Source organism: Panthera onca, chromosome B4, assembly GCF_046562875.1.
Source record: "Panthera onca isolate mPanOnc1 chromosome B4, mPanOnc1 haplotype 2, whole genome shotgun sequence".
Lineage (NCBI taxonomy): Eukaryota > Metazoa > Chordata > Mammalia > Carnivora > Felidae > Panthera > Panthera onca.
The window spans coordinates 40,268,063-40,800,420 of NC_138345.1; the positions used below are offsets into that span (position 1 = coordinate 40,268,063).

The window sequence follows — 532,358 nt, forward strand, 5'->3', positions numbered from 1 at the left end:
GAATCATTGTGTTGAGTGATGTATCCCAAGTGCCCAATATGGAGCCTAGTACATGGTAGTTGTTCGGTACATACTTTTGAATAACATTCAAGACAACTGAGGGGCGCCTGGGTGACTCAGTCAATCGAGTGTCCGACTTCAGCTCAGGTCATGATCTCAAGGTCCACGAGTCTGAGCCCCGCGTCGGGCTCGTGGTTACAGTTTGGAGCCTGGAGCCTGCTTAGGATTCTGTCTCCCTCTCTCTCTCTGCCCCTCCTCCACTCACTCTTTCTCAAAAATAAATAAACATTAAAAAATTGACAACAAACTTATGGGATAAAGGGATTGATAAGCTACATGAAGCAGAAGAAGAAAGCAAGATAGCATATACTGCATATTTGCAACCAAAAATACAGATGCGCTTGAGAGGGAATGACAGTCTGGAAGGAAACACAGCAATTGTTGATGTTGATTACAAATTTGAGGACTGTGAGTGATTTCATTTTCTTCTGTGTGTGTGTGTGTGTGTGTGTGTGTGTGTGTGTGTGTTTGAGAACAGGGGAGAGAGAGTGTGCATGGCAGAGAAGCAGGGGGAGAGAGAGAGAGACAGAGACAGAGAGAGAGAGAGAGAGAGAGAGAGAGAGAGAATCCTAAGCAGGCTCTATGCCCAGTGTGGAGCCCAATTCGAGGCTTGATCCCACAATCCTGGGATCATCACCTGAGCCAAAATCAAGAGTTGGATGCTTAACCTACTGAGCCACCCAGGTGCCCCTTGTTTTTTAGATCATCTGACTCTTGGTGTGCAAGTTCCACCTCTCTGATCACACAAAAAGTGTGTACTTGAAAAAAGGAAAAGAGGTGGGGTCCTGAGCCAGCCACAGTCCATGCAATGTGGGTGTCTTGGTGCTGGAGGTGGCCCCTGACCATCAGAATGGACCATCACTGCTTGCAGGAAATACCAACCCCACCCACACCCATAGGAGTCCTGGGGACATCCTCCTCCTTTTTATGGGCCTGGAATCTCCCTGTCATTTGTGCCCCTGAAGTGAAATTTTTCTCTTATTGGCCACTTCCCTCCCCGCTGAGTTAGCTGAAGCCTGTTGTAAGATGATGCAGTGTTTTGGTAATACTGTAGTTTGAATCTAGGCTAACATGGTAAGTTTGAACATTAAAGCGTGAAGTGGTTAAAATTTATTGTAGGACTACTGGTATGTGAGCGGCATGGGACAGGATTGTCTGCTGCTCCTTCTAAAGCTGTATCTATGCCCTGGAGTCCCCATGAAAGAAGGAGCTACTTTCCAGAGCAAGAGTTGGCAGGGCAGTGCGATCCTGCACGTGGCCAGGAGGACACAGAAGCCATGGGGAGCAGCAAGGATGACCAGCCCGGCACCCCAGGCCCTCGAATTACCAGGTGTGCTGAAACATGAGAACACTCATGTCTTCTCTGGAGTGTGGCCCTCCTCAAAGCTTCTATGCAGACACTGAGAATGACCTGGGAGGAACTGGGGCCGGGTCCCGAGGAAGAGGACTGTGCAACAGGTTTCTGGACAGTGTGTGGGGCTGAAGTGTGCAAAGGACGGTGATGAATGGTGTTTGGCCTTTGCTTCCAACTCTACTTGAAAATCTGGCCCCCCAGCTCTGGGAGGAAAGATGTAACCTCAGAACCATCTCGGGTCTGTCACTGATTTGTATATAAAATGGTAAGCCCCTTACCTCTCCAGCTTTCACATTTCCTGCCTCCTTTATCCCTTGTATTTCTCCAGAGCCCTTATTACTAGCTAAAATCCTGTCTCTCCCCAGAAAGTGAGCTCCATGAGTCAGATATTTTATCTCTTCTACTCTGCTTATCTCTCATCTCAGAGACCATCTGAGAAGCAGTTGGTCCTCAATAAATATTGGTATGAAGTGACAGAAAGAGAGAGAGCCACAGACAAGGAGACGCATCTTTATAAAGAATGTTTTGATTTATTTTATTACTTTAAATCTGAACCTGCATAAAGTGATGGTTAGTTCACAAGCTCAAAGCATCCCCATGACATGGAGACAAGCTCAGGTTGGGACCTCTGCCACTCACCATCAAGTCCTGTGGCCACAGCCATCAGCCCTGTGACTTAATTTGTACCCACTGAGGCTGTGACAGTCCCAGCTGTAAGCGACTCAGAGGGGTCTGCTTGGGGAGCTGGTGGGAAGGGGAGAGGGATCGCTCAGGAGGGGGGCTTGCTCCTCTCACAGACTGTGACCACGTGAGAGGGGACACCTGAGGAAACGCAAGGAAGGTGCATGGCGCCTGGGAGCTCTGGGGTAGAGATACCCAGTTCTTGCACCGGGTGACTCAAAATGGGGTGCTGATCCCCCAAAAGGATACAAAGAGGACCTAAAAGGAACTTAAGCTTGAAGTTTCTGAGAAGCAGCTCCAGTTCTCTTCCTGCTTGTGCTTGCTCGCTCGCTCGCTCTAACCCCTCTTTCTTTGCACAAATGCACCTTTGCAAAGACCCCCCTGAGGCCGGGCCCTGGCAGACGCCAGCCAGCCCTCCCATGCAGGTGCACAGGCATGCTCGGTGAGGTCCCCTGCCACTGTGGCAGCCCCCGTGGTGGGGTCGACTCGCTCACACATTGGTGTGCTGTGAGGCAGAAGATGCAATGCTGCCTGGCTGGCTTCGGCCCGAGGGTGCCGAGCTGGCCGCCCGGCTCCTGCTCCGACGCCCCCCTCCCAGGCTCCTTGGGGCTGGCTCATCCGTCAGCTTGAGTTTCTCGTGCTCCTCCTTCAGGAAGAAGTCCACCAACAGGCCCTTTTCTTTCTTGATCTGGTCGCTGATGTCCGTGGGGATATCTGGGATCATCCAATCCACGAGGACACTCAGGAACATCACGAGGTTCTGCCAAAAAGAAAGGAGAAGGGTTGCGAGGAGAGGCCCAGCCCAGTGGGTCAGAGTGAGGGTCTCAGCAGCGGGGCTGGCAGTGTGATGCCATGGTGGCAGTGGTGGAGAGCACAGATCCAGGGGCAGGATACCTCCGTGTTCCTCTGGCTCTTCTGCTTACTGGCAGGTGGTCTTAACCAATGAGCAGAAGTGTCTGTCCCGCAGGGTGCCCATGGAGAAAGTGGAACAGTAACAGCACCTGCCTCCCAGAGTTGTTGCAAGGATTAAGTAAGTCAATACCTTGCACTCAGTGGAGCTTGAGAAGTGTCACCTATTGCTTTTTCCCCTCCAGTTCTTCCCGCCTGGTTTCTCAGCCTCCAGGTCCCCTGCTCCAGAGCCTTCTAGGAAATGGGCACAGAGCCTGCTGGCCTCTCCAGGGCTTCTGCTGGGCCAGCGGCTCCTCTCTTGCTTCCTGCTTGCCTTCTGTCCTCCATATCAGAGCCAGTCCTTTGGTTTCTGTGCTGAATTCTGGTTTCAGCAAACCTCACACTCATCCTGCTCTCTCTTCCTGCTAAGGTAAGTCACACTGGCCCAGCTAGGGTCCCTGCCCCTAGCTTCCCCTTCTCCTTTCTAAGCTTCTGTGCACACTTGGAATTGGCTTCCTTCTTCCACCTGTGGAGCCCCATCCCTTCCCTTGGAAACGCAGGTAAGACAGGACTACCTTACCCTGCAGCATTTTCCACTGAAGCAGTAAATATATCACAACAGTGCCAGCATGGCCTGATCCCCACCCAGTTCCCAGGCCATGCTCTGCCCAGTATGCTGCTCCAGTGGTGGCCTTCTCTTCCTGCCAATCACGTGCTTGCTCTGAGATCTGGGCACAAGATCATAAGGGTATGGCTGTCTTCCAGGCTCCAAACCTAGTCCCACCTTGACCTTGAACCTCGCTTGCACCCAGGGGCCCAGAGGAGGGCCCCGGGACCAGCTGCTGTTTCCAGAGGCTCCTGGGTGCATTCGTGCTCTAAAGCTGCTTCAAGTCACACTCTTCTCTTAAGCCAACTTTCACATTGCCAACAAATGTTACAGGTGAGCTGTGGGAAAGCCAGGGGACACCTGCAGGGGGGCATCGGAGTGGTTTTTCTAACAGACCGCCCCATCTCCCCAGAGGAAGAATGGCTATCTTCTTTAGGTGAAAGACTAGCCGAGGGGCTTCTCCACTTCCTGGGCCAGGGGCAAAGCCAGATATCTTAGAGCCCTCCAGAGATCTGCCTTCAGGGAATACAAAAGCCTGAGGGAGTGGAAGAGAAAAGGATCTTGAAGGCCGGCAGGACCCCAAGTGGGAGCTGGGGCCACGCACTTGGCGGATCTCTGCCGTGCAACCGGAGCTGCGGCCATTGTCAGAGATAGCAATCACGGGGCTCGAGTTTGCTATTCACCGAGGCATGGCCGGATGGCTCTGGGGCCCTCTCCGCCAGATGTCTCAGGGGCTGAGGCACTCTAACAAAGGAGGGAGCCAGCCGAGAGCTAGAAGAATGATTCAGAACTTGAGCCCTTTCTTGGGCTGCAGAGACCAGGCGGGACTGTTTGTCTGCATCGGGGATGAGATTCTGGTTTCCACTGCTCTTCTCACTTCCTGTCTTGTCTTACGTCTGAACGGGACTCTATCTCCACCCTGCAACTTACTCCACATCTGTCTTGTAACCTTACTCTGTGTTCTATTCTCTTGCTGCAAATCCATCCATGAATGGAAGCCCTCTCAAGAGTGCTTCCTGCTTCCTCTGGGGAGGCACTCACTTCTGCCTGCCACATGCAGACACCCCTAGGTCACAGCGCCATTAAAACCTGCAGATGAGGAGCAGGTGAAGAGCCATGTGGTCTTTACCCCTGCAGCCTGGATTCTAACTGGCTACTCTTTATCTGAACAACTCACCTGGAAGATTATGACAAAAGCCAGACGGGCAGACAGAATGGACCAGTACTGTTTGGAAAACTCATATGGGTTCGGGGCCCACGGCGGCTCTCGGTAATCCTTAAACCTGCCCAGAGAGAAATGTGGTGTTAAGATTGGGATAAGGTAGAGGGAAGGGGGTGCTTCTCCAGGGGGAAACCTCAAGGTTGAGAGCAGCAGGCAAGCCCCTGCCTCCCCAATTTGGGAAGTAGCAGGAAGCAGGGAGGAACAAATGTCTGTGGAACTTAAGCCATGTGGACAGATCATAACGTGGTCAGTAGAAGAGAATACTGACCAACCGTGGAATAAACCAACAAGTGTCCATGGAATAAAAGTACCAAAGTCCAAAACAACCAGTCTTGGCCTTGATATGTCTTTTTCCAACACTCTCTCCAACAGCCCCCACAGCTTCCTCTGGTGTCTGGATTCTTCTTCCAGAGGAGCCCAAGGCAGTGGATCCATGTTGGCTCCATGAGCTTGAGAAGGGAGGGGAGATGCCCAGAAACCTTGGACAGTTCTCTGCAGTCCAGGGGCTCAGGGAGAACACAAGCACCTGTGGACAATCCTAGGCTTCCTTTCTGGCTAGCTGTTTCAGGACCACAGCCATAGAGGGGCTGGCCTTGCTTGGTAGCTGCATTCTTGCACCCCAAGGAAGGCTGACTCAGACCAAGCTCAAGGCTGAGTGAATTTGGGGGGGGTGGCAGTAATAGTTGCTATTGGTCAGTATCTTCTTCTACTGACCATATTTATGATCTGTCCATGTGGCTTAAGAAACAAAATGTCAGGAGTGCCTTAGTGGCTCAGTCAGTTAAGCATCCAACTCTTGATTTCAGCTCAGGTCATGATCTCATGGTCAGTTGTGAGACAGAACCTGGCATTGGGTTCTGAGCTGGGCAGGGAGCCTGCTTGAGATTCTCTCCCCCCCCCCATCCCCCCAACGCGTGTGCACGCACATGCTCTCTCTCTCTCTCTCAAAAAAAGGAAAAGAAAAGAAAAAGAAAGGAAAGGAAAGAAAAGAAACACAATGTCAGTGCGTGATGTAAACTCGTGCCTCTTTCTCAGACCCGTGGAACCATCTAGGACTTTTCCTCACCGCTGCCTTTTCACCCCCATTCTGTGATGACTCATGTTAAAAATGGCTCATTTTTTCAGACTCACTTTTTTCTAAGCCTGGAAAAGTGACAAGAGCTGGTACCAGAAGAATTATAACGCTTCGTGGAACTGTTTTCTCCCTGGAATTCAATAGATCTTTGACGTTGAGTAAAAGCAAAACAAGCCCCGGGCTGGGGGAAGGAGTAGGGTGGCATGAGGCCACCAAGTGGGGTGCATGGCTGCCAAGGAAGGCAGGGGCAGGCAGGGTACTCTGCCCGAGGAGGGGCCACAAGGAACATGCAGAATGTGCCAATCCCTGAGCAAGGAGCTTTACTGGAAGTTTTCCCCATTGGATCTCCACCACAACATCCTTGGGCAGGCACTGATATCCACATGACACAGGAGGAAACTGAGGCTCAGGGAAAGTCAATTACTTGCCAAGGTCTCTCTCATGGCCAGCAAGAAGCAGAGTCAAGGTGAGACCCCAAGTCTGGCTGAAGGCAGGCCTTTTCTCTATTGTCACAAAGCACCTCACCAACAGCTGCGGTTTGAGGCGGGGGATTCAGAAATGGGTGCTTTCTGTCCCTTCCCTGCCCTGAACGAGCCAGCTGCCCTAAAAGATCCAGGAAAAAGCACGGTGGCTTCCCACTGTCCAAGGAGAGATGCAAGAAGAAGAGAAGGAAAAAAAGAGGAAGAGGAAAAGAGATACACACACACACACACACACACACACACACACACACACACACCCCAGAAAGAAAAAGGCACAGCGGCAGAGTCAGCAACAGAGACAGAGGCTGATACTAAGCAGTCAACTAGGGTTGGGCAGGAGGCCAGGAGCTGCCCCTTCCCCACCCCCACTTCCCACAGCTGATCACAGCTGTTGCAGGCTCACTTTGCCATCCGGATGAAAAGCAAAGCTAACTGCAGCCCAGCAAAACACCACAGGATTCAGCATATCCATCCATGGCTGAGGACAGAAGCACGGCCAACCCCAGATTATGCTTGTTGACGGGAGACAGGGAGAGCATGGCTTAAAGGACAGGGACACTTTGGAGTGGGAAAAACCCCGGCTCGCCCGCCCTCCTGCTGCTCCCCCCACCAAAGGATCTCACGGCAAAAGGGGATTTCTCTACTCTTCCCAAGACCTCAGGAGGTGGGACATATGCCCATTTTGTACCACAGGCACATCCCTCCCCAGGTCCAGCCCATCCCTCCTGCTACAATCAAAGTCTGTTTGTCTTGTTCTCTAGCTCCATCTAGGAAGGGACAGATGCTCACTGGCCTTGGTGTAGGGGCCACTGCTCACCCCTCTTTTTCCCAGTCTGAAAAGAATCCCTAAATAATTTAATTCTGGTCCCACTTCTGCTCCTCACTCGCCACAGCTTTTGGAAATGTCACTTTGCCCTCCTCGAGTGTCCAAGACGTTTTTAAAAGCTAACAAGTACATCCATTTAATCAAAGATCTGAGGAAAGACTAACACAGATATTTCCAGAAAGCTTTACTTGGAAATACCCCTACGCCAATGGGCTAGAGGGAGCCCTGTTGGGAATGACAGGACAAACTACCCACAGACAAGAACAAGACACAATTTAATGAGTTCTGCATCTGTTCACGTTTCCCTTTCCAAAGCTAACTTTAAAAAAAAAAACTGTGACCTACATTACTAAGAAATACATTACATTAATTTTACATTAATGCACACATAAGTACATGTCAAGGCAATAAAAACTACACAAAACATGCTTACCCTGGCTGTGTGCACTGATATTTTCTGATTCTATCCTATCCTATCTTATCCTATTCTAGTCTTTCAAATGCTGACCATGATCTGCTAAGATGATTTCATAACCTGCTAATGAACAATGACTCATAGTTTGAAAAATATGATTTCAGTAAGCCTCTGCCACCAGGTAAATGATTGGTTGTTTACATTCCAATAGAAGTTCAGATTTCATAATTGTTTAAAGTGGCATCCTAAGAAGTCAAGCTTATCAAATGTTTTCCCTGAGCAACAAGAAGACGCTAATTAAACAAGGAGATAATTAAGACTAGAAATGGCCACAAAAAATGGACTTAACTGCGTCCACAGCAGTGACGGTTGTCTGCTAGGTCTGTTTGGCTTCTAAGCCCAGGGCACGGCACTGGCAAAGGCATGGGCTTTGGAGTCACCAGGTGAGGGCTTGATGTCTTCTCTACCACTTTAGTTCTATGTCCTCTAAAAAGTTACCCGATGTGCTGATGGCCATGATGCTGGTCTATGGAGTAGCCTCAATGCTCCAGCTCCCAGGTGGCACGTAATGAGGAGGAAAGGTCAATGAGGAGCACCCGACAGCACCTGGCCTATCAGGTACATGCCCAATACACACTAGCTATTCTTTCTCCCTCCACTGAAGGCACATTATGGAATACGCCTCTTTCTTTAAGAGGACAGAGCACATGTGCCCCTCTTCCCGGCTCCCCCTGGCATTCCAGGGGGATTTCTGAGCACTCGGGCGCAGATGCTCCAAGTTTCCCATCGTGCTGATATGAATGAGAAAGTCAGCCACTGCCACATCTGCAAGGGGCTTCTCTCAGGATCTCTGTCCAGGGAAATGGCACAAAATAGGTAAGCCTCAGGCCTGTGGGAAGTAGAACTTCTGCTCTGTTCCCATCAGCTCAAAGGCCTTCCCAAACCAGATACTTCACCCCGGTTGAGGGAGTACGTCTCCCAAAGTCCCTGTGAGTGGCCAAGCACTGGGTGACCTCCATAGCGGGTCACCTCCTGCACCTGCTGGCTGGGACTTAAGCTCGGAAGTATGATTTTAGGAGCCATTCCTTTCTCACCCTCACCCCTCCAAGGCTCTCCTTATTCTGAGCCTTAACATTGTTTTTGAGAGTTCCCTGGAGTCTCATAATAATGAGAGGCTTGTAATTACAAACAACTAGAGTGTCTAATGAGCTAGTGTGCCCTGGGAGTGGCTCTGTCACTTACTAACTGTAAGACCCCATGAAACGTATTTCCTACCTCTGAACCTCAGCATTCTGATCTGTTAAGTGGGGCTAGTGAAATGTGCTGAGTACAGAGAAGTGCTCCAGCTCTCTCCCACCAGCCACAAATAAATGAACACATGTGCGCGTACATTAAATGTTAAAGGAAAGCACAGTGAAAATTAAGTAAGACAATGCATGTGAATGTGATTTCTGGAGGCTTTCACAGAGAATAAACAGGATGGTTTCAACAATGACTGGGGTGGGGGCTAAGGAGAGAGTCTTTTCCTTTTGTGTATATACCTATGTATACAGAATTACTTCTATGATAGCAAAAAAGTTCATAATTTCAAAAGAATATAATTAACGGTGATATTCTGTTCTGTGCATTTTTATACTAAGCTTTCAGGACCTAAATTACAGTGTTAACTGAGACAGACTCACACACAGTAAGTGAAACTGGTACAAAAATCATTATATCTTAGCTTTAAGTTACTTTAAGATTATATCGAGATTGTTCTAACACTATGAAAAATCACATTGAGTTGTATTTATACACTACCTAAAGAAAGAAGGTTCCCATGAATTCAAAATGTATTTCACTATTATAAAACAAAGCCATGAAACACCCTAAAGGTTCTATGAGTTCACTTGATGATGATGCATGGAGAAATGTCTGAGAAAGACTCACACAAAGGTGTGACTGAGATTACTGTTGGAAAAGTGCCCAGGACTGGGCAGAGGTTAGGGTGGAGGTAGGACAGAGTTAGAGATGTTGCTTGTAATGTTTAGAGTTTTTATAGACTCTATAGAACAGATTAATATATTACATGTATCATGAAATACTAATTTTTTAGGAACAGAAAAGAATCTTTGGAGATTATTAATTCCAAGTTCCCATTTTTATAGATGGGGAAACTGAGATGTGGAGAAGGAAGAGAGACTCCTGGCTCAGATGTCCCCCCACCATCCTCACTTGCAGGAGTGACCAGTGACCATGACACCTGCCACAATTCATCATAATACAAAATCACCGTGGGCAGGAAGAGGACATACCGAAGTAACAGAGGAGTTAGACATCAACACTCAGGAATGGCTTTTTCCAAAAATGAGGTTTTAGTTACACTATGAATCAATTAGTAAATACATCTCTCAACTCCAACCACGGTATGTTAATTGTTTTAATAGTCCCGATGGAAATTAATGTCATATTAATGCTAAACACAATTACATACAATATTTTCATACCATCTGAGCTACTTCAAACTGCCTTCCGAAACTGGCCTTTGACAAGGGAAAACACTATAGGCAATTAGGAACTAATGAGAACCACGTTAATCCAGTGGTTGATAAAGATCAGGAAAGGCAACACCCGGAAAAGCTGAGTCTCCCTCTGGTTTCAGCGAGGAACAGATGAGAGGCAGCCATGTACTGAAGAGAACTTGCCTCTTCAAAGACTTTTCACATGACTTTGGGATATGAAAGAACTCGGGCCCTGCAAAGAAACCTAGCAGGGGCCACCAAGGATGCTGTTTCTGGATGTTCAGCACCTCTAAGCGGACCCATTGGGTTGGCCATGCCCAAGTAGGCTCCCCAAGCTCCCGGACCCAGATCCCCAGCCAGGCTCTCTCCCATACTGACCCTCTGCTCCCTTCCAGTGGAGCCAGAAGCCTGAGCCACCACCCACCGTACAGGACATGGTAGCCCTTCAACCCTGTCGATAGCCACTAATCATGCCTGCTTCCTGACGTCGCCGGACTGTTTCTGGAGCAGCCCCCTGCTGGAGCAGCTAGAGGCCTGAAGAAAATGTTGCTCCAAAAATGCTGGGAATGCATCTCAAATGGGCAGCTGGAGACTTGTCCTAACTTTTACTGCTATTTTTAAGATACCTCTATCCCTGGCGAGGCTGGGCTGGAGCCCGAGACCTCAGTTTTATTTGACCACATTTATCTCCAGAGGTCACTGAAAGCTAAGAATAAGAAGGGTCATAGAGTTCCCAACACTATTTGCCAGAAAACCAGGGCAAACTTTTCATTTCCCACCATGGAAGCAGTTTTAAACATTGGCTTTGGGGCTAGCTCTAGGGTTGTCTCTGTTTCTCACAATCTCTCTCTCCTTCTCTCCTTGTCTCTCATCCTCTCTCCCTCCCTCTCTTCCTCCCCATCCTGCCCCCCCCCCCAACTCTCCTTCATTTCTATTTTGTACAGCCACTGACGACTCCTGGCTTACAAAGACATCAGCAGGTTAAGCCACCACTCCCAAACTCCTGAGCCAGACAAGTTCACATAGCATGCAGTGAGTAGAGCATTCCGAGGCAGAGATTTCCATCAACAATTATTACCCATCTAGGAAAGGTAGCCCTAAAGTACACCTATGTGATATGCTGTATCTAGATAATATGCTGACGCCACTCTCTGGACACCTGCTTACACTGTAGAGTAGAGCATCTCTTTATTGCACATGTAACCCACTGCTCTTCACACTGCAGCCAGAGAGAACACTAATGAGAAGTAGGATCTCATCCCTGCTCCCTGTGGCTCCCCACTGCCCTAAGATGAAGTCCACACACCTCCATATGCCCACCACATTCTTCACGGTCTGGCTTCTGTTTTTTCTTCCCACCTCACCTCTCAGAGCCTATCCTCTACTCGAGCTCCCACCACCGAGCACTGAGTAGCCCATCTACCGGGATACATCATTCTCCCTACCATTATTTTAATTGATGTGATTGGAATAAAATTCATCATATTTACCATAAAATTGGATTCTCTTAGCATCTTCCCCATCCCTGTCAATGGACCCACCATGCCCGGTCCTCTGACTTCAGCCCAATCTTGGGAGGTATCTTTGCCTTGGGCTCCCTCTTCTGTCCCTTGTCACCAATGCTGTCAGGTATTCTAGTAAACAGCTCATCTTCTCACTTCCCCTTCCGCCACTCTGGTCTATGTTCACCAAGGTTCATGGCTGGTGACGGCAGCAACTCAGCCACCCTCCTGGAGTTATCCCAATTCTAGTCCATCCTTCTCTCTGAGACTAGATTAATTCTCCTACACATACACTTTACCTATCATTCCTGGCTCTAAAAAGGTAACTTCCTATTACATCATGTTACAATGCCTGCAGTATTTCAAGACTTCCCATTACCTACTTCATCTACCTATTCAAATTCAACAATGCTTTGGCTTATACTATCCTAGGAGTTTTGATATATTGTATTTCCTATATTATTCCTTACTGTGATCTTCTAAGCACTCTCCTTGCTAATTACATCACCTAGCCCCTAAGTGTTCATCTAACACCCCAAATTCATCCCCACCCCATGACTTAGCCCATGCCGACTCCCCACCTAGCATACTCTTTCTGTCTTAAGACTCCTCAGGCCCTACAGGAAGCCTACCCTTCCCATTCTAGCCCCCACCGATCTTTCTCTCTTCTGAACACCCACAGTGCTCATGTTCCACACTAGATATAATCCCTGAATAGCCTGCTATGTCTTATCCACTCTGTTTATTTCTTCCAACCAGCCCATAAACCTCTTCATGGTAAGGACAAGGCTATATACTTCTTTGCTCCATAGTGTCTAGCAAAAGGCACTCAATAAACATTTATTGATGCACTGAAATTGATTTATAGTTATTCGGAAGGTTCAGGGCAGGGGAAAGATGGAGAGGAGAGTGATATCAATCTAGATCTTCCAGATAATTACTTGGATATACCACATCCGGTCATCTGCTGCCCTCCTCCTCCCGAGTTCTTTACCTGCAGAACTGAACTTCCTGGTCAAACTGTGAGTTTTCTGGTTGTGTTCCCTCCTTCAGCTGGCTGACGTTGAAAAAGGAGAGGGTGTGGTTGACAAAGCCGTGCAGGGTCCCGTTGTGACTATAGGCATACTGGTACACGAGACGGGGGATGAAGTCAGAGGTGATGGCAATGACAAAAGCCTGCAGGACAGAGCACACGCACTTGAGGAGTGGTCAGGATGGATGCTATCAGGTGGAACAGGGTCCTTCTGGCTGACAGACTGCTGCCCCTTGGGTTCCCCATCCAGAGGCACTGCTCTGGCTGATACAGAAGTCCTTATCTCTGAGCTCCCGCGGCTTTTCCATCTTTGCTATGTGTAAGGGAATCCACAGACAGTGGCTGTCAGGAGGGTGAATTACAATCCCTGATGCAAAGGATGCTAAGCCAGTGTGGATCATTTGGTTCTGGAGAGAATGAGCCACCTCTGGTCTGAATTGACACTGGTGTTAGCCAAGTCAAAGCAGAGTAGAAGATATTCTGAGAAAATTACTGACGTTGATTAGAGTGTCACTTAAGTGCAATGTGCAAGGACACTGAATGGCCATGTACATCTGCCTCTGAGTGACACCAGAAAACCAGGAATACCAAGGATATGGGTCCACAGTTCCCCCAATTTGACCATTGCCTCTTGACCTTTTCAGCACAGCATGTAACGCAAGTTGTTCTTTCAACCAAAGAGCGCAGCGAGTCTTGCCCGATCGAACCACACGTACCTAACATACTATCTGGCATATTTAAGTGTTCTATAAATGTCTACGGAGCAAACCAAACACCAAGTGAGTGATTGCATGTTTGAATGTGAAGGTACTTTCTGCAAAGAAAACCTTAAATCTTTTTGGCAGGTGTTTATACTGTATTCTGCACTAACAATTAAAGCCCTTTTAAAAATGTAGTTTAGGCGTTGTTTTCTAAATGTATATATGAGTGCGGATGGCCATACCATATTTGAGAATGAGTAATGTGCTTACAATCACCACAGCTACAACTTACTGAGCACTTGCTACATGTCCTTTCATCTTCCCATTTAATTTCCAGAATGATCCTATTTGGTGGGTAATCTTATGCTCTCTCATGTTTACAGATAGGTAAAGAAGACAGAAACCCAGGGAAGTAAGATTTCTTGTCATTCTGTCATATGATAGAAAGTACCTAGAAAGCAGGGCCTCTTTTCCAGTAGACACAACCCCAAAGGGGCTACTGATCTGTTTTCAAATTGCACCTCATTTCTCAGCCACAAGATGTGCGCTTCCTACATTGAACATTCACAGTGCAGTGAGCTGATTCTCTCTGCCTTTCCTCCTGCCTCTCCAGGCCTTTAATGTGTTCTTAATAGGCAACCAAGTCACAGAATCAATGTTTCTCTCCCAGGGGAAAATGGGTGGTGGCTTTCTTGGGAGGTGCCAAGCTGGGGGTCTTTTCTTGGGAGGTAGGACAGGAGGCCCTGCCTAGCCACCATCCATACAAAAGGCAGAAGCAAAAGTTGCTATTGGCTTGGGCCCATCAGGATTTCCTCTGAAATGTGGACATGTCTGGCAAGGCAGTTAAAGAGGTCACAACAGGTAGGACCCCTCTTCTTGCATGTCCTATCTTAACCTACGCGGTGCCAGAGTCCATGGGAATAATTAGGACTTCGCATTGACAGCTTGGAGGAACCGTAATTAGGAACCGCTGCCCGGGCAATGCTCCAGGTATTGTTTAGCTCAGGAGGAGAAAAAGAAAGGAAAGAGATGGATAGATATGCGGAATTCTTTCCTCATTATTCTTGGCTCCAAGGAAAGATCAGATTTTGACTCTTAAGGCCACAGTATGCACTCTGGTGGGTAATTACCTTCCTTTCTCTCTGTGAAATTAACGATATGGTAGCGCGGCTCTGGCCAATGGCACCACGTATGCACTACTAACCAGGGGGCTGCCTTTAACAAAGCTCCAGAAGGAAAAGGCTGGGAGGTAACGAGGGCTGGTATGCTGCTCTGAAGACCTCAGCTCCTGTGGAAAGCCCTTCCCACAGGGCTAGGGTGTCACGAATTTAACACTTACGTTGCTGATAACAGAGAACTTGCCGATTCCGGAGAGAATGTCAAACCAAATCCCTGTAAGACAGAAAGAAGGGCATCTGGCTCATTCCCACCCTTGGCCTGGTGACAACAAGGCTGCAGCTCAGGGTGATGCTCCACAGGCACATTACCAGTGGAGGTTTGCTAGGTCCCCCAGAAATGGGCTTGCCTACAAAGCCTTAGGTGTCCCCCTCCACCGTCTGGAAAGCAGGGGGACAAGTAGGGGTGGATAAAGGTCTCCCAGATCCTGAAGATATGAGGATGAGGACCTCCAAGGGCTTCCCCCAGCCCTCTTGATTCCAGACGTGGTGTGATGGTGGTGGCAGGTCATGGTAGGGAGACTGAGGGGACAGACAGAGGCAGAGGGCCTGCCATCGTCTCTAAGCAGGGGACATACCAATATCTTTGGTTCTCACGGCATCTGGCCGTCTCAGCTCAGTCACAAACTTCTTTGCATCAAGCCGCACTTCAATGACATTGTTGAGGAGGGCAAACACAGGTGCCAGAGGGAAGGAGGCCACAAAGAGGGTGACAAAGCCAAACTGGATGACTACGAGAGAGAAGAGGAGGAGAAGCATCGCTGGGAAGTAAGAGCTAGATAAACTTTGCCTTGCAGCTATGGCCCCTTGGCTTTTTCTTATGGGGTCTCTTTCCCACCTTGATCTCCCAGGCTCCCTTTTTCTCCTGCCCACAGTCATGGGTCTTTCTCTCTCAGTATCTGCAGGCCCACCAGCCAAGGCTGTCACCCAGGAGCAAAGCTCTGCATTAGGCACAGTGAGAAGACGTGAGAAAAGGAATCTTTCCTTTCCATCACTCTATGTCCAGTCACTAATCCTGGTCCTCTAACTCACAGGTTGATCACCTTTCTCAGCAAGGGTCCAGAGAGTAAATATTTTTGTATTTGCAGGCCACATAGTCTTGTCACAATGACTTAACTCCGCCATTGTAGAGTGAAAGCAGCTAGAGACAAAACGTAGACAAATGGGCTTCCAATAAAACTTTATTTACAAAGGCAGTACATAAACTGAGCTGGATTTGGCCCATGGGACATAGTTTGCCATCCCCTGATGTAACATAAAAAAAATCACCTCCCAAATTTGGCCTCTTCTTTCCATACCCATTGTCCCTGCCTTTATTTAGAAAGTTTATTCATTCATCACACATTTATTGAGAGCTCACTGAGGGTCAGGCACCTTGCCAAGTATTTAAGGAGGCAAAGGTCTGGTCCTACTTTCAGGGAGCTGGGTGTTAAAGCAGAAGAGAGAAATGTACACAAAGATGTGCTGCAAGATTTTATGCGTGCCAAGAGAGCCTCCATATCAAACACCTAAGCTTAGTCCTGAAAGGTGGGCCTGGATTAAAGAGAGCATCCCAAGCCATGGAAGCAGTGTGAGCAAAGGAAAGGAGGCAGGTTGTGCCAATCAGATGGCCATGTGGAGCCCAGCTCCTCATCCCTTCCACCTGGACAATTTCAAGAGCCTCCTAACTGCTTCCCTTGTCACCAGTCTTCCCAGAACCTCCAGCAGTCTGATCCTGTCACTTACCTCCTCCCGAAAATGTCTGCTGGCTCCCTTGTGTTCACTGGGTATAGGCCAAATTACTCATGTTGGGATGCAAGTACCTTATAATCTGCTCCCGACCACCCTCCAGCCCTGTCTCTCAACATCTCCCCCCAGCCATCATGCCTGTGGCTTCTGGCACTGAGCTTCTGCCCCTCCAGATCCTCTCTGATCCTGTCAGGTGCTCCTATACACTTGTGGACAAGCACTCGTTCACCAGCTAGCAATGTCCATGCACCCTCGAGACAGTTCAAATACCATCTCTTTGGAGAAGCCTGCTCCTCCTGCTCTATCCTTGCGCCACCACCTTTGTGCCTGCCTCTGTTATGGCCATCGTCATGTACTGTTGTGATTGATCTACTCACATGTCTTCCTTTCCCACTAGAAAGGCAAGGGCTCTGTCCAACCCTAGGGGCTCAGCACCCACAGTCCTGAGCCCCAGGAAAACCAGTCTAATAGGACACCCGTACATACCAAGGGCAAGTTATTTACTTTTCTGTGTCTTAGTAACTTCAACTATAAATTGAGGATGATAATACCCACCTAGGTTGTCACAAAGGTAAATGATACTGTACAAATAAAGTGCTTAGAACAATGTCTGGCACCTAATAATTGTTCAGTAATATTACCTGTTACATATATTTTTACTCTTGTTGGAATAAATATCAATACTTACAGATGGATGCCATGTATATTGCACACTTACATGTTAAACAGACACAAACTTTTTTTAAAAAATGTTTATTTATTTATTTTTGAGAGAGAAAGAACACAAGCAGGTAAGGAGCAGAAAGAGAGAGAGGGAAACAGAATCTGAAGTAGGCTCCAGGCTCTGAGCTGTCAGCGCAGATCGTGGAACAGGGCTCGAACCCACAAACTGTGAGATCATGACCTGAGCTTAAGTAGGACGCTTAACCGACTGAGCCACCCACGTGCCCCTAAACAGACACAAATTTAAGCACTAACTGAGAGTCAGGAGGCCTAACCTCTAGCCCTGGATATGTTTCTCACTAGCCGTATGTCTCTGGGCAATTTACTCTATTTCAATGGACTTCAGTATCTCCATTGATAAATTCCAAAGAGACTGGCTTAAATTCCTTTCAGGTCTGATTTGTAACGATGCTGTGGTTCTCATTCTCTCGGACAAGCTTCAAGATTCTAGAATATCCAAATAAAGAATGAAAAACAGGATCCAAACTAAAAAAATAATAAAAAAAGAAAAAAATAAACGTTCACAGAGGGATATGCCTAAACTCGGTCGAAGTTTCGAGAAAGAGAACATGCGTGGAACTTCACCCAGCACAACTGCTTTTGATTTGGCAGCTTGATCGGACCCACAGTTGTGGTTTATTGCTCTTGCTGATACAAGTCTGTCACTGCCATGGCCCTTGATGCCCAGTGGATTCTCAGCTGGCCCTGGGAGACCGGCAGGTGCCAGTTGGTGGCAAGATGCACCAGAAGGCTCGGATTTGTTAAGGTTGGGCCCTTGGAAGGATGACTGCCAAGCTGGCTGGCCAAAGGGGTTGGGGTGGTGGGGAGGGAAAGAGAAATCTTCAAAAACAAGCTCTGGGAGCCAGTTCAAAATGCAGGGTCTATGGCATCTTTTAAATCAGGCTTTGCTGAGGAATTCGCTTTAGAGTTGGGGGTGGGGGTGGGGGCAGAGAGAGTGGAATTAACAAGGAAAGTAAAACAGATGTTAGACTAGTTTTCTAAAACCTGTAAAATGCATGTCTGTATTTAAGTGCATATATATGAACCTGTCTTTATTTATGGACTTCTAAATTGGTCTTCTTGATTCTAATGAGCTCAGTTCTACAGGGCAAATGTTCTTCGTCTTGTAAGTGACTTCCTCTCACAGAACTGTGTAAACTCTCCAAAGCCCCAACAAGGGCCAGGCAAGGAGACTGACAGGAAAAGGAAGGGGCAGGTTACTTCTGAGTGACTATAAATGTAGACAGCCTGCCCTCACCATACTCCTAGCAGCGGCACTACACATCCAGTGTCTTCTGGGCTATAGGAAAATAGGACTCTCTACTTACTCTCCTTTCCTTCACGTCATCTCCAGAGGCAGATATGAGACCTCTCCCAGGGGTTGCCCTGACAGTTTGCTTTCTTACCTTCATAAGCTCTCCAGACACACAGGCTCCCTTCGATTTCTCTTCTGTTGGCACAAAGGACTGCCAGTGGCAGCTCAGTGCTATCAGTGCTCATGAATTACCTCAAGCCCATGATATGGTTCTTGTCTTTCTCCTTGCCATGTAAGCCTGTGTGTCCAGCACTGGATAGCCTCAAGGGGTTGGGCTCAGCACAGGCCAGTGGAGCTGTCCCCCTTCCAGTGTTACCTGGGGTACTTAGGCTGAGAGAAGCCACTCTCTGTAGATGCTCCATTTCTGCAGGTGCTGCCTGCTTGGATGGGGCATACTACACATATCTAGGAATCAACCCAAAGAGGCAGAAACAAATAGGAAGCTTTGGTTTATCTCGGGGAGAAAAAAATATATCAAACTATAGCCTTCTAGCATACAAATTCCAAATCCAAGACTTTTTTCTTTTTAGTCAAAGGCCTAACTGCTGTATCAGATGGGCGTCCTTCTGGGTTCACTTCAGAGGACACGATGATACCGGCCTTCACCAACACCAAGATTTGCTTCTAAAAACAGCCAGCCTCCACTGGGAGAAGAACAACGCCAGGAACCCTCATTGCACTACATAATAGAAGCCAGCTTGGCTTGACCAACAACAGATTAAACCTGGCCAAGCCAATTACGGAGGAATCCATAAGTTGATTTTCAACTAAATCTTTACAAAGCCTGCTGTGAAGTGCTCCAGAAATGCTGAGCTGGAAGCAGAAAGATTGGAAACATTCCGAGGCCCAAACTCCATCAGTTTTCTCATCTCAGTCTCTAGGACCTTTTAAAATAACCACCAGCCCTATACTACCTAGTGCTGGAGACAATTAAAATCTTGGCCTTGGTTACCTGGGCTTAGGTTAAAATAACAAGGAGGAGTGTATTAAATTAAACAAGATGGCTTCCAGCAAGGACATTCCAGGACAATGTGCTTAAAGAAGAAAAATAGTACATTAGGTAGAATAGATTGGCCAGGATTGGTGGAAAAGCTCTTGATGGAACATAGTTTTTACTCATTTATTTAAAATTCTTCAGTGAAAATATCCACCCTCCCCTTACACATGCGCACATGTGTACACACACACACACACACACACACACACACACACACACACAGATCCTTGTCATGGCATTCAAAACCCTTTGTGATCTAACCCTAATTTATTTTTACACACACATCTCCTCACCCATGCTCTGTGCTCAGCATTAACACTTAGCTGGTATGCTTGAAGACCAACTATGCCTGCTTTCCAACCATTTCAAAACCATTTGTACTTCTTCAAACTCACCATGTTTTCCATGTCTCTGAGCCTTCGTACATCCTGCTACTCTCTGTAATTATCCTTCTCTTTTTGTCTGCTGAATGAATCACCATCTACATTTCAGATCCAACTCACATCTAACCTTCTCTATGGAGACTCTCCTACACCCCAGTCCTACCTCCTCACCCACCTCCTCACTCCATAAAGTCTTGTTCTATTTGTCTGTCTAACTTGCTCCCTAGATGGGAAACCCCTTGAGACCATGGCCATATCTGATTCATTTCTGAGTCCCCACAATTTTGTGTGGTGCCTATCCCACAACAGATGTTCAGAGATTATTTATTTCATAAATACAAACTTCCCTTTTTTACCAGCTGTAAACACAAAACAGATACAAAAAGAGGCAGCTTCTAAACTGTGGGAATGGAAGTCACTGCACTTAGTGATGGTGAGGTGAGATGGGGCATAAATGCTAACACCTCCACACAGCAGTTTTTAGTGCTATAAACTTGCACAGGGGACTTTGAGGAAAGTGGTGTAAAACCAGTCAGTTAGGAGAGTCTAAATCTAATGAAAATAATTATAGCATTTTCCCCCTCAACTCTCGATAGCTTAGTAAAAGCAACACAGTCTGCTTAAGGGGATTAAAACCTGGGGGCTTGAGAATTTTCCCTTTTATGAACCACTAACAAGAAGCAATGCAAGGAAATTATCGAGGGACACACTGATGTGAGCTTGTCTTCTCACTCAGGAAGCAGTTACTAAAAACTACAAACAGCCCATTAACATAAGCGCTTACGTGAAAACACAGTAAGGGTACATCATCACTGTTGATTTCATCAGCCCCTATTTCAAGGCTGCAACCCAGTGATGCCCTCCTCCTGAGGGCAAGGGAAGCCAACTGTGCTCAGCACTGAGAGTATCTGTTGTAAAAAAGAATTGCAAATGTTGGTTGATGATTAAATAGAAAGAGATGCTGAGAAGGGCGTGAGCTGGTTCTCAGCCTGGGCCTGTACTGCTTAGGAAAACAGTTAAAAGCCCTGAAAGAATATAAGAAGGTTCTCAATGCCCATCATTCACCATTCATTCACCCATCCAGCAATCATTTATTGAGCACATTCTATACATTGGGCACCATGTTTGTTGCTAGGAAACAAAGATGAACAGATTACTATGTCATCCTTCCAAGAGCTCACAGTATGCAGTGGAGAAGCTGGCCATGAAAACAAACACTGCTGGTGTCACAGAGTTGAACTCCAATGGCAGCATTAATAGAGCACCAGGGCGGGAATAACTCACATTCACCAGCAGATCCATGAAGGCTTCACAGATTCACAACCACTGGGCTTGACTTGAAGAACAAAGTAAAAGAGGCATTTGAAGGTTGGCTATACGGTTGGTAGTTAAGATCTATCCTGAAAACCCACAGATCCGGGGCGCCTGGGTGGCTCAGTCAGTTAAGGGTCCAACTTCAGCTCAGGTCATGATCTCACGGTTGGTGAGTTCAAGCCCCACATCGGGCTCTGTGCTGACAGCTCAGAGGCTGGAACCTACTTGGATTCTGTGTCTCCCTCTCTCTCTTTGCTCCTTCCCCACTCACACTGTCTCTCTCTCTCAAAAATAAATAAACATTAAAAAAATTGTTTAAAAAAAAAGAAAATCCACAGATCCAAGTTTACAAATGAACTACTTAGGAAATAAAGACAGTCAGTGGAATTCCTTTGCAGTATGTATGGAGTCACTTGGGGTTTATACAGTGGATCAGGCTCAATTCAGAAACTCTGGAAGTCATAACAGGAAGGAACAGGTTTGAAGCAACAGCTTAAATATTAAGAGTTTACTGCATACAGATCAATGCAACATTGGGACAGATCAGCAAGGCATATTTTCTTTTCTTTGTGATTAAGGGAGACCCAATCCCCACTTTGCCTTCACCCCCACACAAATTCTGAAATACTAGTTTCTTCAGATGGGGAAAGAAGATCCAGTGACTTTTGAGAGTCCTGCTCTTCAACAATTCAGAGTCAAGCTATAACAGCAGAACTCTGGGTGATAGTATGATGCAGGCCAGTCCATTAGCAGCTCTCTTCCCTCCTTGGGAGCAGAGGCTAGGGTCAAGGGAGCCTTCAGAGATGAAGTGTGCTGACGACCACAGAAAAGGGCAGGAGAATGTGACTCTCAGCCACAGGGGGCTTAAAGGCCTGGACACTATGGTCTTCTGGAAAAATCTGCCCATTGTTCCCCTTCCATATCCTTTAAGCAAAACTCCAAGCGCTCAGACTTCATGGAGCTTCAACCAACATTTCTTAAACATCTACCATGCGTAGGCACCATGCTCTCTGGTTCATAAAATAATATTTAGTGTCAAGTATTATTATTATTTCCATTTTTCAAGTAAGAAAACTGAGTCTCAGATGAAATAATTTTCCCAGGGCCACTTACCTAGCAATTGATGAAGATGGGAAACAAAGATAGTTTCTGATGCCAACATAATTCAATATCCTTTCCTCACACAAAAATGTAAATATTAGGCCCTGTGTCCACTCTCACATCTCTTAGGTTTCCTTTATTGGATCTTCTCCAATCTGATTTCTAATATTCTTGTCAGACAATGAACCAGCATCTGTGCTGATATTTTCACTCTCCAAAGCACCTTCACTCACATGTCTTGTATGACTGGTGCACTAGAGCTGTCCCTGCTGTTGTCCGTGTCATTACTCCTGTCTGGCCTGAATTTGTGCCCCCTCAAAAAACTGACATCAGTGGATCTAGTTCAGCATCTTAAAACAAGAGAGAACTGAGTTGGTGAGATCTACTGATTTATTTCTGATTTTCAAAGAACAGCCTTGTGAATTTCCAATAAATGTTTATTGTGAACAAATGAATGACCTGGCTTACTCATGCTTGTTTACTTTATCCACCTGCAAAACGGGAATGTGAAGGCCAGTTACTCATTCCTTCCTCTCATCCATCCATCCATCCATCCGTCAATCCTCCCATATACCTTTTTGGGCCATGGAAACACAGTCAGTGAGGCAGAAGGGCAATGAAACTAGGCATGATTGGAAAGAAGTTCCCAAGCAACAAATGAATAAGAACCTTTTTCCTTTATTCTCTTCCCCTTTCATCTTCCCAAAGGGCTGTAAAAAAGTCAACAAAAGGAACACATAGTGAGGTTTATGGAATTTTAGAAAAAAGGAAGTGACAGAGAAAGGAGGGAGAAACAAATATGCAAACTCTAAGGACCTATTATGGGGCCACAGCTGAGCAACAGAGTTCACTCTGAGCTTCCTGGGTGTTCCAGAAAGAAGAGAAATGATAAAGTGATGGTGTTCTCCGTAAGATTTAACCTTAAAGACTGCCTTCCATTCATTCATTCACTCATTTCATAAGCACTGACTGGGCATCTTCTGTTCACCAGAAGCCTTCTGTAGTACACTTAGGGGTATCATATCCAAATATACTCTTGTCTTTTCTCTTAAGTATGTATGGAGAGAGGGACTCCTAGTACAGAAAGTGACAATCAATGTACACTTCAAAGAGAGAGAGAGAGAGAGAGAGAGAGAGAGAGAGAGAGAGGGAGGGAGAGAGACATGAACTGTGACTCACCCTACTTCCCAGAAATACTGGAATGACACCCTGGATACTGCCTGAACTGTGTTTAAATGCCATTTGGAGAAGATGGCAGGTGCCTGATTGTCCAGTGAGATGACTCAGTTTGTATAAACAGGATGGTTCAGGGAAAGGAATTTCCTGATTCTCTGAGCCATTGCCTCGTAGCACACAATCTTGGAGTTCTGTGACAAAATGATCGAGCTTCAGTGCTGATGCTTGTACAGATACTCTGGAATATTTCATCACTTACAGCTAAGGCACCCCTGGGACTAGTTTTATATATCCAGCCCGTTAGAAACTTGGAAATTACCCAGTGTGGTCTCTATTATCCATGACCAAAGAATATCAGAATATGGAAGGGATCCTGGGTGTCACCGAAGTCACTGCTCTATTGGAAGCTTTCTACTCTTTCTTTAGTAAGGGGCTACCTTTACCTGGTCATTTCCAGGGGAGGATACTCAGGGAGGTATGGAGCCAGCTCTTCCCATTGCTCGTTATTCTCTGTCTCAGTTGCAAGTCACTGAGACTTCGGGCCATTTGTTACAAAGCTTTATCATAGCTGTAGCTGACTATTACATAGAATATTTTGCCTGAACTACACAGATGATTAAACAAGTCTACCAATTTGTATGGCCTTAGGAAGCCTGCCTTTGGGAGGATACCATTCCCTAATCATAAGCACTTGAAAATAAGGATTCTTGGCCCCTGGTTGGGGGAAGTCAGGGGTAGATTGTGCCAGCTAAATCAACACAGCCAGAGGGGCTGGAGAGCTCTGATGAACAATGATGTCTGTGGAGTCCAATTGTCACTCTGTCTTCAAGGTCCAACACTACAGAATCACCTCTTTCATTCTATATTCCTCTTCTTTCCTTTTCAAACATTCATTGAGCACCTACTGTATGCCAGGCCTGGTGGTTAGGTGCTATGAATGAATAAAACACAAATCCTGACCTCAAGAAGCTCCCTTCACAGTTTCATGAATATGAACATAGGCCACTGGTCTTCAATTGTATCACTTATTTATCTGATATAATGGCAATAAACTTGATCGAGAGATTCTTTGCGAACTTACAGAATTAAATTTGGGCCCACGTTCTTAAATGCCAAAGCTACTCTACACAAGTGGAACTATGGCAAGTAACAGAGAACTAACGTTGCCTGCAGCCTTAAAGCAACTCAGGAATTTCCTCCCATTGGCCCTGAGGAAAACTCCACAATGGGGCTGTGAGGGGCCTGTGGCCAAAAAGCTTTGAAGCCCCATTTTGGGGTTGGGGACAGTGATGATTAATGTCACAGCCTGCTCCTGGGCCAGCATTCTTTCCTCCCCTCAGAGATGGGGGTGGGCGACTACCCTTGAAGTCCTTTTTAGTAAGCTCTTCAGGAAAAGGGTTTGATATTGGAGATTCCCTCGAAAGCTTGCTGTTCTCCTCACAGGTTTCTCCAGCTTAATCCCTCACTCTCAGGTTTCTCTTTGTCTGGGGCTGGCCCATCCCCACCACCAGTGCCGCCCAGAGGTAGCTCCCTACCGCCAGTGCCCCCTCCACAGGCTGACTCTCAGCAAGCCCCCCATGCCACCCCCCAACTCCCAGCTTCCCCTTCACCTCATGGCCCCTCCCCCATGTCTGCTGGGCCCCGGTTCCAGTTCAATTTAGAAAAATGTAAATATAATACATCTCTCTCTGCTGCCTCCCTCAACTGATGACGTGCCTCACCATTACAACTGACAGGCTCAGAGTGGGCTCAGTGCACTTCCTGTCTGCATGGGTGGTCCTGGGGATCACGGGGAAGGAAGCCGACAGCTGAGAGCGGGGCCAGGGATCACCATGTCAGGCACACCAGAGGGAGTGGGCAGCTTTGGTTTCACTGCTCTCATTTTTGTTCAAAGCCCAAGACAAGGGCCTTTCTGGAATTAGGAGGTCTAGCCCATTGGGAAGGAAGAAGGATACCTCACCCTACCCCTATCCCTCCGCTAAAGCCCAAGTTCCCATAAGTCCTCATGAAAGTCTCTTACACAATGATCCAGGAAGGGGCTCTGGCTTCAGTCCCACTAACGGGTCTGTGGGGCAACCTGAGGCAACTTGCATCACTCCCTGGGCCTCTTGGCTTCAACATACACTGTCTAAGATGGATATGTGAACTGGGATGCCAGCACTGGAAGAGACCCTGGAGGTTACCTGGTCCAGTGGTTTGAAACTCTTTATTCTTGTCAAGACACTCAGTGAAAAATGATTACGTGCACCATTCACTTCCATTGGGGTGGCCAGGTTTTGTGCATGCTGAAACTTTCTTTGTTCTCTCATTCAAAAATAATCTAGAAATGTGAGAAAGTGAGGGTGATGTTGCCTCTGCTTTACCTTATATTTTTAAACTATATTATCAGTAGGAGCACCTAAGTTGTGATATATTACACGTTTGGTTGTGACTGCAGACCAGTGGGTCAGGTCTCTGCAAGGAAAAACTCACCATCTGGTCTAATTCCCTCTAATGTGGAGGAGGAAAGTGAGGTTCAGAGAGATGATAGGAGGTGCTCAAGGTCACACGTGCACTTAAAGGCAGAACTGGATTCACATCCACTTCTCACCGGACACCCTGGGAAGTTGGGAAGGAGAGAGATTGCTTGCTCTGTCCTACAGTGATCATCTGAAGAGAAAAGCACGCTTCATTCTGAAGACAAAGGTGCAGAGAAATCAGAACCAGTGATATGATCACCACCACCAAAGCTTAATTATCCACAGAGATGGCAGAAACTATCGCCTCCAACAAGGTTTTGACATTTGTGGACTTGGGTCTTCTCTCTAGGCAAGCTTTCCCAGGGCTGCTACCTATGAGCAGCATGGAAGGGTTCATATTACGCCTTCTCTTATTTCCTTGGCTTACTCACTGGAAAGGAGTACATAATAGGCCTGGGCTGGGGGAGGGGAGAAGGCCAAAGCAAAGGGGAGGAGGGGGAGGGGAGACAGGAAAGGAGGAGGAGGGCAGAGAAAGAGAAACAGGGAAAACCCCCAATTCTTGGTAATCCACTCAGTGGATTATCAGCCCATTAATACGTGAGAACTGACAGTAGCATTGCTAGAAGTAAGTTGTTTCAGCCTAGATAAGAGAAAGGCAGAGCCAGATAAGTGATACCCTCCTGTTCAGTCACTCCTTTACAGGGTTTTTTGGTGTGTTTTCAGTGCCCATGCTGTGTGCAAGGCCCTGTGGCTCCAGGAACCTGCCACCTAGGAAATCAGTTACCAAGAAGTATCAGAGGCATTACTGTCTTAGGAGGCAGCTTGTCTGAAATCCTGGGGTGGGAGTAGGGACAGCTAAAATCCTGAGGAATGGGAGAGAAGGGGAGGGGAAAGAGGAGCAGGAAGGGAGGAGGATGGGAGGGAAGCTGTTTTGGGAAGGAGGTGATAGCAGAGTAAGAAAGCAAAGGGGATTCCAGGGCAGGGAGGAAGGAGTGAAATGAAGGCTATGAGTGATAAATTGTCTGTTGGGGTCCATTTTGGCTGGACCCAAGAATACGTAAGAGGGCCTAGGGTTAAATACATCGAAACAATGTCCCACGAACGCCTTGGGAAAGATATGGGAACCCTGGAAGTTTTAGAACAACGGATGGCAAGACCAATGCTAACCTTCGTAAGAAGAAACAGGGCAGTGGAGAGATGGTGGTGGTTGCAAGGGGCTGTGTTGAGGGTGTGGCAGGAAAAAAACTACCAGGTGTAGGAGATTAAGAGGCTGAGCAGAAGAAGCAGCCTCCAGAGATATCCCAGAGGAAAGATGGGAGCCTGGATGGGAGGTGTGTGGAGACAGAAGAGTGAATGAGCAGCGATGTTGAGATTTCTCAGCTAGGGGCCTGGAGGGAGGGGGAACCATACGTGTGGTTGGGAAGGCAGGAAATGGTCACACAGGAGCTGAGTCTCTGGACAGAAGAGCTGAGAAATGTCTCCCCCTGGCCTGTCTGTTGTCTCAAAACAAGCCTGAGGTAGTGGGTGGGAGATGAGTCGCTTGTTTCCAGGCCAGAGTTTGTTCTGCCTCAGTACATGGGTTCCAAACCCAAGGAAGTTTGGTCAGTTGGCAATTATGAGCCAGAACAAAGAAGAGAATGGACAATTCTCTGTAATACACCTCTGCTCCATCAAATGGAAGCTTGAAAGGGCTAGCCTCTCTGAAGAAAGCACAGTCAGCTGCATTGTGTGTGTGTGTGTGTGTGTGTGTGTGTGTGTGTGTGTGTGTGTGACAACAAGGCCCTTTCATGTAACCTTCTGCCCCTGTCACTCTGCCGCTAGACCCTGAGGTCCTGGAGGGCCCGGGGCCCACTTACTGCCTCTGTGCCCCCAGTGCCTGGCACAGGTCCTGGAGCAGCAATGCTCCCAGGGACAGCCGAGGAGGGGGCACCGAAGAGGGAAGACGTGAAATCCGAGTTGAGCTTAAATCCAAGTCTGAGAGAGAGCATTCCACTCTGTCCGTTTTGGCTAATGACTTGATCCCTGAAGGCAAAGGAACAAATTAAAGCCAGAAGTGACTTTTCTTTAAGGGAAGCCCTGATAATAAACGTGGTTCACTTTGGTCTTGGGAGATGAAAATTGCTGCATATAAAAAATATATATAAATATGTCCACAGTGAAAAGGGAGGCCAGCCCAAATATCGTGGGATAGAAAGAAGCAGGGCCTCTATTTCTCTGCCACTGAAGGAAGGGAGCTAAAGTGCCATTCATTCAAGACACATTTTATTGAGGTCTTACTTACTACATTCCAGGAATAGTGCCAAGTGGTGAGACTAGGGAGGGATAAGGGGGCCCCTGCCCCCACAAACTCACATTTTTTCCTCTACCAAAGCAGGTGTAGGAGAAGAGAGGAGCCATTGATGGAAGAAATTGCTTCCAAGAGACAGGTTAGAGCTTGAGCAACTCAGCAAGAACTTGCTGCAGGCAGGTGAACAAGCACAGGCAAACCCAGACCTGGTGGTGGCAGATAAGCAGGTGTGCATGAGCAGAGCCAGCACAAGGAGCACGAGGATGCTCTTATAAGCTATACGTGCAGGACACTGGAACTTTCACTTAAGGGAACTCTATCACATTGAAGGATTTTACATACAAAAGAGAACATGCTCTGGACTGTACCTTAGCAAAGCCATTTTAAAAAGGAAATGGGAAAGAGGGAAAAAGGAGGCAGGGGACAAGTTAGGACGCATTTGGAGTCATGCAAAGGAGGTGGGCACTTGCCATTATAAAATAAGTAAGTCAAGCAGATGAAAAGTACAGCATAGGGAACACAGTCAATAATAAAAAAAGAAGTGGAAGAAGAAGAAAAAGGAGGAAGGGCGAGGGCTTGAGTGGGGATGCAAAATTCTTAGTAGAGGCAAAGCCAGTGAGGGAAGGATCCATGAATATAAAAGGCCCTGGATCATACTGATCCTCTCCTCAGCAGGCATTGATGCGAAGCCAGATAGGAATCTTGGAGAAGAAGACAAGGTCTGTGCCAATGCAGTGATGCTCCTTCTGAACCCAGAAGTTCAAGTCTGCAATTTCAGGAGGGCGCTGCAATCTTTGGGACCTACCCCATGCGTTTCCACCTGCTGGATGACTCTTACAAGTCTTGGTGGACAGCCCTTCGCCCTCCAAAGTCATGACCTGGTCTTCACTCCAAATGAATGAGTAAGTAAATATCCAAGCTCAATGCACCTCCCTTTCTACTAAAGTTTGACAGGATGTAAACTCATGACCAAGAAAAATGAGGTTTCCTCTAACAACTATGTGAATGACAGAAACAATTCATCTTGTCACCCACATTAAAGGCCTAGGGGATAGGCCTATTTAAGAAGCTGAAGGAAGGCTCTAGGGGGAGAATTGAATTCCTGAGTCAGGAAGACAATAGTGATTATTTTTTAGAAGACTGGAGGAACAAAAGTTTGCGGGTTTTAGATAAACAGATGACAAAAGGAGCCCATTTGCGATGCCAGACTTGACAAGGAGAACCCTAAGGGCTTAGATTCTCTGAAAAGACAAACATCTTGGAGTGTTTACCTCTCAGACTTCTGAGTGTGATTTTTAGATTTGCCTTGGAGTCTGGTACCCACAGTCTTTCAACATTACTGCCCAACCCTATACTAATGGGTCAATACATTGAGGGCTCACTACATTGAGGGCTTTAAATTGTTTTTAGTCAATTCCTAGATTAAAGGGAAAGAAATTGGACTCTTGACAAGAACAGTGGCAACTCATATCCATAGACAGCCTATGTGGACCAAGCACTGTTTTTTAACTATGTTATTTTCATTACCTACTTCTCAGAACCATCCTGTAAGGTAGGTGCTATTATCATCAAATCTACTTTCCAGATGGGGAAACTGAGCCTGGCTGACTTTATGCATCAGCCCAGAGTCATGTAACTAGCCATAGCAGGCCTGGGACTGGAAGTCTGGTGGTTTGACTCCAGAGCCCACCCCTACCCTCACTTAGCCTATGTTGCTAAATGGCATAATGTTTGGTAAAGTTTAGTCTGCAGTCCGGTCTTTGATTGTACATGGGAACAAATATTCTCTTCACAAGGGTCAAGAGTATATTCCAGAGACAAAAGGAATAAAAGGACTCTAAGCCAGAAACATAGCTCTTGCACCTATATAAACTATGAAATAAAATAATCACATCTTTGAAGTGGCTGACAGCTTGGCAAAATGGCCTAAAGAATGCTGGGAGTGAGTTTCTGTGGAACCCACCTTGGAAAACCCATGTGTGATTCGTGCTTCCTCCTCTAGAGAAGCCTGAATCAGTATCAACTGCATTGTTGACTGAATCAATATCATCCTGAACTGTTGAAGGCTCTGTCCTTGTTTCCAAACTTGTTACTCCCTTTATATGTTTAATACATATCTGATGAATGAAATAATGAATGAATGAGTGAATGAGTGCGCCTGTGTTTCTTCTTCCTTCCTTAGTCTTTCTTACTACCTCCCTTCCACACTTGCTGCCTATCTCCTCAAGGGAAACAGAGTCACAGCACTGGCTAAGATTTTACAACTGCTCCCTACAGCCTGATGTGAAACGCAAATTTGTCTCATCTTCAGACAAATTAACGTACCAGGTCTTTATCTAAGCCCTATCTACCCAAAAACCACCATTTGCTATGTCAATGCTTACTCGTGGCCAGGAGACTCTTTGAACTTGTGAGTCCTTTTCCTTGGAATGCTCTCCCTTACTCTTATCATTAATATGTAGACTGTCAGAACCAGAAGGACCTCAGGAATCAAGCCCGACCTCCTACCTACGGCTGGAAATCTCTTCAAAACATCCTTGACCCACCCACAATCAACCAAGCCCCGCTTTGAAAATGATCCTTCATTTGCCACTTAAAGTTGTTAAAAGCTAACCTCTGTTAAGAAAACTTCCCTCACTAATTAAGAAATCATTCATTCATTTACTCATATTTGTTTATCAGACACACTGAGTGTCTGTTATATGCCAGGAAATGTGCTGGGTCATGGAGGCCATGAAGATGAATAAGCCATGATTCCTACACACTGTTCTTTAGAATCTAATAGTCTGGGTCTGCAGAACAGATATGTGACCAGTATTATCATAATTCTGGAAGATACACCATCAGTGTGTGTACCTATATGTAATGGGACAGAAAGGCAAATAATTAATTATTCCTCTCAGAAGGAATGGGGCTTGATCTAGGGAGACTTCACAGGGAAAGCACCATGAAAAGCTAAGTTTTGAAGGAGGAGAAGTCTGGAATATTCAAATCAACAAAGTGGAATGAGGTGGCCACAGGGGGCTGAGCATCTCAAACTTACTGTGCACTGATAATTCCTTCATATCACATTACTTCAGGCTACTAAATAATTTGTATTCACTGGAAGAGTATTTTGTACACTGCCTGTGGCTCGGTGAATTGGTCTAATCCTTTTAGAAAGGAATACATAAAATAAATAAATAAATAAAGAACTATACAATGGCTGTAACTTAGATCTAGTAATCACATCTGTGGGAATCTACCTTGAGGAAATCATTAGCAAATATGGAAAGGATTATATGCATGGAGATAATATATATTAGATTACCAAAATAGGGGAAGAATCAGAAAGTGAGTCTCCAATGTGTTTCACTGGAAAATCAGCAAATGAACTACAGTACATTTATTAGAGGGGTCATTTATTATGCAGCTCTTAGTTTTGGATATTATATGACAACTTGGAAATATTTATTCATCTAATGCTAACTGGAAAACAGCAACAAATGTGTGTATGTGATCACAACTTTATTTTAAAAATCATATACATAACAAAAAGGGTCTAAGAAGAAATGGCACCAAAATGCTAGTAAACATTGGGCTGAAATGAGGTAAGTCTGGGAGACATTTTTCCTTCTTTTCTCTATTTTCAAGCCTTCTGTTATATGGTTGTTTTGTTCCCTTATAACCTGTAAGTAGTTTTGTGTGTGCGTGCACGTGTGTGTGTGTGTGTGTGTGTGTGTGTGTGTGTGTGTTTTGTTTAATCTACAGAATGAATTTCACTCTCTACAATCGTGGTATAAACTTCTTCCAGAAGCCACTAAATCTTCTAGTTCTCGCTGTTTTTTCCCCTCTTCTCATTACTTTGTAAAGTGCCCATGTCTGAACACATAGTGGATGTCCATTCAGTGATAAGGTGGCTGACAAAGTTCAGCCTATATCCCTGCACGTGGCTTTCCTAGGATTCAAGACCATTAAGAGAATCAGCAATACTTGACAAACCCGGCTTTTATATGTGTTAGATGTTCTTCTCAGCACTTTTCAGATACTAATTCATTAAATACAACAATCCTACGAGGTAGATATTATTATTAATATCTTTTTTTTTTTTACAGCTAAAGCAAACTGACACACATAAAAAGTTAGCCACTTAACCAAAGCTGTCCAAATACTTGGGTCACAGAGCCAGGATTTGAACCCAGAGAGTAGAGCTCAAGTGTCTCTGCTCTTAAGGATTCACAAGAGGAACCTTTGAAAGAGCCAGCTATCTAGACAGACAGGTAGACAGGCCAGGAAGACCTACATGGATAGCTGGGTGGTGGGGGTAGGGGAGTAACGTTGGAGGGTGGGGGTTGGGAGCCATATTTAATGTAAGCCCCTTCCCAAATGGAAGCCTCAGCTTCTGGCAGCAATTTCTGTCTGATAGAATGGCAGACATTGGGTGGCATCTGGAGTATGAGTGATCACCTCTGTGTAAAAACCTGGCTCAGTGCTGGAGAGGGATCAGAGATAGTACTTAGATAAAGGAAAAAGCATAAGGGAGCTACATATTTCCATAAACTGTGTCTTGATATTTTCCTACCCTATAGCTCCCAAAACAGATATAACTGTTTCTCTTCTGATAAGTTTGTTTAGATTATAAAGTACAAATTTTTCCTGGAATTTTAGATACCTCAGAACTAGAACAGACATTTTATGGCCATCTAATCTAGACCCTGTCCATCCCTCTACCCTTAACATACATATACACATTCTTATAAACAGAAGAGGAGAAATATCCACTAGAAATAACAAGCAAGGGACCCAGTGCACAAAAAGGTATCTGTGACCCCCCTATTGTGAGTGATTAACCAAAGGAGGCAGGAGCCATTATGCAAACACAATGACAGGTCCAATGACAAAGTTCCAAGTGATTCTTCTGATGGGTCCCACTGATGTTTCTCCATATACATTCTGGATTGAATAAATGTTTAGATGATATGGCTGACCTCTTGGTCCTATGTTTTTAATTCATCAGTTTCAAATCTTATGAAGAGGCTTCTCAAATATCTACCCCAATGAAAGGTCAGGATTATTCACAAGAAACCAAGAGTCTGAAGGCAGCTTATCTAAGTTGGGACATTTATCATGGAGATTTCATGGCTTCCAAACCACATCTGAAATGACTGTGTTCTACCAGCCTGTACTACCCGCACTCCTACTTTCAAGCCTTATCCAAGAACAAGGAGAGGCTCTCTCACTAGAAATATACCTCTCATCCCCTACACAAATCATCCCAACTTTTTTTTTTTTTTTAATATATGAAATTTACTGTCAAATTGGTTTCTATACAACACCCAGTGCTCATCCCAAAAGGTGCCCTCCTCAATACCCATCACCCACCCTGCCCTCCCTCCCACCCTGCCCTCCCTCCCACCCCCCATCAACCCTCATCCCAACTTTTTAAGAGAAAATCTGACATGTTACCCAGCCCCACTTGAGTAGAGTAGCAGACTCTTCTATATTCTCCATGTTAAAGATGCTATGTGTCCTTACTCTTCCTGATGACAATCTATTCTTAAATTTCAGACTTCACTATTTCCTTTTCAGCTTTATCAATGCCAGAAACCATGGCAAAATACCTGAGAGACCAAACTTCTCATATCATAGATGAGGAGAGGAAGCCCAAGAAGAAAAGGATATTACCCTAGTGTCAAGGTGGTGACAGAGTTGCTCTCGGTTCTCATTCCAGGACTCCTTTTGCCCTACCCACCCTCAACTTCCATGTGGCACTGAAGGTGACACTGTGTAGCCATGAAGCCCAGGAAGAAGCAGAGACTGCCCCAGTCATTTCCCTACCCTCTTCCCTAGCCCTTTTTGCAGACCCCTTGTGTGAACCTGCCCCCAGTAAAAGGAAAGATAATAGGATCTTACTCATCTCCATGTACTCTGGAGTCAGTCCAGTGTATGGCTCCAAGCTGTAGTCTAGGTCCCACTGCTCTGGATGCTTTGAGTGGGCTGAGTCAGTTTCTCCAGGTTCTGTCTCATCTTTCAGCTTCCGAAATAGTTTCTTTAGTTTCCTGGAAAAGAAATGGACCAGTCACTAAAAGCCTTTGGAAGACAGAGTTAGTTATACAGACAGAAGGAGGAGAAAAACTAAGGCTTTGTGACACTGCAGTTATCTCTGCTCCAAGGACACACAGAAGGACACTAAAAAGACTACTTTTCTCTTAAAGACAACCTGGGGTTTTTCTTTTTTCTTTTTAAATTTTTTTTTAATGTTTATTTATTTTTGAGACAGAGAGAGACAGAGCATGAGCAGGGGAGGGGCAGAGAGAGGGAGATACAGAATCTGAAACAGGCTCCAGGCTCTGAGCTGTCAGCACAGAGCCCGACGCGGGGCTTGAACTCACAAACTGTGAGATCATGACCTGAGCTGAAGTCGGACGCTTAACCGACTGAGCCACCCAGGCGCCCCAACCTGGGGTTTTTCAACAGGATAAGGAAAGGTTCCCCCCAAAAAGGGTCAGGTTTCTTCAAAACCAAAGAAACTGAATTCTTCCTACTGTTTGATGAGCAGCAAAAGAGTTGGCCCTTCTTGCCAAATGCTGAGATCATCCTATTGTCTAACAGGTGATCTATCCACCCTCTTCATGGGGAAGAGAGGATGCCTAGAAAGTACTAGAAAGATGCTTTCCTCCAAGCTCAAACATTTTCAGGTCTTAATAACATAAACAGTACCATATTTTTCATTAAATCCAAACTAAATGTCGTCAACTACTCTTATGGGTTGAAGTGAGTCCCCCAAGATTCACCTGTTGAAGCACTAATCCCAGATGTGCCTGCATTTGACTACAGGGCTTTTAGTAGGTAATTAAGATTAAGTGAGGTCATAAAGCTGGGGTATTAATCCAATAGGACTGGTAGATTTATAAGAAAAGGAAGAGACAGTGATCTTTCTCTCTCCACCATGTGAGGAAGGACACAGTAAGAAGATGATTATTGCAAGCCAAGAAGAGGGCCCTCATTAGAAACCAAACTCTACCAATTCTTGATCTTCGACTTTCCAGCATCCAGAACTGTGAGAAATAAATTCCTGTTGTTTATGCCACCCAGTCTATGATATTTTATTATGGAAGCCCAAGGAGACTAAGTCAACCAAGATAATAATGGCCCAGCCTCTCAGTGCTTGGATGAGAATTGAGTGAAACAATGTCTATATGATCCTTAGCATAATATCTGGACATAGTAAGCATTCAATAGGTAATTAATATTTTTATTTTTAATATTAAATGCTAAAATATGCCTGAGGATATGGTCTTTTCATACTTCCCATTAACGCACAATCATAGGGAATGAAATTAGGTAAAGGAACAAGGTGCCAATTCTGCTAATCAATCGAAGAAAAAGTTTCTAGGAGATAGTTGGGAGGAGAATTAATAGCAGAACAGTCAGAATCATATACTTGAAAAGTTAAAGGGATTTTGAAGTCCATGCTCCATTCAATGCAGGAATTCCCCCCACATTCCCTACACAAGATGATTTAACCCCTGTGTTTCCAGAAGAACATTCTCAATATCATTAGGTATAGCATTCCATTGTTAGAAAGTGCTTCTCACAGTTAGTGGAAATATAATGGTTCAAAACAATGTTTTGATCAGTGTCTTGTCTACTACCATTTGTCATCAAGAAGATGTAGTATAGTAGTATAGTGTAGTGGGTAGAAGTCTGATCTTTGATGTCAGAAAATAATTGTTTAAAACCCAGTTTCACAACTCACCAGCTATATTTTCTTGGTCAAGCTATTAAAACTCCATAAGATTTAATTTTCTTATCTATGAGAAAATAAATATCAGCTACCCCATAGGGTCAGTTAAGGAGATAATCTCTGTAACATGCTTAGCTTAGGGCTTGGTACATGCTAAGAGCTCAATAAATATATTTATCCTTGTCCCTGTCATCACCATCATCATTATCACCATCACCATCACAGAAGGATTTAAAGAATGAATTGAGATCCACAGAAGCAACAGTAAAATACAGTATTTCATAATAAAAGAGCAAGCAAGAATTCTGTGATAATAAGAAATTGAGAAAAATCTAGGTGAAGCCTAAAGATTCTGAAGCCAAATAGTTTGGACTGGCTGAGACCCTGTCTGTAGGTCAGGGCAAAAGGAGAGGTGAAGAAAAAAAAAAAAATCAAAGAGAGAAAAAAAGAAAAAGAAAAAAGAAGGAGGGAAGGATGGAGGAAGGGACGGTCTGGAATCAGAACTAAAATTGAGACTTTTCCTCCAGATAGCAGTAATCAGAAAATGTGGCCAAATTTTTAGTAAAGAATAATCAGTGGTTTTAATTAAATATGGAAAATTGAGCACGTGTATATATCTTTTCCTTCTGAAACGTGACTAAAATGATAGCGAATGAATTTTAGAATGAACAAAACCACAAGGTTAAAGAAAACAGTCATGAATACAGCAGTGTATAAGAGATGTTAATAAATATCTTAGAAGACAGACAGTGGGTAAAGGGGTTAGCAAAGCTGTGATGGCTGAACACCAAGTGCCTGCAGTGAAAAGCAGCAGAAAAAAAAAGCAAGCCCTCTCATGCTGGAATCTCAAAATGGTTCAGAAGTTTTAGGCACTAGGTACTGCTAAAGGCAGGCAATAGTGATTGGTCAAGGCACTGCTTAAGGAGGAAGAGTAGACCCTAGTGTCTCTGCCCAACCGTATTGCCCAGGTGACTGACTACCACTTCTCCCACAGGAGGATTAAGAAGTTTATTAATTAATCAGCAGGATTAAGAAGTTTATTCAGAGGAAAAAATGAACTGGGGAAATTATAGATCCGAAATGAGTCCAATAAAATGATCGGAAGTAAAAAAATCAATAAACTCACAGAAAAAAATAGAAAAGAAATAAATAGACAATAGGAAAGAAAAGATAAGACAATAGGAAAGAAAAAATAGAAAAGAAAATAAATAGACAATAGGAAAGAAAAAATAAGAAACTCCAACATTTAATCAGAAAGAGAAGACAGAGAAAATGGTGAGGAAAGCATAAAGAAATATAAGAAAATGTCCTGAGCTGAAAGATATGCATTTTCTGATTGGAAGGACCTACTCAGCATAATGATGAAAGAAAGGACTTCCACCAAAGCCCATCACCATGAGATTTCACAACTCTAGGAACAATGAACATGATTCTAAAAGCTTCCATGACTAGAGAGACAAACAGATTCTCTAAAAATTATTTGGAACAAAAAGATATTAGAATTCTCAACATCAGTCCTTGACATTAGAAAGCCCCAGGGAAATTTATTAATATTGAGAAGGCAAATGATTTTTAGCAAGGGATTTTATACCTAGCCAAAGTATACATCAAGTGCAAAGGCAGAAGAAAAAATGTAAAACATGCCTTTAAAAACAAGGTTTTTAAAAAGATATTCATGCATCCACTCTTGTGAAGTTCCTGGAGGATGAATTTCACCAACCAGTGATATAAAACAAGAAAGGTAACAATGGAATCCAGCAAACAAGAAATTACAGAAAAAGGAAGTGCTAGATCTAACTGGGATTCACAGCTATATAGAAGGTTCAGTGAACAGTTTTGGTTTGAACAGGAGAATGAAGATTCCCAGAGGATGGTCTCCAAGAAAAAACAAGACATCTGATGTGTTAAATGAGGCCATATAGCTGGGAAAATGGACACTTAAGTACTGCCAATAATGTGTAGTAAGTATCATGAAGGGAGAAATTTAGGTAATTATGACAAAATAAAACAAAGAAAACTAACCTGACCTGAAGCAGGGGATGTTTTCCCCAAGGAAGAGATGCATAAACCAACTAAATGATAAAAGATGGCAGAAGCATAGGAAAGGGAGAGTGGCATGATGGGTGAAGATGTGTTCTAGGCAGAGGAGATCATCTGTGCAGCGGCCAAAGGCAAATAAGAGAACAGCTCAGAGAAGGGACTGAATGGAGCTCCACATGCTCGGAGCATGGAGTAGGAGAGGAAAAGTGAGGAAAGAGAAGAGCAAGAAGGCAGCACAAGTCTATGGCATGGAAAGTTAGCCATATTAGGCAGTGGCCCAGGTGACAGATTATGGCAGCAGAGTCCAGGGTAATTGCAGTGGACATGAGAAGGAGGAGGCAGACTGAGACAGGCTCAGGAAGCAGACTTAAGAAGCTGTGGTGACCTGTACGTGGGAAGGAGAGGAACCAAGGACCATTTTGGGGTCTTCAGGCTTGCGTGTGGATGGTGGTACAGTTTGCTGAGACAAGGAACACTAGAGAAGAGGCCCTTTTGATGAGGGGGAGGCAGGCGTGTCAAGGCAGAGGATCCCACAGGACAAGTAAGTAGGGATGTCTAGTAAGCATTTTATACATGTGTCTAGAGCCCTGAAAACAGATTTGGGTGGAAGCTAACAATAATGAGAATCATCCTGGAGAGAGCAACCAAAACCATAGCAATGAGCCCCACCTGTGGATGGAGCACAGGGAAGGAATACCAACAGTCCAGGGATGGGGAGAGGGAGAGGAGCTTTCCAAGGGCAGGAAAGCAGAAGTCACAGGAACAGAAGGCCAACTGCTAGACCATGTAGCAAAGAAGGGAAGGGCAGAAGGGGAGCTTCAGGAATGACACTGCAGTCACTGTGTAATACACTGTGGGCATGTCGAAGACGATGAGGGGAAAAACAACCCACAAGTAATTCTTATGAACCCTTCCTTCCCAGAAGCTGCCCTTCTGGAGATCTCAGTGACCATTAAAAAAATTAATAAAGAAGGTCCCTCAAGAATAGGATTTAACAGGAATCCTGCAAATTGTATACCATACAGATGGGCTGTTTGGAAAACTTCAGATTACGATTCCGGCTGTACGATGCACTCACTCGTTAAAATAACTCCTTTGATGTTACCCCCTTGTCCTTTTCATCCGCTCTGCTATTTTTCCATCCCTTTTTAATGACAGGTCCGAGAAACTGTCTGGAAGTCTTGGAGCCTTTCCTTTGCTTGTGCCCCATGGGCTCATCCCAAGACCATGGTGATTGTCTGTCACACCTTAGGCCTTCCCACTGCAGGAATCTGGGGCCTAGGCAGCTCCGTATGCCTCAAGCCTCATTAAAGAAGGCAGGACTAAGCCCTAAATGAGCCAAACAAGATGAACACAGCAACCTCTGAGCTATGATTCCTCTCCTTGACACCTGACAAGGTTCAAATTTGTTCCTTAAACTTCTGATTCATGGCCAGATTCCACTGTCTTTGAGAACACAGACCTCCTTTGCCTGTGATGGCTTTAAAGAGAGACTGTTTTATGTCTTGAAATGTAATATTTATCACATTTACTGAAAAAAAAAGCATAAAGTTTATAGAATCTTACTGGCCGTGTGCAGGGTACATTACAACTATTGGGGGATGTGATCTGGTGTTTTTAGTAAGAATAGGGATGGGGAGACATTTTGCTAGTGGAAGTATTGATCTATTTGCTCTGTCTCAGACTTAGCCCAGGAAAGAATCTGGCATTTGGAAAAGGTAGGCATTTTACCTTTTGTTAAAAAAAACACCCATCTTTCTGAATGACAAAAGGCTCATTTCCAACTTTCCTTCAAGGAAGACTGGAACTAAGTTTGAGAGAAAATTATAGTGAGAAGTCAGGATGTGGGGTGGCACGTTTTAGGGGCACCATCTGATTCATACCAAAAATCTATATTGCACAAACACATATGGGAAAGGCAGGGTGTGGGGGGCAGCAGTGAGGGAACAGAAACCCCTGATAGGGGACTCAGGTAATAAATAGCACAAGATCAGATTCTGCCATACCGCCCACCATGTCTGAAGTCATCTCAGATGGAGCTGCCGATGAGCATTGTTCTGGGGCCTGTAATGTTTAAAACCATCCAGTTCCTCTCTGGAAAGCATCTGTCACAACTGTGTCAGGCCCCAGGAGCCTGGGGTTGCTAAGTGGGGATAGTTCAAGGCCAGATCACGCAACCCAGTTTTATTTATTATCATGTCCTCAATTAGTCACAGAGGTGCCTTTAAAGAGCCTAGTGCCCCCAGTTTTATGGCCTCCCTTTGAAGCACTTTGTGTTTCCATCCCCAGGGTCTCTGAATCAGGCCTAGCCAAGGTGGGACTGCTGCCGTCTGGTGGAAGGTGCCTGGAGGGAGCTGGGCTTCTGCACGGCCCTGTCTGGGACACCTGCCAGATTTAGGGGCAGCAAAAGAGAGCCTGAGAGAGTTGGTGGAGCTTATCCAGGTCCCAAAGGGCAGCTGTACAGTAACCATGGACATGCCTAGTATCCGTGCCAGCCTTGTGGAAGCCTGTGGGATTAAGAGGTGATAATATTGCTCTAAAGCAACGTTTCCCAAGCAACAGTCACATTCCAACAGCAGTTCATTTGACACCTTTGGAGGTCCTTACACTTGGCCCTCATCTCATTAGATGCTCCCGTTCAGCTCATTTCCTGCTCCTGTTCAGCCCCTCTGATGGCGGTTAAGGAGAAAACCCCAGTCTGCTGCTGGCATGTCTTTAACAACTCCCCAGTGCCCGTGCAGCTTCCTTTAGAACAAAGAGAATGCGGATCTTAAGCTAATGTCATTGGTTGTTTAATAATGTTTACTTCTGACTGTATTTCTTTCTACTGTGATTTGCCGTTCACAGTAGCTGATAGTGTTCATGTTCCATTTTCAGAAATGTAATGAATTTAAATAAAACATGAGTTGCTTTAGAGGAAATTAATATGCAACAGTCACTTAGGTAGTTATGAGAAAAAAACTTAAAGGTTAGTTCACAAATCACCAAAGATTGGACACGGTGTCTTACAAGAAGCCTACTAGAGTATACAATTCTCAAGGGCATTACAATTGTGGTTATGGTATGTTTGTAAGACACACACACACACACACACACACACACACACACACAGAATCTACTAAGAATGTTGCATCCTTCACCCTCAGGGAGAGAGGTAACTGACTACCTGGCTTACTGATAAAGGTCACTTAGATAGTCTCTAATATTTCAAAACTTTCTTTGGAAGAATCTTAGAAAACTACTTCCAGAAGTAGATGATAAACATCTTCTAATTGTATAATCTCATGTTTTTTTACCCCCAATATTCTTAACTAGTATAATCACCTACCTAACTCCTCAGCCTTGCTTCTGTTTTTAAAAATCAAATCGGGTATCTAAGACTACTATTTACCTCCCTTGGGGAAAGAATTTGATGTAGGCTCTGAAGGTACATGACTCAAAGGCCATCAGGCCCTGAACAGAAGAGAAAAACAGTGCTCCTGACTTGGTCTTTTTAATCTCACTCTTGGGCTTGCAACAGTCACAAAGCGTCACTTACAAACATAAAGCTAATGACATTCAGTAACACCTTGGCTGCCTGGAGCCCCTAAGAACGGTTCTTCCTTTCTCGGATTTCATATGCTCTATTTTCGAGATAGCTGAGCATTTATCCAACATTTATTTGTACATAAGCCAGGTTGCATGAAAATCTTTCTAGAATAACTTTAACAAGGTCACACAGTGAGTATACTACAATGGCTCAATTTAAACCCAGATCTGTTGGACAATCTCTGTCCAAAGAATTCAAGACCAATGGGTCTTATTCTTATCATTTATACCTCTTTTTCCTGTCAGGTCAACTGTCATATCTCTTTTGACTTGGAAAGACTCCTTTTTATTTTCTTGCTTATTTCATGTTTCTCAACTGTGTCATTCATATAAGGATATCTCCAGGTGCTTGAACTCTGGATTGGATGGGGTCTAATTTATTGAGAGTGGGTTCTGAGCAAGGAGGGGAAAATCCAAAAATCACCATCATAGTGATTTCATGTAACTGAACTCAAAATAGAACCTGTAAAATTACAAGAACTTTGGAGACAGAAGACTCCAGGGCTTGGTAGAAGGATTTCTGCTCTACATCCTCAGGGATTAATTACATATTTATTATTATAATTAACTATATATCTTATGTAGTTCATATATATATTATAATTAACTACACAGTTATATTGTATGTGTCCTTTAGCAACCTAGAAACTGAAATGAGGAACAATGTTTTGAAACAGAAGTAACTTGTATTTGGAAGCAGCAGTGCCCAGTTTTAATGAGTAGAGGACATGGTCACAGAATGTCACAGCTGAAATGAGAACACCTTGGAGATGATTCTAATGCCATTATTTTCATCAGGAGATGAGGACAGCAAGACTTAGAGAAGTGATTTGTCCCCAGCTTCATAAGTCACTGTATAATTTCCATCAATTAATTAAAGTGTGGCATATTAAACACATATCAAGCATAAACAAGAAAATTTAGCCTTTGAGGCAAACAGCCATGTGTTAACTTCATCTGTTATGAAGTAGATGGGTGGGGGACATGCCAATACACTGTCCAAACATATGCCTGAGCTCTTGCCTCTCTTCTATCTATAAAAGGCCTCTGGTCCAGAGTAAATGGGCTAAGTAGTAGAGCAGATGTCCAGGCATAAATAAATCTCATGCCTGCAAGCTGTGTACAATTCCATCCAGAGCAGAATAATGATACACTGGAAGGACAGGTGTCTTTCCCAGATGTCTGAAGGAGAATGGACACTTTCTTTTGTAGCAGCAATGGAGGGGCTGGTCCCTTGGCTTCAAAGGAGCCAGATGTGGCTTTGGTACATCTTTTCTTGGTCTGTATATTTTCTGGATGTTTCTCCACAACAAATGTAGTCTCTCTCTGAGATGGTAAGCTCCTAGGGAACAGTGACCATGTGTCTTACCAGCTTTGCTTGACTATCACCGAATGACTGTCAACCAGAAAGCTGGAGACGGGGCACAGTTTCAGAGGGCTGGGTTTCTCAAAATTGATGATTTTCGGACTGGTGACCAGAGGCTGGCTGCAGCAGGGAGGTGAAACAAGATGTCCAGACACCAACATTCTTGCCAGTCCTCATACCAGAAAAACACACATCCAAGAGCCTTCTGAGATTGTGTCAGTGTGAGGACAGAAAAGCACCCTAAGCATTCAGCCTAAGTAATGGTATGAGAACACCAAAAAGCAATAGAAATGTGTGGTGGTGGTGGTGGTGGTGGTGGCGGCAGTAAGGGGAGGGGGGAGGGGTTACATTTTTCTTTGACCTGAAGGTAGATTTTCACTTACTGCATTTTCTTTCCTTTTAGATCTAGTGCCTACAAGTCTGTGTTTATTTTCAAGTTGATCTCAATGCAACACTTAAGGGAAAGAAGTCCTTCTGTGAAATCTGTATAAAACCATGTGGGAGGAGAGAGAAGATCCACATGCAAATCCAGCCTGAGCTTCACCAGCTCTGCACCCTTCCCTCCTCCAAGACCACATGTGTCTAAAGTATTACGTAGTATTTCCCCCTTTCGTATTCATTTCTACCCACCACAATGAAAGTCTACATTACTTATTCAGTGGGAGGACAGCGAGCATTAAAAATATTTTACACTTTGAGGTCCGAGATACCTGAGTCCTGGCTCTGCCACTTAGTCATTACATTACTTAAGCAAGTGCTTAATCTTTCAGAGCCTCAAACCTCCCCAATCAGATGGGTAGACAAGCCTCGTGGGAGGGGCCCTGCCTCATGGGGAAAACTATTGGCAAGTGGGCAGAGGAGTAAATAACCAGGCTCTCTGAAGGGAGGAGGCAGGGAGCATCCTGCTGAAACTCTGGCCCTGCTGGGCTAGGCCCTGGTGGCAAGTGAGGAGATAAGAAGAATTCATTACATACGGGACTCCGATCTCAAAGATGTTATTCTGGATCAGCTGCTTCCCCAACATGATGATGCTGAGCTGAATGCAGAGCTCCATGAGGCAGCCTCCCGGAGCACACTGCCCAAAAGAGAAGATAACAGTAGATGTGGTTAAGACCAAGGGGAGCTCAGAGAAGCAAGGGCAAAAAGTAAAGCGTGCGAAATGGGGTAAGGGTGAGGCTGAGGCCAGGGGGGCGCCTACAAACCACCAGCCAGCCATGGATCACTGGTGGCTATACTTGCCTCTTCCATGCGGTAGCCATCAAATACATAAACGTAGCTTCCAGGTCTGCCCACGAACCTGAAATCCACAAGCATGGGAGAGTTAGGGAAGGAGAAAGGCAGGGTTGCTTGTAGGCATGGCCTTCAGAGTGGAACAGCCACCACCTGCCGTCCTCTTTGAAAGTAGGGGCTAAATCACCTAGGACCCTCACCTGTACCACCCAGGGTTCCAGGGAATAGGGGCCGAGGCTGGAGCTGGTGTGGGGCTGGGAAGGTCACATGTGTGGGTGTGCATGTGTGACATGCCAACTAATGCCAAGAATTGAGTTCTGATTGCAGCTCCTCAGTGAGAGCTTTTGATTTCCCAGGAAATGAAGCGGGAGACAGGCCAAAGTTGCAAGTACAGATTCCTGGGGTCCGAAAAGAAAAATCCAGACTCCTAACTGAAAGCATCTGAAGGAATGGAAGCAGCCTGCCTCATGCTTCTTCCAAGTAGGGTCTATTTTACTGGGGGACAAGAGGATGGGGCAGGTGGGGGGGAAGCAGAGAGGTAAAAGCCAATCATGGAACCAGACAGGTAATGAGAAGATTCCTTTTCACTTGTAATGTCAGCCCCTCATCCACATGTTGAAATCCTACCCATCTATTTAAGGCTCAGCTCAAATCTTTCCTTCTCTGTGAAGTCTTCTTACTGTCTCTGTTCACAATTACGTATTTCCCCATCACTTTCTTAACACTTCTCTTATGGTATTTACTGCAGTGTGCTGTTGACAAGACCATCTTTTTCAATCTGCCACAAATTTACCTAAGGGTCAGGACCCTATTTTTTGGCCTGGAATTTCCATGTATAAAATTTGCTATGGATATTAAATCTAGAGACAAAGCACCAGTGGAGTATATACCCATTAATACAGACAGTCTCTCTACTACTATAATTTCCTAAGAGTCAAGAGCAGAGATCCCAGGAAGGACGCTGTGGTTTTGGTCAAAAAACATTTATAAGAAACTATCAAATATGTACAAGAACAGTTCTTGCTATCAATGCCTGCTTGATGAGATTTTAGTGATAGGAAAGCTTCCTGACAAAGTTAATCATTACTGGGAAATCTCCTTATAGGTAGCCAAGTGATCTAACCATGAAAAGTATTCATCAGAAGTCATTTTACATCCAGACAGGTTATATAATAAAGAATCTGACTGGCCTTTGTTGTTGGTTCTTGGGAAAGCCTCTACATCCTTAGAATTTCTTGGTTGGAGTCTCTTTGTTATTCATGGTGGCCTCTTGGGACTATACCTAAATTTATGCTAATGAGATCACTCAGGATGGGGGAGGCTGTGCCAGAAAAACCAACTATGTGATTAGAGGGTTGAACCTTTGATCCATGTAATAGCAGCCTGACCTCAGGGAGAGAAGGAGGACTGGAGGTTGAGCTCAGTCACATGGTGAATGATCTAACCAATCATACCTACCTACATACCGCAACCTTACAAATTCTGGCCACTGAGGCTTGGATGAGCTTCATGGTTGGTGGTACACATCAACGTGCCAGGAAACTGATCCATCTTGAGGACATGGAAGCTTCTATTTAAGACCTTGCTAAATCTCACCCTATGTGCCTCTCCCATTTGCTGGTTTGGATTTGTACCCCCTTTCTATCGTAAAACTGTAATTTTAAGTGCAACACATTCCTGAGTTCTGTGAGTCATTCTAGAGAATTATCAAACCTGAGGAGTTAGTGGTCGTAGCCAGTGGGTACCAATCACGAGTGGCATAGGAACCCCAGGGCCTGCAGCTAGTGTCTGGAGTGAGCAGTCTCGTGGAAGATCATGCCCTTACTTCGTGAAGTATGTGCTAACTCAGGGTAGCTAGTGTCAGAAATGCATTGAAAGACTTCCAAGTCACTCACCAGACCTGAAATTTCCTCCTACCTCATCCTCAAAGTTGGGATGCCCAGATTATTCCAAGACTCACCCTCTGGGGCCCAGGGTCAAATCCCTGCAGTTTCCCTGGTTACCTGAATCTGAAGATTCTAATCCAAAATGATGTGGTGCGAATGCCATTGCTTCAGGAATGACAAGGTGGGGGCAGAAGTGGGGAATAGGACTGAGGGTGTGAATGGGCAGTAGGGACAAGCTGACTCTAGCAAGCCCTGTCTTAGTGACAAGTCACCACGTGTGACACCATTATACTCACCGCCCCTTGAAAAAGGCCACATAGAAGATAGGCGAGTAGGCATTGACAAACTTTAGCAAGAAAGCTTTGAGTATCAGGCGCTCTTCAAAAGTCTGTTCTGTTTTTGGAACCTCTGAAAGATAAGAGCAAAGATGCTAAGACTGAGAGGCATATTTTTCACCTCTTCAGAGTTTTAATCCCTATTACATAAGCCATTGGTCTCTTGGCTCTTACTGCTTCAGGGTAGAAACCAAGAGACCTGTCTCTCTAGCACAGCAGAACTGAAGTCATCTGGGAGTCCCAAATGGTTTACCAGATACTATGAGGCTACAGAAGGCCAAGGGTACATATAATCATCACCTTTCTCCTTCCACTTCCCTCCTCTTACCTATTCTAGCAATGGTCTCTTACCATACCCCTCTGAGGGGGATCTTGGCTGGCAGAACTTTCTCCAACCACCCTCTCTTCATCGAGGGGTAGTCAGCTTTTCCCTGTGTGATTGCTGCTTCCATAAGATTTTATCTGAACAAAATCCCTGACGAAAAAGGCTTGTTAACCAATGAACAACAGTCAATAGGCAGCAAAGACTTGTCTTGGGTACCATGACATTGTTCCTCTTTTCTGCCTCCTCCATTTCTAGCAGGACAGCCTGGATCTGTGCGCTCTCTGGATAGGCTGAGACACTTCGCATGCACTCACTCAAATGATGAAGGATCATCAGATAAGTGAAATAAGCACAAGCCTAATAATGTCTCAAACTCGGGGGTCACAGGCCCATTGAGTTCTATGAGGTCCAAGCAGAGGAGCCAGCTGATAATCCCCAAAGGGGCCTGAGAAATACTGAACAGAAAACCTCACTGATGCCTTTGGAAGACCCGAGACCCATGGGATGCTCGGTGGACAACTAGGCAGAGTGTTTGATGGGGATTTCATAGACTGTGACAAATGGCTTGGCAAAGATAGGAGGTTAAAGGGCCACATTTCAGGGGCAGAAAGAAAGCACCAGCCCTGTATCATGTGCACTGATAAGTATCGCCTGAAAGCGTGCTGAGCACAGGGCCAAAGTACCAGGACCATGCCAGCCAGGAGGTTCCGTGTTCAGATGAGGCTGACACACGGACCCACCTGACTTGTCTGCCCACCTGACTCACACATAGCTTTTGTCAGAATCTTTGGAAAAGTGGACATAAAACTCTGTTCCCTCCCCTGGAATTCCTTTCCCTGGGCCCTCCTCTCATGTACAAATCCTTCATATCCTTTACCATTCAGATCAGATGTTGCCTATAATCTCCTTCCTGAAGCCTTCCCAGATGATGTCAGATGGTAGAAATCTCTTTTTCCCCTGCAGTATTTTAGATTTCTCTGTATTAATTACCCACATCCAAGCCCTTTGAAAATCACAACAGTAGTTTTAATTAATCTTCTGTCTTACTTGGGGTGGCCCTCTGTGTCAAGAAGTAAGCAGTTTGGGAGTAAGTGGCTTATTTGGAAAGTGCTCCCAGGAAGCTTGGGGTAGTTAGACAGGAGTGGGGAAGACAGCACGGATGTGTTCACGAACAATTTAATACAGCAGGCTATCAGGGCTCAGTCCCACTGGGGGGTCTTCTTAGAGACTGTGAAACCCCCCTCATAATTATTACACTGAGGAGTGAGAGCAAGTGGAGCCCCTACCTGGTTGAAGGTTACTGCTGGACTTGACTCCCTAGCACTTCCACCTTGTCCTATGCATGGGCTGAGCATGCTCACAACCAGAGAACACCTGCATGCAGGGAGCTGCAGTGACCTCCTGGGTGGTCAGAGGGATCATGCGCTATGCAGGAGTGTCTGCTCTGATCTGCTCCACACCCGTTGCATACGTCTGCTATCTCACGTCATCCCTACCTACTTGTGTTGGGGTGGGGGGGGGGGGGGAGACAGTACATCTCACTGTTATAAATAAAGGCAGCTCAGATCCAGAGAGATTAGAGCCTTGCTCAAGATCACACAGCCACAGTGGCTCTTATGGGTTACATAAGAGTTAAGGTTTTGAACTCATATCTGCCTGTCTTCAAAGACAATTTTTACTCTGCCGCACTGTGAAATCAAGATCTTTGATTACTGTTTACATCGCACATCCTCTGTCACCTCCCCACCCTCCACCCGCAGTCTAACATGATATATACCTAGGAAATATCTGTGACTGTTCAGTCCACATTAATTGAACACCCGCCATATGATGCCAGGATGAATAAAGACTTCACACTCCTCAAAGAGCTTAATTTAGCAAGGTCTCTGTGAAAACCTTTTGCAAACTGCTAAGTCTTTTCAAGATTGAATCTATGAATGGCAAGGTATCATTTCCTCTCAGGTCATGGCGGAAGGGGATCTTAGGGAAAGAATGCTGTATTTCCATGATCTGTTTTCCCACACAGCACAGTGCGCCCCTCATTCATTTGCAATCTTAGAACACAATCCTGAGGATAAGAGACAGTGCCCAACATCATCGGTGTGGTCCAAGCACAAGCAGAAACCTACTAAAGAGACAGTCACAGGCATATGTGAGCTCTTGGGGATGAATGGCCCTGGGAGGGACCTTGAGAATGGAAAAGCTTAGAGATGCAGGTAGTGATCACAATTGTGATCTGGCCTTGACTTCTCTCTAGGCTGAAAGAGCCTTGGGAGATGAGAGCTACTCATTGTCTAGTCATGTCCTAGCCCCCATGAGCCCTAAGAAACATGGCATCATCCCTAGGCAGACAGTGACATGGAAAACCAGCTCATTCTCCGAGTGCCTCATCATCCTGAAGCCTACTTGAGTTTGCTTATGCTTACGAACAGTCCTAGAGGCCCTGGCAGGCCATGCCGAACCTACAGAGCACCCAGTCACGCTATTCTGGGCTTCGCTGTGTGTTGAGGGGAGTGACTATTTGATTGTGTTATTCCAGAGGTGGCTGTAGGGGCAGATTTTTGCATCAGACACACCTGATTTCAAATGCAGAGCATAATTAGAGGTCTGAACTTCTATAAAAAGAATAATGACATCTGCCCAACAGGGTTGCCCTGAAAACTGCATAGGATTCTTAGAAAGCCCTCAGCCTAGTACTTGGCAAGTGCCAGACCTCAATCAAGGATAGCTCCTATTGTCCTAAAGTGTTCTCTTCTTGCATCACCTCCTCCAAGCTGGCAGCCCTGCTTTCTGCAGCATGGTTGGGCCATCCATGGCCAGGTGTTTGTGCACATGTCTTAGCCCCAAAGGTTCTGGGCATCCTTTCCATGTTGTTTAATGAGCACTTTCTACCAATCAACGGGAAGGATAGTGAGGAGGTGATCCTGCTGGCACATAGCTGGGAAAATCTAATCGAAACAGCCCGTCCTCACCTCTGCAGAAGTCCACCACCCAAGCTTCCCGAAGTTCTCCAGACAACTATGAAAATAAACATTGCCAGGGAATCTGGAGACACTGTCCTCATTTTATAGGAGATGAAGTTGGAAAAGTCTACCATGCTATCCCTCAGCTGGCAGACAGCTTGGTAGTTTTCTCCTTCCTTCCACACCTGGAGGGACATGGTATTGCCCATGAGACAGAAGTCCAGGCCAGTCCCACACTGCCTTGCCCAATAAGCATTTGGATAATGATCTGTGTTCACCATTTACAGTGAACACTGCCTCAGCTGCTATTTCTTCTTTAGTTTATGTACATCAGCAAAGCCCCTCAGATATTTAAACCGTAAGGCCTTTTCTGTTCCTGCTACAAATTCTGCCTGACAAAGAGGCCAGTGCATCCCTGTTTGATTTATGCTTCTCAAGTCTTCCCTGGGCTTGAGATCCACATCCCTTTCTTCCGTCTGATTCCTATTCTCCTTGACAAAAGAAAAAAATGCTGAGGCCCAGGAAATGCTTACCATCAATTTCTAAGGTCACTTTCCATTTTAAGATCTCATAACCATAGGGATGCCTGGGTGGCTCAGTCTGTTAAGCGTCTGACTTTAGCTCAGGTCATGATCTCATGGTTCGTGGGTGCAGGTACCGTGTTGGGCTCTGTGCTGACAGCTCAGAGCCTGGAGCCTGCTTCAGATTCTCCCTCTCTCTTTCTCTCTCTCTGTGCTCCTCCCTGGTTTGTGCTCTCTCTCTCAAAAATAAATAAACATTGAAAAAAAAAGATCTCATAACTGTGAACCCCCATATGACTGTTAACCCTCACTTTCCCAAGCCCCATGCCACCATCCCCTCGCCATGCATGGTTTGGGTGGCAAAACAATGAGCATAGTCAGATACACCTTCTGGTAGGCCACAGCTATCACTAGATGTACTCTTCTAAGCATATTTATTGAAAGAATGAATAAATGAATGAATGAATGAATGAATGACATGACATGAAAAAATATGATTTGGAATAGTGAAAAAATATTTATCATTTATTAAAAATTCCCTGTCATATTCCAAGGACCACTGTTTGTGGGTATGGAGTCACAAGAAAGACGGATCTGCTTAATTTCAATTTCAATTTAATTTAATCGATTTAAATTTCCCTACCTTATCCACAAGATAAGAGCTGGGGATATTGGGGTTAGATGCAGGGCCATGCCCATGCCACGCGAGGGGCAGGGAGGGACAGGAGGTGAGGTGCTCTCTGCCAAAGAAGAAATGTAAGTGATGGGGGAGGGGCAGAGGCACCCAGCAGAAATGTTCATTAACTTCCCTGTCATTTGTAGTGGGATCCCATCATTAGCCTCTCCACAGAATCTTTAGCAAAGATGCATTAAAACCTGCTTTCTTCACCAGTGTTGAAAGAATTCTGGGTTTGTTCTTAGGGGAGGGATATGCCAAAGGACTGAGTCCTGCTTCAACATGGCCACAGGTCATGAACAGAGACCACCATGTGCCCTGTTGTGTTACAGAGGAGAAAGAGACACAGAGAGAAGGAAGGAGGGAAAGGGAAAGAAGGAAGGAGGAGGGAGAGATGGACAGAAGAAAGGAAGGAAGGAGGGAGGGAAGGGGGGAAGAGAGAGAGGGATGGAGGGAGAGAGGAAAAGTAAGGAGGAGGAGAGAGGAGGGGAAGGGAGGAAAGAGGACGGAAGGGAGACAGGAAAGAGGAGGGGAAGGGAAGGGAGGGAAGGAGGGATGGAGGGAGGGGAGGAAGGAAGCAAAGGCTTTCAGTAGGATTTTGAGCCTTTGCCCCATTTACCTAAGGCAGCCAATTTAACAGTAACAACCACTTCTTGTCTCTCATTTTAAAATAGTTTGGGTATAAGAAAATTAAAACTGATGTCACCCCAAAATAAGTATTCAGGTCTAAGGAGCTGAAAATTTGGAAAACTTGTCATGTAAATGTGGCTAGAAGGGGATTAAGAATGAGGAACAGAGAGGCATGTGTCTTTGATTTTCTTTTATAATCTCCTTTGAACTCTTTGTACTCAGATCTCTCAATCCCTGCAGGAATTTCCTCCAAGTTCTGGGGAAAGAGAATCTGATCCTTTCAGGATGCTTTACTCCAACTGGAAATGAGTGGCTCCTTTCCTCCTTACTGATAAATCATGGGCCTAGTTATTATTTATTAGTTTTATTTCTGAAAACAGCCTTTGCCTGCACCTTTAGGGCCATGAGCCATCATAAATAATGGGCATTTCCAATAAACAATCCAAATCCACTTGATAGGCCACTAAATCAGCTGGATGCCCCCACCTCAGAGAAGCTCTGCAGCCATGTAATGTGCTTCACAGAGCCTTCCAGGGAAGGCTCCCAGGGAATACCTTCCAGGGATGGAGATAAGTGGGGTGGGGTTGGGGGTGGGGATGGGAGTATTAAAGCCCTGAAGCTCCAGTTAGACTATTGGATCTGTCTCAGTAGTCAACACTAGGAACCTCATCTGTCTATGACAGAGACTATATGACTCAAGAAACAGAACAAGTTTTCCCAGGGTCCACTTGGGATGGGATGGTGTCTTCAGTCCAAGCAGAACAATTTGTACTGCAGGCCACTGGGCAGGATCCCCTCATAAGACACAGACCTCTGGAGTGGTCTGAATCTAAGACCATTAGAAAACAGCCCAGCCTTATGCTTCATAAAACTCCAAGCCCAGTGCCTTTAGGCTACAATCGCTACAGGGAGGTGAAGTAGGGAGTCAACACAGAGAGAGTGTGGGTAAGTAGAAGGCAACCCTTCTCTGTCATTATATGCTCCTGAAATCCCATATCCCCCAGAAAGTCACCCCAGGTTGACTGGAGGCCTTCTGAGGGTTTTGCCTGCTCCCAACCTGTTGAAGCAGATTTCCAACAGAGGGCAGACTCTATCCAGGACCAGGAAGGGCAACCACATGGAATTCCTGTGCAGAGCCATTACCCAGCCCCCCTTTTTGTTAAGTGTTAAACCTCTGGAGTGTTGTGTCATGAAAAAATATGAGTACAAATGACCCAGCTGTAAACTGCCTTGGAAAATAATTAGTATGAAAGCCCAAGTTAGTCCCAGGGGGCCAGCTCAGAATCCAAAGTCCCCAGAGCTCCATCCTAATCATATGGAAACAGTATGGCCAGCAAGAGGATGCCAGCTGCAGAACCTGAATTTTCGAAAAGCAGCTCGGGGTAACTGGAGCCCCCAGCAACCCAGCCAGCAGATATAGAATGATGGTGACAAAAGGAAATGAGATGTCCAAGTGTATGTTTCAGGCAGTACCAGCCCCGGCACTGCTCTGGGCAGAAGGAAGGAGGGCCTGAACTTGTGTGGCTGAGTCAGAAAGCAGAGGTGCCTGCCCCTCTCCCTGCCTCTCCCCCAGGGCAGATCCAGCTTCTGCAAACAGCTACATTTTCTGACAGCCCTACCACCTGGCCTTCCGTCTGTTTGTGTGTGCGTGTGTGTGTGTGTGTGTGTGTGTGTGTGTGTGTGTGTGTGTGTTGGGGGCAGGGGCAGAGGTAGGTGTGTCTCAGCCTCCAATGTGATGCTGTTGCCTTGTTTGTGTCATCGGAAAGGAATCACCTTAGGAGAAACCAGCCAGCTGGGTAATTAAGCAGCCAGAGCATTGCCTAAGGGAGCTGAGAGCCCCAGAACTAGAGATTAAGGAAGGGCACTCCTGAGATATGCCTGAACCCTAGAGAATTCCTTAGTGCAAGGGATCCCTCCCTTAGAGTCAGGAAGATGACTTTTGATCCCAGACTAAGGGACGTGAGATCTGCTGTGCTGTCTAGCAGCCTAGCCCAAGGTGACAGCATCACAGGGCATCTCATTTTAAAAAAGAAGGAGACTAGGGGCGCCTGGGTGGCTCAGTCGGTTGGGCGGCTGACTTCAGCTCGGATCATGATCTTGCATTTTGTGAGTTTGAGCCCCATGTCGGGTTCTGTGCTGACAGCTTGGAGCCTGGAGCCTGCTTTGGATTCTGTGTCTCCCCCTCTCTCTGCCCCTCTCCTGCTCATGCTCTGTCTCTCTCTGTCTCTCAAAAATAAATAAAGATTTAAAAAAATTGTTTTTAATTAAAAAAAAAAAAAGGAGACTAAATAGGACGGGAGCATCTGGGAGGGGGAAGAGGAAGAGAGAGAGACTGATTAATACTGTTATGGGCCAATCAGGAAAACCCCATGCTCAGTGCCCACTATGTGCCGGGCACTATACAGGCACTTGCCATGGATTCCCCATGTGATTGCTATCACTGCCCTGTGAGGACTGTCTCCCCATGGCAATGATAGGAGTGGGGAGACAACAGGTAGGTGTGCCTGGTTTGTGGCCATCGACACTCCCACGAAACCAGTGGGTCATCTTGCAAACACACAGGTCTGGAAAAGCCCGGTGAGAAGGAAGGGAATCATTCCACCTTAGCCCATCTCCTCATGCCTTTCCAGGGAAGGCAGCTCAGAAGGAATGCTTTTATCTTTTTCATCCTTCCCTAGTTCCACAAATGTTTATCAAGTGACTATTGTGTGCCAGGCATCAGGCACTGGGAATACAGTGGTGGCCAAAACCAATAAGCTCCCTGCCATGAGGAGATTACAGTCTAGAAGAGGGGCATAGATTAATGAGACCATTCTGGAGTGCAATGAGGATAAAAGGCAGGGAGATGAGAAGAAAAGGGGACAGGAAGACGGTTTTAGTCAGAGTGGTCAAGAAGGGCCTCTGGAGAGCTGACCTCTCAGCTGAGGCCCCAGGGATGTGGTGGAGGGAGCACGGACGAGCTGGGGAGGAGCCACGGGTGGTAACCACAGGGAAGGGCAGCAGACAGGAGAGACCTACAGATGTGTAGAGAATGAAAAGACCCCAAGGACTGAACATTCTGAGCAAGGAGAAAGCATTTATTAGGCAGTAGTACTGGAGGAGAAGGCAGGGGCAGGTCAATGGGACTTCACAGGCCACAGAAGGGACTTAAACCTCACTGGAAGCACAATGGGAAGTCGCCTTGAGGTTTTGCACAGGGGAGGGATATAGCGAGATTATATTTTAAAAATATCACAGAAGATGGGCTGTGTATATGTGTGTCAAGAGGGAGATAGGTATGGAAGCAGAGAGACAAATGAGGAGTGCACAGCGGTCCAGGCAAGAGATGGCCAATATTAGGATGGAACCTATGAACTGTGATCAGATCTGGGGTATATTTGAAGGTGGAGTGGACAATACTTAACAGACTGGACTCTAGGTTTGAAAAGAAAGAGAGAAAGAGAGAAAGAGAGAAAGAGAGAAAGAGAGAGAGAGAGGGAGAGAGAGTTCGGGCCCAGGATGACACTTGGGTTCTAGTACAAGCATCTGAGTGGTTGGTGGTTCCACTTCCTGAGAGGGGAAAAAAGTGGGTGAGAACTAACAGGTTTGGAGGGAAAATTAAGAATTCAAAGTTGGACACATGGAGTCCTTGGACCTCTGTGCTTCTGTCCTCCCTGGGCCGTGCTCCCAGTGGGATGGAGCACTGCATGAACTGTACCATCCTTCAAAGGTACCCAGCTAGCTTCAAGGAACCAGAGCCTTGAGCAAGTCATGGCCCCAGGTGGAGGGCACACCCTGTGATATCCCAAGTGCTTCCTGCTTCTGGTCTTTTTCTATTGTCTGTGACACAACTCACAAGGCTGTAACAGAAGAACACAGGAAGACCTTGGGCCGGAAGGACTTTTCTGTCCCAGTGTTCCCAGATAAGGGATTTATTTTTCTGCACCTCACTGTCCTCATTCCTAAGATGGGACCTTCCTTAAACATTTCTTGTAGAGTCTGAGGGAGATAAAGTATGGAAAGCACCAAGCATAGAGTAAGGGCTCCAACATTTGCTTTTATTATTTTATGTACCAAAGCACTCTAGCAGACATTTAATTTCTACACCTGCCTCCTCTTTAGTGAGACAGGTACCTGCAGGTTACCTAAAAATCTTGACAGAGTCCTCTTAGAAGGTCGGGGTGGGCATCACTTGGGTTGGTGAAGGCCCCTAGAGTCACCAGGGTAACCTCTCTCTGAGGGAGATTCAAAGGGATAGTATCAGATCTACTGTGTTTTGAAGGTTAAGAAGACAAGCTGTATGTCCCGGAGCCTACAGGATGGATGGCATCTTGGAGATGGGGGTAGAGGCATAGACGGGTGTCCTGAAAGCAGGTGACCCTGACGGCTGCAGCCCCTTGACTGAGCTCACTCTAGAGGGGAGGATCATCCTCCCTGAAGAGCAATGGCCTGCCCGGGGCCTGCAACCCGGAGGGACCCTCTCAGCAATGGCCCAGACTCTTCTGTCAGATGGGACAGGGCCAGCATCCAACAGCAATGCTGTGTAGCAATGAGAGGAGGGCTGGCCATAGTGCAGGTCTGAGTTCCCTGTTTAAATGTGGATGTTGGCCTGACTGCCTCTATGAGTCAAGATCCCATCAGGAAGCAGAACTCCCCTCACTGGTTCAAAGGAAGTGACCCTAATGAAGGTATTACTTACTACAGTGAGGGGGCAAGGAGAAGAAGTGGTGTCACTGGAGCCCAAGAAGGGCCATGAGGGAGGACTCATTCTGTAGAATCTGTGGATACATGCAGGTTTTTTTTAAGCTTTTTAAATGTTTATTTATTTATTTTTTGAGAAAGAGTGTGTGTGTGTGAGCGGAGGAGGGCCAGAGAGAGAGGGAGAGAATCCCAAGCAGTCTCCGCACTGTCGGTGCAGAGCCTGATGTGGGGCTTGAACCCATGAACCATGAGATTATGACCTGAGCCAAAATCAAGAGTCAGACACTGAACCAACTGAGCCACCCAGGCACCCAGAAAGGGTGCATTTTTGTCAGAGATGAGGGAGAAGCAGGGAAGAACTACCCCCAATTCTCCCTTGTGCCTGCTAAGCTTCCTTCTGCTCTTCCATGGCTTCCTATCGAAGTCAGAGCAGGGGGCCCCAGTGATACCATCGGCAGAGCCTCAGGGATGCAGGACATGGTGCAAAAGGGTGGAGAAGGGGTCTGGAGAGAAAACAAGGCAAACAGAGAATGCCCACCATACTCCGTTCTCTTCTTGTGGCTTAAGTCTTGAGTCTGGGTTCTTAGAAACTCAAAGAAAGGGAGAGAAATATATCGGACTTCCCACTAACAGGAGATATGAGTGCTTCAGTGACTAACTGGAAAAAGGAGAGAGATGTGTTCATAGTTACCGTTCAAATTTGGGAGGAAATTCTTGCCAGTTATATGAAACTATTATAAGTAGCATGATGCTAATAATAGTTTCATATAACTGTCATGGATTGTTCCACGAACTTGGGCTATAACCATGATCAGGTCTTTTTTATTATTAGCAGCAGCCTCCCGTGATCCAGGACCCTCCCAGACAACATTTACAATACTTCGTGCCCGCAGCACCGAGGGGGCCCTCAGAAAATGGCAGAATCCACTTTCGCCACACCCTTCCCCTGGCCTCACAGATGGGCAGGCAGGAGGCTCTTCCTCCCCAGTTGCCTGAGGCCACCCAGAGAGTCAGGAGCTCAAATACAACCCCACAGACCTGACTCAGGCCGGATTTCAAATTACCAGCACTACAGCCCCCCACCCCCAAACCCCCGCCCCGTCCTCGGGAAGACACGGGTCCTGGCCTGCACGCACCCACCCGCATCCACACGTGTCCTCGCTGTGGAGGTACCTTCCTGAGCAGACTCGGTCTGCAGCAAAGCCCACTCCCCTTGTCCAGGGCTCCGAGCCAACAAAGCCAGCACGTCCCCCCTAACTCTGAAAACACACGTTGCCCATATTTGATGGAAAATTAGATCCATCCATGTATGTCCAAAATGTTCTTCTTTAAAGAATTTCTGATGTCCTGGCAGCCTTTGGTAGCAAGCTTTGTCTCCTTTTTTTCCTTTCTTCCCTCTTTTTCTCTTTAGTAGTGATACATTGGCTTTTCCTGATGGTAGCTTAGAACTGGATTTTAGACTGAGCCATTTCAATTCCTCAGAAAAAAGCTTTTTTAGAAAATTTAATAAAGCATGAGGGACCCCAAAGTCTGTGAACCTGCGCAGGTGTCCTGATGCACGCAGACCTAGGAGGCAGGTGACGATGCGCTCAGAGTTTGCTCCCTCCAAGTCTCCCTGATCGTCTCAGAGACCCCTACCACCTGCCACTCACATGGGTCGGGGCATTGCCTTTTAAACCTTCTGGAGCCTCTGGTGTGCTTTCTTTGGCTTTCTCCACACATCTAAAGTTCCCTGAGGAACCAGGACCGCTATATATTACCAGACAGTAGAGCATCACAGTCTTAGAGTTGAGGCCTGACTCACCACCTCCCAGCCCCATGACCTCGGGCCTGTTAGCTGTTTATCTCTGTGTCTCAGTCTTCTCCACTCTAAAATGGGAGTGTTAAGAGTCCTGATGCCTTTGGGGCTTGTTTTGAGGATTAAATATACTGATAAATAGAAAGTGCTTACAGCAGCTCTTGGCATGCTCTAATACACATACATACACATACTCACACATGCCACTAACCAGATGCTCCTGGGTAAAGTTCCTAAGCATCTTCAGGCTTCCCAGAAGTAAAATGAAAGCCATGACCAGTTCCCAGCTCTACGGTGATGATTCTGTGGGATGATGTATGTACAATGTCTACCAGTGCCTGGCACATGGCAGGTGCCCCCAAAAGTCCTTCACCCCATCCCTCCTTTTGTTCCCTTCCTAGCCCCACTTCAGTGGCCCCGGGGCAGCAACACTCAGAAGCACGGCATCGTCAGTATTTAAACAACTCAAGAGCACAGCCATTTTCCTACAACTTGGAGACTCTGACTTGGCACACCACCATCCTTTGAGCACCTGCAAGATGCCCAACCCCAAAACTAGGAGAGGCTCACCACAGAGTGAAGGGTGAACCACACAGCTCCACACACAGCCAGCGCTGCGCACACAGTTTTGAAAGGGAGAGGAAGAGAAGGTGGTGGTGGAAGAGCTAGAGATCGAGAATGATCCTGATAAAAAACAAGCTGCTGACATCTTGGTTATTAAGGCTAGAAGCCTGCTGGCAGCCCTGCCCCTCTCACAGCTGGAGTGCGGACATGCTCCCCATCTGGGCCGAGCCTGACCCATGCCTATGTTGGTCACGAGAAGACCCTACAGTTTTCAGGAGCTCTGGACATCCTGCTCCCCATGTGTGGGTTCAGAAGCTCGCTGCCTCAAAGGCACCGTCTATCCCTGTGCCAAGGAAAAAGCATGGTCTGCATGCTTGTGCACCCCACCCCTGGCCAGAATTCATATGTTGAAAACCTAATCCCCCTTGTGATGGTATTCAGAGGTGGGGCCTTTGGAAGGTGCGGCCTTTGGAAGGTGCTCAGGCCATGAAGGGGGATCCCTCAGAAGTGAGTGGGGTGCCCTTGTAAAAGAGGCTCCAGAGGGGCCCCTAGTGCCTCTGCCATATGAAGACACAGCCATAGGACCTGGGGGAGGACCCTTCCCCAGCTCTGTTGACATCCTGAGCTCAGACTTCCAGCCTCCAGAGCATGAGAAACACATTTCTGCTGTTGACACCCACTATGTGGTATTCTGTGATAGCAGCTGGACAGGCTAGGACCAAAGCATGCCTTGAGCTACTACTCAAGGGTCTACTTGGTGACCCTTGTCACCTTGCCTCATACCCTGGCCTCCCATGACATCTGAGCCCGGTCTGATTTTCCTGGACATCTGGGGTCCTGATGTCCTGCCCAGCTATTGCTTGTTTCCCATCCCAGGAACCAGACCCTTTCCTATAAACCACCACCTGGAACCCCTTCAGGAATGAACAGATCACTGGGGACCGTACTGTCCCACCTATTCATTGGGATCCTCACAAACTAATTACTGATGCTTGCTGAAGGGGGTTACCCACCTTGCACAGCAGACTCTGGCCACCAAGGCCCCAAGCTTCACTCATTTTCCCCGAGCAACCCCATCCCACCACCTAGGTCCCAGCTCAGTCTCTGCCCCACCATTGCCATACAGCCACCAGCTCACAGTGTGCCTTGCACCCGAGCCTGTGACCACTGTTACCATGGCAGCCAGGGAGGCAATTACTGTGTCTTTATCTACCACTGCTGAGCCAACTCTTAACATATTCTGGAGTCTGTCACAAATATTTGTGGCCAGAAGGGACCTCAGATGGGCCTGATGTCTGGGCCTGTTGGGAGATGCTCCCAAGAAATCGGTCTTCACCACCCAGCCTTTGCAGGAAACACTTGGGAACTCGCTGGGGTTGTTTACACCAGCTGTTTGCACCTGGTGAGCAAGGCGGTAGTCATATGCTCCTCAGCAATCAGGAGATCTGAGGCAAAAGGCCAGACGGGTATTAAAGCCAGCGTGAGAATGGCACAGGAAACCCCTAAGCCTGGCAGAATCCTCATTCCATTAGGTGGCCTTATTCACAACTTTTTGACCCCATGCAGGCATGGGGGGACTCTGCAGTCATACCTCTGCCTGAAGGTGCACAGGTCACCCCTGCTGTGCACGACCACCTCAGTGAGTGGGTTAGTGTGCACACTCTTTGCCATTAAGGACACTTTAAGTCTTCTGATAGCTTTGTTGCATCTTTCAGTGACTGTCCCATCAAACCAACTTCACATTTACCTTATTCATCTCAATGTTTCTGCAAATCCTTTTGAAGGTAGGAAATAACAAATGCATACATGCTCGTGGTAGCTTCCACTGTGGTTTGCAGGATGCCTAGCCTATGGGCATTCCCCAGAAAAAAATTTTTTGAATGCATAAACGAAGACAGAGATAACTGCATCAGCAAACTCACAGATCTCCTGTGAGGCAGGCACTATGGGGGACATAAAAGGAAATATAAGACCGAGGAGCTATTCTCCAAGGCTTTGTAGCCTGGCTGGAGCCAGCAGCAGAGACCCTTGCTGTCCATGGAGTGTCCACACACTTCTACACATCTTCCCACTGCTTCACAATTAGGCTGCTTCCAGCCAGTGTGCTGTGAGCAGAAGTGAGAGATGGCGTGTTTCACAGCCTCCCTGGTGTCCATGTGGCCTCCATCAGTCTGGGTCCAGAGCCCCTGCCCTGCTGCACTGGACATGGAGCGTGAGCAAGAACAGGTAAACAACTCCAAATTATGCACCTGAGATTTTAAGATAGATTTATCACCCTGGCAGAGTCTCGTCTACCCTAAGACTGGGAAACCCACACACAAGGGCCCCGAATGCTAGTTTATATCTGACCCAAGGGCAAATGGAAGTTGTCTGTGGGGGCATGGAGTGGTGCTCCCCTCCCCCAGCCCAAGGAGAAAGTTTGAAAAGACTGACTGGGTGGGGATTTCCAAGCAGGAGACCCATAGACAGAGGCTAAAGACAAGGGCATAGTCCTTAGGCTGTGACAACAGTCCCCACAGAGGTGATGATCAGTGGACAGGAAGGAGGGAAATAATGAAGGAAAGATCAATAAAACTGGTTCCAGAAAAGCTCCCTGTTTGCCCAATGCCACATATCTGGGGATGGGAGGGAGAAGGAGTCAGGCCCAGAACTCAAAGGTTCCTTCCACTGGGCTCCCGAATTCAGTGGCCCTTCCACTATACAAAAACACCTGTCTGACCCTCTGAGAACATCCAGTCCAAGGCAGACAAGAGCAGCAACCTAGGACGAGGCCCACATGGGTTCCTGCATGGAGACCCAATACACCACTTTGGTCCAGACAGTAAGAAACTCACACCGACAGAGCACAAAAGGTATTTGCAGTTCAGAGGGACAATCTGAGTTGAGCCTTAGTAAAATGAGGATATAATACTCTCCTTGCTGACCGCACACAGTTTCTGTGAGGATGAAATGGGATAACAGAACTCTTTTAAGTTGAAAGTCGCTTTATGAGTATCGCTATCACAAAGAACAAAAGGTACTTGCCAGGATTTCATCTCTTTTCCAGAGCACAGACTTCCTTACCAGCCACTGGTTGCACAGCGTGGGGGAGCCTGAACTTTGTGGGTGAGGGAGAAAGCGCTGTTAGGAACAGTGGATGTAGCTTCACAGTGTGGATGGTGTTTTATGGCCCAATGCAAAGAGAATTTGCCCTGCGTTGTGGACAGGAGGTGCTCACTAAACCCTTGTCAGTGAGGTTCTGACTGTGGACCACGCTCTATCTTCTAGCCCTACCACTCTCTAAAGCCATGGAACACAAGTGAAACAAAGTAATGCAAATGGGCAGCAGGAAGACATTTCTGCACCATCGCCGATTTCCTGTTCCTCTCTTCCCTACTTCCTGCCCACACACTCATTAATCTCCTTTACATTAGGCCTTCCTGCCTCTCTCTTCTCTGTGGCATCCTATGTCCCTGCCAGGATAGTTCTGCAAACATACAGCTCCAATCATGTTGCATTCTTCAGAAAGTCCCCCAGTGGTGTGGGGCCAGAGCCACTGAGGGGGATGGGGGACGTTTCTTTCCACTCCTGATGCTTCCCCGATGTGGAAGGAGTGTGTTATTTGTAATGCCCTAACTTGTCTCCCCCACCTCATCCTTTACCCTCTTGGGGGACAGAAGCTTATCTCATTAGTCAGCCTGGAGGGTGACACCAGCATGCCTCATCTGTCCACCCCCTCTGCCCTTCCTCTGGGGAGGAAAGGGTCTATGCCCTGCCCCTCCACGTCCTAAGACTTGCCTGGCTTCCCTGCCCTCCGTTGCTGGCCACTGGGAGGGACGTCTGTCTGTAATCCTGTATTAGGAAGGCTATCTGGCTCTCCTGCTAAGCTGTTTCCTCCCATGTAGCCTATTTTAGCTTTAAAAGTGAAGTCTCAGCTTTTGCCTACATCTTACTTTTTAGCATATTCAATGATTAGGGCTGAAAGATAGGTACTTTTTATTGGATGACTCTTCGAACTCCAGCAAACACTTTCCCATGTCTATGAAAATTAGCAGCATCCTTGGCCTGGCATTCAAGGTCTTCTACAGAAAAATCAGGTCTGGGTCAATGCTCTGGGCCTAGTTTCTCACTCTGCTATGCCCTGGACATGCTGCAGACCCTAGAGGAACCACCACACTGGACTCCTGTAGCATCCTGGACATGCTTCGTGTTTCCTTCTTCCGTACGCTGAGCTCTCTGCCCCCTCGGCTCCCCTGGCACCAAAGCTGTGCCCATTGTACAAGCCTAGCCCCTGTGCACTCCCCCCCTGTGCCTTTTCTGACCCTGAGGGGTCTAATTTCTCCCTTCACTGCCAGATTTCTTATTCTGTTTCCTCTGCCAGGAACCTCTTCTCCTCCTGCCCGCTTCCCCCTCCCTCTGCACCTATGTGTCTATATACCACTTATCTGTGAGCAATCCAACTTGATGCCCTTATACCTCAGAAGCCCTCCAGGATGCTCCCCCTAAGTACTTCTATAGAATCTCACATACCACTAAACACCCTGAAGCAACATTCTCTGCTGACTCTTCTCCAGAAACCTATGAAGGAACACGGACAGGTAACACTTATTAATGTGCAGAACCTCCATTCCAGATGGTACCTCTACATCCACATGGAGACCAAAAGTCAATGCCCACTGTGAGTAGAGGCCAAGCCAGGGAAAGTCACTGAAAGAATCCCTTTAACTGGAATTAGTGAAACCTTTCTGGAATGTTCTGATCCTCCAGGGAAGGCTCTCTTGACAAGGGGGTTATCCTGTCAAGTGTCTAGCTTTTAACTAGTCAGTGAATTAAAGACATCTAATTATTAGTTCAATTTTTCTGAGGATAGTCAGAAGCTGACAGCCCTAGTCCCCAGATTCCACCAGGGAAAGAGGTGCATGCCCCAAGGCCACCCAGGATAAGTACCATGAGGAAAGGGTCTCAGTTCTCAGCTCTCCCCTGTCTAATAAGCGCAAATGCCAAAAAATGGTGCTCAGGCAACAGCAGGTTGTGGCTCAAATGACACGTCTGAATACTGAGGCCACCACATTTTTCTCACTGGCTTGAAGCTTGGGAAGTCTGATATGCCTCTTTGAAGTCTGCTCAGTGTGTGGGGAATGTATGGATTTTCTGGGGCCTCAGCAATATGGGGATAGATGAGACCCTCCAGGGCTCAAGTATCAAGAGCTTTCTCCACTCTGTAAACACTCCTGGGAAAATGAGGAAAGGCTAAAACTCTGTAATTTGTAACAGGAAGTGTTGAACCCATCTTGCTTCTAGGTTAGGCTAAAAAGAATAGGTCCCATGAATGATTCTTTGGCGACAATGAGGCAATCAACTTGGGCTGGAAGACTACTGATAGAGAATGCCCTAAGGAGGATTTCTGGCTGAGGGGAGGCCCCTGGCAGGCCCTGCAAGTACGTAACTTCTTTGGTACGTCCTCATTTCTCCAACTGAAATGCACTCTACAAAGCATTTTGTTCCTGTTCTTTTTTTCGTTTTCAGTCACCACCACCAAAAACCTCGCATGTGTTGAGCCAACTTCGTTCAAGGGGGCCTAGGGCAGACATGGGATTTGGTGACACAGTACCGATTTTGGTGAGCCATGTGGCCACAGCACCATAGATCTCGTCCAGGATGAGGATGACCACGAGGTTGATGATGACTGCTGTGGCTGTCACTGTCACCCGGACGTTGGAGCGTGTAGCCTTGTTGAGAGACAGGGCTGCTGCAGTTGTTATGCGATACACGATGACCCCAAAGACGATGGAAAATGTCAGGGCAATCTGTTTGAGAGACAGGGAGAGTTACGGCTCAGCAGACAAGTACTGGGCAGCTATTATTTGGTCGGCCAACAGTCCTCTTCGCTACGTCAGGTACTATTAATCTGGAGTCCACCAGTAGGCAACAAGGGGGCGGCACACCCTCTAAACTCTCGTGCAAATTCTATGGAGGGGTGCACTGTCCATGGAGACTGTCTTCCATTTGCGAAATGCCAAATGGTCTCTAATACATACAAACCCCTAAGGATGAAAACACTGGACGCTGAGGTGCGTACAACACACGTGATGTTATTTCTTTCATTAGGGGGTTTCCAGTTGACCACGGAGGAGAGCTGAACTCTTACAGTGAATGAGACCTGAGAGGTACTGCATGCTCTGTGAAGGGGCTGAGAGTACAGAGGAACAAGCAGATCAGGGGAATAATGGGATGTAAACTGGGCTCTCGGTGAAAGGAAACAGGGAGCCATGGAAGGTGTCTGAGCTGAGAAGCAGTGAGTCAGCTTCATGCGGTGTGTGTGGGAAAGCTGCCCAAAGAAGAATAAAGAGAGATAAACCAGGCATGAGATTTGTAGACTCTTGGTCCTCAGGGTGAACAAAATATCACTGTAAGATTTCTCTGCCAGGCAACTGTAATAGAGGACTCGGATTTCTCCTTTGGTGCAGAAATCTCCGGCTGTTAGGCTGAAAGGAAAGCTTACCAGTCGCTTGACCTCCAAGGGCCCCCCATTTCCTCTTTCTAGAACCTAAGAATAATAACTCACTCTCCCAGACCAGGCCCTCTCCTCTCCCATCAGAGCCAGGGAGGACCATTTCCATGAAGCAGAAGGATGTCAGGGGAAGAAAGTGCCCTGCATAAGCTCTCAGGGCAGAGGAAGGAGACTGAACGTCTAGGTGTGTAACCTGCTCAGAGCAAAACTCTAATTTGCGTCAGTCAAGTGAAGTCTTCTTAGAATTCTTTCTGCACAGGAGGCTGTTCAGGTAGTATTTCCTCTGGGATCAGGGGATGGCGGGGGCAGGAGGGGGGTGGTTGGTGTTGGCTGGGGACAGCAAAGATTCCCTCTGAAAATACAAAGTATCCTGGACTACACGTTCCCTCCCTAGAAAGGAGGGGAGGAGAGAGGGGGTAGCAGGGGTGGGGGGGGGGGCGCTCTGGTTCAAGCAATGCTTTGCAAGCTGTGTATGACACCGGTGGGCGAATGGGGAATGGGTTCCAGATGTGTCAAGGTATGAACGACTTCAGGCCTCTGGGGGGCGCTTGGGGCTGCCGGAGCTGGGGGTGTGCTGGTGGCAGCCTCAGCTGTTACCCCCGCACGCTGTACAAATATCAGCATTTGCCCTGTGGGCCACAGTGTGAAAAAGGAGGCCTCCCTAAGGCAGGCAGGATGGCAACGTTCTCTGGGTAGAGGGCGTGTGTGCGTGCATGTGCGCACGCACATGTGTGTATGTCAGGGTGGAGAAGAGGTTACATGGGAATGACACCGTGTGGGAGACCCTCATTAGAGGGAGTGGGAGCGGCAGAAGCCCCAGCCTCCAGGACGACGGAGGAATGGGCACCGTGTAAGTCGGAAAGGCTGGACATGACATCACCGCTCTCCAACAATGTAGACATTTTCACTTCCCGTTCCTCCGGGACTGTCACTGCCAGACAGTAAGGGCCTGGAAAACGTGGTGTGAGATTCTTTTCCCCCGAAATCACTTTTGCAGCAAAAGGCCAGTGATGGAAGTATTGATGAGGCGGGGGAGGCCAGGGCATCAAAGAGTGAGTGTGTGTGAGCATTCTGGAGGATTCTGGGGGAATGACGGGGGGGAAAACAATGGCAAAAACATCCTTTGCTTTGGGTCCTGGGGGTGGGGCATGGAGGAATGAGGGGGAAGGAGATCGGCTTCTATTCTTCTCCAAGAGGCCCAGCTGCTAAACTGGGGAAGGAAGAAAATTCTTTATTGCTACCCGGAGTGTGATCCATGGACCTGCTGCATGGGCCAGGAGCTCGGTCAACATGCAGCATCTCCAGGATAGCTCCAGATCCAGTGGCTCAGGATCCGCACTTGAACGAGACTCCTATCCAAGTTCTAGAGGCACTGCTCTACTCACTTGTCCCAGCCTCCTGTCCTCCTGGGCCCTACCTCCAACACACCCCTCCCCAGCCCTCTGGTGCTGTTCTGTGCAATCCTAGATTCTCAGCTCCTGATTTTCCCTTCCACTACAGCAACCAGGTCTGAAGCTGTCCTTCAGTGTCCCTGCAGGCTCCTCAGGACTCCTCAAGCTAGATGAGCCTGGAGGACACCAGCCCAGTCCTGTGACCAGTTTGCAGATGAGGAAACAGGCATGAAAAGTGAAGTGATTTGCTCAAGGTCACAAGGCGTGGCCTACAACCCTAGCCTCTGGAATCCTGATGGGAGTTAAAGGATATTAGCATTCAGGGGTCATCCACGTCCAGCCTCTAATTTCATATGTAAGGAAACTGAGGCCCAAGAAGCAGCAATGTGATCGGTCCAGGGTCTGGACAGCTCCTGGCAAAGCTGGGATGCTAATGGCGGTGCCCTCTCGATTGCGTTATTCAGTACACATCTACCTGAGCACTTATCCTTATAACAATCATGTAAAACATGCCTTTTGTGGATGCCATTTACTGACTGTCCAGGATCTGAACCCTGCTCTGTGGCTCCCACGTCTACAATCTCATCCTATCCTGATGTTAGAAAGCAGGTCCTCTAGTAGTACTAAATCCAGCACTGTTTTCACCACTGTGGCTGCAGTGTTGATGTTGCTTAGTAAATTCAGGAAATATGTGCTGGGGATATTTCATGTTTATGAGCAGTCTCCCCCCAAATAGGCCAAAAGTGGGGACTTGTCTTGGACTGCATTCTGTGCCTCATGCCCTTTCACAGCGGTGCCTTACTGCAGAACCTACTTGGTAAAGATTTGCTGGTCCCTGGCTCTAGGACCCTAGCTCTCCAGAACATGGGAACATCACCATGGTCCCCATTGCTTTTGGTGTTCTGATCCCATAGCTTTACTTGTGGACACAGCCAAACTGCAACAGAACCCAGGCTATGGAGTCCAGAGTCCTATTTAATGCTATGAGACATAGGAAGGAGAGACGGTCTGGTCCCCACGCTCCAGGTCTTACATTCACAATCACGGTGGAGAAAACCACTGCACATGTACAAGGATGAGCCTAATAGCAGGCGGACAGAGTACAGGCTCAGTTCATGAGCTTCATATGTGCCAAGCAGAGCACAGGGGGATTAGTCAGAGAAAATCCCACAGAAGTAGCTTTGGGACAGTTTCCTACGAGAAAGGTTTGGAGAAAAGAATACAAAAAACAAAACAAAACAAAAATGTAGAAACAGATAAGTCAGAAGCAATCTTGGCTGAACCAGTGGGAGAATAGCCAGTCTGAGGCAGGGCACGTAATAGTAGCTCAATTTTAAAACACACACACACTATCGACTTTATCATTGACAAATAGATCGTCTCTGGCAACTTATTAATGATTAATTACCTTACTTTCTCATTCAGTCACTCATAAAATATGTCTTGAGTACCTTCTACATGCCAGTCACCATTCTAAGTGTCAGGGATATAGTAGTGAGCAGACTGCCCAGGAGTGTCTGCCCTCGTGGCACTGATCTTCTAGTGGGGAAAGACAGACAACAAACTACTAAAATGCATCAAACAGAGAGTATATCTGGTTAGGAAAGGCATGGGTGAGGAGGTGATATTTCAGGAAGGCCCTAAAGAGGGAAATCGGAGGGAAGGGGCTGTCAGGCAGAGGGTGGCCAAAGGAGAATAAAAGGGGGAGGTGGGTGTGGAGAGGAGGAGGGTCATTCCTGTGGTACAAGGATGCTGGCTTCTACATCTCATGAGATGCAGGGCCTTAAGAGAGTTTTGAGCAGAGAAGTGACATGATTTGATCCAGATTTTAAAAAGATCAGTAAGCTGATGATTTTTTTTTAAAGTAGGCTCTACACCCACCATGGGGTTTGAACTCACGATCCTAAGATCAAGAGTCGCATGCTCGATCAGCTGAGCCAGCGAACAACCTCAACAGGCTGACTAATCTGTAGGGGCACAATTGGGAGGCCACCACAATAAGGCAGGTGATGGAGGAGGGTTTCTGGGGGCTGGTTCCCAACACACAAGTGGAAGTAAATGACTGCCTTGGGCATGGAAGGAAAGCTCAGGCACCTAGCTCTAGAGCCAGGACACTGCTTCTGATAATCCCCTCCCACATAAAAAGAAAACAAAAGAGCTTTAATTCAAAAAGGAAAAACACTGTTGTAGCTCAACACATTGGGTTGGAGAAGAAAGAGAAAATTCACCTTGTCCCACACTGGCCTCTGTCACAGCTGGGGAAGAGGAACACAGCAGCAGGGCACTGCCTTATTCTCAACCATCCCATGAAAAATATCCCCAGCTGATCTGGCAGACTGGCATCCCTGAAACCCTCCCCACAGTCGTGGTCCTGACCTCTCCTGCCAACGTTTAGTCACAGGGGGTGGAGGAGAGAAGGACGTTCAGTACTCACATGTGTTGCAGTATGTGCCTTTGGCTTTACCCTAATTCCATAACCAAACCCCACTTTTTTAGAAACATCACCCTGCCCCTTTATGTGCCACTCCACACCTTGTTCTAGGGCTGTGCCAAGCCCTTTTCTTTAGAAGACAGAGTTGTTTTTTTTTTTCAATGAAAAAAAATAAGGAAAAGTTAGCATAAAATAAAGATTTTAAAAAATCTAATAGGTATGAGACTATGTAATTTATGGTCCAACCCATAATACTTTTGACAGTAAGAAGGAGTGCTATTGATCTTTATTTCTGTCAACCCAAGCACGCCTGACTGTAAAGGGGTGATCTTTAAAGGGGTCCTGCCCTATTTCTACCACTCTCCTCCTAGCTCCTGTTCATGTAGTCCAGTTCTGGGCACTGGCTGATGACAGGTGGGGGACCCCAGGCGTAGAGAGACACAACAATTAGTTCTCGGTTCCAATATAGAATCTCCCATTTGTATCGAGATGTGGAGTCAGTCGGGTGGGGTTGGGAAAAGGAAGATCAAAGATATAATTATATATTACTTCCAAACAACACAGAAAAAACTCCACACCAGTTAGGAGGTCTCCATGGAATTAAAAAAAAAATTAGAACTTTGGGGAGATGACCCACCATTGAGCCAGTTTTCAGTACCGGCAAACCTCAAGAGTGTTGCGGGTTTGGTTCTAGACCACCGCAATAAAGCAAGTTATTATGGTGAAGAAAGTCAAATGAATTGTTTGGTTTCCCAGTACATATAAAAGTTATGTTTGTACTATATTGTAATCTATTAAGTGTGCGGTAGCATTATGTCTAAAAATAACCCATCATACATACTCTGATTAACAAATACTTTCCTGCTAAAAAGTGCTAACCATCTGAGCTTTCAGTCAGTTGTAATCACTGATCACAGATCACCGTAACAAATATAATAATAATGAAAAGGCTTGAAACAATGCAAGAATTGCCAAGCTATGACATAGAGACCAGAAGTGAACAAACGCTTTGGGAAAATGGTGCCAAGAGATTTGTTCAAAGCAGGCTGCCACAAACCTTCAACTATAAAAAATGTAACACGTGCAAAGCGCAATAAAGCACAATAAAACAAAGGTATGCCTTCATTTGTCCGTGGTGGTGAGGTAACCTGTTTGTTGTTGACACTGATGCTGATGATACCAGCTCCTCTCTCAGACAGTAGACAAGCTTCTATTTTCAGTGCTCTCCTTGCCTGACTGATCACTGGCATGTGACATAATTGATTGCCCTCCCCTTGCAATACTTTCTTGGTTTCCACAACTCCCTACAATCCTTTGGCTGTTACTTTTAATCTTGTCTTTTGGATCCTCCTCATGCTCCCAAACTTGAACATGGCAGTGTCTTGGGACTCAACCCTTGGACTTTCCTCTGTTGACGCTCAGCCTCCTGGTAATCTCATACAATTTCATGGCTGTAAATACCACCAGTACCATCTGATGAGGAGTCCTCTGAACTGCAAATTTATATCCATCATGAAGGCAACTCCAGAATTCCTCCCTATCCCAGTAAGGGATAACTCCAGCTTTTTTGATTGCTCAGGATAAGAACCTTAAAGTCATGGTGGACTTCCCTCTGTTTTGCATCGTATGATGAAATTCTTTTGGATTCACCTTTTCTCCAAGAATAAGCAGTGCCACTTGCATGGCTCTGATTCTTGGCTTTCTGTTTTTTCCACTGGTCTAATTATATCCTGGCAACAATGCCACACCATCATATTTATTACTGTTTTATAATAAGTGTTCATTTGATATATTCTTAGTCTTTGTCCTTCCATATAAATTGTCAGGGAGAAAATAAAAAGACCTAACACTGTTATGGTTCCATTAATGGCCACCCAACTTATATGCTATTATTACTGTGTACACTGTAATTCTACCTTATTTACTTTTATTTTAATGTTTATTTATTTTTCAAAAAGACAGAAAGACAGAGTGCAAGCTGGGGAGGGGCAGAGAGAGGGAGACACAGAATCTGAAGCAGGCTCCAGGCTCTGAGCTTTCAGCACAGAGCCTAATGTGGGGCTCGAACTCATGAACCATGAGATCATGACCTGAGCTGAAGGCAGACGCTTAACTGACTGAGCCACCCAGGCACCCCGATTCTACCTTATTTTTAACCCTATGAGACACCATCATTATTGTTTTCACAGCCAAGGTACGCATAGGCTTTCCCACATATTTACCACTTTGTTCTTCACTTCTTAAAACTCTAATTCTCCATATGGGATCACATCTGAAGTACATTCTTAGGATTACCTTTAGTGAAAGAAACAGTTGGTGGCAAACCTCAGTTTTTGTTTCGCTATAAATATCTTTATCCTAATACTTCTATATTGTATTTCTCCTGGGTATAGAATTCTGGATTATCAAGTGTTTTCTTTTCAGCACAGGAAGACAGCATGTCAGTATATTCTGACTTCCAACTGCTATGTGAAATCAATGGCTAATTGGACAGTCTCTTCACTGAAGGTAATCTTTTGATTTCTGAACATATTTGAGATTTTTCTTGTGTCTTATATATTCTATGATTTCATTGTGATGAATGTAAACGTAGATTTCTTTTTATTTTTCCTGCTTGAATTTCATTGGGATTCTTTCTTTCTTTCTTTCTTTCTTTCTTTCTTTCTTTCTTTCTTTTGGAAAGAGAGAGAGAGACAGAGAGAGAGAGACAGAGAGACAGAGAGAGAGAGAGAGAGAGAGCGCACAAGTGGGGGAGAGGCAGAGAGAGAAGGAGACACAGAATCCAAAGCAGGCTCCAGGCTCGGAGCTGTCAGCACAGAGCCCGACGTGGGGCTCGAACTCACAAACCGTGAGATCAAGACCTGAGCTGAAGTCAGACGCTTAACTGACTGAGCCACACTGGGATTCTTCAATCTCCAAATTGGAATTCTGTTAGCAGAATTAGCCAGTTAGGTGACCATCGGTTAGTGTATCTTGTTCATTACTATTCTCGCTCCTTTTGCAGCAGTGCAATTAAATACATGTTAAATTTTCTCAGTCTGTTTCCAAATCTATTAATTTCTCTTTTGAATTCTCAATCTTTTGTCTCCCTATGCTGCATTATGGATAATTTTTTCTAACCTGTGCTGTGCTTCACAAATTATCTCTTTAGCTATGTTTAATTTGTTGTTAATCCCATCCATGGTGTGTATATATATGTAATATTATGTTTATGTACATTTATATACTCCTGTTCATATTCATATCACATATGTTCATTATTAAATATTTATATATTCATATTTATCAATATATATTCATTTCTAGAAGATTATTGGCTGCTTTTCAAATCTTTAGGTCATTTTTAAAATAGTTTCTTATTTTTGGCAGATTTTTCAACCTGGCTGTCTTAACCTGTGACCTTTAGTCTTTTCTGTCTATCCCCACTGGTTCTCTTTCAGAGTGCTTCAGCTTCTTGTGCAATTGATTGTTTTTAACTGTGTTCTCTTTTTGGTCCTGGAAAAATTCTGGGGGATTTTTTGAGGACTGGTGTAAATATGCTTTCCTACAGAGAATCTGTGTTGGCTTCTGCCAGGCACCTGGAAGGGCTGCCTGTCCTCGACCAAGTTTACAGCCCGAGGTTCCCTGGGTCTCTCGAGTGACAAACTATGCTGTAAGTCCACGATGGGGATCATCCATGACCACTTCTCAGAGACAAGGTTTTGTTCCTCTTTTCTCCCTGTTCTACTTAGAACCAGAGCAGTGTTCTCTACAGTCACACGAGTCGGGAGGGGGTGGGTTTAGTTCTATTTTACATTTATTCTGAGAGTGTGGTTCCTTGTGGAGTTCCAGTTTAACTTGGTGAGAACTTCCTGTTAGCATCCCCACTTTGAGTGAGCCATATCTTCTGATTTCTATCCTCCTTGCCCCATAAAACCACCAAAACCAAAGCCCAAGTTTGTCTACATGGGAAAATGTCCTCAAAGTAAAAGCAGTATTAATGCCCAGGTATTTGTTTCTTGGTTATCAGTTTCCCCTAGATGGATCCATATTAGGAATAGCCTGGTATTGGGGTGCCTGGCTGGCTCAGTCAGTTAAGCATCCAACTGGTTCAGGTCATGATCTCACGGTTCAAAAGTTCAAGCCCCACATAGGGCTCTGTGCTGACAGCTCAGGGCCTAGAGCCTGCTTCAGATTCTGTGTCTCAATATCTCTCTGCCCCTCCCCTGCTCACACACTCGCTCTCTCTCTCTCAAAAAAAAAAATAAATAAACATTAAAAATTAAAAAGAAAGGAATCGCCTAGTATTCTTTACTAACCTATCAGCCCCCCAAGCCTTTAGGAAGAATGAAAAAATACATCCATCCAGTATTTTTTGTTATTTTCAGCAAGATGGGGTGCTACTAATATCCTAACCTACCACTACTGGAGATAGAAGTCTATTTTACTTATCAATTTTCTTATTTATGTATGTATTTGCCATCTGTAAACTCCTTAAAGGAGGGATTATTTTACTTTCTACTCTATCCCCAGTGCCTAAGAACAGTGTCAAGCACATAGATGGCACCCATTAAATATATTTTTAATACTGTTTTATAAAGATTTTACTTTAAGTAATCTCTGCACCCAACGTGGGGCTCGAACTCACAACCCCAAGATCAAGAGTCGCACACTCCACCAACTGAGCCAGCCAGGTGCCTCCCCCACCTGCCCAGTTAAACATTTCTTGAATGAATGAATAAACTTGGTGATGACAATATGCATACTGTGGGAGGCTCTGAAATGCAAAACTAAACTTTGTATCATTCCTGTGTAACACCCTGCAACTTGCCACATATTCTTGAATAAATTCTATATGCCTTGCTCTTGTTAAGGTAACAGATGCAGACTTCTAAGTCTTGGCGAGGCACCCATCGCCTCTGTACTTCAGAAGATCTGTACATCATCTCTGTACTGCTCTGTGAAATGAGGAGCAGGAATAGGTGGTGCCTAGGATCCCTTCTCTTTTTCAATTTCTGAGATTAAGACATGGCTCCTGTCCCCAGTGATCACAGTGACCATAATAATGGCAATAATAATCTCAGATCAGGGCCAGAGTTGCCAGAGTCACCAGAAAATAATTATGATTTCAGTCCCAGAATAAGCAATCCCTCCCCAAACCCACAACTAATGCTTAGAAATGCTTAGAAATGCTCTAAGGACCCAACTCTCCTTTGTAAAACGGAAGTTCCAGTCTTGAACACTAGAAGGAATGTACACAGAAGGTGGGGGGGCAGGTGTCTCAGTGACCCAAGCTGAGCCCTTCTGAGCTTCACCTTCCTGAGGTCTTCTTGCTCCACTCACATCCTGGCTCCCAAGAATGACCAGCTACCACTTTTCTGATCTGACTTGAGCCTGAATCACAGACCTATTCCTGGTCTTTGCTGACATAGCTGAGACCATCTGGGTCTTCTGAAAAGGTTCTTCCAAACTCTAAGGGAGAACATAGGGAAGTAAACATGCAACTCTAGTAAACATGGCAAGGCTGAAGAATGAGGCTCACAGAGCCAAAGCTGGCTGTCTTCTGTGGTTTCCAGGCTCTGTTCTCTTCGACAAACCATCAGGGAGAGCCAGCCAGCCCACAGCCCCAACAGGCTGCCACAATTCTGCAGCCAGTTTACCGGGATTACTTCTTCCAAGGTCTTGGTCTGTCTCAATGCGGAAGGCACCACATCACAACCCACCCCCGGAAGTTCCGATTTCAAATACCTGGGCTCAAGGCTGGGAAGACAGAGCCCCCTTCTGTAGCCACCGAAAGCCACTGACCCCCATCCCAGGTCCAAGGGAATCACCTTTCCCTCTTCAGATGGCGGTAGTGGCCTCGCTATCAGGTAAGATCTTCCCTGTTTAGACAGGACTGTGGCTTCATCTTTACTAGTCCTCGTTATCCCCACAGCATACTAGAATAACCCACCCATACCATTTGCTCTACAGGATCTACATGCCTAAGTTACAGGCAGGTGTTCCATCAAGGAAATTACCATGAACAAGATGGAGGCGAAGTTCATCAAGTAACCTGGGAAACGATCTTTCCAGGTCAGCTTATCTTCACCATCCTGTGGAAACAGGAGAGTACAATCAGAAGGCACAAACAGATATATCGATTTTCTTTCAAATTTGCACCAATTTGCATATTTAGTCATTCATTACTCTAGATAGGTGTTTTCCTAGTCTCTGATAGCCACAACAGCCCTCCTAATTCTGTGATCTCTGCATAGCCTGGAAAAACCAAGGCGAAATGAGGACAAGAGTTGACCCTTGCCTCAAACTGAGCTGACATTTTAGTTATCAGCTGTGTGATCTCAGACACAAGTCTTGACATTTCTGACCCGCTATTTCTTCATCTGTAAAATGGGCGCAGTCATGACACCCATTCTGCCTAATGCACAGGATGGTTTTATTTACTTTGTTTCATTTTAAAGAGAAATATGTGAATGTAATAAAGCAACGGACAGATGACAGACAGACCCCGACCCAAAGAGCAGCATCCCCAAATAGATCATTCTTTAAATAAAACATCAACCATTCACTGTAGATCCTAGTAAGTGTACAAATTACCCACAACTGCCGTTCTTCAAAGAACCTGCACGTGTGATCGTTTGTTTCCTCCGAAAGGACTATGTTCTGCCCCCAGTCACAAAAGCAAACATTTTGAGGCAGAGGTTGGGCTGATGCCTTGCAGTCAATCTGTCTGCGAACCCCACCTTTCCTTCTCAGACTGGGTCCAGGTCACCCAGGCCACTCTCCTGACCACAGTCATCCACCTTGGACAAACTCTGGGGGCCCGCATTGGCAGGGCGATGCCAGCAAGGTATGGATGTAAGACATCTCTACCAATTAGCTGCCACTTAACTTCTGCCCGGGCACTTGATTTCTCCAAGCTGCCGTTCTATAAGATTAGAATTGGTGCAGTGTCCTGCCTACTACCAAGGTTGTGGGGAAAACCCTCTAAAGCCACATTGGTGAAGATGCCCTGGAACAGCAAAGCGCTCCATGCTGGTGAGGCAGGAGTCCCCCTGCGTCTCTGCAATATGTCTGAGTCAAACTCAGCAAGTGAACGGTCCAGGGCCTCCTGCTCTATTTTCTCTTCCCTCCTCCCTCTTATTTCAGAACACACCTGCTTTGACTCTAGCAACAGTGCCATCTAGCCTGTGAGAGCTTGTACTGTAGGCTAAGGGCCCTCCTGGCCTAAAAGACTTCTTTCTAAAGACAAGTGGGTGCCCACCGTGTGCAGACCCTGGTGCCAGGCGTGGTGGGAAGACAGAAGAAAGTAGATATGGTCACTGCCCTGGGAGGCTCACAGTCAGATGACACAGAAGGGACACCCACACCAAAAAGCTTCAGGAAGCACTTGCCATTTGGGAGAGAGGGTTATCTGAGGAGTGAGGCTGTGGGCAACTTGAAAAAGGAATGGTGTGTGTCTTCCTCACGGCACATTGAAACTGAGCACAGGGCTGAACTGGCTCAATAAATTGGGGGTGGAAGTGAGGGTTAGGGCAGAAGCCATTCAGTGATTAGCAGTCATTCCCAGATGACATAAGTAAGTGACACTCATATTTCATAGATGGCATGACACAATCCAGGCTCTAGACACTGAGCCCAGCAGACTTTCCATCACACAGTGAGAACGGGTAACTACCGGTCAGACCATTCTGAACAGGTGGGAGCTTGTAAACTTACTACTATTAGGACTGGAACAAGAGGTGTTCATATTCTAAATTAGGCCAACATTAAGAGGCAGTTAGCATTCCTTTACTTTTCTCCTTCAGTGTCAATTCTTAGTTTTACTCACACCAGTGATATTTGAGATTTTGATGAGGAAAAGTGAGGATGAGTAAGATAGTAATATCACACCAGATTACCATGCATCTTAGATTGATTAGCCAGCCTGTGGTGAGGGCCAAGCGGCATGCACCCACACACAGAGGTAAGAACTCTCAGCACCTCCCTCCTCTTTTAACAATGGAGATGACAACACTTGTCCCACCTAAGTGGCAGAGGCATTGTGCAGATCAGGAGTGAATGCCTCATGAGAGCTTTGTAAGCTATAAGGCGGTAGCAGACAAAAGTAAGATCTCATCAGCTTTATGGTTATGTCAAAGGTATCAAAGGATTAGGAAGCACTTAGCTAATGTCCCCATTGTTAAGATACAAGGCTAGCTGTCTTCTGTGTTTGTTTCTTTGTCTCTGTCTTGGGTCTTTGTCTCCGGGTTATGGCTCCTACTTCCAAGTCTCCAAATAGCAAACAGCTCAGCCACAATACTCACTTGAAACCAACAAAGTGCCCTTTGGAAATGGGAGCACTGACAGTGTAGCAGGTGAGAATACTATGTAAACAAAATCTTTCCGGAGCAGGTTTGAAAAGCGGCCAATCATCCCTGAGTTGTATTTTCATTTTTAATTAAGGTATAATTTACATAGAGCAAAATTCCCCTCATTAGTGTGCAGTTCCATGAGTTGTGATAAACATAGACTGCTGTGTAGCCACAGCACAACGAGGACAAGGAATAATTACAATTCACTCAATACCCCCCCCCCCCAAACCCCAGGTCCCTTTGGAGTCCATCTCCCCAATCTCCAGCTCCTGGCAGCTCATGAGCTCCAGCTCATGGCCTGCCATGTGTCCCTTTAGTTTTTGCCTTTTCCAGAATGCCGTATAAGTAAACTAGAGAGTATGGAGCCTTTGGGCCTGACTTCCTTCACTCATCACATGGCAGCTGAGACTCATCCATGTGGCATTCCCAGAAGTCTGCTCCTTTTCATTGCTGAATAGTGTTTCATTATATGGACGTGCCATGGTCCACCTACCAATCAGCAGCAGAGAGGTGTTTGGACTGTTTCCACCTTCTTATGATTATGAATAAAGTCATTGTAAGTACTGGTGTACTGGTTTTGGTGCGAGAATAGGTTCTCATTTCACTTAGGTAACTACCAAGTCATGGGCTTGCTAAGTCATAGGGTAAGTCTAGAAACGAGACTGAGAACAGTGATAACTGTACAAGACACCTTCTGTGAAGATGAAATGAGGTAACACATGGGAATTTGTATGGGTCCGTGCCTGGCACACAGCTAGAACCCAGTATTTGCTACCTAATATCATTACCATCATTATTATGGCTTCATCTACCATGGACCTTGGCCATGACTGGAACATATCAGGTTAAGTTTCCTTGTCAAAGTAGCAAAGGAACCCCAATTCACTTTGGGCAATACTTCCTATAGCTCAGACCCAGGGACGACTCTTCCTGTTCCAGAGCTACACAACCATCCTGTGTGGCCTCATTCTGCCATTTTGGTGCCACTCTGCCCTCAGACATAGCTGCCCAATGTTCCCTCTGCTGAGTGAGTGCTCAAGAACTCTCAAAAACATCTACTTTAGAAACAGAGGTCCCACCAACTTTACCATATTCTCTCTTTTTAGTTCTGTCTCCAAAAATAGTTCCTTCTCCAGGAACCCTTCATAGCCTGACCAGAGTAAGGCCAGCTTTTGAGTACATGTCCCTCCTTTCACTGAGCCTGAGCACCCCCACCCCCAACTGGTCTTGGTCCCCAGAGCCCCAGCACACACAGCCTCTTGGGCTGAGCCCAGTTCCTGCCCCTCAGCCCTGTGGACTTGCCCATGACTGATGCCCAGAGCCATCTAGAGACTCTAGAGATAAAGACTTTTAGGGACAGGGCCTCAATCGAGGAGGGAAGTCTTGGCAAAGGAGCATGAGGCAGTCACATGGCACAGCACCTAAGTCTACAGGCATGCCTGAAGCCCAGGGCTGAATGCAGTGTAATTTGTGGCTAAAATGGAAAACATTCTTTAATCCTCCCACTGCTTGGTTTACCCAGCAGACATAGAAAAACAGACTCTGGCTCCCTGTCTCCTGTCCTGAGGTCCAGCCTGCTTACTCTGCCCTCTTGGCTCCCCACACAGCTTGCTGCTTCACTTTCTCTTGTTTCTCAGCCTGCTGCCTTGGCCTTCCTGGGTTCCAATGCTGGGCTGAGATCTTCTCTCTCCCTGACCCTGGTCCCCACCGTTCCACTGTGTGCTCTGCCCAGATTCAGAATGGAGACAGCCCCTCCCTACTCACTCTCTCAAGGGAACACTCTTCTACACTGACCCCCTGGCAGGCCTCCTTGCCTGTAAAAGGAGGGAGTCTGGGCTGAAGCCATTAGCCCCTCCACTAGTAATATATGTGAGGCCTTCAAAATGAAGAAATCAGGAGACTATAGATGCTGGAGAGGATGTGGAGAAACAGGAACCCTCTTGCACTGTTGGTGGGAATGCAAATTGGTGCAGCCGCTCTGGAAAGCAGTGTGGAGGTTCCTCAGAAAATTAAAAATAGACCTACCCTATGACCCAGCAATAGCACTGCTAGGAATTTATCCAAGGGATACAGGAGTACTGATGCATAGGGGCACCTGTACCCCAATGTTTATAGCGGCACTCTCAACAATAGCCAAATTATGGAAAGAGCCTAAATGTCCATCAACTGATGAATGGATAAAGAAATTGTGGTTTATATACACAATGGAATACTACGTGACAATGAGAAAAAATGAAATATGGCCTTTTGTAGCAACATGGATGGAACTGGAGAGTGTGATGCTAAGTGAAATAAGCCATACAGAGAAAGACAGATACCATATGGTTTCACTCTTATGTGGATCCTGAGAAACATAACAGAAACCCATGGGGGAGGGGAAGGAAAAAAAAAAAAAAAGAGGTTAGAGTGGGAGAGAGCCAAAGCATTAGAGACTGTTAAAAACTGAGAACAAACTGAGGGTTGATGGGGGGTGGGAGGGAGGGCAGGGTGGGAGGGAGGGCAGGGTGGGTGATGGGTATTGAGGAGGGCACCTTTTGGGATGAGCACTGGGTGTTGTATGGAAACCAATTTGACAGTAAATTTCATATATTAAAAAATAAAATAAAATAAAATAAAATAATAAAAAAAATTAAAAAAAAAAAAAAATGTGAGGCCTTAAGATATAACCTCAGCTATAACATCACACAAAGGCCTTAAGCCGAATGACCATGGACTTAGAATATGTCTAAACCCTGTGCCAGACTCCAAGGCTGACCTGATCTGGGGTCTGGCTCCTCTCGAACTTCATTTCTTACCATTTAATCCCTTGCTTACTCCATTTCAGCCCCTTGGTTTCCTTCTTGCTCACTGAACACCCCAGCTGGTTTCTACCCCAAGACTTTTGTCAGACTCCTCGCTGACCTCTTTACCCAGCTAGGCCCTCTGCTCACACTCCTGTTCTCAGTCCTAGCACCCCTCCCGCCATGAGGTCTGTCCCAGTGCTCCAGTCCATCCCCTGGCCCTTTCCATTCTCGATCACATCTCTTCACTATCTGAAGTTATCTTGCTTGTTTATCTCCTCTCTGTCTCCCTCAGGAAAACAGAAGCTCCACGAGGACAGGCAGTTTCTGTGTCTACTTCTGCACTGGATCTCCGGAGCTGTGGTCAGCCTGGCCCATGGAGTTCACGTGCAAGTAGGACTCAGTGAGTGAATATCAGCTTGCAAACAACAGCCTAGCTCATTCTGGTAGCGCTCTGTGCTCACAAGGTTGGGACCAAGTATTTAATCTTGGAGTGCGACAAATTTAGTGCCACATTAAGAGGAGCCCACAAAACAATGCTGTGCCACTGCCTCGAGTTACACACCAGTGCCAAGACCTAAGGGGGAAATGCAAATGGTTCATGGTGACCTTTCAACATTTAAAAAAAACAGTCAAGCACGTGTCCCACGGGCACACGCCATTGAGGACAGCTTTTCTCATGCTAAACAATACAGGGAAGAGTTTTAGCCTGTGACTGATAACCAGAGGTGTTCTGACCCATCTTCCTGCCTCCAGGCTAGGAGGCCACAAGCCATCCTGTGCTCATCAGGAAGATCTCTGTGACAGAGACCCTGCAGCCACACTTAGCTCCTCCTGGTTGTATCTTGTCCCTTTGGGTCACATATTATATCTTACTGTACCCTACAAGCCTCTAGCTTCAGTTTGGACCCTTTCCTGATGTTCTAGCCCACAGAAGACAGAACTGATCTGTAGAACATTTGCTTACAAACTGGAAGTTCTTCATGAAATCCCCCCTTATTCTTGCTTTCTTCAGGCTCCATACTCATCATTCTTATTTTTTTCTACCAAACACGTATGGCTCTGCATTCCCGTCTGTATCTACTCCCTCTGTACCATGATGGCCCTATAGGTGGGTATCCATAGCTCACAGTGCTGGGGTGGGCAGGGGGCTGGGAAGTAGGTCCTGAGCCTTAGAAACTGGACAGGAGAGGGTTGGGGGCTCATCCCCCAGCAGATAGATGCTCAGGGCAAAGAGAAGATGGGCGCTGCTATGCAGGCGTGAGGTTGGAATGGGACACCCATGGTGATGTCACTGGCTCCCACATTAGCTAATCATCACAACCACTTGGGGAGCATTTGAAACTACACCAGTTCCTGGCCAGGCCCCAGATCTACTTAATCAGAATCTTAGGGGTGAAAGAATCAGTTTTTGAAAATGCTTCATGGGTGACGCTGTAGATCAGCCCAATTTGGGAACTACTCTTCAAGACTCACCCCTCCCTTGCTGTTTTGCTCCAGGGCCCATATTCCTGTGGCTTGCCCCACTGTGAACAGTCTCGGAGAGGAGCTCACAGCATGGAAGCAAGCTTGGAGACAATTCCCTCATAAGAAGAGTGTCCACACAGAATGTGTCATGTCAGCTGCCCTGCTGGCCCAGACAACTTGCCAACTGGCTCCCATCCACACCCTCCCCGCCCACCCGCAGGCTGACTGCAGAGATGGAGCAGGCACACATCACACTCGAGTGTGGGGATAAATTTCAGATCTACTGCGCTGTGTTGGCAAGAACCCAGAGGAGAACGCACGCCCTAGGCATCAGCCATGCTTGGAAGGCCAGTAGCTGAGGCCTGGTGTGGTTTGCAAACCATTTGTTGGACATGTCAGAGAAGACTTAGCAGCTGATTACCTGGCTTCATTTGCAAAGTTTACCTTGCATTTTTGTGAACTTATTGAGCTTTAAAATTCCCCACTAGGTGCAGAGCAGCTTAATAGACACCATATTAGGGGATGGTCCCTGCCCTCCATTCAAAAGCAGAGGTGACAGGCTTCTCAGCATGGGGGAAAAAAAATGACATTCGGAACTGTGTTGGTAACTTTTATTTAAAGACTGCGCCCTTTGAAAGATTTCAGGTGCAAATGAGTAAATAATGAACTTTACTCTTCTGAGTAAGGGCACTTTGTTCATGGTTTTAGTAACAACATCAATAAATCCTGGCCTCAAGCCAGGGACAGCGGTGTTACTCTCACACCACAGTTAGACTGTTAGATTGCATACATTTAAACTGGTGCTTGTAACTAGGTCTGCATGAGAAACAATTGTTCAGGAACTTGCAACAACAGTACACTGGCAAAAAGACACTGTAATTAACTCTCACTGTGGAATTTAGTGACACTGAACTTGAGCCTGCAATGTTTGTTTGTTGGTTTGGTTTCAGATTTTGTTAACTAGTAGACAACAGTGGTTAGTTGCTAATCCTCTTCATTAAAAACAGAGGTCAGAGCAAATGGAAAGGAACCCCAGCAAGGAAAATTGAGTAAGACACCCAGAAGCACTTCCTAGATCTTCCTCAAACCTGGGGGGGGGGGGCCCAGTCAAGGAAGGTGTCTTCCATTATGCTTCAGGAGAACAGTAATCTCCAACCCTGGCCCTGGCACCTCCTTGTAGACACACCCAGAGCCACTAAAACACATCCTATTCTGAAATTAAAAAGTGAAATAATCCACACAAGGGATGTCTCCCTCCATATGGACTGTGGGTAAGGTGAGAGCCTGCCCCAGCCATGCATGCTTTTTCTTTGGGTTTGGTGCCCTCCGTGACCAGGAGTTGGCTCTGTCCTGTTAGGCTGAGGATATCCTGGACAGAGCCACAGGACCATAACAGAAGGCAGTGTCCTTGGCATGCCTCACTAGGCTCTGGCACAGACAGGGGAGTGAAGCAAACGACAGGAAGAAAATCTAGAAAGGGGAAGAAATGGAGGAGGAAGGGAGAGGATTGTTGCTTGTGGTTGAATGCACAGGTGGTCTCTGCCCAGCTTCCTCTGTTGCTAGTAACACCACAGGGCCCAGGACGGGGCTCTGCCCACAGAGGGCTACTGGGTGGACTAAGTGTGTGCAGATCCCAGCACAGGAGGGCAATTGGAGCTTCTGCACTGACTGCCACCAGGCCATGTGGTGAGGAAGGGAAGGATCTGGGGCCTGCTGCTATCAGCAGACCCCCTGTACTGCTGCACCTCCTGTTCTCGTCTCACCCATATAGAGACCTTGTCATCAGCCCCTCTAGCTCCCAGTCAGTACTGAGTTCAAAGGATTTGCTTTTGACACTCAAGAAAGGTTATGACACATTAATAGGCTGGTGGGGTCAGGCCTCTCAGATGCCACTGGTGCAGTAGCCCTAGCTGCCAGACTATTGACAGAAGGTGCTAACGAGTCCTTTTACAATCATTTAGTGAGCATCTACTTTGTGCACAGACTGTGCTGTGCTCTAAGAGTCTTAATGTCATTACAGAGACAGATGGGTAAACACTTACAGTGCAGTGGAGTAGTCGTTGGGATGTGGCCATGCCCAGGATGCCATGGAAGCATGGGGGAAGTGCTCCTAACTTTTATGTCTTCGGAAAGACTCGGGAAAATGCATGAATGAGTGCTTGTATATATATGTGTGCATACACGCACACGCACACATATACACAATCAAGTTTTGTGGTCTGGGAGCGCCCCAGAATAGTAACTCTGCTTAACTAAGGTAGTGGTCCAAGACTGACTGTTCTATCCATCCATCCATCCATCTGCCCACCCATCCACCCACCACTCATCTCTCCATCCATCCACCCACACATCTATCCACCCACTCACCTGTCCACCCATCCACCAACTCACTCATCCATCTATCCATCCATCTATCCATCCATCCATCCATCCATCCACCTACCCATCCATCCATCCACCTACTCATCCTTTACTGTGTGCTTACCATTGGTCTACCCACCCATCCATCCATCCATCTACCCACATACCCCACCCATCCATCCATCTACCCACTCACCCATCCATCCATCTGCCACTCATCCATCTATCCACCCATCTATCTCTCCACCCACCCACCCTTCTATCCACCCACTCACTCATCCATCCATCCACCCACTTACCCGTCCACCCATCCACCAACTCACTCATCTATCCATCCATCCACCCACCCACCTACCCACCTACCCTCCCATCCACTCACCCACCCATCCACCATCCTTTACTGTGTGCTTACTATGTTACAAGCATTTTTCAGGATTCTTTATATATCTGATCTCATTTATTCCTCACAATAAGTTTATGAGATAGGAATTATTAGACCTATTTTACACCTGAGAAAATTAGGACCCAAGAAGATTACTTACTTGATCAGGGTCATGCTAGTACATTCATAAGTCGCTGAGCTGGAATTTTAATCTAGATGTGAATGCTTTTAAGTCAGTGTTCTTTTTTTATCTTTCCTGCATTCCATACACTGTGTCCTTCAGAACACTGGATGTTCCACGTGCACAACCTCTCTCTCTTTTAGGATATGTAATAGGCCAATGAATACCAGAGGCTCTGAGAAGACCTGAAGTATCTCCACCTAAGCCAGCATTCCCAGACCCAGCTGACCATGAAACTTCTTTGGCAGCCAACTACCAGTCCCATGGCTTTTTGACAAAAGTTGCTTTATACCCTTTCTGATCTAGGATTACAACCTAGGACTTCTGCCCCCATCCCCCAACCCCCCCGGCAAGGTATTTTTTTTCTTCAGCCAGCAAATAATGATTTGACCTTATGCCAGTCAACAACCCATCCCTTGCATCTTGAAGATGTTTTTCTCCAACGGGCCTTCCACCTCTATTCTCTCCCCTGAGCTGCATGGCTTTTCCACGAAACACAGAGGGTAAACGACCTCATGGAAATGAGGGGTTTGATCTGCAAGTGTGGGCTGCACATACACTGGAACCTTCTCAACCTGTCTCCTGGCTCTGGGTCTCAAACTGTGACTGGCCTGGGGCAAGCATCCATCTTCTTGGTTATTCTAGCCTCATACCTTCCACTGCAGGTACTACTGTTAGGCTGGCAGGATAATGACCTCGCTTTCAACGCTCGGCCTCTCAATTGCCAACTTCAGCATTAGAGAGATCTATCTGTACTTAAGTGTCTCTTTCCATCCTGCTCATAGTTCTCTTCCTGAAAAAGAGACAGACTGGCAGGACCAAGCCAGACATGCATGCTCCATGCCCAGAAGAGATTTAACTCACTGCCTCAGAAAGAGGGACTGGGCCCTGCCTCTCCCCACCTGCAGCCAAGAACCAGAAGCCAAGGCTGACACAGTGTTGTGTCCACCTGGGGGAAGCCCCTCCACTCTGCACCCTGCCCGACATCCCTGTTCCGCCACCTCTGACCCAGAGAGTCAATACATGTCACCTCCCTGCACTCCAAGCCCTGACTCACTGAATTGTTGGGCAATGACTGCCCAGAAATCTGCAGCCTCAGCTGCTCCAACCAGGCTCCCTGCTCTGTACCACAGGGTACAGCCACCTCCCTATATCACAGGCTAAGGGTTTTGTTTTGTTTTTTTTCCAATGAGCTCAAGTCACCCCATCTCAATCTCCTGGGAGTTGGCTCCCAGGTCATGCACAGGGCATCCCTTTACTTAGGGAACAAAATGCACAGCTTCACATAAGAGCCTGCCCTCTTCTGACCTCTCCACCACTCACTCCTCCACCTCCAGACCCTGGCAAAGGGCAGCCAGGGTTCTCTGGGATCCTGCATGAGCTAAATCAGAATTTATGGAGGATGCATTATGTTTTGATTTTTTTCTGATATAACAGTGAAGACTGAGGCAGAGGAGGGAAGAGAAATCTACCTCCTTGAAAATGGCAAGTAACCTGGAAGGAAGCCCCCGGGCAACAGATGCCTGATAGAAACAAGGAGTCTCCTCCATCACTCTTGCTTTCTTGCCCTTATTTCCATCCATTTCACTACATCTTCAACAAATACTTCTGGGAAAGGAGGGAAAACAAAAGTGAAGGAAAGAGAGTTTCAAATTACTCCTGTTGACTTCTCTCTCTCCTTTTTTTCCTTTTCTTTTTTGAGAGAGATAGAGAGTGTGCCCATGTAAGCAGGGAAGGGGGGCAGAGAGAGAATGAAGGAAGGAGGGAAGGAGGGAGGGAAGGGGGAAAGGGGGGGGGAGAGAGAGAGAGAGAGAGAGAGAGAGAATATGAATGAATGAATCCCAAGCAGACTCCACACTCAGCATGGAGCCAGACAGGGGGCTCGATCTTACCACTGTGAGATCATGACCTGAGCCAAAATCAAGAGTTGGACCCTTAACCGACTGAGCCACCAGGTGCCCCTCTCCCTCCTTCCTGAGTGTGGGGAGGAAAGCATCAGGCAGCTACCCCAGGGCTGCCCTAGAGTGGATGGATGGCTCACATTACCACTGGTTTGTGCTGAGGAAGCACTCCTGAAGTGAGGTTCTAGCCCCAGCTCTGCCATTTACTTGCTGTGTGCCATTCAGGAGCCAGAAGGAAAAGAAAAAGACATTCAAATTCCTCACTACTGAATTTTACCTTGAAAAAGTAAACTAATTTTCTGAACTATGCTCACTACTATATCCATCTCCTTTCTTCTCCCAAAGCTTCAGGCTCCCCCACAAAGCTGGCCACTGGTATTTCAGCAGATGAAGACTCTTTGGTAGTTGTGCAGTAAATAATTAACCTTAACCAAAAAGAGGTCTGATCTTTGCCCTCGGCTGCTTAGAATGCCATGGCTGATGGGAGCATCTTTGTCTGGAATATTTGGCCACCAAACTGTATGATAATGTGATTTATGGTGAGGTCTTTGGGCCACACGGCATCAGTTCTACCCCAACACAGGCTGGAGACTAAGGATCAGCCATGCAGGTGGTATATATGATCAAGCCCCAATAAAAACTCTAGACACCAAAGCTCTGGTTTGCCTGATGGGCATTACTTTGTGAGTACTGTCACACACTGATGCTGAGAAAGTGACACTGCCCTGACCACATGGGGAGAGGATGCTCCAAGTTCCGTGTTTGGTGCTTTCTTGGACTCTACACTATGTACTTCATCCCTTGGCTGCCTTCAAGCTATGTCCTTTCCTTGGAATATACTATGCCATCAATATAACAGCTTTCAGTGAGTTCTGTGAGTCCTTCCAGCAACTCACCAAAGGGAGGTATAGGGACCACCAGACTTGTGATCTGTGTCAGAGCTGAGGGTGGTCTGTGCAGACGAAGGCTCCTAACTCTGAAGTGAGCTAACTCTTTATAGTTGGCCTCAACTTTTATGGTAGATAATACTGAGTAACGGATTGGCAGATGGTACTTCTACTGGTGGAGCAATTCCTCCTGTAGTGGTCTGGGAAACGTACCCAGTAAGGGCTCTTGCTTCATGAAAAGATTACAGGGATTGCCTTAAATGTAGTAGTCAGCTTTTAGAATCAGATAAATGCAAACACACACTGCCACAGTGCCAGGGTTGCAGAATTTCTGGCAGTCTTGGTAATCCTTCATGGAGACAGTGCTTGGGAGCTACACAGCCTTCCTTGCTGTGCCCTTGGCCCTCAGTTCATGCTGTCAACATACACTCATTGCATTCTGTTCTGATTTTCTGTGTGTTTCCGTGCATATCAGACTGTGAGCCCCCTGAGAGCCGAGACCATGTCTTGCTCATCTTCTGCTTTCTGGAGATCAAGGCAAAGGTTACACTCTAAGTGTCTGATGAATTAATTGAACTGGGTTTGCTGATCCTTCAAGACAGTAAGCAGTTGTGTCCATGGATGTGTGGTTATTATAGCCCCATAACCAGTTTCTCTTTAAACTGTGAGCCCACATAAAATTTTACAAGTCTCCCGTTCCTCTCTAAGAAGATAGCCAAAAGGAAAAATCAACACGGAGGCAGCAGCATGGAGCTAGGAGCACACACGTGGGATGTGGGAGACCAGGGACCTGGTGACAGCCTCATAATCCCTGGTGGCTACATGACCTTAGACAAGTCACTTGACCTACCACAAGGTCTTCTCACTGTGAGGCAGCAAAAAATAGCGTGGCATCTGGCCACCTCCCCTCCACCCACAGAGGTGCCAAGAGGTAATAATTCTAAAGCTCATACTATCACAAGTTCAGATTCCACAGATATTTTTTAAGCACTTAATACCTGTTAGGGACTCTAGAAGGCACTTCACCATTGTTTCTTTCCCTTGAGTGCCCCTGTTCCAGTGTTGGAGGGTAATAGTGGGGAAGAAGCCATGAATGGAGGTAGAGATGGCAGAAGCTGGCTGTGAGATGATAATTATTGAAGCTGGGTAAGGGGATCTGAAGGTTCACTCCACTGTCTCCTCCATTTCTGTGTATGTCTGAAATGTTCTAGTAACACATGCATTTAAAACAATCCTCTTGACAACAATGTGAGGCGAGTCTTCCTCGTCCCACTTGACCCATGGGGAACTGAGGCAGAACTGAGGAAATGGGCGGGTTCTACAGGATGCTAAAAGCAGAGCTGGTTCTGAGACCACAGGTTGCTACTTCTGTGCATTCTCCCACACCCCCAGCTGCCCATCTCTGGGGAGGTGACTGTCCTGCACAGCAGGCGCCTGCTCACTCAGAACCACACTTGCCCTCAGAAACAGGTTCTTTGAAGGTACAGGTTTGCTTCCAAGGGAGGCATATGACTGCAAAACAGTGGAGACATGAGAAAAAAATCCACCTTCCCCTCCTATGCCAGGGACCCCCTTCCACATTTCATTTGAGAAATTCAAGGAATATGGAGACTCCTCAAAGTCACAATCATCATCGGCAAACATTTGCTGAGCCCCCAAGAGCACTGAGTAGCCAACTCTGGAGGCTCCAACAGTGCTATAGCACACAGGCCTGCACCTCAGCAACTGCCTCAAATCTGCTGGCAATGATACTTTTAAATTTATTAGCAAACAGTACAAAGAGACAAAAATATCATCACAATAGTCGTCACCTTCAAAAGGATTTGCTCTAGAATGGAGAGAGGACTGCCCATCTCTTCTGCAAAGGAAGGAACTGTGTGTGTTTGTGTGTGTGTGTGTTTGTGTGTGTGTGTGCTTTTTTGTACGTGCATGTGTGTGTGTCAGGGAAGAGGGGATAGATGGAGCTGAGCAAAAAGAAACACACTTCTCAAAAGCCACACTAGGAACATGGCCATCTGCAGTGCCAGAGTTGGCTGCAGCTTGCGTTTGTTTGGAAGTTCAACACTGGGATCTACACAATTTTCCCTAAATAGCCCCTTGGAAGGAAGAACAACATAGCACAAGTAACACCAACAGTACTCGAAAGCATGGAGACACGCTCAACCATTTTCTTTACTCTGACCATATTTTGCCAAGGCTCACGTCCTAGAAATCTCTCCCTCTCCATTACAGGGAAGTCACCAGATGGGCTGTGTTTTCTCACCCCACGTTTTAACTTTTTCTCAAGCTCTTGCAGCAACACACTGGTTGGCCAAGCAGAATACACCAAGGAGCTTGGGAAACATTGCCCAGTCACTTCTGCCACCTCAGAAACTCCCACCATGCCTGTCACAGGACATCCATTGCACACGTCACTGTGCATTGCACTGCTTGGGTATCTCTTCCTGGTGGGTCGGGGGGTTGGTTATGGCTGGAAAGGACAGCCCCTAAATGCTTCCTCCACACTTCCTCTCTAAATCAGGCGACTTTTCAAGCTATGGCTGGATTCCCCATACTCCAGATTCTCTGTGGCATCTCCTGGGCTTTCCACAGAACCAAGAGGCAATCAGCAGACCAGAAGCTAAACCCATGACCAGGCGGCCCGCCCATCCTCCCATCCAAGGATATGTAAAAATGTATCAACTTTGGGCGCCTGGGTGGCGCAGTCGGTTAAGCGTCCGACTTCAGCCAGGTCACGATCTCGCAGTCCGTGAGTTCGAGCCCCGCGTCAGGCTCTGGGCTGATGGCTCGGAGCCTGGAGCCTGTTTCCGATTCTGTGTCTCCCTCTCTCTCTGCCCCTCCCCGGTTCATGCTCTGTCTCTCTCTGTCCCAAAAATAAATAAAAAAAAAAAAAAAAAAAAAATGTATCAACTTTATGACGCTGGGGAAAAAAACCAAGTCCAACTCCGTAATTGTGGTCCACTCACAAGGCGCACTGTATTGTCAGTGCATTCTCTGGGAGGCTAGGCTGTTCATGCCTCACGGAGGCAGGCGCTGTGAAGAATAACAGGGGCCTTGCAGTGTTCTACATTCTGTGCCCTTCTAATGATCTGGATTTTAAAAGCATAGTCCTTGGATTGAAGAATCAAGCTCTTCAAGTAAATGCTGCCTGGCTCATTTTCTTTCAAGTTAGATTTGGGCCTAGTGTGGATGGTCCCTGGATGTCAGTACCTGGTGTAAGGGAGTCAGCTTCCTATATGTGTGTGGTGTGGTGTGTGTCTGTGTGTGTGTGTGCCCATGAGCTCCTGCTAAGGAAGCAGAAAAAGTAGCAGACACCCAATACATCGAAAACTTCTGCCAAATGACCTCACAATGACGAATAACATCCACCTTGGGCAAGAGTCTAGAAGTGAGCAATTTCAAAGAGAATTCCACGCACTTAGAAAGAGCCAATATTAGTATCTTAGAGCAGATAATGCCATAACTTCCCTTTTGTTTGGAACTTCTATGTAATACCGCTTCTGGACTTCAGGAAGGCTTTTTTATGAATTTAATTTTTAAATAGGTAATGTGCTCCAGTGGTTCAAAACACCCCAGCGTATCCATGGTAAAGGGTCTTCCTCTTATCCAAGTCCACACCTGCCTGGCTCTCATTCCCCAGATGCAACCACTATTACGAATTTCCTGACTACACTTACGGGATGACTTATGAATACAGGAGTACAAATGTGTGTGTGCGTTTACTTGCGTTTTCTCCCTCTTTTACACAAAAGGAGGCATACCATGCACCCTGTTCAGTACCTTTGGTGAAGCCCGAGAAAAGGTATACTAACTCTGAGGACAAGCTGGAGAAATGGGGAGCGGATGGCGCTGTGCAGTGGTGGAGACATGGCACAGAACCAGAAATGGAAGCTAGTTCTGTTGACTTTCTGTCTTGGGTCCTTTCCACTGTGCTGCCTTCCCGTTGCACTGTCTCCTGAATCTGCTATTTGCTCACTGTTAAAAACAGACAACGGGCCCAAAATGGAGTCTCTTGTGCTACGCCCATGTCACCAAACTGAGACTTAATACCTAACCCAACTGCAGTTTCAGCCTCTCCCAGGAATGCGATCTTAACCAGTCAGTCTGGAATTTCCTGATCAGCACTAGTGAGATAATCCACCTGACAGACCCCTGCCTTCCCCCCAAAGATCTTGCTTTAAACAATCCACTTTTTGCTAATAACTTCCTTGTTCTGTCCCCTTCAGCCTAGAAGAGTCTCTCATTTTGTACAGCTCTTTGGAACTCCTTTCTACCTGGCAGATTAGATGCTAGATGCTACCTGATTCATAAGGCACTGAATAAAGCCAACAGGGTTTTTTAAATTTACTCCGCTCAATTTTGTCTTTTAATACCATGTAAAGGAGTATCTCTTAAGCCCCAGCAAGCCTCTCAGAAGCAGTTTGTCCACTTCTTTAAGTGGCTTAAAATCTCCCCTGGCAATCTTGCACATACTACTCATTTGTTTAATAAACCTTTTCCTCATAGATGATGCAAAGATCAATTCTGAGCCCTTATCTCTTCAAATGATTAAATGGCCTCACCACATGGAAGCCCCAGCCCGGTGCTCGGCACATAGTAGCTACTTCATAAAATAAGTATTAGCAGAATCTGATTGATTACCAAACTCCAATTTAATGGGATCTGCAGTAATCCAGAGACAGAGAACTGGCTCCTTTCAGAGCCAGACCAATGATGGTTTACTCTGGCGACAAAAGCCTTCCTCGAGCCTGAGGTCACTTCCTACCCTCCCGCCAGAGAATCGGAAATAGTGGTTTTCTTCATTTTCAGAATTCATTTAAGAACCCCGTGGATTCTAATGGTTACCTACTGGCAATGTTCAGGCCCACCCCTGGACAAAGCTGAGCTGGAAGGCCAGGCAGGTCAAGGGGGGGTGAAATGGCAGCACCAAATTTGGGGCAGGGATGAGAAATTCTCTCCCAGGGCCACCTTTACTGTCCTTCCTGGCTTCCCCCCACTTCACCCCTGACCTGCCCTTGCCTATCAGACCAACTCTGGTCTTCCATCAGACTGATGATCTCAGGAAGTCACATTTCTTTACTGCTGGCTTCAGTCATGTACGAGAGAGGGTGACCCCCTGGAGAAAACAATATTTACTCAGAGATTCCAAAAGTGAAGGAGGACTCCCAGGAAATTAGTTGTTGCTTTTGTTGGAGACCGCGACCATTCTCCACTCACCACTATAAATAATTATAAACTTGCGGTAGCTAGTGAGCACAGGAAAGGAGAGCAAAGTAAAACTTCCATTGGCTGGTAATTTTCTGAATTAATCTGCAAGGTACATGTCTTTTCCAGGCCACCAGAGAATCTCAGGTCAAGTCCCCAAACAGTGCACTGGGCTCTCATCCTAATTTTCCCTTAGGGAGCCAACACAGTCATTACCTCCACATAAACATGTCACCCCTCCCCACACACAGCCCTGGGAAATCTCTCCCAGCCAGCCACAAGTGAAGGAACTTAACAGCTCTGGCAAGCAGCACCGTCTCAAATACAGAAAATGGCTGGCACGAGGCTCCCTCCAGGGTCACAGCCTTCTGTTGGCACCGGTGGCCACGTATTCCTAGAAGAAGCGCTCTCTGGGAAAGGTGCAGAGCTGCCGGCTCTTCCACCACACCCAGACTGCAGCGGTGACAAGTGCTGGGTTTGAATCCTGCCTCTCACGCTGGGTTCTGAATCATTGTTTTAGTTGCCCGAGCCGCAGTTTTCCTCATCTGTAAACCTCTGCCTCCTGGAGGAGTTATAAGGACTAAGTGAAAGTATCCTAGCAAAATATTGAGCAGAGCACCTGGTAGGCTGGTAGTGCTAGATAAATGTGACTTATCTAACATCATGACTGTGGCTCTCAAAACAGAACACCACCCCCTACCCCCACTGCCTACTTCCACTCTGCTCCCTGGGTTTCAATTCTCTCCCTCCAAGCTTTCTCCCACATCGTGTTCCGGTCCTCATTTCCTCCTGCTCCCCGTCAGCCATCTTCTGTTCCCAGACATTGGGAGAGTGTCTCCCTACCAGCTCTTAGTCAATAATAACAATAATAAATCATCCCAATAACAACAAGAGGGACAGTAGGCAGGTGACACCTGCATATGCTGGGTGCCGAGAAGGGCTCTGTATAGGCCCTCTCACTCTGTCTTCATCATACCACCTCACTCGCTCACCACAAGCCTGTGGGATGGGGTCAGTATGCCAGCTTTAAAGCTCAGGGGTAAAAGGTCAAGCTGCCCAAGGTCAGTCTGCAACCTTACTAGAATGTAAGCTGAATGACAGCACAGGGTGTCTGCTGTGTCTACGTCCATGTTCCTAAAACCTAGGAGAGTTCCTGCCCTTCAACAAATATTAGTTGGATACATGAATGAGTGAATGAATGGGTAGATGGATGGATGGATGGATGGATGGAAGGTAGGAAGGAAGGTAGGAAGGAAGGAAGGGAGGGGCTGGAATCTGAGTCTCTGGTCAGTGTGAGTCCACGTCCAGATATGACGCTCTTCCTGCTACCTCTCTATGTATATCCTATTCATCCTTAGGAGACCAGCTTCTTCCAAAAGTTTTCTGCCAGCTACAGCCCACTACTTTCGGTCCTTTTCTAGTGTGTTTGTAACATGCAAAGTCTCCACCACACAATGCAGGGCTTTGTAAACACTCTAAGGGCAAGGGCTACTTATTCACTAGACCTCTTGGTCTCATAAATCAGGCACTTAAGAAACACCTCCTGGTTGAATGGCATCTTTCAGGGGAAAGGCTGCCAGTCATCACCTCCTCTAGATCCCTCCATCTCCAAACGCTAGCCTTTCTAATAGGAAAGATGAAGTGAACTGAGTCTTACTCCTGATGTTTTTCGAGGAACTACATTTGTCTTTGGTCTCTTGCCCCAGTATGTCACCACCATTCTGGCGAGTTCTTAAAGCTGCTCTAACAATGGGCTGTAGCAGTAACTCTGCCCCAGGTGCCAGGAGTCCTGGTCCCAAGTCCCAGCTCTAATGTTACTTGCTATAAGAACTTCTCCATTCTGGAACCCAGTTTTCTCATCTGTAAAATAAAGGTGTCCACAATCTCTACATTCTCATCTGCTTTGACTATCCATGCAACTCATGTGCCCACCCTATCCTCAGGGCCACAGAGAGCAGGACAGGTCTACTTGCAGCTGAACAGCCCTTCTAAGGTGGGAGGTCCGTGTCCCACCTCCCCCTTCCCTGTGGTTTGCACCATGATTTCCCTCTAGACCGCTCCTCAACAGAGGGCTCCTGGACCAGGAGCCACATCACTTCTGCCATGATGGCACACTGTGTACCACTCTGCTCCCCTTCCTCACAGGGCCCCTCTCCTTACTAGAGACCAGACACACTGCTCTTCCCTGTCACAGGGGCAAGAGGTGACAAGAGGAAGGCAGGGTTCTTAGCAAGAGTTGCCAACAACCTCTCCTGAAGGTAAAGAAGCTCTCTGAGCACGATGGGAAGAAATACACTTTGGAAAGGCATCAGCCACTGAAAGGGGATCTCTCAGATAGACAGGAATGAAAAGAACATTCGGTCATGGCTTGGCCAAGAAACAAACATGCTGGGCAATTGTCTCGTGCCGACAAAGAATGAACAACAAAAGGATGAGACTGCTTGCTTTTAGAAGCATCAAGCCAACTAACCAGGTGAAACGTGGCTCCCTGTTCACAATAATTATTGAGTGAAAAACTGAGGTTACAAAGTGTGCAGTACATCCCATTTTACATACAGACAAAGATGCACGAAAGCACACAAAGATCCAAAGCAAATATACTAAAATGTTGACAGGGATCACATTAGGAATGACGCTTTTAAAAAGCATTTGCTTTAGGCGTGCCTGGGTGGCTCAGTCGGTTGGGCGTCCAACTTCGGCTCAGGTCATGATCTCGTGGTTCATGAGTTCAAGCCCCACATTGGGTTCTGTGCTGACAGTTCAGAGCCTGGAGCCTGCTTCAGATTCTGTGTCTCCCTCTCTCTCTGCGCCTCCCCTGGTTGTGCTCTCTCTCTCTCTCTCTCTCTCTCTCAAAAATAAATAAACATTAAAAAACAGCATTTGCTTTTAAAAAAAATACTTCTTTGTAATTTCTAATTTACCTGCAGTAAACAAGCATTGTTCTGTAAGGAGAAAAAAAATACTAAGTTATTGTAAATGTCATCTCATCCTAAGATTTTGAAAATAAAAACGCTAAAAGTAAAAGGTTCTTCCCTTTTAAAATGTACTGCAGAACTGACCCCAGATTGAACAGAAGGAAATGCATGAGCTTGAGGAACTAGAGAAAAGATAGAGGTTCTCAGGACTCAGGAGGGGCACGAGGCAGGGAAAGGGGAAAGGCTCCAGGAGACACTTGGGGTCAGAGGGGTGGTGCTAGGAAGGCCCCAGGAACCCACCCGAAAGGAGAGTAAGTCATGGAAGACAAATCCTGTTCACACACAAGTCAGACCTACAGGAAACAAGTGGGAAGTGCAAACCAACAAGCCACATCCTGTTTCAGAACAGAAGCAAAGACAACATTACTCTACTTCTTGATGTTTGGAGATTCAAGAAGGTATCATCCTTTCAACACGTATTTACCTTTTATTAGTTATTAATTATTGTCCTTTTATTGGTTATTACTTATTATTCTGTTAGCATCATCCATTATCCCTCTCTACCCTCCTCTCCTCCCCCCTTAGCAAAAGGGGACTTTGCAGACAGAAGAATGAGAGATGTTCTGGTTTTTCCGAGGCCCTGGTTAGGTACCCCTGGTGTGCTTGGGATCCTCTCTCTGACTCTCTCTCTCTTTTCCTCTCTCTGCCTCTCTCTCAAAATAAATAAATAAATTTAAAACTTCTTCTGCTGAAGATGAGCAGGAGGGAAGATCAGCTAGAGGTAGGGAAGAAAACCCACCCCAGGAAAAGAGTGAGACTATGGACACATTGCTTTCTTCCCTGAAGCCATCAAAGGCTTTGGGTCCCGACTCCTTGTTGAGAAGTTCCACTCCTCAGGCTCAGTTCGGAGATAGTGGCCCCTGGGTAATTGAAGTTGGCAGATTTTGACATGTATTTCCTGGGGGTGACCTTGAAGATGTTCTGATTCTAATTTAGAAAGACTCTCAGTTTGGAACACTAGCTGCATAGCTAGATCCCTATACCTCCAGCTCTACCAGATGTGACAGGATCATTTATGTTAGGAATTTGAAGGGCTGTCCAACCAGAGCTTTGGACTAGTGCCTCAAGTTGGCTCCAAGTCCACCTATGCTTAAGCCAAAACCTTCAGGGCACCAACTGGGTGGCGAGGGTGTCTCTAGGCTCTGAGTTAGGAGGCCAAATTGTCAGTTTCCTGGGACATATCCGGGACCACAGTCTCTGTATAAAGAGACACATCAAGGTGAACGCTGGGGACTGAGGTTAACATTTTCCAACACATTTACTGGAACACAATGCTGATATGGAGTGAACGCCATCTTCTTCTGAATTACACGGAATTGGACTGGTAATTGGTTAAGTAAAAATATCCAAGAGTGTTGACAAGTGAGATAATGAAGGAAGGTCCTTGATAGTGTGCCACAGTCCTTTGCTTTTTCCTGGTCAATATTTTCATCAATGATCTGGATTAAAGACAGAGACAGTAAGCTTAAACTGTGCAAATATCACCAGGCTGGAAAGAACAGATAACACACTGGCTGTCAGTAGGAGTACCCATGAAGATCTCAGTTGCCTAGCAAGACTAGCTGAAATTCACAAGTTGGGTTTGAATCTGACAATTGTAAGGACCTATATTTAGGTTCAAAAAAGCATATGGGTGAGCACAGCCCATGCCAATGTCAGCTCATCTGAACAAGACTTAGGAATCTGAGCTCAGCATAAGCCAAAAGCGTGAGGCAGCCTCTAAAACTTACATTATACTGACAGATGTATAACTTTTGAAACTAATCCAATAAGTCCAACTCTGTCTACTTTTGGAGCTCTTCTCTGGCACCTTATTAAAAGGGACACTCACAAATAGGAGAGGTGACCAGAATAGGAAAAGATCTGGAAACAGTGTCAAGTAGGGGATGGGTGAAATAGATGGCATGCTTTGCGAGGAATGGAAAACACTCAAGCGAGGCAGGACAGCCACCTTCAATTATCAGAAGAACTGCCTTGTGAAGATGGCTCTGCCTCTGCTGTGTGCACCTGGAGAGCAGCACTAGGACCCACTGGTGGAAATCGTGGGATTCCTGATCAAAAGGTGGAACAGGCTGCATTATGAAGTAGTAAATCTCCATCCCTAGGAGCATTAAAGCAGAGGCTAAATAAGCACCTATCAGAGACATGGTAGAACTTATTGGAACCCTCGTAACTCTGGGGCTCTGTGAATTCAGGGCCACATAATGATGCAAGAAAAAATCCCAGGTAAGGAGGAAAAGCAAATAGGGGATATGTCATGGCTAGCCACCTGCTGGAATTCTGGTCATGAGGATTAATGGGAGGTGACTCACAGGTGGTCTCAGGGTAAAGGATACAGACAAGGTTAAGCTCTTATAAAGACGAGCCTCTGGATGAGAGAACTGCTCTGCAGTGAAAAATGGAAAAGCTTTTTGCACGAGGCTCAAGCTGAGACACACCTGGAGTGGAGGAGGTACCCGTTACTTGTCCAAGGACCTGGTGCCATTGCCACCAGCCACAGGACCTGCACTAAAGACTTTGCAACAGGGCACTACCTTGTGCTCTGTGTGGAAGGGCAATCTCTAAGCTGGAAAGACACTTCAGATAAACTCAGAACAGATAGCATCCCTATTAACAGATCTGGGGTGGAGTCAGTGTGGCAGCCATGGGACTTCCAGGAGATCACTTCCCCTCTCTACCCTTGGCGTTCTCTTCAGTGAAGGGAGGGGAGGGCTACAAATATGTCTGACTAGTCACTTCCACCTCTCACATTTGCTACGACTTTCATGGATTTTGTGACTTTTGGTTCAGTGACATCAAGGTCATAGCACACATGGGAGGGACGGAGTGCCCAAGGTGTAATCAATTTCCCATAAGGATGAGGCCAAAGCAGGGTGTCCTTGGGGAAAAGCTCCATAAGGACAGCGTTTAGAGTTGTGGCTGACCCCGCCCCGCTTTCCCACTCCCATCCCTGGGAATAATGCTTAAAGTGCAAGTCCCACTAAAAGTTAATGAACAAATCCCCCACTGATGTTGCAGTCGCTTCCACCCGGGAGGAAATTTACTCTCTTCCTCTAACCTTTTCCTTCCTTATTCAGCTTCATATCCTCTTCTTACTCCCTCGAGCCCATTACTACTTATGGCCCCTGTGGCTATTTTTCGAGTCAAAAAGCTATTTATTAAGCTCTTACATCTCTTCCTTGACAACCCTTATTCTCCCTCATTTCCCTGTTCAATCCACAAACCTACACTTCCTTTGACTAACCCCCAGGAACACAGAAGGATCAGTCTTGGCAAGTTTCCTTCCTGGATCCAGAGGTTAAGCATAGACTGTGCTGGGAAACAGAGGGGTAGAAGGCATAACTGGACAAAATTATGGAAGAGGAGGTCCATTGTTTTACTTAAATTATTCAAAAAGTGATATTCATGCTTTCTCTTTAATGAATTTTCTTTTTTTCTGAGGAAGAAGGGAGGAAACATGCATAGAGATAAGTTCAATGGTTCTTGAATTCTTTATCCTAAGACCTGTGTTTTTCTTTCTGGCTTCCTATCCCACAGTTTTGGATCCTTAAATTTTTTCAACTCCTATATTCACCCAAACCAGAAAGTAGGTTGGGAATTCTGGTCTTTTGAGATTTTAAGAGATAAATGAGTAATCTACAAGGGAAACTATTATGGTCTTGAGTTATCGACTGTATTCTCTCTCTCTCTCTCTCTCTCTCTCTCTCTCTCTCTCTCTCTCTTTCTCTTTCTCTCAGCGGGGCTAGGCAAAGGGAAGGAATATGGAAGGTCAGTCATAATAATGAGGGATAGAGGCCTAGGTAGTAGTGGGTTGGGGGTGAAGAGAACCATGCTCACAGCAGCCACAGGCACAGGAAAGAGGCAAGGCTAAGAGGTCCTGCAGTTCATGCTGTTCAGCTCCAATGCCCTGGGAACTTACTGTGTCCAGCTCAGGTAATGTCCTACAGGCCAAGAAATACTATGTTAGGCACTGAAGAGCCTGTGTTTGTGAACGCAGTTAGGTAAGAAAGCAGGCAACACATAAGGACTGGCCATCTCTTTCCCTGGATGTTAAAGATTTATTGAATTCTGCTATGTGGCTACTGCCATGCCAACTATGGTGGGAAATGAAATGATAAACTATGGTTCTCTACCTTCAAGGAGCTAATCATCTGGTTGATACCATATTTGGATACCCAACAAAGATCACTCACCTGAGTGGAATGAGTGAAATGTGGTCTTATTTGGAGGCAAATGGAGAGACAAGAAAACATTGGCAGTTTTTCTTTTCCACACTGAGATGTCTATACTTATCAGGAGAAAGCAGAGAAGAATGGTGACCTCTAGGACCCTGTAGCACTGAGGGCTATGATGATATAGCCAGTGTCCCCTAGGGCCACCCCCTCTCTGCAGTGTTCTTGGACCTGTCTCTATTCTGTGCATTCTAAAAGCATATCCTGACCCTGGGCTGTGAGAAACACTACCTCCAGCTGTCTGCCTTATTATCATCATAAGCCTTCTCTCATGGCCCTCTCTCTATGTGAGCCTATAATTAAAGTCAGAAGACACAGCTCAGGCAAGATCCTGAACTATCTTATTTTGGGGAAAAAAAAATCAAGAAGTGGAGGAAAGATTCAGATGTCTCTCCCACTCTCTCTGAACTGTCAGAGATCTGTAAAAGATTAAAAAAATCTAAAGGGAATGCAATGTATACCATCTTCCCTCAACAGACTTTAATCTGGTTGAGGAGACAAGGCTCAGACAAGTGAGGACTTAAACACTAAACAAATAATAACAGACTTAAACAGGCAAGTCGGGGGTCCACAGAGTCAATTCTGTGTTGGCCACATACAGTGGAATTTTCTGGACAACCTAAATTTTAACAACCGGATCAATCGTTATGTCCTATGTCTTGATTTTCAGTTTAGAAAACAGAGTCACCATGATTGTATGCCAAAGAGTCAAAAAGATACTATGTGTAAGAGAACTTCAGAAGAGGGAGGGGGAAGATCTCAGTGCAGGCAGAAGAGGTCAGAGATGGCTTCATGGGGGAGGCCATGACAGGGACCTGGAAATGGTCCCCATCCTCCAAGTGAGTGCACCCACTAGTCCGGCCCTTCCAAGGTTTGGCCTCGCAGCTGTCTTGCCTCCGCTCCTACCTTCATCTCTCTTGAATCTGCTCCACTTGGGCCCTCCCTCTGCCCCCATGTGGGATAGTGTTCACCATCTATAATTCACTGTGGCAGGTGTGTTCAGGGACAGGAAGGCATGGAGACAGGAGACTATAAACAACTGTCCTCACCACCACTCCGGTCACACTCAAAGCTTAGGCAGGCCCAGTATCTGCCCTGGGGCCCTTCATGCCAGGTGTCCCTCCCACCCCACCCCTCACCAGGCCCTAGGGCTCCTCGGCTCACAATGTGGCACCAAGATCTGGCAGTAAACAGCTCCACCAGAAATACCAGCTGCTCTTGGGTTTTTAGCACCTGGGTCACTGCCAACAGTGGGACCACTGCTCCCCTAAGGGATCAGAGCACCAATTCACAAATATTCACTGAGTTTGGGCCACGGGATAGACACAGACACTATGATAATAAAACAGAGAAGGCCTTTGCCATTGAGGAGTTGATAATCCAGTGGGGAAATAGCCAAGTAAGAAGAAATTAGTTTACAAAGTCTGAGCACTACACAGGGAGCTGTCCCTCTTTGGGGGCCACGGAAGCTCCACGTGGTGTTCTTGGTTGAAAGTGGGTCAGCTTCCACCTGGGAATACCATTCCCCCAAAAGAGTACAACTTCTTCCCAACTACTCTGGTTGCCTTGGCCCTAGTATTCAGCATTGCTTGAAACACCACTTCGTCTAGGAAGCCTTTCCCTACTAACCATATTCCATCCTAAATCTCTATGTCCCTCGAAGGTTGTAAGATACAGCATGGCACACCCATCTGCTGATATTTTTGGTGCCTCCTTCCCACGTAGTTAATGCTGGTTCCATTCTAACCATTACCCACTTCAGAATAAGGTCCAGATTGTTTACTCATTTTAATCTTCCCCCTGGAAGTCCTAGAGAGCCTGGTGCTTTAACAATGGTTCAAGGCCCAGGTTTTGGAGTCATGGGTCTTTGGTGCAAATTCTGGCTCCACTACTTATTAGCCTAGGAGATTAGGCACATTACCTATTTCTGTGAGCCTCCATTTTACCCCTTATACAATGTATGAAATTAACCAACTCCAAGAGTAGCAATTAAATAAGGTAACAGCAATTAAATAAGGTAATATAGGAGAAACGTCTAGTTCTGTGTCATGTACATGGCATGTTCTCAAGAAGTCAGGGTTCTTTGGTGACAGATCTGTACACAGTGGAGACTCAGTATGAGTCGGAGACTGCCTGTGCCCATCTTTGCATGGTTATGAGGAATCAACTCTCTCTACTCTTGGGCTGGCCAGTGGTAGAAGAGACAGAGAAGGCCCCAAGCATCTACTAAGCCACCCTGGAAAGGGGCCTGACCTTCAGAGTAAGGCCTGCACGGCTGTCTGAACTTGGTCAATTAGCAGAGGACTGGGGTCAAGAGCCATAGAAAAGCTGGGGGCTTACAGGGTACCAATGATACTCTTGGCATGTCCCCAGGAGTCTCCGTGAACATGGAAAGGATCATAGGAGCGAGGGCTGGTGATAGTCCACCCCTCCCAGTCAGGTCAAGTTCCTTCCTTCATCACCATCTACTCCCTCACCACTCACCTCCACCCAACCACAACAGAGAAGAGAGGTCTCAAGGGAGAGCTGAGGGCAGGACAGGACAACTGCCTGTGGCGGCCTTCTCACTCCAGCCTGGCTTCTGCAAATAGCTCTGCCCACAGAGGACTTGGCCATTTCCCCAATCCTTCTGCTGGAGCAGCACCCCCCTCAAGTGGCAGCAGAGATAATTCTATTGAGACTGTCTTCTTCTCATCTGGAAAACAGACAGTTTTGGTATCAGGCAGAGAGGGGCCGGCCCCCCAGACAAGGTGGGGCAGCCTCTACATAGCGAGCCAGTGGGCAGACTCCCGCAGGATCAGGTCCTGGGGCAGCTCTCTGGAATGGCAAGGTTTCACTCCCCCTCTCCTGGCAGAGCCCTCCACTGCCTGCTCACTGCACTCCAAGAAATGAAAAGCATATATGTGTTCTCATAAGCCATCAGCCAAATCTGTTGACCCCTACAGAACCACTACCTACATTGTCTGCACATACATACACACACACAAAATCTTTCTTAAACACTCATCAACTTGCAGTGCTAACTAGGTACCATGGACAGGAATTTCCAGAGCTCTCCTTATGGATTTCAATATAAAATGTCTACATTCCTTCTTTATTTCCCAAATACTTACTAAGCACTTACTATGTGTCAGATTAATGAAGAGACAAAGACAAATTAGACATGGTCCATCCCCTTTAAGGGGTACAGAGTCTAGAAGGGGAAACAGATCTATACCATTAAACTGTGCCACAAAGGCAGTCAACTGTTACTTGTAGTAAAATAGAAGCCCATTTAAATGCTATGGGAGCACAAAGGGGGAGCGGTTGGTTTTCTTGAAGGTCTAGGGGCATCTTAAGGGAAGGCTGGGGGCCTTTACACTAAAGGGCCCCATGGGCCCTCTGGGAGGCTAGTGTGTGGCACCTAAACCTGGCAGCAAGCAGTCCACCTGAGGACACTGGCAGGGTCACTGTCAGTGTGGGAATGGTTTTCTGATGGTTTGTAATGCCAATTTAATTATTCTCTTCAGTTCCTTCCTTGTGCAAACAGTGGAAATACAATGCCCCAACCCTGTTCCCTTGCCTCATGTGCATCTACCATGGCCCACTCAGTGTTTCTGGAAAACTGGGTGTTCTGCAAAGATATTCCTGATGGCCAGGATGAAACATCCAAATTTGAGTAAAGGAGGCTGAAGGAAAGTGTGGGTGTGCACGCATTCATCTGAACGTGTACAGAGGGAAACAACGGGTGACGGGTAAGTGCAGGATGGAGAAGAAACTGAAGAAAAAGAGGAAGGCCAGCTAGAAAAGGTTGAAAATCATCTGAAGCAACATACTTGGCATATCTTTGGCTGAGAATAGTTGATAAACAGTGCTTCAAACAACTGAGTTAAGCTAGGTTACAAATGGTTGCACAAGGCACTGCTTCCACCTATTCCAATGATGCACAGTTCATGTTCCACATTCTTTAGTGATTTGCCTTTTGCACTGGACCCTCAGCTCAAAGGGCCTATCCTGTCCACCACCTAACCCTGTGCCTGGCTGAGAACAGTTGCCAAATAAAAATGAATGAATGACCTTTCTTGAATATGAGCAAAAGAAAACGAGAGTTCGGAGAGCCCCACACCAGGAAGACTGTCCCACAGGAGGGATTTTTGAAACCCCAGGATATACCTCCAATGAAGTGTGTGCAATTACCTTACTGAAGAAACTCTGTGAAATGGAGTTGGCATCCACAAGTCTGGGCTGGTCAGGCGGGATCTTGCATGGAGGCTGGGGGACGCCCCACCCCCCCACCCCCACATATTTTGGATGCTGGGGCTTAATGCTGAATGCTAGCAGCATGCAAGGTGTCCCCTGCACGAGGCCATGTTTTCTGAGAACTTGGAGTGCTGCACAAATACCCAACATCTGTGAATTTCCACAGTACCTTTCTCTAAGGAATTCCACACACTTACAGACATGATCTCATCCATCCTCTCTTTCCCTCTGAGGCAGGGAGGGGACCAACATGATTATCTCTGTTACACATGTGAGGGGACAGACACAGAGAAGGAAAGAAACTTTCCCAAGGTTACACAGCAAATATAGGACTTTTGAAAAGGATACCAGGTGGTCTGGCCCCATGCCCCCCATTGGTTCCCTCTCCTGCCTTTGCCTTGACATTATACTGAGAGTTAGAAGCATTAGGGAAAGGTACATATTATGAGGACTGTTGTATTATCATCATGAATGTCCGGTGAAATCCAGTAAGACCACTAAAAAATAGTATTAGTCATCGCTACAAACCCTCTTCTCCTTCCAGGTTCCTACTTCAATGATTAGGACCTTGTGGGGGAACAGAAATAAATAAAACACAGGAACAACAACAGTGGTGAGGAAGAGGCCAAAATTCTACCCCTGGATCAGGGCCTGAGCAATGGGCTGAGCCCATCAGCTCCCATGGGAGTGGGGATGGCTTTGGAACATTCAGTGCTTTGGGAAATCATGAAGGGAAGGAAGTCTGGCCTGAATAAGAGCCCAAGAAGCAAAGACTGGCTGAGTGTCACAAGAGGCCTGGAGCAAGGACAATCCTTCACAAGGAGGACCAGTCACCCCTCTCTGCTTTAATCAGAGGGCTCTCTTAATTAACACAAAGCCCTGGCTATACCATTGACAAGGATTTTCTTACAATCTTTAAAGCCCCAGCTGCCCCTAAACAAAGGCTTGACTCCTCTACTCCCTTTTGAGGGAGGATTAAAGTACTGACTAATCTAATCCCATCTGTACCTACTCAAATCCCTGGGAGCCTAGATCTAAAGGGTTTAGACCCAGAAGGTGAAAATCTCAATTAGGCATGCTGCTTTATCCAAACCTAGGAGACAATGGCACACAGTTTAATCCAGATTCGCCTATTACTCTGCAAATAGGTCAAAGGGTAATAGGGCCCAGTGGCGGCTGGTTCATCCAAGGCTAGCATTCTTCTACACAATCCCTGTTCCTTAGCTCCACTAAAAAGAAAATCCTGACCCATGGGAGCACCCCTCCCTTGTCAGAGGTTTTTGAGCACCAGGAACACCCCATGTCTCCTACCTAACTCGTATTTCTATTTCAGATGATCAGTACACCAGTCTCCTAAGTCCCTATCCTGCTGTCCAGTCTGGAGGCACAGGAAGTGCCAGTCTTAAAGGGCCAAGGCCTCAAATCAGGGATTTGCCCTCTCAGGTCGTGTAATGGAGATGCAGAGAGCAAAGACAAAGTGAGAGCCACAGGGTGTACTGATTAGGAAGGCAACTAATGATCCTAGAGAGATCTGTTTCAGAAGATTTGGGGAGGGACACAGATGGCAAGGTTATTAAAGGGCAAATAGGATGAATGGAGGCCAAGGTGGGAACTTCCAGAAGAATGGCAGTAAGAGAAACTGACATCAAGGATACTTAAAGGGGGGGGGGTACATATTTGACAGGGCATTTGTAAGAGAGCAGGACTTTGACTTGGTTTTAGGGGAAGAACAGGAGATAACTTAGAGATTACAAATGTGAAAGAAAAAAGATCATTTTTGAGTAAAAGCCCAGGACTGGACAGGGAGAGATGGGGTCATGAGCATAGAGACAGGCTTTTTGCGGGAGGTGGGAACTGGCTTCATTTCAGTACCTTCTTCGTGGAACCCAGAATCTGTTCTGCGGGCCTGGCCTCTCAGGTCCTCACAAGGTGTGACCTCCGGGGCCAGGCCCCGGCTCACCAATGCTGACCGAGGTCTTTGCTCCTAAGCTCTCATGGACTCTGGTCTGCTCCCATGACTGGCTCTTCCCTTTCCTCCAGACCCAGCTGGGATCTCTGCATTCAGCTGCCCTGCACCTTGAGACTTGCTCCCCTTCAAGCCCACTGTGACACACAAGCAGGTGGACTGAGACTCCTGCAGGGGTGCCCATGGCAATGGGCAGGTTTAAGGAGAGAAGCTTGGCCTGCTGCGGTCTCTTCTTTTTCTTGTGGCCTAGCTTAGGGTGTGACCTTGTGGAGTTGCCAGCCCGGTGTCTGGCACATAGTATACACTCAAGAAATAATTGCTGAACTTAAGCCTGCTTTGTATTCTTCCCTTCTTGGAGGCTGCTAATGGAAAATGATTTTTCCTAAGCAAGGCAGCTAAAATGTTGCTTGTGTAAGATGCTGACATAAGACAGACGCCCGACGTGCGCAGTGTGTGAGCTTCGTTGTGACATGTTTAAGTCTAGGACCGCTTGCGGAAAGCAGCTCTCCATACGCCCTGCACAACCAGACGCAGCAGGGCAAAGTCAATTCTAAAATTACCCAGGCACTTTCTGCTTTGAGAATCGACTGGCTGGCTGGACCTATGGAGGAAGTCACTCCTTAACACAGGCACTCGCGACAGAATGAATGCATGGGACTGATGGAGACATGAAGGCAAAGGTGACAAGGGGCTCAAACCACCCTGAATCCAGTCCCGAAGCAGCCAGGATTGAAGCCCACAGCTTTGGAACCGCCTGCCTCCCTGCCTCACTATTTTCTCACTCAGGATTCCCCTGAAACAACATACTTAAAAAAAAAAAAAAAAAAAAAAAGCCAAATAAGAGTGAGTGCTCTGAATGAGGGAATCCACAGTTGCTACTGACTTTGGATCTCCAGGAGGAAAACGAGGCAGCCAAAGCTCTTGGCCAGCTTCATGTTAACATAAGTTGGCCAGCTCTGCAGATTCCTGAAAGTCTACATCCTCCGCGGGGTGAAATTCTCCTTTGCTCTGTGCCTGGTCTGTTCTAGCTCAAGCCGGGACATCAGCCAAGTCACCCCAGGGCAAGAGTTTCCAAGGTAGCTGCCCAAGGTTTCCTCCTGTCCTGGTGTTACCCTGTCATGTGAAAACAGGAGCTGGGAGCTGGGGTGGGGGGTGGGAGGGCACGACTCCTACCCTGGAAAGAGGGTCCCTCACTCTGGGCCTCAATTGGCTCAAAGGTTCAGGCAGAATCACACCAACGTTCATTATACTTGGAACAAGTTGCCCCCATTCTCGGCATAAAAATAAAGCTGGAAACCTAACGAAAATCAGAAATTAGACCTAAAATTAATTTTAGAAGCTCTATTGACCAGCCAGCAGGCAATTATTGAATGAACACCTACTAAGTCTCTGCACTACTGCAGAGAGAGAGAGAGAGCACACGGCAGTGACAAGTCACAGACTCCCCATCTCTGTGATCACTTCAACAGCACATGTGCGAACACTGGAATGACAGACTCCCCACCTTCCGCGAGCTGACGTAAAGAGGGGATAGGCATCAAAGTGGTAAGAAATAAATGAGTGAGACTGTTTGGGGTACTGTCAGGTGCTAAAGGAAAATCACCCAGGTGAAGGCAGAAGGGCCATGACAGCTAGGGCTGGCAAAGAACTCTCCAGAGAGTGATGAGGAGAGCAGACAGCTGAACAGAACACTGAGAAAGAACCTCCCAGCAAACCAAAGGCCCTAAGATGGCTATGAACTATTATTATTTCAGGGACCAAAAAAAAAAAAAAAAAAAAAAAAAAAGAGCGAATGCAACTTGAGTGTTAAACAAGGTGAAGCATGGAAGGAGAGAGGGAGATGGGGACCAGATCTTGCAGGGTCTTACAGACACAATGGGGGAGGCCTCTGGTGGGTTTTATGTGGGTGACATCATCTGATCTATACTTCAGAAAGCTCATCCCGGCTAACATGTGAGGCTAGACTACAAGGGAATGAGTCCCCCAGACAGTGCAGATGGGTAGTTCTTGCAATAACCCAGGCCCAGTGATGGGGGTTTGGACTAGGTTTGCAGGAGTGAGAAGGGTGAGGGGCGTTCAGGTGAAGGATATATTTCAGTACTAGAGCCAAAGGTACTTACTGTGGAGCATCTATACAGTGTACAACAGAACAAAAAGAATCAAGGATGATTTCTAAGTTTTTGTCTGTCTGATTTTTTTTTATGTAAGTTATTCAAAAAAGACACATGCTTAAACTGGAGATTTGAGATATCTTGTTCAGCCATTAACTTGTTAGCTGGCTGACATCTGGTTGATACTGAATGCTAAATTCAAGGAGATGCATTGACTCCTGGATTCACTTAAGCCCCTCCACTATGACATGGCTCAAAGATCCCAGGGGCAGGCCAAGATAGGGCTCTAATGCAATCAACTACGTTTGGGTCCTGGCAGCGGACCTACACTCACGTGTAGGGTGCTGTGTTCCCCCCAAGCAGTTTTACGCAGAAGCCCAGCATCCCAAGCTGGCCTGGGTTTTAGCAAGATGTCCGTGGCCTTGGTGGGTCTGCGAGTGATAACAAGAGGCCATTTCCTAGGTGCCCATTCCCAGACCAGAAGGTCATGAGGCGGCCCGGGTGAGAGCAGAGTTGGCCAGGGAATGGGAAAATGAACTGAGAAAGGAGGAAAATGAAAACGGGCACTGCTGAGCGCCAGTCACACATCCACGTTGGTCTAATGGCAGCGCGGGGGGAAGCAATCGGTGACCCCTCCCTTCCCGAGGAATCTCCCTCACGTGACCCTCTGGGACTCCTCCTCCCATATTACTTGTCACTTCTCAGAGACTTTGTTTGGGCCTTATTATCCCAGTCTCTAAACCCCAGACAGGCCCCGGCTCAGTGCTTGGGCATCTCTCTTCTCTACCTGTACTCACCGATTTGGTGAGCTCAGAGATTCTCACCACTGAGAAAGCATCTAAGTGCCACCACACTGTCCAGCCTGGGTCTGTGCCTGGCATCGAGTGGGGCCTCAATCCACACGTGTTGTTGTTCCCATGCACACTGCCTTCTACAAGTGTGCTTCTACTTAGTTCTCTCCAGATCCTATGGGGCCGGTCTTCTCACGCCCCACTTTACAGATGAGGAAAATGTGCCCTGAAAATATCGAAGGGACTTCTCTCATCTCTACAGGGACCATAATAGCTGTCACCATGCAACATGTTCGCCACTAAATTCCAGATATCCTCCCTGACCAATATCCTTCTGGGTACTCAGGCCAAAATCTTATAGTCATCCTTGATTTCATTCTTTTCCTCACATCTCATGCTCACTCCATCAACAAATACTGAGGGATTTGCCTTTGAAATAGAGCCAGAATAAGAATACTTATCACCACCCCCATGGCTATCCCCCTAGTTCAGGCCACTGTTTTCTCCCCTGGGACTACCACAATAGCCTTCTACTGGTTCCCTGCTCTGCCCTTGCCCCCAATAGTCTAGTTTCCACAAAGCAACCAGGGTGAACATTCAAAAATGTTAGTGGACTATGTCAGTCCTTGCTCAGAGTCCCTGTGACTTATCATTTCATCCAGAGTAAATCCAGGGGCCTTGAAAGGTCCACAGTCTCTCCATGATCCATCTCAAGCTACCATCCTGCCTTTCCCTCCAGCTGCTTCCTCTCTCAAGAGCTCTCACTGGCCCCCTCACTGCCCCTTGAGCACAACAAACCTGTTCTACATCAGGACCTCTGCACTTGCTGCTCCCTCTGCCTGGAACCCTTCACCCTCACCACCTCTTGGCTTGCTCCTTCACTTGCGTCATTTAAGCTCAAGTGCCACTGTGCCAGAGAGGCCACCTCTGACCACCTTACCTGCCTCTTCAGTCTATCCCTTTACTCTGCTTTATCTTCAAAGGGCATATTGCTACTGAACACATGAGATGTTTACTTGTTCACTAGTTTATTGTCTGTCTCCCACTACTAGACTGCAAACCCCCTGAGGGCACGGATTTCTGTCCCTTTTTTTCACTGCCGCATCCCTAGAGCCTGGATCTGTGTCTGGCATAGAGTGGGGCCTCACTCAACATGTGCTGTTGTTCCCACATACCAGGCACTTTACAAGTGCACCTTCACTTAATCCTCTCAAGATACTACAAGGTCAGTCTTATGGTGACCCTCTTTATAGATGAGGAAAATGAGAGGACAATAAGCCATCCCGTCCAATATTGACAGAGCCAGAGGGTGGCAGATACGGGACTTGAAACAGCCCCATTTGGTTCTAAAGCTCTCTCCACTATGAAAGAATGTGCCCCAAAGCTAACACCAACCCCCAAAGCTTCTAGGATCTCTGCTTCAGTGCCTTAGTCGAAGGCTTTACTCAAGAGATAGTCAGACAGAGAGACAGAGACATAGGGGCAGAAAGAGAAAGAGAGAGACAGAAGGACAGAAAGTCAGATGGAGGTAGTGGATTCTCCTTGGGAAAGGCTGAGTTGTTCAGATCTACAAGTACAGTGGTGAGCCTGGCTTTCCAGGACAATGCTGGGATTGCTGAACTCCCCACCAACCTCACACAGAGCTTACAGAGGGGTGAGCATTAGGGGAACAGATTTTTCCTTACTTGCCATTAACTAATGGGCAAATCCCTTCCTCTGTTCTAGCCTCAATTTCCCATCTGTAAAACAAAGGGGATGGCCTGATCATGGTTCCAAAACCTGGCTATATATCAGAATCAGCCTGGAGTTGTGTGAAGCACATGGCATTCAATACTTTATTCCTAGAGACAAACCAAGAAACAGACTCTTAACTATAGAGAACAAACTGATGGTTACCAGAGGTGTGTGGGGGGGAGGGTGGGGGGGGGGGTTAAAATAGGTGATGGGGATTAAGGAGTGCACTTGTGATGAGTACCAGGTGATGTACATAAGTGTTGAATCACTATATTGTACACCTGAAATTAATATAACACTGTATGTTAACTATACTGGAATTAAAATTAAAAAAAAAAAACCTTCACAAAAAATTAAGTTTTGAAAAAGAAACAAAACAAAACCCAAAACACTTTATTTCCAGAGGGATTTTGATTAGTGTGAATCTTTGGTGGGTAGGAAAATATGTATTTTTAACAAGAGTTTAACATCAGATCTGGGTGTGAGGCAGCACCACGAAACAACTGAGAGCTTGGTCCCTGAGATCAGAGGCTGCCTGAATCCAATCCTGACTTCGAGACTTTAGGACTTAATCTCTCTGAGGCCCAGCCAGTTTCCTCACCAGAGAACCGGGGACCATAATATGAATGCTGTCAAGGCCTGGTATGAAGATTAAGTGCATTGGTATTAATTGGGTAGAACAGTTGGTATTTGTAAAGTCCATACTTAAGTGCTATGTAAGTGTCTGCTGAATAATAGTTAGGCAGCTCGGCTGCTGCCAGCCATGGACAGCCTCTAATGGGTTTTTCTGGTTTTGATATTCTACAATTCCCCGCCCCACTACTCCTAAGAAGGAAAAGGGGACTGGCCCTCATTAAACTCTTGTCTTTCAGTGGAGAGCACTCAAGCACCACTCCTGACTCACTACTGAATCAGCCTAATGTGCATTAGGCCCTTTTAATGACAACTTTGAACAACGTGTCAGATCAGGCAAGGTTATTGACATTGACATAGAATCACTGTATTGCCAAGTTGAAAAGGATCTTAAGATTATTGGTCAGCATTCTTTTCAAGCACATATGGAACTTTTACAAAAAATAATAATACTAATAACACATTCCAGGTCACAAAGCAAATCTCAAAAGTACCGCCAAAACCAGTATCATTTATGCCACATTTTCTAAACAAAACTCAAGCAAATTAGAAATAGCCCGGATACCAACATCCCCACCCCTACATCAGAAGAAATATAAAACATACTTTAGAATGTAGAAATAACTCATGGAATAAAGAATTCAAAATACAATTTTTTTCAAATATGAGGGCAGGGCTTTGGTGTTTTGTCCACTGATGAATTCATAGAACCCAGAATAGTGCCTGGCATATATGTGTTTGTGGAATTAGGGAGGAATGAATAAATGAACAAGTTAAATGATAATAAATTTATATGCTTTATTATACAAGAAATAAGACTGGGAATTAGTGAGTTAAACATTAACAGCAAAGAACAACAGAGTTAAACTCAAAGAAAGGAAAAAGGAAGCAAGAAGTAATAGAAGGCAGGAATAAATGAAATAGAAGACAAACAATTCTAGAAAGGGTAAATTAAACCAAAATCTGTTTTTTTTAAAAGAGTAATAAAATAAATATCTTGCATACTGATCATACTTTTAAAAAGAAAGATGACATAAACAATATATGGAATCATAAAGGCAGGAATATGATAGCAAATGGAACAAAGATTAAGGACTTCAAAAGACAATTCTATGAAGAATTTTATAACAATAAATTTGAAAATATGTACAAAATGGACAACTTCCTAGGAAAATATAATTTAACAACACAATCAAGAAGAGGATAAAAATCTGAATAGAACAGAACCAGTAAAAAAAAAAAAATAATAAATTCCATAATTAAAAAGCCACCCACAAATACCCAGAAGGTGAGCCAGATGTTTTTACACTGAGTTTTATCAGACTTTGGAGAAACAAATAATTTTGCCCTTTGATAATATATGGCAGAAAATAAAAAAGAAGGAACAGTTTAAACTAATGACATGCAGTTTTTACAATCTTGGCACCAAAACCAGACACACAGTACAAGAAAAAGAATTAGTGGTCCAACCTCACTAAGAAACATAGAGGCAAATATCCTAAATCAAATATGGCAACATATTAAAATAAGTACATAATGGCCACATGGGCTTCTACTGGGAGTGCATGCACAATTTAACTTCAGTGCCCAGTCACTGAAGTTCCTTACATTCAAAGGTTAAAGGAGAAATGCCACATGATTATTTGGGTTGGTATCGAAAAAGCATTTGAAATTTGAATCTTAAGTATCGTGGCAAAATAGGAACAGAAGAGAACTTCTTTTATCTGATAAATGGTCTCGACAAAAAACAACCACAGCAAGTTTCCTATTGGTGAATAAAATATTAAAAGCATTCCATTGAAAATCAGAAACAAAATAAAATAAAAGCCTACATTTTTAGTGAACATGGTACTAAAGAACAATGGCCACAGAGTAGAAAACAAATAAAATACAAAAATTAAAACAGAAAAAAAATAGAATTGTCATTGTTTGCAGAAAATGTGACTATCTACTGAACAGAAAATGGAAGAGGCACTCCCATTTCTGACAGCATGGTAAACAAAATGTGAAGCAGATCTCTTCCAAGTATGGAAAACACACTAATTCTTGTGAAAATATATGAAACATCTTTAAGTATGCCTGAACTGGCACTACAATAAGGAAACAATTCCAAATAAATGTACCAATCCACCAGTTCTAAGTGAATAGGCAACTACTAACAATCAAAAATTGTTAGAACTACATGAGAAATTGACAAATTTCAATATTTAACTGTCATTAAATTCCAATCCTTTTCTCATTGCTTTTCAACCCTTGAGTTTTTTGATAGACATTTTCTTTTCCATTTTAAAGATATGGGGGTAGTTTTGATAACCCTTAGAAATCATTTCTGAATTTACTGCACTGTGTTCAGGAAATGTGATCTTTGTAATACAAATTCTGTAAAAACACGTTCAGACCTGCCTCCTGCTTGAGACATGGTCAATTTTCCGTCACCGGGGAGATTTCAACTTAGCGTACTCAGTAGCTGATAACGCAAGAAGGCAAAACTTCAGCAGGTTACAGAAAATCTGAAAACCACAGTTGGCACACTTGATCTAAGAAATTAAACAGTACATACCAGAGCCATGTTTCACAAGTTCTATCAACCAAAATAATGTCAATATTCATCAAAGAATGCCATAGTCATGGTAAAAACAAGTCACAGACTGGAAGAAGACATTTTCAATGCATACGACACAAAAAGATAGTATCTACAATATATAAAAAAATCCTATAAATCAACAGGCAAACAATTCAACAGGAAAATGAGCAAACGAAAACAACAAAAACTTCACATGGATGATAAACCTAGGAAGAGATGCTCATTCTTATCAGTAACCCAGGATGTGTAAAATAAAGCCATCATATAGAAAACCATGAAAATTGGTCCCTGCTGCACTCTATACATAAAAATAAATTCCAGGTAGCTTAAGATTCACTTAAGATTCATGTAGAAAAGTAATCTTTAAAAAAGTTTAGGGAAAAAATGGAATATCTTTATGATCTTACAGGGTAGAGAACAATTTCTTCAGCAAAACACAAAGAGGCACAATCCAAAAAAAAAAAAGAATCTGACTAAATTCAAATTTAAGACTAATGAAACACCACTTAATAATTAGCAATTGGCAAAATTTTTATTCTGCTATCGGGAAGTGCTTGTAGGGATGCACACATTAGTGGCAGCAGAAATCAGTTCAGTCGTCTTAGAGAACAATTTGATTATATCCCGCAAAGATGTGTTTCCTGTAGGAGTAAGTAATTCCATTCCTAGAGAAATTCCTACATAAATGTTCCCAGATACATGTGTAAGAGGATTCATAACTGCATTGCAGGTAGTAGAAAATAAGACATCAGCCTCAGTGGATACCTAAATGCCAGTATACTAATCTAAGGAATATGGTAATTCAGTTTCAATGATACTAGAGGTACATATCTCAAAATGATCTCTCTGAAAACCAATGCTGAGCAAAAAAGCAAGTAACAAAATCATATGTGTAGTATGATACTATTGAGATAAAGTTTACAAACATGCAAAAAATACAGTATAGTATTTGTATGCATGTATGTTAAGTATCAAAGCACACAAATATCCATGAAAACAGTAAACACAAATTTCAGGAGATTAGTAACCTCTAGGAAAAGAAGGAGCAAGAATGTAAGAGCAAGGGCTTCAATTATATTCATAATGACATTTAATAAATCTGAAGCAAATATGACAAAATGTCCTTTACAACAAAACGTCCTTTATGACAAAGCATGCTTTATGAAAAAGCTGCGTCACAGTTACATAGGTACTCATTAGTTTACTCTTTAAATTCTTCATCATTGAATGTTTCTGGTGATTATCCATGTTACCTTCATGCGATCACTTCCAGAAGTGGAGAGCTCACTACAACAGAAGATTACTTATTTGGAATACCCAGGATCTGACCTGACAAGGGTGTGTGCTGTTTTTGAAATTTTTCAGTCTTAGATCCAAAAGAGCAAAAAGATTGGGGGAAAAGAGCGGGGGATGGGGGGCACTTATTACATATAATACATTTGCAGAATTGCAATTAAATATTTCAGAGCATTAGCCTCTTGCCAGAATACATAAATGTCTGAGATCCCTCGTGACTCCTGCATTATCAAGATTGCCATCATCGATCACAACCTATATCTGCCCCTGTCCATGTGCTTTCTGTGACATCACCAACCAGTCATTCCCACTCAGCAGGTCACACTCACCATGTGCTATGACAGCAGCTTCTTCTTTACTTTTTATAAGGCATGATTTTTAAATGGGCAGGCATAAAATAATGCTCTTTTTAGAACAATCCTGTCATTGGAAGCTTCTGGTATTTACAAAGTTCTCAAAAAAACCCAGCCTTTTAACTGAACTTTGTGATGCAGCCAATTCTGTTGGTGGGCAGATTTGACTGTTAAAAAAGTTCTTCCCCGAGGAATCTGAAATCTGTCTTCCCTGAAACTTTTACCACTTGGACTTGATTCTGCCCTTGGAAACCCCCTGAGTGAGCTTCTCTAGCAAGAGTAAATGTGTGTATGTGTATGAGTGTGTGTGTGTGTGTGTGTGTGTGTGTGTGTGTGTGTGTATGTGTATGTGTGTGTGTATTATACACCCTATCCTATACATGTTTTCAAATGCACCCCATGTTTTCTATGTTTTTAAAAGAAATCTATTTCCGAGTCTACCAAGATTCAGATATGAGGGAACTGTAGGCAAAGAAACCCTAGCTTATAACAAGAATTATTTGAATAATGCACAGACGTTAAGGTAGTTATGTTTTTAAAACTCACCTACTTAAAGTAATTGAAATTGGAATATCAATTGCCTGTCACTTCTGGGAAAATCATACCTGTGGTTAAGAAACATAATTTCGCTAACAGATTGTTCATCATTATGGCTTTTATACAGTTGGAATCCAACAAAGTTTCATTGAAAAAAATTATGACACTTTATTTTCTTAAGAGCTGGTGATTTATGTGGACCACTTTAGTAGGCATATAGGGCATGCTTTATTTGGGAATGGAGATTCTGTGATGATATTTGCTTGTCAGGGGTGGACTCTGGGTGTGTAATAGGTAGATAGTTGTCTTATGAACTATTATAACTTTAATAGAGGGAGAATCAAATGTTGGTTAATGTCCTCTGCCCACGGTAAGAGAGAGGGAAGTGGGGGCGGGGGGGGGGGAGGGGGAAGAAAGAAAGAAAGGAAGAAAAAGAGGAGGACGGAGAGAAAAAACCTATCTTAAATAAACAGTGAAGAGACAAGGGTGCCAGACCTCTAACCCCAGGCTCCCCAGCCAAGAACCACAGTGTGGTTTCCCCTCTTCACCCTCCAGCATCCTATCAGTCTGTCCACACGATGGGAGGGCCAGGCAGAGCCCTCAACCAAATGTGACCATCTATGGAGCTGGTCCTCCAGAGGGGCATACAATACAAGGTCACTTCTGGGTACCCCAATTCATGCACTATTACATCTGCTTAATCCATGCCTAATACTATATAAACAACTATAAATTCTTACAAATTCGGACTCTATTGTTTTTGGCCACTCTGTGGCTTCCTAAATAGATATTAAAGGAATTCTCCAAAGCCTATGATAACTGTTGGTTTTTCCTCTTAAGTCCTGGTGTTTTGGATTGTCTAGTCCAGCCCTGAGCAGAGGTCTGTGTTTAATTTAAGATGATTTCTACTGTCTGAATCCCAACTGCGTTGGATGGTTCCAGCTCCCTTCTTTCTATTCTACCCATTTAAGATCACAAGCCCCTATAGCTCCTTCCAAGAGTCAAATGCTGCCAGGTCAATGAGGTTCCCAAAGCCTTTTGGCTTGCGAAGGAGAGAGTACCTTTGGCCTTGCTCAAGGGTTCAGCCTGGCCCTAGACTGACACTGTGCCCCACGCTTTCTGAGGGAGAACCCGGATGCCATGGGAAGAAGGGTGGCCTGGGGGTCAGGGACACTGTGTTCTATTCTGGCTCAGTTACTGCCTGGCCAGTTATATGACCCTGGAAATACTCCTGAACCTAACTTTCCAATTCATAAAGCAATTTTATACACATTAGCTACCTCATCTGCTCCTCACAAAAACTCTACCAATAGGACAAATATTATCCCTTATGTCTCTGTTGAACACCATGCAGGGGCTGCTCATCTCACTCAGAATAAAAAACAATGGCCCTGCGGTGGCCAACAAGGCCCTACAGGATCCTGTCTCCAGCCACTTCTCAGACCTCATCCCTCCCACTGTCCCTTTGCTCTGTCACTGTCACACTGGCCTCCTGATTGTTCCTCAAACACATCAAGAGGATTCCTACCCTAGGGCCTTTGCATTTACTATTTTCTCTACCTGTATGCTCTCTCCCCAGATATCCATACTATTTGCTTTCTTACTTCATGATGATGTCTGTTCACATGTTACTTTCTCAGAGAGATCTTCCTTGTCCACCCTATTAAAAAAAAAAAAAAAACAGTACCTTTCCCTCCACCTCCTGCCCCATCTCTCTCTGTCCCTGTACCCTGCTTTATCTTTCTTTGGAGCGTTCATCACCCTTTGATACACTACGTATTTGATACACTACGTAAATACGTAATGGAGTTTGTCTCCATTGTCTGTCCTTCAACCACCAAATTGAAAGCTGCTTGAAAACAGGCACTTTGCCTTTGCTCACTGCTGTAATCCCATGATTGAGAACAGTGCCCGGCACATAGTACACATTCAAGAAATATTTGAGTTAATGGTGTTACTCCTAAGTTACATGTGAGGGAGATGAGAGTCAGAGAGGGTGAGTAACCTGCTCAAGGATGCTAAACTAGTAACCATAGCAATGCTCCTTTCTTTCCTTGAAAGTTGGAAGACCAGAGCTCCACTGCCAACTCCTGCACTTCCTGGCCAGGTGACCTTGCCCACTCTGGATCTGAAATTTCATTTAACAATACAGCTTATCTAATTTGTGGAGCTTTACAATGTGCATAACTCATTAGGTTTAGATCCTGTTTGTTCTTTACAGTCATTCCAGCCTCTGGTTCAGATAGGATGGGTGTCGATCCTAGTAGTTCAGGGAAATCAAACGCTTCCCCCCAAATTGATCCTGCTAGGAAGTGGCAGAACCAAGCCTGACCTGGTTCAGAGCTCTGAGGTCTTCTGCAGACCTAATGTGTTCCCAGCATTTCCCCCCAGACGATGCTCAATCAACTTTTACGCACATGAGTCTGCTGATCCATGTATCTTCAGGGCTTAGCTTTGAAAGTTTCTCCACCACTTCCAGCCTTCCCAGCTTGACACTGGTTTCTCCTTCCTCTGAACAGACGGCATATACGGAATTCACACCATGCTACATGATGCTGCTAAACTGTCTTGAGTTAATTTTATTCTAAATGATATATGCTAAATAATAACATATTTATCGACAAAGACATCCCGATTCTATGTCCATGTTTCAAATACCATCTGGAATGTCAGATTTCTATCACTAGCCCAGATTTCTCTTCTGAGCTCTAGATCCAACTGCTGAAATGAACTCTCCACACAGATGTTCTTATAAACACCTTGATTCAGTATGTCCAAAACTGAACTCATCATCCTTCCCCTGAATGTTTCTCTTCCTGTCTTCCCCACCTTAGTAGATAAAATCACCACCTCCCAGCTGTTCACATGAGACACCTGTATGTGGGTCTTCCCTGTTTTCCTAACCAAACCTGGTGAATTTCACCTGCTCTGTATCTGGACTTGTGTCTACTCCTAATTCCTTGGCCTAAAAGCTACTGTCCTCACTGATGTCCCAGCACATGGAGTTACTTCCCCAGGACTCCATACAGTAGCCAGAGTATTTTAAAATGCAACTCTCACCATGGAGTGTCCCTGCTTTTAAAATCTTTCAGTGACTTCCCACGGGTCTTAAGAATAAGGCCAAACCCTTAGCCAGGCGTCCAAAGCTCCTTTAGTCCCATGTGAGCCCCTGCTCTCAACAAAACATTCCATAGTGCAGGCATCCTTTTCCTTGACTACTAAGCAAGTTGCCTGTTTACTTATACAGTGGTTCAGGGTATGTGCCCTGAAGTCAGACTGCCCGGGTGTCAAGGGTCACGTTGGTCACCCAACACCCTGTGACCTTAGACACATTACTTAAACTCTATCTCAATTTCCCTATCTGTAATATGGAGATAATCAAGGTACATACCTTGTAAGCTCCATGCTGTAAAAAATTAAAAGTGCTTCAAAGAGAGCCTGGCACTTAGTAAGGCACATAAGATACATTAGTTCTTCTTAGCTCTTTCTTCCCTCTTTGACTCATCAACTTAAGCTCAGCTTTTCAGTTTTCGTTAAATATCAATTCATCAGCAAAGCTTCCTCAACTCTTCAGAGTAGGCTAGTTTCTCCTGTTATGTGGTCCCATTCCATTTGTGTCACTGAATGAAAGTATGATGCAATGATTTCCTTAAAGTATGTCTTTTCCATAAACTGTAAGCTTCACAAAGACAGAGATCAAGTCTGTCTCATTCACTTTCCCATCCACAGCAACTAGCAGTGTCTGGCACAGAGCAGGTGCTCAATAAAATATTTACTGAATAAGTGATTCAATAAATAGCACTTGGGATCATTCGCAAACCTATCTACTTTGATTCTTCCAAAAGCCTCCACTTAGTTCAATTAACTAAATGTATTGACCCCCACCCACAAAGGTTGCTGGTGTTCCCCAAATCCATTCTCCTTTTTTAGGGTGTTGTTAAAGCTCCTGCTTTTAGCTGAGTCTGTGCATGTCCAAAAGAAAAGCTATACCCCCTGGCCTCCCTTTCCATGAGGAATGGCTGTTGCCTAAATTCTGGCTCATGGAATATGAGTAGAAATCACATGCACAACTTCTGGGTCATGCCTTTAAAAGGAAAGAGGTTGCCCTCTCTTTTGACAGTCCCTCTTCTCCTAAGCATATTCTTGATCAAAATATTTTTAATTTCAGCTCTTTCCATGTACTTAAATCTCTCCACTGCTATGCCCATTGATCCCAGGAAGGGATCAATACTAAGCTGGACTCAGGTTCCATTCAAGCAAGAGTTTGGCAACCAACCAGAGGCCTCCAGGAAAGCTATGAGTGGGCTTGAAACTCCTCCCCTGCATCCCCATCCACTGAGCTTAGCTCAGCTTCTTTATTCACTCATGGTTCTGCATTCATATATAATTTGACCAATCTCTCTGGGAATCTATATTTTCTACAAGCAACACATTTAGGGTAAATGAGTGACCCACAACATCATCACTTCCCTCCCTCTTTGTTCTCTTTGTACTATCAGGGTGATCTGACTGTGAGAAATTCTGGGGATGCCCAAACCTCAATAGAGAGGTAGGGGTGCAGCTCTAGTGCCTTTAGCTGGTAGCTAGAGCTCATGCCCCAGCCTAACTGTTCTGTAAGGACAGGAAGCATCATGGGCCAATCATGGGCCAGCTGGTACGGACCATGGAAGAAAATACAGAAAGAAAGGGATGGAGTGCATGAGGATCCAGGGGTCTGGGAAAGTGGTGGGAACTGGAAAAGTTACCCAGTGAGAGTGAGAATGGTGTTGGAGGAAGGGCCTTGACATCTGCTGCTCTGGGTGCTGCTCTGGGCAGTTGGGGTGAGGATTCAGTAGTGGAGGAGACATAATGACCAGGAGGCTGGTAGGGAGGCGGTGAATGAAGAAAGGTTTAACTAAGCAGAGGTGATAAGTTGAAAGTGAGACCAGTGTGACTAGCAGCTCTGCCTGAAGATGGGAGATCCTTCATGAAAGCCCAAGATTACAGAGGCTTAGATTCTAGAATGCCGGGCCATTCTGTAACAGGTGATTACTGCAGAGAGAAAGGACAGGTCCCAGCTGCTGCAAGAGCTCCTCAGAGAGCGAATGGTGTAGTTTGCTCTGCACAGAGAAGGGGGCCTGGCACCCAGGACTCTTCTCTGTCCGTGACATAGGGCAGAGATGACCGAGAATACTTAAGCCTTTTGTAAATAGTTTACACAGCACTGAGAATTAGCTGCATCCTCCCTTTTCCAAAAGAACAGTTTGATTTTATAGGTTCTTTCACATAAACAGTCTTGTTAATGTGGGTTTGGAAGGGAGACCTCAGAGAGAGAAGGCAGTGGTTAAACAGGAGCTAGAAGCCTCTTGCCAAATTATTTTCATATTTGCCTCCTGTAACCAAAGATGAAAACCCTCTGAACAGTTAAGATTCATGTTCCCAAAGGGCTATAAGAGTCACAGAATGGGCTTATTTATCCAGGCCTATGGATAAATATATGGCACGCAGTAGGGCCCCATTAATAATCATTGTAGACTGATTTGGTAGACGGGATTTTGGACTCCTAGGGCAAATTCTAACCACAAGTGGATAAAGGAAATCAAAAAGTCAGGAGTTATGTTTTAACAATACTGTTTAAAGAAAAAACAAACAAACAAACAAACAAAGGCCTGGAGAATAAAAGCTGCCGCTCTCATAAATGTAGCATACTTGAATTTACTGACCAATTTTCCAAGACTTGCTCCTTCCTCAAAAGCCAAGCTCGCATTTGAAATATAGGAAATCCTGGCAATGCCTATATGTATTGAGAAATGTTAAAGTGCTTCCTCTCAGCCATTTGGTGACTTTAAAAAATGTGCACATAGTCATCATACATGAGAAAATACACATTAGAATGTACGTGAACTTGTTTGGGCTCCCCCCATGATTTGTGATATCCCAAGGTTCCCCTCTGGATATTCCTTGAAATCAGTTAGCCTAAAAATTCACTTCTGCCTTCTCCACATCCTCGTCAACATTGATTGTTGCCTAGTTGTTAATTTTAGCCATTCTGACAGGTGTGAGGTGATATCTCAGTGTGGTTTTGATTTGTATCTCCCTGATGATGAGTGATGTTGAGCATCTTTTCAGGTGTCTGTTAGCCATCTGGATGTCTTCTTTGGAAAAGTGTTCATGTATTCCGCCCATTTCTTCACTGGATTATTTGTGGGGTTTTTTGGGTGTTGAGTTTGGTAAGTTCTTTATAGATTTTGGATACTAACCCTTTATCTGATATGTCATTTGCAAATATCTTCTTCCATTCTGTTGGTTATCCACACAAAACTGCAGAAACAAGTTCCTTGAGCTGTAAGGGCTTTGCAGGGATGATACCATCCAACCTCCTGCTTCCAAGCATGCCTACATCAGCCCAAACTAAAGATAAGTGCTTAAGAACAGCCTTTAGATAGCTATTTCTTAAATGTAATGAAGTGTCATGCTGAGATGCAGCCAGGTCCTGTGCTAGAAGTCAAAGATACAAGGTCAAACAGAAGACCTGCCCTCCAAGAGATTTAATCTGGAAGGTAAGAATATCAGTCAATGCTTTAAAACCCTATGTAAGAGTCCCTCCTAAAAGGAGTGAGTTGAACTGTGACTCCCAAAACTGTACGTCCAAGTCCTAACCCCTGGAACCTGTGAATGTGACTTTATTTGGAAAAAGGGCCTTTGCAAATGTAACTTAGCAAAAGATCTTAAGATGAGCTCATCTTGGATTTAGTGTGGGGACCTAAATCCAATGACTAGTATCCTTATAAGAGACAGGAGGAGAGAAGACACAGACACAGGGGTGAAGGCCAAGTGAAGACAGAGGCAGAGACTGGAGAGATGCGGCTATAAGCCAAGGAATGCCTGGAGCCACCAGAAGCTGGACAAGGCAAGGATGGGTTCTCCCTTAGGGCCTTCAGAGGGAGTGTGACCCTGCCAAAACCTTTACTTTGGACTTTTGGCCTCTAGAACCATGAGAGAATAAATCTCTGTTGTTTTAAGCCACCCCGCTTACAGTAATTTGTCACAAGAATCCTAGGATATAAATCTGAAGGCCAACAGCTAAGTCCATCAGGGAGTGAGAGATGGCCTCCCAGGAGAGATGACATTAGCCCTAAGTTTTCTAGATGAGGAGGAGCATGTTGGATTAAAACATGGAAAGCATTTTCCAAGCAAAGAGACTTGCATGTCCAAAGTCACTGAGGCATGATTCAGCAAGAGGTACTCAGAGAACTGCAAGTAGTTGGGAAATATTTGGCAGAATGGCTTCATATGGGACAGCGGGAGAAGCTGTTGGAGTGGTGGGTCATGTAGGGCCTTGTGGGTAAAGCCAAGAAGCTTGAAAATAATCCTGAACACTATGGAGAGCATTAGAGGATTTTAAACAAGGGAGTGTCATAATTAGATTTGCATTCTGGATGGATCCCTCTGACACAGCTGGAAGGGGGCCTGACAAGGGGTGGGAGACCAGTCAGGGGGTCACTGAAGAAGTCTAGGCAAGATGTGATGAGGGCCTGAACTCAGAGGACAAAGAAGGGATAAATCTAGGACATTAAGTACGCCCTGGCAGACAGATATGGGGATGAAGAGAAAAGAGTAACTGAGGATGGCTCCAAAGTTTCTGGCTTACACAACTAAGTCTTTCAAAATTGGTGTCATCTAACAAGCATACAACACATGCATTTATTCTTGTTTTCATTTTTCACTTATTTTTTAACCCAAGGATACAGACATTAGATGAACTTCTTTAGTGTTAGAAGGTCTCTTTGTGTCTCAAGCTACTTTAAACATTTCCTTCCAGAAAGCAGCCGGTCAAAGCCACAGTTTCCATTTGGGGAAACTCGGCAGGTGGCTGAGGGGAATGCTAAGTCCCCCCGACCCTGTGTGCCAACATTATAATCAGCACTGCGACAACACATGAATTAAATAGCTAAGAGGGGTCAGTGCAGGGAGGGAAGGTTTATGGAGCTTCCTGGAAGAAATATGGAAGATGACACATGGTGGGCTCTTGGGAACTGGGAGCTCCCAGCTTGTTTACAGAGCAGTTGTTACCAAGTCCTCTCTGGCATGACTCACACTGGCAGCCCCACCAACTTCCATATTTCAAGTTGCCAGACTCCTCTGCTAGTTCCAAAACAAGGAAAACTCAGAGTGAATCCTTCTTCCACCATTTACCATCCATGACATTGGCTAAAAAAGCCTGGGCAAAGGGGGTGTTCCCAGCTACACCCTTCCCCTCAGGGCTCAGCTGGCCCAGAGACACTAGTCTCATTTACTTGGGGAGCCACTTCAGGTCCTCCTTCTGTCTGCCAGCTCCTAGCTTCTGCCAAAGAAAGGAGACACAGGGAGAGATGCTAAAGCCGGAAGAAACAAGATCCAGTATCAGGATCTGGCCCAGAGCCTGCAGACTTTGAGCAACCTCCCTGCTCTGCTTAGGCCTGCCAAGATTCCGGCCCATTCCTTCGACTTTCCCACATGCGGATTATCTGCCACTCTATCAGATCACTCTGGAGTGACCTTTGTTTGGCAAAAGTTCAGAGGACACAGTCATTTTAGCCAAATTCCCATTAGTCCTCCAGCTCTGCTATTATGTCCACATCTCTGAGTCCAAACGAAGGAACCTCAGATAAGGACTCACCCCACTTCCTGACATCCAAACAGGGATTAAACAAGAACAGAGGAGGCAGGGAGGCTGGCTCTGGGACTTGCAGTAGACCTGAGGCCATGGCAAGTTGTACACCAGGCCCAAGAAACATTAGCCAACCCCCAAGTCTCACGAGCTTGGTGGTACTGCCAGCTTTGTTTCCTGCCTGGACCTCCAGAGAGCTAGAAGTAGCCCCAAACACTCCATTTATGGGAAGAAGCTAAAAATTATGGAGACTGGGGTTATAATACAGCATTCATTGTTATCTATGAATAGGGGTAACTACAGACATTCCTTTGTTCCTGCTCCTTCTTCTCCTTTCTCTTTATTCTCCTCCTTCTTCTGCTTCCTTTTAAAGAGGTCTACTTATTTTAACCTGGATTTTTAGAATTTCAAGGGTGCCCAGTTTAGAATCACAGCATGAACTACTTAGGAACCTCTATCCTAAACTATGTATGACTGGAAAAGCAAAGACAGGGAAAAGCACAAATTCCAAATTCAGAGCCCTATTAGATCAGTTTGGGGCTAATGCTACATTTTCCTGGTTTACCAAAGGGTGTGAAGGTGTGCCTAAGTACTATGGGGAGAGAAAGTGACTACTGATGGAAAGTTCAGTAAAATGAAAAATGGTACTAAAGAAAGAGCATCATATTAAGGTATTTATCAAGGGCTCTTCTGTGGATTAACAATATTTTCCATAGGTCAACAGTCTGTGTGTGTACTGTTGTACAGTTGTAAAGCTGGAAAAAAAATAGGCATCTCAACAACAAGAAAATCCTTCCCCTTCTCGGAAGTCAGAGTGACCCTACTTGCCCTCTAAATTGTTTCCAGAAGTTTAAGTTATCATTTCATACTTTCTTGGTTGATCATTTACCAACCGGGACACATTTCCTCTTGGAACTAAAACCATAGCTCACAATTTGTCCCACTGATTTCCCTGCCAAAAATCAGCCTTAGTTCAAATGATAAAATATCTTTACTGGAGAAGCACTCATGATCCATCTATTGCCCCCACAAGCATTTTTCCACATTAATGATGGAGTCGGAAGATGTAGACAGTTCTAGGATTTGATACAAGTTACCCACCCATTCCCAGGATGTGATAAATGGCTCCCTGGCCAGCACTGACCCCCAGAGTCGAAGATAATGACCCACCTATGCTCCAGAACATCTGCTCTTCCCACTGCACATGCAAAAAGAACAAAAGCCTCCTGCTTTCCCAGAAGGGGCACCCAAGTCAATGGGAAAGTTCTAGGACATGAATTAAGTGACCTGACCCACCATCTCTCACAGTGAAAACTGAGCGGTGGCAAGAGAGGCAATTACACTCAAGCTGCTTCTAGGTACCAGTCGCAGGTCAAGGGCTAGCTCTATGTAGTTCCTCCAACAAGTTCACAAGCATGTGCAATTAGGAACCCAGTAACTGAATAAAGATCTTAAGCTTCTAGTGATCTCTCCTATTAATATAACCTCTTGAAATAATCCAAACCATCCTCCCACTGACATAATAAGTACAAATAAGTATAAATAAGTAATAATGAATACAAGTAAGTAATAATAAGTACAATACTAAAGGCTAAGGACTAAGAAAACTATAATACATTCATATGATATATTAATCCAAATAACCCAAAATCTATGAAAAGAAATGAGTGTGTTCATCATATGCTAACTACAAGTTAAGGGCTAAGAAAAATATAATACATTCACATGATAACATATTGGGCATTGTAATGATGCTCTTGAACTCTATTTAACAAGACTGGGAACTTCTCATGTTCTAAGATGAAGTAAAGAAATGATGATGGGGCACCTGGGGGGCTCAGTTGGTTAAGCATGAGACTCTTGGTTTTTCAGCTCAGGTCATGATCTCGCAGTTTGTGAGATCGAGCCCCGTGTTGTGCTCTGTTCTGACAGTGTGGAGCCTGCTTGGGATGTTCTCTCTCTCTCTCTCTCTCTCTCTCTCTCTCTCTCTCTCTTTCTCTCCCCCCCCCTTCTCCCTCCCTCCCTCCCTCAAAATAAGTAAACTTTAAAAACCCATGATAGAAAATTAAATATGTAGAATGATTTTTAACTCCATGACAATATACATTAAAATGGGGTTTACAAGAGTTTTTCTGGGAGATGAAATAATGATTTACTTTCCTTCATTATATATTACTTCCCTTTTTCAATTTTCTACACTCAGCACGTTTTACTTTTATATACTGAAAAAATAATCGTTTGACAATGCCATGGATTTAGGGGGCTGGTGATGAGGATGCCAAAGAAGGATGTGCTGAGCTGGAAGGTGGCCAGGCATCACCAGAATTATTGTGCTGATTGCTGACCCCCATTCTGAAACTCCAATCGCTGGGCGTGGAAGGGTCCAGAGTGGTCCCTGGCTCCACCCCGCACCCTGCAGTCCAAACCCTCTGGTTATGAGCAAGTTCTTTCATGACTCACTATAGGCCCCTGCACTGGTCACTTCCCTTAAAACAATCCAGCTGGCAAAGAGCACACAGTGGTGTTAGGAGGATTAATTCATTCATGTTTATAGACGAGCTCTCTGGGATTCTTGGATGGGAGTCACTTCATGCTAAGGAGTGAGAATATTCGGCGGAGTACATTTCCAGGGCAAACTTCCTGCTGCAGTTCTCTAAACTTGATGCAGATGCCCAAATTCAGAACAAAATTTATGTAAGTTGGCTGGCAGACCACACACCATTAAAATAAAAATGAACTGGATGTCAAATATCTACAGCCAACTGAACACCATCACGTCTGTCCTTCCTGAGGAACCATGAGGCTCTTTCCAACTCTGGCCCACTGATGAGCAGGACTGCTTGGCCCTGGGTGAGTGGCAAAGCTTCCAAGGTTATGTATATCTCCACCACAGGGATGTAAGTGGCCAAAAGGTGCCATGAAAATCGGTACAGGCCCACCGGCCCTAGACCAAGCAAAAAGAAAGCCAGTGTGCGGAAAATCCTTCCTTCATGTGGCATCATAATATTGGGAAAGCATAGTATTTTTGAAGAAAAGCAACAGCAGCAGCTCCCCAGATGAGGATTTGACTCTGGAAAAATCTGTGGATGAAGAATGACTCGTGGAACGGACCGCCCTTTTGCCCAGGCCAGCACTTAGTTCTGGCTGTGCTGCAGCCAGCTTCTGACAGTAGCAGATAAATGGTTATGAGAGCTATGTGGGAACCGTGCAGAGGCCTCAGGAGCTCCTCAGGGATATTTTTCCGTCTCCCACCTCCCACCAGTTGGAGGACAAAGCATGCTCATTTTCAGAGAAAATGGAATGCCCAAGTTAGCCCAGAAGATCTGGAATTGCATTTCAAGGTCGTTTTGTAACCACATCTCAAGGGCTTTAGCTGACAAGATACAGAAATAAGATAGGTCCCACAGGGGTGGGTTTTGGACATCTTCTTTCAAAGAAGCGTGATTTACAGAGAAGACAGGTACAGAAGGCAAGTTAAATCAAGGATCGCCTCCTCGCTCCCCGCATCACCTTGCCTCAATCTCTGAAACCCGAACACAGTTTAAGACAAGTAACTAAATTAACATCCTGTGCTTATCTTTCCCACAAAGGGATCCAACTCCTTTCTCTCTGGGGTTGGCACACCCACTGACCCAATTCCAATGTATATTTTCCCTTGAACTGCATATCTGGCCTGCCTGCAACAGGAGGATGCCATTCTCCTAGCAGGTAGTAGCCTGTGAATATTAAATACACCTATCAATCTGGTCTTAGATATTAAAGGAAAAGAGAGAACATGGATCATTGTGTTCTTAGGTATTTTATGGATTAAGTCAGCTATTAAGTGAACCTCCAACTCAGAAGAAGTAACCAAGGAAAGCAGAGACTGGCATTGGCTTTGCTCTAGACTTGGTGCACATTAATCATGAAAGCCTCACTTAGGTTGCCCCGTCTGAAAGAACAGGAGACTACATGGACATACTTCTCTCCGAGAAGATTGGAAGAACAAATGAGGTAACCACTAAAGGCATGGGGAGCCCTCGGTGGGGGCAAATTAGCATGAATCAGATCACTATTACTAGCAAATAGAATGCTGACATTTGGTTTTATTGAACAGATAAAAGCTGATATGTGTACATGGTAAAAGGCTGAGAGAGCGAGAAAAACCCAGCATGTTCCATGTTTTGAAAGGAAAGAAACCTACCTCACTGAAACAGAGTAAACACCAAGCCTTGGTAAGCCTGACACAGAAAAAAGAGCTTTTTATTTAAGATGTCGTGTTTCCTCAATGACTGCCATGATGGGAGCAGAAGATGTAGAACAAAAGGCACAAGAAATAGCCCCAAGACACCTCAGAATGGGGCAGAGGGTGGTGGAAGGGTATGGAGTATGTCCCCCATCATATCATCTATCCTATCCCAAAATGGAGTCCATGGAAATTCCTTAGAAATTCCAGAGGCCACTTTGGAGATGACAAACCCAATAGTCATATGAAAGACCTGTGAAATAGGGGGGTGGAGGCATACATTTATGTCAGATAAAGGGTTAAGACTAGGGACCGGTCCTTTTCCTGTTTCCTCTCAGATCTGCCCATCCTTTGCTCTAATATGTAATATAGGGGCAGTGGTCCCTGAAGTCCCATTTCCAAGACTCTCTCACCAACTGGCTTCAGACTAGACTCAGCCAAGGCAAGAACTGGTGGCAGATTGGCAGGTGGATGGAAAGAAGAATCCTGAGTACTGCTCCCTTCCCTCTATCTGCTTCATGCAGTGGCTGCACCTCCACCATACTTTCAGCACCCCGCCATACTGCCCTTCCTCCGATGACCCCATCTCCCACCATGCAGCTTCCACCACTGTTCCGGTGCCCAGGCAGCCCAGCCCTGTGCTCTGGTTACACCATCTTCTACCTTGGCTCCCCAGCTCCTGCTGCCACTCTTATCTCTGAGTTGCTTCACCACCCCTGTTTAGCTTGTCAGCGATTCACGTATCTAACGAACTTTCCCTGTATTAAATTCCCTCTGCTGACCTCCTGGGCTTCCCAAGTTTCTGACTGGATCTTGACCGATACATTTTAGGACCTAGAAGCTCTATACTGTTGGTGTCTACCTCAGACCTCCAGGAGCTTTACTACAGAGTGGGGAGGTCCAAATTCCAACTGCCAGCACCTGTATCTCTTTGCCTGAAGACTTGTCTTGGTAGTTTGAGTCTTTTCTGTTCACGTGTATCTTCAGGGCAGGTCAGAAGTGCAGGGGAATTTTCACTCACACACACACACACATACACACATACACAACCTCCCTCAATGGTGACCCATGGGAGCTTCCTGCCCACTCAGGCAGTAAAACTGCCAAGTGCCTGTTCTAGCTCAGCTCCCAGAATTTCCCAACAGAAACAGCTCCAGTTGTCCACAGCAGTAACCTGATTGACAAGACACCCTTTATTGGCTGCCTTCTTTCCTCTGTCACTTGCCCACTCCACTACTGGGGTTTCCACCTCTCGAATAAATTTTGCACCTGAATCCTTGGCTCCAGGTCTGCATCTGGGGCCACCTAAAGTAGGACCCTGTTTTCTTGTCTTCCTAGTTCCTTATTCTTCATGGAAGTGTAGAAAGTCATGTCCAGGAAGAACGCTGTGCTGCAGACGCTCTGAATGAGAAGTGCTTTCTCACCAGCTGGAGCATGGCTGAGCAGGCCATGGTGCTAGGGGGGAGAGGGGAGGTTCCAGAAACCTCATCTAGCCTGGGTAACAACTGGTAGAAGAGCACTGTCTTGAGACCTCTGTTTTCTCTGTCCACAAAAGAGCAATCCCACCTGCTTTCTCCAAGAGCTTTCTTTCTGACAATCATGTCAAAAGAATCACAGGGAGCCAGAATACCTCCTGACCCTGGAGGAATTTTTTAAACCGACACTTGATTTTCTGGCACGTGACGGGGAAGACGGCAAAGGAACCTGAAGGGCTTATGTGTGCTTCCAGTGAATTCTAGGGAAGTGAAATAATGACCTTGGCCCAGACAGCAAAAGACAAATTTAATTTACATGCTTCAGGCCGTATATGGAAAAATCATTTAGACTGAAAAAAGAAAAGTCCAAACTGCAAGTCAATAGTGGCAAACATCACACATCCCGACGGTATGTGCTGGCCTCCATTTTCTACTCTGCCGTTCCAACATTCTCCATCGTTGCACATATTTGGGCCTTGTGTTTTCCATGAGGGTCTGGTCTGAAATACCATCCTGAATTTGCCCAGCCTCAGCTCAGAGGCTAGAGCCACCGCTTCTCCTCCCGCAGCGCGCTCTTACTTCAAGGGCTGACCCATCTCTCTGGCTTCTCCTCCATCACACAGTCCTCGGGACTCTCCTTATTTGTAACTTCTTAATTTAGACCAGGGCCAGTGGAAATGTATACAATGAGAGCATAGGGAAGGTCTTATTTTAGCCAGCACTTCTGATGCTGAGAATGGACTGTCAGTTGAAGAGGGCCAGAGCCCCCGTATGATAGCCTGGGCCACCCGAGGAGTCTCTCTTTGGGATGAGTAATTCCCATGCTCCACAAAGGGATATGTTTATGGACACATTCTGTGCTTCTCTGGCATCCCTCTCCACGAAGCCCAAACCACCCTGGAGACTGTAAGTAAAGCAAGGTCTTCTGGATAAGATGTCGCATTTATTTTTAAACCCAAGGATTTAAAGGGATGTCCATAATCAGAAACCCTCAGTCCCCTCCTGACACACAGACACACACAGACACACACACGCACACACACACACACACACACACACACACAATGAGAGACAGACGAGGAAACAGAGACAGAGGCAGACACACAGAGAGACCGTCCTAGAGCAGATATACTCTGTGGCCCAAGAGTGTAATCAGTGGGAGACGTAAGAGCAAGTGTAGAAGAAGTCAGTCCACCTGGCACTTTTCTAGCGCACACTTTGCCACAGAATGTTGCCACCCCCAAATAAATTCCTGCAGCTTTAAAGTTTATTCACTTATTTTGAGAGAGACAAGTGAGAGGGAGAGAGGACAAGCAGGGGATGGGCAGAGAGATACAGGGAAAGAGAGAATCCCAAGGAGGCTCTGCACTGTCAGTGTGGAGCCTGAGGTGGAGCTCAAACTCATGAACCGTGAGATCATGACCTGAACAGAAATCAAGAGTCAGAGGCTTAACCGATTGAGCCACCCAGGCGCCCCAAATTCCTGCAACTTTAAAACTCATTACTTATCTCTTTAAGATGTTCTGCTTTTGGCTGTATACTTCACTCTGAAATCTCTAAAAAACTCAGGAAGTTCTTTATGCAGCAGTTCCCAAACTTTCTCAGTTCGTGGTACCCTTAATGTCTACGTAATTTTTACACAAATGCCCTAGGCTAAAAGAAACCCTTGGCAGTTCCAGAGTAGTTGAGTCCAAAGAACCTAGTGAGCGTTTTTGTACTAACAAGTTTAGTAGCCATTTGGGGGAAAATACACACAAATGGAAAGAAAAAATATTTTATTTCATTCTTAGCCTTAACTGCTTACTAAAAGGATGTGCTCACCTGTTGGACACTATCCAACTTCACCAATCTTGGAATCAGACTGGATATGACCACTATCACATCCTGGTTCTATGATGGCTTTGTGCGGAACTGGTATCATAAGCACTGAGAGCTTGACCTCACTAAGACAGGATGACATTGAAAGGCTTATAATATGTGTTAACACTGACACAGCCAAGGGGGTAGTTCATGTGGTGTCTGTCTGACAGACATCAAGTATTTCTGGGCTTCCCTCAAAAATGTTTATAAATTCTACACCTCTGTGAGTTCACTGTGGAACTCTGGGGGGGTGTCTTGGGCACAGTTTGGAAAACACAGCCTTCCTGCTTCAACCTTTGTCAACACAATGAAACTATCTGTCCATGACTTTCTCCTAAATGTGTGTGTGTGTGTGTGTGTGTGTGTGTGTGTGTGTGTGTGTGTGTAAACAAACCCATAACCAAAACAAATACAAGTGCATACATGAATCAAAGTGCCCAAGGCAAGGTCTGGAAGTGTACAAACCACACTATATCTGTAGCTACCTCTAGGGAGACAGACAACATTTGGAGGAGGTGCGAATGAGGGAGCCCTTCATTTTATCTCTCATGTGGAACTTTTCTTGACGAGAATGCTTTCATATATAATAACTATAAACAAAAAAAACCCCCACAATTGTAATGTACCCAAACACAAAAACTTTACCTACAATACCACTTCAGATAGGGCTAATTTTGTGCAGAGAGGGGTGAGTCCCAAACTCCAGTGGAGGGACTTAGTCACTAAAGGACTCAAACAGGCTTTGTCATACACTGATAGGCGAACACTTCTCATTTACTTCTCCTTACAACATTTCCCTCTTGAGGAGAATTCACTTTTCATAACACTGATTCTCAAGGGTAGTAGTCAGGAACAGGACTGTGGGCTTTTCCACACTACTCCCTCCATGTACCTTCCCAGAGTCTAACTGTTCACACTCTACTCACATCATGATGCTATAGAGGGGAAGGCCACTGTCCTTTGTTAGTTTGGAGCTGCTGCCTGGCAATGACCATATTTCCCAGCCTGCCTTTCCTCTAGGTGGAGCCAGGGGACAAGGTCCCACCAATGAGGGAAAGGGATGCAGAACCCTGAAATTCCAAATTTGAGTCCTTAACTATTCCTAAGAAGACATCTCCATTCTATAGTCAAACAGATGGACTCCCCAGTCCCTTGCTACATCCATTTCTCTGCACCTTTGCTTATCCATTTCCCTTGGCAAGACTGGCCTAGGGAGGAAGGGACCATAGGTGAGAAACAGAAGCCTCTCCTTGAGAGATGGCACAAAGACAGTGAGATCCAGGGGAAGTGGATGGTGAGAAGCAGAAATAGATGAGCCAGAGCTGGAAACAATGAATCAAAGATACAAGAAAATAACAATCAATCAGTAACCATATAAAATAAAATGAATAAAATAAAATAAAGTAAATAAAAGTACATGAAATTGTCAGGGGGGCGGCCTTCAGTAACAATTCAACTCCATAAGCTGTGTTTCACCCATGGAGCTACATCGTACACAGTGACCTGTTTCATTGCCCTTATTATCAAACATGAGAAATTCCAGGGGAGCAAGGATAAATGACTTGGATTTCAGAGCTGACCAGCCCTTGGTCAGTTGGTCCTTATCAGTTTAAGTAAGGGCTGGTCTGAGAAGCAAGAAGACTGACTCCTCCAGAAGGAGCGTGGGATAGAAGCAGCCTCTTTCCTGACAGTCCTCAGTTCATGCAGAAGCACAGGTGAGACTGAAGGCCCAGAATGGTGCCAGCATTTAGAACTCAGCCATAATAGTGAGAGGCTATGAAACACCCAGGTAATAATGAAGATTAGTGACTGCGGGCACCAATGCAAATACGAGGCTTTCAACAATGGACCCAGGATCGAGCCTCACCTTAGCTCTTCGTGATGTGACTCTTTGGCAAACTGAGTCATTTTCTGTCCCCATTGTATCCCTGTGCCGATGGGGAACCTTCTTAACCCCTAAGAAGAGTCTGAGAGAATTACTTAGATCTCTCTTTTTTTTTTTTTTTTTTTTTTTTGACCCTCAAATGGTCATATAGTGCCTTCAAAGAGGGTCTGAGGGAACTTCACTCTGTTCCACGGAACATTCTCACGGACCACCAAGGGCCTCTGTGGAAAGTCTGGGCCATACCCCCTTGGCCCGGACAGCCCCGACCCTCCCTGGGCCCCTCTTCCCCCCCTGAGCTGACAGTCCTGAGCTTCCTGGTGCTGTTGTCCCAGCCTCCTCGTCAAAGGCCCTACAATTATGCATAATTTATTCCACATGTTTTGTCTGTTGCGCCTGCCAGAGGCATCTGTCGTAAATGTTTCAATACTTTAACTTTAGATGAGTTTTCCTTTGAAATAATTGTCCCCAGAGTGGTGCACTGAACAGTAAATTAACACCCATCTATCCCCAGGCCTCCTTTTGGCACATGTTCTAGCTTCGACGCTCCCCATAAAACATTCAGTAAATGTAGCATCGCAGGCAGCGCCTGGCCACCACGGGAGCACAGGTGGCGCGCCCGCACCGGGTAAACAGCTGGGTGACAAGTCCTGTGAGGTAAACTCTGGGGACCGGTTAGATAGGAGTTTGCTTTAGAGTCTTCTCAGTGGTTTGTTTTACAGGAGAACATGCTTTTAGGTCTCACATTTGCCACCTCCCAGCTTGCTACACATTCCTTGTTCCTTGACATGAAAATACATTTCCCCTCCTCTCTGAAGCCATCAGTTATCTGATCCCATCTGTGTCGCACCAGTGACAACCCCCCCACATCCCGCCCCATCACACACACACTCTGTCTCTCCTACACACACATACTACCACACACTCTCACACATGCTCACACAAACATTCACAACTCATGAGCAGTCTGAACAACTGATCTTCCGGGTACTCATTATTAGTGGTGGGCGTTATTGTGCTTTTTGCCAAATTTTTATTTCTGCGCCCCAGTAGCTTCTTAACTCCCCAAAGTAAGGGCCTGGCTAGGAAGGAGCTGTGGCTCATCAGCTACAATGAGTAAGGGTGTGCTGACTTACTGACTGAACCCATGTTCCAGTGCTTTGCCACTTGCTCTCAGATCCACTCAGCCGTTCCCTTCCTCTGCTTGGGTACTGACCCCTGAAAACGATATTCCCCCAGAAGAAGTGAACAACTGACTTTGAGTTGGGTTTGGCCAATGGGGGGCACTGGTGGGAGACTGGAGGGTAGGGGGGGAGATTCAGGGTATTTCTCCTCCACTGTCTCCTCCAAGGCATCTCCAGAAGTAGCTGCACCTCCTGCAGGGTTCCAGCCCCCACTGGGTGGTCGTGGCACCTGGCCTCTGGTAATCCCACCTCCCTCTTTGTGTTTGCAGTCCTAAGAATGGCAGCAATTCCCTGAAGCTGCCAATCTCTGGGCTTCCTGTTTCCTGCTTCCTCTACCTGCCCAGTTCTAACACCTCTGTAATTAGGTCCTCCTATTGTTTTCCCTCAACTGGCATGTGCTCTGCTTTCTGAGTGTACTCTAGCTAATACAAAGCTTATTGAAAGAAAAGGAGGCATAGGCTAGAATTAGAAGGGGCTGAGTGAAAGGTCAGAGGGATGACAGGAAAGATCGGGACTGCTCCCCAATCCCACCATCCACAGCATCTTGCCATACTCAGCTTCAAGCCTTATCATCCTGCACAGAGAAAAACCTTGCCCTGGAGGAAAACTTGAGGAAACCTCCAAATTGGTCCAGGACAGACTAATCCGGAAGAGATTCAAACTGATTTAGGGGGCTGGGGTAGAAAGAGAAAGAGAGAGAGCCTATTCTTTTATTAAAAGTATCAGACTCTAGATTCTTCCTTGGAAACACAACATATATATATGTTTATGTTCCTGAATTTTTCCTACTGTCTGTTGAACCTCCTGCTGTAAACTGAGCTAATTCTACTCATGGTTGTCTTCAGTGGAAACAGAGCATCACGCCATGAGCATTTACACAAAACTATTAAAGAAAAAGTAGGTTAGCAAGTTTGTCTCATTCCAGTCTTTCCAATGAATACCCTTGTCCTTCTTGCCTTAATATAAGGAAGAAAAAGCAAGCATGACTTTTTAGTCATGTTTGAGGATCTGTTGAGGGAAAACATTCGAAGGACAGAGAAGCACAGTGGTCAAGAGCATTGCTCTGGAGTCAGACTGCCTGGCTCATACTCTGATTCTGCCACATATTAGCTTTGAGCAAGTTGTTCATTTCTTTAATCCTCAGCCTTTTCACATTTATAAATTGGAGATAATAATGGTTTTGAGACCTATATGAAATAAAACATGTAAAGCCTTAAATATTACTCAGAATTTTATTATTATTACTATCCTCACTATGCCTATACCCTTGAAAATCATAAGAATATATGTAAGAAGCCTACAACAGACCCAGTTCAGACCAAAAGACACCTGCAGATTGAAAGGGTGGAGATGGAGAAACATTTATCATGCAAATGGATGTCAAAAGAGAGCTGGAATAGCAACACTTATATTGGATGAACTAGACTTTAAAACTAAGATTGTAACAAGAGCTAAAGAAGGGCATTATATAATCATAAGGGGAAAATCCAACAAGAAGATCTAACAACTGTAAGTATTTATGCACCTAACATGGGAGTACCCAAATATATAAAACAATTAAAAACAAACATAAGAGACTCTTAAAAACTGAGAACAAACTGAGGGTTGATGGGGGGTGGGAGGGAGGGGGGTGGGTGATGGGTATTGAGGAGGGCACCTTTTGGGATGACCACTGGGTGTTGTATGGAAACCAATTTGACAATAAATTTCATATTTAAAAAAAACATAAAGGAACTCATTGATAATAACACAATAATAGTAGGGGTCTTTAACACCCCACTTACATCAATGGACAGATCATGTAAACAAAATAAACAAGGATGGGGCGGCTGGGTGGCTCAGCCGGTTAAGCGTCCAACTTCGGCTCAGGTCATGATCTCACGGTCCGTGAGTTCGAGCCCCACGTCGGGCTCTGTGCTGACAGCTCAGAGCCTGGAGCCCGTTTCAGATTCTGTGTCTCCCTTTCTCTCTGCCCCTCCCCTGTTCATGCTCTGTCTCTCTCTGTCTCAAAAATAAATAAACGTTAAAAAAATTTTTTTAAATAAATAAACAAGGATCAATGGCTTTGAATGACACAGTGTACCAGATGGATTTCACAGATATATTCAGAACACTCCATCCTAAAACAGCAGAATACACATTCTTTTCAAGTGCACATGGAACATTCTACAGAATAGATCACATATTAGTTCACAAAACAGGCCTCAACAAATACAAAAATGTTGAAATCATACCATGCCTCTTTTCTGCCCACAATACTATGAAAATAGTCAAACACAAGAAAAAATTTGGAAAGACCAAAAATACATGGAGGTTAAACAACATGCTACTAAACAATGAATGGGTCAACCAGAAAATCAAAGAAGAAATTTAAAAATATATGGAAACAAATTAAAATGAAAACAAAATTGTCCAAAACGTTTGAGATGCAGCAAAAGAAGTTCTGAGGCAAGTATATAGCAATACAGGCTTACTTCAAGAAGCAAGAAAACTCTCAAATAAACAATATACCCTTACATGTAAAGGAGCTAGAAAAAGAAAATAAAGCCTAAAGCCAGCAGAAGAAAAGAAATAAAAATATAAGAGCAGAAATAAATGATATAGAAACTAAAAAAAAAAAAAAAACAAACAAACAATAGAACAGATCAATGAAACCAGGAAGCTGGTTATTTGAAAAAATTAATAAAAGTGATAAATCTCTAGCCAAATTTATCAAAAATAAAAGATAAAGGACCCAAATAAATAAAATCACAAGTAAAACAACAAATGAGAGAGGAGAAATAACAACTAACAGGACAGAAATACAATTATAAGAGAATATTATGAAAAACTATATGTCAACGAATTGGACAACCTGGAAGAAATGGACAAATTTCTAGTAACATATACACAAGAAAAACTGAAACAAAAGAAACAGACAACTTGAACAGACTGATAACCAGCAGAGAAATTTAATCAGTAATCAAAATACTCCCAAAAAACAAAAATCCAGGGCCAGATGGCTTCACAGGTGAACTCTACCACACATTTAAAGTTAAGGGGTGCCTGGGTGCCTCAGTAGGTTGAGTGGCCGACTTCAGCTCAGGTCACGATCTCACAGTTTGTGAGTTCGAGCACCGCATCTGGCTCTGTGCTGACAGCTCAGAGCCTGGAGCGTGCTTCTGATTCTGTCTCCCTCTCTCTCTGCCCCTCCCCCATTCATGCTGTGTCTCTCTCTGTCTCAGAAATAAATAAACATTAAAAAAAATTTTTTTAAATAATAATAAAGTTAATACCTATTCTTCTCAAACTATTCTAAAAAATGAAAAAAGAAGGAAAACTTCCAAATTCATTCTATGCAGTCAGCATTACCCTGATACCAAAACCAGATAAAGTCTCCACTAAAAAAGAGAACTACAGGCCAATATCCCCGATAAACATGGATGTAAAAATTCTCCATAAAATACTAGCAAATAGAAACCAACAGTACATTAAAAAAAAAATCACCCATCACAATCAAGTGAGAATTATTTCTGGGTTGCAAGGGTGAGTCAATATTTGCAAATCTACCAACATGATACACCACATGAATAAAAGAAAGGATAAGGACCATATGATCCTCTCAACAGATGCAGAAAAAACAGCTGACAAAGCACAATATCCATTCATGATACAAACCCTCAACAAAGTACGTTTAGAGGGAACACCTCAGCATAATAAAGGCCATAAATGAAAAACCCACAGCTATTATCATCCTCAATAGGGAAAAACTGAGAGCTTTTCCTTTATGGTCTGGAACAAGACAGAGATGTCCACTTTTACCACTATTATTTAACATAGTTCTGAAAGTCTTAGCCACAGCAGAAAACAAAAAGAAATAAAAGGCATCCATATCAGCAAGGAAGAAGTAAAACTTTCACTATTTGCAGATGACATGATACTACATACAGAAAACCCAAAAGACTCCACCAAAAAACTGTTGAGCTAATAAACAAATTCAGTGGAATCACAGGATACAAAACCAATATATAGAAATCTTCTGCATTTCTGTATACCAATAATGAAACAATAGAAAAAGAAATTAAGGTATCAACCCTACTTACAACTGCACCAAAAACAGTAAGATACCTATGAATAAACCTAACCAATAAGGCAAAAGACCTGTACTCTGAAAACCATAAAACACTGATGAAAGAAATTGAAGATAACATAAAGAAATGGAAAAACATTCCATGCTCATGGACTAAAAGAACAAATATTGTTAAAATGTCTATAGTATCCAAAGCAATCTACACATTTAATGGAATCTCTATTAAAATACCAATAGCATTTTTCACAGAGCTAGAACAAACAATCCTAAAATTTATATGGAACCACAAAAGACCCCAAAGAGCCAAAGGAAACTTGAAAAAGAAAAGCAAAGCTAGAGGCATCACAATTCCAGACGTCAACTTATCTAACAAAGCTGTAGAAATCATGACAGTATGGTATTGGCATAAAAACAGACGTATAGATTAATAGATCATAAAACCCAGAAATGAAACCACAATTATATGGTCAATTAATCTTCAACAAAGCAGGAAAGAATATTCAATGGGAAAAAGACAACCTCTCCAACAAATGATGTTGGCAAAACTGGTCAGCAACATGGAAAAGAAGGAAACTGGACCATGTTCTTATATCATACACAAAAATAAATGGAAAACCGATTAAAGACCTAAATGTAAGACCTGAGGGGTGCCTGGGTGGCTCAGTCAGTTAAGCATCCAACTTCGGTTCAGGGCATGATTTCACAGTTTGTGAGTTTGAGTCCCATGTCGGGCTCTGTGCTGACAGCTGAGAGCCCGGAGCCTGCTTCAGATTCGGTGTCTCTCTCTCTCTCTCTCTCTCTGCTCCTCCCCAGCTCTCGCTCTGTCTGTCTCTCTCTCTCTCTCTCAAAAATAAATTTAAAAATTTAAAAATTAAAAAAAATCTAAATGTAAGACCTGATACCATAAAAATCCTAGAGGAGAACACAGGCAGTAACCTCTTTGACATCTGCTGTAGCAACTTCCTTCTAAATATGTCTTCTGAAGCAGGGGAAATAAAAGCAAAAATAAACTATTGGGACTTCATCAAAATAAAAAGCTTCTGCACAATGAGAAAACAATCACTAAAACAAAAAGGCAATCTATGGAATGGGAGAAGATATTTGCAAATGACATATCTGATAAAGGATTAGTATCCAAAATATATAAAGAACTTCTAAAACTCAACACCCCAAAGATGAATAATCCAATTAAAAATTGGGCAAAAGAGGGGCGCCTGGGTGGCGCAGTCGGTTAAGTGTCCGACTTCAGCCAGGTCACGATCTCGCGGTCCGTGAGTTCGAGCCCCGCGTCAGGCTCTGGGCTGATGGCTCGGAGCCTGGAGCCTGTTTCCGATTCTGTGTCTCCCTCTCTCTCTGCCCCTCCCCCGTTCATGCTCTGTCTCTCTCTGTCCCAAAAATAAATAAAAAACGTTGAAAAAAAATTTTAAAAAAAAAATAATAAAAATAAAAATTGGGCAAAAGATGGGGCACCTGGGTGGCTCAGTCAGTTGAGCATTCAACTATTGGTTTTGGTTCAGGTCATGATCTTATAATTTGTGAGTTCAAGCCCACATCATACTCCATGCTGACAGTGTGGAGCCTGCTTGAGATTCTCTCTTTCCCCCTCTATCCCTCCCCCACTTGCTCTATCTCTCTCTCAAAAATAAATAAACTTAAAAAAAATTTTTTTAATGGGCAAAAGACATGAAAAGACATTTTTCCAGAGAAGACATAACAAATGGCCAACAGACACATAAAAAGATGCTCAACATCACTGTTCATCAGGGAAATACAAATCAAAATGAGATATCACTTTACACCTGTCAGAATGGCTAAAATAAAAAATGCAAGAACAAAAAGTGTTGTCGAGGATGTGGAGAAAAAGGAACCCTCTGGCACTGTTGGTGGGAATGCAAACTGGTGCAGCCACTCTGGAAAACAGTATGGAGGTTCTTCAAAAAGTTAAAAATAGAACTATCCTGGGGCACCTGGATGGCTTAGTTGGTTAAGAATATGACTTTGGCTCAAATCATGATCTCACAGTTTGTGAGCCCAAGCCCCACATAGGGCTCTGTGCTGACAGCTTGGAACCTGGAGCCTGCATCAGAATCTGTGTCTCCCTCTGTCTCTGCTCATGTTCTGTCTCTCTTTCTCTCAAAAATAAATAAACATTAAAAAAAAAACCAGAACTACCCTATGATCCAGCAATTGAACTACTAGGTTATTTACCCAAAGGATACAAAAATGCGGGGGCACCTGGGTGGCTCAGTCGGTTGAGCGTCTGACTTCGGCTCAGGTCGTGATCTCAGGGTCTGTGAGTTCAAGCCCCGCGTCGGGCTCTGTGCCGACAGCTCAGAGCCTGGAGCCTGGTTTGGATTCTGTGTCTCCCTCTCTCTCTGACCCTCCCCCATTTATGCTCTGTCTCTCTCTGTCTCAAAAAAATTAAGGTTAAAAAAAAATTAAAAACAAAGGACACAAAAATGCTCATTCAAAGGGATACATGCACCCTGATGCATATAGCAGCATTATCTACAATAGCCAAAATATGGAAATAGCCCAAGAGTCCATCAACTGATGAATGGATAAAGAAGAGGTGGTATATATACCACACACACACACACACACACACACACACACACACACAGAGGAATATTACTGAGCTATAAAAAAGAATTAAATCTTGCCATTTGCAAAGACATGGATGGAGCTACAGAGTATTATGCTAAGCGAAATAAGTCAGAGAAAGACAAATACCATATGATTTCACTCATATGTGGAATTTAAGAAACAAAACAAATGAGCAAAGGGGAAAAAAAGAGAGAGGGAGAGGCAAACCAAGAAACAGACTCTTATCTATAGAAAACAAACTGATGGTTACCAGAAGGGAGGTGGGCAGGGGGAGGGGTTAAGTAGGTGATAGGGATTAAGGAGGACACTTGAGCACCGGGTGTTGTATGGAAGTGTGGAATCACTATATTATACTCCTGAAGTTAATATTACACTGTTGTTAACTAACTGGAATTAAAGTAAAACTTTTTAAAAAGGCATATTTAAAAAACAGATGTAAGAATATCCAAATTAACACCACCTAAGACAAATAAGAGACAGTCTATGCCCCAAAGTTATGGGCTAACGGCCAACATCATCTCTCACATAAACAAAGAAAGTCACCAACTCTCAGAACCACAGAGGCTATAACTCAATCTTCCCATGTGACAGCCGAAGCAGAAAAGACCCAGGGAAAAGCTCAACTACCTGATGAAAGTACCATGACCCAGCCAGCCAGCCTTGGGCCATACCACACTGTCTCTCCCGAATGTGGACATGTAGTTACCACCTCATTACAGTATAGAATGTTTCATTTCAAATAAGCATCGTGTTTATGTGATGTAAATTGTTTTCTGGGAAGCCTTACAAAGAGAGAACAAAAAAGCAATGGGCCACAGCTAACATCACACTTAATGGTGAAAGACTAATTTTTTTTTCTCCTAAGATCAAGATCAAGAACAAGACAAGGAAGTCTGTTCTCCTCACTTCTATTCAACATTGTACAAGAGATTGTAGTCAGAGCAATTAGCTAGAAAAAAAGAGATAGAGACAGAAATAAAATGCATCCAGATTGGGAAAGGAAGAAGTAAAACTATCTCTATTCACAGATAACATGATCTTATACATAGAAAATCATAAGGAGTTCACTAAAAACTATTAGAATTAAAAAATGAGTTCACCAAAGTTGTGGGATACAAAATCAATTATATTTCTATATGTTAGCAATGAATAATGCAAAACAGAAATTAAGAACGATTCGCAATAGCATCAAAAAGAATAAAATAATTACAAACAAATTTAACAAAATATGTACAAGACTTCTACACTGAAAATATAAAACATTGTTGAAAGGAACTAAATAAGATCTAAGTAAATAGAAAGATACATCACGCTCATAGATTATAAGAATAGTGTGGGGCGCCTGGGTAGCTCATTCGGTTAAATGTCCGACTTTGGCTCAGGTCAAGATCTCATGGTCTATGGGTTCGAGCCCCACATCAGGCTCTGTGCTGACAGCTCAGAGCCTGGAGCCTTTTCAGTTTCTGTGTCTCCCTCTCTCTCCCTCTCCCTACCCTGCTCTCTCGCTCTTTCTCTCTCTCTCTCTCTCTCAAAAATAAATAAACACTAAAAATTAAAAAAAAAAGACTTAATAGTATTATGATGGCAATATTCCTAAATTAACCTATAGATTCAACTCAGTTCCTATCACAAATCCTAGCATGTGTTTTTTACAGAAATTGATAAGCTGGTTATGAAATTCATATGGAAATGCAAGGCACCCAGAATCATCAAAACAATTTTAAAAAAGAAGCACAAAGTCAAAGTCACATTCCCAATTTCAAAACTTATTACACAAGTGTAGTAATCAAGACAATGTGGCACTGGCATAAAGATAGACACATGGGTTAACAGAATACAATTGAGTGTCCAGAAACAAATTCTTACATTTATATTGAATAGATTTTTGATGAGGATGTCAATATAATTCAGTAGAGATAATAGTCTTTCAACAAATAGTGCTAGACAATTGAATATCCACATGCAAAAACAAACAAAAAACAAGAATTTGGACACCTTAGTTAGTTAACTAATACATAAAAATTAACTCAAAATGGATCATACACCTAAAAATATAAGAGCCAACACAAAAATCCCTTGGAAGAAAACCTAGGAGTATATGTCTATGACCTTGAACTAGGCAATGATTTCTTGGATATGATACAAAAGCCCCAGTGACAAAAGGAAATACATATAATTTGAATTACAACAAAACTTTTTGTGCTTTGAATTGTATCATCAATAAAATTAAAAAACAATATCCATTCAACAGGAGAAAATATTTGTAAATCATATTATATATTGGATTGGTATTTAGATTATTAAATAACTCTTACAACATGATCATAAGAGAACAATTTAAAAAATGGGCAAAGAGGGCACTTGGGTGGCACAGTCAGTTAAATGTCCAACTCTTGATTTCGGCTCAGGTCAGGATCTCACAGTACATGAGATCAAGCCCCGCTTTGGGTTCTGCACTGACAACGTGGAGCCTGCTTGGGATTCTCTCTCCCTCTCTCTCTGTCCCTCCCCCCACTCTCTCTTTCTCAAAATAAATAAATAAATAAATAAATAAATAAATAAATAAATACATACATACATAAATACATAAATAAATAAATAAATAAACTTAAAAAAAATAAAAATAAAATAAAAAGTAAAAAATGGGCAAAGGATTTGAATAGGCATTTCTCCAAAGAAGGCATACAAACAGCCAACAAGTACATGAAAAGATGTTCAACATTATTAGTCATTAGAGATATGCTAATTAAAACCACGGTGAAATGCCACTTCACACAACTAGGATAGATAAAATAAAAAAGATAATAGCAAGTGTTGCTGAGATGTGGAGAAACCATACATTGTATGGTTAGACTGTATAATGGTACAGTTACTTTGGGAAATAGTATGGCAGGTCTTCAACTTGTTAAATATGGAGCTACTGTGTGACCCAATTATTCCACTCTTACCTATAAATCCAAGAGAAATGAAAACATGCATCCACACAAAAACTTGTACACACATATTCATAGCACCATTATTGATAACAGCCCAAAGGTGGAAGCCATCCAAGTGGCTTTATCATACCAATTGATAAAGGAGGTATATCTAAACTATGTAATATTACTTGGCAATAAAAAAGTATGAAATACTGATGTAGCTAAAACATGGATGAATCATGAAAACATTTTTCCAAGTGAAAGCAGCTAAATACTACATTTTTTTCATGATACCATTGACATGAAAACCCAAAATAGGCAAATTATTTTTTATTGTATTTTTTTAATTTATTTTGAAAGAGAGAAACAGAGAAGAGAGAGAGAGAAAGTGTGCATGCGGGAGGGTCAGAGACAGAGGAGAAGAGAGAGAATCCCAAACAGGCTCTGCGCTGTCAGCATGGAGCCCGATGCAGAGCTTGAACTCATTAATTGTGAGATCATGACCTGAGCTGAAACCAAGAGTCAGATACTTCACTGACTGAGCCACCCAGGGGCCCCAGAATAGGCAAATCTATAGAAAAAGAAAGTAGATTAGTTGTTTTTCCAGAGTTTAGTAACTACTAGGTATAGGGTTTCTTTTTGGGGTGATAAAAATATTTGAGGGGTGCCCGGGTGGCTCAGTTGGTTAAGCATCTTACTCTTGATTTCGGCTCAGGTCATAATCTCACGGTTTGTAAGTCCCAGCTCCACATCAGGTTCAGCACTGACAGTGTGGAGCCTACTTTGGATTCTCTCTCTCCCTCTCTCTGCCCCTTCCCTGTGTGCTCGCTTGCTCTCTCTCATCAAGTAAATAAATAAACCTTAAAAAAATATTTTAAACTTAGATGGTAGAAATGCTGCACAAATCTGTGAATATACTAAAAGCTATTGAATCGTACATTTTATGTGGGTGAATTTTATGGTCTGAGGACTAAATCTCAATAAAGAGGTCTTTAAAAATGGGGTTGATATCTTCAAAATTAAATAAAAAAGCAATAGGCCTTGGGGATCGGGTGAAGCTAAGTTTGACTACCAGCTTCCCCACACACATTATATGGTCTTGGGCAAATTCCCATACTGCTCTGGGTCTCAATAAGTGGTAGCTTATCATCCAACTGGAAGGAAAGTAAAGAGAGGTGAGGATATGCAGACTCGGGGTCACAGTCAAGGCAGAGCCAAGAGGATCCTCTGGGATGACAAGAGGCATATCCAAGACCACCAGCTAAATTTTGGTTCTTTGTCCCTGTCTATTCCCCAGCAGAAGGGGCCTTTCCTAAATATCCCACACATGAGAGGGTCTCCAGAGCCATGTTATACAGTGGGTATTGACCTCAACTCTTCCAGTAGGCAAGAGCAGCATCCCTCCCATCAGACAGCAACACGTGCTCCTCCCTTCATCTCCCATCTTTGGCTAGACTTACAGCAGGAACAGAAGATTTACAGTATTAACAGAATGGAGGGAACAGAAGAAGGATGTTGACAATCACATTCCAAGCCATTTTCTTCTCTCACTGCTCAATCAGGAAGGTCATTTTCTCCCCAGTGCCCATAAGACATTAGATGCTTTGAGCTTTGCATTCTCAACAGTGTAATGGAAATAGATGTTGAATGCTAAAACATAAACATATGTATCATTCATAATGCATTCAGATGTTTTTCAATTATTCATGGTTCCTGAAAGTTATGTGACCTATCATGCATATATATCCAAGCAAAGTTTATATTAGAACCACAGTCTCAATGTACGCAATTCCAGCTCCTTGGCATTCCCGTCCATGGAATTAAAATTAAATGAGTCAGTGGTCAATAAAAGTTACATGTGATTTCCATAAAATTATCCATTGTATATTGCTCTAGGGTGGAGAAAGAAGGTTGCATGGAGTTGCTAAAGCTGAGAACACAGACTTCTTGCTTTCTGATGAGGGTGGTGGTGATGATTAGTCTGTCCTAAGAATGAATTCATTATTTCCCTGAATAATTGGTGGTCTTGGACTTACTTTTTGTCTAGGAAAAAAAAAATAATAACTCAGAGAGCCATGCTCTTTCTCTTCTAAGTCCTGTTTTCTTTAAGAAAGAAAGAAAGAAAAGAGAGAAAGAAAGAAAGAAAGAAGAAAAAAGCCAGTGTTCTGGCCTCAAAAACACCACATTCTTCTGTTTTGGTGCTTGAATAAATTTGCATGTTAACATGAATGGTTCCAACTTTAAGAATGTAAAATTAAATGAAATTTGAATTCAAAGCCAAGATGGAGAAAAGACACATGCAAAAACAACAGATTTCCAATCTTGTTGATTTTTTTCAGGAACCAGATTAGGAAAGACATAAACACACACACACACACACACACACACACACACACACACACACACACAGTTTCAAAGAAGGGTGGCACTCAGAGAAGACAGGCACTGCCAAAGAGGAGCCCCCCACACTGTACCCCCAGCTCACACACACTATGCGTATTTACAGATCACAGCACAGATTCTGAAGCTCTGTTTTAATGTCTGAATGCCACCGTAAAACTCAGAAATAGGACTCGGAAGACATGTTCACCATCACATTCCTACTTATGAAAGCCCACCCAGATAAAATGAAATGTAAGGAACTTTATATGAGTAGCTCAAGTGAACACAGGCATGAATTTGCCTCGGCTGGCCCTAAGAGCCATGTCTTGCTTGGACTTCTTCACTGCACTCGAAGGGCAGTATTGCATGTAGTGGTTAGATGCACAGACCGTCAGAGATGTGCAGAATCCCAGATCTACTCACCATTTACTGGCTGGGTGATTTCTGGCAACTGACTTAAGCTATGAACATAACTTTTGTCATTAGTTTTCATTTGCCTAATAAGAATGCCAGCATCATAAATTTACCATGAAAATAAGATAATATAATGCACTTAGAATGGCATCTAGCCTAGAGCAAGCATTCGACAAGGGTTAACTGCCATTGTGCTAGTTAGTATGGTGGTAGTTATCATTATTAGGTATTTAGGTGATTCAGTCCTGCACTGAAACTGTTTCTTTCTTCTCCAACCTACTCTCCCATTTTGGCCAGACACCACCATCCAGAAAGAGAGACAAATCAAGTCATGGCAAAAGCCTGCTCTGAGTGCAGGTCAACGGAATGTGTCATGAATCATCCCCTCCTGTCCCACTCCTGTCAACCTCTTCTCACAGCCCAGTCTCTGATGAAGGCATTCCAAATGAAATGACAAAGCACCTTCAGAAACGAAGAAGATGGCGAGCAACAAGCACCAGCAACTTACCTCATCTTCATCCTCAGCCATATTGGAGCCCAATTTCTGGACCACCGACTTGCCACTTGCCTTTAACATTTTCTCTCGAACTTTGGTTTCATACTCAGGCCGGGAGTGTTCCTAAAACCCAAGAGTCAAAGAGTAGTAAGTAAGCAGGCAGAAGAGCCCCTGGCCTGTGGGTGATAATCAGACACTACGAGTATGGTATAAAGTCAGGACTTAGGATCGAATGCTATTTGGATATGAACACCACACACGATCACAAGGAGTCTAGACCAGGAACACAATGTGGGGGAGAGGGAAGGAACACACAATAGTTGTTACCACACTGAAAACCAAACCTGGGCACGTTCCTGGGGATGGCGCCAGTGTTGAGAAAGGAGAGAGGAAACATTAACTGGGCAGCTGATACAAACAGAAGCATCTGGTTGTCCTACTAACTATCCTCATACCTCAAACTTTAAGTTTCAATGAGTCAAATCCCAGCCAGAGAAACAGATGTGCCCCACAGCTGGGAGTTAGGGCAACAGCAAAACTTCCTGCTCCATTATTCTGCAAGCTAAAATGGCGACCAATAAACATCAAAGCTAAAGATGGCCACAGGGAATCTTAAAACTCACTTGCCTGAACCTGTTTCCTGTACAACCTAGGTGACTAACTCATTGGCAAGTACACCAATGCTCAAGAGATATCACTGAGCCATTCAGCAATATAAACCTGAATAGTGAGTCACTAGGCAGGGGAAAGAGACTAACTAATCAAGAGGACTACGGTCAAACCAATGCAGATGCTGAAGCAGGAAGATGCAGGACTTACTTCAAAGAGAATTTAACAGTGTACACCTGGCCTCATTGGCAGGTCTTCCCTACAGCGTCCAAGGACAAATATCTACAGGTGTGAGGACTTCATGTTCCCGCATCATTTATCGATAACTTGTAGGCAAGGGTTCAGGCACTGGCTCAGAGTTGACCCAGAGTACACACATTTCTCTACCACTGCTCAGACGTCAGAGATTCCAAAAGCCAAACAAGCTAGGCTCCTGACCAGTCTTTGGCTTTCCCAGGACATTCATAACATTGGAGAGGAGAAACCATGCATGTGACTTATAAGCATAACCACTGCAACAGGGGGTGATGCTATTGAAGGGTTTTAAGGCACCCTGTCATTACCAATCTCCAAGGATGCATCAGCCCCGTCCCTTCCAGGACTTCTCTGCGGCAGCATGCCTGGGGGAATCTCCTTCCTCTTGAATAGCCTAGAGTTGCATAGTTTGTACCACAGATAGTTCTCAATTATGTATATTTCTTTTATTTTTTCCTAGCTGTTTTGCATGTGAGAGTCTCCTAATATGAGGATCTGCTACCAAAACTGTCTTATTTTGTATTTTTCACAGTAATTAGCACTATGCAGAGCACCCGGGAATCTCTAAATGCTTGTGAAGCTCACTGATTTTGTCTCTCACCTTCATCCATTCTCTACCACATCATTTCCTAATGTGTGTGCCAAAAGAGTTTTAGCTAAAAAGGGATTTCAGGGTCTAAGAGATTGGAAAAGCCCATACAAGGTATCACCTGAGAGTCACAATGAGCATATTAGAAGCTCTGAAAAGTTTTACTGTGAAGACACTTGCTTAATTTTTTTAAAGCCACCATTTCTTACAAAAAACCCCTTTGCTCCAAAAATTAACATCCTATAGGAATACTTTGAGAAATGGGGTTTGAAATTGTCCTCCATGGCCTCTGAAATCTGGCCACTTTTTATCTATATTATTTCCATGGAAGATTTTTTTATTTTTTTAATGTTTATTTCTGAGAGAGAGAGAGCAAGCATGGGAGGTAGAGGGGCAGAGAGAGAAGGAGACATAGAATCTGAAGCAGGCTCCAGGCTCTGAGCTGTCAGCACAGAGCCTGACGTGGGGCTTGAACTCATGGAGTACAAGATCATGATCTGAGCTGAAGTCAGATGCTTAACCGACTGAGCCACCCAGGTGCCCCTCCATGGAAGATTTTAATTAAAAAACCATAGCAATATCCTTTTGGTGAGTACCATAATGTGGATTCTAACCCCCCTCAAGCTAGAGTTGTTTCTACCTTTCATACCCTGAAAAGGGGCTGAGGAACTTTCCCTACTTGACTAGGAGGCTGCTCTCAACCTGCCTCTGACTTTCCAAAGATGTGCCACGCCATCAGGCATGTCTCTGCATTCCTCTAGTGGTGGCTATGGCTCACCTCACCCCACACTGGGCCCCCATTCAGAACCCCTCCTCTGTTTGGAACAAGCCGAGCATTCTTGGTGCATAAACAGAAGTCCAAGACTCTCAAAGCAGAGTTAGGCTGCTCTGCATCTAGCTGAGGCAGGTCAGACAAGGATCTCTCTGTTGGTAGCCAAGAAGGTCAGGTGAGGTTACAGAATTCTTCAAAGGCAGAGGGCTGGACAACTGAGCTCATGGCCAGAGCAGAATCTAGTCCCTGTGAGGGTTGCTCCAATGCACCCAGCCATGGATAGGTCCTTCTTATTTCTGATGTTCCCCATACACGGCCTCTCTGGATTGGTGGTCTGATGTAAAATCATCACAAACATATAACTCCTCCCACCAAGACTCCGGGAAATATTTCCCAAGGCTACTTCCACCTGGTTGGTCTCCTCAGGAACTGGCTGAAGGATGGCACCAGGCCAACTCAGGACCAGCCTTCTCTGAGATGATCTAAAGAGGTAAATCCAGAGATATGTTCAACAAGTGCCTTCATCAAAGAGTTCCCAAGCTCCTACTGTGCTCTGAGCCTTTTTCCAAGCTCTGAGGTCACAATGGGTCCCTCCTCTCGAGGAGCTTATCTTCAAGTGGAGGAAGGTGACAGTAAGCAAACACACACACACATAAGAAACCAGCAGATAGGGATAAGAACAATGGAAGAAATAAAATAGGATGGCTGCTTTAGAATGGGGATTCTGAGAAGGCCAGTCAGAGGATGGTAATGTTTTGGTATGGAAAAGTCAAGAAAAGATAGGCCATGTGGAGACTGCAGCATTCTAGGCAGAGGTGACAGCCAGTGCAAAGACTAGAACGAGCATGGGAAAGAATGAAGGTCTACATGGCTGGAAGGTCTGAGCAAGGAGGAGAATGACATGTGCTGAGGTCAGAAAAAGCAGGTAGAGGATTTTGCTTCCTATGTGATAGGAAACCAGCTGGGTCATCTAAAGCTTGATATGACAGATGATGGATGGGAGAGAGATTGAGGGGAGGATATCTGTGTTCAGACAAGGCCACACTCTCTAAGAGGAACACCTGGGGTCTGACAGAAGCTAATGAGGCAAATGAGGCCCACTGAGCTGAAGATCATCCCACCTCACAGGGAAAGACTCTTGAGATCTTGCAGGCCTCCCTTCAACAAGAACAGAATCCAAAGTAAATCCCTTGAGGTGCCCCTGCTGGTTCCACAGGGAAGTCCCTCAGGCAGGGGACACACTGACCCAAGAAGTTGGCTCTTGGGTTTGGTTTTTCACGTCCTTCCCTGCCCTGAAAGAAAGCAGTCTCTAGCCTCCTTCCACTTCTCCCTGGTTTACAACCTAGACTTGAGGCATCCCACTTGTTTAACCCTTCCTGGGGTGGCCCACATGGTGGGTTCCCCCCAGGTGGGAAGGACAGAGGGGAAATGAGCCTTTGTCCCGGTGAGTTAACCACTCTCCTCTCCCCTGAGGAGGTAAGTGTTTCCTAGTGAAGACCACGGGGAAGCATAACATCTTAGGACTACAGACAGCTGACCATGGGAATATTCCTGATTCCTAGAGATACAATCTGGTTAAAATAGAAATAACTTCTAATCATGACCTCCAAGGGCCCCTGCCTCCCACTCCCCAATGCCCAAGTCATACCCGCCATCCTCTTGCTCCTCGCCTGAATGCAGGTTAAACCTGCCCACGACACTTCAGATAAGGAATCTTGTAAAGTCATAAACACCTTCCTATCCTGCCCTCCATGACTTCCCATGACCTACAGGAGATGCACAGCAGCCATCAGTAACCACCCCGACCTGAGTGCATGCCTATATTTGTTGCTTTGTCCACCACTACATCCCCAAACCTGTTCCCACAGCCAACTGCACCTTCCCATCATCTCACTGTTTCTGATCTATACCCCTAGCTTCCTGGATCAAGACTTCTGCCTGCTGTTTCCTCCTGTGGGTACCCTTTCTTCCCTTTGAAATTTTCTTCAATGGAATTTGACCAGTCTTCAAAACTCTGATAAAAACAAAACAAATTTTTAAAAAGGCATTTCTTTTTCTGGCTACATTAGCCAAAAGGAATTTCTATCACATATTTACCATTGTGTTCTAAATATTAGAGACCAGATAGCACCCTAGTTGAATAGAACCCTTTGGAGATGCTCAGAGACCACCCGACATAATTCCATATTGCATATCAAAACTTGGTACATAGTTGGTGCTTACTGGGTATGTTCAGACTGAACTGAACTTAAAGTGTGTTTGATATCCTAGTTTGAAATATAAACACATTAAAGGAAAAGACAAGGTTGTCCTCCCTTCCTCTCAGCCATGCCTGGCCCTGGGCTTGCACACTCAAGGCACACCAACCATGCTGTAGAACCAACCTGCCTTGCAGTAACCTCACCCATCAGGAGTGACCAGAGCCCATGAGGACCACCTCATTGTGGTAAACCCAGTCTTGGCCAGACCACTCTCACCCTGCACATGAGTTCCTGAAATCATGTACTTCCCATGAAGTTACCACTGCTCGCTGGGTTCATCAGAAAACAGGAAACATGGCTACTAAAGAAAATGGATCATATGGCCACCCCTGGCAGGGGCCTGTGACTGAGATTTTGAGGGAACTGAGTCACAACCAATGCCTTTCTCTGTGTGAATGTGTTTATACCTCCTAACAGAGACTTGCTGGCATCCTCAGCTCTACTTAGCCCACACACTTAGCTGGTCTCTGGCCCCAGGCAGGCTTGGATGCCAGGATGTTTCTTCTTCTCTTCTTTGGAGACATGCTAGGCCCTTCATTAGGAGAGTGGGAGCTCCCGCCACCACTACCCCCACACCTGGCCATAACTCCCCTGTCTCTCTCTCTGCTGAAGCAACTGGAACCAACAGGATAAGGATGTCCCAATCAGGTCACACCCACAGTCCCACTTCTACAGCTCTTTTATTGGAAGCACTCATTTGGGCATTCTCCCCCAAGAAAGGCAATTGCCTTCATTATTCTCTGTTGCTTATCTTCCTCATTTGTATCCTCTCTGAAGGTAGAATCCACATGCACATTCCCTGATTTGCCATGGAACCCATGATGCCGTCAGTCCCCGGGCATATGTTCAATGCACAGGACTGGAATACAGTGAGCCCATGTACTCAGTGCATGGTAATGGAATGCCCACCTGCCCAATTATAGCATCAAGGAGAAGAAATGATGTCATGCTACAGACATAGGGACTCACAAAGATCCCGAGTGTAAGGCGAGGCACATCAATTACTATGGGAGAATACAGAAAAGGCCTGCTCTCCATGTAGCCGCCATAATGCTTGTGGCCAGCCTTTGCATGTGGGTACTCAGGCAAATGCAAGTGTCCCTTGATCTTTCTAGACACCGTTCCCAGTACCTCATCAACAATGTTCACGATATCAGGAGTGCCTACCCAATATTCACATTTACTGTTCAGTCACTGGTAGTGTGTGGAAACAGATAAGAACTGTGAGCAACCATGCACATACTACTCATTGCCAGTTTGCCAACATCAGGACTGTGGACCTGGTTCTCATAAGAGCCCAGGGGGACGGCTGATTTGTTTTCAGTCTTTTCAATATCATCTGTCCATAAAACTAGACTCCAGAAGGGCCTATCCTTTGCCCTTAGCTCATCCTCTAGTTTCACACATGCCGTACTGGCTTATAATAGTTCAGTGGTTCTTCTTCCACAGGCATCAAAGGCAATCAGCATCTGGCACCCACACCTCTCCCTTGACCCTCAGTAGGCTTACATATGCATGCTCTGGGCTACATGAGAGTGATTCCTACCCTTTGGCTTCATGCACACTAGCAGCCATGACATGAGAGACAGAAATTAAATCTCAAAAGTTAAGTTAAATCCCAAAGCTACCATAAGGCTTTTCTCTTATACCACCTCTTTTTCCACCTGACTACCTATCAGGTCCAATGTTTTATAGCTCAAGAGAAGAGTGGAGATTTGAACTCTTGGCCTCAGTGCCTATCAACCACAGCTAAGACCATGGAGCCAATGGATTGATGTGGCAGCAAATGTTAAGTGGTCATCTCACTCAAGGAGATCTATTTCCAGGGTGAAACCAAGAAAGGACCCAGAGAAGTATGCAAGGAAACTCACTTCTTCCTCTTCTATCCCAGTCAGGTCCCAGAAGTAGCCCAGTCGCATCTGCAATCTCTTCCAGTTTTCAAGAAACATGGTAGCTTAAAAAGAGAGAAAAAGTTCTATTAATTTTAAAGGGAAGATTTTGAGTACCCTTTAGGTTCCCCAATGGAGGTGAAGGATAAACATACTGATTTCAAATTCAGGGACTCTCTTTAAAGCACTTATTCCCTTCTTTCTACTTCTAGCTGGAACTGATCAAAACATTCCACATCCCTGACTGTTCACTCCATATATTTAAAGGGAGATACACATGCACACATGCTTGCGTGCGCCTTTCCCACTTCTAGATTATGAGGAGAGGGTAAACACAGACCTCAAGACATGAAGGAGGGAGGGAAGGATGAAGAAAATAAGACGGGAAGGGTCTGTAGTCTTTCTTGACAAGCCTCATCTTGCCTCCACACACATTCTTTCTTCCTGCACCTTCCTCAGCCGGCTCTCACTCTCCATCTTTCCTTCCGTCCCCAGCACCCCTTCCCTTCTCTGGGGCCCACTCATCCCAACCTGAGGTCATGTAACAGTCTCCTAACTGACCCCAGTCTCAGCCTTCTGAGCCCCCTGCATGTGGCTCACGGAGCAATCTCCCCTAAGTGACGTTCACCCATTCCTCCATTTGTTCGGCAAGTAGCTGCTGTGCGCTTCCCACACCTGCATGCCGGTAGGTCTGCCTGCTCCAGCCGCAGCCCCTTAAAGGGATAGCCCAACACGCACCAGGGAGAACCAACACCCATGGGCTTGTGACACGAGGACTGAACACCTAACACCTGCTGATGGAGCAAGCTGGTACTCTCTTTTGATAACTGAAACTAAGAGACACGAAGAGAAGCAGACATGGGACGAGCCATGCAGCACCTGAACAGAGGAAGGGCCATGGTTTCCGGTAGCTCCTCCAGCTCCAGTTCCCCAGACACCTGGCTGCCTGTCATTACCTGCATCCATGAGCTTGCTTCTTGCTTTCTTACAACAAATCTCTTGTTATCTGAGCAAGCTTGAACCAATTTGAATCTTGCAAAAAGAACCAGGCCTAAGATCATCTGTAACATATACAACACTGTTCTAGACATCATGAGGGAGATCAGGGGAAACTAACGTGGATTTGCTCTCAAACTGTTTATAGTCTATGGGGAGAGACTGTCAATAACTAAAATACAAGGCATGGAGTGAGCAGGGCCTAAAGAACAGCACAGATAAGAGCTGTGGACATGCAGCGGAGGGAGCGCTAGCTGCCAGAGAAACCACCTGAGTGGAGTCGAAAACAATGGCATTTGGGCTGTGAAGAAGGGGTGGGGAGAGGGCAGATGCCCACTCTCCCCCATCTAAACTTTCAATGGCTCCTTATTGCCTAGTTCTTCTCTCTGGATGGGGGGGATCCTGTATATGCGGCCCAACCCATCTGTCTGAATCCATTCCCTCGGTTTGTCAACACACAACCTCACACTTGCACTGCTGCTAAGTCATCTCCTTGTTACCCTCCTCGCCCCCAACTCATGCACACTGTCCCACTCTCCTATGGTGCCCTCCACTGTCTACCCTCATCCTCTGCTGAACCACTCAAGCCCCACCTCGCCCATAGGATCAGGCTTGGGACACCCTCTCCTCCACACTCCTAATTGTCCTTCAGGTCTGGTGCCCTGGACAAAAAGGAAAGTGACACTCCCTGAGGCCACCCCCTCACCTGGACACCAAGCATGGGAAGAGCCTGGGCGCCTGTTGCTGCACCATGCAGAGCAGTGCAGTAACAGGGCCATAAATTTCCTCAGCTCTTAGCTGCCTGTCTACCAAGGGCACAGCACAGAACTAAGCAGAACACCTACAGACCAGCTGAATGTGCAGTTGCTAAAGGCTATGTTTGTTTTACTTGGCATCTACATTACAGTGCATGGGTTCATGCAGTTTCTCCTGTGGATTTGAGGCTTCTTAATGTCAGTGCATCGTGACCTCCCAACCCTGGCATTGGCCTGGGGATGCCCTGAGAACAAGGTGGAGAGGAGGGCGTCCCTCCTTTTCCTACGCTCTTCTCAGCGCCTAAGGAGGGCTCTGCATACAGTGGGACTCAGAGTGCTTCCTGACTGCCATCTCTATGAAGCAGACAAGTCTGACCATGTGAACAGAGGAGAGGGGCAAAGAAGTCACCGCAGAGGAGCCATGAGGACAAGGGAGGACTGTCATAACGACGAAGAGCAGCTCACAGCTCCTGGTGTGTATTACACGCCAGGGACTATGTCAAGTGCTCCACACATATCTCATTCACTTCTCACGGGAACACTACAGGGTAAGTATCCCTTCACCCACCTCACAGATGAGCATAATGAGGCCTAAAGGTTAAGAGCCTTGCTCCAGGTATACAACACCTTAGTTAAGAGTGCCGACTTTGGTGGGGCACCTGGATGGCTCAGTCGGTTGAGCATCAGTGAGTTCAAGCCCCCCATCGGACTCCCTGCTGTCACTCACCAACCCCCCCCGCCCCCCGCCAAGCCTGCTTTGGATCCTCTGTCTCCCCTTCTCTCTGCCCCTCCTCTGGCTGTGCTCGCTCTCTCAAAAATAAATAAAACTTAAGAACAAAACAAAAAACAAAACAAAACAGAGTGCTGACTTTTGTGACCAGGAGCCAGATCCACGCTGTCTGGCCATGGACCCTCAGCTGGTAAGGGGCAGAACTGAGACACACACATCTAGGACTGCCTGGCTCTTAAGACAGTGTCCTTAACTTCTATTCAGAACAGAGTTCAGAAACCCTGTCCCGTTACTTCCCTTTTCAATAGAGCTTCATTCACTTTCCAAAGTTCCCTGGAGTCTGAAGCCGGACGACAGAGGAACCAGGAGCTGGGCCTGAAGACTCCCACAGACCCAGACCCTGCCAAACTAGCACCTTCCACGCAGCCCTGGCTCAGCAGCCCCCACTCCTGCTCCACTGACAGAGAATCTCTCTGCAAAGTGCCACTTCTCCCCAGCCTTCCTCCTGGCAGGTTGGGCCCCAGCCCAGGCCCACCCAGCACAGCATCACTGATCATAATAATCATGGTAATGAGAGGCAGTACTATTATTTTTAATTGTAATTTGCAGGCAATTGTGCCCAGCGGCTCTTGGCTGCTGCAACCAAATACACAATCACATAAAACACAGCAAGGCTGTTAAAAAACACAACCGAACCCCACGCTATGCCAGGAAGCTCTGACGCATCCCACCCTTCCTGCTTTCCCCGCACGGCCACAGGAGGGGGAGGGAGAGGAGCGGGGGCGGGGGGGGGGGCAGTAAATTATGGCAGATCCCTGGGGTGGGGGGGGGGGTGAGAGGCATCTGTTAATTACAGCTATTGAGGAAAGAGGAGAGGTAGTTGTTGGGGCTTGAGAGTGGGAAAGTACAATTGAAAACCAAGTTTGTCTATGACAAGGGATTACGGATCCTAGGAAAAGTCTGTAAGGGATCATGGGTCTGGCGTTATTAAGCTTTCGCTATTCAGTCATGGGCATCTCTTAAGACAAATTGGTGGGAATTAGGACTGTAATATATCAAAAACTAAATATGTGTTCCAGGTTCCAAATGAATTCCAGTGAATTTGGGGGTAGTTATGAGATGCTATGCTTGACAAGGAGCCACAGAGCTGCAGCCCAAGATTCCCCAGTCAACAAGCTTCAGCTTCAGCCAGTTCTACTGAACCCGTCCTGTGAACCATTCCAGGGCCAAATGGTACTAAGTGCCACTTCCTCCTACTCCCTGTCCCTACTTCTGTGGGCTGACTACTGCCCATGTGCTCCTGGGTACTGGCTATTCCACCTGAGAACAGAAAATAGAGTGTCCCCTGGAAATGTTTCTTGGTGACCTAGTAATATGGCGGTCTTTCCAGTCTGGTTCTATCTCCACCCAAGTAGAGGTCCCTACAGGGAATAGAGAACGCTTGTGTTCGGTACTCCCAACACAGTACTGACAACAGACCTCTCCCTGTCCCCTCTTCACACTTTTGGGAATGTGTGACTCATGGTCCCATCCTGGCATGTCCTTCAGGCGCCATGGAGTCAGTGATAATCAAGTATCCTTTGCAGAAGGATCATGGCCCTGCTGCTCTGCAATCCAATGGGGAAGCTAAGGGCTTGTGTATCCAACAATGAGGAAAAAGTAAAAGTCAGGTAACTACTCAAGATGGACTGAAATGTGTTGACTCTGTTCCCTGTATGATACACGTGGGTGTGTCTTCTTGGAAATGTCCAGTTACCACAGGGTTATTATTCCAGGTTATTCCATTCCAGTTTGTGAAGAGAAGTGTGTGTGTGTGTGTGTGTGTGTGTGTGTGTGTGGTCAGATGGCTATGGCCCAGAGAAAGTTTATTACCCTAATACTCTGGGGGTAAGGGAGGAGAAGGAAAATGATGAAACTATCTGTTCTTTACAAATCCCTTTGGTGGAAATACTGACAATACTTCTCTGGCATTAAGTAAAATCTCTAACATCTACACTCATGGTATCCTGGAAATTGCACTGAACCTGGAGTCAGGAGACCAGGTTTAGGCCCATCTTGACCACCAGCTACCTTGGTGACCATGGCAGTTACCCCACCACTCTGAGTGTTATACTGAATATCTATGACTTTACATATCTTAGTAGATAAACCTGGAGCACCTTACAGGTGTGCTAGGGGTTTTCAAACATGCATTGGTTCAAATTCTGAATAGATCATATGTGAGATTAAAACAAGATTAACATCCTATATGCTTTTAAAATATATATAAAGCCGTGGAGGGTACTCCTAGGTCTATTCACATGTATAAGAGAGAAAGCTACTGTCCCTAAAATACTTATTGAGGTATAAGTATTAAATACTAAAGGACGTAAATCAAAGGGTATGGGCTTCAGAGCATGGTCACTGTAACCACTTAAAGATATCACCAATATAAGCAAGGCTCATGGTGACCACTTACCCCACAGAGCCATGAAGATGGAGAAGAAGACGGTGGCAGGGTTGTCAAACAGGTGGCTCGCCTTTGCTGTACCACAGGCTGAGCTGAGGTTCCAGTAATCACAGGACTTGTCACACAGGGGACACATGGTGAAGGCATTCTGCTGGTCACACATCTCTTTGCTGCAGTTGAGAGAGGCTGCTGGGTCAAGTGGAAGTCAAGGAGGACCCACCCCAAGAAAATCATCCTGAAAACATCTCCCACTTCCAAATCCATGGCTAAGCTTATCAACTCCATAGGTGAGGTGTGTTAGAGATGCTGGAATTGGATTCTTTGCCATGAGAGTTTTACTTCTGCATTTTGTCAAAGAAACGGATGGGCCACTTCTGAGGTGCGGATCCCCCTGTCACTAGGAGTGTCCTAATTAGTGAGCATCTGTCAGAGATGTTGTACACTGAGTGATGCCTTATAAAGTCCCCTCAAAATGTGCTGCATCTATGAGGTTGGTGGGGAGCACCGATGACTCTGAATCCATCACCTGCCTGAAGTCCGATTCCACCACCATCATATCAAGCCCAGGTTGTCTTCTTAAACCCTTATGGCTGCCCCAAACAGGTGTGGGACTGGTCATGGGGAGAAGCAAACCAAGAATCTGGCTGGATCAACACAAGCTCTTACTTCTTTCTAAAGAAGAAGCCACGGGAAGAAGAATGGAGTCAGAGCCGGGCTGGAAGTCTCTAAGTGCATCAGCTGCACGCCCATTTGTAGGATGGGGATTAATACCCTCAGTATAATAAGAATGATCAAAACTATGAAATGGGGGATGCCTCAGTCAGTTAAGCATCCAACTCTTGATATCGGCTCTGTTCATGATCTTGTGGTTCGTGAGTTCAAGCCCCACATCAGGCTCTGCACTGTGTCAGCATGGAGCCTGCTTGGGATTCTTTCTCCCTTTCTCTCAGCCCCTGCCCCACTTGTTCTCTCTCTCCCTCTCTCTCTTTCCCTCTCTCTCTCTTAAAATAAATAAATAAACTTAAAAAAATTATTTAAAAAAAAAACATGAAATGGGATTAGGGAGAATGCAAGAATAAGGTAAATTCTTCCAAAGTCTAGATTCTATGATACTTGTAGAGAGAAACACGAGTCAAATAACCACTGGTTAAATTCTAAGCTATCCATTCTATTTAATGGACTAATGAATATAGTTGAAATTCCATTCACTCTTTAGGTGATTAGCTAGATCCAATAAATTCAGGCTCATATGAATGCTTGCAAATAAGAACCAAAGAACTACCAGCCCTAATTGGCTTCCCCAGTGTCCTTCCACACTACATATTGGTAGGAAAATGAATGAACTCATCACTCTGGTGTGTAATATTTCCCCAGGGGGAATGGGTAGATGGTTAAACTCATTGTTTGGGGGAAAAGGGTGGAGAACTCGAGATTTCATGAAAATGAAGCATTGGCTGTTCTCAGAGAGCAGCTGGAGACACAGTCTTAGCGAGGTAGGAGGTACTACACTAAAAACCACAGCTGTGTTTCCTCTGGAAAGAGGCAGCAGAGGGCACTATAGAGTATGGCTGACAAGAGGGAGGCCATTGCCACAGTGAGCTGGCTGGCATCCTGTGTGCTAAATCAAGTGCTTACATGAAACCTGGAAGTCAAGGGATGCCTGGATCCAGCTCCCTTCCATGAAGAAGTTGAAGGATTTCCCTGAGGGCTGTCACAGTCTGTCAAGTCCCAGCTTTCAGGCTTGTTTTTAATGAGCCATTAAGCCCACAACAAGGAAAGGCCTTCTGTGTGAGAGAATGGAAACTCTAAGTCTGAATAAATCCTCATTCCTCCATTGACTCGCTGTGAAGCTGTCCATTGGCAAGTGTCAATAGGAGTGAGTCACTCACATAGACAATATTAAATAATATCTTAATAGTAAGTTTAGCCATGCAGGTTTTACTTGGGCACATTGTTTTTTTTTTAAGTTTTCTTTTTTTGTAATGTTTGTTTACTTTTGAGAGAGAGACAGAGACAGAGTGTGAGCAGGGGAAGGGCAGAGAGAGGAGACACAGAATCCGAAGCAGGCTCCAGGCTCTGAGCTGTCAGCACAGTGCCCGACATGGGGCTCAAACTCACAAGCCATGAGATCATGACCTGAGCCGAAGTCAGACACTTAACCGACTGAGTCACCCAGATACCCCACACTTGGGTAAATTCTTATTGGTAACTGGAGAGCAAGGTTTATTCTAAGTCTTCTGGGTCAGACAAGTGTCCACTGTATCACTGAGGAGTTGTTATTTTCAGAGATGAGACTACCCTCTTAGAAAACAGATTCACACAGAAAACTGTTAGTCTGTATAAATTATAGTAAAGAGCTGTGCTTTTAAGCCATGTTTGAGAACATATAAGTTCCTCAGTGCTGTCCTTAAGTATGTGTGTCAGGGACATCACTTTGTTGTTTGGGATTTTTTTTTTTTACACATAGACTTGGGGGAGGGATAATCCTAGTCAACCCAATTCTAATCAAACCCGGTCAATGCTTTAAAAAAAAAAGGTCAGGAATGAACACAGTGTCAGCAACCAGCTTGGTGCAAAGCACTTTGAAACTTAAGTGCTGTGTCACCAATCATTTGTACAAAATGGCAGCCATTGTAACATGGAGACTTCTCAAATCATTTAAATTTGAAGTCAGAATGCTTTATAGGTATTGGGTTGTTTTGTTTGTCTGTTGGATGCAAGCAATTTGAACAGAATTCTGGAGAAATTCTGCCTTAGGAGGATATTAAAATGACTTTGTATTCTCTGAGAGAGGCCGTCTCTCTAGACAAACTGAAAAGACAACTAGAAAGATGAGGGAAGCTCACTAGAACTGAAATCACATCTGGGTTATTCACCAGCTGCATAATCCACAGATTTCTTGTTAGATGCAAATGTGACTATAACTCATATTTCTTCAATCTATCATTTTCTCTAGAAAGCATAAAAGGGCTGATAAATGGTCTGGCAATCAGCTGAACCAGGACCCCAAGGTGAGTGGTGTTCTTAATCAGTAGTAACTCATTGCTCACAAATTAGGTGATACAGGGCTGTGCTAGCATGAAGGGAAGAGGTGCAATACGGCATTTATTCAAGAAATTCAGACACAACATTGCTATTAAGGACTCAGACCTAAAGTAACCATTTTTTTTCAACATGGTTTAGATCAATCAGATTTTTTTTTTAAATGTCCCAGTCTTTCCTACGCATGTAAGCAAATGCCTAATAAATGGAATCAATCCCTTGGTTAGTAAAGTACTATAGACAAGTCATGTACATATGGAACCATTTATTACTCATAAGTGATATTTGTATCTCACATATCAAACTTGTGGGTGATAAAAGGTACCATTCAAAGTTCCACATAATGTAAATTTTCTGCTTTTGATATTATACTATAGTTACATGAGACACAACCAGTGGGGGGAACAGGATGAAGGATACTGTGGGTCCTTTGTACTATCTTCCTATTAATCTATAATGTTTTCAAAATAAAACATTTTTTAAATGATACATAGATAATAAATTCCAGGCTTAATGTCAAAATACTCTAAAGTAATCCCAGGAATTACTTCTGCAAGTTTTTAATCATGCTTAGGAGTAGCTGACAGACACAGATCCCAGAAGAGTATGAATTTGTTTAGATTCAGTATTGGGACTTAAAGACTATCCTTTTGTTGACTGAGAGTGGTATTTCATGAGTTTTCGTCAAGCCCAAAGAGCTTGGATTTCTGATGGATACACAATTATGATTAAAGAGCAGTTCTTTTAAAAAATTCTTCATAATTTGTTATCATTTACATCTTCCTTATTTATCACACCCCACCTTGAGTATGCAAAACCAATAACCAAAATTTCAATTTTATAACAGTCAATTTCAAACTTTTGGACTGTGACCTACAGTTTAAAAAAAAATCTTTTAATCAGATTCCAGTATACAAATACATACTCTCTCCCCTATAAACATACTTAGATAACTAAATAAAATCTCATAAAACAATACCTATACTTCCTTCTTATGATGAATACTAATATTATATTTCACTCTACTCTATCCTGTCTTTTTCTGGTTCACTTAAAACATAGCCATTCAACTGATTCTTTAATCCACTAGTGGGTTGCTATACATAGTTTCTGAAACATTACACACTCTTACAGGTAATAAGATACACCTGCAGTGATAACAATGATATTTTACATGACTATATACCTGCATATACACAAGCACATGTGTATAGATATAGATTTTTCAGCATGTGTAGACCATGATAATTTCCAGCTAAAATGGTCACTGTCTCATGTATTCCCAGATGGGAAACCAGGGCAAAGGTTCTAAAACCCAACATTAACCAGGACGCTGATGCCCACCCCCCTTCTCCCACACTGGCATTGGCTCTCTATGCACAGTATGGAGTTTTCCAGTTTGGATCAATCTGAGGCCCAGCTCTCTAGGGATCAAACTCAGTAAAGGGAAACATGGGAGCCATGTTTCCTGAGAAAGCACCAGGCAAGGCCAGCTGAAGCTACTTGGCTACCAAGGAAGATATAAGCCCTCTGGGGGACTTCACATCTTAGCGGAAAAAGCAAAGATGGGAGCAGGAGGCATCAGAGGTCAAACTGCAACCCTGACAATTATTAGTTGTTGAAGTTGGACAAGTTAGGTGACCATACTTAGCATCAGATGAAAATAATAACAGTTTACAACCATTGATCTCTACAGGATCAAAAAAACTAATGCATGAAAACCACCCAGCACCATGCCTGGCACAAGGTAGGCATCTAGTAAGTATCCATTCTCCCCTTGTGCTCCATGGCCTGAAGAAAGCAGAATCTCTGCTATGTATCTCGTGTGACAAAGGTCCCAGAACTCCCAGTCAAGAACGCCAGACAGTTGGTCCTGGAGTTTTACACACAAAAATATCCAAACCCTTGTCTCTTATCTCAAGGTATTTTGCTTTATTCTAACCACGGGCAATGCCTATTCCAGCTTCTCTAGTTTACAAGACCATTCCTATAGACAGACATGGTGGAAAGAAGAGCTACCTGGTTCCTGCCATTGGTGAAACCTTTTCCTCAAAGGAGCACAGCTCTTGGCCCTTTCTCCAGAATGGCCACTACTTCCTCCAACTACAGTAGACACCCACAGTCTGCCCGGTGTCCTCATCCACCTGGCTACTGAGGGAACGTCCTGCTGGTACAGCGTGATCTCGGCTCACAGCCACAATTGCTGGCCCAGGGCCCTCCGCCTAACCCAAAGTGAGCCAACAGGCCTTTTTCATTCAGGACCAATCAAGTAGAAAGCTCTAAGTTGTAACACCCATGAGCTATTAGTAGGACTGTTTACATCCAATGGAGAAAATCTGTAGTGAAACAAATATGAGAAAGAACCAGAGACAGGAGATAAACAAGAGTCCCTATTTCCATTGTCTCTTAGGCTAGCCACATGCCTGCCACTAGGTTCCCCCGACACACCCCAGAACACTTATGATAAATTCGTTTTGTTGTTGTTGTGTTTTTTTTTGCTTCAGCTAGTTCATGTTGCACGTCTATCACTTGCAACTGAAAAAGTATTAAAATACACTAACCCACTAACTATGCTTCGCTTTTCAAGGACAGTGCTGCAGATGGCAAGAGATTTAAATTTGAAATATAAGTGTCTCTCGTGTCGCTTGTACTTTATTTCCACAGACGTTGACCCTTTCAACAACTATTTATTAATATTCTACTATGTGCCAAACATTGTCTCCTTGAATCCTCACAACAACATCACGAGGTACGAGTTATTACCACCATTTACAGCCAAGGGAAGGAAGACTCAGGGAGTGAACTACCCAGTCCTACAGCTAATACATAATGCTGTCCATCCTAAAGGATGCTATTTTTAAGTGCTTATATTCTTTGTAGTCTCTCTTTTCACCAGAAGGACCAGCCTTTATTCTATCTTTGGCTTTCCAAGAGCCTCACCATGGGGCCTATCACCTGCAGTTTCCAACTTCCTGAACCAGAGGCTGAGCCCTCCTTTCCAGAACTGCCTGCTTCCATGGTCAGCCTCACAGTGTTTGACCATATAAACATGCAATCGCCACCCAACACCGCTCAACATCTCCTGACTTGGGTCTTTATAGAAAACCAGAGAAAAGAATAAGTCATGAAGTTGAGGGGGAAACGCATTTCTCAGGCATGATTTTTTTTCATCAGGTATAATTCATTTGCCCATATCAGACTTAGGCCCTGGAGAAGAGCTTAAGTAGGAGAGAAAGGGAGCCACCCCAGCACAGCTCTGAAGCCATTCCCAGACTCTGTAGTTCCCAGATCTGTCTCTGGAGGGAAGTTGCATGTGCGGTAAGGGGAGGAGAGAATAGAGGGTAAGGACTTTGGAAAGAAGCGTGTGAAATGTACTCGCAACCGGGATGAATCGCCAAACTACTGCCATGTGGGAACTGAGCCCTCTTCTTTAAAACCATCTCACCTGGGAATATCTTCTTCGATTGTTGCACATCCATAAAGAAACACGATCACCCCGATTACAGAAGATGGGATGAGGAATGATGTATATAATCCCAGCCAGGCAAAATACAGCCCAATTTTTTCTCCAAAATACTTTCTGTAAAACAAAGAAAATCGCAACACATAGTAAGAACATCATATACATTCCACATTTCTGTTTGTTCTAACCTGACAATGGGTTGGCATAAAGGAAAAGAGATGGAAGTTAGATAGCGAAACAGGGACCTCGGCACAAAGATCAACGGGTCTCTTCTGATATGAATTACGTTCCCTTGGAATCACACACACACACACACACACACACACACACCTGCCCTGGCTATTCCTGTGCCATAGCTGCAGGAAGGAATCCAGCCCTAACAGCAAACTGAGAATATGCCGTAAGTTTTGGCATCTTTACCGGACAAACATGAAGGACACATCATCATCTCATAAGTACTGCAACCCACAAAAAAACCACACCTTTTCAGAACTTGCTTATATGAACAAAACACACAAAGTATATAGTTGAGCATGTATACTTGTGTACACAAACCATAAAACCCATAGAAAAAGGACTAGATGCATTTTGGTAAAATATTAGCAGTGGTTTCTCTAGCTGACAGGATGATGGGTGGCTTTTTATTTATTTATCATCATTCTGCATTTAAAAAAAATTTTTTAACATTTATTCATTTTTTGAGAGACAGAGCATGAGTGGGGGAGGGGCAGAGAGAGACAGGGCGACACAGAATCCGAAGCAGGCTCCAGGCTCCGAGCTGTCAGCACAGAGCCCAATGTGGGGCTCGAACCCACAAACTGTGAGATCATGACCTGAGCCGAAGTCTGACGCTTAACCGACTGAGCCACCCAGGCACCCCTTATCATTCTGCATTTTTAAACTACTTTGTTAATGAATTATTTTCATTAAAAAAAAAAAATCTTTTTAAAGAGAAAATTAACCAGCCATTATCTTTTTGATCCCCATTCAGGAATGTAGTAAATTATCACACCAAGTCTCTAAAAAGGGATTTTTTTTCCTTTAAACAAATATTGGTTACGGATACCTGATGAGAAAACTACAAGTAGATTTTACTTCTTGAGAGCCTCTGACATAAAACTCAGGAGGGACAAGGGAGTGCAGCCCAGTCTTTGATGTGAGAACGAAAGAACAACAACAGACAACAGAATCTATTTCTCTACTACCAGAGGTGCTGACTGCAAGGACATGGGGCTTCCACCCTAATGGCAAGAGAAATCTGGATAATCTGTGACATCAAACTTCCCTTGAAGTTTCCATCAGGGAGTGGAAGCTGCAAGGTAATCATGTGAACTGAATTGAAAAAACAAAAGCAAAAACAACAACGACAAGCCCCTCCCAGGAAAGATGGGACATGTGAACACTTTCAGATTTGGCAGAGCATGGGAAGAAAAGGCAGACACCATAAAAGTGGGCACAAAGAAATAGATATAATTTTTTAAACCTTAAAGGTTGAGTATAGGTTAGCATGACATGGTAGAAAAAATGGCAGCTCTAGACACAAGAGGGCTTTGCGCTCACTCATAAGATCCTAGCCAAGAACCGCCACTCGGTACTCAGGACGACGGTAATGGGCAATGTCAGAAACTGGAAAGGGCCTCCTTAGTTGCAGAGAGGCATGAAAGCACACCATCTCCCAGGACCATCTCTTATTCAAATCACTGAGTGACAAGGATCAGCAGTCTGCAGTGAGGGAGGGGCAGGAGAGAGACCCCCCTGCAGCAAAGGACTGCTGACAGCTGACGGTGGAAAGGGGACAATGAGGACAAACTGTCAGCACTTCCAGGGCCCACATGAAGCACATGGTAATAGCATCCCACTGCTGAAGGAATGTGAAGCCTGTCGTATGCTGCAGATGACTCTCACAACAACAAAATCCAAGCCGTGCCCAATCTGACTAGGTTGGCTCTGCTCCCCTCATGACAGAAGAGGTATAAGCCCATTTCAGTTTTTCTTATTTTTTTTAGATTTATTTATTTTTTTGAGAGAGAAATAGACAGAGAGCACACTAGAGCACACAGGCGGGGGAAGAGCAGAGAGAGTGAAGGAGAGTCCCAAGCAAGGCTCCATGCTGTCACCACAGAGTCCGACATGGGGCTAGATCTCACAAACCATGAGATCATGAACTGAACTGAACTGAAATCAGAAGTCAGCTGTTAAACCAACTGAGCAATCCAGGTGCCCCAAGTCCATTTCTAGGTGTAAATACCACTTACCTCAGTTTCTATGTCCTTTCATACACAATGTTCAGAAAATTCAATAAAAAAAAAAAAATCCTGAGTTACATAAAAAATTAAACATTCACTGTCAAGAAATTAGGAAATCAACAAAACCAAAGTTGCCCTAGATGCCAGAATTATTAGGGACTTTAAAGTAATTATAATTCATTTTTTAAGGAAGAATCTAATGCAAAAGATAGGCAACATGCATGAGAAAATTGGGAACTCCCATAGAGAGACGAAAATACAAAAATGCAAAATGGAATTGCTAGAGGAAAAAAAAAGCAATAATGGATATCAGATATGAGAAACATCTTTATTAGAGTGCCTTAGCAGGAGACTAAACACAGCTTAGGAAAAAATGAATAATTCTGAATATAAGTCAACAAATATTATCCAAACTAAGACACAAAGAGAAAGAAAAGAAGAAAAATATAGCAATCAAGAGCCATAGGATAATATCCTAGGGTCTATCATATGTAACTGAAGTCCCAGAAAGATAAAGAGAAAGAGACAGAAGAAACACGTGAATGGATTATGGCTAAAAAAATTTTCCAAAATTAATCGAAAACAATAAAACACAGATCCAAGAACTCCAGAGAACCCCAAGCAGAATAAATATAAAAACAAAAACAGAAACCCACATAGCTAGACAATATCATAATCAAACTTCTGAAAAACAAAGATAGAAAATCTTTAATTAAGCTGGGGTGAGGGTGAGGGTGAGGTGGGGAGGGTATTATATGCAAAGGAACAAAGATAAGATTTATAGTCAATTTCTTGGCAGAAACTATGCAAGCCAGAAGAATAGAGTGTCAACCTTAAAATATGGAAATTAAAAAAAAAAAACAGTCAAAGCAGAATACAGAATATTATGTGACATAGTGCTTCCATGGGGGATAAAACTAGTTCTTTGGAAGCCAAAACTATCTTAGGTAGCTTTCAGGTGGTTTTTAGGTCTCCAAAGGGCCACAGTACATAAACAGATACATAGTATATACATGGTATTAAAATTTCATGTAGCAATAATGGAATAAAGGCAGAGAAACACTGATACCAAGCAAAAATAGTGATAATGTCTTATGGAGTTTATAACATATGTAGGAATAGGATAATAATAGCACAAAAGACAGGAGAGAAGAAACCAAGATATACTGTTGGAAGGCCCATACCCTGTGTTTGAAAGGGTATAGTATTATTACTTTTTTAAAATTTATTGTCAAGTTAGCTAACATACAGTGTATACAGTGTGCTCCTGGTTTTGGGGGTAGATACCCGTGATTCATCACTTCTATACAACACCCAGTGCTCATCCCAACAAGTGCCCTCCTCAATGACTATCACCTGTTCCCCCCACCGCCATCAACCCTCAGTTTGTTCTCTGCATTCAAGAGTCTCTTATGGTTTGCATCCCTCTATGTTTGAAACTATTTTTTCCCCTTCCCTTCCCCCATGGTCTTCTGTTAAGTTTCTGAAGTTCCACATATGAGTGAAAACATGTGAGATCTGTCTTTCTCTGACTAACTTATGTCACTTAGCATAATATCCTCCAGTTCCATCCACTTTGCCACAAATGGCAGGATTTCATTCTTTCTCATTGCCAAGTAATATTCCATTGTATATACAAACCACATCTTTTTCTTCAATATATGAAATTTATTGTCAAAATGGTTTCCATACAACACCCAGTGCTCATCCCAAAAGGTGCCCTCCTCAATACCCATCACCCACCACCCCCTCCCTCCCACCCCCCATCAACCCTCAGTTTGTTCTCAGTTTTTACGAGTCTCTTATCCTTTGGCTCTCTCCCACTCTAACCTCTTTTTTTTTCCTTCCCCTCCCCATGGGTTTCTGTTAAGTTTCTCAGGATCCACATAAGAGTGAAAACATATGGTATCTGTCTTTCTCTGTATGGCTTATTTCACTTAGCATCACACTCTCCAGTTCTACCCACGTTGCTACAAAGGGCCATATTTTGTTCTTTCTCATTGCCCTGTAGTACTCCATTGTGTATATAAACCACAATTTCTTTATCCATTCATCAGTTGATGGACATTTAGGCTCTTTCCATAATTTGGCTATTGTTGAGAGTGCTGCTATAAACATTGAGGTACAAGTGCCCCTATGCATCAGTACTCCTGTATCCCTTGGGTAAATTCCTAGCAGTGCTATTGCTGCATCATAGGGTAGGTCTATTTTTAATTTTCTGAGGAACCTCCACACTGTTTTCCAGAGTGGCTGCACCAATTTGCATTCCTACCAACAGTGCAAGAGAGTTCCCGTTTCTCCACATCCTCTCCAGCATCTATAGTCTCCTGATTTGTTCATTTTGGCCACTCTGACTGGCGTGAGGTGATATCTGAGTGTGGTTTTGATTTGTATTTCCCTGATAAGGAGCAACAGTTGAGCATCTTTTCATGTGCCTGTTGGCCATCCGGATGTCTTCTTTAGAGAAGTGTCTATTCATGTTTTCTGCCCATTTCTTCACTGGGTTATTTGTTTTTCGGGTGTGGAGTTTGGTGAGCTCTTTATAGATTTTGGATACTAGCCCTTTGTCCCATATGTCATTTGCAAATATCTTTTCCCATTCTGTTGGTTGCCTTTTAGTTTTGTTGGTTGTTTCCTTTGCTGTGCAGAAGCTTTTTATCTTCATAAGCTCCCAGTAATTCATTTTTGCTTTCAATTCCCTTGCCTTTGGGGATGTGTCGAGTAAGAGATTGCTACGGCTGAGGTCAGAGAGGTCTTTTCCTGCTTTCTCCTCTAGGGTTTTGATGATAAACCACATCTTCTTTCTCCATTCATCAGTTGATGGACATTTGGGCTCTTTCCATAATTTGGCTATTGTTTATAGTGCTGCTATAAACATTGGGGTACATATGCCCCTATGAATCAGCACTCCTGTATCCTTTGATAAATTCCTACTAGCACTATTGCTGGGTTGTAGGGTAGCTCTATTTTTAATTTTTTGAGGAACCTCCACACTGTTTTCCAGAGTGACTACACCAGTTTGCATTCCCTCCAACAGTGCAAGAGGGTTCCCATTTGTCCACATCCTCACCAACATCTGTTGTTTCCTGAGTTGTTTATTTTAGCTACAAAGCTGTAATCATCAAGACAGTACAGTACTGGCACAAGAACAGACACATAGATCAATGTAATAGAATAGAGAACCCAGAATTGGATCCACAAATGTATGGCCAACTAATCTTTGACAAAGCAGGAAAGAGTATGCAATGGAAAAAAGATGGTCTCTTTAGCAAATGGTGCTGGGAGAACTGGAGAGCAACATGCAGAAGAATGAAACTGGATCACTTTCTTATGCCATACACAAAAATAAACTCAAAATGGATGAAAAACCTAAATGTGAGACAGGAAACCATCAAAACCGTAAAGGAGAAAACAGGCAACAACTTCTTTCACCTCAGCCACAGCAATTTCTTGCTCAACACATCTCTAAAGGCAAGGGAAATAAAAGCAAACTGAACTACTGGGACTTCATCAAGATAAAAAGCTTCTGTACTACAAAGGAAACAATTAACAAAATTAAAAGGCAACTGACGGAATGGGAGAAGATATTTGCAAATGACATATCAGATAAAGGGTTGGTATCCAAAATCCATAAAGAACTTAGCAAACTCAACACCCCAAAATCAAATAATCCAGTAAAGAAATGGGCAGAATACATGAATAGACACTTTTCCAAAGAAGACATCCAGATGCCAACAGACACATGAAAAGATGCTCAACATCACTCATCATCAGTGAAATGGTACAATATTATTTTAAGGTAGAATGTGATAAATTAAAGATGTTTTCTGGTAAACCCTGGAGAAACCACTAAATTTTTAGGATAGGTATAATTAATAGGCCAAAATGGGAGATGAAATGAAATCATAAAATATATTCATTTGCAAAGAAGGCATGAAAAGAGGAAAAACAGAAATAAACTACAGAAAAAACAAATAAAAAACAAAGATGGTAAGATGGTAATTTTAAAATATAGATACATTAATAATAACACTAAATGTAAATGTATAAGAAACCTACTTTAATTATAAAGGCATATATAGAAGAAAAAGTAAATGAAAAAAGACATACCATGCAAACATGAATCAAAAGGAAGCTGGGACACATAAAGAAGACTTCAGAAAAAACAACATTACTTGGGATAAAGAGGGGCATCAATTAATGATAATGTGGTCAATTCATTAAGAAGGCCTAATAATCCTAAATGCATACAGTAAAATGCATACATCAGCTGCATACATCAAAATACATACAATAAAAACCAATAGAACTAAAAGGATGAATCCACAAATTTTCAAGTATAAATTGGAGATGTTAACACTTCTCTCTCAAGTAATGGAGAGAAAACTAGACATAAAATCAGTAAGAATATAGATGTCACTACACACTAACTTGACAGTCCACTAAGCAGCTGAAAATACATTCGTTTCAATACACATTCACCAAGATAGTCCATATTCTGAGTCATAAGGCTAATCCAACAAATTTAAAAGGATTGAAGTAATGAAAATTTTATTCCCTGACCACAATTAAGTTAAACTTTTTAGTTTAGTTGATTTTTGTCAACAGCAGCAAGATATCTGAAAATAACCACAAATACTTGGAAATTAAACAGCACCCTTCTAAATAACCCAAAGAAGGGACAAAGAAGAAATAAAGGGAATTAGAAGGTATTTTCAATTGAGTGAAAAGGAAAACACAACATATCAAAAATTGTGGGATGCTGTTACAGAAATACTTCACAATTTATAGCAATTAATACTTGTATTAACATAAGAAATCTCTGAATCAAAATCATCTAAGCTTGCACTTCAACTAGAAAAAGAAGAACAAATTCAATCCAAAGCAAGAAGAATAAAATAAATAATAAAGCAGGGACCAGAGGTCAGTGAGGAAGAAAGCAGAAAATCAATAGAGAAAGTCAATGAAACCAAAAGCTGGTTGTTTGACAGGACCCATAAAAGTGATAAATGTTCAGTCAGACTAATCAAGAAGGTGAAAGATAAAACACAAATTACCAACATGGGGAATGAAAGAAGGGACATCACTACAGATCCTATTTTCCATGACCATGTGATACTGTTAGCTGCTTCCTCATGGGTGTGCTCATCTTGCCTCCCCCTCCACTTCACACTGCCCACCTCTGGAAGAAGAGCGAGGAACAGAGAAGGCAGGAGGCACATAAGACATAACAAACACAAACTGCCCTAGTGCTCTTGTCTTGATTGTTTGTACGGCCCCACTTTAAATTCTCACGATATCTTTTCCAGGTGAGAAAACTAAAACTCTCTGGATAGATAGACTTGTCCAAGGTCACATGGCTAGTGCAGAGCAAAGCAAGAGCTTGATCCCTTGTCATCTGACCCCTCCATGTCCATTGCTCTTGCCAGGATAACAACAGAAGCCATAGTGACTGAAATTTATTGAGGACTGATTGTTTGCCAAGCTCTGTTCTAAGAGATTCTAAATAATGTCTTATTTTTCAGTCCTCACAACTCTATGAGGTAGTATGCTATTACCCACCAGTTACAGATGAAGAAACTGATATACAAAAAGATGAGCCACATGCAACTAAAAGATTACTCACATAGCTAGTAAGAAAGCAGAGACAAGATTCAAATCCAGTGGGGCTAACTTGAGATTCTAGCTCTTCACCTCCATAGTATACTGACTTCCAGGAAGGACTTAGAGAAGGAAAGGAAATGGTTGGGCAAGGGGACACACCCAGAGAAAACTTGCTGAGTTGGAGAAGGACAATATATAGCTACTTATCCATCCCCCTCCCTTGCCATGTTCTCACTTTTTTTTTTCCAGCTCTGAAGCCAGACCACCACAGCATCCCATCTGAAGCATATTCAGAGACATAAGATTTCCCCAACCACTCTCTTAACCCATATAATCTACAAATCTCTTCTCCTGTTGTTTCCCAAACTTATGCTTAAGAAGCTGATCTGATAAATTAAACCTTACTGGGGTACTTCATCACTTCTTCCAGGAAAGGAATTACATTCCAAGCTTTATGGAAACACAATACCTTCACCCCTTAAAGGAAGGGGTAGGGTATTTTGAGGGGCTCTTCTAACTGTCCTACCTAAGCAATTTACTCCTCTTTTTACCATAAAAAACACTGCTGGTCAGAGAGGTGGACAGGAAGCCTGAATACAGAGCCTAGATGCCTGGAAAAGGAAGGTGGGAGGGTCAAAAGCATTAGGGTAAGAACAGATGGAACAAAAAAGGAAAAAAAAAATCAATTATGTCATTTAAGGAAAACAGTTTAGTAGAGTCAAAACTTCAGATGCCTTCAGAAGCCAGGCAGGAAGCATAAATGTTTGATGCAGACCAGGCATGACCAATCATAGCATCTCCAGTGGAACACTAGAGGGCTTAGGTCTGTCTTCAGGGACCAGTAACTACTCAGCTCCAGCAGTCCAGGGTGACATGTGAGAAAATGGGACCTGAATTGCCAGAACCTAGATTTTTCAAGAAAAGCTGGAAATCTGCATTTCTCCTAATTTTTCAATGTTGGCAACTAACTCAACTGGAAAAAAATGTGCGAGTCAAACAAAAATATCCAAGGACTGGACAATATCTATGGAATTATCATCTGGTGCCCCCTCTGGTAGAGCAGAGATCCCAGAGCAGGGGCTTGGAGTGGGGAGAGCTGGGCATGAGTGTGCCCTCTTCTGCTTCCTAATTTGGGAAAGTCTTCCACTTCTCTAAGCTTAATTTTCTTTCCATTTAAAATACGTTAGTGCGAAAATGAAATGAGTAAGGTATAGGAAGACCTGGTGAGCAAGTAATAAATGCTGGAGGACACAGGAAGCAAGTAATAAATGTTACCTATTGTTGATGATGTTACTCTAAAAGTCCACGTGGTCTACTACATTAAAATGAAAAACTTCTCTTCATCAATGGTACTATTAAGCAAGTAAAGAGAATGGCCAAGGAACAGGGGAACAAAATATTTGTATACGTTTATACAACAATAGACTTGTATCCGGAATACATAAAGAATAGATCAATATGAATTAGGAATCCAATAGAAAAATGAGAAAAAAAACTTTAAGGAACATTTCATTAAAAAGATACCTAACTGCAGCCTCCAGTGAACTTACCACCAGAAGCACTGCTGACTCCGGTGAACACATTGTCCGAAGTACTGCTGCCTTCAGTGAACCCACTGCCCGAGGCAATGCAGCCTCCAGTGAACCCAGTGCCCACGGCACTGCATCCTCCAGTGAACGCATTGCCTGCGGCACTGGAGCCTCCAGTGAAAAGGCTCGCGGCAGTGCATCCTCCAGTGGACCCAGTGCCCACGGCACTGGAGCCTCCAGTGAATACAGTGTCCGCTGCACTGCAGCCTCCAGTGAAACCAGGGCTCGCGGCACTGCATCCTCCAGTGAACGCAGTACCCGCGGCACTGGATCTTCCAGTGAACACAGCTCCTGCGGCACTGCATCCTCCAGTGAACACAGTGCCCGCGGTACTGCATCCTCCAGTGAACACAGTGCCCGCGGCACTGGAGCCTCCAGTGAACACAGTGCCCGCGGAACGGCAAACTGCAGTGAACCTAGTTCCTGCAGTACGGCAGCCTCCAGTGAACCCAGTGCTCACGGCACTACAGCCTCGATTGAATCCCGTGCCCTCGGCACTGCAGCCTCCATTGAACCCACTGCCAGAAGCACTGCATCCCAGTGAACCCAGTGCCTGCGGCAATGCATCCTGAAGTGAACCCAGCCCGTGGCACTGCACACTCCAGTGAACCCAGTGCCCGCGGGACTGCAGCCTGCAGTGAACCCAAGGTCTGCCGACTCTACCCTCCAGTGAAGCCAGTGTCCCCGGCACTGCACCCTCCAGTGAAGCCAGTGCCTGCCGCACTGTACCCTCAAGTGAACCCAGTGCCCGCAGCACTGCAGCATGCAGTGAACCCAGTTCCAGCTTCTGTGCAATCTCCAGTGAACCCACTGCCCGCAGCACTGCAGACTCCAGTGAACTTACCACCCGAAGCACTGCTGCCTTCAGTGAACCCACTGCCCGAGTCAATGCAGCCTCCAGTGTACCCAGTGTCGCGACACTGCAGCCTCCAGTGAAACCAGTGCCCGCGGAACTGCAGCCTCCAGTGAACCCAGTGCCCATGGCACTGCATCCTCCAGTGAAAGCACTGCCTGCTGCACTGGAGCCTCCAGTGAAGAAGGCCCACGGCAGTGCATCCTCCAGTGAACCCAGTGCCCATGGCACTGGAGCCTCCAGTGAACACAGTGTCCGCTGCACTGCACCATGCAGTGCACCCAGTTCCCGCTTCTATGCAGCCTCCAATGAACCCAGTGCCCGCAGCACTGAACCATGCAGTGAACCCAGTTCCTGCTTCTATGCAGCCTCCAGTGAACGCACTGCCAGTTAGTGCTGCATTCAATAAACATGAAAAGGTACTCAACTTCCCTAATGATCAGATTATTGGGGAAATGAAAATGAAATCACAATGCAATATCTCTACCCAGTAAAGAGAATGGTAAAAATGAAAAAGAGGGGAAATACCAAGTTTTGGCCAAATGTAGAGAAACCAAAATGCTCACGCAGTGCAGGTGGGATATACACAGGTGGATCCACTTGGGAAAACTGCTTGGCAGCACCTACTACAGCGGGGCATGGGCATCCCCAGTGATGCAGTAACTCTTCTAAGTATATGCTCAACAGAAGTGCAAAGAGAGACCCATACAAGACTCACTATTTATAAGAGCCCCAAGCTGGAAACCACCCTAATGCCTATAAGGAATAAAATGGATAAATATGTTGTGATATACTTGCACAATGGAATATTATGCTGCAGTGAAAATGAACACATTACAAAGAACATGCAACCATATGGATAAATGTCATCAATACAACAGTGAACAAAAGAGGCCACATACTGAAGAATATATATACTTTATTATTCTATTTATATAAAGTTTAAAAACAAAATAACGGTGCTAGAAGTCCATATAGTAGTGTAATCGTATTTTTCTTTGATCTGGGTACTGGTTGCATGGGTGGGTTCAGTTTGCAAAAATTCAACAAATTATATATATTATATATGCACACCTTTCTATAGGTATAGTATACTTTGATTTTAAAATGGTTTCATTTTTTATTTTATTTTAATTTTTTTTACACATTTATTCCTTTTTGAGAGACAGAGAGAGACAGAGTGCAAGTGGGGGTAGGGGCAGAGAGAGAGGGAGACACAGAATCCAAAGCAGGCTCCAGGATCCGAGCTGTCAGCATGGAGCCTGATGCAGGGCTCGAACCCACAGACCGTGAGATTATGACCTGAGCTGAAGTCGGAGGCTTAACCGACTGAGCCACCCAGGCGACCCTAAAAATGGTTTCATTTTTAATTTTTTTGTTATGTGCAGCTACCCTCTGTCGCCACACCATGCTATTACAATACCATTGGCTATATTTCTTATGCTGTGCCTTTTATACCTGTGAATTATTCATTCCATAACTGGAAGTCTGTACTTCCCATTCCCCTTCACCCATTTTACCCATGCTCCCCTCTGGCAACCATCAGTTCATTCTCTTTGTTTATTCATTTTGTTTTGTTTTGTTTTGTTTTTAGATTCCACATATGGGTGAAATCATATGGCATTTGTCTTTCTTGGTCTGACTTATTTTCCTTAGAACGGTACCCTTTAGGTCCATCCATGTTGTTGCAAATGGCAAAATCTCATGCTTTTCAGTGGCTGTGTAATGTTCCATTATATATAATACCATATCTTCCTATCCATTCACATCTGTCAATGGACTCTTAGGTTGCTTCCATATCTTGGCTATTGTAAATAATGCTGCAAAACACAGGGGTGCATGTATCTTTTTGAATGAGTATTTTCATTTTCTTTGGGTAATTACCTAGTAATGGAGTTACTGGATCATTTGGTATTTCTATTACTAATTTTCTGAGGAACCTCCATAGTGTTTTCCACAGTGGCTGCACTAGTTTGCATTCCAACCAACAGTGCGTGAGGATTCCTTTTTCTCCACATCTTTGCAACAACACTTATTTCTTGTCTTTTTGATTGTAGCCATTCTGACAGGTGTGAGGTGGTATCTCATCGTGGTTTTGATTTGTATTTCCCTGATGATTAATGCTGCTGAGCATCTTTTTATGTGTCTGTTGGCCATCTGTATATCTTCTTTGGAAAAATGTCTATTCAGGCCCTCTGCCCATTTTTTAATCGGGTATTTATTTTTTTGGTGTTGTCTTTGGTCTTTATACATTTTGGATACTAACCCTTTATCAGATGTGTCATTGGCAAATACCTTCTCTAGTTGTCGACTGTTTCCTTCATTTTCCAAAACCTTTTTATTTTTATTTAGTTCCAATAGTTTATTTTTGTTTTTGTTTCCCTTCCCTTTCCCTTGCCTTCCCATGTTTAGAAAAATGTTGCTATGGACAATGTCAGAGAAATTACTGCCCGTGCTGTCTTCTAGGATTTTTATGGTTGCAGGTCTCACATTTAGGTCTTTTATGCATTTTGAGTTTATGTATGGTGTTAGAAAGTGGTCTAGTTTCATTCTTTCCAGTTTTCCCAGCACCATTTATTGAAGAGACTCTCTTTTCCTCATTGTATATTCTTGCCTCCTTTTTCATAGATTAATTGACCATATAATCACTGGTCTATTTCTGGGCTCTCTATTCTGTTCAAGTGATCTATGTGTCTATTTTTGTGTCTGTACCATATTGTTTTAGTTACTATAGCTTTGTAGTATATATTGAGATCTGGAATTATGATACCTCCAGCTTTGTTTTCTTTCTCAAGACCAAAAGGATCATTCACCACAATCAAATGGAATTTATTCCAAGGACGCAAGGATGGTTCAATATTTGCAAATCAATCAACATGAATCATCACATCAACAAAATGAAGGATAAAAATCCTATGATCATCTCAGTAGATGCAGAAAAAGAATCTGACAAAATATCAACATTAATTCATGATAAAAAATCTCAACAAAGTAGGGTTAGAGGGAACCTACCTCAACATAATAAAGACCATATATGAAAAATCCACAGCTAATATCTTAATAGAAAAAAACCAGAGCTTTTCCTCTGAGATGAGGAAGAAGATAAGGATATTCATCATAATCTCTTTTATTAAACACAGTACTGGAAGTCCTCACCACACCCATCAGACAAGAAAAAGAAATCAGAGGTATCCATATGGGTAAACAAGTTGTTAACCTGTCACTATTTGCAGATGACATGATACTATATAGAGAAAACCCTAAAGACTCTACCAAAAAATCTACTAGAAATAATAAGTGAATTCAGTAAAGTTTCAGGATACTAAATTAATACCCAGAAATTAGTAGCACTTTTATACACTAATAACAAAGTAGCAGAAACAGAAATTAAGAAAACAATTCCATTTACAATTATACCCAAAAAAATAAAATACCCAAACATAAACTTAACCAAAGAGGTAAAAGACCAGTACTCCAAAAACTATACAACACCGATTAGAGAAACTGGAAGAAGATGTCACAAACAAATAGGAAGATATTACACGCTCATGGACTGGATGAATTAATATTGTTAAAATGTCCATATTAGCCAAAGCAATCTACAGATTGGAAGCAATCCCTATAAAAATACCAACAGCATTTTTCACAAAACTAGAACAAATAATACTAAAGTTTGTATGGAACCACAAAAGACCCCAAATAGCCAAAGCAATCTGAAAATGGTTTTAAAAAGACACCACATGTCCTATAATCTGCAGGCCAACAGATTCCCTGAAGATCATTTTGTCCATTCTCTTGCCTTCAAGCCAGACAGCATTTAATCCACATCTGGTGTATGTATCATTCAGGCTCAGTCTATCACCAGACCTGAACAGGGAGTTCTCACCTTAGTGAAGCAAAAAGGCCAGGCTTACAAAGACAAGGCTTCCAGAACCAGGCTGCCAGCCCTGAAATGCAAGGTCGGCATTCAGTGGGGCAGCCCAAGGCAGTGATGGGGTTGAATGCTGCTTGTGTCATTCCCAAGCGATCGGATCCGAAGTGGAGCAGACATGCCAGCAGGGCATGTTTCGGGGGAGCCAGCCCTGTCAGCCAGAGGGAGCGAATTCTGCTCTCAACTGCTGCCAAGCCCACATCAGCCTGACAGCATGGCAAAAGCACAGCACCTTTCTTCCTGGTCTTACGAAAAGCTCAGGCTTTCCCAGCCCCTCAGGAGACAGACTGTGGGCAGGTGCTGGGATGCCAAAGAGAAAGTTTGGAGCCTTTAATTAGAGTTCACAATGGCTGGTTCTTTGGAAGACAGCCTGGAAATTCCCAGCTACAGAAGAAGCCAGGCAAGCCAGCAAAGGCCTTTCCTTGGTGAAACCACGAGATTGGGCCAATTACCAATGCCCCTTTCCTGTATCTTCAGCTCTTGGAAATCATAGCTGATAAGGGGTCAGCACTGGGAGCAAGAGGAGAAATGCAGCATTTATTCAGCATGTACCATATGCCAAGCTCTTGGTTAAGTGCTTTATACACATTATCTCATTTAATGCCTACAAAACCTTACAAGGCAAGCTAAAAACTAGTGTTGGAATTAAGGTTAGATTCAGATGAACAAAAACAGTGAAAGATGACTTGGTTTGGTCAGGTTTTTAAAAAGTCTTTCTTGGGGATAATATTCAGTCAAGTCAAGGTTCAAGCTCCCTGTCAGAATGGTCTTGCCCAGCTCAAAGAGTTTCCCCACCTTTACAAGGTAGTATACAGGTAAGGAGGAAGTAGGTGCATCCTTAGGATGTAAGAGGGGAGGGGACTTCTGGCCAGAAGGCTGTCCGCTGGGAATTTCCTGGTCTAGACCTTGGAGCCCTGCCCTGGTCCCCGCTTCTCAGTAGCTGAGATGGGCTGGATTGGCTCCCAGCATTGTGTGGGCATCCACCAAGGGGTGGCCAGGCCAGCATGGTCCTACTGGGGCATCCACCCCAGGCTTCCTCTTCCTTGTCCCCACTCCAGCCTCTTCAAGTCAGCTAGTTCATGAGAAGCTCTGGATCCCCCAGACTCTATGTGTGGTCTGTGGGATGAAGGGGGTGCTATTTCAGGCTCAGCTATCCCGAGTCAGCTGCCCTGGCAGCAGCATGAACACTGGCCCCATGCTGGATGCTGGGCTTCTCTAAAGGACTTGTAATTTCCTAAGACCACACTCTAAGACAGGAGGTGCAAACCCTGGGCACTAGGATTCACCCCCAAAATATCCAGGTGCTTGCTTCCTCTTGCTTCCACCTCCCTCTCCTACTCCAGAATAGTTTGACCCTAGGGAGGCACCAGAATAATGACCTCTCAACTCCTATTCTCCTACATCTTTCTATTTCTTTCTTACAATGGACTTCCTTCATTGGAAAAGCTGGTTTTCCCTTTCTGTCTGTTGGGAATTTCCCCATGTCTTATCCCCTCCACGCCTCACCGCAATCCTAGGGAGTACTGCCCCACCCCCTGCAGCTGGGAGAGGTGGGGGTGGGTAGCAGAAAGGTTGCTGGAAAAGCAACCCAAGATGAGAATCTATATCAAAAGGGATTTCAAACATTGTCTATACAGATATACATTATACTCATTAAAGATTGGTGCTTATCAGTTTCTTTTCTTAGGACCCACGATCCTAAGACCTGAAGTACATGGTGCTTCTCTCTAGGGAATACAGACATGCCTGTGAGAAAGAGACCACCATCACAGGACATAAGGTTCTCCAGGCCTCTCCCCCATCCCACCTCCCAGCTTCTGCCTCCTGATCACTAGCCTGGCAATCCAGGGCCTGAACCCATCCCCGGGTGGAGTGGGGGGGGCGGTGTCCCACTGTTGGGGAACTGCAGCTGGATTGTCACCCATCTACCATAGCCGAAAGCAGGAGCCAGGCTGCCTCCAGCTCTGGGAGGCACAGGCCAGCACACACAGTAGGTGGCTCCTCCAATCAACAATGGAGGGCCAGGAGGCTCTCAGTGCTTAGCCATCCCAGAGAGGTCAAGAGAAGACCTCCTTCTGAAAAGAACATTTTGCAAATATGGGGCAAATTCAGAAAGGAGAGTGAAGAATGGGCTAGGCTTCAGGGCTGTAAAAACCGGGCTTGGCTCAAGTCCTGACATTAAGAGACAACACAGATGCCAGCTAATGGGATGGGAGCACTTCAGAAGTTCCAGAGGGGAAAAAATACTCCTTGGAATCAGAGCACCCTAAGTCCATGACACTCTCCTGTGCCACTTCTGTCAATTGTCTCCCTCTCCCCTCCAAGTCCTCTGTTTGAAAACGTTTCCAAATAAAGAACTGTTGTATGAAGCAAGGGAAGCTGCAGGCCCAGGCCCAGGACTCAGAATTGGCTGGGCTGAAGTGGCCCATCACAGGCCCCTCAAGCAGCAGGTGTGTCCAGAGGTGCAAACAGAACAGAAGACCAGGGAGGGCCAGGGACCACAAGATGGAGATGCCAAGCCCAGGGTCAAATAGAGAAGGGAGGTTCAGGTGACGGTAAGTTAGATAAAAAAACCAGGGCTAGGAAAGTGAGTTAAAGTAGGAAAAACAAGGCAGCAAAAACCAAGCTCCAAAGCCAGAGCACTGGCAGGATCTTCTCCAGAACCCAGGAGAAATACTGAAGGCAAGTTCTGATCCTGGCTCTTTCCACACATTTGTGGATTCCCTTCAGCGGCTGGATAGACCTCTGTTAACAGCCACGTCTCCCCAGCCAAAAGGAGAAACAGATCACAAAGTAAAATAAAATACCTCCATCTCTAATTGTCCACTTCATTTCAGGTACTCTGTGGAATGCTTTCATCGCATTCTCCCTTATGTTCCTCACAAGAACCCGGTGAGCGAATACAGGGCTTGACAAAAATGGTGTCCTTGTGTGAATGAAAAGGTTCCTTCCTCTGGGAATACACAGCCCACATCAGGGCACAAGGCGTGGAAAGAGAGCATGGTGTGGATTCCAGACCCCACTCACACTCTCAGCCAGGGACCTATGGGCAAAATTCACAAGTCTGTGTGCAGTCCTAGAAGTACGCATTATATCCCCATCTAATAGATGACGGGATGGGTATTTAAATGTTAAACACCTCACTCAAGTGCATGAAGCCATTAGGTCGTGGAGCCAACATTCAAACTCTAATCCACTGAGGTCCAAAAAACCCTGATTTCTACTACCACACTAATATCACAAAGCAGAGAGGAGTGCCTTTCAGGAAGCCCTTCCAATAGTTAACAGCAATGGCTGTAGATTCCTAATGACCCTAAAATAGTCAAGAAGCCTCATTCCCCAGTTGTGCGATTTGTCCCCAGTTCATGAGATGGAACTACAGAAAAAAGCAAAATGATTGATATTCTCCCAGCTTGTTGGTTTCCAATCCCACAGTTCCACCAGCTAACCTGACACTTCCCCATGGTGGCTAATAAGAGTCTTGAAGTCAATGCACCCAAAGTGCAACTCTTGGTTTCTCTACCTCTCCTACCACTCAACTGTCCTCCCCAGTCTTCATCATTTGGAGACACAGAACCACAATCCAGGTGCCCAGGACAACACATGGAAAGAAGATCACGGACTCTGTTCACCACACTCCACATCCAATCCATCAGCAGACCCTGCAGACTGTCCTTTCAAAAACCCACCAAATCCAACCATATCTCGCCATTTCCACCACTCACACCCTGGCCTCACTTCGGTAGTCTCTCTCCTGAGTCACTTCCACCCATGCCCTGAAATCTCTTCACTACAAAAAAGGCAGAAGAATCCGTTTAAACATCTCTCAGATTCATTATTCCTCTGCTCAAGGTAATTGTATGACTTCATATCACATGTACAATAAAACCTGAAATTGTTTTCATGACCTGCAGGGTCCTATCTGATCTGGCCCCAACCCCCTCACCCCCTTGAAACAAGTCCAACTTCATGTTTTCCTGCTGCCCCTCCTCTTTGGCTTTGCTCCAATTCACTCACCCCCTTTTGCTCCTCAAGCACACCACATCTGCTCCCAACTCAGAGTCTTTGCTATGGTTGTGCCCTTGGCCTGGGACACCCCTCCCTCAGACTTTCTCATACTCACTTCCTCAGAAAGGCCTTCTGTGACATACCCATTCCAAATGTCACCCACTCTCTGGCCTTGCTTCATTTTTCTCCATGACACTTCTCATTACCCAACATTATGTGCTAAGTTTATTGGTGTCTTTGTCCATCTCTGCTGCTAGAATGTAAGCTTCACAAGAGCAAAGACATTTTCTGTCCCATTCGCTATTGTTCCCTAGTGCCTGGAATGTGTCTGGTACACAGCAGTGGCTTAATAAGCATTTGATTAGTGGATGAGTAACTCCTCACAATAACCCCTCAGAGTGGTTACTAGGCCTATCCCTCAGCATGAGCTGAGTATGGCTCTGAGAACTGAGAGCCTTGTGTCGTCACATAGCTAATAAGAGAAGAATCTGGACTCCAGCCCAGGGATGCCTGATCTCAAGCCTATGCTGTCCCCATAGCATGTATCCCTTCAGGAATGGAACAGATGATAATGCAGACTGGACCCTCCTGGTTTACTAAGTATTATGAGTTATCTTCTATTAAAAAAAAAAAAAAAAAAAACTGGGGCGCCTGGGTGGCTCAGTCGGTTAAGCGTCCGACTTCGGCTCAGGTCATGATCTCACAGTCTGTGAGCTCGAGCCCCGCGTCAGGCTCTGTGCTGATAGCTCAGAGCCTGGAGCCTGCTTCGAATTCTGTGTCTTCCTCTCACTCTGACCCTCCCCTATTCATGCTCTGTCTCTCTCTGTCTCAAAAATAAATAAATGTTAAAAAAAATTAAAAAGAAAAAAAGAAAAAAAACTGAAAGGAACCCTAAGGCTCATCTGAAACAGAATTCTCCACTCAAAGGTTTACAAAACCCTGCAGCCCTTCCCCCCAGAAGCACATTCACATTGGAGAAGCCAGTGATAGCATCTGTTCCAATTTCTATTTGTAAAAAGGTAATATATAAAATGATTATACAGACATTTTCTGTTTATTAATGAGCAGCATGAGAGCCTCCAAGACATATCAGATGGTGATTAGAGACACACACTCGTGCACAGACCCCCCAGTCATTTAGCACCTGGTGGTTTTGACCATTCTACATTGTTTGCATTTTCACTCTTAAATATAGTTTATTTCTTACCCACAACCAATCTTTTAAAAAAAGATGGAAACATGAAGGATACCGATGTGGAAATATAACATGTTAACGCAGAACAGGAAAATGGCAAGAAAGAAGTCAATAAATTTGCCTCTAGGTGATATTCACACAGATCCATAGATTGCATGCCAAAATTATTAATATGACATAAGATACCCTTATTGCCAAAACTCAATGTTAAAAGGTTGGAGGAGCTATTGTATCCAATTATATTTAATTGGTTTTTCATTTATTGAGGGTTAAAGAATGTCCCCAACTACCGTGTGTCATCTGCAGAGAACTCCTTGTAAATGTAACCTAAAACTTTCTCTTGTAGCTCTTAATTTGGGAATGAAGAATACACATTAAATGCTGAACTCAAAATGCAGATATACCAAATTTCAAGTCAGAAAAGTGTTTTTCTATTTGGGAGCTTTAATATGATGATAAGTTCTAATCTAAGTTTTTACATACATCATTACCCAAACCAAGGATGACATACTCTGCTACTTAAAAATGTATTTGTTGGGACATGTCTTTCTTTTCTTGCATAATTTAATGTGATAACATAAACAGTATGTGCTACCTCTGTCGAAAAAAAGGATAGACTTGCCTTTATGTATAATGAATACTATAAAAGATGAGATGCAATGAATTGTATAGTACAGTACCCATTAATATTTATTTGAAATAAACTACTTTTTCTTAGAATCATTTCTTCATCATATTCCACATAATTTTGACTTAAAAACAATTCCTAGGGGGCGCCTGGGTGGCTCAGTCGGTTGAACAACTGACTTCGGCTCAGGTCATGATCTCACGGTTTGTTAGTTTGAGCCCCGTGTCGGGCTCTGTGCTGACAGCTCAGAGCCTGGAGCCTGCTTCTGATTCTGTGTCTCCCTCTCTCTCTGCCCCTTCTCTGCTCATGCTCTGTCTCTCTCTGTCTCAGAAATGAATAAACAAAAAAATTTTTAAACAATTCCTAGGGGCTGCTATGAAGGTGGTCCGTGCAGAGCCACACACCTACCCTCTACCCACCCAGCTCCACAGGGTCTGTGTCCCACGAGGGTGACCTCAGGGGAGAGTCAAGCAGGTCCCCTGGCTCTCTAGCTTCTGGGTTGGCCAGTGGGAGGCATCAGCAGGAAATCAAAGGGTAGGGGAATGGGTTGGCCATGGGGCCACAGCATCCAGCAGGGGCCTCGCCTGCACAGTGGCTTCAGCCACAGCCCACCTCTCTGCGTTCTGTGACCACAGCCCCCTCCTGCCCCTTTGGGCCTAGAGGTACTAACAGCTCGCCACTATTGCTGATCGACCCCTAGGGTGCCTTCCCATCCTTTCTGGATTTCCTTTAATCAATCACATTTGAGCATGCCACCTCTTTCCTAAATAAATATAAGGTTCAACAGTCAAAAAAAGCACATGATGAGAGTTAGAGGTTGCTGATCTGTTACAATCCTCTCCTTTTACAGATTAGGAAACAGAGGCTAAAGGATCTCACCAGACTTGTCCTAAAGCCCTGCCAAAAACAAGCCAGAGCCACAATCAGAGACCAGAATTTGACACAGGAGTGATAGAGACCATATAATGTATGGCTATGAGAAGAGCCATGAGTTCATACATATGAATTGCTTGAAACAGCACCTGAGCAGAGTAGATACTCAGAACTGTCAGCTAGCATCATCATCATCATCATCATCGTCGTTGTGTACCAATTCCCAATCCAGTTCAGAAAAAGGGGACATGGACTTAAAAATACACAATCCTTTCAGCATAAAGATCCTAAAATCAATCCTATTACTAGATGGAGAAACCAAAGCCCCAAAAGGTTCTGTCCAAGGCAAGACCCCTGCCACCTTCAGTATGAATGAGAAAGAAGTGCCAAGGCTCGTGACTTGGTGGTGGCATGGAGTGAATTCCAGCCCCCTAATACTCCCTTGACCAGATGCCCTGTTCAGCTCTGCAGAGCTGTCCCAGAATAGTCCCGCTTCAAGGTCCCCCAGAAAGCAGCTGTCACTGTTAAATGAAAATGACCTTCATCTCACTGAGTGGTTACAAATATCCACTGAGGCAGCATAGGAAACATGCTTTCAGAATTCTAAAGCAGAGGGTTCCAGCACAAATTACCATGGCTTCCTTACTCCACATTCTTCCAAAAAGAAAAGGGGCCAGAGATTAGAATAAGAAGAGGCTGAGGAGCTGTTCTGACTTCACTATTCCATAATGTGTGGGGGTGGCAGAAAAAAAAATAAGCCTTTATTCCCGTATGACAAAAAATCATTCTTCAGTGTTCTTCAATATTCTCAAGGGGGAAAGAAAGACCAGCGCTATGATGTGTAACAACCATGCCAAGAAACCTGTTATATTTCATGTTGAAAGGTTGATGAAAAGAAGGTCTTGATTCAAAGCACAGTTTTACTGCAAGTTTATGGGCAACGTTGGTATTGATGTTTTTAAAGAACACCTGCTAGCATGGTGGGACCCCCAGAAAAAGCTCAGTTAGAGAGCCCAGCCCACCCAAACTATGTCTGCTCTTTACCGAGACACAGGCAGCCCACATTCTTCCCTCAGTGTTCATCCATGTGAAAACCTAACTGGAATCTGGTTTTTTCTTTCTGGTTCAAGGTGCATTTCCCATCTTAAAGATAACTCTGTTTGGGACACCTGAGTGGCTCAGTCAGTTAAGTGTCCAACTCTTGATTTTGGCTCAGGTCACAATCTCATCATTAGGGATTAAGCCCTGTGTCGGGCTCCATGCTGAGCATGGAGCCTGCTCAGGATTCTCTCTCTCCCTTTCTCTCTGCCTCTCCCCCACGCTCACACTCTCTCAAAATAAATAAACTTAAAAAAAAAAGATAACCCTGTTTGTTCTGCCATTGGGCACTACACCTCTTCTTGGTGATGTCTTCTTTTCCCAAATTTGTTCCCGTCTCATCCACCGGGAAGGGAAGAAAAAGAACATGTATTAAGCACCTACACTGCTTTTTACATACATAGGTAAGTTAGTCCTCACCCTATGAGTTAGAAATTATCCCCCAATTTTCAGATAAGGAAAACCAGCCTCAAAGAAGTCAAATCCCATGCCCCAGATCCACACCCAGTTAGCTACACACCTGAATTTCCAACTGAAATCTATTTTAACAGTCTTTGATCCTTCCTACTGCCCCACTGTGCCAATTCCAAACCCCCTCTTTCCACTGCTAATCGTACCTCCCTCCTCTACCACTAGAATATGATTAATGGATAAGAGAATAGAATCATATTCTCTCTCTCTCTCTCTCTCTCTCTTTCACACACACACACACACACACACACACACACACACACGCACACACAAACAGATCCTACCAAACAGGAACAATCTCCATTGTCTCATCTTGACCCAGAAGATCACCACATGCCCATATGAGTCATGTTAAAAACTATGGAAGAATAAAAATTAAAAACCTCCTAATTGTTTTTCCAACAGTTAAAATGCATTGTCCTGAGCTCCATAAATTTTTTCTCTAATAGTTTCCTAAATAGTTTTCTCCCTCTAATCTCTCCACGGTGCACCTCCCTGGTCTCTGACAATGTACACTCCCTAAGCTCAAAAGTCCTTCCCAGCTAGTGCCCTTCCCAGTACCTACTGCAGCCTTTGGTGCGGTAAGCAGTAAATGACAGTAATGAACAGAGCAGCATGGGCTCAACAACTAGAAATAAACTAACAACATCTAAACCCCATCCTCACATATAGTGGTTGGGGGTAAAGATGCCTAGACGTTCCAAGACTTCAAGGGAGACGATCAGAATATCCTCCCCCAATCCAATTATTCCTTACTCAGGCCCCACACTGGCAATGAGCACTGTTGGCAGACACAGGTCTTCAGACCTCACCTACATTCTAGAACTTGGTGCCTCTGCATTGCACTGAAGCTTTATCATTAAAATCAATTAACACTGAAAATCTGCACAGCACTTTATTGTGAACAAAGTACAGTCACATACTCTATCCCATGCAATCCTCCCAAACACTCTTTGGAAAAAAAAAAAGTAAAGGTCACAGATGGAAACAACTGGCCCAAAGCCAAAGAGCTACGACGGGGGATGCTGGGCCTCAGGCCATGTCTTCTGTCACCATTGTCCAAGCTCTTGCGGCTCTACTACTTTTGTATTATTTCAGTTGTTGTGTCTGGTCTCCCTAGCCTTGCTGTAACACCTCAAGGATTATCCATTTTCTCCCTCCCCACCTGGGCACTGGGCAAAGCTCTGCCCTTTCCCAGCCTTTGGTAAACCCCTGCTGAACGCATGAGTGAAGAGCATATGAAGTGACCTCCTCTTTCTGTCAAGTAATGGCAAGTAGAAGAAAGAAAGCCTCAAGTGATTCACTTTTCAGATGAGTGGCTTTTAGGAATAAAGCAGCACTAGTCTCTGTGACCAGAGTCCTGATTCTCTGGAAGAATCTACCTTTGGGCAGCTTTGGCTATCCCCTCAAGAGCTTTCTCCCAGCATCTTTGACTTACAGACAAGGGATGAAGGGCTCCTTTGAGCTTAGATGCAACCTCAGTCCCAGTGCTTTCTTCTCGTTGGCATACAAATGTTGAAGCCTAGCAGAACTTAAGTCTTCAGTCAAAGGTCACATGCTTTCAGCTCCTTGGTGCAGCTCCTGAGGTGTGTGAGTGCAGATTGATGCCATGACTTCAAGGTCCATCCACTCCAGCTTGTGAGGAGAGGAGCTCCCAACCATGGCAGGCCCCGAAGGACTCAGCTTCCAGATCTTAGGGGAAGGTCATGAATCTCTTCTCCAAACCTCCCTCAAAGTACTTCTGGAACCCCAGACCCATGATAGCAAATACATGAAGGACAACTATCCCCTTTAAAATATATGCAGAAGGGACTGAGGAAGGAAATAATCAGATGGCATGAGCTTGGAAGAAGTAAAAAGGTGGCTGGACAGAAGGAGCTCACAAGGGCCACTGAGCTGTAGCTTGAGGCACTGGCATCAACCAAGAACCCTCAGCACTGCAGAGGATAAAAGGAATGGTCCTTCCATCAGGCAGTGGGGTCGTAGTAGCAAAAATCAGCTAAGGCTTCAGTGAGGCTCCAGAAAGAAGGAAAGATTCAATCATTTGTCTTTCACCTCACGATCAGGATACAGAGGAGACAAGGTCTTAGGGACAAAGGCAGCAAGAGGGAACAAAAGACAGCAGTGTCCCCATGTCAACATGATCCTCTCAAAACCTGGCAAGTAGTGGCATGGGCTGAGGACCTGCAGAGGCTGCATGTGGCTCTGAAGTCATCCAAAGGCTCTTCCTCAGCAATGCTGTCTGATTATTTCAGGGCAAATGCATCACAAACATATGGATTTGATTGTACCTCCCCACCCCCATCTTCCTCTCCTTGTGCCAGAAAAACACATACAGATTTCAAAATGAAAAGGAAAAAACAAAAGAACGGCCAAGGACCAAAATGCGTAGTATGGTTTTAAGCAAGCTTGGAACATGCTAGGAAAATAATCGTTACTGGTCAACAAATCCAAACAGCAGTGGCACCCAGCCCTGTCATTAACATTGACAGCCAGGAAAGTAACTGCAATTCGGTGGGAGCAGACATGTGGTCTGCCAGAAGGGGCTAGAAATAAATGGCCCCCAAATGTCTGACACTTAAATGGATAAGGTGACGCATCATCTCTCTACAGTCTCCAGACCAATGCATGAGGGTGAGTCCACTTGTGTCCTCAAATTTTATCAAAGGGTCAGTGTCCAGCTGTTCTCCATCTCCACTGGAAATGGAACAAAACTGCTTCCATTAGAGCAGAGGGAACACAATTCAGACATCAAAAGAAATGACCAGTTGTATGTACTTTTACAACAGAGCATATTAATTGCATGCCTATGAATCAATCTATTTACAAATATTTATTGAATGCTTACCCTAAAGTAAGGGTTGCACTGTGTGTCAGACACAAAGCTAGGTGATTTTCAAATATTATTAGCAATCTTCACAACAACACTCCAAGATGGGTATTGTGAATCCTGTTTTATAGGTGAGGACGGAGACACAGAGAAGTTAAATGAGCTTCCCAAGATCATAAATCCCGGAAATGGTAGACCGAGGATCAAATTCAAGTTCATCCAATTCTGATTTGTTTTCTCTATTTTCTTCACTTTCAGCTAAGTGCTGAAGGGAATTCTTTGTACCTCCGCACAAAAACGAGCACACTGTTTTATGCCAAGTAGATGGTGAATGAATGAATGAACAAGCACAAACAATAGGTTCTACCACCACCATTCTTATGCCATATTTCATTAATTCAAATGTTCACCTTTAAGTATTACATAAAATAAATGTATATCTTACAATCAGAAGACTCTTGGAATCAATGAAAAAATGATCATCTCAAACTAAGATCAGTGTGACATGAAAGCATAATGAATGATATGAGACAGTGAGCATTAAGTGCCAAATATAGGTAAGTGTCACAGTTCAGACAGAGCAGTACAAAAAGAGTGGAGTTGATTTTAGATATAAAGGCCAAATAAATAAATGAAGGCCAAAGAACCTTGATGAGGATGGGGAACGGTCATTTGAGGCATCTCTCTTAGCAGAATATACAGATCTCTTGGGTGCCTGGGTGGCTCAATCAGTTAAGCGTCTGCCTTGGTTTCAGCTCAGGTCATGATCTCATGGTTCAGTTTGTGAGTTCAAGCCCCACATGGGGCTCTGCACTGACAGTGTGGAGCCTGCTCAGGATTCTCTCTCCCTCCCTCTCTCTCTGCCCTTCCCCCACTTGTGTGCATGCTCTCTCTCGCTCTCTCTCTCAAAATAAATAAACTTAAAAAAAAAGGAAGAGTACATAGATTTCTTAAAAATAGGGGCCTCATCTGATCTGTTTTGCTCCCCAAGCTCCCAGTTTTGCATTATGTAAGAAAGAATGGTGGGGTCTCCCCTCTGAAGTATCAAAAAATAAAGGAAAGCCCAACAACTCATCGGACATTCCCAGTCTGATGACCTCTGAACACACTTAGATCCAGGATTCCATACCTAAAATGGGAAACCTAATTGGTTGCTCACCTGATGAACTACAGAAACTTACTGTGCAGTGACAGTATCGAATCAAGAACTCACTCAACAGTATTTTGCTTACTCACTTCTCTCTAGCCAAACTTCCTTTTTGCATTTCCACATTTTTTATCACGCCCCCTCTCCCCATACACACACAGACACACACACACACACACACACACACACACACACACACACTCCTCCCCCACACACACAGCCATTTGAAGGTAAATTAATCTCCCTTCTCTATTCTCAATTTAAGTAATCTAAATGTCTACTTTCTTCAGGAAATGCTACATGGTGTTAGGGAACAGGGACAGAAAATGGTCACACACCAAGCAGGGCCTTTAATAAGGAGTTTCTCTACTACTTCTCCCTTCAAGATGCCGTCCCAAGAGGTACAAAAACTTAAAAACAATTCTTGCTTGCTGAAAGTAAGGGGTGAAAATCTGATGAGGCACAGGATATTCACAGGGTCTCAAAGACTGTCCTCATAAATTTATTATTAATTACAGAGGAAAACCAGTAACCACACAGTGGAGGAATCTGGCAGACACCACGAAGAACCCAGTGATCAAAGCTAACATCACCATAAAAGGGACACGCAGACAGCACAGGCCTCCTGCGTGATATACTGACAAGGACACACATCGCTTATGTAGGATTCCTACTAAAAATACATGATCTGGATCCAGTCATGAGGAAACGTCAGACTAACCCAAACGGAAAGACCTTCAACAAAATGATCCTTTATTCTTCAAAAATGCCAAAGTCATGAAAGACTAAAACAAGATCACAAATTGAAAAAGACTAAAGAGACATACCAACTCTAAATGGTAATACAGGACATTATGGGGACCAGTGAAACTCCAATATGGATTCTAGAACAGATAATGGCATCAACAGCAATGTTGAAGTCCCTGGTGTTAAAAATTACACTGTAAGAAAAAAATCCATGTTTTTGGAAAACACACACTCAGGTACTTAAGGGATAAAGAGGCATGACGTCTGCCACATTCTCCTAAGTGGTTCAATAAAGATAATGTATTCATAAATGTATAGACAGAGAGAGAATGGCAGAGCACATGCAGCAACATGTGAATGAGTGATGAACCTGAGCGCTGACAATCAGGGAGTCCTTTGTATTACTTTTACAGTTTTCCCGTCCTGTAAATTTGAAATCATTTCAAAATAAAAACCAAGAAACAAATTAAACCAATTTCTCCTCCTTCTACAGGTGTCACTGAGTCCGGGCCCTCGCCTCTAACTAAGCAGCCATGTCTGATTTCTTGGGCTCCACCAGCCACCAGGGAAGGACACAGAGAAACGTCCAGCAACACGTCTTGTCTCTCAACACATTCAGCCTTTCCTTTGGTTTCAGTAGAGACTGCTAGCGAACAACGTGATCACTGAAAGTAATTATCTGAGCATAAAACAATTAGTACGACAACCACAGAAAGAAAGTTAATAGCCACTTACGTGGCTGTTCACTTGTAAACACACCAGCAGTGAAACTCGGCCAAACCCGCGCTCTGCCCTGAGGAATTACGAGTCTTAAATCAAAGTTACAAGGGCAGGGCAGGCAGTAGAGGCTGTGCACATTTTGAGGGAGGCTCCAAAAACAAGCATAAAGATGTTCCTGGAAGCGGTTCTGGAAGGGGAAAAGGAAACCCTGATCACTTCATGAGGTATTGGAACAGGTTGCAAGGGAAGGGGACTGGGCGTCCTTTCCTGGACATCTTTAAAAGAAGGAGAAACTGTCTAGGAAAATGTTACAATGTGTAGAATTTACTTCAAAATACTTGATCATATAAAGTGTGAGCGGAGGTGTCTTACTCGGCCACAGCTCTGATGCAGGTGCCAGCCAAGACGGCCCAGGTGTTCAGCTGGCGCTCTCTTCAGGAAGCCCGCTCTCGCAGGTGGTTTCTCTGCCTCGCGCATCTCCATCGACAAGCACAGCTTGGTTAATTAGCATAGAGTGTCAGAAATGGGTTTTCGTGGGTAAAAACAATGGCCTGTTTGTTGACTAGCATAACGAGTGCTAGAAAAGAGCTCTCATTTGGTGAAATTAGAGGTATTCAAATAACGTGGACTGGCTAGACCTATTTCAGACATTTTCCTACCCTTGCTTATAAATATCCAAGGGGGCCTGTACCCCTTGTCCTAGATGCCTTAGGCTAAACCCCTATATGGCCCCATGTCTAGCTGAGTCTCTGGATTCTATTTCCCTGACACTGTTTATAAAGGTGACAAAGTTCTGTCTCTAGAGTTGAGGGGTTTGCCTGGAATCAATCTTTCACGCATGGAGATGGGTCAGAGAATACAAAAGAACGATGACTTGGGACATCCTGAACACGTCGTGAGAGCTATTATTTTTCACACTTGTTAATAAATGTCACTTACTCAAAAACTGCAGGGACTATGGTAAAGAATTATGGGTGGCTAAACTGGCTTAGGTCGGCGTGAAGCAGATGAACAAGGGGTGGCCCTACATAAACACAGGGGCAGAGGCACGGCAGGCTGCGGGTAGGCCTTTTTGTTAATGACCTTCAGCTTAATGCCACTGTGGTCTGAGGAGATATGCCATCTGACCTCAATTCTGAAAAAAATCACTGGAAATTGTTTTAAGGGCTAGAGTACAGCAGGTCAGTAAATGGCCCGTGGGAACACAAAAAGCATGTGTTTGCTGCCATTTGGGTGCAGCGTTCTATAAATATCAATTAGGATAATTTCATTCATTATGTTGTTCAGGTGTACCACATCTGATCATCTACTTGTTCCCATCAGTTATTGAGTGAATTGAAATCCCTAGATATCACTGTGGCTTTGTCTATTTCTCCTGTTTTGTCAGTTTTTGCTCCCTGTGTATTGTTAGGTACACACAACCATAAATAGGGCCGTTGCATCCTTTTAAGAAGTTGGCTCCTTTATTGATTACAAATATTATCCATATCTCTGATAATACTCCTTACACTGAAGTCTATTTTGTCTGATATTGACATAGACACTTTGGCTTCCTTTTGATTAGCGTTTATGTGGTATATCTCCTTTCATCCTTACACTTTAAACCTATCTGTGCCCTTATATTTAAAGTATGTTTCAGTAGGCACCATATAATTATGTATTGTTTTTAATCCAACCTCACATGTATATTCTATCCCGTTTATACTTGATGTAATTACCAATATGCTTGGATAGAAGTACACCATCTTGCTATTTTATTTTGCACTTGTTCAGAGCCACAGAAGGGCTCACCTCGTTCTTTCAGGGATTACCTGCCCTTTGTCTAATGTCTGGCAACAGTTATTACTTGAATTTTAACTAGGTTTGTAGTTGTTTATGGCACAAAAGCTAGTCCTACAGTAGGTACTCCATCATGACCAGATGTGGAAGTAGGGAATCCGTGTTTAAAAAGTTTCTCAGGTGATTCTGGTGTGCTGCTAGAATTGGGAATCTCTGCTTTAATTCGAGGGTCACACTTTAAATGGGTCACACTTTAAAAGACACAGCAGAAATGTGAACTGCTGGATATAAGACAATAGGGACTGCTGGGGGGTGTGGGGAACCAGACAGCATAGGTTCAGACTAAGAATATTCACACATCTTTTGGACCAAATCTTTTTAAATGCCTCCTGGCTAAAAATCTTCCCTTGGGCCACCAACTTGCACCATCTGTGACTTTTTTTTTAATTAATCAATTTATTTAAATTCAAGTTAGTTAACATACAGTGTAGTACTGGTTTCAGGAGTAGAACCCAGGGGTTCATCCCTTACATAAAACTCCCAGTGATCATCCCAACAGTGCCCTCCTTAATGCCCATCACACATTTAGCCCATCCCCCCATCCATCGCCTCTCCAGCAACCCTCAGTTTGTCCTCTGTATTTAAGAGTCTCTTATGGTTTGCCTCCCTCTCTGTTTTTATCTTATTTTTGCTTCCCTTCCTCTGTGTTCATGTGTTTTGTTTCTTAAATTCTATATATGAGTGAAATCATGTATTTCATGTGACTCTCCTTTAGTGTCAATGTACCTCTTAAAATGGGATGCCCAGAATGGAGCACCATCTTCCATGGAGGACTGACAGCTCAAGGTCAATGACACCATAACTTTGAATCTTGACTCTGTTATCTTTCAGGGCAACTACTTCTTCCACATGTGTACCAATGGAAAATCTGGTAAGTATGCCTCCCATTCTCAAGGACCCAGAGCCTAGTGACTAGATGGCATAACACAACCCCTTGACTGACGCTGGCCAATCAATGCTACCTCTGTCCTTCATAATCTCTACCCCCAGGAGAACAGAGATCAGAAGCACAGGAAACACCAACAAGTACAGCAGCTGTTAGAAAGTATCTTGGCAAAACTCCAGGGTGATGGTAAAGTTGCGATACGTGTGCGGATTTTGTATAAACGTTCCCATGAACACTCCCGCAGCTCACTTGCACAGGTAACAAGTAATGCTGGAAATGGAGAGGTTGGGGCCACTGTAGAGCAAAACTGTGGGGTCACAATTCCTGTCTGGCTTCCACTCAGCAGCCCCAGATCTGCTGTGAATTAGCTGCATGGCCTTGGGCTACTGAGCTGTCTTTCCTAAGCTTCCAATTATTCCTATGAGGTCTCCCTCTCCAAGAAACTTTGCCCCTTCTCCCATCCTGGCACCCTCTCTCCCACCAGAGACTCAATCTATGTCCCATTTCCACAAGGCTTGGCATTGCCCTGGCCCTGACACACTTCTGGGAAAAGTAGTTGGGGAAATTTTATCCCTCAGATAATGTTCTTCAGTCTGATCTTACCAGCTTCCTATTCAAAATCCTTCCACGTCACTTTGATTGAGAGTTTTCACGCTGGCTTTATGATCTGATGCCTGCCTATCTTTCCTGCCTTACATCCCTCCCCACCCTCACATATACCTTTCATTCCTGTGAAACACAGCCTCCTGCAGACCCCTGAATGATTATGTTTTTTCACCACCGTTTGCCTTAATTCATGCCCACCCCCCTCCTCTCTACCCAACTTATGTCATTGTTCATAGCTCAGTCATGCATATTCCAGGCCTCCTCTGATTCAGGAACCCCCTTTTTGTACCTCCTAATTCTGCTGCACATATTCTGTCTGAGCAGTCATCACACATCTGTAGATATTAGCTGGCTCATCTTTTCTCCAAGGTGACTATAAGCCCCTCAAAGGCCTGGATTTTTCATTACTACTGCCTGTGCAGTTCCTGCCACAGTATATGTGCTTGAATCACTGAGTGTTTTGAATGATGAGGGCATCAATGATAAGCAAGTCACATCACGGGGGCGGTGGCCTACCTGCCTCACAGGAAGGGCCAGGCCTGCAAACTAAGCCCTTGTCACAGTATCCTGAGCTCAGACTCAGGCTCCTGGGACTATGTCAGAATGTCACACAACCCAGTGTGGACTCTGCAGCCCATGCACTCCCTTCTCCACCCTCTGTCTAAATCCTCTCCCTGAGCAGGCCCAGTTAAATGGAAGAAACCTCTGCTCCCTCTGCTCACAACTGCTTCACAAACAAGAAGGAGCCACACTCCCAGATGTGCTGCCCGAGAGGTGCTCTGGTGCCTGGAATTTAAGAAGTCAGGAAACCTCTGGAAAAACATCAGTTGGAAAATCCATCCACAGCCAGCCCTCTCCAGGCCTCTCTCCTGCCGAGTTTGCTCACTGCTTGAAGTCTACAACCCACTAGTTGTTTACGTTCCTAACCCTGAGTTAGGGGCATCTGCAATTTAATTTGAGCCATGGCTAGACAGGACTGTTCTCTGTTAGAGTTGCAAGAGCATAAGCAACCTTCTAGGCTGAACCCTGTGTGGCATTCTCTGGCACCACCCCTACCCTGAGCCTATAAATACCTTCTATCACTTTCCAAAATCATCTCTGGCAAGCCAAGATGGGGGTCAGTCACCCCCAAACCTGGAAGATGTCACTAAGGGTGAACAGATACAGAGTAGCTGCAACAGACTGGTAAGGAAAGGAGATGGAAGAGGAAAGAACAAAGTGTGATGACTATTGGAGGAGGGAGAAGGGAAAGTGCAGGGGAACCAGAGAGGTTAGAGGGAGATGCACGCAGCCGCGAAGCCTGAAGATCACTAACTCAGGCCCTGGGAAGGGTTGCAAAGGACACCAGAGAGCCATGATGGGCTCTAAAACACCTTGCCAGGAGTCCGGCTCCAAATGAATAGTAAACAGAGTTGGCCAGGCACACCCACCCCTCCTCGCCACCCACGAAAGTATCTTCACCTACGGAGAAACATGCCAACTCCCCTCTGCCCATGTCCAAGACTCTGAGGACTAAAGGCCAACACTGAGGGAAGGGACAACAGACAGCAAAGAGAGTTCTGGTCAGGGGACCAGACTGTTCCCAGCTCATTCACTAGGGAAGTCTACTTTGCATCTCATCTATCCCCACTGCTCAGTGGTCCCACCAGGTGGCTCACTGGAAATTACTGTCACCTTTCAAAGACACACTACTGCTCTGCCTCTCTGCCCCATGTCACATTCATCACCCACCGTCTACCTATAGAAAACACACCATTGGTTTATGTTATTGGATGTGCACGCAGGCAGATAAGAGCCCCTGTTACAATGGAGAGCAAAGCCCTGAAGGGCAGCATCCCATGGCAACAAGGCAGAGGGCCGTCCAGTCTGCTTACACACTCACACACATGCACACACACACGCACATAATTCCCATTCACCAACACCACTGGAACAACTCAAAGCCATTTGGAGCAGCAGCCCCCAAGCCGGGCCTCTGAGCCTTCCCAAAGTCAGTCAGCCCTCATGCCAGGTGTCCTGCCATGCAGCTGCCATCGACCCTCCAGGCCATCAGCCCCTGAGATGCCATGCAGACTTTTCCACTCATCCAAAGCTTCTTAAGTGCTTCTGATACACACCATGTGTCCCAACAGGAAAACACACACTCATCAACTCCACAAAATGCTCCAGATGTGATCAAAGCTGGAGAGGCAAAAGAAAACAGAGATGGGGGTGTTCAGGAAAGGGAAGACGAAGAGAGAAATCCAGGGGTTATGGCAGCAGGGGTACTCTGGGTGGTGGTGAGTCCAATGGATTGAGTCTAGAACTGGGGGTCCAGACTCCCAGGCTCCAATCCTTCCTTGCCACAATCAACTTGCCTCATTGTGAGACCTGGGTTCCTGCCCCAGACCAGCTTCAGGCTTAAGATTCTATCTAGAGAGCCTAGAAAGTTGGTCCTGGAGAGGATGTTACAGATCACCCATCCCAACCCCCCTATTGTTAGGTGAGGAAGGCAGCAGGTAAGTCAACCTGCCTGGAACATCTTCCACCACCTCTAACTCCACACACCCTTCTACCTCCCAGCTCACCACTGTCTGTATTAAATATCAGCAGGTTACGGAAGCAAAGATTAATGATTCCTTATCATTAAAGGGATGATGTCCCTCTGCCCCATTAAATCTGTTAGAGGATTTTGGTTCCCTTTTTATAAAGTGAGGCTTTCAAGGACCTCCCCCGCAAATCTAAAATTCCTAAGTCTCCATGATCTTTGGCAATACCCCCTTTAAGGAACCAGATCTGTTTTATTCTAAAAGGTCCTAGAGTCCCGTCACCATACCATCTAAACATCTGACCACATCCGTTCACTATCCCCCACCATCGTCTGGAGGCTCCTTTTAGGAAGCAGCCCCTGTATCTCACCAACAGCCTTCCTCTCTCAAAGTGGCACAAAGTGGTTAAGATAATGGGCTCTGGAGTTGTACTATCTGAGATCTGGAGCAAGTGACTTATGTACTCTGTGTTGCAGTGTCCTCTTCTTGACAATGAGGTTGGTGACTGTGCCAACCTCACAGGGTTACCGTGAAGATCCAAGCAGAGCACGCATAAGAGGGCATGGTGACACAGGTGCACAGTGAGTATAGGGGTCAATGCTATTAGTACTGGTCATCATCGTGCCTACTGAGACATCTGCCACTGGGGAACAGGGCCATTACAACCTAGTGAAATCTGTGGGTTAGTTAGGATGTAGAAGGGAGAAAACAGAAAAGAGACTCTAAGCTTAGTGTCATACCACCCAGAACATCCGTCATGTCCTCTTGGAAGGACAGAAGACATCTCAGGAGCAGAAACCGCTCTTCTCCCTAGATCCTCCCAACCCCACCCCTCCATCTTGTCTGGCACAAAATGTGCAATCTCTTTCTAGTGCCCCACAAGGAAGAACTTCAGGTCCTTTAAAAGTAAAAGCCAGCCAGATCATGTTAATGTCGTCCACACAAGTGCACCCACATAAGCCAAACTCTTCAAGGACGTACTCTTTTCCTTAGGATAAAGCCCCAAATCCTCAACCAGCCTACAGGATCCTCTAGGACCTGAGTCCTGCTTCACCCCAGCCTGGTCCCCTATCACTCCCCTCGCTGCAGACCTAATGCACTCTCTTCCAACAGTGGGGCAGTATACACAGTGGTGAAGAGAACCAGCTCTGAAGCCAGACTCAGGAGTTCAAATCTTACCTCTTACTTACTAGCTGTGTGACCCTGAGTGACTTCACAATCTCTTTGTGTTTTAACTTCTCATCTGCGAAAGGACTATAGTGATGTCTATCTCAAAGGGCTGTTGTATGTTAGCAAATGCAAAGAGCTTAAGCAGTGCCTAACACACAGGAAGGACCATGTAATATCAGCTATTGCCATTACTCTGCTTACCTTTGCCTGGCTTATCTTTGCTTTCACTCATGTATCAAAACTTAGTTGGGGGCACCTGGGTGGCTCAGTTGGTTAAGCATTTGACTTTGGCTCAGGTCATGAGCTCACAGTTCATGAGTTCGAGCCCTGTATCAGGCTCTGTGCTGATAGCTGAGAGCCTGGAGCTTGCTTTGGATTCTGTGTGTGTGTGTCTCTGCCCCATCCTTGCTCATGCTCTGTCTGTTTGTCTCTCTCTTTCAAAAACAAATAAACATTAAAAAATTTTTAAGAAAACTTAGTTCAAAGTCACTTCCTTAGTGAGTCCTTCTCCACCTAGGCTAGATTACCCTACATCTTTATTCCCATCACATTCCATGATCCTCCACTGTAAACCATGCCACATTTAAAATTAACTATATATTATCTGTGTTCCCTACTAGATCACAAGCCCCAGGAGATCAGACTAGTGTGGACCACAGGTTTAGATATTCCCGGGACAGTCCTGGTTTACACTTGCTGTCTCAGTGTGGTAGGTCAAATTGGTTTTCAGCCAATATTAACTTCCCAGCAACATAGATTTGTGCTTGGCTATGTGAGTTCTTTGGCCAATGGAATAGTAGCAAATGTGATGTTGGTGATACCTTAAGAGGTGCTATGTGTTTCCATTCCTTTGCTTGTGCTCTTGTGATTCACCATGAGAAGAACATGCCCCAGGTAGCTTCTGATCTAAGGAGAATGTACACAACTATGAAGACCTGAACAGTCTGAGGTCTGGAGCCAAGCCCAGACAACCCGCAGCCTGAAGCAGAGCTTTTCCACTCAACCAACAGATATACAAGCAAGACAACTAAGTGACCGCTGTCGTAAGCTACTGACCTTGGGGTACTTTGTTATGCAGCATTACCATGACAATAGTTGACTAGTACACTCAGCATAATTATTAATAGTGCTCACCTTTACTCTTAAAAGTGTTCCAGGTAGATGATAAATAATGTAATCACCCAAAGTCAGCCCATAGCTACCTATCTTTTTGTCATTTTTAACTCCAGTGCCTAAAACAGTGCCTGGCTCAGGGAAGGCGCTCAATGAACCCACTGGATAAAACTGAACTGAATTACAGGATTTCTTAAATCTCTTCCCCAAAAACATGGAGTCTTCTTCCCAACTGCATAGTTAGATGTTAAACACTCAGAGAAGGGCTAATATATTCAAAAGGAGATATGATCTCACAGGATTTGACTGGATGGTGTTAAGCCTTCAGAGAAGGGCTAGTATTCCAAAGAGAGATACGATCTCACAGGATTTGACAAAGAGGGGAAACAGATCATGGAGTAAGCATGGAGGATGAATGAAGTGAAGGGGAATGAAGCTCCACAGGTAAGAGGAATCTCTATCAGGTGCATCAGGTGGGGCTTCCAGGAGGCTGAGTGTCCATGAGTGGGGCAAAGAGACACCCTTAGAATGGTTCTTCTCTCCACTGAGCAGCTTGCCTTCCTGACCAAAGGTTGAGGATTGGGCAGAATATCAACCGAAGGCAATACTGCCATTTTGTTATTGATAAGAGCTGGAAATCAGCCATTGTCTTTACCCTCATCTGGACAAAAATGCCCACATAAAAAGTTGAAAATCCCAGTCCTTTAATCCTCTCTCTGTCACTCCTGTGTTCAGTTGAGTATGGATTCTACGAGAGAAACTGACGCGGTGGAGCCAACAACCCTGAGGCCTAAGCCCTCAAGATGAGTTTTCCTGAGTCCCTTCAATGGGCTGGGTGACCCAAGCTAGGTGCCACATCTTTCAAAGTTTGCATCAACCATTCTGCCAGAGGCAGACAGCAATCCTTGGCGGTCAGCCAACCACTCATATCTTTGAATACCTTAGATAATCTCAAAGGTACTGGAGGACAGCAACCTCCCAGGCAGGGATCTTGAAGCTTTTTGTTTTGCTTTATTTTGTTTCTTGCTTATGTCTGTGACTTCCAGACCCACAAAATGCTGTGGTTTTCCGTTTCTAAAACAGAGGCATGTCCCTCTGCGAAAAGCCTGGGCGTGCCGGGCTAATTAAATTTAGCTATCTTGTGGTTGTTGTTGTAACGTGTGTTCCGCCAATGTTATTCAATGTGTTAAGACGTTTTCTGTTTATGTTGGTTACATACCCATGTGGTGTGGGTGGAGAACATCACTCAAGGGAATATCATTAGCAGGAACAGGGAGCTCAAGGGTTCCAGAGACACGTGGTGAGACAGTGGCTCACGGGATCAAACAGTTGGGCTGTGTCCATGGTAACTTATCCACATGCTAGTCCCTTCCCTCTTGCTAGGGCAAGAGCAGTCCCTCAGATCTACCTGAGGTCCCCGACTTCCGCAGACAGGCTTGCACCTGCCACGGCCAGCCTAGAGGTTTTGCAGAAGAGAAGAGATCCCCCTCTCTCCATCAGGGAGAGAGACTGCACCCGGTCCAAAGGGGCTGGGTGACTTGCCCAAAGTTTCCCAAGAGAGTGGGTGAGAAACTGCCTGCTACCACTTCACAGCTAGGAGTGCACGAGTCCTGAAACCCTCGTGAGCCCTGCTTTGCCACCTGCCTACATTCCAGAGAAGCCATCTGACAGCATCCCCTTTGGTTTTCCACTGTCGTGACTCCTTTGTCTAGGCTCTCTTGCCGCACTCTCTCAAACGTCTCCTCCAACCACTGCCCGTAGCACTGTGCTTTCTTCTCAGCGCTTCCTCAGCCTTGGCCATTCTTGGGTCTCTCCTGACCACAAATGCCTTTATCAGAGTCCTGTAAAGCTCCCGACCATATTTCTTCTCTCCTTCATACCTCTGCTTTCTACTCTAAACTCACCTGCTCTGTAAGTTACATGTTTCCCTCACAAACCACACTAAATCCAGGCACTACCCCTTCTAAACCTTCTACCACCTGTTCCTTGCACATCAACATATATCTGGTGTGTCAGCTACCTGCTGGGCACTACTTACAGCTCTGTGACCTCTATCAGCAGCGTTCCATTATGAGCACCTTGTGTCCCAACATAACACTTCAAGCTTCCTGCTCCCCCATTTCTTTTAGTTGTGATGCCACACCCAAGGCAAAGTTCTTCATCCAGTAGACCCATGATGCAAAGACCGTGTTGTTAACAGAGTTCTATTTTGAGAATAATCTTTGATCATCTGGGTTTCTTGCGACCTGACATCACACTTATTCTGGTCCCATCTCTGAGGCCCCCTGAGCTTCAGAAACACCATTTCACTCTCACTGGGGAACAAAAAGAAGACATTCCCATGACAAAGGCAGACCTTCCACAAAATCCCACACCTAACAGGAGCCAGGAGCCAGACTCTGGGACAGACTGTGGAAGAGTCTCACCTGGTACACAGTGCGAACCTGCTGGGGTGTCTGGTTGCGAAACCTGCAAATAAGACACAGCAGCACATTGGAGTTGGGCAGGAGCTACTCGATTGACAAGACCAAGAAGTGACAACTAACAACCTGACAACATGGAAGAAGTCAGAACAAAAAGACTGCAAAAAGACTGCAAAAAAAGACTGCTTTTGATTGAGAAATCAAAAGCATGGCGTTCTGGGGTTGCTTAACAGAGGCACAAATGATTCTCTCCAGCTCAACAAGCCAAGAGTGGCCCATCACCCCTGCCATGCCCAGGGGACTGTTCATAACCATGTCACCACTGTAAAGCAGAGGTTGACTATAGCCAGTGAGCTCCACTCACCAGGAGCCCACACTAGTTTTCCCTCAGAGATTAATACCAGATAGCTGGAAACCCAGCTTGCCTGACGTCCAGTTGGATGGAGCCGTGTGTCACCTTTAGCCACATGCTACAAGGGAAAAAATATAGTTTCTGTAATCAGACAGGTCTGGGTGTGAATCCCAGATGGGCTGCCAGCTCTGTGCCTTGGGAAAGGTCCTTATCTTACTGAGCTCAGTATTCCCATCTATAAAATGGAGGTAAGAATACTCATGTTGCAGGGTCACTGGGAGGCACAGAGCTCACACACACAAAGTGCACAGTTGCAATGCACTGATTTATAATGAGAAAACATAGTCCTATGATTATGCAATATTTGTCAAAACTCTTGAGCTGAAGGGCTATGTAAAGTTCTGCTAGCCTAGGGAATACTATCGTTTTCCTCTAGGGAGCAGATAAATAATAGCTTCGCTTAACCAAACCTATGTCCATCACCGCAGTATTTGTGCAATACTTTATCACAGTCCTCAAACTAATATCACTGGCCAGGTAGGACAGGTGTTATGGTCCCTATTTCATAGCTGAGGAAACTGAGGTTTGGGAGACAGCTTGTCCAGACATTACATCAACTGGAAACAAAGCTGAAGCTAAAATTGAGTTCTTTTCATTCTTAACCCACTGCTCCTCACCTAAGAGAATGTCCCTAAGCAAGCGCCTCAGGACTTAAACACATGCACACTCTATCCATCTTTTAACTTAGTAAGTGGCGGCCTTACTCCTTCTCCATTTCCTTCCTGGATAGGGAGCTCTTATTTGTTTAAGTCTGTCTTCATATGAGTCCTCTCCAAATCTTTGATCACATTACTTTCCCTTCCCTGAAATATTTCCAGCCCGGCTGAGTTTTTTCTTTAGACACAATGACCTCAGTTAGACACATGTGAGGCTTTGCCATGATTTGGTAAGTTATGTGATCCTAAAATGTTTCCTGAGGATTTCCAGGGTCTGTGGGTACTGTGACATATCACATGGATATGTCTAGAAAGAGTTATGGTCACCTCCCAACAATCTTTGCCTGAGGCATGGCTGATACCCCTAAGCCCATCATTGCAGATGACTAGTTTGGGGGTCAATTTCCCCTCATGATCTTTTCCATATGCTAGTTTTCACAGCCTCACAGTTACTTTTTGTAAATTTCTCCATCAGTTTGTCCCTTCATTTCCCAGAAAAGCCTAGTGGTCATCTACAAGCTTAGAGATTTGACTTTGAACTTAAGCTCCCTCAGAACGGGGCCATGCTTAACTCATCTCCATACATCCAGCACCAATGTCTGACATATGGTCAGTGCAAAATATGTGTTGGTTCAACTACACTAGCTAATGTGTGCAGAAGGACCCTGCTCTGAGTACCCCAAGGCCAGTGAGTCCCGAAGAGAAGCATCATGATGATGAGGCTGTTGAAGAGCCCGTGTCACACAAGGACATGCAGAAAGGCCCAGGAGCATTTTATGTAGAAGAAAAAAAAAGTCCAGGGAGCTGAACTAGAATCCGAAGGAGGGAAATAGGCAAAGTTCCTGCTCCGGCTCCATGATCTCCTAGTGACTAGAAATGTCCAGCAGAGAAAACAAGTGACCCCTGAGGCAAGATGCTTTCTACTACAAGAGAAATCAAGCAGAGGCTGGGCATTTGCTGGAATATGCTGTGAGAGCAAGTCTCCATCCTTTCATTCCAGGCCTAGGCACTGGGGTGGCGGCCCCTAAGTGCATTCCTCCTCTGCCGGTATGGTTTGGTCCCAGAGGTTCTGGGTAGCTAAGAGTCTACTGCTCACAAGGGCCCAAGGGGAAAATGGAAAATATAGCTTGCCATGTATTTTTAGAATAACAGCAGCCTCTCTTCTTCCCTGGGAAATTGGACGTAAGAGAGTCAAGGAGGCAATAAGCCGTGAGCCAGACAACCTGTTCTTTCCCCGGTTCTGCCCATGGAATTCTGGGTGGCCATGGGGAGTGTGCGTGCGTGCGTGCGTGTGTGTGTGTGTGTGTGTGTGTGGCCTCCTGGTACTTGGGATCCACCATCTGTACCATATGGCTGATACTGTAGGCAGAAAGATTAGAAGTTTGATCTGAAACAGGAGCCACCATCCATGGAAGGCTGTTCTGAGGTTTGGGAGGCCACCCTCGTAAGACCAAGCTGGCCTCCAGGCACAGCCTTGGACTGGAGTGGAGAGCACTGAATTCCAACTCCTTGTCCACAGGTTGACCACAGACCTACTGCTCTCCCTCTGGGGGGGGGGGGGGGTTTGCACCTGAAGGACAGTGGCTCTCAGTGGGGGAAGCAAGAACCCTGTCCCAGCTACATTTAATAAACAGCCTGGCTTACTTCCTGACCTGTACAATGGGCCAGAATATAACAGCACAGAACATTACGATCCTTGTTTCTGCCTTGCCCCAACCAGCTACTGCCTGCTGCTCTGTGTCTACTCTGTTCCCCCAACCCGGGAGGTAAAGGAAAAATATTCTTCAGGCCCACAAGATACTACTTCTTTCCAGTCTGCAAAAGGTTGCCCCACCAAATCCAATACTTCAAATGCTGGGACCCATGCAAATACCAAGGTGCTAGCCTTGCACTTCATCTCTCCTTGGTCTCCCCTCCCTTGGATCTAGCCTCACCTCCTTCCAATTCTCTGCTAATTCACAGGGCGGAGCCAGGGACACGGGCTGGACCGGCACAGAGTCTATACAGGTGACACCTGTAAGTCAACTTTTTGATCTAACGGCTCTCACTCAACAGCCATGAGGGATCTAGCTTTGAGTCAGTGGGATTTCCAGCCATCAGTATCAGGCTAAACAGTAAATCCATACAAAGGGCAGCCCAGGCTGGCCATGAATACACATTCATGTCCTTTAACCTCAGTCCTTCAGAAAGTAACATTTCTAATTCAAGTGCCACCTCTTCCAGGAAGCCTTCCCTTATTCTGCTAGTAGCAATTACTCTTCATCTGCTGTCCTGCAGTATTATGTTTGTACTTAAGTTATAATCCTTTTAAGCCCTCACTTCATCCTGCCTTGCACACATCTACCTCCCTACATAATTGCTAGATCTTTAGGGCACAAACCCCACCTTATTCATCTTGCACCTCCCCATGCCTCCTAGCACAGAGACTTGCTCACTGTAAGCATCAGTAAATGCTTACTGCGTTGGACTGAACTGCCTTTATAAATCCCAGAGAAGGATCAAGGAGGAGGCAGCAGTGCTCAGGAAATAATTAATCACGGGTTGATCAACATTTTTTCCTCTCCAGTCCCTCCCCCAAACCAGCTGCGGCCGGTCCTTCCTGAGCCTGGCCTGCTGAGAAGCCTCCTAAGAAAGAATGTGGCTTCCTCTGTCTTCCTTCTGGAGGGATTTGGATGGGTCACATTTCAGGGGGGTAGAAGTAGGGCCCCAAGACCGAGAGGGACAGATCAAATCACACAGCCATCTAGTGGCTGTCCTGGAGAACTCTGGCAAGGACAAGGACCTCCGCCTTGCAGAGGAGGAGGGAAAGGCAATTCCTGTGATGCCAGGGCTCCAGAGAGGCTCCCCATGGGCAGGGCTGGAGAGGGCTGGATTTTAAGATGGCAGAGATGTGCAGCAAGGTGGGGGCACAGGGCCGCTCTTGCTATTCACAGATGAGCCCCAAAGGCTGCGGAGATGGTGTGACCCCATAGAAATCACTCTCAAGTCATTGTGGAAGTGTTCGTGTCTCAAGACTTTAGGCCAGGACGTTTTGAAGAGAACTCCAGAGCTGCCACATGGACGGGTTCCATGCCCAAGGCCTGATTTCTAGGAAGCCTCACTCATGAAGTGGGCATTAAGTAATGAGTAAGAGTCTGGGTGCCTGGGTGGCTCAGTCGGTTAGGCGTCCAACTTCGGCTCAGGTCATGATCTCACGGTTCGTGAGTTCAAATCCCGCGTCGGACTCTGTGCTGACAGCTCAGGGCCTGGAGCCTGCTTCTGATTCTGTGTCTCCCTCCCCTCAGCAGCTCCCCTGCTCACACTCTGTCTCTCTCTCAAAATAAATAAAGATTTTAAAAAATTTTTAAGTAATGAGTAAGAGTCAATCACTCCTCTCCAGACTGTAATCCTGATTCGGTGTGGCAAACCCGAGGCCGTCCATGCATTATCCTCTTGATGAATTCCCCAAAGTCAATGGACTGCAGTCATGCTAAGCCTGGGAGACTTCTGGACCCCTCTCTTCCTCACAAAGTCATGGGCAAGCAGCGGCATGGGCTTAAAATAAAATTTTTGTATACCAACTTCAACATAGTTAGAAGCTAAGTCAAACTCAGCTTAAAGCCTACTGCTTTGTCTGATCCATACCAAAACCTTCCAGCTAAGAAAATCAGCCTGTGAGCAGACATTAATTTTAGTGAAAAGACAGGTCATGGCCCTAATAGTGGATCACACCTGCACAAATTCAAAAGGCCCCAGGCCTCCAGGTTCCCCGGAAAATAAAGGCTGTTTCCCTCCTGGGATGTTGGGGAGTTAACCTAGAGCAGTATAGACAAAAAAAAATCTACTTTTCTGGCTGTGAGGACCCTCTTATGGCTCCTAAGGGACCAGAAGAGTCATTTCCTTCCAGCTAAGGCATCATTTCATCCATTGTCTTGGTCACAAGCTGTGTTTCTACCAGGGCACAAGTGCTGCTGGCTGCAAGTTCTTAGAGAGAGCTACTGAGAGTGGTATCCCTGCTGGATACCTCCCTGGGGAACCTTCCAGGCAATGCTCTCTCTCTCTCTCACACACACACATACACACATACAGCTCAGGCCTGCAGGCCCCACCCAAGCTTTCCAGAGCAAAGACAGGATCCAGGGGTGGAGAGCCCTGTTGGGCTGGGAGAGACCCATTAGCAGTCTCACAGTGCAGCCTGCTGGGCACGAATGAAGGTGCAGCAGGAGGCAGGGGTGAGGGGTGCAGGGAAAGGTAACTTGCCTCCCCTCTGTCAACTTCTAACACCTGGGAAAGGGGCCTCAAACCCCAAATTTTCAGTTTAGGCTTGAAGGCCTTTGAAAGGGGAAAGATAGTACTGGGGCTTTCAAATGCACACAGATCTCCCACCCCCACCGAGTTGTCAACTGGTCGATGCTTTAGAACATTCCAAATAGTTGGCATGAAGGAGGAGCACTGGCGATCCACAGGAGGAGCAGAAGATCAGTACTGAAAAGAAGGAGCTGAGTGTCCAAGGAAACAGGCGGGAAATGCCTCCCGTAAGCCTCTGTATGAATTGTCATTTCCAACTTATAGAGGACTTCCTGCTTCCGCCAGCCTTTCAACACAAGCACATGGAGACAATTTCTACATGAGGCCCAAAGAGGGTGTGGTCCACGTTAGTAAGCAGCAATGGAACAACACTGACACAGTGTGGGGGCCGGCCAGGGGCTGGACTATGCACAGGCCAGGTGGGTCCTGACAGGCAGTGGCAGGAAAGATGGAGAAGTTGCTGAAGAGAGATGGCCCTGAAGAAGCACCCACAGGACCTGGTGTCAGAGCAGGGAAGTGGCAGGTGAGAAAGAGGGCCGCCGATAAAGAGGAAAAAGGAGGTGGTTTTGAATCGGGCAAGGTGAGCTGGGCCATTTGCAAGGCAATGTAACAGGAATCCAGGGTGGTGCCTGCTGGGTGTGGATAGCTGTTTCCCACACCTTGCACCCTCTTTTCTCTCCGTGACCCCTCTCACACCCTGGTCTCGCTTACCTGTCTCTGCTTCCCTGCCTATTACTCTGTTCGCCCCTAATGCCCCTGGCCCTTCCCTCTCTCCCACTACTGTCAATTTCTCCTTCCAGCAGCTCCTTGAAATTGGAGAGTTTCTTATACCACTGGGTGGACAGCAGCCCCCCCCCCACAACCCCCATACACCACCCAGTGACCCCCTTCCCTTCCCCCACAGCCAGCCTCAGAGGGATGCCTGAGGCTCCAGCCTTCCTCCCTCCCAGCCAAACCAGCCAAGCCACTGGCCTCACCCAGGAGCTGTGGGAGCTCCCTGAGCCATCTGATGTATGAGGAGCAGTGGACAGCCTCCAGCTCCACAGCACACCATGCCCCGTCTAGACAGATCTGAGCTCTGTGTCCTCAGGAACCGCCAGGCCCCAGAGCAAGGCTTTGCTCCAAAGGTAATTCTTCCCCTGCAGGTGAGGCCGCTTTGGTGGCCAAAACTGAGTGCACATTGGAGCCTTTTTCCACTTAGCTGGCGGCCAGTCACCTGAAGTCTCTGGGGGAAAAGACAAGGCTCTCTGGTAGGGAAAATTCTTATTTTTTCATCATATTTTGTAAAAACGAGTATGTAGCTGGAGAAAACAGGCGACAGAGTGGGTGGCCACTTGGGATGCAAGGAGGAAGATCAAAGCCCACCAAGCATGGAGGAAACAGCCTTGGTGTGGCCCAGAGAACAATCTAGGTGGCCAGTGCTTCAGACAAGGCAGCCAGGGAATGGGAGGTGTGGGGTGAGGAAGCCTCAGTCACAGGCACCCCATGGCCCTGCTCTGTGACCCCAGCGCTTCAGTTAACAGTCTTCAGCTGGAACAAACACCTGCTGTCAAGAGACATCCAAGCAAGCTCCCAGTTCCCTGGGCGGGCCGTCACATCTCTGTGTGGGAGGTGAACCTACCCAAGCTGCGGCCCCCAGGCTGCTTTCTTCTTCCAAGAAGAAGCTGGAATCCCTCCCTCTGGACACAATCCTTCTGGCTGCTGCCCCCCTCACAATCCCAGCCCAGGGCAATTAGCCAGGAACACTCTCTGTGTTTACTGGCTGATTAATTAGCTCATTAGAAGAGCCACAAGTGACCGTGTGGCAGTGAGTCCATTATGGCAGTCATGAGGCCAAAAGTTCCCATCTTTTCCAAATGGGCCTGTGCTACCAAATCTCCTCACAGATCCCTCAGTTCAGCCTCCCAATTTATTATTCTTTTTTTTTTTTTTTTTTCAGTTTACGATAACCAGGATCCCGATGACCATGGAGGGAACGTGGCTTGCCCAAAGAAGCCACAGCCCACAATGGCAAACCCGGCCTCCACTCTCAGCTCAGTGCTTTCCCGCTTCACAGTGCTGCCTCCCAACATTCCAGCTGGGAATGAAGCTGGGCTCAGACAGCCCACTGAGACTCCAGAGTCCTCAACCCACTTGAGGCTAGTCAGACCCACAGCATTCTAGTACGTTCTCTCAAAGGACTTTCACTAATGTTCTGCAGAAGCTAGGGAAACTCTCAAGGTACCAAGACATCATTTGAGGGGCAGCATTGAAGGGAGGGATTCCAGTCTCTTCTCCCTTCTAATGTGAAGAAGCCATAAAGAGCTGACATTCCCTGTCAGAAGAGCCAGTTTATTCCTCACGTGATTAGTCAGGTCTTCCCTTCTCTTGGTCAACACCATGGCCACTTGGGCATAACCCAAGGATCTGCTTCACCCTATCCTCCAGGATGAATCTGAAGGACAATAGTAAGAGTGATAGCTGCATACACACACACACACACACACACACACACACACACACACACAGGCAGGGAAAGAGAGACTATATGCTGAGAGACAGAAGTCATGGTATATCAATGTACATTAACTGCTGCCCCACACAGACCCCATTCCCCTCCCTGCCCTGAGCTGCTTCCTCATGCATCAGACATAGAGCAGGACAATCATAGCCTAGAAAAACAGATCCCTCTCCTTGGCCAACAGACTGCCAGGGGTTAAGAGAGTTGACAGGTGCCTCTCAGAATCTGCATCTCTAGGGTCCTTCCAAGAGTGCCCCCCAGATCTTACCTGATGAGGTCAATAGGTTGAAATTTATAAAACACTCCGTAGCGTGCCCATTCTTGATACAGCAGCTAAACAAGAAAAACAGGGAAACAGATAAGAGGTGCAGGGGGACAACTGTTCACCTGTTTGTCCACCCTAGCAAGTCAAAATTTTAGCGCCCCAAACCACCCTAGCAAATCAAAATTGAATCCCCAAAGTTCAGCTTCTAGGAAAATTCTCACGAGATCCACCAGAAAGATATCCAAAGGCAGGAGGCTACAGAGGCTGACTTCCTCTTTGGCTATAGGAGGCTATAGAGGTGACCTTTATCACACTCTGGGGCAGTGCTTGACAATCATAACCCCACCTTCTTTATTCCCTTGCCTTGCTTCATCCAGGAAAATGAGTCCTGGCTTGCTTTCATTCACTCATTTAACGTATTTATTGAACATCTACTACGTGCCAGATGCTGGATATAGCTATAAACCAAACAAAATCACTGTTGTCATGGAGCTTACACCCTGATGTGTGGAAACAAACAGAAACACACCAACATGTAAGATTTATAAATGCTTGGGGCACCTGGGTGGCTCAGTTGGTTAAGCATCTGACTCTTGGTTTCAGCTTGGGTCATGATCTCATGATGTGTGAGTTCGAGCCCTGTGTCGGGCTCTGTGCTGACAGCACAGAGCCTGCTTGGGATTCTCTCTCTCCCTCTCTCTCTCTCTCTCTCTCTCTCTGCCTCTCCTCGCCTCCCCTGCTTGCACACATGCTCACTCTCTCACTCTCTCTCTCTCTCTCAAAATAAATAAGTAAACTTTAAAAAAATAGATTTATAAATGGCTTTAGGAAAAGCAAATTGAGGCAAAGGAATAGAATACAAAGGGCAGCGGAGTGGAGTAGGATGCTATTTTAGATAGATGGCAAGGGAAGGCCTCTCTGAGGTGACCTCTGAGCTGAGGAAGTGAGGGAATGTGCCAGGCAGAAAAGTGCTCTCCTGTGCAAAGGCCCTGAGGACAGTGCATGCGTTATATCCTAGGGAAAACAGGGAAGCCTGTTTGCACTTCCAGGGCAGTGTGACTGTGAGGCAAAAAATGAGAGATCATGTCAGAAAGTACTGAGGTGGCAGATCACTCATGGGCTTGTAGGCCATGCCCAAACCTTTGGACTTTGAAGGAAGCCAGGAGGGGAGATTTACCGGAGTAGGGAGAAACAGCCTGCCTTGACTACAGACCTCCCACTCCGGCTGCTGTGTGGAGAAGAGACTAAGAGCTGGCATAGGAGTAGGGGGTCTACCACAGCGGTCCAGAAGAGATCATGGTGGCCTTTGCCACAGAGGCAGTGGGGGAAGTAATGAGAAGTGGTTGATTCCACTTTATATTTTAAATGTAGAGTAAGATTTACTGTTAGATTGGATGTGGAATGAGAGATGGAGAACCTGGCCTGAGCTGCTGAGTGAATGGTGACTCCATGCGCTATGGTGGGGAGACTGTGGGAAGAACCAGTCAGCAAGGCAGAACCAGTTCCGTTTGGGACGTGCTAATCCAAGATGCCCTTCTGGCATCCACATGGGGCTACTGAGTAAGCAGCTGGACGTAAGCTTCTGGAGTTCAAAGGAGAGTCCATCTCCTTTACAAAGAAGATGTACATTTGGGAGGTGTCAGGCCAGAGATGACTTATAAGGTCATTAAACTAAGGATCTAACCACCAAGGAAGAGGAAGAAGGTAAGGAAGAGGCGTGACATCAGGGCCCCAGTGCAGCAATGGTCAGAGAGCAAGGAGATGATGAACAGCACAGGAGACGGCAGAGCAGCCGGGAATGTGCTAGACGTGTGTGGTGTCCTGGAAACCAAGGGACAACTGGTTTCAAAACGAAGAAAATGACCAGCTGTGCCAAACACTGCTGATGGGTCAGGTCAGATAAGAATGGAGCAGTGACCTCTGGACTCGGTGACTGTAAGGTCACGCATGACCTTGACAAGAGGGGTTTCTGTGGAGCTGTGGGGGCAACACCTGAGTGTACCACATTCTAGAAGTTAACAAAACCTAGGTGTCAATCCCAGCAGCAAACCGCATTTTGGTTTCAAACACTTCGCCGGTGAGCTTCACAGCTCATCCGCCTGGAAATGAAGTGATCTGGTAATGAACCGTTATTAGACGTCATCTACATACCCAAGCCGAATAGATATTAGCGTGTAACTGAATTATACGTCTAGCATTGACAAATCAAGCTAGACGTCAAGCTTTGACAATACACTGGCCATCCTGTTAATGTTCTTTATTCTCCTTACACATCACACGTCCTTACACATGACACAGAATTCATAAGGAATTCTGTCAAGGAGACCCTGCTCTAACTAGGTATTTTAGATATCCAGTTGTACGTTAGGAAGCCATCCTTTTCACCTGAGAACCTTTAAAGACATGCTTTTTAAGTAAACTGACATAAGAACTGGCGTTCCTCCTTAATGGGTAAAGACTTCTATCATCATCATACCTCCCAACCACTACAGAACAGAACCCGAAACCACATGGACCCTGACAGAGCAGCCTTAGTCACCGCCACTTGCAGAGGAGGAAACCCACACACGAAAAGCGACGCAGTGCCATGACCAGCAGAGCAGGATGTGAATCCGTGAGTTTGGATGCCGCTCACTCCGGGCAGGTGGCGTCTAACCTAATCTCACTGTTCCTATTACACCACCTCCTCCCCTTTGTCCGGGGAGCTACTACTGCCCTGGGTCTTTATTCCCTCTCATAGTGCAATCCCTGCACTCACCAGCACCTGGCTGTCATCATCTGTGGCCCAAAGGGAGGCCGACGTGCGTCAGGAGGTAAGAGCAAGGACTCCCCTGAGGGCTGTGGGTCGTCACTGCCTGCGTCCCAGTTCTGACCTCCAGAGCAGATTCCTCTCCGAGTCACACATCAAGCCAAAGCCTGAGCCTGAGAACATCCATCTGCTACTGCCCTGGAGGGAAAAACTAAAAACACTCCAAGAACCAGTATGGCACAGTTGGCTTGGGCCCAAACTGACAGCCAAGCTCACAAGCCTTGCCCCTGGTGGGATATCGAGCATGCTGCAAGAAACATCTGGAGGTCCCTTTCTCAGCGTGGCACCCTCGGAGCACAAAGCTAGGTTCAGTTTGTGAGGATGAGCCAAGAGAGCTGTGTGAGCCCCGTGCAGATGGGCAGGATGGACACAGAGGACATCACGGGGCAGCCCCTGCAATGGAGCTCCAGCTACTGGACACCAAGCCTGGGAAGTGACACAGCAGTGAGGGCCGAATGCCCATGTGGCTCTGTCCAGGCTGGCTCGAGCGCTGCAGACCCTTCACCATCTCTACAAATGTTCACTCACACATACTTAGAGACCAAGTGAGTCTTACATACTAAAGCCCAGGTTACGGGGTCCCAGAGCAGACTGGCAGTTAGGGTGGAGGGAGGCGTGCTCTGGAGTCTGCCCCCTAGGGATTAGCGTGGTGGAGGAAGGTGCAGGAAGACATCCACAGTATCTCGTAACAATCCCTTTACATGTGGAGAGTCTAGATCCTTCTAATGCAGCTTTTAGTAAATCCACTTTCTCCCTCAGAGCTACACCACGTCCTCTTCACGACTGACCAAGCCTGCAAATAGATTCGGGAAGGTCCGCAGCTCCCTCTCAATGGACAGTACCTTATTTCAGAGGCCCGGGTGTCGGCCTGACCCTAAACCTTTACAGCAGGAAGCAACGACCCACAGGGGCCACCCTGCCTGAAGGATCAGGGCATTCAAGCAGCCCATGGGCTCCCTGGGGATCACACTTGACAGCAGGTCAGTTGGTTTTAGTATTTCATGAGACTGTAAAGGAACCCGAATGTTAAAACCATTTGCAATGCCAGAGAATGGCAAGATGCTTGAGACTCGAGGCCCTCTCGAGCTCCTCCGAGAGCCAGGCTTGCAACAGGAAGAAAGATGCCAGCTGCAGCCCACCGAAAGGTGGTGATGGAACAGAGCAAACTCAATGGAAGAGAATGGAATTCTACTCCCAGATCCTGCAGTGACCTGTTTGAGTTTTTAGTGACTCACTTCAACTATCTCGGTCTTCTCCAGTAGCAAAATTAGTGCAGGAGGAGAAAAATCAATCCTCAAGTGACACCCAGGACAAAAGTACCTTTCTGGTCAGAAAAACAGACTGACTCTCTTCACACACCTTTTAGTGGGTCACTTTATAACCGTCCACTAGAGAAAACAATCATCTGCAAAAGCTGGAAAATACAAGACCCAGGGTTTAAAAACTGCTAAGGAGAATCACATTCCAGTGATGTACCTTAGGCACCCCTGTAAGTGGGTGAGGAAGCTGCGGGAGCTGGCAGGGCTAAGGCGGCCCTCATTAGATGATTATGGTCACTTCCCTGGAATGCTTAGGAAAACCAGGCAGGTCCAGCTAATGTGGAATTAGGTGGCTACTGGCAGCCAGGGGAGACCCATCCATATCCATGCTGCTCTCTCTTCCTGCTGCCCTGCTTTCTAGAAAGGTGTAAAATGCGGGGTGCCTGGGTAGCTCAGTTAAACATCCAACTCTAGGTTTCAGCTCAGGTCATGATTTCATGGTTTGTGAGTTTGAGCCCCAAGTCAGGCTCTGGGCTGACAGTGTGGAGCCTGCTTGGGATTCTCTCTCTCTCTCTCTCTCTCTCTCTCTCTCTCTGCCCCTCCCCAGCTTGCTCTCTCTCTAAGTAAATAAATAAAAACTTTTAAAAAAGAAAAAAAAGGTGGGAAACCCCTGTTCTTCAGAGGCAGGCTGCGTCTTGTTAATTAGCCTCCAGGAACAGGGAGAGAGAGACTTCCAGCCCCTGGCTGGGGCTGAGTCATCGAAACTGCACAACTGCACAAGGCAAGCTGGAAGGGAAGAAGACTGCATTCTCGGGGGCCTCTGGTCTTTCCTGGGATCTGCCCATGAGGAGCCTGGGCCTCAAGGAGATCATGGGAACAGGCACGAATTGCAGGGAAGAGTAAAAGAGAACATCTAGATACCGGCAGGATGGGCAGCTTGGGGTGCCCTTGCAAATCACCCCTAAAGGCCCCCAGAGGGGTGACCCCACTGCAGTGCCTAACCCTTCACACCCCCCAGCAACAGATGCAACGGTTCTCCCTGGCACCCAACCAAAATCCTTCCTGCAGGTCTCTCCAAGAACACTAGACTATTATAATGCAATTAAAACAAATCAATATGCTGCACGTATTCAGAGGTTTGGACTCTTTCTTCCTCAGGATACTTTTAGGCCCCACTCATACAGTACTGAAACTGCGGGAACAAACCCAGCACAGCGCTGAGAATTCCCGCTGCCATACAAGAAGACCCTGTGTACCTGGCTATAAAGCACAGGCTGCAATTTGGACACCAGGGTTTTAGTCCTGACTCGACAATCATTTATGGCCATTGGAACCATCTCCTCACCTTGCTGGGTATCAGTTTCCCAACCCAAATGGACAGAAAAAAAGCTTCCCCTCTCTCACGGATTCCCTTATCCCAACCCCAGCAAAGCCAATATCCCTAACCATGACCGTGGCAGAGGAAAATAAGGACTGGCCAGCAAACCCAAGGCAAAGCCACAAGAAAGGGGCCTCTTGTCTTTTGAAGACAGCTACCTTTGACATCCGCTGTGGGAATTACCCACCAAGGTGCGGTTCCATCCGACCTGGTCTCTCCCTGCCTCCCAGATTCTACCCATTCTGACGGTTGGGCTGTGCACTGGGAATAATTCTGTTGGCCTACCCGAAAGATTCCTGAAAGGAAAAATTTTTGTTGTGTCGTGTTGTTAATGCTAACATAACATCATTCCAAAGACGAACAGACATATATTTTAGATAGTCTACAATTTGCTCCCCTCTGCCTCTGTTCAGGTAACAGAGGTCTGGCTGATTTCTGCCAGGAGTTGCTGTGTGTTCCCGGTCTCTGGAATGTTCCTGTAGAGTGCTCCACCTTGACCGGCTGGGGTCACCACCCACTCAGCAGGAGGATCCTTAGGTGGGCAGCAGTGGTGAGCACTCTTTAAAGGGGAGGAAGGTGAAATGAGAAAGCAGGAGGGCAGAAAACGGTTGGGGTGAGCTAGGTGAGATGAGGGGAGAAATGCTTCCTCCTTTTCCTTTAACTCTGATCCGGGACTTTTCAGGAAATTAAACACCGAGACTATTAGCATCAGATAGAAAACAGATGAGGTTAAGACATCGCAATACTACAGCAGATTCCCTGGGCAGGCAGAGAGGGGACATGTGTAAGCAATCACAGCAGTATTTCTGGAAAAGACCTTTTATGTTTTTAATACTTAACACTTCATAACAGGGACTAATAGGCAGGATAAAAAGAAGGCTGCTCAAAAGGCAACTTGGGGGATGAATAATTTTCCAGACAACAGAGCTGGGGGGAGGGAAACTCCTCGGGCTTCAATTCCTCAGCCCTCCCACCTCTGCCCTCCCTCCTCTGCTCACCAGAGTTGCTGATGGTTGGGGGAAGCTGGGCAGGAGGATGGCATGAAGGGGTTGACAGCCAGATGGGGCAGTCCCCACTAAAGAGGCGGGTGATCGTTAGAGCGCCGCACCATGGTGAGGGAGGGTGGCACACCCACACAGAAGAACCGGATCTGGGTGGAGAGCCTGGAGAGAGGGGTAGGGGCAGGTACTGTCTGTGATTGGTGCAGGAGGAGTCCTTCCAAAGGGACCTTTTCCTTCCCCTAACTATAACCTCTGATTCCTAGCTGCCTGGAATATACAGCACGACTGATCCTCCTTCTCCCTCACATCTCTCATCTCTAACTTGGGAATGGCTATTCCCCACTTGTCTGACTAGAGAATAAGAAGAATAAGTTAAAGATGACACCCCCCCCCAAAAAAAAAAAAAAAACAGCCATAATGGCACGGATAGTAATATACTTATTCAGCAGGGACATTGGATTGGAGAGTCAGAGGTGTTCCAAGCCTCCTCCCTTTAATTGTGGCAGTGTCATCATGGGCAAGGTGCTCACTCTCTCTGGGTCTCAGTTTTCCCACCTATAAATTAAGGAATTTGGATGCCCAGTGTTTCTCAGCTGAGGCCCTTTCATCATCGGAGGTGGGACAATGCTTCTGGGCGGGACTGCTGGATAGACTTCAGGATGGTGAGCACTGTGGGCTGTCCAAGCACTGAATGCCAGTATGAGCACCCCATACACACAGTCATGTCAATGACCAGAAATGGCCCTCACGTTTCCAATGCCTGGGGGGTAGGGGGCTGTGGAAGAGCTGCTGAAAAATATTTAATCAGGTAAACAGGACATTTGGGGCCAGCCCCACACCCACCCACAGTCTCCTGTGCCCAAGCACTCAGTGTGGCCCAGGCCGCCTTACCTTTCTGTCATTCGTGTCATCCCCTGGGCTGTCATATTCACCCTGTAAGACAGGAGGGAAGGCTGCATCAAGCCAAGGGAACTATCAAAAACAGAGAAAGGATTTTCTTTTCCATCTTCTAGCGTCACCCCTTTCTGTCATTCCCTTTGGGGGAAAGTCAAAAGCCTGACATGGTAAGGAGCCAATGTTCAGTTTTGTTAGTCATCAACATTTGCCATGTTTCCTCTGGACAGCTTCTCGCACAAAGATGCTCCCCTCCTAGGCGTCTGCCATCAGCCTGTGCCTCCTCAGAGCAAACACAATGGCAGAGGCCATGGCCAGCAAACGGTGTGAACTCGCCCTGCACCAGGGCACAGCGCCCCCTGTCCACAAGCAGCAAAACCTAACAGCATATTTGCCCACAGCCAAGGTATGGGGGTGGGAGACTGTCATCTGGAAACTCCTTCGGGTACTCAGAGGCCCCACCTCCGCAGTCTCATTGGGCATGACTGTGTGACCCGTGGGAAAGAAGTGACCGGTCAAGGAGCAGTGCAGTCGTGAGGGCACCTAGGTCAGGGGCCAGGCAAGTTCTTCACAAAGCGTCTTGAAGAAATGTCATCGCACTGTATCATGGGATGTTTATAACACGACTCTCAGTCGAGGAAAGCTTTACTTACAAGTCCGTCTGTTTTCTCTACTGAACCAAACAACAGCAAAAGCAATTTTGAGAGATTGGCTTCAACATTGTTAAATATGTTTTTTTTTTAAAAACCTGATACTTAATATATATTTGCCTATTAAGGATGAGGAATTTCACACCCACACAAAACAATCACACACAAAATATCACCTTCAGACTTTTTCAGGGTCTGACCGCCCAGGATGTGTGTTACCTGGGCCTTCGACTCTCCTTCCACCGCCACCCACCCACCTTCACCACCACCCCCTCCCATCATACACTGGCATGCCACGTCTGCCTTCCCAAAACCACCACAGGGCATGTGGGGAACGCTCCCACCAAAGCCGGCTCATCCCGCCATTGAGACAATACCCGGAGAGGCAGTTGTGGGGATTCCTGTCCACCCCAAGGAGGCTGGATTCGGCCCAGGTGTCTGAGCGGCGTAATTCCCTCATGCCTCGCCTGCTGTGTACTCGGCCACCGTGTCCCCTGCGTTGCACAGCCGTTTGCAGACTGCGCGGAAAGGATACTTACGTCATGAAGAGGGTAGGCAGCCTCATAGATGTTGTTGGCGATCAGAGAGTTAATGCCTGTGGAAGAAAGGAAGATGAAAATGGCAACTGTAGGGCAGGAGTTTCTCGACCTCACCTCTGTCTGTTGGAAACAGGCACTGCGTGCTCCTCTGTCACCCCTCAATCTACAAGTTTCTGTGGAGCTTTAGTTCTTAGCCTAAGAACAATATTTTTACTTCCCAAAAACAAAGTTATGTTTCAGTATCAAATATACTCTCTCAAACCTCATGCTTCCCCTTTTCTCCTGCCCCCGGACCACCGCAAAGTCTCTGCCACCATCATCAGGTGACACTACCTGTGTTCAGTGACAGCACAGGAATGACTATGGATTTTACTGTCATATGACCAGGAAAAGTATATGTCATAGCATCCCACAGCACGTTATCAGAACTCATTTCTGGTGCCTTCCCATTCCGTCCCAGAGCAGTGCTGGTCTGCCTGGACCATTCCCTCCCGGAGGTAGAGGACTGTAGAGCAGTGGTTCTCAAAGTGTGGTCTGGGGAACCCTGGGGGCCCCCATGACCCTTTCAGGATGCTCTGAAGGTCAAAACTAATTTTATAATAGCACTAGGACATTTTTTGCTTTTTCTCTCCTATTCTCTCATGAGTGTACAGTGGGATTTTGTGACATGGGGTGGCATCATCCCCCTGACAGCAAATGGAATGTGTGTTTGTGTATCCTTGTGCTTTAAAAATCTCCTCAGTTTTGGGGTGCCCGGGTGGCTCTGTCGGTTAAGCGTCCGACTTCAGCTGAGGTCATGATCTTAGAGTGTGTGAGTTTGAGCCCTGCATCAGGCTCTGTGCTGACAGCTCAGAGTCTAGAGCCTACTTTGGATTCTGTGTCTCCCTCTCTCTTTGCCTCTCCCTCACTCGCTCTCTCTCAAAAATAAACATTAAAAATTGTTTTTTAATTTCTCAGTTTTAATTTCTAATACAATAAATATTGACTGACATAACCCCACCAAAACAAAAGCCCTTTGGATGCTCTCAATAATTTTTAAAAAGTGTAATGGTTTCCTGAGATCACAAAGTTTGAGAACCACACACGAGATTCACTTTTTAATCCCGACAGTATTTCACACCACATGCACATAGCAGACCCTACGAAATATATGCTAAATGAGTCAATGACTCTGTCCCTATAACTCTGGTATAGTCACAACAGAGAACTTTCTGCTCAGGACAAAGGCACTGTTATTTACTTGTTTCATTCATGGTTTTATTCAGAGACTATAAGATGGTCTGTATGTTCTGACTCAGGATAGTCTGTCCTGGGTCACTGGCTCCCATATGGGAGACATTATATCCCACCAACCCTAAGTACCGACGACCCTACCATGCGAGGATACACGTGTAATCACGGAGGGGGAGAAGGAGGGGTAAGCTCTGGTTCATGGGGATTTCCCTCGTCTCAAACACACATTCTGCTCTGAACCATTCTTTCCAGAGAGACTACAGACAGTTGTGAGATGAGAAGAAAATTGGTTTGGGAGGAAAACATGTATCATGTGCAAATGCTAAGTAATGTGCATTTGCACGGCTCTGGATAAATGACAAGGATGGATAACAAATCTAGACAACATTTTCCACCTCCCCTTCCCAAGCGATACCCCACCCACATACTCAGAGACCACAGAGGCTCTCAAACAATCCTCTCTCCTCATCGGCCTCCTCTTCTTCAAACCCTGCCCCTATTCGCCTCATTTTTAGGACCCTGGAATCCAGGAGGACCAGCCATAGGCCCCACGTAGAAGCAGAGGCCCTTGGGAGACTGCAGGGGGCGCTCTGGGAAGCGACCACTCTTGCAGTGAGTTGAGAGCCGCTGCATCACCAAAGGACCAGTCCTCTCCTGATTTTAAGTTTCCTCCTTGGCATGAACATAAACCACCCGAAATAACTTTGGGGGCTGGGGGGGAATAGACAGTGGGTAAAAGGGAATGCGGACGGGGAGGGGTGCCTGGGGGGTGCTGAATGAGCTGCAGATCTGTCTTATTCACAAGACTACAATTTCACTCTGAGCATCATTAATCAGTTCAAGAGCCATAACCACAGCAATGTGAAGCCACCCTACAATAATCAAGGGGAGGAGTCCCAAGTGAGGAGGGGGGTGGGGGATGTTCCAAAGCTACAAAAGGGCTGTCCACATGGATAGAGGCTGAAGCATCACAGGCGGATGGAGCTCTAAACTAGACCGCACCCTGTGCACTACCCTGACCCAATCAATCCCTGCACTCACACCCATGGTAACCACAGCAGCAACATACACCCTGAAGACAGCCCCCAGCCTGCCTGGAAAAAGTTAAACAGGTGTTGAAATCTCTGCTGTGCTGGGCACTGAGCACAGCAGCCGAGTGTCTGACAGCATTAAGCTGACCACTTGGACTCAGGGGTCCTGCTGCCAGATCCTCAGGAGGATCTAAATCACTGGAGGTCTCAAATAAAGCTTCCCTTGCACCACGTGCCTGGAACAGGCAGCTCACTTCACTTGTGGGATGTTGTCTGCCCCTTGTTGTGTGTCTCCTGAAGGCTTACAAGGTACCCAAGGTCAGAGAGCATTCTCCCCTCACCTGTATCTCTCATGGCACCTAGTACACTGCTGGGAACACAGAAGGGATAATGGTGGGTAAGAGTAACCAGCCCCATGGCTAAACGTATCGCAGTATCTCTTCCCATTTATCACAGGCACCATCTTCTTCACTACTCCAATTTTCTATGGCAACCTATGCTGATGAAGAACCTTTAAACTCTAGTCAATTAGTCCATTTCCTAGAGAGGAAACCCAACCAATGGTTCTTTGTCTTGGGGCCAATACAATTCAGTTCATCACACTTGAGTTGTCCCAACCCAGATAACCAGAGCCCCAAAATGCTGTACATGATGTGTCTCTGTCCTCCAGGGCTGTGTACCTCCTTTTTCCAGAGGGCATCAGACGGGCGATTCCAACCAGTGGCTGCTACACAGGGAGGCAACAGCACATAAAAGAAAAAGAATGGGGAGGGTGGGGGAAGCAAGTTGAAAATAACTATTCAGCCACAACTTCACCCAAGAATGGGAACTGCTTTGGCCTCTTGGGTCACCCACAGACTTCAGAAACCAAGATCCTACCCCCAAACAAGCATGGAAATCAGTTTGAAAGAAGAAGAAAATAATCAAACGTTTTTTAAAAAGGAGTCTCTGCTTTGAAAACTGAAATTCTGAATTTTTTCCTCTCTTTTCAGCAAAAATGAGCTAATTGGTTCCATCATGCACCATTCCATCTGGCCATAATGGCAAAGCTTTCTTCTTCAGGATCACATCTAGTCTTTCCTCTCTGCTCTAGACCCAGGGAGACAGAGAAAGAGAGACCTAACCACTCATCCCACTGCCCCCAGAAGCAGGGCCAGCAAGAAGGAGAAAGCACAGAGGACACTGTCCTGTCCCTCTCCCCACAAAGAGAAGCAGTGTCTCGGCTCAAACACAGCACAGCTCACTAGGGACCCCCTCACTGATCCGTACGGTCCCTTTGAGTCACTAGGTTCTTCATATTTCTTGTTTTTAGAACTATGATCCCTAAAGGAAAGGGCTCATGCTTCCCCTCTGCCCAACGCCAACCACAGCTCTACACAGACTGACCCGGCCAGGCCTGGCAACGCTGTCCCTTGGCATCATCCATCCAGAGGGTCAGGGCCAAGGAACAAAGCAGGGTGGGCTCAAGCTCCAGGACTGGTACCTAAAACACACACTTGGAACACAAAACCCGAGGCCTAGCATTTAGCTTCCAGGACATCTCTGGCTTCCCGGACACAAAGGATCAACCAAAGCACAGTTTATGGTAGGCCTCCCAAAGAGAGCCTCATTAAATCTGTGAGTGCCGCTGGGTGATGGGGACTGCGGCTCTATTCCCTCCAGGCCAAACTCAAAGAAAACTTTCATCCAGCGGGACAGGTACTTAGAGGGATGGGGCTGAACTCTTGAAAACCCATTTGGTTTTGATTCCCCCCAGAACAGGGACCAGTCCGCCCGGCATCTGCTTTCATCCCCCTACTCCAGCCGGACGTAAATCTAAACCAGAGGCCCCAGACGGTGCATTTAACAGAGACTATATTTACCCATCACCAAATTGTCTTGACGTGTGCTTAATTACTTAAATGCCTTTAATCCCAAGCCTTTTCTTCTAACAAAATATAAACCAGTTCAGCTGGATGAATGATAAACCAGATGTTTACAACACACAACACAGTCTGGCTTTGGTCAAAATAATTAAGACATCGTCTCCTGAGTGGGGAGGAGAGAGTCCCAAAGCGTACATTTGTTGAAATGCTCTGACACCAAAATGTCTATGAAAATGTAGTCCCATCAATCTGTAATTTTCTGTCCAAGAAAAGGCAGCAACAACTTCCATACGAAAGGAGTAGAAAAGGTGTCTCTCTCTCCCTCTGACGTGGTCAAGGGGGCTTGTGACTCTCTCCACAGTAAAGTGTGCTTTAAAAGGCATACAGCCAACAATACTGCAGTAATGCTGTATGGTGACAGAGGGCAACTGCGCTTATCATGGTAAGCACTGGACCACGTGCACAACTGTTGAATCACGATGTTGTACACCTGAAACTAATAGAACGCTGTATGTTAATGACACTTCAATTTTTTAAAAAAGGCATTCCATGAAAGGGTGAATTTGCAGAGCCCTGGCAGGTGACCTTACATGATGTTGATTAAGGAGGCATCGTGGCGCTAAGGAGGCACCACCAAGTTTCGCCAGGCCAAGCCCACTCACACTACCACCACCATGCAGAACCCAAATTCATGAATATATTCGGTCTCGGAACACTGTGCACATTCGTCCATAATCCCTTCACTTCCAGAGGTGAATAAGAGGGAAAGAAGGTTACAGAAGGCACAGAAGAAACCCCCACAAATATAAATTAGACCATCACCAAATGCCAATCCACCCATACTTTTTTAAGGTCAGTAACCCTTTCTTTACCTTATTATACTTGTTTTTACCCTCCTGCCCATCCTTCCGCCACAGGACAAAAAAGGAAAAAAAGAAAGTCCACAAGGCCCTACTGCTGGCTAGGACAAAAGGGACTGAATGCTAAATGTCCATATGACAAATGTTAGAAAAGTAACAGCAACAATTAGGCCCTTCACAAAGATGACCTGGTTATCATTGGGTACTTCAGAAAACCAGTGGCCACATCCCCAGAGGACAGAGCACTCTGCATGATTCTTTCCAATTCCCGGATGTGAATAGAAGCCTGTGGCAGCCAGCCCAAAGTCATCTTTATCTAACTTTAGAGTTCCTAAGAATCACCTCGGTAGCTTGTTAGAAATGCAGCTTTTGGAGCCCTGCCCCCACCCCCCCAGCCGCCACACACACACACACACACACACACACACACACACACACACAGAGTCTGACTCGGCAAATCCTGTGTGGGATTTGGAGAGCCAGGGCTTTCCAAGGTACACCAGGGGTTTGGGATGCCAATGGACCATGGCCACACCTAAGCAATGTCACCCAGGGCTTCAGGCAAAGGAATGATGTAGGAATGGAATCTTTTCTCCCAACCATGCTAGCCAGTGGTCCTGAATCCTCCCTGCCCTTACCTCCCCCTCATTGTCTTCTCCCATGGTCTTTGAGGTCCGTAAACATCATACCACCTCAAGTCCTGGCTATGGCCCGGGACCTGCTCAGTGTGACTTTATAGAAGAGCCAGTCCCCTCTCTAAGCCCAGCTGGCTCTTTTTTTTTTTTTTTTTTAATGTTTATTTTTGAGAGAGAGAGAGAGAGAGAGAGACAGAGATAGAGACCATGAGCAGGGTAGGGGCAGAGAGAGAGGGAGACACAGAATCCAGAGCAGGTTCCAGGCTCTGAGCTGTCAGCCCAGAGCCCGACACAGGGCTTGACCCCACAAACTGAGAGATCATGACTGAGCTAAAGTCGGATGCTTAACCGACTGAGCCACTCAGGCGCTCCAAGCCCAGCTGGCTCTTATGGAAAGGAGACCATGTTGTTCCTTTGAATCAAAGTCTATGAAATGCTGGACCTGGAATTAGAAGCTTCAAGCACACTGTGGGGTCTCTATGTTACAAAGGGAGAAAGAAATGGGTCCAGTGAGGGAATGTGACTTGACCTAAGTTTCTCAATTTGCTCGTCCCAGAACTGAAATGCCACCTGCTTCTCCAGTCTTGCTGGGCATGTGCCTATCCTCCTTTTGCTCCTTCTAGATACACACTCACCCCTTCTCTATCTGACATGAATGGGCTCCCTTGCTCTCTGGCTTTCCATTGGGTTCAGCAGGTCAGAGGGAATTGGGACCCCTGACCTCCTCCCTGAATAGTCACCTGCTTGTCCCAATGGGTCTCCTCTACCCAGTTCTGTCCATCCATGTTCCAGTAACCTTTCTCTCACCTCATGGATCTGAAGCTAGGAACAGCTTTACTGCTCTAATTCCAGGCATCCCCAACTCCCTATCCACACCTTTATAAATGGTATCTCAATATTTCTACCTTAAATTATCCTATTTTGAGAGTGTCATTTGTTCCTGTTGGGACCCTGATTCTCGGGAGTGGCTTCCATCATGTCTCCTGTATTATTTGCTCTCCTTGCATGCATCTGTCTTTCCAGACAGCCACGTGGCAGCCTATTTCCTCTTCTCCTCAAATATTACCTCATATGTAAGCCCCATAAGAGCAGGGATTTGTGTCTGTTGTGTCTGGTTGATCCACTACTCTATTCTTTAGATATGAATGACACATGGTAGATGCTCAATAAATATCCATTGAGTAAATGAATGGATGCTACACTGGGAAGACCTCAGCTTCCATTTCTCTGTGAAACCTTTCCCAGATAACTTCATCCATTTATTCATTAATTTAATTGAACTTAATTTAATTAATTTAAAGAGAACTGAAGAAGAGCCAGGGCACCTGGGTTCTAAATCTGGCTCTAAATCTCTGATCTTGGGCACCCTGTTAATTTCTCAGTTGTGAAATTACATAATATTTGCTGACCCTACTTTGCACGGTGGCTTCAAGGATCACATGAGAAATAAGTGTGAAAGTGCACATGTGCAAGGGGTCCTTATTATTCTGGTTACAATAATACCTTATGTGTTCAGAGAGCTCTTATCTGCTTATCTCAGTTGTCACAACAGAGAGCCCAGAAGAAAGAAAAAGTACCTCAATCTCACAAAACCCATTCTCTAATGTTGCATGCCGTAACCACAGCAGAATCCTCAGACCCTCCCTCAATGCATTTTCTCTCTTTGCTCCAAATTCTAATAAGCTGCTTTTTCTGTCTCCCAAACAGCAAAGTAAAACTGAAAGAGCAGAATTCAGAGAAGGAGGTTACCAGAGTCAAAATTCAAGATATCACAGAGTATGGGGCAAAGAACCCTAACAATACTTTGGGAATCCTCGAGGAAACATTTTAAAAATTGATGGTATTTTTTTTAATTTTTATGTAATATTTATTTATTTTTGAGAGACAAAGTGAGAGACAGAACATGAACATGGGAGGGGCAGAGATCGGGAGACAGAATCTGAAGCAAGCTCCAGGCTCTGAGCTGTCAGCACAGAGCCCGACACAGGCTCGAACTCACAAACTGTGAGATCATGACCTGAGCCGAAGTCGGACGCTCACCCGACTGAGCCACCCTCAAAACTTCTGTTCTTAGTGATGATCCTGAACCATCCAAAAAAATTTACATATGCATTTATATAGAAGATATACCTTGATCTATTCTACATAAGAAAGCAGAGAATAGCATGAGAGATTTTAGAAAAATTTCTGTACCAAAAGATGTTGCTGAGGATATTAAGAGCTAAACTACTAACCATACTCCCCTTTCACTTGGTTCAAGGTCAAATTTGCAGCCCCAACTGTAGGAACTACAGGCCCTTATGGTTTAAATATTTGTATTCCATTTCCCCCCTAGTATTGACATTCTATTTTAATTTGTGTTTTTCCTGGTTCTTATTTCTTTATTTATTTATATTATGCTGTTTTATTGTTTTTCTTGTAAGCCACCTCAGAAATTTTGTGGAACAAGACGGGAATATAAATAATTCCATACATGCAACTCATATACAGCTTCATGCTTTGCAAAACTAGGCTCTCAAAAAAAAAAAAAAAAAAAGTATTTTCTACAAAGAAAAAAGTGATAATACTAAATGACCAGGAGTGTGTCTGAGTTACTATTATCTTTAGTATATTTTCCAGCTTTGATTCCAGTCTTTCTTATTTTTGCTATCTTCTAATTCCCTTTGTAATTGGGTACAATGGCAAAGGAATGAAGCTTTGTGAACTGGCCACAATAATGACCATATAAAAAGTAATTCCAGGGGTGAAGGATCAAGAAAAATACCTTGGAAAACAATTCCAAGCACTGTCCTGTTCTCCCTGTTCTCTTCTTTTTATGAGGCAGATTCCTCTGGAGGAATCTAAGTCAATTCTAGTCATTTGTGCTTCTCTATAAAACCAGAGAGAAGGGCAATAAAATCAAAATTTACCCCATGGCTCAAAGGGCCATATTATCTTGAGGCCTCTGAGTGTCATTACATTCCTCATTTTTTCTGATCTTCTAAGTAAGATGGTACATTGCCCAAAGAGCTTAAGGGGAACTTGACTTTCCAACACAGAAGACAAACAACTTGAAAATCAGCCTGGGGGTTCTCTTCTGCTGGGAAGCAGAGAAGTTCAGTCATATGTCCCTTGTTACAAAGCTAGTAAATCAGCAGCAGCTACTGCTGAACTAACAGACTTTTGGATGGGGGTTAGGGCTTCAATGTTATGGATCGGGGGGTGGGGGGACACAAACATAAAGTTCATAACAGGTAACTATTAAGAGGTTTGGATTTTATCTAAGGGAAATGTGGATCTATTTTGTCATTTCAAGCAGACCAGTGAAATAATCAGACCAGAAATAATCAGACCAGTGCATATCTGATTATTAGCTCACACGGGCTGTTAATTTTACGTTATAGGTTAAAAATGGGTAAAACTAGGGTTAAGAAGACCTTTTAGTGGTTGGGATAATAAATTCAAGAAAAAACACAGTTGATATAGAGTAGGATAATGGCTGTAAAGACTCAAATTGTGTCTAGGGGCACCTGGGTGGCTCAGTCCATTGGGCAACCGACTTCGGCTGAAGTCATGATCTCACAGTCCATGGTTTTGAGCCTTGCGTCGGGCTCTGTGCTGACAGCTCAGAGCCTGGAGCCTGCTTTGGATTCTGTGTCCCCCTTTCTCTCTGCACCTTCCTGGTTGCACTCTGTCTCTCTCTCTCTCCAAAATAAATAAATATTAAAAAAATACATAAAAAGAGTCAAATTGTGCCTATTTCATAGATGTTCACAAGATCAACCCAATAGCACTTTGTTACAGTTCCAGGCTTGAGAAATTAAGAACTAAAGTTCACTGAAATTTGGGGTACATGGATGAGAGCTGGGTTGTCCCCCCAAAGGGAAGTCTGTATTTTTTTTGGTTTATGTTGTGCTTGAGGTTCCTTCAGAGCATCTGCATGAAGACACAGAGTGTGTAGTTAGACATTTTGTTCTGAGAATCTAGAGAAAATATAATTCATCACTTCATTTTTATAATGCCCATGCTTAAAGTACAGAAATCAACAATGGGTTCCCCCCACACACAACTGGTAAAATCTGCCAGATATTTATTTTTTATTTTTTTAAATTTTTTTAATATGAAATTTATTGTCAAATTGGTTTCCATACAACACTCAGCGCTCATCCCAACAGGTGCCCTCCTCAATGCCCATCACCCACTTTCCCCTCCCTCCCACGCCCCATCAACCCTCATTTTATTCTCAGTTTTTAAGAGTCTCTTATAGTTTGGCTAACAATGGGGCTTTAAAATTTATTTGTATAGTGAGTTGTTTAAAGTTTAACTTAAATTATATTAAAATAGCACTAAAGAAGAGGCTTTATAATATGTTAACCTCATTTTTCCTTCATTTTCATCATTTTGTAAGTGCAGGAAAACTGAGGCTAACAGACACAATACAGCCTACCAAAATCTAACCAAATTTAGTAGAGACAGAACTTGAACTCATTTCTCCACGTTTCCACCTAGCAGAAGTACCTGGGAGTTTTAGGACCTAAGGTTCAATATATGTTAAAAGAAGGTAGGCTCTCCCTTCCAAGTCAAATGCCTATGAATCAGTGGCCAGATGGCTACTGCTTCTGTAGTAACAGACTTTAAAGATTCAACCTAATTCCACCTCTAGTTCACAGCATCCCAAAGGTATTGGATATAAGATTTGGAGCGAAGAAACCCAAGTTCTAGACCCATCTGACAATGACTCAGTATGTGACCCTGGACAAGTCACATGTCATCTCTGTCCCCATCTGTAGAATTACTGACATGCCAACTTTCCCCTGAGCTATGAAATGAATACTGGATAACTTATGTTGATACTTAGACACACACACATGGAAGTTAATTGCTTCCACCTCTGTGTTCCCTCTGCACTCTGTACATGTCTCTATAGTTGTACCTAGCAGATTAGCTCATAATTATTTATTTACATGACTGCCTGCATAGCTAAACTAAGAGCCCTCAAGGCCAGAAATTAGGTCAAATTCATCTTGGCATCTCTCAGTTTCTATAACATCATTTGACACAGACAAGGTGCTCAATAAATGTTTTCTGAATGACAAAAAAGAAATTTTTGAAAACTACTCAACACAACAAAATTCTTAAGAAGTTTGATTTGAGACATCACCAAAAAATTCATATCCTCAAATGAAAAAGAAAAAAACTTCAGTGTTAAAGTAGAGGATCCCTAATGGCCTTTTGACAACCCAGAGACGATCTCTCAAAATAAACTTCAGTTTTCAAGGACTTCCTAGTTTACAAGACAAACTAACAGCTCAATCTTCCCAAAGACTCTGCAAGATAGATGTTACTATCCCACTTTACATCCAAGGAAACTGAGTTGCAGAGAATTTATTTGTCCATAGTTACAATTACCAGCAATCGCTGTGGGCTAACAGGCTAGGCATGTTTAATTAATTTGCTAAACCAAATTCATGGACTAGAATGTGCAAGGCAGACAGCTAGGTGCACTGGGGCATAGGAGATGATTCAACACACTTCAAGGACTGTTTGGGAGCCTAGGCCATGGACATAGCAATCAGCAAGAAAGAGACTGAATTTGGTGGGAGTTCCAAGGACAGGGTATTGGAAGAACCCATGGGACAGCCATGTTTGGTCTGGGGATGGGCATGGGGGGATGGGGGGAGGACATTCAGGTGAAGGGAACCATGTGAGCAAAAACAGAGAAGACAGTGGTCACAATAACAGGAAGAGAAGCAGGAGAGAGAGGAAGAGAGGGGGAATTAGAAATGGACATTTGATATACTGATTTTAAGGTTCTGGTGAACATCTCAGTGGAGATATCCATCTGTCAGTTGGAAATGTTGGGCTAGAATTAGTGAGAGAAGTGGGAAATAGAAATACATGGTTCCTAGTCATCTGTATACAGAGAAAAGTAAGGAGGCCAAGGGAATACGGAGAAGAAAACATCTAAAATCTAGGAGAAGGAAGAAGAACCAAAGAAAGTGTGGTCCATGAGGCAGAAATAGAATGGCAGCAGAGGGGCACCTGGGTGGCTCAAGTATTAAGCATCCCACTCTTGACCTCGGCTCTGGTCATGATCTCACAGTTCATGGGATCAAGCCCTACATTGGGCTCTGTGCTGTCAGTGCAAAGCCTGCTTGGGATTCTCTCTCTCCCTCTCTCTTGCCCCTCCCCTGCTCATACTCACTCTCTCTCTCTATAGATATAGATATAGATATAGATATAGATATAGATATAGATAATCTCAAATATATGTGTGTGTGTGGGGGGGGGTATATATATATATATATATATATATATATATATATATATATATATATTTTTTTTTTTTTTTTTTTTTTTTTTTTTTTAAGAGTGGCAGCAGATTAGTACAGCAGTAGCACCTTCCTGGATATCAACTCTCAGAGGATGAAGGTCCATAAAGAAGGTGTGGAAGGATGTGTAGGAGGTTAAAGAAGAGGAAGACTAAGAAAAAGGCCATGAAATGTGGGAATTGGAAGTCACCTATGACATCTGAGGGAGCAGGTTTGGTCAAATTGAGGATGGTCTGACAGGATAAAAGGCAGATTAATGGAGCTGAGGAGTGAACTGGTCAAGAAGTGAGGTAAATTCAAGAATTCTGATAGAAGTCATGAGAAAATATAAAATACATTCTGAGATCTCTTGACTCTTCTGGTTGTCCTTGGAACCAAGGAAAAATGGCTGCTCCAAGTGGGGGCTTCAGTCCTTCCATGGAATCAAGCTGGGCTAATTAATTACCTCCCTCACTCATGTCCTGGCCTCATCAGCACCATGTTCCAGACAAACAACATCACATGCAAGACTTGACTTTCAAAAACTAGAGTGTTATTTGGGATTTTGTACAAGATGAATACATCAGCGCAACCCGTCATCATAAATTGCCCCCTCGAGAAGTTCTGCACTAGACTAAAGGCACTATCACTATATAAAACCTGTTGTAGTTCCTTCTCCAGGACCACTCCCTTGGTATTAAGGCAGCTTATGAGTCCCCCCGCAATACTCTCCAATGCTACCTTTATTATCATTAGCACTGTTGTGATTTCTTGGCTTGATTGACTACATTATTCACTAGACTTGTCTCTAAATGACTTTGAACTCTTTAACTCAAGGCTGCCTCAAAAGCCAAAGATTTGCCACCCCAGAGTGTATTTTGAAGGAATTTCTCTCAAAGGTTTCAAAAGCCATTCTGAGTGCTGGTAGCAGCTCTGGAAAGAGCTCTGGCCTGCAGAGTGATTCCTGTGGAAAGGACGCGTGCTTGTGCTCATAAGCTCCCATCTCCACCTCAGCCATTTTGTGTGTCTTCCGCAAAGTCCTCCAGCATCAGTTGGCCTGCCCTATGGGCTCCCAAATGCTGACATTCCTACTGCAAAGACTAATACCCTCAAATTTCAAAAACAAATCACTAAGGGAACAGATTCAGCCACATTTGGTGACAGGAACGCTGAACTCAGGAGCCGCACCTTCAGACTAACGTGTGACCTCTGAAAAGTCACCCTGCGGGAGGTTGGCTCCTTCACACATAAAGGGAGAAGGCTGCACTAAAGGGTCTCCGAGATGCCTTTCTTCTTAAAAACTAAATAAATAAACTAAACCTGCCATGTTTGGGTGATTATTAAAACCTTGTATAGGTTGTGGAGACAGGGATGAAGGTCTGGGAGAAGTTACAGCAATCTGGGGAATGCCCCTGCCCCCACAAGATGGGGTGCTGCTGCTCCTGGAGAGCAAGCAGGACCCCTGGCCCCGAGTGCAAACAGCCTCCCCTACTCCATGGGGGTGTCTGTTTGTTCTGTTCTTCGTTGCCCCCCATACCCTGCAGCAAGCTGCAGAGAGGACAGCTCTGGCACCGTGGCAGCCCATCAGCACTGGGCCCGTGGGCGGCAGAGGGGGTCCTTACCCATTGTGTTGTTAGCCCGAGAACAGGCTGTGCGCTTCAGGATCTCATGCACCTGAAACAGACAAGAGCAGGGCTGTGAGCACCATGACCGTGTGTGCCACCATGGGAGGGGGCGGGCAGGGGACCAGGCAACTGGACCCACTTCCAGAGAGGGGGAAGCGAAGCATATGCCAAGCTCATGCACTGCACATCAAACCTGTTCGAACTTGAGTGCTTTGAGGAAGCAAAGAACCTAAGTCCCTCGCACGCACACTATCCCCTTTGCCCTACCCCGAAAACATAAAGGCTGTATATGGACTGCAGTTACAGGAGGTAAGGAAAACATGCCAGGGAGCCCAGACCCACATGCTTCAGGAGGCCTTGGGAGGGAGTGTTGGGGCCAGAACATCCAGGGAAGGGGAAGAGGAGGGTGTCCTGTCCGCCAACCCTGAGTAACGCCACGCTGGGGAAAGCCCGGGATGAGCAGGCCGCTGAATCCAGTTCCAGGCCCGGCTCCTAGCCAAGGGGTCCTGAGCAAACCTCCCTGAGGGCCCTGACAGTCCCTGGCCTTCTCTGTAATGGAGCTGACTCACAGAGCTGTTCTAAGAAAACATGAAAGTGCTTTGTAAACTCATAGAGGGCCACATACATCTTGCTCATTGTTACTATTATTTCTCTGTTTTTTTCCTGAGTCCTCATCTTGTCTCCCCAGTCAGACACTTCCTCAAGACCCCTTGTCTCGGAGCACTTCTGGGGCACATACCAGGCTCTCAGCCCAATGATGACTGTATGGCGAAATAGGCCAACAGAGCCCTGGACGTGGGACTTGCAGGGAAATGTCTCTCACATGTGAGGGAGGGCTGCAGAGGAAATAGTGAATGGCCAGCTAGTGCCCTCCAAAGGGTCCCAAGACTGTGCCCAACTATAAAGAGGTCCCCAGCAAGGAAGTCTGCTCTGGGACAAATAGCTGGGGTGCTAAGACACCTACAAAGAAGGGGCACAGGGATGCCATATACAGATACGAGCAAGTTCCTCAGACAATAGTCCAGGGCAGAGTAGACCCCAAGACAAAACTCAAAAGGCTCTTTTCTACCCCTTCTCACTATGCAGGGGGGGACTAGGGAAAGGGAGAAGCTTCCAGAATGAGAGCTGAATGAGAGAAGCATTTTCCTGCATCATCATTCACACTCCCATATTCCAGCCACAGACCTAGAGTAAGTGGAAAATAAATAACTTCCAGCACTATGGTGCCCAAGAATGTTTAATTCACTTATAATACTGTGCAGTAATTTGACAGCAATAATAATTAGGAACAGCATTTATATGACACTGACTATTTTACAAGTACTTTGCAATTATTTGGTAATCTCCACAACACCCTATAACTCCCCCATAGACATGAGACCCAAGCCACAGGGCGATTTAAACAGCTTGTAATAGCATCAACAAAAAAATGGGAAGTTTATGCCTTTTTCCATAGGATGATAAATCATGTACCCATTTTAACCTTCCTAAAACACTAGCCTAAGGAACCTGAGGTGTTTTCTTCCCCAACCTGTGAGCAAAGAGTCAGGGAGGGCCATGTTTTCAGTGTGCCTTAGAAATGTTTTGTAGCTTCCTCTAATCACCTGTCACTTCTCATCCTTCTGATCACCCTGCTGACTTGGAGTCCTTCTACTACCTGACCCTTACTTCTCCTCTGTTGAAACTTAAGTTCTTTCCTAGGGTACAATGGAAACACACTGCCATTGTTTCCACTATGGCATAAATAAGTGAGCAGCTTTTCTTGGGTCCCTCTTTTTCTCCTCTGTCTATACGCTGAATGCTCTCCAGGCAGATAGAGAATAAATGGACCAGAGCATGGAGACACACTACAGCTCAGATGGAGGCCACGGGCACAGGCCATACACAGATTTTCATCAGAATCCATCATCCTACAAAACCAAAACCTTGATTTCAAAAGGCAAAAAAAAAAAAAAAAAAATAGTAGAAGAACGGCTACGGTCATGAATTTTGGCTTTCTATTGAATGGGCTGGAAATTTTATTCTTGAACAAACTGGCTAGTTCTAGCATCCCCTGTGATATAAATGCACAACACTCCTTAGAGGGTAAAAGAAACACAGTAGCCCCGCAATGGGTCCTCATTCAGACACTAGTGATCTGTATGAATTTTTTCAATCCACTGCCTCTTAGAGCCTCAGTTTCCCCAACTGTCAAGCAAGGGGGTCACCTGATTAGCTGAAAGACCCCACCAGCTCAGACATTTCCTGTTTTTGTGATTCCAAACGGCCAAGGTGGAAAATCCTAAAGAGAAGAGACTTCTCTCAGCCTCTAAGTGAGGGGGGCTGTTTGCTATTCCTTTTGCCACTAAGATTGGGAAGCTCCTGGATCCGCCCCTTGGTTGCTAGGCAACCCCAGGCAAAGGATGATGGGAGGTAGCAGGAAGAGCAAGAGAAGGCCCTGCCACACTGGGTACCCAGCCTTCCCCTTATTTCCAGAACCCACCACCCGTAGTTGACCTGTGTACTTACAATGCGGCTACGGGTAGCATTATCAAAGAAGGTGTCCTTGTCCTGGATGTTGTACCTGGAGACACCAAGAAAACAGAAGGTCAACTCATTTTATGACCCTTGTCCTGAGACCACTGTCACCCCAGGCCAGAGCAAACCTTGAGAAAGCAACACAGCAAGATGTGTGAGACACACATACTCACACATGCTCACACACACACACACATGGTGTTTATAATTTTTTTTGACCTAGTAATTGTGAGAACTGATCACAGAAATGAATCCTAGGAAATATAAATTCAATAGAAGAAAAAAGTTCCATAAATAAAAATGTTTGTTGCAAAGTTACTGACAATAAGGATAGTGGACATAAAATGAAATTCCAAAATCAACAGGGTGGATTATCATGCGGTCACTGAAAATTATAATTATGAGAACATCCTAAGTAGAAAATTTTAGACTGTGATAGGAAAATATTATACTATGATATGTTTTAAACATGAAAGTATGTAGAAAGGATTCCTGTGTATGGACAAAGAGAGTAAACAATATAACAACCACCAGAAAGAGTATAGTTTCCTGGTGCTGGGATGATAAGGCTTTGTTTTTCAAACTTTCATTTAATATTGTCACTACTGTCACATCAGTTAGCTACCGAACTCTTAATTATGGAAGGCCCGCGTGTGTTCTCCACTTCACACTGTGACCTTTTCGCTAAAAAGAACACCTGTGTAGATCTGACTGTGCTCAGGGTGAAGATGTCTGGAATATGCTCCCAGCTCCCCCGGAGCCCCCGTCACTTGGGCGCATGTGTTTCCTAATAACCGATGAAGAGCAGAACATGATAGTAGGTAGACCATTGCTCTAACAATTCAGAGGATGGAGAGCTTATTTTGGGCGGGAAGAACAGAAGATTCTTCCAGATGGAGGTGTCTAGGAACTGGATTTGAAGGGTCACAGGCACTGAATGAATGGAGATGCATGGGAGATGGCGGTTCAGATGCCAGCACCAGCATGCAGACCCAAGGAAGGGGAAGCATGGAAGAGACACAGAGCACCAAAAAAACCCAAAAAACAAAAAACAAAAAAACCCCAGCAGCCAGTAGGTCAATGTGCCAGTCCCAGTCCCAGTTCAGCCACTTAATGCTGTGTGAACTTGAACAGACCCCTGACCTTAGTTTCCTCTCTATGAGACACCATTATATCTGAATGGCCAACTCATGAGGCAGGGTGACATTGTGACTTATGCTAAATACATCTTTTAGTCTTCATCCAGGGCTCGTGACTCACAGCTCCCAAATTCCTTGGAATTTTCTGAACAATAAGGGCAATGGGAACATGTTTTGTCATAATACTTGGTCTCCTGTCCTCAGTTCCTGAAATCATTTTCAGAGCCATAAAGGTGAAATGGGTGTCTTGTTATTCCTAACAAGCCTCTTTCAGTCACATCTAGGCTTTTATCAATGAGGTGATTTTCGGAAATTCCCTAAAGGTGGAAGGGAGGTGGGGGAGAGAGAGCTGATTGCCAGAGGAACCAACCTTGAATAGAGGGTGGAACTTTCAGTCCCACCCCTGATTTCTGGGGAGGTGAGAGGGGTTAGAGGTTAAATCAGTAGCCAATGGCCCATGATTTAATCAATCATGGCTACATAAGGAAGCCTCTAGAAAAACCCCAAAGGAGAGGGCTTGCAGAGTACCCAGGCTGGGGAACTAGGATGCTTCCATGTGCCCCCATGGCGGGCCCCAAGCTCCACAAAGACACAAGCACCTTCATTCAGAACCTCACTTTATGTATCTCTTCATCTGGCCATTGATTCATATCCTTTGTAATAAATTAGTAATCTAGTGAGTAAATCAGTTTTCTGAGTTCTGTAAGCTCCTCTAGCAAGTTAATCAAACCTGAAGAGGAGGTCATGGGAACCTCTGATCTACAGCCAGCCAGTCAGAAGCACAGGGAACACCTTGGACTTGTGATTGGCATCTGAGGTGGAGGGCAGCCTTGTTGCACTGAGCCCTCAACCTGGGAAATGTAATGCTCTCCAAGGGTAGGTAGTGTCAGAACTGTGTGGAATTGCAGGATGTCAAGGAATTCCTTGGTGGATGGGAAGACCGGCACACACATTGGAATTGGTGACCAGAATTGGGACCAGAATTGGGGCCAGAATCATGAGGGGAATAATGATTCAATGAGAAAATACATGCAAAACGAACAGTAAATACATGTGTATGGAATTATTATCTAATACGGCAAAAAATGGGTAGGAGATGTTATCCAATCAACAGCAGAAACACAGCTTTGGGAATGCCATCTCCCCAAAAAGGACAGATTCTTCTATCTCCTCTACCTATCCTTGGCCCTTGCTTTCCCTCTCTTAATCCTGACACTCTTATTCTCCCATCAGCACCTACAACAGAACTCATGCTTGCCTGCTCCATCTCTCACTTCCCAACCATGACTCATTCTTCCAAAGGTTTCCCAAATGACCATCCCTGTGAAGAGCTCTTATCCCACCCCCCTCCCTAGGGGGGATCTAGGTGGGCATCTCTTCAGAGTCAGTGAGTACATGAGTATGCAGATGCGAATACAAAAATCCAGAAACTTTATCCTCCTTCTCCCTGGTTTATCACAATATATTGAAACCCTATTAGACTAGGAACTGGGCAGAATGGTTTCCTCACAGAAGGCAAACAGGTATCTGACCATTTTCTCACTGAACCCCAAAGTTTATGGCTCTGTGCTCCATGATTTTCCATCCATCATGCAACATGACTAAAATGGCGGGTGCTCCATGAGCCACTGGACACATGTTGGGGAGCTCTTTGGGATAATCTCATTTAGGGAAGGGGATTCAGAAAGCAGATTCAGGGAACATTTCACCATGAGAGCATGCCTCCTCCCCTATCTCCCAGGCTGTGGGGCACTCACTGTGGGAGCTGAGACACTGAGTGGTGTTTGACTTCCCTTCCCATCCCCTGCCACATCCCTACCCCAACAGCTCCCATACTTACAGATACATTTTCTCCCTGGAGAATGGGTAGGAGAGATTTTTCATCTTGTTGTTACTGTGCTCTGGAACTCTAGGTTTCAGGGGTGAGCTCAGCTTCTGCAGAAGCTCGTTGAACTTCTTCGCGATGCTGCCTTCTGATTTGATCTCATACATCTACAAAAGGCAAAGCCATAGGCCTAAAAAGGAGACCGCATCCAACCGAGAGAAGAATGACTACAACCACAGCTGCACGGGGCACCAAACCCCCAGCGAGGGACACTCTGGAAAGAGGAGGAGACTGGGAGAGACAAGTGGAGCCCTCCCTTCCCTGCTGCTTTCACAAAGGTGTGGGCTCTCGACCCTGTCTCGGTCATCTCTGCAGATGGAGTAACCAGTGCAGAGAAACCAGCGAGGAGGCCAAATTTGCTATATAACTTTGTTACATCATCTTAAGAGAAACAGAAGACCTACTATGTGACAGTTGCCATACTAAGTGCTCCACACAAATTAGCTCCAATACACACAGAAACCCAGCTCAGTAAATACTACTCTCATACTATAAGGAGGAAATTAAGGCTCAGAAAGGTGCAATGAGCCAACAAAGGTCACAGATAGTAACTGAGTGACAGCTTGGATTTAACTCATGTCAACCTAGTCAAAGTCTGTACTCTGCAACTACACCATGCCCCACATCACTTTCTTTGTGTGTTCCTCTTGGGAATTAGCTGATAAATGAGTCTCTTTTCAAAGTACTAAACCTCTAGAAAATACCTGCCTTGAGTAAGATACAGAGTTAGTATCAAGATAATTATTGATATATATATAGTACACATAGCTTTTTATAATGCATAGGGTGTTTTTGCATACATTACAGATCTTGTTCTTTTTAATTGATAGATGTAGTCCTCGAGACATGGAGGCTGCACTTACAGCAGAGCTGTGACAGATTGAAGTTGGCCACAAATTTCTTATACAAATTTTCCTTTCAAGAAGCACTATTCTGTTCCCACCCTCTTAAATCTGAGTGGGCTCTGTAGATGCTTAACCAGTACAGCAGAAGGGACACTCTGCTGGTTGCATCCTCTAGAAGACAGGCAGCTTCTGTTTGGTTTGCCTTTGTCTCAAAGTCCGGAGCCACCAGGAAGAAGTCCATGGGAAGGTAAGAGGGTTCGCTCAGAAAGACAAAGGACTTAAGCTGGACCCGGCCTTTCAGCTGCCTGGCCATGCATCAGCCATATGAAGGAAGTCTTCTTGGACCTTCCTGTCCAGGTCAACCCCCAGCTAAATTCCACCAAGGGACACAACTCAATACCACATGAGTGGAAGAATCATCCAGCCCAGCTCTGCTCAAGTTCCTAACCATAAACTCATAAGAAAGGAAAAAGTGACTATGTTTTCAGCTACTACGTTTGAGCCCATTTGTCACGTTGTGCTAGAAAACCAGAACAAGGGCCAACATCCAGATCTTCTAACTTGAAAGCTGATTTTCTTCTCTATCATGACATCCATCCAGTGGCTTAAATCTAGAGAGGCAGTAAAACAGGTATGAAATACAAGGTAGACAGGGTTAAATGCCGCAAAAGCCACACAAAGTATTCGAGGGTTCAAAGAAAGGAGACAGCACATCCAATTGAGGAATCAGAAACATGTTTCATTGGGGAATAGCATTTTTGTTGAGCTTTCACAGAAAGGTAACTTTCTCTTGCTATCATTTTGTTCTTTAATAAAATAATAAATTAGGGGGAGGGGAAGAACGTCCCCAATCTAACAACTGAAATAGAACCATGGTTTATTTATTTCTTCTAACAAGTTTTTTGATGCATTTTGATTTTATTTCAATTACAAAATTAACACAGTTCTAGTAAACAAGCAAACCCAAACCATAAAAGTACATTAACTGTATGTGAACAGTTCAATTTCATTTCCAGCCGAATCCCACCATCCTTTCCAGAGGAAATCTCTATTAACAATTTGGAGTACGTTTCATCCTAACTTTTTCCACACACATTCCTTTCTAAATCCAACTATGATCCTGTTTCATGTATGGTTCCACAATTTGCCTGTTTCATTTAGCAATATATCACAGATATATTACCTTTCCAGGTCAGTTCACATAGAACTACCTTAATGAATGTGTAATATTACACAGCAGACATGAATCCTAATTTGTTTAGTCATTCCCCTATTGATGGGCATTTGTTTCATTTTCTACACATGCTTTATCTTGTTTGATCACACTTCTATTAACATTACCTTATGAATAGTTTGAATGAATAAGGCTTGAACAGATGCAGGCAAAGACATTCTAGACAAACAAGAAAGTAGAAAAGTTCAAGCTGGATTGAAGAAGGGTTACATGGCCTGATTTCTTTGGAGTACCCAGACAGTGTAAACCAGGTAATAACTGGAGTATCTGAATCCCCTGGCAAAGCCTGTGTTCTTGACTATTCTACTCTACTGCTTTGTTTGCTAAAATGTGAGTTATCATGGGGGGAAAAAACAGTGTGCCACTTATAATCATGCCTCCATTGTCATTAAGTTCTTAAGCATCCTGCCAAGTCTCTCCGCACACACTGGTCACTGCAATGCAAAGAGCTCATCCCTCAGGAATCTTTGAGCCTGGAGGGACGGGGACAGAGCAATGGCCCCCTCATGCAGTCCCAGAACACATCTCACAGGTCATTTGGGGCAGGTGCTGACCAGGTACGTGTCCTGCACAGAGATTGCAATGTGCTAATCATACCCATCACCATGTGTCTTTCAATGGCATGTGCATGGAAATTAAAGTTTCCAAACAGGAGGGAAGCTGATGGACTCTGTCTTCCAGATGCCTTGGAATGACAGGCTCAGACCCACCAGGGTATTTCTTCTTTGTCCACTTCTCTCCATTACTACCTTCCCAGACTCTCCTAGTCTGAGAAGCCTTCAACCTCCCTATGAAAAAGCCTTCAATGGTTATATTGCTCTAATGATAAAGAACAAAGTTCTTAACACAGCCCATGGGACCCCACAGGAGTCCCCATAGTCCCCTGCTCACTGCACCCAACTGCTGGCCCTCTTGCAGTTTTCCCAACATTCTGAGCCCTCGACACTCTGCATCTACTCCCTGCCCCCCACCGCCAACTCTGTTCACACTTGATGCCTCCCTTAATCGTCACTTCCTAAAGAAAGTCCTTCCTGGCTTCCAGACAAGGTCAAGTCATACCTTCACAGTATTTCATGGGCCCAAATTCCTCTCCTTCATAGCACTTACTGCAGTTGTAATTTTACATTCACTTGAATGATTATTTGATTAATGTCCGGCTGCCTTACCAAACCATGATCTCCATGAAGGCAGGATACCATCCAAACTGTTTCCTGTCTTTGAATGAATGAATGAATGAATGAATGAATGAATGATAAATTTTGGGGGAAACCAGCATTGATGATGGCAGTTGCTGCCACTGGAGGAGCCCAGGCTGGGGACGGAACAGCCACAAGGTAACAGGCCTGGTAGAAATAAATGGGATTGGAGAGTCAAGCTAAAATACTAAAGACTCTGGCTGGCTGAACAGCTTCCCTCCCTGTCCCCACCAACTGCAAAGGCACTTGGGAGCCCAGCCTCAGCAGAGGCCAGGAATGCCCGTATTCAACAGGTACAGATTAATAACCCAGCAACTGTGTCAGGGCTTTGTTATGGCAGAAGGTTAGCTGAGAACCTCCACGTAGTTCTTCACCCTCACCCTGGCAGTGGGTCTGGTAGAGCTCACTTAGAGAAACGGGCTAAAAGGAGTAGACACCTATGGTATGTCTTCAGAGGGACCAGGCATGGGCCCAAGATACCTTTTGACTGTTTCTTGATGGGGGTACTCCAAATCACTGAAAGCAATATCATCCGCCTCCAGGAAAAATGTAAAACATGGAGGAGAGTCTCACCAGAAACATCAAAGTAACATCCACTCCACAGCACTGACCAAGACCCCACACGGTCATGTCCAGGCTGAAAGATCTGATCGACTTACATTGGAAAGAGATTTCCCAGACTTCAGGGACTCGTGGCGGATGGAGCCAGACATGTACTCACAATAAAACACAGGTGGGTGAACCCATGGCACAATGCCAGGGACACATAAGCTCACAGGACAAAGGACCCTGCTCCTGCCTGAGCATTGTACCTATTCCTGAAACTTCTTCCCTTCCTTTTCATCTGGACTACTCCTGCTTCTCCTTCACCACTAGGCTTAAGGATCAACTTGCCCAGAAAAACTTCCTTGGCTGCTCACTTCTCGTCATGCATCTTCAGTACCCTGTGAACAAATGCCTGCGTCATGAAGTTTATCATGTTCTTCTCTAATTCTTGGCTCACTTGCCTGTCTCCCTAACTGACTATATACTTCTGGAGAGCAGGGACCAAACCCTGTGTGCCTGGTCCACAGCAGGAACACAATAACATCTACTGAGTGAATGACCTGGGTCCTGGTCCTTGCTGACACCAAGGAGCTGTGTGACTTTAGGCAAATCACTCTCCCTCTCAGGTTCTTCACCTCTAAAGAGAGAACTAGGGAATACCCACTTCCCACTACAATGGAGTAAAATGGACCAGATTTACCCTATCAGAAACAACCAAGACACCGAGACGAAAACAAACAAACAAAAAAAACATGAAATAATGATTGCTGTGTTCTCCCAAAACTCATATTTTGAAATCCTTAGTGCCCAATATGATGATATTAGAAGGTGGGGCCTTTGGGAAGTGATTCAATCATGAGGGGGGAGCCCCTTCTGCCACGTGAGGACACAGTGAGAAGTACCAGCTAGGAACGAGGAAGAGGTCCTTCACCTGACCACAATGGCACCCTGGTCTAAGACTTCCAGCCTCCAGAACCCTGAGAAAGAATTCCACGCCCACTTTCTTGTTTATAAGCCACCCCGTCCATGATATTCCATTATAGCAGCCCCAATGGATAGAGACTGTGGTTTTCAAGATACTGGCTATCAAGCAACAAAGTTCCTAGGAGACAGGAAACAAGCAAGATGGCTCCTGGGATGGCTCCATCTCACTGCCTTGACAGAGGTTCTCAGCCAAGGGGCAGGAAAGGAAGACAAGTGGGGCCCATTGAACCCCTGAGCTGAGGAGACAGAACTGGAAGTCTGGGGAGGCCAAGGCAAATGGAGTTCACAGGACAGGGTAGCCCAGAGGAAAGAGCTTCACAAGGAGCTCCAGAGAGCTGCAGAAGGTCCCCTGTGACCATTTGACCACACAGGTGCGAGGGACCTAGCTGAGCCTGGAGAAAGAACCATCTAAAAGGACTGAAAATAGCACCTCTTCCCATCAGGCAGAATGGAAAATCTCATCATCCACAGGGCACTGGGAAGAGTACTCAGGTTGACTCGGTAGTGGGGGATCATTAGCCCTAGACCATGCACTGCTCCAGATCCACTTCAAAAATCATAAAAGAAAGAACTGGACTAAATGCCTTGGAAAGTCCTGTCCAACAGTGTACAGCTTTAAACATTTAATGAAAAAGAAACACTCGTGATGTTTCTATGTTTCAACATCATGGGCACCCCCTAGATGCAGGCACTGAGCTTGGTGGTTGATTTGCCAAGTGCTGAAGAAGCACAAAGCTGGTGATGACCCTTCCAAAACAGAATGCTTTGCAATGTGCCCAGCACTTCCGTAGGCACCACTTCATTGGGCCCCATGAACACTCTGCAAGTGTGCTTGCCAAGTAGCATTAGCATCGCTACCTTACAGACAGGAAAACAGACTCAGACGCAAGGAATTGCCAGAGTCGCTGGTGAAACCAGGCCTGAAACCCAGGTTTCCTGACTCTCCCCCTCCCCATCCAGGCTCTTTCCTTCAACCTTTGATCCGTGGAAGGGCCCCATGATCCCCCAAGAAGGAAGCAGGCTGGAGTTCCCTTTCGGTCCCACCAAACCCAATAAGCCAGGCTCTTTCTTCTCTTGTGTCCAGCAGGATCCAGGCAAGGCACACCGACCCTCTTTATTGTCATTAATATGCTCAGCAGCAGCCTCGTTATTACTGTTATTCTTGGACATCAGAGAATTATGAACATCCTCAGAAATGGCAAGACACATGTTGGCCAGCTGTTCCCCATTATGCCCTCCTTGGGTACATGATACGCCTTTCATGTGCTTAAAATCATAAATAATTTTTAAAGTATGTTGCTCTTATTTTTTATTCCAGGGCTCAAATGTGGTTCTCATAAAAGCTCACTTTGGCCTCATTGTCATAGTCTAAGAGGTTTACCGAGATCCCTTCTTTTCTTACTTCTTTCTCCCCCCACTTGTCTCCCTCTGCCTCTCCCCTCCAGAGGGGCACAGCACTGTGGTCTCAGGACTGATTTGTTTCCTTCCTGCGTTGGAATCATGTTTCCTCCTGGGATGCAAGGAACCAAGGCTATGGTGATGTCTATCATGAACAGATACATAATACTATCCCCATTCTACAGATAAAGAAACCAAGGCACAGAAAGTTTTACTAACATGCCCAGTACCATACAAACATGAAGAGGTCCAATGACCCCAGAGATCAAGGAGAAGGTACAACAATAAGAGCTATAAATGATATAATCTTGATCATCTGTGAGTCACTCACCTGTAGTGACCTAAGAAGGCCTCTCCTTACAACTCATAGGAAAAGTCAGTGGGAAGAGCACAAACCAGGCATCAAGATGGACAGTGAGCCCAGCTGTGAGCATGTGTGTCTGCTTATATCCCATGACCCCAAAAGTCTGCCTCTTTTCATCTATTTATGCTTTCCTCTGCTCCTCCTAGTCACTAGATAATTGAAGGTCAACTGTTACAACTGATGACATCTCACTCGCCTTAAGGCTAGGGCTTGAAGATCAGCATCACACCCACTTCCTGACCTTTAATGTCAAAAGGCTCGGGCACACTGAGAAGTCAGTGTGGAGCATGGCACCACAAGCCACTAGCCGACAAGGGCAGAAGGCTCTGGACTAAAGAAGTTATGAGAAAGGGAAGCTATAGATGCAGCAGAATTTGCCCCCGTGTTCTTATCCCGCGTGCCGGTGCCTGAGAGGGCAGAGGGAGGGATACACACGCACACGTACACACGCATGCGTGCACACTCTGTACCAGATTCAAGGACTCCCACACATAAGCATTTACCTGTGTGTGTGAGTGTTAAGCTATTCACCAAAATGCCAACAGCACCAGAATCCCCAAGACCAGCCGCATCCTAGATCCCACAGGGAGACTCTGTGTGACACCAACAACAGAAGCTGACCAGTCTCTTCATCCCTACCTATGCTTACGGGTAAATTTCCTGTCTGAAGCAATACTGAGCCTGGAAAGTGATACTACAAAATGCACATTCTCCTTTGTCTAGCTCTATATTCATTTATGGTTTTTAATTCCGTTTTGGTATGTACTCTACACATGAATGAATGTTTGCTGACTTTAAAAATATGGGATAAAATCCAAACTACTTACATGGCTGACAAATCCCCTATAAGCTGCTCCTCCTGCCTCCCACTATATGCATAATGGCCTCCTCTCAGTTCCCCACACAGGCTGGGGTTTCCTTACCTTGGGGCTGGATGACCTGTCCTTCCCTCTCCTGGGAAGGTTCTCACCTGTCCTCCCCACCTGCCAAACCCCAACCTGGCCCTCAAGTCTAAGCTCAAATGGCTCTTTCCCTCACCCTCCCTCCACCACCCCCCCCCCCACCTAAATTAGTTTCCTCTGGTTGTCTCTGTCCACCCCGCTCTTTTTCTTCTGTGGGTGCCTCCCAGCTCATACAGCTCTCTAACTTCTGAGTCTTCACCATGCCGAAGCCAATGGAGCCAAGACCAGTGTGGTCACCACTGAATCACCTGCCCTCAGCAGAGTATAGTGATACTCAATAGGTATCCATTGGATGGATGGATGGATGGATGGATGGATGGATGGACAGACAGACGGACAGACGGACAGATGGGTGGATGCATGGGTGAGTGGGTGCGTGGATGGGTGGGTAGATGAAAAATGGGCTTCCAAAAGGCTAGGACCCCCTATATACAACCTAGCCCCATTCCAGCTACAGTTAGACTTTTCCCAAATGTTTTTTGGCAACTGAAGGGGCAACTGAAAACCCAGAGCAGGAATGGATAATATGGTACATGTGCTGCCAGCCCCACCCATGTAGACAGCCCTTTGGGATGACAGGAATCCTTCTTAGTGCCCTCAAATGGGCCTCAGAGCCCACTCAGCATCAGTCTGTATCCAGTTGCCACCACAGATTAGGTCTGGTATGTATGACCCATTCTTTCATTCATTAACACATATTGGTTTCATGCCTGCTCTATTCCAACACATATTGGTTTCATGCCTGCTCTATCCATGCCCGTTCTAGGTGCTACCTGTATCACAAAGCCAAATCCTTGCCCTCATGGAGCTTCCAGTGTAGTGTGGACACAGATAATCAAACAAGAACACAACTACATGACTCAGGAGCCGGTGGTACTGTTAGGAAGGAAAAACAAGAGAAGGGCATAGAGAGTTGCCGGGAGCATGCCTCACGGAGGGTGGACAGGGAGGACTGCCCGAGGAGGGGACATATGAACAGAAATCCCAGTGAAGTGAGGGAGTGAATTCTGTGGGTAGATAGAGGTCTTCCAGGCAGAGGGAAGAGCAATCAGAGAGTCCTTGAGATAGAAAAAGGCTTGGCATTCTGGAGGAAGAACAAGGCCAGTGAGGCTGGAGCAGAGCCAGCAAGTAGGAAGATGTAGGAAATAAATTTCTGTATCAGAGGCGGCAGATGTGGCATCCATTCAGAGTCCCTGACATAGACATTATCATTCCTGGCCCCTCTCTGATCAATGGCGCTTTAATGCCTACTGCAGGAACCACAAAACACCCTCAGGTTGGACCCTGCCCCAGCCATGGCACACAGCCACTCTGCCTTTATACTCAAGTGTACATCCTTGGGCTTTTGTTGGCTCAGTGCTGGTAAATGTTTACCAACTAGTGGAGAGGCTGTTGATTTATAACATTTGTGGATTTCTATGGTATAAACAGCGCCCACCATGGCCATTTTCAAGCTACCAGTAGTTTAACCACTACCTTGCAAAATTCCTGAAAAAGTAACAATCAGATCTCGACAGGTGTTATGAGCCAACATGTCACTTACTCCAGTTCTTACTGGGTAAGAAGAGCTCTGCCCATGAGCCCCAGGTGCCAGAAGCTGACTGCCTCTGCCTGCTTCTCCACCTCTCCCCTTCTGCTCACTCTTTCCCATACACCCTCAGGAGCAGCCATGGCCAAGCTGGAAGAGCACCCACATATCCCAGTTACTCAGGACAGTCCTGGCATAATCACTGGGAGCTATTCCACCCTCAAAGAGCCCCACTTTGGGTGATAAATTCAATGGTCAACCTATCCACTGCCCTCCAGCACCAGGTCCCAGCCAACCCCAGTATGGCACATGTTACCCCAGTTCAGAGAGACATGACTCTAGGCTTTAACAAAAGAAAGCCACCACTTCTATTTCCATTTTTTTTTTAACATTTATTTATTTTTGAGACAGAGAGAGAGCATGAACAGGGGAGAGTCAGAGAGAGAGGGAGACACAGAATCTAAAACAGGCTCCAGGCTCTGAGCTGTCAGCACAGAGCCCGATGCGGGGCTCGAATTCACGGACCGCGAGATCATGACCTGAGCCAAAGTCGGATGCTTAACCGACTGAGCCACCCAGGCGCCCCTATTTCCATTTTTTTAACCATGAGTCTTAAAATAACTTACTACAACAATTCAAAAACACTTCCCATAACATTTTCATATATTCTTCACCATTTTTGAGCCCTGAGTCAGACTTATCCACTAACAGACCAACACTAGGTCTGCCAGGTCCATATGGTCTCACCAGGCCCATATGCATGTCTAGAACATGGCCATATGCCATCTCAGGTTCCTCACTCAAACCACAGCACTTAGGTGGCATCAATTATTTTATTTATATTTTTGAAAATGAGAAGCATTACCTAAAACAAAAAGGAATAAAAAGCCAAAGGAATAAAAAGCTGCACTCTTTCCAGCCTATTTAAATACCAATCAAAGAGCATGCACCGAAAAGCCCATAAAGATATCAAATATAAACCCTACCCTTTCAGCTGTACCTCCATTAAAAACAAATGTCTGGGACCAGAAAATGGCAACATGGGACAAGGCCTCACCTACAGCCAACCCTATATAAACACCAACAGTTCTGGTTCATTTAAAAATTACTGCTGATAATAATAAAAAGAAATCTGCCCTGAAAGGCATCTTGAAGGCTGAGTAGACAGTGACCCTTCTCCCTGTGACCAGGAATCTACAAGTTCTCCATCCTCAGCAAAGCTCATTGGGTTTTTCCTGCTTTTTACTTTCTGGTCACCAGAGAGGATTCACTAAACTATCAAAATAGCCCCAAAGAGTAATTAGCTCACCACCTGATGAAGGATGGAGTTGGTCTGAATGAGGAGGGAAAAGAAATGTTCTGGAAGATCACATGAACTATACACAGCTGTGAGCTAAAAGTCCTGCTATTACATTGTAGATCACAGCTGCGAGAAGACCCTGGGGCTGGGGGAGCAAGGATAATCTGGCATCAATCAGCCAATCAATCTGGTATTTACTGAGCATCTATTATTTATGTAACACGAAACTAGAGTTTGCAGGGAATACACAGGAAACACAAACTATAGTTCTCAGAGGGGGAGTGGGGATGTGGCACCTTGGGAGACACAAGAGTAAGGCACCCTAAGAAATAAAGGAAAAACTAACAAATGAGAAAAATCCTGACTATAGGGTGACTAAGAATCCACTTAAGGAATAAAGGAGGGTCTATGAGGGAAGTGAGATTTGGGCTGGGATGCAAAGAATGTGTTTCTTTATTGTTTATTGTGTATTTAGAGAAGATGGGGAGATCATTCTAGGACCAGAGGCAAATATTTAAAGCATGTGAAAAGTTTCCAGGCCCTGGAAGAGAGAGTAAAGTACTCTCCTTTTGACAAGAGTCTAAATCAGGGAGCTCAATGTAGGCTCCACAGAGAGACATGGGCAAGAGAACTCAGAGAAAACCCAGTGACATTACCAGGCTCGAGAACAAAGGGCAGCCCCAGATACAGAGTAGGGATCCACATGCTAAGTGTACTACCTCATTCAGCACACAGCTTGAAGAAGTGACAGATGTGGGACAATTTTACTCTGAGATATTTGGACAAAATCAGAGTGTGAATGACCCCACAGGAGTCCCTCAGCTAACATCAACAATGGGGAAAGAATGAACAAATTCATTAACTGTCACTTGGCTGATGTGTGGACCCCAATATTTTAAAGCTATGACAGAGAAGTTAGGGTCCAACCTCCATACTTTACAGATGAGAAAGCTATCATCCAGGACTGCTAAGTAACTCACTGTTCCAGTCCCAGGCAATGACAAGAGAAAACTTCTGATGTGTTACCTGTCCCAGCCCAGAGGTATGTAATCTGAGATGGAGTTTCCCAGGGTATGTTCTGCAGATCACTGGTTCCCCAGGATTCCTAGGAACATACCTATGAATAACCTATGAGTGTTCAGAGGAAAAGAGTTAAAGTGGAACCTCTTAGACTAAGAGTCTTCTTAGAACTTTTAATTGGTCAGAAAAACTTAATAATTAGTGTTTCTAAAGTCTGTTAGACCATGAACTATTTTTATTTTTATTATTTTTTGATTTGAGAGACAGAGAACAAGTGAGAGGGGTAGGGAGAGAGAGAGAAAGTCTTAAGCAGGCTTCACACTCAGCACAGAGACTGACGCAAGGCTCAATCCCATGACCCTGGGATCATGACCTGAGCCAAAATCAAGAGTCAGATGCTCAACCAACTGAACCACCCAGGCACCCCAGACCATGATTTTTTTAAAAAAAAACAAAAGACCACTGGTTCTAGAGTATAGGCTCTGAGAAATGATGTTCTAGACCATGCTAGCCCAAGCTTCAATTTGGACGTTTCAGTAAAGTGAAGTAGGAGCACAGCTTTGCAGTCAGAAAGAAATGAGTCTAACCCCTTCATGCCAGGTGACCTTAGGGAAGCTTATTAACCTCTCTGAACCTGTTTCCTCATCTGTAAAATGGAGCTAAAGCTAGTCTTACCACATATTGTTGTGAGGATAAAAACAAAAAGCATGTAATGCTCTTATCAAAGAACACAGCGCATAAGAAGCATTAGCTACATTTAAAACTCAATTTAATTATTTATCAACTTATATCTCTGGTTATAAGTTCTTTTATTTTCAGATATTTTGAGTGATATCATTGATAGTGGTTTGACTACCTTTCTCCTCAAAGCCAACCATAAGAATTATGAAATATGGGCAACCTTTAAAACACGCTAACAGACTTTATCCTTATTTACCCCTTATCAAGGCAGAAAGAAGCTTTCACCTAATCAAACCAACAATTATCTTTGGGATCAGAAGTATAAGTGGGGAAATAATTGCTGAATTGAAAAGCAGCTCTTAGCCACACTGGGTCTCCTTCCACTATGTGTGCTAAGATGAGCCCCTTCCAGTCTCTTCGGATTTCATTAAAGCAAAAGCAGAACGTGAAACAGACACAGACATGGTGAGGTCATGAAGGAGGATGCTTGCACAAAGGCTCCTCCAGAGGAGTCCACAGCCCAGCATCAAGGAATGAACAAGGCTACTTCAAGCAACCTTAGAAAATGCCAAAAGGATTCCTGGGATACAGAGCAAACCCACAAGCCTACCTGAGACCCAGGTCTTGGATCATTGGCTTGTTGCTTCCTGCCCAGAGGAAGAGTATACTCATTCCCCAGGGCTTTCATAACAAACTACCACAAAGTGGGTGGCCTGAAACAGCAGAAATGTATGCTCTCACAGATGTGAAAGCCACAAGTCTGGAATTGGGCTGCCAACAGGCCTCCACCCCCTCTGAAGGCTCTAAGGGGAAAACCTTCCTTAGGATCTGAGGGCCCCAAGCATTCACCTTGGCTTGGAGCTGCATTCCTCCATTCACAGCCTTTGTCTTCACCTGGTCTTCTTCCCTGTGTGTCTGTGGATCTCAATTATCTTTCAGCCAATAATTGGATTTGGGCCCACCCAACATCCAGGATGATCTTATCTTGAGATCCTTACCTAATTCTATCTGCAAAGACTCTTTTTCCAAATAAGATCGCATTCATAAGTTCCACAGTTAGGGCTTGGATACCTATTTTTGGACACACTATTCATACCACTACAAAAAAAGGATTATGGACCTTAAAAAAAGCACAAGCACTTGTGATGGCTAATTGTATGTGTCAACTTGACTGGCCACGGGGTGCCCAGATATTCGGCCAGCATTATTCTGAGTGTGTTTGGAGGATGGTTTTTGGATGAGATTAACAATTTGAATGGATACACTGAGTAAAGCAGTTTGCCCCCCTAATGTGGTGGCCCTCCATCCAATCAGTTGAAGGCCTCAATAGAACACAAAGGTTGACTAAGAGGGAACTTCTCCTGCCTGCTTGTTTGAGCTGGGACATTGATTTTTTTTTTTTTTTTCCTGCCCTCAGACTGGAACTGAAATGGGCTCTTGTTGGGTCTCCAACCTGATGGGCATTTGGACTGGAACTTATACCATTAGCTCTCTTGGGTACCATAATCAGCTTACCATAATCACTTGGAACAATTCCTCATAATAAATATAACACACACACACACACACACACACACACACACACACACACACACACACGTCTTATTGGTTCTATTTCTCTGGAGGAACCTGATTAATATAAGCCTCACCTCTAGATAATTAAGAAGCAAGAAGTGCTGTGGTCCTGACTGGGCAGAGTACCTGAAGCTGGCTGGACACCATAAGCCAGAGGGAGAGTCTTCCCGTGGAGCTTTTGCAAAACCACAGTTACCAAATCAGAATCTCTAGAGAGGCAGTAGCAGGTATCCGAGAACAACTTCTAATAATTTATAAGGCTTAATGGAATTAATATCTTCCTCTAAGGGGCCATTGAGGCTAACCAAAATGCCAAGTTTCTTTGCTTTTAAGATGAAATTCTAATAGTTCAGTGTGGTAACACCAATTTCTTAATGGCATTTATATATTTTTTCAGTTAATGAAAATCAAATGATGAACTATTCTTTAATAAATGCAATTTGGTAGATAAAAGAGATCTCAAACCAAGGATTCCATGGAGAGACTTAAAAGATGAATGCTATTTCTGCCCTTTTCTCTTTGGATCATTGACTCACCAGAAATTTCCACACATTACTTTGTACTACAATCCACCTTGCACTGCAGTTTAACATGGCAACGTCAGCTTTTATCCAAAAGCAGTTAAAAGATTCCTATGCAAAGAACATTCCAGCACTTTATATGAACTCATTACTAAAAATACGTCCCTTATATTGTTTCTGTCCTTTACATTGCAATTATACTTTAACCACAGGAAAAAGTTTGGGTCCTCTGACAAAACAGATGCTCATCTCCATGGATTACATGAACCACAGTCCTTCCTTCCTTGGCTACCAGGAAGCTCAAAGGGAAATCTGTCACACTTGCATTAATCACTCTTATTTTTTTCATTTCTACTGTCATCATTTCCCCTGCACTTCCTTACTGTCCCCCAATCACAGGGTTCTTTTCTATTTACCCTTTGTTAAAAAATGATCCCTTTGTATTTATGATTTTGCTTGTAACCCATCACAAATCCTGTTTTGCAAAATAGGGTAAGATATGAATCAACCCCAGGTTCAGGGGGGCAGAGCCAATAGTGAAACTCAAGTCTCCTTTTGCCACATCTGCTGTCTATCCCTGGAAATGGGCGCCTTCAAGACCTCCCTCCTGCACTGCGGGGCTGAGCAGTCTTCCTGCTGACTCTCCCAGGGACTGCACCACAGGTCTCACACATGCAACCATTATGTTTAGGGACACCCCAAGGAGCCATGCTCTAGGAAACAGAAATCCCCCAGCACACAGTGCAAAGGCCATCTGTTCCCGCCTCTCCCCAGACTCTATGTCTGGGCTTCTGGCTGCCGTCACAGGTTTAAGGAACTAGGTCCAGTTTCCCCCAACGCTGCAGATGCTGGCTGTGAAGGGAAACAGCAGGAAAGAGTCGGCCGATTCATTGCCGACTGTGCCGCCCTATTCACATCACGTGTGAACAACAACGACAACAGTAAAAGTACCCGCTATCATGTGTTGTGTGTGCCTCTATGCTAGACATCCGATATCATCACCACTCCTTTCAACAACCTGCCACAACATTTATTACTCCTGTTTTGGAGATGAGGCTTGCTCTAAGCCTGCTTTCCTAAAAAGATACAACTTGCTGGAAGTTAACAGCATCTCCTTGCCTGCGAAGGACTCATAAGCTAAAGTCCTCATAGACTTCAGGGAACAGCAAAAGTAGCCCCTGCAATATCAGTCTCTCTACTCAAAAACAGCTACATAAATTTTGACAGACTGGACAAAAGTGATTTTCACCCATCCCAGGCATATCACTTCTTCCAAATTTGGTGGATTCTGACTAGATTAATATGACCTCATGGACAAGAATGGACTCTGTTAACTCCCCCTTGTCTGTTTCCACCCTTGTCTCTGTTGCAGGAAGCACTTGGAGAGTCAGTGAACGTAAGGGGTAAAAGAGGGGGGAATGTTCGTTTATATGGACAAAAGGCGAATGAGGGAGAAACATAAATGTTGAGCGCAATCTAGAAGGCCCATTTTGGTAATGAGTAGAGGTGAGAAAGGCACCCATTTCAAACCTTCCCAGGCTGCCCCGGGGCCAAAGGCCAGGCCTCCCCACCCCCTTCCTGTGCACGGAGGTTGAGTGTCCCTCACAAAATGCTGGCTCTTCTGTTGTTGTTCTTGGAAAACAAATGTTTCCTTCCAAGATCCCCCTCCTGGTTAATATCTGTGTTCAGGACTCTGAGTCCCTAGACGCGTTACTATGGATTTGTCCAGGTTTAGAGATCTTGATTTCGCGATTTCCTCCCCATCTTCCTGGTCTCTCCAGACCCTGCTGAGTTATGATACAAACCTCCACCGGCCCGGAGGATGCTCAACTGATCCCACACTGTGCCTCAGCCTTCCTCCACGTTCCCCCCACCACCAGGATGTGGCTCTCTGCAAACGTAGTTTATTCTCATCGTAGTCACTTCCCAAACCCACTAAAACAGGAGGAAAACGCCAGTGGCCCCCATACTAACCTTGCACAGATTTCCCTGCCTCATCCTCCCTGTCCATGCCTCTGGGTATAGCCCCCACCTCCACCCCTGTGATCAGGTTCTGTCAGACTGATTTTGAAAAACATGCATCCTACCCTGCCTACCAAGTTATACCTCCTCTCCTGCTTATGACATCCCCTGTGAGGTCAGCCACTGCATCCTATGACTACAAAGAAGATCAGGGCCATGTGGCTGGACCCACAGAAGGATGACACACAGTCCACCTGTGTCAAGTATGGGACCCAGAAACTTTGGGGAGAAGTTCCTTCTGTTATATCTGCAGCCTTCCAGGAGCCACCACCTGGCTTTGCTCTCCCCAGATTCCTTGCCCCATCGTATTTACATATAGATCTGTGCTGTGCTAATGAGTTGCCATTTGAGATAGTGTTTTACTCATGCTTTGATGTCTGCGTATGTTTATTCCTGATGAGCCCTTTGTAAACTCTCTGAGAGCATGGATTATTTCTGTGCCCTTCAGTGTCTCTCCAAAGACCCCCTACAGTGGGTCTTCCATCAGTGTTGGCTGCAGTGAAGCTGGCTGGGTCGGGGAAGGGCTAGGAATCGAGAATGCACATAAAAATATTTGAGCACACAGACACAATGATAAACTCCTACACTTCCATAGCACCAGTTAGGATTTAGAGTCTTACAACACCCTTTTAAGAAAAAATAGGGCATGTACTATTATAGCCTGTATCATAGATGAGGAAACTGGGGCTCTGGAAGACGAAGTGACATCCCCAAATCACACTGCAAATAAACACGGAACCAAGGCTAGAAGTCTGGTCTTCTAGACCCTACCACAGTGTCTACCACCCTCAGCCTCTAAAAGGAAAAGGAAGGGGGTGGGGACAGCCTGACTGTGCATCATCAATGAATGGATACAGAAGATGTAGTATGTGTACACAGTGGAATCTTACTCAGCCATGAGAAAAAAAGAATTCCTGCCATTTGCAACATAGATGAACCTTGAGCACACCATGCTAAGTGCAATGAAAGCAGAGGAAAAAAAAACTGTACTATGTAATATCACTTATATGTGGAATCTAAGAAGCCAAACCTATAAAAACAGAGAGTAAAATGGTGGTTGCCAGGGAATGGGGTGGGGGGATAAAACAGCTGCTGTTTAAAGGGTACAAACCAGTAACAAGTAGTAAATAAGCCATAGAGATTTAAGGCACAGTAGAGTGAATATAGACAACAACGTTGTACTACAACCAGAGACTAGAACTTAATTATTCCAACCGCCAAAAAGAAAGAATAATTATGTAACAGTGATACAGGTGCTAATTACCTCTACAATGGCAATCATATTACAGTATATAAATGTGTCCAATTTACATGTTGTATGCCTTATATTTACACAAGGTTATGTCAAATATATTTGATTTCTTTTAAAATGCAAAAAAAAAAAAAAAAAAAAAAAAAGACAAAGAAGGAGGGAAACTCAGAGATGGCTGCACTGTAATATGTCCTTGCCCTAATCATTCCAACTACAAATTCAAGTGCAGGTACTACCCAAACTATAGATGGTAGTTCCAACAGGCTAAGCGTATGGGGACACATGACTCTACAGGAAAATAGGTCATTTAAGCAGATCTATGCTCTCAAAGGTATGAGCCTATGCAAGGACAAGCAGAGACCAGGGGCAGGCATTACTTGGGGGCTGAGTCTGGGAATGAGGAGGAGAGGAAGGTGGTAGAGAAACGAGAGGTATGGTAGGATGTCCCAAGAACAGAGAGGGAGGCAAGGAAAAGGCACCAGGAGAGAGAGGTACAAGGGAGAGGGAAGAAGGATGGCAAGGAGAGCAAAGAAGAGACGAAAAGGGGAAAGAAGAAGGATACACACTTCTTCTGTGTCTCTGGCTTCCCTGCTATTAGGAGCATCCTGGGAGATAGAAGCCATAGCATGGGCTTTGGAATTTTGCTCACCTTCTTTCCAAGGATCAGCCAGCAGAGAGAAAGTTAGAAGCCAGAAGAAAGAGAAGTGAAACGGTTAGCCAGGTTGTGACACCACCAGAGGGAAGCAGAAGCCTCCATCCAAGACTGATACTTGAGGCATGTTGCCAGCAAACCAGGAAATCCTCTAATCATCTATGGAGGAGGAGTGGAGGTCCACAATAAAGATGGCGCCTGCGTTCGAGGACAATTGGATTAGGAGCAAGAGGTCCAAAACTAGGAGACAATGCAGCAGTGCAAATGAAGGGACAAAGGCCCTGGTATGGTCCTTGTGAAAACAAGACACTCAGGCAGGTGACCCCAAAACATTTACTTCTTTTGGCAGAATATCTGTAGCTGATATTCACGTCTGTTTGTTCATTGTTTGTCATGTGTCCACCTGCCACGAAGGTATCATCTGTCTTAATAAACCTATAAAAACAGAACCCACAGACTTTACCCTCTTGAGTAGGGGATTCATGAGGGTAGCAAACATGTTGGTATTTGGTGAGTGAATTTTGATGGGGACGGTCGATCTATTGGTAGGGAAGACGGTATAAGCATAGACAATGACGTTGATCAAAATGGTGCTGCTGACTCTGAGGATAGTGATGAGAGTGAAGACGGTGATAAGGCAGGTGGTAACAGTGGCAGTGCAGAAAGCAACAGACATGGAGTTCTGTTCCTGATGGGGGTAGAAATTCTGGTGATGGTGGTCAGAATGAGGAAAATGATCTCTGCAAAGTTAGGTCACCACTTATGAAATACTTTTATGTGTGTGTGTGTGTGTGTGTGTGTGTGTGTGTGTGTGTGTGTGTGAGAGAGAGAGAGAGAGAGAAAGAGAGAGAGAGAGAGAGAGAGACAGGGAGACAGAGACAAAGAAACCGAGAAAGAGAAAGAGAGATATCATCTATAAATCACTCATTAGACTAGAGTAGCATGTGCCCCAGAACCCTTCCTAGAGAAACATCACAAGTGGCCAAAGTCAACAGCCACCGTTTTCTCCTAAAATGCCTAACAACAACAACAAAAAAAAGAATAGTAAATCTGTGGACACTTTTCCTTTCTCTTTGGAAATGTTCACTGGATTTTGTTATACATGGAGACGCTCACCTAGGAATTCCCTGGGGGAATTTTGAAATTATACATAAACTATACTAACTGAAAGGAACCTCAAAACTCATCTGAACTGTGTGGTTCTCAACCCAAATATACATCAGAACCTCCTGAGGATTTTTTTCTTCACAATATTGGTGCCAAAACCTCATTCCATACCAACCACCTGAATCAACATCCCAGAGTTGGGAGGCTGGCATGATATTCCAAAAACATTCCTCAGATGGTTTTCTTTTAATCAACTCTCCTGATTAAGAACCTTCTATTTTACAGAGGAGACCAGCAAAAGCCACCACACAATACTTAGTGGTAGAGTCACAACCAGAATAGGGATCTTTGCAGCAAGTTCGGAGCTATTCTCCCTGCATGCTGTCTACCCAGTCCGCATGGCTTGCTGTCTGCTCTCATTGCTACATCTGGTCTTAAAAAAAAAAAAAAAAAAAAAAAAAATGCCTGGGAGTGTCAGGACCTCAAGAAGAGGGAGAGAGGAAGTATAACAGAGAAACCAAGAATCTGGACCAGAACAATGTCTGGCTTCCCATGAAGCACATCCCAGGGGGAGCTCCAAGGTGAAGGGACATCCCAAACCCGGCCCCTCTCTGCACCCCAACTTGCTTTCCCACCCCACCCACATCACTGCCCCATACTTAGGGTCCCTGGGGAGGCAAGAGCAATTGCAACTCCACAAACCCTCATCCCCCAAACCCTGGCCTTGTTCCCACACTATTGCCAGCCAGCCCACCCTCCAGAGGCCCCCAAACCCAGAAGAAACATGCTCATACTTTCTTGGTGGGGACTTTGATCTTCAAGAACTCTGCCTCTCTGGCCAGCACCTGCCACGGGGCGTGTATCCGGACAAAGATGGATCCCTGGCTTTTACTCTGCAAGGTACAAAGGAAGAAGAAATGGAAACACTTAGAAGGACATAGCTTAAATTCCTGTTTCCCTAGCTCTCCCAAACTAGAAGCCCCGACCTGGCATTTCTTCAGTTTCTGGTGTTTGTTCTCTTTAACAAAACACCAGGGTCCTGTCCCCTCCTGCCCCTATCTAGTCACCAACTCTGTTCCAGAAGGGCCCTCATCAAAAACCACAGGGTAATGTTCCCAAAGTGTGGTCCCTGGAGGCTTGGTGGCTCCAGAAGAAAAGAAGAATTAAAACAAGTATGTTCCCAAGATTTGAAACATAAGCAATTACGATTTTTGCAAAAACCCTATTATAGTCTTCATAACAAGTACGGAGTTTACCTTTGCTAGCATTCAGTGAACAGCCTGCAACTCACCCCATTCACATATTTGTGCTCTATCATGCTGGGTCATAGCCTCAAATGACAAAAGTGGCTCACCTAAGCCCCAAAGTAAGGATACAAATAATAATGTAAACAGGGGTGCCTGGGTGGCTCAGTTGGTTAAGCGTCTGACTTCGGCTTAGGTCATGATCTCACAGTTCATGGGTTCAAGTCCCGTATCAGGCTCTGTGCTGACAGCTCAGAGCCTGGAGCCTGCTTCGGATTCTGTGTCTCCCTTTCTCTCTGCCCCTTCCCAGCTCGCTCTCTCTCTCTCTCTCTCTCAAAAATAAATAAACATTAAAAAAAATTTAACAATAATTATAATGTAAACAGTACAATGTAAAATGACATCATCAACATAAACCATGAACAGGGCTCCAGTGTGAATGTGGAATATGAATCTATGACTCAGGACAAGGAATTCCATGAGTATATAGACTTCACCCAAAAAATATAAAGGAAAGGAAATGCAGTGATGAGCATCTGAAATTTAGGTCATATTGATTTAGTAATCCATTTGGCCCTGGCCACAGTGTGTGTGATAAAAACTGGTCAGGGGGTCCCTGGGTGGCTCAGTTGGTTAAGCGTCCGACTTCGGCTCAGGTCATGATCTCACAGTTTGTGGGTTTGAGCCCCGCATCAGGCTCTATGCTGACAGTAAGAAGCCTGCTTGGGATTCTGTCTCTCCGTCTCCCTCTCCCTCCTTCTCTCTCTCTCTCTCTCTCTCTCTCTCTCTCTCGTTCTGCCCCTCCCCTGCTAGCTCTCTCTTTCTCTCTCTCAATAATAAATAATAAACATTAAAAAATTTTTGGTCAAATTATGATGTCAAGCCATCAGTTTCTCCCCATCTTCAAATAAAACCTCAAATTTTTTTCAAAACAAACACAAAAAGAAAACAACTACCTCTGACCTTAATTCAATTAGTTTTGTCACTAAAGAATGAAAGGAAACCAAAACAAGTCAGAAAAATGGGCAAAAGCCCCATTATTGGTGAGAAGCTTCTAAAACCACCTGCAGAGTTCATCACAAACGCGGTGTTCGCAGAGAAAGCAGAGCAAGCAGGCAGCACCATGCCTTCATTGGATGACTGTCGGAGATCACCTAAAACCCGTGCACCGTGGTGGGAAGATGCTGGTGTGCTGGCCAGCCTGCTACTGATGTCAGGGGGCAGCGTGGGAATCAGGTCCTAGTGAGTGTGCTCCACAGAGAGACGTGCTTGTAGCTTCTTGACCCCCCAGGCCCCCTGAGGCTTCTACTGAATTACGGTGTACTTTGTGAAGCAGGAAGCACGGAGACCAGTACTGAGAAGACACCAACTCTGCATGCGACAAAGGTATTCCCGCTCACGTAAAAGGTGTCCCCTTTGAAAATCATTCCCCAGCTTCATTCATAAAGACCAGCTGGTGTTCATCAATCCATTCTCTGGTCTTGGTTTTGTGCTGAAGATAACAGTGGAAGCCATTCACATCCAGCCTCTTACCATCGGCTTTTCCAGTGTGCTAGGCAGAGAAACAGGTAGCAAACCAGAAGACTGCTCTCCCCACTGAAGTATATGGACTACTGACGGTGCTCACAGGACAATGGAGAAGATAAAGAGACACTTTATGGTGTTCAGAATGCAAGTGAAGACTATCTCTATGATTCTGAACTGTGGGCGCACAATACATCCAGTAATTCACATACCCAGAACCTACTCCCCACTTCAGGGATGAAAGCTTATGATTTAAAAAAGGAGAAGAAGGAAGAAGAAATGAAGATTTTGTATGAAGACTGAACCACGGTATGAAAGTCTTGGAGGGTCCAGAGTTTGCAAACACCTGAAAATAAGAGCCATGGCCGTGATGCGTATATACTGAGTGCATATCATGTGCTAGCACAGAGCCAAACAGTCATGTGTTTTAGAACAAAGAAGATGTATGGCCACACCGTCAGGCAGGGACTATCACTGTCTCTCTTTTACAGTTGAGGAAATCAAGACAGGGAAAATTTAAATAATTTGTCCAAAGTTACACAGATAGTGTGACAAAAAGGTATTCGGATCAAAGCAGTCTATGCCCTACCTGATGACTTTCTTGGCCATGGAGGCAGACATAACACACTACTGGGCAAAGTGAACAGCCACCTCCAAGAGCTGTAGCAGAGCATAAAGACACACTTTTCAGACTAAAGTCAAATCAAAGGATGGATAAGGAGTATACAAGGCAGTCCTAAGATAAACACTCAACCTTCCGGCTTCCATGGATGACATAGTTCTGACCAAACACTGGCAGTGGCTTTCAGCAAGGAATCTCCTCAATTTCCATGTCTGTCTGTGGTTACACTATCCAGGAGTACTAGACAGAGTTATCAATCACTTGCTGCTACTTCGAACTGTAATTTAAGCTTTTCTAACTTAGTGAAAATGAAGGGTAAGAAAGGAAACCACCTGGGAAGCTGACCTGCACCCCCAGCTCTCCATCATGGCCCCAGAAAAGATGTTTGTGGTGAAAGGCAGTGAACAGTACCATCCTTCTTACTGAGATGAAATCATGACTATTATTGATTTTAAGACATGATGTTTTGTCTTTATTTTTAAATTGCGAAAAATGGTTTTTTTGGTTTTTGGTTTTTGGTTTTTTGTTTTTTGTTTTTTTAGAGAGAGAAAGAGAGAGCGCAAGCAAACAGAGGAAGCAGAGAGAGAGACTCCTAAGCAGACTCCACACTCAGCACAGGGCCCAATGTGGGGCTCGATCCCACAACCCTGGGATCATGACCTGAGCCAAAATCAAGAGTCGGACGCTCAACCTATTGAGCCACCCAGGCGCTCCTGTGATGAATGCTTTTTTTGAAAGTTTGCATAGAATTGGTAGCTCAAGTGTGCACTGAAGTGGCTACAGATGTTCAAAGTTTGAGGAAGGAATGAGAAAGCAAGGGTCAAATCTCATGACCTTGGTGGCAGACTGCTAGCTGTCCCCTGAAAGCCATTATCATCTCCTTCATCCACTTTAAAACTAAGTGTATAGCCATCCAGAATCAAGTCTGTATCTCCCCTGCAGTTAGATGTAACCATAATACTAATCATGAAGCAGCTGCCGGCCACCCTCTTCAAAGACAGTGTGCAGGTTCATCGTCCTCCCTACCCTTGACCTGCTGCCTGGAACATGGAGACAAGCATCTCAGACCTTGAGGTCAAAGTCAAGGCCAGAAACAGCAAAGTATCAAGAGAAAAGCCGAGTCCTAACCTCTCAGAGTGTTGTAACTTCCCTGGCTGTCCCGGGGATTTTTACGTGAGACATAAAACTGTTGAGCCCTTGTGATTTTAGAGGGTCTATTAATTGCAGCCCAACCTGTTTGCTCATTGCCTCCAGCAAAGCATACTTCATTCTCCTCAACTGGAACTTGTTTTAAATGAAGATAAAGGCTGGTATGCAATCATGTGGTGCTAACATCCAGTCATGACCCTTTCAACCCAGGCAATACTGTTACCCTCTCCTAAAAAAGAAAATCACACAGGGTGCCTGGGTGGCTAGGTCAGTTAAGGGTCCGACTTCGGCTCAGGTCATGATCTCATCATGGTTTGTGAGTTCAAGCCCCTCATCTGGCTCTGTGCTGATAGCTCAGAGCCTGGAGCCTGCTTCGGATTCTGTGTCTCCCTCTTTCTCTGCCCCTCCCCCACTCACACTCGGTCTCTCTCTCAAAAATAAATGTAAAGAAAAAAAATTTTTTAATTAAAAAAAGAAGAAGAAGAAAAGAAAATCATGGGAGCTGATGTGAAACATTAGCTCGTGTGACTGGCCATGTCTCCTGAAGAAAAACAAATACTTGAAAATCCCTGAGCAGAACCATCCCCAAATGCAGAAGCTCTCTTTACTAACCCAGGAATCTAAAATTGGAAATAAATATAGATTGAGCTTTAAATTAAAAAAATGGTTCCCTTCTTCTCCAGGCTCAATTGACTTCCATTCTTCCCCATATTTGAATTCTCTCAAGCACAGCAAGGGAGTGGAAAGAGCTTGGGCTTCAGATAAAAACAGATTAAGACTGGAATCCTGGATTTTATAGCTGGAGGACGTTGGACAAGGCACTGAACCAAAGGAGCCTCAGTTTCTTTATCTGAATAAGGATGAGAAATGTTGCAGGTCTGTTGTGAGGATTGAAGACAGTGTGTGAGGTCCCTGCCCCAGGGCCTGGCACACAGGCCATCTGAGATGTATCTATGGGCCATGACCATGGTGATTCCCTCCACCCAACTGAAATGACAGCTTTCTGACTGCAGGGACAGCATCTAATGCTTGTTTTGTGTTCCTCAAGCACTTCCCACAGGGCTGGACACATAGGAGATCCTCCCTGAATCTCTGCACTCAATAGAAAAACTCAGGGAAAACCAGTTCCTGTTCCATTAAAATTGTGACTAAGTAATCCTTGTTTACTGCCCTTGAACTTTTAAAATTATCTACAGGATTTTCAAAATGTCCCATGTGTCCTAAAGGAATTCACAGGTTGAAAATAGAGCACATCTCCAGACTTTGAGGACAATGTCGGAAAACATGACTCTCTGAAATCAACACAAAATTCAACATAAACAGTATATAAGAGCTTGCCTACCATGGCATATAACCCATCTCTGGAAGATATTTTATAAACATATCATCAATGCAACCAGAAGGACTCCCAAATCACATCAAGCAACCAAAATTCAAGTTCATGTAAAACAATCTACAACATGTAATTTGGTTCTGGTCATCAGACAAAGAAGAACCAGTGTCCAAAGACTTCTCTGAGCAAGCACAAGCACATCCATCTTGGGGACGCAACTATCCCAAAGGCAAGAAACGTGAAATATACAACAGAGCCATAAAATCTCTCCAGCTCAGCTGCAATGTCTTGTGCCACTCCTTTCACTATGGTTCTGTTTTCATAAAACCCTACAAATTCTGTCTGTCCAGCTCCCGGGTGAAGATGACTGCGTCTCCCTCTTTCTCTGGTCAAAGGAAATGAATAGTATATGTAGGGCTCAATACCATCCATACTTTCAGGCATCCACTGGGGGCTTTGGAAGGTAACCCCATGGATAAGGGGGCCTCCTGTACTCTTCAGTCATAACCTGACTTTTGGTTTTCTAGGTCTCTTTTAAGTTGTGCTGTCACTTGGTTTCCTAGACCTAGTCACCACTAACTACATTAATGGAGCACAGAGTTCACCAAGCAAAGCAGGTCCCCATCTCTAACCAGTGCCTTGCTTAATCGGTCAGTTTCCCACCCTCTCCCTCCTCCCTTCTTCTCTAAAGTTGCCTAGACAGCAGGCCCAATCAAATGCACCTTCTCTAAGGCACACAGTACCTCTGCCCTCTCCCTGGACTCCAGCCACATAGCCCTTCCCACTGTTCACCAACTGCTCCAGCCAGTGTCCCACTTCAGAACCTGCTTGTAAGCTATTTCCTCCTCTGCAAAGTCCTCCCCACCCTCAGACCTAGCCAACTCCTAACTGGTTCTCAGCTAAACATTCCTTCCTCCTGGGGCGCCTGGGTGGTGCAGTCGGTTAAGCGTCCGACTTCAGCCAGGTCACGATCTCGCGGTCCGTGAGTTCGAGCCCCGCGTCAGGCTCTGGGCTGATGGCTTGGAGCCTGGAGCCTGCTTCCGATTCTGTGTCTCCCTCTCTCTCTGCCCCTCCCCCATTCATGCTCTGTCTCTCTCTGTCCCAAAAATAAATAAAAAACGTTGAAAAAAAAAATTTTAAACATTCCTTCCTCCAGAAGACCTTTTCTGAACCCAGGATTATGCCTGGTCCCCCCTCTTGCCTGCATGGCTCCTGTCCTTGTCCTTCATAGCAATGGCCGACATTGCAATCACGGTGAGTAGGTGTTTAATGCTTGCCTTCCTGACAGACCTTAAGCTCTATGAAAACAAAGAATGTGTCTATCTTGTTGACTGCTTTGTCCTAAGCAGCCAACACAGTACTGACATATGGTAAACACTCACTAAATAAATATCTACTGTAACTTCAACATGCATAGATACCTAGTTCTGCTTAGATCTGTGATTAATTTTTTTAAAGAAGTTTACCTATTTATTTTGAGAGAGAAAGAGAGAGAGAATGAACAGGGGAGGGGCAGGGAGAGAGATTGAGAGAGAGAGAATCCCAAGCAGACTCTGTGCTCCATGCACAGAGCCTTGATGCGGGGCTTGATCCCACAAACCATGAGATCACGAACTGAGCTGAAATCAAGAGTCGGAGGCTTAACTGACTGAGCCACCCAGGCGCCCCATCCTGTGATTAATTTCTAAAAATTGGCTACCACAGCCTAGAAAGCAACTGGTGGCCTTTGGCCAACCACATTTAAATCTGGTTCTATTCTAAGAGAATAATTCAATTACCCTTAACTGTCATTTCTGAACTGTTTTCTCATGTTAACAACCCAAGTTATTCAAGATTCCACTTGACCAGGAAACTTATGAAGACCTTGCAGGAGGACCTCTCCATTCCTAACAGGAGCCCCCAGCCCTCACTGCATTTGCAGACCACTGCTTCCTTTCCTGGAGGCCTAACCCATCTGCACACATTCATCTGGTGCTCATAAAACACAATCTGAACTGAGCTGGGACCACATAATACCTGGAACCTCTCTACCTGATATCATTAAAGGGTACTGTAGTATTAAGGAAAACAATCAGGGATACCTTGGAAAATAAAAGGGACATCAAATGTAAAAGTCTTTCGTATCTTTACTTGCCAAGTATCAGACTTCCATGGTACCATTCAACATCCTCAGCAGAGGATGCATCCAAAGCAGAGCCAGCTGATGGGCATGTGGTGAATTTCAGAAGAATGCGCTGATTTGGCCAAAGTACTCTGGAGATAAAGAGGCCTCCAAAGATAGCTAACGTATCTTTCTCAAGTAACAAATGAAGACCTAGAACTCAGGAGACTCCGCTGCTTGGACATGGACATACAGCCAGTTAGTAGCAAAGCCAGGAATGAAATCCAAGTCTCCTGACACTCCATCCCATAATCCCCGTGTGGGATGGCAGCACACGTCCCCAGGGGCTCCGATGTGTCTGAGGTCAATCCTGAGCCTCTCCCTTCACAAGAAATCGGGCAAATGAGGGATGGAGGAACAGCAGTGTTAGAGGAGGGAACTGTACCCCCAGCCACCTCCCTCCAGTGTTCCCACCACTGCTCAAGGCCCTTGGCAGGGACCAGAGACCGAGCACTCCTATTGAGATTATCCATATTGTTTATGTCTTGCTGTTGTTATCCAAAGATTGTATGTGGCTTTGCAAGACCACGTCTTCCCTCTAGAGAAACAAGAATGAATGGGAGGCAGCCCTAGCCAAACACTGGAAACCGATACTCCACAAGCCTCCTTCCCACGCAGTCCTGCCAAGCCACCTCAACGCTGACCCCAGACGCCTGAGTGTACTCTGGTCCCGAGCCCTGCTGTGAGCTGAGAACATCAGCTGCAGCACATCGTGGCCCACGAATGGGGCTGCCAGAGGAAGGGTGGGGAGATGAGCATGTAGACATGGAGAGGGACAAAGCAGGGACAGACTTATCTAAGATATCACCAACCTAGGCCATCTTGGATCAGCAGGGACCACAGGCATATGGTCCCACAGTGAGGGTGAGAGAAGCCCTCTGTGACTCCCACGTTCTCAAATCACCACAGCTGATGTGCATACACTAGAGGAGTTCTACCAGGTGGTGCTGAGACCGGGGCTGGGGCAGCCATCACCACAGACTAAAGAGGAGTGTGGAGAAGTGGCCCTGAGACTTTTGAAATGTGAGCAGGAAATGAGGGGGTCCTCACAACTGCTCCATCTGAGGAACACCACGTCTACCTGTGTCACTGTTAAGACCAAAGTCTTCACTTGCCTTCAGCCATCCGGAACTTCCAACCTATGGTCAGGGAGTGGGCTCTGGCCTGACTTCCTGGAGACCCAGGGACTTAGAATTGAGCACAAGTAAGAATGTCCTGGCTGGAGGAGGAGAGACGAAAGCTTGCCTTTCTGAGAAGCCATGGATGAGAGCAAGGGAACCCCCTCTTGAACCCTAGCCTCTCCAGACCAAGGTGGGGATGGGTCAGTGATCAATGAAGGCAAAGGGTAGGACTGAATGCCCACCTAACCCTGTCCCAGAAACCCAAAATATACCTGTGGCATGTCCCCTCTTACAGAAAAGACTTCACCTAGTCCCCAACCAAAGATTCAGGACAACCTAGCCAGGGTCCTATGGAAATTACAATTCAGCCAATCTTGTCCTTTATTGAAAGCAGCCATCCCCAAAGTTCCTGGAAGGGGAAGAGACACTCTATGCCAGGAGGATCTCTAGGGTCAGCTACCAAAATGGACAGGTGCCCAGAAGCGATTATCTCTGGACCCATACTGTAGTGTCTACTGTGTGTATCACCTATTACTGCACTCCAGACAGGAGCCCTCTAGAAAACCTCTGCTCAAAGCCCAGGTGAAGATGAAGCAGTGAGAGGGAACCTAGGAGAGCCAAGGAGTCAGACCCTCTTACACACCAAGGGCTGAGAGAACCTGTTCTCCCACCAACCCCTGAGTAGAGGCCCCCAAGGGCAATACAGCACCCTGGAAGGAGTATCACATGAATAGAGTGCGAATAAGTGTTCTCTGGGTCTCATTCTACTTCAAAAATACTGCAGAAGAAATGGGGGGAAATCTTCACCATACATGACATGACATGGGAAGGCTGTGGGTACTTGGGCCTGAGGACCCAGTCCTGGAGCTTGGCTCTGTCACACCAGCTGCGCCATTTATGACAAGTCACCAAAGCTCTTTTTTTTTTTTTTTTTTTGAGTTTATTTATTTTGAGAGAGACAGTGAGAGAGAGAGAGCACACACATGTACATGTGAGATGTAGGGGCAGAGAGAGAGGGAGAGAGAGAGAATCCCAAGCAGACTCCACACTAGTGAGGGGCCTGACATGGAGCTCGATCTCACGAACCATAAGATCATGACCTGAACTGAAACCAAGAGTCGGATGCTTAACCAACTGGGCCACCCAGGGGCCCCATCACCAAAGCTCTTGAAACTCAGAGACAATGTTAAAATAATTGTAAAAATTAATAATAATACTACCTGGAGGAGAAAAGGATGAACTATACAATGACACACGTAGAATCTTCTGCGGAGTAGATAGGTTTGTTACCTCAATTCTGATGATGGCTTCACAGGTGTGTACACACATCAGAACTCAATAGATTTGATACTTTAAATATCTGTGGTTTATCACAGGTCAGTTGCCATGTATAAAGTAACAAGCTAAACAGAATCTATCAGCCAGGGACCAAATTTCTACAAAAATAGAGGACAAAAATGCATCAGCCCCTAAGATGCTGGCAGAAAGGACAGGGCCTCTTGCAAAAACTAAGGAAGACTGGCAGGGTTGGGGGTGGGGCTGATGACCAGGTTGCAGGGACACATGGCCAGCCCCAGACAGAGGGGGAAAGGTCACAGATAAACCATAAGGAAAGACCGGACAAAAATGCTGCCCTTTCCTATTCGTCACAGTGAAACTATTTTGGACAGTCGACATCCCGCAAGTGGAATCAGATGCTGCAGAAGGCTAGCTCTCAGCGGTGTGTGGGCTTCCCACTCACCCCCAGCAGGACGCTGAGAGCATTTCAGTGCCCAGAGGAAGGAAGAGCAGATGCACAGAGGTGGGCAACAGGGCCCCCCGTTGGGTGGCCGATACATACTCAGACCGGGGATGATCAATAGGTCCTGGGTGGGCTGGCACAGTCCCAGTTTACTTCTCTTGCCTCATCATCCCATCCTATACAGCACTGTAGCATTATCAAAAATGCTCCAGATCGGACAGTAAATCCTGGGGTCACCCTGTGATCAGCAACAAGCACCACTAAATTCAACAGCCATCAGACCTTTGGGCAGCAGTGCCCAGGATCTCCTTCCTGACCTTCCTTCCTTTGACCCTGTGATAAATGTCCCACTCAGAGAGAAGTATTTCCAGGCATTTAAAAGCCCACTGTATTACCTCTGAAAGTACCCTATCATTAATATCCCTCCTAACTCAAAACTCATGTGATTCTTTGATTTTGATACTTTTCTTCCTCCTTGAAGACACTTCTATAAAACATTCAAGCTATCATTAATTAACTCCTCTCCGTCCCAAAGATGTGCCCTTGTCTTCTCTTAGCGGTGACTCACCTCTCGTCTAAGGAACAGCTCCACTATTTTCTGTGATTCAATCATTTCAACATAGTTCAATTGAACAAGTATTTATTGGACAACAACCATGTGCTCTGCAATGTGCTAAGAATTAAGGGCATACAGAAGAAATATAAGCTATCATACCATCACACGGCTTTCAGACTCTTTGGAAACCAGATGAACGATATCTAACACATAAAACAGATGAATAACATCATAACTAGGCAGTAATTAATGTCCAAATAGACAGGACAACTAGTGAATGTTCACTTGATTCTTGCTTCCCTTTCACTCATCAGTAATGCCAGACTTCTGCTCTGAAAGCAATTCTTCTCCTGGATCTTAGCCTATGTTTTCAGTGACCTGATCCTATCACCAACTCCAGGGATGAGCCCAATTAGCCTGAGCCAATCATCATATCCCTCCCCTAGGCCAAAACAATTGGTTCTGGAATATGTTTGTAATGCAGTCAGAACCAATACAATGTGAGGAAATGTTGGCCAGGGGTTCTGGAGAAAGCAGCTTTCTCTTTCTGGCACAAAACTCTGGGGAGAATAGTGGAAGTCAATTTGCTCCATAAGGGGAAGACTGGGTCAGCCAAGGGACCACTGAGTAAACAGAAGACGAAGTAGAACCTGCAGAAGGTTAAGCAGAGAGATGGAGAAGTAGGGAGTCCTTGGGGACATCATCTGAGCTGCCAGATCAAGCTTCACCAAATTCACTTATGAGCTTTCTGATTACATGAGCTCATCAATTCCCTTTGTTGTTTAAGCCAGTTTGAGTCCGGTTTTCTGTCAGTGCAACCAAGAGTTCTCACTGCTGTGAGAAACCAGTGAAAGAGCTGCGTCTGGGCTAGAGGAGCCAGAGAGGATGCCTTGGAGAACAGGGAGCTTGAGTCATACTGTGAACACGATATGATGGGATTTACATATGCGAAGCGTTCTGGGTGGCACAGAAGAGAAGAGACAGGCAGACAAAGGTACAAGGAGGAATGTGTGCAGTGTGTGGAGACCAGCCTGCCTACAGTGAGGTGGAAGCTAGGGAGCCAGAGGGCTGAGCTGTGGGCTGTGCTGGCCACACTGCTCACTATGTTACTGCTGCCCGTGAACCTAATGACAGCGACCTGGACGGATCAACCCTGTACGGTCACCTAGATTCATTATATCTTCAACAGGAGAGAGAAGAGTAAGCGTCCCGCTTTTCAGGGAACCCTGAGAAAATGCCTTCCTCCTTTCTCCAGTGGCACTCAAGTTGGGAATTTCTTCCTATTCTCCAGTGAGCCCAAGAAATACAATAGGTGGGCAGTGACTGCCCATCCGCTCTGCAGTTGGTCTAGACTGTGGTCAATAGAATAAAGGAACAAGCCTCCTTTGTGCCACTGTGATCTTCTGCAGGTCAGGGGAAGCAGGCTTCGTAAAGGCAGGGCTCTGGCTTTATTCTAGGGGCCATTCATCCTTCATAACAGAGATCTTATATAGGAGGCAGGGTAGACTTTGAACATGTACAAAGAAGCTGTAAAACCTTCCACAACACTAGTTTATGCTTTATTCGGGTAAAGAACCCTTTCTTCAAATAGTTCAAAGGACTACCCTGGTTGAGCTGCGGAGGACCAGAACATCACCTACTCAGCCATCTTTGGCCCTGATATAGTCTCTGTGCCACCTTTATGCAAACCACAAGAGGTGTACATTCCCCTTGGAAATGGGTGAAAGCTTCTGATTGTCACACTGACTAGGGAGCGCCACTGTCATTTAGTAGATGGAAGAAGGGATGCCAAATATGCTTCAATGTTTTAGAAAGCCCCGCATGAGAAAAATTATCTTTCCTGAAATAAACAGTGCTCTGTCAAGAACCACAACCCTAGAGCTCAAGGACCTGTAGTCGAAAACCAGCATGCTGCCGGCAGATTGATCAGACCAGACACAGAAGTGGGCGTTAGCAAATTATCGCACCAGTTGCCTGCCCCCACCCCACCAGACCCAGACTTAAGACATATTAAGGTAGAGCTTAATGAAATTAATTTATGAATAAAGGCTATTATATTAACCAAGATCTAGATCTTGGATCTGATACTGAGGAGCTGATGAGGGACACTCAGGAAACGACCCATCATGGTGATGATTAAGAACAGAGGAGTTGACTATTTTGTGGGCTTCAAAAAATACTCAGAACCAGCCCGTCTGCTAAGAATGCTACGAAAATAATCCATTAGCCTAGAGTGGTCTGGGGGCCAGAGGATGAAGTAGATGGGGTCTCTGGGAAGCAGGGTACATTTAAGGAAGAGTCCAGAGAGACTCTGCCTACATCCCAGATCTTTCATATGCCCCTGTGTGACAATGGATATGGTAATGTAGTTTCTCTGAGACATGCTTCTCTTGTTGGTAAAACAGAAAAATGATCATCCGAAGCAGCAGCGCCCTCACAGAGCTCCTGTGAAGACTAGCAATGACACAAGAAAGGTACCTCTCATGACACCTGGCACATAACACCAACAGCAATTGAATTTTGCAGATGGTGTCTTTAGGCCAGAGGAATTTGAATTGAGGGGGTTTGTGCAATCCAGTTTCCAGCATCCTCCCTCTTTTCCCAGAAAAACCTGGCTCCTGGCTCCTAGGGCATTTTTTCCCCTATATGAAGCAAGAGACCAGTTTGGAACATGTACCCTCCATGCAGCCAAAACAGGCTTTTCCACAGCCGTGGGAGCACACTGCCGTGGGGCTGGCCCTGCCTGAGACCACCCGTCCCTCCCTGTGGCCTCCAGTTGGGAAGAAAAGGGGTCATCAGCCATGCTAATTAAATCTACAGATGATAACAAACTGGGCGGAGCTGCAAACAGCACCAGAGAGGATGGGGAAATAAATGAGAAGGGACTTGGGGAGTTTAGAAAATATGGGACAGGAAATAACAAAATGAGATTCAATGCAGAAGAATGTGAATAACTAACTGGGGGGAATAATCAGAAACATAGACACTGGTGGGGGGAGGGCTGGGAAAAGGCTGGGAGATGAGGAGTTAGGCAGGTGACAGGTGGCAAGTGGGAGAATGGGTAGCAAGAGGTGAGCGACAAGGAAGGGATGGAAGCCTAGTGGTAAGGCCACACGGATAAGGGGCTGGTGTCAGCTGAGCCGGTGCCCCAGCTCCCACCGGGCTGGGCGATGCAGCATTCTCCAAGGCTCACTTCCAAAGGCAGTCCTCCATGCAAGCTGCAACTCAAGTCACACCTGCTCCAAGAAGCACTTCTGGACTCTTAAAGCAAGGGACACTGGTCTCCTCACATGTCACTCATCTGTGACATGCATCACCATGTCTGACTGTAGGCATCTCTGACTTCCTTGCCTCCAGGGCGACAAAGACCCAACTCTGGAGCTCACTGGCTCCTCCTGAAGCCATGTGCTAAGCCACTAAGCCCATAGTAGGTTTGCAACAAAAAGGGGGAGGAGGCAGTGACATCATCTCAACACAACAAAGGGAAGAATTTCTCTCCTCTTCATGGGTCAAGATGATTTCTGAGGCTTCTCTGTCTTTATCCCTATCCTGGTGCAATTAGCCTAGATCATGGTGTCCCGGAATCAAACACGTGTTGTCTGTTTAGCCCTTTTTCAGGCCAGAATACAAACCAGAGGTCACTCAGGGTCCAGGGAAAAGAGGACGAATAATGGGTTTGGGGAACACGATGAAGCATACACCCCAGCCTCGGCTGGCAATTGATGTTGACTCTTCTGATTTGGCTGTGATGCAGGCAGTGGCTTCGTAAAACTACAGGGGTTTCCCTGAGGCACTTGCCTCCTTTACGCAGAAGCTTCCATGCTCAACAGCAATTGGGAGAACAACATGTAACTCATTCTCTGGGAACCTAAGTGAGGCTCTGCAGAGAAGTCATCGCTGCTGGGGGCCACTGTCAAGTCAAGCTCTTAGAAGAAAGGCAGGAGTCCCTCATTAAATCCAAGAACACCACTGTTCTCACTAAACATGTGTGTTTCAAGGGATAAAAGGAGCAAACACCAAAAATTTACTTTGAAGCTAAGCCTACTCTGGCATCAGGGACAACTGGAGGGGAAAGTCAAGAACCAAACATGCAAAAAATCTGCCTCTGAGAAGCTGGGGGAAGGGAGTATTTTTAGAGCATCTTCTCGGCATAGCAGGTTTACCGTATCCCAACCCAGCAGGATCCTCCAGTATTGCGAGGTCTCTGCGGAAAGCAAGCCCCCCCGTCTTTCCTGCTCTCCCAGACCCACGCTATTCCAGCACCACTTCCCCCCGAGGACGAGCAGTGGGAGAGACTAGGCATGAGCTGATGACACAGAGCTCCAGGTCCTGGTGCCAGCTGTGCACTTGTACCTTAGGGACGTCACACCCGCGCCTCTCTGGGCCTCTGCTTTCTGCTTACCTGTACAACAATAAGGTTGAACTCAGAAGGTTCCCTTGCACTGACAGATCTTTGACTCCATGAAAGGTGGGAGTTTTCTTAGCAATTCATCCTGAAGCACGGGCCTTTCAGTCATTCTACCGCAAAAGTAAGTTGATGGGCTGCAAAGCCCCCCATCCTCCCAGGGGTAAACTAGAGCACAGAGTCACAAAAACTACCACCGCCTAAACAGAGTATTTCTTCTGTCTTCTTTCCCCAAGGCTCCCAACCCTATTCTCATATTCCAAAACTTGAAAGGGTCAAAGGTCCAACTCGGGAGAAGGCACCTCTCTGCTGGAAGAAAAATACAGCAGACATCAGCCAGCAAGAGTACTTACCAAACGTTAGTACTTACCCTAACCAAGTCAGCCCTGTACAGTTGTAAAGGCCATGTAATGCACAAAGATGTCACATTACTAGGGGGTCCTAACCATAGAGAAGTTATCTTCGAGTTGACAGTTTTCTGACACATGGCAGTAAAGTGTCTTGATCTAACAAAATCATGTTAAAACAATTTTTTTTTATTTTTAAAATTTTTTTAATGTTTACCTAGTTTTGAGAGAGAGAGAGAGAGAGAGAGAGAGAATGCAAGCACAAGCAGGGAAGAGGCAGAAAGAGAGAGAGGGAGACACAGAATCCAAAGCAGCCTCCAGGCTCTCAGCTGTCAGCACAAAGCCCAAAGCAGGGCTCCAACTCACGAACCATGTGATCATGGCCTGAGTCAAAGTCAGACACTTAACCTATTCAGCCACCCAGGCGCCCCTTAAAACAATTTTTACAAGAATGGAAGCAAGGCATCTTGAGGAAGGGAGACCTTTTTCTAATTGGCACAAAGATATCATATGGACTAGCTGTGGCCCCCGTCTTAACCCTGGATGTTGGCCCACAGGAAAACAACCAGAGAGGGGACAGGAGAGCTCAGTGTCCCTTCCAGTGCCCCAAAGCAAAACCTGCTCTCAAGAATCAATAATCTGGAAAAGTCTTCACAAGTTGTAAATGACCGGTAGGTCAAAGCAGAACACCTCCTGTGAATATATATATATATATATATATATATATATATATATATATATATATATATATATTAAAGGATCAAGCAAGGCAATAATTTCTTAAAGACTGGGTGCATGCCTTCCCCCATCAAGTCCCAAGGCACCCAACACAATGCTTATAGCAAAGTAAGCACCCCAACAGCTCACTGGAATGAAGGGAACCAATGGAGGAATGGAGAACCTACTAGTGGGTAATCAAAGAATCCAGGACTCCTATGTCCTAGCCTACAAAGAAACCATGGCTGGGTAGGAAGCCCAACACACTCCACTTCAAGTCCCTTCAATAAGTCCTGCACACAGGACATGCTCAGGGAGCTTCATGGGCGTCTCTGAAACCAGAGAAAGTTAGAGATACACAATCTTCTAAGTTCATTTTATTCATCCCTGCAACCAAGAGAATCAGAGAAGCAGTCCAGAAAATAGTCTCAGGATGTCCATCAGCCTTAACAAGGTTCAGGTAAATGAGACAGGAATAAAATACGTCTGCTGTCCTCCCTCTCCTGATACCCAGCTGTTTCAGAGCGCTCTCCATTGGACCCTCCACCTGCCTCTGTCTTGCTCTGAAGGGTCTGTGCCTTGAGCATTCCCTTATCCTGGCTCACCTGCCACTTAACCCACATCCTGTCCAGCTAAGGGAGGCCCTGGATGTCCTGAAGGAGCTCACAGTCTAACCCCGGATTCCCATGCTGTGAGATTACCAAGAGACTGATTTGTCAGTCTATGACAAGGCAACCCCCAGAGGCACTAAAGCCTGGGGTAGATCTGCTCCCACAATGCTGAACTGTGACAGGGGCTTGAACACCTTCTGCTACCAGTGACTCACAGCAGGCATGAAGGCCCATGGGGAGGCTGATGAGGGAGAAGACAAAAGTCCAGGGGTATCTCTAAAGAGGCTCAAAAATCATGCCACCTAGTTGATGGTTACACAGTTCTGTGAATATACTAAAAATGACTGGGGAAGCTTTTAGGGTATTAGAATTCCATTTCCATTTTTTTCAAATCATGCTACCTAGACCTCCACTTCTGCCCACAAAGAGGACCAGCCCTGTTAGGACTCTGGAAGAGCCTCCTGGATAGTGCTTCCCCAAGAAAAGGATGTGCCCATGGTCCTGGGAGAAGACAGGAAAAGAAATGGGTCCAGAATCTGATGGCCCTACTATTCCTTTGGTATGACTTTGGTGGTGATCTAACTACTCTGATCCCTGGCCCACAGAGTGGAAGAAATGGCAACCTTCACAAGACTGCTATGAGGAGCCGGTGTGAAGAAGTGTGGGAGACACTGTCTACGGGCATACGCATGGCAGGTACACATCTTTGTATTTCCTTTGGTGATAGGAACCACTGCACTTGGGCCTTTTCTTTTTCTCAATATTTGGTAACCTGGGCAGGTCAGCGAGGCTACTATATGTGACCAACTTCTATACTGCTGTAAATAAAAAAGACAGGGGGTGAGGACTGGGGAGGTTACAGGTCCTGCCAGGGTCGGAACTGTAATTTTTGCTCGAAAGTGCTGAAAACAGTTTTCTTTGTCTCTCTTATGATACCTGGTGTCCCTGGGCTCCTGAATTCTGGCCTGTGTCCTCTGGCTCTATCACTGAGCTGCCCAAGCCTCTGACTGTGGACAACTTTTACGTTGCTGTACAGATGACAAATCTGGGACTGCGTGGGCAAACACTGGCCAAGTCATTTTGCACCGCATGGCTGTTGCATTCCCCTCCCCATCCATGCCCCTGACCTGTCTCTGACTCACTGGAGGGACCATGGCTGGCACCCGTCCAGCACACTGGGGGGAAGCCAAGGGGAGTCTGCTCAAAGACTCAAAGAGGCTGGGAAGAGCAGGTCCTAGCAATGAGGGATGGGCCGAGCTGGAGCATCATCTCTGGCTGCTCTTCTAGCCATTCCGTCAACACATCGGGACAAATGAGGTGTTTCTGTCAATCACCGAAGATGCATGGCATCCCGACTGAATCCTCCCTGAGCTGATGCGGCTGCTTGGGAGACATTCAGCATCTAAAGAAGCTCCTTGTCCAGGCACGGTGAAGTGTTCTAGAGGAAAGGCTCTGCAGGTGGCCAGAGCATATGTGACAATCTGCATGGGGAGCTGTAAAGCATATCAGGGCTCAGTGACAGCCTCACAGCCTTCTTGAGGGGCCTCTCAGCCCCGGGGACACCAGCTATGGCTGTGAAGCAGTAACATGGCCCTACTCCCACTCCGACCGAGGGATACCCACAGAAGCCCAGACTTCACACCCACACGTGGGAAGATGGGAATAAAGTCCTCAAGGCTCACTTCTTCCACACACAGCCATGGAGACCCCAGTCTGAACAAGGAGGGGCTCACAGACAGAAGCCCTACCCAGACCCTGCCCTCAAGTAGCATACAGACTAGGGAACCCTCCAAGAGGCTAGAAAAAAGGCCTGAAAGTCTAAGGGCTGAAGAAAAGTCAAGAGAGAGGGACAGCTAGGAGGAGTCTGGGCTTCCCAGTCCTTTCTCCTAAAGAGCCAGGTTATTCGGTCAGTGTCCCGGGGCTCAGGTCACAAATGGCAGAGAGAAAAGAGACTTCCACCTGACCTGCCATTCACCAGCTGGGTAAGCTTGGACTAGACACCTCAATCCCCTTCCCTTCCCTTCACTTGTGCAATGAATGGTGGAGGCAGACCTGTGAGGACCCTTGCAGCTCCAGGGCTATGTGCTTCTTCGACGCTTTACACTGAGTCACTTTTATTACCACAGCATGGCCTGCAGTCCATGCAATCCTCTGTGGTCACAGCCTCCTGTCCTTGCTTAGCCCCCAGCTTTGGCCTCTCCTTGACCCTGGCTTCTGTGTGCACCTGTAAAAGTGTACCTGTGGGCACACAGCTCCCTCCCAACCCTTCATGCCTCCTGCCCGCCTGCCCTGTTTTCTGACTTTATACCTCCCTGTCAAAACCTCAATCATGGCTCCAAAGTTCTCCCCCAGCCAGCTCCTCAGGTCACCTTTCCCTGACTGTGTTTGTAGCTGCACAAACAAAACTTCGGAAAGCCCCTAAGAATAGGGTCCATGTCTATTTTCTATTCAGAACTCTCACCTGCTGAGCCATCATCTAGGTCAGGGGGCAGCAAGCTTTTCCTGTAAAAGGGCAAACACTCAATATTTCAAAGTTTCGCAGGCCCCATTGTCTCTGTCACAACTACTCAACTCTGCTGATGTGCAAAAGCAGTCATAGTCAATACATAAATAAGTGACTGCAGCTGAATTTCAGTACAATCTTATTCACAAAAATAGGTGGTAAGCTGGATTTGGTCTGCATGCCACAGTTTGGCAATGATTAATCTAGGGCAGGTCTCACTGATAGACACACCTCCGCTTGGCCCTTCTCTCAACACTGTGATTGTCTATTCAAAGCTGGCACTATGGGTTTTTTTTTGATGTTTATGTATTTTGAGAGGAGGAGTGTGAGCCCATGCACATGCGCAGGGGAGGGGCAGAGACAGAGAGAGAGAGAGAGAGAGAGAGAGAAGCAGTGCAGAGCCCAACACAGGGCTCTATCTCACAAACCATGAGATCATGACCTGAGCTGAAATCAAGAGTGGGACGCCCAACCTACAGAGCCACCCAGGCGCCCCAAGCTTTTCGTCTTTTAACTGCTGGATCCCAGTCTAATACTGTGCCTCATATATACTATATATGTATATCCAATAAATGTCCTATTACCTCCCTGATATAATGGCACATGTTTCACATCTCATGACCTAGGGAGATCATCTCTAGGACAGACCCATGAGATATCAAGAGGCAGACAAGCCCGAATGTGAGGATGGCCCAGAGCCAAAACCCAGCCACACAAGTTTGTACAGCGCCTGCCAGGGAATGCAGGGGAGGGCAAGCTGGCTTGCTGGCCTCAGCACGGCTCTTGGAGGGAACTCCATTCTGCTACATCAAAGGGCGCACCTCTTGATCAAAAGTTTGGACCAGACACACTGCCTCCTGGATCTTCCTCCACCCCCTCCCACACTAACTAACCCCGACTAATAGCCCTCCAGGGACCGGGATCAACCATGGAAGGCAGACATCTGTGGGAGCTTCCAGGGCCTTTCATCTGAACCCATAGCAGATGCCTAGCGTCTACCACCAACACATTCATTATGCTGCACAGGTAAGACGGAGCATCCAGACCCATCAGGCCATTTGACTCGAGATATCCTTGTGACAGACTGGGAGGATCCTCATTCTACAGAAGACCAGACTGAGCTCAGAGAGGCTGTGACTTGCTCAAAATCACGGCAGTAAGTGGCAGAACTGGTCCCAGGGCTTCAACATGATGTGAGCACTACGAAAAGCTGATGTGACCAAGGCTGCATCTAGAACAGCAGAGAGGAGGACTCTTTTCTCACTGATGCATTTCAAGGGAGCAGAGGGACAGACAAACAAGAGCCCATTCAGGGGAGAGACATGAGAAAAGAAGAACTCAAGACCACATCCAATGAAAAATGGATGAAGGTGTCTGAGTAGAGAAGGCAAGGGTATGGGTGAGGGATCACGATATTCGGCCACCTGAGAAAGAAGTAAATGTCCCTCATAGTCCACTGTCTGGCCATGCCCCTCCTCCCCTCCCCCCAAAAAAGAGATAGACAAACCAAGAAACAGACTCTCATCTATTGAGAACAAACTGATGGTTGCTGGACATTAGGTGGGCAGGGGGACAGGTGAAAGAGGTGATGGGGATTAAGCAGTGCACTTGCTGTGATGAGCACCGGTGCTGTATGGAAGTGCTGAATCCCCATATTGTACACCTGAAACTAACTGTATGTTAACTAACTGTAACTTAAATAAAAACTTTAAGAATCATGTTCTAACATACGATTAGGTTCTTAGAACATTCTTTTAATTATTTCACCAGCCTTTTGGAATAAAATAAGGCAGTAAATAAACATTCCTTCATCAATTGCCATCTTGAAGTGAAGAGAGAATGGTTATTATCGTGGGTTGAATAGTGTCCTCTAAAAATCCACTTCTACCTTAAACTCCAGAATATGACCTTATTTGGAAATAGGTCACTGCAGATACAGTCAGTTAAGATGAAGTCATACTGCATGAGGGTGGGCCCTAAATCCAATGACTGGTGTCTCTGTAAGAAGAGGAAGGGACACAAAGAGAAAAAAAGACAATGTGAAAATGGAGGCAGAGACTGGAGTAATGCGGCCATGAGCCAAGGAATGCCATGATTGCTGGCAACCACCAGAAGCTAGGAGAGGGTCATGGGCCAGTCCTCCCTCGGAGCCTCCAGAACTTACAAACCTGCTTGATTGTGGGCTCTGGCCTCCAAAACTGTGAAAGAATAAGCTTCTGTTGTTTTCAACCAACAAGTCTCGGGTAATTATTTATGGCAGCCTTAAAAAACAAATACAGTTATGGACTTAGAAATATTGGGGCGCCTGGGTGGCTCAGTGGTTAAGCATCCAACTTCGGCTCAGGTCATGATCTCGCAGTTTGTGAGTTTGAGCCCCGCGTCAGGCTCTGTGCTGACAGCTCAGAGCTCAGATTCTGTGTCTCCCTCTCTCTCTGCCCTTCTCCCACTCACTCTCGCTCTCTCTCTCTTTCTCTCAAAAATAAATATTAAAAATGTTTTTTTAAAAAGAGAAATATTATCAGGCTGAGCAATTCATAGGCAGCAGTACAACGTGGTGGTTAAGAGCACACAACATGAGGCCAAACCACCTGGGTTCACATCTGCAGCCAATGCGACCAGCTATGCGACCTGGGGCAAGTTATGTAACTTTCCTGTGCCTCAGTCTCCCCTTCTACAAAATAATGAAAGTATCGACCTCCTAAGACCATTGTATGGATTTAGTGCATTAGTACATGTAAAGCACGAAGAACAGAGTTTCTGTTAGGGAACAAACCTTATAAATTTTCGCTATTACAATCAGCTAAAGCAGACTGGGGAATCTGAGTTTTATATTTTATTATAATCGCTACTCTAACAGTAGACAGTAATTAGGAGTCTCCACCTAATAAAGTGGAAAGCACTGTACCAACCAAATTATGTTTGATGTACTTTCTAATTCTTACAATGAGACTGTAAGAGAAGTAGAATAATCCTCACTTCATACGTGAAGAAACTGAGGCTCAAGAAGGTTGAGTAACTTGTTCAGGACCACATCGTAAGAAGGGATGCAATTAAGATTTATACTCAGGTCTATGTGACTTTAATGCCTTTTCATAATATCACACTGGCCCCTTGGGCAGGGACCAATTCAGTTCCCCACTACATTACCAGCCCTAGCACCATGCCTGGGTAATAGTACCTGTGCCCCAAACACTTGACTGCCCTGAATACTGGCATTAGTGACTTTCTCTTAAGCTCAGCCCACATGGCATAGAAGCAAGTACCCAACACCAACAAAGCTAGACAGCAATCCCCAAACGAACCGGCAGGTTTATGGGAACGTCAAATTCCCACACTGACCTATATAGCATCCTATGTGGACACATAAACTTCCTGAAAATGTGTCTTTTGTTACTTAGAGAAGCCAGGGAAGGTGGCACTGAGATTCAGCACTCCCCTGAAGGAACACGCTGCCTACTAACTTTACTAAGATTTCAATTTTCCATGGAAAATGGAGCAGGAAGAAAAGCTGTACTCTCTAAAATTTTATTCTAAAGCAGAGTGCTACACCTGTTCTACTCAAGTCTATCTTAACATTTTATTGGAGAGAAGAAAGTGGAAATGGCCACTGAGAACATTAACCCTGGGACTGCTGGCATAACCACAAGCTTGAAGGGTCTGTAAGGATGGAACAAATCATTACAACATTTTCAAGGAGCAAGAAAAGTGGGAAGGAGGAAACCTAGGGGGTCAAGGAAGACTTCACAGAAGAACAGGCCTGAGCTAAGACCCATATCTTAGGGGAGGAAAGACCATGCCAGGTGGAGGAAAGAACGTGGGCAAAAGCCTGGAGGCAAGAGGCAGCGTAGCAAGTGTTTGGTGTGGCCGGAGTCTAGGGTGTGTGTCTGGGGTCGAGTCATTGAACAGACCTACTGGAGATAAAGTGAAGACATGGGCAAGCGGCTAATCACAGAAACCTGCTATAACATGTGTGAGGAGTGTGAAGTTGATCTTAGGTGCTTAGAAGCCACTGAAAGATTGTAAAGGGATTGACTTGATCAGATTTGTATGGAAAAGACCACCTCGATACAGCATGAAGATGGTTTGGAGCAGGCAATCTAGGGATCAGTTGGGAGATACTGCAATAATGTAAGAGTGGGGGCCAGGTACCGAGTGCTGGAATCAGAATGGTGGCACTGGGAAAGGAGAGGTGGAAACGGATATGGGAAACAGGACTGACGTGAGTTGGTCTCTAAGTGGATGTGAGGGAAGGGAGACATCTAGGGAGGCTTCCAGATTCTGACATGGTTGAGAAGGAGAATGGTTAGAACAACCCCCAAGATAGAATCAAGAAGGTTACAGGACTGACAGAGAAGATGTTAAGTTCATCTACGAACATGTGGAGTCTGAGACATCCAGGCACGTGTGGTCAGGAGACAGGCAGGAGAGCCCGGAACACATGGGCTAAGTTACGTAAGAGCATTTGAGAATCATCATATGCATGTAAATAATAACTTAGCCACAGTGACATGGGTGAAACATTCCAGAAAGAGTGTTTGAAGAGAGGAGTAAAAGAAAAAGGAGAAAAGGAGATGAAGATGAAACTCTAAGAACACTGCTACTTCAACGGAAGATGGGGGGGGAGGGGGTGCGGGGGGTGAAGCACATGAGAGGGAATAACAAGGATGCCCAGAGAAGCACAGAAAATGTAGGTACAAATCATGTTACAGACCCTGGAACCTTCGTAAGAGAAAATACCAAATTGGAAGTGGTCAACTGTGTCAAATGCAAAAGAATGATCAAGTAAAAACAGGACTGAAATGATCTTTGATTTCGCTGAATGGAAATATTAAACAAAATTAAATAATATAGAGCACATTAACATAGTTCCTAAAATTTAGCAGACACTTGCTAAATAGCATTTGGATGGATGGACAGATGGATGGATGGAAGCACTTCACACTGACCACCCCGACCTGAACTCACTGTCTGCATCATGGGTTGTATTTGTGATGGTTTCTTCCAGAGCCACAGAGACAAAGGTGACCTCACGGCATCTCTTCCAGGCTAAGTTATATAGTCATCTACCTATATCTCTACACAAAAAAGAACTGTCCAGTCCACAGAATAACAAGAAAAAAATTCATAGCTATTTTACCAAGAAGAGTCTTCCAAAGGTCATTCCATCTATCCCCCTGCCTCTGGCAGCATGTCAAGAACAATTTTTAACTCACGCCATCAGTAACATACAGAAACCCACATATGCATGCATCCAAATCAGACTTGCCAGAAGGAAGGGAGGAGTAGGCTTGCGTCTACCCTACCACCTCTTGCATCTGGCGGGGGGAACGGAAAAACTCGTCATCAGCATAGCTGCTGCCCCTGGAGCCAACAGCACAACCATAGAGCCAAGTCTCTGTGAAATGCATCAGATCAAACTCAATGATCAATAATAAAATCAACAGCCTTCGCAAAGCCAAAGGGGTTGAAATTCAGAAGGGGCAATCCTGTAATTTCTCCTGGGGCCATACAGCACACTCATTTTTGTGAGATTTACAGCTTTAACCAATTCTCCGGATGCAGGACAATGTTACAGAAGTCAAACCTTCTGACTAGGTGAGAGGCCAGGGTCAGGGGAATAATGATATAACAATCAGAGAGGCTCATGGACCCCTAGACCCCCTACTCCCACCAGCTCTAACAAGAGAAATCCAAACTGCTTATGAGGGTTAACCAATCAAACCAGAAAATCCAACAGCCATACAGTTCAGCTGGAAGAATGTTCCTTTATTAAACAAACAATGTGTCTGGAACACTTTTGGTCTCATTGTTCCATTCCAGGCTGGAGACTGAAGCTATAGAAATAAATTAGCAATTTCAATAATGCTCATCCTGGGCTGACTCTGCTGGCAAATTGAGACTCTTCCTGGCAGGGGCCAAGAACTGAGTTAACTCTTGCAGGCTATGGTTTGGGGGTGGGGGGTGGCAGCTGGAGAGGCATAGAAAAGAGATCTCAAATTGTAAACCACTAGTGAAAGAGGAAGGCTGGATAGCACTGAGAAGAAAGGTGCTGCCTCTTCTTCAGGGATCTTTAAGAATGGAAAGGAGCAGGCAAAAACCTCTCTGGATTGAGACTGTATGCCAGCAATACCAGTAGACCCTGACCCATATCCACTCAGTCAGCACAACCCATCACGTCTCCTAGGGTCTGAAAGAAATAACGCCTCTCCCCAACTCAAGCTCCCATCAGTGGGCCAGGTACACCAGGAGGAGGTGGACGTACTCCCGCGAGGCTGTGGTCTGCATTTTACAAACGAGAAAGTCTAGAGTGATTTCTGGGGACCACTTGACTTCAGAACCTTCTGCTGTGCTCCATCTTCTCCACTTCTCAGGGAAGCGAATTTGGAGAGCCATGGCCCTTAAATGACACCTTCAAACAGCAAGGCCAGGATCTGGATGCCTCCCCACAGGCATGGAGTAGGGGCTGTGCCAGCTTTGGGTCGTGGCCCACCGGCTGGACAGAGGACAAGAGGACATTCACAGCTTGGTCAGACATCAGAGGGACTGGTGGCCAGAGGACTAGCCATGTGACAGGTCTTCTTTTCCAAGGTTCAGAGGAAACCGACATCAAAGCTAGGAGAGGCATTAGCTGGGTGGTCTGAGAGAGCAATTAGGGAACAGGAAAGGAATGGAGAAAGGAGAGCAGAGCGCCTGGTCGCCCACATCCCCAAACAGCGCTCTCTTTGTCTTCCTGACACAAAGTCCAGCAGCAGACAAAGGCCCCAAGAGAAAAGGCCACGACCTTGCTACAACTAGGCTCAGGGGGCATTGCGACCCACAAAGCCATGCAGTGCCGTCCACTGGAGAGATGACAGACAAAGGGAAAATTCTCAAGAAGAGAATGAGGTTAAGAGCTGGAAAGGGATGCTCCCAGGTGCCTCAGTCAGCTGAATGCCTGACTCTTGATTTCGGCTCAGGTTGTGATACCAGGGTTGGGGGACTGAGCCCCGTGTCAGGCCCCATGCCGAGCATGGAGCCTGCTTAGGATTCTCTCTCTCTTTTCCCTGCTCATGTTCCCCGCCCCCCCCACCTCTCTCTCTCTCAATAAAAAAATACAACAAAATACCCATAATTTTAAAAGAGCAAGAAGGGGAGATGAGAGCAAAGAGGGGTGCTTGTGGGCAGAGATGCCTCCCTGTGGCTTTCCTGCTAGGAAAGCATCCTTAAGGCGTGTCAAGCACTCACCATACGCCCTCCTGGAAACCACTAAGGCCACCACCTGTGTGTTGGCCTCAAATCTCAGAGTGGCTCGGTTCCCCTCCTCCGGCTTCCTGTCACCAGCTAGGATGCTGAAAACTAAGATCAGTTAAATAACTGAGGCTCACACATACAGCCCACACTCACTGCAGTGCAATTTAACCTAGAAAGAAGATTCACACGCCCCAGGGGTAGGTCCACATACTCTACCTATAAAATAGACCTGGAGAAGACGGGTGCCCCAGAGCTTACACACAAACTTACAACAGCTCTGTGCAAGCACTCATAGAAATGTCACTTAGTGGTTTGTTTCATATGCATCCTGAGTAATTTCTCTTGCTCAGTCATCAATGCCATCAAATAGCACAAAGACTTGAGTGGATTTGTGCCTGCATACGTCTGCTCAGCCGTCTGATCTCTGACTGTTCTGCAGGACTCTTCTCTGAGTTTGGAGAAGAGGGCCCCTCAGGGAAGCAGGGAGAGCGCTGGGCCAGGAGCTCAGGTCTTCACCTCAAGCCCCTGCTTTTCTACTAGCTAGAATTGAGGCCTTCGCAAGACACATCGTCTTGCCAGGCCTTGGTTTTTCCATGGAAGCAGGAGGTTGCATGCAGTGACTAATGTCACAGGTCATTTCTAGCTGTAACATTTTCTGGGCTTATTTAATGCACTAGAAACAGTGCCAAGTATTTATAATGAACAACTATAATAGCAAACGTTCCTTGACCTGGTCAAAAGGTTTGAGCTCTGTAACACTGTGCCAATGTCCGGAAAACTGGTTGAAGCTGTAAATGTCACAAACGTGAGCATACCATATTGGCCTGGGAGAAATCACAGGATTGCTCTCTCTGCACGTCAACCCCTATGTGGCAGACACCTCTTGAAACCCTTCTGGTGCATTATCTAACTTACTTACACCTCACACCAGCCTTGGCGAGCGTATCTTATAATCAGCATTTGACAGAGAAACAGAGGTACAGAACAGTTTAAAATGTGGCCCAAGGTCACACAACTAGTAAAAACTGGAGATCTCAAACCCCAGGCATCTATCTCCAGACCCTGAACACCGAACCCTGACATTCTGTGGCTGCACCGGCAGTGAATGAAGGGAAGGGCATTTTGGAAAATTTTTTTTTTAACGTTTATTTATTTTTGAGACAGAGAGAGACAGAGCATGAACAGGGGAGGGGCAGAGAGAGAGGGAGACACAGAATCTGAAACAGGCTCCAGGCTCTGAGCGGTCAGCCCAGAGCCCGACGCGGAGCTTGAACTCACAGACTGTGAGATGGGAAGGGCATTTTGAATCTGGGCCTCTTCCCAGCCAAGGTGCCCAGCAACACTAGACTGTGGCCACGGTGGGCAGTGATTCTAGCTGCTGCCAGCAGGGTGCTGTAAAATTCATGAGAGCAGAGGATGCAATTACTGGCATCTGGTCAGAACACAAGGGCAGCTTCAGTTTCGGACATGTCGTCCCACCCCATCTACCTGAGCAGTCTCTTCTGCAGACAGCGTGAATGCCAGCCAAGTGCAGACCTGAAAGCCTGCCCTTCTGCCCCCTTGCCCAGCTCTCCTTCCCGCTGCTCTAATTGCAAATATCTCCTGATGAAAAGCAATCACAGCATGATGGCAAGGTAGCCTGAAGGCAAGGTCAGCTCACTAAGGCCCCGAGGCCATCTCTGTCCTGACCCAGGACATTCCACACTTTCTGCACCATTCCAGATGTGGTGGACAGGCCATGGCAGCACAAAAGCCAGGAAACTCTTCCTGGGGGCCAGGTGACAGTGTCCAGCCTACTTCGGGAAGGTGTTTCCACCTTGCCTAATAGTCTCCTTTGGAGGAAACAGCAATTGCTTAAGCCCTTCTCTCCAACCTGTGACCTAAGAAAACACACTGGGCCTGCAGATAGCTCTGGATCATCTGGACGGAAAATGGACCAAACAGAAGAGAGAGGAAGCCAGCAGGCAGACCTGAAACCCACTCTCTTCCCCCAGCATGGTGAAGGACATGGTGAAGGACAAACAGCCCCCAGGGCAGGGCTACATGGATGAAGAGCAGAGAGGACCCAGAGCAGGATGCACCAACTTCCCATCCGCCACCATCAGAACCATGTTCAAAAATCTGGTTCCGATTTGCTGCAGCCATCCATTGCCTGATTCTACCAGAAAGCACTACATTCTTGTTCTGCTATTTCATCTCCCTCTGGTCCAGCCTGCTCTGGCCCCGTGTCAGATTAATATTCCTATTCCGTGGAAGCCGGACGAAATTTCCTCTGGTGGGGTTGACCTCTCCAGTTGGCCCCGGCTGCCCGGAAGCTTACAAAGCCAGTGGCAGCCACCACCCCTTCCCCAGTGCTGGGATCCGGAAGCATAAACACTCGGGGCGGCCTCGGACTCACACACAAACTTATTAGGAAAGAGTGAGGCTTTACAAGGTGTCAGACCTTTCACCAAGCCTTCAGGTTGGGAGACCTGAGCTCGGGCTTTTGCAGGGAGAGAATAACTGAAGGGGAAATGCCCTAAAGGCACAGACCAGGCTATGTCTGAAGGTCGTGCTTACTGACTAATGACCAAGGCTCGGCAAAGGGAGGTGGCCGTAAGCAAGTACAGTAATACTTAATATTTACAGAGCAACTTACCGCATGTCAGGCACTGTGCTACGTAAGGGTTTTAAATGCATCATCTCATTTAATTCTCTCAACAAACCCAGAAGCGACACACAATTCTTTTTCCCATTTCACAGATGGAAAAAAAGGTGAGCCTAAGAAAGGTTTGGTAACGTGCCCAGGGTGTCAGTAAGTGGCAGAGTGAGGCCTGAACTCACTCTGTCCAAATCCAGAGTCCCAGTCCTTAATCACTGAGCACACTACCAGCAGGGTCTGAGTTCTTTGGATCATCCCGTAGACCCATTCAATCCTTAATGAGCAACAACAGGGATCATTTTGAGGGCTGTGCAGGGGCTAATTAAGACCCTGGGCCAGGACAGTCCTGCCTGCATCTGCCTTACAGACCCTGACTGTGAATCAACACATACACAAGAAATGGGAGTCTGTCAAGGCAGACTCCAGCCAAAGCCAGAGCAAACTTTCCTGTGTCCGTCTTTCTGGAGATGTAGACCGTTGCCCCTCTCCGTGAGCAGGGATCACCAGAAGAAAACCACAGATCCTATCACCCAGTAGATGCCTGCAGTGGGCCAAGAGGACTCTGAATAGAGTCCTGACCTGGGACTCAGGACCTGCATTTGAGGAGGAGAGGCCCTTCCCAGTCTGCAAACTGAAGCTGCCCTGACCCTCCCAAGCAAGTTTAAAAGCAAACAGGAAAAGCAGGTGTTCAAAGAGCATCTGTACACTCATGGTCACAGCAGCATTACGCACACTAGCTGAAAGGTGGAAGCCACCCATGTGACCATTGACAGACCATGGATATACATACGGTGGACTATTATTCAGCCTTAAAAAGAAGGGAATTCTGCCACAGGCTACAACAGGGATGACCTTGAAGACATTGTGCCAAGTGAAATAAAAGGATGCAAAAGAACAAATACTGTATGACTCCCCTTATATAAGGTACCTAGAGTAGTTAAGTCCAAAGAGACAGAAAATAGAGAACAGTGGTTGCCAGGGATTGGGGATTGAGGGGAGTGGGGAGTTAGTGTTTAATGGGGACAGTCTCATCTGGGGAAGATGAACAAGTTCTGGGCGTGAATGTGGTGGTGGTTACCCAACAATGCGAATGTACTTTATGCCACTGAACTGTATGCTTAAAAATGGCCAGCATGGCACACTTTATGTTATTTAAAATTGTGTGTATAATCTTATGTATGTATAGATATTTAAACTATGTGTATTTCACCACAATTGCAAAAAAAAAAAATTATAATGTGATGTCTCTTGAATCTAATAGCCATTAAAAATTTGGCTTGATCTGTGTCTCCCTCTCTCTCTGCCCCTCCCCCTTCATGCTCTGTCTCTCTCTGTCCCAAAAATAAATAAAAAACATTGAAAAAAAAAATTAAAAAAAAAAAAAAAAATTTGGCTTGAGGCTTGCCTGGGTGGCTTAGTCGGCTAAGTGTCCAACTCTTGATTTCGGCTCAGGTCATGATCTCATGGTTTGGGGGATCAAGCCCCTCGTCAGGCTCCACGTGGAGCCTGCTTGGGATTCTGTCTCCCTCTCTCTCTGCCCCTCCCTGCTCATGCTGTCTGTCTGTCTCTCTCTCTCAAAATAAATAAACTTTAAAAAATTTGGCTTGGATCTTAAAAAAAAAAAAAGTCAAAAAGGAATAAGTAATTCACAAAATCCACAGAGAGCTACGTTCACTAGCCTCAAACCCCAATGAAATGTTAAGGATAGATTCACTGAAATCCAGGAAAGTGAAAGTTAAATCTTCCAACATTGAATTATTTAAGGAGGTAACCCTACCTGACACAGCAGCATCCTCAGTAAAAATGTATGATTCGAGGCAGATCATTCACGAATGGGCTGGGACCAACCCTGAGAACCCACTGCTTCCCCAGTGAAGACTTTGATCCTGGGGACCGGCCCATTCCCCGGCTCTGTGGCAGTCCCTTCCCACCAGTGTCCAGGGAAAAGGGGGTGCCTGTCTCCTGGAGGCCCAACTAGCCATATCACTGAGTCACAACTGGTTTTCTCTCTTCAGCCATTCTCTTAGTCATTCACTAATGCTTCATGTGCACCTTCTGCATGCCAAGCATGGGGTGGGGGGAGGGGGGGGGGTGCAGGGCAGAGCTCCAGAAGCAGAGAAGCAGGGAGCATGAAGGGAGCAGGGGAACTAACGTTTTGGAACATTGCAACATGCCATGCACACCTCTAAGCTCTCCACAGGCATCATCTCCTGCACGCCTCACACAAGCTCTGTGGGGCACATACGGCTGATATGGCTTCTTTTTTTTTTTTTTTCCTTTGATGTAAATGCCAACTCTTCATGAGAGAGACAAAGCTTCTGGCACTTACACAAGGATTTGAATCTAGACTTGTCTGGCCCCTGAGTCAGGGTGCTTAGCCATGATTCTGCCCTGCTCATGCGGAGATACAGACATTAATGTCCCATGACCGCTGCCCTCAAGGAGGGCACACGCTGCCGGGAACAGCAGGACAGGAGCAGTTGTAGTCCAAGAAGAAACTTGCTCAAATGTGGGTCAGCATATGAGCACCCGGCAGCCTCAACAAGAGTCAAGACACCTACACGCGGATGGGACTCGTAGACGCTAAATGTCTTGTGTCTTTATCTCCTTCCCCTGCTGACGGCTTTCCTGGGAACCAGGACCATGTGTCCTCCTCTCCATAGCCCCTCCTTCCCGGTGCCACACTGAGAGTGACAGAGTTGGGGTGTGCTGGCCACCAAATGGACAATCAACCCAGGAATGACAAAGTGGGGTTCCCAAGGAGAGGGAAAATGAGGCCTTTTTAGGTCAGGGCCTGATGAGAAGTAAAGTCTTCTTAAAGGGGGGCCGTGCCTGGTTTGTAGGGTTTCACTTGGTGAAGCTACCCTCCAAGGCTCTTTACTGCCTCCTGGTGGCCTGGAGGACTCTGTGGCAGTTGTGCGAATAATGCCCTGGGGCTAAGAGTTCAGACAGGATAGATAATCATAGGCAGTGTGTCTGTGGACAAGCAAAAGCAGGTACACAGACGGAAAACAGGACTCATCGGGTCTATGCCTTCTCTGGTCTGTGGCCCGTGGGGCTTAAGATTCCACTCTTTTTAATTTTCTGCCCAGACCTGCAACTTGGGGAAAACAGTTCTGCCCAGAGGTGGTAATTCCCACCTGTACTGAGTCCTTGGCAGCATGGAAAATCTCCCCCCAGGGGCCTGGGGAAAGTGGCAAGGCCTCTTGTGGCTGCACAGCTCATTCCTCTAGTATGACAGCCGCTCTAGACGCTAGCAGCCTCGATGCTGGCGCACTAGCCAGAGGAGAATGTGCTTCCAGCTGGTCACACTGGAACAGCATCGGGTAACAGAGTAAGACCCTGTCTTAAACCCTGCAGGGCCCCCCAGAGGTGGGCCTTGCACCCAGAGCCCAAGGCAGACGTGTACATGTCAGAACAGATAAACGGACTGCTCTTTTTATAAGGTATTCATATACCTAATCTGGAGTTAATTATTTTTGAGTGGCTCTTTCAGGATTTTCCTAAAAGCACATATTAAAAGTGAGAGAGAATCCAACCCAGAAAGAGTCCAACCCAGCAAGCACTTCTCAAGCCCTGTGTTAAGGACCAGGGAGTGCAAGTGGATTTCTTTTTTCTAAAATTCCCATTCTTGTGATACACATTCAAGCAATATATACCTTTTCTTTGATTTAAAACATACATACACGAAAAGCCTGGTGCCCGTATCTGACTACACCAGGTCAGATTTCATCACTGCCAGGATGGCATGGACAAGTGGGGCTCTTCCTTTGCCAACCAGCTTTTCATGAGATGAAAATTTAGTTCCTCTGACCGCCTTTCCTACACTCAAAGATACAGCCCACAAACAAAGAAATTCAAGAGTTACTAGATGTTCCATGACATTCTGCTTGAAAAATTTATACCTAAAGCCGATATCTTAATACTGGAAATTCCCCATGACAACATTTCCACAAGTCTTGAGTTCTACAAACTTGTAAAGCTCCATAAACTTGTAAAGCATCAACCATAGTTCCCATTTGGCCATCTAATAGATAATAAAATCTGTAATGTTTTATTTCTCTTAATCTCATCTGCTCAACCAAGGGATTTCCACTGTCCTTTCTCTTGCAGCTTATTGAAAATAAACCATTGGGTACTTAATGTTATTAAAATGAAGTAACTTGACGTACAGTCTACTCTGGATAAAAAGTTTTCCCATGATTATTTACGGATAGGCTGTATCAGTGGTTCTCAAAATGTGGTTCTGGGACAAGCAGCATCAGCAGCTTCTGGGAGCTTGTTAGGGGTGCAAATTCTCCAGCTCTGAGACTAATGGAATCAGAGAAACTCTCAGCGTGGGGGCCAGAAAGCTGTGCTCTAAACAAGCCTTCCAGGAGTCTCAGTTCCAGGTAAGAGGACGTAAGCATGTTCCCTGCATCTTTTCTTCTGAACACAGCTACGAAACCTGAACAGAAGGTATGGAGCAGCAACTCGAGAATTCTGAAAGATAAACAGTAGTAGGCAGACTGAGGAACTAGGGAGCTCTTCAAACTAACACCAAACTGGTGTTTTTCTCCTTCGGTATCCCCCCGCTTAGAGCCAAGGCAGTCCAAAAGCCAGAGGTGGGCACCACCAGCCTGGCAGAGAGCCCCAAGAGAAGCCCTCTAGTGTTGGCTTGAGAAATTTAAAAAAAAATAAAAGGGAACCTCAACACTCAGAGAGAAGGGAAGCAAACCCCCATTTTTTTTTCTTTTCTCTGTGCTTTTGCACCCTAGCCCACAGGCCTCTAGAAGTCTAAGGGAAAGGAACCTTCTCCCCTGAACAGAGGGGCTGTGCCCCCAAGAGGGTGGAGCAAACCCCTGTTGCTGTTTCTCTCTCTGTCTGTTCTCCCACCGCTTGACCCAGATACAGATGCAATTGTGGGAAATATGCGGCAGAAGAGGGTAAGCAAATCCCAAGGTTTCTGGAGAAAAGGTGACAAAGGGAACGTTGGAAAACTGGAAGGTACAAAAAGATCACGGAGAGGGAGGAGCACAGCAAACTGTCCCCATAAAGCTGTTCATGAACTCCTTCGCTCACCCCTGGGCTGTAGGCACATGCATCTGACCCTAAACAGTAGGCTACATAAAGACTGAACTACGTGGTAGACCGCTGCCCATGTTCCAAACTAGCCACCTGGGAGCATCTGCGGGACAGATCCAAACAGCACAAGGCTTTGAAAATGAAACTGATATTGAAACCACGGTCCACAGAGGACTGGTCAGAACTTGCAGCCTCCCAGGCAGATCAAGTGCCTGCTAAAACACAAATAGGATTTAAACAGGACCCAACATCTAATAATATTGAAAATGTCCTTGACGCGCTCAGAAATTATTGAGCACACAAAGAAACAGAAAATGATTTTATGGGAAAAGGCAACAGATGCCAACTCCAACACAGCAAAGATACTAAATACCTGGCAAACACCTTTAAGCTACTTTAAGTAGCTATTATAAAAATGCCTCAGAAAGGGACACTCTTGAAATAAATAGAAAATTTCAGCCAAAAAAAAAAAAACAAAAACAAAAAACCAGAAGACATAAAAATGAACCCAATAGAAGTTCCAGGAAAAAAAATACAATAATCAAAATCAAAAGCTCATTGATGGGCTCAATAGCAGAATGAGGGTGACAGAAGAAAGAGAATCCTTCAAAAAACCAATAGAAATGATCCAGTCTGGCTCTCTTCCAGGGGGATGGCATCCATAAGCATTCAGAATGGTCCAGCATTTGACATGTCATCATAGGCTGTCCTACAAAGCAGCCTCTAACAAAACTAGGCTATCCTGAACCCCTGGTAAAGAATCGTTTACCTTTATACCAAGGAGATTAAGAAAGCCCTAAAATCTGCATGTGACGTGTATCCAGGCCAACTTCAAGGAGTCTGCGCTGGGAGACCTAAAGTTCTTATGAGGTTGTCTAAAACAAGAAAACATGTCAGCGGGGTCCATGATGGTTCCATGCGTGCTAAGTGTGTTCATGACAGGATCAAGTGTGCTTTCCTTACTGAGGAGCAGAAAATCATGGTGAAAATGTTGAAGCCACAAGCACAGAGTCAGAAAGCTACATTTTACAATGAATCTCTTTTGAGTAATAAAAAAAAAATTAAATTAAAAAGAAATTATCCAATCTGAACAACAGAGAGAAAAAATAATTGAAAACAACAAACAGGACCTCAGAGACCTATAGGACATTACCAAAACGATCTAACATTAATGCCACCAAACCTCCCAGAAAGACAAAAGAGTGAGTTCAGTGCCGAAAAGAAATTTTTTTAATAACTGAAAACTTCCTCCCAAATCTGGTGAAAGATAGAAACGTACAGATTCCAGAAGCCCAGAAAATCTCAAACAGAATAAATCCAAAGAAATCCATCCTCACACATATCATAATCAATTGTTGACAAAACTAATGACAAAGATAAAAAAAATACTAAAGGTAAACAGAAAACAACTATCTGAATGAGTACAGATTTCTCACCAGGAAACAAGAAGGCCAGAAAACAGCAGAAGAACATTTTGTAAATACAGACCGAAAAGAACAATTAACCCAGAATTCTCTATCCTGTGGAAATGTCATTCGCAAATGAAGGTTAAAATAAAGGGCTCTCAGATGAAAGAAAACAATATCACTTCCTGCCAACAATAAAAGCACTGCTAAAGGCAAGTCCTCAGACAGAAGGGAAACTTAGAACATCAGGAATGAAGAAAGACCCACAAAAATGGTAAATATCTGAGTAAATGAAATACACCATTCTATCCTTCTTGATTTTTAAAAATATGTTTAGTAGTTAAAATAAAAACTATAACATTTCTGACACATTTTTCAATAGATGTCACTGTAGTTACGTAAGAAAATGACGAGACAAAGCAGGAAGGGACTTATGAGATGGTAAGGTTTGTGTACTCACCTTGAAGTGGTAAAACACTGATTCTGAATAGACTATAAAAACATAAGCATATCTACTGTAATTCCTAGAGCAACCGCTAATCAAAACATACAGAGAAACATAGTCCTAAATAAGCTCTTCAGGTGACTCTGATAATGCTCAAATTTGAGAACAAATGGACCACCTCCATATACAAACACACAAGAAAGATCTTTCAATCTAATTGACATCCTGATTAGTAGTCCCTATGACACTGTATCTCCAGCTTTAAGAGATACAGGGGATGATTTCGACCTAAAAAAAGTTCTAAAGTGATTATCAGGAGAATCATAGGACATAAGCAATGAACAAATAAATAAGCCTGTTTGTCAATTCCCCAGCAGGGTAAAAGGGGCAGCTCTTTCCCACCCCTGGACTAGTAATCAAGGCTGGAGACTGGACATCTGGTTTTTGAGAACCACCAATGGTCCTTGTGAGGGGAGTCTGATGGAAAAAACTGAGGGCCTTGCTGCCTACCAGTTGTGGTGGGAGGAATTCAGGCATTTCTGTGCCTTCGTCTTCCCCTCCTTTGAAGCTCTACCATTCTATATGTCAAAATGAAGATGAAAAGAGTAACACCGAAGATGAGGAGTGCTTCACAGAAACCTAGGAGGGTTGACAACCAACACTTCGTAGGGATATTACCTGTTTCTTAAGAGAACAAAGAAACTGACAGAAATAAACTGGGTAATTCTCTCAGCTTCCTAGTGAATTAGAGAAATACCCCCAATTAATTATTTTGGGCAACTGAATTTCAAAGAAATCCCTTTCCTGAAGCCCCAACTGGAGGGGATCTGAGTACATAAGGAAGGTAGGATAATAAAACATTCTGGGTTAAAAAAATAATTCAAGAAGACAACGACAAGAGGAAAAACTTTGATTGAGATAATCCAGGATTTCAAGCTCTGAAGAAAATTCTAAGTGGAGATATAAATTCAGGAGTTCTCTTAACATGAAGACGGCAGCAGAAATGTTGGAAATAAATCATCATGGGAGTAACTGTAAAATGAGAAAAGGGAGCCTAGAAATGACATTCAAAGCAGCCCGACATTTAAATAATAACCCTGGGGCAGCCTGGGTGGCTTATTCGGTTGAGTGTTTGACTCTTGATTTCACTAGGTCATGATCCCAGGGTCGTGGGATCAAGCCCTGCATCAGGCTCTACACTTGGGATTCTCTCTCTCTCTCCTTCTGCCCCTCCTCTGCTCATACACATGTGCGCACTCTCTCTCAAATTAAAAACATAAAGTCAAAAATCAAAAAGTATTAAAATAATAATCCAGCAGAATAACCCAGCCAAGAAGACTGAGAGGAGGTGGCCAGAGAAGTCGGAGGGAAATCAGGAAAGCATGGCATCGGCTTAGATAGTGTTTCAAACAGGAAGGAAAGGTCAGCTCTTCTGAATGTTGCTATAAGGTTAAGGAAGCTGAGAACTAAAATATCTGTTATGTTTTAGCACCAACCATAGGGGGACAGTCATCTATGGCCCATAGGGGCCATTTGGGGCACAGTGGCAGGAACAGAAGTCAGACTGAAGGAGCTTGCTTAAGATAAAAAGATTAAAAAAAAAAAAAAAAACCCAGAAAATGTAAAAAAAAAACCAAAAACAAAAAACTCTGAAAGGCTGTGAAATACCTAACATAAAGTGCAATGTTTACAACAAGGAGGTATTAGCACAAATACAGTCGAACAGAACCACAGAATAAAATAGAGAATCCAGAAGCAGCCACACACACTTGTTTGATGACATGGAACACTGCAGAGCCACAGGAAAGGACAGTTCTTTCAACAAACATTGTTGGGTCAATCAGACATCCATGTGGAGAAAAAAATTAATCTTGACTCACAAACATGCCACACACATAAGAAAAAAATCAACTTTATGTGGACTACAGTCCAAAAGTGAATTGTTAACCAATAAAGTTCTGGAAGATAACATTAAAAAATATATTCACAACTTGTACTTTAAAGGTGATGATTTCTCAAACAGAACACAAAAAACACTAATCATAAGGAAAAGATCAATAAATTAGACTAGAATAAAATTAAGAAACTCTATCCACCAAAAGGCACAAATGAAGAAGGAAAGGAATACCACAGAGTGGAAAAAAGATATTTGGAAAACAGATACTCAGCACAAGACTCATACCAAGAACATATGAAGAACTCCTTCAAATCAATGAGAAAAAAGCAGACAATTCATCTCTTAAAATGCTGAAAGACATGAACAAGCACTTCACAAAAGAGAATATCCAATGGCTAGGGAAAAAATACATGTGAAAGGTTTTCATCTCATTAGCCATCAGAAAATGAAAATTAAAACCACACTCAGACACCACTATGTATGTAGCAAGAATGGCTAAAGTTAAAATGACTGACAACGCCAGGAGTTGCCAAGTATGCGGAGAAACTGGAACTCCTGTACACCGCTAATGGAGAGTATAAATTAACACAAAAACTTTGGAAACTGGTCAGTTGTGTCTACTAAAGTTAAACAAACATATATACCATATGACCCAGCACTTCCCCCCACAAAGAATACCCATCAGAAGTACATTCACCAAGGGGCGCCTGAGTGGCTCAGTCGGTTGAGCATCTGACTCTTGATTTTGGTTCAGGTCATGATCCCAGGGTCGTGGGATCAAGTCCCACATTGGGCTACACAAGATTCTCTCTCTCTTTCTCCCTCTGCCCCTTCCCCCGTGCATTCACCAAAAGATTTGTAAAAGAACAGTCAAAGCAACACTATTCATAGCTTAAAGCAGAAAACAATGTCCACTGACAGGAGACTGAGTAAGTAAATTGTGGTACACTCGAATGAAATAAATACCCTTATAGTAGTGAATAAACCACCACTACACATAACACAGATGAACATCACATACTTAATGTTGAGGGGGAAAAAAAATGAGGCACTAAGTATATACCAAATGATTCCATTTACATAAAGTTCAAAAACAGGCAACACTCACGCCTGAACACAGAAGTAGTTATGGTGACCTTTGGACAGGGGCCCGTGACTGGGCAGAGGCCCAAGGGGGGTTCTGGAGAGCTGGAAATGTTATATTTCTTCATCTGGGTGGTGTTACACACATGGATCCACTTGGTGATAATTCATCAAGTCCTACACTTACCATTTGTGCACGTACGCTTTTCTGATATATGTTACACTTCAACAAGAAGGTTTCTTTAAGCCTGGCTGTGAAGAAGAGGAGCGAGCAGGTGATAACTGGAGGGGTAACAGGGTTGAAAGAGGGGTTCCCAAAGACAGGGGAAAAAAGGGTGGGCATGTAAAAGCAAGCGGCAGCCAAGAAGCTTGCTGTCTCTTGCTAGGGTGGGAGAGACTCCCCCTGCTCTCTGCCTGAGCTGGGACTTCACATTCTGCCCTAGTGTGCCTGTGCATGAGAGACACACAGTAGACTACTTAAAACAACCCCTTTGGATGGTGCTTCCAGGTTAGAAGCCAGCAAATCTCTCTTTAACAGTCATTTCTTTTTTTAGAGAGAGAGAGAAAGGGAAGAAGGGAGGGAGTCCAGGCACCAAGCAGGGGAGGGGCAGTGGGGAGGGAGTGAGGGAAGGGGAGAGGGAGAGAGAGAGAGAGGGAAAGGGAGAGAAGGAGACAGGGAGACAGGGAGAGAGAGAGAGAGAGAGGGAGAGAGGATCTTAAACAGACTCCATATTCAGTGAGGAGCCAGATGCAGGGTTCAATCCCACAACTCTAGGATCATGACCTGAGCCAAAACAAAAGAGTCGGACGCTCAACTGACTGAGCCTCCCAGGCTCCCCTAACAGTCATTTCTGATCACAGCTCAGAGGATTACAGACTTCATGTTATCAGGAATTCTAACAACTCAGCCAACTAGCCAAGTCGCATGAGTTCCATCTTCAGAGAAGGAAAAAGATACATGCAGTGGGTTAGCAGCTATCCCCCAAAATCGCTTGGTCCCTCAAAGACCATGGATCCTGGGATCTTCAGTCAGGTAGGTCCACAGAACCCATGAGAATAAGGTGGCAGCACGTGTCATGGAAAGTGCATAGCACTGAAATGGAGCTTCGTTTCATCTCTGAGAGCCTCAGTTTCTATAAAATAGGAATAATTTCACAATAACTACTACCCCACAATAGCTTTAAGAGAATATGAATATATACTCGGGTGACCACACAAATGCTTGTTCCCAGGGCACCTGGGTGGCTCTGAACATCTGACTTTGGCTCAGGTCATGATCTCGCAGGTTCGTGAGTTCAACCCCCACATCAGGCTCACTGCTGTCAGCCTGTCAAAGCAGAGCCCACTTCGGATCCTCTGACCCCCCTTCCTTAGTTGTGCTCTCCCAAAAATGAATAAATATTTAAAAAACAACAACAAAACAAAACAAAACAAAACAAAAAACGAATGCCTGTTCCCTTTCTCCTCCCCCTTCCCAAGGGGAGTGGAAGGTTTTCAGAAAAGAAAACCAGCTCTGCCTTGCAAAGAGTTCCCACACACCAGGGATGCAAAGGTCTCTAGGGTTCCAGACGCATGTTCTTGAGACCACGCAGTCTCCTGATGCGATATATGCCAAGAGCTAATCCCTCTCCCTCTGCAGTCCTCCTTCAGCCCATCCACACGGGTTTCTGTGTTTCTACATGGCTTGGGTGTGTGTGCTTTTCCTAGACTGGGAAGGAGGGAGACACGGCAGCACAGTGTGTGTGTGTCTGTGTTTCAAGCTGCAGCTGTTTATTTCCCCAGTTGAATTTTAAAATCACTCCAAATTCATCAGCATCTTCTGAGGAAGCCTCCTAAACAGCAACATGTTCAAAACTCAGAAGCTGTCCGGGGATAGGGAGAAAGAGCACTGGGACAGGGAGCAGGATGCAGGAGTTCTGTCTTTAACAGCTTTCTCCCCACCCCCACCCCCACCGCCCCAGCCAACCCCCTTCCCAGGTCACTCAAGTTCTGACAATCTTGGAGCAGCCATCCCACTCACCCTCATTCACACTCCTGGACCTCAATTTAATCATGGTAAACCGAGAGCCCTGGGAGGCTAGAGAGGTACCACTGCACCCAACATCACCTTCTAGCTCTGGGTCAAGGTAAAGAGTGAGGCAAGATATAGCAGGAGGAAGACAAGGTTGTTTGGACAGGCATCTGTTTCTGAGCCCCTCCTCACTGAGAGAGACTTAACTTTCCATGCTTAGTAGTGAGCACCCATCTAGAGAGCAGAGGACAATTTGTAACGCTTCTGGGAATTGGAGAAAGTTACCAAACTTCCATGGGCCTCCACCTGTAAAATGAGACGAGCATTAAAGACTCTCAAAGGTCCCTTGCAACTCTGACATTCTGAGTCATCGGGGTTTACAATAAAATAAAATAAACCCTCCCTTTTCTAAAAAAAAAAAAAAAAATGGGGGGAGCATTCACTCTTCTTCTGCATTTAACTTGTGGCCCCTGCCATCCTGGCCCAGGCCCCTACCTGGACAGGAAATGGCCCCAACCCCCTCATCCAGCGGGACTTGGTGGCTTCATCTGCTGAGTATTTAATTAGAACTGGTGATGGCTGTTTGGACAGAGCCAAGGCCAAGAGGGCAGGAAGGCGTCCCCTTGTTCTCGGCTCAGGAGACTAAGAGAAAGCGGAACAGCTGGGACAGGTCTCGGGGTAGGTCGTCCCCCTGCTGGCAGCGCTCGATGGCTTTCTGTGTTCATCAATTCAGATGTCCTCCTGGGGAGAGCCTTGACTTCAGAGGGGTGGGGCCCCTCTCAGCAGAAGAACCAGCTCTCCCCAGCCCAGAGCCCGCTCCATTGGCGGTTTGCTTTCCGAGGGCTGCACACAGCCCAGCAAGCCCATGCGGTACAGGCTGCAAAAGGGACCTGGAGATGTTAGCAAACCCAGGCAGGAAGTAACAACGAGCAGATTCAACCTGGAAAAATGTGGCTGCTGCATCTGGGGATAAATAATCAGAAACACAAATACTCAGGTGGGAGGGAGATGCCTGGAACAGGAAGCGGCCAGACAGCATTTGGACAGGAGCTTGCAATGTGATCTAGTGACAAAGAAATTGCTGGGGGATTCACGAGCTGGATGCACGGAGGTGATACCCCAACAAGAACAAGGAAGGAACAGGGGCGGGGCCGAGCAGCTGTACTGCGCCTCTCTAGAGGCCAGGACTAGGTGGACCAAGGGACTGAGATGGCAGCAAGAGAGGTTTAAGTCAGACTTTAGAAAGAACCTTGTCCCTAAAGTATAGGGAGATATTATCTGAAACGATGGAGAAGTCTCTAGGAAGATGTTTGAAGGACAGGGACACGAGAAGCCTGTTCCAGAGGCAGGGGCGTGGACAAGATGACCTCCAGATATCTCATGCAGCCCACCGAGGAAAATGTAAATCTTCAGGAAACAGTGAGCTGACCTGCTTATTGGTGTCACAGGAGACAGAGGATGGAGCAACCCAAACCAGCCAAAAACACTGAAATTCAAGATCTGGGAAAAGTCCTACGACTGTCCTGAGTCTGAGACAGAGCTGGGAAAAGAGCTCCAATCTGCAGATTGTCAGACTCTCTCCTCCTCAGGCCCAGAAGGAAGATATTTTCCAATCTTCCCACTGGCTCCACTGCCTGGGACATGGGAGCTTCAAAATGAGGCTCTGGAGACATGAGGCATGTACATGAGACCCAGCAGGGCCAATCAAATGCATGCCATCTGACCGGCTCCTTCACCAACACATGGTTGCTCTGGAGGGAGTTAGGTTAGACACCAAGAAGAACTTCTCTCTTGAGTTCTACGATACTGCACAAGCAAGCAAAAGAGCCAGTTTATATTCTCTCTTCCTCTGGTAGGATAAGAGGCTAGAATGTGCTTGGAGCTATACAGTGCATAGCTGTTCTCAGCAAAGCACAGCAAGAACAGTACGGTGTGCTTCCCTTCAAACTTGAGATTTGAAAGTCCAGATTTAGAAAGCAGAAAGATTGCACTGATTTTTCACTTTAAAAATGGACTTACTGGGGCACCTTGGTGATGTGGTCAGTTAAGCATCCGACTCTTGATCTCGGCTCAGGTCGTGATCTCACAGTTCGGGAGTTCGAGCCCTACATGAGGCTTTGGGTTTCTGTCTCTCCCTCTCCCCCCTTTGTGTGTATGTGTACTCTCTGTCTCTCTGTCTCTCTCTCTCTCTCTTTCTCTCCCTCTCTCTCAAAATAAATAAATTTTAAAAATTTTAACTGGACTTACTATAACAAGTTACATTAAAATGCTTAAAGTTCAATGAGGATTTTAAAATCAGGCTAGACTGCTAGCCCAAACCAGGGCACAAAGATTAAAGATCTAGTCACAGGCCCGGGAATGTGAAGGTCTGTATGATTCCAGGTGAGCCTTCCTGGCGACCAGTCAGCCTTCTGGTAGGTATTTATTTGATACTGGGTCTTAGCTTTTGAGAGAGATTTCCAGAGACTCCAGAAAGAAGAAAAGAAAAAAAAAAAAAAAGCCTTTTAAAGAGGGGCTGGCTCCTCAGGGCATTGGGACAACAGGCAGGTGTTAGAGTCTCCTGCTGGTCCATGAAGCCAGACCAGAAGACAGATGGATGTCATCTGGATGGGAGACTACATCTCATGTACAGACAGGTCAGCCTAGAGGTCAGCAAAAGACAGAAGTGTTTTAGGGATCTCTGGATCCGAGATCAAGGAACTAGAGTAACAAGGAAACTGAATCTCGGCATATGCCAGGCACGGCTCTCAGCACTTTGGGGTATGTCATCTCACTGAATCACCTGTTTCCTTGACAAATATTAAGTACCCACAATGTGCCAGATGTTTCTTCAAAACAACTCGAAGAGATCCAATTAGAAAACTAAAGTGACAGGAGACATCATACGGCTTGCCCAAGCTTATACATCGCTTAGTGGCTGAGCTGGGATTCAGATGCAGTCTGGCATTCCAACTCTGCTTACACCAGAACTTTCTCCCTCAGGAAACCTTCCAGCCCTGCCCTCCCTGGTTCCAAGCAAGACAGTTAGAATGTGTATCTACATACATATGCCAACGAGGTCTGTGCAATTTGCAATCACCCAAACCAGTGAAGCTGAGGGGTGGTGCAGATAAACCACAGCCCTTTGGTCCTGGAGGGTGTTACACTCTGGGTCTGAGGGAGGGAGATCTTAGCATATCTGTCTGATTCAGCTTGGCTTAGGCTAAGATTAATGACTGAATTAGCTTTCATTTCCTGAGCATCCTAACAGCAGGAGGGAATGACCCAGAATGCAGGAGGCTGTGAGCAGATTAACCACTCACCCTCCATAAGTAGCCACACATGGAATAAACCTGCACATTTACAGGGGCCATCCTGCATGACCCTGAAAAAACTGTCTGCCTTCTGTTTCTTCATTAAACACTGACCTCCCCAGATGTACTGACCATGTCCTTCATCCCAGATCAGAACAGAAGCCTTCGCGCTTAAAGGGCATTCCATCCCAAACGGTGCCTGGCTGTTACAGCATTAGGCTATAAGGTAAGCGGCTTAGGACAGCTGGGGTAAAGGAAGGAGGGAGGCCGGTCTGGGGCCATGGTCCTTGAAAAAAAGAAAGAGCCAGTATGGTGTGATTTCCAGAGCCTTGCTCCACCTGCTGGTGCCCAAAAGCCTGAAGCTTTGATCCCTATTCAAGTGTAGCGGCTTCAAAGCAGGGTTACATGAAGGGTCTGAAGGAAAGACTGGACAGTCCACATAAAGGATGTAGAATGATGGAGAAACCAGACGGGGAGAAGCCACAGAAAATGCACAGAAAAAGCACGCTCAAGACCAACGCCTCCTGGTCCCCCATACCCACTCTGGTGCCTGAAGGCAGGAAAGGGCAGCACACACACCTAGGGATCATCCCAACCCTGCTACACAGAGAAGCTTCCAGCCCGGCTCAATGTCCTCCCTGCTGGGGTCCCGAGAAGCTCCGGATGCCACACTGCCCCGATGCCCCACAGCACCCCACGTGCTCTCCAGCTCTTGCTGTGTCCCTCCCCAGCCTCACCCTCCTGGCAAACCCTGCTGCCTCTCGCCCCTGCCTACTGGCTCCACGCCCATCTAATGGCCTCAGGGCCAGCCCTGAGCAGATGGATTCCTTTTTTTTTTTTTTTAATATTCTTTATGTTTATTTATTTACTTTTGAGAGAGAGAGAGAGAGAGAGAGAGAGGGATGCTACCCACAAGTAGGGGAGAGGCAGAGAGAGAGACACACAGAATGTGAAGCAGGCTCCAGGCTCTGCACTATCAGCACAGAGCCCAACATGGGGCTCGAACTTACGAACCGTGAGACCATGACCTGAGCCGAAGTCGGACTCTTAACTGACTGAGCCACCCAGGCACCCCTGAGCGGACCAATTCTTGCCACAAACACAAATTACAAACCTTGTAACTAAAAGGTGTCCACAGGATGCAACTGTTCCCCAACCCACAACCTCCCCAGACAGACAGGATGGAAGACAGGTGTGCCCAACAGGGAGCAAAGAGGTAAGCAGAATAATCTCAAGTCCAGAGGCTACCTTTTCCTCTCCTGAACCTGCTTTAGCTGCTGGCAATCCCAGTGGTGAGAATATGGCCACCCTCTCCTCACACCAAGCTCAGATGACAGAAGCGTTACCCCTGGACGGGTGGGACACCACAGTGACTGAGAGCTCAGACTCCGGGTCTGTCTGTATCCCTCACTGACACTAGCCATTGGACCCTGACCAAGTTAGGTAACTTCAGTTTCCTTATCTACAAAAGAGGGGGCAGTAGTGGTAAATACTACAGAGGGTTGTTACCAGGACTAAATGAGTTACTTGATGTACCTAGCACAGAAGTCATTGTGCTCATTAAGAATAACTTGGAAGGCAGCAGCAAGATGCCCAGGGAGGGAATGGTCCAGATTCCCATGGCAGGAGGGAGAGAACAGGTACCCCCCCCCAACACCGGCAACACTGAGACCAACAGTGACTGAATGAAAGTGGGGTCCTGATGCCAGAGGGGCCTTCGGAGCATGGCCATGGGTGACATGGGCAGCTCCTGCCACAGTGTCCACAGCAAACAGGACCTGCGTCTTTTTCTAGAGGACTGGATAATCATATCACAGAGAGTAGCCTGGCATAAACACAACCACCACCAAGGGCTTCAACACAGTGGTCTGTGGCATTGAGGGAGGTGCCCACCAGAGGAGAGCTAGAGGCTGCTAGAAGAAAGAAGAGGGAGACAGCTAGAGAGGAAGGAGGATGGAAAGACAGAAAAGGACAGCTGATAACCCCTGGGGCTCAGGGCACCAAACCCCCCTCAACATTGGGCCCAAGGGCGGCCTGTAAGGGCTCAGGCGTACCCACAAGTCTTCTGACCACCCACCTCTCCTCAGGGTGGGTGGCTCTGAGGGGGAGGCAGCCTGCTGTCACATTTTCTTCCCTGGTTGGGGAAGGAGGTGAGGGAACCAAGAAGGAGAAACAGGAACTGGGAGGGGACTCCCCAGGAAGAGTGAAGGGACAGGTTCCCGGCTGGAAGAGGGGCGGTGTTGGGTTGCAGAGAGCGCCCCATCTCTGGAAAGCCTTCCCTGCCAAGCCTAACTCTTGTGGATCTCTCCCTCCCCTCGGCTCTACAGTGTACTTTCTCGCTACACATTGTGCTTTGAATCAATTCAACAAACACTGTTGAGCACTTACTATGTGCCAGACATTGTCCAAAAGAACAAAGAAAGAATGAAACACAGTCCCTGTTCTCAAAGTCTTCAGTCGATCCAGGAACAAGTGAAACTCAGAGGCTATACTAAGTGCTTGGGTGATGTTGCCCAAGTACAGAATAAGGAGCATCAAACAGTGAACAGACACAACAGAGCATCAAATAGCATTTTTAAATAGTGCAAAAGTGAGCCTCTTTCTAACTTTCCTGCAAAGATAAAGTCTCAGATGCCAATACACCTTTAACCTCTCCAATACTAGCTAAGCCTCCTTCTCAAGGAAGAGTGAGCAGTACCCCCCACCCCCAATGGCCTAAGATCTTCCACAGCTGCTGCATCCAGCCAGAAATGAATGACGTTATTTGGTTTTTTCTGTGGTTTATTTTTGCATTACTGTCTATTTCTTGGCCAGTGATACTGGTTCTCTATGATAAGGATATGGTATTTCCTTTTAAAATAAATTTAAGGGGCATCTGGGTGGCTCAGCCAGTTAAGTGTCTGATCTTTCATTTCAGCTCAGGTCATGATCTCATGGTTTGTGAGTTCAAGGCCAGTGTCGGGTTCTGTGCTAACAGTGCAAGGCTTACTTGGGATTCTATCTCTCCCTCTCCCTCTCTCTCTCTCTCTCTGCCGCTCCCCTGCTGGCACTCTCTCTCTCTCAAAATAAATAAATAAACAAACATAATTTTTTTTTTTTTTAACAGGGCACCTAGGTAGCTCAGTTGGTTAAGCATCCGACTCTTTAATACCAGCTCAGGTCATGATCTCACAGTTCATGAGTTCAAGCCCGGCATCGGGCTCCAAGCTGTTAGTGCGAGCCTGCTTGGGATTCCCTCTTTCTTCCTCTCTCTTTGCCCCTCCCATCACCGCATGTTTGCTCTCTCTCTGTCTCAAAATAAATAAATAAACTTTAAACAAATTTAAATAAAATAAAATAAATTTAAGTTTAAAAAGTGAGCCAACTTAGCAAAAACAATTCAGCAAATAAGAGTAGAGAGAGTAAACTCCTGACACTGGTCAGCAGTGGTATTCAGGATCACGACCACGGTATTCAGAACCGGTGCTGTGAGACTCTCCAGCCCAGAAGAGACGCAGTGAGCACATGTGCCTGCATGAGGCGGTCTCGTTTCCCAGCTCGACAGTAAACTTCCCGCACCTCCTCCTCCCTTTGGGGATACCTTCATGCGTTCAGAATATGGACAGAAAATTCAGCTCAGCTCACAGGGAGGGTAAAAAATTGGAAAATTAAAGCAGAAACGTGGACAGGTGGGAGAGCCAACTCAGGCCCACTGGCAAAGAGGAAACCCCACATGATCCCTACAAAGGACGGTGAAAACAAGGACACTTCATTTTCTGACAGCCTACAGTTTAGGAAGTATGTTCACCTGTGGAGGGTGCTGGCTACCCGTCTCAAATAAGAAAAGAGACCCAGCATGGCTGACAAACGTGCACAAAGGCACACATCAGTGAGTCCCATTTGTGGCCCTCCACACACAAAGTTCTCCCCACTACATTCTGCTGCCGGACAAGTCCAGGTGACCTGCACGAAGTAACTCCTACTGACGACCACTGGTCTTCTAAAATGTTCCGCTAGCAGAGCTGGGACACCCAGGCCGTGCTCACAGGCCATGGTGTGAGCTGGTCCGAATGCACCCCCTCAACTCCACGGCACACAGTGAGAACAGTACATAGCAACACACACAATGCCGTAACCGTGGGCGGGTGGTCTGGCAGGGAGCCAACCACGAACCCACACAAACTCTGAGGGCTCTGGGGCTTCAGCTCCAAAGCCTTCAGGTTCCTGTGTCTGCACTTGACAAAGAAAACTCAACAGACCAACAGACCCATCAAATTCCACTCCTTCTGACTTCCTGTTCCTGAAAAGGTGCTAAAACGCCACAGGCCCTCTCTGCAGCCAGGGAAGCCTCGACCCTCCGAGGGCCTGTGGATGAGCTAAGTGTAAGTTCCCTGGGCTGGACGAGTTCAGAGGGAGGGAGAAACACAGCTTTAGCTAAAACATTCACAGCCAGAGATACTCCACCCTTTGACACCTGACAGCAATGGAGGGATCCCCAAGTGGAAACTCAATGAGACAGTTACAAGAATGCCAGTGGTCACCTGGCCCCTTGGACTGCTGAGCTGGATGGGGAGTCCAGCTACTATCCACGGTGGGCTGGGGTGCAGCAGATGAGAACCCCAAACCAGCGATGATCAAGGGATGGTGAACACATTCCAGAAGATATCACAATGCACCCAGGACTTCCTGGAAGCCATTGGACCAAAAATGGCAATCTCTATGAATCTTGCTGGGGAGATTCACAACACTCTTGCCTTAGCTGACCTCCAAGCCAAGAGGGATGGAGGGATGAGGGAAGGTAGGGTCTCCACAGAGCACTGTCTATTCCAAAAGACAATGACACAGCTAACAACCCTACCATCTCTTCATCCTTTTGCTTCCAAGGTACTGTCACTTCGTCCTCCTCACAGTCATGATGCACAGAACAGGGAAGGCTGGGAACACATCAGGGGCACTGTTGCTTTTGTTTGCAGCCTGATGTAAACATGAGAGGCAGAGAAGCCATCATCCTGCTCAGACTCACCAATCTACTCGCCCTTTGCTCATCCAGAACAAGGGTCACCCTTCTTAGCAGACTGCATCCCCAGGTGCCATATGTTGACAACTGCCTGAATCCACAGGGGCTGTGGAGCCCCATAAGAGCTGTTACAACACCCTTCATAAAAGTCCTTCAAACATTCAAACCAAGACCAATTTTAGTGGAAGGACTCACAGGATGGGCAACAAACACCCACAACCAAACCTAAGTTGCAAAATTAAACATGATCGGCCAATTCTAAGTTTTCCTAACGTTAATATTCTTGTACTTCTCATCCACTTCCTCTGCCCTCAACAAGTACTTACTGGCAGACAAGGAGTAACAGCCACCAAAGGTTTAAGGAAAAGAACAATTTTAAATTGAGAAAATCATCTTTATCACTGCAATTTTCCAGTAAATTGAGAAAACAGTAGCAATTTTTATGTTAGCATAGACTACATCAGTCTAAGTCATGGAAAGCGAGCACTCTCAAGTACACCGTTTGAGAATCCCTGATGATGCCCAACCTTCTCCTTTTCCAGATGGGGAAGTCAAGGTCCAGAAAGAAACCAGCTGGTGGTAGAACAGAACCTAGAACGCAGGTCTCTGGTACTCAGCCCAACCCTCTTTCCTCTCCATGTCCTTCCTGAGTTCAAGCATATTATGGACTAAACCACATACTTCCAAATGCAATTAACCACGCAGGCCCCAAGTAGCAGCGGCAGCAGCAGGGAGGGGCTCAGGGGATGTCACAAGTGTGTTCTGTTCACATGCCCCTCAAATCATGCCCCTGCCTCAGGGCTCCCCAGGAACCTTCTCTGAACCAGTCTCCAGACAGCAGCTGGTGGGCATCCCCATGTGGCCTCCATGTGGGGAGGGATCCCCACAGCAGCCAGACAGGACCACCACTCACTGCCTGAAGCTTCTCCTCAGTCTTAGAGGTTATGTTCACGGTTTCATAACCTTTTTTGGGCCTTGGAGCCCTAAGATGATCAGCTAAAGACCAGCTATAGACCCCTTCTCAGAATATTTTTAGATGTGTAAAATAATTATACAGAATAATGAGGAGACTAAGTATATAGAAATATAGTTATTAAAATATTTAAGGGGCGCCTGGATGGCTCAGATGGTTAAGTGTCTGACTTTAGCTCAGGTCATGATCTCACAGTTCGTGAGTTCTAGCCCCACATTGGGCACAGCAGAGAGCCCTCTTCGGATCCTCTGTCCCCTCTCTCTCCAGCCCCTTTCACTGGGTCTCTCTCCTTCTCTCTCTCTCAAAATAAATAAATAAACTTATAAAAAAAGTATTTAAGCATAAACTCATGATATAATCATATACCTGTTTCTTTATCAACACAATAAATAGCAAGACCTAGCAGCACAACCAAAACTGTCATAATTTCAATTTTTTTAATGTTTACTTATTTTTGAGAGAAACAGAGCATGAGTGGGGGAGGGGAAGAGAGAGTTGGACACAGAAACCAAAGCAGGCTCCAGGCTCTGAACTGTCAGCACAGAGCCTGACACGGGCCCGAACCCACGAACTGCAAGATCATGACCTGAGCCGAAGTCGGACATTTAGCCGACTGAGCCACCCAGGCACCCCTAAACTGAGCATGAGGATCCGTGCTTTTGGACCTTTGTGCAACAACTATATCATGCAACAGAAATCCATGTATGATTTCTATCAGCGACAAACTCACAGGAACTCGTAGTAATGTAGCTTTGTGCCTGTGTCCTTAATTGAAGTAAACATTAAGTTCCAGTTAAGTGTTGGTGAAAATAAAGTACAACTTTCTAGCATCCAGGTTTATGAATTCTGCCCCTGAATTCTATTCACAAAACTCCCAAGGTTTCAGAGCTCCCGATGCTGCCTCAGAGCCCCAGGGTCATCAGATATGAGGCACTGGGGCACCCAGATGAGCTGACCTAGGGTGGCTGGGAGACCCTGCCTGCAGGAAGAAGGAGACACTTAAGGCTGAAGTGGCCCCAGAACCAACCTCACCACATGCCAAGCATCAGATACAACTACCAGGTGTCTCCAGACCTGGAAGGCTCAAAGAAAGACACTTCCACATGCAACACCCACTTCAGCAAAACTTCTAACTTGCACAGCATCTACCAGCAGCTCAGCATGCAGAGGGTGAATCCTGCCCAGAGACCTGATAAGAATAGAAGACTCAGCCCCCTCACTTCTGTAAGGACCCAAGCATCAGGGAAGAGAAAGGGAAGGTGAGCCAGCTGAGAGCTTCCAAGCAGAGGGAGGACTTGGGGTCACCCAGACCATCTGTCACTCTCCTGGTACCCTCTCTTACTGCTCTTTTAGATAGACTTTAGGTGACTCTCTGCAATCAGGTCAGCATCCCCTAATAGACTACAAGGTCCTTGAAGGCAAGGACCACATCTTAGTCACATGTTTCATCAGCTCCCAGGATGTGGCACCTGTAGGCGCTCAGTCAACATGTGCTAAATGAGAGAGAGGCAGGAGAGGGTGGCAGGGACAGAGTCTGGCAGGCCTCCCCTGGAGCTGATCCCTTGCGTGTCTTTACAGTTGAAGTGACTGCCCAAGCAGCCTCTGGTCCACAAAGACCTCGAACTTATCAACTGACAAACGGAGGGTGGCCTTCCTTCTCCATGCCTGTCTCAGGGCCCAAACCATCTAGCACTGCCCTGAAGAGGCAAGATTAATTAGCAGGATAGAGACCAACTTTTCCGTGACCAAGTGCAGAGGCACATGTAAATGATAGCAGAAAGCACAAGGGATACTCAAAATATGTAACAACCGGCACCGTGTCTGAAGTCAGAACAGGCACTGGCCAAGGACCCTGTTGTGACAGGTCAAACCAGGAGTACCGGTCAGACCCCAGCCCTGCGGGAAGACAGTAACTCAGCTCCAAGGAAGACAGAGCTACCAGAAGGAAGTCAGTCCCCCTTGACCTGCTTGTCGGCACAGACTCTCTATCATCAGTGTTTCATTTATGTAAGACATTACCTAGCAGTGTGACCTTGTACAAGCCATGTCCTCCCAACTTTAGGCCCTGTTCTCTGACGGAATTGAAAGAAATGATCCAAAGCCCTTCCAGCTCTAATATCCTATGATTGCATTTTCTCATATATCACCAGCTGCACCTGGTAACAGAAAGCCAGCAAGACACACAGCCAGCTAAGGTGGCACGCAGGCCAGAGGCCCTCAGCCAGGCCAGTCACTGACCCTTGCCCTGTGTCCTGTGCGGTGGGACTGGCAAATCAAAGGCTGGACACTCCTTCCAGCCCCTTTGGAGGAATTCTAGAGACCTCTAGAAGCCCTGGTCAACAGATGGAAGACACCAGACATGAAGGACATGAGAGAGGGCCACACCCCAGCTCCTGTCCTCTGCTGCTGAAACCCCTGGCCTGCTTTTCACCAGACCGACTGCCCGAACTCTTTCACGACCCGGACGGTGCTCGCCTCCGGATGGGCGACTGTGTAGACTAAATGTCACCCCTGGAGAGTCATTTTAAGAGAACAGGGGGAGCAGTTGCAAGGCACAGGTCTGCTCCTCACCAGCCTGACGCCGGCTCGGACAAGGGACAACGGCTGCTTGTACCACCTCAGCAGGGTCGCCATTAGCATCGAGCAAGAATACTGAGTGTCCATTTTTGTTAACTCTTTGGAAAAGGAAACATCTACCCAGTTTTGGGAGGCCTGACTTCCCCTCCTCACTTTTCTCTGTACTCCACCCCCAGGCTGCCGAGAGGCCTCCCCCTCGGAGATGAGATCCAACCAGCCCTGTGGAGGCTCTGCTCTGCTCAGCTGTGCAGCCCCAGGGGCAGGGGTTGCTGGGGCCTGTCTTTGTTGTGTCCCCTGAAGATCCCTTAGGGTAGGAGAGAGAGGCAGGTGAGAAGCCTAAGGCTCCCTCGTGCGGCTTCAGGGTGGGGCACGTGGGACAGGAACATACGCAAAGCCAGGGGGAAATCACCACATTTTCCTCAGTCATTAGCACAAGTCAACAGCAGTGTGACCGCTACCCACACCCGGGGGAGCGCAGCAGCCATCACCGAGAAACAGCACGGACTGGGGCGTCATTAGTTCCACATTTGTATTTTGCCTGTGTTCGCAGGAGACTCTCCTCTCGGAATTCTGAGGAAGGAAGACTAGGAAAGTGCTATCGAGGGCTCGGCAGGCATCTCTGGTGCAACAAAGACCCCAGACCCTCAGATGGAGTTCGAACCTCAGTTGGATCTCGAAGTAGGTGCACCATGACGGAGCCACTAGCCTCTTAGCCTGGTTCCTCATTTCCTTCAAAAGATGAAGATAACAGCCGCCTGGCAGGATAGTCCCAAAGACGAAATGAGGGAGCACAAGTGAAGTGAGATCCACGTTAGGAGGCACACTGAAGGCATTCAGGAAATTGGGTTCCTCCCTTTAAACCACAGACTAATGATAGAGAGCAAATTTCCCAAAGTCACCCCAGGTCCATCCAGGGACCTAGGAGGACGCACTGTTTAATCGGAAGTATAAAAACTCTTCTGAAAAGGAAGTGGGAACAGGAGGTGATGACAAAGGTCAAGAAACAGTGGCCTCTGGCTTTAAGAAAGTGAGAAGACATTCTGATATTCTTGGCCCACATCTTTTCCCCTAAATCAGCCTTCCTGGGAGATCTTGACATCCTACACCCCAGACGTCCCCCAGCCCATTTCTCTGGCTCCATGCAGTAATTTGAGTTAGATATCAGACATCCAGGGCTCTAAGGTGAACAGTCAGGTGTCAGGGTCATTCTAAGGCTGATGGGGAGGGGTCCCCTCTCTGTAGAGAAGGAAGCGATTTGGTCAGTCCTGGGCTCCCACCTGACACCAAGTCAGAGAGGAGAGCACTACCTCCTGGTGCCTCCCAGCTGGCACCATGCCCCTTCCAGGCCTGGCTGTGCCAGAAGCAGCCCAGGGACCTGTTGGAGATGCCAGACCAGGCTGAATAAAGGCAGCTTCTGCAATCGGTTTTCTGGTGCCCTAATCCCAGGGGAGCTAGCCCCAAGCAAGGCGGCCCCTAGCCTCTCCGTCAATGCCCTCTCCTCCATTCCCAGTTTGGAAGGTCCAGCTATCCACACAGAGGGAGTTGTAGGCCGTGCCTGCTAGAATCTCAGGGCCTGCAGGGTGGGTGAGGACCTTTACACCCTAAGTCCACAAATGCCCCCTGCCCCCAGACCTGCCACATGCCTAGCGCTGTGCCTGGTTCTGGGATGCCCCCTGGTGCCCCTTGTTCATCTGAGTCTCTGCCTCTGTCCTTCTCGCTGTCTGGGTCAGGGCAGGAGGTTTGGGAAAGGGTAGGAGGAGGTGTGTCACAGAAGGCCTCATTCAGCCCCCCAGCTCCACAGCCCCGTCTGGAGGCCCTGAGTGGGTAAATCCCTCAAATGCTCGCATTACCCTCCCACTCGGCAGTGATGCCCGTCTCTAGACAGGTCACCCTCATGAATCCAAATTGGCAGTGAGGCTGCAGGCATCTCTGCCACCCACAGGCATCTCCAGCGCGACGTCTTCAAATGAAATCTAATCAGATGGCTACACGTAAGAAAACATATATGCAAACTGTCACCTGATAAATACTAAACAGCCTTTAAAACATGAACAATGTCCATACATGGAACTACGCCCACTGACTGAAAATGCAGAGCACCAAACAGAAGGCATGCACCAAACATCATCCTGTGTAAAATTCACTCAGCCACCAGGGGCGGAAATGACTCCTGTGATAGTCAATCAACTAGAATTGGATGGACACAAAGTTCTTTTGATCTATAAGGCTAAGTGAATAGTTTCTAATGGGTCTCTGATACAAACCCATTTCCTCTCCATTTATCTTAAAATCGAATTGAAACCAGAGCCTAAAAGACAGCAGGGCCCAGACGGGCAGGGGTAGCTGAGCAGATGGGACCACCACACTCACCCTCCAAGCTGCCTTCAGGTGCAGCCAAGCCACGGCCCTGCTCCCGGGAGGTGCCAGCTCCAGGCTGCTAGCTCATGACAAAGACTGAGCATCCTGACGCACAGGAGAGCTCTGCAGGCCCCCACAGGCCCCCAGGAGAGGTGCTCGGGGGCTCCGGCTAATGAAGCTCCAGCCAGTGTTTGGCACCAACATGGCATCACGGGGGAGGGGCGCGAGGGGGAACCAGAGAAGATCAAGGACTGCCGGCCCTGAAGGAGGTGACAATTCCTTCTCAGTCTTGTTGGGGTGACACACGGTAGGAGGCCACGTGGGTGCCCATCATGCTGGGGGAAGTCATCGGGTAACTGTGGTGACGGCAACTTGCTCATCCATTAGGAAAACTGGGTTAGATGCGCGTGCAGAACGCAAAGGATCCCAAAATACAGGGCCGAGAGGGAAAGTCAGGAATAGAATAAGCTGTAAAACAGGGTACCTCCTAGGTAAATTAAAAACATGTACAGTTTCAAGAAACCATCACAGCCAGCGGAGCCTAAGGAGGCAGGATACCTATACATAATGTGGCATCTGGGATGCGATCCGGCACAGAAAAAGGATAGGAGGTAGAAGCTAAATAAATCTGAATAAAGTAGAGATTTTAGTTAATGATAGTATATCAATACTGGTTCATTAATTGTGATAAAGGTACCATATTAATGCAGGGGCACCGGGATGGCTCAGTCAGTTAAGTGTCGGCTCAAGTCATGATCTCACGGTCGTGAGACTGATCTCCATGCTGGGCGTGGAGTCTGCTTAAGATTCTCCCTCTCCCTCTCCTTCTCTCAAAAAGAAAGAAAGAAAGAAAGAAAGAAAGAAAGAAAGAAAGAAAGAAAGAAAGAAAGAAAGGAAGGAAGGAAGGAAGGAAGGAAGGAAGGAAGGAAGGAAGGAAGGAAGGAAGGAAGGAAGGAATGAAAAGAAAAGAAAGTACCATATTAATATAGATGTTAATAGTAGAGGAAACTGGGTACGGAGTATATGGAAACTCTCCGTCCAATTTTTCTGTAAATCTGAAACTGTTCTAAACAATAAAGTCCGCTTTTTAAATGAAAAACTTGCATAAAGCAAGAACAGCGCCAGGGCACTTGCTGGGATGAGCACTGGGTGTTGTATGGAAACCAATTTGACAATAAATAATATTTAATAAAAATTAAAACATTAAAAAAATTTAAAAAGCAAGAACAGCACCATCCACTCCCCCAGGAACATACTGCACTGGAACGACTGCCTGTGGAGGGAACAGGCAAATATCAAGGCGGGCGTTTAAGTACATGACGCGAGGGTCCTCCCTGTACGCCAATGGTGATAATGTGCCACGACTGACAAGTGCCATTAACTTAACACTTTGCATCAGAGGTCCCAAAACTAACAATGATTAATTTTCAGAAAAGAGAGAGAGAGAGAGACAAAACTGCAGGAGAGTAGGTCACAAAGGCCACATGAGTGGAGGGGGCTCTGGGTTGCTGAGTGACCTGGAGGGGCCTCGTGAGGCAAAAGAGTTAAACAGGCTTTGAAGCTGGGGTGGGGGGCCGGGGGTGTGGAAGTTGGCACTTTGTGCTGGTTGCAGACCAGGGATGACCATCCAGGACACGCTCCATGTCCCCATCTAACACTGGTCAGTCCCAAGAGCTATTTCTGGGCCCTCCGAATTCCCAGCCAAAGCCAGGAAAACCTAAATGGAACCTGCTGGTGGGCAGCAAAGCTGGGCAGTGATAGAATAGTCGTAAGAGTTGCCAAGGCAGTTATATTCGAATTTCAGATCAGCAACAAATAATTTTTTTAGTATTAGGTATATCCCAAATATTGCATGGGACATACGTATGCTAAAAACGGATATGCTGTTGATCTGACATTCAAATGTAACTAGCCATCTTGAATCTGCTAATCTGGCAACTCTAATTAATAACAGTAGTGACATGCACTATTACTGTCCTAAGTACTTAACTTACTTGTCTTGTTTTCCTCTTCAAACAACCTCCTGAAGAATACATCACTACCCCCTTTTTACAGACATGGAAACTTGGACGCCAGACCTGGGATGTGAACATCTGTGTAAAGAGCCCACCCTCTTGAGCATGATGCTGTGCCCCAACTAAGTGGCTGAACAAGGCCCAGGCCTCTGCTCCCTGACACCCAGAGACAGGTGTGTCCACAGTGGTGGTACCAAGCTCCTTGCATGGTCTTCAAAACACATTACCACCTGAAAAACCTTCCCACCAGACCCAATTCATCAAGTGAACTTTGGGTTTCAAAAAGGGAAAATCAAGGGAGCCCCAATGAGTCCTAAAAGAGTACAATCTTCCTGCATTGGTGGAAAGAACAAGGAGAGAAGCAGTTCCTACTTTGAGGGTCTAGATAGGCAGCACACATCAGCAGGGCAAGGGTCTGAGCCGAGCCGCATGCCATCCCTCCTGGAGACAGAGAAATAGATGAATGACCCCTGGAAGTTCTGTCCAGTTTGGGGACAGTATTAACTTGAGTCCTAAAGAAAAATTAGAAAACAGGTTTCTAATGAGAATGGCACCCCACCCCTCAGCATGACTCATATTTAAAATAATACTAAGGAACATTTATTGAGCACCTACTATGTATTGCACATTGTGCCAGATGTTTTCACTGCCCATCAATTGCTGGGGCATGTAAACCTACAGTCCAGCAGGGCATTTGCCTATTTTGCAGATGAGGAACCTGAGATTCAGGGAGATCACTTATTTATTCAACTACATGACTTTACTGTTCAGTCTCTGTCCTGAGTGCTGAGGATGCAGAAGTGAACCAAACAAGACCCCTGCCTTCATGAATCTGGTTGGGGCGCAGATAAAAAAACAAATCTATTATGCTGTTTCAGGTAGCAGTGCCAAGTGTGATGAAGAAAAGTAAAGCACGGTCAAGGAACAGAATGATAGGGTGGGAGTATTTTAGCTAGGATGGTCACGAAGATGTCTGGAAAGAGGTGACATTTAGGCAGAGGTCTGAAGTGAGGGACTGAGCATGCCCAGGTCTGCGAAGGGTGCCCAAGGCAGAGGGGACAATCAGCGCAAAGGCCCTGAGGTAAGGGTGACCAACACACAACCAAGATAATGCCAATGGGCTGGAGGAGGTACAGGAAGGTGGGAGGGGTAGAAGATGAGTTCAGAGGGGATGGTTAGGCCAAGTCATCTTTAAAGGATCACTGTGATATGAAGAAATGGATGGATGGATGGATCCAAGAATGGATGGTCGGATGGACAGATGGATATGTAGATAAATGGACTTCCATGGATTCCTTCAGGCTGCTACTGACCAGGGTGAGAATATATGTAGCTCACAAGTTGATAAAATATGTCCAATGTTCAGTTTCCAATTAATCATCTCCCTCAGAGGGCCTCAGGCAAGCACATTCCTTAGTGAAGTATATGCCCTAGAGAGGAATTTGATCCAAAGTTGCACAGGCAATCTGGGTCTTCATTCCAAGGAAACCATTTAAAGAAACCAAGGCAAGGCAGAAGTGTCTTGCCTCCAATCTCTAGGCCAATGCCCACGGAACAGGCTGGACATCACCATCACTGCCTTCACCACCTGGGACTCCCCTAGGCAGAGGCACCAGCTATACCAATGCTCTTCCTCAAGTCTTTGAACAAGAAAATCTTGTATGCTCATCAGATTTAAAAAAAAAAAAAAAAAAAAAAAACCACGCCACCTGCCAGAACAAAGCCAACACTCCCGGCAGGTGACACTGGTCACCAGGGCCCCAGTCCTGCAAGGCCATCCCATCCCACGTCCCTTTACCACCTGCCCAGCCTCACCTCCACATCCTTCTCGAGCTCAAGCCCAGCCTCCATCAGGTTGTGCTCAAACTCCTCCCGCTGTTCCTTCCTCTCCTCCTCCAAGGCATCAAGTGGCCCCAGTTCAATGTCACCATGGCCACCAGCACGAGGTTCCTTGCCTGTCTCCCCATTGGAGACAATCGCCAGCGAGGGGCCAGGGGAGCCATGGCCAGGGTGCACCCCACGTTTCCGGTAATGGTAGGCGAGCACATAGTCGACCTTCCTCTGGTTGTCATGGAAGTGCATGCGGCTCAGACGGGCCTCTGAGGACACTGGCTCGTTGGCATCCAGGTAGTTATTGATGACCTGGCCAGAGAGAACGGGACAGAGACAGCGAGGTCCAGTGAGGAGGAGTGAGAGACGGAGGAGGCTAACCCTGTGCTCTGGGCCCAGGGCGGTGGACTAGGAGGCAAGGCCCTCAGGCCCAGTGAAAGCCACACAGTGGCCTAAGTCCTTCCACCATACCCAGCCCACTCAGCCCTCCATCCACATGTCCACAGCCTGGACACCGATGCCTTCACTCCTGCCCTGGCATCCGTGCACACACGTATGCTCACACGCACAGACAACACGTGCAGCAGCGAAGCCCTGTGCTTCCGCACCTGCCTGCACACCAGAGCCATGCACCACCCCTGCACACGCACACACAGCATCGACACACAGCACCTCTGCACCAGCTCTCCTGCACCCATCTGTGCACAAGTGCACTCTGGCACACGCAGCCCTCCACATGCACGGTAACACACCCACGCACACTCATCTCCTTGCAGATCCGCCGGCCTGCCTGCAAACGCATGCACGCTTACACACACATTACTCACTGGCAAGTTCTCTGGATCCATTGGAACAAGGGCCAGTTTCTTGTCACCCGGCCCACCCCAGCCCCACCCCACGGGGATTCACTCTACACTATGCCCCTTCACAGCCCCACATCCTCCTCCTCCTCCTCTGCAGCCACCAGTGGGGACGGCAGCAGGGGGACTGACTTCTGCTCCCGACCAGCCTGGAGGTGGGAGGTTGAGAGACGAGGAGGGGAAAGAACAAGGCGGAGCAGGCGAGGGACCTGCCTCCCTCCCTTTGGGCGTCTCCCTGTTTATTACTGGTTTGGTACCCAGCTGCCTCTGCAGCCACCTGGGAGGTCACCTGGGCAACCAGATGAAGCGCCAGCCACAGGGGAGAGCCTCAGAGCCACCAAAGCAGAGGTCTGGTTCCTCAGACCTGTGAGGGGAGCCAAGGAGTCTGCAGACCAACAGGTGGGCTCACGTGGTCTCACACCTCCCTCTCCCTGTCCTCTGACCACAAGACTCCAGCATAGTCGGGACACTGTGCCACCATGACTTGGAGAGAGAGAGGAAAAGGCCCTAAGAAAAACCCTGGAGATCTCTCTCTCTCTCTCTCACACACACACACACACACACACACACACAAACCCCTGCCCCCCAGGTGGAGAGTGTCTCAGTCAAGAGGCTCCCTTTGGGCCCCCAACAGGGCCAGCCTTTACCCCACCCCAGCACTCACCGAGCTGCCACAGGAGCTCCCTCCACCGGAGGGCGGGCCAGAATCTCGGTCATGGTCAGAACTGCCCTGCGGACCCGGGGCTTGGGAACCGGGAACCTTGAGGTATTGCTGGCCACGTTTGGGGCCCTGGCCACCTCTGGCCACTGCCCGAGGGCTCAGCCGGCGTGGGGAGCCAGGGAGCAGGGGGATATCTGTGAGAGGAAGAGACAAAGGAGGCAAAGCAGCTTCAGGTGACAGAAAACCCAGGACACAGAGAAATTGAGGCACTGATGGGAGGGGAACTGGGATGTCCCCAAGAAAAAGGCCACATCTCCTCACAGCCTTGGTTAGCCAGGGGGGAAGAGGGTCTCAGCCGCTACATACACATGCATGCACACACGCACGCACCCTGGGCGTGGAGCCACCAGCAGGAGCCCCTTCAGATGATGGGTGCCATAACCTCTTATAATTCCCAAACAAGAGAAGGTGGCTCCGGCGAGCCAGGGTAAGTGGAGCACTCCTTGGAGAGACACCTTGAATTAATGCCAAAGGCTTGAGTTTGGGGGCCTCTCCCAGGGCAGCCAGGCGGCCCTCATGGCCCGAGGAGAGAGCAGAGAGGAAGAGAGACCAACTGTGGGGCCCCTGAGGGCAGGGCCGGGCTCTGACAAAAGCACTGCCTCCAATGCCCTTGAGGGGTTCCCATGCACCTGCTGCCCCCACCGGGGCTTCGGAGCTCCACAGCCCCTTCTGGACCCTCCCCAGAACAGCCCCCGGAACAACCCACAGTGGGAGCAGCAGTGCTATTTCAGGGAACTTCCAGCTTCACCTCTGGAGGGAAAAGACCCAGGCTGGTGACAGAATTGCAGAATGTCACAACTGGAGGGGACTGAAGCATTAAACACTCCGCTTTGCACCAAAAAGCCCCAGGCAGGGGCCATGAGCTAGCTGCCAGGGCCTCGAGGCTGATGAGACTCGATCTGTCCCTGCGTCTGAGAAATACTCTTTCCAGCAAAGCAGCAAACCCAGTGCGCCTGGGCCTAACCCTGAGCTCTGCCACTTGCTCTGAGAATTCTCTGAGCCTGTTTCTTCAACTGCAACATGAGAATCCCACACTTGCAGGGTTGTAGTGAGAATTCGAAGCAGAGATGTACATGCGAAACACCCAGGGTAGTCATCAGCCCATGGGTGGGAATAAAAGGTGCTTATTATAATTATTATTATTTTCATTTTGAGCTCCGTGTAAGAAGAAGTCATACCATATACATCCAGCTCAGCCCTCAGCACCTGCTGAATGAATGAAGGAACAAAAAGCACCTGGAAGGAGAGCTTCTGATCAGTGACCAGCTTGTAGAGCAGCCCCTTAGGTGCCCAGCTCTCTGCTGGACAGTTCAGGAGCCCTAGGACACCTGGTCCCTACACTGGAAAATCTTATCATCTCTTTATGAGGACAGACCTGGCAGGTAGGAAGCACAATGAAGACCAGCAGAGGAAAGCTCTCATAATTTACTTCTACACTGTGGGCTCTAGTCCGTATTGTGGAAGACCAGAAAGGCTAGAAGGCTTCCTGAGAACTGAGCCTGAAGCTGGTCTCAAAGGGTGGACAGCTTCTGAAAGGCAGGAGAGAGAACACAGAAAAGCAACAGTGGGTATGCATGCTGGTAGAACGACAGGGGGCAGTTCAAGACATCATGGGAGTGGATTCTCTCCTCGGTCCTTAGTCTCACCTCATCCCTTTCCCCCTGTGCCTTTCTGCATGCTTGCCCGCCATCTGGCCCAGGGCAGCATTGAGAACAGGGCTCTACAGCCCAGAGATGGCTTGAAAACCTTCAGATGCATGTCTAAGGAGCCCAAGACCATACTGATGTATAACTGGGCAGATGACAAAGGTGACGTTCACTCAAGCATCCTTGACAGCCATATTCATATTCACACCTGTGACTCAAGATAGCTCATATTCAGAGTCAGCCCAAAACTTTGGTCAAACCATTACCCAGGAGCCACGGTCTCCTGAAGGTACAACCTGGGGTTTGAGGCTAGCCTTCGGGGCCCCACCAGCCATCCCAGCAGCAACCTCTGCTTGCCTCTGACACACAGACCATGGCTGCATGAGGCCCTGCTTTTATGCCCACCTCTTCTCCCAACCAGCAAGAACACAGCATATGGCTGAGTTGTTTCAGATGCAAATGACATACCATGCAGTAATGACACAGAGGTGGAAAGATCCAAGAGAGCTGGCTTACACCGTGAAATGAAGGCTGCGGTGGCAGATGGGGGGAGGGGTTGGGGGGATGGGGGGTGGGATGTGAGCGACGTCTGGGCATCAGGAAGAATAGGGCAAGTGAACACGCTCCACAGGAATCCTCTAAGAAGCTGAAAAAAGGTGAATTGGGGTTGATCCGAAGTAAAGGCCATCATACACAGCTTATGGAACATGATACTCATTTGAAAATAATCTTTCCTTCGTTGACCATTTACTTGCCTCTTGGTACACGCCGCCTTGCAAAACAGATCCCTGGGTGTTCAGGATTAGCTGCCTTCTTGGGTTATGGGTGCCCTGAAGGGCATGGCTCACCCACCTCTGGATACCCTGGATGGATTTTCACAAGGCTTGGACCTGGGGCCTCTTTTCTACACTCTTACCCTTTTCTACACTCTTTTTCTACACTCTTACCCTTGCCCTCTATCTGCTCCTATGCCCTCTATGCCCCCCTAGATACTCTATCTGTTCCTATGGCCTTAATGACCACCTACGTCCCCATAACCCTCAACATTTTACCTTTAACCCTTACTTTCTTCCAGCTTCTGGATCCACACATCCTCCCGCCTACCTGGTATCTCCACTTGGATGCTTCAGAGCCCCTTCAAAACCTCCATCTCCAAAACCAAACTTAACAATCTGCTCTACCAGATGACTCTCTTCCAGGAGTCCCTATGGCTATGAATGCCACCACTACGTTCAGTCCATACACCAGAAATCTACAGGCAGCCTCCAGAGTCTTCTTCCTTCATGCCCCACAGCCAATGTGTCACCACTCCTATGAATTTTGCCCTGAAATATCTCCCAAATCCATCTGTTTTTCACCACCTCCATGACTACCACCTTAGCCCAAACTACCACACTTATTCAGCTGGATAACCCCAGCAGCCTCCCAATAGCACCTACTCCATGCACCCTTGCTCTCCTTCACCGTCCTCCAAAGGCAGCCAGGGGGTCCTTTCAAAATGTCGACCTCGCTATGACACCCACGTGTGTGGAGATTTCTGGTGCTTCCCACCACTCTCAAGCTGTGAGCCCCTGCACAGCCTGGCCCGCTCACGTCTCCACCTCATCTCTCCCCGTGTCCCTCTGCGTTTCTGAGCTCCGGCCATACCACGCTGCTTGCAGTGTCTGGAATGCACCATACTCCCTCCTGGCCCAGGGTCTTACCCGTGCTCCTCCCTCTGGCTACAATGTGCTTCTTCGTCTAGCTGTGGGCCACCTGCTATTTTGGCCATTAGGGAACCAGAAAATCAGAAGTAACACATTCCTGTCTCGAGAAGCCACTGATCAAGGTATAAGACAGAAATAGTCAGATACTACAGGCAAAGCTAATTTGCTTCCACTTCAGACTTGACTTAAATTCCAGAAGCTGAGGTAGTGTAGGGAGGGCTTAGGGGACACACAGACACATGTAAAGTCAGCAGACGAAGGCCTCCAAGCTTTATCCAATGGACTCCACTGGTCAGCAGGGAACTACAGAGAGTGGGGCACTTATTGGCTGGTGTCACTGAATAAAGGTAACCTGTTGGTGGCAGCCCACTGATTGTCTAGTCAAAGGAACTCCTGTGCTCCGAGCTTCTGCCCAGATCTGACCACCCCCAAGTGACTCCCCCATATGGGACTAGCCCATTTTTCAACTATTCACACCCTCATAAACTTCCTGGAGCATTGGGGTGGGGAGAAAGAAAGGCCTTCCTCACCTAGTCAAAGTGTAACCAGATGAAAATGACCAGGGGCCTCCCGCTAAACATGGACAGAGGGCAACCCCAGCTTGGCACCAGACCCTGCCCACATCCACCTCTGTCCCAAGACATTCTCCCCTGCCACCTTCGGAGGGATCTTTTCGAATCACACCGCCCCACTCTCCCACTGAAAGCTTTCCGGTGGCTCCCCACTGCTAGAGTAGAAAACCTTCACCATGAACTGAAAGGTGCTGCATCCATTCTCCAGCCTTGCCCTCACCCTCCTTCCCATTCCCCTCTTTGAGACTAGTCTTTCTAAATATTCTTATCTGCTCCATTTGCTAAGAGGCTGAAGCACAGCGGCACCCAGGGCCATGGGATAAGGGGAGGGAGCTGCACTTGTTGAGGGTGAGGAGGAATCGAAGGGGAGGAGGGCAGTGTTCTGGTCTCGACCTGATGTTTGGAGGACCTGCAGCCTGTCTGAATGGTCCATGGCGGACAGTCTTTTGCAGGCCAGGAATAAGAAAGTCACTAAAAGGCAGGCTGTGATTTGGGACGACATGAACGTCACACAGGGGTGGGCTCTACAGACAACTGAGAAGTGCTAGGTCAACAGCCACACCCTTCTCCATCCCACTCTACAACCCCCCCTCCCAGGACTAGCCAATGGCACTCCACTACACAATGAGCCCACACTGAGCAGGAGGACCCCTGGTGCCTAGGCCTGGCATTGCCAGAATTTCAGAAAAATAATGTATTTTCTCTGCACATTTTAGTTCCGTGATTGAGAGGAGGGTGTCATTACCATATCTTTCCCTCACAGGGGGAGTGTGATGATATGGTAAAAACGTGAGCTACAGAAAACGTGAGGGATCTTTACCAAATCCTACTCCGGGGCTCAGGGCCCGCCCCCTTCATCTGCACCTGCCCACCCCGATTTCTCTGCTCCATTCCAGTCACTGTGCTCTAAGTCCCCAGAATTCCCCTTCTGTGCCACCCACCTGCCTGCTGACTACTCACCTCCTCCTGGAAGTACTCCTGGACTAGGCAGCTGTCTATCCCCCATGACTGCAACTTCCTTTCTCATCTGGGACCATCACACACTTTCTAATCCTTTTTTTTTTTTAATGTTTATTTTGATTTTGAGAGAGAGAGAGTACAAGCAGGGGAGAGGCAGAGAGAGAGGGAGAGAGAATCCCAAGCAGGCTCCACACTGTTGGCACAGAGCCTGACGTGGGGCCCGAACTCGCAAACCATGAGATCACGACCTGAGCCAAAACCAAGAGTTGGACACTTAAACGACTGAACCACCCAGGCGCCCCTCTTATCCTTTAGAACCCACTATTTCAGGGGTGAACTCTGTCTCTTCTAGAAGGATCCAATTTCCACCACCCAGAAAGGCTGCAGGTACCTCAGGCTGTGCTATAGAAGCAGACAAAGAAGGAGCAGGATCAGAGATCTGCAGGGAAAAGAACAGAGACTATAGGCAGGGAGAGGCCCAAATCTCAATGAAAAAATAGGTATAGCTTGTTTTCGGGGTCCTCCCATGGCCTGCCCTTTCACACGCCTACCCAAGGCCCCACCCCAGCCACGGTCCCCATTCTGTGCTGCACTTTCTCACCCACCACCAGGGTCTTCCAACACCCATTCCCCCATTTAGCTCTTGGCTGTCTTGTCTGAGAAGCTAATACACTGCGAAGTACAGGGAGCCCTTGCTGGCATCCCAAGACAAGCGATACAATGAAAGCCTTCTGAAAACTCTCAGGGGCTCTGGAGATGCCGCTGGCCCTGCAGGGATCCAGGGGCAGGGGTCTCACTGTGAGGAATACTCTCTAGTGGTGGGCACTGCTACCCCACGCTGGGTGAGGGGAGAGCTGCCACAGGGAGAGATCCGGACCCTTCGACTCATGCCTCAGCTCTAGGGCAGTTTGGCAAGAACCTTCAGGGTCACAGCCAAGGATCAGAGCAAGGAGGGGCCCCTGAGTTGGGGAGCCGGGCAGGAGCAGGCTGTGGAGAGTCGGGTGGGGGGGGTGGTGAGAAGAGCTCGGGCAGTAGCTGATGGCAGGAAAACCGGAGCAAAGGGACCCGGAGGCACAGTCAAGAGCAAGGCAGCAGCAGCCTGCACAGACGGGGAGCAGGAAGTGGGTTCACCGGGCACGGAGGAGGGTGAGGTGAGTCACTGGGGCCCTAGGAGGTTTCCAGAGCCTCCAAGAAAGAATAGCAGGAGGTGGTTTCCTGTGGGAGCAGGACCTCCAGGCAGCATGGCTCTTCCTCGAAGCTTCCCTCATGGCATTTTTACTGCCTCACTACTAACCATTGGCAGGGCAAGTGTGGGTGCCCCAAAAGACAGGGCCACCTCTCTCACTGGCCTTTCGGGGCCACTGCTTCCTGCCCTGAGTGGAGATGGTACATCCACGCTCTCCTAGGCCAGGGACAAGACTCCTGGTGGGCCTCAGAGAGACCTGGGCGCCTTCAGGACGCTCACCTGGACCCTCCCCAAGCATCCTGGGACAGATGGACTGCATTTCAGTTAGGGTCAACTTTTTATGCTGAGGTCTTACTCTGTTTTCCTACATGAATCTGACAGGCAAAATCTGAGCCTCCACACTTAAAATCTGGACCTTGCAATGGCCCTGCTGTTCACCCTACTCTCTACCCCAGAGTTCCTGTTAAACAGTACCTTTCTGGGCCTCTGCATGTGGCCAGAGTAACAGAGGGATGATCTTCCAGTGCCCTCTCCCTCTTCGGCTCTGCTTATCTTGACTCAAAAACAGCCCTCTCTCTACCGATGCTCAAACATTCCCTTCCTAATGAAGATACAGCCCCAGTGTGGATCCTTACCTTGAACCTGGATAAGTAAGAGCTAACTGGCCTCCCTGCCACTAAGCTGGCTCCCCGCTGATCCTCAGGTCACAACCTGACCGAGTTACTCCCACTCAGGGGCTTTCATTCTTCTTAGATGAAAACCAAATTGTCTGATATGCACACAGGGCCTTTCATGATCTGGGCCCTGCCTACCTAGCCGAATACCGTTTCATCTCCTAACATCCATCCATGGCCTGCTTATCCTTTCCAGCCTCCTGGCCCCATGCACGCACCACATGCCATGCTCCAACCACACCTGGCCGCTCTTGGGGGGTGGGGGAGCGTACATATATGCCATTGCTCACATCTCTATTCTTCTCAGACCATTTAACCTCCTGGGCGCTGTGTAATACACTGGAAATAGAAGGCTTGCCCTAGATGCTCACAAGGAAGGCAGACTAATAAGGAGAACAGATTAATAAGGAGATTTCAGGAACAAGAGAAAAGCTGAGGCCGGAGTATAAACAAGGAGCTACAGTAGCAGAAGCCCGCAGCTCTGCTTAGAGCCAGCAGGCCTCCCAGAGTGACTTTTGAGGAGCATCTAGAAAAGACAAGGAGGCATCTTCCAATGGGCAAGGGAGGAAAGGAGATTCCAGGGAGAAGGGCAATTGTTTGTACGGTCCTTCGCAATCAGCTGCTGGGCTTGCCTGTTTCAGGTCATCAGCCTCCTGAGAACAAGGCATGCGTCCCCCTCGTGTTCCTCTTCCACCCACGTAGTCCCAATAGGTGGCCAGCTACGTGGCAGAACTCAGGGCAGGCAAAGAAAGGGCACTTTGGGCTTATAGTACACACTTTTTAACAGGGCCTACGAGGCCCCTTACTATCTTTCCTGCTAATATCAATCATCTCCTGCTAGTCACTCCTCCCTCCCTCCCACCTCCTTCTTCTATCTCCCTCCCTACCTCTCTGTCTCTCTCTCTCTGTCTCTCTCTCTCTCTCTCTCTCTCTCTCTCTCTCTCACACACACACACACACACACACACAGAATACACACACACATCAGAGAGAATAAACTACCAGCAGCTTCCAGAAGAAGGCGACCTGCTTTTTCTTATCCCTACTCTTTGATCTTTGGAATTGTTCTCCCTTTTGCCCCTAAACATCTCTCCTCAACCAAGACTAGTTGGTAAGTCCCTTCCTGACATCTCTCAACCCTTTAAAAAGGCCTTTTAACAAAGATCACTTATAGTCATTGCTCAGAGCCAGGATCCTACAAGTGAAGACCCAGGTCAAGAAAAGCAGCAGCATTTCAGGAAGCGCTTCCCTCAGGGACAGAACCCAGGGACTGGGATCTGGATGAGTTCCTCAAATGAAACCTATTCATGGGCATCTCATCCTACACTGTGGTTGGTTGTGTGGCTGATGACATTAAGGGATAATGTCCCTCCCTCTATGTCAGGAGGAAGCAGCCAGTCTACAACGCAATTGATCAAAACTGCTCTGTTAGCTAATCGTAACCTGTTTCCCAAGTATAATAACATGAAAAGAGCATAACGATGCAATGGTGAGCAAAATGCAAGCCTTCCTCCAGCCCCTCCACACAGATCACACATGTGCTCACATACACATGCATGCACACATGCACACCACTTTATTAGGGTGACTGGCTCCTCTCCTGGTCATGCCTGGTGGAGTCTCACCATGTCCCCCATCTTCCTCCACCGTCCACGAACATCTCCTACCTCTCATCTCTTCCTCCTGGTATAACCAAGATTGATGAGCTCTGCCTTATTCTGAGCTCTCCAAAGAAGGTGGGACAGATCTCTGCTGCCCAAAATGGACTGGCTGTGAGGCTAAAGCCTAAGACAGCTCCTGTAATCACAATGCTCTGCTCAGACTGCAGAGGCCTGTGGATCTGGATGAGATATGAGGGATACAGAGAGATTCAGCAGACAAGAGGAACATGGATGCGCCTCAGGATTTTATAAGATATCCCAAATACACATATAATCGATAGGAAATTGCTCAAAAGTTTTCTCTCCGCTACAGTGTGGTTAACTGAAATAAGTAAATTCATATCATATAGACAGCAAGGCTCATGTGCTCAGCAGTGCTCTTCCTGAGGACAGGAACAGTGCCCATCTTGTTCGTCCCTGTATGCTTAGCCCCAAACATGAGGACTGGCCCATAATTGGCTTCGGGAGCAGGACAAGTGCCTTCCCACAGCTTGGGAAGGTGGAGCTCAACATCAAGCGTCAGCTAAGATGGTTAACACGAAGTAGAAGCTTAAAGAATTGTTCATGAACACATGTGAGACACCCCTAGGGACTCCCAGAATTGCCAGGTCAGACTTTTAAAAGGACTGGAGATCCCATCGTAACTAGTGGGGGAACAGCTTGAGAGACCCATTTGGTAATTTCTCATGACTCCACCTCTACTAGGCGGCTGTGGTGACCATCCCAAAGACAAACTGCTCTTCCTTAAAACCGGATGCGTCCTCATTTGACTATCAGTGAGGTTATGATCACCACATTCCGAAAGGACAGAACCAGGAGGAGTGGTTCTGGAGAAGGAGAAATAGAAGCATACAAGAGCTGCTCTGTGGGGGAGGCAGAGATGGTTGTGGGAAGCCAGACTTAAAAAAAATATTAGCATTCAGGGGCGCCTGGGTGGCTCAGTCGGTTGAGCGTCCAACTTCGGCTCAGGTTATGATTTCACGGTTTGTGAGTTCGAGCCCTGCATCGGGCTATGTGCTGACAGCTCAGAGCCTGGAGCCTGCTTCAGATTCTGTGTCTCCCTCTCTCTCTCTACTATCTTCCACTCGCACTCTGTCTCTCTCTCTCAAAAATAAAATAAACATTAAAAATTTTTTAAAATATTAGCATTCAGCAATTGGGAAAGATGAGGACCAGTGGAGACAGGGACTCCTTCTCAACCCTGGGTACATATTAGAATCACCAAAGAAAGTTAAAATATCGATGTCTGGGCCCCACCTCAAGATTTGGACTTAATTTGTCTGAGGTGCTCTATTGTGCCACCAGGGTTGAGATGGCTGGTCTATAGAATCAAAAGTGTGAACAGAGATCTAGTCGCAAGGTCCTGACGTATCAAAGAAAGGCACACTACCTAGACCGTAAATAAAGCAAGCTTAGGTCAAATAAAACAAAGCACCACTTAGCACGGCCAAGATAAACATTTAGAGCTAGAGACCGGTCTTGGCCTGGGTGTTGAAAAAAAATTGGGTGCCACGTGAACCCAGAAGCAAGGGAAGCCTGTTACTGGAGAAGGAAAAGAAAGCTACCATGCTTGGCAACCCATGAGCGTGCTTTGGCCCACTGGCTATAGAAGCAGTGTGTGCTTTAACCAGGGCTAAGACCCTCCACGTATGTGGCCTTGGTGTGGCTCCCCGACTACTAAAGCACACTGTAGAACCTGGATCATAATGCCAGCTTGAGAGCCAAAGGGGGTAGGAATGGGTTCTACACAATCCAAGTAAATGCAAATGCTAAATGTCATTAAACGTAGTTAACATGTGCCTGAATGATTTGATAGTTTATGGATGAACTAGAAGTTCGTCTATCTGCCATAACAAACATAAAGGCAAGCAACTTCCTCTAAATTGACACCTTAGAGACACCTGGGCAGCTCAGTCAGTTAAGCCTCCAACTCTTGATTTTGGCTCAGGTCATGATATTGTGGTTTGTGAGTTCAAGGTCCACATCGGGCGGGCTCTGTGCTGACAGTGTGGAGCCTGCTTGGGATTCTCTCTCTCTCCCTCTCTGTCATTCCCATGCTCCCTCTAATTAAATAAATAAATTTGTTAAAAGGTTTTTTTAATATTTTTAAAAGAAGCAATTGAATCCACTGGCCAACTGTTATCATACCAACTCAGCATTGATTCATTCTTTCACTCACAGCACTAAAACAATCCTAAAATTTGTATGGAACCACAAAAGACCCTGAAGAGCCAAAGCAATCTTGAAAAAGAAAAACAAAACTGGAAGTTTCCAGATTCCAAGTTACATTACAAAGTGGCAGTAATTAAAACACTACGATACTGGCATAAAAATAGACACATAGATCAATGGAATAGAACAGAAACCCAGAAATAAACCCACAATTGTATGGTCAATCAATCTTCAGCAAAGGAGGAATCAACATACGATGGGAAAAAGTTTCTTCAACGAATGGTGTTGGGGAAACTGAACAGTCACATGCAAAAGAATGAAACTGGACCACTTTCTTTCACTATCACAAAAATAAACTCAAAATGGATTAAAGACCTAAATGTGAGACCTGAAACCATAAAAATCCTTGAAGAGAGCACATGCAGTAATCTCTCTGACATTGGCTGTAGCCACATCTTTCTAGATGTGTCTCCTGAGGCAAAGGAAATAAGAAGCAAAAAATAGATTACTGGAACAACATCAAAATCAGAAGTTTCTGCACAGTGAAGGAAACAATCAACAAAACTAAAAGGCAACCAATGGAATGGGAGAAGATATTTGCAAATGACGTATCCAATAAAGGGTTAGTATCCAAAATATATAAGGAAATGATACAATTCAATACCCAAAAAACAATCCAATTAAAAAATGGGCAGAGCACATGAGCGGACATCTCTCCAAAAAGGACATACAGATGGCCAACAGACTCATGAAAAGATGCTCAACCTTACTCATCATCAGAGAAAAGCAAATCAAAATCACAATGCAGTATCACTTTATACCTGTCAGAATAGCTAACATCAACAATACAAGAAACAAGTGGTGGCAAGGTTGTGGAGAAAAAGGACCCCTTTGCACTGTTCGTGGGAATGCAAATTGGTGCAGCCACTGTGGAAAACTGTATGGAGGTTCCTCAAAAAGTTAAAAATACAACTACTGTATGATCCAGGAATTACACGACTGGGTATTTACCAAAAAAAAAAATACAAAAACACTAATTCAAAGAGATACATGCACCCATATGTTTATAGCAGAGTCACTTACCAAACTATGGAAGCAGCCCAAGTGTCCATCATAGACGAATGGACAAAAAAGATGTGGTGTGTGTATGCATGTGTGTGGTCGTGTGTGTATGTATATATATAACGGAATATTATTCACCCACTAAAAAAATGAAGTCTTGCCATTTGCAATGACATGGATGTAGCTAGAGGGTATAACGCTAAGCAAAATAAGTCAATCAGGAAAAGACAAATACCATATGATCTCACCCATATGTGGAATTTAAGAAACAAAACAAATGAGCAAAGGAAAAGCAGAGAGAGAGAGAGAGAGAGACAAACCAAGAAACAGACTCTTAACTATAGGGAACAAACTGATGGCTACCAGATGGGAGGTGGGTAGGATGGCGGGGGAGATAGGGGATGGGGATTAAGAGTACACTTATGATGATTAAATTAAAAGAAACATAATAAATGTTTTAGCAAAGTAATGAGATCACGCTTGCAAACCTTAGCACAGGGCAGATGTTCAGTAAACAGTAGTTCTTATCTCTGTAATTATCAACATCATCATCATCATCTGGGGACTCTGGCATCAGACAGACAAAAATAAATTTAAAAATTCATTCCTCCGTTCAAAAACCATTTAATAAGCATTTACCACCCCCGTCCTTCCCTAGATGCTGAAACTTGGAAGACCGCAGAGCCTTACACCCTGGAGATGCAAGTGTGTAAATCTATATATTTAATACAGGAAAATAAGTGTGACCATGCCACACCAAAATTATCACTTTTGATAAGCCCCTAACACAGAGACCACTGGTTGCTTACCAAAACTCCATGCTCTCCTCTTCTTTCTGGACCTACAGCTAGACTGTATTTTCTAGCCTCCCTTGCTATGGCAGGCTATGAGATGTACCTGTGAGACTGAATTCCAGCCAGAGGAAGTAAACAGAGCAACATGTGCTACTCCCAGACCTAGCCCATAGAAACATTGTGTGCATGCTCCTGCACACCCCTCTGGGCTCTTCTCCCCCCTCAGATAACTGTAGAATAACCCTCAGGGTCACCCTAGAAGTCATAGTTGAAACTGGCTAAGCCTCCATCATGCGGGGCTCCTGAAAAGTTATATGGAGAAGAGCCACCCCAGTAACTTGTTTACCCACCTGAACTATTACTTCAGCAAGAAGTGAACTATTGTGTTTTACTCATTTATTTTTTGGTCTGTTTGTTAGAGCGGCTAGCTGAGCATGACCCTAGCTAGCATAGCACCTTTCACTAAGAATGCAGATAATAATAAAGAACTCCACTTACAAGTGCAGCAGTTAGCCCACTGAGATACCATTTGAATCAAATACCCACACATCAGAGCCCTGCTCAACAGACCTTTTCCCAAATTTCTCCCAACCTGACAGATTTAACAGCCCCCTCACAATTTCTAAAAATCATGGTGGTGGGAGGGTGGGGGTGCGGTGCAGAAGATACTCAAAGATAGGGACTGGGTATCATATTTGACCCTCGCTGCAGCCGGCCACATAGTAGGTGCTCAATGAAAGAGTATATTTAAAAACTGAAATGCTGAAAACATGAGCAGAAAGAGTTCTGGGCAAAATAATCTCCCCTATGCTTTGTGCTAAAGAATTCTGGAGCTTTGGTAATGTTGAGTTCAAGCACTGTTGAGCAGTAACAAAGGTGATTTTAAAGAAAAGTTGTGGCCTTGCCCACAGGGTGCCCCCATAGTCCAACTCTCCCTTAAGACAAAAATGAAGGCTGGGACCTCAGCTTCTCATTAAAATTAAATAAACACAACAATTTCACTCTTTTCTAAATCATGAGGCTCACTTTTGAATTAATATTAGAGACCCCTGTCATTTCTGGCCCTTGCCCATGACCTACATCTGAAACCATTTGTTAACAAAATACTTTCTGATTAAACACCTGCTGACAAAAACTTATTTCCTTTGCACAGATTCCTTCTCTCCTGTGCTCTGCCCCATTATTCCAGCCATTTTAGCTGCTCCAAGCCTTGGCCTCTGCCTCCTCGGTTCAGTGGGATTTTGCTTCTCTTGGATTCCTGCTCCCTGCACCCCCGTCAATAACATGTCTTTATGGGGCTACATTTGTGACTTTCTGTTCTCAGGGATTCCACTTCCGTGTTGATGGTTTTTCAGTGCCTGAAAATGGTTGGCTTATGTATTTTATCCTGTTGTTCGGCTGTTTCCAGAAGAGTGTCCACCCCAGTACCAGTTATTTTATGGGCACTAGAAAAATGTTTACAGTAGCCTGTCCCTAAAAACTTCTAAGGCCATGCCCTGAGTAAATCAACAGGGGAGACAGACTTGAGAGGTTGAGTCTTAGTGAGTTAGAGAATCTTGGGAAATACCTGGCATTTTCTACAAATATACCCTAACAAAGCAGAAAACCAAACCTAAATAGGCTCAAAGGAATCAGCCAGTAATTAAACCGCCTGCTAGAGAACTTTTTTAATTTGTTTAACCTTCCTGAGAGAAAGGTAATGTTGTATCATGCACAATGTCCATTTTGCCATCAAAACTTACTAGACATGCAAAGAAACAGGAGTAAGTGACCCGTGAAAGACACAAAGCCAGCAATAAAAACTGATCTCAGCCCTCTGGCCTTTTTCACTTTTACTCTATCCCCAACTTCATGGAAGATGGCACCTGCGTTGTCCTCACGGGAAAAGGCTGGTCAAGGCTTCCAGGTCACACAACAGACAGGGCCTGTGCTGGATCTGGCCCTGTCAAGGGGACTGGTGTTTTGTTCTCCTTACTCCTTCCTAGTTCCACTGTTTATGCTTTTAAAATAAACAGGACTTGATCACCAAAAATAAACAAATGAAACACATACACACACACACACACACACACACACACACACACACACACACCTGTTCTCAAGACAGCCAGACTCATAACCTAGAGATCAAGAGTTGCATGCTCCTCCAACTGAGCCAGCCAGGCGCCCTCCAAAGAAAAGACTTTAAAAGCAGGAAACATAAATATGTATCTAATAAAGATAATAAAGGTAAATACAATCTTACTAAGTGGAAGATATGGAAACTGCAAAAGTGCAAAGAAATAGAAAACACAAACAAAAACAAATGTAATTGGTTTCATACTTCCTGATTTCAAAACTATTACAAAGTTACTGTGTAGTACGGGCATAAGGACAGAAAAATAGATCAGTTATTAGATTTGGGATTCTAGGGGCGCCTGGGTGGCTCAGTCGGTTAAGCATCTGACTTCGGCTCGGGTCATGATCTCACAGTTTTTGAGTTTGAGCCCCGCATCAGGCTCTGTGCTGACAGCTCAGAGCCTGGAGCCTGCTTTGGTTTCTGCATCTCGCTCTCTCTCTCTCTCTGCCCCTCCCCTGCTTGCTCTCTCTCTCTCTCTCTCTCTCTCTCTCTCTGTCTCTCGAAAATGAACATTTTTTAAAAAATAAAAAATAAAAAGAATTGAGATTCCAGAAATAAAACCTTGAATTTCAACAAAGGTACCAAGAAATGGGGAAAGAAATGGGGAAATGGTACTGGGACAACTGGATGTCCACACACAAAAGAAGGAAGTTGGACCCTTTCCTCACACAATACACAAAAAAATTAACATTTTGAAAAATGGATCGTAGACCTAAATTCAATAACTAAAACTATAAAACCACTTGACGCTAACACAAGAGTAACCTTTATTAATTGGGTTAAGCAATGGTTTCTTAGCTACTATAATACCAAAAAGTACAAGCAATCAAAGAACAATAGACAAACTGCCTTCCATCAAAATTTAAAATGTTTCAAAAGACACCATTAATAAAGTGAATATACAACCCAGAGAATTGGGAGGAAATATTTCTAAGTCATATATCAGAATAGGGACTTGTATCCAAAATATATAAAGAACTTTCACAACTCAACAAATAAAAAGACAATTAACCTAATTTGAAAATGAGCAAAGGGCATAAACAGACATTTCTCCAAGACGACACGCAAGAAATATTCAACAGCACATGAAAAGATGTTCACCATTATTAGTCATGAAGGAAACACAAATCAAAACTACAATGACATACCACTTCACACCTCTAGGATGGCTCTGATAAAAAAGACAAACAATAACAAGGTTGATGAGGATGTGGAGAAATGAGAACCCTCAGACATTGCTGGTGGGAATGTAAAATAGTACAGCCACTTTGTAAAACAGCCTAGCAATCCTGAAAAAGTTAGCCAGTCATTCCACTCTAGACACACACACACACACACACACCCCTGAACTTGAACATTCATTGCAGCATTATTCATAGTAACCAGAAAGTGGAAATCCAAATGTCCATCAACAGATAAACAAATGTGGTATATCCGCAGAAGGGAATATTATTTAGCTATAAAAAGAACTAATACATGTTAATTATAATACTAATACATGTTACAATATGGCTTAACACTAAAAACAGGCTCAGTTAAAGGGCCCAGACATAAAACACTATACGTTATAGGATTCCACTTATATAAAATGTCTAGAATAGGGAAATCCACAGAGACAGAGATTAGATTAGTGGTTTCCTGGACTTAGAAGGAGGGAGGAAAGGTGAATGGCTGTCAGTGAGTATGAGGTTTCTTTTTAGGATGATGAAAATGTTCTAACATTAGACAGCAGTGATGGATGCACAACTCTGTGAATATAATAAAAACTACTGACTTATATTTTTAAGGGATGGATTTTATTATTATATCTCAACAAAGCTGACCTGGAATTATTTTCAAAAAATGGAACTCCTAGAACTAAAAATTACAATAACTAAAAAGAAAAACATCATCAGATGAGCTTAACAGCAAACTGGAGAAGGCAGAGCAAAGATCAGTGAAGCTAAGGCTGGATCAATAGAAATGATCTGATCTAGAAAACAGAGGACTAGAGACTGGAATAAAATTTAACAGAGTTTCAGAATTGGTGGGACCACAGAGTCTAACATACATGTGATGGGAGCTCCAGTAAAAGAAGAGGATGAAAATAGGGCAGAAAAATAATTGAAGAAATAGTGATTGAAATCATCCCCACAAGTTGATAAAATACAGTAATGTCCACATTCAAGAAGGTCAACAAACTCAAAGTTAAGAAAAATACAAAGAAAATTACACCTGCACACATCATGGTCAAACCACTGAACTCCAAAAATAAAAATAAAATATCAAAAGCTACCAGATTATAAAGGTATTCTACATGAATAAAATAAAAATCTGGATTAAGGCTGACTTCTCAGCAGACCCATGGAGACCCACAGAGAACACCTGGAGTGCTCAACGGAATAAACTGTCAACGCATTATTCTATATCTAGTGCAACTATTCTTCCAAAAGGAGAGTGAAATAGACAGCTTTCCATAAAAACACAAGCTGAGCAGGGGCACCTGAGTGGCTCAGTCAGTTAAGCGCCCGACTTCGGCTCAGGTCATGATCTCGTGGTTCCTGAGTTCAAGCCCCACGTCAGGCTCTTTGCTAACAGCTTGGAGCCTGGAGCCTGCTTCAGATTCCCTGTCTCCCTCTCTCTCTCTGCCCCTCCCCTGCTCACTCTCTCTCTCTCTCTCTCTCAAAAATAAATAAACATTAAAATATTTTTAAAAAACACACACAAGCTGAGAGAATTTGTCACCAGCAGAACCACACTTCAAGCCACACTAATGGAGGTCCTTCAGGCTCCAGGGAAATGGCAACAGATGGAAGCCAGAAAGTTGTGTCTGGGAAGTCTTGTCTCCCTCCCCCTGGAGGAGAGGAGAAAGAGACTGGCAGCCCCTGGTCTCAATGGACGATGAACCATGGAGCTTTTTATATGCTATAAGCTACTACTTTTCAAATGACAGGTTTAACCCAATGGCTGGTGATCTAAAGGTCTGCCAACAGCATTTTAAAAAATATTAACACCGTGGAGTGGACCAGAAAAGAACAAAACACAAACACCCCTTTAAAAAAGCCAGAAACAATAAATGCTCACGTGATAATAATACGCTTTCCAAAAATCTATTAATGAAACTACAGCTCATTATGTTGGGCAATGTCTTATATAAATAGCACAAATATCACTGTGACATTCTTCCTAACGTTTAATGTTGATGAACTAGAACTGGCCTCCTGCAGTTGGACTATGAAACCTGTGTAACTTACAACTTACTGTCTGTTTTCTGACCTGCCTGTCAGGAAGCTTGCACATAAGTTTTTGTTCAACGATAGTACCTATTCTTAGTCTAGGTTTTATGATATAATACTGTGCTCCCAATCCTTCATGATTTCACACTTGTTCATTTATCCTTGTTTTAAGTTTTATTGTTATCTGGATTTTCTTCTTTTGTAAACTATTTGAAGATAAGTAATACATAGAAATAGTTATTTGATACAGGCACAAATAAAAAGATTGAAAAGGAATTGAGTGAACAATTATCATACTATTTAAAATAAGGGAAATTTTATTCTTACTTATTTGTATTTAAACATTTTTCGCAATGGAAGTATATTATTGCTTTTTTTAAGCTATGTTTAATTAGCTTATGATGAATATCAGGCATCAAGGACTGTTAGAAAATGGGAATTATCCCTATGTCAGTGAGTAAGTCAGAAGATACAAAGTATTAAAAAAGAAACCCAAAATGGTATCATTTGCACAGGTGCAGACACACACACACACACACACACAAGCACACCCCAGCAAACCAAGACTTAACAGTTTCAACCTATCCCTGAAAAGTCAGTCTGAAACTTCCTGATCAGCACTAGTCAGGTAGTAATCTGTATAATAAAACCCTGCCACTCCCTCCCCTGCAAAAAGATGGTTTCCTGGCCTGAAACAATCTGTCTGCATTTGCTGATAACTTCTTGTCCCACCCTCCTTCCTATAAAAAACTTCCATTTTGTATAACTCCTCCAAGCTCCCCTCAACTTGCTGGATGGGATGTTGCTGGATTCATGTATGGTTTAATAAAACTATAATTAACAACTTAATTAAAATAAAATTAGATCTTTGATTTTATTCCGTTGAATTTTTACTTGGGCTAATTGGTATCTATACTTTGTTGGCAAAGGGTAGTGTACTTGTGTTTGCCAAACAGGGAAGAAATGATACCAGCTAACGGTGAGAATTGTAATCCTTGAGCAGTATCAGTGAAAGTTAACCTCAATGGAGAGTTTTCAGCCAGACAGACTTAAAAGTTATTTCCCTAAAGTTTCTGGAGGAAAAGCAGGGTTGATGAGAGGAGTCCAAAAAAGACCTAAAGTACATCTTGAAATAATTACTGTACAGTCGGGTTAATTTCATTGGTGCGGTCAGAGCAAGTCAATGTCTGACCCCCACTTCCTCCTTCCCGCCACCAACAACAGTGGATAAGGCTGTGAAAGTATTAAGATCATCTTAGGGTGAAGGTTAAGGTCTTGACAGGCAGGTGTTGTGGTTTACTGATCTTTGTAACTCCAACACTGACCATAGCATCTGGCATACAGTCCAGTTGATAGTTGGCCTCCGAACTGACATGAGTCACACTTACAGGGGCATAATATGGTGAGCCAGGTTTGCTAGAGCCCATCAGGACCCTAAGCACACCTTCTTCCCCCAGTGGTCACTAGCTCAGTTTCCCATGTCCCCGTAAACCCTAAATGTGGAACTCAGGTCATCCGTGCTGGTGAAGACACGTCCCCAGTGTAGATCACAGTGGCACATGTCCTTACAAGTTTGGTGATGACAACCAGGCTTCTTGGGCTTGGCCCCACAAAATAAACTAACCATGATGACTCCAGATTGGAAATACAGCTGACTCGAACAACGCAGGGTTAGGGGTGCCAATCCCCTTGGACGATTAAAAATCCGACTGTGACTTTTGACTCCCCCCAAACTTAACTACTAATTGCCTATGGTTCACTGAATGCCTTACCAATAACATAAACAGTCAATTAACACATTTTATATATGTATTATATAACGTATTCTTACAACAAAGTAAACTAGACAAAAGAAAATGTTACTAAGAGAATCATAAGAACATATACATTTACAGTACTATACTGTAAGAAATTTGCGTATAAGTGAACACACGCGGCTCAAAGCCGTGTTGTTCAAGGGTCAAGGATGGTGTATAGGCACAGCCCTGCCTGGACTATGATTACTGCATTTACCTAAGAGCCTTGAAAAATTAGCATCTCCCTTAAAGCCCAGTTCCACCCACATTTCCCATCCCTATTTGCACATATCCACACTTCCTTCTAATGACTTCTTACGAACAGAACAAAAGCAACAAGGTGAGGTGCTGGGAAAACAAGTTTGAATTCCAATTTTATCCTTCTGTGATTATTCAGTGGTTGACACAATATAATAGGCATGTTTCTTAACGTCTCTGAGAGTCAGGTTCCTCTTCAATGAAATGGACTTAACATTGACAACAAAATTGTGAGGCAAAGCACCTAGCGAGCACAGTGTCTGGATATACTGGATACTTGAATGTTAGTCTTCCTTTTCTCCGAAAGCCAAGAACATATGGCCTGAGCTACAAGCCTCTGCTTGGTCTGGCTCACTCTTGCCACTCTCCCACTTCACCTCTCTGTTCCAGGTACTCGGCTTCCCCGCTATTTTTTGGACAGCTCAAGCACACTCCTGCCACAAGGTGTTCCGCCTATATTTGCCTTTGCAAGATCATTCTCCAGATATCTTGCAAGTCTTGCTCCTTCATTGAATGCGATCTCTGTTCAAACTCATCTCCATAGAGAGGCCTTTCCTAAACCACCTGATCACAAATAGAGACTGATTCCATTTTGTAACCAGAGGCAGGATCCATGTCTAGCAGCCAAATTTCTGTTCTCCGTGGGCTCTAGGAACGCCACAAATGGGGTGGGACAAGTTTCTCTCAGCCAGCACAAAGAGTCCACAGAAGGGTGGATTTACAGAAAATGGGGTCCTCACTTCATTAAATCAAAGACAAGCTTCACTATAGGCTCTATGACTCTGGTCCAGGAGCCCTGGCCCACAATGGATGATGGCAGAGAAGGTACACATGGAAACCAGATCAGAACCTGAGGCTGGTGTTTGGAACCCACCCCTACCCCTCACACAACCACTTCAATCAGCCAGCAAAGTGGCCCAGGTCCCCACATACAGGCAACTCAGAGGGCATTAGAGATTGCTGGAAAGGACCATATTAGGACTTTGCCTCCCAAAATGACAGGTGCATGGCAAGACACAGCGAGTAAAAGGGCCTTGGATGCCCAGCAGCCACTACAGGGTGACAGACAGCTAGGTGGGCCAGGGCTCTGAGGTCGGATCACAAAACAAAGTCCAGGCAAGCAGAGGGACCCAGAGTACCACAGTCCTCTAGGAAAGCCCCTACATTGTCTAAGATCCTCCCTCCACCTGCCACTTGCCTTCGGGCTTAGATCTAACCTTGCTCAATGGGGCCTTCGGTCCTGGACCGGGGTCCACGTGGTTCCCGAGATACCTCTCCACACCGGGTCCCGAGGTCTCAGGACTAGGACCGACGCCTAGTTCTGGTTCACTATTCATGCCAATGGAGGGGGCACCTCCCCACTTCACACCTCTCTCAAGAACCACGAGAACATAATCCCTTTCCAGGCAAGGTGGACCCTGCCCATGTGTCTGCTCAGTATAACTTGGGAGATGCGGCAGAATAACGTCCTCCTCCCACAAAGTCCACCTCCACTTGCTTTTCCTCTAAGAAAAGTCCCCGGGAAAGGCGTGCCTGTGTTTCCCTTCACCCTGAGGTGCAAATGCCCTTTCTGAGCTCAGGTCTGGGTTAGGGTTGGAGGAGTCGTCCTGAAACCGTGAGAACACTCCAGGGAGGCCAAAGTCAAAGTCGCTGGGGATGAATTCGAACCTCTGTCCTCAGCAGACTGCTGGTGAATTAAACCCCAGCTGTCTGCTTGCCCCACATAACCTGAACTAAACATCCAAGGACTCGCATGAGTTGAGGCAAAAACGCACCGGTAGGAATTGGTAATCAACCACCAAAAAGCCGCTGCACCAGTATTATTATAGTAATAATAAGTGTGGGAAATTGCTCAGGCGTCCCTCGCCTCCCCTACCCCGGCGGAAAAGAGACCAGTCTCCAGCACCTCCCTCTCCAGGTTCACGTGGGGTCACCAGTCCCAAAGGCAAGGAGCTAGGATGCCGGCTCCGTCACTCCCAGCCCCTCTCCCTCCTACCATTCGCCGGGACGCCGGGGACCAGGGTCCCCGGCAGGGGAGACTCACCGCGCAGCCCGGGGGCGGCCATGGTGCGGACACACCGGACGCGAAACCCGGACTGGCCCGCGGCGGCGCCGGCGTCTGCACCGGTTTATTCCGCCGCGGGGCTAATTCCATCGAGCTCAGCGGCTCCCGGACGTGCCCGCCCCCCGCCCGCTCCTCCCCCTGCCCTCCCCCCCACCCCGCGCCGCCCGCCGCGCCGCCAGGGTTCGAGCGGGCGCTCCCGGCTGCGCCCCGGGCGCCCCGGCGCCGCGAGCGCCACGTGGGGAAGGAGCGCGCCCGAGGTAGGGGCGAGCCCAGGCCGCGCTGGGGTTCGTGAAGCGGAGGGGCGCGCGGGGCAGACGGCCGCCTGCTCTCCTCCACCCGGGGGAGGTGCCTCCTAACCTGGTTGGGGCGTGAATGTGCAGCCGGATTATCTCGTGCACCGTCTGGCTGATTAGTTTCCAATTCCGCCCCGCCGCCCGGTCCGGGGCACTGCCCGGGTCGGGGTGGGAGGCTCCCTCGCCCAGCTGCCTTCACTCTCACTCGCCCTGGCGACCAGCTGTCCCCACCGTTCCCTAGACTCCACGGGGCGGGAGTAGGGAGGGGAGTAGCGCACAAGAGATAGGACGGGAAGAGGGGCTGCAAGAGGCAGAAGGAGGGGTCGGTCTTAATGGGAGCCTCCCCCCAAGAAGCTTGGGACAGGCGGGAGGAGGGAGACTGTGAAGCGGAGAACGAGAGGAGCGCCATCTCTGCCGCCAGGTTCTGGTGCCCAGCGATGAACTGAGAAGCGAGGGCCCTCTGAAGGGCCAGTGTGGATAATGGAATCTCCACCTCCAAGATGCCCTGAAGCTAAACAAGTTCATTAATGCCAGGAACCCGACAAATGAAATGGTGTTATGTTAAGGTCAAGTATGCTGTTCATTCTTGAGCATGAAGAATGGTTATCTCCTGCACTGATAAGGTAGGCTGGTGGCGATTGCTCCCCACCTGCTGCTAGAGGACAGAGGGGAGCAGACAACACAGAATGAGTCAGGGGCAGCACAGAAGGAGAACCAAAATGTCCCAATCCAGAGCTTTATACTAGCCGCTAGGAATAGTCAGGCTAATGTTAATACAGAACCTCCTCATCCTCAGGCACCCTTCTCAGAGCTTTACCCCTGGAGATCATTTAATAATGACACAACCCTATGAGGCAGTTACTGCTAGTGTGCTGGGCTCAGGGATGAGACTACAGTGTAAAAGGTCAAAGCAACTTGCCTCTAAGAGTCTGCCTGGATCCCCAAGCAGGCAGCCTGCTCAGAGTCCGTGCCCCAACACTTTGCCATTCAGCTTCTTTCTCCCAAACGATGCCTGTCTCCCCTTTCACTCCCAGGGACCCTGTCCCATGTCTCCTCAATGCAAAGAGCACTGGAAACCTTTCTATACAGATCCATTCCCCTTCTTCTCTCCCTCCAGCACTTTCTCAGCCCCTGCATACTCCCTCCTTGCAACGCCACCTAAAAGTCTCCCCTTGGGGGACACTCTGATCTGCTCTGAGAGTATGTAAGAGAGTCCCTGACCCCAGAGGCAGGCCCTGCCCCACAGTACCTGCCGAGAAAGGGAAACTCCTAAGACACACCCCACTTCCGGTTTCTCTTTTTGCAGCCTTTTTACCTTGCTCCTGACATTTTTTTTTTTTTAATCCAAACATACAGTTTTTCTGATTTGGCATTTTTCTTGGTAGTGAACTGCTGTATCTGTAGATATGAAAAGAAGTTCAGGCTACGGAGGCACAGGCAGTTGGAAAATTGACACCTGATGCTGGAGAGGTCACCTCACAGAGAAACTGCTGAGTTTCTCTGTGGCCGATGCTTCCAATAACACCTCATCCCCAGGTAGAGTGTTAGGGAATCAGTAAGAAGAGAGACAGTAATTCCCTGCCCCTGGATCTGGTTTCCTACAGAGACCTCAGAGGCTATTCAAAGTTGGAGACGGGATGGATGGACAGATGACCACCTTTGAATTATTCAGCAGTTATATAAGCCTTCTATCCATTCTTCCTTTCCTCTTCTTACTAAATTCCCCACCAAAACTGCTCAACACAACCCATGCTATTTGCCTGTAATGGATCTTCCCTCCAGGTTATTCCCCACAATATCGGAAGCAGTTGAGTCCTAGAAATATGGGAGTCAGGGGCAGCTGGGTGGCTCAGTTGGTTAAGCATCTGACTTCAGCTCAGGTCATGATCTCCCAGTTCCTGGGTTCGAGTCCCGTGTCAGGCTCAATGCTGATAGCTCAGACCCTGATTCTGTCTCTCTCCCTCTCTCTCTCAGAAATAAAGAAACATTAAAAAAAACTTTTTTAATAAATAAATAAATGTGGGAGTCAATGTTTCCCATGACAGCAAGGACTGAATCTGTAAGCAACAGGGATGGCGTGGCTCTGGTGGGATGGCCTGGAAGTTCTTGCCTGGGTGTCAAGGCATCTGGGTTCTGAACCTGACCTGCCCCCCAGCAGCTGTGTGACCTTTGGCAAGTCACTGGTGTTCTCTGAGCTGCTTTTATTCCCTGTAAAGGGGCAGGGGAGGGGCACTGGATTAGATGATGCCCATATCCTTTCCAGCTCCACCATCCAGCACTTTAAGTGAATAGAGTCTCTCCTGTGTTAGAAGGATCTGGAGTGAAAATTCTCCACCAAATTCCTGTCACATACCCAGGGCATTTCCTTCATTCTCATGGGTAGTCTCTCCCCAACTAGAGTCTCCACCATCTTGCCAGCATCTTCATGTAAAGCTTTTTCATAAATATTAAGGAGGGACAATCTCTCCCTGAGAGTGACATTACCAGACAGTGATTTGGGGACCAAGTGAAGTTTGGTGTTATCTACACCTTCCACTAAAAGATGTCTGGAGTAGACAGACCCTCGGCTTCCAGCATCCAGCCCAAAAGAAACTCAGCTCTTTCACCCCTCAGGATAAAGTAAATCCCTAATTCTCTGCCACTGATGATAGAGACGCATATTCCCTGCTTTGAGACTTGATTTCCTCCCATGTTTTTTCTTGTCACTTCTTAGGTTATTATATTATTATAGAGCAATTTACAGTTATCCCCAGACTTTCAGCCATATTTTACCCTCTCAATCCCTTGAGTGAGACTAACATTCCTGTTTTCCAGACAAGGAAATGAAGTCTGAGAACCACTAATGGTCTTGTTTGGGACTACGCAATAGAACAAGGACCATGTGTAGAACCCAGGCCTGCCCCCAAGCCTTGGGGTTCATCTGCCATGGCCCAGCCTATGCTGGATGGGACCCTGTTCCTGCACCTGCCAGCACACTGTTTCCAGCCCCCTCAGTCCTCAGCACCCCTCCCTCCCACAGGAGCCCCTGAGGGTACACAGGACCTTAGAGAGCCAAGGGCTCAGAGAAAGCCCCTTCACACCTGTTCAAGCTCCTTCACCACAAGGTCAGCCACACTGCCAATAACCATGTCTGTCTTGGCAAGAGCCTGGCTCCAGGGCCCACCCCTCTGCTCTGCTCAGAAGCCCCTGGATCCAGAGCTTGGAGACCCTAGTGTTGCTGAGCAAATCCCTTTTACTTTAGGGCACTGGGCAGAGGCCCTCCCCACCCCACAGAGGCAAAGACACCACTTTGTCCCAGAGATTGGCCGTGCCTGGGGCTGGGGCGCTTTCAGATGGAGCCTGTGCTCTCTCCCTCAGAACCAGGTTCAGGGCTCGGGCCCAGCCTACCACTGTCATGTCAGCCTAGAAGACGCATTGAACCATCAGCCTTTTGCAAGGTGAGAGATTGGCCTTTATTGTGGGCTCAGGAGGGCACAAGAGCAGAGCACAGAGAGGGCAGAGCAGCACTCCGGCCAGTCAGGTCCAGTGAGGCAGGCGGCAGGAGGCGTCCAGGGAGGCAGCCTCACTTGCTGCACTTCCTGGGGGAGCACTTGCACTGCATGGCGTTGAGGACTTCATGGTAGATGAGGGAGCCATTGGTGCAGCGCAGGGGCACCCGCATGGGCTCCGTCCGAGTGGGCGAGCAGCAGGAGCACTGGTCCTGCACATCCTCCATGTCGATGGAGTACAAGGCTTTGCTGGCACATTTACCCTGTGACGGGGCAGAGAGAGGCGAGAGTTGCAATGCTGGAGAGTCCTGCTGCGCGCTTTGTAAAGGTAGATCTCAGGAAAGTCTGGCATATCCACTCTCCTTATGGTACTATTACATCCAAATCCCGCTAGCTGCAATTTCTATGCGTATTCTATCAGGAAACATAATGCCCAGCTCCCCTTAAATAACTCTCCATTCTCTTTAGAGGACTTGAATCTGACTACAGTTGTTTTTGTTTTTTTTCTTCTTCTAGGGTCAAAGGTTCCCAGGTACTTCAATACAACATTTGCTTAAAAATATATGCTTCTGGTTCCACTCACATCTCCTCCCTGTGAGTATTCCAGTGCTTCTAATAGGTTACTAGAGATGTGTCCAAACAAGAAGACTCACCCCTCCCCACTTAGGCCTCACTGAAGTCAGGGTCCCCTTACCTCGCAGTAATGAATGTCCACTTCCTCTTCAGACTTACAGTTTCCCACTTTGACATACTGCAGCCTGGCAGTGATATCCTTGCATTCTGTCTCCTCACCTACGGGACAGGAGAGAAATGGGACCTGGGACCTGGGACCTGGCTGGGATTCTGTAGGACACTCTCCAGCCCAGTTCCCTCACTTTACTGGAAATAGGTCAGTTTCACAGTGGCCAGATCACCAAAGCCAGCTGCAAGGAGGGGAGTTAAATTATCCTGGTTTACCTCAGAATCTCCTGGCCCTCCAATCTAGAGATATAGTTATGGCTGGGTTTAACTCACTTAATGGTACAATTTTAACCACAGGAGGAGCCTAGATTCACTGCACTTTGGTGATGTAGATGGATGAGACTTGCTTCTATGTAATTGTAGACTCTAAAAATTATAATGACTGGAGCAGTCTTCTTGTGCTTATAACTATATCCGGAAGCTAATGGGCAATGAAGTAGTCAATAAATATAATTATTATCTATCTGTCTCTGCCTTTGGAAAAGAGGAAAGGCAAATGTCATGGCCACACGAGGGGCTAAGAGGATGCCTGGGAGCCCTGGAGGCCTCCCTTTGGGAATAGCTGTCTCCAGCTCTCTGGCATGGCAGGGATTAGTGGCGTTCAGACCTGAAACTTCACTTGTCCTCACCAATATTTCTAAGATTGAATGCCAGCTCGCCATTCCCCATCTGCACACTGGGAGTTTTCCATTCTTGAATGGCTCCCAAACTAAATCAACCCTAACTACATATTAGCCTGCCTCCCAACTTCCAAATAACTCCATTGTACAGCGAAAGCCTGCCAACCACATTAAAAGAATGAATAAGGAAAACATATTTAGGCCAACATACTATATTCTTTTGCTGTAGGTTTAAATCCTGAGCCTGGCTCCCTCTCCTTATGAAGGGTCTCTGCCTCCTAAAAGTACTGACCAACAAAGGCCTCTTGTTACCTCCCTGCTAGCTTTGCAAATAACAGCCTCTTGACCAAATTCCGTTGTGCAAAGTGTGCCCAGAGAGAAGTCATCTTCTCTGATGGTGTCCTGACTTCATATTCTTAAGCTTATGCAGACAGGAATCATAGAAAGACTTGCTTTCAGAGTGTGTTTCTGCAATCTGCAACCTGGTTATGGCAAAGGCAGGGACTGTCAGAGTGAGCCATCGAGAAGAGAATGACTGGGGTGCCAGGATGGCTCAGTTGGTTATGCATCCGACTGTTGATTTCTGCTCAGGTCATGATATCACCACAGTCAGAGATTGAGCCCAGAGTTGGGCTCCACACTGGGTGGATTTCTCCCTCTCCCTCTGATCCTCCCCCCGCTCATATTCTCTCTCAATAAATAAATAAACAAATAAACAAGCAAACAAACAAGCAAGCAAGCATGGAAGGTATTCACACTTTTCACTCTTTCTTTCTTTACCCAATACTGAACACGGTGAACACGGGCCCAAGAACCCAAAATAAAACAAAAACAACAAAACAAAACAAAACACTAAACTAAAACCAAAAAACATTAGCACAGGCAAGTAATTCTATATTCAGAGAACACAGCACTAACACTAGGATTCTGCATGTTACTTGTGCTCATGAACCCAAGAATGTGTGGGGAGATTTCTGTCTGATAGGCAGCCTTGCAGGGGTCCATCCCCAAAGCTGCTGCTGTGAGCTATGGGCTGACATAACTGCAAGGTCAAGAGCGGCCGAGAGTGAAGAAGGGGAGGTTAATACATGTAGACCAGTCTTGTGAATCCTTGAGAAGATTCTGTGTTCTCTGTGGCTCCCACAGCATATGGTGGGGAGCTGATGTTAGCCAGCTGGTGGCTTCTCTTTCTCTGGGAGGTGGCTGTCTGACACTCAAAGAATAGATGTATATTGAGTGTCTGCTCTGTCAAGATCATGGATCAAGGGTGCCTTCCAGGAGCTCTGGTGGGAAAAATAAGATATGAGCCACCCACACCTCTGGGAGGGGAAAGGCAGATAAGAGGAGAGTAATAGTTAGGAGTTCAGATGAAAAAAGGAAGAAACTGCTTCACAGGCGTCTGAATGGTGATCTGAGAAGGAGGCAGTCTAAGAACATTCAGGGAAGGTGGCAGTTTCCTGCAGAACTGAACCTAGCGACTGGCCAATAATTAAGAATTATCTTTCCAGAATAAAGCTTCCTCCAAAGAATAGTCCCTGGACTTGGTCTGACGGATTTCAAGGGACAAGCTAGTGGTCATGTACTTACATGTGTCACAGCAGGTGCCTGGAATTTTCATGATTTTCCCCTAAGAAAACAACAAATTCCCAGATTAGGCACAAATAGTACACAGTGGATGCTGTCGGGTCACTCCAGGCCAATTCCTGGCTTTGGACTCAGCCCCGAGCTTCAGTCTCTAGACATAAACTGTGCAATGCCATCACAAATGTGAGCAGACTGACCCCCCCCCCTCCCCCCACCTGACCAGCCTGTAACAACTCTGAGTATTCTGGATTCTCTCCCAGTTGGCTCACCAGGACCATCATTCTCAGGGGAGACTAGAAATCATTTGATCTCTCACCTCTCCATCAAACAAGCTCCCCCAAGAAGAAGGTATCTAATGAAAGCATCGTATAGTGCAGAGAGTCTTATCTCTCCAACAGGCTTTGATTTTGAAACCTCAGTGATTTTTTAAACTGGGTCAGGGGTCTCCCTTGGACACTGGGACATCATGTCAGTGGGGACTGCATGCTGTTCAGAGGACTCTGTTCTTAGAGTCAAAGATGGGGCAGTCAAGAGGAAAGCAGAGCCTGAGCTCCAGCTACTCACTCCCTCGGCCAGACACTTGTGTTCATCAAAGGGCGGGCAGCCTGTGACCCTCTTCTCCCAAATGTACTCTCCTCTCTCATTGACCTTGCAGAAGTGACTATCACAGCCATCCTGGAGTGTCTCATCACGCTGAAAGGAAAGAGGGGAAATGGGTAGAGCAAATCCAAAGGCAGTGTTTGTGTTGCAAAGACACTTCAAACCATGACCTTGACACCTTGAAGTTGTTGAAACAGGTTGGAGGACTACGGAACAAGAATGAGACAATATCTATAGTCTCCACACCCAGAGCATATGAGACGAGCCCCAGTATTACAACTTATTTACTGTGAATAGGGCTGCATCAATGCAGAGAATTGCTAAACTCTTCTGACCACCTAGAAGCTTAAAAACATTAAAAGGTAGTGAGGGTAAACTAGCAAATCAACAACAGAACCAGAGATGAACCAGGGCACCACCTCCAAGCCCTAGCAACAAATTCCCGTCTTCATGGATCAGTTTGTTTCACACCTGATTGCCCGTCTAGCCTTACAGACAATAGGCTGGAAGAAATCTTAGAGATCAACCAACTCCAAATCATGGGCCTCACGCCAAGGACACTCATGTCAATAAGAATGAAAAATTTGCTAAATCAGGGAGAAAAATTCTATACCTTCTATGGACTATCCATCTTTTCTCTATAAAATCAGAAATAGGTGGGAAGCCAGTATTGATGCAAACGTAGTCCCTCTTTCTTGGAGAGGAGATCTCCAAGTAGGAAACCCAGTGGTGACTTGAGGGGAAACTCCTGAGTTCAAGTTGCTCCTACCTTCAACATCATGGTCTGGCCTCCTCTTAGCTGGATGGTGCAAGCCACAGGCAGACATCTGCCACAGCATTCATCTTGGTTCTTCTCTTCCTTGTAACCCTGTACCCAGGAGAAAAGCCAGCCTTAGTGAACCTCCCAGAGCACCCCAATCATAAGGAGGCTTACTTTTCCAGCTTCTCATCTCTCCCATCCAGCAGTTTTACCAGGAGTTCAGAAAGTCAACAGCCACCTCTTAGCTAACCTTTGTCAGTTCTCTGTTCTCTAGATGGCATTCCTTCCCTCCACATACGCACCTCTTGCTCAAGTGCTAGCGGCCACACCTATTAAATCAGACCTCTCCCCTGAGCTCCAGACTTACAAATTCAATTGTTCGCCTGACAGTTGTTTATCTTACTGTCTTCTCAAGACTCATATACAAAATGCAACTTGATTTTTGTCCCAAATTTCGTCCTTCTCCTGGCTCACCTTACCTTGATAAATGGCTTCACTACCCAGTTGCCCAAATCAGAAATTGGGGAGTCACCCTTGACTTACTCCTTTTTCTCAACCCCCCACTCATCACTGAATCTTGCCCAAAATGCCTCTCTAACTCATCCTCTGCTTGTCATGACCAGTGTCCTCTGTCATCACCTAGTCCAAGCCATCATCATCTACCACTAGACTCTGGTAATAGACTTAATTGGTCTTCCTACCTCCACTCTTGACCCTGCACTGTAAATCTCCACACATCTGCCAGAATGACTTTCACTCTCCTGCTTAAAAACCATCCATGGAGTTGTGGTTCTAGTGATGGCAGAGCAGCTTATATCAGACTGGCCCTCTGTAGATCATCAATTGTTGACAAAATATTTGTAAACAACTGTTAAAAGCACTGGATGGCAAAACCAATAACATCTTGTGAATTTATCTCTCACATAGAAGTAAACTATGTGACAACAATAGCGCAAAGTATAGGGGGGAGAGTACATCATACACAAAATGTATATTATCAGATCAAAGTAGACTATGGTAAGTCAAGGGTGCATATTGGAATCTCTAGAGCAACTGCTATTATCTCTAGCAAAATATTTTCTATCTTCACTTGTGATTTCTTCTTTGGTTCATGGATTATTTTAAAGTATTTTATTTAATTTCCAAATATGGGGAGGAGGCATGTTTCTCAATACCTTTTTGTTACTAATTTCAAGCTAATTTAAATTGTGGTCTTAGAATATACCCTAAATGATATCAAAATCTTGACATGTATTGACCTTTTAATGGTCCAGAATTTGATCCAAATAACTGAAAATTCCATGTGCATTAGAGAAGTATGTGTGCTCTGCAGTTTGAAAATAGAGTAGTCAGGGGCGCCTGGGTGGCGCAGTCGGTTAAGCGTCCGACTTCAGCCAGGTCACGATCTCGCGGTCCGTGAGTTCGAGCCCCGCGTCAGGCTCCGGGCTGATGGCTCGGAGCCTGGAGCCTGTTTCCGATTCTGTGTCTCCCTCTCTCTCTGCCCCTCCCCCGTTCATGCTCTGTCTCTCTCTGTCCCCAAAAAATAAATAAAAAACGTTGAAAATAGAGTAGTCTATTGTTTTCAATTAGGTCGAGTTGGTGGATACAGTTTTCCAAATCTTCTATATCGTTACTGATTTTTTCCTACTTATCCTATAAATTGCTGAAAAAACATTAAAATTACAAAATAAGTTTGTAGACAAGCCTATTTCTCCCTCTAGTTCTGTCCGTTTTTGCTTCATGTATTGGAAACTCTGCTACCAGATACATACACATCTAGGATTCTTATGTCTTCATGATGAATCTACTCTTTTATAATTATGAAAGAATCTTCTTTATTTTTGGTAACATTCCTCATTTTATAGCCTATTTTGGTATTAATATATCCATCTTAGCTATCTTATTCTTAGCATTGGCTGGCATATCTTTTTTCATCCTTTTCTTTTCAATCTCTTCATCTCTTTAAATAGGAAACACATCTTGGGGCACCTGGCTGGCCCAGTCGGTGGAGAATATGACTCTTGATCTGGGGGTCATGAGTTCAACCCCTATGTTGGATATAGAGCTTACTTTAAAAAATAATAATAATAAATAAATAAACTGAAAGCGCATCTCTTATAAACAGTATACTGATTGAGTCTTGCTTTTTTATCCAAGCCCGACAATCTCCATTTGTTATCAGGATTTTGTTTTGCCCATTTACAATAATTTCAGTAACGAAATTATTGATATGGCTGGGTTTAAATCTACCATTATATTATTCATTTTATTTTTTGTCTTCTCTATTATTTGTTCCATGTTTTTTTTTTTTCCATAGTATTTTGGTTTAATCAAGTTGTTTATTTAGAATTTCATTTTCTCTCCCCTATTGGCCTTTTAGTTGCACTTCCTCGACTACTAGTTTAGTGGTTACACAGGCTTGTCCATTTACCAAACCTCATCAAACTATATACTTTATATCTGTGCATTTTATTTTAGGTAAACTATCCCCCCCCCTGGAAAAAATAAGACTTTCTATGGCTTCCCATTGCATTTAGAATAAAACCCAATCTTCTTAGCATGTTCTACAAGGCCCCACATGGCTCCTTCCTAATTTTCTGACCTTATCTTCTACCACCATCCCCTTGCTTTTAACAATCTACCCCTGTGCATCTCCTAGGACCATGAACATGCCAACCTCCTCACTTGAGAGTCTTTGTGTATGCTATTCCCTCTCCCTGGAATGTTCTTCCCCAAATTTTGTATGACTAGCTCTTTCTCATCCTTTAGTAATCATTTCAAATATCAATCCTCAGAGAGGATACAACATACAACATATGCACACACTCTCCATAACACTTAACACAATCTGAAAATTTTATTTGTTCTCCCTGAGAAGCATGTGAATTCCAAACTCAGTTTATGCTGTGTGTCATTGTATCCCAGCACCTGGCCCTTAGTAGGCCTCCTACACTCACTGAGACAAGTTGAGCTGGGAACTCCTTGACAGTGGCTTTAAGTGACAGCCCTTCATTATATCTGCATTGGAAAAAGCAGCAGCTTCCAGACAGCAGGATTTCACAGTCTTTGCAAAAATGCCCCCAGATTTAGCAGTCAACATAGGGCAACCACTTTTTATCTTGCAAAGTAAGAGTATTCTCAACAATGTTAATAAAACAAAAATCAAAAAGCTACCATCAGCTGCTTCATCACTGCATCAAAATTAAAGCTCTCTTAATGCTACCCACCACTCAAAAAAAAAAAAAAAAAAAAAAAAACAAAGGAAGAACATAATCTCACAATATTTTTAAAGAATAACTTGATTTATATGAGAAACCAACCACAATGTCATTCTTTTTCAGTCTTTTTCTCATTTTGCCTCATTTAGTGATAACCACTTAGAGATTCATTCATTTGGGCCCCGAGGTTTTCCTCATATGAATCTCTAGCCAGTCAGTTTGGAGCCTCAGACAGAAAACACGGGCTTCTCTGCAATGCCCCCTTGTGCACTGCACATGGGCTCAATGCCCCTATCAGCAGGCAAGGTTAGGAGTCGCTAAGCCTGCTCAGAATGAATTTAAGCAATTTGCTACTCATAAACCAAGCTTCTGAACTCAGTGTGTCATCAGGGATCAGGCCGTGCAGAAAGCCAGTGAGTATAGAGCTCAGCACAGCATCAGAGCTACTGGGCCCATGCCACACAGTCTTCCACACTGGGAAAGACACCGCTGGAGTCTGAGGGCATCAGTTTGTGGTTTACTGTAAGCTTTAAACTGCGTTTTCAGAAGCATACAATACCTTAAAGGTGTAGGACCAAGGTAAAGGAACAGGAAGAAAGAGAATAAACAGTATGAGTGAGTGTGGGTGGTTAGAGTCAGAAGGAGGAGATTAAACAGGGCTTAAATTAGGCAGGATTTCGTGGGAGCATAGATTTGGGTGTTTTTCTTTTCAGTGAGTGTTAGAGAAGAGACTAGGAAACACGCTCTGCTCAGCAGGCCCAAGGAGAGGAAAATGGACAAAATCTTTACAGGAGAAATGAGTAGGCAGGGGACAAAGGGAGGAGGGGACTGCTAAGTGAAGGGACGGGGCGGTGGAGACAAAACCCACACACCAGAGAGGCAGAGGGCACAACTGAGCTAAGAACAGGACAAAACAGAGGGTGTTATGGTAGGACAAAGAACAGGAAGAAAAGGAGGAGAGGGTGGAAGGTACTAGGAGAGGGGCAATGATTTTGGAGTTGGGAACAAGGGAGGGAGGTGCACAGGGAGCCTGAAAGGACCCACTTACAGGAGTAAACAAGGAAACAGACCTTCTGCATGTCCCCTGTCCTGTAAGGCATAATACAGCTGCACCAGGTAACAGGGCTTGTCCAAGCCCTGCAAGGCTTCCTGGCCATGCCAGGCAGTACTGTGTGTTCCATAGGCAGGCACATGCCATGCATCCACACATGCACACACACACACACACACACACACACACACACACACACAGAAGGGCAGTGCTGAATGGGCTTTCCCCAGAACATCCAATCAGAAGCAACTGCCTCCTCTGCCTGCCAGCCAAGTTCCCACCAGCCAGAGTCTAGTTGTGTAGGTCTGAGCAGCCACAAGTCCTGCCCCTGCCCACTCATGCCCCTAACATTGCCCTGCCTGTGTCCCATAGCACTTTCCATAAATTGCATTGGCTGCTCAATAAATTTCCATAAATTGCATTGGCTGCTTACCTCTTCTAACTCTTACTTCTATCTGCCAGTCTGGTCCCCATTCCCCTCCCTGGAAGGTCCTCTATTCTACATTCAACTCACTGCTCAAGGTCAGCTCATGGTCGTGCCCCTCCAACAGCCTTCTCAGTGTTCCATGTCTGAGTGACCTCTCTTCCTCATGCTTCCGTCAGGCCTTCACCTGTCAAGTTTCATGTCTACTATCCACTAGCACAAACCACCCTCTGCAGGTCTCCTTAAGGTATGAGCACCGCCCTTCCCGGGGAGGAAATGGACTCACATCTCCAGTGACACTAACACTTGAGTCTAGGCAGTTCAAGCACACCTACCTAAACTTTATTGACCACAGCTCCCCACCCTCAGGAGACCTCTCTGACCTTCATGGCAGAGGCATGTGGCAAGATCAGTTAAGGATGCTGAGGTAGAAAGGGGACAACTGAGGCAGTTTTCAGCAAAGGTTGAGAGACACGTAGAAGGAGGACTAATCTAGAAGTTCTCAACAGGGAGGAAGTGGGTACACTGCCATGGGGGATATTAGGATTTGGGAGGAAAGGAGGAAGAGTACCAAAAGGGGCCATGGATTTAAGAATACTGAGGGGCGCCTGGGTGGCTCAGTTGGTTGCGCTTCCGACTTCAGCCCAGGTCACGATCTCACCGTCTGTGAGTTCGAGCCCCACATCGGGCTCTGTGCTGACAGCTCAGAGCCTGGAGCCTGCTTCGGATTCTGTGTTTCCCTCTCTCTCTAACCCTCCCCCACTCATGCTCTGTCTCTCTCTGTCTCAAAAATAAAATAAAACATAAAAAAAAAAATTTTTAAAAAAAGAATACTGAAACATATGTATCTAGACTGGATTGATTCCACTTCTGGATTTCTATGTAGAGACTTTACTGTACCACCTTCTGGCCACTAGAGGGCGCTGTTAGGGAGTTAGTAGCTCCCCCTCTAGGAAGCACTGCTTCAAGACCGCACTGGTGTGGACCTCTTGCTGCGCCGATTCGTAGGTCAGTGGACATCCAAGGTGGAAGAGATGCCACAAACTCCGTGCAGCATTATTTAATTCCCTATTCAAGCCCAGATGTGTTCCAGGGGAGCTGTTACACGTACATACATACACACACCACCCAAAACCTTAGACAAGCAACTAGGATTTAACAACAGCAACAAAAAGCAAAAATATGTGCCTCGTTAGCTTCATCCTCATTGAGGCAGGAATGTTCTCTGAATCATTCTATCAGATATAGCTGTGTCTCAGGGCGCCTGGGTGGCTCAATTAAGCGTCTGACTTCAGCTCAGGCCGTGATCTCGCGGTTCACAAGTTCGAGCCCCGCATCAGGCAGTGTGCTGACAGTTCAGAGCCTGGAGCCTGCTTCAGATTCTATGTGTCCCTCTCTCTGCTCGTGCCCCTCCCCCACTCGTGCTCTATCTCTCTCAAAAATAAATAAAAATATTTTTAAAAAAATAGCTGTGTCTCCTATAGACTCATTCGCTCCACATAGATTTTACTAAGCCCCTACTGAGAGTATAACTCTGTGCCAAGGGCCATGAAGAACGGTTCTACAGATGGAGAACACTCTGTATACGGGACCTGCTCCAGCGTCCTTCATCTCTACCCTCCTGATGTTTCCTCCTGCTCTGGCTGGCCACACTCCTCCTCACAGGAAGGACTCCTTCCTCCCTGGCCTCACCCCAGAGCCTGCCTGCTCCCTTGCACAGTTGAGGGAGGAAGCCTTCCACTTGCACTGCCTGAAAGTGCTATTACTCTATTCTGTGCCTCTGGCTCACAAGAAGCTCATCTGACTCACTGTGTTTTTGAACAAAGCAGGAGCCCCCAGCACAGACGGCAGTTTGAGGAAGAAGCATTAGGTCTAGATCCGTGAGGTGGGGCTGGGTCACAGTGAAGACAAGGAAATGCCGGTTTTCATCTGGCTAACTAGAAATGATTCCACTTCTCAGAATCCACCCTCGGAGGGATTCAGAGTGTGCATAGTCATTGTGACCTGGCAGAAACAGGGTGAAATATTTTCAGCCAATTATGCCCAATATTTTCAGCCAATTATGCCCAATAATGAAGGTACAGGATGACGTACATCCGTTTTAAGGAATACTGTATAGAATTTTTCATTTAGTGTCTGATAACTGTTGAATAATTTTTAATGTTTTCAAAGAATGGCAATGATGGCTTCTTAAAATGTTGTGTAAAAAAATAATAAAGAACTGTAAATATGGCATCATAAGTCTTGCAAATATTGTGTTTGCTTAAATTTCCAAAACTAGACTCTTCATTATAGTTGTCAAATATTGTCCATAGTCAGAAAATAACAAAAGCTTTATATACAGACTCCAGTAAGGTCCCATTGCTTGGGTCCCACAAGTACCCAGGCCATCGCCCGGAGCCTGACAGCCCTCTTACCAGGGGGCAGGCCTCACAGGTGGTCTTCCTGCACTCCAGCTTGAATCCAGAGACGGGCCCCACCTGGATGGTGCAGTGGCAGGTCGTGCACACGTCAATCATCAGACTTTTCCCGGGCTGAAACCAGAGGCACCAGGATCAGGCTCCCCAGCACACCGACCCCCCGCCCCTGACCCTCCCATTCACTTCAGCTATCTGCCTTAGGAGAGGGGGCCCGGCTGCCTACACAAGATGAGCCATCGCCCTGATGCTCCTCCTGGGTCCAGGGACCCACTCCATTCCTGCCTTCCACCTCAAGTATGGTGACGGTAAGTCAGAGATTTTATGCCAGAAAGTGAGCCTGAGCAGTGAGAGAGGGAGATGGATTGAAATGTGTGTGATGCCATCAGAGCACTTCTCTGCACACAGAAGAGATGCTCAGGAGCCCGAGTGGGGGCCGGAAGGTGAGGCCCTACAGAGTCAGCAAGATGGCGGGAGCCTGGCAGCCGGATGCCCTGGAAGCCCTGGAAGCAATGGAAAGTGGGGGATAGGACTCCCTGCTTCCTTTTATTTCCACTTCAAATGACTGAGCTGCCCATCCTTCCCATGGCACCCATACAACTTGCCCTGGAGAAGAAGGCTCACCCCAATGATGGTGCCATTGAGCATGCAGGCCTCCAGTGGCTCTGGGGGAGAGAGAAAGGTGCAGGGTTGATCCCCTCAGGGTCTTCTCCTCCCCATCTGCGCCCCTCTCCTCCATCTGCAGTCCCTCTCACCACCCCACCCCAGGCGCTGTGGGTCCCACAGTAGCCTTACTCCTCTCAGGCCTGCAGAGGAAGGGCAGGCTGCCTGTGTCCTACCACGCCGCCCACAGTAAGAAGATCCTCTCCCTCCTCAGCCTCAAGGGGACAACCTTTTTAAATGGTTCACACTTTAAGTGTGAGTGGGAGGGCACCTGGGCTTCTGAAAGAATGAAACTCTACTCTGGAAACTTTAAGTCCCAAGCTCAAACCACACAAAGAATTCAGAGCAGGTGGTAGAGAGAGATGCTATTTTGTTTGTTGGTGGAGTTGGGGGTGGGAAGTTGGAACACCTTTCCCCAGCAGAGGCAATACAGCGGATGCTTGAGAAGCCTGGGTTTGGCAGCTCTACCACTACTAACACACACGGGCAAATAAATGGAGGTGGAATGATATAAATCTACCACTGGGCACAGTGATGACCTTTAGGAAACTATAATATTTCTCTCATCGTATTTGCTTTCCCACAAAAGCATTATGAACAGATACGAGGAGTTTGATCCTGCCCATTTCCCCGAGGTGCTGAAAAGACAAAGAATTCAGGAGTCCTTAATGGAAAGAGAGGCTTGGAGGTGGGGCCCCTGGACGCACGCCTTACCGCAGTGACAGGTGGGGCAACACTCTGACGCCTTACAACTCAGCTGGAAGCCCACAGGGCAGGTAGGGATGTCCAGCTGGGGGCAGGAGACATTTCTCTGTTGCACAAAGACCTCTTCCTTCACTCGGACACACTCATTGATGAGGCAGGGGTTGTCAGGGGAGGCCCAGTGAGAGCCAACCTGTGGTTAGAACATTAGACTTGAGCAAGGTTGGGCTGAGGGCCCAGTGGGGTGTGCTGTTCTCTCAGGGAGCGGATCTGGGCTCTGGGGGTGAGCCCCAGCTTAATATGTAAATCCCACCCACAGGGTAAGGCCCACAGAGGGAGTGAATGGGGCTCATCCCACGTCTTTCAATAAGTCTAGGTCAAAGTCATCCTAAGATCCTAGCTCAGAGCCATGTGTTCTACAGACACAGTCTTCAGCACTGAGTGAGCCCCTTAGGGAAGCCTGGGGACACTCTCCTCCACCCTCAGCCCTGGATGTGAGCTGAGCTCAGAGGCTCTAGGGCACTCTGACCAAGAAGCAGCAGCATGGGTTGACTCAGAGGGGATGTGAAAGGGAAACTCCACTCATTTCCTAGCCAGGAGCTACTTCCCACTTACTCCTACAGGGAGAAAGCAAGAGACTAGGGATGCTAGCATCTGGCCCCTACAGCCCAGCAATCTGTCCCTGGGGCTTCCAGGCCTGTAGATGAGTGGCCCGACTCGTGGCAGAACAGTACTTATAGCCTGTGGAGCTTTGGAGGGCCCACAACACATGCAGGATGGTGAGGCCATCCCATACCAACCACTTGGGGGAAGCTGACCTCAGATCCCCAGGTAAACAGGAGGACACGAATCCCCAAGGAGTTCACAGAACTCTTAGGGAAGGAACTGGGCCTCTCCCCAAATCCACCAAATGGGAAGTCTAAGGCAATCTCAACTATTCCTAAGGGGAAAGTAATCCCAGCCGACATCTGGATAATACCACAGCCAGATGCAACTCCCTATGGGGAAACCAAAAGGCGGAGAATTCAGCACTGGACCACAGAATGGACAACCAAGCTGGTAAGGCACTACCAGCCTGGGCCCCAGACCTACATTCCTCCAGTGAGACTGGAAGTCCCCCCGCAGTGAACCAGTCACCACTTCACAGGCAGTTGGCAAACACCTTCCACAGCACTCGTCTTCATGGAGGACATAAGTGAAGCCCTGGAAAAATACAAAGAACAGCGAGTAAGGACAGCCCAGCAGCAAAAACACAGGTGTTCTTATCTATTCTGTATGTGCACTGAGCCCTGGGGATTTACAGACCAGTTGGAGTGAACATATTCATCTCTGTCATCCACAGCCTCAGGATCATGCTAAGAAGTGGGTAAGAGGCACCAACCACTGAGTCACTAAGCTAGGTCTTATACCAGCTGAAGATACATAACCATGCCCTCTGAAAGCTTCCAATTTCAAACCAAGATGCAGTCCACAGGAGTATTAAAGACAGTCCAAAATCCACTCAGCAGCAGCCACCTGGCCTGATCTTTATCATGGCCAACTCCAGGGCCCCTCATTTACTGGAGGGAATGGTCAGGATGCCTGGGATCTAGTCTCCGCTGTAACAGAGATAATTACCTATACAAGACGAGCACATTGATCCCAAGAACTCTCACCAACATACAGAGTTGGGTTTCCCCTGGCCATTGCTTGATATTACCTAGCAGCTTATGGGGCCCAGTAAGATAAGAAAGTGCACAGATTGACCTTTCCCAGAAAGGAGAGACCAGTGTCTCTCCAGGGAGACCAGTGTCCTGCAGTCTGCCAGCACATCTTAATGGCCAAAGCATTAGGAACTTGGACTGAAATCTTCTGAAACTCCAAAGCCATATACAAAGAACAGGCAAATCACCGATACGTGTGTTTGTCCCGGGAGCCAAGGAAAGAGAACCCAGGACCACGCTTCATTTTGGAGCTCTGTGCTTGAAAGACAAGGAATGACAGCAGCTGTCCAGGGTGGGTGTGGATGCCTAGCCTGCTCTGCTCCACAGGCACACTCATGATGAGCAGGGCCAAGTCAGAAAATGCACACAACGCCGGTGCCTCTCTCTGGGGGAACTCGGGCACTCCAGAGACTTGGCTCAACTTTACACCATCTGCACAGGACCTACTTACATCCCCACCTGCGTCATAGCAGTGCCCACGGAGCTGTCCCCAGTCCTTTATCAGCTGGGATTCTAGACGTTCACGGGGCATCTATGACGTACTAGATACTCTGGAGGAGCCAACAAATTAGGGCGATACAATCTAGACACCATCCACTACAAGCAGAATACACAAAGTGCTGTGAAAGAAACAAAGCCTCAAGGGAGCACAGAAGACAGTCATTAATCCCTTTAGGGACTCAAGTCACTCTTGTGTGCCTCCCTCAGAGTGCTGAGTCATGTGGATTTGCATAATCTTCCTGTTTGCTGCTGCCCTCCTCACCTGCAAACGTGGTCATCAGTATGTTAGCTGACTCCCAGACCAGAGGCCTTGTTCTCAAAACCCCACCCCCTTCTTGCACCATGCCACCAAATTTCCTGGCTGCCATCTTTCTAAGATTCCCACCACACCTCCAACATCCTCATTTCTTGCTGAGCAACTGGGGTTCAGCCTATATATGTCATCTCTCCTTCTTTTCCCATACTCCTCCGAATCCTATGGCTTATATCTGCTCAAAAGGTACATCTCACACCCTTCTTCTTACTCTTCTCCAGCCTGTTTGCACTGGTTCCCCAACTAAGAATGAAACTAATTTGGGGCACCTGGGTGGCTTAGTCAGTTAAGCATCCTACTTCGGCTCCGGTCATGATCTCATAGTTGGTGGGTTTGGGCCCCATGTTGGGCTCTGTGCCGACAGCCTGGAGCCTGCTTTGAATTCTGTGTCTCCTCTCTCTCTCTCTCTCTCTCTCTGCCCCTCCGCCACTCATGCTCGTCTCTCTCACTCAAAAATAAACATTTTTTTAAAGTATAAAAAAAGAATGGAACTAATTTTTTGAGGAACCTCCATACTGTTTTCCAAGTGGCTGCACCAGTTAGCATTCCCACCATCAGTGCAAAAGTTCCCCTTTCTCTGCATCCTCGCCAACATCTGTTGTTTCCTGAGTCGTTAATGTTAGCCATTCTGACAGGTGTCAGGCAGTATCTCTTTGTGGTTTTGATTTGTATCTCCCTGATGATGAGTGATGTCGAGTATCTTTTCATGTGTATCTGGATGTCTTCTTTGGAAAAATGTCTATTCACGTCTTCTGCCCATTTCTTCACTGGTTATTTGTTTTCTGGGTAATGGGCACTAAGAAGGGCACTTTTGGGGATAAGCACTGGGTATCATATGTAAGAGATGAATCACTGGGTTCTACTCCTGACACCAAGACTACACTGTATGTTAACTGACTTGAATTTAAATTAAAAAAAAAAAAAAAAAAAAAAAGAATGGAATTAAGTGCATCTACTATCCACCCAATCTGAAGACAGATATGTCCCTGAAAGTAAATTCCCAATTTATTTAGCATCCCAATCCTTTCTTTTTAAGTTTTTATTTATTTATTTTGAGAGAGGGAGCGCACGCGCGCGCGAGCGCACGAGCCTGACATTGGGCTCCAACTCACAAACCCTGAGATTATGACCAGAGCCAAAATCAAGAGCTGGATGTTTAACTGACTGAGCCACCCAGGCACCCCTAACAGCCCAACCCTTGAAGCACAATTGCCATAGCTAAAATGGGAGGTGGGAGGCCTGGAGTTCCGGTGCTTTGTCTCTTTGCTGGATCGAACTGGCTCTTGCATCGCTGGTGTTGCCAAGATACTGGCCTAACAGCGACGCAGGCCAGGAGTCAGGACACTCTACTGGCTTCAAAGGGCTGTAAACTACCTGCAACTTCATTCCTTGTACTAGCCCCCTGCTTCCTATCTGGCAAGTGGTAAGAACAACCCTACCTCTTCTTCCTTCTGGAGGAGAATCATGAGGGTAAATAAAATATAATGCATTGTATTTAGTCCCTCAGAACACAGCTCCTAAAGCCACAATTTAGTCTGATTCTGGAGGTGCTCCCAGTTTCATTGTCCCATAATGTGTCTACACAGATTGCTGATTTTTCAGACCACATTTATAATTTGCAGTACAGAAAACATGATCACTGCTGTCCCAATTCAGTTTTTAATTCTTCTTGCAGTAGCCGGCCCCTAAGGCTCCTGTGTGTTGTGGGGCACTCTATTCTTGCCAGTTAAGACTGGTCAGACCCTAGAAAAAAGGGAGCAATGGTTGTGCAGGGAGAATTGTGGGTAAAATTCTGGTTTAGGGCCATTATCATCATCATCATCATCATCCCTTTAATGTTATCTGGAGATGATGATGACAAAAAAGCAGACAAGTGCATATATCCTGTGCTTGTCTTCACAACAGCAATGAGGCTAATGCTCTTGATGCTGGTTTGGAAGTGCGTGGTTTGATGATGGAAGGGAGGACCCAAGTGCGAATCCCAAAGTGGGAGAGTTTCCTCAGTCTGTCTGCCTCTACCTGCCTTGCTGGTACTGAGGAGGAGCGGAGTTGCGAGGCACCCTTGGGAGAGGATGATGCGGTGGTATCCAGGTGTGTCCACTGGGAACGCTAAGTTTTGGAAACCCATCAGTCTCCATCTCCTCCCACAGGCCATGAAAGGGGATGGAAACAACTTGCAAGAGAGTGCTGCTGGGGCGCCCGGGTGGCTCAGTCGGTTGAGCGTCCGACTTTGGCTCAGGTCATGATCTTGTGGTTCATGAGTTCAGGCCCTGCGTCGGGCTCTACACGGATAATCTCAGAGCCTGGAGCCTGCTTCAGATTCTGTGTCTCCCTCTCTCTCTCTGCCCTCCCTTGCTCGTGCTCTGTCTCTCTTGCTCTTGAAAATAAAATAAAAAAAATTTTTAAAGTAAAGTAAGAGAGTGCTGCTTAGAGGTCATTTTGATAAAACCAGCACCCAATATGTTTTGTGTATCAGCAGGGGGTTTTGACTGCAAAGAACAGAAGCCACTCAAGCTAGCTAAAATGAAAGCAGGTTTATGGGAAAGGCAGGGAATCTCTCAGAAATGAAACGCAGGAGATGAAAGCAGGCACAGTGGTCATACAGTGTTTCTCTCCATTTGTCCCATGAGCCCCCGTCTCTGCTTCTCTCTGCCCATCAGTTCCAGCTCCTCATTGCCCGCAGGCTGCCTCTGGGAGGAAGTTTTGCTTTCTCATAAATTTTGATTGCACGTGTCTTTATTGAGTCTGGCTGCAGCTCAACATGGCTCTGTAGGTCCAGGGTTCATCCCTGTCTAATCTGACTTATTCAGTGTTTGTTTTCCATAGATTAACTTCTCAGAAAGAAAACTGATGGGCTCAGCTCAGCCTATGAATTGGGTCCTCTGTCCAATTAGTAAAGGGGTTTTCTTGCTCCTTTCTGGGATCCCCCCGCCCCTACCTCCCACCCTGATTGCTCCTGGCAATGCCCAGCCCCTCTGCGCCCCTTACCGACCGGCAGTTGTCCTCACAGGGCTTCTGGGAGCACTGGGCCACGCGCAGACCCATCACAGCATCTTCCATGTCGGTGCAGGTGCACACATCACAGCCCTCCTCCCAGAACTGGCCCACAGGGTAGATGGTGCCTCGGTGGACACACACCTGCAGACACAAGGCTTCTGTGAGCAAGCTCGTTCCATTCGTTCAAACAAGAGGTTAGTAAGCACCTGCTATATATTGGAAGGTGCCGTAGGTGCTAAAAACAGCAATATATAAAGCCAACATGGTCTCTGCCCACCTGGAGGGATGTTTATCAAGTACGTTTCCTCTTCCCTTCCCTGCCCACCAGTCTTAGAGAGCCATGGCTGGCATACCCTGGGAGGGGCCCCTGATGGGTCCTTCTTGGACCACAGGCTCAGAAATAACTCACTGGCTGCCTTAATCCAGTTTTATCACTGCCTTAACTGCATTTCATTCCCTCCCATGTCGCGCAGAAAACTGTTCCCTAATCCTCAGACCTAGTAAAGTCGTTGGACTTAGCACCCATCCGCACATAGTCCTCTGTTCCCATCAGGAGTGGACTGGAGGTGAGTGGAGGCTATGAATGGGTATTCCCTTGAGGCCCGCACATAACAAGGAGGCACAGAGAATGGGAATACGTTTGAGAGACGAGGGATCCTGCTCGGAAGAACTATAGGCTACAGAAGGGATGTGGGAAATGAAATTACAAAGGTAGATTGGTATCAGAATATGTAAAGCCTGGGATGTACATGCTACACAGTACTCAGACTTTACTCTGTAGGAATGAGGCACTAAGGAATCATGACATTTAATGACAGTTTTGACATTAATCCCAAGTCTTCCCTTTGAAGCCATGAACAGGTCTCCACCCTCATTCATACATAACCGTACAAGTATTTATAAGCCCTTGTCCTTTAGCTACTCTGTCTTCCAGCTTGTGTATAATGAACTTACGGAATGGAACCCCTGATTCTTCTATCAAGAAGCCTGCTGGAAAATGTTACCACCCAAAAATTCACTTCCAGGAATCTATCTCAAAAGATGCAATGCCCAAAATACAAAATGACAGGTGCTCAAGGCTATTTGTTACAGCATTATTAGTAAATATGTTACTCTGCCATGGTATTTCGTATAACAAAATAGCAAACCAAAAAGGAAGTAAATGCAGGGGCGCCTGGGTGGCTTGGTCAGTTAAGCGTCTGACTTCGGCTCAGGTCATGATCTCAAGGTCCGTGAGTTCAAGCCCCGCATCAGGCTCTGTGCTGACCGCTCAGAGCCTGGAGCCTGTTTCAGATTCTGTGTCTCCCTCTCTCTCTGACCCTCCCCCATTCATGCTCTGTCTCTCTCTGTCTCAAAAATAAATAAATGTTAAAAAAAAAAAGGAAGTAAATGCAACCCCTAAAAATGGAAAACACGCTGAAATATCTGATTAACTAGATATTTCCACTAGAGCAGTGGGAAAATCACACAAGGGAAATAATTATTTCAAATAACTTTAAAACCCAGTATTCTGACCATATATCCCTGATAGGCTATATTCCTATGATAAAGAACGTGTTAGCAATAATATTGGCATTGTTATTTTTGAGATTATTATAGGCATATTGTAACAGAAAGCAAATAAGTAATTATGTTAATTATGCTAGGAAACCACAACTTAGAAGTGGTACAAGTATAAATCGAAGAAGTTAAGTAAAACCTTAGAATAGAATTGGAATCCAAAATATCATAATGAATGCATGAGTTTCATCCTCTTTAAAAATACATTTCCACGCTCTATTCACCAAAAAGTATGGAGGCAATGACACCCTGCAAGCAGTAAGCATCCAGGGAAAGATAATTGAGGCCTCTCTTTGGCATTCATTCTGGGACTCGCCCTTAATAATCCAGCCACTGCTACTATGCCCAGGTCTCCCTGTGACAATTCTGGCTCATGATAGCTCATCTTGGTGGATCTGTCCCCATAATACTGCCATTTGCATTTAATAGCTGTACCATCCCTTGACACTTTATTGTATTTCGTTTCTGGACTGTTGTCTTCCATATGCTAGCAAGATCATAAGAGATCACAAGAGAGTCTTACATTTCTCCCATAACACCTAACAAAGCACCAGCTTTGATAGAACATAGTTGTTGCTCGGTAAATATTGGATGGATGGATGGATGGATGGATGGATGAAGGATGGATGGATGGATGGGTGGATGGAAGGATGGATGGAAGGATGGATGGAAGGAAGGAAGGAAGGAAGGAAGGAAGGAAGGAAGGAAGGATAGATGGAAGGATAGACTGATGGATGGAGGGAAGGAGGGAGGGAGTGAAGGGAGGAAAGGAGGGAGGAAGGAAGGAAAGACTGGTAGACGGATGGTCACATAAATGAATTGATAGCAATTAACAAATAAGTAAACTATACCTAGTCCCTAAATAATTCATGCAATCATATTATTTCCTTAGCTAACCTATAAAATAAGCTCTTTAAAGATAGGGTCCATGTCCTATACCTTGCTTGTAACCTTAGCACCTCGTCATGCTGAGAACATTCTAGGTTCTCTATAAATATCTCCCAAACTAATTAAATGTCTGTTTAGACTGTGATGCAATGCTGGCAGTTCCCCCTCTATTAAAGTGCTCAGTTTGGGCAGGAAAGGAGGCTCAGGTAGGCAAACGTTTCCTAAGGAACAAGTGTTTGGCCATCTTCCCAGCCAGAACTCAGTGGCCCCTACCTTGTCAGGGAAGCAGGTTGTCGTGGTGCAGCCACAGTCATTGGTGACAGTGGAGGCCAGGTACCCCAGTGGGCAGCTCACCGTGGAATTGACGCAGCTGCAAGCACACTCATACTCATCACAGCACTGGGTCTTCCGAAGGGTCGGCGTCCGGTGTGGGGGGCAAGAGGGCGGGGACTCCCTTCTGCACTCGTCCTTCCTGCAGGCTGAGTGATGGGCACAAGGTGAGGCTCCAGTCCCACACGGGGCAGTACACTCAGCCAGGGGTCCTAAGTATTTGAGCTATCATAGAAGACCCCGAGGAACTCCAGATTAATCAGAAACTAAATCCCAGCCCAGGGACTATAAGATGTTCAATCATACCAAAAAGCAGTTAGTCTGCAGAAAAAATAGGAACATTAATCAAAAGGAGAAATGTGAAGCTAGGAATTCTAATGGAGGAGAAGTAGAGGCTGCTTGGTCTCCACTCCATAAAGAAGTAGGGTCCTTCCAGCTTTTGATTCTCAGAGACAGCAGACATTGAGTCTCCAAGACCCAGACAGGCGTGGGCACACCATGCACTGGTAAGCATTCTTTTTTTTTTAATGTTTATTTATTCATTTTTGAGAGGGGGGCAGAGAGAGAGGGAGAGAGAATCCCAAGAAGGTTCCATGCTATCAGCACAGAGCCCAACGCAGGCCTTGATCTCATGAACCATGAGATCATGACCCTAGCCAAAATCGAGAGTTGGGACGCTTAACCGACTGAGCCACCTGGGCACCCCAACATTCTTATGTGCTGGTAGCTTATGTGACCCATTCCCCACCTCCGTACCTAGAACAGTACCCTACAGTTTTGGGTCCTCCAACAATGTTGAACAAAAAAATGCTAGCAATCCTGTCAAATCCACAGTGTCATTTTATAAATCCCAATCCCATCCCTGTGTCCTCTGCGTCTTTCCAACTTCCTTCAAATAGGATGAGGTCTCCTCCCTCCCTCCAGGCCTTACATCTAGGAGCTCAAGTGAGATTCTAAAACACTTTAGAAACCCACTTTATGGGTATTCTCACAGACTAAATATGGAATTCTGTTCCTTAACATGCCTTGGTTTAGTCCAACTCTGTGGATAAACATACGAGAGGGGATGAATGAATTTGTTTGGGAAGAAGATCCAGTGGTAAGGACAAACCAAGGGACGTTCCCACCCCTCAGGGGTGTCTGGGAGAATGGGAGTGAGTAAAGATTGAATCTGGAGGCCTCTCCATCTGCCCAACTGTCTTCATGCAGCCCAAGAGGGAGGTGCCTGTTGCTGTGCCCACATCCGGTTCACCTGCAAGCAGCACACGGCTGGGGAGATTCAATCCTGGTGTGACCTTAACCCCTCCACTCCAAATGTACCTGAAGCCCAGACTCAATGAACTGGAGTACAGGACGCCTTCCCCTGGCCAGGGGAGAGTGGCCGCACCACCCCCTCGTCATCTGCAGAGGCTTTACCACATGTGAAGTTGGGTCTGCACTCGCCGGGATTGGTCAGGGTCATCTGGAGGCCACCTTCACAGGGAGGCACCAGTGGCACATCACAGCTCGACAGGTCACACACTGAGGCCAGGAAAGAGAGATGCCCACTCAGAAGTCAGCAAGGTCACTCACTATTGTGAGTGGCACCTGACATTTCTATTCCTACAGACTTCTACTGCTTTGGGTGCAGGAGGAGGATGAGGACGAGGAGGAGGAGGAGGAGGAGAAGGAGAAGGAGGAAGAGGACTTCCTTCGAGGAGGTATAGGTGGCGATAGAGAAGGGGGGGAAGAGATAGACAGACGGACAGACAGACAGATCTAGAGTCATATTATAAGCTCCTGTTGATTCCTCTTGTCACTGCTGGGACTTCCAGATCTCAGCCAAGCCCTCTCAAGCCCTCTGGGCCTTGTCTGGTCTTCTGCAAGGTGGGAAGTCTACCATCCAGGGTCAGTCTCAAGATATCATGAAATAGCAAAGGCAAAGTGTCTGGCACATCATAGAAGCTTAATAACATCCATAAAATGAGGGGCTTGAACTAAATGAGGCCCCAGTTCTCTCTCCTGTTAACATTCTAAGACCTATTTTACGACACAAAGTTTTCTCAAGACACGTCTCCCTCCACGTAGGACTTCTATTTATGCCTGATAAATTTCATCAGCATAAATAAATGTCTCAGATTATTTCATTCTTTTTTAGATCCCTGGGCTGTCTCTTGTTCTGTTTGCTCTCCCTCAAAGATCTGCACCACTGCACATTTGACACGCCTGTACTTTATGTCTTCATCCATACAATTAATAAACACATTGGACAGGACAGCGGCGGGGCACTGGAGATTTCCTGTCATGTTAACCATAATTCCATCAGCTCTGGATTCGTTTCATTACACTATTTATTCAGCCCATTACTCACCATGCAGTTTGCAAGCCTATAATGAAACCCTTTGACGAATAACTTGCTGAAATCAAGGTGCCCTGTGGGTGGCCTTCTGTGTCTAGTATCCTCAGAATGTTATTAAAAGGCAAATGGGTTACTTTGGCATGGCTTTTTCTTCAGTAAATCTCTGCACCACCCCCGCCAGTGATGACTCCATTCTTTTTTTTTAATGCTTTCAAACTTCACATTTAATAATTCACTGCAGAATTTTCCCGGGAAGCTACCTTCCAGAGGTTACTTTTGCCATTTTTTGGAAAATCTAATCACCCCTCATCCACCTCCTTTCAAGTACCCGGTGCCTGAGCGCACGTGCGCCTTTCGGCACCTGCTGGGCGGGTCCCCTGGGGCCGGGCACATACCACACTCATACTCCGGGCAGCACTGCTCTGCACTCTGGCGGAGGCGGGCCACTTCACAGGGTCCGCATGTGGGAGCTGAGGGAGAATGTCACAGAGGTCAGAGAAACCAATAATGTTGCAGCCTGCAGCCTGCAGCCTGCAGCCTACAAAAAGTCACAGACTCCCGTCCCCTGAAAACCAGCACAGGCCCTGCATGGGAGACCCACCAGGAATCAGGCTGAGGGGCCTCGGAAAATTGAGTCCCCCCAGGGTGTCCTGGTGGCCCCCTCAAATGTGCCTTACAGGAGACTCTGCATCTGAAGGCCAAGGTGGGGACAGGGGGGCAGGGTTAACCTCTGAGCATATCTACTCCAGGTACAGAAAAGGGGACCCTGAGCCCAGTGAGGTAAAGAAGTGTGGGGCAGGGTGAGGAAATGGACATTTGTATCTGGCCCACCAGGTTTGCAGACAGGTGGCTATGGCCCAAGGGAGTCCTTCCTCCAAGAGCAGCTGGGAGTGGGGAGCTCACCTCTGGCGGTGGGGCAGGGCTGCGTCGTACAGTTGACCTTTCGCCCACTGAGGCACATGCAGATCTGGCAGGGCTGGTGGGATGGGACCCAGGTTTCCAGGAACTGAAGGAAAACACGGTTCAGGGAGGGCCCAGGACACTGGGGGCACAAGGCCTCGGAGGCCATAGAAGTCGGTCCCCCCACCTCTGGCTCAGTCACCCCTCAGAGGGCAGTGCCTGAGCCCGGCCTCCGCACAGTTGAACACACACAGGCTGAAAGGCAGTATGAGGCTCTGGGAGAGGCGGTCCCTGCCACCACACAAACTCCGGGGATGACGAATGACAGACTGCAGAAAACCCTCCAGTGCGGCCATCTCCGGCGGCTGCGCTAAAACTAAGCAAGGTGAGAATATGAGGATTCCCGTGCCACGCGGCTGGCCATTTCCCCAGAGTTGGGGTGTAGCTTGAGAAACAGACTCCATTTACTTGTGAAATTGGCAAGACATGGATGGGGCAGGAAGAGCAGAGGGGAGGGCAGCAAGACTCTGAGACTCGTCACGCCGTTAGGACTGGGAGCGGCTGAGACCAGAGGGCAGTCTCTCAGATGAGGGTTCCCGCAGCCCGTGAAGCAGCTTTCCCAGAGTTGGCAGGCGGCCCCACTGCAGGAGGGCCGTGAGGTCAGGGAGACCTGAACTCCTACGTGGGCCTCGCTCCCTGGGCTGGTTTCCCGCCCACGAAAGGGAGGGCACTCAGGCCTCCTCACAGGACGGCTATGGCAGGGCAGACTGTGACCAGCACGGACAGGGACCGGACCACAGAGCCGGGAGCAGGCATCCCTCTACACTCAGCCAGTGAGTCACATTCAGAGTTAAAATGAAATTCACCTTAAATTACCTGCCCCTGAATTAACACACTCTTATCCAGTAGCTCAAAGACTTCTAACAAATTCCCAGGTCAAGAAGGTTTTATTTATTCCATCTGCTTCCATGGCCAGCAATCAGTCAGCCAAGAAGAAGGGAGATCAGAGGTCTTCAAGGAAAACACCCTTCCCCCAAGCTGCCAGTCCTCCTCCAGGAGTAACCCTCTTACCTGTGACCCTTAACACCTTCCCTTCACTCAGTAAGTAATAACAGCCAACATCTAAAGAGCATATGCTATATACCATGGTTTTATGTACTTTATATAAATGACTTATTTTTTTATTTTTTAATGTTTTTATTTATTTTGTTAAGTTTATTTATTTTGAAAGAGACAGGAACAGCGTGAGTGGGGAGGGGCGGTGGGGGGGGGGTGGGGAGGAGAGAGAGAAAATCCCAAGCAGGCTTCACGCTGTCAGTGCAGAGCCTGATGCGGGGCTAGAACTCACGAACTGTGAGATGATGACCTGAGCCGAAACCAAGAGTCAGACAATCGACTGAGTCACCCAGGCGCTCCTATAAATGCCTCATTTAATCCTCACTGCAGCCCTCTAGTGAGGATATTTTTACCATCCCCACTTGTCAAAGGAGAAAGCTGGCACCTGCTTAGGATCACACCATCACAGCTGCAGAGCTTGGATTTGAACCCAGAACCCATCTTTTTAACACCATGCTCTACTGCCTCCCACCAAGAACTAGCATTAAATAGGTTCAAGATATCTTTCTAAGAACTTAACATTTATTCACTTTATATTCCTTACAATACCCCTATCAGGTAAGTACTGGCATTATCTACACTTACAAACGATGAAATGGAGACACAGACAAGGAACTTGACCAGGTGCTACATCCCAGGATTTGAACCTGGCATTCTGGCCCCAGACACCACATACTTTCTATACTAACTACAGCTGCCTCTCTCTTTGATAATCACAGTGCCTGCCATGGGCAGGTCACACTGCCAGGGGGCGCTGCAGGAGTGGTGGGGACCAAATACACACACGCTCCCAGCCTCAAATGGCTGACACTCAAATTGAGGAAATAAGACTCACCGATGAAAAGTTGAATGAGATAAAAGAACTGTGATACATTCACAGCATGGCACGTGACTCAGCCATGGAAACAAACTATGGAAACATGCAACATGGATGGATCTCCAAGGTATCATGCTGAGTGAAAGAAGACAGGCAAAAAAGGAGCACCCCTTGCATGATTCCATTTATGGAAAATTCCAGAAAATGTAAACGAATCTATAGTGACAGAAAGCAGAGCAGTGGCTGCCTGGGGGTGGGAGATGGGGGTTGGGGATGTATTAAAAAGAGGCATAAGGAAACTTTTGGGGCTGATGGCAATGTTGATTATCTCGATTGTGGTGATGGGTGTGTGCATATGTCAAAACTCATCAAATTGTACACTTTACATAGGTACTGTTGACTGCATGTAAACTATACCTCAATAAAGCTGCTTTTAAAAATGAGAAATAGAAGAGCCACAGCAGTGCAAAAGAAATGTTCACAGACGCTGGGGTGCTCCAGGAAGGCCCCACAAAGATGCACCTGTGCTGAGTGGGAAGGACCCGGGCAGAGAAAAGGAAAAGGGATTCCAGGTGGGAACAGAAGACAGAACGTCCTTGCAGTCACCAGACAACCGTAGAGGCCTTCACTGTCGGCTCCAGGGGGCTGTGTTTAACTTGGAGGATAACTGCAGCCCTGAAGCTCTGTGAGCAGGACCCTGCCTCAAAGAGAAGAGTGTCAAATATGGACAGCCCTGGTGAGAGTGAGCAGGATGGAAAAGGGAGGGACTAGCACAGGAAACCAGGGCTCTCCTAGGGGCTGGGAAGGTCCCAGGAGGCACAGGGTGCTGGCCTCAGAGGCCTGGGAATGGAAGGAGGAGGGGGACCTCTCACATCTCCCTAGGCCTCTCTCTCTGTTCTGCCTCTTTCCTGCTTTTTGCACTGATGGAGATGCAAAGAAAATGGCAAATCAAGGGATCTAAGTTTACACATTTAAATGGCACAGGTGATGAAAGAAGAAAGGAGAAGATCATATTTTTTATATGTCTTGGGGTTTTTCCCCTTTTTTTTTTTAATTTTTTAATAGTTTTTTTTTAAGGTTATTTATTTTTTTAGAGAGAGAGACAGAGTGCAAGCAGGAGAAGGGCAGAGAAAGAGAGAGGGAGACACAGAATCCGAAGCAGTCTCCAGGCTCCGAGCTGTCAGCACAGAGCCTGATGTGGGGCTCAAACTCACAAACCACAAAATCATCACCTGAGCCAAAGTCAGACACCTAACCAACTGAGCCACCCAGGCGCCCCTCCTCTTTTTAAATGTGAACTTTAGATATCTAAAGTCAAGAATAAATAATACAACTTTCCTATGATCCTGAGAGTGGACAACACCACAATAGATGACCAAAAATCAGGGGTTAAACCTCCTTTTCCAGAGATTTTCATTTCCCCAGGAAGCTTTAATGAGGCGTGCTGGAGGCAGGGGACAGAGTCTATGGCTCCTGAAAAAGATCTTTCTGGCTAATGCTTAACTAAAAGCACCAGCAGCCCCCACAGCTGCCCAACCTGTCCGGTTATGCAGCAAACACGGCACCAGGGGGCACTCTTGCACCAGAACAGGCCAACTCCAGCCAGTCCTGTCTCACCGACAGGGTTCCAGGGTGGGGCGTGACTATTTCCAGGAGAGAACAGGCATGTGAGCCAGCTGGTAAGAGAAAACTCAAGTCTTCAAAGCCCCAGGTCAGAGAAGGGACACAGCAAGTCACCGTGCACCATCCACCACAGCCAAGGACCTGAGAGGAGATGCAGGTAAAATGTAAGCACTGGGCTGCCACAGAACAGCCGAGACCAGGGGGGAAATGCAGGCTCCAGGAGCTCCGTCCAGGGCGATGGAGGCAGTCCTTGCTGCCCCGCACAGCCCCCAACCACAGAGGGACAGCTGGTGCTAGGCCCTGGATCCCCTCTGAGCCGGCCACAAAGGCTCACGTGTTTACACTGCGTTTTGTAAAATAAACAAGAGCTATGGAAACTGGTAAATATTTTGCCCTTCCGAAGTTACCACCAGAGATTTATACCCTGGATTATTTCCCTGAAGAAAAGTTGTCTAGGCTTTATTTTTCTGTTAAAGAAATTTCATTTCGTGGAAATGTCCTTCATGTTAGATTTTTATTCTTTCCCTGCTTTGCATGGAAAAATGGAAATTGCAAAAGGAGCCTGATAGGATATTTGTTTTCATCCATTTAAACTATATTTTCTGAAATAAACTGAAACTGGCTTTGTTCCCTTCATAGTTTTTGATTAACTAATTTTAATGTCCCTTGGTTCTGAAATATATTTGAGAGACTGTTTCTGTATCTAAAATATTGCACTATTTGGAAGCATTCTTCACACAACTCAAATGCATATTCCAAGGTGTTGGGCAGAAGGTGAGGGGACCAGTGAGGAGAAATAGAGTCAAAGGGGGTGGGTGGAGACACTAAGATAAAGTTCACAAGCTTCTAGCTCTCCACACCCTACAGCATAAGGACAGTCACAGAGCCAGAACTGCTTTGCAAACTTGAGCTTCCTTCTCATCACAGAATGCCAAAGAAGAGGGTAGGGCCCATTTCTGCCTCCCTCTGAGAGTACCTTACCACTAACAGCAAATCTGGCCTGAAACTACCACCGGGTGCTGGCACCACACATAAATGGCTCGTAACCTTCAAACCCAGCAGGAGGGCATCCAGGAGCCGTGCAGATCAGGGACAGCAAGGTAAGGTTTTATTTACTTGTTTTGGAGAGTAAGATGATACAGGTAGTTACTTCAGTCGGCAAGGTCAAATACAGCAATACAGGATGAGTGGTCCATCTTCACCCTCCTAACTCATCTACTTCACGATGAGAACAAATGGGGTCCACTCAGATAAAGCCCAGTGAGAAAACAGAGCAGATGAGAGCCATCCAGTAATAGCTGGATGATCGCCCACGCATACTTGAAAACATAATTAGCTCGAAGTGTAGCTCGCAGTTCCAAGGGGATCAATGGCAGGGCTAGAACATTATGGGATGACCTAGTGTGGTGGATAGGAATCCCAGCATAAGCTCCTCATGCCATCTGAGCCTCAGTGTCCTCACCTATTCAATGGTACGTGTAATAATGACCCTATGGGGTTTGGGGGAGAATCAAGGGAAATGGTCCATTTCCTGTCTTACAATGTCAGGGAGAGAATAGTGTAGTTATTGAAATTATTGTTTTCGTCATTCTCTAGATTGGTCAGCTAGTTCTACCATGAGTTCTCTGAGCTGTGATTAAATCTAGTAAGTCACCTCAGCTGGTTCACTCAGTGATAAAAGTCCTCCCTGGTAACGATGGAGATGTTAGATCTTGGGTGTAGTCCCTGATCAGAGAATACACTCTCCTTTGCTGGAAGCCAGATCTGTTCTCCCTGTACCATGCTCTGTAGTGTCACTATCAGAGATGAAGGACAGGACCACCGCACACATTCACATGTGCACAGACAGACACTACCCAGATACTACAAATGTACATTTTGTCACCTTTGAAGACATGACCACCATCTCAGGCCAAGATGGGGGAGACTCTGGTAAATATTCTTTCAAAATGGACTCGATAAATTCTAAGGGGCTAAAAGAATTAATTACTCAATTAATTACTCAATTACTCAATTCCCAAGCAAATAAGCCCAAAGAAGACCTAGCAAAAATGTGTTTTCATACATCGGAAAGAGCACGCTCTTTGGAGCCAGAGTTTTAAATACTGAGTCTAATTCTCACCTCCATCATTTACAAGCCGTGTCCATGGGCAAAGTAAGCTCTTTAAGCCTTGGTTTTCTCTTAAAATGTTTGTTAAGTCTTTATAAGATGATGTAAGACATCCCAGTGTGTTCTGTGGAACCCTGATCCAAGAGGATGCCATACACACACAGACACACATTCGCTCACTTGGCCACACACACAAGTTCCATGGTCAGATAAGTTTGAGAAGCAAAATCCCTCCTAACCACTGGCACTATACATTAGTGCATGAAAAGCTCTACTGAGTCCTACAATAAAGAAACCTATTTAGCTAGTGCTCTTTAAGCTCTCTTGACCACAGGTAACTGTTAATACCCTGCAAAACACACCTTGAAATAATGCTGAGATAATGAATATAGAGTGCTTAGTACAATGCAAGGTATACAATATATCTTCATAATAGCAGACATCACCATGTAAAATATTCTCTCCCCATCCCCTTCTGGGTTCCTATAGCTTTCCCCTTACGTGAATATAATGACGATAACAGTAGGAGTACTTGTAGTAATATGTTGTTAATACTCTGGGGGGTTTTCACACAGCTGCTATATGACAGACCCAGGATTTGAACCGAGATGTATCTGGCTCCAAAGCCATTATGCCAAACTGCTTCCCTATCCTTCAATGATCCCCTTAAGAGTTGACCCTTGCTGCCACAGTTTGGGGGGTGGTGTGGACAATCACTGGTGAACACTTCACCCTACTGACCCGAGACAGAAGCAGCCCCACAGGAGGTAAAAGGCCAGGGCTCCTACCTGGTGCCGGACTCCATCCTCACTGACACACTGGGTACAGGCCTCCTCAGGGACACAGCTACCTTCCAGCAGGACTTGATGTGGGGGGCAGAAGCAGCCTTCTGAGGGATGGTCCCCACAGGAGCTCGTATTGCCCTCACAGAGCCGGGGGCAGCCACGCTCACAGTGGTTGTACACCAGGGATGGTGGGCATGACATAGCTACAAACAGAGAATGAGGTCACACTCAGCCCACACCAGCAGGGAAACAGAGGCACAGCTGATTCAAAGAGGTTGATGATCTGACAAATGTGCTGGGGCGGAAATGACTATTTCCACACATTTTTATTCTCTCCGTTTTCCATAGAAATAGACCTTTAAGCTAGACACACGACCACAGCATAAAGACTACATTCCCCGACCTCCCTTGCAGCTTAACGTAGTCATGTCACTAAGTCCTGATTTTTTTTTTCAAGGAAAATCACTTAATTCAGTACCATTCAAACTTTTTTGACAATGAATATAGTAAGAAATACATTTTACATCATAGACCAGGAATAGATAGATAGATATCAAGTAAGTTTCACAGAATACTGCATAGAATGTGCTCTATTTTCTATCCTATTCTATTCCATTTTTTTAACTTTTTTTTGTTTCAAATTTTTATTTAAATTGTAGTTAGCTAACATATAATGTAATATTGGTTTCAGGACTAGAATTTAGTGATTCATCATTTACACATAACACCCAGGGCTCATATCAACAAGCGCCCTCCTTAAGGCCCATCACCCATTTAGCCCACCCCCCCCCACCTCCCCTCCAGCAACCCTCAGTTTGTTCTCTATAGTTAAGTCTGTTATGGTTTGCTTCCCTCTTTTTCTTTTCCCTTCCCATGTTCTTCTATTTTGTTTCATAAATTCCACATGTAAGTGAAATCATATGGTATTTGTCTTTCTCTGACTGACTTCTTTCACATAGCATAATACGCTCTAGCTCTATCCACATCATTGTGAGTGGCAAGATTTCATTTTTTTTTTTTTGATGGCTGACAAATATTCCATTATATATATACATACCACATCTTTTTTTCCCTTTTTTTTTCTTCGAAGATTTTATTTAAATTCAAGTTAGTTAACATATAGTATAGTATTGGTTTCAGGAGGAATCTTTTTAAAAAGACATCTCTCCATATCCTTTGTCCTTTTTCCCTTCTTCCCTCATGCTGCCATTTGGAACCTGGATGTGATAGCTAGAGCTCCATCTTTAACCATAGGGAAAAAACACGCCCAAGTGAGAACAGAGCAAAAAACTAGAGCCCAGTTTGAGACCCAGGAAGAGCTGGAGCCACCTCCCTCTGATCAGTTGTGTGACAGAATTTTCCTTGTCTGTTACTTGAGTCAAACTTAGCCCTAACTGATGATGTTAGCCTGTATATCCTTGGGAAGTCTTGTGGGTCTTTCTTTTAAATATAGGTGTGTTTATTCCTTTTAAAAAATCCTCTTAAATTAAATAAGGAATCCACAGCTGTGAAGAGTTGCCTGGAGAAAAGCTACAAGATGATTCACTTGTCCGACTCTGGCCCTGCTCAACCCCTTCCTAATGTTCTCATGGTGCCAAGGCAGGGGGCAGGACTGTCTAAGGATTTAGAGCACCAAGCATTTTCCTGTGAATGCACAATAAGTATCCAGGGGTAGACAAAGAAATTAGTATGTAGAAAAGGACTGTAGCTAACTCAGAAACTATCATTTGCTCCTTGATCTACAGGCAGGTTGAAAGGAGACACTACCATCTAATGGACTCAGAGCACCAGGGCTGGAAGGAACCCAGGGGTTGTCTAGGCCCATGATCCTATTCTGAGATGCAGAAAGCAAGGTCCAGATAGAGAACAGCTGGTCACCTGCTGAGCTGGGACTAGGGTGCCCAAGTCCTCCAGCCACAGGTGAGATCTGTAACGGCTCTAGGATAATAAACTCCGAGACTCTGAGATGTTTGCATATATTGATTTCCCTCCAGAAAAAGTCAGGGATCATATTCAGTAACTGAGGATGCTGAAGTTCAGTGTTCTTGTCACTCCAGCACCCCCTGAGGCATCTGATTCATCATGGTACCCCCCACATGTTAAATGATAAATGCCAAGTCCAAGTAGGGGAGCTGAACTTGGGGAGGTATCTACACTAGCAATCCCGTGGTATCTGTTATTAAGACATGTCTTAATATTCAGTGGCAAAATCCACTCACACTTCAAAACCCTGCTCAAGCATGGCTTACTCTGAGCGTTTGCTAAACCTGGTGGAATTTCAAACTCAATATGGCTGGTCATTCTGTACTTTGCTGATGCCTATAGGTGTCTGATACATTAAAGTCACATCTGTCTGAACTGTAGAAATGCTTTCATTTGCACAGAAATCCTGCACTCAAATGACTTAAACATCTACCATCTTATTTGATCCTAAATGGGATCCTCCGTAATAGGAAAAGCAGGGACTTTTATCTTTATCACCCAGAAAAAGAATCTGAGGCTCCAAGAGGTTGAGCAAGCCCATGATTAGTTGGTCTTCACGACTTCAGGAGGACGCACGTGGAGACTCACCACAGAAATTACTCCTCCTCCAGTCAACACAGACTCCTTTGGTCCGACAGAGGTGGGCGTACAGGGCAATCGCCTCACACACTTGTTCCTGGTGGCAACTGTCCTGCTGGCACATGGCGTAAAAGGTGGCTGGAGCCAGGAGCTGGTGGCATTCGGCAAACAGGGCTGAGAGGAGGAGCTGGCAGTGGGAACTGCTGGAGACAGGACACTGTTCCTCGGGAACAGGCTGGCACGTCTTCCCTGGCTGCTGTACCGTCCATTCCTGGATGAGCACCTTCCAGTCTGTGGTGACCGTGCCATCCCTCAGCATGAAGTCATTGGCCCCGTTCTCGTCGCAGATCCCTATACAAATGAGGAAAGACAAGATTGTTAGCCCTGGGTGCCCACCTACTGATGCTAGAGACCTGGCCGTTCTCCATCCCGACCAGCGTCTGAAACTTATAACCAACCAGACCCAGAAGCACAAGCAGCCAAAAGTTCCGAGACTAGAGCGAAGGTTTATAAATGCAAAGTGGGGACAGTCAGGAGAATGTTCTCACCACAGAGACCATACATCTTCGAAGCAAAGGTCTTGGGGCTGAGCTGCAGCTGGAACTCATTGTTTTGTGGAGTGAATGTGAAGATGTGGCCAAGATGGTTGAATCTCATCTCATACATGATGGTGCCATAGACATTGACTTCTATGTCCCCACCCACATATGGGACAGAGACCAGTCTTCCATTCACTGTCAGCTGCCCAAAGAAGAAAATGACTCATCAGTGGTCATCACAATAAAGAATCTTAGAATTTCATCTTCGTTTCTTCCTGAGGTTACTGATAGTCCCTATGCTTCTGCCACATTCAACTCCAGTGTCATCCACAAACTCTGATATCTGACAGCAGCTCTTCTAAGATGAAGGGGCTTTGCAGAGCTTGATGGGAGAACAGAGCATTAAAATCCTATACAGATGGCCTGAAAGCCCAGGGGTTAAAGCCAGCCTTGAGTCTGTGTACATTCAACAGGGAAGGGCAACCCCTTCCAGAAACACTGAGAAAGTTGCCTTTTGTCAGTTCATCAGGGTGGTGTCTCCAGGAGCACCTCACAGGACTATGTTAAGTTCATTTATGTATGTATGTATGTATGTATGTATGTATGTATGTATGTATATATGTGTATTTTTGGTCACCAGCTCTTTGGAGGCCCCATTATACATCATATCAAACATACTAAAAGTCCCAGGGTGAATATAATTTTTGCTGTTAAAGGTTTTGGAAGGCTTTTTATCCTTTTGATTTTAAAACTTTGGACTTGAGCTACTCATTTAATATAGGACTAGCTATGATTTTTCAGCAATGAATGTGCATATTCAGAAATTCTTACAAAATGAGAAGAAGGTTACTACAAGTTACTTTCAAATAATGAAATATTTGTGTTGTTTTTTTTTTAACATTTATTTATTTTTGAGACAGAGAGAGACAGAGCATGAACAGGGGAGGGTCAGAGAGGGAGACACAGAATCTGAAACAGGCTCCAGGCTCTGAGCTGTCAGCACAGAGCCTGACGCGGGGCTCGAACTCACGGCCCACGAGATCATGACCTGAGCCGAAGTCGGACACTGAACCGACTGAGCCACCCAGGCGCCCCGAAATATTTGTGATTTCTAAATGAACAAGAAGTTGTCATATGTAGCCTTTTGTAAACAAACATTTATTTTTATCAGTGTTGCAGCTTTCCTCTCAAATTTTGGAGCCATACGTTTTGATCAGGCCCTAAATATTTTCAAAGGCCCTAATGTAGATCCTAAATATTCTCCTTTGGAAAACGCACAGGTCCTATGCACTGGGCTCATCATGCCTGCTGGGTAAACAGCTCTGGTGTCTCTCCCAATTTTCTGCCAGCACCAGAAACCAGCACTAGATTTGTAATGTAATGCTACCTAAAATGGATCCTTTCTTCCAAATCTGGGCCCAGAACAACATGAAATCATGCCACAAGGGAGATGAAAATAAGCTTCTCCTAAGAAGGTGGTGCTCTGCTGGTGGGGCAGAAGCTGGTGTGTCCCTAACAGACACACCAGCTAAAACCAAGTGCCACCAGAGGCTTCTTGGGGGTTCTGTTGCTGCCTTGCATGAGACCCACAGAAAGCACCTCTCACCTGCATGTCACTGTGGAGCTCAACTGAGAGGCCGTCATGTTTCACCTCAATGGACTTCATGCAGGCCTGCCTCGTCTCAGGGATGCAGGCACCATTATGGAGAATCACCTCCAGGTCCTGCTCCTTGTTTTGAAAGAGGACATAGGAACAGCTGCCAGTCAGCTTGAAATTCTGTCCATCAAAGGTCACAATGTGCCGGGTAGAGCTGCCCATGCACACACCTGAACAGGGGAGAGCAAAGGATGGATGTGACATTATCCAAACTCCCACACATGCAAAGAGGCAGATGTTACCATGTTGCAAACAGATAAATAGAGTTGAGCTCAGAACGAGCCCTTTGAGGTTATGTAGTCTAACTTCCTCCTTTTTACAGATTAGGAATCTGAAATTATGAGAGGTAGAGAGAGCGGCTTAGCTAAGTAACACTTGGCCATTAAATATTTTTCTAGAGAAGGTTTAGAAGGACAAGTATCACAAAAAAACATGGAAAATTATACAACCATACTTCCAAAAAATGTTAACGTGTAAAGTGAATGATCTCTACAGGGATGCTTTGGCTCAGGAAACAAAGTTAAGTTTCAGGGTTGTTATGACTTGTTGAAATCATGAGGATCTAAGCATATCATGAGCTTATGAGCTCATTGTAAAGAAAGTTCACCTAAAGACACATGTGTCCTCTCAGCTGCCAAGTTTCTAATTGTACAAGTGGCCATGTTGACTTGATCCCTTAAGAGATGATCACACGAGAGAAATATTTCTGAAGCCAAAACAAATGATTGGGTCTCCACACTCCCTCATTTGCCACTCATTCATTCACACGATCAGCAAATTCTCAAGGGTCCTGTTAAAACACCACTTGGAAACACTCATCATCTTGCATCTGCATAAGATGATTCTGTAAAACCCTCCCATGGAAGGCACCACTGCCATGCATGATTTGAAAGCTAATCTTAGACCTAAAGGAAGTTGGAGATGAGCTTTCCAGAGCATCTGTGACCACAGCTATGGTGGTGGGTAAATAAAAGCCCAAGGACTGAGAGGCAGGCTCAGTGGTCTGTGAGGCTGCACTGATGTCCCTAGCTCATACCAGGTCCAGGCAACCTCCACCTGCATCCGTGGCCTGTGCGTCAAGCAGCACAGCCACTAACAAATGAAGAGGCTGGATGCACCATCTGTCAGAGCTGAGCAGCCTGCCTGGAGCTCTTCGACTCAAAATCCCCTGAGGCCCAGAGCAGTCAGTCACTCCCGAGGGGCACTTGATGCCCGTGCAGCAAGTGGTTCCCAACACTCCAGCTATGGAAAGTGTCACGTCTTCAGGAGATCAGCCCCTCTGCTATGAGGATGTCACAAGTCACAGGTAAAGAAGTATTAGCTCACACGTGGCAAGCTAGTGAGAATGGCTCTGCCCAGCGTCACATAAACTGTTACCATGAAGTGGGTGCTTCAGAGCCAGAGAAACTCAAGACTGAATTCTGTTCCACCCTGTGCTTATACTGTGACCTTGGATAAATTACTTCACTTCTGTGGTCCTCTCCTATGCCCTCTGCTGTCTTTGAACTGGTAGGGAGGATTTCTGGACTATGTTTTTAAGCAAAAAAGGCAAAGCTTATTTGTGAAGAAGGATGAACCTGAAATGAATGAGACTGGTTACCTGCAGGGAACATAAGTGGAAACTAGTAGAAAGCACGGAGGGATGGGAAGAGTGGAGAGACACTCTGAATAAACCTTTCTGTACATTCTCACATTTGGGGCAATGTTAGTAATTCACGTACAAGAACAAATGAATAAACTCAACAAGGATGGGGATGAGGGAAACCCAAAATGCAACACAAACAGAAACAAATTGAAATCATGGTAATAAATAACATAACTACACTGTTAGGGGAGAAACTAATCTAAATAATACAGGTGGGGTAGGCGGGAATGTACTATGTACTAAAGGCAAAAGACAAAAAGAATTGCATATGAATACTGTACTCTAGTTAGATTTGTTTTTCATCCAGGCATTGGTTAGCAATTCTGAAACTACTTTATGTGTATTCTGGGATTAAGCCAACATATAAATATATCGTGGATAATGAGAGCCAGACTCCTTACTGTGTGAGAGAGGGAGGTAGACATGTCAAAAGGACACAAGAGTCAAATTGAAAGGGTTCCCATTAGCCACATCTGAGACCATCAACCAAGAAAATAAATGATGCTAGTAATTGATTATACCCCATAGAATAAAATAAGAACCAATGAGCCCATGTTGATACAAATAATTAACTGAATTAATCAATGACAGAGAAGGAAAAATTCTTCCTTTCAATGGAATTCCAACTAGTAAATGCGGAGGGGATGATGGAAATCAAAAATCACTATCTGGCAAACACAATAAAAACTGTTTCAGGTGAGGATCATCAATGCATGGTAAACTTAGTGGGTAAAAGTATATTTCCAGAGTTTCAAAATATCTCTGTATATGATCATTATTAATTACGAGGAGGAAAATGGTAATTTTACAGTGGAAAAATCTGGTAAATATCACCTAAACCAAGTGATCAAACTTAACGTCACCTGTAATGAGACAAATTGATATCCTGTGTCTCCTCTTGACAAACAAAAAAGATACAGCATGTCTTCCGGGGTATTCTTAACAAAATGTGTAACCTAAATCTAACCCAAATTGAGGGACATTCTACAAAATTACTAGCCAGAACTCTTCAAAAATGTCAAGGTCATAAAAATCAAAGAAATACTTGGGATCTGTTGTAGATTGAAGGAGACTACAGAAACATGACGACTTAATGTCATGTGGGATTCTGAATTGAATCCTACCTCTGAACAAAGGACATGAGTGGGACAGCTGATAAAAACTGAGTAAGATGTTTACAGGTGTACTTTATGGATGTTAATTCCTGATTTTGATCATTATACTGTGATTATATAAGATACACCAAGCTGGGTGAAGATACTCAGGAATTCTTTGTATCATTTGTACAGCTTTTTTTGTAAACCTGAAATTGTCCAAAATAAAAAGTTTTAAATATTTTTAATTTTAAAATGTTTTAAATGCTTAAAAAAATAGCCCAAATCTAGTTTTATTGCTTCTGATAAAAGAGAGTATAAAGAGCCAAGGTTATAAAAGGAGTCAAGAGGGGTACTGAGGGACTGGATTTAAGAAGACATTTGTTTGTACAGAGTTCCTATTGCATTGTGGGTCTCACACCCCCAGGTGCCCCACTAGGGACAACCAAGCCTTGTGAACAGGACTTTCAAGAGGCCACTCCCAGAGATGGGTTTGTGTATCATGCAGTTACAGGGACCCTGGACCAGTGTCTGAAACTTAACCTGAAGAATGTGAAAGAAAGAAGCTATTACTATTGCCCAGATGTGGCTTGCTGCTGTTTGGGGAAGCAGGCACACTCCACTCCCTGGCAAGGAGAAGCAGCAGGCAGCCCAACGATACAGAATCCTTCTGCACCCCAAGATTGAGTACCAGAGGAATAGAGCAGGGGAGCCTCTGAGAGCTGGCAAGGTAAAGTGGTCACCTTAAACACCTGCCAGGCCAGAGAGCACAGAGCCCTCTCACAGAAGCACCAGTCACGGGAGAACCTTCTTCAGAAGGTTCCCCAAGCTGGGGGAGAGGCAGAACACACCCCTTTCTTGGGGGCAGGCAGCACAAACTGGGAGTAGGGAGCTGTTTTAACTCTAACTCAAGGTTAAGGTTTTGGTGATTACACAGGAGTGGGCACCTAATTACCAAGTTGAGCCTTTGTTTTATAACTTAAAGTAACCATAGAACTCTTTATGAATAAACAGAGATGACACAGGTCTGGTAGCATTCTCATCCAGTCCAGGGAGATAATTTATCCTACTAAATAAACTGTCAAGGGAGGCCGAGGAATAAAATACAGTTTTGGTTTTATCCCACTGGTTGTGTCTATTTAACACAGGAATTATATGCCAGGTACGTATTACCTATGCAGCCATTTCTCCCAACCATGAGGCGGGGGCTAACCCTCCCCCACGGATGAATGCCCTCCACAGGGCTGCATAAAGATGGAGTTTACTATGTCCTCCTCATAAACGAGGCCACTGTGACGATGTACCATGGCACCCAACTCCCATCCAGCTCCAGGTGTGAGTGAAGAGTTTTCTGGGGGCGTCCCTCTCACTGTTCTACTTCTACAGCATAGACTTCTAATGACTTGCCAACAGCCAAGTTGAGAAAGAAACAATCAATTCTTCCTTCTGGTTATGCATTATCTGGGGAGGTGCTTTCCAAAGACACAGGAGGAGAACACCGATCCCTGGGACTGAATGAACATACATCCAAAAGACACAAGAGGGAGGGAACATGGGTGAAAGTAGCATTCTACATGTAGTGAGGAGGGAAAGGGGCTTCTGGTCTACCTCTCTGCACAGCCACACTAAAAGCACTGCCCCTGCAACACCACCCAGGCTGATGAAGCATCGGACTCACAGGGGCAGGTCCAACGGCAGCCACAAGTCTCCTCCACCCTGAGAGGGGGCTGGCTGTTGGGACATGATGGCCTCGGGCCTCGGTCACAGTTGACTCGATGACTCTTCAGCAAGGTCTGGCCATCTGGCAGGCAAGTAACTGTGTGACACTGGTCTGGCAGGGTCCAGATGTCCCCGGGCTACAGAAGAAAGAAGCAGATTCAGGCGGGTACAGGATGAGCCAGTCCTGCGCTAAGCCCATCAACTGGGCAACTGACCCCCTCTGAGGACACAGAGACTAGGACTTGGACATGGGCCCAAGCAGCAAGGATGCAGAACACAAGATTTACAGGTGGAACGTCCCCACACATCCACACACATGCACAAAAGCAGGATATAAGAGGGAGAACTGGACCAAGACCAAAGGAGGAAAAAGGGGGAACAAGCACCCCAAATACTCATTCTTATCTTTCTTTCAAAGCCAGCGCTGAAAGGAACTCACTCTCTTCTCATTCCCTTCCTCATCCACGCAAACTCCAAGGAACCCTGAAACAGACACAATTAAGATCTGAGTTCCGATTCCCAACCTGCAGCAGAAGCCATCACAAAGTCTGTGTGGCCCCAGGGCTAGTCCCGGAAGGGGACTTCACTCTGCAAAAAGGGTCTGACCAGGTTTGACTGTGAGTATATGCAGGTCCACCAGGTTAAGAGGTGGTCACCCTGTGGCTCTTCAGGCATGCTCTGTGGTTCTCAATAACTATGGTGATAACAACAGTAAGAACACAGCAATCTCTACAGGGCATGAAGCTTCTCAGGCCAGAAACTCCTTTTCCCATTTCATGTGTAGATCAGTGCCTAGTGAGGAGTTGGGGAGGAAATGAGGCAAGGTCCCAGAAATTCGAAAGAGACCTTTAAGAGTCCTTCCAGGAGAGCTATCTTCCAGCAGGAAAGGGCAATAACTCTAGTAGGTTTTGACTCAGAGCTAATCACATTAGGAAAATAAATAAAATCAGGTAAAAAGAATTATATATGATAAAAATAAAAATTCTAACCTAAGTCAGTTTAAGCCATGGCACTTTGATATTAGATTCTACATTACTGTTTTTCTAAGGCCCTATATACTCAGGCTGAGGGTGAATATAGGACATGGGGAAAAAGACCATGGTCTGCAGGCTGCTGGGGTTCCCTGCATCTGTCTTCCACTTCTTTGTTCAAGATCACTCTGCGCCAGCAAGCATGGGTTGTCTCTGCTAAAGTCTTGATGGACAGTTAGGATGGAAGGAGGGCTTTACACAGAGAACTTTCTGGTGGTCCCTCGGATGTTTTTAGTACAAACTTTCCATGAACAGAAACTTAAAGGTCCTGGTCTATGTAACAATCTTCATTCAAGGCCAGATCTTGTGCATGCATACCTTTGGGTCTCTAGAATGGGGTTTTTCCTTTTGAGGGGGTATGAAAGGCATTACAAGACTCACCAGAGCATAGCTTGTGGAAGAAGGAATTTCCTAGGGTGACCATGGTGGGAAGGTCTTCGATTCGCTGGAGCTTCACCACATTGGAGCTGGCCTTTGGGCCTGCCAAGATCCTCAGCTGGGCCTCATCATACCGATCCCCAATTCCAATGGGGATCACTGTCACTCCTGGGGTTAGCAGAGGAACAAGAAAGGGTCTGTGTTAACCTGCTTTGGTCAGGTGGGCCCAAAGTGGACTGACCTGAACCTATCCCCAGCATCTGTACAGAGCCTCATGCTTCCTAGATGGGTCACATAAAGTGACCCCATGAGCAAATATTCAGTCAGTCAACCAGTTTTAATGACACCACCCTGTGTCAGGTACTATTCTAAGCAATGGGGATACAGTGAGCCGAGCAGATGAAGTCCCTGTCTTTGTGGAACTTGCACCTGGCAAAGACAGACAAAAAAAACACACATATAAGGAAATCTCTAGTATTTCAGACGTGGGTAAGTGCTTAGGAAAAAACAAAATGAGATATGAGGATGGGAGTGCCCAGGGTAGAAGTGGGAATTACTGTTTCATGCAAGGTGGCTGGATAAGCATTTGATGACATTTGAGCAGAGACCTGAGGTGAGGACAGAAGAAGCCAAGAGGATGTCCCAAGCAGAGTGAACAATGAGCGAAGAGGCTCTGAGCAGCAGTCTGAATGTGTGCTCCAGGGTGGCTGGAGCAGACCAAACACGAGAGGAAGTGGGTCACAGACCATGCAAATCTTCACAGCCCACACAAGGACATAACATGTTCTCTGAACGAAAGGGGAAGCCAGTCAAGACTTTGGGGCAGAGGAGTGACATGGGCTGACCAGTCTTTAAAGGGTGACTACAGCCACCATGTTGTTTATGAACTACAGGGGACAAGGATGGCAGTTGGGATTCCATCAGAAAGTTATTACAGGGGCGCCTGGTGGCTTAGTCGGTTAAGTGTCTGACTCTAGATTTCGGCTCAGGTCATCATCTCATCAATCATTAACCCATTAGGCAGGTACTAGAAAAGGGCTTGGCACATGTGAAGGTCTGATGGTTCTCACCACCCCATAATGAGTCCCTCTGGCCTCAGACGTGGTGAGGTGGTGAGACTGGGGACAGGGCAAGGACACCACACCACTTCCAAAAGGAAAGGTGTGGAGGTCTGACCCAGCCCCAGCCCTGGACACAAAGGGAAGCACTAAAAGTGACAGTTGAAAGCAAGCAGACAAATGAAGGACAAATGCATATTTATTACTGTTTGGTTTCTAAGTAACACAGGGATTGGTCCACTTCCTGCTGTTTGGAACCAGGCCACGGGTGGCTATTAAGCATTCACAACCATCAGGCCATCCAAAAGCAATCCCGCCAGCTGCTTTCAATCTTCTAGCAGGTTAGGAGAGTCTCGGGATTGCACACTGGACACTTACGGTTGGACCTGGCTGCATCGGCTGCAGCGTCCACCGAATCCATGGAGACACCCATGACCAGGATGACCACCACCTTCGAGGCTCCAGGCCTGGCACCGTGGACTTCTGAGGTGACATATCGCACAGCAAAGCCCAAAGCATCCCCTGAGAATGGAGAACAGTCCACACCAAGTCAGTCCTGACGGCAGGAAATGCTGGGCATCCTGTCTCATGGCAGATCCTTAGGTCAACCAAACAGAAGGATTCAGAGATGGAGAAACACACAAATCAGATCCGCAAGAGCATCCAGGCCCACACTTTACAGGGAGGGAAACTAGCCTAAAGAGCAAAGTGACTGGCCGAGGTCACTTAGTTACATATGCCAAGAATTAAGACCAGACGAAGCTCCTGCCTCCCAGCCCATAGCACCAGGTTACCAATTCGGTTGGGGCCTCCCTCCTGCTGCATGAGGTCCACGAGGCTCAGCAAATGGACTTTCTCATAGGCCACATTCCACGGCACGTCGATGGTGGTGATGCTTCCATACTGCAGCACTGACACCTGAGTGAGCCGAGGCCCTAACAGGAAAGACAACGTGGAAATCGCACTCTGGATCAGGTGGAGCCCCAGAAAGAGCTCCTTCCCAACCTGCTCCAACAGGTGCATCGCTCACCTATGTTGGCTTTTGAAATGAAAGCCTTCGCAAAACTCTTCATTTCACCAAAATAAGAAGCTGGCAAGCTGGAGGAGCCATCCAGGAGGAGGATCACATCCAGGGGCTGGCTGCAGTCTGCAAAGACACCAAGAGGGTGGGCACCCAAGTGAGCACACCAGGCCCACTGTAGCAGACACAGCATCCAAGAACATGCAGGATGCCACCCACCATGAGGAACCATGAAGGGGAGGGTGCCTCCACCGGTCCTGCATGATGGTTAACATGGGCCGGGAAAGGGGGAAGGGAACCCAGGAGTGCCCCAGGGTGGCAGACATTGGGAAGACTCCAAATCCACCCAAAGGCAGTTTAAATGCCTATAGATGAGAGCAAGATGCATCTGCTCCCTCAGTAACTGGAGGCTGCAACTCTTCTAGAATTGAGCAAAATATTGAAGAATAAGAGGGAGATGGCCAAAGGAAATGGGAGTGGCAGCATGGGGCTAGAGGGCGACTTCCATGCTCTCAAGTCTTATGGGCTGGTGAACGTGCTATAAGGTATTCCAACTATAAATGACCAGTGTGCATGGTAATGTTTGGGCACAGAGTCATGATCACAGCACAGAAACAACCTCTGGCCTGGAGGCCATTCCAGATTTGATCAGATAATGCTATTACCGTTCTCCTCAGCAGAAATATCACAAGAATTTAAATAAACCTGTGGCTCTGGTTAAAACAAAAACAAAGGCACTTAAAACAAGTGTGAGAATGAAGAGATATTAACTAAGAGACACTTACTCTGGTGTTAGTGTTTCATTTTCTTTGGGCAAATACCCAATAGTGGGATGACTGGATCATGTGGTAATTCTGTTTTTAATCTTTTGAGTAACCTCCATACTATTTTCCACCAATTTGCATTCCACCCACAGTGCACAAGGGTTCCTTTTTCTCCACATCCTCGAGAAGATATGTGCACCCTATGTTTACTGCAACATTATTTACAATAGCTAAGACATGGAACCAACCCAAGTGTCCTTCCATAAATGAATGGATAAAGAAGATGTGGTGTATATACATACATACATACACATGCACACAATGGAATATTATTCAGCGATAAAAAAAGAATGAAATAGTGACATTTGCAACAACATGGATGGAGCTAGAGCATAGACCTAATGCTAAGTGAAATAAGTCAAAGAAAGACAAATACCATATGATTTTACTCATCTTTGGACTTCAAGAAACGAAACAAATGAACAAAGGAAAAAGAGACAAACAAACAAACAAAAAAATACATGCACACAAAAGACTTAAATACAGAGAAAAAAACTGTAGTTGGTTACCAGAGAGGGGGTGGGTGGGGGATGGGTGAAATAGATAAAGGGGATTAAGAGTACACTCATTGTGATGAGCACTGAGAAATGGATAGAATTGTTCAATCATTGTGTTGTACACCTGAAACTAACATTGTATGTTAATTACACTTAATTAAAAAAAAAAAAACAATCAAGTTCTTTGGGGAAAAAAAGAAATCAGTTATTCTGGGATGGTCCCAAACACACCAAGGACTGTCTTAAACATTCCTGTGCTCTAGAACTAGGAGCTGATTAGACATTAGTATCAGTTAAGAAGGAGGCAACAATAGCAGTAGCAACCAGTTTTTGAGCACTTGGCTATGTCCTGGGTACTGCCCTAAGCATTTTACAAGTACTATTGTCATCCCCACTTTTTTTCACAGATAAGGAAACATATACACAGAGGTATTTGCTCAAAATTGCCCAAAACCATTACAAAAATAAATTGCCCCAAATCACCCAGCTAGTAAGCGGCAGAGTTGAATTTCAAACTAATGCAGTCTGGTTCCAGAATCTGAGGATGCAACCCTCTGCCTGTCACCCAACTTCTGGCCTTGCCCCAAAGAACACCAGTTACTTAGAGTAATTTTACCCATCCAGTGCGGTCAAAGCTGAGAGTCCCCAGACTGAACAGGTTATCTCCAAAGCAAGGAGTGGGATTAGGTGGGGATGAGGCTGTGGGATAAACCAAAACTTGTATTTTTTTTACTCTACATCATTGGTATTGTTTATATTTTAACAATAGCCTTGTATAACCTTTGAATTTATAAGCTCCTTTCCCCAAAAGGCTCGTACTCTAAAGGCGAGGGTTTGACTGAAGATACAGAGCAGAAAAGCAGGATTAGTACCCAAGAACTGCATCCCCGCCAGCTCTCAGCAGCTCTCTCACCAGGCCAGGTGCCCGCATACCTGGGGTGGGGGAGAGGGTAGGGATCTGCAGCCCGTCTCCAGAGCAGCACCTCTGCAGCACCAGATCAGGAGCCTCTTGGGGGAGCACGCCAAAGTCCTGGATGAGGATGGGGGCATTGGGCCAGCTGAGCTGCTCCAGCTCCGGCAGGTTGGCATGAGGGCCCACTCCGATGGGTACCACCTGGATGTCTCCAGGCATCCGCTTGATCTCATCGGAGGCGGGGTTTCCAGTGACCATGTAGACCAGGTTAGGTGCCTGCTCCCGGTCCCCCTGGCTGGCTGAGAAGCTGTGTTCAGACAGGTACTGCAGGGCCAGTCCAGTGTTGGTCCTATTGCCACCCCGGTATCGGATCTCCCGCACCTGCTGCAGGACCTCACCCTTGGACTGGGCCTCCCTGAAGGTGTACTCCACGGTCACCATGTACGAGTACTGCAGCACTGTGATGTGGATGCCGTCCTGGCCCACATCCATGCGCCGAATCACCTCCTCCATGAACTCCCTGCTCTTGTTAAAGTTGGCCTCACCAATTTTGTCGGACCCTTCCAGGACAAACACCACGTCCAGAACCGTGGGGTTCCTTTTGGGTCCCGAGGATGAAACCCCCATGAGCCCTGGACCCACAGTGACTGGTACCATAGGGGGATGCTGGGTAGGGGCAGGCGCTTCGGGGGCAAGGTCACAGAGGTAGTTGATAATTTTATCCCTTTGCTGCTCCAGCTCGTCCACACCACTGAGCACAAAGGCCTTGTTCTCAGGGGCCTGCTTCTCAATGGTGTGGATCTGCCTGAGGTTGGCATGGGGCCCGATGCCCACCGGGATCATGATGACTTTCTTCTTCTTCAGGGCCTGCACGTAACGGATCAAATTCCGGGCCAGCCTCTGGGGCTCCTGGCTGGCCATCAGGAGCAGGGCAATGCGGGATGCTTCAGGGCGATCAATCTTGCCAAAGATCTGGAACAGAGTGTACTTCAAGACCTCGCTGGTGGAGGCCACCTCACTGCCTGCATACTTCACCTGGCTGGCAATGCGCCGTAGCTCCGAGGGTCGCTTCCGGTCCTTGAGCTGGATGTAGGCGTGGGAGCCGTCATGGTACTCCACCACGGCCACGCGGATCCGCTTCTGGGAGATGTGCAGACGCTCCATCATGCCCACCACAAAGGCCTTCAGCACTTCGAACTCAGCCTCCGACAGCTTGGAGGAGCCGTCTAGCAGGAAAACCAGGTCCAGAAGCCTGCTGCAATAGAAGTCGTGGAGGGGCGGCTCCGGGGTGTCCTCCACGTATGGGGTGGTGGCTCTGACCGGGCCTTCTGTGGGGGGCACCACTAGGCCTTCAGACTCCCTGCAGGCCTCACAGGTGAGGTTGACACCATCACAATGACTGCGGTAGAGAGAGAAAACCAGGAGTGGTTCAGGAAAAACTTTTGGGCACTCCTCAGCCTTATTTAGAACCATCCCACATATATTCCCATAGAACTGCCTGCCTGGCCTGCCTGAACTGAGGTCCCATGAATCACTCCCCACCTAAGTGACACAGCATTCTTTAACATATGTCCCCAAATAGCACCTCTACACATGCAGCAATAGGCCTCCCTTTATTCTAGAAGCCAAAGCTTTAATCCATCATAGCACCTGAGGAAGAACCTTTCTTGCTTCTAGGATATCCACACTGCCACTCAAAGTTGATGTCTTTTCAACCTACATCTCTAATAGCATAAATATTTAATTATAATCCAAACCTTCTTCCAAGTGTCTCCAAAGACAAATAATGCTGTAAAAGAATGATGCTGACCAAGACTGGTAAAGGTCCTATTGAAGATAAAGGCTTTACAGTATTTTCTGTGACAATTTAAGCTGTATGAATTTTGTATAATATGTTGGGCCTCAAGAAAAAGAGAAAAAAGTGGATTAAAAACGTTTTGGAAAGATGAATAAAGATTCAAAATCCCAACTTTATCCCAGAACAAAGTTGGGAATGTCCAAGATGTTAGGGGAAAAGACAGTGGCTTGTTCATTCATTCCTCCAAGGGCCATGCGGTGAACACCTGTCATGTGCCAGGGAGAGGCTAGGCCCTGTACCCAGCCCCAAGCACAAGTCTGCAGCAGAGCCCTTACCCTCATACAAATTCCTGCACTACCAAACCAAGTTTCCAGACCCTTCTGGTCACTCCTCACCAGCGTCCTAGAGATGGCAAGGTATACCAAACCACAGGTGAAATCAAGCTGCCCCGTGGTGGAGACCCACAGAGGTTGGGACCATCCCCTATACGTACTCTCCGCCTTTGAGGCCACTTGCCCTCAGCAACCCCAGTAAAGCTGAGAGGCAGCAGTTCCCTGAGCCTTGAGAAACGTCCCCTGTGCCTTGCCTCTCATGCAATGTCCCCAGCCTGTTTTGGAATTATTGCACACAGCTGTCTGAAGCCACAGTGTGTACCCTGGTAGCTGCCCTCCCCATGGGACAGCAGAGGGAGGCCGGGAGAGGGCTCCAAGCTCTCATGCCTGTGTGGCTCAGAACCCCAAGTCAGTGTCAGCTTCTCCCCTTTTTCATTCCTTACGGTCTCCATTTCAGCATGGGGAAGGTGGGCAGGCAGAATCGTACTTGGAAGTTAATTCTTACTTCCCCCATGGTCCACACGATTTATTGCTTCAATTCTTGGTTAACAATGCGTGAGTGCCATACTCTCTAGTTTCCTGTGTCTGCTAGAAAATTAACCCCGGACACTGTTCCCCTTGTTTGTACAGATGGCAGTGGTGGGATCTGACTCTGGCAGCTGTGGCCACAGCCCTTCCCCAGAAAATGTAAGTTCTCAAGTTCAAGTTCCCACAAGGCTCGATCAGTGTCAGGGCGTGGTGTTAAACACATCAACATCTGAACACATGTTCCCTACTTGGGAGCAGAGCTTCAGAAAGTTCAGAGCTCACCCTGAGGACTCCTTCTCACCTCCCCAAAGTCCAGTTCCCAGAGGTAATCCAAGTGAGAACCCAGGGTGCAGTGATAGTGTCTTCCCTCCCAACTACAAAAGCCCCATCCTGGGACCTTGGCTGTGGCCCCAAGGTGTCTATGTCACACTGAGGGGTCGGGGCTCTGAGTAAAAAGCAATTTGACTTCCATAGGTATCTGTCTTTGGACTAGATGTGACCTCCAGGGACAATAATGTGAGAAATAAGGGAGAGGATTCATTTTCAAAAGTACCAAATAAAAGTTGTATTGTCTAACAATGAGTTTACAACCTACTGGAAATACGTACAACTGACCCTCACAATGGAGTCCCAAACCCTTAGATACTTCACTTCCTAGGTCTTCCCCTCTCCATTTCTCAGGCTTATTTTTGCAGGCTTGGCAATGAGCATGCACCAAAGAAAACAGGGAGGAGGAACTGAAAGGTCTCTGTGTCACCTCAGGGAATGAACATTTGTTCCTACCAGACTACTTTTTGCCCTTCATGTGCATAGGAGACATCCAGGTAAGGCTGTAACCTCTGTAGTACTCAAACCAATGAAGAATTGGGGGAGGGACTTCTGCTAGGAGATAAATTGTCTGTGTAACTGCCCCGAGTGCTCCTGTCCATCAGATACCCACTCTTGCAAGAAGGTTGATTAAAACCTCGCTTCTTTGTGCTCTGAGTCTCTGCGTCCCTCCTTTCATTGGGTCAATGGGCTTATTTCTAACAGTAAGAGACTATATCCTTCCACAAGATGGAAGAAACGAAAATACTTCAGTCTCTCAAGAAGTGTTTTCTGGGGACGCAATGTAGTCTGTCCTTAAAGAGAGAGAAGCAAAGTCTAGAAATAAAACAAAACAAACACTCAACCTCTCAACTAACATAGCAAGCTCCTCCCCAAACCTACGTCTCTGAAGAGGCCCCAGAAAACATCACTTCAAACACCAGAGGGTCTGTTTTACCAAATTTGGCAGTGCTCAGGGTCATTGGGGTTCAAGGTGATTTTCTTCCCTGAGGCCAAGCGACGACCAGCCACCTCACACACAGGACAGTCTTTGGGGTCGATGCAGGTCTGCAAAAGCTCATCCAGGATTTTCCCTGCATGACAAACCCCCCATTAGGAAGAAAACTCTCACCTTTCCCACAAGGAAGACTCGCTTTTTAGCTAAAGGAGCCTCTACCAGAAGCTAGCTCTGCCCGCCTCCCTCAAGGGCCACCTCACCACTTAGAAAGCAACTCTCTTTCTTTGGGCCTGGTGTATCCCTCTGTAAGACTGGGAGGGGATATTCCTTCCCCCTAACTCACCATGCCCAAGCCTCAGGACAAATGAAATCTTATCTCCAAGGCTGTTTTCACTCCACCAAAGAATATATTTGATTACCCTAGATCTGTGCTATCCAATAGAGTGGCCAGTAACCACAGGCAGCTAGTAAAATTTCAATGTAAACCGACACTAAATAAAATTGAAACTTCAATTCCTCAGACACAGGAGCTACCTTTCCACAGAACTTTCCCACCATTCCAGAAAGTTCTATCAGAAAGTGCTCTCAATGGTAAGCCCATAAATAGGCAGACACAAGCACGGTACAGGAGCTGAACTTGACAAAAATCATAGCTGGCCTGGCTTGGATGAAAGGGCACCTGGAAGCAGAACCCAGGGTGGTAAGGACAGGGACAGGACACCACGGGGTGAAGTTGAGCACCACCAGGAAGCACCTTTCCTGACAGCCCAGCCCCGCCCTCCAACCCTTCCTGACCCAGGTCAGTTGACTTACCCGGAGGGCAGTGTGCATGGCAGCCTTCCACACACTGCACCGGGCATGCCAGTGGCTCAGGATGCTGGCACGTGATGGGACAGGCCGGGGCACAGCTGTTATAGCGCCATTCACACTCATACCCGTTCTCGTGGAGATTCCTCTCCTCGCAGCTCTGGGCTGTGTAGATAGAACATGAGCAGGCACCCTGTGCCACCCGAGAAGATGGGAGGGCACCAAAGTCCCCAAAGAGATGGTAGTGAGACCCATGGTGGTGACGGCCCTGGGGGAAGTGATGATGCCGGTGGGGAACTAAGCAGCGTGTGAGTCACCAGTATTAGAGGCTGCCCAGGTTTTAAAGCACCTAAGCCAGGAACCTAATGGTTCTGAATCTGTTCTCCATATAAAAACATTCAGCTGCTCCCACCCAAGGAAGACTCTCTATAAATAATGTATGCATTGATCACTCACATTGGCAAATATAATAGCATCTAATTAAAGATACTGAATTTAATTAAAATATTGACTTCCTTCTTCTTTTCATCACTGTTTCATCTTCTCCCTCTTCTGGAATTTCTCTATGTATTAATGCCTTCAATCACTGTCCCCTCTTCCTACTCACTCACATCAATGTCTTTTTTTTTTAAGTTTATTTCTTTTGAGAGAGAGAGAGAAAGAGCGAGCATGGGGGAGGGGAAAAGAAAGAGGGGGAGATAGAATCCCAAGTAGGTGGCAAGATCATGACCTGAGCTGAAATCAAGAGTCGGATGCTCAACTGACTGAACCAACCAGGCATGCCCATCAATGTCTTAACTCCCTTCAACCCTCAGCCATCTGTCCCCATACAGGAGCTCTATGTTCTCTCCCACGAAGGAGTCCTCCCACACCCCACTTAGGGGTGTTAAAGTCTAGATCCATGAGAGATGGTGTCTGAGGGACATCAGGACTCACGACACAATGTGGCTGTCCTCCAGGCCACCACCTTGCCGTGCTGGGCACACACGTGGGCGTAGGCAGCAATGGTGTCACAGAAGCAGGCACAGTCCCCAATGGACTCACAGGAGCAAGTGTCATAGATGCAAACATCCAGGAATGGGTCAGGGTCCACCTGCAAGGGAGTCTCAGGGTAGCCTAGGTCTGGGCAGAATTCAGGAACCCTGGCTCTTGGTCTGGGGGAAAATATTCTGGTGATCAGAGTAGGGCAACTGGGGCTCCAGGGTAGAAGGAGAAATGCTGGTCAGTGGCCCCAACAGGGAGTGGGTACAAAGGCATACTAATTCCTAGTCCTAATCTGGATTCCAACAAGAAAAGCTGAATAGAGGAGTGTTGCTGGCCTTTCATAGGATGTGATATGCCTTAGAATTTTTCAGAACGTTCTCTTCTATCCATCGTCCCACATACCTGCTCAGCCAGCCAGCCATTCCCATAACCCACACTCAACCTCACAGGTGTTAGCTGTTTCTCATAAACACATACATGCTGGTTGCCTTCTTCCTTTGCCTCAAAACGAAGGAAGGAACACATCAGGACTGCTCATGCTGCCTCACTGGGGCGCTGTGGGGCTATTCCGCTGGACTGTAGGACCGGCCTGGGCCTCCCAGACTCCGCCCCCCAAGCTTCCCACTCACTACCCACATTAGATCTCAGTAACCCCTTCTCACCTTCCCTGCCCGCCCCCACACACTGCTGCACACACTGGCCTTTTCCAAGGTAGTTGTGGTAGGAATGAATTCAGACATTAAGCGCATCATTGTTTCCAACACATTCCAACAATCCTGATCTCCCTGGCTCCCTCACTATCTTCCTTCCTCCAACCGAGATGCCCAGGGTGTCCACCCAACTAGCCAACCCTAGGTACTCTCTGAAGTATCCTCAGGAACTAAAAGTCACTGGATAGATAAAAGGATTGCTAAGACTGGTTTCATACATGTGGTGCTACAGAGCGCATGCGTGTGTACGTGGCTGGGTGCGTGCACATATACATATATACACGTGTACCCACACAGAGACCCACATACATGTGCACACAAGTTCTAAGACCGAGGCCAAAAGAGAAGCATTGGCAGATGCCCAGAAGAGCTCTGCCTTGCGTAGAAGAAAAATGGTTCGCCAGGAATTGCTCTCCTCATACACTGTCCTTTATGCATTCTGTTTCCCAGCCTGAAGCCGAGAAAGGGAGTAAAAAGGTGACTTGATGGAGACCAATTCAAAGCCTCCAAGGTGGTGTCCACAATTAGAAGCTCATGCTCCAAGTGCCCAAGCCACTCGGCCAACCCTTAGCAGTCTTCTGCCTCCAATGACCCCACAGCCCTCACCAGCCTGTTGCAGTCCTGGAAAATATCACTGGTGAGGATCCTGCAGGAGGAATCCACCATTGTCTGCTTCATGACGTTGCTGTGACAGGTAGCAGGGGATGAGTCCAGTGGTACCTGGGGAATAGGCAAGAGGACACAGATGGACCAAAACACAGCCCAGAAGGATCCAAGAGACCCTCCTCTGGAGCCATGCCTCCACTGAAGTTCATACCACCCCCCCTCCACCCCACCCCCCTCCAACCCCCATAAAACTGATGGGGACGTTCCAGGAAGCACGCTTCTTGGGCTCAGTCCACACAGAGACCCCAGACATACTTTCCTGGTGTCGGCACACCGCGGGCTCACTTTCCAGGAATTCCCAAAGTCCACGGGATCTTCTTCCACTTGGAGGCTGCTGGTGGTGAAGTCATTGTTCTGGATGCCATCAAAATTCCCACATAGACCACACACTTTCTCCTAACAGACAAGATGAGATCATGAGCACTGTAAACCTTGGAGCAAACTCTCTTACTCGGGGAAAGGAGAGTTCTGGGCAGCAAAGAAGGCAGGTTCATCAGAAGAAGGAGAGGCTGGAAAAAGGACAGGGACGGAGACCCAGAAGCAGACCAGGATAATCGGCAAAGCCTTGTCCTTGCCAAGGTTTTTCCAGGCTTCCTCATGTCCCCCATCTTCAAGTTAAACAGAGGTCATTCACAGAGAGAGACAACCTGCTCCAGTATAAACCATCACTCTCCCCAGCAACAGGCTGAGCAGAAAGAGGAGCCAGTTCAACATCACATCAATGAGAATGTACAGATCCAAAGAGGGAACGTTCTAGTCATACTTTACTGTGGACAGTGTAATAACGCAAGCCCATTATCTGGACAACTGCAGCCTGTCCAGAACAGTCTGGCTAGGATTCTGCTGTGTGTCAAATGCCACCAGGGTTGACATAATATCTTATTTGTCTCTGTGTTCACCTATCATGTATACAACATGCAAGCATGGGCAGCTACGAGTCCTGAACAAGTGATTGCTGAATGAATGGAAACCATCACATAAAAACTATGTAAAGAACTAGAAATATCTAGCCTGGAAAACAAAGCGTATTATGCTCTTACAACATACTTAGAGCCCTGTCTTGAGATGTGACTTGCTCTCTTTTGTTTCAATACAGAGAATCTATTTGGTACAAGGATGAACTTACTGGGAAACATATAAGAAGAGTGTTCACATAATTGGACGAAAGGCCTACTCATAGTAGGCCCCTCATAGTACGGCCCCTGCCCTTATTAACTACCATTCACTCCAGTCCCTCTTCTCCAGCCACAGTGGCCTCCTTGTTCAAATACCCCAAAGGCCATCCACTGTAGGGCCTTTGAACATGCTATTCCAACAGCTTAAATTCTTTTGTCTGGATATTTACATGATTCACTCCCTCCCTTCCCTGAAGACTCTGCTCATGTTACCTTTTCAGACAGGTCTCATCAGACCAACCAATCTAAAATAATAGCCCCATTAGAATACAATCTCCACCAGGGTTGTGTCAGGCAACACCGTGCCCCCCCTGCAAAGATGTCCATGCCCTAATCCACACATGGCAAGAGGAACTTTGCTGATGTGATTAGGTTAAGGATCTCAGGATGGGAAGGTTGTCCTGGACAATCTAAGTGGGCCCAGTATAATCATAGGGTCTTACAAGGTGCACGGGAGGAGTCAGAGAAGGATGAGCTGGCAGAAGCAGAGAGATATTGGAAGATGCTGTGCTGTTTGTTTTGAAGATGGAGGATGGGACCATGAGCCAAGGAATGCAAGCAGGCCCCAGAAGCTAGACAAGACAAGGAAACGGATTCTCCCCTAAAGCCTCCAGGAGAATGCAGCCCTTCATACTTTTGACCTCCAGAACCCTCAGATAATAAATTTATGTTCCTGGGGTACCTGGGTGGCTCAGTCGGTTGAGCGTCTGACTTCTGCTCAGGTCGTGATCTCATAGTTTGTGGGTTCAAGCCCCACATCAGGCTTTGTGTTGGCAGAGCGGAGCCTGCTTTGGATTCTCTGTCTTCCTTTCTCTCTGCCCCTCCCCCACTTGCGTGCATGCTCACACTCTCTATCTCTCTCTGTCATAAGTAAATAAACATTAAATTTAAAAATAAAATAAATTTATGTTGTTGTTTTAAATTACTAAGTTTGGTAATATGTTATAGCAGCAATAGGAAACTAAGACAAGGGTTTACATACACACACGCACACATACACACACATATATATTCCCATGTACACACATACGCATATACATACACATATTCATACCCATATTTATATACATATACATACGTGCATATACATTTGTAATTTTTTCCCTGCTGTAGCCACTGTGCCTAGAACAGGGCTTGATACATAATAGAGCTTAGTAAGGATTTGTTGAATAAATGAATGAGTGAATTGTTACTGTGTTCAGGAAGTAGAGTGGGCACCACAGGAAATAAGGGCAGTGCAGCCTCACTTCAGTACAGCCGAAATGAATGGTGCTGTCAGAGATGCTACTGAGGCTAAATCAGCCACCAGAGCAGACAGAATACTTGTCCCACACTTGTCAGTTAGAAAAACAAAGTCCAAACAAACTGTTGGAACCTGGACACAAATGGCGTAACTTTCTCTAAACTAGGTTGTCAGCAGTTCTACAAATAGCTCTCAGAATGTACTGGTCTATGGTTCAAATGGCAAGGCAACACCCCAGAATGTTTCACAGTGTTTTAACAATATGGCGCGTGATCAGTATGCCTCTTTAGGTCAAGAAACCTTAAGAAAAGCTATTGCCTCATCTTTCACTTCCTTCTTTGGGGGATATAAACTGCATGCCTAGCAAGGCCACTCAAGGAATGGTTTGCTGGGTTGGGGCCAGCCACAGTCCTTCCTACATGCAGCTGGTTTCCAGAAACAGCCAAGGCTGACTCTACACCTTGAATCAATGGTCTTATTTGTCTGGGAAAGGAGACCAGACGAGATGACCAGCCACTTTCCCCCATGGCAGTGGCAGGGCCAGTGGGCTGCTGCTCAGAAAGCTGAGAAAGGTGCAAACAGCAAGTCACAGACAAGAGGAAGAGGAAGCAGAGAAGAGCCACTAACCTGGTATGTCTGCTTCAGAGCCACGGAGATGCTCAGGCGGTGGTCCCAGATCACAGAGAGTGCCTTGCCCAGCAGCAGAATGACATAGTGACCAGACTCCACCACCTCAAAGTGGGTCTCATCCATCATGGGCTTCATCACATTCACCTGAAGGATGACAAAGCACGAGAAAAGGGAGTGAAGGGCAGACATGAGAGACCCGCTCCACCCCACACCCCTGCCTGTCTCCAGAACTACAAGTCATTTGCCCCACCTGGTCAGAGCATGCCCCCTTGGGGCCCACACCCTGCCTGGATGTTTCTGCATCAGTCTTGCCTATCACTGGCCAAGAATCCTATGACTAAGGGATCATAGCAGAGATGGCAGCAAAATCGTAATTATAAGATCAAAAATACAATGAAACCTACCAGTGGAAGATATCCATCACCTCACAAAAATAATTTTTTATATTTGATCATTAAATGCACGAGGTCTCCTAATCAGGTTTTAACATGGCAGTGATTTTAGGGGCGCCTGGGTGGCTCAGTCAGTTGAGCGTCTGACTTCCACTCAGGTCATGATCTCATGATTTGTGAGTTCGAGCCCCGTGTTAGGCTCTGCTGACAGCTCCGAGCCTGGAGCCTGCTTCAGATTCTGTGTCTCCCTTTCTCTTTCTCCCCCTCCCCACTCGTACTCTGTCTCTCTCTCTCTCAAAAATAAACATTAAAATTTTTTTAAAAAACCATGGCAATGATTTTAAATATCGCTGGGCAATTCATTTAAAAATCTATCCGTTTATATAAATGAGCACTAGACTCTTCCCTTTCCTTCCCCCATCTCCTGCTCTCCAGAGTCCCTGTCATCAGGAGTCAGCTGACAGAGAACAGAGAGACTGAAAAGCTCAGCGATGGTGGCAGGAATCATGGATTTCAGTTTCCAGAAGGACTCCAACCTGGACCCTAGACTTGGCAGAACTGTTGCCTGTGCGAGCCCTCAGAGCCCAGCTCAGTGTGCTTGGCTGACTATCTAATTCATAAAACTGAAGTAGTTGCGAAGCACCTGTCACCCTTTGCCAAGGTTCTCCTTCGTGACACACACGTGCAGAGCTAATCATAAGTGCTCACCTCCTATCCGACATCACCATTGTCATCTGTCCTTTGACACAGAGTTGACACTGCTGACCCACAGCCAGTAATGGGAAATTCACTCCCCATCTCCTGATATCGGTGGTGCATGTTCCCAAGAAGTGAGGGATGCGGGCTGAGACCATGGAATAAAATGATGATACCAGGAAAGGTTTGAGCCCAGGCCCTGTTCTCCCTAGTACAAGATATTCAGACCAACAGAAGCAAAACTGTGGTCTCCAGGCTACCTGGAGCTCCAGATGCAGATTCTGGGGTCCCGCTCAGACCTATGAGAATCTCAGGGTGGACCCCGGAATCAGGATCTTAAATCAGATGCCAGGTGGTTCTTCTGTACTCTTCTGAGAACCACTTCATAAACTCTTAGTATACAAGGACTAAATATGTTCACTGCTCTTTTGAACTCTTTTGAAAAGATTTTATCTGAAAAGAACTGAAAAACATACAGTAAAAATCCCCAAAACATCATTACTTCCCAAAATAAATGTTTAAGTGTGTGTAAATGTAATATATATCTATCTATTTTAGTGCATATATGATAGATATGTATATATAATATATGTACATGTGTGCATATATATTATATATGTACATATATGTATTGTGTAGTAATGATACCCACGTATATCATATGACAGATATGTATATATGTATATATTATGTATATGTGTGTATGTGTGCATGTGTATATATGATGTATATGCATATGATATGTGTATACATGATATTTATGTATATACACTACATATGTGTGTGCATATGCACATATATAAGTACATATGTGTATACATTAGTATATGTGTACATGTGTGTATATGTGGTGTGTGTATATATATTCCTATCTATATATTTCATAAATATATACACACACATACATATGTATATGAAAGGGAAAGGCCTCCTGCCCTCCAATCTCCACCCCACCCTCCTGATTCTTCCTACACTTTTGTGGATTCAGTCCGACATTTATGTCCACTCACATATCTGAACTTTATTTTACTAAAATGGGATCGTGTTATCCATGATCACCTGCAACTTGTTCTTCTCATAGAATATATGAAGGTCAGACGATACGGCTCTACCTCATGCTCACTGTACGGTATTCTGTCACACAAGTTCTAAACAGCGCTTGATACATGCTCTTAATCAGCTGACAGAAGAACAGAGGGGTGTGAGCGTAGAGGGGATGAGGCTGCCACTCACCTCCCCATCAAACAGTTCAATCTCGCCTCCTCCCACCAGGATGGTGATCCGCTTCTTGCATTTCACTGATGGGTAGCTGCACCCCTCATTTGCCACCAGGATCCGGAAGGTGCCAGGGTTACTGCCACAGTAATCCTGGGGAAAGGGAGAGAAATATTATCCCTGCTACCTCTCCCCAGATCAGAATATTGGCATCTCACCATCTCAGACCATCGAAGGATATGTGTTAAAGGATGTTACCGTGTCCATGCATGGGCGTGTGTGAGACAGATAGAGAGGGAATGAGATAGAGAGGGAGAGAGAATGACTTTAGGGGCAGAAGGGACAGGTGTGTCATCTTCAGCCATTACCTATGAACCAGAGTCAGTGAGCACAAGGTAGAGAAACAGGGAGAGGGGGAAGGGAGAGGGGGAAGGGAGAGGGGGAAGGGAGAGGGAGAAGTGGCATGTGATATGCTTTGCTGAACACATCAGCCTAAATACCCCTACCTAGAACCTGTTAGTGCTTAGTCTCACCCAGCTAACTAGGACAGTTTGACCACATGGCACTTTGTGGCTCTAAATTCTAGCTGAATCCCTCTGGACTGCCGGCCCAGAAACGTAACCAGAGGTCGTCTGACACAGCTCCACAGATGCTAAGATACCACCTCTGGCTGGAAATAGAGGATGACGGAGTGCTGGTCCTTGCCGGCAATTTCATAGAAAATTAACAAAAAGGGACACACTTCTAGCAAATACCTCTCCATGGTGGCTATAGCTGTGGTATGGTAGGGGGAAAAAAAGACAGAAAAACTAGGTGTGAGCCTTGCTCTGTCAGTTATTGGATACACTGAGCAAGTCACTTACCTCTCTGACACACCCGCGCACACACACAGACACAGACACACACAATCAGCCCCTCTAAAACACAGGATCAGCCAACTTAGTGGGGATTGTTAGGTTAAATGGATCTATGTTGAGTCAATGGGATGGTGAAGGACAAAAGAGGGAACAAAGGTGCAGGTGCTTTATAAATGGTTCTTGTCACCAGCTGAGATTTTGCTAAAAAGAGTTAAGTCTTGATGATACCTCCCAAAGGAAGAAGGGAGAAAGGGGAGGATCTGGTACAATGTATCAGAAGGAGACAACAGAACTGGCTGTGATGGAAGACAAGCAACCCACAAAGGGGGACAATTTGAAAGGGACACTAAAACTGGCCCGCTTGGGAAAGCTCTGCCTGGGCAGGGAAAGCCGGGGAGCAGTGGATCTGACCAGCTGCTTCTCATTGCGCAGAATCAGTCTAGTCGTGTTTTCTGGATGCACACTTGCATTTGATACTGGCTGGGTGGTTGAATGCCAGAGCTGGTGTCACCTCATCTTTTGTTACGAAGGTTGGGAGACAGATAATCAAAAGATGAGCTGCCATATGTAATCTGTAGGAATGCTCCAGAGGGGGATACACCCCAGGTTCCTAAGTGTCAGTAAAACCATGTCATCATGTGCATGCCCTGTCTCTCTAGCACACTGCATGCCTCTCTGGGGCCAGACTGGGTCATGGGAGGTAGGAGGCTCCATTAGTTGGTGCCACTGCTCACTCCCAGCATGCTCTGTGCACAGCCTCTCAGTGCTGCTGCTCGTTCTGCCCCACTCCCAGCATGCTCTACAGGTACCCTCACTGCCTGACTCATGGGCCCTGCAGCTCTGTCTCTGAGGCTGAGGCTCCTACCAGTTTGTGGTCCTCCCTTCAGACCACACCAAGTCCCTACTCCTCCTCCTGAGAATGGCGACAGTGAGACCACATTTGTTTAAAGCTTCATAGAGTCGAGCTGTGTCATCCCTCATGAGAAAAGCACTTATACCTCCTTGCTTACTCACTTTGGTGTCAACCAGCGAAAGAAGTTTACAGGAATCCACCCAGTGGGGAGAGAAAGGCAGAGAGGCCGGTGCCCTCACTCACCACCTAGGATTTCCTGGGCAGTATGACTTTTCTGTGATGCCCTTTCTGAATTGCACTAGGTTAGAAATGGAAATGGTAGAGAACGCAATAGGATCATAGGGTGGGAAGCCAACTCCAGGGATCACTCCAACCAGCCCCCTGTTCTGGGCCTCCCACCAGGGCACTGGTGGTGAGGGTGAGAGGGGCTCGATCCAGCCTGGGATCCCGCCCTCCCCACTGCGCATCCTGATCGAGGCTGTGCCTGCCAAAAAGAACAGATGTGTGTTTCTAATTCCATTTGGTACTACCTTAGGCTGGTGGTAGCCTTGCCCCCACACCACTCCCAGTCAACAAATGAGCTTCTTCCCTATTCTCGTACGTCTCCATGTAAGCTGAAGGAAGATGGTCCACGGCTCTGGGTTTCAGGCACCTCTTTTAGGGGCTGGAAAATTGCTCCAGTGGAAACCAGCCCCAGAACTGTTTCTACAGACAGAACAGTAGAATCTGATCTGGAAACCCCCAAAGGGCAGTCAGCATCTCCCAGCCTCCTAGAGACAGACAGCAGGCCCTCCCTCCCTCGCTCTCACCTGCACCAGAACATACTGGCACTCTCCAGGGAACAGATATTTGAGCCCGTCGAAGGTGAGGTAGTGCGCCATGCCGATGGCAGAGCACGTGGCGTCACACACATGGTCCGTGCAGTTCCACTTCCGGTCCCGACAGACACTAGGAATAATAATGGCCAGGATGACCAGTGGGTACTGTGGTGTGAGGGGCCCTTCTGGGCCCTGGGGAATGAAAGACAATGAAGGAATGCATATCACTCTGGGGTGCCACCCAACCCTCCAGGAAGCCTCTAGAAGTGGAGGACTGGCTGCCTGTGGGGTGGGATGGGGAAGGGCAGTTTGCAGTCATAAACTGTCATATTTCTTTTAAGTCGGCTTCATGCCCAATGTGGGCTCAAACTCACGGCCCCAAGATCAAGAGTCGCATGCTTTTCCAACTGAGCCAGCCAGGCGCCCCATAAACTGTCACATTTTTAGAGCACAGGGCCAAGGGGGAGAAAGGGAAGGCCATGCTGCTCTCCTGCTTCAAGGGGGAAGTGAGGCAAAGAGGGAAACAGGTCATCCAAGGTGATGGGCAGCCACGGGAAGAAGCCCAGTTCCTCTGTAGACCACCTGCTATGGATCTGCTGAGGTTCAGCCTCCCTGGAAGATGCCTGAGAGTGGCTATGGGGTCTCTACAGAACAGAGACACTGAAGTTGAGAGCCTTCTGACACTAACAGGGAGAAAAAGACACAACGGCAAGAAAGTTCTGAGTTGGGAAAATAGTGATCAACCGTGAACTTCTGCCAGGAGAGGTTTTGTGTGTACAGAGCTATGTTTCAATCCACAGTGATGTGTCCACTACCACAACACTCATCCCCCCACCCCACCCCATAACCAGAGCTGACATCAGAGAGCCCACTCTGTGCATCAGAGGTGGTAAGCTCAGACCTCAGGCCCAAAAGACAGCTAAGCGCCTTCCGGGTCCCAGCCCTTCCTGCCTCTGTTCCTGGAGACCTTCCTCTAAAGCTGTCACAGGCAGGGTGAGTGAACAGAGAAAAGGGCTAGTGAATGGCGGGCACAGAGAAGGAAGAAGAGAACCAGCCATGCCACGCACACTTGCAGAATGCTTAGGGGGCAGTATAAGGCCAGGGAAGGACCCTCCAAAGTCCGTGCCTTTTGGCAGCTTGGTCACACATGCCATGACCAAAGTCATGGGCCAAAGTCCATCTTGGAAACACTACTCTCCAGGACAGGGTCGATGCAGGGTGAGCACAGGAGAGGATAAAGATTCTCTCCACTTTGTAGTTCGAGAAACAGAGACACAGAGAAAAGGAAAAGAACAACCATGTTCCCACAGGGTGCCGGAGGCAAGTGCCAGAGTCCTGTGGTCACGTCAGCCACTGTGACCCCACTCCCGCTCACCCCACCCCAAAGGCGCAGGCCCCAGGAAAGCCTTTCCCAGGGCCTCACCAAGTGTTGCAGTCAATTTTCACCGTTTCTCCTGGGGCGTATTCTCTGCCTTGGTGGAAGCAGGGACACCTTTCCAGGGCCACACATCTGTTTTCATGCCGGACCTAAGGGAAAGGAATCCAAATGTCTTAGGGGCCATAATGAGTGATGTAGACCCTGCTGAGAAGATGGCCTTGGCCACAGGCCAGTCCAGGGAACCCATGCCCACCCAGGCTGGGGCTCAGCAAACACGGGCCCCCATCCACACACTGATCCCCCCAGCTCAGCTAGAGACACTCCGACCACCCTCTGCCCTCACACCCTGCTGGGACAGTGGCAAAGACTCTGTAGTAACATGTGGCAGAAGCCCTTGGATGTGCATCTCCTTAGACCCAGTAACACCACACAGAGGATGTCTCCAAACCAAACAGGTTTACGGACAAAGGTTAATGTAGAATCATTTATCATTGCAAAATATGGAAACAACCAACTGTTCAACAATAGGAAAATGATTAACTCCATTAAGGAATCCCCAGGTAATGGTATCCTTTGTAGCTATTAAAATGGCCCTTTGGAAAACTCTTATATGATGTGAGAAATACTGACACTATTAATTTTTAAAACAGGGAAAGACTGTACTTACATACAGTCCATATAAATATATATATATACATACAGACATATATATATATACATACATACATATACATACGCACACACACACACACACAATCCAAAATATGCCACAAAAAGACTAGAAGGAAATACAGAAGTTCCATCCAGATAGAAGCCTGAGACAGAGAAATAGGGGATTTTTATTTTCTTTTTTGGTTTTTAAATTTTTTTCCAAATGTTCACCAATAAGCATATATTATGTTTACAGTGTAAATGATGGAAAATATGTTTAATAAAACTTAAATGCATTTAGCCCCTGGAGATGAAGGCTGCATACTGCCCATAGGCAGGGATGGACCAAAGCCAGAGTCTGGGGCTTGTTCAAGCCCCACATACCTGCTCCTCGCCTAGTCCCCTGGGATTCTGATACACCCTCCATGGGGGTATGCTCTGTTTCCCTGCCCTCAACCCAAGAAGAAAGTACTATGTGAACATGTTGTACTCCTCAAGCCTGTAGGGGTCAGAGGGAAGAAAGAACTAAGACCCACTGGCCACAGTGGGCTCAGAAGGAACTCTCCAAACCTACTCTGACCCCAGCACGTAGATATGCTTCTGTCCCAGCCCCGTAGGACAGCCCTGGATGTCTGCTCTGGTGTGGGCTATGGGTAATCTAAAAGAGCCATGGGTCACCTTCAGGTGAAGGGACCACAGCACATTGGTTCCAGAGATACCTAAGGGGTGAGAAGTTCCTGGTTCAGGATCCATGAATTCCAGTTACTCCCCGGACAAGCCTGAGTTCCCTGGGCTTGGAACTGAACAAAGCCCTGGGAATGGGGCAGTCCTGGCCTAAACAAAGAGCTTTCATGTTGGGGACCATAGGCTAAAGTAGTGTCTGTGTGTGTGTGTGTGTGTGTGTGTGTGTGTGCGTGCGTGAGTGTGAGTGTGTGTGTATGTGTGTTAGAACAGGATCGGAAGAATAACCTCCAATTAACCACCACCTTCACCCAACCCCAAGTCCTCAAGACCTAAGTGAAGGGGGAGGGTGGGAGCACAGAGTAGGAGGAAGAGGCAGGTCAGCCAAGCCCTGTTATCGGAAGACAAGAAGCTTAGGCACCCAGTAGGGAAGATGACAGCTTGGCAGGATCAGGGAGGAGGCAACAAATGTCTCTCTACCACAGTCTTCAGAAACTATCACAGTTAGGGTTCATTCTCACATCCTCCCCTCAAAGCGTCATCACTTCTAACTTAAGTCCGAGGCCTGCCACCTAATGGCTACTCTAAGAAAGACCGATACATTTACTGGGGAAGCTTGACATGCTCTCCAACACCCACACCTACAGCTGATGGAGACCAGACAGTAAGTCTCCTTGTTGGAAACGTAATGTGAGACAAAAGTGATGAGGATGCACAGAGGTGGATTCCAGGAAGCAGAGCCCTGCTCACCTCACTCCACAGAATCACTCAGCAGAACGTGCACTGCTCCTCTGCCTTTAAGCAGGCTGGCTGGAGGGCTCCCATGCCTCTTGGTCTGCATGCTGGATGTTTCTACCTCTCTCCAGGATATTCAGCCCATTGACAAAGAGTCTTGCACCCCCATGGCTCAGGTAGCCCCTCCCCTGGCCCAGGGGTGAGTCCCAGCCCTCCTCCAATGGACGTAAACTCAAACCCCAGCTTGGTCATGAGATAAAGCCACAAGTGCCCCCTTCCTCCTTTTGCACTCTCACTGACAAGCCATATGGCTCTCTCCGCCCTGACTTATTGATGGATTACAGGATTAAAATAGGACCTTCATACTGGATGGGGACTGCTATAAAGGCAACAGAGGTGTGGGGTTAGATTCATAAGTCACAGCTGGAGAGGGGACAAAGCATAACCTTAAAAGGAAAGGAGAGAGTTCTCGTGCCACACCTCAGTACCAGCTCTGACTTGGGAGAGATCAAATAACACCAGCCCAGCAAAAAAACACCCAGAGAGCCCTAAAGCATTAAAGAAATCCCTAGAGATAGATAAAGGCACAACTCAGGGGATGAACAAGATCAAGATGAGGACTACTCAGACACGTAGGGTAAGCCAGGATAGTGGTCCCTACCTAACTGGACTTTGTGGAAACTCACTTGAACATCGTATTTAAAATGACAAGAACCCAGGGCACGTGGGTGGCTCTGTCAACTGAGCATCCAACTTCAGCTCAGGTCATGATCTCACAGTTTGTGAGTTCAAGCCCCGCATCAGGCTCTGTGCTGACAGCTCAGAGTCTGGAGCCTGCTTTGGTTTCTGCATCTCCCTCTCTCTCTGCCCCTCCCCTGCTCACACTCTGTCTCTCTCTGTCTCTCAGAAATGAATAAACGTTAAAAAAAATTTTTTTAATGAAGAGAACCATCTCTGCCTCGTGTTTGTCCCTCTGGGATGCCAGAGGATAATAAGGTAAAGTTGACAAACGGCCAAGACTTCAGAAGCAAACAAGCAGAAATTATTGTCACTATCCATCAACTTGGGACATCCTGAGTAAGAATGGCTCATGCCAAGAACATGGTACTAGGTCTTGGTCAGCCATAAGAAAAATTATGAAGTAGAAAATAAGTGATTTTGTCACTCTTCTCTGAAAAGGCTTCATCTTCCCTGACCCAACCCTCATACATAAACACCATACAGACCCATGCTCCAAAATCTTTTTTTGCCTTCCAACTCTCTCTCTCTTTTGTTCCCATTAATACCTCCAGATCAGTGCAGCTGAATTCAACTAGATATTTGGCTAGGAAGAAAGAATCTGATTAAATAATTCATACTAAGGCGTGAATGGCTTCCTATGAGGATTTATAAGGCCATATGCTTTTCTAAAACCCATGCTTATTAGCCAGAATGAATTCATGCTCCTCATACTTCAGTAAGCCTAATTAGGTGACAAATCGCATAAGGGGTAGGAGATATTTTTGAGACAGAATGGCTTTCTTGGGCCTTTTAAAATGACATCTCGTAGGATATACAGTGCCCACATGTGAGGCTGACCCTGAACGGGCCCCAGAGCCAAGCTCTGCATTTCAAAAAGCAATGCCAGAGTCTTTTGAGTCTTCCTATTGGGCCAGTGATAAAGCCAGGCATCAAAGGACCAGGGAAATGAACATGCTTCCCAGCTACCAAGAGGTTTCCTACTAGCAGAACTAGTAGGAACTAGTAGCCTGGAAAGTGTAACTACTAGATTTTGGAGGATAAGTGAGTGTCTCCCAGATGGGGGTGCCAAACTTTCCAAGACCACCTCACGGGAGGGAGGGAGGCAAGTAGGGCTGAAGGAGCCCAGTCTAGGACTCAGGAGACGAGGATTCCCAGCCTTCAATGGTTCCTATCTTTGCTCAGATTCCTGGGGGATAGAAGGGTTGAAATCCTGGGTCTTTAGGGCTCCTCCTCACTCTACACCGGATGATGCTCCTGGAGAGGAGAGAATTACCACTACCTCGGGGCTGGAAGGAGGGAGCTGGGCAGTGGGTTGTGCTCTGCTGCCACCTTGCTGTGACAGTGGGGAACATTCTGACAAAGGCAAGAAGTTCACTCCAGAATTTCTCAACTAAAGAAAAATATGGGAATCTTTCCAGTGCAACATCCTTATTTTACTGATCTAGTGGGCCTCTGGGTGTGGATACAGAGGTCTTAGAATTGCTCCCATTGTGTGCTAATTTCCTACAGCATATCTCTCTGTTCACAGGATTCACGGTTTTCCCCCACAAACTTCTTATTACAGTGGTCATTAAACTACCACTTACTAAGCAACTTCCATGTCCCTGTCACTGTCACCCCCAGTCCTCCCAATAGCCCTTTAACCCAGTTTTAGAGCTGAGTAAATCTCAGGAGCCAGGATTCACACCTAGAAGTATGGGACTCCAATCCAATGTCTTTTCCATACCATCTACCAGGGCGTTGACCACTTATAAAAAACACCCCCCACACACACTTTGTTCCATGAAAGGAGGCATATGTACCAGGACTGGTAATATGGCCCAGAAAACCTGGCTGTAAGCAGGTGCCAAGCCTGAAAGAAACTACAGAGAGGGGGACTCCCAACCTGTTCCCAACATTTTCAGACAGTTGCTGCTGGCCTTACAGTGGACACTGAGAGATGCCCTGTAAGGGGAGAGGCAATCTTCAACCCAGAGCAGTGCTGCTCAAAGCTCAGTCCAGGGCCAGTATGGGTCTATGATGATGCAAATACACAAACTGGGTAGGTGTTTGGAAAATCGTATGGCAATTGAGTAATACATCATCTGTGGAATCTAATAAAAATGGGGGAGGGACTCATATTTTGCATGTCATTACTTTTTGTTTCTTTTTTTCTGATCATTCTTTTCTATTGTATTTACAAAAGCTTTGGTCCACAACAGATGGAAATTTTAAGAAAACAGGCCCTTTATGGATCTCTCCTGTGGAAAGCAGGAGGTGAGCAGAGCCTCTGAGACTGCGCCTCGGTTATTTCTGAAAAGACTTAAAGCTATCCCTACAATTCTGTAGCCCTTTCACCTATAACCCCTTTGGGCCCATAACAGGAATTATATGTCCATGTCACAGATGAGGCAACTGAGGCTCAGAGAAAGAATGAATGTTCACCCAAGGGCAAGCGAGGCCTGAACAGAGGGCTTGGCCCTCTGCCTTGTTCCTACTCGGGTGCTCTTTCTACTCTCACAGACCTGCCTCCAGCAAAGAGCTACTTCCTCACCCCACCTCCCACCGCCCTCTTCCAAGTCCCCAGAATGTAGAATCCCCAACCTCTTCCCCCAAAACCCTCAGTCACACACCACATCCTCACCATCTCCCACAGGGGACAGGCCACACAGAGAAACACCCCTGGGTAGGATGTCTACACCGTCACATGGGCCCAAACAGGGTGTTTCCAGCTCCTTTGTCTTTGTGTTACAGGCAGGAACACGTGTCCCATGCAGCAGCCAGCACACTACGCACTTCATAAATCATGGGCTTTGCTGCTCTGCAGAATCTGGCCTCAACGATTTGCACCTTAGTCGGCATCGTAATGAAGCAGTTGTGAAAATAAGCCAATCTCTTACACTCTGAGCTTTTGAGTTTAGAATCCCTTGCGGTTGAGGTTAGAGTCACCCCCTTATGGGACAGACATCCACAGACTGTCCTCAGAGCGCATGCCAGAGGCTTCGGGAATGCAAACGAGCTCCTGACCGTGTGTCCACATCCTGAACTTGAGGTCTTGCTCTCCATTGGGGGTTTGGGACCATAATGCAAGTACTGTGCTTATTATCTCAGATATCTGCACTGTTTTCATTGAAAAAAACAAAAGGTTCATTTAGAAGAGTCTCTGATGCTGACATAATCCCCTGAGGGATGCCCCTTTTCTTGCCAGAGCCTTCTCTGATGTCTGGAGAATTTCCCCTCCAGGTACAGTGAAGGAACAGTCAAAATGAGAATCCTTTAGGATAAAAAGAGCAATACAGAAGCCTCCTCTCCCCTGGCCCATTTCTTGTCCCTACCCAGCTCTGAGTTTCCCCTCCTTGAATAGCCACCTTCTGTGAAGGCATCAAACAAGACCATCCAGGTTGGGGGTGCTCCCCGGCCAATCTCTAGCTCCCCCATTAGAAAACAGTTTAGAATCATCAGAGGCTAAAGCAGAGGGGAACACCCAGGGGGGAATGAACAGGTAGTCTCTCTGTCTTGGAGGAGGGCTGGAGGGAAAGGAGACAAATCATCTGCCCTGCACACACCCCAATGCACAGCCTTCCTGTGGGCTACCGATGATGAGTCCCCGTTGCATCTATAGAACGTTGGCATCTCCCATCGGCCAGAACCCTGACCTTCAAGTCAAGGCCTGGGCATCATTGATGCCCTTTACAACCATATGAGAGCCATCCCGCCCCCTCCCACTTCGGCGTCCACAACTCCTGCCCCAGACACACACTGCTCACTTTGGGTATGGGGAACTGGAGTCAGAGAAAGCAAGAAGACCTGATGCTTTTGAAAGAGAAGAACCCAGAAGTTGCTTCTTTCAGGGTGACAAGAATAACAGGTCTACAGCATTCCCTCCTTATCCACAGGGATGCATTCCAAGACCCCCAGGGGATGCTTAAAATCGCAGATAATACCGAGCCCCATATATACTCTTTTTTTCCCTATATACACATACCTATGATAAAGTTTAATTTATAAATCAGCACAGTAAGAGATTAACAACAATAAATAAAACAGTTATAATATATACTGCAGTAAAAGTTCTATGAATGTGGTCTAAGTACCTTACTGTACTGTACTCACTCACCCTTCTCGTGATGACATGAGATGACAAAATGCCTAAGGGATGAGATGGAGTAAAGTCAATGACACAGGCTTTGAGACAAAGCATGAGGCTGATATTGACCTTGTGACAAGACGTCAGAAGGAAGAGCATCTGCTCCTGGACCACAGTTAACTGTGGGTAACTGACACCTTGGAAAACAAAACCACGGATGTGGGGACTACTGTCATATGTTTACACTACACCGGCCGACAACCAGACTTGGGGGGAAGGTAAGGGGCAGGGGCCCGCTCACACCACTGCCGCCAGCAGCAATCTGGAGCCAGGTAGTTGCAAACCAGCATGCCTTGGACTCTGCAAGGCATCCAAGGAACCGCTGGCCGCAGATTGGGTGTTTGAAGCCCCAGCCCCAGAATCATGGAATGTCAAGAGCTGGCCAAGACTGTGACCCACTCTACAGATGAGGAAAACAAGGCTCAGCAAGGGGAAGGGACTTGGGCTGGTCCTTGCTGGTGAAGGGGCAGCAACATCAACATCTCTTGAAATAGAAAGTTATATGTATATATGCAAATCACATGCAAATACATGTGTGCTCTTTCCTCTGAGTAAGTAGAATGCGGCCCTTGGGAAAATTCCAGGGGAAATGCCTGTTGTCACTTGTAAGTATTTTCTGGAAATACTTGCTTTGCTTCCTCCGGCACCTCTGTGCCCTAAGTTCCTGTGTTTTTGTCAGATCTCATCAGGATGGACTCTAGACACTTTCCCACCATCTCCCTTCCTGACTTTGGCGGCTGAGTCAGCCACAGAAGGCACTCCCCCACCCCTGACCCCATCACCACTTCCGCCCCCATTACCATTCTTGTTTGGCTCCTATTTTTTCCTCTCTCTGCCCCAGAGCCACCTCATGTGTGCCCGCCTGCAGGGAAACGCCAGGCTGCCCACCTCTGTGGCTGTGGTGGCTTACCATGCCCGGGGGACAGAGGCAGCCGGACACGCAGCCCGTGCTCATGCACTGCAGGTCGTAGTTCTGGCAGGTCTTGGCACACTCGAGCCCTTCAGCCCTCGGGTTGTCAGCAGGGCACACCAACTTGACCATGGGGGGCCGACAGGACAGGCTCCTTTTGCCTTGGAAGTAGAAAAACCAAAGAGGCGACCCGTGAAGGATGAATCTACCTTCCACACTGTCCTTGGTCCCCCCAGGTGCAGCCACTCACTTCCAGAGACCCAACTGCCCCCTCCCTGGGATGACCTGACCTCCAGCAGGTCCAACACTGAGCCAGGTTCCCCAAGTGGGACTAGATGGCCACCTCATCTATTCATCTGAGCCCCAGACCTTTGCCTACGTTGAAGGCACCTCTCTGGCTCTCCACAACCCTATGACTGCCCACGTTCCTCATCCCCTTGAGCCTGCCATAGCAGGTTGCATTAAATCGGGAGGCACTGCAGAAATGTCCAGACCTAGGCTTTATAGGACCTGCATTTGGGTGATAAAAAGTAACCTTTGGGGGCCCCAAGGGGACCATTCCTAAAATGGTCATGCTAATTTAGTTACAAAAAACTTAAGGGGAGATTTCTATGTCATTTTCTTTTCTTTTCAATTTTTTTTAACATTTATTTAAGACAGAGACAGAGCATGAACGGGGGAGGGTCAGAGAGAGAGGGAGACACAGAATCTGAAACAGGCTCCAGGCTCTGAGCGGTCAGCACAGAGCCTGACACGGGGCTCGAACTCACGGACCACAAGATCATGACCTGAGCTGAAGTCGGACGCTTAACCGACTGAGCCACCCAGGTGCCCCTATGTCATTTTCTGCCCAGCCACTGGCCACTCCAGCCGCTCTATTTAAATCTGCTACACTCTGTCCCTTGACACCCTTCCCCGCCCTGCCTGCTTTGTCAAGCCTCCATCGGATGGCCTCCAATACCACCCTCTGATATACTGTCTGTTTTACTTATTTGTTGATTGCCCACCCATTGCCAACTAGAATACCAGAATAAATGTTCCGTGAAAGCAGGGGTTGTGTCTCCTTTGTTCAGGATGTATCATATTTCCTAACAGTTGGGAGGTATCAATGGCTGATTGAATAAATGACAACATCAGATGATTGATACAGCACTTTCCTTTCAAAAACCCAGATGCACTTCACAGCATTTCTATCTTACTGCATAGAGCACTTACTGTCTCCTGTGAACAGGTTCCAACCTTATTTTTTTTAATTTTTTAATGTTTATTTATTTTTAAGAGAGAGAAAGACAGAGCATGAGCTGGGGAGGGGCAGAGAGACAGGGAGACACAGAATCCAAAGCAGGATCCAGGCTCTGAGCTGTCAACACAGAGCCCAACGCAGGGCTCGAACTCACCAACTGTGAGATCATGACCTGAGCCGAAGTCAGATGCTTAACCAACTGAACCACGTTGGCACCCCCCAGTCTTAATTTTATATGGAAACTTTTGTTAGGAAACTGAAACCCTAAAAGGTCAAGTGGCTCTTCCAAATCGTACAAAATTCTAGGAGCTTCTTGACTTCACAAAAGATGACCGCTTCCAGGAACTATCAGCTAGAAAAAAGCCAAGAGAGGGCAGGGACATGAGCAATCGGCAAAGAGAGGAGGAGAAGGATTTAGTGACCCTGAGATCCGCTACAGACTAAATGTGCCCCCATAAATTCATGTGTTGACCCCAAAGATAGTTGTGATAGGAAATGAGCCCTTTGGGAAGTGATGAGGCCATGAGGGTAGAGCCCTCACGAATTGGATTTGTGCCCTGATGAAGACAACCCATGGAGCTCCGAGCCCTTCTTGCCCTGTGAGGACACAGGAGAAGTCTGCAAATTTTACCTGACCTTGCTGGTACCCTAATCTTGGACTTCCAGCCTCCATATATAAATACATTCCTGTATTTCTCATAGTTAAGCCACCTAGTCTGTGGTGTTTTGTTAGAGCCGCCTGAACAGAAAAAGACAAGGTCACAAGTTCTGATTTCAACTTGTGAGCCACTCACATGCTTAGGATCTTGTCCCAGCTCAAGGCTGAGAGATGCTCCCCAATCAGTCATACAGGGCAGCCTGACTTCTCACCAGGACAAACTGGAAAGCCAATGCATGGCACACATCTGTGTCACTTGGAGAGATGACGTCTTGAGGGAAGCAGAAGGCAGAGAGAGGTGGTCAAGCCAGATGTTGAAAATAGCTCATTTATCTGCCTAATAGCATCCCTCTCCCTCCTACTGGGACAGTCCTTTCTAAGCAAGGATCCATCTGGAAGCCAATTAGTTTTCCCTGATCCATAAGTGTGAATATGGTCCCCTCAAAGCTAGGTCAGCCCCTTCTCCCTTCTGTGCCTTGTCCTTCAACAGTGTAGCAACTATTAGGACCTTCAAACTGAGAACAATATGCCTAAACTCTCCTCTTTCACATCCATCTGAGAAGCTTTCTAAACAGGTACCCTTGTCATTAAAGACCTAAATGTGAGACCTGAAACCATAAAAAATCCTTGAAGAGAGCACAAGCAGTAATCTTGCTGACATTGGCTGAAGCAACATTTTTCTAGATAAATCTCCTGAGACAAAGGAAATAAAATAAAAAAATAAACTATTTGGACTACATCAAAACAAAAAACTTCTGCACAGTGAAAGAAACAATCAATAAAACTAAAAGACAACCTACAGAATTGGACAAGATATTTGCAAATGACATATCTGATAAAGAGTTAGTATACAAAATATACAAAGAACTGATACAACTGAACATCCAAAAAATAAGTAATCCAGTTAAAAAATAGGCAGAAGACATTCTGCAAAGAAGACCTATTTCTCCAAAGAGGACACCCAGATGGCCAACAGACACATGAAAAGATGCTCAACATCACTCATCATCAGGGAAATGAAAACAAAAACCACAATGCACTATCACCATACACCTGTCAGAATGGCTAAAACCAACAATGCAAGAAACAATAAGTGTTGGCAAGGAGGTGAGAAAAAAGAACACTCGTACACTGTTGATGGGAATGCAGACTGGTGCAGCCACTGTGGAAAACAGTATGGCGGTTCCTCAAAAAGCTAAAAATAGAACTACCCTACAATCCAAGAATCACACTACTGGGTATTTACCCAAAAATTACAAAAACACTAATTCAAAGGGATACATGCACATCTGCCTTTAAATAGCATTGTTTATAATAGCCAAACTACAGAAGCAGCCTAAGTGTCCATGGATAAATCGTTGAATAAAGGAGATGTGATATATATATCCAACGGAACATTATTCAGTCATAAAAAAGAATGAAATTTTGTCATTTACAATGACATGGATGGAGCTAGAGAGTACAATCATAAGCAAAATAAGCCAGTCAGGGAAAGACAAATACTATATGATTTCACTCATATATGGGATTTAAGAAATAAAACAAATGAGCAAAGGGGGGTGGAAATGAGAGAAACAAACCAAGAAACAGATTATTAACTACAAAAAACAAATGGATGGTTACCAGAGGGGAGGTGTGTGGGGGGATGGGGGAACTAGGGGATTAAAGAGAGTACACTTATCCTGAGAAAGAAAAATAAATAAAATAAAACAATTAGATAGATAAGCAGATAGATAGACAGACAGACAGACATCCTTGTAAGTATGTCCCTGAGTAAAAAGAGGCTAACGAAGGGGGGTGGTCTTCACCACAATCAAGGTGAGCAACTTACAGCTACTCACTGGGTTAAGGTCACCATGGGCAAAACAGAAGTCTCACTGAATCCATCTTGCAGATAACTCAATTTTTCCCCTGAAATAAAATTCCTCCCTGCCTCAATAATTTGGATGCACACATGCAAAGGCATGTCAACGCCTGAAAACCACTCACATGAACATAAAAATGGTGTCAACCCTGATATGTGCCTGAATGCACAGGCACATCAGACAGAGCAGCCCAGCGGCGAGGTAAAGAGCCCTTCCAGGGGGACAGTACTCACTGCGGTGAGACAGGGGGCTGCTGAGGAAAGTGTCAGGCAGCAGGCTTCCTGGGGCTCCACTCGTGGTACAGTGCATGAAGCCATCCTCACAGTAGCTGCAGAGAGGAAAGTCAGAACCCAGCTTCGTAAGAGCGGCTATGCTTGCTGGCTCCTTTTCCTCACCTCCCACTCACCGTCTCCCCGTCCAAGTCAAGGTAGTCCCATAACTCATCTGAAACACAGCCCGCTAAGGCCACTCACCCTCTCTATGTCACCAAACCCAGTGGAACGTCTTCAGTTCTTTCCTTACCCGATCCCTTTCGACATTATTCACCACTGTGACTATCCTGTTCTTCTAGGACAAGAAACAAATCTCTCCTGGTTTTCCTCCTACTTTTCTAGTTGCTCTTTCAGGCTCACCCCTCTGCTGGCTGCACCCTGGGCTCTCATTCTAGGCTGCCATCCATACACTCAGCTTCTATGACAGAGACGACTCACAAATTTACACCAGCAGCTGGGATCTCTCCTTTGAACCCAAGATCCGTGTATGCAAGTGCCCACATGATAGCCATCTTGGCATAACAAAGACTTCAAACTCAGTATGCCCAAAACTGAAGTCATGATCCCACCACCAAAGCCAGTCCCCCGCCAGGGCTCTGATTCATTGTATGATACCACCAACCATCCAGTTTCACAAACCAGCAAACGAGGGGTCAGCCCTGATACTGCCTTCTTCCCAACCCCCACGTCTGACCATCACCAAGCCCTTGGACCTTGTCTCCTAAACGCCTCTGGCATTCACATCCACTTCTCTACCTTCACTGCCATAAGCCGCCACCACCTGTCACCTGGACAAGGCAGAAGCTCCTAACTGACTGATGTCTCTGCACCTATTCTTGCCTCTCTCCAAAACACACTCCTCCTGGCAGCCCAAGGGTTTTCCAAAGCCTAAATATGATTATGTCACCTCCCTGCTGGGACTCCTTTGTAGCTTCCCCTCAAGAGGCCTTAGGAAAGAGACCAAATCCCTCAGATGGCCTCCCTGGCCGCATGCGATCTGACTCCTGCCTACCTTTTCTCTAGCCCATTTCAAGGATTCATAAACCACATACTTCTCTTTCTTCCACACTTGTGACTCTGCATGTATTGGAGTTATTATTTGGTTAACATCTCTCTGTGTCACTGGACTATAAGATCAAAGACGGTAGAAGTTGTGACCGGTTTTGCTCATTATCTGTTCAGCAGGCAGCATAAGGCTCTGCATAAAGTATCCAATATTTTTTTTACATATTCTTTTATTCCTCTCCTCCGATCCCAATCCCCTCCCCTAACACGGGCAATTATTTTTATGACATGTAGTCTCCTAAAGCGCCCCCAAGGATCCCCACTTCCTGGTGTTCAAACTCTTGTGTCATCTCCGTTGCACCAAGGTTGATCTGTGTGCCGACAATATGTGGCAGCAGTGACATACCATGTGTCACTTGAGATTAGGCTATAAAAGACTGCAGCTCCTGTCCTGGTGTTCTCTTGGATTACTCACTCCGGGGAACCACTTCACGAGCAGCCCAATGCAGAGGCCCACATGGCGAGGAACTGAATGAAGCCTTCTGCCAAGAGCTGTGTGAATGAGCTGGGAATGGAGCCTCCAGAGCCAGGCAAGTCTCCAGATGACTCAGCCTGCAGCCCTGGTCAACAGTTTGACTCCAACCTCATGAGCAAACCTAGTCACCCAGCCAAGCTGCTCCGGGAGTCCTGCTCCTTAGAAACCGTGTAACATTATACATGTCCTTTCTTTCAAGCTGTTAAATTTGGGGTTAATTTTTTTATGCAGCAATAGATACAGAAAACTAATACAATCTTATTCTGTTCAGTGTAGACCTGCCTGCATATATTCTCATAAAATATGTATTTCTTTCGCATGCCTGTATGTTTAACTTGTATAAGTGGTACTATCTCATATATCACAGTGTTTTGTCGTTTTCTTTACCACCACGTGTTCAAGATTGAACCCTGCTAATACATACCTACTTTCCCGGTGCTTCTAAGGCTGCATGATCCTCTACTGTGTGCATCCACTGCCTTTTCCCCATGCACCCTCCCAGGGATGGACACAGACCTCAAACAAAGCTGTGACTAACATCTTCATACATGTGCCCTTAAGAGCCTGTGTGAGAGTTTCTTTAGTGTATATGCCTGAGAGCAGGACTGTGGGCATATCAGGTGTGGGTATCTAATTTGCATAAATCATGCCAACTGCTTTCCTGGGCACCAGGAGCAATGCACCTTCCAGATTAAAGAAGGCCAGGAGACTGGAGAAAGGAGAGGTAGGCAGGGGTCAGATCACATGGGGCCTGGGAGGCCATCATAGGGATTTGGTCTCTATCCTAAGGCCTACTGAGGGGAAGCTATTAAGGATTCCAAGCAGGGATACGACATAATAAGATTTAGGTTTGGGAAAGATACTGGGGTGTCTGAACAGGTGTATGTCCTAACAGTAGCAGAGCGGGGGCCCCATATTCCACAGCCCTGCCGACACTTCGCATTACCCAGATTTCAAATTTTTCCACTCTAGTAGATATGAAGTAATACTCGTTGTTGTGATTTGTATTTCTCTAATAGTAATGATTTTAAATGATTTTTAATGTGGCTGCTGTTCAATGAAAATTTATTAAATGAGCAAAAGAGAATCAGCCCTTCCCTCTCTGGGCACATGCAGAAACTGCGCCCTCTGGTTTTTAACTAACACCTGATTTTAAAATATCCTCATGTCATGGTCTGTCTGTCATTTGGACATGACCCAAAAGCTTAATTTTATTTTTGGAAAGAAGAAAAGAGAAGAAAAACCTTGTAGGTAGGATTATAATCAACTCCTGGCCCAGAACCTGGCTTGCAATAGTGTAAGTGCTCTATCATGATGCCTGTCTGGTGACCAAACAGCCTAAAGATACTTCTAGACACATGTGTTTGTACCTTCCTACTACCTCTTGTGGGCATCACCAGCATTTGCTCCATGGGGCTCACTCTTCAGTGTGCGGGGATAAAAATAAAGAGCCACAAAACAAGCCCCAAGTTCCTGATGGTTCCCATTCTCCATGAAATCCAGTTTTCTAAATGAAGTGGAGAGACAGGACAGACAATAGCTTTCAGCCCTGGTGCCCAAAGGAGAGCCCGGGAACATATCATGGAGAGGTCACTGATGTGCAAATCCTGAAGAAAGCCTAAAGCCAGGGCTATTCCCCAGCTCTGCTCACCCAGGGCCCTCTGCACCTCATCTCCCCACCTTCCCTGTGCCTCCAATATGGTAAAATGACCAGGGACACGTGCTGCCCTCCAAGTCACCCCAGCCTCCTACCCTCTGGCTTCTTTCCTCACCACACTACTGCAACATGGGAGCCACTATGACCTTCCGATTGCCAAATTCAACAGCCTCCTCTCCATGTAATATGAAGAGTCTAAGAGTCCCTGGGTTCTATCACTGGCTAGATGATTTGGGAAAGTGATAATCTCCCTAAGCCTCAAATTCCTTACTAAGAAAAGCGATGCTTGCCTTCTAACGGCATTGTTTTAAGGTCCCAGAGAGAAACACCCTGAAAATCATAGCTGGACAACCGGAGTAAAACGACTGCTTGGGTGAAGGCCCAATGCTCAGACCAACAGATGTTGTCACTCTCCTGCTCTCCTCACCTCCACCATATGGCCCGGCATTCGCTGTGCCTTTTTGCTTGCCTTTTTCCTTTGGCCTCTCTCATAGGATCCTCTTTCTGCTCCCCTGGCCCTCTGAACATGCCCCCAAGCTCTGAACTCAGTTTCCTTTTCTGCTCCTCAATCCACTTCCTTCGTGGGCCCGGCTGCCCCTACAGCCATACAGAACACCTCCACGCAAATCTTGTCCAGCCTCCACCTCTCACTCGAGTCCCACACCCACCCTTCCGGTGACTGTTTCCCCTCACTCACCAGCATGCGTTCTTGGCAACTCAGCCATCCGGGCTAAAACCAAATTCATGATCCTCCCCCTACCCACAAGGAGCCCTCTTGTTGTTCCTGCACTCCCGGGCACTCCAGTCCAGAACCCCGGGGCCGTCTTCAGCCAACCTCATCCCCCTACATGTCCCCCCAGTCTGTTTACTTCCTGGGGTCTCTGGCCTCTGTCCCCTTGCTCTATCTCCACTGCTAGTATTGGCCCGGGGCCTTAGCACGTTTTGACCAGACTGTGTCAACTTCTTCCCACAACTGATCTCCCTGCCTCCACACCTCATGCAGCTTCCAGAACCCACTCCTTAAAGCTACGCTTTGACCTATTTGCTCTTTCAAAACCTCTGAGGTCCTCCCTGCCTACTGCTCCAGTCCCCCCTCCCCATCTTTCGAAGATGCCCAACATCCTCCCAGGCTTATCTTCCCTTCATGCAACATATGCCCCCCCAGAGGACTTACCTTGGTGACTGGTGAGTACTCCCTGTGTGTTTTGGGCCCTGGGCCTCGGCTCCACCCCAAAGCCCTCCTCCACAGGCCCGGCCCACGCCCACTGCTAGAATCTTCCTCAAACCCAAAGCTACCTCCTGCACTGGGTCTTCTCCAGCTCCTCCCAAGTGGAAGCAATCTGACCTTTTCTGAGTGAGTAGAGATTTTTATGTCTACAAAATGGCGAGCCTACCAAATATGATTGTTATTTCATCTCCGTAAACATTGACTATGCCTATTTTCTGCCATAAGTGTGTTGGGTGCTGGGAATCAGGACCTAAGATGTGGTCTCTACTCTTGGGGAGGTCACAGTCCAGAGGGGGATACGACACATTTTGCTTAAATCCAAGTCCAATGACAACCATTCTTTCCATCCAAGCATAAACAACCTGCTCTGGGCATAAGAGATGGCGAAGGACCACAAACTTATCTCACTAAGTGAGGAGGAAAAGCTTCATACCACACACAGTGTGCAGACCTTGTTTGGATTCTGATTTGAACAAACCAATTATATATAAAAAGACATTTTGAGACAGTCAAGAAAGCTAACATGGATGGAATATTAGGTGTTATCAGGAATCATTGTTAGTGCTTATCTGAACAATGGTATTATGGTTAGATCGGGTTTTTTAAGTGCTTATCTGTTAGAAACACATACTGAAATATTTTCAGATGAAATGATGTAATATCTGAGATTTTCTTTATTCCAGCCAAAAGGGGGAGGAGGGAATAGATAAAACAAGAATGGCAAAGTGCTGATAATCACTGAATCTGGGGACAGATGCCTTAGGGCTCCTCACTCTATTCTCTCTACTTTTATGTCTGAAATATTCCACAGGACATTTTAACTGGTCTCCCTAGTAAACCATCAGCTTCTTTGGGGCACACACTGTGTCTTGTTCTCCTTCAGATCACCAATCTCTAAGCCAGCACCCAGGCCAGAGCAGGTGACAAGGAAATGTCATAAATTTCTCCTGTGACCGTGACAGCCCCTCTGAAACGGACCAGGACAGAGGGCCGGGGCAAAGGGCCAAAAGAAGCAAGTGTGATTGGAGCTATTTTTCAGGGAAGTATGTAAAGCAAGTCAGGGTAGCAATGAACCACTGAGGTGAGGCTGCCTTAGTCTATTTTCTGCTGGTTCAAATGCCCCCGCCTGGGAACACTGCCAGGGGGCTACAGGGGAGGGGACAGGGAGCCCTCCCATTTCCTGTTCTCAAAAAGGGAAACTAAGACCTACTGCAGGGAAATGGGGCTCAACACGTGAGAGTTGGCAATGAAGCTGAAACAGTCCTCCTGCCAGCCATGAGTAAGGAAGCCACTCCAGCTGGGTGAAATCCCAGCTTTCCTTCTGACTTGCCGTGCAAGTCTGGGCAAGGCACTTTCTTCCCTGGGCCTCAGTTTCCCACCCACAAAATGAAGGATTTGGAGGAGCATTTTCCTCTCAAGCCCTGCCATTCCTGAGGTCCCCGGTCCTGCTGCATGCACTTACCACGTGGTGTGATGGTCTGAGAAGATGTCTTCAGGCTGGAAGATCTCGCCGTCATAGTAACAGGGGCACTGGGCCTTGGGCACACAGTCTCCCCTCTCATCCAGGTACAGCCCTGCGGGGCAGAAGCAGCCTTCCAGGCAGATCTCATTGCAGTCCTCATCCGGGTAAGAAAGGGAGCGACAGGTCATGTTGCAAGGGGTCCCACACTGCAGGTACACCTGGCCCTGTGGGCAGCTCAGCGCTGGGAGAGAGGCAAGGGAAAGGAAGGCCTCAGTGGAAACATGCAGATGACAAGGACTGTCTTTCTAGGACCTGTAACCCCAATTGTATCTGTACAATCACTACCTTCCTTTCCTACCAGGAGCAAAACTGTATTGTCATGCTCACAAATGCCTATGATAATAATGAATGCACACGGTTTCCCCTCTGCTCAACTAGGGGGATCCTGCTTTAGTGGTCTCTGAATCCTTGAAGTCTGGGACATGTAGAAATCAGGTGGATTTTGACACTGTGAATATTAAAAAGAACTGGGCATGACAGGCAAGGGCATTTCTCCTGGGATGATGATAATTGAGCATCTACTGAATATCCTGCTTTTCATCAGCTTCTGTGCCTTTTACGCCTCCCATTGAATTAGATCTCATAGTCCTCTTCTTACGAGTAAGAAAACTCAAACATAAGCTAAGTAATTTGACAAGGTCATGCCTCCCAGGAAGAAGCAGAGGCAGGATTTAAACCCAGCTCTCTATGACCAAGAGCTCATGCTCTTAACCATTATGCTCTACAAAGGAAACAACCCCTTAGGAGCCATGCTTTTGAGGACAGCCACAAAGTGCGGGGACACTCTTGTGCCTGCCTCAGCCAGGTGGGCAGCCCTGTCTCCTCCCCTCCTTCACTCTCCCTGGCCTCTTCCCACAGAGAAACAGCACAGCAGACAAGACCCAAGAGGACGTGTGCCAAAGCAGCAATACAGGGAAGTGGACAGGCTCTGTCTCCCAAATTCCTGGGTTCGAGCCTTGGTTCTGCCATTAGTTAGTTACGCTGTGACCTTGAGCAGTTTCCTCACTGGAATAGACTAACACCCACCTGGATTGTTGTCAAGGTTAAGGGAGCTAACAAGTTCAGAGTAATGCCTGGCACATGGTAAATGCTCACGGCTGTTTTATCATGATGATGACTGTGGAAACACAGCCCCAGCTCAGGGGGCTCCAGATGGGAGGGGTATTCCAGATGAAGGCCCAGGCCTAAGAAGACCTAGCACTCCTGGATTCTGGCCAACACCGTGAGCACCCCGATGAGGAAACCCTTTACTGGGGGCGTGGGAAGTGCTTTGCCCTTTCTAAAGGCTTTCTTCTTGCTAATCAGCTCCTATCCAAGAAATGACCACCTCACTCTGAGGACACTCCTGCTGGGACCATTAGAAACCTTGCCCTCTCTGTTAGAATCCATTTCTACAGTGGACACCCACTGGCAAAATGTGTCACAGAAAGTGTAAAAGGAAGCCCTGGCGGTGAACCTCAGACATGGGGGTGAGAACACCTGGAGAGCCCCTGTAGGCTTCCCCTCCTGCACCTGCTCAGGGTTTAGTATTTGAGGGGATCTGAGAAGGGAGGGGGCTCCGTAACCATATTAGACATGGGTTTTTCTCTGAACTAGCAGAGAGGCTGGGTCAGTGGATGAGTATTGAGAGCAGGGTGTGTTAAGATGGGGTGTTTTGGGCAATTAAAATGCAACTCTCTTTCAATCCATTGAACCTGTGATATTAAGGGTACATTCATTCACCTATTAAGGAGCAGCTGGAGCAGAGAGCTTTTTCTCTCTGACAGATGTCTCTAGAACTGGCTTCGAGCCATATTGAATTTCTCCTCTGGGCTTCCTCCCCAGAAGGAGCAGTGGCCACCTCAGTTTAACAGACGTTTCTCATGCTCCCACTGTGTGCCAGGGGCTGTGCTAGGCTCATGGAGGCAGAAGTGGTTAAGACTTGATCCCCATCTACAAGAAGCCTATGCTCTTTTCTTCCCAAAGGAAATGTAACCAAGTAACAAGCAAAACAAAGCATGCTTCTCCCAATCTCCTCACAGCATGATCACTCCTTGCTTCATGAGCATCCCCAGCTGATGGGGGCGCTTCTTAAGGATGGAGTTAGTGGTGTAGGGAGCTCTGTTCATTTCTCAGGGAGAAAATGAGGTACAGGATGGAGTCAGGAACCCAGGAGTCTTGCCCACCCTCCTCGGGGCTCAGGCCTCCAGGACCATTTGGCCAGCCTCTTCGCTGGTTCACCTCCACATAAGCCCATAGAGACAGAAAACTTCCCACCACCCGTACATTTTCTGCCTCCAAATTCAGTCCCTGCTCCCACAGTCTCAGCCTGTTCCCTTTTGTTCTGTTCTCAGGAGGTGAAGGACAGCAGCTTTCATGAGATTACAGAACGTGCCGGTAAGCCCTCAGTGATCTGGGAGAACGTCCTGAATGAGGAAATCCTTCAGATGCTGTAGCACACTGATAATGCAGTATTTCTAATATTGGTGGACAACCAAAGCATAGTCATGAACAGCACGCCATTTCCTCATTACTTTGCCCAGTTTCTAAACAGCAAACCCCGATGAGGAAACTGAGGTGTGGAGGGGGAGATGATGAGCTCAAGGCCGCAGGGCGGGGAAGTCACCCGCAAGTTCCAGCAAGGCCTCAGACTCTGCTCTTCCGGCTGCTGGCCATGACTCTGGCATCCCCGACCCAGAGGGACAGGGAGGCACAACTGCATGCATGCATACATGTGGTCCCTTTCATCCTCACTTCTGTCTCTGCTCCTCTTTTTTTAGGACACTGCTTAGACTTGAAACATGAGTTGGCTCATTAGACCCCAATAGTGACACTTCTAGAGCCCTGTACCTAAGCTTCTTCAAATACGTGATATATATTAGGACCTTTCTCTGCCTCTCATAGCTCCTATTTCCCTGCTTCTGCCAGGACCACGGGCATATTAGTCTCCACGCACATCTACTTCACCCTAAAAATCAGAATATTCACGACACCTCATCCTCCCAGAATATCCTCATTTCCATGCATCACTACTACTATCCGCCTGTGGAACAACTCTTTTCTGCCAAGATGGTGACTTTTTAAAGCCTGGTCGAGTACACCACCTCCAGAAAGCCTTCCTTGATTGATTGCCTCTGCCTTAATCTCATTATCCTTTTACTCAGTGTGACAGTCACCTAGTACGGAGGCAGTTTCTACACCACTGGCATTGCCTGACCATGCTGGGCACTTGGCACATGTTCCCCGTGCAGCACCACCAACAACAGAGTGAGCACAATCTAGCTGTTCGAGGGTCCAGAATGTGGAGCAGATACCAGCCGTGGTGGCAGAAATCTAACATGGCAGAGTGAGACTCCAAAGTCAGCTGGGGACATTGATGTCATTCAACTTTACATAACTCTATCAATGCCAGAGATGTGGGCCAGGAGTGTACTGATCATCTGGCTGGAGTTACAAGCAAAGGATCCGCAGGTGCATTCCCCACACCTGAGTGCAGAGACCCATTGGGATCTGGAACTCCCTCATTCCTCCACCTGGCCATACATGTATGCAACACTAGGTGGCAGCAGCCACATGAAATCTCTGCTTCCCAGGAACTCCAAGGTTCTAGACCACCACCAGACAGAGGGATGCAACTCGCCCTCCAGGAACAGGCTAGAGTAATCACACTGTCCTGTGAGAGAGCCAGTCCCCACCGCCTGTCCTGCAGGAGTTGGGGGGGGGGGGGGGGTGGAGGAGAGGGCGGCTGCAAATAAACAGTTCTCACTACCCATGCTTGCCAAATGCGCTTGGTCCCGGTTCTGAAAGCAATAATGCAGAGACACTGCCGTGAAAAGAACGAGCCGCACGCAGGACATCCGAGGAGAACTGTACGGGGTTGGGCTGTGCGAGAGCTGGCGGACAGGGAGGGCACCCACCACAGAAGCTGGGCTCCCGCCACCCGATGTGCACGCCTCTCCGGGCACAGGCTGCGGCGTAGTTGGCCACGGCGCTGCAGAGACAGTCTTTGCCGTCGGAGCAGGAGCAGACGTCATAGCGGCAGTTCTGCACGTAGGGCAGAGGGCTCACGACGCGGTGGCAGGCCTCGAACTTGGAGGATGTCAACAGAGCGCACGACTGCTCCGCAAACCTGGCTGTGGCGGGAGAGAGAGCAGCACACGGGCTTGGCCCGGGCCCCGCCCCCGCCCTCGCAGCTCCCGCCCCTGGACGGCAGTGACCAATCCCACTCTGAAATCCCCCACCCGGCTTCCCCCTCGGCAGCACGCGCTGCAAAGCGACTGGAAATCACTGTGATTTTTCTCCTGCAACCAATAAACTTTACGTTTGGCTTAAATACATAATAAATTGCATTTCCAGAGCACACCACCCACGGACAGACGGGAGAAATAGTTCCACGATGGGCTGGGTAAGAGAGGGAAATGAATGCAGGGCTGAAAGGATGTCACAGATCAACCTGCAAATGGCCACCCCAGTGCATTTATCCTCCGATAATTTAATTCTGTGTGGCTGCTGCTCCAACAGACTGCGAAGGTCCAGGGACAGGAAACATGTACTATTCTCGTCTTTCCCAGGGTTCCGCCCACGGAGGGTGCACAATCAAGGGCCGTAGAAGAATAAATGATCCAGATGCAGATAATCAAATGCTGATGGTAAAAGCCAAGTGCCCCTGTCCCCCAAAAGTGGGGGCACTGGTGCCATGGAATGCACTGGAACCCGGGAGACACCTCAGGGCTCCGCAAGGCCCCCCTGCCCCCCAGGCTTACGTACTCAGGCGCGGGTTGAGGCTGCACGGATCACTGTGCTGCTTCTGCAGGTCTTCACAGTCCCCGTGCAGCTTCCAGGCGTTCCCGAAGTCCTCCACCAGGGGCTCGGCCAGGCCAGCGGGCGTGAGGAAGTCGTCACCCCTGTTGCCATTGTAATTCCCACACAGGCCGCACGTCTTCCCCGCATAGATGGGGGACAGCTGCAGGGAGAGGCAGACTACCCTGGAGCCGTGGTGGCCAAAGCAGCCACAGCTTCCAGTCACTAATGAGATAGTTGTAATCAAAAAGAGCTCCCCGGGGTGAAAAATAAATACGAACTTAATAAACCGTAGCCGAGTCCAAGGCTATAGAGGGAAGAAAAGCTAACTGTAGTGTAGGTTTACCACCAGCAATATCCCTGCTCTTAAATCAGCCCCAGAGAGCAGTCTTGCCAGGGGGCATTTTAGAGATCTAGCCATTTAAAGATGGCAACACTGAGTCCCAGAGAGGAAAATGACTGGCCTAAGGTCAGAGGTGGTGGCAGAGCTAGAAGTAGTAGCCAGGTTGAGCCCTAGTCCAGAGGGCTCTGTGCCACCCTCGCCTGTCAGAGGAGACACAGTAGCCCTGACACCCACGGAATCAAGTGCAAAGTCAGCACCCCTTTACTGAACACTTATATCGGTCACATGTGTGGGTGAAGCAGGCTGAATCCATTATGGTCCAAGTAGTCCCAGTGACAAAGAACAACACCTTCCCATCTCAATTTGACTCAGCCGCTGAGTGTCATTGGGAAGAAAGGACCATGACCAAGGAGGACTCTAGGTGGTGTGATCAGAGGAGGTAGGGTCAGCAAGGAATCTGGGGCAGCCCACTATGGGTGACCAGGATGGTTCTGGAGGTCAAACTCTAGGCCATCAGCACGTGGCTTGTTCTCCGTCCTTCTGAGCCCAAAGTGCATACTCACAGACAAGCTGGGGAGTTAAACCTGCCTTTCACACTTTACAGCTTGGGGCAGCTGCTGGTTTCTACTGAGACGGCCCTGATTCAAAGATGGAACCAGGTCTGGGACCCCAGAATCCTGACTCCTGCTCTGCATGTAATTAACACAGCCAGATGACCTCCCTGTGTTGAAACCATCATGCACTAGAACTGAGCTCCTACGGACATCTCTTGGAGCCCCTTTCAGCTTCCAGCTATGACTTCACAGGACGCAAGATGAACAATCTAGTGGAAGGTTCCGGACCCATATAAAATGTACCCAAGGAAATGCCATTAGAAGAGAATAAAGTAACGTTTCCCTGTTTGCCTTACAAATTTCAAGTTTGGCCACACTAGGCACCCAGGCCTTCCCTGACCTATTTTTTTTTATTTTTTTTTAATTAAATTTTATTTTTGTGAGAGAGAGAGAGAGACAGAGTACGAGTGGGGCAGGGGCAGAGAGACAGGGGGACAGAGAATCCGAAGCAGGCTCCAGGCTCTGTGCTGACAGCTCAGCGGGACTTGAACTCATGAACCATGAGATCATGACCTGAGCTGTAGATGCTTAACTGACTGAGCCACCCAGGTGCCCCCTAACATCCCTATTTAAAATGTAAATGCTCAGACCCTGACACTTTTTGTCCCTTTCTCTGCTTTATTCACCTCCTCAGGATTTCCTTCTAATATACGATATAATTTACTGGTTTGGTTGGTTTATCGTCTGTCTTCCCCCAGTACAACATAAATTAAGTGAGGCAGGGATCCTTGTCTGTGGAATTTCACATTTGTAGCCTTGTCCTCTAGAATGGTGCCTCTGGACACTCACTAACTATGTGTTGAACAAATGACTGAGCAAGTTCGTGAATGAATGAGGTTCTTCTGAGGGCACAAGCTGAAACGCAATGCCTGCGGTCAAGGCCAGCCCTGACCTGAGCAGCAAAACAGGTGATGTCTTCACTCCCTCCACCTGTGCCTCAGCATCCTCTCTTTCCTCCTCATTCCCAGACCGTGAGTACCCTCATTCTCCCACAAAGTCCCTCTGGTCACCCCCAGGCCTGCTGTCACACTATCCCCACTAAGGCAGTATCTTCCTCTGTCCCCTGGGTCCCCTTGGCTTGTTCCAGAGGTAGGCTCAGCCCTCAGATCAAGAGCACCCTTACTGTGACATGAGAGGTTAGAGAATGTGGTATGGCCAATGGCAGGGTGGGAGGCACCCTTTCTGAAGACCAGGGTGTGGAGGTGAGTTAGTCGGGGGTCAGGAGACCTGAATTTTGATCCTAACTCTGTAACCAAAAGACCATGAGACCCGGGTGAGTTCTTTCTTGCTCCAGAAATGATGGGTTTTATTTCTAACTGTAGAGGAGAGGCTGACAAGAAGCTCTCCGAGATCTTCCTGCGCTATGGTCTTCAACTGAGGTCTTGGGACCCTTTGGGGCATGGAGGTCCCTGAAGCCCTTTCAAGGTGTCCACAAGGCCAAAACTACTTTCCTAATCATACAGAGATGTTATTCAGCTTTTTCCCTCTCATGTTCTTACAAGTGTACGGTGGAATTTTCCAGAGGCTACATGACACATAATGTTGCAAACGACTGGATGCAGAAGGAGATGCGAGTCTCCAGCTGTCTCCTATTAAGCCAGCCATTAAAGAAATTGGCAGAAATGTAAAACAATAATATTCTTCTCACTCCTTATTTTTCCTTTGGAAAACATAGTTATTTTTCAAAAAAAAATTATTGTTTATGTTAACATGTAGTGGATTTATTATTGTTATTTTTGCTTGGGTTTTTTTCAATTGAAGTGTAATTAGCATGCATTGTTATATTAGTTTCAGGCATACGATATATTGTTATTGTTATTTTTTAAGTGAATTCATAAGTATGTATTTTAATTCTCTAATTTCCAACATGGTAAATATTGACAGATACAACCTCTGTAAAAGATCTTGGGGTGTTCAATAATTTTTAAGAGTACAAAGTCATCTGAAGACCAAGAAATGAGAAGCTCTGGTCCAGCAGGAATGACACTGCCAGAGAGGTGATCCCACTCCACCACCAATCACGTGTGTAGTCCTGGGCACGTGTCCTGACTCACCTGAGCCTGGGTTCCTTCATTTATAAAAATGGCAGTGGCAACCACACTGCCCATCTGCTCTGGGAAATTTCCAGAGAGGAAGCCCTGTTGAAATCTATGGATTGCTACCCAAATGTGACTCTGGGGCCACGGAGAACACAAGGAAGTGGCCCCCCAGACCACAGAGACCCAGGGACGGGGGGAGGGATTTGGCAGTTCCCAGGGCAAACTTACTGGGCAATAGGATGGCTTTCTCGCCCAGGGTGCACAACAGGGGACCTTGGCTGCGAGTTCCAGATGGGCTCTTCCCTTGCTGCCCACAGCGGGCACCCCCTGAGAGACACCCCCTGCTCCCCAGCTTTGTTGCAGCCAGGAGGCTGGGCACCAAAGGCTACCTCCTAGCCCTTCAGGAGCCAGCCCAGTCTGGAGGACCTTGGGGTACCAGAGCCCCAGAAGGGAGAACCCTCAGGGCAAACAAGGGGTGTCCAGACAACAAACACCAGCCTCTCATAAACAAGAGAGGTCTGTCCCTTATTCTGGGGGCGTAGGGCCTGGGGATAGAGGAATTCTTCTCCCACCACATAAAGCCAGAGCTCTGCCAGAGCACAAGAAGAACTTTGTAAGGTCCAGGCTACAGGGAAGCAGTGTTTGGGAGGGCACCTACCATCACCAGCAGCCTCCCACGGCCATCCCAGTCCATCTGTAGGTCCTCCCCATAGCTGAGGCGCACGGACGCCATCACGGTGTGCTGAATGCGGAGGTCACCTGGAACAGAGCAGGGACAGGATTTAGGCTGAGATGGGGAGAGGGCAGGGTGGTGACAGGCAGATGTATAGTGGGAAGAGACGGGGTATCTCACGAAGGACTGTAACAATGAAATCAAGGAGTTGGGGGCAGATGGGGATGTCCATGAGGCTTAACGGGGTCTCAGGAGAAAGGATAATCAGGAGGTAGTACAAATTGGGTGCCGTAGAAAGGTGCCCCTGTACCCTGGCCGTAGCCTGCCATTCACTCCACTGCCACAAGAAGGCGGCAGAGGCTTCTGCATCCTTGGCTTCTGAGGCTCTGCCTCCCATTGAACCCCTGACCCCTGAGTATTCCCCAAGCCCTTCTGGCCTTGCACCCCACTTCTAGGCTGAGTTACTCAGTCGTCATGTCTGAGCGATGCTGTGTGGTTGAATACAGCAGTTCTCACTGGAGACGAGGTAGGAGACATAATCTCTTGCCCTGGAGGAAGGTACCTCATGGGGAGACTCAGACAGCATTAAACACAGGTGGACGTGCTGTGGTCAATGCCAGGATAATGGGCCACATGGTCCATGAAGGTCATGGGAAAGAAATAGGAAGGATCTGACAGCCACTTTGAGGGTGAAGGTGGCAATTACACTGCTCAAAAGGGTGTGGTGCCAACTGGCAAAGTCACTGGACAGGTCGGCTCTTCCCACAGGTCACGGGGTCGCCTGGCTTTGCCCCACGATATCCTCTGGTCTGACCCATCACCAGCCACCCCCTAACCTCTCCACGTCAGCCTCTGCTCCTTTCCCACCTCAAAGGAGAGCTCCAACCACCGTGCCCAACCTTCAACTCGCCCCTTTGGCTCAAGCCAAGTGAAAACCTTCTTGGTCCCCTTTCCCCCTCTGCGCCCTTTCCATGCCAGAGAGCAGCTCCCTTGCCTCCAGCCAGCTTCCTCCACCCATCCTCCTCCTCCTCCGGGAAGCCTTCCTTTCTTGAAAGGATGCATGCCGAGGATAGAGGATACCCACCCCTCCGAAGCTAGCTCTCCTCACAGAAGAGGTGGGCAGTGAGCACTGCTGAGGGGCAGGAGCTCTGTAGGTGAGCTGCACCCGCCCCAGGCCTGGAGGAGGAGGGAGCACACCTTGCAGGAGAGGGATCTGGACGTCCTGGCCATCCATGGAGACTCCTCCCCCATGCTTCAGCTTCACAAGGCTGTTGTGCAGTCTGGGCAGGCGGACGGTGACGGAGCGGGTGCAGACAGCATCAGGGTCATCAGCGCACTGCCAAGAGCGGCACACAGAGTGATGTCACCACAACCCCAGCCCAGTGCCCCAGCCCAGGACCCATTTCCTCAGAGAAAGAGCACAGCCCCACACAGCGTATGGCCTTCTTAGGAGAAGCAGCTCCATTCTCATGGAGCGGTCTCTGTGAGTGGGCCCCTGGAGGTGTGCCAGAACACGGCCCTGAGCCCGACTCCCCACACCCGTTCCCAATCCTGCTCCAGTCTTTATAAAGAACTCTTGGGCCTATGGTTCCAAAGCCAGTCTGGGACTTCAATCCTCAGCGGGGAGCCCTGTGCCCTCTAGATTTCCCCTCCTTGCTTCGGTCTCTGGAGCATGTACCCCGGCAGCTCATGAAGGAAATGGGACAACCTTGCCCCAACCCCGGTCACAGCTTCCTGACTCGTGGCAGGCAAGCTCACCTGGACAGTCTCTATGACAACAGAGAAGGTGTGGTCCTGGCAGTCCTGCACCAGCAGATACTGGCAGACCCCACTGAAGGTGAAGTACCTGTTGTCAAAGCTCTTGAAGTGGGATTGTCCTGTGACGAGACACTCCCCTGGAGGGACACAGAGGAGGGAGGTAAGAGCAGGAGGAGGTGCGGAAGCCCCTCGGAGGTGGCAAAGGTGGAATGCACGTGCAACCCAGGCACCCCAAGTGGAAACTCCAGATGTTCTTTTCCCCACACCAGTCTGAAAACGTGTTCCACAGGAGGACTCTAACTCGGGTCCCTCTCCTCAGTCCATGAGAGGTTACAGTAGGATCTTCGGATCAATGTCTCACTTTATGGAAGGGAGGACTAAGGGAAGTGACAGCCACATGCAGTCAGTGGTGGAGCCCAGCCCAGAACCCGCAGCTCCTTGTTCTCAGTTCACTGTGACTCCCAGCCCTTCCCTACAGCTGCCCCACAGGATCTGGCTCTGCTGGGGTCAGGTGTTGCTTGGTCCAGGAACAGGCCCTTCTCTGCACTGGTGTTGTGGGGGGAGGGGGGCACAGGGCACAGCCCCACCCATGAGAGTCCCCTAAGGCAAGCAGGTTAAAAGGCCAGCCCAGATGGGGGACAGAGGAGGGGTGAGGCGGGCATTCTCTGAGCTCAGCAGGGCAGAGACCAAGGTGCCATCCTCACCCCGCAGCTGAGGGGTGGCCCTAAGGTCTCCTCGTGGGCAAGTCCCCTGTTGTGACTTCAGTTGGGGCCAATGGGGGGCCAGGAGGCCATCTGCCCATGATCTCACCACCACCCAAGCCAGCTTCCTAGCTCAGGCTGACACATCTGTGGGTGGGTACGAGGACACCCCTTTGTTGCCCCACAACTCGGAGCCCTCAGCTCACCCTCCACCTGAACCCCCTCCATCCTCCCCCAGACCACAATCCAGCCATGCCATTGGCCCAGTGAACCACAGACCAGAGATCACACATCCTGGCAAGTGTCCATGCAGGGGGGACCTCTGCCAATGTCTCCAGTGATTCCCTACAGGCCCCACCCCAACTCAGGGCAATCCCATCTCCGGAACCCACAATGGACCCATTGAAGCTAAAGTGTGGATCTGGATCTCTTCCCAAATCTCTTTTTATGTATTTCCTCTCATCTGTGCCTTCTACTCTTTAGAAAAATAAATATAGACACACACCATGGCCATTCCATAAAGTAGGGGCCCTCCTTCCTACTCAGTCACCCTTGACCTCCAAACAGCAGACATCTGTTCTCCACAGCACTAATCCTGTCTAAACCTGAAGTTCCTCTTACAAGGATCTTATAGCCAGTCCCACCTCGACCCATCCCCAGGGGCTGATGCTGGGCTCAGTCACACGGTCAGTGGGTTCCCAGAGACTGCAGGGAGATCTCTGATCCCCATCTGCCCAAGACAAGTTCCACAGCAACCCCCCCCCCCCCCCACCACCACCACCACCTCCTGCCTCTCATGCCTGCATTTTCATTGAAGGGTGCAGCAGGCACAGCTTTGGCCCAGGTGTGGCCCTGCCTTTGGTATGTGTTGGAAGGCAGGGGTAAGGGAGAGTAGCCTCAGGTTACTGAGTGTCCTCTGACTGGTCCCCAGGGCAGCTGACCCTTCCAAAATGGCATGGGCCAGGAAGCTACACTCAGCCCAGAAGAAATTAGGAGAAAATAGGGAGGCCCACCTCATTATCAGCATCACCCTCTGCAATAACAAGAAATATGTGTTTGTTCTTTCTCCCTGATTCCTGACCCAGAGCTCCTAAAGCACTTGGAATATCCTAGGTGACAGCAGCATCTTTTGTTCTAATGAAACCACTCTTGGTGGGCTCCTAGATAGATTCCAGATGGGGGCTAGTCACCAGAAAGACCCAGGCATGATCAAAGAGCTGGAATTTTCGGCCCCCACCCTCCAACCTCCAGAGATGGGAGAGAGGCTGGGGATTAATAACTGACCATGCCTGCATAATAAAACTTCTATTAAAATCCCTAGACAACAGGGTTTGGAAAGTTTCTGGGTTGGTGAATGTCTCCACGTGCAAGAGGGTGGCACTCCCCAATTCCATGGGGACAGAAGTTCCTATGCTCAGGATCCTTCCGGACTTTGCCCTATGCACCTCTTCATCTGGCTGTTGATCTGTACCCTTTGTAATAATAGCCTTTATAATAAATAGTAATAGTAAGTAAAGTGTCAGAGTTTTGTGAACCATTCTAGGAAATTACTGAACCTGAAGAAGGCATTGTGGGAGCCCCCAACTTGTAGCCAAGTCAAACAGAAGCGGGTACCATGAGAACCCAGTACTTGTGATTAGCATCTGAAGTGGGGCAGTCTGGTGGCACTGAGCCCTTAATCTGTTGGGTCTGCACTGATTTCAGGTCTTTGTGTCAGAACTGAATTGCAGGACACTCAGTTGGTATCCAGAAAGTCAAAATCCAACCCAAAGAATGGGTTGGCTTGGGGGAAAAGCACACAAATTTGGTGTCAGAAGTGTTGTTAGTAGGAACAGATCATGTCCTCCCACTGCACTGACCCCAAAGAAGGGCAAGAGTGAGGGTCACTGTTCGTGGAAGGCAGAACAGAACAGGCAATAAGGTAGGGGCAAGGGTTATCCCAGCTGATGTATGAAATCCCAAATCCACTGGTGTCACAGGAAAGCCTTTCTCAAATGGCTATTTCTCAGAACCCACCATTCTGCAGAGTGATATGGCGCTTTGTGTCAAATGTCTTGACCCTGTGGCAATAAAATGGGTGGGAATTCTTCCCCTGACCTTTCTCTGTTTTCTCAGGAGCGCTCTTATCTAAGTATGAAACTGGACTTGCGTTATCTCTGACAAGGCGAAGGAAAAGAGGGGTCAACGAGAGAATGTACAAACATTCAAAAGCAAAACTTTCAGAGCTAGAATCTAATCCTCCGATCTGATTTCCTGCTCTGCCCCCCGCTGGTCTGTGTTTTGAAGTTTCTCAGGAATCCAAAGCCTAAATATTACATTCAGCTCATTGCCTCGGTACAACTGAGGGATGGAGCTGCAAGGCAGGTAAGCTGGGAACACGGATGAGTGCCAGGTAGCACTCAGCCCTGGGGGCTGGGACATTAGCCAGGACAATGGGCCACGGGGTGCAATGCTCACCCACTCTGCCCAGAGCAGGACAGCCAGGACATGCCCAGTCAGCTGGTCAGCCAGCAAAAGGCAGCTCCCAGCAAACAGCTAGCCCACCACCAGACAGGCCAGGTGGGCAATAAAAGTTTGGTGAATGGATGAAGAACAGGTTTTTCTTAACATAGTACCAAAAGTAGAACAGCCAGGAATTTTCTTTTTAAGCTTTATTTATTTTTGAGAGAGAGAGAGAGAGAGACAGAGTGTGAGCAGGGGAGGAACAGAGAGAGAGGAAGACACAGAATCCGAAGCAGGCTGCAGACTCTGAGCTGCCAGCACAGAGCCTGACATGGGGCTTGAACCCACGAACTATGAGATCATGACCTGAGTCGAAGTCGGACGCTTAACTGACTGAGCCACCCCCGCGCCCCTGAACAGCCAGGAATTAAAGCAGACCCACTACATGAGTAAAGATCCTCCCTGATTTAAAAAAAAAAAAAAAAAGGAAAAGATATCTCTCATCTGATGGAAACACATTACCTCTTCTAAAATAAACCCTTTTGTTTGGAGGAAGTGAGCCCTCTAAGGGGCTTCTCTGCTCAGCCCATCTGCTTCCATGCTTTTCCACGCACCCGACAGAAACGCCAGCCCACAGGCCTTTAGCAAAGGAACACAGACTTCCCCCAACATTAAGTTTTCACCATAGCCTGCCTCTAAGTCACAATAACATAATCTCCAAATGCACAAGATGCATTTCTAAGTGCTCCGTAGGTACCATCTCATTTACTGCTCCCAGGAGGCAGTCCTCATTATCCCCAGTTCACAGATGAGGAAACTAAAGCACAGAGAGAAACTCGCCCACAGCCCCAAGGTGGTCAGATGGGGATTTGAGCATGAGCATTCTGTCTGCCTCCAGAGCTCAAAGCACTCACACCACCCAACACCTCCTCATGGCTTCACTCCTGCAGTTTCTCATAAGTCTAATTTTGTGAGAGCTAAGCCCGATATCATTCTGATCCTGGGCACACATGGGCCCATGCCAAGGGCCATAGGTACGACTGAGTCTGGATATGGAGACTGAGTGGAAGGGAGCCCCGGTTTCTAAAGGGGGTGCACTGGCCTGTCCTGAGAGTGGCCCGGCGTGACTCCAGAAACCCCAGTATTGGCTGGGGCAGGCCCCAGGAGACTTGGCATGAACTCAGGCATTCAGATCTCCCAGGCAAGCCCAGGCACCTAGGAAAGTTTGCTCTCCCTGGACAGGCATTGGCCCTGATCACTTTCTGTTAGCCAATGAGGAAGTCTGTCTTCCTTCCTGAAAGCTTCAGAACAGACAGCTTGAATCCTAAGGTTGACTTACAGGGCTGTGTTAGAATGCATCAGAAATTATCCAGAACCAAATGAGTAACAAGTTACGTCAAGGCCCTCCCCTGTCTCACGGCCAAGCTCAAGGTAGGCCCAGGCTCTGTCTTACCCTCCTGCCCCGCCAGCCCCAGCCACACCCTGCCTCCCACCACCCTTTCCCGGGCCAGACACCTCTGCATGTGTGCCTGTGTCTCAGTCCTTCTCTGACTCCGCTTAATGAGGCAGTTATAACTGCGAGGATGAAAATGGCTAACATTTATTGAGTGCTTATTGTGCTTGTTGGAAGCTCAAGCAACAGCTTCCATGAGATGAAGCTGCTGTTATCATCCCTGTGTTAGGATGCTGATGAGGAAACTGAGGCTACAAATGATCAGACAGTTTGCTAGAAGTCACCCAGCTAGTAAGTGGTGGGACTGGAATCCCAGCCAGGCTGACTGAGTGCACAGCCCATTCCCTTGGCCCCCTGCAATGCTACCCATCCATGCACACAGGATGGGCAAATGAGAAGCCCTCCACTCCCACCTTCCCAGCTGCAAGAAAGAACCTTCCACACTCTTCTATCAGGAGTCTGAAATTCTAACCAGAGCTTTATGTGTTTGAGGAATAGTCACTATTAATAGGCATACTCCTTCCTCACTGATCCTCACTGATCCTAACCAAACATTTATGGTTCAATGGGAGCCAAATTAGCAGAACTTCTCTGGGAAGTGTGTTTTGCAGAGGATGGGAAGGGAAGCTTGAGGTTACAGAAAGGGAAGTCTGCAGACTATGGGGGAAACCACAGTTATGCCTGGAGCTGCCCTAACTCTTAACAGAACAGAGGGATGCAATGAGCAGTGAAGGCCTAAGGAGCATTTAACAGAAGTTCCAGCCCCTCTCTATATAGACTGATGCTCTCCTGGGCAACTTCTTCTCCCTCCCACTCCCCATACATATGTGCTGTGCCAGGTAGCCGCTAAGAATCTCCCCCTGCCATGGTCCCACCTCCTATATTCATGTCTTTGTGTGATCCCCTCACCTTGAGTGTAGACTAGACATGTTGACTTGTTTCTAGTAAATATAATACAGCAGAAGTGAAGGATGTCACTTCGGAGATCAGGGTTTTAAAAGACCATGGCTTCTGCCTTGACTGCTCTCCTTCACTCTCTCTGACATCACTCACCCTAGAGGAAGCCAGCTGTCATGTCATGGGGCATCCCCAAGGAGAGGTCCACATAGTGAGAGGCTGAGGCTTGCCAACCATCACATGACTAAGCTTCAACGTGTCCTCCTCAGTCCCTATAGAGCCTTCAGATAAGACCATAGCCCAAGTGGACAACTTGACTACAGTTTCTTGAGAAACCTTGGGCCAGACTCAGCCACACCCAGATACTTGACATATGGAAACTCTAAGATAATAAATGTTTGTTGTTTGCTAAGTTGGGGTAATTTGTTACACAATAATAAACAACTAGTACACTCTCATCTTATCTCACAGAATCAAAACCCAGCTCTCTATTTCTAAGGCTTACAATGTCAGCTCTTCCAGGGACTGTGGAAAAGCCACAGCCTACTCTTAGCTATACTAGCAAAGCCAAGTATATCCCCTTCCAGAACCTTTCCATCAGAAGCTCTACCAGCAATCGTCACACTGAGGGCATAAGACAGGCCCACTGCCAGCTGAATCATGGCAAGGAATAGAAATATGCCTATGTGCTATAGGTAAAAACGGAGTGGGAGATGACCAACTAAACTCCAGTACTAGAAAAAGAGGGTCAGAGCTGAGGTTTTGAATATACAGAACGAAAGCTTAGTGATTGTGTTGGCAAAATATCAAACTACCCAGTAGACTCCAGAGTTGGAACTGGTTATCTTCCCATTAAAGCATCAAGAAAATTTCTTTCATCCTCAGCAAAGCTAGCTTCTAAATTTTGAATTGAAGACCAGGGAATTGTATTGTCTGTTCCAGACCAAGCATTCCATCATGTGCACAGTGAGTGTTCCAATCATTGTTGGATGGGTAGATAGATGGATAGATGTATGGATGGTGGATGGGTGGATGGATGGATGGATGAATGAATGGATGGTTGGATGGATGAATGGACAGACAGATGGTAGATGGACAGATGGATGGATGAATTGTTGGTTAGATGGATATATGGATGATGTTTGCATGCATGGATGGATGAATGGATGGACAGGTAGGTGGGTAGATGGAGGGATGGAGGGATGAATGGATGGTTGATTGGATGGGTGGATGGATGAGTGGATGGGTGGGTGGAAGATGCTCCCTATAGAAAGTGGTAATTAATAATTCTTAATCTGGGGGCACCTGGGTGGCTCAGGTGATTGAGTGTCCGACTTCAGCTCAGGTCATGATCTTGCAGTTAGTGAGTTCAAGCCCCACGTCAGGCTCTGTGCTGACAGCTCAGAGCCTAGAGCCTGCTTTGGATTCTCCCTCCCTCTCTCTCTGCCCTTCCCCCACTCAAGCTCTGTTCTTTCTGTCTCTCAAAAATGAATAAACATTAAAAAAAATTTTTTTTAAAGAATTCTTAATCTGGTAGTCAATCTGACAAAACACAGTTAAGTAAATTCCTAATTCCATCCATTGTGGCTCACAGATCTTATACAGTGAATGCTTATGATTTAGATATTAAAAGTTTTTTCACAAGTCATTTGCAGCAACCTTTTATCTTTCAAAGGATTCCTTAGGTCTTTCACAGGGTGTGATAATGTTAAATTGGAGCACTGATATCAGTGGCAAGAACAATATTTTGTCTTTCATGCTTCCTTTAAAAATTGCACAGAAGAGGGGTGCCTGGGTGGCTTAGTCGGTTGAGCATCCAACTTTAGCTCGGGTCATGATCTCGCAGCTTGTGAGCTTGAGCCCCACATCAGGTTCTGTGCTGACAGCTCAGAGCCTGGAGCCTGGTTCAGATTCTGTGTCTCCCTCTCTCCCTGCCCCTCCCCTGCTAGCGCTCTGTCTCCTCTCTCTCTAAAAAATAAACAAACATCAAAAAAAATTTTTTTTATTTTAAATTGCACAGGGGATAAACTGGCTGGTTGGCCATCCGTGAGCCAGAGTAGTTGACCTAGCCCTAGTGCCCACTTTCCATCTAGTTTCAGAATATTTCCAGTATAGTGGACATTGAGTAAGTTACTAAATGACCCTAAAGCCATAGGCCCCAAATATGATCCTAGTATCCAAGCTCAAGCCCCTGGTAGCCCACCAAAGCCAATGTGGCCTCTTGGGGCCTAAGAGAGGGGAGCCTGTTATCTGGCTATTTGTCTTCAGTTTTTTATTCCACTGTACAAACCATGGGAACCCAAAAAGTAGAATCCAGCATACGATCTGAGGCTGAGCTGGTCTTTAACCAAATGTGGGGTCTCTCCAGAGCTCATGAAGGATGGAAAGACCTTCCTGCAAAGGAATAGATTGATGACCAGGAAGGGGAGTAAAGGGAAGGAGAAACGTAGAAATCAGATAGTTGGAGTATGAGTCCTGTCATTGTCTCTTAGCGGCTGTGTGACACTGAGCAAGTTATATAACCTCTCTGGCTCTGCTTCTTCTTTTGTAAACCTAGAATAAACTGCACCTGCCTCACAGACTCACATGTAAAGCGCCTAGCACAGAGCCTAACACATAGCAAACACCACGTGAGTGAGCACAAAAGGGAAAATTATCAAGTGAAGAGCCAGTGTTATTGGGGAGGGGAGGGGTGAGGCAGAAGGGAGCTTCTAATGGGCAAAGTTGCAGCAAATAGAATAGAGTTAGGGCCAAACAGAAGACCAAGTAAAGGGCAGAGATTATACAGCAACTTTTCCTGTAAGGAGATTTTCCAGGGAGGGGATGGAGTAGAAGAAATCATTTGGTGATCTGATTTTCCTAGCTCCTGGGCCATTCTAAGATCTTCCTGTCAGGCATTCCAGAAACTTCTCACTCTGAGCTTAAAGAATTACTGGGCCCTTCTTCCTCTGAATTTCCAAAGAATTTGCATCATCTTTGTTTAGTCAACTGTGACCTCACAGTCCTTACGGCTCATTCAACCATAATCCTTTGAGCAAACAGGTGACCAGAAAACAACAATAAAACCTTAGACCAGGTGCATTCTGCCCTTTCAGCTACACAAGATGTCCTTCTGCTGGCCCATGAGTGGGTTAGCACAGCTGGTATCAGAAACCACAGCTGTAGTCAGGGGGCCACAGCTGTGGTGCAGAGGCCACCTCCTCCCTGCCTTGAGATGTGGCCCTCCCTGTCTGGCAAGGATGACATACCTCTCCATTTAGAGGAGGGAGGGGATGAGCAAAAGGTCACCTACCTGGGCATTCTTCATTGCTGCAGACCCACAGGCTATTTCGGCAAATGCTGTTGGGGAGAGCAGCACAGGTCATGGGTAGTTGTGCAAACACAAGGATACATGAACAGATCAAGAGCTCATCACACAGCCCCCAAAAGGAAGGGATCTGGGAAGAGAAAGGAGCTGGCATGAGGGGGGATCTTTATGAGGTTAAAGGTGAACAGCACAGGGCTGTGGCCACAGAGGAATCTTGGAGATCATGCCAAGGGGAAGAAGCCCTGATGGAGAGACGGAAGAAGAAAACCTAGGGGACCCAATGTCCCTGAAAATCCACCAGCCACCCAGAAAATTCCTACTCCCCCAACTGCTCCCTACCCCCACACAGCTAGGGGAAGAGAGAACAGGGGGGCTGCTGAAAATCATAACCCAGAACCACGCCAGGCAGCCCATGGGGACTCCTGGGAGACAGCCAAGCAAGGAAACGACAGCAGAGGAAACAGGCCTGGATGTGGAACAAAGGGTTATGTATTCAAGGAGAAAACTGCCTGTGGTGTGGTGACTGTCATACAGTCCTTCTTCAGAGAGAGCCATTAACTAAAGCATAGTTTGGGGGGAAAGCTAGAGATGATGTTTGCACTTAAAGCGTCCTTCCCTCCCTGACCCCCTCCTCTAGGCCCATCCATAACATCCTTGCTCCTCGTCAACGACTTCTCCACCCTCCCAAACCACCTCATCTCTGCCTCTCCTCCCTCTGCCCAACCAGGTCCTGTCGCACCTGCCACTACCCGTGCACCCCCTCCCCCGCCCCAGCCCACAGCGCACAGCCCCAGCTACCAGGTGTTGCAGTCCTGCGAGAGGGAGGCTCCCGGAGGGTACCGCTTCCCGGCGTGCACACACGAACACTCAGCGCTTTCCACGCAGCGGCCTTCATCCAGGAGCTGTCCCTCTGTGTTCAAGGGCATTGAGGCAAAGACTCAACTTATCATCAGTGCTCATCTCCCAACTACAGAATCCCCACGAATGATCACAGCCAAGCGCTTCTTCCAGGAAGCTCAAAGAACCTGTCCTGCACTGTTGCTCTCCCACATTTGTGCAACCTGGGAGAGGGGGATTATGAATCTCCTCTCTACTGCTGAAGAAATGGGGGAAAGGGCTTTGCTCAAGGTCTACCAGTGAGGGGGTCAGGAGTCTAGGCTGAGGGCTTCTCCCCGGAAGCTCCAAAAACTTGTTGTGTGATGTTGACCTTTCACATTAATGCAATGAAAGAGAGGGCATTATTAATCTCCGTTCAACAGGTGAAGAAAGGAGGCGAGAATTTTGTTCAAGGTCTTCCAAGTGGGCAAGTCAGGAGAGTCCAAACACACAGGCCTCACTCTCTGTAATTAAACGGGGTTTTTCACCAAAGCTCAGTCTCTCCCGAGAAAAACTTTCTAGTGCAAAGCTCTCTTTCAGTTGAGCTCACGTGGCAAACCCAGGAGACATTTTAAAAGATCGTTCACTCAGACCGCTTCCCTGACACTTCACTGAGAAAACAAAACCGCAGCTCAGATTGGGTCACATGCTCCCCAAACAAAGTCACTGTTGGAGCCCAGACCATCCTTCTGTTTCCTAGACACACGCGCTTTCATGGATACAGTACAACAGGAAAACATCAATTACAAATAAACGCCAGCTCAATCCTGATCACTCGGTACAAAGACTTTTTAAAAATAAATAAAAGGCTTCTGATTTTAGCAATAGGGAGCAAACACAAGTAGCCTTCATCTGGCTTCCCCAAGCCCAGGGCACTGGCAAGGTCTCGGATTTGTGAATAAAATGAGTTTATTACCAGGGCAGCTGCAGCCGTCCACGCATTGCTCCTGACACACTTCTTTGACGTGCAGGCTCTGGCAAGTTCTGGCGCAAGGGGACACGCACTCCTTATACTCCATGCCAGCAGGACATGCCGGTCCTGAAATGGAAAAGCCAGGGGTCTCCCCAGAGCAGCTCCCTCCCAGAGAGAGCCTCATATGTACTCAGAGCCTTCATGTTCTTTTGCTGCTCCCCTCTGTCTTCAGGGCCCCAGGGGCCTTCTTCACCCCAATGGCACCCAAATGGCCAACATGCCCTCCAAGACCATCCTGCCAACCACCCTCCCCTGAAGGAACATCTTCCATCTTGTAAGGCCTGGCCAAGACTCAACAGGGTCACCTGGGACCACCATCCCTTCCCCTCAGTCATCTGTTTTCCATGAAGAGCTTGGGATTTTTTTGGTCCCTTTCACCTAAAACCCTCTCAAAGTAATACCAAACTCCTCTAAGCTGAAAATAAATGTCCTCCTGGGGCCAAACAAGAGGTAAATGTGTCCTCCATCACACCCCTCCTCTAAGGGCCCCACTTTCCTCATGAACTTGGCCCCAATCAAAGGCCCCACCCAGCACGGGGTGCACGCCATTCATGCCCACTTTCCCCACATGGGTGACATTCACTCCACATTTATCTTCCACTGTGCTGCAAGACTGCCTTCAGAGCCTTATCGCCTAAGCATCTGTCCCCCTCCGCTGGACCCAGCTCCTCCTGGGCAGGGCCTGGCTCTCTTTAGTCTCTCGACCTCGTGGCTAACTGAGGCTCAGAGCAGCTGAAGAACTGGAACACACCAACACTCTTTTCTGGGCTTCACAACACCAAACGATTGTCCCCAACCCCTTCTCCTCCAAGATACGTCAGGCATCTCCCCCTACCCTATCTTCAAAAAACTAAAAACTCAGCCGCTCCACCTCACAGAGGACAAACCAGCTGCTAATTACCCCCTTCTCACACCTCCACAGCAAAGATAAAAGCTCTAATTTATAAACTGAAAAAACACACACTGAGAAACATGTGTGTGGTGTAAATATCCAGCTCCCCACTCTGTCTCTATCAGCCGGGATGACCTGTATGATTATCGCAGACTGTCCATCTGCATGGCTTTTGATCTAGGGAAAGTCCGCAGAGAGAGGAAGCTTCTTACAAGGTAACCAGAGAAGCTCCTACTCAGTTACGATAATGTGGGAATGGTGACAATGACAATGGCGAGGGACCCAGTGAGACTGGGAGATCCAAACCCCGGGCGTCACCAAGTGAGGTGGGGGGGCGGGGGGAGGGACAGATAAGCACTGTGGCCAGAGGAAGGAAGGCTGGGTTAATACAAGAGAAGGATGTAATGACAGCCTGCCAGGCTCTCCAAGATCACCCCGTGGATAGTTGGGACAACGCCCTGTTCCTCGTCAATTCAGACAGACAGGCAGTGAAGATGTGAATTGGGATCAGGATGGCTGAGGGTCCCATGAGGGAAGGAGGATGTTTCTCAAGTCCAGGCAACAGATTTCCCAAGGGAGTCGGGGGCGGGTGGGGTGGGGGGAGGCATGGCACAGAACAGAGGCATGGGAAGGTCTTCCCAGCTGCAGCTTTCAAGGGAGGGGACTCCGCCTGCGGGCCAGCCCTGTGTGACCAGGTGGCCCAGGCACTGGAGGCCCTGCAGCACTGGCCGGTTGGGGTGTGGCAAAGGCCCAGGATCGTGACACTGTCCCAGGGTTTCCCTAGTGACACCACAGGACAGACACCACTCATGCCCAGCTGGGAGGGTGGGCGCTGACTTACGGCATGCAGTGTGGTCGGTCCAGCCGTACAAGACCATCCCCTGCTGGGCACAGGCCCGGGCATACTCCAAGAGGGCCACGCATGGGCACCGCAGCCCCTGGGCACACGTGCACAGAGTCTTTTCACACAGGGCCACAAAAGGCTCGGGGTCCACCAGGGGGTGGCAGCGGGCAAACACCGAGGCACTCTTCAGAAGCTGACACTGCTCCCACAGGCCCTGCAGGAATGAGACACCACTTCAGTGCGGAACAGCACCCCGCAGTCCCGGCTTCCTGAATGTGGCTCCACGAAGAACCACTCTCGCCGGGAAAACCGAGGAAGCTCCTTCATTCCTGACATCTAGGAGGTGCTTATCAACATTTGTCAGATTAAAGGGTCCAGCCATCAAAGGCAAAATCCTGAACTCATGCTACAAGAGATGGACGGAGACTCAGGTTATCTCCCAGATTGAGCCCTGAACATGCAGAACCCACAGCACTGACACTTTGAACAGCAGTGACAGGCGGGGTCCTAGGAAAGGAACGAGCAGAGGGAGGGGAGTGAAGGGTGCTGAGCTTGGAGTCGGGCCATCAGGAACGCTGATGAGGGTCTGCTTTGCACTGACCCAGCAGCCCCGTCTCCCCGTCTGGGTCTTCCCCACCATACAAGACGATATGGCACCAGGCGCTACATAAAGCAGACACTGCTGAGATTTACATTCTGCATATCGGGGTGCAGTACATTTTCCGGGCATTCACCCGGTGATTCCTGGGGCCAGACGGAACCAGCTCCTACCCGCAAAAACAAGCTAGGATTCTAGAAAATGTCCCTGAGATCCTCTGCCAGGCAAGGGCTGTCCTTGGATTTTGCCACCTTGTTGATACCCTCAACCCAACAACACAGGGCAGGTTCAGAAACGTCGTTGACTATTCTAGTAACATGTTAGCACAAACATCCCTATATATTGTACTTGTAAACATCTCTGTGTTCTGTGTCTTAATGATTCTAAATGTACTTTTTTTTTTTTGCAGTTTAAAACCTCTGAAGTTGGGAGGCACAGCTTTAGAAGCCATTCCCCATGAGCTCCTTCTTTGCTGCAAATAAAATTTTCTTTCTGCGACAAGATAAGATAAAATAAAATAAAATCTCTGAACTTAGTGTGCATCTTACAATCAATAACACACTTCAATTGGCAGCTTTTTTTTTTTTTTTTTTTACTTGAGAATGTCTTCTGGACTCTCATCCTACAGAGTTTCATTCAGCCGTCTTAATAACCGCTAAGCCATCTGACCTGGTGTAATAAATCCTTTGTATTCAAATTGTCTAGAGTGGCATCTGTCCTCCGTGTCAGACTATTGATCAAAACAAAACCCAAAGAGAATGTACAGAGCACATAAAAGAATTTGTTTTTAATTTGTTCACACTATTTTCAAAGTAAATCAGGCAACTAACTGAGTTGAACAATCACTGTGGCCCTGATAACAGGCTTCCCAGTGTGAATTCTCCGCCTCTCACTCCCAGTTACTTTCCTTCTCTTTGTTCCTCAGGTTTTCTTTCTTAGTGATACATGGAACAATGACATGTCCTGGACTTGAGACAATACAGTATGGTCACCATAGGTGCTCCCTGCTGGGGCATCAGCTTTTTCATGCATAGACATGCTCTCCGACTGGAGAATTAGTACATGGACTTAAAACCTTCGGCCAAGGGGTGCCTGGCTGGCTCAGTCGGTAGAGTACGCGACTCTTGATCTCAGGGTCGTGAGTTTGAGCCCTTTGTTGGGCATGGAGCCTACTTAAAAATAAATAAATCAATACTTTAAAAAAAAAAAACAGGGGCGCCTGGATGGCTCAGTCAGTTAAGCGGCCGACTCAGCTCAGGTCATGATCTCGCGGTCCGTGAGTTCGAGCCCCGCATCGGGCTCTGTGCTGACAGCTCAGAGCCTGGAGCCTGTTTCAGATTCTGTGTCTCCCTCTCTCTGACCCTCCCCTGTTCATGCTCTGTCTCTCTCTGTCTCAAAAATAAACAAACGTTAAAAAAAAATTTTTTTTTAATTAAAAAAAATAAAAATAAAAATAAAATTAAATTAAATTAAATTAAATAAAAAACAACCTTCAACTAAAAAGAAAGAACTACAAGAGCATCTCAATGGAAGGCTGAGTCCTGAAGGATAAACCAGAGCAAATCAGTGTTCACAAAAGGGACAGTAAAAAAGAGGGAAGAAATGATAGGTTTGAAGAGAAGGAAATCCAATCTGCTCAAACTGTACCAAAGGATGGCCAGAGCAAGCCTGTGTAAATCAAGAGCCAGGCTGGGAGGGGGGTCTTTTGTGGCAACGTGGAAAGCCCCGAGGAATAGAAATCTGACCCAACACTGCTCACCATCCGCAAGACCCGCCCTGGCAGCTCCAGGAACAAGCTGTGGTCCCAGGGAAAATCCACATCCTGCCCACAGGGGCCCTGAGCTGGGGCCCCCGCACCCCACTGAGCCTGCACAGAGTCTGCCATCGGAACTAGGCAGCAGGGAGGAATGTCACAGCTGCACCTGATCACACCGGCCCAGGGGGCAGGAGGGACTCCGAAGGAGGTCCAGGGCCAGCTGGCCCAAGCAGTTGGGTGTGGCTGGTTCCCTGTTAGCAAAGCCGCAGCTGCGAGGGCTGCTGAACTGCGAAGCTGCAGCTGCAGACCTGCCTGCCCGGACAATTAGCAGCCCCACGTCTTGGAAGCCAACGGCTGAGAGCGGCGCTCCCTCCAGGACTCCACTTTTCTGGCTTCCTTCCCATCAGCTTGGAGACTCCACACCCACTGTGCGGCTGAGAGCGTGCTCTGGCTTAAGCCCAGCTCTGCCACTTCCTGGCAGTGGGGACTGAGGCAAATCTCCTTGCCTCGCTGGAGAAGGGTGTCCTTGGGTAACATGGGAATGATACCAACAGGCGCTGCCTCGCAGGTGGTGGGAAGGCACCGCAGTGCCTGGCACTGAGCAAGCAGTCGATGAATGAAGATGGCAGCAGGGTCACCCGTGACCGCTGAGGTCTTGGGTTATGGCATGCCTCCTTCCATTTGCCACCCTGAGCCCTTTACACAGGGGAAACTGAGGTCTCTGAAGACAATGCCAGGAAGAGTCCCTGGACTTGTTATGACTTCACAGCCCCAGATGTGAGTTTTGCCTCTTCCACCTGCTAGCTGTATGACCTTTGGCTATTTGCGTAACCCCTCCTCCTCTACAAAATGGGGATAATAGTAACAGCTCCTATCTGATGAGATGGTAGTGAAGACTGAATGAAATAACCCATGTAAAAGTTTCACCTAATAAATGGCGACTTCATATTATCATCATGGATCTCCTGGTCACCAGAGAATCCTGGTCCCTCCTGTCCCTTCTGCCAATAGGCTTATCCTCCAGAATGGTGGGCAACTCACCAGCAGGACAGAAGGACATCTTTGTCCCTTTCCCCCCATCTCCATCTCCCCAGGCTAAACAGGGATGAATGGTTGCCATGACAACATTATCACACTACTATCATCTTGGAGACTCCGAGGTGAACAGAGGGGCTATTCTCCTTCATCTGCTATTTGAGAGGTTCATACTTCTCCAGAACAAAGTGGATTTCTTTCAAGTGGGGTGATAGGAGAAGGACCAACTCTTCTTTGCACCAGGCGGGTCTACAACTCTCTTCAGGCTCAGAGGAGGAGGCTGAGGCCTGCGCCCAATTCTTTCCATTCTGCCATGGAAATGCCCCCATGGAAATGCCACAGCGTGCCCCATGAGAAATTTCCCTCAGAAAGTGAGGTTCCTGGACCCTTAAAGGGCAGCCAAGGGTGTCCCAGAGAAGACTGGATGCTCAGGCTCTTGTCTACCTTTCTCCTCACCCACAATTTACAACTAGAGAAAAACCCAAAAAGGCAACTCCATGGGAGTGATAGTGTCATCACCTAGGCTGTAAGACAGGGTCTGGAGCAGCCCACAGGACATCTCGCACAGGCACAGGGACCAGATACCTAGGGTTCTCACCAGCCAAGCACAGTGTCAACCAGAGGAAAGAAGAGACCCAGGAGTCTAGACATCTCCTCCCGCTTTGAGAGCAATGTGGGGCAGAGGCCGGCATGACCCATCTCCAGCTGGCCCAAAGATGTCTGTTCCCTGCTCAGAGGAAGAATGGGACCAGTATTTCAGCACATTTCCTGGGAGGTCCCTTGAGGTACTAAATGGTTTATAGAAAGCTGCAGCAAGAAGGGTGTTTTCTAACTATTTGCTTGCAGGATGGGAGTGGATTTCTGCAGAAACAGCCACCTCCCTTCTTAGAACAATGCCTTTGCCCTCTGTGTCTGCACCTGAAAATCTGGCTAGGATTTCTTCCTCAACAGAGACAAAAGGGAAAGTTTGTCTTTCCATCTTGCCATCCAGTCTTCCTTCGGTCAGCTCTGGCCTGAACTTGGCCTAGTAGGTCATGGTAGCATGACCACCGTCTGAGGGCCCCCAGTGCAGCATGGTGCCTCTCCCCCCAGCCTTCCCCACTCCACCACAGGTAGCCCTGCCAGGCCAGGCCAGGTGCCAAGACAGAAAAAAGTCCAAGATGGAGCCGACCTCGTGTCCTCTCAGATCCTGGGGAGAGACGTCGTCAGGTAGGAGGTGACCAAACCTTCACTCAGCAAGCACTGGTCATGTGGTCTCTAGGTCTCTAGCATATGCCTAAGTCAGGGTACAAGGCAAATCTGACGGTGTCCCACCACAGCCTAAAGGGCAAAGTCCTAGCTCCTTAGAAAGGCAGTAAGGCCAGGCCTTTTAGGATCTGACTCCAGCTCATCCCCCCCCCCCACGCCCCTTCTCTCACATCACCCATGTCCCCAGAGCAAACAGTTATTTCAGAGACCGCCTCAGCACTTGCTCCCACAAACTTGCCCTTCATAAGCCTGCAACACCTTCAAAGAACACAAACCTCCTCGGAGAAAGGCAAGAGAGACAGTCTTTCAGATTTGGAAACTGAGGCATAGAGAGAGTAAAACATTAACTAGGTCAGTGGTTCACAAAGTGTAGTCCAGGAACCTCCTACGGATTCCCAAGATCCTTTCAGGGCTCCATAAGATCAAAAATATTTTTATAATAATACTAAGATGTTATTTGACCTTTATGCTCTCACTCTTTCATGAGTGTCCAGTGGAATTTTCCAGAGGCTACATGGTATGTGATATCACAACAGACTGACTACAGAAGCTGACATGGGAATCCAGCTGATTTCACTTAAGCCAGATAGGAAAGAGATTTGCAAAACTGTGAAACAATGCCATTTTTCTCTCTCCACATTTTCTGTTGGAATTTATAGTTCTTTTTATTAAAAAGATGGCATCCATGTTAAATATAATGTGTTTATTATTTTTAAGTGAATATGTTTTACATTTCTGTTTTATTGTCTAATATAGTATGTACCAATAGAAAACCCAAATCCATAATCAATAGATAATCCATAGAAAATCTCTTTCCCGGGGTGCCTGGGTGGCTTAGTCAGTTAAGCGTCCAACTTTGGCTCAGGTCATGATCTCGCGGTTTATGAGTTCACACCCCTCATTGGGCTCTGTGCTGACAGCCCAGAGCCTGGAACCTGCTTCAGATTCTGTGTCTCCCTCTTTCTCTGCCCCTCCCCTGCTCACACTGTCTCTGTCTCTCAAAAATAAATAAACATTAAATACATAAATAGAGAGACAGAAAATCTCTTTCCCATCCTCTATCATTTTTAAGAGTGTCAGCTAAGTAATTTACAAACTGCTGTACCAAGCAGGGCTCAAAGCCTGATTCCATCCCACAGGTCAGTCACCTGTCACCAAACCACCATTTACATGGTTTTCCACACCCTCAATGTGGAAACTGCCACATTGGCGAGCCACACCTCGCCAACTGTTTCCTCACAACCAGGTTAGACAACAGTGTAGTACAGCAGATAAAGCACAGGTTGTAGAAGCATGGTTGGACTGCAATCCCAACCCTGTCACTTCCATAGTGTGTGTGTGTGTGTGTGTGTGTGTGTGTGTGTGTGTGTGTGTAGGAAAATTATCTTGCCCCTCTGCACCTGTTTCCTCACCTATAAAGAAGGCAGGGTGTAGCAGAGATTGAAAGTTGCCCAGGATCTGTTCTTCCCTTTTTTCTTAGTCATAGAACCTTCAAATTTCAACTGTCTCCTGGGCACGTGCCCGCTGGGAACAAAGATTCTATTTCTTCACCTCCCCAGTTGCCAGGAATGGACATAACTAAGCTTTGCCTAGTAGGACATAAGCAGAAGGGTCATGGGCAACATTCCAGGCAACGTCTCCAAAAGGAGAGGGCGCTCCTTTCTTAGCTCCTTCTCTCCCCACTGCTAGAATATGGTTGTGATCCTTGAGGCATGAGCTGCCATCTTGGACCATGAACTGGAAGCTTCACGTCAACAAACAACAGAGAAACGAGACAGAAGGACCCTGGATCTCAACACCGTGGTACCCTGTGCTAGCCCTGGACATTCCACCCAAGTTCTCTACACTGAGAAAGAGCAATAAACTTCTACTTTGTGTAAGCCCTTGTTACTTTGGGTGTACAGTCACTCACAGAGGAACCTACTCCTAACACAGACAGCAATACCTATCGAAGCCAGTTGCTGCAAAATAAAACTAAACGAGGTTACACAGGAAAGGCAATCAAGGGCTTAGAACTACTATCATCGGTCTGTTGTCCATACTAGGCACACAGTTCGAAAATGGTTATTCTCCTCAGCTCTCTGCTGAACCATTCTGGCAGAGACATATGATGGTCAGCTCTTTTGCACACTTCCAGCATCTCCCTGGCTCCAGTGCCCGGCATCGGCTACTTCTATCCTCCTTCATCTCTTGTCTGTGGTGCCAGAGGCTGTCAAGAGATATCTAGCCCAGCTCAATCAGCCCATGACTTCATCCTGCCCGGGTGGGTGCGCAGACCCAATTGTAGCCCAACATAATCACATTTTCAGTTCATTAAAGAAGTCCAGGCCTCTTCTCTGGCGATGCCAAGGCGGTTCGAGGGAGGGAGACAGAAAAGAAGCTCATCTCCCCAGTGGCAGACAGCGGGGAAGAGAAAAAGCAGTGGCAAGAGATCTAAAGCTTAGCTATTGTGTTCATTCCCAAACAGCTGACGAAGGACAAGGGAGGGGGCATTCCTAGGACTGAAGTGAACAAAGAAAGGAGAAGCTAATAAATAAAGTGCAAGATTGTTCACCCAGGCCCTGATCTTTCCAGCCCTGGGGTGGGTGTCCTGTGGCTGCCCCTGGGGGAGGTATGGGGGTGACTGGCGCCTGAACTGACCCAGAGTAGTGGGTTCAAGAATTCACCCCTGTGGTGGGGCACAGTTTGTCATTGGTCAGCCAGCAAGGATGGATGAGGGGGGGTGGCTGATTCTATTTATATCTTCTGGCTGGCCTGGGATTCCTACCCACATTCCAAGATCTGACTCACAAAGCCCCCGTGAAACTGGTTGATAGGTTTCTACCAAATGGATGTGTTGTTTTGTTTTGTTTTGTTTTGTGGAGTTGGACATTTCTCTCTCTGAGGTGATTGGGGTACAGCCCTCATGAGAAGCAGGGTAACTGGATATGTCACAGAAGTCCCTGTATCCCAAAGGACCCTCCTCACCCTGTGCCTTGGTCTTCTGGGAGGCATGTGAGCAATCGTCAGGGATCAGGGCAGGGCTTGGCTGGCTGGGAGAAGGGCCAAGCACCATCCCCAGGTTCCCAGTTTGGGGTCTGTCCAAGCTCTGGGGGTGGAACCACTCTACTCATCCTGCTCCCAGTAAGGAAAGATCATCAGCTTTGTGATAGGAGCTGACTCCCTGAGCTAATACCATTCACCATTCTTTTGGTAATTCGTCCTCTACTGACCCAAGATGGCATTTGCATTTTCTTTTTCATGGTTGTTGAATTTGTCTTATGTGTTTTGTCCCCTGAACAGGACTGCAATCCAACTTTCATAGTTTGGTATCACCCAAGCTACACAAAATACCTCAATAAATATGTTCGAATAGGCACCATCAGATTCTTGCTCATTCTTCTCCTCACCAGAGGGGAAGGAAAAGGGAAAGAAAGCCACTTGTTAAGGGATTTTGAGATTCTTGTGTTAGGAAGGCCTTTGAATTGAAAGCTTGAGTACTAAAACCTCATCTGACCCTCCTCAAGGGTTCGTCAAATAAGTATACTAAAAAGTCATGTTCTGCTTGATTTGAGGGCAATCTCTGAAACCGTGTGGCAGCCTCTGATCTCTGCTATAAGGCTAAACCCCCAAAAGCACCCTGGTCAAGGTCATGCCCATCCCACCACAAGCACATGGGCTCACTGCCACTCTGAGTTATGAGAAGCCTAAGAGTCCTGACGTTGATTTAAAAATTTTCTTCTGCTCCAGACACCTGCCTGAGGCTGCTGCTGCTGCTGGAAAATTCACCACCAGAAGGCTGAGTGATAATGGTGCACTCGGTCTTCTCAAGAAAGACTGGCCATCTTGAAGACCAACTCTGGGGAATACAGAGAGAATCCTTGGAGCCGGAGCCACGAAAGCAACCTCACATGCAGATGGCAGCAGCAAAAGCGGGAGATGGCCTTCCCAGTCTGGGAGAGGTGATCCTGGGGAGGAGGATGGCTGCAGCAACTGCATTTCCCAGCGGAAGTGAGGCCAAGGTCATGACCATCGAATATATTTCCACAGGTCATACAGTGTACAATGGCAATATGCCACGGGGTTATCGTCCACAATTGTGGACACCACACATGTCCACGTACATTCTATGTACATTTCTAATGATTATTATGGTGATTTCCCAATAGGCAGCGGTAAAGTGCCTTCAGGAAGGGGCACCTTTTTCTAACTAGCAAGAGCATTAGATGGACCAGCTGCAGCCTTGGGCTTCATGCTATAGTGAGCACTGAGGACAAAGACAGGATCCTTTTATAAGATTCAGCCCTTGCAGACAGTACCCAAACTGAAAGAATTAAAAAAAAAAAAAAAAAAAAAAAAGGCAACCTAAGAATGTTTCTAAAATGTTAATTGTGTAGTAGAGTTACCTGAAATCATCATTAATTATCTGAGCATTTAGAGCTTGGGGCTTCTTACTACTGGGTCTGCCACTCTGAGCTCCAGACTCTAGCAGCCCTGCCTTCTGTTTCTAAAGCTGAAAAAACTGTAAATTTGCATGCAATCAAACAAGCCATTATTCAGTCCCAGTAGAGAGGCGCTGGGTTTTGTTGGCATAACAAGGAAACATTCATCCCCTAGGTATACGTAATATGACCTGCCTCAGAAGAAGCTAACTCCTTGCTACCGGCCTGGAAAGAAGGTACACCCCAGAGAAGTGGGAGAATAGATTCTGGTGGCTCTCAAGAAAAGTTCTTAGGTCAATGCAGTCTTCCCCACAGAACATTCTGCCACCGCAAAATAGTCCTTAGAGCCACAATGGCAAGCACTTGTAAACGATGCCCATTTACCAGACCTGACTTCTGAACCCAGGGGCCCAGGGGACTAAGCGGGCTGTGAACAATTCCTTCCAAAGATGGCACTAATCACCTCCCAGGAGATGAGTCGCTGTGCTTCCCAACCAATGAGAGCACCCCAGACTTGGGTGAACACAACCTGATTGGCTGAGACAAAGTCAGGTCTCCCTTCTCAGGTAAACAACCCTGAAGCTAGTTCTGAGCTTGAAGGAGCTTGTGCCTCGGGAGGTCTGGTGCGTTTGGGGGCCTCAGCCCAGCACTAAGAACTTGGTAACCAATTTCTCAGGCTGCTCCCAGGGCGCTGGTTAGTAAGGACTTTAATGCACCCAGGAGACAAAGTGAGTAGCAAGCCTGCAGCTGGAGCCTCCAAAAGTTGAGGGATTGGCGGGGAGACAAACAAGCCTTCTCATGGATTCTTTGTCCCTCCTTCCCCTTCGTCTCCAGGAGACAAAGTGCCCTGTCTCCCTCCTCAACTCAACCCAGTATCAGGTTCTCCATGTGAAAACCCTGTCTTCACCTCCCACTTCTTACGGACAAATGGGAGTACTCCTTTGTACTCCGAGGGTGGGGGAATATTCATCCAGCACTTACTCTGTGCTGGCCTGTGTTTGCAAAATAAAGTAAGACAAAACCCGTGCCCTCAAAGAGCCATTCAATATCAGAAGGACTTACGTGGCCCCACCACGACCTCACCACTGCAGCACCCCCTGCCTTAATCCCACCCCTGCCTAGCAAACACTGAAGGGTGGAGAGAGTGAACCACCTGCCAGCCACAAAATGGTAAGTTAGGACATAAAAGACAGAAATGATAAAAACTCTCTCTTTCTGCCCCTCACTGCACATGATCCTTGAGGGCACTCAATCTGAAATTCACTTGGGTTACCAAGCAGCTCTGGAAGAAAATTTGGCTTCTGTCACTTCCCCACCCCTCGATGTGGCTGTGTTCAGACATCTTCTCTCCTTTTTTTTTTTTTTTTTAACTTTCATTTTTGAGAGAAAGAGAGTGTGAGCGGAGTAGAGGCCAAGAGAGAGAGAGGGACAGAGGATCCGAAGTAGTCTCTGTTGCAGACAACAGAGAGCCAGAAGCGGGGCTTGAACTCACAAACCTCGAGATCATGACCTGAGCCAAAGTTGGACGCTCAACTGAGCCACCCAGGCGCCCCCAGACACCTTCTCTCTTAACCTCGCACTGGGCTCAGCTCCCCAAAAGGAACGGGGTTACAACTGGGAGGAGGGTGGGGGGAAAATTTAATTTTGGAGTTTATGCTTAAAGTCCTGAGTGTGTCTGCCTTCTTCCCATCCCATAGTACAGATGCTGCAGCAGTGAGCAGACAGCGGGAGAACGTCAGGAGCCAATAAATAATGATAATAATAACAAGAACAGCTCATAGGATTGAGCCCCACCGGGCTAAACAGCCTACACATATTCTCTCTCTCTCATCCTGAACTGTGGTCCTGTGCAGCGGCCACTCTTCCTAGGCCTATTTTACTCTGCAGGAGCTGATGCTTGGAGAAGTTCATGTCTCACTCAGAGTTACAGAGCCAGGAAGTGGCCTGACCCCACACCCATATCTTTAGCATAATGCTGAGGCCCACGGATGAGAATATCAAGGAACTACCAAGGGCAAGGACCAGATATTTCAAAGTTTTCCTGGAAAGAAGAGGAAGCTACTCTCTTCCACACAACCTCGCCCTCCCCTCGGGTGTTAGAACTTGGTCTGCCTCGGTCAGTGGCTGGTATTGGGCTGCGTTCCAGGTGCCACAGATGTTCGTGGGCTAGCCAGAAACCTAGCACCATTGAAACACTGGCCACACAAAAAAGAGGCATTGGGAATGTGCTTGTTTATAAATTGGAAATTGTGTTTACAATCTAGGCAGCTGGATAAAACATCAAGTTAGAATGTTTTCCTGTGCTTGACACGGTCCTTGGTTCAGGAGATCAGATTGTTCCACAAAAACAGAAAAGACTCACCGCGTGAGTAACCAGCCAGTAATGAAGCACTCTCTCTCTCTCTCTCTCTCTCTCTCTCTCTCTCTCTCTCTCTCTCTTTCTCTCTCTCTCTCTCTCTCTCTCTCTCTCTCTCTCTCTCTCGTGTGTGTGTGTGTGTGTGTGTGTGTGTGTGTGTGTGTTTATTTTGCTTCTGGAGTAGGAGAAAGCTGGAGTTTCTCTACTTTTGTGCAGACTTGGGGAAGATCAGACTTCTGCAAGGGCTGACTGGGGGTTAATACCATGGAGGCTGTCCCAATCTCCAGACACATACCACCGCCTATTTCCACTGAATGTTTATTGCAACTTATTATAAACTGACTTTCTAGCCCAATCCACAGAAACACACAAAGTTTTAGAGCTGAAAGGAACCATAAGAATCCTGGAAGCCAACTCGTGAGGGAAAACTCAAGGGCCACAGGCAGAGATAACAAGCAGCCTGAGGCAATGCAGCCAGAACAAGGGAGGAGGGAGGGGGGTGAAGCCAGAGACAGTGAATTCTGACTCTGAAGCTTGTTAGCTGGTGACTTTGGCAGCTACTTAACCTCCCATGGCTGTGATTTCCTCATCTCCCTGCAGAACTGTACAGGCCCACTGTGGCCTGTCAAGTCCTGTCATGGCTGTGTTCCTGGACAGAAGCAGGGACCACCTTCTTCCTGTGGGATGGAACAGGGTGGTTGCTCCCTGGATGGTGGCTGGGAGATGGTGCTGTTAAGTGGCCTGCTCCACAGCGGTTGTAGGGTACAGCGTAGATGCCCTTCAAAGCCAAGGACTCATCCACTCACGGCCTAGAGGGTTGGCTGGTAAAGACTCACAGCGGAGTCATCTGCAGGCATTGCCCTCAGCCCAAGCCTCCCTGCCCAAAGGAATCCTATATCCAGTGACCAGCGGGTCAGTACAGGCTTGTCTAGCGGGGCCACCCCAGCTTTCAGAGCTCCTTGAAGGATCAGCTGAGGCCCCAGTTGTAACTACATGGCTGTTCACCTTCCCCACGCCCAGCATGGCCTCTCTCTCCCCCTACAGATGCTGCTCCTGACAGGTCCCCAGTCATTCCCTGCACAGGGGGGGTCTGACTTACAACACCTCCAAGAAAACCCCCCAGACAGTGAGTCCCTGCCTCACTAGGACAATCCCTGTGCTGACAAGGGCCCAGCTTCACCCCAGTGACAGGCTGTTTCTCCTCTCTCAGCCCCAGCAGCCCAACTCCAAGGGGAAGTAGGGTCGTCCATCAAGGGAGGTCTTTCCCCACCTAAAGCATCACCCTCCCAACACCCTAACCACCAAGACACAAAGGCTACCACCTGAAGAAGGTAGAGGCAGGATTCAGTCCTGTGCACTCCCTCCCGCCAGACCCCCTCTCCTCCAAGGTGAAGGTTCTGGTAGTGGGGTCCTAAGAGGCAACTCTGAAAGGGAAGAAGCTTCTGAGGAGCTACCATATGATTAGAAATATGAGCTGCAGAGAAAGGGATGGGAGGTACCACCGTCGGTACTGAGTCTCAGGGCAGAGGCACACAGACAATAGGAAGCCATGTGACCATAGAGGCAGCCACTGGATTGATGTGGCACAGGCCAAGGAATGCCACAGCCACCAGACACTGGAACTGGGAGTCTCCCCTAGAGCCTCCCAAGGGAGAGCAGCCCTACTGACACCTTGATCTTGGCCCAAGGAAACCACACTGAGACTTCTGGTCCCTGGAACTATGAGAGAATACATTCCTATTGTTGTAAGCCACGAATTTTAAAATTAATTTGCCATCACACCCAGGCCCTCCTCTTCCCTCAGCTTCCCTAACTATAAAGTAACCCTCTTCTTGCTGATGTGCTGATAAGACCTCGGGGTCTTGTCTTCCTATTTATACTTTAGAACAACCACTTATTGAACACCTAAAAAGGAACTGTTTCCTATCGCAGAATTTCAGACAGGTGGCAGGCAATGGTGGAGATATTTGGGCACAAGAGAGGGCACTGGAGTATAAAACAGAAAAGTCTAGGAGCACCTGGGTGGCTCAGTCAGTTAAGCATCCGACTTCCACTCAGGTCATGATCTCATGGTTTGTGAGTTCGAGCCCCACATCAGGCTCTGTGCTGACAGCTCAGAGCCTGGAACCTGCTTCAGATTCTGTGTCTCCATCTCTCTCTGTCCCTCCCCATTCATGCTCTATCTCTCTGTCTCTCTCTCTCTCTCAAAAATAAACTTTTTTTTTTTTTAATTAAAAACAAAAACAGAAAAGTCTATTTGCTCACTATACCCACTCACTGGACAGACATTTTAGAGCTCCAGGTCCAGAGCAGTATTAGACTAGAGCTAACCTGACTCCAGCCATAGTTGGTTTTCAGGAGAAAAGGGGCCCATGGGAACCCCTCTTTGAAGAGTCAGAGGGACCCGCAGAGGTAGGTCCAACTCTGCGTCTCAGTGGAGGAGTAGAGAACAGATGACTTTCTGCTTCTCAATTCCAGAAGTCCCACTGCATTCAGACAACATCCAGCCTGGGCTATACCCACCTTCTGCATTTCCTCAGATGAGACGTTGCATGGGCTGCTAGGAGGGGATGCTCGTTTGCACTGTTGTTCCCCACTGCTCAGGGCCCAGGAGTTGGCAAAGTCGTAGGGGTCTGAGGTCAAGGTCCCTGTGGAGAAAGTTTCAAGGAGAATGAAGTCACAGTTAAGACTGACCCAGGACTTCTAAGGGAAAACTCTAGATTTATCATCACCTGAATCAACCTTCCATTAGATCGGTACATAGGCGTCTGGGTGGGGAGTAACTTCTGTGCAGTGCTCAGCGTAACACCATAGCGCACGGGCACTCAGAGGTCAGTGTTGGGGGGGGGGGCTGGGCGGATGGGCACAGTGAGGAAGGTGACATGGAAGACGATGAGGAACATGCCTGTTCACTCTGTCTCCATGCCCTTGTGCACCTTTCCCCTCTGCACCCCCTTATTACCTTGACTCTCTCTGCTCATTCTTTGAGATGCGGCTCCAGAGCCACTTCCTCTAGGAAGCCCTTCTGAACTAGCTCTACTCCCTTCCCCCCACCCCAGCCTGTGCTCCCTCAGCACCATGGCCACCCTTCCATCAAAACCCTCATCTTCTATTGTGTTGGTATTTCCTTTGTTTATAGTCATACTCCATTCAACTGTGAGCTCCCTAATTCAGGGTACAGGCTGTGTCTCTTATCTCTGAATTCCTAGCTGGGGCATTGTAGACACTTGAAACATTTTTGCAGAATGAAGGTAAGAATGTGACACGGAACCTGAGCCCCCAGTCACCACATCCCCCGTGCTTTCACAGCATCTGTGCCTTGGTCTCATACCAGCCATGCCACCATTGGCTCCCACAACAGAGTGAGGGCCTATGGGCTTACACGACAAAGGAGATACCCAATGTCACTGCTGAGTCTTCACTGCAAACAGACTAATGAAGCATTGAGGCAAGTAGTCCTTTTGCATAGCCAGGTCCAGAAGAGTGAAGCATGTTTCAAGGTCAAATCATATACTCAAGAAAACAAAATAGAAAATCCTGAGGGAAAGAAAAGCAGGACATTGGAAGTATTGTCAGTTGGCATCTGGGGTGGGATAAGCGGGGAAAATGTCCCCCTCCAAAGATTCATTTCCTAATTCTTGGAACCTATGAATTATCTTATAGGGCAAAAGACGTGATTAAGTTAAGGATCTTGAGAGGAAGAGCTTATCTCAGATTACCTAAGTCAGCCTTAGATGCAATCACATGTATCCTTATAAGAGGAAGGCAGCAGGAGGTGACTGAGAGAGTGAGAGAGAGAGAGAGAAAGAGAAGGAGAGAGAGAGAGAGAGAGAGAGAGAGAGAAAGAGAGAGAGAGAGAGAGGAAACAATGTTGTTACAGGCAGAGATCGAGATGATGCAGCCACATCAAGGATTGCTCACAGTAGTTGGAAGAAGCAAGGAAGAGATTCTCCCCTAGGGCCTCTGGAGGCAGTAGAGCCCTACCATCACTTTGACTTCAGCCATTTGGCCTCCAGAAATTGTGAGAGATTAGACTTCTGTTGTTTTAAGCCATGGAGAAGCCAAAAGGAAGGGAATTTAAATTTATGGAGTTTATACTATGTGCCAGGCATTATGATAAGTGCTCTCTGGGTTCTGAGTCACCACGTCACACAGGCTTATCTGCTTTCTAACATACCATGAGAACTCCAAAAAACTTCAAATAATTTCATTCTTGTACAGAGGTTATAAGAAACAAATATACTTAAAATTCTTGTTATAAATATGAAGTAATTGAAACCTGATAAAAGGACAAGACAATAAGAAAAAAAAACAATAGAGTTGAAAAAGAACTGCATTTACCTTCTAAAGTTACAAATATAGTCAAGGAAATAGAAAGAAAACTCAACTGATGGGTTAGACATCATCTGGAGATTAGACAGAGTTGAGGGAATTAGGGAACTAGAAGATAGACCTAAGACGTGATGTGCTGATGAGCCAGCCATCTGGAGAAAAGCAAAGCCCTGGTTTTTAGGATTTGCTGATTTCCATGGTGCAAATACTCCAACCATGGCCAACTTCAAGCTACCAACATGACAGTACTGAACGCAGACTTGGAAAAGATGCTCACAATCCGTTCTTAGCAGCCAGCATGAGCGCACCCAAAAAACAACAGAGAGGAATAGAGAGATAGCAAAATAAAAGTAAGGTAATGAGAAAAAAAAAAGGATGCAATACAAATATACAATATACATCTAACAGGAGAGAAAATGACTGAAAGTTTTCTAAATCTGATGGAAAATACAAGTCCTGAGATTCAGGCATCACAGTCTCAAGTAAGATAATAAATATAAAACCCACATCTAGACACAACATAGTAAAATTTCAGAATACAAGAACAAAGAGATGACTTACATACAAAGATAGAATACTATATGCAATGCAATAACAATTGGACTGACAACCTTCTTCTCAACAGCAACAATAGAATGGCATCTTCAAAGCACTGTGAGAAATGACTGATGCCCTAGAATTCTATACCTAGCTAAAGTATCATATAAGAATGCATGGCTGTTTGTTTCAGTTATCACTATTACCACTACCAGACCCTTAATGAAGGAAGTACTAAGGGATATTTTTTAGAAAAATAGAAGTTGAACCTAGAAAAAAAGAATAAGATGCAAGGAGAAATTATGAGCAAAGAACCTGTTAAACATGAGGATATAGCTAAAGAAGCACTGATTGTGTAAATCTATCATAGTAACGTCAAACTTAGTGGTATTCAAACAAGATTGAGAGGTTAGTGAGGTAGTAGGGAAAGAAGTAGCATTTTAAAAAGCAGCAATAATAGAAAGCACAAAATAAGATGGTTAATAGAAGTCCAAATACATCAACACAACTGAATATAAAATGAATGAAAAGAAGCCAAACTTTACATTGAGAAGACAGAAATGATTAATTTACATTAAAATATCAATAATGAGGGGTGCCTGGGTGGTTCAGTCAGTTGAGTGTCTGACTTGATTTTGGCTCTGGTCATGATACCAGGGTCATGGGATCAAGCCCTACACTGGGCTCTGTGCTGACAGCACAGAGCCTGCTTGGGATTCTCTCTTTCTCCTTCTGTCCCTCTCCCCCACTCACACTTTCTCCCAATACATAAATAAATAAATAAACAATAATGAGATATAGTGAGATACCATTACACATCTATTAAAATAGCTAAGAGAATAATAATAATAATAATAATAATAATAATGTGGCAATTCCAAATGCTGGTAATGACTCAGAGCAACTGGAACTCACACGTTGCTGGGACAAATGCAGAGAACATGGCCAACTTAAGAAACAGTTTGGCAGTTTATCATATTAAACATATGCTCATTATACCACCCACTGATCCCACTCCTAAATATTTTCCCAAAGAAATTAAGTGTACTTCCACACAAAAACCTGTATGTGAATACCACCTCACACTTACTAGGATGGCAACTATCAAACAAAACAAAATAAAACAAAACAAAACAGAAAATAACAAGTGTTGGTGAGGTTGTGAGAATTTGGAATCCTTGCGCACTGTGGGTAGAATGGAAAATGGAACAGCCACTGTAGAAAACAGTATGGCAGCTCCTCAAAGAATTAAGAATAGGGGCATCTGGGTGGCTCAGTTGGTTAACACCCGACTCTTGATTTCAGCTCAGGTCATGATCTCAAGTTTGTGAGATCAAGCCCCATGTTAGGCTCTGCACTGATAGTGTAGAACCTACTTGTGATTCTCTCTATCTCCCTCTCTCTCTTCCCCTTGCCCATTCATGTGTGTGCACTCTCTCAAAATAAATAAATAAACTCAAAAAAATTAATTAAAAAAAGAATTAAAAATAGAATTGCCACATGATCCAGCAATTCCACTTCTGGGTATATACCCAAAAGGATTGAAATCAGGGTCTTGAAAAAATATTTGTACACCCATGTTCATTGCACCATTATCTACTCTAGCTAAACATGAAAACAACCTGTGTCCATCATTGCATAAATAGGGAAGCAAAATGTGGTATATACATACAATGTACATTCTAAATGAAGGAATTATGAGATAAATGGGATTAATAGGTATTAACATCCAGCTACAAAACAAATAAGTCACAAAGACTGTGGGGAATAAGTTTAGGAATTCCCTGAGCTTGCACCAATGGGTTAACAAGTCTTAGGATGAAAGCATCCAAGATTAGGTAAACAGAACTGAAGCGACCCCAACACAGTACAAAAGCAGAAACCTGCTTTCACAGGACAGAAGCTCCAGAATAGGTAAACAGGTAAGTGGGGCTATAGACCACTGCAGCAGGGTGAAACTGCCAGGACCTGAGCTAATTAGCAAAAGAAACGTGCCTTGTTGACCCTGAGGTAGCCTGCTCTATCTGTCTTATGCCGTAAGCAAGTTAAGATAAACAGACAGGTGCCTCGTGCCTGCCATAAAGTAAACAACCCTCTGCTAGGCGCTGAGATTTTGTTTTCTACTGACCCAAACCCCTAACACTGCATATCTTCAAAATCCCTTTCTCTCACACACGAGTTAATGTTCATAGTTTCATTGCCTCTTCATGGACATCCATCACATTTGTAAGCCTTCTGATCCTAATAAATATGGAGCAAGGACCCTTACTCAGGACTCTTGTCTCCTCCCAGACATTAGCCTCTCTCACAGTTAATTCTGCATCTTCTCTCTTGCTGGACAAGAGAGAACTCCAGACTCAAAGTCTGCGACAAGAGATGAAAAGTACAGCACAGAGAGTACAGCTAATGAGGTTGCAAAACATGGTTTGGTGGCAGATGGTGACTATAATTATGGTGATGAGCACTGAGTAATGTGGAATCGTTCAATGATTATGCTGTACACCTGAAGCTAATATAACACTGTGTTAATTATACTGCAATAAAAAAGAGACTTATTCCTAAGAGTTTATTATTAATAATAGCAGTACCGCTTCAGAATATCCCATTTCAATGCACAGTGTGAGTATGTAAATATTTTACTTTCCAAGCAAATCTGTAAGTGTATCCCCACTTAATTTCACAACTCTTCATGACTGGCACATCTGTGCTTCTGAAATAAACAGGGCTTAAGCACTTTTGTTAAATTGTTGACAAATAATCCTTTTATGTTCTTGTTCTCAAACCTGTTCTCTAGATGCTGAAATGTGTTAACCAAACAAGGTGCAAATTTAAAACAATGCCGTGTTGAAATAATTGATTTAAATACAAAAAAAAAAAAAACCCAGAAATTGTGACATGTGCTAGGATGTATGGATGAATCGTAAAGACATTACGCTAAGTGAAATAAGCCAGTCACAAAAAGAGAAATGCTGTGTGACTCCACTTATATGAAGCAGTTGGAGCAGTCAGAATCATAGAGACAGAAAGTAGAATGATGGTTGCCAGGGGCTGGGGAAGAGGAGGAAAGAATGGGAAGTTTGGTTTAATGGGTAGAGGGTTTCAGGTCTGTAAGATAATAAGAGTTCTGGAGATGGATAGTGGTGATTGGTTACACCACAGTGTGAACGTACTTCATGCCACTGAGGTGTGCACTGAAAAATGAGTAAGATAGTAAATGTCATTTTATGTATGTTTACCACAATTTTTTAAATAGGTAGAGTGGGGCGCCTGGGTGGCTCAGTCAGTTGAGCATCCGACTTTTGATTTCAGCTCAGGTCACGATCCCAGGATCGTGCGATAGAGCCCCACTACAGGCTTCATACTCAGCATAGGGCCTGCTTGAGCTTCTCTCTCTCTCTCTCTCTCTCTCTCTCTCTTCCCCCTCCTTTGCCCTTCCCCTGCATGTGTGCATACTCTCTCTCTCTCAAATAAAAAAAAAATTCTTTTTAATGGGGAGGGGGGGAACCCTATACATGAATGTTTATAGCAGCTTTATCCATAATTGCCAAACACTACACTTGACAAAATGTCCTTCAACTGGTGAACGGATAAACAAATCGTGGTAGCACTCTTCAATTATAAGCAGGAACAATCTACTGTTACAGAAACAACACAAATGGATCCTTGGGGGGATGATATTAAGTGAAAGAAGCCAGAACTAAAAGGCAAAGTACTCTTGGTACAGTATGAAGAGTTAGAGTTATATAAATTTTGGAAAAATCAGAACTCTAGGAACAGGAGCTACCAGGGCTAGGAGCTGGGGGAGATCTCAACTACAAAGGAGCACAAGAATTCTGGCAGCGAGGACACTGCTCCATAGTTTATGATGGTTACATGGCTCGACACTTTCACAAAAGCTCATAGACCAGGAAGCATGGGTTTTACTGTATGTAAAGGACACCTTGATAAAATTTAAAAAATAATAATAAAAAAATAAAAATAGTAATAATAACATAAATAAATAAATAAATAAATAAAAATAAAAATAATAAAACAAAATAAAATAATAAAATAATAAAATAAAAATAAAACAAAATAAAATAATACAATAATAATAAAATAAAATAATAAATAATAATAAAATAAAAACCAGCTATGTGCTTCTTTCATGCAATATATCTGAAAAAAAACCACATGGACTGGTTGAGAACACGAAAAAATATCAAGTAAATACCGACTTAAAAAAGGTGAGGTGACTATATATTATTGTCAGACAGACTTTAAGGCATTGTGAAAAATGACGAGTCAGTACATAAAAGGAACAGTTCACTAGAAACATTCAACATTTCTAAAATCTAACTGCAAAGGCCCAAAATAGATAAAGCAGAACTTGACAGAATTACATGAAGAAATTGACAAATTCATCACCATCATAAAAAAATTTAATACACTTCCCTTAGTAATGGGTAGTTGAAGCAGACAAAAAAGTAGTAAGTATATAGACTATTTGCATAACACAATTAACAAACTTAATTCAAAAAGTATATATAGAATCCTGCACCAATCAGAGAATGCATTCTCTTGGAACATACATAGAACAATTGCAAAAAAGATCATGTAGGTGGGCACCAACAAGTCTCCCCAAACTTCTAAATTAGAAATCAATTTAGTTATAAAAGATAACTTTAGAAAGTCTAAACATCTGGACATTTTGAACACACTTTATAGGTTAAGAAAGAATTCAATGAAAATTAGAAAATCCATAGAACTAAATGAAAATGAAAACATGTTACATATCAAAATTGGTGCAGCTAACATGGCATTTAGAGGAAAACTTACAGCCTTAAATGTACACATTGGACAAAATGTACATATTGGACAATACAAAGTTTGAGAAATTGGTGCTGGAAAAGACAAAAACAAATGATCTCACTATTTTCCAACACATACAGTGAAATGGAAGGAATGGTCAACTGTTCTCTAGACACTTATCCCTTAATCAGAGGGTAGCTGAGTCAGAAGGAAGAAGAATAACTTAATGTACAAATGTTCAGCTTTTGTAAGGGAGCATCACTAAATGTTTATGTAATTGACATTATCTAAAGAAGAGTAAAGATTAGTAATGGTTTCCACATTGTCCATATTACCTTCTATTGCTCATAAACAGACACATAAACTGGCCTTTTTGGACAGTAGGCCGTCCTTTACAGATTTCATCCATTAAGTTCTACTGCACTCATTCAAGTCTCCAAACCATCCAGCATTTACCAACCATCTACCATGTGTAAGCTGCTATGGGGAATTCAAAGTTGAACCAAGTCAGCTTTGAGGAGCTCCAAGATGTGGTTTGCCAGGTGGTCCAGGCAGTGGGGTAGAACGCTAAGAGATAAGGTTGGCAGGAGGGGTGCCTGAGTGGCTCAGTCATTTAAGTGTCCAACTCTTGATTTCAGCTCAGGTCATGATCTCATAGTTCGTGAGTTCTAGCCCCGCATCAGGGGCTTGGGATTCTCTCTCTACCTCTCTCTCTCTCTTGCTGTCTCTCTCTCTCTCTCTCTCTCTCTCTCTCTCTCTCAAAATAAATAAATAAATAAACTTTAAAAAAAAAGTTTGGTAGGATAAATATAACATGGCAGGGGAGAAGTCTTAGTGAAGGTTTGTAAGCAGGGAAATTACATGTGTAACCACAACTTGAGGGAAAAGGTATCTTAGAAAAGCTTACCTTCTTGAGTCCTGAAGTCATCCTCAGCAAAGATATTAAAGTTACCACAGAGCCCACAGGTCTTGTTGAAGTATCTGTCTGACAGCAGGATTTGAAAATTGCCACTGCCATCAATTCTGGCCACAAAGCCATGGGTCTCACTGGACACCTTGTAGTACCCAGCCTCAGTCTCTAGATACAGCCCGTTGGAGGCGTAGGGCATGGAGATGCTGGAAGGACAAGGATGAACTCAGGAAGTATGCTTCTCATGAATTTCCTGGATGTCCCTCCCACCTTTCAACCCCAGCCCCATGCTCCAGGGTTGGGACCTTGGTGCCAAGTCTCTGAGGACCTAGACCAGGAGTCAGGAGACTGGCCTCTTGCCCAGCCCTGCCACTCACTGTCCCTAGGCACATTGACTTCCTCACTCTGGGCTCCAGTTCCCTCATCTCAAAAAATAAGGAGGACTGCAAGAGGGATCCCCAGGGTCCTTTTTAATTCTGGCATTCCGAGCTTCTGATTTACCTTTGGTCCCCCTGCAGCACAGTACCATTGACAAACAAATGGATGTCAAAAAATTCCCCGAGATACACAGAGAGGCTTACTCTCTTGCCATTTTGGAAGTCCCCTGAAAGAGAAAAAAGTCAGTAGTGGTGATTATTATCAAAAAAATTATGTTTAATTCTCATCATCTTATACACATCACTAATCTTATCTCAGTGGGAAACTCTCCCCAAGAACTTATCAAATGGGCCACAAAAATCTTCCCGAAAATATCATTTACTCATTCATTTTTCCATTCATCTAAAAATATTTATTGAGTGCCTTCTGGATACATAACCCACTAATAGTCTCTTCTATTTCTCCAAAGAAAACTATGAAAGCATGACCCCTTCTTCTGGGAGCTTATGATCTAAATAAGATAAACAGTCAAAAAGAGAGTAAAAGCAACATTGTGAGTTATTGGTAACAGGTACTCTAGGACAGTATAATGTTCTCTTAAGACAGCCCAAACCAGAATCCCTAGGCTCTTTGTTGAAAATGGAGATTTATGAGTTCATGAAATCAGTTTACTGAATTTGATTTTCTGGGAGAAATTTAGAGATCCTGTCGGCAAAGTGCCTCACTCTGCACGGGAAAGGAAGTCAGGATGCAATAAATGATTGGTATTGCCATTCTAGATGTGTGAATAGGTCAACACATAAGAAAATAGTCTGTGAACAAGGGTTCAGTTGTGAGGGGCAAACACAGAGGCAGCGGGGAGGGGGGGGGGGGGGCGGTGTCCTAAAAGCAGGAAAAGAAGCAGAAGACCCATTTTCCACAGCACCATGGAGACTAATCCTACCAGGAGGCCCTGAGAACTGAGAACTGGCGGTCTCCAGAGATAACCGACTGGCCACAGGAAGTGAAGGAACCAGAAGGAACAATGTGGCGTCTGAAATCTCAAGCCTTGGAGACTAAGAAATTAATGAAAACAGGGAAGATGAAGGGCAGCAATGAACACAGAGATAGAAAGTGCTGGAGAAAAGGGGGTCAAATACAAGACTCAGTGCCTGAGGGCTCCTGCAGAAATGCGGCAAAGGACCCAGCTGAAAAGGTTAACCTTGGAAATGAGGAAATATTCCCTCGCCTAGAAGAGCGTGAGCTCCAGCCGCTCAGCAAAAGAGGAGGCAAGAATGTCTGCGGAACTAAGTGCAGGAGACGCTGGCAAGAGGTGCTGCTGCCATGGCTTGGGCCACTGACAGTCTTTGGCGGAGGATTTCAGCTGAGGCCTGGGCCAGACCCAGAGGCTGGAGGACCGCGATTAGCTATTACACGCATGCGCGGGCACGCACTCACCAACCAGAAAATAGACTCTTTCTGGTGACATTTCCGTGAGGGAGTCACATGTAAATAACTGGCCTGTTCTAAGAATAGATTCCTGAATGGTACACTGTTAGCAGCTCGGGGTGGGGGGATGGGGGGCCCAGGAAAGGCCCACAGACCACCCACAGACCACAAACCGCATTCTGCAGAGCTCCAGACCAACACTGTCAGGAGGGAAATGAGATCCCAGCCACATCAAAGGGTTTTTGTCCTGTTAGCTTGAGGAGCTTTTGTCCCGGTAGTCTTGCCTGCCCTGCATTTTCACTTAGAGCAGTTTCGCAGCAAGCACATCTTTAAACAGTTAAGCAAACATTCTGGCAGCAAGAAATTAGCCAAAGAAAAATAAACACAACCCCACAGATAAGTGATCAGGCAAATAGAGTCGAACGTTAATGGTAGAATCCCAGTGGTGGGCATACGGGCGTTCACTGTCTTATTCTTTCAATGTTTCTAAACGTTTGGAAATTTGCGTAGTAAAATGTTGAGAAAACAAGCAAATGGGATAGCCCCGCGACAACCTCCGGTTGGCAGTCAGTCCCTCCCCCGAACCATCCATGCCCCTGGGCATGCGCAGTGGACCAAAAACCAGTTCCCTTCCAGGGTCCGTTCTTGGGGCTGAATCCATGGGACAGGGCAAGCCTCCAGTCACCACCTGCCTGCTGGAGATGGTGGGCAATGAGCCCAAGAAGTCAGAGGCTCCGGCTCCCTTATGACCGCAGAAACCTGTCTCCTCATCAGTACAATTTTCCCTGTCACCCATGCCCAGTGTCACAGAGCAGATGGACGGGGGCTCCTACACCTCCTTCACTGGGTAACTCAACCAGTATGTTGCTTCTGAGCCAAAGACCTCTCCCTCCTGGAAACGAGAAGAGTCCCTTTGTGCCTCTCCTTTGCAGAGTCTCCCTCCCTCTCATGGGGATTCAAAAGGGCTCAGGAGAATAAGTCAACCAGGGAGCAGGGAGCATGTGGCTGGAGGATGAGTAGGGAACGCTTGGCATGCAACCAGGCCGCTTGGGGTGAGCCACTGCCCTGCAGATGCAGATCTGCAACTCTTTAGAGCTTTCAAGGATGTAGAATCCCCCAGTTGCTCGCTCCACAGAGGCCAGGTGCCATAGGAAAGCTAGAGCTCATCATCCCTGGAAGGTTGAAAGGCTCCCACTGTGTGGGGCTACATGGGACCCCCAACCCTTTGCAAGTAAGTGATGAAGGCAGCCTGCCCCCACAGACTGAGGGACTTGGGTCCACCCAGGTGGCTACACTCAGGGTAACTTGCCCGTCATCACAGAACCAGTGAGGGGTGAGAGAGTCAGGACTCAGACCAGGTGCTGGTTTAAGTATTTGAGGGGCTGGGATCACCATGAGGAAGCCAGGGAGCACCTTTCACCACCTGCTGAGCAGAGCACTGGTTGAGGCAGCACCCTGTTCAGGGAAGGTGGGGCTGGCTGCCCAGGACCTTCACTTGTCCAGGGGCCCTGGGAGCCGGGATTGGGATCCTTGGTGAGGACTGAACTGTGAGGAGTCTGCGGAATTCCTGAGCCTGGGGAGCTGGGATTGGGATCCTTGACGAGGCCTGAACTGTGAGGAGTCTGCACAACTCCTGACCCTGGACGGTGAGGGAGGCCCTAAGAGCAGTCACTCCACACCCAAAGCAGCAGGGCAGCAAGGAGATTCTGGAAACTGTGTCCTGGAGAAGACTTCATCACAGAAAAAAGCACACAGTAGGACAACGGGGAGGCTCTTGGGGATGGTCAGAACAGGTGGCTTTAAAACACTTTTGCCCCAAAAGCAGAGTAAAAACAGTTTACTGCATGACCCAGAATGCACACACTCACACATTTCACACCACTTGCCCTTCCCGTGAGCCAGGCCCCCTGACTACTTTCTGAGGTTTTTCTATCCTATTCCATGTAATCTCTTTAAATACTGGTTACACTCATTAAATTATTTTTAAATCCATAGTTATGACTCAGTTTGAAAAACACTGAACTAGACTGACTCCATTTTAGAGTTAGAGAAACTGAAGCCTACGTTTACAACAGGGTCTGTCCTCCCCAGCAATAATGACACTTGGGACCAGACACTTCTTTGTAGTGGGGGCCTTCTGATATATGGTAGGGTGATCAGCAGGATCCCTGACCTCTACTCACTAGATGCCAGTAGCATCTCCCTCCAAGTTGGTACAATCCAAAACGTCTCCAGACACTGCCATATGTCCTCGGGGGGGGGGGGGGGGGGGGGAATCACCCTGGGTGAGAACAATTGCTTTACACTGTCATCAAGAGGCAGAGCCTGTACACAGGTTTTCTAACTCCAAGGCTAAATCTCCTTTGGAAACACAAAGCTGCCTAACGGGGCATCTGAGTGCTCTGGATTCAGTTAGCCACTGATGCAGAAGAGAACTCTAGATTTTATTTGCTTGTTTTATTTGCTTCCTTCCCTCCCTGCAGAACTCAGGGGGGAATCTGATGACGTGCAGCTATTAGGAAATTGAGCCCAAAAGGGTCTCCCACATTCCACAGACATGCACGTTATAGCACTTCCTGTAACCGCTGGGGGAAGGTGGGCGGGGTGTCCACCCCAAGAGGCCAGAGCCAACCATGCAAGCTCTTCCCCAGGGAGGCTCTGTCTCTCATCTGGCCTCTTGAACTCAGTGACCAAGGGACTAGGTGAGGGAGTAAGTCTTCCCCCACAAGGAGTGGGGAGGAGGCTGGCAGCTGGAGCCAGCATCAGGTCTGGGTGATTTCCCGGACTTTAGAATGTGGAGCTCACTACTATGCATTTCTAACAGACGCTCCACCTCCACTCCTGTGATTCTGATGCAGGTGATCATCTTCCAAACACTGAGAAACCAGGGATCTGGTCTAACAGCACCAGTTACTGATGTGGAAACGAAGGCCCCCCTGCTGAGTAAGTTACTCAGCACGTTGTCTGGTTATTCTATGGCTCTCTCTGGGCTGGCTTGGGAACCAGACCCTGAAGGGTGGCTTAGGAAAAGCAGCCTTTCTGAGCAGAGGGGCGCCAGGACTCCAGTGCTCTCTCTCCCTGGTCCTCGTGCTGGTGGGCTAGGAAACCCCTAGTAGCTTTGGCCTGCCCAGACCTGCCCCACCAAGAGCCAGGATCAAGGAAAGGGCCCTCCCCTTCGCACCAGGTGGTGCTTCACGCTTGGACATAAACAGCTTTACCCAGGATGTGAACAAGGTCCGCAGGCACTGGAGAGGAATGGAAATTTGGGATTTCGAAGCAGGGAAACAGGATGTCATTGGAGAACAATGGGGCAGAGGAGTATATGAGGTTGCTGGCATGCACGTGTAAACTGGAGATGCTGTGTCCAAGCGTGCAGGACGGACCCTGGGGCCTCAGGCTCCTGAAGCAGCTGCACTGACTCACCCCTCCCCAGGCCCGCCCTCCTCAGATTATGCCTCTCTTCCCAATGCCCCCCATGCCACCAGCACCAAAAACACAAAAAGTAGCCACCCATTCTCTCTGATGATTCGGGGTGGGAATTAAACCAATCTCAGTTAAAGTATGATTAACCCATAATCTGGTTTAGGCCAATTACCCGCCAGAAAACTGACACCTGACAAGTTGTTATAATAACCAAGACCCAGGGGCGCCAGGGTGGCTCAGTCATTTGCAGTGTCCGACATTAGCTCGTGTCACGATCTCAAGTTCATGAGTTTGAGCCCCACGTCGGACTCTCTGCTGTAAGCACAGAGCCCACTTCAGATCCTCTGTCCCCCTCTCTCTCCACCCCTCCCTCACTCACGTTCTCTCAAAACTAAATTAAACATTAAAAAAAAAAAAAAAGAACAATGACCCAGTGAGGGTGGGGGCAGGGGTCCCAACAAGATATTTGAAACAGAGGCTTAACACAGCCCTGCAGTTTCCCCTTGGCCCTTGAAACCCCAGAAAGGATGGCCAGAAAGGCCAGGCCTCTGACACAAACCCAAGCGATGTTCCCCTGACCTTGACGGAAACGGTCCCAAGGGCCCAGCAGCTCCTGTGTCCACCATGTGTTAAAGGTGACTGCTTTCAATCACTAAGGTTTGGGTAACACTTCTCACTTGTAAATGATTTTTCTCCCTTGATCTTCACTGTGTCTCCATTTTAAAGACAAGGAAATGGAGGCTGGGAGACATTGCGCACTTCCCTAAGGACACTCATTGAAGAGGAAGAGCCAAGACAAGGGCTCTGATTTTCTGAGCAGAGGGGCGCTGGGAGCAGAGCCACCTGGTCCTAGAGGATGGAAAACATCCAATCCCCAGAAGTAGATGAGACCAGTGCTGGACAGGACCAGAGTAGTGGGGGGTGGGGTGGGGCTTCCTGGAGGAGGTGACAGTGACTGCACAGAGGCACCCAGGCAGCCTGAGTTTCCCTGTCTTCAAGGCCTACCCTTAGCAGGGAAGAGTCTAGAGTGGGTTTAAGTAGGGGAAGGGGACTTTTCCAACATGCTGCTTGCCTCCCTGAGTCCAGATGAGCTCTGTGCCTGGTCCTAAGATTTCATTACACATTATTTACAAATCCACCTTGAGGGTAGGGAGTCTATAGCAGGAATCAAGACAGCAACTCCCAGTGTCTCCGTAGGGTCCCCCTCCCTGGAAAGTCCCCTGAAGCCCAAAGCCACACAGTGGAAAGGATGTCACTGTGTCTTCTTTTGAAATCTTTCTCCTGTCATTCCTAACCTGCTCCATTCTCACTGATACCCCAGAGTCATCTCAAGTAAGGCATCTGTATGGAACCCCACCACGACTTTTTTTAAGATGCATAGAACAGGGGGTGCCTGACTGACTCAGTTGGTAGAGCATGCGACTCTTAACCTCAGGGTCATGACTTCAAGCCCCACATTGGGTGCAAAGCCTACTTAAAAAAATGGTATGGGTGCCTGGGTGGTTCAGTTGGTTAAACATTCAACTTCAGCTCAGGTCATGATCTCACGGTCCATGAGTTCGAGCGTCACATCAGGCACTAAGCCTGCAACCTGCTTCAGATTCCATGTCTCCCTCAGTCTCTGCCCCTCCCAACTCCCTCTCTCTCTCTCTCTATCTCTCTGTCTCTTCCTCTCTCTCTCAAAAATAAAATAAAAACATGAATTTTTTTCAAAGAACTAAGTACACAAAGAAAGATCAGTAGATGATGTCAATGTCAATTTCATGGTTGTAATATTTGAGAATAATTTTGTACAATGTTACCAATTGCAGGATACTGGGTAAAGGGTACACAGATTGTGTGTGTGTGTGTGTGTGTGTGTGTGTGTGTGTGTGTGTGTTTTACAACTGCATGTGAATCTAATCTCAAAATAAAAAGTTTAACTTAAAAAATAAAAAATAAATCTTACATATTATCCCCAAAACTTTTGGGTTTTATTACAGAGTTACAAGAATCCATCTGTTCTCTTAGAGACTTTCAAATATACCCTACAGCAGTGTTAACCTTAGTCACCATACTGTACTTCCCAAATCCTGGACTGATCTATCTTATAAATGGAAGTTTGTACCTTACCCACCTCTGATAACCACAAATCTGATCTCTTTTTCTAAGAGTTTGGGTTTTGTTTTGTTTTCTTTTTCTTTTCTTTTTTAGATTCTATATAAAAGTGAGATCACACGGTATTTGTCTTTCTCTTTCTGGCTTATTTCATTTAGCATAATCCCTCAAGATCCATCCGTGTTGTTGCAAATGCACTATGATTTTTAAGGTAGAGAAACCCACTTAAAGTAAATATTGGACAGGAGGTCCTCAGCCTTCAGCCTCCCAGAGAAGGTGACAGGGTGCTTTTTCTCTGCAGCTGCTCTCCCAAGTTACTCCCCAGCTGCTGCCTCTGAAGCAAAGGGGATCCCCAAGTTCAGTGTTCAAAATGGCTTCCACCATTTGTCATGCCCTGGGGATGTCTGTGGTCCTTTTCACCCCCTGCCTGGTTATCATGGCCAAGACCACCCAGCCTCCTGTCTTTCTCCCTTTCTGACCGTTTTGGCAAAGTAGCAAATTCCTTCTTAATCCTTCAAATTGCACAAGCCTCTATAGTAACTCCTCACTGCTGCTGAATCCGGAAACAAACTCTCCCATCAGTCTGTCAGCCTCATTCCTGCCTCACCTCCCACTATTCTTCAGCCCCATGCTTCTCAAGATTTGGTCCCCAAACCACCACCAGCAGCAGCAGCAGCAGCCAGGAACTTGTTAGAAATGGGCCTTTCAGGCCCCACTCCAGATCCACTGACTCCAAAAGCCTGGGCATGGAGCCCAGCAGCCTGTTTTTAACCAGCCCTCCCGGAGATCCTGATGCAAGTTGGAGTTTGAGAACTACTGAACCAGCCACACCGATCTCCCCACTAGGCTGCACTGAAGGAACATGCATTCCTTCCAGCCTCTTCCCTGTGTTCAGGCTATCCCCACTGCACACATCCCCTGCCCTGTCCTCTCTGCCCAACCGAAACTCCTTACCGAAGGCTCCTCACATGCCATGCTTTTCACAAAATCGGCTCTTGGGTACAACAGAGCCCCGTGCTTTGTGGATCCCCATCCCCTCCCTCACCTTCAGTGCTGCCAGAGACCCCGGTCACCCAAACACCAGAAAACAAAGATGCATAAGGCCTGGTCCTTGCCCTTTGGGGGGGGGGGGGGTGGTGCTCACAGAGGAGGAAGACAAATGGCAGTCTGGCGAAGTTCAGTGCCCTGAAGTCACACTGTGACAGGGTTTCCAGCAGAGGCAAGGTGGATGGTGATAGCCAAAGAAGCAGGGGAGCCTCATAATTAAGGCAGCTATCAGCTCATGTAGCTCCCAAACAGCCTCGCCCCACACTGAGCACTGAGGGCTGCATCCAACCTGGGAGACCCTGGAGACCGGTGGAGTGACCTCTCCGGGGGCCCTACTGCCTGCATCTCGGCAAGGGTCTGAGTGTTGCCAAAAACTGTCTTTGGCCAAACCAGGATCAGTCTCCTCTGAGCCCTCCTCTCAGTCAGGTCTCCACCTTAGACTCTGTCCTCGGTCTGATCGGTTCAGTTTAGCAAGAATCCTGCTGGGTTAGTTTATCGAAAATCCCCTGGCCTCAATATCTGACCAATTCCTCATGCCCCTCCATCAATACTTATCACCCTGGCCTGACTTTAGCAAGAACCCTGTCACATTGGCTTAACCAGATGTTACCTTTGATGTTTCCCCTTGGTAATTTTCCATCCACTGACCCCCCCCACCCCCACCCAGCTGTAAGTCCCCACTCATCCTTGTTATATTTGGAGTAGAGAAGTAGAGCCCCATGTCTCTGCCCCACTGCACCCCCCCCATTGCAGTGGCCCCTCTTGAATAAAGCTTTCCTCACTGTCTATACCAAGTGTCATGAAAGATTTTGTTTTAACAATGTGGATCTGTCCATTGTCGTGTCATCTCCCCGAGGCTATGGACCCCGTCTTTGCTAGGTTTTGTAGCAGACTCACTCACACATCGCACACATCTGATGCATTCTCAGAGTGTGAAGGTCACCAAACCACAATCCCCCATCACTGCCTGCAGCCCCACTCCTGGCCTTGGAGAGTGCCATCTCTCCTTAGTGCAGAGGGAAGTTCCTGAATCCTGACAAACCCAGGATCAAAATCCAGCTCTTCCTTTTACTGTCAACCCTTGGGAGGATCAGACCACCTCTTTGGGCTCGGCACCTGTACCTACACCTCAGAGCCACTGTGGGGTGCAGCGATAACCCAGGCACATACCAGCACTTTCCCAGGAACACAGGAGGTGCTTAACATCAGGTAGGTACTCTGAATTCCACCAAGAACACAGCAATGACCCCTCCCGTTTTTCTAGGGACTCTGTGTACTACAAAGCATCTTCTGGTTCACCATTTCTTTTGATGCTTTGGAGCTCCCAAAGTACTGCCTGGACCCAGAGCAATGGACATGACCACTGGAAAAATATTTGCTCCATCCCACCAGGCTCCCATGGGAGAGACCCAGGGCCAGGCTAAGGGAAGCTCTTGGTCATGGAAGGCCATTTCCATCCATGGTTCCATAAGGATCTGCAAGCTCAGGCCCTGCCAGAAGAATGCCCCTAGAGCCCCACAGTAGGGTTGAGCTTAGCCGACACCTGCTCTGAATCCCTCACTTCAGTGCCCTGGACTCACCAATAAGTGAGAAGGAGTGTTTCTGACAGTCCCCGGCCAGGAGGTAACTGCAGTCTCCCATAAAGCTGTACATGCTTTCATCAAAGGTGTTGATGAAGTCACCTCCAAAGAGGCTGCATCGAGCCATCGACGATCTGCCAACAGTCTCTTTTGCACAAAGGATCCCTGGAGGGAGAGACTACAGGTGAGCACAGCTGGGACCATCCAGCCACTCCAGCCTTGTGCCTGATAAAAATTGGGCTGTAGGGAAGTATTTTCCATCCCAAGCAAGACTAAAGCTGTTGCTTTTGGGGGCGCTTGGATGGCTTAGTCGGTTAAATGTCCAACTCTTGATTTCGGCTCAGGTCGTGATCTCATGGTTAGTGGGTTCAAACCCCATATCGGGCTCTGTGCTGATAGCACGGAGCCTCCTTAGGATTCTCTCTCTCTCTTTCTCTTTCTGTGCCCTCCCCCAAAATAAATAAACACTTTAAAAAAAAGTGTTGCTTTTGGCCCTCAAAAATGACCCAGGACTCACAGCAATAACAGAGGAACAGCTTCTCAGAATATCTATTTGTTTTAACGACATTTACTTACTAATTTAAAATGTGATACATGCTTTATCAGAGAAAATTTGGGGAACACAGAAAAAATTCAATCAAGGTAAAATCATCATTAATCAACATTCCTTGATAACTGGACTTAACATTTTAGTTTTATCCTTCTGTTTCACAGCATATGGATATATAATTACAGGTTTTCTACGAATTTGTGATCATCCCGTACAAACTATTTATAACCTGTTTATTTCTCAATGTACTGTAAAGAATTTATCATGCCATTGTGTACCCTTGCAAAACATGTTTTGCAGTGACTATAGCATATTTCACATCTAAATGTATACATTTATACATTATAATAATATTAACCCTATTATTAGGTGCTTAGCATTTTTCCAAATTTTTTAAAAGATTGTAATGAGCAACCTTTTACATTAATCTACTATATCTTGAACAGTTTACATTCAAACAAATTAGCTGGTGTGTCTAACACACAGAATCTATGGAGTGTTAACTTCTTTAGGGCCATAAGCTAATTCCTCCCAGGAGACCCTCTTAGCACCTTCACACTGCGCATGTGTGTGTGTGTGTGTGTGTGTGTGTGTGTGTGGTCAGGTGGGGCACCACAATAGTAAATTTTTAAGTTTTCTGGATCCCCTGGCACAGGAACCATCTAGTTGGAAGATGTAGAGGGTATAAAAAATATACATTTTTTCCCCCACACTAAACTGTGAGCAACAGGCTGGATTCTGCTGACCTGAGTGATCTAAGTGGGGACAAGCCAGAGTCAGAAAAGGGTCCCTCTCACCATTCGCAGACTCAGTATCTCAGCAAGGGAAGCAAGGCACTGTAGTCCAGTGCGAGTGGTGGTCTAGGAGAACTGACCTCTGACCTTTGCTTTATGTGACTTTGGAGCATTCATTTTTCCTCTCTGACCCTCAGTCTCTTCATCTGTACTATGGGAGATTCCACTAGATGACCTCTGCAATCGCTTCTAAAACTAGTCATCTGTCCAAGTCTTGGGTTCCTTCTTCCCCATCCAGCAGCCGCATCATAGAAGACTGTTCTGTGTGACCCCTGTGCTTCTTAATTGTCCAGTCAGAGAAGGCATTTGCAGGTAGCTGCTCCTCGAGGAATACAAGTCAGGGGCAGGGGGCTCTGAAGAACCTTCACAGGAAGAATTAACCAGTGACTATGGCAGGCCCAACCCAAGCCTAACACGGGACTTGGCACACAGGTGAACTCCAGACACACCTGCTGATTCCTGGAAGGGAGTTATTCCAAAAGACCCTGAGGCAGGAGTAAAGAATGGAAGCACTTTAGTACCTACCTGGCAAGGTGAAGGCCAGAGCAAGCAGCACTCTCGCAGGTCTGGCAGGAAACATCTGCAGAGAAGCAGGAGAAATGACTGGTGATCACTGCCCTCACAGATCATTGCTGGGATGTATGACTGTCCGTGTGTGAAGTGGGAAGAACAATTTTTTTTAAGCAAGAGAAAAGATTGATCCTTCCCGGCCCCTGTTTGCCCTTGAATATGGAAGACTGGTCCCCAAAAAAGCCCCTGGCCAGGCCCAGGCCCAAGAGTAACAATCACTGTGAGCCAGACCCCAGGCATCCTTCCCTAACCAGCAGTCCCAGAGCCCAGGCAGGAGAGGAACTAGGCCAGCCTGGCCTCTCACTCCCCTGCACTCCTGCAACAGCTAGGAGCCCATGCGTACCTGATTCCCTCCTGCCTTTTAATCCTTCCATGCTCGGCAGCAAGCTGGGGAGAAGCTATCCTATGCTCTGTTCCTACCACAGGCACCCAGATGTGGAGAATGCTCAACAACCACGTTTGTAGGTCAGTCCCCGGCACTATACCCCTGCTCAGGCAATGTGTGTTGGGCCAAGCTGTTAAATGGACAGGAGTCCAGTAGCCCGGGCCCAGGAAAGGCTCCCATCGTGTGCCCCCTCCAGAAAGAGAGAATCAACCCTGACTTCAGAGCCCACCCCAATCCCGTAGAGCCCCTGCCACAGCCCTCTCCTCTTGTTAAACAGGTATAGACTCTTATCACCTGAGATTTACTGGGGGTGACTCCTTTCCTACTCAGTGCCTCATCCAACCAAAGAGAGACAAACCCAGTCTGTTATATACCTGCGGAAGTAACACTTGGATGACATCAGATATGGCCACGTCTTGGTCTCAGAACCAGTGACCCTCTAAAACCTCCCAACACACAGGTATGTCAGGCTGCTTTCAGAATACACCCAGAGGTGAGAGCAGAACTCCTTCCAGTCTTGCCTCATCAAGTAGTACAAGCAGTAGCACCACCACGAACAAAAGCAGCCACAGGACTCCCCAGGGACAAGTGGAGAGTGGGCCTTAGGAAGGTCCCTGGCTCCCTCCAAACAATCCCTTCTAGCCCCGGGACAGAGGACCCCGGTTCCCCAGGGTAAGGCCCAGTCCTGATCTTCCTCCCCCAATTGAGCCAGCCCTGTTCCCAAAAGCCCAGACCTTTCCCTGCAAGCGGGGGGCTGCAGGTATCTCCAAGGTCCCTTAGGAAGCCCAGTGCCGCAAGATGGTGCCGCCGGCCTAGGCCATGTTCCCCAGCAGCTGAGGCCGATGGGACTGCTCGCAGCTCTGGACTGTTGCTGTTAAGTGACCCAGGGGCTGCGCACTCCCCGTGGCCAGGGGGAGATAAAGGCCGAGTTGTGACGTCCACCAGCCCCCCCTCCTTTCCCACCACAATAGCTGTGAGCTGCCACAGCAGGGCATTGGCCTCCTGTTAATTACCAGAAGGAAACAATGAACGGAAATGGTATTAGAAATACCTCCAAGCCGATAAGGCTTTGAAGAGTTTGGTGGGAGACCTCGGCCAGCTGCCATAATGGGCTGCCTTGGCCTCCCCACGCCCCCCACACCGCAACCACGATCCTGCCCACACACAGGATTCCATACAGACAGGGGATGACCACGAACGCTGGCCGGCCCAGGGCAGGCTGGCCCAGGCCAGGGAAGAATCCAAACCTGATCAACACAGCTTCTGGATCCGGCTTCCAAGGCCAGACACCGGGGAAGTTTGGAAAAACACCTCAACGTGAGCCAAATTGGTGGCTGTGTTTGGAGAAAGAAGAGAATGATGTTTCCTCTCCGCGCTAAGGTATGAATGCAGTCCCGGCCCTGACAAAAACAGGCCCTTTGACTCACAGCTAGTGTCCAGGGACAAGGTAAGGATGAGGGGCCTGGACACAAGCCCAGGCTTTTGGAAAATGGTGGCCAGGACGGTTTAAGTCTAATCCTCCCCCAAGGACCCTTCCTCCCACCGCTGGAGCCTGACTCCTCCCCGACCTTACACACACCCCACACATACACGCACATCACACCCACAAGCACCACATACATACACCTCACATACAACACACACACACCCCACATGCACACACACCACATACATATACTCACACCCCCACCATACACACATATTACACACATACACCACACAGGTGGATACACATATGTGTATCACACATACCATAACATACACATCCTACACACACATACCACACCTACACACCACACATGCACACACATCACATACATCACACACACACACACACACACACACCAACACCACACACACCACATTCACCCCTCACACATCACACACATAGCACATTTACTACCTACCCCAAACACACACACAAAACCACACACACTACACATACCCCATGCACATACACACACGCACGCACACGTATACCCCAGTCGTTCTTCCCAATCTCCCATTCCTAAGAGCCTAATTCTCTGCATCATCTGCTAAACTCATTCCTGCTAAAAGACGTAGCTGATAAAATAGAGGAGGAAGATGACTCTCTCAGCGTGGGGTTCCAGGCATGGAGACAGGCAGCCGAAGACAGATTTAGGTGAAGAAGCCCACATCATTGCTTCTTGTGGATCATTACCACTTGCCCTAAGACTCTGGGAGACCATTAGTCCCCAGCTTCCCCACTTCCCATACCTCATGCTCTACCACTCCCTTTCGCACCCAGGAGAGGAGGATGAATGTTCCCAAGAAAGAAAACGGCAGTAGAGGCAGAATTAGTATGATAGAGTAGCAAAGGTACTTAAGGATTTCCATATCTAGCTTGTTTTTTGTTTTGTTTTGTTTTATTTTACTTGATAGCTGAAAATCTGCCCACTGTGAAGTATCATTAAATGCCGTGTTAGGGGCACCTGGGTGGCTCAGTCAGTTAAGCGTCAGAGTCTTGATTTCGGCTCAGGTCATGATCTCACAGTTCGTGAGTTCCAGCCCCACATGGGGCTCTGTACTGACCGTGTGGAGGCTTGGAATCCTCTCTCGCTCTCTCTGCCCCTCCCCCGTGCACACACACGCAAGCTCTCTCTCAAAATAATTAAATAAACTTTTTAAATAAATAAATAAATAAATGCCATTTAAATAAGACAAATGCTTTTTGAATGCACAGCTAAACTGGGAGCAAAATAATGAACATCTCCGAGGATCTAGGATCCCCAAGAGCAGGAAGTGGTGCAAGCATACAGGTTTAGTGAGTCCAGGTACACTCCAGGCTTGAGGCCAGGCATTGCAAGAACAGGAAATGAGGCTCTGGGCCGGACCCAGCCAGACAGCTGGACAAGACTCCTTCATAAAGCTGACATTTGAAGAGAAACCTTCCAAAGGGTGGGCCAGGAAAAATTCCAGCCATCAACATAGAAGATAAGGAGTTTGTCTATCTCCATTGGTTTTGGAGATGGAAAAGTAAAGTCTTTCTCTAGAATTTGTAGCCAGAGGCCTACACTCATGCAGGTTTCAGGTTCAAATTGACATGACCACATGGTCCAGGAACTCCCAAGTTGAGAAGTTGACACAGAAGTTAGTTTTAGGCCAGTACCTGGGGCTCCTGGCAGAAACAAATTTTAAAAATCTATCTAAAAAGCTAAACCTTCTGGGGAGCCTGGGTGGCTCAGTCGGTTAAGCAATCGACTTCGTCTCAGGTCGTGACATCTCCACTCCTGAGTTCAAGCTTCACGTCAGGCTCTGTGCTGACAGCTTCAGACTGTGTGTTCCTCTCTCTCTCTCCGCACCTACCCTGCTCGAACTCTCTCTCTCTCTCTCTCTCTCTCTCTTTCTCTCTCTCTCAAAAATAAATAAACACTAAAAAGATAAACCTTCTGGGGCGCCTAGGTGGCTCAGTCATTTAAGCGTCCGACTTCAGCTCAGGTCATGATCTCATGGTTCATGAATTCAAGTCCCACATCAGGCTCTGAGCTGTCGGCACACTTGGAACCTATTTGGGATTCTGTGTCTCCCTCTCTCTCTGCCCCCTCTCCGGCTCATGCTCTGTCTCTCTCTCTCAAAAATAAACAAACATTTAAAAAAATTTTAATAAATAAAAAAATAAGAAAGATAAACCTTCTTCCTAGGTTATCCACAGATATCCGATATCCACAGATAAAGTTCTCTAAGGGATCACTTCACAATCACAAATGTCAAAACACTTGATAAAACAATCCACCGTGAGCAAGAATAGGCAGTCACAACCGAAAGCAGGATTAGATCCTCTAAGAACTTCAGATAATAAAGTGATCACGAAGAGATGAAAAAACCAAAGTGTTTCAAATTATCATAGACTAAAGAACAGGAATTGAGAACACAAAAGAAAAAGACATAATGAGAAGAGAACAGGAAGGCTTGAAAAAGAACTTTAAGAAATGAGAATACATAGTAAATTCATTGAAAACTCCAAATACAAACAAGACATTCCTGAAGAAAACAAACTGCTGGAAGATAGAGCTGAGGAAATTATTCAAAGAGATAAGGAGATGAGAACAATGAGAGATGGGTTAAGAAACAGAATGAGAAAATCCAAAGAGAAATGCTGAGCGACTGTCCTTCAATGTAGATGTCTATATGCCATGCCTTCTCTTGCATGCCCCCCCGGAAGCAGGCCCTGAGAATTCTAGTGCAGATCATTTATTTGGCAGAGCAGGAAACACCAGAAGGGAAGTGGGGACGTGATATGGGGAAGGGAGAGCAGCCAGCAAAAGATGTTTCTGAAACAGCCGCCATGTGGGCATCTGAGCTTAATCCTGTGAGGAAAGTCTGGAGAAAGGGTGAGTCTCATGCTCAGAATTAACCCACTCTTGGGTCAAGAGAGCACGGGCATTTCTAAACCTACCCGGGTGATTAATTGTCAAGGGCTGCTCCCCAGGGGCACTAACTCCTCCACACTCTGATCCTCAGGCACAATGGTGCTGACTCCGGCAGGCTAGAAGAAACATACAAAGTTCAGAGGGGCATGGGAGAGGCATTCTGCCTAATTAAATTATCTTTCAGAGTTAAGGGAAAGTAGAGACACTTTTGAGAAAAATGACAGTGTGTTTAACATGAAGAGTCCTTTTGGAGGGGCACCTGGATGGCTCGGTTGGTGGCATCCAGCTCTGGCTCAGGTCACCATCTTGTGGTTGTTGGGTTCGAGCCCCCGGGTCAGGCTCTGCGCTGACAGCTCAGAGCCTGGATCCTGCTTCGGATTCTGTGTCTCCCTCTCTCTCAGCCCCTCCCCCGCTTGTGATCTCTCGTAATATTTATTCATAAATAAATAAACTTAAAAAAAGAAAGAAACAAAGAAAGAAGAGTCTTTTCTGAGAGAACTGCTAAAGAAAGTACTTCAGGAAGAAGGAAATTAAACCCAGAAAGAATATTCCAGAAGAAAAGGCAAACCAAGAAATTGGCAAATACAGAGGCAAATAGGAGCAGGCAGTGATTGCATAAAATAGTAACAATCAGGGGCTCCTGGGTGGCTCAGTCAGTGACTTTGAGCCCCACATCAGGCTCTGTGCTGACAGGTGAGATCCTGGAGCCTGCTTCAGATTCTATGTCTCCCTCTCTCTCTCAGCTCTTCCCCCACTCATGCTCTGTCTCTCAAAAATGAATAAACGCTAAAACAAAATTAAAACAAATAGTAACAATCACAATGATTAATTAGAGAGTTAAAAAAAAATAAGATAGAACCAAAATACCAGACAGCAATAGTACCTAAGATGGGGAGTAGGTGAGGAGCACGAGAGTATATTAATGTCCTAGAATTGCTCAGGAGAAAGAAAGACGTAATAACTGTAGACTTGGTTAAACCTACCATGAATACCAAAATTTCAAGAAATGCTATTAAAAGAATAGAATTGAATGTACTTTTCCAAACCAACGAGGAAAAACAAGAAATAAATAAAACTAGATTGACCTAGAAAAAAAATAAATAAATAAATAACATGAAAAGAGCAGAGCAAATAGCGTAAATTAAGATCGCACACAGGGGCAACTGGGTGGCTCAGTCAGCTGAACCTCTAACTTCAGCTCAGGTAATGATCTCCCGGTTCATGAGTTGGAGCCCCAGGTCAGGCTCTGTGCTGACAGCCCAGAGCCTGGAGCCTGCTTCAGATTCTGTGTCTCCCTCTCTCTCGGCCCCTCCCCTGCTCTGGCTCTGGCTCTCTATCTCTCTATCTCTCTCTCTCAAAATAAATAAACATTGAAGAAACAACTTTTTTAAAGCACACAAAAATCCAAATATTGGTGGGGTGCCTGGGTGGCTCAGTCAGTTAAGTGTTCAACTCTTGGTTTTAGCTCAGGTCAAGATCTCACAGTTCATGAGTTCAAGCCTCACATTGGGCTCCATGCTGACAGTGCAGAGCCTGCTTGGGATTCTCTCTCTCTCTCTCTCTCTCTCTCTCTCTCTCTCCCTCTCTCTGTCCCTCCCCTGCTTGCTCTCTGTCCCAAAACTTAAAAAAAAAATTTTTTTTAATCTAAACATTGTTAATCAGCAGTAAAAAGAAAGATTATCAGACTGGATTTCTTTTAAAAGTCACACAATCCAGCAATGTTCAAGAGACAGACCTAAAACATGAAGACACAAGACTGCATGGGGAAAAAAAGCAAAAGGTCATGGTAACCAAGAGAAAGATTGTTATACTACCATCAGACAAAACAGACATAGGATAAAGGTCATCTTTAGACACAAAGAGGATAAAAAGTTGGTGAAAAGATGAACACCCCAGGAAGAGATAATTATAGATTTATGTGCACTTCATGATATAAACTCCAAAAGTATTTTAAAAATTATCGAATTATAAGGCAAAGTGAAAAGGCTTTAGGTAAAAGTAAACCACATTCACTTAAGGAAAGCAAGCAAACAAAATATTAGCCACTAAAATAAAGGAATGTTCTTGACCTAAGAAAGAGCACAAACTTCACAATTACAGTAAATTATAAGCCACTTCCCCTTTAAAAACTGTTAGACAAAGATGTCCCGTATCATCACTTCTAGTCAACATTGAATCAGACATTCAGGCCAGTACAGTAGCAAAACACGAGGACATATATGCAACTTTGATGGGGAAAAGCAAAATAGTTATTTGAAGATAAGATTATTGGTATAGAAAAATTTCAGAGAATTGACATAAAAGAATCTTATTCAGAATTCAGCAGTTTGCTAAAACAAGATGAATTTTCAAAATCTATTATGTTCCTGTATAATTATAAAATGCAATCTTTAAAGTGACTCTGTCAGCAAAAGAAATACTGTAAGGCACTTAAGAATGAATTCCAAGGGCTCCTGGCTGACTCAGTCGGAAAGAGCACATGACTCTTGATCTCGAGGTCATGAGTTCAAGACCCATAGCTGGGTGTAGAGGTTACTAAAAAAAATAAACTTAAAAAGAAAGGAAAAAACAATGGAAAGAAAACAAAGGGAAACAATATCAGAAATAAAACGAGGGATACTGTTATTTAAAAAAGGATAAATTCCATAAAATCTGTATAATACCATTATGAAGAAAATCATAAATTTTGTTACAAGACATAAAAGAAAACATAATAGGAAGGTACACTGTGTTCATACATACTAAACCACAATAATGTAAACATACCAATTATCCTCAAATTACTCTATAAATTAAATGCAACGCCAATCAAAATGTAGCAAGACTTTTCATGAAATTAGACAATCTGATCAAAATCCATATGGAAAGCAAAAGATTAAGAATAGTTCAGACAACTTGAAATTTAAAATTGTCAGTAGGAAATGAACAGTAGCTAGTATGAAAGAGATAAGAAATAACTAGCGTCAGCGAGGATGAGGAGGAAGGGGAACCCTTGTGTGCTGTTGGTGGGAATGTAAATTGGTGTAGCCACTATGGGAGCTTCCTCAAAAACTTAAGAATAGAACTGCCCTGTGACCCAGGAACCTCACTTCTGGGTATTTATTTGAGGGACATGAAAACACTCGCTCAAAAATATATATGCACATTCATTGCATCATTATTTACAATAGTCACGACATAGAAGCAACCTAAGTGTCCATCAATGGATGAATGAATAAAGAAGAGGTAGTATGTACATTTATAGGAATATTTCTCATCCATGAGAAAGAAGGAAATCTCATCCTTGACAACATGGATGGACCTTGTAGGCATTATGGTAAGTGAAATAAGTCAGTCAAAGAAAGACAAATACGATGTGATTTCACTGATATGTGGACTCCAAAAGAAAAACAAAATTTAAAAAGCAAGCTCATGGATTGGTGGTGGCCAGAGGTGAAAGGGGTAAAAAGATACAAGCTTCCAGTTATCAAATCAATAAGTCATTGGATATAATGTACAACATGGTGATTATAGTTAATAATACTATATTATACATATGAAAGTTGCTGAGAGGGTAGATTTTAAAAGTTCTCATTACCAGGAAAAAAAAAAAAATGTAACTATGGGTGGTGTCAGATGTCAACTAGATGTATTGTGGTGATCACTTCACAATATATATAAATATCAAATCATTATATTGTACACTTGAAACTAATATAATTTTACATGTCAAATTCTGTTAATGTTTATTTATTTTTGAGAGAGACAGAGCGTGAGCAGGGAAGGGGCAGACAGGAAGGGAGACACAGAATGCAAAGCAGGCTCCATCCAGGCTCTGAGCTGTCAGCACAGAGCCCAATGTGAGGCTCAAACCCACAAACTGCAAGATCATGACCTGAGCCAAAGTTGGACGCTTAACTGCCTGAGCCACCCAGGAATCCCTCCCTGTATGTAAAATTTTTTAAGTTAAAAAAAAAAAAAATGGACAAACAACCCAGTGGCAGTAGATAAGTGATACAGAAAGACAATTCACAGAAAAGGAAGAAACCCATTTGGCTAGTAAACATATGAAAAACAATTCAACCCCACTGGTCATCAGGAAAATCCAAAATAATACCACAATTAGTTATCTATCCATCAGATTGGCAAGGATGTGGGGCTACTGGAACTCCTGCTTGCTGTTGTTGTGACAAATGGTGTATCACTTTGGAGAAAAATGTGGAAATAGCTATTACATTTAATAGCAATTCCCCATGATCCAGCAATTGTACTCCTAGACATATCCCCTGGAGAAATTTTCATCCACGTGCACAAAGCAATTTGCACAGAATGTTTACCTGCAACAGTGAATGTAGTCACAAAAAATGTGTAAACAACCTAAATATACTTCAACAGCATGCATGAATAACTTGCGATACATTCATCCTATGAAATGCCAAATAGCAGTGAAAAAATAATCTGGGCTCTGTGTACCAACATGGATAAATCCCCAAAATAATGGTGAGCAAGAAATAAAAGCAAGTATCAGAGGATCTCTACAGCGAGCTAGCATTTCTGTAAAGTTAAAGACCATGTAAAAGAAAACTGTATACTATTGCTTATAAATATGTTTAATTGCCAATAAACTAAACATACACATGCACGGTGTGATGACCAGTAAATTCAAGATAGTGGCTGCTTCTAGGGGGATCAAAGAAGATGAAATCCAGAGAACAGTACATACAGGGCTATTCCTCTTTGTATATACTTTATTTATTTCATCATTTCAAAAATATGAGGCAAATATGGAAACATGTTGAGATGGGACCAATCTGGCTGTATTATCTATGTAACTATTATACTATATTATCCTCTTCAGTTTTCTGTAAGGTTGAAATTTTCATTTAAAAGTAAAGCCCTGGGGGCGCCTAGGTGGCTCAGTCAGTTAAGCCTCTGGCTTCAACTCAGGTCATGATCTCAAGGTACGTGAGTTCAAGCCCTGTGTCAGGCTCTGTGCTGACAGCTCTGAGCCTGGAGCCTGCTTTGGATTCTGTGTCTCCTTCTCTCTCTGCCCCTGCCCCACTTGTGCTCTGTCCCTCTCTATCAAAAATAAGTAAATGTAAAAAAAAAAATTTTTTTTTTAAGTAAAGCCCTGAGGCCAGGGACCTTGGCATATGGTTTTACCCTTACAAGCAGCAAAGTCACTGGCATCCTTGCACACACATTTTTGAACACGTGGCCTATGGCCTTAAAACAAAGTCCTTGCAGTAAAAAAAAAAAAAAAAAAAAAAAAAAAAAAAAAAAAAATCACTGGGTCAAAGGCACAAAAATTGTTAAGACTTTTATATATTCTGCCAAGAATTATGCCAATCTACACTTCCAAAGCATTTTATTTTTGTTTTTGTTTTTTTAATGTTTGTTTATTTTTGAGAGAGAGAAACAGAGTGCGAGTGGGGGAGGAGCAGAGAGAGAGGGAGACAGAATCTGAAGCAGGCTCCAGGCTCTGAGCTGCCAGCACAGAGCCTGATGCAGGTCTCGAACTCACAAACCGTGAGATCGTGCCCTGAGCTGAAGTCGGACACTTAACTGACTGAGCCACCCAGGTGCCCCCCAGGGCATTTTATTATTATTGTGAACTGAATGTGTGTGTCCTCCAAAATTCATATGTTGAAGCCCTCCCTCTCAATGTGGTGGTATTAGGAGGTGGGCCTTTCCGAAATAATTAGGCTTAGAGGTCAGGAGGATGAGGCCCATGATGGCATTAGTGCCCTAATAAGAAGAGGAAGAGACACGAGAGTTTTCTCTGACATGTGAGGACACAGTGAGAAAGCAACTGTCTGCAAGCCAAGAAGCAGACCATCACCAAGAAATGGATCTCTTGGCACCCTGATCTTGGACCTCCAGCCTCCAGAACCATGAGAAATAATATCTGTTGCTAAGGCCACCCAGGCTGTAGGGGTTTTTTAAATAGCGAAATACCATTAAAAAGCCAGCAGCTTGGGGCACCTGGGTGGTTCAGTTGGTTAAGCATCTGACTTCGGCTTAGGTTATGATCTCATAGTTCATGGGTTCAAGCCCCACGTCAGACTCTGTGCTGACAGCTCAGGGCCTAGAGCCTGCTTCAGATTCTGTGTCTCCCCCTCTCCCTTGGTCCCCCTCCCGCTCACACTCTGTCCATGTCTCTTAAAAATAAATAAACACTAAAAAAAAATTTTTTTAAGTCAGCAGCCTGAACTAAGACAATTCTTTTTTATTATTTGGTAACTTCACTGGCAGATACTGGTATGCGATTATTGTTTGAATATTCATTCCTTTCATTATTAGGAAATATTTTCTACTATTTCCATTTGTATTTCTTCTATTGTGAAGTTCTTGTGTCTTTAGCTCATTTTCAACTGAGATGTTTGTCTTTTCTTGATTATTTGTTTAAGCTCTTTATAGATTAAGAATATTATTGGGGCGCCTGGGTGACTCAGTCAGTTGAGTGTCTGACTTTGGCTCAGGTCATGATCTTGCGGTCCGTGAGTTCGAGCCCTGCGTTGGGCTCTGTGCTGACAGCTCAGAGCCTGGAGCCTGTTTCAGATTCTGTGTCTCCCTCTTTCTCTGCCCGCCCCCCCCCCCCCCCGCCCCGTGCTCTGTTTCTCTAACTCTCTCAAGAATAAATTATAAACATTAAAAAAAAATTTAAAAAGAAAGAATATTATTCCATTTTCCTCACATTAGTATGCAAATGTTTTTCTCCGTTCTTCCTGTACCTTTAACCTTTATTTATGAAGGGTTTTTTTGCTTGTTTGTTTTTTGTGTGCGGGAGTTTGAGGAATCATTTAATGCTTTTTTGGTGGCGAGGGGGTGCTAGGTACCATAGATCCAAAGTAAAAGTACAAAACACAAAGTGTTGAGAAGGATGCACAGTGAAAAGTCAAACCTCCCTTCCTCCCAGGTGGATGACAATCATCTTACTTCGCTATGAACTGAGGGACTCTTGGGGACATGGGGTTTTTATTACTAAAACTGGGACATTTCTCAGCAAACTGGGACAGTTGGTCACCCTACCGGCCCCCTAATTTCCCTCTCAGAAGCAATACTGGTATGAGTTTCTTGGATAAGCCTTCCAGAAATATTACAAAAGTTGTCAACTTGAATCTTCAAATCTGTTGTGGGGACTACGAATCTTAGTCCACAAACTTGCATTCATGGGATATGCCACATCCTTTTATTTGTTTTAAACCAAATTAAATGCAACCTTCTTCAAGGCAAGGTGACACAAAAATCCAAGGGGTGCCATGTGCTCAGAAAGCAAGGTCAAGTTTCTGAAATCTTAGCCCATCCCCTTGCACTTCCTCTTTCCCAAGCCCACACAACTCCTCTAAAGACTAGTGGCCCCCAACTTCCAGGTTCCATGACCTCTGACTCCCTGGAATGCTGCTGCTTCCTCCTGAGCCCCAAGACAGTGTAGGCAAGGCAGAAGCAGCCAAAGTACAGAGAAGCCACCAAAGGAAGGCAGCAGAGGGAGTCCCAGAGCCCCTACTTCTTCCTTTTTAGTAGGGCCCTCCTTCTGGGGCCTCGTGCTCCATAGTCAGTGCACTTAACTGCCTCCTGGGCCCTGCTGTGCACCTGTCCACCCTGGCGTCACCGTGTACCCCAGAATGTCTGCTCCTCGCCTACCGGCATCACTCCCAGACGCCTCCTGTGCTTGGCTCACTGGTTCCATTCTCTGAAAGACCTTCCTCTTCTCCCACTCCTCTCTGCTATCATCCTCCACATCCCTCCCTTGCAGAGAGCCACCCAGGTGCCCCATTATAGTCTTAATATTCCAGTCAAGAGTGTTATACTCTGATAAAATAGAAATTCCAGTGTCTTATCTAAATAGGCAGTACCAGGGCGCCTGGGTGGCTTATTCGGTTGAGTGTCCAGCTTTTGGTTTTGGCTCAGGTCATGATCTCACGGTTCATCAGATCAAGCCCCACATCAGGCTCTGCGCTGACAGTGAGGAGCCTGCTTGGGATTCTCTTTCTCCCTCTCTCTCTGGTCCTCCCCCACTCACACACACTCTCTCCCTTTCTCAATTATATAAACATTTTTTTAAAAGACTGTTTTCTCTAACTACAGGGGAACAGAGATGAATGCAGCTGGGACTCCTGATTGGCCACACAAAGGGCCGCATAAACCGCATTGGGGTGGAAGTTACAGCAGCCACAGTGTGAGGAGCACCTGGGGCTGCAGGTGCAGGCTGTGGAGCCCTCAGCCCTCCAACCCCTGACTCCTCTTAGCACACCTAGAATTGGGCCATTTGACACTAAGATCATCACCTACGGAAATCCCAAGTCGTAGACCATGCCGCCAAGTTTTACATTTGCCAGTATAAGCCCAGTGACTTTAATTTTACATATTAAATCCAGTTGATCAGTTAATAAATTGGAAAGTTGTCCAGGGAGCCTTTTCTGAGTTAATATTTCCACTGAGGTTGTTGGCTTTCCTGGGATTCTATGAAGTTCTTTGTGTATAAAAGCACGCTCTATGAAATGAAAACTGTAGACATTCACCAATGGCCCTGACCTGCGTGAGTGTTTAAGATACATTTATATATAGCCTGGGGATCTAATCGCATTGGCTTGATGTTTTAATAGTCTGGAGCACGTCCCTCTGCCATGACCTGTGTGACCTCTCCTTCCTCTCCCCTCATACTACTAACAAGATATCTGTTGGCAATTTTTGTATTTTTTTTTTATGAACGTGATATGTTGATGCCTTATCTCCCTAATCAGACCACCAGTTCCATGAGAATGGGAATGGAATTTGGAAAGCAGCCTGCCTTCCCAGACTCCACCCCACCTCCAAACACAGGAGCAGGACCCTTAGCAAAAGTGACCCACCAAACCACTAACCTCCAGTCACCCTGCCTTGCATCCTGGCTGGCTGCCTGCCATGGGATGTGGTGTATGGGATGTATGAGTGCTCCCACTCGAGCCGTGCTCCCTAGGGAGGAGAGCAGCTGTCAGCCTTACACCACAGTGATGAAGTTCTATTCCCAGAGGTTGCTCTGGAGCAATTCCACAAATATAAATACAAGAGGTACACTAAGTGGTTACAAACCGTGATGGAGAGTCAAAGGAAAGGGCACTCACCTTTGTCGGGGATGATGGCCAACCAACACCTTCCCTAGCAGGAATGGATGGAGTTTGAACTGACTTGGGGAGGGTGGGTAGAGTGATATTTTAACAACGTTAATCACTTTTTTATTATTATAAAAGCAGCATATGGTTATAAAGTACGGACAAAAGTATGGACAAATAAAAATAAGAAAATAAAAATCACCCATAATCCTATTACACAGAAACAACCACCATCAATAGTTTAGCATGTTGAAATTAACAACTCAGGAAACAACAGATGTTGGCAAGAATGCAGAAAGAGGGGAACACTTTTGCAAACTGGTATAGCCACTCTGGAACACGGTGTGGAGGTTCCTCAAAAAATTAAAAATAGAACTACCCTACGACCCAACCATTGCACTACAAAGTATTTATCCAAAGGATACAGGAGTAATGATTCACAGGGGCACATGCACCCCAATGTTTATAGCAGCACTATTGACAATAGCCAAAATATGGAAAGAGCCCAAATGTCCATCGACAATGAATGGGTAAACAAGATGTGGTATATACAATGGAATACTACTGGGTGATCAAAAAGAATGAAATCTTGCCATTTGCAACAACATGGATGGAACTAGAGGGTATTATGCTAAGTGAAATAAGTCAGGCAGAAAAAGACAAATATCATATTATTTCACTCATATGTGGAATTTAAGAAATGCAACAGATGATCATAGGGGAAGAGAAGGAAAAATAAGATATAAATGGAGAGGGAGGAAAACCAGAAGAGACTCTTAAATACAGAGAACAAACAGGGTTGCTAGTGGGGAGTGGGTTGGCAGATGGGCTAAATGCGTGATGGGCATTAAGGAGGGCACTTGCTGGGATGAGCACTGGGTGTTGTATCTAAGTGATGAATCACTAAATTCTACTCCTGAAACCAATACTACACTGTATGTTAACTAATTTGAATTTAATAAGTAAACGCAGGGTGCCTGCGTGGCTCAGTTGGTTAAAGTGTCTGACATAGGCTCAGGTCATGATCTCACAGTTCATGGGTTCAAGCCCCATGTCGGGCTCTGTGCTGGCAGCTCAGAGCCTGGAGCCTGCTTTGTATTCTGTGTCTCCCCTCTCTTTGCCCTTCTCCCACTCATGCTCTGTCTCTCAAAAACAAATTTAAAATGTTAAAAACAAATTAAAAATAAATAAATGTAAAATTTTAAAAAAAGTTTAAGCATTTTACTTTCCTTTTCAAATATATATATTATATACATACAAAATATAATCTTTTTTTGTTTATTTTTGAGAGACAACAAGAGCCAGGGAGGAGTAGAAAGAGAAGGGGACACAGAATCCAAAGTAGGCTCCAGGCTCTGAGCTGTCAGCACAGAACCCAAATGTGGGGCTCAAACTCAGGAACCGTGAGATTATGACCTGAGCCAAAATTGGACAATTAACCGATTGAGCCACCCAGGCACCACTAAGATATAATTTTTAAATAAAATCTTTTTATACAGATAGTTTTATAACCTGGGTTTTTGCTTTTGAATATATCATAAATATTCAATTCACTAACACTTTTGTATTTTTTTCTTTTGTTCACTGAATGTTTCTCTTCATGATATTCCACAATTTATGAAACCAGTTCCATATAGTTGGATATCTATTTAGGTTGGTTCTACTTTTTCTTTTTATTAATAGTGCTACAGTGAACATCTTTGAAGCTGTATCTATGCACAACCCTCAGGATTATTCCACTGCCTGAAATTCCTATGGAAGTTCTGGATCAATGGTCATCTACATTTTAAGGTCTTTGATGATAAGGTCGAGCAGGATTTCAACAGGTGAAAACGAGGGAAAAGGGCATTTCAGATGCAAAGAAAGAAGTAATAGCAGAGAAGCAGGAAAACTCTGTGCATGTTAAAATACATATGTGACAAAATAGGCTGGTAGTTAAAGCAAATAAACGAGACCTGTAGGAGATAAGAAAAAATGGGAAGACAATCTATCAAGAACCTTGAGCCAGGGTCAGGGGTTTGTGTTGATCTAGTAGCCTCTGGGTAAGACACAGTAGCTGCAGAGGCCATGGATTGTAGAGGAGCCAAATAGACAAAGGGAGACCGATCAGGTGGCTGATGGATGCTTCCAGAAGATACACAATGAGGGCCTAAACGGGGCCCTGGATCTTGAGCAGATACAGCCAGCAGATACCCTTTGACAAAAGGGACTTTGCAAATGTGATTAAATTAAAAAATTGAGATGGGGAGACTATCCTGGATTGTCCAATCTAATCCAAAGGGTTCTTATGTGAGGAGGCAGTAGGGTCAGAGTCAGGGAAGATGTGATTGCAGATGCAGAGTTTGGGGTGGTAGGGGGCCATGAGCCAAGGAACGTGGGCAGACTCTGGAGGCCAGAGTAGGCAAGGAACAGATTCTCCCCCTAGAACCTACGGAAGGAACACAGCTCTGCTGATACCTTGATTTTGACCCATTTCAGACTTCTGGCTTCCAAAACTAGTAGATACAAATTTGTGTTGTTTTAAGCCATTAAGTTTGTGACCATTTGGTATGAGAACAATAGGAAACTAACACAGACAGAGCTGCACAGCCCTTGCTCCAGGCAGCCTTATTAAATTAGTGTTAAGAGGACAATGGGTGCTATGGGGCTCAAGGAAGTGGGATCCCTGGATCTGATGCTAAGCAGAATTGCACACCTGGGAAGGTGTGACTGTTGAAGGCACTTCCGGGAATGCTGCCCAGAGGCAGGGGGAATGCCGGAGTTGACCTCTGCCTACGTGCAGTAAATTCTCCAGAGTGTAACTAATACAAATGCAAAAGAACCTCCAGAAGGAAAGATTTCCTAGCAGGGCTCGTATTTGCCTTTTCTTTGTGTATTTGGAACATCTCTTCTGTGCAAATTCCACAGGTTAGAGAACTTCCTCTGGGGCAGTTCACGCCAAATGAACAAACACAGTAGACTTTTCAAACCAGGCTCCCAGCTTCCAGCATATACTGCCAGCACCTGAAGGGAAGCCATCCTCCTCTACTTCCTGTCTCCTAGGGACATCTGTGGGGGCGAAATAGTATGCTCACTTCCTTCCTCTACAGTCATCATCATGGTCATGACGTGCCTGCGGTCCAATGTCAAAGGGGTGGCACAACTTCAAACTAATTCTCTCACATTCTTGGTAACTACGACACCACATTATTATTGCCGTAGAGTTAGAGAGTCTCAAACCAGTACATCTGGTGGAGTTTCTGGTCCACACAGCACCAAAGGATTCCTAAACCCAGAACCACTATCCCAGGCCCTGGGGTTCTAGCTTTACGGACAGAAAGTTACAACAATTCTCACATTGTGGACATCTTATAAAATAGCTTCTAAAATACATAAGTCACTAAGTCAATTTCAAAGTCTTTCTTTTTTTTTTTTAATGTTTATTTATTTTTGAGAGAGAGAACAAACAGGGGAGGGGCAGAGAGAAAGAGAGGGAAACACCGAATCTGAAGCAGGCTCCAGGCTCTGCACTGTCAGCGCAGAGCCTGACACAGGGCTTGAACCCATGAACTGTGAGGTCATGACCTGAGCCCGAAGTCAGACACTTAACCGACTGAGCCACCCAGGTGCCCCTAAAAGCCTTTCTCAAATATCTATAGGTCAAGCAGATCAAACTGGTAAAATAGGAATTTTTTTAAACAATTAAACCCAGTCATTGCATTCTTGAGCATTTAGGCAGGAGAAATGGAAACTTAGGTTATACCAAATCCTATACATGAATGTTTGTAACAGCTTTATTTGTAATAGTCAAAAACTGGAAACAACTCAGTTGTCCTTCATTGGGTTAATAGTTAAACAAATGGTGGTCCATCCACCTATGAAATACTGGTCAGCAATAAGAAAGAACAAACCACTGATACACATACAAAACCCCAAAAGTTGACATACTGTATGATTCCATTTATGTAACACTCTTGAAATTACAAAATTACAGAAATGGAGAACACATTAGTGGTTACCAAGAGTTAGAGGCAGAAGAGAGGAGTTTGTGAGGTGGGGTACAAAAAGGAGGTGCTTGGGGCGCCTGGGTGGCTGAGTCAGTTAAGCGTCAACTTCAGCTCAGATCATGATCTCACGGTCCATAGGTTCAAGCCCCACGTCAGGCTCTGTGCTGACAGCTCAGAGCCTGGAGCCTGCTTGGATCCTGTGTCTCCCTTTTCTCTCTCTGCCCCTCCCCTGCTTGTGCTCTAACTCTCCTTTTCTCTCTCAAAAATAAAAATAAACATAAAAAAATAATTAAAAAAACAAAAAGGATGGGGCGCCTGGGTGGCTCAGTCAGTTAAGCGGCCGACTTCGGCTCAGGTCACGATCTCGCGGTCCGTGAGTTCAAGCCCCGCGTCGGGCTCTGTGCTGACAGCTCAGAGCCTGGAGCCTGTTTCAGATTCTGTGTCTCCCTCTCTCTGACTCTCCCCCGTTCATGCTCTGTCTCTCTCTGTCTCAAAAATAAACGTTAAAAAATAAATAAATAAATAAAAATAAAAAAACAAAAAGTAGGTGCTTGTGGTTATAAAAGAGCAATGAGAGGGATCTTTGTTGTGATGGCCATATGTTGACATGGTAGTGGAGACACAAACCTACATGTGATAAAATTGTACAGAACTAAATACACACACACACACACACACACACACACACACACACACGAACACAAGTAAAACTACTGAACTCTGAATAAAATGGGTGGGTTGCATCCATGTCAGTTTCCTGGAGGTGATATTTTACTATGGTTTTGCAAGATGTTACCATTAAAGGGAATTGCAATGGATCTCTCTGTACTACTCTTTACAATTGCACATGAATCTATAATTTTCTGAAAATAAAGATTTTAACTAAAAATTGTTTTTAAAAAACAATATATAAGGTTGATCTAATGTATCTGTTTGGAACTTTGCACCAATAATTGGAGAATCCACAGTATCCTCAGGTACACAGAAGATAACAGTCCTGTTTGACCAGGAGTCTTCTGAATTTAGCACTGAAAGTCCTTCATCCCAGGAACCCCTCAGTCCCAAACAAATAGAGATGGTTAGTCACCCCTACATTTACAAAAATTAATTATGCACAATTTCCAGCACATTTCAGAGAATAAATAGGTAACATGCACTCCATATTCTCTGAGCACACTACAATTTACATTGAAAAGTCAACTTAAAAAATGTTTTTAATCCTCATATATTTGGAAATTTCAAAGCATACTTCCAAATAACTTGGAGGTCAAAAAATAAATCAGAAGAGAAATTTTAAAATACCTCAAACCAAACAATATGAAGATACTCCATATGTAGCGATATGCAAAGAATGTAAAGATACAATGGAATGTGTTCTTTCGTGCTCTCAGCTCTTCAAACTAGTGGGAGTATAAATATGGCAACTTGGGAACACATGATGTATCAGACTCCTGTAATGTGTTCAACTCTTGATCCGGTTAAGTCCACTTCTAGGAATTAACTGAAGGAAACTACCTACAATGAGGGCAAAGATCTGCATCCAAGATAGTCACTGCAGCATTGTTTCTAATTGTCAAAATGGAAGTGTAAGCATCCTACACGTCCCAGTTTAGATTAGTCGAATAACTTTTGGCACGCACATGGGATGAATTATCACGTAGCTGGGAAAAACAGTGTTGAAGAACAGTTACAAATGACATGGGGAAATGTTTGTGGAATAATCTTTAAGTGACAGGACAGATGAATATGCATATTCCATGTAATTGCAACTATGTAAAACGTATGGAGGAAAAAACACTAAAGAGATAGGCTAACACAGAGTGTGCTCCTGGCTGGCTCAGTCAGTAGAGTAGGAGACTCTTGATCTTGGGGTCATGGGTTCAAGCCCCACACTGGGTGTTGAGATTACTTAAAAGTAAAATCTTTTTGGGGGCGCCTGGGTGGCTCAGTCGGTTGAGCATCCGACTTCGGCTCAGGTCATGATCTCGTGGTCTGTGAGTTCGAGCCCCGCATCAGGCTCTGGGCTGACAGCTCAGAGCCTGGAGCCTGCTTCATATTCTGGGTCACCCTCTCTCTCCCTCTGCCCTCTCCGGCTTATGCTGTCTCTCCCTGTCTCTCAAAAATAAATAAACACTAAAAAAAAAATTTTTTTTTAAAAGTAAAATCTTTTTTAAAAATATGCTAACATATTTACACTTATCTCTGGATGGCAGGAGGTTGTCATTTTCTTCTTTAAACTTCTCTGTATTTTCCAGTTTTTTCACAATACGCTTATGATAGTACCTAATGTCTTTAAGATGTTCTGCACTTTTTTAGTGTTAAAAAAAGTGAGGGGAGAAATCAAACACAGAAAGTCATGGAGAATTCAGCTTACAAAGTAAAGTTTCAGAAGAGAGAAGGAGAAAGGAGAAGTCACCTGTGAATTCTGAGGAAAAGGGATATGCTCTTTCTTCACCCAGATTTTCACTTCCTTAGAAAACAATTTTGAAAACAAAACTGCGAAACAAGCACAGTGAAAAGCAGCTTGATTTACCTTTTAATACCTCTTTACAGTGAATCAAACTTATCAATGCCTCTATTTGGAATAGCCCCAAATTGGAAACAACCCGAATGCCCATCAACAGCAGAACGGATAAATGCAATTGTGCTATGTTCACGTGATGGGTTATTATATAGCAGTGAGAAATATCCCCAACCACACACAACAATGTGGATGAATTTCAAAAGTATAATGTTGAGTGAAAGGAGCCAGATTCAGTAAAGTACTTACTGGATATGCCATTTACATAGAACACAAAAATTGGCAGACCAAATCTAAGCTGTTAGAAGTCAGGAGAGTGGTTCCCCTTGGAGGAGGGGGGAGTGACTGGAAAGCAGCATGAGAGGACTTTCTGGGGTGCCGGTGATGTGGAATTTCTGAGCCTGGGTGCTGGTGATGACAGGGAGTGTCTAATTTGTGAGAAAGTACTGAACTGGGTACTTAGGATCTGTGTATTTTCATTATGAATATTGTACATCAATATGAGGCTTTCAAAATGAAAAAAAATAATAATAATGGTGCTTGGAAGTGTATTTGGAATTTATCTTCCCTTAATTGGATCAAGGTTCCTGAAAAGCTAGCAGACTTCCTAGAATTTTTATTAATAATTCAAGTCTCCCAAGCAGTGTTCCAGACAGAGTGGCATCTACTAACAGATTTTGTTCTCCTTGTTCTGAAACCCACGTCTTGCTCCAGCGGGCTGTTCTCTGGACCCAGAGGTACTTGCCTGTCCTGATGGACACAGAGGCATTCCTTGCTTACCGTGAACAATTAGTTGCCACCACTTGATATATACAATATATACGGGCAACACGTCATCACAAAGTGGGGCACAGCTTGGTGTAAAGGAAGGGGAAGAAAAGTGCTAACACGGAGCTTATTCAGAGAGGAGACTCTCCTGACTGTTCTCCCTCTTTATGAAGATTCCTAACCCAGGCTCCTATATCCAGAATCCCTGCTACCCACACTCTTCAACATACTCTACAGTTACCAATATTTGTTTGGGATCTGGGCTAGGCTCTGGGAATACAAAGATGAGCAAAAACACATCATTCCCTGACCTCATGGAGCTTATGGTCTAGTGACAAGAACTGACATAAATCTATACAAATTAGAACTGCAAACAGGGATAAGAGCTATGTCAGTAAGATAGTGATGCTGTGGAGGCACACGTGTAAGAGAGGGTTCCAACCTAAACTGATGGGGGCAGAGGATGGAGGGGTTGCCAACTGAGCTGAGTTCTATGTGACGAGTAAGAGAAAAACCAAGCCAAGAAACACTTCAGGCCACGGAACAAGCAGATACAAAGGCCCAGTGGCAGAAGGGAGTTGCCTGCAAAGAAACTGAAAGATGGTTTGCGTGGCTGGAACACAGAGCACGGGCGGAAACATGGTAGGTGATAGGGCTGGAGAGGTATAAATGTGCTGGATGCAACATGAATCCTTTCTGTGCTGCTTGTTAGTTTTCAGGATACCTTCACGGACACGACCTCCTCAGAGCCTTCTACCACCACCATGAGTTAGCAAGAACAGGCGGTGTTGTTCCCAGTTTGCAGATGAGGAAGTAAACGCCCAGTAAAGTGACTTGCCACTAGCCACACAGCGAGGGAGAGGAAAAGTCCCTGTTCACCCCTTGCCCTCTGACTCTTGGTCCAGTGCTCTCAGCCAGATACCATCACTGCCTTCCCTTCTGTCTAGTTCAAGCGGAGACTTCCTGCTGGCTCAGCCCTCAAATCCAAAAACAGAGGCATCAGGTTTCACAGGTGGAGGAAGTCTTAGGGCTGGGCACTTTCCCCAGGACTCTCCCAAAGGGCAGACTGCGCTGATGGGCCCCAGAATCTCTGGCTAAGGCCTCTCCGGTTGACTATGAAGCACTGGTTAGAATCCCCTCAGTTGAGACTTCACTGGTAGGAAAGAGCTTTGGGATAGGATGATTTGGCTGGACCAAGCACTCCCTGCTTTTAATTCAGTTAGTCCACAGGTCCAGGCATGTGCTTGGAGACCCAGAAAATGGCTCTGCAAACCAGGCCACGCCCTCTCACCGGAGGCTTTTATGCCCACATTCAAGCACCATGGGAACTTGCCTCTTATCTTTTCAGCTTCCTGTAACATAATCATTATCTGCATGAAATGGCTTCTCCCATACTACAAAGCCTTTGTTGATTTAGGAAAAAAACAGGTCTCTTTTTGCTTCCCTAAATTCTTCTGTCCTCCTAAGTTTTCAACCTCTCTCCCTTTCTGTGAAACTGAATTACCTGCTATAATTTGCATGGAAAACTTAATGCGTCCTCAACTATGGGCCTTGAACAAGCTGCCCGCACCTCCTTGAAGTCATTCACGGAGAATGGAGACTCTTGCTCAAAGCAAAGGCCACACTTAGGAACTGCCCTTGGGGCAAGCAAACAGTGAGATCAAATCACCTTGATTTGAATGAAAAGCTGCATATATTTAATCACAGAATCTCAGAAACTGAAGAAGCGTCAGCGTCAGAGTCTCCACCTGCTTAGTACCGGGCCTTGAGAAAGTGCTTAAAAGTCTCTGGCCCTCACCTGCCCCAAAGTCCCAAAGTATCAGCCATTTGTGCACATGATTCTGTGTGTGGGTGTGCTTCACTTCTGTATGCATTTCTAAATCTTGAGCCAATATTAAAAATTCAGGATCTTTTATGCTAAAAGATATGGATTTCTGGCATCACTTGGAAGACTGGCTCATCTTACATCACAGGGCCACATTCTCATAAAGGAAAAATCAGCTGGAAAGGACGGTGTGCTCTAGATAGGCGTGATCCCTCCCACTTTCCAGTCCCTTCCACATGGTATCACGTCTCCAACAATAAAGCCCCAATCCAGTTGCCATTTTTTGCCATACCAAGTGCCTTGTCATTGTGTATAGAGTATAGAAACATTTCTTTGTAGTCATTTCTCTATCAAAGTGAAAAAAATAAGATACACCAAGAAAGCTGAGTTTCAAGAAAACAAGAAACCATATCTCTTTGTGGATGCTAAGAAATATTCCTCTGCATTTGGCTAGCCGGCTGGGACCCCAGTCATCTGAAGGCTTGACTAGGGCTGGAGAGTCTGCTTCCCAGATGGCTCACCCACAAGGCTGGTAAGTTGGTGCTGTTTGTTGTCAGGAGGTCCTAGTGCCTGGATGTGTTAACCTCTCCATAGGGATGTTTAAATGTACTCATGGTATTGTGATTGGCTTCTGCCAGTGCAAGTGATCCAAGAGAAAGCAAAATGAAAGACACACTGTCTTTTATGACCTAACATCAGGAGTCCAACTTTGTTATTTCCACAATATTTTCCACAGGTCAGCCCTTTTTAGTGTTGGAGTAGATATATCAGGGGTGTGAATACTGGGGCAAGACTCATAGGAGTCTATCTTGGAAGCTGGATACCACATAATTCTATGATGTTTATGAGAGGCAACCTAAAATTAAGCACATGGAAATATTTGAAGTTGGGATGGCTGTATTAATATCAGACAAAATGGACTTTTGAAAAAAATGTACTATTACAGAGAATGAGATTAAATAATGATAAAAAGTTCAATTTATTAAGAAGATATGATTATCACTAACCTAATAAAATAATAAAATAGGCCCACGATATATAAAACAAAAAATTCATAGAACTCAGGGAGGGATTGGGGGCACCTGGTGGCTCAGTTGACTACGCTTCCGACTCTTGATCTCAGCTCAGGTCTTGATCTCAGGGTTGTGAGTTCAAGTCCCACATTGGACTCCATGCTGGGCGTTAAGCCTACTTTAAAAAAATTGGTTTAGAACTCAGGAAGAGACTGACAAACTCACCATCATGGGGGAGATGACAACATACCTCTCTCTATTACTGTTAGATCAAAGAGACAGAAAAAAAGAAAAGAAGAAATTTGAACAATACAATTAATAAGTTTGATTGGACATATATAGAATTCTATACCCAACAACTAGAGAGGATACACTTAGAACATTTGTAAAAATTTACCAAGTACTAAACCACAAAACAGGTCTCAAAAAATTTCAAGGAATCAATATTAAGATGTTTCTCATATAACATAATTAATTGGAAGTAAATTAAAAAATCTAATTATTTTTTAATTTCCATATGCCTGGAAAAATTTAAGCATACTACTAACTCATGGGTCAGTAAGTCATGCTGCACCCCATGATAATTCATTTTTTAATTATTGTTATTAGTTTAATACAAAAGTTGCACTGGTTCATATGTTTAGGAGCAAGCTTTCTTACCATCAGAGAAAAAGTCTTTAAAAATCTTTGTAAAAGCTGAAAATGTTTCATAACTGACATCCTTTCATGCAAATGGCTGCTGGTTTAGTGACTTCAAGAACTGGTATTTTTTCCACTATGTTAAGGTATCCAGAGAAGCTAAAAATGTGTATCAAGAAACAATGAAGACATTAATCTTATCCCAAGGTAGAAAAATATATATTAATATATTCAATAATATTCATAGTATTATAATATTTGATTATTAATATTTATAATATTAGTATTATTTAAACTATTGATAATATTTAAAATATGTTAGATCATATTTGTAGGTTTAATGAAACTAGTCACTATTGGAAACAAATGCCCTCGAGGACCTATTTCTCAGTGCAAGGCATAAATAAATCCCAGCGGTCAAGGCTATGAATATAATCACTTCTCTACAGAGAAGTGACTTACTATAGTACCAATAAAGAGATAGTGACCGAAGCTTAATCACATGGGGGACTATGAGGGAAGCTGGGAAATATCATCTTTAATTATGTTGCCAGGTGAAAGTTGACATTCTGTTCAAGAACTACCAAATAACTATTAGAGAATCATCGGCAGACTCTTCCATGAAGAAAATTATCCCTAATTCAGGACTATGAATCCAACATGACCTTAATGACAAAACCAAATATGAGAAATGAAAAGTGAGAAAAAAAATCACTGGTCAGATTACTCATGAACATAGAGTAAAAAGTAAATGTAAAAAGTCCTAAAAAAAATATTAGCAACCGAGTCCAACAGTATGTAAAAAAGATAATATATTATGACCAAGTTTTATTTATTCCAGAAATTTAGGAGTGGTTTAGCATTAGAAAATCTATTATTATAGATTATGAAACACCACACTAGCAAATTAAAGGGTAAAAATAGGAATGGCTGCACCAATTTACACTTCCACCAACAGGATACAAGTGTTTCCTATTCTCCACTTTCTGGCCAACACCTGATATCTCTTATCTTTTTGGTAGTAAGCCATTCTAACAGATGTAAGGTGATATCTCATTGTGGTTTTGATTTGCGTTTCCCTGATGAATCATGACGTTGAACATCTTTTTATGTACCTATTTGCAATTTGTAGGTCTTCTTTGGAAAAATATCTATTCAGACATTTTGGTGGGAATGTAAACTGGTGGAAGGTTCCTCAAAAAAAGAAAAATAGAACTGACATATGGTCCAGCAATTCCACTTCTGGACAGTCCAGAGAAAATAAAAACACTGACTTGGAAAGATATATGCACTTTCATGTTCATTGCAGAATTATTTACAATAGCCAAGATATGTCCATCAGTGTCCATCAGTGTCCATCAGTGTCCCAAGTGTCCATCAGTGAATAAATGGATAAAGAAAATGTTTATTTCAGGAATATTATTCAGCCCTTTAAAAATAAAATCATACCATTCACAACAATATGGATGGATCTTGAGGGCATTAAGCTAAATGAAATAAGTCAAAGAACAACAAATAAATACTGTATGATCTCACTTATATGTGGAGTCTAAAAAAAAAATAGCTCAGAGAAAACAAATTGGTGGTTACCAGAAGCAGGGAGTGTGTGTGTGTGTGTGTGTGGGGGGGGGGGGGGGGAGTCAAATGGTCAAATGGGTGACAATGATCAAAAAGCACAAATTTCCAGTTATAATAAATCATGGGTATGTAATGTACAACATGGTGACTATAGTTAATAATACTACATTTCATATTTGAAAGTTGCCAAGAGCATAAATCTTAGAAGTTCCTATCACAAGAAAAAAAAATTGGGGCGCCTGGGTGACTCAGTTGGTTAAGCATCTGACTTCGGCTTAGGTCATGATCTCACAGTTTGTGAGTTCAAGCCCCGCGTCAGGCTCTGTGCTGACATCACAGAGCCTGCAGCCTGCTTCAGATTCTGTGTCTCTCTCTCAGCCCCTCCCCTGCTCATGCTCTGTGTCTCTCAATAATAAACATTAAAAAAAAAAAAAAAAAGAAAAGAAATTTGTTAACTATGTATGGTGACTAATGTTAACTAGGCTTTTGGTGGTGATTATTTTGCAATTCATATATATAACAAATCATTTATGTTGTACACCTGAAACTAATATAATGTCAACTATACCTCAATATAAAATAATTAATTAATTAATCTTAGCATCTCATTTGATGCAGAAAAAGCATTTATTTGACAAATTTACTCAGCAAACTGGGAATAGAATAAAATACTTTAAGTTAACTAAGATTAACAAAAACCTCATCATTCTAACGCGAATGTATAAGAAATGTAAAATCATTCCCATTAAAATAACGAGATAGAATGCCCACTCTTACCATATCTGTTTAAACTACTTGGAAACCCTGGCCAATGCAACAAAACAAGGAAAATAAATTCAAGTCATAAAGAATGAAGTCTTTAAAGAAACAAGCTTATCATTAATCACATATAATTGTCTCAAAAATATCTACAAACAAAATATTACAAATCAATGGAAATCTTTTGCAAGGCAACCAAATATAAGATCAATGTTTTAAAATCTACTTCATTTACATACACTAGCAAAAGAAAATACAATTGTAAAAAAAAAGAAACTTATTTAATGTAATTCAGGACTATAAGAACATAATAACAGATTGAACAAAAGATGTTCAATACATGTAGGGAAAAAAATAACAAAATATTATTAGAAGACATTAATTAAGACCTAAATAATTTGAGAGTTATGTTATGAATATTTAGATTCAATATCACAACAACATTAGTTCTCCCCAATTTATATGTAGACCAAATACAATGCCAATCAAAATCTCAACAAACTTTTTAAGGACTTCAACAAGCTGATCTATCTATCAATTGATCAATCGATAGATGGATAGATAAGAGTGCTATTGGCCAAAAATAGACAATATACTCCTTAAGAATGGGATGGGAGGACTTACCCTACAAGATATCAAGACTTATTATAAATCTATTGCATTTTAGACTGAATGGTATTAGTGCAGGTTTAGACAAATTGATCAGAGGACTTGGATTAAGAGCCAAGAAACAGACCCACAGATATACAGAAATTTTATATATGACAAAGTTGACATCATAGATCAACTGGGTAAAGTTGGACTGTTCAATAAATAATATTGGAATAATCAGTTATGCATATGGGAAAGAAAATGAAATTCGATCCCTAGCTCACACCATACTCAATAATCATTCACAGTGGATTAGGAGATTAAATATGAAAGGTGAGGGGTGCCTGGGTGGCTTAGTCAGAAAGTGTCTGACTTCAGCTCAGGTCATGATCTCTCTGTTCATGAGTTTGAGCCCCCACATCGGGCTCTGTGCTGACAGCTCGGAGCCTGTAGCCTACTTCGGATTCTGTCTCCCTCTCTCTCTGCCCCTCCCCTGCTCATGCTCTGTTTCTCTCTTAGAAATAAATACACATTAAAAAAATTTTTTTTAATATGAAAGGTGAAACTTTAAAATTTTGGGAAGAAAATATCTTTGTGATCACAGAGTAGATTTATTAAGCAAGTAAAAATACTAATCATAAGACAATTAATGTATTTAGCTACATTAAAATGTAAAATTTTTGTTTATCAAAAAACAAGATATAAGCTGGGAGAACATATCCATAAAACATATAACCAATATGGAACTATTACCCAGAATATATAAAGACCTTCTACAAATCATTAAGATAAATAATGCAATTGTGTAATAGCCAAAAGATAAGCATAGGTGTTTCTGGGGTTTTTTCTCTTTTTTTTAGTGTTTATTTCTGAGAGAGAGAGAAAGACAGAGCATGAGCAGGGGAAGGGCAGAGAGAGAGGGAGACACAGAATTCGAAGCAAGCTCCAGGCTCTGAGCTGTCAGCGCAGAGCCTGACACAGGGCTCGAATCCACGAACTGTGAGCCAAAGTTGAAACTTAACCAACTGAGCCACCCAGGTGCCCCAAGCATAGGTGTTTCAAAGACAAGAAAACCCACCTGGTAAATGAGAATATGGAAAGAAGCTCAATTTTATTAATAATCAAGGAAATTAACTAAGTCCACAATAAAATACCATTTTACATGAACGGGTTTGGCAAAAAATTTAAGTCTGCTACTGCCAAGTGGTTGTTAGAATGTAAACCAATGTGAACTCATACATACTGCTTATAGGATTATAAGTTGATGTGATCACTCCGAACACCATTTTATTTGATGAAAAGCAATATTATCTAGAACAGCAAAATATCTGCATACAATATGACTCTATTTTCATAAGGTTCAAAAATAAGCAAAAGTAAATACTCTGTGGATATACACATATGTATATGAAGCTGCTCTTAAAAACAAGGAAATAATAAACACGAAATTCAAGATAGTGGGAGGCCAGCCAACAGAGCAGGGAAGGAGGCATGGAGGCAGATGCAACCATGTGATCACGTTCTAATTCTTAGATAAGCTAATGTGTTCAAAGATGTTCATTTTGTAAATTTGCTTCATCACATGCATTTTACATTTATTTTTTATGCATGAAATTTTAAAACAAAACAAAAACTGCCCTCAAAGAGAACCACCACCCCTTTCTTAAGGAACGGATAAGCCTTGTTACAGAGGGTGGAAGACTTAAGTTCTTGAAGCAAAAATTTCCAGCCAAATTTGACCTGGGCTGCTAGATTGGGCTTGAAGCCTGGGCTGGCAAGACACGAAGGTGAATCAAGCCAAGGGTGGAGGGTCGGTCTGTACCCTGGGAAGTAGCAAAGGCTCCTGCCTGGTACCTGCCTGGTGTCACACAGCCCACTAATGGAAACTCAGGGTTCAGGGACCCACTGGTGGTGTGTGAGGAGCCAGGAGGGAAGACGTGAGGACTGATGTGTAGCACCAAGGCTGTCCAGCCAGGCAAGGCTTGGGGCTGCAGCCAGCTCTGGAATGCATTCCAAGACTGATCACAATCTGATTCCTGTTGGAGCAAAGGAACAGGGCCCAGACAGAGCCACCACACAGGTCGAGCTGAGCCTCAGGCAGGAACCAACTAGAATGTCCATCATCTTTGGAGATCAGGGTTCCTGGAAAATATAGGAACCAGGGACTAGACCTGGAAAAAAAAAGGATGAGAGGAAGAAAACCTCACTTTAGGATGGTCCTGAACGTTGTATCCCCTGCACCAGGCAAGAGTACTCCCTGGCCCCTGCAACTCTCTTCCCATCCCACCCTATGAGCCTAAGGCTGACGGCACCATCTCATCTGTCTTACGATGCTGTTTGAGGGCCCTGGACACATGGGCGCTTCCCCAGTTACTGGTCAATGCCTCTAATGCCATCAGTTTCTTAGTTAAAGTTTTCTCCCTCCTTCTACGTTCTTACAGTACCAATGCTGCTTGTAACTGTCCTGTCTCCATCACATGTGGTGATATGGTGATATAATTAAAAATACATACTTCATCTTAGTCCCAGCTCCTGGCAAGATCCTAAAAGCCTTCTAATTTCCTGAGTGAGGGGGTGATACAATTATAATATTGTTATAATATTTGGTCTTGATCCTTTTGTCATATTTGGTCTTGGTCCTTGGTTCCTGACACCAGAACTTCTATTTTATTCCATTGTTCTATGTGTCTGTTTTTGTGCCAATACCATGCTGTCTTGATGATTACAGCTTTGTAGTAGAGGCTAAAGTCTGGGATTGTGGTGCCTCCTGCTTTGGTCTTCTTCTTCAAAATTACTTTGGCTATTTGGGGTCTTTTGTGGTTCCATATGAATTTTAGAATTGCTTGTTCTAGTTTCGAGAAGAATGCTGGTGCAATTTTGATTGGGATTGCATTGAATGTGTAGATAGCTTTGGGTAGTATTGACATTTTGACAATATTTATTCTTCCAATCTATGAGCAGGGAATGTCTTTCCATTTCTTTATATCTTCTTCAATTACCTTCATAAGCTTTCTATAGTTTTCAGCATACAGATCTTTTACATCTTTGGTTAGATTTATTCCTAGGTATTTTATGCTTCTTGGTGCAATTGTGAATGGGATCAGTTTCTTTATTTGTCTTTCTGTTGCTTCATTATTAGTGTATAAGAATGCAACTGATTTCTGTACATTGATTTTGTATCCTGCAACTTTGCTGAATTCATGTATCAGTTCTAGCAGACTTTTGGTGGAGTCTATCGGATTTTCCATGTATAATATCATGTCATCTGCAAAAAGCGAAAGCTTGACTTCATCTTTGCCAATTTTGATGCCTTTGATTTCCTTTTGTTGTCTGATTGCTGATGCTAGAACTTCCAACACTATGTTAAACAAGAGCGGTGAGAGTGGACATCCCTGTCGTGTTCCTGATCTCAGGGAAAAAGCTCTCAGTTTTTCCCCATTGAGGATGATGTTAGCTGTGGGCTTTTCTAAATGGCTTTTATGATGTTTAAGTATGTTCCTTCTATCCTGACTTTTATAAAAGAAAAGATAAGAACCATATGATCCTGTCAATCGATGCAGAAAAGGCCTTTGACAAAATCCAGCACCCTTTCTTAATAAAAATCCTGACACCAGAACTTCTAAGATCGGTGGATTCTCCAGAGTGATAACGGCACCTTTTTGTATGCTAATGAGGTGACCGGTGGCTGGGTCCCTACAGAGCTTCAGGATGGGGGCTGGTTACATACAGAAAGACCCAGGCATGATCAGAGGGTTAGGACTTTCAGTCCCACCCCACACCCCTAGGGAGTGGAGAGGGGTCTGAGACTGAGCTAACCACCAATACCCAGTGATTTAATCAGTCGTGCTGTGTAATGGAATTTCCATGAGAACCCTCAACAGTTGAAGCGAGAGAACTTTCAGATTGGAGAACATATCAGGCGTGGAAACTCTATCGTACCTTGCCCTACGCATCTCCTCCATTTGGCTTTCCTGAGTTATATATAATAAATTGGTACATGCAAGGAAAGTATTTTTCTATGAGGCATGAATTCTGTGATGCATTCTAGCAAATTATCAAGCCAGAGGGCAAGACTGGTCATGGAAACCTCCAATTTATAGCCTTTTGGTCAGAAGTACAGGAAGCCTGAGACTTGCAATTGGCATCTGAAGTAGGGTCATTTTTGTGAGGCTGAGTCCTTGAGCTTGTGAGATCTCTTGCTAACTCCAGGTAGATTGTGTCACAATCAAATTAAATTGTAGGACACTCAGCTGGTATCAGAGAATTGGTTAGCAGGGGGAAAAAACCCCCACCTACTGGTGTTAGAAGTGTTCTGTGGGTAGAAACAGATCCTAGTATATGTTCTACCTCATTTTATGATTATATATATGTCCACAGATTGTACTCCCTTTGCTGGGCTATCAGCATTTAAAATTTTTATTTATTTCTTTAAAAGTTTAGCCCTTCCTTTTTTTAATTTTTTAAAACGTTTATTCATTTTTGAGAGACAGAGACAGAGCGTGAGTGGGGGAGGGGCAGAGAGAGAGGGAGACACAGAATCTGAAGAAGGCTTCAGGCTCTGAGCTATCAGCACAGAGCCTGATGCGGGGCTTGAACCCATGAACTGTGACCTGAGCCAAAGTTGGATGCTTAACCAACTGAGCCACCCAGGTACCCCTGGGCTATCAGCATTTTAAGGTTGTGCTGTATCTAGCTTCTTCATATTCCCTGTCAGCTTACTTAGAAACTTATGCATAAATATACCAATAAATATTGACAAGTTTTAACTAAGCATTTTAAATCTGGGGAAGAAGAAAGATACTTTAAACTAGTACTTTCAAAAAAAATAATAAAATAAACCATTATTTTCAGCCTCTAACCTTTAGTATAAATTCGTTTTCAGGGTTTTTTAAATATAGATTTTGATAATTTGAGAGAAAGTTAAGGGGAAAAGATTTAATGAAGAGGTTTCCTGGGCAGCCTTGGCAGCCTGGCTGGCTAGTCAGTTAAGCGTCTGACTCAATTTTGGCTCAGGTCATGATCCCATGGTCATGTGAGCCTAAAGCCTGCTTAAGGTTCTCTCTCTCCATCTCCCTCTACCCTTCCCCAGCTTGCACTCACTCTCACTCTCTCGAAAAAAAAAAAAAGTAAAAAAAAAATTTTCTTGAAGCAAAAGGGGAAAACACTATGTGTCCATTCAGAGCAATGATTATTTTTTTATTATGATTCATTCATACCCTAAGAGACTGTGGAGACCTTAAAAATAATTAGATCTCTATAGACTGACATGGAAAGCTATCAGACATATTAAGTTAAAAAAAAAACTTGCAAAACATTTACAACATGACTCTATTTTTATTCAAAAATAAAACAAAACAAAAATGATATGCTTCTATTTAAAGCAATAAAACTATTCTGTGTGATACTGCAATGGTGGATACAGGTTATTATAAGTTTGTCCAAACCTGTAAAATGTGCACACAAAGAATGAACCCTGCTGTAAATTATGGACTCTGGGTGATAACGATGGGTCAACATGGATTCTTCAGTGGTAACAAATGTACCACCCTGTTGGGATATGTTGATATTCCTGTGTGGGGACAGGAAACATATGGGAAATCTCTTACCTTCTGCCCAATTTTGCTGTGAACCTAAAGCTGCTTTAAAAAGTAACATCTAGGGGCACCTGGGTGGCTCAGTCAGTTAAGCATCCAACTTTGGCTCAGGTCATGATCTCAAGGCTTGTGAGTTCGAGCCCCGCATCGGTCTCTGTGCTGACAGCTCAGAGCCTGGAGCCTCTTCAGATTCTGTGTCTTTCTCTCTCTCTGCCCCTCCCCCGCTCACACTCTGTCTCTCTCTCTCAAAAATAAATAAACATTAAAAAATAATAAAAAAATAAAATAAAAAGTAACATCTAATAAAAAAATATTTAAAGAAAAAGCCGGAAAAATATAAAAAATTATATGCATCTGCACTGTGCAAAAGTTCTAAAAGATGCAAACAAAATTGTAAACAGTGATTACCTCTAAGGCCGCATTTATCAAACTCTGACATGCACACAAATTATTAGGACATTGTTAAAAGTGTTTAAAGTTCCTACTGTGATTCAGTAGATCTGTAGTGACACCCAAGCTCCCAGGCAGTGATAAGGTGGCTTGCAAGAGGGGATTGTTACATTTTCGGGAATTTGGTGACTCAATTATTAAATACAACCATTATTTAAAATTAAATTATATATAAGCTTATAATTAAATGATATTTAACACAGAGACAATAACTACTCAAAACTCATTTCCTAATTATTTTGTATTTTGTTATTATCTGTGCTCTTGAGGTTATACAGACAGACTAGTGTATCTGCATGGTGGATGTGCTATACCATCTACTCTGGGCTACTCTGCCCAATTTTGCATCCAGTGACATCACATTGTGATTCGGTGACATCACATTGTAATTCAGTGACATCACATTGGCAGCATGAAAATGTAGCCATACGTAGCCACGGTGAGAATATTTACACCATGTTAATCAGCTACAGATCAGGGCTTTATTTCCAGAGTCACATGTAAAACATTTACTAGCATCTCCCAGGCAGACCGCACCAGTCTAGGGCTTGGAATTGACGTGGGGAGAAGTTTCAAGAGCAAGAGAGGGGAACCTGCAGAAGAGGGAGACCGTGAACGTTGGATACAAATTTTGGCACACTCAGGTTTCCTGCATTCCTAGCCTGCTAGTGGCATGGAGTGCTTAGTAAGGGTTTGCCAGACAAAGGAACGAATGAATGCCATGAAGAAAAGTTTACGCTGGAAAACACAGGATGACCCCCTTCACTTCTCACAGGGCTAGGGATGAATGAGTTGGGTGTGTGCTCCTGGGGGCCCCTGGCAGGAGAGGCCCAGCACCGGCCCTCTTGCTCCCCTCCCACCTCAACGTTTCCTGTATGATTTTAGTTCCCGTATCTGGGAGCCAGTATTTACTTAACTCTGCCTCCAGAGTTCAGCAATAACTATTCTGCAAGGAAAGGCCAAGGCTGCCCAAAGTTCTGGCCAAGTAAACACACAGCCAGGCCTGGATGCAGACAGCGGGCGCCGCAGCAGACTCCGGCAGCTGGTCTGGAAAAGGCTGGGCCCACACCCCGATCCCTTCTGCCGGCCCGCCCACCACCACCCCTGCTCCTGCCCCTCCCCTGCCACCAGAACCCTCTCTCTTATCCCAGCTATCGTTCCTGCCCCTGCCTATCACTCTGCCGACCACCCTGGACATAGTTCCTGACTAATGGAAACATCTATCCCTCCACCTCCTGCCTGATGGCTCCCTGGTCACCAAACTCTCCAGAACGGAGGTCGGAGCAGTGGCCTGACTGGCTTGCTGGGCCATTTGAGTGGACCGAGGCCAAGCACCCCCACCCCATCAGCCTCCAAGGCCCAGATCGATTTGCATTCTCTGGACCCTGGAGGAGGCAGTTCTGCTTCTGTGCTGTCAGAGCAGTTCATCCTGCACTCCCTGCTCCCCATCCAGCAAACATGCTGAGCCCCAACTGTGCCCTGGCATCATTGCAGGCGATGGAGATCCGGAGTGCCAGACGATCCACTCAAAGAGCTTATACTCAGTGGCGAGAGGAAGTCAATGAAAAGTGCCATGGGCTAAACCATCTGTGTGCTTCTGACACTCACATGTCGAAACCCTAAGCCCCACTGTGATGTGCATTTGGCAGAGGGCCTTTGAAAGGTGGTTAGGCTTCGGGTAGGCCATAGGGTGGGGCCCCCAAGATGAGATAGTGGCCTTATAAGAAGAGGAGGAGACAGGAGATCTCTACGTTTGTGTGAATACCAAGGAAGCCCATGTGAGGATAGAAGGCAAACCAGGAAGACAGTCCTCCCCCAGATCTCACTCTGCTGGCACCTGAAACAAATGTAAGTTGGTAATAAATGCCAGGAAGCAAGTGCAGTAGGGTAAGGCAGGCAGCAAGTGATAGGGAGAGTGATATTTATGGAGGGTAGTGAGGAGGTCCTCTCCGAGAAGGTGATGTGAGAGCAGAGGGCTGGATGACGGAAAAGCCATGGGCTATCCAGGGGAAAATATTCAAGGCAAAGAGAGCTGCACACAAATTCCCTGAGGTGGAAACATGCCAGTGGTGCTCATGGCAGCCCCATGTGAAGTGAACAAGGGGCAAGACTCGGGGGCCCCATTACCTGGGGTTTTGTGGGCCAATTAAAGGAATGTGAGGTTTACTCTGGAACCATTGGAAACTTCTGAGCAGAGAAGTGACACAAACTGATTTATGTTCTAAGAAGGTCCTTCTGGGTGCTCTGTTGAGAACAGACTATGGGTAAGAGGTTGAGAGGGTAAAAAAGCGTAGAAACCTGCTAGGGAGCTCACAGTGGTAGCTTAGACCAGGATAGTAGGAGTGCAAGCGTGGATTCTGGTTATTTTATCTTTTCTTTCTTTCTTTCTTTCTTTTAAGAGAGAGAGAGCAAGCAGGGAAGGGGCAGAGAGAGAGAGAGGGAACAGAGGATCTTCAGGCTCTGTGCTGACAGCAGAGAGCCCGATGTGGGGCTCGAACTCACAAACCATGAGGTCATGGCCTGAGCCGAAGTGAGATGGTCAACTGACTGAGCCACTCAGGCTCCCAGTGATTCTGGTTATATTTTGAAAATAGGTCTGACAAGATGTGCTGATGAATTCCTTGCAGGGTATGATAGAAAGAGAAGGGTTGAGGGTCACCCTGACGTTCATGACCTAAGTGGCTCAAGTCGGCATTATATCATGCCCTGAAGGCAGCAACTGTATGTTATTCTTCCTTGCTGGATCCTCTGGGATATAGAGTGGGTATGATGCATGGCCCACGATAAGGGAGAGAGGAAGGGAGCCAGGAAGAGTGAGAGACATGAGGGAACGGGTAGGTGGAGGAAGAGTATTTATGCCATTGATATCCCTAAAGTCTTGCCTGGTGATCAACTCTTCCCAGGATGACCTGAAGATGTCTGGCAGTTTATTTATTTATTTTGAGAGAGTGGAGGAGGGGCAGAGAGAGAAGGAGAGAGAATTTCAAGCAGGCTCCAGGCTGTCAGCTCAGAGCCTGACACAGGGCTTGAACTCACAAACCATGAGATTGTGACCTGAACCAAGATCAAGAGTTGAACTTGAACCTAGTGAGCCACCCAGGCACCCTTCCAGGGAATTCTTATATCCACCTGCCCTTCCCAGCCCAACACCCATCCTTAAACAAAAGCAATGCACTGGCAACTAGCCTGTTGAGAACTGGTTTACCATTTTGACTTCACCATCAGGTTCACCTTCACACGGTTAGGCTATGGATCTAACTGCTGTAACAGGCAATCCAAATAACTGTGATATAAACAAGATAGAAAGCATTTCTCCCTCGTGCACTACTCTGTACATAGTAGTCCAGGCTGCTACAACTCCTCATGGTGGAGACCCGGCACTGTCTATGCTCTGCCATCCCCGGGGTGGGGGTGGGGGACAGGCCATATCTCATGGCCTCAGACAGTTGGTCACCACATCCGGGCTCTGGACAGCCAGGAAGACGAAGGAAAGAGCTGGGTGGGGGAGGGCTGTAGAAGCTAGAGTCCTGCTCTTTAAGGACATGCCCAGAAGCTGCACCTACCACTTCTGTGCACATCCATTGGCCAGAACTTGGCTGTGGGGCCAAAGGGATCTGGGAAAGATCCCTTATTCTGGGAAGTCATGTTTCCAACCCAAATCTAATGACTATGGAAGAAGGGAAGGAGAATGTGGGGACAAGTCACAGTTCTGACGCGTGGGTATCCAAAGCAGTTCCATCTGACCTACACGTCGAGCCCCTGCTCCCTGCGTGAGCCTCCTGGGATAGAGCCCAGCTCAATTCTTTTCATCTGATGTACAGAATTTTTCAACATATGGAGTGTGTTCACCTGTAAAACTGTACTCAATCTTTACCACACCCTGTGAGGTGGGTTGTTTTATCTGACTTTACCCCAAAGAGAACCGGACTTAGAAGGGCAGAAATACTTGCACCAGGTCACGGGCTGATGAACACCCCAGATTTGAGCTCAGACCTTCTCTCCAGATTCCTGGTCCTCCCTCTTCACTAACAGGGCACTTAATGGATAATTACTGTGATGTGCAGGAGAGGTGAGCCCTACCACTAATACCCCCACCACTAGAATTTTCCAGGAAGGGCACCTGCTAAAGATTCATGTGACATGATAGAACACAGACAATGGTACCATTCTTATTGAAGAGGAAAAATCCACCCACCTCCGCACATCCGTGCATGTGACACAGAGGCAGAGGAGCCAGAACTGAGCAGGCAGGACATCCCCAGTGCAGACAGCCTCCTTGTCTACAGCAGCATCTGGGATTTTTGGCCAGTGGCTTGTGTTACACAGTTGTTGAATACTTTTCATATCATTCCTCGTGAAATCTGTTCTTGGTCTGTCCCGAAGTGTTCTGTCATCTTGGAGAGATTTCTCAGCTTCAAGTTACTCTTCTGTGAAAGAGAAAGAGCCTATTGTACCCCTCCCAGCCACCCCCATTCGGTGAGGAGCCAGCTCTGAAGACATTGGTACAACCAGGAGAGGTGACAGCCAAGTTTCTCCCTGGGCTTCTCTGGGACACCACCTAAGCCCATGGGATCTTCTGCCCCAGCATGTTCCCTCCCATGCCCAAAGCCTGTCCACCCCCATTTCTACTCCTGAAACTTCAGTTCCTCACCCACCAGCCTGCAGATCCAGCCCACTCCTGCAAACTTGGAAGAACTGGCAGAAATCAAAGGCCTTAGAATATCAGAGCAGAAAGGCCTTCAGAGCCTATCTAATCCAGGGGCCACAGTGGCCCTGAGTGGCAGAACCTTGATGAGCACACATGATGTGTGGGACGCTGCCAAAGGCTCACTGCACATTGCTTTACTTCACTCCGAAGCCACAGCCTGGCTTTGATGCCAGCTCAGTTACCTAGAGCTGTATGGCTTCTGATAAACTAGGCAACCTCTCTGTGCCTCCACGTTCTCATCAGCAAAATTGAGATGATAACGAGAGCTCTACCTAGTAGGGTCGTGATGATGACCTGAGTTACTACAGTTGATTCTTGGCATCCAGGGAAGTGATGTTCTATAAAGTTGCTGCACAGCGAATTAGCAAATATTAAACCGTTGTCCCTGGGGAAGTAGAGGATGGTTAGTTTCCTGCAAGCAGTCACGCTTTCATTTGACGTCTAGTGTTGATTCATTCACATGAACTCACAGCCTACAGTTCTACGACTCATGCCCAGATGAAGCTTATCTAACACATCTTTCTTCATAAGGTGCATTACAGACTTCTTGAACGTATAAGCACTGTTCTTTGTTTATTGAAGGATAACTGGTATACAATGCTATATCAGTTTCAGGGTGCTACATATAAATTTGACAATTCTATACGTTACTCAAGGCTCACCACAAGAAGCGTAGTCACCATCTGTCATCATACTTACGACAATATTCTTGACGATATTCCCTATGCTGGACTTTTCACCTCTTCAACATTTATTTTATAACTGCAAGTTTGTACCTTTTAATCCTTTTATCTATTTCATCTGTCTCCCCATCCCCCTCCCCTTTGGCAGCCACCACTTTGTATTTGAGAGTCTCATTGGTTTGCTTGTTTGTTTGTTTGTTCATTTGTTTTGTTTAGATTCCACATATAAGTGAAATCACGTATTATTTGTCTTTCCTGTCTGACTTATTTCACCTAGCATAACACCCTCTAGGCCCATCCATATTGTCACATATGGCAAGATGTCATTTTTATGGCTGAGAAATATTCCATTGTGTGTGTATATATATATGTATATATACGTATATATACATATATATATACGTATATATACATACGTATATATACGTATATATATATACATACGTATATATACATATACATACATACATATATATATATATATGTATGTATGTATATTTATATCACCTCTTCTTTACCCGTTCATTTGTCAACGGACGTTTGGGTTGCTTCCATATCTTGGCTATTTTAAGCAATGCTACAATAAACATAGGGGTGTGTATATCCTTTGGAATTAGTGTTTTCATTCTCTTTAGGTAAATACCCAGTAGTGGAATCACTGGATCATGTGGTATTTCTTTTTTTAATTTTTTGAGGAACCTCCTTTCTGTTTTCCACAGTAACTACAAAAATTTACATTTCCACCAACAGTGCACGAGGTTTCCCTTTTCTCCATATCCTGACTAACACTTATTTCTTGTCTTTTTTATTCTAGCCATTCTGACGAGGGTGAGGTGACATCTCATTGTGGTTTTGATTTGCATCACCCTGATGATGAGTGATGTTGAGCATCTTTTCACGTGTCTGTTGGCCATCTGGATGTCATCTTTGGAAAAATGTCTATTTAGGTGCTCTGTCCATTTTTAAATCAAATTGTTTGGGTGGTTTTTTTTTGATGTTGAGTTGTAGAAGTTCTTGTGTGTGTGTGTGGATTTTAACCCCCTTATTGGCTATATCATTTGCAAATATCTTCTCCCATTGAGCAGGTTCCCTTTTTATTTTGTTGATGGTTTCCTTTGCTGTGCAGAAGCTTTTTATTTCAGTGTAGTCCCAGTAGTTTATGTTTGCTTTTGTTTCCTTTGCCTGAGGAGACATGTCTAGGAAAATGCTGCTATGGCTGATGTCAAAGAGATTACTACCTGTGTTTTCTTTTAAGTTTTATGGTTTCAGGTCTGACATTTAGGTCTTTAATTCCTTTTGAGTTTGTTTTTGTGTATGATGTAAGACAGTGGTCTTTTGCATGTAGCTGTCCAGTTTTCCCAACATTGAGGGGCATGTTAAATGGTGAAATCACCAACAAAAAGCACCAAAACAAGAAAAGCATGGCACCAAATCGGCCATGAAAAGGGCAGTCTCTGCTGAAACAAGCAGGCAGAGCATTGCCTTGTTTGACCTCAGCTGGCAACACACGTACCAGGCGACTCCAATGTTTCACTGGTCTGCACATGTTCTTGACTGACTGTGAAAACCCCCAGAGTACTGATTTGGGGGTTACAAATAAGTGTTAGTAAGGAGGTGAATTTGCAAACGTGGAATCCACAAATAGTGAGGATAAAGTAAATACCGAAAGCCTTTGAGAATAGCGCCTGGTGTATAGGAAGTGTTTAACAAATAGTGTTATTGTGTACACTTTATAACGCCTGTGAGACTGCTATTGCTATTTCCATTTTATAGACGAGGAGAGCGAATGTCTGAGAGGTTGAAGGACTGAGCCCATGTCACATAGTTGGCCACTGATGCATCAGGACTTGAACCCAGGTATAGACCTGGCCTAACTCTTTTTTTATGCCGCCTAGAGCCCGAGGCTTTTGCTCCTTCCATGTGGCCTCTGCACAGGCACACAGGCACTGGCTGAACATGATACACATGCAAGACAGCCCTCCACCCCCCCCCCACTGCTCCCCGCTCCCCTCCCCCCGCCACACACAAACAGAATCTCCTGTGTTTACATGAGAGCTTCCTTTCCCAAACCTCCTTAACTCTGAGACGCCTTAGGGAACAAAGAGGTTGCCAATCTTCCTGCCCAGGCCACTGCATTCCTCCCTTCTGGCGGCAGCCTTCCCTTGCCTTTTCTCCTTCTTCTGCCTCAGTATCTCCCACCCCATGCCAAGGCGGCCTGGCAAAAAGGCTTGGGGACAAGTGGCTGATTATGGATCTTCTCAGCTGGCCTTACCCAGACAAGAACAGAAGTCCCAGGAGAAAGGAGAGGAAGACAGGATGGGGAGGAGGTGGAGACTCCTGGGCCCAATGACCCCCACAAGGCTTTCCACAGAGTAGGGAGCAGAGGGGAGGTCGGGCAGGCAGAGGGGCAGGTGTGAGGGGCATGACTGCCCAGCAGGACAGGCAATGACCGAAGCCCCAGAGCCCACATCCCAGTCGGTCTTCAACAAACCAGCACCCATCTGGACCAGATACGTCACCCTGCCACCTTCCCGGGCCAGGATTCTCTGAGTGGGTTTTAGACCCCCTCTGAAATCTGGGAGGGTGTACGATTCTGCATTGCCATTTACCTGTTACCAGGGGTCAGTAAGCCATGGCCTGCAGGCCAAATCCAGCTGGTGGCCTGTCTGTGTACCACTCATGAGCTAAGAATGGTTTTCACATTCTTAAAGGGTTGAAGACAGTAGGAGAAGGTAGAGGACAGGACACAATATGTCACCCACAAAGCCTAAAATACTTTTTGTAGGAAAAGTTTGCCAGCCCCCAACCAGATTGACGTAGCCATGGAAGCCCTACACCCACCCATCGCTGGCAGGTGGCATTGCGTATGCTATTTAACCTCTAAAAAGCTGTTTCCCCAACCGTGAAGTGAAGGCTATTGCCCTATGCCCCAGGGCTGTGAGAATTCAATCAGGTATAATCCCACTTGGGACAGTGTAGTTAGCTGATGGTGGCCATGGCAGGGGTGATAAAGGCACAGTGTGTGGTGGGAAAATGAGGGAAAGGGTCCCATCCTGACCACGGGACCATTACAGAGATGTTCCAGAGAAGTCGGGAAAACTGAAGCAATGGGGGAGTGACTCATCTGAGGTCAAACAGATATAAATAGGATGTCACAGGGACAGCTTTCCACAGACTCATGAATGTCCTTGGAGCCTCCCTTCACTGCCCCAGTCTGTGTCTCCTCACCCCCTGCCCCTTGCGGCTTTGCCTGTCACCCTTCTCCAGACTTCTGTCTTGGGCGTCCTCTCTCATAGGACTTGGCTGTTTTCAGGAAGCTGGTTAACCTCCTCTGCCATATTTGTTGCCAACAGCCACAGGGACTTCATATCCTAGGAGCATTTTCATTTAACAAGTAACTCCTAGACCCCCAAATATCCACGGATCTTTATCTCTAATTATGTAATGTCCGCACAGCGACAGGCTTTTGGAGCTATTCTGGAAATCATAGATGGCCACTTCCATGCAAAGCATCCTTTTATTTTCCCACATTCCTTCCAACACTGGGACCAAAATCTGGCCTGCCAGGGCCTTGCCTCTCAGATCAACTAAATGTCAAATTCAATGTCACACATTTAGCTCAGACAGACAAATGTAACTCGTCAGACAGACTAATGTAAGCACATGACTTGGCCACAGAGTTCTGTGTAGCTCTGGTCCAGCTGGCCCTCTGAGTCTGCTAGGCTTGGGGTTCACCTCTCACCAGCCCCTGCTGCTTGAAGGAGGCAGCATCTCTCAGGGGTCCCAGGAGGGGGCCCAGACCACTGCTGTATTTTTAGATTGCCAGTACATATATTTTATAAAATGAGGAAGTACCCATACAAGGTTATAAAACTTGAGCTCTGTTTCAAATATTTACAATGCAAAATTTACACTCTCAGCCTGAAAGTATAATACAATCTTATGGTGTAAATCTACAAAATCATTTCAGGATTTATAACAAATATTGATCCTGAACTCTTACCCAAAATGGCCCAATGGTAAGATAGATGCGAGTTTAGAGTTGAACAGCATGTATCTTTTTTGTGTGCTGTCACTGTGTGTCTCTGTGTCTGATTATCACTTATTGAGAGAGGAGGTCCGTGAAAATGAGACCCAAGCTGAGTGGCGAGGCCTGTCTGGTCTGATTCTCCAGGGAATGGCCAGGTACCTCTCCTAACCCTGGGCCGTGCTGAGTGTCTGATCTGACTCTTACATCAAGCCTGCCTCAGAAGCCGCCAGCTTCTCCTCCTGGGCAAGTGCAAATTCTTTAATTCTGAAGCAGAAGAACAGCCATCACCCTGCTCTGCCCTCCCTCCCCTGTCCCTGCTTCTAAGAAAGTCACCAGCTTCATCTCCTCCTAGAGGTCAAAAAATACCTCTTAAGTACAGTACTGGAAAGGGAGAGTAAGTTTACAATGGACAAATGCCACGCTGCCACGTGGTCAACGTCAACACCGACAGTCACAGGTCATGTTGATAGTATATACCCTTGATATGTAATAAATCAACAGTCACAGGTCATGTTGATAGTATGTATTCTTGATATATAATGAAAACGGCACGTTACCTCTGTGATCTTCCTCCCCAAAAGCCCTAACCCCAACCTAATCATGAGAAAATATCAGACAAATTCTAATTGAGGAACATTCTAAATTTTTTTAATGTTTATTTATTTTTGAGAGAGAGGGAGGGGCAGAGAGAGAGGGGGGCACACAGAATCTGAAGCAGGTTCCAGTCTCTGAGCTGTCAGCACAGAGCCTGACATGGGGTTTGAACTCACGAACCGTGAGATCATGACCTGAGCCAAAGTTGAACATGTAACCAACTGAGGCACCCAGACACCCCTATTTGAGGAACACTCTACAAAATTCCTGACCGTACTCCTCAAAATTGTCAAGGTCATCAAAAACAAGGAAAGTCTAAAAAATTGTCATAGCCAAAAGGAGCCTAAGGAGACATGACAACTGAATGTAATGTGGCATCCTGGAGCAAAAAAGGAACATTAGGTAAAAAAATAAAGAAAGAAATCTAAATAAACTATGTACTTTACTTAATGATAATGTATCTATATTGGTTCATTAATAGTGCCATAAGTGCACATAAGTATGTGCCATACTTATGCAGGAGGAGAAACTGGACACAGGTTAACAGGAATTCTCTGTACTATATCTGCACAACAGTTCCATAAATCTAAAAATATTCTAATATTTAATTTTTTTAATGTTCATTTATTTTTTTTAATTTTTTTTAACATTTATTTATTTTTGAGACAGAGAGAGACAGAGCATGAATGGGGGAGGGTCAGAGAGAATCCGAAACAGGCTCCAGGCTCTGAGCTGTCAGCACAGAGCCCGGCGTGGGGCTCGAACACACAAACCATGAGATCATGACTGAGCCGAAGTCGGACGCTCAACCGACTGAGCCACCCAGGCGCCCCAATGTTCATTTATTTTTGAAAGAGAGAGACAGAGTACGAGCGGAGGAGGGACAGAGAGAGAAGGACACAGAATCTGAAGCAGGTTCCAGGCTGCGAGCTGTCCGCAAAGAGGCCGACACAGGGCTCGAACCCCCAAACTGTGAGATCATTACCTGAGCTGAAGTTGAACGCTTAACCGACTGAGCCACCCAGGTGCCCCAATCTAAAAATATTGTAAAATAAAAACTTATAAAATAAAAAGATTCATGAGTGAATGTCTCTGTTTCATCCTTACCCATTTCCAAAGTAGAAACTACCAGGCTAACACAGAGGGTAATGCGGCAAGGTGGTTAAGAACATAGGCTGCAGCCTCAGATGCATGAAGTCTGAGGCCTGGCTCTGCACACTCACTGCTGATGTGTCTTTGGGGGAGTTACTAGACCCCTCCATGCTTCAGTTGCCTTCATAACAACAGGCAGGGAGCGATAACAATAGCATCTATTTCATGGATTTGTTGACAAAATTAGTATGTAAAGCTCTTAAACAGAGCCTAAATCAGAAAATATTTGCTGTGACGTTAATATTTTGTGTAGCCAAGAGATAACGTCTGGAAGGAGGGCTGCCCAACATGGGGAGAGCCACGTTGTTACAGACCCTCCCACAGCCCTCAGATCACACCATGAAGAGTTGTCGTTGGGTCCCGAAAAGGATGGCGTCCAGGAAAGGAAGAGGAAGGGGGTGTCTGGAAGACCTCCCATAAGTGACCAAACTCAGGAGCCTCCTTGGAATGCGGGGGGAAGTACAGGGTGTTGCTGTGAGTTCTACAAAGGCATCCTGGCCTCTGTGTTCATGACCCGGGGCACTGGTGAGCACAATGGCCGGAAGAGCTATTCACGGCCCAGCATCTGAGCCGTGCCTCCCTTGGTGCCTGAGAGAGGCTGTTCACCAAGTCCTGCTGAACCAACCCCACCTCCGCCAGGAACACAGCACCCACCCCCCAAATAAACCACTGGGTAACCTGGGCCTCCAGCGCCCCCACCAGCCAGGCCTCAGCAAGGCCATCTGCAGAGTGGCCAGACCAGCACCGGTCTTGGCCTTGGGACAAGCCGGCTTCCTCTGAGCCTACCCCTCAGCATTTATGGAGCACCATCTGTGAGCAAGTCCCTAGGGGCTCTGGCTTTCCCGACAGGTGGCACAGAGGCCTGTGCCAGACCTGAACTGAAAGTCACAATAGTGGGTGTGAATTCTGCCGTGTCTCTGATTAGCTGGATGGCCTTCAGCAGGACACTCAACTTCTCAGTGCCTCAGCTTTCTCCCTGTCGCTGAGAGAAATCTCTCACAGCCTGGGAAAAAGCACAGGAAATCGTGTGGACAAGGGCGCTTGGAGGGCCCCCCAGCACACGGCTTTCTTCCTCATGCAGCACCTGCTGAAAAAGACCTCTGTGATGAGGTTTTGGGGTGACAGTGGGGTTTGCGGGGTCCGGAGCCGATGGCCAAGAAAGGATTCTTGAAGACATCTTTGGTGCAAAAAGGTGATTTTATTAAAGCACGGGGACAGTACCCGCGGGCAGAAAGAGCTGCCCAGGGGACCATGAGGAGAGACTGGTTTTATACTACGGGGTTAGGGGTTAGGAGGCATAAAGTCCAGGGGTAGTTTCCAGGGAGATTTTCATATGCTAAAGAAGATTCCCAGGATAGTGGAGGCCTAGCTATTGTCAGGCTAAAGTTGTTTTTCCCTCTAGCAAAGCATTAGCATTCAGACCGTAGGGAATTCCTGGAGAAACTTTTTACTCTGCCAGCCTCAAGTATTTGTCAATGGGCTGCAGGTTATAAGGACATTTAGTTCTGCCATTTCCTTCTGCCTTCGTTTCCCACATCACTATGGAGGGGTGATGGTGGGGCTCCAGGAGAAGGAGTCTATAGGTTTCTGGAGATTAGGCTATTGAGATTGCCTTTTTCTTGTGATTTACTAAGATATTTGCCAACAGATGGAGACTCAGGTCCTGTGGGACTATGATCTTGATCAGTTAACCATTTGTTTTTCCCCTTTTCTTTGTCCTTGGGCAGCCAGGAATATCACACTTATCTCACCTTGGGGGGGCAGGGGGGTGTGGCCTGTCAATTTGCCCACTGAGGCTTACAGGTGAGGACTAATCCCATTCAAATGATGAGGAACCTGGGCCCAGAGGGCTGAAAGGGATTCCTCCAAAGTTACCCCACAGGCTAGTGACAGAGGCCATGGTGTTATGCCCAGAATTCATGATCCCCAAATACTGCCAGGGAGCCGAGTCCGATGTAAAAGCAAAAGAGCCTTTATTCGAGCTAGCTCGAGCTCAATCCCCTACCTGCACCGACACAGCGGTGAGATACCGGGGAGGGTATCAAAAGGACAAAGTGAGTATCAAAAGGACAAAGGTTTTATTGGGGCCTAGGGGCAGTTGGTGAGGTAAAGGCTGTGGCCTCAGCCAATTGGCTGGGGAAGGGTCCGAGTCTTGTTGGGGGGGGTGGTTACTCAAGGGGAGGAGGCGTGGTCAAGGTGAAGGACACAGAACAAGATGGAGTTGGCCGGCGTAGGCCCGCCCTTTCAATGGGACCAGACGACTAAAGTGTCACCTCATCATCTCAAAGGGATGGAGCTTCACTGAGGTTTCTGACCTCAGCTGAGTTCAGCAACAGGATTCCCAAGTCTGCTCCTGGCGTATGGCTTGATCATTCGTCTCTCTGGGACTCCATTTTCCTCCTCTGTAGTTTGGACAGAATAAGCAGGAAGAACATTCAATTTGATTCAAACAGAGCTCTAGTTTTATTGACCACCTGCTTTGTGTGAGGCACTTTAGCGGTCTCTGTGGTGCATACAAAAACAAAAAACACGGGGCGCCTGGGTGGCTTGGTCGGTTAAGTGTCTGACTTCGGCTCAGGTCATGATCTCACAGTCCGTGAGTTCGAGCCCCGCGTCGGGCTCTGTGCTGACAGCTCAGAGCCTGGAGCCTGTTTCAGATTCTGTGTCTCCCTCTCTCTCTGCCCCTCCCCTGTTCATGCTCTGTCTCTCTCTGTCTCAAAAATAAATAAACGTTAAAAAAATTTTTTTAAAGAACAAAAACAAAAACAAAAAACACTCTAGTTCCTACCCACAAGGAGCGCATAAAAATAACAGTAATGAAAATCTGAAAACACCTTACAGTTTTTCTTTTTCTTACTTTTCCTTCAAAATAGGCAGGCGTTCCTGGCACTGTTTCACAAACACAGACCTGAGATGGAAGGAGCTAGCCTAAGTGGGGAACTGTGATGTTCTCACCAAATCCCATTACACTTTCCACGAGGCACTGTCTCTAAAAAACTAGAATCTAAGACACAATTTGATGACATCTGCTGTTTCGTCTAGGACTCTCTCAGCTGCAAGTGACCAAAGAAAAAAAGAAAAAGGCAGAAACCAAATACGAGCTCGCAGAACTGAAAAGTCCAGCAGAAGGGCTGAGCCGCTTCTGGTGTCGCCTGAGGTTTGCGCTACCACAAAACCCTGGTTTCTTTCCACGTCTCAGCTCGTCTTTGATCTGCTCCCTGAGCTGGTGTCTTCTCAGGCCACCTCCGATGGCAAAAATGGAGACAGTGGTTCCCATGTCCATGATTCCAGATTCAAGCCTGTGGGGGAGGAGCCCCCACCTCTCTTCCAGAAAGTCTCATTGGCTCTGGTTGGAGCCCAGGCCCCTCCCAAGCCTGGAAGACAAACTGGTTTTGGCCAGTCGGGCTGACTCCTAGGAGTGGGATCAATCCCACCCAAAGTATAAGTGCCAGAATGGGGGGTAGGGGTGGGGGGAGGGAAGGGGAGGTTCTTAAAGGGCATGTGAGGTGCTTTTTTACCCAAAGGGTGAATGGATGCTCAGTGGCCTGAGATGCGCACGTGTGAAAATGAAAATGAATTAAATTCCATCATCCACCTTGTCTTTGTCTCTGATTCAGTGGCTTTGTCTCTGGTTCTTTGAACAGCCTCCTGTTGGATAACAATTTTGCCCTTTTGGTATCTAAACCACAGCCTCCAAGGGTACTTAAGTGTTTTCAAGATAGGAGAGGTTAAGCAAAAACTAAACAGTCCCAAATTTGGATTGGAAATAGATTTAACGGCTTATTGGGCAGCAATTGTGAACCGATATTTTCTGTCTTCCAAGCAGGTCCTGGGGGTCCATCTTTCGCTTCCGCTCACCTCCCCCATCTACCCAGTAAGTCACCAAAACGTGACAGTTCTAATTCAGAAATGCCTCCCAGCTCTGGTCCCTCCTGTCCATCCCATTGTCACTGGGTCAATGCCAGCCCATCGTCTCTCACCTGGACTTTATTTAAGTTTTTAAGTTTATTTTTATTCATTTTGAGAGAGAGAGAGCGCGAGCACCAACAGGGGAGGGGCAGAGAGAGAGGGAGGCAGAGGACTTGAAGCGGGCTCTGCCAGAGCAAAGAGCCTGCTGTGGGGCTTGAACCCGCGAACCCAAGATCATGCCCTCAGCCAGTCAGATGCTTAACTGACTGAGCCACCCAGGTTCCCCCTCTTACCTGGACTTTAAAAGTGTCTTAACTAGCATTCCTGGCTCCGTCCCTCCCCACCTGTCTACCTCCTCACCAGGGCTATTTTGCCCACCAAATGCTGACTAAGCCACACCCCTACTGCATCAGGCAGGCTGCTGGGGGGAAGCAGAGGAACTCTCAGAGGGGTTTTCTAAAGAGAGTTTAATGCAGGGTTAAGTGAATGGACAGGGGTGGGGATGCCTCTGGGGACTAGCTGTGGGGTGGCAGGAAGCCTCCCCCTCCCTAGGCCTGAGAGGCAAAGAGAGAAACCATGCTACTGGAGCCAAGGAAAGCCAGAGCTATGGCCACAGAGGGATGCAGCCACTGCCTGGAGTGTGACAAGGGAACCGGGGGATAAATACCCCAACCTATCTCTCCTCCTGTCCTCCAACCAGGGGGCCAGAGAGCCTGGGTGAAGCAGTGTTTGGAGAAGGTGAGGAGTGAGTGGGTGGGCTAGCAGGAAGGAGAACAAAGAGAAAATAACCAGCGCACACACGAGGCCTAGATTCACTCCCTCTCACTCTCAGGAGCACGCCCAAGTTGGTGAGTCCAGGCCAGCAGGCACTCTGGCCACACCATCTCCCTACAACCTCCCACCACCTCCATGCCCACGTCCGTCACCCCAGATCTACATAGCCCTTTTGTGACTTCCCACCTTGCCAGGTGCTATGCTCTCTGCTTATATTACACTTTCCCCATTCCCCACCGTCTCCTCTTCTTTATATGTCAAACTCCTATTCATCCATCAAGTCCTTTCTCTGAGGGCACCTCCTTGATGCAGCCTTCACTAAGTCCCACACTCAGAGTATCTCCTCTGCTCCCACAGCCACCTACGTAGCCTCCATCAGAGCAGCTGTGACCTTATTCTGGGACAGTTTGCCTGTCTATCACCCTGTTCAGGCTGTGAGCTCCTTGAGGTTGGGGAATGAGTCTATTCACCTCTCCATCCTTGGCGTAAACAGAGTATCAGGCACATGGTCAGTCGATAAATAGTTATCGAATCTATGAATAAAAATAAAAGAT

General features: G+C 46.0%; 2 protein-coding genes and 1 pseudogene across 3 annotated transcripts; 1 reads left to right on the forward strand and 2 right to left on the reverse strand.

The window, feature by feature from the left end:
• Window positions 1–1,909: 1,909 nt before the first annotated feature.
• Window positions 1,910–342,396, reverse strand: ANO2 (anoctamin 2). The gene is made up of 25 exons (XM_060658635.3): window positions 342,266–342,396; window positions 320,344–320,534; window positions 318,805–319,131; window positions 259,761–259,859; window positions 239,735–239,886; window positions 236,747–236,801; window positions 234,236–234,287; window positions 220,700–220,755; window positions 219,508–219,549; window positions 212,173–212,237; window positions 165,527–165,661; window positions 159,049–159,209; window positions 154,092–154,174; window positions 147,747–147,857; window positions 74,645–74,719; window positions 63,924–64,119; window positions 46,138–46,249; window positions 43,965–44,022; window positions 43,700–43,800; window positions 33,898–34,043; window positions 15,101–15,253; window positions 14,687–14,739; window positions 12,608–12,789; window positions 4,768–4,873; window positions 1,910–2,855 (listed from the first exon to the last, which is right to left on the reverse strand). The coding sequence occupies exons 1-25, from the start codon at window positions 342,285–342,287 to the stop codon at window positions 2,586–2,588; spliced, it is 3,003 nt and encodes a 1,000-aa protein (XP_060514618.2). The 5' UTR covers window positions 342,288–342,396; the 3' UTR covers window positions 1,910–2,585.
• On the forward strand, window positions 294,610–312,541 carry LOC132695193 (large ribosomal subunit protein eL34 pseudogene; annotated as a pseudogene).
• A 3,611-nt stretch (window positions 342,397–346,007) lies between the features above and the next one.
• Window positions 346,008–483,707, reverse strand: VWF (von Willebrand factor). 2 transcript variants are annotated; one of them, XM_060658633.3, is made up of 52 exons: window positions 483,503–483,707; window positions 482,339–482,393; window positions 480,470–480,634; window positions 471,018–471,120; window positions 470,514–470,722; window positions 462,470–462,594; window positions 448,530–448,746; window positions 446,740–446,862; window positions 445,746–445,857; window positions 444,933–444,979; window positions 436,148–436,284; window positions 435,587–435,725; window positions 434,375–434,475; window positions 430,688–430,883; window positions 429,838–430,053; window positions 425,882–426,122; window positions 419,956–420,050; window positions 415,957–416,117; window positions 408,158–408,261; window positions 406,726–406,864; window positions 404,225–404,359; window positions 401,901–402,047; window positions 399,111–399,251; window positions 398,796–398,909; window positions 397,432–397,588; window positions 396,502–396,660; window positions 395,689–395,824; window positions 391,787–393,165; window positions 389,542–389,658; window positions 389,306–389,446; window positions 388,890–389,033; window positions 387,457–387,621; window positions 386,484–386,527; window positions 386,004–386,181; window positions 381,536–381,756; window positions 379,939–380,131; window positions 379,400–379,741; window positions 376,832–377,031; window positions 370,381–370,483; window positions 369,873–369,947; window positions 368,556–368,660; window positions 367,083–367,288; window positions 364,353–364,502; window positions 359,940–360,050; window positions 358,860–359,040; window positions 358,107–358,147; window positions 357,483–357,599; window positions 350,382–350,480; window positions 349,577–349,705; window positions 349,016–349,055; window positions 346,762–346,859; window positions 346,008–346,330 (listed from the first exon to the last, which is right to left on the reverse strand). In XM_060658633.3, the coding sequence occupies exons 2-52, from the start codon at window positions 482,391–482,393 to the stop codon at window positions 346,142–346,144; spliced, it is 8,442 nt and encodes a 2,813-aa protein (XP_060514616.3). In that variant the 5' UTR covers window positions 483,503–483,707; the 3' UTR covers window positions 346,008–346,141. The 2 variants fall into 2 exon arrangements, with proteins under 2 accessions (XP_060514616.3, XP_060514617.3); XM_060658634.3 differs by lacking the exon at window positions 483,503–483,707 and adding an exon at window positions 483,143–483,374.
• Between the last annotated feature and the right edge of the window lie 48,651 nt (window positions 483,708–532,358).

Bases quoted from the DNA above. Each gene is read 5' to 3' on its own strand.
- ANO2 (XM_060658635.3), bottom strand. From the start codon at position 342,287: ATGGCCGCCCCCGGGCTGCGCG. The intron at 259,860-318,804 runs GTGAGGCTGGGC...TGTACCTTGCAG, and splicing joins AGCTCGAGAAGGATGTGGAG to AGTAAAAGCCAGGGATCCAT. The intron at 12,790-14,686 runs GTAAGTGTTAAA...TCTGTCCTGCAG, and splicing joins AGTTCTCTGTTATCAGCAAC to GCTTTTGTCATTGCCATCAC.
- VWF (XM_060658633.3), bottom strand. From the start codon at position 482,393: ATGTTTCCTGCCAGACCTGCGAGAGTGCTGCTTGCTCTGGCCTTCACC. The intron at 430,884-434,374 runs GTAGGTGCCCTC...CTCTCCCTGCAG, and splicing joins GTGGGAGGCTGCTGGTGATG to CTGTCCCCCATCTATGCGGG. The intron at 367,289-368,555 runs GTAAAGCCTCTG...CCCATCACTCAG, and splicing joins CAGACCCAACTTCACATGTG to CCTGCAGGAAGGACGAGTGC.